Source organism: Eulemur rufifrons, chromosome 17 (genome assembly GCF_041146395.1).
Source record: "Eulemur rufifrons isolate Redbay chromosome 17, OSU_ERuf_1, whole genome shotgun sequence".
In the NCBI taxonomy this organism is placed as follows: Eukaryota; Metazoa; Chordata; class Mammalia; order Primates; family Lemuridae; genus Eulemur; species Eulemur rufifrons.
Window position 1 is genome coordinate 55926797 of NC_090999.1, and position 576716 is coordinate 56503512.

Sequence of the window (576716 nt, forward strand, 5' to 3'; positions counted from 1 at the left end):
TACATTCCTACACTGAGATGTTCATTAATAATTTAACTATATGTAGGAAAGACTGAAACTCTATATCCCATTAAATCCCAAATAACCATATCTTGAACTCAACCTCCTCTTAACTGGATCTCCCCAATTCCTACAACCTCTCTAATGCCACCCCACAGGCAGGAAAGTAAGAGACAATGGAAGCAGGAATAGAAGAGATAAGCAATTATGTAAAAAAAAATCTTACATCTGCGAATATAAAAAATACAAATGACCATGTAAACACACTGCTAGAAATCCTCCCCACCATGAGCTGTGGAGGAGCCTATGCAATCCAAAAAGACCTAAGATTATGCCTCCTTATTCCATGGTGGATTTGTCTCTGTACTTAGCGTCAGTCTTTCCTTAGAGAGTAGACTATTTATTGGATGGGTTTTACCTTTGCAATGATATTATAAAATGGTAGCGTTTTAATGTGAACCGTATGTCCATTTCCATGAATAAGGCTTTTATTTCAAATAGTGTCTCTATCAGTTGCTAATTTGTTTCGAAGCATTGATTTTTAATTTATTCATGCAGTTAAACAACAAATGTCACCTATGCAAGATACTGTGCTACACTCTGCAGATGATCAGATACATAAGAGTCACTCCCTATCCTCAAGGAACCGAGGCTAGGTTTTTAGCAGAGTATAGAATTACTAAACCAATATTCTCATTCCTTCGAATTCCCAGCTTTTATGTGATATTTTACAAAGTAATACAGAACAATCTGTGTTCTCAAATGTCTAATATTTTTCTTTCTCAAAACCACAGTGACACATTTCTCATATACTCTAACATTCTCTATTTTTAAGTAAATATGTCACATCTTATTACCAGTATACCGATTCCAGAAGCTGCGTCTCTTTGCTCCATATTGCTTCATAATTAAATGTTTATAGCTATGTCCCTTGGTAGAGGCTGAGGAAGGACAAAAGTCTTAAAATGCTGTCTCATTACCAGATACATGGAACTATCTAACTACCTCATTTCCTTCTGTTGCTTTTTTCTAGCATTCTCACCATGTTGAATACATTTCCCTTTCGTATTTGTTTTAGATATAATGATAATCATCCTATGTCTTCTGCCATATGTGTTGGTGAAACACAGGTGCTGATTGATAAAACATTGATAATTCCAATCCAGCATTACCGTATCATTAATGAAAAAGAAATCAATCATTTCTGAGAAATATTTCGGGGGAGGGTGTATTTCAATTTTGTTAATTCAATGATCTGTGTAGAATGGTATCATCTTATGTGTGTGGCATACATTTTCTTTTTATCAGAGAAGAGCATTTAGTTAAGAATTAAACTAGTCACCTAAGGAACTAATAGTGTAACACTGGAAAGAATCCCTCTGCACTCAAAGAATCAGAAGCTTTGGATGAACTCGAGAGAAACCTGTGGCGTTAGGTATGATTATCCATTAATTAACTAAGGTAGGGTAAAAACAGTGTTCTATGTTTAAAGAAAGCCATCATAACAATTTTCCTAATTACCCATTCCACTTCTTAATAGTTCTCACTCTCAGGCAGTTGTTTTAGTTATAATAAAATGACTCGAAGATGAATTTTGAAAAGGAATACAGATGATTCATGACAAGAGCTTTCCAAAGGGTACCATGAATCAAGTAAGCACACCAAGGCTTAGCGTTTTGGAGACCTCCATTAGCTAACAAGAAATGGGGTAAATGACCCATTTCTGCAAAAGAGTCCTATGTAAAACCCTGGAAGCTCACAAATTTGTAAACATTCATTGAGCCCCTCTAATATCAAGATATAAATATCTAACATCAATATTGCAATATATATCTGCATTAGATGCGTCTTCCTCCTCATTCAGATTTCTCTGCTACCTTTTGGTGAAATACTATTTTTTAGATATTCATTTATTTAGTCAAGGTATTTTTTTGTTGTCCCTAATTATGTGCACAAAAACACACTAAGAATCCACAGATGAGCAAGATCCAAAGACCCTGACGTCAAGGAACTCAGTGGAGGAAAGGCTAAACATGAGAATATGTGTCAGGACTGTTGTGGTGAGATTGTGTTCACATAGAGTGGAGAATATCAAAAGTTATCACTAAGTAAAGTAGGAAATACAGGAGTTGTATCCACTCTTCTCACACTGGCGGTTTTAAATAGCCCTTCACATTAGGAAATAGAGCACCTAACCTCTCAAGAAAGTATGTTCCATTACATTACATCTCCAAAGTGCAGAATAACTCATTGCCAGGAAATGGACATTTGAACAAGGGCGTTTATAAAAGTGATTTTTTCTAGACAAAGTAGTTTTCAACATTAGATTTCCAAATTTGCTCATTGATTTACAGGAAGCAAATTCTTGGTAGTATTATAATGGATAGTTGATCTTTACTTCCATTTATTAACACTACAGAAATATTCAGATCTAGTCTTAGCGTTCTCAGCTATGCAAAAAAGAACAATTAATGATTTAAGACATAAAGTTCAGAATCCATTACAAATTATAATCTGGTCACTAGGTGATAAGTGGCAATAGAAATATAAATAATGTTCTGAGGCATTTTGAATGAGACTAGACCAGACTTGAGAGTAGCTTGTGTATAGAATAGGGGTTATCAACCTTTTTAATACCACAGGTCCCTTGAGAATTTTATGTAAGTATGGGCCTTCTCAGAGATATGCACATATACACAATCTTAGAGGTTTCATTGAAACCTACAAGTGGAGTCTCCATCAGTTTTTTGACCCTTTCCTTGTCTGAGACTTGCTTGCTAGTGCTTTTTTCCTTAAGAATCCACGTTCCACATGGTGACTGTGGGAAAACAAAGAACACTTGATGAATGGATTCACATAGCTACATACTTCTTAATTTCTTGAAGCATTGGTTTTGGTCCTAATGAAATTGATTCCTATATTACCAATGCCACTGTCTTTTCCCATGGCCTGGTGGAGGTTCACCTGGACCACCTCAATAGCTTCTTAGTCTCTTAGCTGTTCAATCTTACTATTCCTGCACCTTCTACTCCCCTGTTACACTGGCTGTCAGAGTGATTGATCTAAAACATGCATCTTACAATGAAAACTCTTCATTGGCTCCTCAAACCATAAGCCCAAGCCCTGTATCATGGAGTTGGTATGCACCTTTCATCTTGCCCCCGAGTATCTCTCTGGCATCATGTCTCACTGATCCGTCTCTCTCACACCCTCAGCAGATGCTCAATTGTTACACTTCATTATTGCAGAGACTTTTATAGTTCCCTGAAACACATCATCATGATCTATATCTTCGTTCTTTGCCCATTTGCTTGGACTCTACTTTCATCTCTTGCTCCCCTTGTGAGCCATTCCTCATTCCTCAAAATTCAATGCAGATGCCCATATGAAATTCTCTCAGACAGCGCTAATCACTTCTCCCTCTGATTCACTATACCTTGAACAGAGTTCTAGTGTTGCTCAATAGTAGTTAATAAATATTTTTGAATGAGTGAATTAATGAAAAAATATAAGACAAGGGTTATATTTTCAGCATAGGCTTAATTCTGAAACTCACCTGTCAAGCTTGGGCGAGGAAAGGAGCAAGATGAAGCATTGTCCTTGAGGATGCCTGGCCCCTTCCACAGCATCTGGGTACACGTCCTCCCCGAGGGAATGAGGCTCGGAGCGTTTTTCTGACCAATAGCTGATTTCTCAGGAGAGGAATAGTTGCACCTAGTGTGGTTCCTACCTGGTGCTGTTGGTTGCGCTCTGGGCTGGCCTCAGCTCCGGACGGGCTGCTCCTGCACCTTGTATCTGCTGGACTGAAGGACGTGAGGGCGACCCCGTGGTGATGGTGTGTGCCGTGTGCTTCCGTCAACTGCCCTGTGGGGAGTGGGGGCCCCACTGAGCATCCCGAGGCTGTGCAGGGGGGAGCGGAGCGTCCCGCCCCACGATGGCTAGCTTGCCAGCTTGGCATTGCAGTTTAGCGAGTTTGTGGGGTGCCAGCATCCTGACCTCCAGGGTTTGGAGTCACCGCGTTGAGACAGAAATGCACCTAGGAGGCAGAGCAAAACAAGCGGCGAGGGGTCGATAGCTGTCGTGGCGATTACCGCTGTGGGGCGCTGCTGTGTGCCAGAGACAGCCGGGCACCCGGAGCCCATCACGTACCACCTACCTAGGTCGGCCTGGCAGGTATGGCACCTGGGAAGCCAGGGAAATGCTCAGGGTACCCCCAAGGCTGCTGCCAGCCTCGTACCCAAGCAGATGCTCTGGGCTGGAGCTAGGGCTGGCTTCCCAAGGTGAGGCTTCTCAGGGTGAACCTCCAAGCTCCTTTCCGGCCTCTATCTCTGTCTGGTCTGGCCTGCGCGCACATAGGGCTCAGGATGGAAAATGCAGGTGCTGGCCTGGCCTTTGACCATGGATGAGCAGTTCACATGCTCCGGCCAGCCCGAGATTGTTCTGTTCTCTCCTATCCATCATGAGGAGTCAGTTCAAGAGCTTTGATGAGAATAATACCCGGGCTTGGTGTTACCCCTGCTTCCCTGTCCAGAGCCCACCTTAAAGCATCCTTAGTCTGCAGTTGCTCCCCACCTCCAGGACAGGTGGCAGCCCCCAGCCTCTCTCCCCTGGCCCACCGTCCTTCCTCAGCTGAGGAGCTTTGTCTCCATGCCCCTCTGATCCCATCATTCCCAGCCTGGAACACTCCAGGGCCACCCCTTTGCCTCAGCGTAGGGTCCCGGGCTCTCAACTACGCTTTGTACCATCTGACCCTCCTCCTGCCCAGCTCTTGGGCGCCCTGCACCCCCAACCCCCATGTGCTCTCACTGACTCCCCGGGCTCTCCTGCCTAGGGCCATAGCTTGGGTGCTTTCCTCTGCTGACCTTCCACCCTCCTGCCCCAGGGTGGTCTCTGCAGGGCCTGGTCAGACTGCATGTGCAGGCAGGTGTTCACCAGGTGCCTGTTGAGTGGCAGCACTTTTCCGGACGTCTTAAAACTGAGGTTTATTCGGCTGAAGGAACTGTGTTAGGATCCTTGAAATACGCCAGATTTGCACAGCCCTTCTTTTCTCAGCCCAAGTGTTCTCCCCCATCTGAGGCAGCAGCAAGATAGACAGTGACCACCGGAGTCTGTTTCCAGCAGTGGCTACTGTCCCCAGAACTCCTAACCGTGACCGGATCACTGTATAAAGCGTAAGTTTTCCAGAAAGGAAATGTAAATCCACTTTTATACTGAAAATGTTATTAAAAGTCATTAATATGACCAAGTACCTTAATAAACAGACATTGATTCCCTTAGACAAAAAAAAAGGGGGGGACTTGGGTTATAAAGCACTTTTTTTTATAAAGCACTTCTTTTCCCCATGGGGAACATTGGTGGTTTTGTGAGGTAAGAGTTCAGGATAATTATTGGGGTGACTAGACTGCTTCTAACATAGCCCAGTGTTCTTACCTCCTGATATTCATACCCCTGTATAATCCCTTTCTCCAGAGTGTGGACTGGCCTCACTTCTAATGAATATAATGCTGCAAAAATGATGGGATGAGGTTGCACAAGACTGATTTTATTCTTGCTCTCATTCTCTCTCTGGCTCTTCTTGCTTATTTCTCTGATGAAGCCAGATGCCCGGTTGTGAGCTGGCTTATAGAGAAGCCCACATGGAAAATAACTGAGAGAGCCTCCAGTCAACAGCCAGAGAGGGAGGACTCCTGCCAACAATCCTATGACTGAGCTTGAAGGCAGATTCTTTCCCAGTCGAGCTTGGAGTTGTGGGAAGCCCCAGCTGACATCTTGATTGCAGCCTCAGGGGAGACTACGAGCTAGATGACCCAGTCAAGCCATTTCTGGATTCCTGACCCACAGAAGCTGTGCCATAATAAATGTTATTTTAAGCCACTAACTTTTATGGTAACTTGGTATGCAGCAATATATTACCAATACAAGTGTATGATGGGAGATAAGACCAGAAAGACAGTTTGAGCCTTACATGCCACTTAAAGAAGTAGCAGGCAGAATAATGTCTCCTTGTTTCCCCTCACCAAGACGTCCAGTCTGTAATCTCTTGAACCTGTGAATATGTTACGTTACATGGCAACAGGAATTAAGGTTGCTAATGAGCTGACTTTAAAATAGGAAGATTAGCTTGGATTACCTGGTAGACTCAATGCAATCACAGTTTTCCTTGTAAAGTGATAACAGGATTCCTCAAAGAGGAGAGAGGGGAAGTAGACTCAGGGAAGGAAATGTGATGGTGGACGTAGAGGTCAGAATGATACAGTTGCTGGCTTTGAAGATGGAAGGAGGCCATGAGCCGTGGCGTGCAGGCGGCCTCCAGAAGCTGGAAAAGGGAAGGGAATGGATTCTCCCCTAGAACCTGTAGAAGGAATACGGCCCTTTCAACACCTGGATTTTAGTTCAGTAAGACACATTTCAGACTTCTGACCTTCAGAAATGTATGATAATAAATTTGCTTTGTTTTAAGCTAAAAAAAAAGGACATAGAATTTTAACGTTGCTTTTATTATACCATACTTAAATTTTTGTGGTTTACTTCTTTGAATCACCAACCATATAGAGAGTTTCTGTTAACTAGAAATTTTTCTGTCTTCAGAGTCCAGCACCACAACCAGTGCAGTGTAAGTGTAAGTTGCAAGTCAGTTGAGTTGGGAGAAGTTTAAGTTCTTTCTTCTGAAACTTTCAAAAAAATCTATCGTATATAAATACCAAATTTTTATGTGAAGAAGAAATTGATTAGTAGTGTTTTAATTAGTTATCTATTAGATAATTAAATTACTAGTAAAACAGTAGTTTTTTTATTGCAAGCAATCATTTTATTGAGATATTTACAGCCAATATTAGAATCTACAGAATAGATATATCTCCCCCTGCTTTTCCCTTGAAATTGTCATTATTATCTTTAACAATATCATTCTGTATTACTGATTACTTTATAAGATTATCATATAGCTTAATTCATTCTATTGCTAATGCTACTTATTACTCAGCTTTGTTTGAAGATGAACTAAGTTAGTCTCACTAGGTTAGCACTGCATGCAGATATTAATTCCAGGTGTCAAGGTAGCAAAACAATGGTTTTCAGGTACTGGAGCCACTTTGCTTCCAGTTGATGATATAGGCCCTGGTCTATTACCTGTACCCAGTGAAAACAAGAAAAGATTAATTCCTAAGTATGGACATCATCATAGTTGATTAGAAGCAAAGGGAAGCTTCTGTTCTGAAAAGAATTCCACCATACAGTGAACTTGGAAGAAATTTTCAGCCAGCTCCTGGATTGTTCTATTCTGTATCTGAAACAACAAAAATATTGGGGCTATTTAGTTTAAAGAAGTATGATTGAATAGTGATGGTAAGTTATAACTAATGCAATTACTGAAAATCTTTTTTTTTAAATCATCTAATACTAATGTCATAAATGAATCCTTAGAAGAAAAGAACACAGATATTATTTAAGTAATGTGGGCAGAAAGAAAAGAGGGAAAAAGGAAGCAAAGAAAAAATGTTTAAAAACATGCAGATAATCATCTTCTTATAATAAATTGGCAAATATTTTGAAATATCACCTGGACACTGGCCCCAAACTCCTGAGATCAGTTTAATATGCAGGAAGTGGGCAAATGGATGTAGTGATTTTTATGGCAGAGAATGGCCAACTTGACCTATTGGAGATTGCAGGTATCATTTCAAAATAACCTTTGAGGCAGTTTGTAATTCAGTCACTTTAACTAGTAACTATCTAGCTGTAGAATTAGATCATTATTACTCTAATTTTAAAGGCTGTCGTTTGTTAAGATATTTCTTATTCATGTATTCACCGCAGACCATTTATTTCAAGAGGCAGTTGTTTTTTCCGTGAAATATAGCAATTACTTTAAAAAACTTTCCACTTATAAAAAGGTCATTCTTGGTATTGCTTGGTAAACATACTTATAATGCTATAATTATGGGACAGATGCCATTTTATTTTGTAGTTAATTACCCCTTTATTTTGACCTTTTCGTGTTTCCTGGAGACATTTTCCCTTATGCATTGTTATTTTAAGAATAACAGTATTCTAGTTTGCTAAAATAATTCAGTAAAAATCACAAAACAACAGGAGTAAAAGAAAAAATGTTATGCTGACACATTAGTAAGGCACTTGTTTCTGTTTTGTTTTTTACATCAATCTTGTTACATTTTCTCAGTATGTATGTTAATTATTTGATTCAACAGCCACCATATTGCTAAATATAGAAGTAGAATTGACACTCTATAAAATTTTAGTTGGATATATCTGGTGTTATTATTTTGGAAACAGGGTTAGTAACAACAAATAAAGTATGAAAATAGAATAAATTTGGGAAAATGAAAGAATAAAACTTGTGGAAGTTCTACCCACCAGGAGAGCACTTCAAAATAAATAGCTGAATTTTTTTCACATACACAGTTGCTTAGATGATGTGTGTGTATATATGTGTGTATATAGGAATATGCATATATATGCACAAATATATAATTTGACATATATAAATAATATTTATATATTACATTTATTTTCATGTAAAGCATAACTTATAATCTATTTTATATAATATATAATGTACACTAATATTATCAATATATTACATATATAGTATATGTGTGTGTGTATATATATTTCCAAGAAGATAAACATCATGGAGTCATTAAACTTAATGTGAGTTGAAGCTATTATTTTTTTTTAATTTCAGAAATCAAAGCCTGACCTTAAATAATGCACTTGTACTGCAATTACTTGATTTATCAGTTTTAAGTAATCCCTTGCTATGATATGTGAGCAAATCCAGGCTCTAAAGCTTTTTCCCACCTTCTTTCCCCCACTCTGTCTCCCATTTCTTGACTAGTGATTCAAATTGTTCATTCCAAAATTCCTGTTGTTATGCTTTGATTTGCTCCTGCAAACAGTCACCTAAATCAAAAGTTTAGTTCATATGAGTGTTTCTGTCATGTTATAAAATATTATTTTCTTCCAGAAAGGGAGAAAAAAAATCAGTTGCAAATACATGAAAGCAAATAAAATTCAAGAAACAAAATAAAACAAAAAAAATCACTTCATAATAACAGGGCACTTAAACATGGTAACACCTTTGTAAAAAGCTGAGTTCTTCTATAGAGGCACTCCAGAAACAGCAGTGCTCATGACCTATAAAGTATTTATTTACTCCATGAATGGCAGCAGGTCCTTTTTCCTCTGAGACTAGGTTGTCAACTAATATATCTTTGAATCAATACCATTTTGAAGGAGTCACCAAGTTAATTTACCCTTCTAGTGTCTTCTGTATGCGGATTGACAGCTAGGCAGACAGCAAGAGTGTAAACCCATGGTTTTTAAGATGAAATAGTTTGTGGGGAATTCTAGGCCACTCTAATTACTATCACTCTGACTTAAACATAATGGCAGGTTGCCTTTTGATTCAGAGTCTGATGGGGTAAGAATTTGAAACATGAAACAAGCCTTCAATCCCCTGTTCACAGAGGATTGAATTGGCAGTTACATGGGCAAAAGCAGGGACAAACGTTGAGTAAAATTGATAGAAATAAAACGTCTTAATTCCCATTTATCATAATTATAATTGTCATGCTGATTAACCACAGGCCATGTCTTAAGCTTCCCGAGATTTAGGGACAGGTGAAATTAGAATAACGCCTTTGATCAAAAAATGTGTGCTAATAGTTCTAAATGGAATTGCTCCTTTTGGACTGCTTTTTGTCACATAGGAAGAGGGTTCCTGTTTGATCCTCTTGAGACTTGTTTTGTTGGAGCATCTGGTTCCATTGGCTCAGACAGGAGCACTTTCCTGAGGGGGTCGCACTCTTCCCTCTTCCCTTCTAATTATTCAGAATGTTTCCCTCCTTCCCTTGGATACCTGTATCAAGCAAAGCCATGTTCAATGATTTCTCCTGAGATGAAGCTCCACTGGCAACTTACCATAGACAACACGGATATGAAAAGATGTCATCTAACAACTTGAAACTATAAACAAGAAGAAAAAAACACGAATGCAGTTTAAGTGAAGAGGATAATTCATGTAAATATCCTTCCTGGTGTTTCAAGAATCTTTCAGAAAAGGGACCTTTATTATCTTGCACACAGTGTGTGCTTACAACATACTTGTTGGTAACACTAATGATGATTGTTGTAGCTGTGCCTCTTTAAAAGGAAATACAATTCATCATCATATCAGGCAGTCTTACAAATTTGTTAGCTGGTTACTCAGTGTACCTTAACGTTAGCTGCACATTTGCTAACCCGGGGAAGTTTAAAATATTGATGCTTGGATCGCATCATCAGAGACTCTAATTTACTTGGGCTAGTGTGTAGCCTGAGCCTTGGGATTTTTAAAACCTCCCAGGTTATGTGTACATGCAGCCAAGGTTGAAAATCATTATCAAAATTGTATTAGCTGGCATATCCTGAGTGCTTATTTTGTGCCTGCCCTGTTCTGAGTGCATTACATAAAGCATCTCGTTTGCTCAGCAAAACAACTCCATAGAGTTGCAATTATTACCTCCATTTTGCAGACGAGGACACTAAACTTGGACAGGTTCAGTGAATTTCTCAAAGTCACATGGCTGGTGAATAGTAAAGGAAGGACGTGAGCCAGGTCTTTTCACGGTTCCATGCTGCCGACCATCTTCATTGGCAGAAGTTCTGAGGCCAAGGTAGAACAAATGGCTGCTTACAAATTAAGCGTGTTGTAAGGGAGATTCCACACTGGGCAGGAGATTGAGCTGGCGAATGTTTTCTAGGCTTCCTTAGTGATGAGAATTTCTCTGAGGTTTCCAAGCTTCTTCCCTGTAAACTGGTTCACAGGTCTGGTTTTGGGGTCCAATGACTTTGCTGTTGTTGTTAGCAAATGTGTTGATTGATTCTATTAATAATTTGGGAGAAGCCAGGGAAGCTCTGGACTAGATGACTGGTGTAGAATACTGGGATTCTGTGATCAATTCGTCAAATTTTTCTAGGGAAAAGCCAGGAAAACTATGGTTCTGATTCCCAAGGAACACCAGGTGACAGGGATGACCTTTGCACTGCATACTGCTAAGTTACAGGCTCTGAATGTTATCTTGTCCCAATGTTTAGAGGCTTCTCTTAGTGCATCTATCCTGGCAGTGTTGGGACCAGTGCTTTTTACATGCTACTGGTCCTGTTCCATCACTTTTGTTAATGAAAAAAAACAAAAAACAAAAACAAAAACAAAAAAACCAAACAACTGCAAACTTTGTAGAGTGAAGCCTTGAGCAAGTGGACTCACTGTGGGTGAGTTACAGTTTGGTTTTATACATTTCAGGGAGACAGGGGTTACAGGTAAAGTCATAAATCAATATGTGGGAGGCATAGATTGGTTTGGCCAGAAAAGGTGGGCCATCTCGAAGTGGGGTGGCTGTGTTACAGGTTATAGGTGGGTTTAAAGATTCTTTGGCTTGTAATTGGTTAAAGACATGAAGGTTTGTCTAAAGGCTTGAAATGTTTCAACATAAGGAGCTGTTTATCAGAGATAAGCCGCTGGGACATAGATTTATTGTATAAATTGAGGAGCTGCAGGTTTGTCTTGCATACCCTTAGGCCTGTTAATGGGTTACAAAGGATGTTCCCAAAAGGGAGGAGGGCATGATGAGGCATGTCTGACCACCCTCCTCCTGGCAGGCAATTTAGTTTTAAGATATTCCTTTGGCCATGAGAGGGTCCGTTCAGTCAGCCAGTGGCAGGGCGAGCTTTAAAATTTAATTTTAGTTCACACTTTCCTCTCAAGAGCTGATTTTGTTCATCTCTGCCCAATATTACCCTACATTCAGTGATGTTAAGTTGATAGCTTGAAATTGGCCATTGTAAGAGTTTATTTTTTTAATTTTTTAAATAAAGTTTTATTATAGAGTAGTTTTAGAGATACAGACAAGTTGCCAAGATAGAACAGAGATTTCTCCAGTATCCCATGGTGGGAGTTATTACATCACAAAAATCAGCACATGCTAAAATCAGGACTCCGCCCCATTTCCCCGCATACCATACCGCACAGCCCATTTGTAAACATTTAGCAGCACACCATCCTTTAAGCATCCAACACAACTTATAAAGGGTGTTAACATTGTTGCCTAAAAAAGAAAGAAGTCTCATTTAAGAGATATTTTCCAATTTTTTGCAGACTTTTTGTTTTGATAAGATTCTCACTTAAAAAATACACAACTCTAGGAGATGTATACTCAAAGGTTGGGAGATGAAATGTAATGATTTTTTTCCTTGATAAATTTTGAACTATGGTGAACACATTGAGAAAAAAGCAAATGGTGTCTGTATTTGATATCTCACATATCTAAAGAGAGGAATTGAGTAAATTTGTTCTGAAAAAGTGTGTAAAGATCTCCTGGCTCCACCTAGGCCTATAAGTATAATGTACTTATTTTTTATGAAGTGTTTACATGACTAGAAGTTTCATTACAATGCACAATAGAAATTTGCTTTGTATTAACTTCATTATAACTTGATATTTCTAAATTTCCATCTTGGAGACTTAAGGACTTATGACTTATTCAAATATTTTATGGGTTTTTAGAGGATTTTAATTTAGGAAACAAAAATCCTTGCAGATAATAGCCATGTTAAATGTCAAATCAGTCAAAAGGAAGGCCAGGTCTCACTTGCTCCAGGAAGCATTTCCTGTCAACTCCAGCCAAGAAGGATCCTTCCTCTTTCTCACTGATTGCTACTTTCCCCCCAAAACTGTTCATTTGGCACTTAACATACCACCAGAGGACCTGTGTTTACAAAGTTGCCTTTCAGGTGTTTTAAAATAGCTGCTGTTTTGTTATGGATCTTTGGCTTTGCTATTTATCTTATCATGTGTTTTTGTTTCATTCTTCTTACAGAGACTTAGCATCTTGAATTTCTTAGTATCTTATGTTTGGAAGAGATTTTATAGATCTTCCTTCTGATGCCTATTTGTTAATATCCCCTGAAAAAGTCTCTTCCTTGTTAGTGTTTAGTCATTGAGCCAAAGTGGGCCTCAAGGGAATGTGACCTGTGCAGTTACCTAGGACCCCATGTTCAGAAAGACCCCATATTTGGTTTTGTGCTCTGCAGTTGTGCCTTGAAATTCTTAATAATTTTTGAGCAACGGGCCCTGAATTTTCATTTAGCACTGGGCCTGCAAATTATATTGCCAGTCAGTCCTACATCCAGCTGTTGATCACTTGAGAGCATTGACTGTATTTTTCTTTTCTTTATAATAACCTCATTGCTTAGCATGTCATTATTGCTTATTAAATATTTTTTGATTGTATGGAAAAGACAGCAGGCCAATCTTTGTGACCCCATCAAAGAAGATAAAGGGTCTAGGGGTGTGTACCATGTCTTTGGATGTAAAACATTTCATCATGGTGATGGGTTTTATTATGTAATTGAATAGTTGATGTTAGCCATAGAAAAGGAGACTTTTCAGGTAAAAATACATATTACATTATTTTATTAATACAATATAACTAACATTGAGCACAATTTTTATAACACTAAAAATTAATGTTTTTAGATTTGTGTATAAGGTTGGCAAAAATAATTGACATTAAAAATATAATAACATCAGAAAAATCCAACTGAGATTTCTTATCTCATTTCCACTTAAGCCTGAAGGTATAAAAACACCAGTTGGCAAATGCAGGTTTTGAATAATCAACTAGCAAAGCCTAAAACATTCCTTAATGTTTCATGAAAATTAAGGGAAAAAAAAAAAAAAAGAAAACAATTTTTACCAGAGATTCAAACTGGGTTTGCCCTGCTCAGTGGGAAACTTTAATCAGTTCATTATTGTATTATGTTATTTTCCTTCATTAGGTAAATGCACTGCACAGAAAAATAAAATAATGAACAAGAAGGTGGAGTTTTAGGTCTATACTTTAAAAACTAACAAAAGATGCACTAGTCATTTGAAAGCTAAAAGACTCACAAAATTGGAGCTTTTGTTCACTGTATTTTAATATCTTTATGTAAGAGTGGTGGGCATTGTATGATATGGCAGGGCGACACTCACTGCTATTCCAGGCGGTACCTCAAATACTAAGGTATGATCTAAGCAGTTTTATTCATGTCATATACATATTAATAAAACTGTTTCCTTTTGATAAGTGAGAGTCACATAATTAAATGGAAGAAAATATTTAAACATATAGTAATATTGTTGTAATATTTTATTGACTTCTTAATGTGGGTTACTATGTTTAGTTAGATGTGAATAATATCAAAATCTTTGATAACTACTGATTTAATTTAGCTTCCCCCAAAATCATGTGATTGAAGGAAATAACACCACATTGTATGTTGAAGACTGAAGCTATTTATAAGAATACACACTGCAGGAAGAAATAAGGTATTATATTAGTGGCAATTACTATACGTTGAAAACTTGCCCTTTCTGATTGAACAGACAGTTTCTATTAGGAAGATCCAGGTTACCCAACAGTGAGTTAAAAGGGGTTTTGTCATTTTTATCTACTCAAGTTCCATGCTGAGAAATATTACAGAGTAAATGTTCAACAGTAAACAATATAATGAATTCTACATTGATGTGTACTTTGCCTAAAAAGAAACCATTTATTTGGCTGTTGAAAGATTTGAGATTTTCAAGAGTTGGATTGGATGCATTGCTCCCATTAACTAAGTGAAAGGGGCAGCACTCTGAATTTTTAAAATTTAAGGTAAAATTATAAACTAATTTTTGGTTTAAACATGAGATATTTATCATATGAAAAATGTGTAAAATGCATTGAAAAATAGCAACTTTAGAAATAAGTTAAATCCTCCCAAAGAAATAATTGCATTGTTTTAAATCATGATTCACACATACATCAATTTCTTTGGTAGACTGTAACTCCTAGTGGGCAGGGGAAAATATCTATACGTTTTTTGAATATTATATATTTACTAAAATATATTTGTGAAAGAAACTGTTGAACTATTATAGATGTGGTAAGGACTGGGATAACATGATGAAGTTATTGTGCAAATCAACAAAGAAAAATCAAAACCATTGGCAACATGTAAAAAAGATGCCAACAGAACTGTTGACATGTTCATTTTGACCTTCTTAGTAACACATTATTATATGAAATACATTAAATCAAAACTTTGTTTGTCTCACTGAGAAATTCATATTTTTTAGAATTTTTGGACATATTTCTTTATGCTAGGAACCTAGACTAGATATCTCGGTAAATCTAATTCCCTGGACCACAACAAAGCTTCACATATGAAGCATGCTTATCCATTGTCAAACATCTGCAACGTATATCCTCTGAATTTTTTTGCAAGCCAATAGGATAACTAATTTCAAATTGCATCTGTAATATCTATGTTTAATTTCCAGAAGTCATATACTCCAAAGTATATTTAGGCTCCAAAGTAGTAGGTTGGCTGCTTATGTGCTAGTGTGGGAATCTTGCTAATTGTCAAGGGAAACTGATCCATGCTAACACGGAAGTAGAGGCCCAAGTCCCAGGCCCAGGCTGGCATCGAGGCAAAGCTCTCTTTCTAGCAGGCTCAGGGACATACTAATTCACCCTGTGGAGCAAGAAAGGACGAAGCCTGAGGCCAGATTTCTGGAAATGTTATATGAAATTTGAAAACAGACTTCCTATGAAATGTAACATTTTCTCATTAAACTAATGACGGGAGAACAGCTGTTGACTTTAGTTCAGTGGGCTTTGGGGCTTTCTCTTACTGCATTTTTCATAATATACAAGTGTTAGTGTAAGGATAAAATCTTGGGCTTCCAGTTAGGTGACCTGAATTCAATTCCCTTTCCAGCACTAATAGGCTGCATGATCTTCATCAAGACTTTCTCCTCTGTCGTGTTTCATTGCCATTTATAACATAGAGACAGTAATAAAGTGTCTTTTAGAGATTTTATAATTTTTATTTTAGTGATTCTATTGAAAGGGAAACAGATCCAGTACTTTTATTAGATGATTTCTCATCCTTTTCTTCTAATTGATGGCCTCTCTATCTCTAGACACCCTTGCTTGCATTTGCTCATGTGCATGTATGTACACACACACACACACACACACACACATTTTTGTGGCTAAATGGAACATATTTTTGGCTAATCCTCCATGCAAAGGTAACTCATGGTTTAAGAACATCTAAAATGCCTTTGTGTAAGTCTTCATGCAACTTTTTTTGGGGGGTTACAGTGAGTTTATTTGATTTTGTAGTTCATATCCCCTACTCTGTATTTATAGATGTATGCTGTACACACCCTTTGGTCAAGTTTCAGTTTACAGATTATTTTTGCTCACATCAGAGGGTCCATTAGTGTGTTTTGGTTCATAAAAGTCTGCATTTAGTTCGTAGAAAATATTTAGAGAATGTGACCTTTAGAATTAAATTTACTTTGAGAGAAAAGCAGTATGTCAATAGATCCTTCCTCTGTGGTTACACAATAATTTTCCTTTTATGAAAAATTAGACTAATGTAAAAGATTTAATGGTTTTAAATTACACAAATTAATGATTTTAATTATACACATTCTATTTCACAGGAGGGGAAATAAACTGAATATTCCATGATTATTATTTTATTTTATAAAATAAAAAATTTTGCATTCGAAGTGATATGAGGAATTGGAGTAACTCCTCAGAATACAAATTTTTAAAGATGGTAAAAATGGAAGATTTTTAAGCTGCCTTTTTATTAGATTTGAAGTCAAGCCTCTTGACTAGATTGTGCTGTTTCTGTTTATAAGATCTCAATGAACTCCATCATTCTAAATACTTGATGTCTTCCTATTTAACTGATCTTCTTCCATTTATTTGAGATTCAACAAAGGTTAGTGTAATATTCAGGTAGTAGATGCACTTATCAAACTATTAATACATCACTTGCAGTTTTTTTAAAGGCTGGAGTAAGATGTAAACTATGATTAAAAAAATGAAAAATATTACCAAAGGCTATGATGCAGGCAATGGGCCAATGCCCATGGAGTTTACTGGTCTTACCATGTTCCCCACTGTCCTAAAGCAGCTGGGTTGGTAGAATGGTGGAATGGCCTATTGAACACAGTTCCAGTGCCAGCTATGGAGAAATACCTTGCAGGGCTGAGGCAAGTTTTTCAGGAGGTCCTACTGGCTCTGAATCAGCATCCAATGTATGGTGCTATTTCTGCCATAGCCAGGATTCACATGTCCAGGAATCAAGGAATGGAAATGGAAGTAGACCATTACCCTTAGCGATCCACTAGCAAAATTTATGTTTTCAGTCCCTGTAATCTTATGCTATGCTGACCTAGAGGTCTTAGTTCAAAGGAAGGAATGCTTCCAGTAGGAGATACAATGATTCCATTGAACTGAAAGTTAACACTGACACTAAGTCACTTTGAGCTCCTCTTGCTTCTGAATCAACAGGCAAAAAAGGAAGTTGCTGGATGGGGTGATTGATCCTAACTACCAAGCGGAAATTGGACTGCTACTCCACAGTAGAGATAAGGAAGACCATGTCTGGAATACAGGAAATCTCTGCCATATGGTTAAAGTCAATGAAAACCTAAAACAACCCAATTCCGGCAGGACTACTAACAGACCAGACCCTTCAGGAATAAAGGCTTGGTGAAGAATCACAACGAGCTGAGGACAAAGAGAATGTGGAATGGGTAATGGAAGAAAGTAATTATACATACCATCTATGACCACATGACCTGTTACAGAAATGAGGACTCTAATTGTCAAAAGTTTTTTCCTTATTTTGTTATGAATCTGTGTGTGTATAGCAGACACCTTTGTTTTCTTCTATTTCTTATCTCCTTATTATATAACAGAAAATATATTTGCTTTACATCATAGTATTTAAGTTACAGGATATCAAAGAGAAGAGTGAACATCACCCAAGGACTTTGCATTCCCATCTGGGGAAAGAGTTCAGGCATTTTCTCTTGTATGCAGACAGGGTAGTTGTCTGCATGACAAGGCAGATACATGACCTTGTCATTGTCTGTATCTGGAGACTAAGTATGGTTTAAGGAGGTATGCATGGGTGCCACGTTGACAAGGTATGGATTTGTGATAGTTAATCTTATGTGTCAGATTGGTTAAGCCATGGTATCCAGATATTTGGTCAAACTTTATTCTGGATGTTTTTGTGAAGGTATTTTTTACATGAGATTCACATTTAAATCAGTGGGCACATAAAGTAGAGCACCTAATGTGGGTGGGCCTCATTCCACCAGTTTAACAGACAAAAACTGAGTTCCTTGGTTGAAGGGGGAATTTTTCCAGCAAACTGTCTTTGGACTTCAACTTCAACATCAACTCTTCCCTGGGTCTCCAGCCTGCTGACCTACCCTGCAGATTTCGGACTTGCTGTCCTTACAATTATGTGAGTCAATCCTTTGAAGTAAATTTCTCTCTCTCTCTCTCTCTCTGGTTTTGTTTCTCTAGAAAACCCAAATACAGAAGAGTTTCTGAAACAATTTTAAAACCATTAGTAACAATAAACTTTCGTGAATAATATAATGGGTTTCTGCTAAAATGTAAACTGAGTGAACTCAGGGATATCTGTCTCTTGATTACAGCTCTATCCAGCACCTAAAACATTGCCCAGAAAAGAATAGGGAATCTATAAATACTTGTTGAATTCATGAATGAGAAACCTGTGAAAAAGAGTGATCATTTGATAAATGAAAAACTATACACAAAGCATTTAAAGGGAATAATCAAACCTGTTAAATAGTTAAAAGCTGGATTTGATGATCATTTGGTCATTGATAATGTTAGAGGAGTGGTGGAGGCAGGTACCAGTTTAACATAGATTAAATTAAGAAATAGAGGAGGCTGGGAGTGGTAGCTCACACCTATAATCCTAGCACTCTGGGAGGCTGAGGCGGGAGGATCACTGGAGATCAGGAGTTTGAGACCAGTCTGAGCAGGAGTGAGACCCCATCTTTACTAAAAATAAAAAGAAATTAGCAGGACAACTGAAAATACATAGAAAAAATTAACCGGGCATGGTGGCGCATGCCTGTAGTCCCAGCCACTCGGGAGGCTGAGGTAGGAGGATTGCTCAAGCTCAGGAATTTGAGGTTGCTGTGAGCTATGCTGATGCCACAGCACTCTAGCCCAGGCAACAGAGCGAGACTCTGTCTCCAAAAAAAAAAAGAAAGAAAGAAAGAAAGAAAGAAAAGAAATAGAGGAATATGTGCAAATAACCTTTAAAAGTTTGGTAATGAAAGTTCTCACTTGCTGTTCCTTATTTAGATTACTCACCTACCAAATAGGTCATCAATCATACTTAAATGGTTATGATTTTACAATACTTGGTTTGGGGCAGTTTGTTACTCTGCAATAGTAACTGGAAATCAGCAGGTGGTTGCTGATGTGTCCAGTGGGGAAATAAGCAAGTTTATGCAAGCTATTGCATGTTATCCTCACAACAATCTTAAAATGAATGTGGTATTTTTATTCCCATTTATCATATAGTGTGATCGAGGCACAGGTTTGAAGATGTGATAACGAGTCTCTTTCTGATGTCAGAGAATTAAAAAATGGAGACTCAGTATTGAAACTCACATTTTTTTTTTTTTTTTTTTACATTATAATGCTAGGAAGTTTAAGAGCAAGAGAGAGAAACAGAGAGAAAAGGAGTCAGAGAGAGTCAAGAAAGAATGCGGTGGGCGTGGCGTCTGCAGCTCTGCAACAGAAGCAGACGGGCTGGCTTGGCCAAGAGGAGGACCGCTGGCTTCTGAGAGGGAGGGGGAGAGAAGCTCTCACGGTGGGGCGCAGGTGGAGCTTGGTGAGGTGGCTGGGAGCCCTGGTAACCACGGGTCCCTCTGCTCTGAGTGAGGGGCGCTTGCTGGGACTGGGAGACTGAGGAAAGGGATAATAGTTTAGATTTGGAACACCACTGTGGGGCATGGACGGGATCTGGCCAGGGAAAGGTAAAAAGATGACTGCATGAGGAGTCCGTAATGAATCAGAGAAGAATTTGTTGAGGCAGAAATCTGCAAAGCATCTGACTTTCCCCTGAGGTAACATCAGTCCAGGTACAGGCCTCTAAGAGACAACTTTGGGGAATGGTGTAAGGGTAAGGATATATAGGATCAGTGTGCTGGAAGCATGTGGTGAAATATCCAGAGAGGACCATTTATCTAATCATATGATAAATATTATTTTTATCTACTATGTGCCAGGCTCTCAGCGAGTATTTGTTTGAAGAGTCAGGGATGCTGGTAAGGTAGGTTCTAGATGAGTTAGGATGAATCCCTTCCATCTGAATGAAGGGAATGAAGGTCTGAATGAGAACCAAAGGCAATTATAAGAGAGGAGAAAGTGAGAGATCCTAAGAGGAGATTGTGGTTAGAGAGTTGGGCATTAAAGTTTAAAATAGCAGAGAAGCAATATCACTCCATGATGACAAGGTCTTAAAAGCGGAGTAGCTGTCTTCACTGAAGTCATGTAGACATGGGGAAGTCAAGGCGTTATGAGGCTAGACATGTTTGCTCAATCCTTCTCTCCTTCAATTTGCCTGACAAGAAGACAACTTGACTTTCAGGGCAGGCTTTTAAGCATAAATAGGCTACTTCCAGATGAAAAAAAGTGAGGAGGGAAACTATAGTTATAGGGGAACAGCATCAATAGAGAATCAGAGATATGAAAACCCTTTGAGCCAAACTATCCCAGTTGTTGCCTTAGAAATAGTGGAAACAGGAACTGTTTATCACAAGGGCAAAGAGAGGTTTGGGTCTATCCTAGGTAGAAATCCTCCCTGAGTGGCAGCTTCTCAACGTATTTAGTAATATTAGATTTTTGAATGAGATCAATCTCTGTTTACAATAACAAAATAATTCCTTTAATTATGGATTCAAGCACATTGCTTATAAAATTATACATCCAGGCTTTGAAAAATTCTGTGAAAGTATGCAACACTTTCATTCTCATTTTCCTGCACTCATAGGTGGGGCAGAACTCTTGACTTGTAGCCAAATAATATTAGCAGCGAACATGCATGTACGTGCATAATTCAGATCTTGGGACTCATCAGACAGCTGGATGAAGGTTATGCTTTTTCCTCTGTATGCTAAAAATCATGAACAAATGGCTTTATGAGTTCATAATTCACAATGTATTCACACTGTATATCAGTCTGAAAAATAAATATGTTGGTAACAGTTCAGCTAGAATTACACTATAGAGTGAGGTGCCCCAAAGGTAACAGGGCATGAAGATCCTATTACTAATTACCAGCTCTGTTCAACATGCTCCTCCAGCAAGCCCGAGCCCCGTGTGCTGCTGTGGGCTTGGGCTCAGGAGGGCACTGTGATACTGAGCAAAGGGGAACAGCAACTGCGTTTGCAGGGACCAGAAGAGAGCACGAGTTAATATTGTATCACAAAAGAGGATTGCCTGAAGTGGCTGCGCTCAGGCTGTTGCTGCTCAGTGGAGCAATTTAGTAAAGTAGGCAGAAGCCGTGCTTTTGGGCGATACTTGCCTCCATACGGGATAAGCCGACTTCTGGATCTCTCTGATATATAGCCTACAACATAGTCTTCCTCTTCATTATTTATACAGTTGCTGCTTTAATTCAGCTCATCAGCCCACATCCAGGCTATTTAATAAATGATCTCCTCCTTCTCTCCAGACATTCTGTTCGCTTTTTCAAAGCATGTTTCTCAAACACAATTACACTGGACTTACTCTTTCATACAGCAGAGATTTCTAGCTGTTTGCTAGTATTTATTTTCCCTTTCTTTGATGCAATAAACATTTTAGCTAAAAAATACTTTTCCTGGCTTCTGGGGTAGCTAGGTGTGACCATGTGATTAGATTTTGTCCATGGGGATATGCAAAGAATTGATGGGTGCAAATTCTGGCTCATGGACTTGAAAAGGAAAGTACTGTGTCCTCCTCTTCCCCTTTCTCCTTTCTCACTACCTGTAAGGGAGATATGATAGTAGGGCCTGGATTAATCATTGAGGGTACCTGTTTAAGGTGGCAGAGCAAGAAGATGGAAGGTGTCTGGGACTCCAATGCCATGATGTTGCCCTATCAGCACTAGATGCCTTATTCTTGGATTGTCATGTGGAAGAGAAATAAACGTCCATGTTTTTTAAGACACTATTATTTTGGCCTTTATTGTGGCAATAAAACCTATATTCTACAGTACTTTTTTTTTTAAAAAAAGGCTTCATTGGCTCTCTGTTGCTTAAAAATAAATCCATACACCCAAGGAGAGCATTTAAGAGTCTTCCCAATCTAGGTTCAGTCCACCTTTTCAGCATAATTCCCTGTCAATAGCCTAGCTCTAATGTCACCACCTCTGTGCTGCTTTCCTAGCCTCCCTGCAATAATTTTCCCTGGCAGACTTAATTTCCTCTTCCTCAGAGCCTGCAGAGTACTCTGTGTGTGTGTGAATCACATTTACTTATAATTGCTTGAATTATAATTTGCATTTATCTTCCTCACTGGGGATTATTCTATTATATCTTAATGGCCAGAAGTAGACTGTACCCCAGGCCCCAGCCCTTAGTCTTGTCAATGGCAAAGTGAACGGTGGATAATCAGGATGGGCACAAAACTGAGGAATTTGTGTTTCTTGAGGAGTGGAACTCTGGATGAAGTTGAGTTTCGGTTAGAAAAGAGGAATGGAATGAAGGTTTGGAAGTACTTTATATTCTTTTCAACTGAAATGCCTTTGAGCATGGGGCAGGGATGAGGTGGGGAGACCAGGAAATCGAATGGCATGGTGCAGATGCCTTTGGCTACTGGATTCAAGCTGGAAAAACAGTCCCTGAGCTGCTGTAGTTGTTATTGGGTATTTCTAGAACTTTGAAAGATAAGGAGGAAATCTGCAGACTAGCCCCAGAAGGGATAGAAAGGAACTGGACTAGTGTAGTTCCTGAGAACAGGCATGTCTTGTTTCACTGGAGGTGGAGATGTCCTCCGGTGTATCTGACATTGACAGCCACCCTTTGACGTGCTGCTTCCTGCCGTCTCTGACTGCCACAGGCCCGTTGATACCTAGTGCAAGAAGTTTAGTTTAGCTCCTTTATCTCATGCCCAGCACTTTGCCTTAAACAAAAAATTACTTAATATCCTCAGTTGTCAACATTTGCAAATGAAGAATTTATTATGTCTTAGCATTTTAAGTTTCCATCAAAAACACTCTTCTGCTACTATGTGTACCCCAAACATCTAAGCCCCATGAGAAGGGTCTATGGATTAGGGATTTAGGAATTCTTGTTATATGATAGCAGGAGACAATGGGGAAAATGCACTCACCTAAAGTTCCAAACTGATTTTGAAAATAAACATTGACATGAAAACCAGTTATATAATTTTTGGTCTTGTTTTTCAACTTCTGAACAAGCTTAGCACAGTATAGAACGCAGAATGCTTAATGGACAAATGGAAGTTTGTCACATAAACATAGTGGTTAAGAGTGTGAGTTCAAGGTCAGATTGTATGGCTTCATGGCCTAGTTCCATTTTGCAATAGCAGTCTACTTAAACTTGCTGTGCCTTGGTTTCCTCATTTTTAACAGGAAGCTAATATTACTGTCTACCTCATAAGCCTCTTGTAAGAACTAAATGAGATAAATATATGAGGGCTACCTTTAGTGCTGCATGTAGTAAGTGCAATAAATATTAAAGCTATCCATTAGTATTTTATGTAACATTCATTTATCAATTAAGACTCCTTTTCCTTGACCTCTTACATAGCCGGAGACAATGGACTGTTACAAAAATCATATCGTGTCACAGGATTGGTGACCTTATAAAAAGAGAATGTCAAGAATCCAATATCTTCTTTTGCGGCATGATAGGATATGAATTTAGAGACCCTAAGCTCTTGTCTAAGTAATTACTTCAGATTTGGTTCAGAAAAAGAAAGAGTTTCTATTATGTTGGTTTATGTGAAGGTGTGGAACAGGGCTGGCATATGGTGGGATTTTGTAGGTAGGTTTTTTTAGGTGGTAGTGGATAAAATCATAAATGTGGTGGGGGAAAAGGAATCTTAAAATTAACCCACACAGCATTTTTGGCACATATCTTTATGTTGGCCACCCCTGAGACAGTATGAGGGTTTGAAATGGATTTATGCCCAAATTCTTCATGGCATAATTTAAAAGATTTTAAGCAAAATATGCTGCCACAATGAACACACACTCTATGCTTTATGAATGGCCTGTTTATTGCCGTGGTTCCGCACAGCTAGAACAGACTGGTCTAAACCAGACAAATTCATGCAGAGTCATGAGGTTGTGCTTTAAATCTATTCCTCACTTCTAAATCCACTTTCAACTACATTAATGTGTAGATATTGCAATGAAATATACTAGGTTGTGCACCCTTTGAACAACTCTGTGCACGCCACTATTTAATGTGGAGCATGAAGGAATCTCTGATTACCAGGCTTCAATGTGTTCTTCCTGCCTGTGTGGCTCTGACTGCAGGAAATAGCAGCTCAATCTTTGAAGCAAAGACTTTTCCTCTGCCTCTGAGAGTAAATAGCCCCAGAAAGAGAAAGCTTCCTCACTCCAAGGAAGTCTAGATAAATGTGTGATAGGAAGGGAGAGGGCTGTGGGTTGTGTCTGTCAGAATGACACCTGAAGGAAGGCAGCTGGCTCCCGCGGAGTGATAAGGCTAAGGTTACCCAGGCAGAGATAAAAAGCTCACTTGGTCAAAATACATTACAAACCGAAAAGGTCCCCAACAGGAGTTTTTAGCTTTGCACCCCAAGCCTTTCTCTGAAAAAAAAAATGACAATGTGTTCTGATTTTTTGAGGGGATGTAAGAAGTGTACTCTTCTCAGTGAAAGGAGGGCAGAAAACACACACTTGCTCACTCTCTCTCCCTCCCCCGCCCTGGTGGAACATTTTAGAAGAAATCATTGCAAAGAGGCAGAATTGACAAGAAAGAGAATTTTATTGCTTGAAACAGGAACTTTCGCTGCTCCGGATACAGGCATTGTTGTTTTTGGTGGAGGTGGTATTAAAAGTCAGTTAAGGAGATCCAGGAATAAAGCATCTAGATGTATAGGGCCATGAAAAATCTCACTAACTCAGTTCTGTAGTTGGTGTCTCTCAAACATTTATAAATCCTTAACTGTTTTTAATAAATAGGCACTTCTCATTTCCAGATATCTCCTTTCCCTTCATAGTTGCCCCCACCCCATTCCAGTGATGCCGCTACACTGATTTTATGCGGTGTTATTTTCTATGGTTTGTATTCCCTGAACAATTTGCCTGCAAAATACGAAGTCATATTATCACTTTGACCAGCCTCTTTTCATACTGTAGAACCCTCCTTACACCCGCACTGATGGGATTACCTCTTTGTCTCCATGGATTCCCCTAACCTCTTTTTTAAAGACTTACTGGCTTCTTGATACTAGCCTTTCCTAACACGAAACTTCTCTCTTGTTATCTTCTTTGAGACGCTATTTTAACTTCTATATTTTTTTTGCAGTCCTTCCAGCAATAATTCATAGTATAGCAGGAATTCCTGAACAAGAGCCTGAACCATTTAACCATTGCCAATTCAGATCTGTCTTAATGGGCACGGCCACCAGGGGGAGCTGTCTGAGTGAGCTGCTGTGGGATCTCAGAAGAAAGACAAGGCAAAACATGTATGGAGCCTAGTGGATTTGCAAGACTGACAGTCCCTGCTCTCAGAGGCCACAAAGGCCACCTTTCCCTTTGGGTAGCTTGCTGGGTAGGAAAAGAGCTGCTCTTGTAGAAATAAGGAAACTGTCAACGTTTAAAGGGTGGTGGACAGGAGTGCGGTGCTTGACGGTTGGATGTGGAGGTGGTTTTTTTTGAGTACAGCATGGTGGACGTTTCAGTTATCTCCAGGCATAGATTTTTAAAAAATTCTACAACTGGAAACATGGATAAAAGGGGCCCAAGCACAAGACTGTAGCTTCATGGGGAGTTCAGCAGTGGGTCAGCACAGGTGGTGTTCTGCTGATGGAATGAGTAACAGGGGTGAGCAAAGAATAAAGGATATTTTTATTGACACCAGTATAGGGCTCGTTGGAGCAGAGTATAGGGGCAGCTACAATGATACTAACATAAAGGACCAGATTATTAGTTTTCAGAATGATAAAGGAAACTGTGAATGCCACAAGATGGAAGAAAAGGAAAATAGTATTTATGGACCCTTCCATAGACCTCTTTGAGCTAGAAAGGAGGGATTTGAAGAGACCAGAAGTTCCAGGGATTCTGCTCATAGTGGGTGAGTCAGATTTACTGTTTTGATACCGTATTGAAATCTTTATCTCTAGCAGGACTTGGGACAGAGTGTCTTGAATATTTTTTTTTCATGTAAACATCAAACAATATCTATACTTCTTGTCACAGACACAAGATATTTAGACCTTCAAATGTGATAACTTTTCATTTCCACTACGTCCAAATCATGATTTTTTTTTCCATATAAACCATCTTTTCTTTGGTAAAACAAGAATGAAAAAAAGCAAGAGCAAACTTCAAGGTCTGGCATTTCCGCCCCCTCAGATTTCTGGGAGAGAATCCCATCATAAACATGTCATTTATTTGTAGCTCCTCTATGGTAATACTAGTCTACAATCTCTCACAAAGATGGTTTCTAGAGAACCATTCCATTAGGCTAAGTAATAGTCTTCCACATGGGGAGTGACTGTCAGACATGTCAATGATGGCTTTAACTGAAAGTTGTGGCTGGCACAGTGCTGGCACCACGAACGTTAGAAAGATGCCGCCACAATGAACACTCCTTGGCTCCATGAATGGCTCCTTGAAAGCTGTGGTCGTCTGCCTCTGGAACAAGTTGGATTAAAAGAGTTCTGTGTGTAGTAGGCTTTTCCAGACCTGCAAACTGACGTAAAAGCTGTTTTTTTTTTAAAAAAAAAATATAAAGCCCCACATTTGTATTTTGACAGCCATGTATGGGACAATAGGAAAGTTGAGGCACATTAATGACTACATTCAAAACATGCTTTCTAAACTAAAAAGGTAGTAGATTCAGAGACTTTAAGAGTTTTAGATAAATTAAACCTTTACAAGTGCATTTTTTTTTAAGCCTAACTAGCTACTTCTGAATTTACAAGTAGAAAAATTCAGGATCAAAAATGAGCAGGAGAAAGGAGAGGATGAGGAAGGAGAGAGAAAGAAAGACAGAAAGAAACAGCAAACATAGGCAGAGGGAGAGAGAGAGAGAGAGAACAAAGCAAAATTTATAAAAATACTTTCAAAGATCAAAATGTTTTTACTTCTCTTAGTTTACCTTCACTTATTTGTCAGTTCCCATTACATCAAATTGTAACTATAAAAAATGACATTTATTTTAGTAACTATGAATAACTTTTCATATCTTTTTTCTGTAGAAAACAATTACTAAGAATTCTCACATATTTTGAACTACTTAATCTTACATATATTTACTCAATATATAATTACTGCCAATTTCATGTAATACCCTCAAATATAGAAACCAAAATATATATTGTGTCACAATTCATTGTGATTTAATTTAATGAATGATCGCCAGGGCTTTAACTACTTGCAAGCTGCTCAGCCTCTTCATTTTGTTGATAGGGAAACGAGCTCAGAGAGGTTTAACATAGTTCTGTTTATGAATGTGGCTAACAGTACATGAAATATAAACTGATGTGTGTCTTCTCCACAGACTTTCATACCTTTAATTGCAGTCTTCCTCCAATTCTTTAATTTCAAGTTAAGACAGAGAAGCTATAGTCTAGATGTCACACCGAAATATTTTGGGGAGATCCCTGGGTGAATAAATTACATCTCCTCCCCCTGACACTAGCCAAGACCCTCTGAGCTTGGGAAGAAATGAGTGGCAGAGAGGAAGAACAGCTCTTCTGCGTTGGTGCAGGGTAGGTATTAGACCTTGTTTTCCCTTTGGTGGTGTGGAGGGCTGCAATCAAGACTAGAAGGGACATTTTGTGACCCACTGTCAGTCCAGAATTGTGGGAGTTGGCGGCCTCACAGATGTGCTTAGATCATAGTGTTCTGGGAGCCCTGGAATGAAGGCAGTTGAGGCAGGGTCAGAGAGTGTCTGAGGACAGCTCCATGTCTGCCTCGCTATGGGGAATCTCGGGAGAAGCTGTATTTGCTCATTTGTTTATTCATTCATGCATTCTTCTAACACATACCTACAGAGAATAAATAGATGCCTGCGTAGGACTAAGATTCAGCAGTGCACAAAAGCCTCCTTCATGGACTTATTCTAGTGAATCTTCCCAAATGCCCAAAGAAGGATCCGCTGCCAGCTAAAGAAGCCATGGTAAAGCACAGCAGCTTCTGATGGCACACTGGAGCAGCAAGTGGCGAGACAGAGAAAAGGCCACCAACATGGATGACAGCTGAGAGGCTACTGATAGGATAGGATGACTCTATATATCTCACCCTGCCAGATAAAATGGAAAAGTGGGTGTCTCTGTCCCACCAGCTCACATTGCTTTCTATGTGTCCTAAAGCTTACACTCAGCCCCAGGATGAATGACTGGCAGCAGAAAATTAGTGACTTCGAGGAGAAATCATTAACAGGAAAGTCACATATTTTATGAATTTACTTGGAAATCACTGAAGGGCTTTTTTGTATTGGGCATGACTTAATTACTTTTTGTGTGTGTTGGGTGATATTAGGTGAAGTATAAAGAAAGTAAAACATTTTTGTATACCTGAGTTTGTGGTATGTGAAAATATGCCTGCCATAGTTAGAAAAAACAGAAATAACATCAAAAAACCTGAAATTTGGTAAGCACCTATTTTAAGTGTCAGGGATATTAGGTATAGGTTTCATATACATATATATATAATATATAATATATCTATATATTTCAGGTCTAGTGTGTGTGTGTGTGTGTATATATATATATATTCAGAGGAAAAACTTTCCAGAGGAAAAACTCCTGTAAATTTGCAGAGAGGATTTGAACCCAGGAGTGATGTCTGATTCTCAAACTTGAGATTTTTCTTTTAAAGGGGAAAACAAACAAAATCTAGTTTCATTAACTGAGATTAAAGATACCAATTCTTTGCATACATGGGAACCTTAGATGTGTCAATTTAAAGAAGGTCTATTCACAAAAGGGAAGACTCTGTCTCTTGTTGGCAGATGCTGGAGCATCTTATAGGCACTCTGGTGCACTCCCTAGGGATAGACTGGGAGAGTTAAGTTTCCAAATAGAATGTACAATTTAAAACACCAAACTTAGAACATACTAATAATATTAAAGTTTATATATTTCTAGTCTTTGAATGTTGTCAGACCGTTTGAACCTGTGAATAACTACTAACTCTTTCTTTGGAAACAAAATAGGTAGCAGAGGTAAGAATATAACTCTCAAATGGATTACTATTATTTATTAAAAGTTAACTCAAAATACTAAAACCATTTCATTGGAATGAGTCTCTTCTAATAAATGTTAACACTAAAGTAAATTCCAGCTGAGCCATAGTTATTGTTTCAGGGCTTGGGTTTGTGATAGAGGCCAATTACATTTTTATTTAGGCAGTGTTACATAAATTCTGAAGCACCAACGGATATGCCAACAGAAAAAAATATGACTTGTGTAGGGAAACTATTGCTTTTATTTCCATGGGATTGTGTGAGTAAATAAATGCAAACCAGAAGCTAAGGTAACAGACATGTGTCTTTAATATTTAAATGTCTTAAATTTTATCTTTCAAGAGTATAAATCAGTGACTCTCATTTCCTAATAATTTATGAGTGTCCTAATGGAAGTTGTGGTGGAAGCTCCTCTCAATTCAGGTTTTCAAAAACACAACACTCTGCCATTTACTCCATTTTCTTTTTGGTAATAAGCAATATAGATCATAAGCTGTAAAACAAATGTAACAATATTCAGTTTTATTAATAATTGCATCGCTGCATAAATTCTTGATTAAAATATCCCAATTAACATGCTTTGAAGGAAATGGTAACTCAAATATTTCGCAAATAGCATGAAAAAGTAAATCTTGGCAGATTCAACATTTTACCACTTAAAAACATTTTCTTAAAGAAGGGTCAGAAACAAAGGTCTTAGGCACTTACATAAAGGCATCAATGCAATAAAAGAGCTTTTTCATTTGGTGGCAGGCAATTGGTATCAGCTCCTTACTCTGGCTAAAATTTTGGCATCGTTATTAAGCAAGGTCTCTAAGCTTACGCAGAATGTCAACTTGGTTATCTGGAACCCCAAATCCAAGCAAACGAGTATCCACTCAATAGAGATTTAATGAATGAACAAAGAAGATTATAGAATTTTTGTTTCCTCTTTCTGTCTAATATATGTATCATCTGATACAGTCTTACAATAACTAGTGTATCCATTTTTAAAGGTAGGAATAAGAGGGAGAGAGAATCTCCATACTCATTTTAGGCACAATGTGTGATCTGTAGCACAATCCATGGAGGGGAGATGGGAGCAAAAGCTGGAATTTTCACCTTTACGCTTGGGGTTTTACTAGAGTAGGACATTTTCAGACTATGTTAAATGCATTGCACACTTGTAAAATATCCATAGTCTTCCATGCTGAAAGATTATCTTTAACAAAAACATTAGGCAGGCATTGGAACTAATCAAGCCTCTGTCCCCAGCATATATAAGATGCTAATTTTAAAAGGGGGGATTCTTTTGAGAATATGAGTTTACACACAGGTGCTACCTGTGGACTGACCTTCCTTTGTACTTCAGTTTGCCAAATCGAAAAGAGGCTGGATTTTGATTTGCCCTCATGCTCTTTGGTCTGGCTGCTTTGTGCCTAGCACAGCTTGCTCAGCTTTATGCAGCTTCTTTGGACAACAATTTTATCCTTGATATTTGCATGCATACTTTTGTTTTGCCATTAGTCCGCACTCAGTACATTTCTTAGATGAGAGAGTTCCTTGCACAAGTTTCAAATCACTATTTACTGTGCAAATGTCTTTACAAAAGAAATATGAATACATGTATGACAATGTGCTTAAGAAGGAAATGGATATTGGCCCAAACCAAGATCTGGAATAACTTAACGTGCAGAAATACATTAGAGATAATCAAATACTCACAGTAGACTACAGATTGAACGTTCATCAGCCTCTTGAGTACTGCTGGTAAATAAGCCTGCTAAAGGATAAACAATTAAGGACCTTAAATGATCTTCTCACCACATTCAACATTTCTTATCCAGTTTGGTGCATTTTCAGAAGATTATTTAACATTGAGTAGATTTAGAAAAAATAAAAACAAACAAAAAGAACGGATATTTTCTTTTTCCAGGAAAGGACAAGAACAAAGTAGTTATAAAAAAACAATAACTACCAGTTCTCTGACTTTAGTGAAATATATGGATTCAGCTTCACTAAAAATATAAGTCAAATATTACGTAAGATTCATTGGCCATTAGAATTGGTAAAGACTTGCTTGGGTTATATGGTAGTTTCTTGCACATAGATATTGGATAAATAATAACCTAAGGAATTCAATATTTAAACATTGCATTCCAGAGTTGGTGATTCTTTAATTCCAGTTGTCTAAGATTCTTCCAGCTTATTCTGGTTCACTGATGAACAACTAACAGAGAATAGACTATTTAAATCAAGCTATGGAAATTTAATTTGCCAATTACATGAGGTCATACAGGGCTATCTATAACTGATTAAGCTCCTAATTCTACTAATTGAAAAGTCACTAGGGGGGAAAAAAAAGACAATGCCCAATCTGTTTATTGTTAAGAAGTTGGTTCCTTAAGTTGTGTGGTTACTGTGTTTTCTAAGATATTATTTATTATTCAGCTTTTCTTTTAGTCAAGAGTATGTTAACTCTTTTTTTAAAACAATTTTTATTGATATATCGTATTTGTACATATTTATGGAGTACATAAATATGGATATTTTGATACATGCATGGAATGTGTCATGATCAAGTCAGGGTATTTAGGATATCCAGCACCTCAAGCATTTATCATTTCTTTGTGTTGGGAACATTTCAAATTCTCTCTTCTAGCTATTTTGAAATATGCAATACGTTGTTGTGAATTGTAGTCCATCCTATTGTAGTATTGAATATTAGAACTTGTTCCTCCTATGTATTTGTACCCATTAACCATCCTCTCCTCATTACCCTCCCCCTACACAGCATTTTCACCTCTTGTAACTATCATTTTACTCTTAACCTCTGTGAGATCATGAGAGTATGTTAACTCAAATATCAAGAACTAGAGCTCAAGACAGGGTGGTTTTGTATTTTCTTAGTATTCTTTGGAGTTTTTTTAAATGGAAATTGTGTGGTTTTACTGTAGAAATTATGTGGTTTCACTGTGGTTTCTCTTATCTATAGAGGACTATTTTCAAATTTTTCTGAAATATAAATATTTTTGATTATTGCATTAAAGATTTCATGCTCTTCAAAAGGGAACAGTCCATTTACTGTGTCTTGGAACAGCAGATGCTGTGACTTCTTGGGTTTATATTACTTACCTTTTAACAAATTAACACTATCACGTATCTCACAGTAATAGTTTATTAACTGTTCAGTCATTTGTGGATTCTTTCTTTATATATTCATGTGATGATCAACACTTTACCAATTGAGCAATTATTTCAAATATGTTATTAGACAATCTCAGTGTGCTAAATTATTTAGGACAATATGAGAAATTGAAGAATAAACAATTATTGACAGCTTGCCTGGAGGCAGGTCCTTCCTGTTGCTTCTGTACTAGTATGTAATGAAACACATTTTCAGTGCACTTGGACTTAAAAGAAGAAAGAGCATTGAACTAGGGTAAGATGTCCTTATAAATTATAATCCCGGCAACACGGGCAAATCTCCTCACCTCTTTCAGCTTCTCTTGGTCCTCTTGCAAAGAGAGCATGTTAATCCGTTCTTCCTAGAGTTATCATGAATAGTAAATTGGATGTTTCAGGTGTCACAAATATTAAATCTGACAGTTTTAGTGACATTTCAGATGTTACCTCCCCCAGAATGCCTTCCCTGATCTACTTCACTGACTAGTATAAGAGCGTGTGTTCTGTCTTCTCTTTGCTCATGGGGCACATTTTTGTGATAGCATACATTGTAATTGTTCGCATTCTCATCTACTCCTAGCCCCATGCTCTATACTAAGAGTTCCTGAAAATCAGAGTCATTTCATCTCTGTATTTTTGGAGCATCACATAGTGGCTGGCACAAAATAGATGCTTAAATTTTGCTGAAAAAAAATGACTAACAACAAAAAAAGTTAGATAACCTTAATAGTTTCTTAAGACTAAAACATTAGTTTCTCCAGTGTATTATTTATGAAAAAAATTAGCATTTCATTATTTCTCTAGTGAAAACATATTTTAATATTTTAAAGGACCTGTATTATAGCCTAATGCTATTATTTGGAGACATTTAAGTGGCTGTGATATTAAGTTTGGGTAGGACATTACTCAAGCAAGGAATTAATAATACCAGTTTCCTGAAATACAGGATTAGAAGGTTACAATGAGGGTGGGGAGGGCACCAGGTTATAAAAAAATCCACTTAACATGCATCAAAGTTTATTAAAACAAACAAGCAAAAAAGTAACTCACAGATCTGCGTTATGATTAACCCAAAGTGGCAGGTCCTCCACAGGCCACTCTGACTCAAGATACAAGCCCATCTTCATGTCACATGCAATACTTGGGTGCATCTTCCCTGGCAGAATCAACAGCCAAATGTAGTGGGGAGAAGCTAGTATTATGTTGGAATGTTTTCTGGGGAGAAAGGCAAAGGGCTTTACCTACCACATAGGAAAAAAAACTCACAAAATTCTGTTTTTAATATCTTTATTTTTTTCTCTTAAAAAGCCGGTCAGGCCTCCAGCAGCACACTTCTCTCTCACTACCAAGCCTTCAATAGCCTCGTATTGATGGGATCCATGCAATTCTGGTTCTGAACTCGAATCGGCCACCCAGCAGCTAGCAGACACCACCCATTTAGAAAGCAGTTCAGAGATTGTGTTGCGGTGTTTCCAGCTTTTACGTCTGTGTCTCAGAGTTAGAAAACTAATTTACACTGTAGTCAAAAACACATATATACTTAGGAATATAATTGAAATAAAATGTTTTTAAAAATAATTTTTACAATGGACTCGTATTTCTCTCCCTTCCCTCCCTTCTCCTCCCCACTCCTCTCCTTTCTTGTTCTAATGTATTTAATTAAGAAAAAAGACACTAGTTCTGACCCACCAATTTCCCTCCATTAGCAGTTTGGAAAACATTATGTTACTATTGTTTAAATACAGCTCTTGGAGTCTCAGTCCACATGCTGAGCATCTTATCAAGGTACTCACACCACTAAGGGCTTTTGTTTTTTAAAGAGATGCTCCTGCTGTTAAAAAAAAAAATTTTTTTCCATATTATTACCTAAGACACTTGAGAACCAAAGAAGTAAAGCTGCTTAAGCCTGATTATTTAGTGCTTCCTGTACGATATGCCATTTTTAACTTCTTTGCTCAATTCCTCTGCTCTGGGCCCAGGCACAAAATGCCATTTGCCTTAAGGAGCAGTGTGCTATTCAGGCCCTTCAGATTCATTGGCCTTCTAAGGTTCTCTTCTTGAAAGGCAAAGCCTTTTTATTATTTTCTTCTTTAAATCCCTGCTATATAATCACTAAAAAGCGGAAAAGTTATAGAACATGTGTAAATCCATGTCACTTAAGTCATTTAGTATGGGAAACATTCCTTGTTTCTTGGTTATATGCACGCAGTCTACTCCCAGCTGTCTTCCCGTTCATTCTCAGCAGTGCTTTAGCCTCAAGCTTCCATAAGTTACCACAAAGCTGTTTCCACATTGGCCCTGGGAGATGTATTGTTTCAATGCACCATCAGTCTCCCTGCCAACACTCCCTTTACAGGTGGTGGCAGGTTGAGCTTACCTTGCAGTTTATCATCATTATAAACATCTTATGTGTGGGCATATGAAGGGCACTATGGGGATTTTACATACATATGGGAGAGTGTGGTTCATGCCTCGGAGGATGTTAAAATAAAATTCAATCAGAGGCAGTCACCATATGCAATGCTTAATCATGTCATGTGGTGGCCATTTGCTGATGGTACTACACCATATTTCCAAAGCATTAGTGTTTTCAAATGACTCAATCAACTTCTGCCAAGTTATGCAAAAAACAACTAAATGATGAGCCTTTTCCAAAAATGTTTACCCATTTCTGCTACTAAATTCATGTCACAGAAATAACTTTTTGAGTAAGTGCCACTGGTCTTCTGTGGAAAACACTTTATTTGGTGGCAATGTTGAAACATCCAATATGAATCATAAACATTTATTGCAATAGAATCAAGAAATTCTATTTTCCTTCTTCAAAATCAGTAGAAAAATTGCTACTTTTGCTAGCTAGATTTTCTTTGTCTTTGGAAAGACAAATGACCATGCATTCTATTTCAGGGCAGTTGAGACATTTCTCAACTAGCAGTGTAGTTTAATTCTCTATTTTACTTGCTCCGATAGAAGAGTTCTTTTGCATCTTGAAGGCTAGAGACAGTATTTTTCACAAATAAATAATATACCAAATTGATTGTTAATTTTTTAAATTAGTCTTTGGGAAGAGAGATAGAAGGCACTAATTTTCTGACAGTAAAAATTAATGTTTGTCAAAATCTTTACTGAAAGGCATGCATGCAAAGCTGAATTGGTAGATATTTTTAAATTTTAGCTTACATAGAATATTTTCTATCCAAGAAGTTATTAATACTTTTTTAAAAAACAAATTTCAAACTGGTTGGGCTTTTCTTCTTGGAATTTGAAGTGCATCTGTTACATTTGCATTTAGAATTAGCAATTTTAAAGCCTCATAGTTGAAAATTTTCTGGTGAATAATTACTCTGCTGTCACAATAAATTTTTACCCTGTATAAATGTTGTCATGATGCCTTTTTAGCTGTATTGAAAATATATATGGATAATTGCTTTTACTTAATAAAAGCACACTTGTGTATGTTTGTGTGTGTGCAACATTTAGACAAACAATGCAATCCCATTGAATCACTCATATTAAATGCAGTTAAACAGGAACATGTAGAAATAACATAAACATATTTAACAAGTGAGTCCTGAGAGCTATCAGAAATTCATGGAAGCTCAAATAAGAAGTAAACCTTTAATATCTTAATATTTCCTTTAAATTTTTTGAATCCTAAGAAAATGTCAAAAAAGTGGGAAGTACACAGATTTAATATTTCACCAATGACTTCCACAGAGCCAGAAACAGGATTTATAAAGAACTCAAGTTGCCATAATTTTCATTAATAGCTGAGTTATATGGTAATTACATTATTAGTGTTGTGTTATTGCTTACTACTGCCTGTATCTCTTCATTATACTCCTGAGCATCATGAACTGAAAAAAACAATAGAAACAATAGCAGTATCATCTGATTAGCAAAGGACAGATCAGTCCTGGAACACAGCACTTTATACATGAGGCAATAAAATGTCTTTGGATTATCAATATTCTAGTAAAATTTCCATAACTAAAGAAGTAGGATGGATGTACACATTTTAATAACCTTGGAATGACCAATTTAGCTGATGTCAACATATATTTGGAGGCTATAGTTATTTTGAATTTACTTGTATCTGTCTAACAGCCCTGTACAATGAGAAAATAAATCAAGCATGTGGTCAAGACTAGTGGGCACTCACATTCAGACAATTTGTGTATTCGTACAAATGTGTTTAATTACAACTGCATCAAAGGTATCCCAGGTTTTCAAAAGTTTATTTTAAGTTTGAAGACTAGACAAGGTCATACTGATTTTACAACATCCTACATGATATAAGTATATATACAAAGAAAAAACAACATTGGGATATTACACAGCTTGAAAGTTTGCAAAGGTTATTTGTGTCATAGTTATTTCTGTATTTACTGACACATCAGATGCCAGAATTGAGTATTATATTTCATAATTCATTGACTAGCAAAGATATAATCGTTAGTACCCCAAATCTTCAAAATTCACACCAATCTTTATGAAGTCATTCAGAAAGAGAAAGTCAACCCTAAAATCAGAATTAGTGACTAAAATAAATGCTTCTAAAAGGATGTAGATAAAATGGAGATGCTTGAAATTTTAATTTCATAAATTATAAAATGAGCACGTGATAATTACTCAATATGGTGAAGACTAGGTGATTCTTTTGTGTATTCTGCTTATGGTATTTTATTTGTTTTAGTGTGAATTTATATGGCATAAATTTTGCTTCTCTTTGATGTCATTGATACATGTGACACAAGAGCTACTTTATCACTTCACAATAATTACCAATATTTACACATGTGGGAATCCTTTGCTCTCATCAATTTTGGGCGTCATGGGACAATAGATATCCCATTGGATGTGCTGTCTTGTTAAGAGCATATAAAACAAAGAGAAAATGCAAAAGCAAGAGAAAGCCATTTCAATGTCTCTCTAAAAGACATTGAATTTTAACCAACTCCCTTGAAAAATATTTTTTAAACATCTATCAGTAGAAAAAAGTTCAAAACATCATATAAAGACATCAGTAATTTTGAAAAAGTAAATCATCACAAAGCATTACTCATAATTTTAAAAATACACTCTTAAGAATGAAGAATCATGCATAATCTGCAAAGCAAAACAGCTAGAGATTTGGTGGGACAGTAAACCTTGGAAGAAATGAGGACAACGGGCTAGATGGTAAGTGTGTATGTTTTTGAACCTAAGCAACTATTTGTCACATGTCTTTAAAGTTTAGCCGATTAAAAAGATTTTAAATTCCTAACTTCAAATTTAGCTAAAAAAGGTGATACTGACAACACAGAAATTTTGTTTTTGAAAGGTGTTGAAAACTCATCATCATTTCAGAGGCTTCAAATCAATAATTTCAAAATGAGAACCTGAAGTAGAAAGCATGGGGGCATGGAACCAACTAGTTTCCTTAGACCAACTAATTTTGCTTTTATTAAATAATGCCAATATGATTGACTTTCTCTTTAAATTCTTCACTGTGATTGAACACCACTCCATATATACATCATTAAGAAATGCTGTTAACACATGGACAGACAAGACAGTAACAGTCTAGTGGCTTTTGTTATGCAGCACAAATATTAAAGGAAAAAAAAACTTAGCAGTGTTGCGTAGGACCTTAACATTTCATACACATACCATCCTTTCTTTTCCAAGACCCTTAATTTAAAACTCCAATAATTCTGTCTAAGCCTTATAAAATAAATACTTGTAAAGCTTATAAATTAGATGTTGAAGACATTTATGGAGGCAGTGTGAGGTTTAATTTGAGAGACATGTCAATGGAACCTCCATTATCAATAACAAATTGTTATGATAATTGCTTATTTTTTCAGGCCTTTTGAAGCAAAATAAATAGAAATATATTTTCATCTTGAAAATGGTTTACTACTTTGTCATTAGTAAATACTCTGCTTCTCACAAATAACTACACAATGTGCTTTCCTGGGAAACTACCACCAGTTTCAAATCTCAATAAAATTTAATTTCATAGGAAATGTGGAGATGAAGAAAGAAATGATGAGTACACTTGGCCAAGTTATGTAGTACCATGTTAGTATTTGCTAAAATTTTTAAAAAATAGACAATTCATGATTCTATTATTTTAAGGTAAATATAAGGCTATGTAAATGCCATTAAAATGAAGATTTAAATTGAAAGGGACATAATACATTATTTTGTTTTTCCTTTTTGCAAACTGGTAGTATGGTATTCTTTATAAATAAAGTATTCGGATATTATGTAGTTATAACTTCCTTCAAAAATAAAATTGCAGATTTAATATACTGATATTAAATGCAGATCCATCTACTGATATTCAATCATGTTCCATGCCTATAAATAAAATGACACTTCTCTTAGACAACTAATAGGAGAAAGTTAAATTAGGAAAAATTATTGAGTTATTCAGGCAATATGCAATATAAAGAATACAGACTAGAAGAAAAGGGAAAAGGTCATAAAATCTCTGATTAGAAATAATGAATGTAAAATGAGAATTATATCAACTAGTACCTCATGTTACAGATTCTCCTTCAAATTTTTGTTATAAACACTGACAGTGTTTGATAGGCACAGGGAAACAATTAGGATAATGTAGAGTCATTACAGAAGAAAAATACCTTATTGCTAACATTGCAGTATTCCTTTCATAAGAATTAGTTGAATATTGATTGTAAAAGCTCTATCAACTCTTGCTTGTATTTGATGACTTTGAGATTTATTTACCCTTGCTATAAAATGAAGGCTACTTTCTTCCCCTAATATATTTCAACCAATGTGAATAATTCATAAAACAATGAGAAAAGTAATTCACAGTTGATGTGATGTTACTTAAGAGACTTTGACCAATAAAAATCAAATTAAATCATTGAAACGGCAGGCTTAGACCTCCTTAAAAAGACAGTGGCCTACCATAATTTGAGCACTTTTTCATGAAATAAAAAACCCATTCAGTTTCCTACAGATTTTGCACAGTTCATTCCATGGAAATACTTCTAGGGAAATAAAGAAGAGAGTTGTGGGATGTAGGGTTTCCTCATTCCTCCTCTGTGCAGCCCAGCAGCTCTGACCGCAACGTGATTCTCCCATACCAGGACCAAGGAAGGATTCTTATGTGCCGTGCATAGATGGGAGGGTCAATGACGTTTTTCCTGTGGGTATCATTGTCAAAATTGCCCTGGAAAACCTAACAAAGAAGAGCAAAAATGGTCAATCACATAGACTTTTTTCCTTTGGAATTCTTTTTCTTTTTTTTTGTTTGAAACATTTTTCCTAAATGTGATGTTTGATAACTATTCATTTTTTTCTAAATATGTTGAAGCTTCTTTTTAATGATGATTTTAAATTAGCAGTTAATGCCTAATTTAAAGAGTTAAATGAGGCAAAATTTTCTAATGCAAGATACATAAGTCTACCATTTTTGTCTGTCTACTTCTCTCATTTTTTTTTTTTTATCGCAACAGATACTCATTGTTTTGCTTATGCCACAGGTTGACATAGGTCCAGCAGCTTGCTGAAGGTGTTTTCTTCCAAGGAGTCACTCAGAGATCCAAGCTGCTTGCAAAGTACATCCATCATCTGGAGCATGTGGCTTCCACATTAAAAAGGGGCAATGGGAGAGAGAGTTGGTAGATTGTGCAGGATGTTTTAAAGAACAAGTATGGGCCAGGTGCAGTGCCTCACTCCTGTAATCCTAGCACTCTGGGAGGCTGAGGCTGGTGGATCATTTAAGCTCAGGAGTTCGAGACCAGCCTGAGCAAAAGCAAGACCCCAGTCTCTACTAAAAATAGAAATAAATTAGCTGGACAAATAAAAATATATAGAAAAAATTAGCCAGGCATGGTGGCACATGCCTGTAGTCCCAGCTACTTGGGAGGCTGAGGCAGAAGGATCGCTTGAGCCCAGGAGTTTGAGGTTGCTGTGAGCTAGGCTGATGCCACTGCATTCTAGCCTGGGCAACAGAGTGAGACTCTGCCTCAAAAAAAAAAAAATAATAATAATAATAAAATAAAATAAAATATAAAGAACAAGTATGGAAGCAGCTTACATCATTTCTGTATATCATTTCTTAGTACTTTTTGCTTACTTCTTCTCACATAGAGAATAAAATTAACCCATCCACAAAGTAGGCAACATAATCAATGCTGTTTTTGAACTACTTTTTTTTTGCTTAATCTATTAATTCCTAGATCCATACAATACTGCTGTGATCATTGTGACTTATATCTTGACTGTTCTCCTTCTTTCTTCTTTTGTTAAAAAGCAATTTTGAGTCTTCAGTAGCCATTCCTTCCCCTTTAAAAGACTTTTACAATAACTTAAACAAATGTCCGCTCCAGAAAAACAAAACAAAATTAAAACACTGGGATCTCATTAGAAATGGCGTTAAATTATAAATTAACTGGGGAGAAACTGAGGTATTTATATTATTTAATCTTTACTTGAAGGTTTTACCAGTTTTCTCCCATATAGATTCTGAACATTTCTTAATTTCTAACTATTTTATATCTATATTTGTGCTTTAGCTTAACTAGAGATTGTGAAAAATCTCTTCAAAATTTTCTCTTTTAACTTTATGAGGCATCTTATGATGGTAAGATGATTTTCTTTCTTGTTTATGATCCAAATATAACTATGTGGCCAAAGGGAGACCTGAACACAAAATTCCCAAAAATTAAAAAAAAAAAGAAACTCCATCATCACATGATAGACTACTTGACCCACATCATTGAACATTTTGAAATTAAAGATAATGTTTTAAAAATGGCCTCCTAAAATACGTTGGTTCAGTCTTGTGTGATTACAAAAGGTCCCCTGCCTGGAATGAGAAAAAATAAAGACAGTTTTCTCTAAAGCATTAGACAGTATGGCTCTGATTAATGGAAGCAACAGACAAGATTGCTAGTCTTTCTGCTGGTGCTGCTGGTTCTGCTGGCATATCTAAATTCGTGTTCATTTAATAGGCATTTTAACCCCAGGAATGCTCTGTCCTGCATTGACCAAGGAAGCACTCATTCTGGATTGGAATGTGTTACTAAGTAACAGTGTCTCTGTTAGCAAAAGCTCATATGTACAGAGCATACAATGTAAACACTCACCAAAAATCTTGAGAGAGGTTGTCATTGCAAAGGCAGAAAATAAGCTCTGGTTTGCTGGCATTCTCTCTGACATATGATGCTAGATTCAAGTGCTTCACTGAGATTGTGGTGTTACAATTGAACGTGGAATCTAAAGTACAATTTTGTAGCCCTGCTAGTGAACTTAATATATATCCTTCGGATAATAGGGTTTAAATTCATTAACTTTCATTGCAAGATCTCTAACAGCCCAAAATACAGCTTTATACCACTTTTTGGGAAGAAATACAGGAAGAAACAGTTTTCTTGTAAGTGTCTACTCTTCAGCACAGGTTTCAATGAGGAACTTTCAACCTAGAAAGGATTACTTGAATTATGGGTCATACTTCTTTCTTTATAATGGAGAACATATACAAAGAAACTACATCAGCTCTGAAATTGCATACAACTATGAAATTTCTGATTATGTGAAAATCATAGATATTTGGATGCTCATTTTAAGAAAATAAGTGAAGTTTCATAAAACAGGATAATTTATAAAACAAAAGTGCCCCCAGAAAAATAGCCAAAATCTATACTGGAATCACCCAATCCATGGTCTAAAAGTATTGAAAATATGCTCTCATTTTCCGAGGTCTCTCACTAATGCAGCACAGAACAAAGCACACACTTGCTAACTCTGGAATGACAGCTGTGTAAACATGTGGCACATGTGCTGTCTCTTGTCTCCAGCATTAGGAAGACCCTGCTCAAGAATGCTATTTCAATATTTTGCCAGCCAAAGGAATGCAAACACAGTATTTTTAGTTAACTTTATAAAATCTGTAAGACTGTAGAAAAGTGTTTTCATATGCACACTTTGGAGAGATAAGTACCTCGACTTAAATTGAAGTCTGAAAAGACTAATGGAGAACATGAAATCTCCATCTAAAAGGGAAAATATTTACATGAGAAAGACACAGTTTGATTTAGAAATTTTTAGAAAAGTATGCACGAGTTTCCATTTAGGGAGGAGGCTAATTAGCCCATGACAAGTTTGCTGATGTATTCAAACACGATAATGCTTACGGGTCTCTCAGGCTGTTCCTAACATATGGGGCCTGAAGAAAAAGGCACTCAAGGTACTTTGGAAAGCCTTCCATAATTACAACTGAAGAGAAGAAAAGAGAGAAAAATACGACTCCTTCAATGTAGCTGAGATCTTGAATTTTGTTTTCACATGTTAACTCTCCTGTGATGCTAGACAAAATTTAAATCAGATCTAGTGAGGATTCATATATCAGACATTATAAGAGAGTATCAGATAAAATAAAACAATTAAATGTTGCTCACAGCAACCTTTTTACATTTTTTGTAAAATAGCATTTGTCATTCTGTGTTAGGAAACAATGTCTATTCAGGCTGGTGCAGACGTCATCAATAGGAGGCTGCCAAGGACCATGGAGGAAGGGAAGATTATCCTCCATGACAGTCAGAGAGGCGGGAATATCTCAGCTTCCTTTAGCAGTTATGAAATAGGACACTAAATATCAAAGAATCCTTTGGGGATTTCTTGCACATACTATTTCCTTAGAAAATTGTCTGGTTCATGAAGGTGTACTTCTTTTTATTTGTCTTAAACTGAACTCATTAAAAGTTTTAAAGAGATTCCCATTGTTCTAACCTTTTGGAACTTATGTTCAGATCGTCCAAACAGCGGGTGGTTGTCAGCAATTTTATATAGCCTCTCTTAGCTCTTCAAGCCTTACAAGTCAGTATTTTAGTGAGATCTCAAGTGACTACCACTTCATCTCTCTGGCCCTTTGATTGTTCCCGTATAGATTTCATTATTTCTCTTCTGATATGTGGAGACTAGAATCACATCTAGGATTCCAGATATTGTGAAAATACAAAGATGAATGAAATGTTCTCAAGTTTTGTCTGTTGTTCGCATTTGCCTTGTTAATGGTGTCTAGTATACCATTGGCTTTACTGACTATACCTGCACACTGACCTGATGTGCTTAAGGGATCGAGGACAACGATCAAAAACCATTTCTTTAGGGCAGCATATGTGTGTGTGTGTGTGTGTGTGTGTGTGTGTGTGTGTGTGTGTGGCGGGGGCGGGGGGGGGACGGGTGATAGCTAAGAATTCTTTATTTAGTGTACATAATTTCAATTATTTATCTTTTCATACAGAGTGCTTTTAGAGAAGTTAGATAAGAACCGTCTTTTCTAGCTCTGATCCCTCTGAAACCCTGTTTTTATCTAATTTTACCCATATAATGAAAGAATCTGAGACTTGGAAGAGAACTCAGAGATCTGCTGGCATCAGCTTCCCTCTCTAATATTTATGACTTGGAACTTTCAGCCTATTCAAAGCAAGCTTCGACACGTCAGGGCAGGCATGCATTTGGACAGTTTGGTATCTTTTTATTAGGCTGAAATACATCTCTCTAACTTCAATGTATTAATCCTAGTGCTTTATTCTCAATGAGCATAAGACAAATCTAACCCACTGAAAGAACCTTTGACATACTTCACAATAACTAACACAAACCTCTCAAAAGCTCAAATTCAGTCCTCCAGGATAAACATTTATGGTTCCTTAAAAAGTTCCTCATGTTAGATGATTTTCAGACTTGTCACCATCTTGATTGTATTCTAGTAGATACCCTCTGGTTTAACTATGAATCAATGAAAATGTGGTATTTATTTGGACATAGAATGTAGATGAACAGCTCAAAAGATAGAGTGCACTTTTGTTGTGAGTGGAAACTTCCATCAATGCGGTCTAAGATTTAAAACTATCATATTACATTTTGGGTTACAGCAGACTGATTTATGGTGAAATAAACTCTACTTTTTTCATAGAATTTCTCTTAAGCCAGGATTTTCTCATTTTTTTACTTGAATCTATTTTATAAAGTAACTATTTATACATCATGTGAATATAAAATCTGAGTTTTTGGGTGACATAAAGGACAAATGTTTATTAGTTTATGGTTCAGCATCATAAAACTCATTTTTATACACTTAGTATCAACATTACTTAATTTTTTTAGACAGTCAAAAATTTAAAGTTACAATTTGAATCAATGCTTTAAGTGATTTGAAGTCTTATGAAAATTTTCACTAAATTAGTATGCATGAATGGAGTAAAACATAACTTTTTTCTATTTGAATAGTGTTTGAAAGAAAGCTTTCATTGTTTCTAATTCTATGACTAGACTGTCAATAATATTTTAGGCTAATCTACTATTTAATTCATATTCTACTTTGCCCTATATTGGAGCATTTCAAAAATCAAATTTTTTCCTTGAGAAGTAAATAAAAAATTATTAAACTGTATATAAAATTGTTTTATGAATTTAATTTAGTGGTATAAATCTGTATCAGATTAAAAAAATCTTCTTGAAAGATTTGCTTGTATGAAACTTCTGTTAGTGATTGAATATAAAAAGTTTGAAACCAAAGTTTAATTCTTTTAGCCAAGATAGCTCCAGCTATTATGCAGTAAACTCAATTTTCTAAGAAAATTTACCAGTATCCTGAAACTATTTCATGATTGAATGGCTGGTATATCATTCTTGATGGTTTTCTCTGCAATCAATTCCACTAAACCAATGAAGCTCTGTAACAAAATTAGTCTAAATATGACTACATTCTTTCAGATGTAATAAGGAAACAAGAAACTACTTTTCAGGTAAATTCCAATATTCTAGGAAATGTTCCCTTGGAAAATAGTGCCTATTGATAATTATATTCTAAGAGGTTCACCAAGAGAAAAAAAAAAAACAAGGCTTTGGCTGGAGATAGCAGATTGTGTTAAGAAGAGTCTACATTGATCATCAGTCTTCAGAAGAATGAGCAGGGGATCAGCCTTCACTATAGGACATCCCAACAATTTGCTGCAAAAATCTTCCTTGACAGAGAGGAACAGAGAATGCCACAGTGTCTGACCTCCCAAAGCATCCTGAGTAGAATGATTGCCCTCCAAAGTTGCAGATGAAGTAAGGTCATAGTTAACTGAAACAATCCATCAGCAGGTAAACATTTCTATGTGTAGTCAAATGGAAAGAAATTCAACAAAAATGCATACATGGGACTTTAAAGTGGATCCAAAGATGGTGACAAAGTTACATGTCCCAATTTGCGAAACTATAATGTGTGTACAGGTAAAAGATCAAATGCAAAGAGGCCTTGTTTTCATATCACCCACTAGCTATAACACATTAAATAATCACTGATGGGGATAAGACCACCGGGGCTTAGGGACCCCATTGCTGAGGCCGTGGGAGGAGAGGAGGTGAAGGAATGCTGCCTGAGCAGGAGCCGGAGATAAGGGCAGAGGTTAACTGCCTAGTTGGGGGACATTCCAGCGATCTGAGAGTACAGCAAAGCAGACTCCCACCTTAAAGCCTGAAGGGCCTCATGCCTAAAAAGCCACTGAGTGGTTTGACATGAAAGCCACCACAGCTGTAGTGGAGAAAGGTTGCAAAATGTCAGCCCAGGAGAAGAGACATCAGGCTTCAATTCTTAAAAAACACCAGGCTGAGCTCCTTCCCTCGCCTTTCTCAGTAGAATGCCTCAGTTAATGGGGAGCTAACCTCCCAGTAAGAAGTACTAATCTCTTTGTTCCTCAATCAAATGGGCCACAGATGCTGAGTTCAGGATACTATCTGTACATACCTTAAGGCGTGGCTGTGCTTAGTAACGAGTTATGTGTTCCTGCTTTTATAGATAAAAGAATAATTAGCTAAGGCATTTTTTGACTTTTAGGGGAGACTCGAAACTTCTACACATTGTAACCCATGAGCTTTTCACGTGAAATCATTGTAATCTATAACAAGAAAAAGAGAATAAAAACGAGTACTAGATTTTAGTCAGTACCACCTGGCTCACAGGAATGCTGGTGGTCCCCTGACTTCCCCACACCCTTTCACCTTACTTTTTGTGTCTGTGTCTTTTTCTCTCCCATCTCTTGCAGCGCACATTGCCCTGGTACCCGGTTATATTGGGGATGTCACGAACTCCCGATAAAACACTTTATTTCTCTGTCGCAAAAGGAGATGATCATCTTATTTTCTTTGCAAAGAAGATATATGAAGTGACATCTTAATCTTGAGTTTGCTTGTGTGTACTCTCTTGAAGGAAATTACTGACTATTAAATCTTTTCTCTTAGTGAACGTTTCTTCTGCAGAGTTCAGGATGGATCGAATCTAGTATAGGCATAGTGTTTGCAGACACATGTCATTCTAGTGATCAGAATGCAGTCCATACAAATGTGTGTAACATGAACGTGCAGTAAAAGGTTAACCTTACCCAAAGAGAAGTCTGGCTTCTGCCCTCAGCTCATTGGAAGTAATCTCTAAGCCCTTGGAAAGCCCTGTCTGATAAGAATATCTTTGTTTACCCAGTGACCTTGGGCCATACCAGATTGTCTATGATAACACTGTGATTTACAGTGGGGGCTTTGGGTCAACTTGATCACTGGAGGGGATGGAGACTGAGTTCAGCCATACAGCTGGTCAACCATGTCTACATGACTGAGCTTCAGTAAAAACTCCGGATATCAAGGCTGAGGTGAGCTTTCTGGTTGGCAGAAAGCTGGGCTTATCGTCATACATGATTACTGAGAGAAATTATCACTCTCCAAGACTCCACTGGAGTGGAGTGAAAGCTCTTGCCTAGAACTCCCCTGGACCTTGCCCCAAATGCCTCCTATCTTGGATGATTTGTATCTCTATCTTTTCATTGTCATATACTATAATTGTCAATATAGTAATTTTAAATGTGTCCTGCGAGTTCTAGTGAATTATTAAACCCAAGGATGGTCTTGGGGAACTCTGAACGTGCAACTGGTGTCAGAAGTGAGGACAGGTTTGGAGAATCCTAAACTTGGCAATGAGTAATGGGTGTTGAAGGGTCATATATTTCAGAGAAGAAATTTTTATATCTTTAACATTGACAGTTGGAAAAGAGATCTCAATTGGCTGAAAAGGTTGCATCTAAAACTTTCCTAACATCATGTGCCAGCCTGTGACAGATATTCAGGCTTCAAAATTAATTGTCAAATCACTCCCTTTTCTGATTATTTGAATAAATTCTGACATGACAATCCACTGAAATTTATTTATTTTGGCCCATGGGTACATGTTCTAAACCCTCTAGTCTTAGGTTCTGCTCTCTGTTACTTGCTCTTGTTTTTAATTTCTGGATAATATTAATATTTATTCTTATAACATAAACCTAATAAATATACCAAACAACTAGTGTTACTTTTTCTCTTTTATATTTCCGGAATAAAACATTCAACATCTTTATTCTCCTGTATTGCTTGAATATCATTTCTTCAAAGACTTATAAGTTCTTTGAGAAGTATTACTTTGGCCATCTATTTGGAATTAATTTGAAATCACCTAAGAAACTACAGCCAGTCTTTCTGAAAGTTATAGAGCATAGTTATATACATATAAAAAACCACAATTCATATTGGATACCAATTTTTATCTGTGTTCCTTACAAAATGATGTTTTGTTCCATAGCCCTTTTAAAAATCTGGTTGCTTCAGAGATTTCTTTGCTTCCCAAGCTCTCTCCATAAAATTATATGAGGCTTCCAAACTGCCTATTTAACTTCGAAAGTTCAATTATAGAACATTTTTGGTTGATTGGGAGAAGCAAAAAGCAAAACATGGAGGCAAGTTGCACAGCCTCTCTTATGCTAGTGCATGAATCCTTTTAAACCATCGAATGAATTTATGGATTCCCTAAAAAAATATATTCCCCCTCCCATTGTTGCCCTCAGAAAATTTCTTATAGCTCTAAAGTTTGCTCTCTGTTGTAATTATGTAAAAAAAGTAGAGCTTTGGTTGGCTTCAAGGAATGCTACATTTCACTGAACTGATCTGGCTTTGCTTCATGTTCCCAGTGTATGTAAATCTCTGATTATATTCCAAGAAATTTTTTACTACACCACAAATTTGATGTTTACTCAGAATTCTTTCAAAATTATTTGCACTCTATTACTCTTTCTGGTTGATAGGCTTTTTTCCCCCTCAAAATGCACTAATGGGAGATTCCAATAATATTTGGCAAAAAGATGCAAATGTGTTTTGTTTTTTGTTTTTTTTTTTCTTACCATGGCAATAACGGGCCATGTTTTTGGTCCGTTTAAAATTGATTTTAAAATTGCCATAGATTCTCTTCTCTTTAGTTTTCCTGTAATTCACATGAAAGCTGATTGGCTAATATTTATTTCATGATTCGGAAAGAGAGCTATGTGATCCCTTTCTAAAATTCATTCTTTCTTGGATACCCTGGAGTTTTTTTGTTGATGTTGCTTTTGCCATTGTTGTTTGAGACAGAGCCTCACTCTGTTGCCCAGGCTAGAGTGCCCTGGTGTCAGCCTTGCTCACAGCAACCTCAAACTCCTGGGTTCAAGTGATCCTCCTGCCTCAGTCTCCTGAGTAGCTGGGACTACAGGCACAAGCCATCATATCCAGCTAATTTTTTCTGTTTTTAGTAGAAATGGGGTTTCACTCTTGCTCAGGCTGGTCTGGAACTCCTGAACTCAAGCAATCCTCCCTCCTCAGCCTCCCAGGTATACTCTGGAATTTGAGAGTGTTGGGAAAGAGGAGGAAATAACACATATTTGAAAATATTTTGAGAATATTTTTGAGGACTGTTAACTTCCGGCCTTTCATATGACTGACTCCAAAAAGGCATGAGATTAATTCTCCCAAGTAATATCAATCTCTATTACTGGCAAGCTGGCATATGTGATATTTGTTCTTCCCCAGTCCATAGTGAGAGAGTGACAGTTTGAGCTACGAATTGCTGAGAACCAACTCATCCAGATGAAAGGCAGAAGGGACTGGGGGCAGGGTAGCCATCTCCATTCATTCCATGCACCATTTTCTTCCATAATCTTGGCTTCAAGTAGCTGGAGAACTGTCAGCTTTTTAGAAAGAGGTCAAAGAGCCTTTTTCTAAAAATCAAAAGTTCTTATTACCTTTTATTGTTAGGTCTCGACCCTGAGGAAAAGACCCAGTGAAAAATCAAAATAAAAGATTCTAATTCTGTTGACTGCTATCTTCCTTCTCCCAAACTCACTGGCATTTAGAATGCACAGTCTAAAAGTCAGTAGGTAGGACATATTATTGTATTTAACTTCTTTTATGATGAAAGTCTCCTTAAGTAACAAGAACATCCTAGAAAATATATCACATAGGATGATTGCCTATAAAGATTTATGAAACATAAAATATGCCATTCTAAACTGTGGCTATATATTTAAACTATCTGCCTTCCAGTACTCAGATTTTGACTGCCATAAGAAATATTCCTGCAGAAAAAATAGAATTGGAAAATCATCTGCTTTTCAAAGATATCTCCAGGAGATATTACCAGAAGTCAGAAAGTAAGAGCATCTACTCTTTTCTTTTTAGTCTAACATCAGAAATGTAGAAATGCCTTTCCTCTTTTCTATAAAAGTACAGAGCAACCTGTCTCTCTGTTGAAACTCAAAGCTCATCTCTCAAAATATTCTCCTAAATCACACTGGGTATTTTCCATTTCATCAGCCTGACTCTAGTCCTTCATAATAGAGGTAGAAATAATGTGATAGAGGAGAAATTGGTGTCTTTGGTAATTCTTATTCTACATTAGGAAACTTTTCCTTACTCCATGTCTATTTGAGGAGTTTCACCCTGTCCCTGTCAGGAATGACTTAATATAGAGCTCTCTGTATGAACACAGAAGTGATTTAAGCATTCAGCCATGTGTCTTCTAAGACAGACCGGTGAGGAGGAGAAGAGAGTGTTGCGGAGTGAGAGAAAATAATCCTGGAGGTGGATGATGAGGTGGCAAAGTGGAATCTTAGAGCTGAAGCTGGGTGCACAGGGGTGTGGATGTGTGCACTCCACAGGCACATGTCCTCTCTCCTGAGTATCCTTAGTAGACTATCTAGTCTACCTGGATGATCTAGGAGAGCTTCACTGGAGACAAGGTTGCAAGATCAAATATTTGGGAAATATTTTACCAAAGAAAATTCATTGTTTTTCTGAAATGTGGATTGAATGGGGTGTCCTGTATGTTTATTTGTCAAATCTAAATGAAGAACAACCCTAAATGAAGAACATAAGGAATCCTGTCCCTAAGCTGAGCAGGTATGAACTCTGCTTTGGACTGAGCTAAATTCTGGGTCTTTTTTTTCATAATCGGTTGAGAGGCCTTTGATTATTAAAATATACTTGATATCGGAAAAGAAGAGTCAACTTTGCTATTATAATACTTATTGGAGTGTAACCAAAAGGAAGAAAAGACATAAAAGTGCAATTTTGTTATGTAAAAGTAATATTATTTTCACTCTTATGAGGAGGGCTTTCCTTTAATTATTAACTATTAAACATCTAATTTATCTGTTCAAAATGAATTTTGTCTCTAGCTTTATTGGAAATAAGGAAATTAGTTCTTGTGTTCAGTCTTCTGAGGTTTGGTCCTCTGTTCATAGCTTCCGAAAAACTGAGAGGAATGCCCCTTCACACAAGTATAATCACTGAATCCATATTTTTTAAAGTTATTTTTAATTAGTTTTGTGTCTCAAATTATACCAGAAGCTTTACGATAAGGAAAGACGTGTTGCCTCTTTAATAAGGGCCCCAGGAGGCTTGGTAAAGATGTGTTTGTCTCAAGAGTGTTCCATACAAATTAATACATTTTCTTTTAGGGATTCAACAAAACAAAACAAAAAAAACTATATGAAAGTCATGGTTCATTTTATAGGGTGTGGCAGATTCAGAAATCTTTTTATCGTTTGTCATAAACATGGACATATAAAACGCATTTTTAATTGTTTTTTAGATTTAAACTATGAAAAAGTAGAACAAGACTGGAACATTAATTAAGTGGTTTCGAAAGTGTTAAAGGAGAGACTTGTAATTGCTTAATATATTGTAGCTGATGGTGTGATGGTGGATAGTAAAAATGACATATATACCATGTGGAATTAATATCCTTGAGCATATTTTTACCCTCAAAATATACTATAGTAAACAATCAAAATATTAGTTGTTTGGTTATTATTTAGAAATGAAATGGGTTCATATTTTCTGCTATACTCTAGTCAATAGGATGCATAGTTCCACCAATCAAAACAATGACATGGTTTCTGTCATACTGATTGATTAAGCACTCATTTTCCAAGTAGAAGAGAAAACTACCAGATTCACAGCAAATAGGCATCTGTAACTTTTTAAATAAAAATACTAATCATTTTTTTCTCAGCTAAGCTCTCTAGCTTTCATCAGATTCCTCAATGCCTTTTAACAAATGATAACATCCTTGAATTTTAAATAATTTATTAAAGCTTATAATAATACCCTCCATTATTCTATTGGGGGACCTATCATTAATCAATATTTTTCATCTGTTAGCATATTTAATCAATGTGTAGAGTCATAGTTGGGCTAATACTTAATGGTTACTCACAATAGTAGTACAAGCATGACCTAAATAAAGCATGAGTAATTTTTTTCCCATTGTGAAATGTTATCATTATACACTTATGTGTGTCTAATAAGCCAAATAGACATGAAATATTCAGAATTTTCAGTGTAAATATTTTTATTGATTTCTGATGAATGATGGAGAACTGAGAAGATAAAAATTAGGAAATTATAAGCTTTTTGGCATTTGAACATTGGGGAAATGAAGGTAATGAAGTATGTAATAATAAAAAAATTTTGTTAGTTTTCATTTATGAACATTTTACTTTAATAACACTACTATTTAACATATTCCTTGCGTTTTTCACACGTATTTTTTCCTTTTTGCAGAAACATCTGTTACCTAGAACAGCTATATAGTTTCAGATTTTATGGTAGCATAGCAAATTTCCTGGAAATAATGAAGGTCTACATCTTTGGGACACAAGATAATTAACAACAACAGAAAAGGAAAAAATATATATTAATTCCTTATTTTGTATTACCCTGAATTTTTTTCTCTTTTTTTTCTATAAACTTATTGAAAATGATGTTTCATAGCCTCTCTGCTGGGAGGTTATCTGTCATTAAATAACAGTCGTGGCAGCAGGACGTTCTTCCTATTCCTTGCTTCCATTCCACCCTCGAATTGCTGAGTTTTGTGGATTTTGTGTCTGATGTTTATTTGCTTGTTTCTACCATCTGATGGTGTGTTATTGGACTGCACTCTACTTTTGTTTTTGTTTTCTAATGGAGAAGGTTTACAAATCCAAATACTATCAAGAAAATTATACACTTATTGGCCAAAATACTTCACATTGCCAGTATTTAACAGTAGAAATGCAAAAAAGTATACGGAGATTTTTCTTAGAAACATCAAAATCGATTCTTGAAGACAAACAACTGGCTTTCCACTGATTTCTCCAAATAAACTGAATGAATTCTTAAAATTAATGGAAGTCCTTAAGATGAAACACCTTCTCATTGTTCCTGTGGTAGTCTGTCATTCTAGCTTGTCTTTTATTATGTTTCCAGCATAGAGCAGTTGCTCTATTCTGTGATTATAATTATAAAAGGTCCTAACCCTCTCTCTGCTCATGTCTATTGCATCAGCCCACTTCCTGTTCTCTCCTTCCTTTCCTGCTCTTAAACACTGCTTCATCCCAGGATCAAGAACAAACAGTTTTGGACGGGTAGGACACTTGGAGCCCATGTTAAACATGGAAATGGAATCACAGACCTCCTTGTAGCTGATCCAGCTGTCTATCTGCCTCTGGACTTGCATCCAGTCTTCTGTCTTGTTTCTGATCTCAGGCCCCCTACTTCACAACTGCTTCTGATACATGGGTCCCCATTATGTTTTTCTCTGTATACTTTAATAACTGCTATAACACTACTCAGCTGTGAGAATATTGGGCTTTCTGAATTCAAATCTGTTTAACTGGGTTATCCCTTCTCAGTTCAGTAGGCAGATCTAGGAATGCAAACCACTTTCACTTTGCTAAATTAATTCTTTAGTACTTGGATATTTCCTGATATATGACCTTCTTGATCAGAGGCCTTAGCAAAATATACATGCATTCCATTCTATTTTTGGCAAAAGCAAGAATTATAAAAGCTACATGGCAGGGCCCATCACTTTGAAAGGCCAAGGCCAGAGGACTGCTTGAGGCCAGGAGCTGAGGACCAGCCTGGGCAACACAGCAAGACCCTGTCTCTAAAAAAAAAAAAAATAATAACAACAAAATTAGTCAGATGTGGTGGTACGTGCCTGTAGTCCTAGCTACACAGGAGGCTGAGGCAAGAGGATTGCTTGAGCCCAAGAGTTGGAGGCTGCAGTGAGTTATGATTATGCCACTGAATTTCCAGCCTGGACAACAGAGCAAGACCCTGTCTCAAAAAATAAAGAAGAGAAAAGAAAAGAAAAGAAAGAAAAGAAAAGAAAAGAAAAGAAAAGAAAAAAAAGCTACATAATGAACTATATAATTGCCTTGAATTTAGCAATTAGTATACATTTTGCAATGGACTGAATGTTTATGTATCCCTCTATGTTGAAATACTAACTTCCAAGGTGATGTTATTAAGAAGTAGACATTTGGGATGTGATTAGGTTATGAAAGTGAAGCCCTCATGAATTAGATTAGTGCCCTTAAAAAAGAGACCATAGAGAGCTTGTTTGCCCCCTTTCTACCATGGGAGGACAAAGCCAGAAGTCACCATCTATGAACCAGAAAGTGTGCCCTAAACAAAAGCTGAATATTCTAGTGCCTTGATCTTGGACTTCCCAGCCTCCAGAACTGTGAGAAATAAATTTCTGTTGTTTATAAACTCCTCAGATTATGGTGTTTTGTTACTGCAGCCTGAATGGACTAAGACATATAGATTACAGAAATAATTGAACTTCTTTATTTACATGTTTTCACTAAATATTTTGTTTCTGCTTATTATATAAGCCTTCATTCAGACCCGATGAACACATTTGCCCCTAACACCGCACTTAATTAAAACAAAACAAAACAAAACAAAAAAAGCCCTAATTCCATGTGGCCATTATTGCATGAAAAATGAGACCATGGCATTAACTATTATCTCCATCTATCCACTCTTGGATGGGGCTATTTAATATAATTTAAAATTTAAAAGGGTAAGCTTGTTACAGAACTTTACATTCTGCCAAAATAGAAACATTCTCAGGTAGGTGTCTTAAGCTGGAAAATCTAATAACATCCACATTTATATGAATATAGACAATTGTATATTCTTCATACCAACACATATTCTAGTCATGTCCCATAATGTTGAATTACAGCAAGGAAAATTGCTGTAGTTTTTCCTTCTACATCGTGGTTGATACCAAATGGTGTTTATTTAAATAACAATATGCTTATTTTCAAACGATGCTGAAACTATATCATTTTCTCCTTAGCTTTAGTTTCAGTTAAGTTACTCACGCATCAAACACCTGAGTAAATAAAATAAAGTGACCACGTATGAATCTCTAAAATGTAGGGGGACAATTCATTTGCTATTATTGAATCCTAGTGTTTTGTATAAAGTTGTTTAGCTCTTGGAAATTGCTTTTACACATGCAGCTTCCTTTCTTTCCCTCTCTGCCTTATTTGAAAACAGCAACAGGACTCTGATTGGGTGAACCTAATGGTGGTCTCCACATATTAATGACATGGACAGAAACTGTCTTTGATCCTGCTGCTCAGAAAGATGCAGGTGCTCCCTCTTGAAAGACTAATTCATTCCGTTTGGGTTTTCCCTGCTATCATCCTCCTCCTCCCTGACTGCCGCTGAGGATTCCATCTTACTTACCTCCTAAGGAAGACTGCAGAGTCTAACTTTCTCACCCAGATGCAATTTCAAAACAACAGGATGACTATTATTGACTACTCGTCTGACCTCTGCCTTACTCATGAATTAGACTTTCGGGACTTTAAACATTCAAATTCAATCTGTTCCCTAAAAGTGCCCACTTCAGCAGGAATGGCAGGATGCTCTGTGGCATCTGTAATTACTGTTGAATTTGAATACATCCTTCAAAACAGATTATAGCTGGTGGCTTTATTAATGAGGATTGGTGATGTTGTTGCTTCTATTTTTTGCACCCATGCTGAAAAAGGGAAGGAGGTTGAGAAAGACCGGGGACTCGACTCTTCTACTGGGACTCATGGACTTGTATGAAACTGACATTACCTATGTGCTAACTCTTCCCTAGAGTTATTTTATCAGATGTTATACTTTGTGGATTCCATATTGATTATTCAAAATAAGCAGGCTGAATCAAAGTATTTCCACCTTTACTGAGCTCCTCATTAGACTAGGAGTTTTTGAAGTACTGTCATATTCAGATTTTTTTCCCCATACAGTGTCTGGAATAGAGCAGTCAATAACTGCCTCGCTGAACACAATGGAATGAGTGTCAACGTGACTTCTGTGTAGATGCTCCCCCACCATATCTGTGTTCTAAACTATTTAAATCTGTTATTTCAATTTAAATTTTATCTAATTCGAATGTGTTTACTTTCTGATTTTCTTAAGGGAATTGGCAAACTTACTAAAATGTACTTGTTTTTGGAGACATTGATTCATATTGACTTCCACTGACCAATTAGAGGCCAATCAAAGTCCTAGAGAATGATAATAAATTCCATTCTAACTAGAAAACTACAAAACTAATTTTCAAAAATTTAATTTTGGTTTTGGCACCAATTAGAGTCATCTTTCCCAGACTGGTTAATTATTCAAATTAGCTGGGGCCTCTGTAAACATTTAGATTCCCAGCTCCTCTCCAGAGAGTCTAAGGCAGGGCCCAGAAATCTGTATTTTTAAACAAGCTCTCCTCATGAGTGTTATGATCCTACAATTTTGGTAACCACTGAACTAGAGAGTGCCCCAACACGTTGCAGTATTTTTCTTGATGAATATGTGTCATTCATCTTTAAGGACCAACAAAGTCTTATTGGAAACAGGGTTTTATAAATTTTCTTTTATGGAAAATCTGAGTAGAGATTCAATTTTTTTCAACTTATACTTTCAAAAAACCTGGGTAATTTCAGGGAGAGAGGTGAAAAAGAATGTTACTATCTTCTTTATTCCTCAAAGAAGAAAGCTCTTATGGTGTGAACTCAGGTTTATTTAAATACCTTGACATTATGACTAATATACTGGATGAGAAAACTCATTTTCAATTCTAATTTTTCCATATAAGTACACTTACTGAAATTTATTATTGTTTTTCTTTGGCTTATAACCTGCAAAATTAAATACTGAAAGTGTCTGTCAAGTTTTGCAGTTTTCCTGCTAAGTGCAGTACAAAACAGCTCCAAGAGTATAAAACAAATGTCACTTTCATAAGAGCAAAGGAAACATTTGACTTGCAAATAAAAAATGTACCTGAATCCAAGTTGTAGAGAAATATAGAAGTTAGTTAAATGTTAGAAAATACTGTAGACTATAAAGTGAAAAATAAAAATGTACAGACTGTAATAATAATTCCATCACAGGCTCAATTACAAGAGATTTAACGTGGAATTTCATTAAAAATGCAGAATACTAAAGTAAATTATAATTCTTGTGAATGCTGTGGGAGGGTAGTCAGAAACTGACATCTCAATGAAGAGAACAAGGCATCATTTTTGGCCAATTGACTTTTGGTATGTATGTACACACACATACGTATACATTCATATGAATATTTAGACACTCCTATGTACATACATAATTTTTCTTTGGCATTTATTTTCTGAGGCTTAGTCAGTTCTGACTAATAAAAATCACAAAGGGCATGTAAACATTTCTCAGAATTTTATAACACTTATTGTAAAACTAGAAAATTGCTATATTTTGAGATTGTTTTTCTGAAGTAATCTTGTGTCTGTATCTACATCAGACTGCCACTCCCCGCCCCCCCCCGAAATCTACTAAAGCAAGCAGTCAACAAATACAAAAGGCACAAAAGAAGACTTTAGAAACTTTTGTTTATGAATATTTCTGTTTGAAATGTGCATCTATAAAACATCTTATAGACACATGTTTTGCCCTGAAACATTCAATTCATTTATTTTATTTGTCTAGATGAAAGCTCGTAGTTGAGTTGGCTCTTGTAAATATTGAAGACTTTTTTTTCCCTTACGGAAAGTAACCATGGAAAACAAGACACAAATAATGTTAAGAATCAATAGGAGATGGCTTACTTAACCTCAGAAAAACTAATTGCTAAGTAGTGCTGGGCCCGTCTAAAGAGAAGAACACATCCATAAAAGATATATGAAATTATAGATTAAATATTAATAATAGTGATAATGAAAACAAAGCACAATTATTTTAATATCCATCAAAAACATACATTTTGATTGACATAGGTATATGCATCTTTGTATGTATAAAATGCCTATCTTTCCAAGGGATTAAAGAACTTACGCAATACATTGTTTCATTTATTTTACAAAATTTCCTTCTACATAAAAATGAAGAGCTCCCTGTAGTTCCTTCTACATAATTTCTTTATGATAATATTGTTACATTTTAATCTATAGTTTATTGGAGTCAGTAGTCTCTCTCAGTAATAAATAATAAACTTATTTATCTAGGATTTCTCTATTGTTCCTAATTAGTTATAATATTATATGCAAACTAGTTAGATTTAATTTTAAAATTTCCAGTTAAATTGGCTGAATTTAGCCAATTGTCATGTTTATACCAACATGGTTTACATTTTCAAAAATTTTTACATCGTATAGATAATAGTATGACTAATTGTCTCGTGAGAATTCTGGCTCACATTCTTTTCTGTAAATAGCATGTGTCATTCTACTCCAACAATTTTCCAACTTGCCTAATGGGAGTATATTTCTTTGTTTATAATAATATTTATTTTGATTAAAAGTTTGAGGTGATAGATACCCCAATTAACTTGATTTGATCATTACACATTGTATACATGCATCAAAATATCACATGTATTCTCCAAATGTGTACATCAATAAAAAAGATTTATTTTGGTAATATCCATGTCATATGTTATTATAAATATAGTTCCTAAGTACATAGATTTATAGGTATAATTGCTTGTGCTTGTGGAGGTAAGTTTCTGTGGGGGCCCTATATTCATTCAAAGGTAGATTTCATAAGTTTATGAAATAACAAGACATTATTGATAAATCCACAAGGAGATATAATGGAATCATTGAAAATTCTGTTAATCTAAAAGAAGACAAAAAATAGGAAAAACCAAAAAAAAGATGTGACAAGAAGGAAATAGATAGCAAGATGATAGATTTAAAGACAATTACTTAATACTCATATCAAATATAAATGGTCTAAATGCTCCAATTAAAAAGCAGAGATAGATGAAAAAAAGGAGACCAAATTATAGATTGCATAGAAGAAATATGTTTCAAATATAGAGCACAAACAGGTTAAAAGTATGCAAAAATCATATACCAAAAACATATATCAAGGTAGCATTAATAAAAAGAGTGCTGGCATATCTTTGTTAATATCAGACAATGTAGATTTCAGAGCAAAAAATATCGCCAGGGGTAAAGAAGTTCATTTTCCAATAGTAAAGGTATGATTTGATCAAAAGGACATTAAAATCCTAATTGTTTATGTATATTTTAATAGAGCTTCAAAATACGTGAAGCAAACACTGGTATAACAGCAGGAAGAAATAGACAATTCCATAATTGTAGTTGGAAATTTCCACATTCCTCTCTCAGTAGTTGATAGTGCAAATAGATAGAAAATCAACAAAGATATAGAAAATGTGAACAACAGTATCAGGCAATTTGATCAACTTGACACAAAAATTTTACGTATGTTTCAGATTGAGATAATGAAATAAAATGCATTAATGTGCAAATATCTAGTTTATTGATTGAAAAAATTTAAAAAGTATTCACATATTAAATCATATGTTTAATATAAACAGAGATGAAGAAATATTTCAACAGTTCAACTATTTAATCATATTTTTCTTAAGACTTTTTCCCTAAATTAACCTATATATAGATTTACTATTAGAGATGTGCTTTTTAGTGTGCTATACATGGACAATGGATGACAATACTCATCTGTACTAAAATTAATTTCAAGCCTGTATAATTGATGAAATTTAAAAAATTTCATCTTATGAAAGATACACTCTTTATGAGTCAGAGTGCCTACTACATAAAAGGTGAAAAATAGGAACTGAATAGTTATTTAAAATAAATTATGGCAGACATTTGTCTATGGCTCATAAAATAACTTTGAAGATAATTTTACAAAATACCCAGTATTTATTTAAACTAAGATGCTATTGATTATCAGCCATAATCAGTGTGTTCTTCTAGGAAAGAATAAGTGCTCCCAATTAAATTGTGACACTGTAAGATATACCAGTTTCTAAGATGTTAACATGTAAAATGTATATGTGTCCTAAGTTGTTGAAAGGGTGTGTTCTGAGATGTTGAAATGTGAATAGATGAGGCTTTTTCAATCTAATCTCTTAAAATCTGAACCTAAATACGTGTCTCCTTTAAAATAAATTTTGTACAAACTGAATTCAGACTCTGTGGAATCACTGAAATAGCTACTCCAGTCTTAGTGTTTTTGAGGAAATTTATAAATTATTTGCCTTGAATATTTGAAGTAAGAAAGATGTTTTCAACCTTCCTGTTGGTTAATAGTGAAATAACAGTAAGGGGGGAAAAAAAAAGGCTACATGACATGGAAAAAATCATTATTAATTCAGAAATACTTAGTATGTATAAAAGAATTCATTATATTTTTCCCAAAATTCTTGAGCTAAGAGTTTTTATTGATGTCTTCAGATAGTTGACATTCTTTGCACAAAGACTCTAAGCAATGAATTAACTCAATTTAGTTACAGTACAACTGAGGTTATATTTTAACACCTGATCCCAATTAGTCATTGATTTTGCCCCTGAGCACATTCATTCTCAAGGGTCCCACAGATAATGAGACCAGTAGATACTATTAAAAGATGTTCACAATGGTAAGAAAGTTTTTAAAAATATTTAGAAATTGTATGGTGCAGAATTGTATATTATGTATGTATATTGGTGTATACATTTATGATTAAAAACAGATTATATATTTCAAAGGAAAATTAAATCTATTAAAATACAATCAAGGAAACTGAGCAAGTATCTCATTTTTTATTTTGATGAGCTATATAATCAAAATTGGTCTATTTAAAAAATTCCTAATTGTCACAATAATCAAGAAAATTTAAAATGTTTAAAAATAATTTGGTACCCTATGAAATATTTTTCTCCAAAGAAAATTTTTTCTAACACCAGCAATTATTTTAATAAAGAAAATAAGAGTAGCATGTGCTCAAATATAATGTGAATCTTATATAGTCAGATCTTAGATAATTGATAATATGGAAAATGTTATCAGCAAAACAATTTTTTTCCTATAGGTTGCACCATTACATACTGGACTACAAACTCCTTTATAGTAATATTCTTTGAAAACTTTTTATTTAACATACATTTTCAGTATACGTAGATATTTTCAGAACAAATATATAAGCAGTTCATTCAATTAAACTTGGATACAATCTGATCCTCCACTTCTGAACTTTATAAATCACTTGGATGACTTACCTTATCTTTCCTTTGCTTTTCATCCTGGTATACAGTCCAGTGTTCTCCATCATTGCTGTAAGCTAGTTTATAGGAACCGACGAACTGTACATGACCAAAATCTTTAGCTCCTTGTGTAATGATGCCAGTCACTTTGGTAGGAACAAGAAGATCCACCTAAAAGAAGGAAAAGACATAATTTAAATGCAACGATTGAGTCTTATAAATTTGCAAGTGTTTGAACTCAAGAGATTAAAAACCATATATGCTAAAACCCAAAATCAGCCTAGTTATTTGTATTTTGAAACCAATGACTGAGTCTATGGTTGGCTTATAGTTTTGATTATGCCACTGGATAAATGTAGACCAAGACTCCTTGAACAACTATTTTGGCCATTTTAAAATAAAATGATGGTAACTTCAGTCAACCAGTTAATTTTAAATTAAACTGATTCATTTATTTGTGTGGTTTTATGTAAGTGAGATAGGACAGAACTAGCAAGGCTGCTCTTCTAGAGATTGATCTTATCTCCAAGAATTTGTGATTATAATTCAATAAACTGACTCTATAGGTTAATTCAATAAAAATAAAAATAAAATTATAGCTGTGTACACATCAGGAACAAACATGGTATTAGACATTTCATCATTAAACATTAAATAATAAGTCATTCCTGTTTCCATGAATTTTAATCAATTCAATAATATATAATTGAGTAATAATTAGTAATCATTGTCCAATGAAAATCTCCTTTTAGAAACTACAATCCTAAAAAGTCAAGTATTCTTCAAAAATGAAGGAAGATTAAAAATATGCATTCTTGCCTTGTGGGATCTGTGCTCATAATGTATTCTTTTCTGCCAAATATATACTTAAAGGACATGAGACCTGTGGCAATTTCATTAGCATTAAATTCATCAAAATGTAATTGAAATGCAAAAGGTAGGGATAATTTTCATCAAAGAAGAATGTATAACATAGAATAGTTCAATGTTTCCCTCTTTGTTCTCTAATTCTTCCCTGCATTGTTTCTTACATCATATACTGCTAATTTAAAAAAAAGAAAAATCTATAAAGCTTTGTTTTCCATGTGGACGACTCTTACAAGAACCTTACCTTTCATTTTATTTATGTTCCTTCATCTACAGCTTCCGCTCTCCTCTTATAATAGCTGCCCACTTCCACCTATTTCCTGTGACTAAGTGCCTGGCTACATCCTTGATCTTATCATCTTTAACTGTCACGATCCCCTGTGTGATCTTGGTGCTTTCAACCACTGTGTCCTTTGGTTTCTATTTTAGGTCCTCTATCCTGTGAGATGTAAGGTAGTTACAAATAGACAGTCATGGGTCAGACACAGGGCATGAATGAGAAAAGAAAGTTAGAGAGGATGCATAGAATAAGACCATATTTAGTGACAGAGATCCTCATCAGTAAAGATGTGAAAAAAGTCCCCAGTGTGTCACAGCCTGTGAATATAAATATTTTTTAATTCACCTGGGCTTTTTGCTCACTTTTTGGAACACGTGTCAAAGACATTAGGCTCAGATTGAGCAACAGATTAAGACAGACTATTTTTAACGCTTTATTAAAACATTTAATAAAATTTATCAAAACTCAAAAGTTATTTTGTTTGCTATTTTCCAAACATGGATTATATCATCTAAAATATCTTGTGCATCCAGCAGAAATACGGGATGGTAAAATTATGATATCCTGGGAAGGAAACGGTTAATGTTTCACATCATGCTAAGTGTTTTCTTGCATGTCCTCATTTCCTCATTTAATCCTCTCAATGACCATGTCAGGTAGGATATAATCTCCACTTTATAGATGAGGGCATGGATACCCAGACAGGTAACATTACATGATGTGTGATCCAAAAATAAACAAGAAATAAAGGAGGATCCCAGATTCAAATCCATGTCTTTCTGATTCAAAGGTTTACCACACTTGGGGATTCTTAGAGTAATGGAGCAGTCATTGATTTTCCCAGTGGGTGATCACTCATTGATCACTCATATTTTCACTCAGTGATTTCTTCCCATTCCTTGTGACTACTGCAGAAATTTCTAAAGAATCACCACACCCATGAAACTGACAAAAAGCAATCTTGGATTTACAATGTTATCAAAGCCCTGTGTTTTATTATGAATTTCCTCTCTGTTCTTCGGCTGTTTGGGCTTAAAAATATGGATTACTTTTGTGGTCCTGAATCCAAATCTTATTGCACAGAGGCACCAGGGCAAAGCTGCTATTCTTCAATGTGTTCTTAGTGTTGCTGGCTCTCCATAAATGGTTAAAAAAAAACCTTGCAGAGCTCTGTGTCACTATATTGCCACCACAAGCTGGAAACACATAGGAACTCAGTGTCACCAAGGATATGGACACCTCTAGGGCTGAATTCTTCAGGCCTTAAAATTCTATAAGTCCTTAGCTAAGATGACACAATGAGGAGACTTCTAGCATCCCTTTTTCTGTGGTATTTTTTAAAAGTCAGTTGGGTTTCCTGCTGGGTGGAGATGTTTTCTCCTTAATTTGTGTGTCTTGGCTCTTTACAACAGATATGTTTTTCTCCCACTCTAACTGCTCCCCTTCTCCAACATTTTTTTTTCTATCTAGAAATGTTTTTCTTTTTTGTTCCAGTTAAGCCAGCCTCTCTGCTTAAATAGTTAGCAATCTGTTTCAAGCTGGATTTTGTCCTAAAATTTGCTACATTAAACTTAAAATACGAGGCCTAAGCAAACCTTCTTTCAGTACAAAAATAATCAGCAACTCATACTTAACATGAGGTTGCTGAAACAGGCCATGAACAGAACTCACCCTGAGAAACACTTAGACCACATAACTCTAAAATTCAGCATGTGGGATGATTCTAGAAAAGCCCATTCCTCAGGAGCCAATGATTGCCCCTTGTCTAGGACCACTTTGCCCTTTTGTAGATCTTCTGGGGTAAAGATGAACTACAAAAATGCCTTACAAAATACCTTCTGCTTTTTTAGACCCTCATCTCCCAAAATTTGGCTAAAGTAGCTCAGGTTATTTAGGAAAGCAGGCCGGCTTATTAGTAGACATTTGGCTTAGTGCACTGTGCTCATGTCTAGATCTGTCTTAAATGTGCCTTACATGTAATGGGCCCTCAATAAAAGTTTTTCTGGTTGAGCAGGAGCTATTTCCTCAGTATGTTCTGTGGACAAGAACCAATCCATGGTTAAGGATGCCACTAAGTCTTTCTCCTAGTTTTCCTGTGTGGGTGTTTCCTGTCAAGGAAACACAGTGTCACCTTTGTAGCTTCCATTTTTTTACGGGAGAAGGCAACTGCTTTAAAAAAAATCCTCTCCAGTCTTCAGGAATTTGATCATGACAGTCAGTCTATTCTAGTGGAGTTGGATGGTTTGGGGTCCTGAACTGGCTATATGCCCTGGTGCAAGCTACTATACCTCTCTACATCTCAGTTTCCTCATTTGAAAAATGAGAATAATAATCCCCATAGGATTTTATGAGGATGAGTTAATACTTATTAAGTGTGTATAGCAATATGTAGACTCTAGTAAATGTTATAGAAAACCTTGATAACAATAAGATGAAATAAATAAATCCAAGGGAATAATTTAATATCAGTCTTAGAGTACCTTGTTAGAAGGCTATAGAAATAGGGAAATGAGTGGCTAGATTGTTCCAGAAACAACTTCTGGTTCATAATATATTTTATTCATCTTCTCAGGATGTATACAAACATAGTCATTTCATCGTTACTTAAAGTAGAGAAAATGTGAAACAATTTCACTTCCCATTTATGAGTGAAATAGTTAACTAAAATTAATGTAACAAATTTTGTAGAAACTTATGTATCCCTATTTAAATATTGGTTATGTTGCAGCAACAAAATGGTTGCAAAATAATATTAAAAGAGAAAATTAGATTCCAAATTGTATTGAGTGATTTATTTCATTCTTAGAGTCAAAACAAGAGAAAGGATATTTATGGAAATGAGGCTTACATGATACAAAAGTAAACAAAAAAAGTATTTAATGAGAGTTATGTAGGAATATAAATCTTTTGTTGTAAAACATTTGTACTGTTTTAGCAAAGCATACATAGTTTTAGAAAATGTCTAAATTAGACAAATGATGTAGAAAGTCTGTGAACATTATTCTGAGAAGGGTCAAGATAAACTACATTTCAGACACCTGCACAGCACCTTGATGTTGGCTCCCTGGAAGAAGATGGGGCAGACTAGAAAAGTAATCTGATTTTTCTTGAAGGTGTGAGGAAAATGAAAAGTGATACAGATAAACAGGTGTACAAGAAAAGTAAACACAGGCTAGAGATTTATCACAGAAATGTACCACTCAGCTGCATTTAAAATGCTCTAGTTTTTGCCTTAATATGTTTTATTTTGGATTATGTAATTTATAACTTCATGGAGCTTTATAAAATTAACTTGTTAAACAAATAACTTCAAAGCTACTTAATATAATTAAATAGTACAGTATTTGAAAATCACGGTATAAGCAAAATATTTAGATAATATTTTGGTTTCAATCAAGAATTTTTTACCTTAACATTATGATCATGACTCAGAAGTTGAATGAGTTAAAATGGCGTACGCAATATAGGAATCCTTAAAATCATGTCAGCTTTACTAGTTCTTGAGGAACCTTCCAAATGTAGTTCTCAGGAAAGTGTTTAAGAAAACTCAACCAGGCTTCATTAAAACTCCATGTGTAAAAATAGTTCTAAATAAAAGTCCATCTATCGAGACCTTCTCACTAAATCTCAAAGAAGTTTAAAATATAAAAACAGCCAAAATTATAAATTTTATTAATAAACATATTTAGAGTATATGATATTATAATGATTGAATCTAATGCTCTTGTATTGATTTACTTAAGTCATGATATACAAAGAGAAATAACTTGAATTTATGTCCTTTTTGTAACTAAGCAGATCTTCGTAATATGCTATATAATTTTATTTTGAAATTCTTTTTGAAAAACGATTCTAAAATAATTATAGTTATAAGCATCTAAAATTGACATCAAGGTAATAGGTTAGCTATTGTTCAATTTTTTTAAGACCTATGTCAGAGAGAATAAAACATCTTTGAAGAAAATATAAAACTTTGAAAACTCTTAGGGAACAAAATAATACTTTTCTTAGTGGGTTATTCAAAGTGACTTTCTGCTGAGTTCATCAAAACTAAGATCACCCTGGGAAAGCAGAATTAACATATCTTCTCTAATTTGCCTTTCTCGCCTGATTTTGATTAGGCTGGGAACTTTGACTTATTCCATGAATTAAAAATTCAGGGTGGTGTCTAATTGAATTAGTCTATAATTGATAGGGTCATTATTAATTGGTTAATGGAGATTTAATACAAGTCTTTGATCAAAGAGCATAATGATATCCATTAAAGATTATTCAGATACACCTAATTACAGCAGTGCCAAAACATAAAGGAAGTAGAAAACAAAGAAAATTATCAGTAAATGAACTGCATGTGATTTAGAAAACAATTACATAACTTTTAAATAGGAATTCAAATAATTTGTTATTTAGCACTTTTTGATAGCTCAGTGTGAGTGTTCCCTAGGTAAGCATTGTGTCAGCATCTTTTGTATAGCCAAGGATTCAGTGCACTGGCGATCAAACTTCATGCACTTCAGTAGCTAGAATTTACTTGATTGTTTACATGTGAAAAAGCTGTTTGAATATATATATTTGACAATTATTTTACCAAATATAATTTTATCAAGGTGTATTTGTATAACTGTTACATATTTTAGAGACTGGCATTTATAAACAAAAAACATCTATGTACAAGTATGTTCATCAATTATGTATAAATTACATAAACCTTCTTGTTCTGTGACAAATAAATAAAAATCATGAGAACTGAAAATAAAACATCCAGAGAGTAAGGTATAACTGCAATGGTAAATAACATTGCATATTCCAAATATTGAGGCCCTTGAAAATTAGGGAAGTTGGAAGAATACACAATGCGTCTTTGTGCACTGTGCTTGCCGGAGGATGTAGATATAAAAGTTAACCATTGCCACAATTTATAAATCATCCACAGAGTCCTGCACATCATTTTGTTTCATCAGGTCATGTGAGCTTTAATTCTAGATTTTTCAGCCTTAACTGGATATGTGCATGTTTTATGGTGATTCATTTTTAGGCTAAAACAAAAACAACAATGAAAAGAAACCTAGATGTAACTTTTTTCCCCTGACCTTACCGAAGGAAGTGGGAAAGGGCATGGCCTCTCAGGAATCATGCATGAGGTAAATGCTTCAGATTGCTTTGAGAAAAACGTACCAACAATGTCAGCAGTAGAAAAACAGCCCAGGTCAGCGCAGAGTTCCAAAGAGATTGGAGGGGAGAGGAGAGGGAGATGACTCAGCAGGAAGAGAACTGCCTGCAGATTATGGGGTGAGGAGCCACTGACACAGAAAGTGCACTGACCCAAAGGATGACTTCTTAAAAAAATCTTTTGTCCAAAGGACAGAGTATACATACGCTATGGATAAAAGGGCTACAAATTATTTCCATTCAAATGCATGGTCAGTGACACTGTCAGCGTTATATTTGTATAAGAAGGACAACCAGGCGCCGGTGGATCTTGTGGGGCTATCTAGTTCCTCAGCCCTTCAGTAACCACAAATTGTAACTGTAGTCTTAGACAGCCTCATCAAAAGCCAGGGTTATAGATTTTTCTCATTGATTATTCATAAAGTCAACATGCTTTACCTATTCATATTTATATTAATTAATTTATTGTGTATATATATTTCATCTATATTTTTCTGTTATTGATGTAATTTCCATTTGTTTTTTTCTCTGTGAAAATAAGAAGCAGCTGTTATATACTTGAAACTCTAATCTCACCAAGGTTCTCTTTGAGCTCTCACTATCTATTTCCTATTTATTCTCCTTAATATAGTGTTCAAGGTCTTATGAGCTTATTAAATGGTAAAATATAAAACCAGGTGCTGGATGCTGATAAATATCTAAATATGATTTAAAAATGAGCATATTTTAATTAATTCCTACAGTACAATGTGGCCTGAATATATCTATAATGAAGCCCAAGAAAGGTATATGGCTACCAGTTACAATGTTCAGGCTTGAATATAAGGTATAAAACTTTTGTAAAATATTTTGTTCTTGACTCCATGAGCATAGCAAGATACTCATACTTTCCTTCTTTTGAGAAATGGCATTATGTTTAAGGGACTCATATATAGCTTGTCTCAGAAATTACACAGGGGCTAATTTCTTTGTGCAATCAGCTCCAAATAACCTCATATTTTAAAAATCACATTCTTTAACTCTAAAACTATTCATGCACTGTATTTTCTATTACTATAAACTAGCTCATAAAGCACAGTCTTAAATTAGGTATGGTATTAATAAATCACTTGAAACAAACTCATTACATTAAACTTAATTTTTTTCGCATATGTATTCAAGATTTTAAAAACTTCCCAAGTTGTAGCTCACTTCACTGAAGGCTCACTTTTAGATTTAAATAAAGAATGTTATAAGATACCTCCATCTGTTGAACATTTTTGACCTGTCTTTGATAAATGATGGGAGGCTTCAGGCTCAAAGCTGCATTTTAAATGCAACTTGAAAAAAAACAATCAGAAGTGACAGAAAGTAGAAGTATAATTCCTTTTTATTGGATATTTTAAGTGTTTAAGGATTCAGAAATTCAAAGATTTTTTAATGAAATTCAGATACTGATTTAAACAAAGAAAAGAATCCTGTAAAAAAATCATTAGATAGAATGACACTAAAAGTATAATATCAGAAAATTATTTTACAACAGAACCTCTCAGCAAAGAAGCATAAAAACAAAAACAGAAATTGAAAAAATTGTTCAACCTCATAAATAACTCACAAGATTTGTCTCTTGGGTTTCTGGCTTGTACCTAAACAGGTTATTTTGACATATTTTTCCAATTATGGAGAAATCTGTTACATTTTAAGAAATGCTAAAGTATATATTAGTTTAGGAATCATAATATAAGCTTTGACACATCTGTATGTTAAACAAAATCACCAAAGGCCCAAAACAAATGGCTTCTCAAAGTCTCCTTAAAAGGAGAAGCAGCACTCAGAACAGAGGTCACACATATAATTTACTGCTATGTTAATATTTTATATTCTGAAAAACATGGCCTTGTGTTGGGATGCAATGCTTCCAACTGTTTCGTAGAGACATAAACCACAATGATGCCAATGTACTTCAGGAACAAGAAATGTCGTCATTGGAGATATTGAAAGGTAACTTGTGAAGAATACTGTTGAAATAACACATTCTTTTGAAAACCTTCATGTCATAGCAACTAACGTGCTGTATTTTCAAGGTGGAAATAATAATTAAAAATAATTCAAGGAGAGAGAAGAAGCAAGATGGCTGAATAGAACCCTCCAGTGATCATTCTCCCACAAGAACACCAAATTCAATAATGATCCATACAAGAGAGCACCTTCATAAGAACCAAAAATTAGGTGAGCAATCACAGTACCTGGTTTTAACATCATATCAAGGAAAGAGACTCTGGGGATGGAAGGAAAAAGAGTCTTGCATTGCCGATGCCACCCTTTCCTAGTCTCCTAGCTGCGATGCATCATTGTGCCAGGTGGAGAGAGAATGTATGTGCCTGACAGAGGGACAGTGAAATGATTGTGGGACTTTGCATTGGAACTCAGGGCCACCTTGTCACAGGGGAACACAGCACAGGGCAGAATTCTGCCAGGACACATGGAAGGAGCATTTAGACCAGCCCTGCCACAGTGGAATCCTCTACCCCAGTGGTAGAAACCTAAGTTCTGGTAGCTCCACCAGCAGCTGAAGAAAGTGGCCTGAGGTCCAGAATAAATTCATAAGGCAGTCAGGCCACAGAGACTGCAGTCCTTGGGCAACTCCTGCGACTGCACTGGCCGGGAGTCAGTGCACTTGGGGTGCATACGTTCCCTAATTTTTCTGACTTAATTTAATACACATCATATGGCTGTACCAAAACATCATATGTACCTATAAATATATACAACTATTATGTACCCATAATAATTTTAACAAATTAAAATAAAAAATCCAATAATATAACCCAGGTATTAATTAATGTGTCTAACATTTCAGCCCAGAGAAGGCTTTTTGATATAGCTTTTTTTGGTAGATATATTTGATTAGATTGAGAACTTTCCTTTTATTATTTATTTGTTACAAAAATTTTAAGTCACGAATAGGTGCTGATTTCTATGAAATTATATGTCTGTTTATATTGAGATAATTATGTAGCTTTTCCTTTAATTAATGAATTAATACATAATGAAATCCACAAAACCGACACCCAACCAACCTGTCTACCCTGTCCTTTCGCTTCTCCCAACAAAGGCTACCCAATCCTACATTGTCTATTCTTTTCTTGCTTTTTAAAATAGGGATTTATCAGATAAAAATGAACCCCTAAATGATAATCTTTAGTTTGAAGTTTTTTGAAAATTTATAACAAGTGTCATACATGAATCTTCTGGAACTTGCTCTTTGAATTCAGTATTACATTAATAAGATTCATCCATATATTTGTTTAGAGTTACAAATTTCATTTATTTTCACTGCTGCATAATATTCTATGTGTGCATATATGACAATATATTTATCCTTACTCTTGTCATTAGTATTTGATTGTTTCCAGTATTTGATTTTTGAAATCTGTGTGATGAATATTCTTGTTCTTATCTTTTGATAAAGATGCTTAAAATTTTTAATTGATAATGTTCCTAGGAATAAGTTTTTTTTGGTGGAAGAGTGTGTAAGTACAAATGATTTTTCCAAAATGGTTTTCCCCATTTGCACTACCACCATTAAGATATCAAAATTCTTCAGTTTTAATTAATGGCAGTAGGTTTGTTTAAAGTTAAAACATTTTATGTATTCCTGGAATAAATTCTCCCTTATTGGTAAACATATTTAAACTTTGTTGGATTCCACTTACCAATTTCTACTTAAGACTTTTACATCAATGTTCACAAGTGAAATTTCCAATCATTTTTTCTTGTATTCTCCTTGTCCAGTTTTGTTACCAGGAAACTGTAGTTTCACAAATTGATTTGGGAAGCTTTTCACTCTTTTGTCTTTTGTGGAGTAGTTTGTTTGACAAAAAGAGTACATGTTTTCTAAAAACTGTAAGGTCTCATTTAATGTCTTTAATAATAATAAGTCTATTCAGGGTTTCTTTCCTATTTTCTCACTTTTTCCCTACACATACAGGTTTTCTACTTGTTTGAGTAAATTTTGGTAATGTATTCTTTACTATAAAAATTTTTATTATGTTCTAAATGTATTGGCATAAAGATGTTTATATTAACATTTTCCTACTTGGTCTTTATTCCTGTCTAGTTTTTCATTGCATATTTTTTTCATTTTGTTTTCATTCTTTTGGATAATTTTGTCAAAAATTTGACAATTTTATTAGCTTTTTAAAGAAACAACATTTAAAGCTAGCAATAAAAGGTAACTTCGTTTAACTAATAATAGTTGTCTTATCATACATTTACAGCAATTATTAAATGTGGGGTGAAAGTATAGAAGCATCTCCTTAAAATCAGACAGTAGATATCATATTCATATGACATCCTGTTTTAAACAATGTAATGAAGTCTTTATCTAAAATAATAAGGGAAAGGAAATAATAAGCATAAAACAAATAAGAGAAACAAAATTACTGTTATGAGCATATGATATGATAGGAAAGGAAATAAACTTTACAATGAATGAGATAGTTTAGCAAGGTTACTTGATACAAGATCATTAAGCAGATATCCATAACATTTCTATTCACTAGCCTCATTCAATTAGAAAATGTAAATTTAAAAAACCCATTCATACCTCTTTTTCAAGCTCTGAGAAGGAACACTTATATACTGCTAGTGAGACTGCAAATTAGCACAATCTTTATGGAAAACAGTATGGAGATCCCTTAAAGTAATATATGTAGACCTACCATTTGATTCAGCAATCCCATTACTGGCTATCTATCCAAAGGAAAAGAAGTCATTTTATAAAAAAGACACCTGCACTTGAATGTTTATCACAGCACAATTCATAATTGCAAATATGTGGAATCAACCTAAGTGCCCATCAATTCACAAGTCAATAAAGAAAACATGGTATATATATACCAGGGAGTACTACTCAGCCATTAAAAAGAATGAAATAATGTCATTTGCAGCAACTCGGATGGAACTGGAGACCATTATTCTAAGTGGAGTATCTCAGTAATGGAAACCCAAACATATGTTCTCACTAATAAGTGGGAGCTAAATGATGGGTACACATAGGCACAAAGAGATGTAAAGTCATTGGAAACCAAGAAGAGGGGAGAGTAGGAGGTAGGGTAAGGGATGAAAACTTACCTATTGGGTACAGTGAATACTATTCTGGTAGTGGGAACACCCAAAACCCTGACTTAAGCATTATACAAGGTATACATGTAACAAATAGATTTGTACCCCCTTAATAGTTTGAAATTTAAAAAAAAGAAAAAAAGAAAAATCTCATTCAATATACTAACAATTTTTATGGCACTTATAGAATAAGTATCCATACAGAGATTTAAGCCCTTATGAAAGAACAATTTTAACACATTTGAATAACTTAACAGAATACCTAAATGAATAAAAAGACAGAGCATATATCATAAATGAGAAGCCTCAATATAGAGCAAAGATCTATTTACTCCAATTACTCTAAAATTCAGCACATTTCAAATCAAAATTCCTTTAGAATTTGAGAAATGTGGTAAACTTATCTGAAAACCTATGAAAATAAATGAAGGATCAAGAAAAACCCAGACAATTATTCATGGCTAGTGGTGGTGGTGGGGTGAGCAATAAGGGGCTATTGGCACTTAAGATTAAGACTTAAAGCAAGCAATGCTTTATAATTTAAATATTGTGATATTGTTATAAGGATAGATAAGTGGACATTCATAATAAAATAAAGACAGAAATAGAGTCATTTGCAAGTTTGGCATGTGATAGAGATGGGAGAATAACTCAATGGAAGTGGATAAAATAAATGATGCTGCAGAAATTGGCTATTAATAAAGAAAATAAATATCAGAGCTCCTTTTTCACCATATGCCAAAATAAATCCCAAAAGACTAAATCTCTTAAAAGAAAAAAAGCAAAACTTTAAATATTTCAGAAGAAAATATAGAAGCTAGTATTTGTGACATCAGGTAGAAAGTAATTTATAAACAAAACCCCAAAATGACACATTTTACTATATTGAAATGAAAATTTTCACACAACTAAAACATAATAAACTAAGTTAAAAGACAAATTAGAGCCGGGTAGAGAATATTCTTACAAAAGTCATAAGAACTATGATAAATCATTACAAAAAGCAAAAACAGACAAAAGAGAAATACGTAATTCAAAGGGTATGAATCTATACAATGAGATGTAAATGAAAAGATGACCAGTTTCACTAGTAATCAGGGAAATACAAACTACAACAGCACTTAGATTCTATTTCACATACAAAACCTAAAAGTTCAACAATACTAACTATTGGTGGGTAGACAGAGCAATAATAACTCTCAAGTCCTGGCTGGTGAAATTTCAAATTGACTTAACTTTGTAGGACAAATTAGTGATCTTTGGTGATGTTGAAAATGCACACCCCCATTGAGTCAGCAATTGCACTTCTAGATATATTTCTGAGATAAGCTACCACAAGTGACTATAAGGGGACGTATGCAATAAAATAATTATAGTAGTATTATAATATTGTAGCAAATAAATGTGAAAAAATATAGGTGAGTATCATCTGTTCTTTTTTTTTTTTTCCACCTGTTCTTTTTGATGTTTAGAGCACTTTTGAACATTTCTTATAAGGTATGTCTAGTGGTGACAAATTCCCTTAATGTTTGCTTATCTGGGAAGACTTTATTTCTTTTTCATTTCTGAAACACTGTTTGCAGCATACACAATTATTGGCTGACAATTATTCTGCTTAAGAAAACTAAAGATAGTTAGCAATTTTGGCTTTGGAGGTTTCTGCTGAGATGTCTGCTGTTAGTCTGATGGGTTTTCCTTTGTAAGTTACTTAATGTTTTTATCTCATGGCCCATAAGAGTTCCTCCTTCATTTTGACTTTGGCCAGTATAATGACTATGCACCTTGATGATATCTTTTTTTGCCATGAATCTCCCAGGTCTTCATTGAGCTTCTAGTATATGGTTGTCTAAACCTCTAGTAAGACCAGGGAAATTTTCTTCAGTTATTCCCTCAAATAAGTTTTTGAGGACTTTTGCTTCTTCTTCTTCTCCCTCAGGGATGCCTATGATTCTTGTGTTTGAGGGCTTTTTATAATTTCATATTTCTTAGAGACTTTGCTGATTTCTCTTAATTCTTTTTCCTTTATTTTTGACTCTCTGGATTAATTTGAAAGACTTGTCATCTGCTTGTTCTAGTTTATTTTTAAATTTTTCCACTGTGTTTTGCATTTCCCTTACTGAAATTTTCATTTCCAGAAGTTCTGAGGTTTTTCTTTAATACACCTATCTCTTCAGTAAAATTTTCATTCATTTTCTGAATTATTTTTCTGGTTTCTTTGAGTTGGATTTCTATTTTCTCTTGGATCTCATTGAGCTTCCTTACAATCTACATTTTTAATTCTTTACCTGTCATTACAGTATTTTCATTTTGGTTGGGATACATTGCTAAAGAGCTGGTGTGATCCTTGGTGGGGGGGTTATTTCAGTATTGTTTATTATTTACTGTAAAAATGCAATCAGAGCCAAGGCAATGAGACAAGAAAATCAAATAAAAAGCATCCAGACTGGAAAAGAAGTGAAACTATCTCTAAGTACAGAGGGCATAATCTTATATATAGAAAATTGCAAGGAATTCTACAAAAATTATTAGAACTAATAAATACAATTAACAAGTTTGTAGGATACACAATCCCTATACAAAAATCAATTTATTTCTATATCCTAGTGATGAACAGTCCAAAAGTGAAATTAAAAAAAATTGCATTTATAGTAGCATTGTAAATTTCAAAATAAAATATGTAGGTATAAATTCAACAAAGGAAGTATAGGACTTATACAGAAAAACTACAAAGTATTGTTCATAGAAATTAAGGAACACTTAAATTAATGGAAAGATATCTCATGGTCATGGATTGAAAGGCTTAATATTGTTATATATGACAATATTCCCTAAACTGATCTACAGATTCAACACAATCCCTATGAAAAGCTCAACTGGCTTCATTGCAGAAATTGGCAAGTTGATTTTAAAATTCATATGGAAAATCCAGAGACCAAAATAGCCTAAACAATCTTGAAAAAGAACAATGTCAAAGGATTCATACCTTCTGATTTCAAAGCTCACTATAAAGCTACAATAATCAAGACAGTGTCTTACTGGCATTTAATATATAGCCATGCAACCATTCTTGTTATATTAACAATAGCTGGATACTTTCTGGACAGCTCTTGTGTGTGTGTGTGTGTGTGTGTGTGTGTGTGTGTGTATGTATAAACGCACATACAGACTTAGAAATAAATATGATATAATGTTAAATTTGAGTATTATATTATTCTCAGTACATGACTGACATATTTTTATCATTAAAGAAAAACAGTATATTGTGTAACCCTGGGGAGAGAATGAAATAATCTTTGTCTTTGGTTTTGCTTCTTAAGCATTATGTAAGGTCATAGAGTCTTTTAAGGTATCAGTTAAATTTTTCTAGTAACACTGACAGTATATATTTAATTTTGTGGTATAATCTAAGGACACTAAATCTGAGAATGCAAACTAACTGATAATTAGGCAACTTCTAAATGATTTAAAAGAATCCCCTTTGCCCACAATATTGTAACTCTAGGCCTAGGAAAAGCTAATACCTGAAGTGTTTAAATTCAAAACTCTTATTTTTATTTTTTGCATTCTACGTGATATTTTTTATTACTATAGTCATATCATTAACATTGAGCCATTCATTTTAAAGAAAGACTTTGCCATTTTCTAGCTGAATTTATTTTGTATACTTGTTTTCAAATTTCTGTGTTCCTGCTGCTGCTGGCATAAAATAAATGTGGCAAAAACATGAAATAACAATGTAAGCTGTAATATTTCATAAATTATATTGTATTACCAAATTAGATTTTCCATAATGACAGATAGACTTCTCTACCATGGCAACTATATATAATTAAGTTACCTCCCATAAATGTTATCATTTTTCTGATTATAAGTTTTGCCAAAAAAAATCTAACTCATGTGCTTTAAAGATTTTTTTTTTGAAAACCATGCAGAACAGTAACAAAATTCAATGCAACTAATTTAGAAATACTTACTGGCTTCCCAATATGATTTACCATACCCTCTCAGTTTTCTTGACATGACATGATGCCTAGGACAGAGCCAGATTCTCAACACATTTTATTATGTCTTTATTTTTCCATTACTGAATGGGGCCAAAATTAATATGTCAATTAATATATCTATGTTTGATAATCATTTGAAACTTACACGTAAAGGGCCCTAAGCATTTCATTAAGCAATGTCTTCTCATTCCTTCAATTATTCTGTAGAAAATCTCTCCAATTTTCTCTACTTCCAGTCTTTCCCACATATTTGCCTTTGATGAGAATTTTGGCTGCTGTCTGTATATATATATATATTTGCTCTTTTTTCTCCCTGAGATTTTGAACTATTTGAAAACATACCATGAGGATCACATGTTTTTTTAAAGCTTTCCCTGGAATTCTCTTTGAAGTGGAGTTGACTTCTCTTCTGTTTTGTCTCTAGAGTAATAGTAAGAGTAATTTTTTGTAATAATAATTTTTATTGAGTACTTGTTATGTATCAGTAAATAGAGTGAGAATTCATATTATTCATTTAATACAACTCTGAGTTAGTTTCTACTGTTACCCAATTTTACAATCCAGGAAGCCTTAGAGAAGCTATGTGACTTTTTCAAGGTCACATAGTTGTAGGTGACAGAATCAAGATTTTCTACCAGGTCTACCTGATGCATGGCCTGTGTGCTGAGTTGTTCAGATTGTACCCTCCAGAACAGTCCCTGGTGGACAGTGCATAAGGGGAAACCAAGCTTTAGCCTGTGTTCTGGTCCCTAAGTTGTACACTCTTGAGTGGCTGTAGTGGCCTGAAAGAAGGGGAATCTTTTTTCTCATTGGTTTTCCCAAAAAGAGGTACTTTTTTATAATTCATTTGCTCTGAATAGAAAGCCCTTTTATAATTCCTTCAAAGGGAGCATATAATCTAGTATGGGTCTTAGATACTACAACCTTTGTTGTCAAGTATCATTTGATACTATTTTTAGTATATCCATCCATTATAATACATATCATATTGTGTTTGCAGTGATCTGTTTACAAATACTTGTCCTCTACTAGATTTTGTGCTCCTTGAATGCTCCCGTCATGTTTCTGCCATCATATCTTCCAAATTTATTGTAAGATCTGCACATATTAGTCATCCAGGATCATGCTTATTAGACAGGTGGGCAGATGAAATGAGAGAGACTGGGTCAGAAACAGAGGTTATGATTTGTTTTTAAAATGTAGCAGGGTCAACTTTTTTCATAAAGAGCAAGGAAAAAGCATGTGTAAATATCTGAAGAAATGTTTGAGTGAAGAAAAAGATATCTGGAGAGAAAAGCTTTAAGGTGGAGTGTCAAAGAATTTTACGTTTATACTCTATGGCACTGTGAATCTGGCAGCATTGTGCAGTACAAACTTTGTCAAGAAAAGATTAAAGTTCGTGAGAATGACTTTAACACTTTGTAGGTAATGCAGAATGAGATGAGGGTCCCTAGATTCATAGAGTGGTGTTGAGAACTGAAATCCCAGGGACAATCTGACAGGTGAAAGGATGGGGCCTTTCTTTATTTGCACTGTTAATTCAATCCAAGTTTAAATCACGATAAAGATCATCATATTGTCAGCCAATGACAACTTTCAGGAATAAGAGTACATTAACACATTGAGGTCAGAAATGGGTAGATAAGGGTCTAGGGATAGGGAGAGGAAAATACTAGAATATAAAGTTTGATGTTATTTTGCCGTGTAAGTGTTGGCATCAGGAGACTAAAGGAAGCAGTATGGTTTGGATTCTCTTGCTAGGACTGGAAAGGTAGACCATGCCAATTTGAACTCAGCATTGGCTGAAGAGGCCGGACCAGAGAAATGACAGACATAGGATGAAGAAGAGAGGCTTAGTCAGGGCGGTTGGTCCAGAATGTCTTGGGAAATAAGATGTTAAGATTGACAGATACAATTTCAGGGACCCAAGAGTGACAATAGACAGAAGAGATGTTACCGAAAGTTGCAGAAATCAGAGAAGTCCAGCCAGGTGTGCTGCATAGGAAGTAAAGTGTGTGGGAAAGAGTGGGTAAGAAATGGGGACTGCAAGGGGTTTTGGAAATGACTGGCAGCAAACAACAGATAAAGTTCCAAGAGACTAAATTTAGGAAGGGATCGAATATCATGAAAGGAATCAACTGGGAGACCAAACAGGGTTGTGATCCAAAGGAAGAAGTCAAAAATGCAGCAATTAAAAGCTGCCAATGGTCACAGAGAGAAACAGCAGCAACTCTAACAATGCCTGGCTGAGTTTCCATGACAGGGCTTTAAATGTCCACTGTCTAGGAAAAAGATTAGCTCCAGAATCTGGGGCTTTGGGAATAAACCTGCAAGTATGCACAAGGTGCCCTCAATTTGACGGCTGGGAGTTTACACAGGCAGGAAGCCAGGAAGATCATTATGCTCAATTCCATCTAGATCAATGACGATCTAAAAGTCCCGAACGGTGGGATGCACCCGATGTCATCTGCTCCGGCACTGTTCCTGGGATAAAATGCAACCCATTCCCCATTAGCACTCAAATAGCTCTGCCTATAACAGATTAGGTATTTTTTTTTCTTTTTTTTGAAGGAGAAGGGGATCAGGGCTTCCCTGCATGCAAAATACACCATAACACCAAGCCCTGATATTGTGTGCATGTGCACACACACGATGAATAAGCACAATATGGTTTCTATACTTCTGAGATTTCTTTGATTCTCTCCTCAAATATTCCCTTGATTCTTTCTTTTCTCATTCCAGCCTAAGTAAAAGGAAGAACATAGGAGAATGTAGAAGACCATGCCTACTTGTTGTCCACGGATTCTCTCTCATGCTAATTGTATGCTATATTCTCCTTGTGTTCATTACCCCAGAGAAGAATAATCAGGAATAAATATAATTAAAATCTCTCATGACTAATATAAGGTATTGAACCAGTTTTCTGTTCTGGCATAATGATTTTTCTGGTTTAGCAAGTTTTGCTATGGCATACCTGCTAAGAAAAATGTATATTTTTGTATATAATTTTGGTTGGACAAAATATTACTTAAAGACCTCATTCTTTTCTTCCTTCTTGGTTGTAAATGTGAAGTGTGGGTTTCCAGTGACAGGATTTAATTGAATTTAATTGTGGGGTTTGTATGTTGGTGCAGTGCCCAGAAAGCTTGGGGAAATGAGTAGTTTTTGTATACCAAAATAATAAATAAGGACCATACACCCTCTGTTCTAAAATTTCTTGCTTATCTCTGCTCCTGAAATCAATTTTTGGTTCAAAGAAAAAATATCACAGCTTATGCTTTGAAAAATAAGTAAATTGGTCTTGATTTTGTGTTTGCCTGAATGCTCTTGCTGTTTTATATATTTTACCTAGCACCAACTTGCTAGGTAAAGTTATTTTTAAATTCACTATATTAATTTATACAATTTAAAATCTGCTTTTCATAGTTGTATTTATGAATAAGTTTGTATTGGTATTTTAAGTATTAAAATTGACTTGTTTTGGGTCAGTCTGATGTTGGAATTAATGCACATTTTTACTTTTAGAGTCAACTAGGTTTACAGTGAAACATGAAATTTCATATTAAAAAGTATAGAGTTGTAATGCAGAGCACAAAAATAAAACCTGTAAAATAAGATTTTCTTTCACTAAGAAAAATGAAAGAGAGGTTAAGTACCCTGATTCAGAAATGAACATGTATATAAAATGTTGAATACCACTTCTTTTAATCTACTAATTAAATGGATACAATTAGCAAACCACTTCAACAATAAAAACTAAAACAACAGCTTGTATAAAACAGCTCAGTCATCAAATGCTCCCCAATACTTGCAAAATTTCTTATATTCTTACATATTAGCAAAATTCCAAATAACCAATATGTAGTTTATATAACACAGTTTCTTCCATCAAATGCTTTATGGTATAGAACTAAAACTATCAGATATGGATTTAAATCTTGAATCTGTTATGCATTAGTTTGATGATCTTAAGTTAATTAACTTCTCTGAACCTCAGCTGTAAAATGAGAAGCACAACTTAGAATATTTCTGAGGCTCCTTTCCATTTGAAAATCTCTGTGCTTCACTATACTTGCATGTTAATCAATAGAAGCTACCTCACTTTAATTTGTTTTTATACTCTATTTATCCAAATATCAATCTTTTATTTATTGAGTGTCTACTATGTGCCAGGCACCCAGATCACTACAGTCCCCAAGTGGGGCTTGAGTATAGCAAGCAAAGCAGACTTGTGTATACATATATTACAGCTCAGAGTAGGGGACTCCTTCAGCCACAGGAGCAAAGCATCTGTAGAGTGGAAAGCCAGCAGAGCTCGGGGAAACCTGAACATTGAAGGATTAGTAGGAGTTGGACAATGAAGAAAAAAGGGAAAGGCATTCTAGACCAGAAGTAAACTTGCAAATGTAAACTATCTTGAAAGGGCTTTATGTGTTTGGAGAAGAAAGATAATTTCCATGTGCCCGGAGCATAGAAGAGAATAACCAGGGGAGAGGGAGGCTGGAATGGAAAGTTTGAATAACTTTGTGAAGGAACTTCCTTAGTAACTAGCCATAGACTAAGGAATTGAAATTTTAACTTAAATGTGCTATATTAAAAGTAAAGGGAATTAGATTTTCATCATGTATTCCACTTGAACAAATCTTTTAACCTCTCTGGACTTTAGGTTTTTTTGTGAAATACATCATGAGACCTACCCTTTAGCACTACACTTCTGTTTTTTTTTTTTTTTCAATCTTTTTATGTTTACCTCTAAAACTGTGCAGTCTTTAGTTATAAATTGTTATATACCTCCCCAGTTTCAAATGGCTTGATTTGTTTGTCTCAAATAACATAAAAGTCTATTACCAATACATAACTTGTGAGTCCAGAATGCATTCCACTAACATTTTATGCCTTTTTAAAAGTAGCAGGCGTTCATATGGTATGATATAAATATTTTGACTTAGTGAGGCTACCAAATAGCATTCTATTTTTAATTTTCTGGTGACATTAGTATGCTAAATTTTTAATGTTTACTCTTTGTCAAAATATGTAGCAAATTTTTCACCAGCATTTCTGGAGAAATGCTAGGGAGACATTTCCTACATTACCTTTTAGGTGTGCTAGAAAGATGCAGCTGCTAAAAATCAATTTTCCATTTCTGAAAAGTGCAGATCCTTTGTGTATCTGCAGCTTATATTTCAAACAGTATTTACTTCTTACAGCTTAATCTTTTAAATGGTCACAGCAACTTTGCCTCATTGTCCATATATATGTCCGGTATACGCAGACTCATCACTTGTGTCCAAACCTCTGTGTCCTTGTTATAGTCTCTGAGGAGGAATAGCTACATATTCAACAGAGTCTGACAAAATAATGTAAAAAAAGCATTTTCACATTTCTTTGAGTTAAAAAATATAGGGAATATATATACATACATATATATCATTTATTAAGAATCTCAAATAGCACATATTATGTTATCAATAAATGTCTACTAGAAAACGAAATGGAACCTGAGCTGAAGCACCAATAGGAACAGAGTGAATGTCTACAGAATTCTCTTAGATAACAGTATCGTCTTCTGACTACACAGATGTACTTGCCTGCAATTTGCTTTTTCCCACTGAAAATGACCCCTCAGCTTTAGGAACTACCATTTTAAATCCACACTAACATTGATTATAAAGGAAACTTTGTAAGTTCTTTCTCATAACATAAGGTGAAAAGTAATTCAACAGCATTAAGGGAGCCAAAATCAACACGTTTGTGTGTTGACATTTTCAGTGATTTATGTGTTTATCAGACTGCTCAATAAAATAATGCATAATTACAAAATCTACTGACACATAAAAGAGAACTAATCATATTTTTCTGACTCAGGCAACTTCTTTTCAAAAGGTGAAAGGAAAACCACTCAGTTTTATATTACTACATGTAAATATATTTTCATCTGAAAAATTGCAAAAATCAATTAAGACTTTGCTACCGTAAGAGCAAGAGGAAAACAGTGCTTCTTTAATGTTTCTCTCTAGATTTGGTGCCTGTCCCATTTTGCACAGAGCTTATCTGTTCTAGCCAGGAATTGAGTGGAAGAGCTCTCTCTCTGTAGAGCTGGTACAGGTAGATTCAATGGGATCTTAGTCATTTATTGCCTGGGTTTTCCTGGGAAATCATGTATCTTCTCTGAGCTGTTTCCTCTCCTGTAAAGTAGGGTTCATAGCAACTGTCCCTGACCCCCTTATATAACTGTTTTCAGGGTCAGACGTGAGAGAGATGAAAATATTTCTGCATAGGTAAAATGCTATGTGAAAATATATTTTAAAATAATGTTCCTTTATATTTAGTCAAAAACACGTTTGTTCCTAAAGAGCAATATAAGCTGAGTCTCCTAGAAATAAAATGATGTCATTATAAAACACAACATAAAGGTGTAATCAAGAACAATAGCAGTTACATAATGACCATCAAGGATAACCTTTCTCAATCCTAGAACCAGTGCTTGTTCTGCTCAGCCTTTCAGGTCTGAAACCCTCTGAAAAGGAGTATTTTTACACCATTGAAAGATTATTTTAAGGAATAATAAAATCAAATATTAAGTCTTTTCTTTGCAAAGTTGACAAGGTTACAAAGTAAACTTCAGATTGCTTACTTTAACTTCTATGTACTTCAGGATAATAGAATAAATCACTAGAAGTGACATTATAGTTCTTCTTTAGATACTTTAAACTCTTAGAACTAAGCTTATGAAGACATATAATTCCTGTTTTATTTTAATAAATGGTAAACAAAGAGAAGCAGCAACTCCTCCCCATCTGTTCTTCCACATACAAGAAAAGATTAGCCCTGCTAGATAAAGATCTGGGATCTCACTGAGTTCTTTTTTGTACCCTCCCAACCCATGTGTTAAGTCTACCTCTGTTCCCTGTGTACAAATGCAAGGCTTTGCTAACAGTGCTATGCGAGAAAGATAGTTCCCAGATAGAAATGATATTTTGGCCAGAAGAATGTTGCTATTTATTTCTTTGCTGGTTCTGTCTTAAAATATGCGTTGTTCCTTATCATTTGGGAAGGGGAGATGGAGTGTCCTTGATGGTTCTTTTGGGTCTTTGTAGAATGTGTTCTAGGATCCATCCTTTGGATGAAAGAGGGCAAAGGAAAAAGGAGGACACAGGATGGCTAAAAGGATAGATCTTGTAAGAGAGATTTGAATAAAGCATGGACTTCCAGTGTAGTGGACAGAATTTAGGGTGGCTCCCATGATCTCCACTTGCCTGGTGTAAACTCTATTGTATGTTCCCCTTTCCTGAATGCAGATGATTTGCTTCTAAGCAGTAGAATATGGCAAAGATAACGGGATATCACGCCCTTGGTCATGTTAAATTATATAACACTCTATCTTAGTAGAGTAAGAACTAGCTGGCTTAATAAAGTCAGTGACCATGTTAAGAAGCCACCTAGTCAGAAATCGTGGGTGACCTCTAGGACATGAGGATAGCATCCAGCTGATAGCTAGCAAAAAGGCTGGATCCTCACACAGCACGAAAGAAAGGAATTCTCCCAACAACCTTAATGTGCTTAGAAGCAAATTTTTCCCCAGTCAAGCTTCCAGATGAGAGTGCAGCCCAGTCAATACCTTAACTGCAGCCTTCTGAGACCAGCAGAGCAGCTAGCTAAGCCATGCTTGGACTCCCAAGTCACAGAAACTGTGATATAATAAATATGTGCTCTTTTAATTCACAGTAATATATTACAAAGCATTACAAAATGAACATGCCAGATAACAGGAGGAAGTCAGAAAGATGACTTGGTGAAATTATTAAAAATGAAATAATAGAGAGAGAGATGAAGAAAGTAAGAGCTATAAAGCACATGGAAGCAGGGGGAATGGACAGCAGAAGAGCATTTTGCATTATTTACAAAGTATAAAGATCTGTATTTGTGAATAGAATGTAAAGCCAAAGCACTGCTGCACAGAATACTTTCAGAATACAAAGTCATTTTAACGTATCCTGTATTTTTCAGATTCTGAAGCTTTGCTTTATAAATGTTATCCCTGTATTGAATATTTCCTTTTCACAGCTTTGTTTAGAATTCCGATGTCAACTGGCCTACTCCCACTTCCTTTCCTTACCTGGTTGAATTGCAAGAAAACTGTTTTTTATAATAACATAAATAGTGAAATTTGACATTGTAAAAGTCCTTTTTGATAAAAGGGAAGACTATATGAAGTAGTTAAATCTTTTTTTTTTTTTAATTAGAAAAAGCTAGCTGTTCTTTCTGGTAACGAATTACTCTATTTTAATGTATCTGCCTCATCGATTCACCATCTGTTTCCAAATTTTGTCCAACACGTTTTTCTTCTTTGATCACACCTCTTACTTTATCACTTTTATTTAACTTCACGTGAACTTTATGAAAGTTAACATATTCACGCCCTGAGAACTGTACACACGATCGTAGTCTCTAGGTCATTCATTGCCAATTAGTTTTGGCAGTCATTTTGGCAATAAAGGGAACATGGTATCTGGACAACTTGATATTGATGGCACTGGGGAACAAGGGGAAACGTTGGGGTTGTATGGAATCACACCTGCCATTACAAACAGCATCTTTTAGGTTTTGGTAGGATGTTGACATGTAGTTGACTATCCGCCACCCTTATCACAGGAAGAACCTGAGAGTTCCTCACTGCTCTCTCTCCCCCACCTATCTTGGTGAGCGGTGCCTACCTTCCCAAAGTTCCTCATGCCAGAATTTGAGTGTACCCACATCCCCTGCTTCAGCAAACCTGCCCTCTAGCACCCATGGCCTCCAGGGTAATCCTGAGGTGCTGAGAAATGTAAGTAGAAAACCACTACATTTGGCAGAATTGTGGATTCAGATAATTTCCATTATATACTTTACAATCTATTTGTCTGCCTTTGGAGGTTTCAGAAAGCTTCAGCATGTGCAATGCACAGAGACTCAATGATGCTAGAATCATGGTAGATATTAAGATCTGTTGTCCCTGTGCTACATTTCTATGTGAAAATTCCTAGAATAGACTAGTAAAGAGCCTAAAGGTGAACTTTGTGTAACTTCATCTCAATTCATAATGGTGAAGAATTGAAAGAGTATAACACCTGTGTTCAGAAGTCCACATTATGAATTCTTTAGACTAAAAATCTGTGTTTATTCCATAGACACCAATAAAGGAAAATACTGATCTGGCAATTATCAGGTTGATTTAGACAATATGCTCCACAAACCTTCATAACTAAAATTAAATGCTCCCTTAATTTTCAAAAGCATCTACATAATACATGGCCTACCATAATCACGCCAATGAATGATTCAAAACATTGCTGTCTAGACACTGATTAACAAAGTAGCAAGGAAGAGACGGAGGCAAGTAAATAAATAGCTAAAAACAGAAATTTTTTACAAACTCCTAAGGCTTAAAATATGCTTATAGTCAGATTATTAAAACTATGTTCGTAGTCAATTCCAGATAATTTAGCAGAGAAGGCACTGAGATATCTGCACATATTTCAGTATTTAATTATTTTAAACAGAACCCAGGTTGAAGTAATGAAAGATATTTTACATGAATCTATTAATTTTAATGTTATAGAACTATTATTGTAGGCTAATATATTATATACCATATTATGAAAGTTAGTACTATAACCATAGACTTATTTTTAATATGAGATCTTTTAATTAATTAGCTAATGATTATTTACTTTAATTTTCTCTTCTGGATTAGTAATATACAAATATAAAGTTTTAAAATTTTGGCCCCGATTAAGTGACTACCTAAATCAACTACTGCTGAAGTATTTGTGGAAGCACTAGTTGCTGTTTTGGAAGATTCAATTTATCTAAACAAGAGAAAATCTTAAAATAGTCAATAATATGAAACATTAGCGTGCGTAATTCCAGCAAGGAAGGAATAAAAGAGCTTAATGAGTAACAAACTGCACTTTAAGCAAGACCTTAATTATTGTAAGGTTTCTTGACTTTATACAAAGCACATCCCCCTGTGTTTAATATAGAGATTTTATATCCTTCATATTATTTGAAATTTTAAATAAACTTCATAAATAAAAGAAATCAGTAATTTGACAAAGGGATTTTTTAAAATAAATCACACATATTCTCCTCCATCCCCCATCAAAATAAGAAACCCTAGGGGTGCACAACTTTTCCCTAGCTGCATCCTTACCTTATAACTCCATAAATGATGTTAAAAGACACATTATGTTAATCACATTATGGGAAGATTGGAGAGAATCTTCAGAGACCAGCTATTGAACCTCATGGCCTACCTGCCACAAGACACTCTTCTAAAATTCTAAACTAGTGGTATTCAAGCATGCTTTAATTATGGCCTGTTTTTGTAAATAAGCATAATCTTCCATGGAACCTGAATATGCAAAATGGTGAAAGTCGGCCCACTCAGACTGAGAAGGGAGTGAAACTTCCCAAAATTCATTTGCTGAGTTTTTCCCTCTGCCTTCTAGCGCCCAATTTGTACCCAAGGCCTCCAAGGCAATCCCGAGGCGCTGAGAAATATAAGTGAAAAACCACCAATTTAAGATATTTGTGACCATCTATTGTTGTTCACATTGTGCTCACCTTCCTGTTTTGTTTTGATTCTTGGCTACTCTGGTCCCGAAAGCTGTCCATAACTATGTGTAGCTCCCTTAAGGGAAATGGCTTACTAGGATATTATAACAGGGTTATAATTACATTAGGACATAGTTGGAAGATTATTTATTTATCTCCATTGTTTTTGTACTTAAGTATTTTATGCTGTTTTTATGGTGCAAAAAGTTCTGATATTATTTTTGAGATTATCCTATAAAGCTAAGGTTATGAAACTTAATTTATAAGATACTTTCAGATAACTATGCTCTTTTTCAATAATTACATACATGCTATACTTCTATCATTAGTAGACTGAGTTAAATAGAAGAGATTTGCTTACTTTATCAAGTTACTTTTTGGAAGAGTATTTGAAACCAATCTTACAGAAATCCAATGGGAACAATATCACAAGGCCTTTTTTTCATTTCAATTATTCTACCATTTCAGGCTGTATAGGTTTTTATTTAGCAAAATATAGCTTGTTCAAAATATTCCATTTTTTTTTTCTCTACACTCAGGCAACAAAAGTAAGTTGCATTAAAAGCATTCATTTAATAAGTTTTTTTTTTTTCTATAATGGCTTAAGGAAAGAATGATCTCAATAAAAGTCTTAAATTTAGAGTTTGGTAATTGTTATAGATTCTCCTTTTGGCTGTCATTTTATCAGAGAGAAACACTGTTTACCAACACCATATTGTTTAGTTCTTTCCAAATCACTTCTTGCCTGGAGAGAAAACCTGGATCTATGGGATGTATTTCTACCTAAATTATGTACAGAGAAAAAAAGATCCCTCACTTTGTTTATCAAGGAAACTTGTTTCTCTTTGGAATTACTTGATTAAAATTATGACAAATTAGAAAATATTATTCTATGCAAAACTTTTTATTTTAAAATTTCTTATCTCCTTATTCATTTATTTATTTGTTCCTTTTATGTATTTCTTTAGAGCAAATATATATGAAAAATACTGTCTCTTTCATTGCAGGAGCAATGGTAATTAAGTGTGTGTGTGTCCGTTTAGTTTGTGTTGCCTTTTCCTTTACTTTATAGTGGTAGCTTTACTTATAATATCTGTTTATTGATAAAAAACATTGTGACAAAATAAGCTTTTAAAAATTCAGTGACATTTTTAAATGCATTTTTATTTAGTTCTTGACAGCAGTACACACACACGCGCACACACACTCACACACACTTTATTCTAGAGACAATATTTAGGATGCTAGGAATCCACAGTATCCTAGCAAACCCTCCAGCCCTCCTCTCAGCTCCCCCATCACCGGGGGTTTGTAGGTTCCTGGTTGGTAGTCATTACATTTGTATATAAACACATATTTCCAGGGAGAAGGATGAGGTGGAAGGGAAGGCATTTATTCTAGAAGTGTCACATCTGTAATGTCCCCACATCAGCACCTGACGTACAACTGATGAATCATTTGAGAAATTGTCTCTACATCAGTCTAAAGAGTAGAATTATCTGCCTATAATCATTAAAACTGCTGAGTTGTTCTATACTAAAAATGAAAGTTGAGTCTAGGAAGCTGAACTTTAATCTATTTTCATATACTCTTAAAATTTTTAATAAAATCCAAACTCTGTAAGACTTATCACATAATTACTTTAGGTATTAAAAATATCATAATCTTTCCTGACGAGTCATTTTAATGGTCAGTGAAATTTGTATGCTATCTGTGATCTTACTTAGTGGATATGTCTCAATTTCTGCTTTATTACAATCTATTAGCATGTTTTATTCATCTGCCTATTCCTTTCCTGCTCAAAATTTCCAACCAAGAACAGAAAATGCTTTAACTTTCATGAAGGCTTATTCCCCCTCCTACCCAGTAAGCAAGGCTCCGACTCTGATTATGTTCTTGACAGACATATTTTTTATCCATAATGAACTAAGACAATGTGTACCCTAAATTTACCTTGGCTTCTGTATGTAATTGATCAATTAGGAAGCCTAAAGTATAGCCACTGTGTTCATATTTTTCCCTGACCTGTTTATGAGTAATCTTAAGCTTCTTTCATTTCAGTAGTCAAATTTAATGATCCCTGGTAAATCTAAAGACATTTTGAGATGAATAATCTAGATGAAAAAGAGAGCACAGTGTTTCTGATTAACTTTAGTTGTTCCTACAAGCATGTCGGCCAATACATTATGTAAGTGCCACTGAGCAAATGCGAACCTTTATAATAATATTAGACACAAAGCAATTAAATAGTAAAATCTCACACTACAGTATTGACTAGAATTTTTCATGGTGCCTATATTTCTGAACAATTACAGTTATGGTTTCCACTTTGGTATTCAAGGAGAAAGAATCTGCTCTGACTCAAAGGAAGTTAGAGTATTCCTTTTCTCTTCCCAACATATGGAAGAACATGGAGCAGCAGAGGGAACATGGCTGCCAAAGCAGTAGAAAGCACTGATGTGCTAGAAAATGCACTCACCCTATATTCTCAAACTAAGAGCCAGCATTGCAGAGCAGGAGGTGAGGGGGGGGGGGGAAAGGGAGGATATAATGAGTTGACTTCAATTAAAGGATTAGGAGAGAATGGGTATCTTAATGGAGTCCCACATTAAAAAAGCTGCTTCAGGAATTGTAAAATATAGATATCTGAACTTGGTGGGCCTATCCAGGTTGTTTGTCTATTTTGTTTCATTTTAAACTTTTTCCCAGAATGGAAAAAATAAAGGCAGCCACTTTCTTTATAAAATCTGCTTAATGAGGCTTATATCTGTTTGAATTTGTTGCATGTTATACAAACTTCAAAGCTGGGAAATTATGGAAGTGATAATCATTAACCTGATGACCATTTTGCTATAGGGCCAAGAACAGATGGAGCCGGTGGGATCTCCCAACATTCTTTCCAAACTTGTAAAATCCAGACTGCAATCTGACGAAATGGCGTTTTCCACTCCCTGGGCCTTATTGAGTGTTTGTTTTGAATAACAAATATTTTTAACACATTGAAGTCACCATCCATCTGAGATATAATCAACTATACAAACAACCTAAGCATGCTAACATTATTGTCAGGCAATTAAGCAAAATTCCAGGTAGATTAATGTTTAATTTAATGAGCTAACATTTGAATTAAGATCTTGTGAGATTAATGATATTGAGAAATGTCAGGAGTAAAGAACACTGCCGGCTGCTAGACAAACATCAAATTGAGCCTTTATGATGGGGAATTAGATAGCTGGAGACCGGAAGATATCTAGGAATGGCGGGACACCATGGTCATAAGCAGACATTTGAAGCACTGCAGGTTGTGGGAAAGAACAACTTTCCACTGACCAGGCCAATGGTCATCAGGTACCATGTGCACTCCTTCATTCCCTGCACCCTATGTCCCTAGCCCTGGCCCAGATGGCAGATCACTACCACCAATTAAGGCACAGGGCCAAGCTGTTTATGATTCACTGGCAACAACTAGATAGAACAGGCATAATTGTCCTTACTCAACAAAGGCGGAAATTGAGCTTAGTGATGTTAAGCAACTTGTGCAAATCACACAGCTAGCAGGTGGCCTAACTGGGATTCATAGCAGAGTCTGGCAGATGCCACGGCTCACACTTATAACAGCAAAGACCTGCCTCCCAGGACCTCATGAAGTACTTAATTTTCAAGTTGGTGGTTGGGGTTATTTGGGGCATAATGTTTAACATCCACACCTCTGGTTTCTTCTTCTTTCTTACGAATAGAGTGTACCTTTCTGAGCATCATTTGTATCAAGGTAAACTTTCCCTACAATCACCTCGCATAAAATTCTTAATCTATAATTTGGGGACTTTACAGTAATGATTCTTTTTATTCATATTCCCTGATTCTTTTTAAAAAAATCTGACTCCTTATAACATTTTATTTGTAGACTTTCCACTCATACTAGGCAAGGCTATTAATTTCCTCCAGCTTTGTTCGATTCGCTGCATTCTGTTATCCTCTCCTTCAAAATTATTATTTTTCCAAATTATCATTTTAGTAGAGGTTTTATTTCCTCTAAAGTTTTTAATGTTTAGTTGTAGTTAGTTTTTACAAATGTAAGGTACAGTTTCTAGTATATTCCTTTCTAGATTTATAGGTATTATTGAATATTAATAATACTGTATATTTTTGTGCTTCCCAGTTTACAAAGCAGAGGCATCACCTCAATTGATTATTTTCTTTCATGTACATATTAACCCTCACTGAATTGCAAATTCTGTCATGTTCTTCGTGAATTAAGTCTGGGATCTCCTAGCATTGAGGTTTTTATAAATAGATGTCTAATAGGCAGTTCACACTTATCTTTAATCACATTCTCCCCTTTAGGAGAGAATTTCAGACAGGCATGAAGCTGGGAGCAGCTGAGAGGTACTTCTGGGAAGCAGACCTGGACATCACCTGAGTCACAGAGCAAATCCACCTCAGGGTATCAAGACCATCCTGAAGAAGGTCAGGGATTGTATGTGCAACGGGATGCAACAAGTCCCAATAAAAATGGCTCCATGTGACATTTCAGTGTGGGAAGTATCATCTATGTCCCAGTGAGAAATTTTACAGCCAAACTTCTGACTTGAAGCTTCTGTGGCATTCTGTGTTATCTACTGCTTTATGTAACATCCCCCTCAGGTTCCATAGCCTTCTCCATTAATGGCATTTCACACGATCTGTGTTTTTCCACTTTTTTGTTAGCTATGTCATTGTCTGCTGCAAACCCAAAGAATCCTAAACCTGCTCTTCCTCTAATCTTCCCTATCTCAGTAATTGGTCCAAAAACGTGAAATTATATTTGGTTTCTCTTGGCTCTCAAACCCTGCATTAATTTTACCAAATCATGTAAGTCTACGTTTAGAATTTATACTGACTATCCATTTCTCTTTACCTCCATTACTATCATCCTAGTTCAAAATCCTCTCTTATTTTTCACTTGAGTATTATAATATTTTCTTAGGTGATCCGAACTGGTCTCTCTGCTTCTACTGTTGCTTTCCTACAGTCAATTCTCTTCATAGCTGCCAATATAATCTTTTAAAAATACAGACAAGTCTGTTACTTCCTCCTTGTTGAAAATCTCTAATCACGTATCACACACAAAGCAAAACTGGTGGCCTTGTGTGGTCACAGTCCTGGATACCACTCCAAAGTCATCTACACTGTCTCTGACTTGCTGACATTGCCCTGGCCACAGTGGTCTTCCTTTTCCTCTAACACACCAAATTTATTACTTCCTTAGGGCCTTGGCTTTTGCCTGCATCTCTAGAAATAACTGTTCTTGGCTTGCTTTCTCACTTCATTAAATAGCTAATCTCGAGTTGCCAGGCAAGTGGGCCCTCTGACTACCCGATCTAAAATAGCAATCCCACTCACAGACACACACACATCAAATTTGCCTTGTTTTGAGTTTGCTTTATGGCACTTTTCACTACTTGATATTATCATTAATTTAAATTGTTTGTTAATCGACATCTCCTCCACTAAAGTACAGATTCCACAAAGGCAGGGACTTAGTCTGAATATTTTGTAATCCCAGTGCCTACCATGGTTATGGACGTATAGAATGTGCTCAGTAAATGTTTGGTGAATAAATTGTTATTATCCATATCTATCTTTTCAGAAGAATCTGAAAGGGAAAGGCGTGACAGGGAGGTGCCCTGAGGGTCAGTATGATAGTGAAAAGAAGATGTGATTTGGAGTTAGACAGACTTGGACTTGGATTGGTTGGAATAGCGAGTTTTCCCTTAACTATTTAAACCATTTGATTTTAGGCAAGTTACTTACCTCTTCAAACCAGTTTTTTGTTTGTTTTACTTTTTTAAATAGGAATGATAATACCTATTTTCATAGTTTTTTACAGATTAAAAATAACTTATATGGAAATGCATATCACTGCATTTGGTAAAGTCCTTCAGAAATATCACCAGTCAAGGGTGCAGTCCTAGGACCAGGATACTGACTTCATTTTGAGTTCAAATGGTAAGTATCAATTTAATAAAACAAATACTTTTCATTTCCACAAATGTTCATGCTCACGTTAGAAATACAGTACAATGGTATTTGGAATAATGTCTGCTTAATATTACGGGGCCAAAGCTTGTTAAACCTGGTATTTTAGTAAATTACTCAGTAGATTTTGAGCATAGCAGACCACTTTCTCATTCAATTAAAAATATTCCATCTGTAACTATAAACAAAGGTTCTCAATTTACTAGTCTCCACAGATTAAGACATTTATTAATTATAAATAGTCTATCCTAAACTATTGAAAGGGATGGTAAAGTAATCAGAGAAATTCCAAATCCTTCCAGAAATGATTTAATCTTTTTTTCCTGACTGAAGAAGCGAAACTTATTACCCTACAAATAGCTTTCACTTTACATGACTCTAACTGAATCTATAAAATCTATTAGGTATATTACCATTTATATGAAGATTTTACTGTGTTCAGATAAAATGTGCACTTCCCATCTTACTAGAGTTTCCTCCTAATTAAAGGAACACAAGGCGGGCACATTTAAAGAATTAAAAATTGTTTTCAATTATTTCAGAAACATAATTTTTAAATAATAAAAAAAACCTTTCCAAGCTTTCAAGGAAATATTTTCAACCTCTTAGCTTATTTTATTTTTAGGAACAGAAGCTAAAAGAATGTATTCCCCATTTTTAAATGATCTTATATAAACATATAATATACATTAAACATAAAAATTAATTTTAAATTTTTAGTCTTAAAACAAAAAGGGGTACTGTTCATTATAAAAGTGCCATTCTATTAGGATATCTCAGTCAAAGTAATAAGTGTCATTTGTGATTTAGAACAAGAATGATATAGAGCTAGATTGGCTTATAGTTTAGTTTTATAAAGAATTCTCTTATTATGAAGACTGAAACTATTTGAAATTTATCAAAAGGCTTCAGGAATATTCTGCTGCCAAACATAGAGATTCCTTCCCTGTGGGTAGTGCTGGTTAATATATTAAATGAAGAAATGTTGGAGAATATGAGATATGCACACTATTCATCTATTCATCCTCTCATTCATTTACTATATATTTATTGAGTGCCAACCATGTGTTAAGCATGGTTCTAAATGCTAGAGTACAGCATTGAAGAAAGAAGAAAGTGTTATATACAAGTAGATGTTCCCATTCAAGTTTAAAGTACATGTTCAACTCAAATTAAATGGTGTAAGACAATGGGCTCCAACCTTGGCACCAGGGACCAGTTTCATGGAAGCAATTTTTCCATGGGTAGGGGACAGTAGACAGTGGGGTGGAGAGGAGGGAGGAGGACCTCAGGCAGTGATGTGGGGCCCTGTTTTCCTAATAGGCCATGAACTGTTACCAGCTGCAGTCCAGGGGTTTGGGACCACAGGTATAAGATACACAAGTGTATCTCTCAGAACACAAAACATTTTGCATATCAAACCTGTCTTCCAGGGAATAAACCTTAAGCTGAATTAACAAAATGCCAAAATACTGAGTCAGTTAAGTTAATTTGGTTGAAAAGTTGGCCAATCTAATCATATTACGTATGGATTGAACTGTAGATAAATTGAAAGCTAGTTTTTTGTTTCTCTGTTTTGTTTTTAAAGGGACATGTATGGTGCACCTTAGGATTAGTCATAGCTACTTATATTATGTTTGACTTGCCAAGCTTCAAATCTGGGACTCTAATAGTTGGGCCAACTCTATAAACCTATTACTAAGTATAATGATAATTATTAATAATATTTTATTCAGTTCAAACAAATCTTGACTCTGCTATGCTTAACAGGATTTTTCAGTGTATTATATAGTTTGGAGCTGACATAGTATAAATATGAAAGAACTCCAGTTGTGTGGTTAGCTTTAGCGATAAATGATAGTCAAAGAAATTACACCTTTATTGTTAACTGCATACACTTGTAAGCTACTCAGCTTCTTCCAAGAGTATGAAACTACCATATTAGTTTTCCAGCACTGTAAAGTCGCTTTTTAAAAGTCTTTGATCACATTAGTGACTAAAAATTAAAAACTCTAATGACACGTAATGTGAAATGAAACACTAGAATGCCACGTTAACAAGGAATCCAGGAGAAAAAATATAAAAGAAAAGCTTGCTAACTAAGGAAATTACTTTTTTTATCTTAAAGGTCTGTTGGTAGTGGATCCTGGCTAACTGAAGAGCAGATAAGTAACTTTGAAAACTGAATCATAACAGGAATTGATGCGACCTGCAGTTTGGCTATAATAATATTAGCACCTAAATACAGAAGGTTGGATAGAGTGCACAGTGATCTCTGCACCATAGATCAATTTTGTAGACTTGCTTCTCCTGGTGATAACAAAATAAACTACTTCTTTTATAGATGAACAAACCCACAAATACTCCAGGCCACATAGATGAGTTGAGTGATTTTAGTTTTTGGTACAATTGGGACCTAACAGGGTATAGCTAATGACTGCTTTGTAAGCTTGAGTGGGTAGTGGAAAGATTGTGTTTGAAGGAATATGGGCTCTGAAGGACAATATCTAAGTTGAAGCAAAAAGCAGCTATTAATATATCGCAATAATACAATGGCACGTTAGAGCTGGATGAATGATACAAGTCATCTAATCCAAAAGCAGAATGAGAAAGATTATTGCATAGCAGGTGCCAGAGCTAGGAATGAAATGCAACTTTGGTTTGCAGGACATATTTTATGTACAGACTCATACTTTCATTCTACAATTTATTTATAAGTGTCTTTTCTAGGCATAGCTCTATCATTTTTCAAAGATTGCAAATAAGAACTTGGAATCAACTAAAAATACTTGATTCCTAAAATAGACATTAAATGAAAAGAAAAAAATAAGACACTTTCCCACAAAAAGTGCATATTTCCCCAACAAAACTCTCAGTATTGTATTAATACTAAGAAAATCAAGTGGCTGGTATGAAGCAGATAAGAATGTATACTATCAATTTACAAAAGAAATATCACAAGAGCATACGGATAGAAGACTATCTGGTATTGAGATTGTGAGAAAAATAATAGCTTATATCAGTTCTAAAACTCATGGAACTTCTATCAAAAAATAATCAAGGCTGAGAAGCCTTTAAGAAGTGAAAAGATCCATATGGATAGTAGAAACTGTCTTGAGAAGTAAATGTTTAAATTGTGGCAATAGCTCTGAGAGTTTTCATTTAGAATTACAGCTTTTCTAGAGAACTACATTTCTTCTACACCTCTGTGATCTCGTAAATCTGTTTATTACCTTGTGTGTTACAGTTCTTAGAGCAAATTTGCCCTAAATGGTATGTGATAAGATTTCTAGCCAGAAGAGAATGTTAGAGTTCAGAGTAAGTCTAGTTCATCTTCATGCATACCAAAATATTGGGTGGCTCTAATAAAGCTCATCTCACTTCTTTATTTTCTTACTCTAAAGCCTCATTCTGAGCCCAGTGTTGTAGAAATTAATGTTCTGAATTTATATTCCTTATTGTATGTCATATTTGATGGGTGCTGTAATCCATCAAGTCCAACAAATACAGCTTGTGCATCTCTAATCTGTAAATCCAAAATCCAAAATACTCCAAAATCAAAACTTTTTGGGTGCTCACATGATGCCACAAACAGTGGATGGCAGTCAAAATGCAGTTAAAATTTTGTTGCATGTGCAAAATTATTAAAAAATATTGTATAAAATTACCTTCAGCCCATGTTTATAAGGTATATATAAAATAAATGAATTTTGTGTTTAAACTTGTGTCTCATGCTCAAGATATCTCTATGTATATGCAAAATTTCCAAAGTCCAAAAAAATCCAAAATATGAAACACTTCTGCTCCCAAGCATTTCGGATAATGGACACTTAACTGTCTTAATAGAGTGCAAAGGCTTTGTATAAAGAGACATAAGAGATCACAGATTGTAGGCAGGGTGGGGAGGACACTGGTAGGGCACTGGGTGTGGGGGCTGGAAGACTGAGAATTAAAACCTGAATTTTTTCCTGTGATACTTAGTAGCTCTGTAACCTTAGACTGGCTCCTTTACCATCATGAGTCACAGTTTCCTCATGTACAAAATGGCATGGACAAGTGAGTATATCTTCCCTACCACAGTTTTTATGAGGATCAATGCAGAAAGTGCTCAATAAGTCTCTATATTGATGTTCTCACTCTCATATTTGCCCTCACACTTAACCTAGTTCTACTGTTAAGATTTACAATTCCTTTTATAAAATCTAAATTTCTGTACAAATATAAGGTATTATTATTTTATCTGGCAACTTGACAAGCTGCTATGCAGGGCTTTGATGAACCTATCCTTCTGTCTATTATTCAGTATAGTACATAGAAAGATTCAGTAAGAAAGAGCAATTATTATTACTTATATTCATTTTAAAGACGGTTTCACTTCCCAGATGTGTAACCAACACTCTGTGACTTTATTAGGATCACAATAACCTGAGTTTCTTTTATGAATTTGGAAGCATCCTTCATGAGCATCTCTATTTGTTCTTGCAAAACTGTGTGAAGACCAAAATCATTTTTAAAGTCATGGTTTATTATAACTCAAGAAACAGACACACATCGTAGCACACTAGTGCACATTTTCAGTTTTTTTAAAAGTTATGCTTTGAAAATAAATGTGTAATACCTGTGGGGACTGCATTCATTGGACAGGAAATATATAATGAAGCAAGAGTTGGGAAAAATGAGAGTATGCACTCACTGGGCAATATGACATGAATTACAAATACTACAAAGTGAATGCATTCTGTTGTTGTTTTTTCAATGATTACTTATTCTGTCATCTGTTAATATTGATCATAAACTATGTCACTTCCAGGAAAAGTTCTATAATAAACCCAGAGGAACAAATAACACTTTCCCAAAGAAGGCTTGTTTTATTCCACAGTGAGTCATCATGTACGTCACTTTGCTTTGGTGATCATATGAAAAGTTGTGCATATATTGGCCCTAGTCTTCTATGTCCAAATAAATCACTCTTCCTCTCTGAAATCTGGACACCAAATCCATAGCCATTTCTTTGTTCTTGGAGGGACTCTTGCGGCATGGTTGTGTAAAGTACGCAATCAGCCACCAGCATATATTAACTTGCATTGTTTCGCATCTTTCTAAACATAAATCCTTATTTTACATCTAAGTGTGATTTCTTTACATCTGATACTTCTCTGCAACATTTATCTCAGCACAGTGACTACTTTATTAGGCAAACTTGCAAATCCTTGAGGAGATTCATGAAGAAGAACTGACTGATGGTTAAGAAACCTCCCTGATATTTTAACGCCTGCTTCCCCACAAGCAGGCTAATTCTCTTCACAATAGGGAGGACGTTTTCTTTCCTTTAATCTCTTGGGTTTAACACACTGATAGACCAGAGGGGCATGAAGAAAATATTCACTAAATCTCTCCACAGCTGTCTTCACTCTCACATTTACCCTCACACTCAAACTTGCTCTACTGTGAAGAGTCACAAGGTGCCATCTGCACCTGGCTCCCCTGGCTCCTTGTGATGGCCTCTGTCTTCAGTTGGAGCAATCAATCAGGAAACCTCATACATTTCACTACTCAAAAAAACAATGAAATCTTATGAGGCTTGCCTTTTTCTATCGGTGTCAACAAGTCATTAACTCTGGAATTACAAAGCCCCAAATCTCCCAAAGGCAAAGAGAAACTTTGCACGTGAGGCTGGCTGTAATACACAGTGCAAGGACCTGCATCCTTCTATTAAAATGTAAAAGAGGGAAGTGACCCAGGGTTTCTAACACATTGTTCTTAGGCTTCCAAATCATCTGCATGTGAAGGGTTGCTATGCAAGACCTGGTTTTTATTCCATTTCCTAATAAAGTAAATTTGAAGGAGAAGCTCAAAGTGGGCCACTCTTGCTGTTTTTAGCTGAACCTTTGGTTTTCCTCTTGAGTTATTGGAACTTGTGTTCTCATTTAGTTCTAGCTTCCCCAAGAGGCTGTCCAGGGAGGTCCTAAACTGCTGCCCACAGAACACTGGTTCTGGGAAAGTGATATAGGACCAAAGTACTTCAAGGCCTAATCAGTGACAGGAACACTGCAATAATGGTCCTTTCCTAAAGATTTATAATGAGTATTAGTTCATTTAAATGTAGATTTACCTTTGTACAAAATAAACCCCCCAAACAAAAGCACTTTACTTTTCTAATCTCATGTAATTTCTGCAGCATTCTAAGATAGACTTTATAAAATACTAGGATATATAGAGAACATTTCTTAGATGCTTTAAATAGATTGTCCCTTATCTGAGTAATATAATTCAGCTACTAATTGCTTTAATAATTTAGGAGACTTGGATGGCTTGGGAATGGCTCAAACTTATATTCACCTAAAGGAAATAGGGATTAAGAAGATTGCTTTCTTCTGGGCCATTTCTCCAGAGATAGTTGCCTGAATTAAGGACGAAAATGTCAGGTCAAACTCATTTCTTATTACAGTCTAGCAATCTAAATGGCAGCTGTTGAGATAAGTCCAGAGGGGGTTACATTTAGATTTTTAATCAAAGGAACAGCTTTATTGAGTACTTAATAATCAATTCTTCTTCACATCTCTTTAACTTTTAGGGGTATGATTTTTACTAGGTTAAATTGGTCACTCTCTTTTTAAGGAAATTTTGACCCTAAGTGTGGCTAAAAGTGTGGCTAACTTTGCAACAGGATGTAACAAATTGGTTACACATACATAAGCGAACACACACACAACCTCGGTACTGATATCTATGCTAGTCATTTATCTATCTATCTATCTATTTATCTATCTACTTGTGTATCTGTTTCTCTCAGTAAGAACAGTAGTATTTGATAGGAAACATCTATAAATCTCTCTATGTAAGCATATATAAATCACTTTCCTCTTCAGACCACAGTTATGTTAGAGAAATATCTTTCTAATTCTCCTGTACGTTTCCTTACTAAAAGAAAAAGCTATACCGAAGAATCTCCACACACAGACATACACATAACCAACAGTTTTTACTTTTAGGTAGAATAAAGAAAAAGTTACTTGCATTTTAAAAAAGAATTAAAAGTAATTCAGAGACAAAATGTCCAGTAAAAGAGAAATACATTAAAATTAAAAACAAGAATGATAAAATTGGAAAATAAATTAAGTAGCTTTTAAAAATAATCTAAAGAAACGACTGACATGACTTCTGAGGATCTACGTCACAGCATGGTTGATGGTGATTTATGTGTTATTACATTTGATTGTGAATCATTTCGTACACCTTGAATATATATAATCTTTATTTCTCAATTAAATGTTTTAAAACAAAAGTAAAATTAAGTAAAATAAAGAAATGACTGACATATGAATTCTTTATATTTTAAGACCTAGTTAACTGTGAGAATTATTTAGGCTGTTTATATCATGCAATGATGTACAGAGTAACATATGAAGTACTTTTTGTATATCTTTAAGTTTATTTTAGCTTTATATGATATTAAGAATAAATAGCTATTGGATAGCATGAATTTAGTCTAAATGTGTCATAACAACTTGCCCTTTGGAATAGTATAGCTATTAAACAGTATTTTGGCACATATACTTTTACTCATTTAATAATTTCAGAACTGCACAAAAGCTTAAGTGTAGCCTACTTGTTTGCATACTGACCCTCCTGCCTTATAATAGCATGCTTAATGTAAATGCATAAAATGTATTTGGAAACTTAAGATTGTATTTAAATTTGAAGCTAAAGAGATTTTTTTCTTTTCTAGAAACAGTTGGATGTCAAGGCTCCCATTAACTTGTCTGATTAGACTTTTCTTCTGTATTGTATACTGTGGACCCAATTACTAACTGACATAGGGTAAAATGATAAATTATCCCATTATCAACAAAAAACCCCATAAAATTATTTCAATATTTAAATCACTTGCAAGATTACAGTTCAAATGACACAATAGCACTGCTCAATTTAAACTTACATCTTTCTGTGAAGCTGAAAAGTAGATTAAATTTGAATAATTAATTTTAATGTTTTCATTGATATGTAGTGCATTAAAATTTTATTTGCTCTGAGCCATTGATGATGGACTATAACCCAATTTCCAGGATTTAGAGAGATTATTTCAGCACAGATTAGCCGTGGTATTTATACCAGGCAAACCTTCTCAGAGGCAATGCAAAATTTGTAACTATACTTCACTCCTAATTGGCCTGACTCAGGCATGCTATGATTAAGCAGACCATTCACAGTAAACCACTCTCAAAGTTATCGTGTTTATTTTTCGGAAAATATCCTTTGTTACAACTCTTTAATAGAATATAGTCCTTTGACATTAAAATCAAACATCATTTAGCATAGCCAAGAAAAATATTTTAATAAATTTCCTTTAGCATCCAGTGCCTCATTTACTCTTTCCTTCTGTCTAGTAATAAATCAAGTTTTCAACAATTCATTCATTCATTTAATGACTACTTGCTGAGTACTCATTATATATCAAGCCCTGGCCTACGTACTTTTCAGGATATAAATGTGTAAGTGCAGAACCTATTTCTCTTGTCATTTACCCCATTGTAGGGGTGAGGCAGTATAAGGCAGCATGGTAAACCTGGGGCAGGGAGAAACGGCACTGGCAGGGACTCTGAAGCCCTATTTTTCCATCATGAATCTCCTTCCTTCTAGTCATGTGATACTTTAGGCTCTGAGTAGTAGAAAATTCAACCCATACAAGCTTAAATATTTTGCAAAAATTATTATTTCACACAACACAAAATCTTAAATAGGGCAATTCCAAGGTTGGTTAATTCAGGGGCCCATCAGCACCCTCGAAGACAGAAGTTTTTCCCCCTTTTTTGGCTTTCTGCCACCTTCAGAGTATAGGTTTTATCTCTCCGACTAGCTTCCTTCAATATTCCAAGATAACTGCCAAAATATTGGGTATTGAACACCAAAATGACAACATCCAACCTTCAGGATTCAGCAGAACCACATCTATCTTTTCCAGATAAATTTTCACGTTCTGTTGGCAAGAAATAGATTATGTTACCACCCTTAACTATATGAAATGAGTTTGTCTCAAAGACACTGCTACAATGACCTTGGCCAACCAACTCAACCTTTCTAAACCTCAGCTTCTAAACCTCTGCTGGCTGTGGAGAAAGTTATTGTCTAGTTCATCAGTATCTTTCTTAGTATTTCCTCTGTGGTACCCATGCTACCTACCTCATGTTCTCGCTAAGAGAATCAGTTAAATTACGTGAAAGTTATTATACCAACATAATATATTAGACAAACATACAGCATCATTATCATACATAATATAATTATGTATAATAGAGTATCTTTTGAGGATACTCTAAAACCATGCACACATAAGAGTGGACTTTTGCCACAATGAGTTTACTGTCTGTCCCTTGCTGTCCTTGCCCCTGCATTCAAACTGAGTAAATTAGATTTTCTCAAAGAAATTGGGACTGAGATGGCTCTTTACTTTGGGCTATGTGCCTGAAAAAGATGACATAAATTTGATTTCATAAAAAATCCTAGCACCTTGCTACTCAAAGTGTGGTGCCTGGATGAGCAGCACTGGCATCACCTGGAAACAGCTCAGAAATTCAGAATATCTAGATTTCTATCTCATTCCAAAAATATCCAAGAATATCTCATTGCAAAGCATACTGACTTAGAATTGGCATTTTAACAAGATGCCCAGGTTAAAATCCACTCTAAATATTGCAAGGCATCACTCTTGTAGAATGTAAGATTTCTGTTTTGACCTCACAGATGTTTTGAATCCAAATATTTCATCAGAATTATGCTAACATTGATGCTTTCATAAGAAAGCATTTTCTGAGGCAAATTGCATTGAGCCAATTTAATTCTTTAATCAATTTCCCTTTCAGAGAAAATTTGTTTCTATGTTTGTTTTTTATTTTCATAAAATCACTTTACTGGATCAGTTCTTCTCTATTTCAATTTTACAACAAAGATTCAGTACAATCATCATCTTTTTTCATATAAAATTATACTGTTTACCCTTCTGCCTTTGCATGGTTTTATGGGTGTTTCTACCAAGTCCAATTTTTCTGGCTTAAATTTATTCTGATTTTTGTCAAAATATTTGATTGTTCCTTTAATATTTAGTCAATACAAAATTTTACTATCTTGGGATTTAGTCAAAGCCAATTTTATTTTTATTTTTATTTGATTATTTCCAATAGTAATTTTACCTATGAATTAGATAAAATATGCTCCAAATACTTATCTCTAAATTAGTTAACACATCGACTGCCACACTAGAAAAAAAATTTTTTCCCCTGGGGCCATGGTATTTTATTATGAAACTAGAATAACAACTTCAAAAACCAAACGATCCTTTCTAATTTAATGAAAAATTTGTTATTTTTTATTGTTTCTGTGCGTGAGTTATACGCAACTTAAAATAGTTTTCACGGCTCCCAAGGTGAAGAGACATGTGAGTTACACATGCTTCATGAGGCCCCAGGCTCAAAACTGGTGTGAGTTAAATACACCTCACATGGCAGTTAATGTGTTATATAGCTGCAGCTATTTTGATGTGTTGTCTACTAAGTTCTTAGATGGAAAAATAGAGCCATATCATTAGTAGGTCCAAAATGTCTCATGTAAGAATGCTTCTTGCTCTGGTATCCTTTGAGCTCAAGCTAGACTACATTAGTCTATGTTATGTACATATAAAGATGTTATCATAGAGAACAGTATGTGTTGATAACTCTAAGACTATCTACAAGTTAAGCTTTAACTGAAATAGAAGCCCCAAAAGGGTAGAGTCTATGTCTCAAGACAAGACTAAATGTGTTCAAAACATTTGTTGAATTAGAGAGAGAAATAATGAACATACCAATCTTCAAACACATGCTATAAGAATTCAGAGAAGGGAAATCTGCTCCTATCTGAGTTTTTAGATAGTTTTCACAGAGTAGTTGGTATTCCTTCGGGAAGGTATAGCACAATCCAAATATAGAGATGGAATGGCCTAGGGCTTTTTGCTGGGACACTGTTTTGGGTAAGTGTAAAATGCTTATGAGATAGTACTGGAATTTAAGTTTGGAGGAGTAGGAAGACTTTGAGGGTGAGCCTGAGCACTCTGATCAGTGAGATAATTAACAAAGAGCCCATTACAGGGGAAAAGAGTGGGGAGTGGGCTAACGAGAGGGAAGTGGTGAAAAAAATCGATGATAGTGATCTTAGTGTGTAAGATATTACAAAGGTAATGAGTCTGAATCCAGAAAATAGAATGTGGGGTGGAATAAAAAGGGTAAATCCCAAAGACACTTTGCTGCATTGGCATCCCTGACCCTTGGCCCTCTTCTCTTTTCATGCTGTACATTCTCCTTGAGGTATTTAACCCTCCCTGAAATTATTTGCTAATAACTTTCTAATTCTAGCTTGCTCTCTCTTGAACCATAGACAACATTTTATTCACTAAAGATTACCTCCTGGGCATTACTACCACCATGTTTTATATGAACCTGAGTGTCCCAAGAATAATGTTCCACGTTCTTTCCCAAATTAAGATTTCTCTTTTTGTGACTACATTGTGGAATGTAAAAATCAGTCTCATTTAACTACTGGTCATGCAAGACTACCAATTTTACCACATAATTCTCTAGCCCATTTCCCCTCACCTATTCCTACTGTCCCTGCTACACTCAGGAACTTATTATCTCCCACCTGCCTTTCCAGTGTTTTCCTAAGTGATCTTCTTGGCTAGTATCTCCATCCTCCAAGTCCACTCTTCACACAGTTGCCAGATTAATCATACTGGCATGCAAATCTAACCATGTCACTTTACAACTTTGAATAGCTCCTAAATCCTGCCTTCACCAAATGTAGTGAGTTATGATATAATATTAGATATGTAAAATTGAATCTTGATGCTACCATATATTAGTCATCTGGCCTCTAGCAAGTTATCTGGCCTTTAGTTTCAAAAAATTTACCTTATAAGACTAATCTGAAAATTAGATGAAATTTGATATACATATACACATATATAGGATACATATGAGACACAATCAATGGACAATTTATTGGAAAATATTTAAACTTCAAAAATATTTCCAAAGGCTTCCAATAATCTCATACATACAAACACGTATATGTATATATGTATGTAAATATATGGAGTCAACCATTTCACATACACATAGAGTCTTATATATAGGTAGGTATGTAAATATATACAATTTTGCTTTTGTACAATGTTATATTTGAATAATAAGGTCCATCTGTACTGATGTACTAAATGTAGATTTATATATTTATATTTCATGAAAAATAATAAAAATAAAAAGCTACTTTAACACTTTTATCAAACAGGACTATTCAACTTTCATGAGACTAAGCTGATCATAAAATTAGGCTGATAGTACTGAAACAGCAGCAAGAAAACCTTCCGTTATGCTAGGTTTGCATTTATTACAGTCTGTGTCTACAAAGTCAGAGGGACACAGGGATACCCTCACCGGGATAGAGACACACTCTATCTATGGTGATTAAAAAAGGTATTGAACATTGTATTCAATCCTGGGGAGAACATTTTAAAAGAGCTTAGGGTGTTAAGGGTAAGAAAGTGGTTAGAAACTCAGAGAAGCTTTATTTAAAAAATAAAAATCTAATAATTAGAATAATCCGTCAATGAATAGAGTTCACTGTGATTGGAACTATCTAGGTACCAGCTCAATGATCATATATCTATGAAGGTTATGTAGAAAGCATTCCAAACATCAGGCCTGATTTGGATCTGAATGACCTGAGAGTCCCTTTCTAAATCTGTGATGCATAGGGAAAAGAGATACATGTGGTAGACAACATTTTAGTTAATGGTACGAAGGTGTTTGTATTTTTCTTTTTTTCTTTTGGTTAATTTGTTTTTAGTTTAAGTAGTTTTTAAATCTTATATGTGACATACTTCATAATTACACATATATTTACAGATCTAAACATAAGTAGTAATATTCTTTAAAAATTAATTACATTTCTCAGAAAGTTCAAATCATTTGTCTACATTTATTTTACTTTCAACCTTGTAACCTCTACTTCACAAACATTAAACATGAGGTTAAATGGCTTTCCTTAAGGAATAGATGCATCAGGAGTTGTTCTAAAAATATCTACTAAGCAAAGCAATTTTCTAAGATACAGTTGGGATATGATAAATAGCACAAGAGTATATATATATTGAATTTTTGTTTATTCCTAGGGCTGCATTTGTACACTTATAGAAGGCTTTAAAAGATAGTTATTTAAATGTATATCTTGAAGTACCTGACAGATTATGCTGCACTGCTGTGAATTTCCTGCCTCTAGGATTTGGTTTTCCCATGAAATAGGAAGCATTTTCTGTCCTTTCCAGGTTCTATCTATCAAGGAACAATAAGATGCCAGCTGTGATTTCTGTATAGCGGAATCACAAGGGACCTAAGGTCTGGGGAGCGACCAAGGGCTAGTGAGCTGTGGCAGCTGGCACTGCCTCACTGTGCCTTCCTCTCATCTTCTCACACAACCTCAACAACCGCTGCTACTTTCTCCCAGGCCGCCTCAGCACACTCCTCTTATCGTTTGACTAGATTCAGTAATTGTACTAGGGTGCTATGGAAGCCATAACAAAGTGCCACAGGCTATGGGGCTTAAACAACCAGAATTTCCTTTCTCACAGTCCTGGAGGCTGGCAGTCCAAGATCAAGATGTCGGCTGGGCTGTTTTCTTCTCAGACCTATCCTTGATTTGTGGACAGCTGTCTTCTCACCATGTCTTCACACAGTCTTTCCTCTACGTGTGTCTGTGTCCTAATCTCTTTTCCTTTTAAGGACACTAGTCATATTGGGTTAGGGTTTACCCATATAACTTTATTTAACTTTAATTACTTCTTTAAAGACCCTATCTCCAAAAACATTCACATTCTGAGGACTTCAACATATAAATTTTAGGTGACACAATTCAGCCTATAACAGTAAAAAAGATAATAATAATAATAATAATACACTAAACTGATTCTGTGTATAAAATACTTATTTATTTGACACACTTCTTCAGGCTTTGACTGGATGTTTTAGCATTGAGAAATTTTGCTGAATTAAAGAAGATACCTTCAATAATAATTTTTACTTTAGTAAGCTACATTTTCAGGCAAAAGTCTAGATACATTTTTGTGGTTGTGACTTGGTTGGTAAATCTACTCATTCACCACTTATTGCTAGACGTTAAAGACTAAAGGTTTAGGTTCCCCAAATTGCATGTTAAATGCCTAATTCCTAAAGTGATTGTGTTTGGTCGTGGGGCTTTTGCAAGGTAATGAGGTCATGAAGGTGGAGCTCTCATGAATGGGATTAGGGCCCTTATAAGGAGAGACAGAAGAGATTCCTCTTTCTCTGCTCTCCACCATATGGACACATTAAGAAGATGGCCATCTACACACCAGGAAGAGGGCCCTCACCAGAACCCTACCATGCTGTCCCCCTGATCTCAGACTTCCCAGCCTTCAGAACAGTGAGAAATAAATGTCTGTTGTTGAGGTCACCCAAGCCATGATATTTTTGTTATAGCACCCAAACTGACTAAGACACAAAAGAAGCTGTGTTAACGGAAGATGACACAAAAGCCTTTTTAAGAATTCAAAATACTACACAGGAGTTTCAGTTGTAATTTCAGGTATGCTGGGTTTATTAGCACAAAACCTCATTGAAAGCCCCATGAACCATAATAAAGAGAAGCACAAAGCAGTGTTTGAAAAGCATACTTGTTCTCGAGATATGGAAAATCAGTGTTTTTCTTTTCTTATGCAAGAGCTTCTCAGAAAGGCATTCATGTAAGATTGCTAAATACCTTTTCTTATTTAATTAAAAATAAAGTTTTATCTGAAATGAATTAAATACAACTACTGTTTAATTAAACCAAAAACCTTTAAGAGATTCACTCCAATAAGATCAATTAACATTCTGTTCCATAATGAATATAATTAGAAAGGCAATTCTTATAATCCACTGGCATAACCTTTAAAATTCACTTGTCCTTTACACATATCTATCTGGAATTTCCTTAAAAATCCAAACAGCTAAACAGAAAAATGATATGCTAAGTTTAATATTAGTGTTCATTTTAAAATTAAAATTATTCATAAAGTAGAATTAAAATAAATCTTATTTGACGACTGGTACTTCTAAGTAACTTGAGGATTTTGCATGAAAAATAGGCTCCTATAAGCAAAAAAAGGAGAGGAGAATTAAACATTAGAGAATTGAAATATTGAGCAAATATAAGAGGAATATGAGTCTCCACATACTTTTTTAAAAACTAGCCATTTCCAGTCAGGGTTTTAAAAATATTTGTCTTAAATTTCTGAGTCACACAGCTTATGTAGACATAGCAAAATTTGATTAATGCCAATAACAATTTGGGAAGAAAGCTTGCATTTTCAAGTACTCTTCTGAAATATCCAGGAAAATTTCAAGAAACAGAAAAAAAAAATATTGACATGACTTTTGACCACTGCTGCTTTGTGATATAGTGATTACTAAAGGGAATTTTAAAGTATGCCTTACACTTTCAGAAATATACATAATGTCATCTGCTGCCAAATATATGCTGTTATGTTTCTGCCATCAAAAATGAAACCTTTTGAAATATGCTCTTAGACGACTGGATGAGAGGTTGAGAAGACGTGCAAGGGTAGCTTTCAACAGTGCTCAGCTGGAGCTGGGCTTCCTTCAGAGTGGTCTGGCCTTTGGCCTGGGCCCTGAGACAGGGTAGAGCTTCAGGACTCTCAGATTTGAACTGCTCCTCTGTTTGCTTTCAAAGACCGTATTTTCAAGTCTTGAGGCTGTCATCCCCTGCTAGCATACCCATCAAGAAATTGCCAGGAGTTTGCCCTCAGACTCTCTCCTTTACATGAGTTGCCTCTCTGATCCACTATTCCAGTGTAGGATGCTTCTCTGGACCTGGAGGCTCCTAACTCCTATGCTTTCTCTACTACTGGCATGTTGACTTGCTCTGTCCTTTGCTATTTTGGTGATTAACTCCAACTGGATCATTTCCTGATCCGAATACAACTTTGGATATGAAAAATCAAATCACTTGACCTGTAGGAATTAGTAATTTATTTTCTTCATCTTTTTCATACTTAAAAAAAAAATTCCCATCTGACTGTAAAATTGTTCTAAAGCAACCTACAAGATACCTATAATTCAAAATATCAAAATACTAACAAGTTGGCATGTAATGCCTAGGGAAATAAAGTTTGGAAAGAATGTAAAGAATCCAGTGTGTTTCTGGAGTCCTGGTATACTGTCCTGTGAGCCGCCAGTTACCTCTTGGTAGTTGGAGGCTGTGGGATATACTGACTTAGTGATCTAGACTTTGGGTTGTATGTGACGTTATGTCTTAACATGGTGGTCCAGACGAAAAGAATTCATTCTCCTACCACCCACAGTATGTTTCTGACATGAGAACAAAGGCTCCTTCCCTCCCTGCCTGGTCCTATATGGAGGGGAGCATTTCAGGGAGGGAATGGGGACACTAGCTGGCCTGTAGCCACTGTCAATCCTGTAGAAAGCAGGGCAAGATTTTGAACCCACTGGGAAGACCCCAGGGTCAACTGGTAGACACAATACCTGTGTGCAGCTACCACCTGTAATTAGAAGACCAACATTTGGATAGATTAAAAAGGACTCAGCATTCAAATTTACTCATTTTAAAAGAGTAATTTGTTATGTGTTTTCTAAATAGTTTCATCAATTTTACTAAAATTAGGAGAGCCACACATCGCAGGTGCATAATTACACTTGCCATTAAACACAAACACAGATGCACACAAAATTGGATGCAATCATTTCATTGAAAAAAGAATGGTAGTTCTTTTTCATTTTATATTTTTGATTTAAAAAAATTAAACTAACTTTTGATTTTTCTCAAAGACTGAAGAATATGTCATCTGTGGGTTTTTTTTTTTTCCCCCACATTTTAGGTGGAAATTAGTGACCAAGTCATTCTAGAAATAATGAAGAGAAATTTTATCAGACAGTAGGCTAGGATACCTTCAGTATAGTCATAAAAATTATCACTATGTCATAGTCAACTCTACATAGCAGACACTGCAAAAAGCAAATGTGCCTTCAACCCCTCTAGAATGCGGCCATTGCTATAATTTTGCCTGTTGTATCCATGTGGGGAAAAAGGCAAGGAAAGGTGTTCATTCCTTGCTTATGTGCCAGGTAGTAAAGTTACAGCTCTCATGGATGTCATCTCATTTCAGCTCCGCAATAATCCCTTGACGTAAGGTTGTTTCCATTTTGAAGATGGGGAGTCTTGGGGTGGTGAATTCATATACCCAGCTAATAAGAATAGTAAAAAGCAGAGCTAGCATTTGAACCGTAGTATTTTGGTATTTCACTTTTTTTTTTTTTTTTTTTTTTTGAGACAGAGTCTCACTCTGTTGCCCAGGCTAGAGTGAGTGCCGTGGCGTCAGCCTAGCTCACAGCAACCTCAAACTCCTGAGCTCAAGCGATCCTCCTGTCTCAGCCTCCCGAGTAGCTAGGACTACAGGCATGCGCCACCATGCCCGGCTAATTTTTTCTATATATATTTTTAGCTGTCCATATAATTTCTTTCTATTTTTAGTAGAGATGGGGTCTCGCTCTTGCTCAGGCTGGTCTCGAATTCCTGAGCTCAAACGATCCGCCCACCTCGGCCTCCCAGAGTGCTAGAATTACAGGCGTGAGCCACCGCGCCCGACGGTATTTCACTTTCTCACCAGTTAATAAGCCCTTAGAAGACAAAAACTCTTCTCTAGTCTGGCCAGGCTGGCCTTGTCACTGATATCCAGTCCCACGGTAAAAATCCCTGTAGTAAAAGCCCTGAGTGAGTGTACTTCTTTCAGTACTTGGACTTTTGGAAAACTGATTCTACAATGATTTATTTTTTTAAAAAATTTCTGCAACATTACTTTTTATCATAGACTGAAAGACCATGCTGTTTCTTAAATCCAGTTTTAAAAACTAGAATAAATTAGTATAACTTTGGGAATGATAAAACTGAATCACACATCAGGATTCTTACTAGTATTAGGCATAGGTAAAAAATAATTCATTTGAGTATCTGTATAAATAAAGCTTTCTATTCTAGACTTGATGCACATTTAGGGGCACCAGGGAGCAAAGTTCATACTTTTGTCATTATAATGACTAAATCTCAGCAAAGATTCTGCCGATTAATTCAGCTTTCTCATAGTAGGATCATGAATACATTTCCCTTCTTTCTAACTTTTATTAAAGAAATTCTTCATTTTTAATATTAAGTGACATATTTTTTAAACCTTTCTTAGCTAGAGGATTCAGAAATAAAACCAGTTATATCTTTTAAAAATAATGATGATCTCATAAAATTATATTCATTTAATTCATAGTAAATATTTATGTGAATACTTCTAGAAATGGGGCCATTCATTGGTATAACTATTGCATTAAACGTCTACATTTCATTTTACTATTGTGCTATCACTTTATTTTAAATGATATGCAGAGTGTATGGGTTCATGTACCAAAAGTTTCTATCAAATTATGAGGAACTGAACTACTTTCAGTTTCTCAAACATGCCATGGTTTCTTCTACCTCCTGCAGTACATATATGTTCCTTCTAGAGTATTTTTTTTACTCAATCTTCCTATTTCTACTTGCAGGCACAACAAACTCCTGTTCATATTTTAGGTCTCTGCTCAAATATCCTTTCTCAGTATGTCTACACTAATGGCCAGACCAGATCTCTGTTATATGTTCTAATTAATGTCTTCTGGTTTACTAGAATATACATTTTTCTTTTCTTTTATTTGTTGTTTATGGCTCTGTCTTTATTGGCTATGAACTTCTTAAGGGCAGGAACTTTGTCTTTCATTTTTACCTCTGGACCCCTGGACCCAAGAGTCTAGACTTGGAATTCCTTTGATAAATAGCTATTGAAATAGTGGTAAGTGAAACTGAGTTATATGGCAAAAATTTGCAAGTTTTGTTAAAAAACCCTCATAGGATAGCATAATAAAATCAATGAAATGAGAACCAGTGATCACTATTTGTGCCATTTTCTCTTGAGTAACCTCAATGATGATGTATAACTGGGTATTGAATACCCAGAAGTTCTCATTCTCTTAGGGATGCTAACAAGGAACATAACATGTGTGTTTCTTGGGGTAGGTAGGGGTAGATTCAGTTCTTCTCACTATGGGGGATCATTCTGGATTCTATCTGGATTAGCTATGATCTTAATGCACAGCTGTAGGTACCACAGTTTCTTTTACCAGATACCAGGCATGTATCAATAAGAAAGACAGTCATTTTTATTTCCATTTATATGATATCCCTTGCACTTTGAAAATAAGGAGATTGGGCTTCAGAAAAGGCAGATCATTTGCCTAGGGGCTTATAATAAGTTAGTGGCACAGCCAAACAAAAACTCAGCTTTTTTGTAGATTTTAAGGTTGAACTTTTCTAAACAGCACATATTACGAAATTTAGTACCTCATCGTCTCTGCCAACAAATTTTAAGCAGGTTAAGAATGCTAAGATGTTTTGCATTCAGCATTGATCTGCGTGTGATTCGACAAGTCACTAAGGACTTGAGGGATTCTAGCACAATGCAACTGCAAAATTTTAAAACCTTAGCTCTGTGACGGAACTCTTCTCATTTAAAGCTGCTGAATTCTAATAGTCTCTTCAATTTAATTCCTATTCAATTGCATTTTTCTCTTTCCTATGTTTAGTTTCTGCTTGTTAAGTAAAAAAATCAATGTTTTTGACAGAGATGGTGACAGGGTTGGCCAAACTTAGATGACTCTGCTTTCCTCAGCTTCCCTAGCTGAGCCCCATCTCATTGGAAAACAGATCAAGCTAAACTAGAAGCAGGGGGTATTTACGATGCTCTTCTTAACCATCAGGGCCTCATATCAGGTCACTTCAGGGTTGCAGTGTAAGGCTCTGTGGGCTGCGTTCGCAAAAGGGTACCCAGCTGAGAGGACAAGACAGGGCTGACAAGCATCCTGGGCATACTCTAGCATCCCTGCTCCACCCAGAGGAGGGAACACTTTCACATAAATACAGTCTATGGGTGTGCAGTGACCCATGCTCACCCTTGCTCTGGGCCTGCGATATTCCCTCCTTTCTCCCTCCTTGGCTACAATAATCGGAACTTGAAGTTCTTAAAGTTGTCTCATAATTAGCATTGACTGGCCAGTTTAATACTATTGCTCATCTCCCCATTTTCTTCATGGTTTTATGAGCATTTTGGTCTACTAGTAGAAAAATAATAAGTCTAATTTACTGGACTTTTGCTAGAAAATAACTTATCTGTTGCTTCTACTTTATTTTGGAGATATCAAAGAGTAGGTAAATTTTTCAAATTATAAAAGAAGTAGTAAGAAGTAAGATAGATTTCTCTAATATGTTTTGCATTTATTTGATCCATTTAAAAAATCACCTTGAAAGTGAATATATTTGTATCCCAGGAGTGGCTTCAAAAGGAAAAAAAAAAAAAAAAAAAGAAAGTGAATATATTCATGCTATGTATAAACAGATTTCAGAATATTAAAAATACTCAAAAATAAACCTTCCTAAGGAGATTTTTATACTTTCTATATTTAAATCTTATTAGCATTTTAATTCATGATATTATTTATAAATAAAATTTTTAATATGCTGTATTTTCCAGTTGCATTTTTTTTCTCCAAGAATTGAATAAAAGGCAGAAAACTATGATTCTGTGACTATGTTTCCATACACTTCCATGGTCTGTGGAACAACAACAAACAAAAATAATCCCAATAATAGCAGTAGATGGACTTTATAAAATATAAAGTCACCATGAATTTAAAAAAACATTTTGTCATCCTCTCCCTTTTGTTGGTTAGCATGGTCTGGCAGATGGAAAAAAATGTTATCCATTAATATGAGTAGTGAGCTTAGAAACAGTGAAGGATGCTGGAATATTCTTCTCCACTTCATGCTCCTGAGTAGCTGTCTTCATGTGTTAGTCAGGGCCGGTCTGCACCCAGCCTGTCTCCCAATTTCACACCTGAATGCAGAATGTCGGCTCCAACAAATAGAGGGCTGAGAGATTTTGGTCCATCTTCAATTTCCTACAAAATCTCTCTAAATAATCATTTTGTTATAAATTATGGCATGCTTGCTCTTCAAATGCAGCTTAAAGGAATGTCTCCTATCCCTGCCTCTACCTTCTCCATGGCAATTCCAGCAAGATGCCCTTCCTAAGCCCTTTTTATGTGAAAGTTCTGGACTCTTCACTGAAGGACTCATCTGTGGCCAGGGAATGTGAGACTGTGTTGGCAGCTTCCAATACCCATACCTTGTTAGACCAGGATAGCTCCTCCAAGGGAGTATCTTTCAGAAGAAGGAAAACTGGGCTTTAAAAACAATGAACAATCTCACAAGGGGTGGTGTTAGTGGTGGTGGGATGTCCCAGTATTTTCCACTGATGGTTAAGTGGAGCTATTGTGGAAAAATCCAGGAGTCTAGGCAACTTTTGACATATGTAAAACAATCAGATTCAAAGCTAGGGACACAAAGCATCCTATTTCCTACTTCCTCTTTCACTTTTGTCTTCTGATTTAGTATAATACAGCCACAGAATTTGGAATCAAACTTAGCTCCAGTACTGCTAATCTCTAGAGTTTCTGTGTTAATGCTGAGGAAGAAGCAGGGAAGACAACTCACATGGGGCTTTTCCACCCTTCTAGACACCAAGCAGGCTGTTGTATAGATGTGATCTCATTCAGTCTTCCAACAGCTCTGTGGAATGGGCATTTACTATATTTCCCAGATAAAGAAACTGATGCTCAGAGGTAAAATACCATTCCAATGTCACACAGCTAGAAGCTAAAAGGGATCAATATTTGAGTTCAAGTCCTAAAGACTGTGTGTGTGTGTGTGAGAGAGAGAGAGAGAGAGAGAGAATATGAATCCACTGAACTAAAAATAATTTTAAGGATATTAAATGCCATCTAGTGACAATTTCTACAAACTATAAACACAAGATTTCAAATGTCATTTAGAGTCATTTGGAGGCATTCCTGGAAATTTCAACCCATTACCAAGATGGAAAATATTATACTGAGTTCCTATCTAATAAAAGAAACTGAGTTTATCTCCTGGATTTATGTGTAGATCCAAAGGGTTTGTCTGATCCCCAACAATCCACTAAGCACACAAGAGCCAAAATAGAAAATAGCTTCTTTCCCGCAGAACAGAACAGAGACTAATAATTTTGAAGTGGAGGTCAATTTAAGCATATTTGCTTTAAAGTTAATAAACTATTAGATTTTCCAATATCTATTCAACTGTAATAGAAGCACAATGCAAAACAATTACAGATGAGCAATCTACTAAAATCATTATCTATTGACCAGAACTCATCATTATATCAGCATCATAACTTAGTTCAATTGCATGTACCAGGGGAAAGAAAGCAAATGGAACAGAGTGAAAATAGAGTTGTTGGATTTGGCAAAATAAAACATGAAATGCCCATTTAAATTTCAATTTCAGATAAATTACAAAGTTTTTTAGTATGAGTATGTCCCCTGCAATATTTGGAATACCTTTATACTAAAACCATCATAATTTACATGAAATTCAAATTTAACTAAGCATCCTGTATTTTTATCTGGTAACCTTAAATGAAAACAAATACCATATACAGTTTCATTGGGTATAGAAGAAGTCATTCTGATCAATGAAGTAATAGCCAAGATTTTCATAGCAATTATTTTTAAGCACTTTATAAATGTTAATTCAATAAATCCTGCACATAATCCTATAAAGTGGATATTATTATCCCATTTAGGAAATAAGAATATTGTGACAGTAACAGTAGACTCACCTGCCCGTAGTCACACAACTAGTTAGTGGCAGAGAAGGGGTTTGAAGCCAGACAATTCTGCTATAGAGTTTAACAACCTAATCATTTTGATATAATATCTCTTGTCAAATGTATCAGTGAATTCAAAATCTCACCAACTGCACACGGATTCACAGTTTTTGAAAATATTATTCAACAAACTTTTAACATGCATCATGCACCTACTTTACCCAAGGCCTCTTCAGCATACTATAACAGTAAATTTAATATTCCATTCTGCTGAACATATTTTCTCTCTTCAGATAGTACTTAAGAAATTAGTAACACCTCATGGTCATTGTAAGAAATATCTGTTATTGTGCTACATATATTAAAAGGCTAAGTACAAAAATATTTCATTATTTAAATTTCATAATTTCATATAATAGATATTTGTACTATATGTATACATACACATATATACACATATATATCTATATTTTTTCCTAGCTAGAGAAACTGGAATTACAGGTATCAAGACAAATCTTCTTTCTCATAGATTTAGATCTGAGTCTATATGTGTATCTTTAATATACTTTATTTTCTATAGAGTTTAGAGAAATTAAAGATTTGTTGTTGAATTTATTCATTTAATAAAAGTCAGATCAATGTAAGCCTTGAGTTTTGGTACCCTAATACTAGTAGCATGGCATTTCTTTAATTTCGAGCGTACCAATACTCTACTCTTTTTTTTTTTTTTTTTTTTTTTGAGACAGAGTCTCACTCTGTTGCCTGGACTAGAGTGAGTGCCGTGGCGTCAGTCTAGCTCACAGCAACCTCAGACTCCTGGGCTCAGGCGATCCTACTGCCTCAGCCTCCCTAGTAGCTGGGACTACAGGCATGTGCCACCATGCCCAGCTAATTTTTTTGTATATATATATTTTAGTTGTCCATATAATTTCTTTCTATTTTTAGTAGAGACGGGGTCTCACTCTTGCTCAGGCTGGTCTTGAACTCCTGACCTCGAGCGATCCACCCGCCTCGGCCTCCCAGAGTGCTAGGATTACAAGCGTGAGCCACCGCGTCCGGCCTCTACTCTTAAATAGCAATTAGATTCATACTCAAGTAATTTTCAACTCAGCATATCTAAGCAAGTCCCATTAAAATGGCTGCCTCTGAATGAACATGATTCAAGCCATAAACAATCAATTCCACTTTTCTTGAACTTCACTTTGCACAAGAATCCAAGGATATTTGCTCAAAAATGCACATTTCTGTGCTCAACTCAGACCAAATAACAACAGAATCTCTGGGGATAAAATTTAAGAATCTGCATTTTTAGCCAGCTCACGCCAGCTGATTCTGATGCAGGAAGTCTCCAAACCATGCTTTGAAAAAACTACTTTGACATCAACATGGGAGAAGACACAGCAGCTGGTTGTGTGCCTTTTCCCACTGAGATCTTTATAGCTGCTTTATTTTTATAATTTTGCCTATTACCATTATAGAGCTTTGAGGCAGTTTGTAAAAAACATATATGTAAACACACACACATATACATACACACATATATAATACATACATAGTCACATACGAAAGTATTCTTAGATCCATTATCTTTTATTACAGATCCTTTCATATCACCAGGCATAACTGTCTAGGCAGATGGGTCCTGTGGTATTTGTGAAGAACCATCAAATCCTACAGCTTTAGGGATTAAAACTCCATAGTGCTGTGTGACATTGGAATAGTATTTTACCCTAGAGCATCACAAAGAAACAAAGGTTGAGCCTTTAGTAGGTGGTAGGATATTGGGAGAAGGGGGAAAGATGACTCGGAGTTTAATGCAACTAATAGTTTTTAATTACCCTTGTTATTTTATTCATTTACCTTAAACTCTCTTAATTACATTTGGTTTTCTAATTATTGCATATACAATGGCCATAATAATCATATGCAATTCCATAATGATAATTAATACAACCTAGAATGAAATCACTATAAAATTTTATTCCATATTTTATTTTAAAATCATAGAACAAGGTATCATAAAATAGAAACTAGTTAATAATGGCTATAGGTAAATATCTCTTGTTTTTTCCCTTTCTTATGTTGGATAACTTTGTACAAAAAGCTGTTTATAAATTTTTAGTAGCATAAAAAATAGTGCAAACAGGCACATGAACTTATTCCTCTGAATAAAAGTACACACACACCCCTTCCTCCTTTAAAGTTTTCCTATTCATAAGACACCATGCTAGCAGAAGAGAGAATATATGGGATAATAGAAATCTTATTATTCAAATAGTCTATGGTCTGACTTAGGTGAGGAAAACCTATAAGGAAAAAAATAATGATTCTTTCATAGGAGAGTTCCTGTTACTCACATCCGAAATGCTACAATATATGTCTATTGCTTATGTTTACTGTCCCATTTTAATGTAAAATGGTGAATATCCTAATATAGATTCTACATTAAAGTTTAATGCATGCCAGTTACAAAAGCCTTTCATTGAAACGAAGAGAGAACTTTACATCACGAGCACAGAGAAGGGAAAGCCAAATGTATGAACATTTGCAAAAGGACAAACTATATAAGGGCAAGTTTCAGTGATTTTAAGTGAGAAAGAAACAGAGTTTTAAAGAAAGTTATCAAATGCATTTCAAGAAATGAGACAGAAAATTTTTACCACTTGAGTGACATATAAATATCTCGTACTGTTGTAAACTTCTCTAGCTAAACCCTTTAGTTCTTAGGAGCTGTTTCTCAGCAAGTAAAATTGTTCACATGTTACTTTCCTTGCTTAGAGTAGTCAATGTATATGACCCATTTTACTCATGAAGAGGATTGACTTTCCTCAGGTACATCTGGGCTAACTAGCTTATGTGTAGCATTCTGAAGACGAAATGAAAACAATGGTGTGAATCTATTTAGGCAATTTTAAATGCTTGGCTTGCACAGATATGGATTCAGAATTGATGAATTTTTTTGATATTGAGCAGGAACAGAGGAATGCAGTGAATTGGAAAACAAGTTTCTAATACACATATTTTGTGCATATTTTGCTATAACTAAAAAAATCATGTTGATGGAAAAAAGGCTTCTGAGGTGAGACCCCATTCTACATGATGTCAGACACAAACCAGCCATGAAAAAATGGCACTACATGGAAAAGATAGAAATTGGATTTTGGGGTCAAGTTTTGTCATTTACAGGATTAAGTCATGTAATGTCTGCAAGTTATCTTTTCATGTTTTGGGACAGAGTACTTTACACAAATAATGATATGTACCCATATTACTATAAGGATACAGTGAAAATAAATATTAAAAAAACTCTTTGAAAATAACAAAGTGCTATAGAAATGCAACTTAATTAATATATAATATTCCAAAGTGGTTCCTATGGATATTAAAGTATTTTTAAAAAAGTACTCCATTATCAGATAAGTTTGAAAATTACCAAGCCAAAAAAAAAAAAAAAGTTAAATCTCTTTCCTACAGGATTCTTAAGAGTCTTTATGATTTTAATACACATGTGAATCATTAAGAACATAAAGGAGGACATAGAACTTATCAAATATATTTCAGCACAGTACCATTTTTTTTTTTAGAGCACCGCATGGAAGTAGTGTTTTCCAGGGTACATTCTGAGAAGTACTGATAAAATTTATCATTTGGAGAGAAAGAGAACCTTTTTTTTTTTTTTAAGTACTGCATTTTTAGAATGAAAGAGTGACATATATTACCTTAATTTTATCAGTTCATAATCAAAGAAGAGAGGACCATTTTGAAAACTCTGGGTCTGTAGTCAGGAGGACCTAAATCTGGCAGTGGAACTACCCGAAGAAAAAGTGTATCTGGAAAAATGGGAGCGCCAAAAGAGCAGCCTTGGATTCACAACAAGGACCAGGAAGCAAGAATACTGAGGTTGGTGGAGAGTCTAAGGTGGAGGTCAGCTATGGTAGTAAGCTGGACCCAAATGTACTGAGAAGCCAGAAGTCAAGGTGGCATCAGGTGGCCCCTTAATAAGAGCCAGAGCAGTTTGTGAAACTCCAACAGAGATGAAACTGGGCTGAGTAACTGCCAATTAACCTTCAGAGGGCCGTCTCGAGCAGGAATAAAAAGCCAGAGGGTAGAAAAACGAAGCAACAAGGGCCTAGGTAAGCCCAGGTGAAGAAGAGGGCAGGAGAGGAGAGCAAGTCAGACACACATGAGGATTTGCAGGAGGCAGAGGGCGGGTCAAATGGAGTGAGCAGCCTCCAGATTTCTTGACTGACCTCAGGCAAGTTACCTAAGCAATGAGCTAAAAAGTCAAAACTTTGGCCTTGATCATGAGGTCACAATCTGTCCTAGCCAAAAATTGTATATCTAGTTTTCTTCTCAAATATAAATTAATTCCAGAAAGTGATTACTTGGAAGCTGTAGGAGGATAAATATGTTCTTAGCCACATCTTAAAGAATCTCAGAGAAAAATCTGACCAAAGGTTCATACATAAAAAACAGCTAGGTGGACTTAGGCTTTTCAAGAGAAACAATATGCTACTTAACTATAATAGCAACATAAAACAAAGACACTAGAGATTTAAAAGTCATTTCACTGAGGCTTGTTTCCCTACAGAAATGCTAATTTATTGATGAAAGAGAAAATGGATGTAATATTTGCTATAAATAAATTTAAGGTTACGTTAGCTAGAAAATAAAATACTTCATAAATGAGACATATCTATAGTCATGAAAGTAAACAAAAACTGAATTACCTACTCATTATAACATCACTGGCTTTGAAGAACAATTACAAAGCTTTCTCAGATAAACCAAAGCATCTGAACCAGGTGAACTTGACTATGACCAAGACTGTTGGACAGAGCAGCTTTCTCTAAAATGTGATATATACATAATGAACACACCACTGGAGGTGGAGAGAAAATATTAGAATTTCCATTCCTATCTCCTATTGTTTTGTTTTAAAAAAAAAAAATACAAATTACATTTTCCAAATTTTTTGCATGCACGTGTATGTGTGTGTGTATTTGGTGTTCAATAACACTGGAAGAAATATACAATTTTTACAATGTGGAACCAGAAATTTAGTGGGCAATCTGGATCCACAGAAGTACCAGGAGTCTGACAAGGTAAGTGGCCAGAAATGTTCTGTTCAGAACTGGGTGATGGACAGACTTTCTAATCCAACAAATATCCCCTGAAAAAAAGGAGTAAACTCACCCACTAAATGTTCTAAAAATTATTGTGGTAACAATCAACACATGAGCTTCCGGACATGTGTTGAGTCCCCTTTAGACACTGATTGGCTGTGCAATTTTTAGCAAGCTTCTCTGATTCTCATAACCTCATCACAAAACAAACATAACTTAGCTTGCCAAGAGGGTCGCTTTAAAGACAAGATGAGATCACAGTTTAAAATTGATTCTGATTTTATTGGAAAGCCTTTACAAAATGCTCATATTATTTGAAACAGTATTCCCAAGTTCTAAATTGTACTCACTGGCACATTTTCAGCTAATATTTTTTAGAGGAGAATGGTTACCATTCTCACAGCTATGTTTTGATAATATGAAGATTATTAATATGTCACAAATATAATAATTGCACACAAAGGAATCAGAAATCATTTAATTCTCATTATCATAAAAAGTGTGAAAGGGCATGCTGTGCACATACAATTCTTTTAAGTCCTGTTGTTCAGTTTTTCAATGGTTTCAAATACCAATTCTAAGCAGAGGCATCCAACTCCCCTTCTGTTCATTGCTTTTGGAATGCTGGATCCATGACAATTAGGGCATCAGCAGTTGTACATGCAGGCAGACACAGTGCTGAATATGTCTTCAGCTCCTTGCACCTGGCATTGTGTGTTGTGATAACAGGTGCCTCAAAAGTATTTATTTGAATTTGAAAAGCATAAAGACATTTAAAATAATCTCCAAACCACAAAGCTTCCATCCAATTTTTACATGCCACAGGGGCTTGTTATCCAAGGCTGTACACTGTATTTGAACATAATCTACTCCTTATTGCCACCAGAAGCTACCATTTTGAGTATTTTTCATGATTTTCTATATGTAAGTGCTGTGTATTAATAATTGATAATTGCCTAATATATCTTAGTGTTTTTTTGTTTTTGTTTTTTAAGAGAGATATAACCCAAGGTTACTAGGGTTAGTGCCCAAGTAAATGACTCAAAATTAAAAAAGATGAAAAGGTGGGGGCAATATTTTGGGTATTATTTAGATGTGTTATGCATTATATAAAATTTAACTTTTTATAGGTTACTTTTAAGCTTAGATGGCTGTATTTGTACCAATAATTAAGTTATATGATGTCTTTTTGTTAACTTCATACTTGTGCTACATTATGAAGAAATCAGCTGGTGGTCTGACAATTTTCTGATTTCTTTGGATTGGGCCAATCATCATTTAGATACTAGAATCTTAGTGGTGTGAGGATTTTTAAAAGGAGAAGATAGCCTGGGAGTGGTGAGTTTTTTGGTAAGATCTCCATTTTAGATGGAAAAGAAAAAAAAAACATGGAGTCCCAGAATATTGATTTGTCATCACTCAAATCTAGATTTTTGGACTTCAAATTGTGCACTCAGCATACTACATTGATATTGGCTGCATTCTTCTCTGTTCTCTAAGTACTTTCTATACAAATGCCCTATTCAATTTTGCTTATTAAAAACTTTTTTCTTTTCTTTTTCTTTTTTTGAGACAAGGTCTTGCTCTGTTGCTCAGGCTAGAATATAGTGGCATCATCATAGCTCACTGTAACCTCAAACTGCTAGGCTCAAGTGATACTCCTGCCTCAACCTCCTGAGTAGCTGGGACTACATGCACGTACCTCCATGCCTGGTTAATTTTTCTGTTTTTTTGTATAGATATGCTTTGTTATGTTGCTCAGGCTGGGCTCAAACTTCTGCCTTCAAGTGATCTTCCTGCCTCATTTTCCTAAAGTGCTAGGATTACAGGCGTGAGCCACCGTGCCTGGCTTAAAAGCTTTTTTCTAATTGGATAGTGGGGATTCCCTTTGACATCATAAAATTATAGAAATTTTAAAGATAATTTCATAGTCCTAGCAATGTATAAGCATCCTTTGATTCATTTAATATACTCTAAAATATGTATAACATTATGAAAGAACAGAAGCTTTCTCACAATCATGTATGTTTCATTATTTGAGCTCTTTTAGATTTTCTCTATAGTAAACAGTCTGAACATATAAAATATTGGAATTCTGAATTGGAAATAAGAATATTCCTTCATGTTGACAAATGTTTCCTAGGGGCCTAGAGGTCACTTGATCCTTGAAAATCTCCCTTTCAACTCTTCTGTAAATAAATTGTCCAGAGGGCAAGAGAAGCTGATGGCATTAAAGAAGTTATGAATTTTATGGCTAGATTATACCTTTTAAAACTCTGAAAAGAACTAAATTAAATCAGGCTTATTTAATTTGAAAGCTTAAATTCAATTGCTCTCTTACACATTTCCACAAAATTAGTATTGAAATGAAGCTGTGTAGGGTTAGATGCAATTTTGACAAAGGTCAACACTAAAATGTGCAGTCTAACAACTCTATTAATTCTACTAACTTTGTCGAAATACTGTGCAGACTACCTTAAATTAGCAAATGTTTTGTGAGATAGACCAAAAGGCCATTTTCTAGGTGACATTGTAACATTTTCCTTCCTGTTAGTCATTTATATTATGTCACCCTTTAAGAAACCTGAAAACCTTTTTAGTAACTTTAATTACAGATGGTGAATTATCTTTTTTCTATAGTCACCACCAATAAGGTAATGAATACACATACACTATATTCACTATAAAAGAATTTGTGATATTTTATTTTAAAATAAGTTTTTAATTAATCCATGGTAATTCTTAGAGCACTCCTTTCATAGTTCTATGTGCAATATCAAAATGAATCAGTACATTTCATCACAATGTATCAGATTATCACTAGGAATACCCTTGCTCTTGATAGAATTTCATTAAACATCTCAATCAATTTGTTTAATCTGAGTATAAAATAAAAGGGAATTTACCCTTGGTGAAAGCCAGTGATAATGGATATAAAAACACATAACTATTCTACTAGGAATACAGTTTCAGTTGAGAAGACTGGCAAATTACATAGTACTCATTTTAAATTATTAATATTTATTATTAATACTTCCAGGTAAAGAAGCTAAAAAATCTGATGATACCCAGATAAAGACATTTCAAATTTTTTGTTTGCCAATGCCAATTTATGTAATTTATCAACATTGCCTACAGTTTGCATCCAATCTAACAATGCATACTTTACATTTCATTTTTTTTTCACTGGAAATTCCATTTGGAGCATTTGGAGGACGTGAAGAATATGTATGCAAATGCTCATTCTTGATTAAAATTGGTGATATCCAACTACATTTTCTTGAGGTTACACAATCCACCAGAAAGAAAAAGAAGGGATCTGTCCTTTGCTGCATATGTACTATGTGCTTCTTCTGTTCTTTTATTTGTCCTATTTAATCCCCCTTAATATCTTACACAATTTCTTGTTCCTTTGTTTAGAAACTAACCACAGAAGCTAATAGTCTGAGCCTAAAAAACCTTTGTGAGTTAAATGTCACTTTATTTTTATAATAAGAATTAAAATCTAGTCTAGCCATGCGTGAGGAATGTCCAGCCTAGGAATCAGAAATGGTTGATTTAGGATCGTTCAATTTAGATGGAGGTAAGATTGTTTTTGAAAGGCAGAAACGGCAGTTTAACATTTGGGAGACTTGGAAATCACATTGGTAGGGCTTTTTGCTCAAAGTTTTGGTTAAATCTTAAAGTTTTGGAAAACCTATAAGTTTATAAATAAATTCAGAATAAAAATTGACTTCTATATCACCTCTATACCAAAAGCTCAAAACCAAAATCATACTATACATAGTTATCTATAAAAAATGTTAATTTTATTTTCAACAAAAACACTAACAAGCATAATAATGGAGAGTTGAACAGATTATATTCTCTTGAGGGTAAAACACTAAAAATAGCCACAATTCTGGAGCTTTATCAATACATGAGTGGATTAATAAAATGTGGTACATGTATACCATAGAGTTCTATTCAGCCACAAAAAAACAATGGTGATCTAGCACCTCTTGTATTATCCTGGATAGAGCTGGAGCCCATTCGACTAAGTGAAGTATCATGAGAATGGAAAAACAAGCACCACATGTACTCACCATCAAATTGGTATTAACACTTAAAAGCACATATAGTAATAACATTCATTGGGTGTTGGGTAGATGGGAGCGGGGTGGAGGGGATGGGTATATACACACTTAATTGGTGTGGTATACACCATCTGGGAGCAAAGGCAACATACATAACCTAAATATTTTTACCCCCGTAATATGCTGAAATTAAAAAATTAAAAAAAATTTCTGGAGCTTTTTTTTTCATGATGTCAGAAAATAAATAAATAAATAAATAAAAGGAAACATGTCAATTTACTTTGTCTTGGAGTTTGTGATTATATTTTGATACAGCAAAAATAAGACATATACTAGAAGAATTGATCCTTGAATTGACAGAAAATCTGTCATTGACAAAATGAATCAATTTCAGCATGCAAATGACTGGAAGAAGACAGCTGAAAAGCCATCTTAAAGTGATGAATGTCATTTTACACTAAAGATTGCACCATGATTCATGTAAAAATATTTGTTTTATTTTTATCTTTCTAAAAAAGTTTGCCATTGGTAATCTCATTATGTGGATATTTCTAGGGTCTACTAACCTGTCTGAGCTATTTGTGGGTTATAAAATATTTTGCCTTATTCCACATGGGATTATGAATCACAATTAATGTTAACTATATTTAATCTGAGGTATGACTGGAATATTACAGAAATTTAGTTTCTGTATTTAAAAAATGACATCTCTTTGACATAAGTTTTTATATTTCTTTTTCAAATAAGATTTAAAATTTTGAGACTATGTAGCAGTTGACCTCTTAAATTGGAGATCAAACTTATATTTGTACTGGCCCAAACTTATAATTTGAATTATTTTCTGAACTAATCATTCATTTATATTCATTCATTTATTCAACAAATCTTTATAGAATGCCTACCATGTGTCAGGTTTTGTGACAAGTATTTGGTTAGGTGCTGGACAACAATTTAAGAAATTCAACAAGACAGGGGTGGCCCTAGCCCTCATGAAGCAAACAATCTAGCATAAAAACAGAATTTCCAATATAGTGTGATAATGCTACAGTGAGAGAATTAGAGAGGACATAGTAGTATACAGGAGAGAACTTAAGTCAGACATGGAGTAGGATGAAGTTGGCATCCTTCCTAGAAGAAAGCCTTCCTAGAGAAAGGTATATCCAAACTGTAGCTGAAGGACTTAAACAACAGAAGGCTGGGAAGGCTGTGGGCAGAGGGGCTCTTTCCATTCTTTTCCTCTAGTAAGAGGGCATTTGCAAATGAATGGGAAGAGGGAGCTAGTGTTTGGTTTGAGAAATAAGCAAATTTAGAAAAGTGCAGTAAGAGATGAAATAGGGCCAATTCCTTTCAGGCTATATTAAGGATACTGCATTTTCTTCTGAAGCTGAGAGGGAGGAATTGAAGGGTTTTAAACAAGGGAGTAAGAGAATCACATTTGCATTTTAGGAAATGCGCACATACACACACACATGAGCATGTATGAGTTACTACTTAAGGAATAGATTTTTAGAGCATCAAACCAGAAACAGGAAAGCTGATTAAGAGGCTTATGTAAAAATCCAGGTGAAAGAGGGTAGTAACCCAGATTATGGAAGTGGCAATGGGAGGGGTGAGAAGTAAAATGCTTTTATGGTACTTAAATCCATATTTTAATATTGAAATCACCAATACTTGTTAAATCAGTTAATATGAGTGTTTGGGGTTGGTGGGAGAGAAGTTAGAGAAAGACAACAGGCAGAGGAAGGGTGGACTGGAAAGGACATTGGGAAACATCAGCTTGGAGGAGGATGGAGGAAAACAGTCTGGTTGTCACCTAAGTCTAACAAAAGGAATGCATTAAGCAAGAGGTAATATATTTTTTTTTTCTTTTTGAGACAGAGTCTCACTCTTTTGCCCAGGCTAGAGTGCTGTGGGGTCAGCCTAGCTCATAGCAACCTCAAACTCCTGGGCTCAAGTGATCCTCCTGTCTCAGCCTCCTGAGTAGCTGGGACTACAGGCATGTGCCACCATGCCCGGCTAATTTTTCTCTATATATTTTTAGTTGTCCAGCTAATTTCTTTCTAATTTTTTAGTAGAGATGGGGTCTCGCTCTTGCTCAGGCTGGTCTTGAACTCCTGAGCTCAAATGATCCGCCTGCCTCGGTCTCCCAGAGTGCTAGGATTACAGGCACGAGCCACCGCACCCGGCCGGTAATAATGTCTCACATTATGAACATTATGGATGTCTACATGAACAGTGTGTTGCTTGCTGGTGTGTTATCACTATTTATCATCTTATAGGATGCTCGCTTCATAGGTCTGTCACAAAAACAAAACAAAACATTTTTTAACTAAATGATTGAATTTAGTAAGCCCTGCTATCTGTAAGACAAGAATATCAGGTTGAGTGCTGGGATGATATACAGAAAAACATACACCCTATCTTCAAAAAGTTCATAGAACAGAAATAGGAGAAAGACATACATAATTATTTGTAATGCATGATAGCTTATGAGAGAACTCAATAAAGCGCCAGACAAATAAAGATCCAGATAGAATGTTAAGGGAATGTAAAGAAAAAAGTAAATATTTCTAACTGTAAGAATAAGGAAAAGTAAGGTCAAGTGAAGAAAAGACTGAAAAGGGACTACTGCAAATTTCAGGTGACCTGCTAAGAACAGTTTCAGATTTGGCAAATCTAGTTTGATTGCCATTTGAAATATTTCCATTATTTCCAGGAATAAAACGAATTACATTTTTTAAACTTATGGATACAGCATAAATATCAACAAGAGTAGGACTCTTATCTTTCAAATAAAGTGATTTCATCATAGAACCGAGCTGTCTTACTTTTCTTTGCCACAAAAGACATTAACGAACCTGTGCATACTTAAAAGTGCTCCACAGAAAAGTGAATTTCATGACGATTGTTTTAAAGAGCACTGACTGTAACCTTACTTCATTTGCAAATGATAAATAGACTCTGCAGTATCTATGGTTTCCCTCCATAAGCAAGCTCTGTTAGGAGAATGTAATCAAATTGCTCCATTGCTTAGCAACCACAGGTAAAGAGCCAGTATGTCAGGAGTCATGATTCTGTGAGAACAATCTACAGGTCAGAGGCATGATTTCAATGCCTGTTAAATTCCTGCTGTCATGCTTTCAAAAGCAATATTAAAGCAAAGCATTAGAATAGATGAGAGTTAAGATGCAAATGCTCTCCTAATCGATCAATTGACACACATACATAGTGTGATCTGGCACAATCTTCAGCATCAACCTGACAGTAGCATCTATAAATCAATACCAGAATAAAAATAACCCATAGATAAGGCTTTATAAGGAGTATCGGTGTTATTAAATTAGTTAAACCAAACATGAAGCCACATTTAAATTAATGTGAAGGTAATGACCCCAACATTCCCCTAACCGAGGAGGAGAAGCAGTGTGTGGTGAAATAGTTTTGGAAAATTTTACCTGTAACCATTGTGACTGGTCATTGTGGCCAGAGGTCCAGGCATTCACTTTGCCTTGCTTGTCCAGCCGAGCTTTCCTTGGTTCCCAAGTGAACATGTCCATGTTGAGCGTCCTGAAGATGCTGGAGGCAGTGATCTGATAGTCTTGTATATGTCCTGATTTCATACCCAGAGGCTCAGAACAGCCTGAAAGAAAATAAGAAGGGCCCCATAAGAAAAATAATTTATTACTGTGGAACTTTTCTTTGTTCATTTTCGATAGTAAGAGAAAATTAAACATAATGCTATTCATTCCCCCAAAGAGAGAGCATCTAAATTCAAAAAAAAGGCTATAATCAGAAATAAATCTGAAACAAAATCGAAAAACAAGATAGTCAATTCAGGCTATTTTGTCTGAATATATTTTGGAAAAATTGAAAACAAGACAGACAATTTAAACTACTTTTCTGTGATAGATGATTTTGCAAAATGAAAACAATGCTGAAATGCTCTCTCCTGTCTCATTACTGGAAGCCTCATAACTGTTCCATAGTTTTCAAGAGTTTCATTGTATCTTTAAAAATGGGACATTTTCTCACAAAGTATATTTGTTTTTCTTTTATTTGTTTTCATAATACTGCAAATGAAAATTCCCTCAGTACAGTGTCATTTTCGCAAACTGCTCCACTATTATATTCTAAACTGGACAGCATTTAGTTTTTCCAGAAATACGTTAATCTTTAACACTGATTCTTATAGCACCTGCATAATTTCTTCTGAAAAGCAGGAAGCTAATATTTACTCAGTGTAGACCATGTGCCAGGCATTGCACAAGTGTAGAATTTAAACTAACAGATAGAAGAAAGTAAGCAAATTCTGGCAAAGACCATTACTGAATAAACCATTTAATGCATTATTATTTTCCAATCATATTCAATAACCTATAAAATTTAGATATTTCAAGAAGATTCTCAAATCTACTACATATATTTTCAAGTTTAATATGGTGCAAAATTTGGTTTTCCCTATCTTTGAAAAATAGTGCGTGTGTGTGTGTTTGTGTGTGTGTATGTGTCTGTATACGTATACACAACAATTTCCCAATCATGAATTGCAACCGTGACAAAATTTCATTTACAAAGTTTGTCATAGTAAGCATGATGCTATCATTATATGAGCCAGTCGCTGAGTCTTGTGTTTCGTTTAGGCCAAGAAACTCACAAGGGAAGTTTGATCATCAAGGAAGCAAAGATAAAAAGAGGAAACTTTAACCCAGTACCTTCTCCTCATGCTTTATTGATCTCTCACTTCCCAGCTGTGTGGTTTAATCCCTATTATTGAACCACTTTGTGCCTCAGTTTTCCCTTCTGCAGAATGGTGATAATAATAGAATCTACCTCAAAGAAGAGTTCTTAGTTAATAGATATAAGCTACTTAGAAAGAGTGCTGGCACATAGCTAGCACTCAGTGAGTGTTAGTTATTTTTATTATTTTGGTAAAACTCATTCCAACAGATAGTAATATTAAGTCCCTCAATATGAGCATATTAGTGAGTACTAAAGAATATCCTATGTCTGGTTTTGCAGTTTCTAAAACTAGACCACTCTAAGTCTAATCTCTGAAAGAGGTGGTTTAGAACTTTTCATTGATAAATAATTCTTAACTACAATTAACTGCTTTCTGTCCTGGTCAATCTAGATCATTTCTTCCTTCTGGAGGCTACTGCATGTTTACCTCCACCTTCCAGGAAATGCCTATCCTATGCAAACATACAAAAATGATAATGGAGGATTATGTTTATTAGCATAGATGAGTTTTGGCATAGGAGACATATATCTGAAGCCCCGTGATAAAAAGAGCTCTAAAACCTAAATATAAATTCCGGCTAAGAAAAATGTCATAACAAATCTCAAAGATTCTAGAAAGGTCTGATAGCCATAGTGGCACGCTGTTTATCTTCAGGCAGTTCTAAAATATCATGCATTGTTTACATTATAGACTTCTGACTTGTTCTTTTATTCTCATCCCTGGTTCCGCCTCTCTTTCTCCCACCAAGTCTTTATAAAATTTTGCTTACAAAGAAAAACTTTGCTTACAAGAGAAAAGGAAAAGTAGTTGTTTTTCTCTTTTTGTGATATAAGATAATACTGAAGTATTGGATAGAAAAGGAATGCCTTTACTTTGACCATTTCTGCTTAGCCATAAAGATCATTTCATACCCATTCTGCTGTCTAGTACTTAGCCCAGAAGATGATACAAATAATTAGTTGTTCAAGGAATGAACGGATAAGTTTTCATCCTCTAATTATGGTCATAATCTATTTCATTCTAAACATCTTTAGAATGAAATAAAGATGTTTAGAATGAAATATCTCCATATCTCTTTCAGAGATTTAGGAGATGATCTTTTTAAGTATCTGAGAAGAGATTAATTGCTGATCTTCTATGCAGGCTGAAAGATCTTATAACAGTTTATTGAATACAATAAGGCAGGCTTGGGCTTTCCAGTGGTGCACTGGACTGTGGAAAATAGTTTGGTACATTACATTAGTATTTATTTCTAAGTGTTCTAGGTAACCTCTCTGCCAAAGTGCCTCACGCTATTTTTACTCTTCACCCATATGATTTCATGCATATAAATTAATTAACTCTTTTACCAGTGTGGACAGCACCTGATCAAAATGAAGTATTAATGAAATTGATATTTCTATAGTGAAGTGCTCTAGCTTTTAAAAGCATCCACTGAGAGATATTGCTCTGTGCATGCAAGTTCAAAATCAATTTGCAGGGTTCGGAGATGGGACACTACTTTTTTTTTGAGAAAATAAAATCTGTAAAGTGTCAGGTGTAACCTCTTGTCAAACTTGGAAGTAAAATACACTCACACCTTAGGGGTGTAACTGTGCCATGTATGAAAGACTGATCTTCATGAATCAAATGACTGAAAAATTGGGGAAGGTGATGTTCAGCAACTAAAAACCAGGAAGCCTGCAGTAGACCTCATCATATTGTGGCTTACTCTTGATTGCTTTATGATGAATGGCTTAGGGATGACACTGGCCTGTGGTGATATAGTGACATGCAATATAAACACTGTAGAGCAATAATTCTGCTAAGATTTACTGGCAGTCGATAGGACTGGTTGAATTACCAAAATAAGGGAAAGGATCTCTGTTAGGATAATTAATGGTACTAAAACTGTATGTTGGTTGCTCAAAAAAAAAAAAACCAAACCAAAACAAATAAACAAACGAAAAGAAGCCCAATATGAAATATGAAAATGTGATTCTTAAAACAGGTTGACTCAACTGGCCAAATTACTCTAATTACTTTAAATGTCATGGGATTATTAAAAATTGGTTATTTTTAATATTAATAGTAACTTTTATTTGCTTACAAATCATTCCCTTTCTAGGCTCCATAAATAAGTCTAAGAAGGGCAAAAGATATGAAGTATGGACTTTAACCTATAGGCAAGTTCTTGAAATGAATAAAAAGTTCACAGTTATCTCTTTGCAGGGACTTGTCATCCTATTTTTAATTAAATGGCATTGTTTTAAGTTTGGTAAAGGCTTTTCTACACTTTAAGATTATACTAAAAATTGGTATATACTAATACTATACTAATAGTATAGTATACTAATCTATACAGTATAGATTATACTAAGATTATACTAAATGAATTTTTAGTTTTCTTCACAGCTATTTAAACAAAATAATTTCAGGCTACTGCAGCAAAGATAGTTGTAAATTTTGATGCCAGAATTATAAGAACATCCACCAAAAATATAACACAGTGAAATGCCTAGACAAGATTTTCTACTTAGTTCAGAATCTAGTCATATTAAAATGGGGCCACTGTAAGATCCACACATTAAGTCTTCACCTTTAAATCTAGTATTGATGCTCCTGGGGGAAGAGAATATTTAACTCTGACTCCTTTGATAGATTATTCTTAAACTGGATAACCACTATTTGTACAATAAGCAGGTTGCTAGCTAAGAATGATTCAAGAATGAATTTATAGTAGCAATCTTGGTATTGATACAGTGTCCCTTTGGAAGTAATGATAAATTTACGTGTTTCATAAAACCTAAAAAAAAAGTTTTTATGGTAGATGGACAAAGATAAAGCTTATTTTTCTGTGCCATACAGTGTAACTTAACTGCAATTTATGAGGTCAGGTGGATTCCAGTTTTTACTGAACTTTTGTCACAAAACATAAATCACAGTTACTACCAAAAACAATGAGACACATTTAAAATTGACTGGAGTTTCCGGTGAGAATTCCTTGCACTTTCTTTGACCACTCAACAAAATCTATTACTATTTCTATCTTAATTTTACCCAGTAACATGTTTTAGAACTTGTTTATCCCACACATAAACACACACTGGTTCCCAAGGAAGCATGTTGTAGACGTTTTGGAGAAGAAATAAATGTCTGTGAGTGTTGCAATTGCAGGTTAGTAGCAGGCTACATACAAATACACTTTTTTTAAAAGAGATAACAGAAATAAGTAATATGAGACTCACCTGATAGTTCACAGCCAAGAAGTTCCATTCGCAGAGTGCAGTGCCTTCGACAAACCTGGGGATAGAGCCTTACGTACTGGGCTTTTATGGGAGGTGTGAAAGAGTTAGCATACGGTGTGTTGTTATCAACATTTCCACGGAACACCTGTGTAAAAACAGAATACAGAGTTTTAAATTATTAATTGCCACAGCTTAATTTACCTATTTTCACACATTGACCCTATTCCTTACCCAAAATAATACTTCAAAGGCTGGATTAAATAATTTGAGAGCATGGAGCATTTCAGAACTACCCTGTCATCAGCAGTGAATATAAAACCCATACATAAAATCCTAATTAAAGCCATAAACCGGCCGGGCGAGGTGGCTCACGCCTGTAATCCTAGCACTCTGGGAGGCCGAGGTGGGCGGATCGTTTGAGCTCAGGAGTTCGAGACCAGCCTGAGCAAGAGCGAGACCCCACCTCTACTAAAAATAGAAAGAAATTATATGGACAGCTAAAAATATATATACAAAAAATTAGCCGGGCATGGTGGCACATGCCTGTAGTCCCAGCTACTCGGGAGGCTGAGGCAGGAGGATCGCTTGAGCCCAGGAGTTTGAGGTTGCTGTGAGCTAGACTGACGCCACGGCACTCACTCTAGCCCGGGCAACAGAGCGAGACTCTGTCTCAAAAAAAAAAAAAAAGCCATAAACCACTGTGGCCTATGGCATAATCTATACTCCACTATGATGGCTTTGTCAATTTTAAGGCCAGTCCCTCAGAGCCAGGGGAGGAGTGGTTCTCTTTTTTTTTTTTTTTTTTTAGAAATGGGCACTTTAAATCTTTCAACTTAATCTCAATCTGTCTGTTCATTTTGCTACCTAGTATTTATACTTTTTTGGGTAAGAAATAGTCTTTACTACCGCTTTCTGACCACTCAGTCTCTCTAATGCTATAATCAGATTTATGATGCTTTAAAGGGTTTGACTCCTCAAGATTACATCTTTATCAATCAGTCCCAGATCATTGGATAAGAGAATTATAGTTCTTTATATATATCTCCAGTGAAGAACTATGTTTCCCACTAAATGAAATACTAAAATGTGTCATTTTTTTATTCCTTTAAACTTCATTCTTATTTTGCCTTTTATGCAGACTTGATAATTCAAAAACTTTTTTTTTAATTTCAGCATATTATGGGGGTACAAATGTTTAGGTTACATACATTGCCTTTGCCCTGCACAATTCAGAGCTTCAAGCATGTCCATCCCCCATTAGGTGTGAATATACCCAGCCCCTCCTCCACCTGCCCGACACCTGAGGAATGTTACTATAGGTGCATATAAGTGTTGATCAATTAATATCAATGTGATGGTGAGTACATGTGGTGCTTGTTTTTCCATTCTTGTGTTACTTCACTTAGTTTAAATTCATTTAAGAGAGCAATTTAAAAAACATTTCATATAATTTATTAGAGTCTAGAATAATGCTTTTTATTTAAAAAGGGATGATCTGAAGTCCTGATATTTTTAATGTTAAACTTTTTGAGGAAGAATTAATAAAAGGATTGGGAATATCATAAGAAAAAGAAAGGAAATATTAAGTATTATATCTACTTCTAAAATATTTTATTCCATTAAATAAAAAATCTTGTTCCAATATGAAGTATGTAAATATACATATCTTTTCTATGATTTGGTGCTTTTCCTGCTTTTAAAATAATAATTTGGTTCAGTAGTTATTTGATTAAGAAAAGTGCTCATCTGTAAAAGCAATAGAAATAAAATTGAAAGCTGACTATTAAAATAAAGCTAACTTTGTGACAAAGTATTTGTAGGATCACCAATTAAAATCTGAGAAAATCTTAAATGTCAGCCACTCTAAATTATAAGTTGGAAAAATTCCTTCTCCCTTCAAGCTACTAGCCCACTTAAAAACAAAACATATCAGTAATTATTTTCAATATAAGACTTCTCTGGAAGACTCTGTTGTCACTTGATAATCAATGATTTTACTTTTAAATTAAGTAGGTTAAATCAATCTTACCATGTCTTCATTGGTGCCTTTCACTTTGTACATTGCCCAAGCCTTTCCATCATTACTGTAGGCAATTTTGTAGGATTTTATATACTCGGGGCTTCCAATCCTCTTGGCTCCTTGGGTAATCACACCAGTAACTCTCATTTTTCTTTGCAAATTTATCTGAAGAGACAAGGCATAATCAACAATAATCTCATTGCTTTAAGAATAATACTGACAATATTGATTTTGGAAATAGAACATTTTGATTTGTTATAATAGTTTAGATTAAAAATAATATGAAAAGCTAATAATTTCTTGTACTTTTTGCAAATAAATATTTAAAACAGGCATATATTAAGTTTAGCTTCAAAATCTCTTTCTATAATGGAATACTTTTTTAAAGTGAAGCAGTATTTGTGAATAGGCTTTGAGAAGAGCAATGTACCTCAAAAATATAAGTATAGAAAGCATTTGGTTGGTTATGCTATGCACGTGTGACTTAGTAAACTGAAAAATGGAAATATTCTCTTGTCAAAATAACCTCAGTGTCATTTGTATGAAACTCTAATGTCAACATAACTGTCAATGTGTCTAAACTGATTTAAGCTTCTAGAAATTTCCATTTAAAATAAAACACGGAAATCTCACTGAGATCTTCAATTACTAGATAAGAAAATAAAGACAACAATGATGTCAAAAACAAAAATAAATGTATCTTCAGTTTCTGGATCTTTATACTGTATTCTCTGGAGTTAGTTTCTTTTTTCACCAAATAGTTGCTTTTCTCTTCATTTTATCATATGGAAACTTTCTAACTGGTATTTTCTCTCCATATTCCCCCCATTCCAAATCACTTTACAAAAGTCTATTGCAGGAGTAATAGACATCTAATAAAATTTTTAATACTCTTACATGTAAAGAAATACTTTTTGACACACAATTAAATTAAATAACTACAATGTAGAAAAAATGCTTTATTCACATATGGTAAACATTAAAGTTTTCTCCATTCATTATAAAATGCCTTTGTAATGCATATAAAATCTTAAACTTAGTAGAAAGGTTTTGTTTCAATGTTCTTAATAAATTGCTTTAAAGTGCCCCTCTCCACTAGTATAAATCAGAAAAAATTAAATGTGGCATAAGGTAATATTAAGTTAATAATTCACAGACTATTTTCCTGAGAAAACCAGAAAACCTTCAGATTCACGTATGTGATTAGGGTTTTCCACTCTAGGATCAGGCTGAGAGTTAACATTTGAAAGGCTGGAGAGTGTGCCTGGTGAAACCAGCCACTCTATAATCAGTTTCTGAGCTTCCCAAAGTCTCTTCTTCCCTCTGAACATCATGAGGTCCCTCTCCAAGTGCTGTTCCAGGCAATTCTAGGTCTTTCCCATGTATAAAGAAAGCCTGGAATTTTGATGAGCTAAAGAACTTGGGTGGGGTAGTCCCCAGCCTCTTAACTGGTGAGCATGCCCCTCTTTCACTCTTACAACACAGACCTTAAACATTATATATATATATATATATATATATATATATATATTAAAATTCTGGGTCTATGGTTCCTTTTCTTCTCTAACAATGCTGAGTAGATTGACTCAGATAGCCAATTTTTGCTTTTATCATTTCAATGCTCAGACATTAAAATAATGGCGAACATGAATACATTTTAAGTCTCATTCTTGTTTGGAGGCTCAAAAATAAAACATCCCCCATGAATGTAAATTTTACCTACTACTTTTAATATTTATCTCCATTAGTCCTCTAAAGATGGATTTTGGAGTTTTAACTGTGCAATTTGGAATAGAGAATTTCTGAAAGACACTTTAGTATGTTAGGTAAATTAGTGCATTGCTATGGAAGAGCAAGATTCTTTCAGTATCTTAGGTATGACAATTTTTCTTTTTTTAATCTGAGCCCTTCATGGCCTAAACCTTCCCAATACACACAGAGTAAACAGTGGACACTGTGAATCATGTTTCCCCTCATTTTGGAGGCCAAGTTTTACATTTGATGTTGCTGAGTGTTCCTTTTCTCAATTATCTTTTATCTTGTTTCAATTATCTTGTTTATACCTCTTAGAGTCAGCCAAATTATTTCTACGAGAGTTTTGGCTGATGAGCTATATGCTAATTTTCTAACATTTAAACTGTAGAAGTCTAACAGAATCAAAAATAAAAATCTGAGTTCATGTTTTGCTCTAAATCATTAGAAATGATGTTTTAAAAGATTTCTATTTGCTTTAATACTTAGAAGCTCTGAATATATATTTTAGGGAAATAGAATTCCAAAGAGTAAAGAATCACCCAACCTACATTTAGTAGGTATCTGAAATTAAATATTGGGGCTATTTACATTAAACACAAAATAAAAACCAAAGGTTTATTTATAGATACAGGTTCTGGATCACTCAGTTTTATTAATTCCTGGGTTTTTTAGACTTTTGACTTCTCATGTATCTAGCACTATTAAGCTTGGATAATAATGAATTCAGTACAAAGGGGCAAAGATTTCATCATTGTGGTCATACTCAAATTTAATACCAGGAATCTATGTTTCTGTAAGCAATAAACTAAGCCTTGGAGGAAAGTAATAACATGATTTTAGAAACACCTCTACTACAAACACCTCCAGCAGGTAAACCCTGCTCCAGTATCATTGTTTGATCTCTTTGCTAAACAGTAATCTCAGGTTTATTCTGCCTATATGAACCATCACACATACTACATTAAAGGTTTCATGAGGATTACATGTGAAATTCCTAAATTATTCTCTATGAACTTGATGGATACTTGGATATGCAATAAAATATTTTCATTTATGTATCTGGTTTCAGAGAAATTATTGTTCCACTGGGATGTAGGAACATGGTATGATTTTTTTTTTTAAGTGCATTCTAAAGTGTTTTGAGAGAACTGTGTTCCCTGCATGAATATAAATAGGAAGAAGAATAAATAACCTGGATCTAAAATCCCTAGAACCTATGATAAAGGTAGGCAAAAGGGAGGACAGGACCAATAGGTCTCAGTGCTGATTTTGTCACCTTGTGCTTATATAATCTTGGACAATTTGTCTAAGCTTTTTGGAATTTACTTTCTTCCCTTGTAAAAGGGGTTTGAATAAAATTATTATAGGTGAAGATTATATGATATATGCATGTAAAAAACTTAACACCATTTGTCACCTAGAAAGCTCTTAGACCATTTGCTTTTTGGTTTGATTTTTAATTTTTGGTCTTTTGCTTTTTGAGACAGACAGGTCTTGATCTGTCACCCCAGGGTGGAGAGCAGTGGCACAATCAGAGCTCACTGCAACCTCAAACTCCTGGGCTCAAGTGATCCTCCCATCTTAGCCTACCAAGTAGTGGGATTATAGGTACATGCCATCATACCCAGCTAATTTTTTTTATTTTTTATTTTTGTAGAGATGGGCTCTCTCTAGGTTGCCCAGGCTGGTCTCAAACTCTTGGCCTCAAGTGATCCTCCTGCCTCGCAAAGTATGGGGATTACAGGCATGAGCTACCGCGTCCAGCCTGTTTCTTAAATTTTAACATAGGTAGTTTGTTCAATTTTAGTTGCTGCATGGAATGTGAAATGTACCAATGAACTTCTCATTTTCCTTGTGTAAAAATCCATTGGTCTATCTTGCACTTTGAATGAATCTTTTATCCATGCAAGGTTTTATAACATTATGCATTGTTCATTTGCAGAATATTGGCTCACTGAGCTATGCAGATGCTCTAGGTGATGATACATTTTATTATATAGTATCAAAAAATCATATTAATATTACCACCAATTTCATCAGAAAGTTTTTACTTATTGTAAACTATCGAGCTCACCCTGGCAGTTACAGGTTTTCCAACATTCTAATTTTCACTTGAAATTTCTAATTTTATTACTAGCAACAAATACTGTCAGCTGTTTTCTTTGATATAGCAGGATTGCTTTGTTCATTTTCAAGAAAATGTCTGCCTCATATCCAGGAATGAAGAGCTATGGTTGGTTTGTCAGCTGTTCTTTGAAGTAAACATGATACCAAAAAAGGGGGTAAGGAGGTAGTTCATATTGAAACTTACATGATCTCACAAGTACTTTTCCTGGTGACAATGGTCATACGTCAGTACTCAGAAGAAGTGCTTTATATGTAATTCCCTTTTCATCACACAGAATATTAAAAACTTAACAAGGCATTTAAGCATTTAATAAAATTAGTTATCATTACCACTTCATCAAGGACATTCTTAAATGAATTGGATATACTTTTTTTACTCTTAAATGTGCATGATAGAGATAGATTCAATTATGATAGCACAGTTTGTCATGATTTGTGCTAAGGTACTAGCAGCTTCACTCACCATTTTTTTGTGGCTTCAGTGCAAATGTTAATATAGTGAAAATGGCAAAGATAGTCTTAGAAATATTATGAAAATCGTGTTGACCTATGAACATCTTGAATGGCTCTCTGGGACCCCCGATCTGTGCACTGTATATGTAAACTGCATTTTCAGTTGAGAACTACGGACCTCAAATATACAAGTTTTTTTTTTTCTTTTCTTACAAATTGCACAGGCACACACACACAACCCAAAGAAATGAGGAAACCAATAGAAAATAAAGCAAAGGATATTAAAGGCAATTTAGAGAAGTCTTTCAGTATTAATTAAATAATGCAAATTAAAGAGGGAGATAGCAATTTATAGCCAACAGAATGGCAAAACAAAAATTTCAAATAATATCAAGTATTGGTGAAGTATTCTGATGTTGATGGTAGGAGTGTAAACTGGCACAGTTGTTTCCATCTGTTAGTTGTTAGTAAAATTAAGCAACACTATTTCTGAGTATTTTGCATAAGTATTCAAAGAGAAGTGTATACACATATTTATTGTAAAAATTTTTATGATAGCAAAGAGAAGCAGCTTATGTGGATATCCTCAGTGGAAGAGAGAATTAAAATATAAAATGTGTGTGTATACGCAAGCATGCATGTATGTATGCTCTTGCCCAATAAACATACTCTCTAAGAATCAGAAATGATGAACTGGATTTACACATGGCTATCTAAAAATACAGAAGAATGTGTGAAAAAGAAAGATTAGAATGACATGCACACAATACCACGTATGTAAATTTAAAAACACACATTATGATATAATATTGTGTGCTTCCCAATAATTCACTTTTGTAAATAAACATAAGGAAGGTGAAATCAAGGTTACATATCAACTACTAGATTAGGCTCACAGAGGGGAAGAGGAACGGGAAGGAAAGCGGGGAACAAGTAACAAGTTAATATTAAATGGGAAGATATCTTGCTCAGACCAATGATAATAACGTGTCTTAAGGAGGTGTAGTCTTAAATCACTGCTAGCAGATGATATGCAATGAGAGGGAAGGAATCATTGACTCGCTCCTTTGTTCCCAAGGAAAATGACGTAAGCATGGCCCTCTTATGTACTAGTACAGTTACCTACAAAAGTATTTTCTCAGACTTGTTCCCTGGCATAAAGTGTAGTGCATAAGCATTTCAAATATTTTATTATATACTAAAATACTTAAAAGTATTTATGATCACAATTTAGGCAAAAGCTTAAATAGGCAATTAGCTTTAAAAACAGGTAATTATTTTTCTATACTTCAAACTGTTACTAAAAGTTGAGATGTATATAATTAATGCATTCAAGTGTATGTCTGACTGGTAATTGGGATCCCTACACAAAAATTATCCCAATGTACAAGCAAACACAGTTTGCAAAAAGAAACTATTTTTTTAAATCTTATTAAAAGCATTCAGTTTATTAAATGTTTTGATATTTAGGAAGTGAAAGAGGAAAGAATTTCTTTTTGAAGAAACTCTGAGAATCATTGTCAATTGAAGATCAATTAGAAAGAAAAACTAATGACTGATTCAGAACTTATTCTTAGGAAAATCAAGTTATAATCAAACACTTAGTGATCATTTACTTCATAACTATTGAGGCACATACAGAAACAATAGCTTGTGAGTTGCTATATAAAAATGTACCTTTGAAGTTTAGATAAATTAGAGTTATAATGTAATAAATACACAGAACTTATATAATAATGGTACTCTATATGTATCCTTATGAATAAGAATATGCTATAATATGTACAAATGCCAATTTGTTTAAATTAACTATTGAGTGCTAGTGAATAGAGATTATTGAAGTACTAACTTTTCTTTCTTAATGGTGAGGGCTATGGGTTATTACATACATAATAAAAGTATCAGATAGGGGCTGAGCATGGTGGCTCATGCCTGTAATCCTAGCACTCTAGGAAGTAGAAACTGGAGGATCGCTTGAGCTCAGGAGGTCGAGACCAGCCTCAGCAAGAGTGAGACCCTGCTCTACTGAAAATAGAAAAATTATCTGGGCATCATGGCATGCACCTATAGTCCCTGTAGTAGCCTGTAGCTACTCAGGAGGCTGAGGCAGGAGGATTGCTTGAGACCAAGAGCTTGAACATGCAGTAAGCTACGATGACACATCACTGTACTACTCTACCATGGGCAACGAAGAGAGACTGTGTCTCAAAAAAAAAAAAATCAGGTAAAAGATTAAGTAATAATATAATCTGCAAGATACGAAGAGACTGATCTATCATTAGAATTACATCATTAGAATTACAATTCCATCATTAGAATTACAAAAAATATGAGTTCTAATATTTAGTTTTTGATCCTGGTTCCTGACACAAGACCACCTAAAACCTTTATAATTTCCTGAGTGATAAGAATGTTGAACACAGAGCTCCTAAATCCCTTAGAATTTCCGCGGGTGATAGGAAACTCTTTTGTTCTAATGAGGGGTCTCTTGGTGGGCTCCCTTATGGCCTCAGGATGGGGGTGGGTTGCCAGGGGAATTGACCATGTGATTAGATGGTTGGAAGTTTCAGTCCCACCCCTAACGTCTGAGAAGAGGACCTCTGGGTAGAGGCTGAAGGTTGAGTTAATCACAACTGGCCAATGATTTAATTAGTCAAGCCTACATAATGAAGCCTCCATAAAACCATAAAAGGACAGGATTCAGAGAGCTGCAAAGTTGCTGAACACATGGAGGTTCCCGGATAGAGGGCACACAAGAGAGGGCAAGGAAGCTCCCCTTCCCCTAAATCTCACTCTTTGCATCTCTTCATCTGGCTGTTCATCTGTATCCTTCGTAATATCCTTCATAATAACCCAGTAAATGTCAGTGTTTCCCTGAGTTCTACAAGCCATCTTAGGAAATTAATTGAACCCAAGGAGCAGGTAGTGGGAACCCTGATTTACAGCAAGTTGGTCAGAAGTATAGGTGACAACTTACGACTTGAGATTAGTGTCTGAAGTGGGGGGGCGGCAATCTTGTGGGGCTGAGCCTTTAACCTGTGGAGTCTGCAGTGACTCTGGATAGTGCCAGAATGGAGTTAAGTTGTAGAACACCCAGTTAGTTGTCCACTGGAGAATTGGTTGTCGGTGGGGAGAAATCCTCACATATTTTTGTGACCAGAGGTGAAGTGCTGTGTTGAGTGTGAGAGCAGGAAAAACTAGTTTGTTTTTTTCTATATCAAACAAAAGTGTTTCCACTGGTCACAGTAAAAACAAGCTTCCTACTAGGGCTTCTGATTGGGAGCTGGCAATACAAGCACTCCTGAGGCAGAAAGAACAGGGATTCATCGGTTCTGGGTCATATGAAAGACAACTTGAGCCTCCCAGACAAGTGTTTTTTTTTTTTTTTTTTAGATAGGGTCTTGCTCTGTTGCCCAGGCTGGAGTGCAGTAGTGTTACCATAGCCCACTGCAACCTCAAATTCCTGGACTCAAGAGATTTTTCTGTTTCAGCCTCCCAAGTAGCTGGGACTATAGGCATGCACCACTGTACCTGGCTAATTTTTCTATTTTTTGTAGAGAGGAGGTCTTGCTCTTGCTCAGGCTGGTCTTGAACTCCTGGCCTCGAGTAATCATCCCACCTTGGCCTCCAAAAGTGCTAGGATTATAGGCATGAGCCACCATGCTGTGCCTCCCAGCCAGTTGTAAACAGAGGCCCAGTGATTTAGATTGCAAAGATGTCACTTAAGCCTTCATTCCCTAACCCTTGGGTGGTGGACTGGTACCGGTCTATGGCCCGATAGGAACTGGGCCGCACAGCAGGAGGTGAGTGGTGGATAAGTGAGCAAAGCTTCATCTGTATTTATAGCCACTCCCCATTGCTCCCATCACTGCATAAGCTCCAGCTGCGGTTGCATTAGATTCTCATAGGAGAGGGAACCCTACTGTAAACTGTGCACGTGAGGGATCTAAATTGCACACTCCTTATGAGAATCTGATGCCTGATGATTTGAGGTGGAGCTGAGGCGTTAATGCTAGCACTGGGGAGTGGCTGCAAATACAGATTATCATTAGCAGAGCAGTTTGACTGAACAATAAATGTAATGTGCTTGAATCATCCTGAAACCATGCCCACCCCACCTTCACCTGGCCCAGGTTTGGGGAAAAATTGTCTTCCATGAGATCAGTCCCTGGTGCCAAAAGAGTTGGGGACCACTGACTTAAAGGGTTAGAAAAATAAAGACAGGAGCATGATCACCAAAAGTTTCTAGTTAAAAAGCTGAAAAAGTTACAGGGAATTGGAACTCTCCTGTTCTTTTCCATTATCTTATTAATATAAAATATTTTATCAAATGCATCATTAACACATTCTGCAGAGGCTTAGGCGGTGGGAAGCATCTTGAATGTGCCTGAGGAGGAAGGCTTTTGAGATGTTTCAGGGTGAAAAACACAACTCAGAGAAACGGGGCATAGCTCATAACTTCAATATGACTAATCCTGGTGGCTACAGCACAATCTCCTTTAACCTCCATATTGCCAACAACCAAATCAACTGAAAGTCTTCATTGCCACTGTTAAAACACACCTGCCGCTTACACATCCTGACACATTTGGCTATTCTCTGCTAGGTCCATTCTCTTCTGTTCTTGCAGTTGAATTGCACACTCACTGAGAGTCGGTTGTGTTTGTCCTCCAATCTGTTTTTTTTTTTCAAGTTGTGCTTATTATTCTAATTATGTAATTTAATTAAACATAACTGATAAAACGTGACTAGGAAAAGAGAGTTTTTTCCTATGGAAACAGGAAAAAGCTTTTTGAAAAATCTCAAAAAGGCATATTAAGGAGAAGTCTATAATAAGAAAATGATTGGTATCTAGGGTTTTACACTTGATTAACTTCATCAATATGTTTGTGCAAAGAAGTAAAAACTAACATATCAATAATGCATTTATAGGTGTGGTTCATCTAAGAAATATGACATGGAATTTAAATGCTTTTTTCTTTTAATCGAAGTTTTTATTAACTAGCCAAACACTAGTTCTGAAGATCCAGATAAAAGGACCTCTAAACTATTCTCCACTGTTCTGAATGCTGGTTAGCCTTTGACATGTGTTCAATTAATTTAACTGTCCTCTTTAAAAAAAAATAGGAAAAGAACACATATGCGTAAACATAAGAACTATAATTTCTTTATGATTCCTTGCACCTGGTAAAACTTCCAATTAAAATGAAACAACCCATTCACTAAACAGCATGCAACAGAAGCAGTACACCACCAGGGGTGTAATCTGTTGGTTTTTCCAGGAGTCCTGGACGAGTATAATTGTTTCCTCTGAATTTCCACCTGTTTTCAAGGGCTTCTACTATACTGTACTCATCTCCCCTCTCTTGGTACTTGCTGCTGCTAGTTTGTTCACAGCTTCACGTTCAGGAATGAAATGAACAGGGGCTACTTTGTTTTAAAGACGTTAGCTTGTATATTAAGTTTGATGGAATCGCATATATTAAGGTAATCCAGAACTCTTGTAAATAAGGTTTTATTGTCCGAGGTATAGATTTTAGTCCATATGCTCTGAATTTTGGACTTTCCTTGTCTTTGTCCTGGTTACCTTATACAGCTGGTGCAAAAATGAAAGGCATCATTGTTTATAAAAAAAAAAAAAAGCTCACCAATGTGAACAGATGCAGTAAAAGATAAAAGGATAAAAGGAAAAAATAAAGGAAGAAAAGATGAGGAAAAAAATCTCTGTCTTCTCTGTATACCATGAAGAAGAAACAAGTTGGGAAGAAGCAGGAGGACTAAAAAGTGAAAATAATGTCAGCACACGAGTAGAAACACTAACCCCACATTAGAAACAATGAAAATAAAGTCATCTTGTTGACGAATATTTTTGAAAGATGCCAGAGTGCTGCCAAAAAGAGAAAAAAATATATCCTTGATGCACAAGCTCAGGGGCAGTGGGTGTACTATGAAGGGGAGAGGGAAGAGAAAGGCTTTCTGTGACAGGCTTGACTTTCTTAAATTCTTATAGGTGGCTCTTGCCATCAAGCAAAAGCTCTCGAGTTGATGAGAAGTGGGTGATGCAAAAGCAAATAATGAAAGAATCATCACCAAATGTATTCTACCACAAAAAAAAAAAAATAGAGAAATAAATGCTGCCGAAAATTTTTAAGGAGTTTATCAATTTAAAAAAATTAAGAAAGATATGGAGAGTTGCATTACTTGTAAGAGCTGACTCAGGAATGAGGGGGAGGAATGTCACTATAGAGTCCATATTTATGCTCACCTCTGATTTTAACATCTCACTGAATGGACTTTAAAGAAAATGTGACTATGTATAGTGTGGACTGCATCAGAAATGAAAAATAAAAATGGAAAATCCAATTACTTTAAGTATGATATTAGCTAAAACAGAACTCTCTGATATTCATATCCCTATCCAGGATGATGAAGGGTTAGCAGGAAGATTAGAACACCCGTGTTCCCTGATTTTTCTTAATCTAGTCTATTATTTGAGGCATGCAAATAATAACAATGCCAACAGAACAGTTTGCAAGTTTTGCTATGAGAACACTCTATACCTTTCCATGCATGAAAATATTATTGGTAGTGGTAGCAAGTGTCCTGATATTTTAAATGCTGACTTGGGATCAATTAAACATTGAGACAGAAACAAATAGCACATAATAAAAAGTTAAAAGATACTTCTGGGAAACAGAAAACAGTGTTTCTCTTCACTTTTAATGCACTTAAGATAAAAGAAGCCTGCAAAGCAAACATATATCCCAGTGCAAAAGTCAGCAAGTTTTCTAGGGTATTAATTTCTAGCATTATGGAATATGAATGAATTAACCAAAAAGGGAAATAAAGGACTAAATAGAAAGAGTGGGTGCCTCTGGAATGCTAATATTACTTGTTAGATATTACCAAGTACACAAAATGTACTTTGTGTTTTTTGGCTTTATTTTAATCTCAATAACTATAATCTTACATCTGCATTTCAAAAATCAAATTAAATACATACATTTTGGGAATTAAATTGCATTGTCACAGTGGAATATATCAGTATATGTTGTGAAAAATACAAAAATTGCTTATATTTCATGGCTTTTCTTGAGAACGTAAGTTTATGATTCAAAAAATGAGTATACATAAACCAACTAAATATTACTTGGTTGTTTCTGCTTATTATTAAGTTGTTACTCTAGATCTAAAGGCAGCTGCTAGAAAGTTATTTACTGGGCTAACCAGATTATCTAATTTCAGACATGCTAAGAGTAAGTTTTTAATGTGATGTCCAAAATCAGAACTACACTGGTAATACTCCATAATCTGTTGAATGCCACCTGATACAAAAGATTCACTGTAGTCAAAAATGAAGTCTCCCTGGATGAGGTAATACCTTTTAATCTTTCCACTTACTTACACATTTCTATAGCAGGGATTAGTTTGTCATTTCTATTTTATTTCCATGGGCACTATGAGTACTGCTCTTAAATAACTATTTTAATAAAATATGAAATATAAAATACCCTAAAGTATTTTAATGTTTTGAATAACGTTATGAAAAAATCCTGAAATCTGAAATCAGAGTTTTTCACAACAAACCAACACCTGGGATTGAATTTACTGAGATTAGGACCTCCCAGTTTTAGGTGCTAGGAATATCAGTGGTGCTATGAGAATCCTGGAAAGATGAGAAGCAAAGAGAAGCAAAATCCTGGAATCAGGAGTCCTGTACTAACTTTTTTCAGAGTGCAAATAAGAACCTTCTTTCTAGGTACTGGTCAGCAAAAAGATGACCACTAAGAGCTAAAATTGCCTGTCTCGACCAAGGAATATTAAAAGAAAGAACAATGGAAATTTTGTTTCTTCCAGCAGAAGTAGATCACTTTAGCTAAGAACAAGGTGTTTGTCTTCTTTTTTTTTTTTTTTTTGAGACAGAGTGTCGCTTTGTTGCCTGGGCTAGAGTGAGTGCCGTGGCATCAGCCTAGCTCACAGCAACCTCAAACTCCTGGGCTCAAGTGATCCTGCTGCCTCAGCCTCTTGAGTAGCTGGGTCTACAGGCATGCATTTTCTGTATATATTTTAGTTGGCCAGATAATTTCTTTCTATTTTTAGTAGAGACGGGGTCTTGCTCTTGCTCAGGCTGGTCTCGAACTCCTGACCTTGAGCGATCCACCCGCCTCTGCCTCCCAGAGTGCTAGGATTACAGGGGTGAGCCACTGCGCCCGGCCCGGTGTTTGTCTTTTGAAAACCCCGGCTTGAAACGTGGTGCTAGCATACTTGCTAACATTACCTTGGGCAAGTTTCTTAACCTTTGTCACAGAATTTCTTCATCCATGCAATGATGGTGATAGGCTATTTAACTCATAGGGTTGTCTCTGTATTAAAGGCAATGATGCCCCTTAGGTGCCTAACAGCTTTAGCCACTGATGGTTTGTTATCATTACCATTCTTTTTCAAAGAAGAGGGAAACTAAGTTTCTCAGTTACAAATATAGAAGGAAGATGAGTAACAAAAAAACTAAATGATTTTTAATTCACACAGATCAGACCCCTTTTGACTCTATTTCTTTAATTAACTTTTACTATTCCAAGTGCTTTTATACATATTACACGGTATTTCATCTGCTTTTTATATTGGCCCTAAGAAATAAACTGGGCAATTCTGGTCTTCTCTGTAGGTCAAGCAGGGAAGAATGATGGGGAATTTCAGTCATCTTAGGTTCCATGGAAATAAGGACAAGAATACACAAGGAGAAAAACCAAACTCAGAACTTCTTACTAAAGTAGAAAGATAATATTTCACGTTTTCAAAGAAACACAGTTTCAAACAATTCTGTACAGCAAAATATAATTTAAAATTTATGAAGAAGAATATAAGATATATCTCATTATTTTAAAATAATAATTCTGCTGAACAGATGTTGGCAGCTAGGAAATCTTTTAAAACCTCACGGATTCTATCTTTTATAAGGTTTTATTTCTACATCCCCTAAATAGATAGCATAATATAATTAGATCTAACATTTTCTAACCTTGAAAAATAAATTATTTTTAAATGAGAGAATACCATTCTTTTATTTTTGTAATTTCTTTAGTGTGACCTAAATTTGAAAAACAAATTATTTTTAATGATCAAAAGCGACCTCATTCTCACCACTGACCAGATTTATTTACAGAAAAGTTACATTTGTAACTTTAGTTTTACAGTTAATTTTATAAAAATGGAACAGAACAATTTATATTTTACATGTTTACATTTAAAATTATGAACCCAAAATTCTAAGATTCAAATGATTTTTAAAAATGACATAAAATTTCTACTAACAAAATACTATAATTACATTATTAGGACATTCAAAATTAGGCAAACCAAATTACACTTGATTTCTTTCTTTCTTTCTTTCTTTCTTTTTTTTTTTTTTTTTGGTAAATTGAACTGTAGATTTTCTCCATTCTTAGATCACTTTTCTGTTTGCAAACCTTCCGTGGTTTTCCCCCTCACCAAATTAAAACACATCCATTTTTCACTCCGGCATTCACAGATTCCCACAATGTCATCACAACTTATTTTTCCAGCTGTATCTCTATTATCGCATGTGCATTTATGCCTTTAAATAATCACTGAATGTATTAAATCAATTTAATATTTTCTGCATGTCTACAATGTACAAACACTATGATCAATGCACTGGAAAATATAAAAACCGAGAAGATCCCTGCACTTGCCACATGTAATCTATTAATAGAAAGGAAAAGACATACAAACAACAAATTGCAAAACAAAGCAGAATGTTATAAATGATAAATAAAGGGACAAATGCCTTGCCAGGGCCATAAAAAGAAAATATCAATTAATACTGACTAGGGACAGATCACCAAGGCCTAGCAAGTTCAAATGACATGTCTGAGGGTCACATGCTAGCATTGAATGGCCATTTCAGACCCAGAGGTGGAGTACCTATTGTGCTTAGGCATTATGAAGATTCTGGCGAGGCTAAAGAAAATGGTAATTTCTTTTTTTGCTATCCACCTGAAAGGCCCCTCACACACCTACTGTGTCAAACTGAAAACACATCTGCTCCTAAAGTCTCATTTTTAAATGGTGTGCTTTGTACTTAGATTTTATACTTAAGAATTGTTACTATGGCACTATCATATTTTGCCTTGGATCTAGTGCTGAATATGGTATTTTACAGACTCATATTAGGTACAATTTGGTTCAGCTCTAAGTGATAGAAAACCCAAACTAACAGTGACTTAAATAGAAAGAAGTTGGCTTGTCCCTTGTGTACATGTGTGACTGATTAGGCAGAAGGGGCTGATATATATGAGGGCCCCAAGTATGCACTGTATGCAACCTGATCTCATGGTCCAGGAGGGCAGCCTCTGAGTTCCTGACAGGATGGAGGTAGGGACAAAGAGGAGAGAAGAGGATGTGTGGGTGCTCTTCTTTAAAGAAGATTTTCAGAAACCAACATGTGACACTTTTGCTTATGTACCTTCAGCCGTTTGTGAGCCCCATGGCCACAGTTATAAAAATGGAAAGTTGGAAAATATGCTTAACTAATTTTTACTGTGGAAACAGGTGAAAAGGATGTGGGAAGATAGTTAAAAGTCTGGCTACAACTCTCAATATTTGTTGGATTAGTGGGAACAGACATTTATTAATTGCTGGTTATATGGTGACTAAATATCCCTTGTATAATCCTCGCAACAATCCATTCTATTTTTGTTGACAATTTATATACACAGAAGCTGCACCTTAGAGTAGTTAAGTAATTTTGGTTAAGGTGACAGTTAATGGCTGGTTGAATCCAGAACCACTGATTTTGAACATCATAAATATGTACTGAGCAAATAAATATGTTTTAAGTCTTGATACCAAAAGAATAATGATAATTATTTATTAAAGGCTTAATCATTGGGATCGGTTAGAATACAAAATTAATCAACAAACGGTATTCCCGCCCTCATGAAACTTAATAAAATAATCTCCTATATAGTTTTTAATTACAAGCTGTGACAAGTGCTATGGAAGAAAAGAACAAGAAGTTGTAAGAACATATGTTAGGAAAACTGGATCTAGACTGTGGGGAGGGGAAGGGTTAGGGAAGGCTTCCTTGAGGAAGCGGCATGGAGACCAGAACTGGGACGTGGGAAATGCTCCATGAACATGTTGTGAATGAATAAATTCATTAATTTAAATGAAGTTGGGGGTCACTTTGTAAGATGTTTTTTCTAAGCCTGGAATACAAGAAGAGAGTATCCTTCACATAGTCCCATATGGCTGGAACTTAGAGAGTAAATTCTTCATGTTTCCCAGAGCATAACTGTTCTTAAATTAAATCAATCAGCATTTTTTCCTCTCAAATGTCCACAGAATGAAGTAGAAAGTTTTAATATAAGATAATTTGAAATATTTTATTTATTTAAATAAGTTCTACATGGGCATAGAAAAACTTACATATTGCACAAATAGTTCTCTACAAATAGTAGCCGCTCCAGAACTAAGTTTTAGTTCATCTACCGCAGATTTGAAACTAAGAAAGAATTCTCAAAAAATATTAGATAATGTACCCATCTTTCAAGTTTATCTACATCTTTCCAAATGTAGGTTAATGCTTCTGAGAAAAGAAAAGCTAAGATCTAATGGCAATTTTATTAAAATGCCTTTTCTTTTTTTTTTTTGTTCTACAAGATAATCACATTTCTGTTTAAGAGCTTCTTGAAAGCTGCCATTATGTAAAAACACTGGCTTAGGTTGAGCTTCTGCTAGGAAAACTAAGATAAAAAAATTCACATTTACTTCTAAAATTCAGTACTTTATCTCTTAACGGCACTAATGTTAGTAATAAACTAAGTAGACATGAGTTGAACATAGTTTTTTAAATTTGAGAAATGAAAATATAGCTCATGTATTAGGAACTCAGAAAAAACTGTTTCAAAGCAATTGCTTCTATTAAATATATAATAGCAAAAGCTTCTATTAAATATATAATAGAAGCAAGAAATTTGGGAGCCTATTTGTGGGGAAAAAAGGGAGACCTGTATTATTTTTCAAGATCCAAAACCACAGCAAAATAAAGCAATCTATAGTAAATATACCAATGTTAGGATGAAATAGCTACTACTTTAATTAAATATGTCAATTCTGGGGAAAACAGCAAGAGCAGCATTAACAACATTAAAAACAAATACATGGAGAAAATGTAACTAACATACGATGTAAAATGAAATGTTCTGAAAAAGGCATTAAAGGAGAATGAATACGCTTATTCAGAACCTCAAAGTTTAGTTCATCTCTTTTGGAGGGTCCTGCACAATGGTACTCCCAAGCAGAATATTATCTTCCATCAAACTGTTTTGACGGAAATGGAAATAGGGAAAAATGAAACCTTATTTTTGACTCCTCACTTGTTTCCTCAAATATCTCTTTCAGCTCTAGCTAGACACCACTCAACCTCCCATTCCACTAGTGTGGCCGTGGGACTCACAAATGGCCAATGGCATATAAACAGAAACGTCACATGGCAGTGGTGTCCATTTAATGTACTTCCTCTCTCTATATAGAGCAGCAAATTCACTTTTCCAACTTCATGCTGGACACTCTTATCAGGATTTTTTCCAAGTTAATCAAAAAGAAGACCAATTCCTTTTCCTCATTGCTATATTTCCACCATCATGCTCAAGCTCAAAACTCTGGAATTGTGTTTAACTTTTTATTGCCTGCTTCATCCCTTCCCCGAATGCTTGAGTGTCCATGTTGCAACCTCAAGTTCTGTTACCATTTTATCTTTTATTTTTATTTCAACAGCTGCCAATCTAATTTGAGCCCTCCTTACATCTTCCCCTCTGGACAGTAAGCTGTAAATGCCTCCTAGCTGATGTGCCTGGTCCTAGGCTCCCCTCTCCTTAAAGCACAATTCAACATTTACGCAATGAAATTTTACTGAATGCCTCATCAGCGATAGGCATAGTGTTGGGTACTCATAATATGGATCATTATGATGTGTCACCTTTCTAAACTCTAGTTCTTACACTGTTGACACCCTGCTGAAAACCCTTCCATAATCATCGAGTGCCACCTGAGTCTAACCTTGACATATTTTCACATTTTGGTGTTTTCTTATCTTTCCAAACTTTTTTCCTATTATCCCTAGAGATACCCAACTCTTCAGTATAATAAGACCTATCCCTGATGTAGGGTGAGTTTTCTCCATCTCCATTGTGACTTTGCTTATTCTATTCCCTCTGCCTGGAATAACTTCCTTAATGTCATACTCAAAGATGCTGAATATGCCAAATCACCTTTAATAATTAAAATGCTTTTCAATGTTTTCATTATATTCTGGTTCCATAGAAAATAAGTGGAACTATCATGGAATGGAAAGACTCAGCTGAAAATTTAACAATAAAACATTTAAAGACTGGTCTTATGGGGATGTAGATGTTTTTACAACCCTTTTACTATTTAATTATGACTTAATTATTGAAGGCCTCAAGTTACAGGCAAAAATCCTTTAGAAACAATTAAGCGTTGCCATTTCTAGTTCATGGAGGAATGTGGATTCCACCTAAGGGTGACACTAATATAAGCAGGTTAGTAATAAAATATCACCAAGGCACCATAAGTAGTTAAGTCTTAGATTTGTAATGTCTTGATGTCTTCCATTACCTTAAAATGTTTTACACTGATGTCTCATTTTGAAGAGCAATATACTGTTCTCCAACATCTTAATTTATTGAGTTAAGTTGCTTCTAATAATGAAAGGGACACATCCAAGGTGAAGTATCTTGCTCTCAGGGCTAGACTGTAAGCTCTGTCAAGGGTAGTAATCACTACTTTTTATTTGGGATCACCAATATCAAAATTCACCTAGGTGTACCCTGGCTTCCAACTGTAACCTACTAATTCAGAAACTGTAAGGATCATTTTTAAAAAAGGTTTTTAGGTAATTTTTATGTAGTTCAAGTTTGAAAAACATTGTTCTAGACTAGAGGTGAACTGCTTGTTTATGGACAAATATACATTTCATAGGATTGAATAGTTTCTTTATAAAGCCTTAAGAAAATCCTAGATTTCCACCACCTACCAGCAGTGCCCACCCACTCCTCCAAAACATAAAAGGGAACTACCAAAAGTTGTCAAAGAAAGGATAGTGCAGAGGTTACAAACGGTTTAGAGCTGTCTCTCACACAGCTGCTTGGGTTTGAATCCCAACTTTGCAACTTACTAGTTTAGTAAACTTAGAACACTTACTTATCTCTCTGTGCCTAGATTTCCCCCATCTGAATAATGTGGACAGGAACAACAGCAGTTAGATGGAATTACTGTCTATACATGTAAAGCAGTTGAACAGCACATTGTGCTAAAGTGCTAGCTGTTAGATCTTAAGGCTAATACATAAAACTATGGTCAATGAAACTCATTTCTAGGCTAAGTGTAGTTGCATATATAACTTTTTCTACAATTAAGTCTAACTACATTCAGTCACTTTTAAACAACAACAAACTCCCCCAAATAGAAATGGTTTCAAGTTAATTGCTGCCTCAAGAAAATAAAGCTTTCAGAATCAGGCCAGGTGGCTTGGTATTTGGTCACCTTTTCAACACAAAGAGGTTTTCAGTGAGGCATTAAGGCGGAACAAATTTGTTCAGTGTCTACTGTGAAAATAAGAGATTCCTTCAGTCCTATCCAAATAGTAATTCCACTAGTTCCCAGAAGATAAACATGAAGAGACAATCAAACCTTTAGCTCAGACTCTCACTTTTCCCTGCTTCTCTGAATTTCTCACCTCTAGGGGCTTGAGGACAGGCTGCCAGTAAACCTTCTCTGCTCTTGCAAGGAGGCACTGACGCAGTTCTATTAGAACTAATTGTTACACGAGAGGCACTAAGTGACTCTAATTCATAAGCTACATTTCCCACAGGCAGGTCTTATAAGCAGTTTTAATACCTTTGGTTGAAGCTGGATTCAGATTCACAGGGGAATACTGAAGAGTTCAATTAACAACATAAAATAAAAGTTACAATAAGAAAGTCTGAAAAATGACAGGTACTCAGAGTGCTAGCTCCTTTAGACCTAAGTGTCAGAAATTGGGATATATAGTCCAGGGGCTGCCTAGCTGGTCACATGAAGAGATGTGAAGAGGGAACCACAGTAAATTTATCATGAATGTGATTGAGGTAGATTGTAAAACCAGGGGTTCTCAATTTCAAAATCTTTTTCATCATAATAGCAAGTTGCTATTTTCATTCAATTCAGATTTTCTCCATTTCACTCAACCAGTATTATAAACAAACAAACAAACAAAAGTCACTCTGGTAATATTCATGAGACAAATGGAAACCAATTGAACTACATGGCATTTAAAATCTCTTCTATGTATTTAGAAATACATAGGTCAAGTTAGAAAAGTTTTCCTCATGGCCAAAATGCACAGCAAGTATAATGAAAAAGTCTTCTATAAGGGTGGTTAATTGACTTATATACTAAGAGTTTGCTGAACTCTTACTAGTAGATGATAATATCTGTGTTAAAGTAATTTCTTGCAACTCTTTATATGCTGTATTTTATGAATAACAGTAATAAGGTATAGCTTGTATGTAAGGGTAAAAATTTCAAATTTCATAAGCTAGAAAGATACTAGTATTTTAAAAGCTTTTTGAAAATTTCATTTCTTTTTTCTTTATTTCAAAATATTGTGGGGATACAAACATTTTGGTTACATGAATTGCTTTTGCATAGATTGAGTCAAAGTTATAAGTATGTCCATCATCCAGATAGTGGGTATTGTACCTATTAGGTGTGAATTCACCCATCCCCTTCTCCCCCCTCCCATCTGCTTGATTTCCATTGAATTTTACTACCATATGTGCACATGAGTGGTGATCTATTAGTTCCAATTTAGCAGTGAGTTCATGTGTTTTTTGTTTTTCCATTCTTGTGATACTTCACTTAAAAAGATGGTCTCCAGTTCCATCCAGGTTGTTACAAAAGGCATTAGTTCACCATTTTTTTTGGCTGAGTTATACTCCCTTGGTGTACACATACCACATTTTATTAATCCAGTCATGTACAGATGGGAACATTTTGGGGTTGTTTCCACATCTTTGCGATTGTGAATTGTGTTGCTATAAACATTCCAGTGCAAGTTTTTTTTTTTTTTTTTTTTTTATAAAATGCCTTTTTTTTTCCTTTGGGTATATATCCATAGTGGGATTGCTAGATCAAATGGTAGCTATACTTTTAGTTCTCTCAGGTACAGCCATACTACTTTTCATAGAGCTTGTACTAGTTTGCAGTCCCACCAACAGTGCATAAATGTTCCTTTCTCTCTGTATCCATGCCAACATCTCTTGTTTTGGAACTTTTCATAAAAGCCATTCTCACTGGAGTTAGGTGGTTTTGATTTGCATTGTGGTTTTGATTTGCATTTCCCTGATGATTAGAGATGTTGAGCATTTTTTCATTTGTTTATTGGCCATTGGTCATCTTCTTTTGAAAGGCTTCAGTTCATGTCTTTTGTCCATTTTGTTAATGGGGTTATTTGATGTTATCTTGCTGATTCACTTGAGTTCTTTCTAGATTCCTGGTTATTAGCCCTTTATCACATGTACAGCATGCAAATATTTTCATCCATTCTGTAGGTTATCTGTTAGCAACTGATTGTCTCCTTGGCTGTGCAAAAGCTTTTTAATTTAATCAGATCCCATTTATTTTTGTTGTTGCTGTGATTGCCTTTGGGGTCTTCTTCATAAATTCTTTGCCTAGGCCCATTATCTATAAGAGTTTTTCCAACCTCTTCTTCTAGAATTCTTATAGTGTCATGCCTTAATTCATCTATTGTGAATTGACTTTGGGGTCTTCCTCGTAAATTATTTTTTTCATGTGCAGCTGAATCTGGTTTGCTAAGATTTTATTGAGAATTTTTGTGTCTATACTCATAAGAGATATTGGTATGTAGTTTTCTTTTTTTGTTGTGTTCTTTCCTGGATTTGGTATCAAGGTGATATTGACATCATAGAATGAGTTGGAGAGGATTCCTTCCTTCTTTGTGTTATGAAATAATTTCTTCAGTATAGGTAACTTCTTCTTTGTACATATGGTAAAATTCGGGTGAGAAACCATCTGGTCCAGGACTTTTTTCCCTTGAAAAATTTTTTATTGCTGTTTCAATTTTGTTTCTTGATATTGGTCTGTTCAGGAGTTCTATTTTTCATGATTGAGCCTAGGGAGGTTGTGTGTTTATTTTTTTAGAAAATAAATTAATCTTAGAGGGACGATATATGTTTATATTAAATATTAACAATAGTACTAAGGTTTGTAAACTCTTGTGATTTGATTATGATAAATTTACAAAAATGTGAAAAAAGCTAAATCAAACATTTATTTTTTAACATTTTATGAAAAAATAAACATGGGATAGGAGGTGAAAATTTTGATGTTTTGCAAACAAACTTTAACTAGCAGACATCCTGGCTAACACCTTACAAATGTTACCCATGCCCAAATAACGTTTCTTATAAGTGTGGTTTGCAGTGATTATGGAGCAAAGTATGGTCCACTAGGATTTACAGGAAGTATGGTTCCTCTGCTCCCCAGATGGTTGAGACATGCCCATATACAGATAAATGTACCACATGTGGCACCAATGGGATTGTGCTTAGATGCTACAATTAAATGTTAGTATATAATGGCTGAACATAGAGATGAACTGAGTTGTCTGGGCATTCTTAGTATCAAACCGTGCAGAGTAAGTACCATGTGAATACAAACACTATTTCTTTGCTGGATTTTTTGTCCAACATTCTATATTCTTTTATTACCCAGTTATTGGCATCTATGCAACATAGCTTTTATTCAAGGTGCTATATAAATAGATTTAAACCAGGTGTAATTTCTACTCTCAAGTTGCTTATAGTACAGGAGGAGAGGGAAAGGCAAATAATAACTATAGAGATATTTTAGCTGCTATGATTGAAATATATAGTTGGCAGGGTGGGAAAAAATGAATGTAGCCACTTCTATCTTTGGTGATGAATGGCAGGGCTTTCAGGATTTACTTTATAGAGAAAGGAATGTTGGACCTGAATCTAAAAAAGATTGGTAGATGGGTCAATAGATGAACCATGCAGTGTATGTGCCCAAGCACAGCAGCAGAATACGGCACATGAATTTGAGGAACAGCAAGAAATCCAGGTCAGTGAAGCATTGGGGCTGAAAATCAGGGAGGAAGCAGCTTAGAGGAAAAAGAGATTCCAGATGCAACTTCTTTTAAATTCGAGAACAATTGCTATATGGTTAATCAGGTATCACATAGCTCATAGAATCTAAAGCTGCACTCTAAAATGCATCCTTTAAAGCTAATAAGCAAGCAATATGCACTAGTATTAGTATAAATGTGGTAAATGACCAAATAATTTGAGACCAAATATATTATTTTTGAGTATAGAAGGATCAAGTCATTTTTACTTAATGCAAAGTGACTTTTTTAATTAAAAAAGTAATGTTTGTTTTTAAAACACACATTTATGTATGAAAAGCTCACTTCTAATAAACAACTTAAATAAAAATTGTGATTTCCCATCTGGGATCACAGTTGGAAAAAAAGATCACCAGAAAAAGCAATATGTTAATGCCCTGATATAATTAGTATTAGATAGGTGTTTAGTATAGGTGGGAATGTAGGTTTTTTTTTTTTTTTTTTTTAGGGAAAAAAAAAAACAACAGGCTAAAACATTTTCCACTTGAATAGGGAAGTAGTAAAGATGGATTAGATCTATGTGATTCAGGTTCTGTAACGAAAAAACAACCTGAAAAAGAAAATCTACTTCTTAAATTATGGTCTTATAAAAATGATTTTTGCATCTGAAGGAGCTCCAGATGTCTCTGAGTGCCAAAAAAAAAAAAAAAAAAAAATTAATTCCACATACATTATATACAGACTTTTGAAATGAAATAGATGATTAAGTCTATTTTTTATAGCATTCTTAATCATGCTGTTAACCAAATTTTAAAAAAGAATCCATGTTTGGAATTTGTACTCTGGGAATTTGTAACCTAATTTGTGCTCATTTAGTTCTCCTTTGGGCCCATGCATTCTACATTAACTATTTATTAAATATTTTTTTAAATGCATAAATCAGATGGTTTTTCTTTAGAACATTTTAAATTTTATAACAAAGAAGAATCTAATGGTCATTCAAGCACTTTAACTGTTTCATGACTAAAAAATAAGGCTTACTTTTCTTGGATCACTTATTTCCCACTACCCTTCCTCATTTTTCTTTGCTGTTCTTTCCTCTCCCTCCACCCCACACAGGCATCACTACTTGCAGTCCCAACAACAAAGTGCCCAGATCATCGAGCAAAAGTGTTTATTTTATTTTACTTATTTTTTTACTATAACTTAAGCAATACAAACCCAAGGTTTATAAGCAGATGAGACTTGTTTTTACAGTGTATTCTGAGGATGACCTGCTGCAGGTCTGTGGAGCAATTCAGAAGTTTCTATTTTTACCAAGTGACCCATGAGTCCTGTACACAGTAGAGTTTGAGAAGTAACTATCTTTCCTCTCACAAATTCTGTGGTATATAGAAAAGGAACATATTAAGGTTACAGTCATATTTTTTAAAAGGTGATGAATTATTTAAAAGAAAGAGTTCAAAACCTAATTTTCTCAGTGATAAAGTGCTGAAACTGAAACAACTACTAGTAAATTAACTTTCAAAAGAAAATATGGTATTGCCTTAATATATTACTATACCATACTCATCAAATATATTAGCATCCAATAATATAGCTGTGCAATATGTTGTGTAATGGGAATTTCTCTCCTTGCATCCTATGAATATTATGCTAATATAATTCTAGTTTAATACAAGTCCTACTAAAAATAGGCTGGTTTGATAAAGCATAATACCATGCTTCAAATGGAACAGTTAGCAGACTCTGTAAGACCAGGCCACCAATATTTTATTGTTATGTTTCCTCCATCTACTTTCCTATTTTCTAGATTCAGAGTATCCTGAAGGCAAGTGCTGTCTTTTTTTCTAGCGCCTATTAGAGCATGGAGTGCAGAGCACATATTCTTACTGTAAATGTTGAATGGATGAATAAATTAATGGCTGGAAATACAATACACATTCCAGAAAGAAAACATACACATGAACCACAATCAACTCAAAAATTTTAAAAAAGTACTATACATAGCTATAAAGTAAAAGAAAAATACAAAGCAATAGAGAGTAGATATCTTTAAAATAAGTAAGAAATAATCATTCTGGCTGAATTCACTTAGTAAAGCACGTAGAAATTTTAAATAATCTTTTAATATTTTATATGTAATAATCCAAGACATACTTCCATAATTGTGCAAAGTTGCTATTTCTAACACATTAGTCAGAAAGAGGATGCTGATGGGCTAATGTTTAATGTGGTGGTTAATTAATATTGAAAAAATCTAAGATACAAAGGTTAGATGAACTTGCAAAAGGAAGAAAAATGTTCTTGTTTAACCGCATTTACTTTACTAACCCTTTAAATCCAGAACCAATTATGAGCATTGTGGTTCTATCAATAATTTCCTACTGAGTATATAAATTTAAATGGCATTTTCAATTTTTATTTCATCAGGACAAGGAAGATAATAAAATTGAACACAAATTAGTGCATGTGGGTCATACACCTGAAAGATTAGAAGAATATTTTGATTATTATTAGTGAGTTTAAGCAAAGTACTCAAATATTTCATTTGAAGGACTGAATATAAATAAAAGAATTAAGTGACAAGGGAAATTAACAATGAATGCTCAAACACACAAAATTTGATGCATCATTAGACTTCCTAGATTCTCATAGATATGATTTTTTTTAAGAAACTGAGAAAAGTTTTTTTAATAGAAAAATAAATTAGAAAATAAGATATTAAATAATGCAATAACAAAATATATACTTTGAACATAATCACTAAGTATTTATTGAATAACAATGGAGAGTTTTTATTAAGTTTTTCTCTCATTATGTGGGAGATTTCTTCCTCCATTATATATCCTTTTATATTTACTTCAATCGTATTTCTCTAAGAGTTCATAATAATTTTCAGACAAAAAGCAAAATTATCAACATCATTATCCTCCTTCCCTTAAAAGTAAAACAAGTTTTTAATTCTTCTGCTTAAGATGATAAACAAAGTCATATTTAATCTAAATTTTTGTCAGAGTAAACTGTTGTCCTGTTCCATTAAGCTCATTTCTACCTTTAGTCACTGGGACAAAGAGAATTTAAAGTTTATGCAATACTTTGAAAGGTAGAATGATGCATAATGTTCAGTAGGCAAAAATGGGGCAAAGCAAAGTGAAAAATCTGGACATGAAACATTAATAAGGTGTTTCTCAGAGTAAACATTGAGAAAGTATGGTATTTCTGGTTCACTGAAACACACAATCATTGAAGCTCACAAACATAATTTGCCAAACAGAAACCCTGATATAAACTGTAAGTTTTATGACCACGATCTTACAAATGCTGAAATGAATAGTCAACTAGAGTGATTAAAAATGTCTCTGGAATGGTTATTAGTAAGTAGAATACAAGCATTTTCTGTTATTCTGTGTCTGTTTTAAATCTTAATTGGATCTTCATCAGTCAGTGATCAAAACTGTATAGATGTGCCATTTCCAAAATCTGGAATTCTTTCTGTGAATGTGGCTATAGATTGAAAAAGCCAAATGTAATTTAAAAAGGAATTTTGGCAAATGCATGCAAATATAAATTCATAAAACAAAACAAGAACTTCAGGTAACCATATAGAGCTGTATAGATAAAAGAAGTATATGTCTATGATATATAAGAATTCCTAAGAAACCAGAACAAAGAATATCTGAAGGAGATTTTTGCCCCATTCTCAAGTCTTGCAAGTTGGCCATAAATCAATTTTTCTTTATATTAAATGCCTATAAACTAGCCCTTATATAGCACACCAAATAAATTCACATCAGGGATTTCCATCTTTCTCTAGCTCAAAATGTATAGTAAACAGAACAGGTCAGTCACCTAAACTAATCAAAATTCTCTAATAATGCCTCACTCCAATGGAATAAGGCTAATAATACCTTTCAGTATGAATCCTTAGGCATGACAAACTCACACACTAAATTTGAACACATCCCTCCAGCAACTTTTCCTCAAGTCATGATTTTTTTTACATGATATTCCCCAGATTTCCATCTGGCACCTTTGATCATGCTGTTACCTGGGCATCTAGTCTCTACTGAAATCTGTCTTGCCAGACCTAACTCAAATCCTGTCTTCCCCATGTGGCTTTCTCAAAATAATCAATTACTTCTTCCTCTGACCCCATAATATACTGGATTTTTCTTCCCTTTAGCACAAATCAATGACTTGTTAGATAGTTATTAATGTGCTTTCCCCAACAGAGGGATAATCTTTCAAAGAAACCAGTTTTGATCATCTTTTCTATGCTCCTAATATCTAGTTTACTGTTTTACTTTATCTAAATGCTCAAAAAGCATTGAAATGGATAGAATATAATGTTCTGACAGTACTACTCTCCAGGCCATCTTTGGGAAATCACTCAATTTCTCAGTATATTGTTGTTTTCTCCTTCTTTAAAGAACAGGTGGCTGATGACAATAAATGCTACTATGAATTGAAATATTCTCAGCTATTGAAAGAAGGTAGATTTGAAGTATTGCTATTATAATCCATTGTATATTTTGTACTTGCATGTGTGGAACCACTTCTTAGGTAAGAAATAGATGTAATTTTTATATTCCTGAAATATCCTAAATGGCTGCTAAATGTTAACACTGTGCTAGTTACACAGCATATGAGAAAGCCTCCTTTTTGGATAGGAAACTTAAAATAGTGGTATTAACACCAATAATTTTAACATTTTTAATCCTTTTTAACACACTTTCCAATAGAATATGTCTGTTTCCCATATTTTCAGAGCTTGTGGGTAATTTGAGCTCTTAACTAAATCACCCTTTCCTCTGACCATGAGGAAGAGTCACACTGAGTTCTCACTTGTTTGCTTTCTTAAATGACTCTGGTCATATTGGGGAGTAACCTTGTCCCATCCCATCTCTTACCTGAATCCATGGCCATCTGTCATTTTCTGCAGCTGTCCAGGCATTTATAAGACCCTTCTTATTAAGACGTGCATAGTAGGGATACCATTTCTGGAGTCCGAAAAGAGCTCGGTGAGTAGAGGAAGCTGTGATTTGCTGATTTGATATGATTCCACCTTCAATTCCCAATGGGCCTGAACATTCTGGGAACAAATCACGAAAAAAAAATGTGAATGCATTAGAAATAATACATATGCAAAATGTGGCTGCAAGATTTGACGGGAGATATTTTTTAAATGATTTGAATTTGTGCCCCCATGCCCTTTACACCTCATCCAGTTTACACATCCCTTACTAACTGCTACATTAAGGAAATAATTCTTGCTTCTTATGATAATTTCTTCTTCCTTTGCTTTGAGAGTCGCCACTGAGCAGACACTTCCCTTCTGCATTATGATTCTGTTATGCACTGTTATCTTTTCATTGTTGATCACGTCAACAAAAGCATAATGTACTTAGAAGGCCTCATATTTTATATTTAGCATACCACACAAATCCTAAGCCCTCAACAAATATCTGTCCATCCGTTATTTCTTGACTAGCACATGTTTGAGTTTTGTGTCAAAATCATTTTTGTACTAACTTAGCATTTCTCATTAATATAAACTTTTTAACTAAATTTTATATCCATTACCAATTATGTTTCCACAAAAAGGGCAATGCATAAGTCTGTTAACATTTAAAAATATTATTATAATAACCTGTGATATGTTATAAATTATAAAAAATATATGAAAAAATTATTTTTATAAATAGAGTAGGTAAACTCTCTGTGACAACAATATATGAGACACAATGTGTACAACTCAGTAAATCGAGATGTTAAAATATTTATCTTTCTAATATTTTTAGTTAAAAATTCACAACTCTAGATATTGGGATTCTGCACTCACATTTTAACTTCTTTAAATCTGTAACTTGGAAACTTAAGAAAATTTCCTAATAAAAAGTTAAAATACTAAGATTAAAGCATAATATACTTGAATAATATATTCTCAGATACCAAATATATTTAGTGTTTTAACTTAGAAATGGAGGTAAATCCATCTAAAAATTATACATATAAACTTATATATAAAATTATGTATATTTGAATTTCTTAATTACTTGAAAACATTTCACCAGAAAGTACATTTATTTTAAATACAGTTTGAAAAATTCAGAATAAGTAGGATTATGATATAATGAAAAATACTTCATTTTCATAATTTCATTAACATTTCATACACTACACTCAACTTTTTGCCAAGTTAGATTTGTATGATAAATATGATAATTCTATCATAAAATACACTACAATAATTTACCAAAATTCCTGAAAATAAGAAAGGAGTACATTGCCATTATTAAATGTCAGTATATATAAGCCAACTTGATTGGTGATTGCTACCAAGCACATTTTAGATTTTAATTACTATAGAAGTCCAACATTGTCAGAAATTAAACATTTGCACTCACATTGAGTTTGAAAATATGAAAGGAAGTATTTGGCAGTGCTGGATTATAATGTTTTTAAAAGTTAGGAAGATATTTCTCATTGGCAACCATTTTTTTCATTGTAATAAACATGCTTCTTTTTCAATTCCATGCTGTGATTGTAAATAGCTCTCATGGCTTTAAAACCTTTAAACATTTTTAATAAAAGGCTGAAAATATGTGGATATGTAATCATCTTAATCAGGACTATATTAGTAAAGATGACATTAATATGGTAAAAAATTGCATCTTTGCCACTGATAATTAAAAAATTATTCACTTGATATGTTAAACCTAGGTAAGATCTTTTTTGAACATGTAAATTAGTGCTATCTAACACTTTATAAAGGTACACTATATTACTTTGAAGTCATTAAATTAAAAAGACATCCATTTGAAGAACTGCAGTATTAAGAGCTGCAGATAATAATCTGATTTTCACATTCCAAAAAACATAACACTGAAAATTCAAATATTGATTCTTTGGATTCTTGTTTTGCTTTCCATTTTAAATTTCAAGATCTTTACAGACTTCATAAAAGTACTAAGGAACTTTCATGATGACATTCTGATTTTAAAAACTGCAGAAGCCTAGGCTTTTTAAAACTATTGCCATTAAAGGAGTCTCAGGGATTTTGTCCTTGATATGCACAATGTTTGGGTGAAAAAAGGCAGCAGGCAGGGAGGTCATTTATTGCAGGCCATTATTGTGTAAGCCAGTAAGTAGACCAGCAAAGGTAGAGAGAGCCAGCATTGATTAATTAAACTGTATAATAACCTTAAAAAGTACTCTATGCTATTTAGTTGCATACTTCTAAGGCCTTTATGCTGAGTTGGACATCCTCATAGAATTTGTAACCATTTTAAAAGAGAGAGTAGATCTCAAACCACACTTTTCTATAAGTCTAGTTTGTCAATATGCTTAACCTAGCAACCTCCCTTTATTAGCTAACATATAACATATTGGCTGTGACATTGCATTATGATATAATCAAATACCAATGAGTGATTTTCAAAATATACTCACATAGGTTTACTTTGCCATAAGGTTCCCAATCATTGGCATGCCCTCATTAGTCATGTGTGTTTATTCATCAAAATAACATAATTCAAAAAATACATGTTGACACATTATATTTATATAGGCCTTCAGTGTTCAAAGTATTTTCACATGAGCTATCTCATTGCCATGATGTCAAATTTACAAGTATTTCTTTTCCCAGTTCTCAATTCTACACTGTTGCTTTTTTCAATACAAACTTTTGCAACATTCACATACACACTCTTCCACTCATATGCAGTTGGAAAATCCCACCAGAGTAAACATGACTGTGGCAGGGATTCCTGAAGGAAGCATGACTCTGTGAGGTATCAGTGTACTCGCTTGGGTCTGTGATGCTCGATTTTCCTCTTTTTTAAAATTGGGGTTATCATGACACCTAATCCATCAGTTGTGAAAGAACACAAGGTAATCAATGCTTTGCGTTTGTATCTATAAACTGTTAAAAAAAAAAATAACGAGCTCGGTTCTGTAAGGTCATTTGCATGCTTCTCTTTAGAAGACCCCAACTGAGGTGATCCTAGCCTTTTAGCCCCTCTTGACAGGTGCTGGGTCTTTTTCACTGTTCCATCCTTAGATGCTCACAGTACACAGAAAGAGCTCAATTAATAGGCACTGAATGTTGCTTTGCAGGTCTTTTTTTTTCCTAAACATAAACTAATAAGCAAATCCAAGCCTTATGTATATTTCACAGTGGAAAGTTGTCACAACAGCAGATTTTCTTCGCTAATCATGTGGACTACAATCAAATGGATGTCATCATAATAAAAGGTTCAAAATCCAATTTCCTTTTGCCTGTGCTATCCACTTCCCCAATGTCCTATTAAATTCAACAGTTATAAAAACCAATGAAGGAGCTGCAATTCAGAATGCAAATGATTATACACCTAAGATTAAGTGACCTTAAACAATTAATAATAAGATGCTTAAAATGAAAGACACTATGAAAATATACATTGCTTTTACTATCAATAGATAGGAGAAGAGATATGATATAGTAATTGATACAATAGTATCAAATGAGAACTCTGACATTTGAAAAATGCATCTACATGTGTTTTCTCACATGGTCTTTGAAATAATACTTCAAGGAAAAAGGTTGTCATGCCTATTTCACCAATGAGGAGGGAAGTTAAACATGTAAAAGATGAGTCTGGAATTTAGTGTGAAGAGTTTAGTAATTTTTCAAAGTTTGACTCTGATCTTTTTCTTCTGCTATTTTAGATGGGGGGTGTGTAGTTACGTGTACTGGGAGAAAGGATAGGAGAATTAACATGGAGAGAACATGTGGAATATAACTAGTGGCATTCGGAATATGACAGAGCTTTCATAAATTGGGATATTTTAAAACAATAGGTGACAATGTATGACAGTCAGTCACAGAAGTAAATATTGAGGGTTTAGTGGTATGTGTCCCTTGAGGTATAAAAAAATTAAACTGATATGGTTATTGGCATATATACTGCTTATCTAATATGGGTAAGCTAATATTCCTGTCACTAATTTATTGACCTATTAAGTGGCCATCCATCCATTACTCCATTCATTTATCTATCCTATGTTCTATTAATTTTTTTCTTTTTTGAGACAGAGTCTCCCTCTGTTGCCCAGGCAAGAGTGCCCTGATGTCAGCCTAACTCACAGCAACCTCAAACTCCTGGGCTCAAGTGATCCTCCTGCCTCAGACTCCAGAGTACCTGGGTCTACAGGCATGCACAGCCCACCACACCAGGCTAATTTTTTTTCTATTTTTAGTTGTCCGGCTAATTTCTTTCTATTTTTAGTAGAGATGGAGTGTTGCTTTTGCTGAAACTGGTCTCAAACTCCTGACCTCAAGCAATCCTCTCGCCTTGGCCTCTCAGAGAGCTAGGATTACAGGTGTGAGCCATCATGCCCAGCCAATTAATTCAGTTTTGAAAATACGTATTTATTGAAAGTCTGTTATATATTAGGTACTTTTCTAAGTGGTGATATAGGGATGAACAAGGCAGAAAAGGTCTTTGTTCTCTAAGATTCCATATTCTAGTGGGGAAACAAATAATAAAAAACCACTTAAAGAAATAAGAAAATACCATAAAATGGTAAGTGCTATGCAGGAAAAAGAAGGGTGGATCAAGTGAGGGCAGGTCAAGTGATCTTTGACGGCCTTTCTGAGAAGTGACACTAAATCTGACCTCTGAATGGGAAGCAGGACTGCCTACTGTGCGGGGTTTACAGCACCGGCTTCCTCACGGAGCTTTCAGTCTGGTGGGGGAGGCAGACAGAAATAAGAACATTTTCACATAACATGCAAGGCCATGACGCTGGATGCACAGGATTTAATGGGATAATGGAAGAGGGAATCAAAACCCAACCTGAGGTTCGAGGAAGGATTTCCTGGGGGGGAAAAAAAAGGAGCCAGCACAGTGGAGAAAGAGAGGACAAACACAGGAAACTGCCTGTTAAAATGAGGGAGTAGAGAGAGTGCAGTATCACTAGACCAAGATGGGTTGGCTGGAAGATGGTTAAGAAATGGGGTAGAGAAGTAGAAAGGCCCTAGATTATTTTGCTGAAGAGAATGCAGATAGGACTTGATTCTATTAGTGATGGAGAGTTTTTGAAGGATTCTAACCATGGCCACATTTTCATTTAATAGGGATCATTCTTACTGTACCATGAAGGGTAGATTTATGAGGTGACAAAACTATGGCCAAATAGTAAGCAAGTACAATTGTCCAGGTAAAAAATGATGCAGGTCTGAAAGAGGGGGAGAGAAGAGGAAGAGTTCAAAAACCATATATTAATAGTTAGGAGGTAGAACTGGGCAGAGCTAGTTATGATTAGATGTAAGATGGGGGAGGGAAATGAACTATCTGAATTTCAAAAGTTACCGACAGCATAAATAGGTGCTCACTTTAATTGAGACTGGCCATATTTTGCAAGTAACACAATTGAACCTAAATCCTCTCTTAAAATTTATCAAGCATCATTCATGCTGCTGAACTGAACTTGGGAGGATTTGCTTTTGTCTGACCTGCTCTGGCGACCTGGACTTTGGTAGGCCACTCTCACACCAACCAGGGCAGGATTGAAAAGTGAAAACCTACTTCTAAACTCAAGACATGCCAAGTACTTCCCTGCCCCAAAACTTATCCACATGTACTATGTGTGCACATCTGTTGTCCCGTAAGAGGGAAAATCCCTTTGCAGGCAAGGATTATATTCCTCATAGTATTTAGCAGCAAGCTTCGATTTCAGTGGAGACTTAATAAATATTTGTAGAGGTAATTACTTTTTTAATAATAAATACGAAAGGTAAAGTAAATAGTATAAATTACAGGTAACATTGTAACATTTTATTTGTGTAGTTCATTTTTAAATTAAAAAATCATATTTACCTACACTCTCTCAAGAGTACACAGATAAAGAGGTCTTCTTTCAAAACTGTTTATATGCTGAGTAAATTCTTTACTAATGGAAAAAAATGGGAGTTATAGTGGAGTGAGTCTCTCCTCTTTCAACTAGCTGTTACATAGCATTACCAGATATTTCTAAAATTCCCCTTTGATACCCCTACACTGGGCACATTGGCAATTCAATCAATGCTGAGTGTAGCGGTAGAATATAATGGTAGAATATAGTAGTAGAATAAGATAGTCTATGTTTCCTGGATGAAAAATCTGTGTTTATGTATCTTTGCTGTTGTGCTTGCTTTTGTCAGATATAGCAATAATCTTAAATTAATGAGTTCATTCAACATTGACTACCAGGGGCTTTTAGGCATCATTTACATAGTCATTTAAAACAATTGCATTACCTGAATTGTCTGAATGGATTGGAAATGTCCTCTGACCCAATACCCCGCTGCTCAGACTAACACTGAGCAAAGTGAGTGATGTAAGTTGGCAGGTTGAGCAGAGGCTGCGCCAGTTGGGGCCAAGCCTCAAGTGCTCTCCCCAGAAGGACTTTTCTGTCTTGACCACGTCATTGGATATGAATAAAACAGCTTCAAAGCAAAGTCCTTCTCACTCTGCAAACTTATTCTCTGGAGTGTGGCAAAGAATGGCGGCTGCATGTTATTGATCTTGCAGCTGACAGGCAAGCAGTGCCTCAAGATGTCTCACATCTTGTTCCTGAGTGTGCTGATTAAGCCTTCAAATACATGAGATGCACAGCTGAATCTGTAACAGGAACACACTGCTTTTGTTTGCTCTATCTCAATATCCAGACATCTTCAGAATGAAAGGATTTCAAATAAAAGCCTTGTAAGAAACAAATCTCCTTTAAACATCTCCAGTCCTCCCTTTCTCTAAGCATCTCATCTTATAGGAGTGAGTCCTCTGCTGTGCTTAGCATAGCGTGATAATTGTGCTGAATGCGCGCGCTGGCGAATAGATTACTGATGACCTCTAATACTGCAGAAATTAATGCTGATTCAAACGTAAGCTTCCCTCTGTGCCACTTGGACCACGGCCTTTCCTTTATTCCTAGCATTTGCTTTTTTTTTTAGAGCTGTCCTGAGACTAGGCTTTAAATTTGTAAGGGAAGGATCAAGGCCACTGTTTCTCACACTGTTGCCTGGGGGTTAAAAGGAGCCCTGAAGATTTTTTTTCTGGTGAGTCCTGTCAGATGAGCCTCAACACATTTGATCTGATTTCTCTTAAGGTTATCATTTTTCTGGTGTTAGAAGTTGTGTCAGAAAGAAGAGGGCAAAGGATGGAGCAAAAACAGGAAATTTAAGAAAGGCTGATCTCAGAGAAAGGGCCTGAATCTTCCAGTTTGGGTGCAAGAGACAGGAGAGGTGGCAAAATGTTTCCTGGAACTGTGAAGGTGGACATGCAAACACGGCCTTCTCTTTACTCACTCCTTTCCAGGTTCCTGCAAAGTGCCCTCTGGATGTCAGCCTCTGCTTAGGGCACTGAGAATAATCACCTTCAAAGGACTTAGAATGAAAATTCCATTTGGTGTTTGTCTCTCCATACCTGCTTCTCAGTGTCAGGGTACAAACTTCACACACAGGCACAGCAATCTTGCTTAAGGAAAATAGTAATTGTGGAATCATCAAAATTGTTTTCAAGAATTAGTTAAGCTTATTTGGACTGCATATCAAATATATGTATGCCTTAGAGAAAAAGGCTGTCTCTTTGTATCAGATGGGTGGCTTAGCTTAGATAAATGCTAATTTTCTTCACAAAGGTGAAGACTGTGATTCTGTGATATTTGGCCAGGAAAGCATTTTCTCCATTCTATTTAGAATGCTATTCTATTATTTTCCATACTGAAAAGCTCAGAAGGTGTCCAGGTTAAATGATGAGGACAACTATTTGTGCATTATTTCTCCTCTTAGATAATAAACTTCTTAAAGGTAGAAATGATGCCTTTTGCATTATTTATGTTTCCAAAGCACTTAACACAGTGCTTACAAATTGGCAGTTCTCAATATTGTGGGTTAAAGTAAATTCAAACAAACCATCATTTTTTGGAATTACTTCTCTTCCTTTTTTGAAGTCAAATTAATCTTCTGAATGTAGATATTATCACTGTAAGGATTCAACATACTGGATGGGTGCTAACATCAGAAATGCTTTTTTGGTACACTGGATTGCTTGAAACATAAGAAGGGGAGGGGAAATATCATGTTTGGAATGACAATTACATTTAAAAAGTTACAAATTCAATTATGAGCCATCTAGCTATTTTTCTGTAAAATGTGGTTATGCTTTTCTTCATACTGTGTGTTATCTCAAGTCAATTATTATACATTATCAGTTTAAATTAATTGTTTTGAATTCAGGAAAAATTAAGCCCATGAATAAGCTAAACTACAATGGGAAATTATCACTATTTCCCAAAGCTGATTTGTGAGCATACTGATGCAGAATGATGGCGTTATTTAAATAGTAGGGCCTATGGACTCAGCTTTCAAAGGATAAAATTCTTATTGAGGTAATTCACAAAAGTGGTCAAAATCTAATATGATTATCATTCTATCACAGTAAAGAGTGTTGCTCTAGGACAGCAGAAGTGTATGTTTCAGTTTGCTTTAGGTGCATTCATACAAAATAAAAGAACGTATGGGTTTTTCAAGTGCTAAATGCACTTTTGCAGCCAGGAAAGATTTCAGTAACTTGTACTTAGACTTCCACTTAAACTACACAATTCAACTTCTATCAACTATGAAAATAACAACATGGTTTGATGAAACATTTATCTGTATAGTCAAAAGCCTAAAATTCAAAAACCTAAAGATGTATACCTGTTCTTGCTTTCTGACAAAATATACCTATGCACAGGAAAGAGCTAAAAAGGGCATAATGCCAAGGTAAAATGCTAAAGAAGAGATTCAGTTACTTGAAGAAACATGAGCAGAATACCAAATGTAAATATTCAAACAGTGCTATGCAGAAGACACATTTCTATGCTTTTAAGTTATTTACATCTTTTAAGATTTTTTTGGCAAATGCATATCAGGATAAGAGCCACAAAGCATTGCCTCTGATGTTTTGTTATAAAGAAATATTACTGGCATGTCAGACATTGATTTTTATTTGAGAGATAAATCATAGTCCCAAACCCAATTACCAGCTACACCTAGCCATTTTTTTTCCTATACAATGTGGTTATACTTCTCTTCATACTGGATGTGATCTCAGGTCAAGTATGAAATCTCAATGTTTCAGAGGTCAAAGGAAATACGAGAGATCAAACAGGAGACCATTGCAGATGGCATAATGAGCCTTCTCTAATACTAGACCACTTTGAAAAGTTGTAGAGTAAATGACAGAGAGCAAAATGCATGCTGGAAATGTATAGTAGATAATTTGTTCATTTGAATTCTAGAGATATATGTATTATTCTTTCACTCTTAAAAATGCAAGAAAATGTTTGTGATTTAGGAGATAAATAAATAATACCTGTATAATCAGAGAAGTATTAGGGTTGGGGCAGGGACCTAAAAACTCTTTCAAATAATTTTTAAGTCTGCTTTCTAAGTCACAACCTCACCTCTGCCATGTTTCCTCTATCCAAATATATATATATATATATATATATAGATAGATAGATATAGATAGATAGATAGATACACACATTTATATAGAGAGAGCCAGTATTTCTAGCATAGACCTGAAACAAAGGATTAATTCCTGATCATATGCATTTACTAATTGAACCTTCCTATAGACAAAAGTACCATAATGTGCACATGTAAGCCACTGAATATTATACTAGGGCATTAAATACGAAATGTCCAATTTTGAATCAAAAGTATAGTTTATTATTAATATATCTCAAACAAGAAGGAGTACAGTCAATCAAAATATGCACCTAAACTATTAACACAGGTTTGTCATCTTAACTGTAGTTTGTTTATGCCAGCGGTGAAAAAACCTGGAGAGTGAGTGGTGATGAAATAGTGAAAGGCGTTTTCCACAGCTTGTTGAGAATTGGATATTTTTTCTTGCAAGAAGTGGTTCAAAACCTGAAAGAAGTGGTAGTCAGTTGGTGCAAGGTATGATGAATACAGTGGATGACAGAGAGTTTTCAAGTCCAGCCTCTGTAGTTTTAAGCAGTGTTGTTTGTGTGACATGTGATCAAGCGTTGTCTTGCAAAAGGATTGGCCTGTCTCTATTGAGCAATCTCGGCTGCTTAATCACAAGCATTCTCATTGTTTTATCCAATTGGTTGCAATAGACATCTGCTGTAATCGACTGACCAGGTTTCATGAAGCTGTAGTGCATATCAGTGCTGGACCACCAAACAGACATCATTAGCGTTTTTTGATGAATATTTGGTTTGGGACTCTGTTTTGGCACTTCATCTTTATCCAAACATTGTGCCAAATGCTTGAGATTGTCAAAAACAATCCCATTTTTATCACCCATAACAATAGAAATGGTTCGCCTTTATGTCGTGACAACAAAGAAAGGCAAGCTTTGAGATGATTTCTCTGTGGATGCTCATTTAATTCATGCAGAACCCATCTATCCAGCTTCTTTACCTTGACAATTTGTTTCAAAGGGTCCAATACTGTTGGAATAGTAATGTCAGACTTTGCTACTAATTCATGCATAGGTTGAGATGTGTTCGCTTCCACTATAGCTTTCAAGCTCATCATTATCCACCTTGGTCTCAGGTTGCCCATGTGGCTCATTTTCAAGATTAAAATCACCAGAATGGAACTTCTCAAACCATTGAGGTACTATGCGTTCATTAGCCACATCCTTCTGGAACACTTCAATGATATTTCAAGCTTTCAGCACTGCATTGGTTCCATGATGGAATTCATATTCAAAAATAGCTCAAATTTTTGACTTATCTATGATTTCACAAAAATTGCTCTAAAAAAAAAATTGAAGATAATCACGAGCCAAACTATGTGTTTGAAAAACTGAGGATGTACCTTCACAATAAAAATAAAACAAGAAGTGTCAAATTGAAAAGTCAGAGATATCAACTGTCAAACTTAGTACCTGAGAAAATTGGACATTTCATAATTAATAATCTGACAATGGCTTTGTTATTCCATAAAAAAATAATTCAACATAAAATTTTAAAAATAAAAAATTCAAAGCTACTAAAACAAAACTGCTTTCCAAATGTTGTAGAAAGAACATTCTAGGAAGATTTAGTAGAGTAACAATTTTATTGCAAACCTATAGAAGCTAAGCCAGATTTTCATATATTTTCTCTCATTCAATAGAGATTCATACTGGATGTGTTTTATAATGTAATGAATATGGATCAGCCTATTGAAACAGGAAATTTGACTTCTACTTTTTTTCAAATTTATTATCTGCAATAATAAAGTAGATTCTGATATTCTGTGGTGTCCCAGTTAAATATTTATTTTTATTTAACAATATTTGTAAGAAAAACAACCTCTAGAATTTGTGTCAGTGCTACTTATAATGCATACATAAATTTTAGATGAGTAAATGTATTTAAAAATCTTAAATCTGGACTTAAATCTTCAGTTGCTGAAATGAGTCTGGCACAGTAGCCATGTTGGATACCATCTCCACAGTGGGATAAATTGTAATTTTCTGATATGTTGCCACAGAATACACTACTGCTACTTTTATAGAGTTAAGCCTAATGATTAAGTAAATAAATATACTTCTTATAAACTTATATTAAAATTTATGCCAAATACAAAGTTTTAAACTACAAATAATCCTAGGTTTGCCCGTTATGAAGTTATAAATTTTGAAAAAAAAATTCACAGCTAGAATTCCACACTTTTCTTAAGCTTTTAAAGAAAAGAGAAATTAAAGTTTCTTTCATTTTGGAATTTTAAAAAAGACTAAAGTCTCCAGAAGTATTTATTTCACAAATGTTGGATACCTCACCATTCTAGTATGTTTATTTGTAGGATTGATCAGGAATTTCATAGGGGCCATAAAGTCACAAACATAAAATGAGGCATAGTCATTCACACAAATGAATACAGCAGAATTAATATCACTTCTAAGATGGCCTGTCTAGGAGAATAGCGACTTTCTTTTCTTAGAAATCACTCTTTCTAGTCACATGCTTCAAAAACAATAAACATAGTTATTTTTTAACTTAGTAGTCATAAGACACAGCAGGATATAGTCACTGTTTTTACTATAAACGGAAGATAAATTACATAAAATTCCACAGAGAGAACCGGGGATATAAATGTTACCTTATATTGGTATGAAAATATTTCATTAGTTGACCGTTTTTCTTCAACTACTAAAATCCTCTTAAACTGTATGGAAAAAACAATGACTGTGAACTATAAATTGCTCAGGCAGCGGGTTATGAAAATATATCCTTGGTGCCTACTAGTACTTTGAAAAGTTAGCTCAGCTAAACCAAAGCTGCAAAGATAAAAAGAAAATTAAAATACTCATTATATATTTATAGATATAAAGGTGTACAACTTCTTCAGATCATACAATTTACAAATACATGTAATTTATTTGGGATATAACAAAGATAACAATTAAGTATAACATAATGGTAACTTGTGATGTGTACAAAGCAGCAAATTTTCTGTTATATCAGTTTATCAAAACTGCCCTTCACTGAAATTTTGGTTAAGGACATGAAGGCAAATGAAGTTCCAAAAATCTCTGCTCTGAACAGAGCCCTGAGCAAGAAGTGTGTCCTATGTCACTGAAGATTTTGGCTTAGGAAGCCACAGCGGTTTGAATGCCTACACCACTGCTTACCAGCTACGTGGCCTTTAAAAATTTGCTCAATCTTTCAGCAGCTCCAGATTAATCCAGGGGTTTCCAAATTTTACACCACATTAGGATAACATGGAAAAAATTCCAATGCCAGACAACATCTCATACGGTACCAATCAGAATGCCTTGGGCAGGAGCCAGATATCTGCCTTTTTAAAAGTTGTGGGAGATACCAGTATACACCAAAGTGTGGGAACTGTGTATTCCAGGGAGGCTAACACCCACATACTTACAGGTTCATTCCATAGGTTAGAAACAATACATGGTTAGCACATAGTAAACTCTATGGCCACCAATATGCCCTTAGGGAATGGTAGCTCTCACATTGTTGTTGTTTCACTGTTATGAAAGTAAGAAATAAAAAGTCATGGATCAGTCCATAGATGGACTTCCACTTTTACTACCTAGAGAACCATGGTTTAAACATATGCTACTGGTTCAGCCAGGTTTTACACGCATTCACTTCTTATCAGAGAAATAAAAAAGGAATAGGACATCTACTCCCATTTCCCATACAAAACATTCTTTAATAAAAATTTGAAATACATACATAAGCACAATTATTAATCATGAGCCGTTACTGAAAATGATTCAAACTATCATGTCACTCGGTATCTCCTTATACCATATTCATCATCAGTTATTTCTGTCACCAAAGCATTCAAATTGTCAGATAAAACTCTTTGCCTGGGGGAAATATAAATTATGGCTTCTTGTAATGAATGAAAATGAAATGTTTCCCCATAGTATATTGCCAGACTCACTGGAAATAAAAATAGCTAATTAAATAATCTTCTTTTAAAATAGGCCTGTATCTGGCAGGCACTTTTCTTCATTGTGGTACAAAATGGAGATCTCCTATGGAAAAATCTCATATTAATACTTTGATAAATCAGATTACACCGCTGAAAAGCACCTTAATAATCAAGTTTTTTTTTTTTTTACTGAATTTAATATCTGAGTAATCCTATCTTTAGGATAAGTGGAGATGAAGTTTTAGCTGCTGGTAGTTTTGTCAGAGCAATCAAAGAAATCTCATTTCCTCAAGTCCATAACTGAGAGTAAAACAACAAACCATTTCCTCCCAAATTGAATAATACCTGTTTCCCATATCTTCAGCGTATCCTTTTATGTTTGATCTTGACTTTTATTTCCAATCAATATGAGAAGAATGTTAATATTCATTGTTTCAGATTTCTAAGGACATAATGGGGATGTACTGGAAAAAAATCATGAAATGCCCTTTAGCATCCAGCCAACTCGTTTCGTGATCTGATTTAGAGATTCAAGAAAACCATGTATGAATACTGGCTTCTTATGAAATGTCTTATAAAGAAAGTAAATTGAAGAGACAGTTTCAGAAGAAATGAAATGCATGATAAATTCAGGAAATGTAAACTTTTGCACAAGGGTTGTCAAAAGCACATGACAAAAACTTCAGATAGTGCGATAAAACACTCTGGCTTATTTGTTCTATATATAGGAGTGTGGCTTACCTTTTGGTATAGAAGTCAACAGGATAGCAAATATCTAATTAAAATCTCCAAAGAGCTGAGGGGTTATTCTCCCTTCATTTTGCATCTTTCTTTTTCTCAAGTCATCAACCTCAGTGAAGCCTAGCACTAAGCTGACTACTGGTTGAAGAGGATGGACAGAAGGAAGTTTGACAAAATGCTGCTTCTTTAAATATCTTATCATTTTTACAATGGTTATTAATGCAACACCTGGAATTTAGGGCTCTGTTTTTTACTCTCTCACTTCACATAGATACCACAGCATGGAAACCATGTAAGAACAGCTATTTTTTTTTCTTTGTCATTATTAATTACTTATCCAAGACTAAAAATTCCACTTTTATTGATAACTAAAATTAGAAATTCTCTTCACTCTTCCATTAGTTTTGTTCCTGGGTATATCAACTATCATCCTGACTGGAAGACAAAATTTTTTCTCTATTGAAAATACAACAGTAGCTTTAGAAAACAAAGGTGGTTTCACCATGTGAAACTAGAGGAACATGTCTTTAAACATGACCTTTTGTCATGAAGAAATGGCATGAGTGTGATATTTTTAAGATTTGATTGCACACTCGGAAAGGTGTTAGGGGTTAAACATATTAAAGACTAAGTTAAAAATATAAAAGCAGTACCAGTAGAGTAATATGATACTACTAAACAACTATGTTCCTTAAAGGTCTGTAATTTCAGTGGAAAGATTGCAACTGAGTTCTTACTCATATGTACCAAGAAGTGACAGATACAGTGGAGAGGGGGCTACTACAATCTCACAAGTACATCGAGCTTTTTATAAGTTGAAATTATATTACGCTAGAATCTATAGTATATATTACTTGTACAATTAAAGTTTATTAAAGAAGTGGAGCTACTCCATTCATTACACTCTAGGTATTTATGTCCTGAGCAATTCTTAACAATCTGAATCTAAACTCTCTAACTGTCTTGTCTCATTACTATCTTATATAGGTGCTGAGAGTGAGAAATTAAAATACTGATAAATGACTCAGAAGTTTCTGTCTGGAAAACATTTCAAAACAACCCAAATTAATACTTTGAAATCAAAATGTAAATAAATTTTATTAGTTATAGTAGCTATTAAATTGTGTCTAATCTCACTCCTTAAATAATTCTCTTATTCGTCCTTTCTTTTCTCATCTAGCCAGTACTGCTGTAGCTCAGGATCACATTGCCTATAGTACTGCCTCTTCCTTCTCAACTGAGTCCCCTTCATTGATTCTACACACTGAATTCAAAATAAACTTTCTGAAAATCTGACCATTTCCCTCTCCTAGTAAGGCATTTTTTTCAGTGGGTCCCCATTGCTCAGAAAATAAAGGTCATCCTCTTGGCTGCTTGAAATTTATCTTCCAGCAATACCAAACTCCAAATCTTAGACTGAATTTTACTTGGATGGCAGTGTATGAAATATTTTTCAGGTCATGCCCCTGTCATTTTCTTCCCTATCCCATGTTTTCCCCAGGCTGAATTCATTTTGCCAATCTTGGGGTCCAGAAAGACTCTAAGTATATACTTGTATCACAGAAAGCACTTGGTATTTAAGTATACTTTATGTGCATTTATAAATTTGTCTTCCACATTAGATTCAAATTTCCCCAAATGAGAGTTATATCTGGGTCCTGTTGGGTGCATTGGCCTATTGCCTGCATCTTCGATAGTCCCTGATAATAACAGCTGCTCAAAACCATAGCTGAGCAATTCAATTGAGGCTAACATAATAGAGAGTATCTCCCCTCTAAGGTGGTTCCCTACCTTGCAATGCAAACATTTATGGCATTTTACCCATTTTCACCTCAAGTTCACTTCATCCTTGTATGTATCTTCCAATATCTTTCTCTCCTTCAACTAAGAGAAATAATATCTAACCATGCTGATTCCCTCTAGGTAAACATTCGCTAGCTCTTCCCTGCTCCCCTTCCAGAGATATGGATCTATCTTTTCTCTCTAAGACCTCCCTGACAAATACAAATGAAGCCTGCGCATATTTATTGCAGAGAGAAAATTTGGGGATTTTGGCCTTCAAATAACCCTATGAATAGTATTTTTATTTCCAATTTTAATTGAGGCAACCAAGGCTCAGAGAGGCTAAGTAACTCCCTTAATGTCACAGAGCCAGGATTTGGACCCAGATGTGTCTATTCCCAATGAGTCATTACAAACATTGGGATATGAGGTTCTGGGTATGATCTGTTTGCTGCATATGCCTTCAGGAGTGTGGAGAAGCTATAAAAAATTATGAGCAGGGCAGTTGTCCATAATGTTTATAAAGATAAAGAGTAGTGACCTAACTCACTTTATGTTCTGTCTCCATTGTTTCTGCCATGGCTTGTGGACTGAAGGGTCAGATTAGACTGTCATTCATTCAACATTTAACAAATATTTCTTGAGCCTCTTCTTTGTGTAAGGCAGAGGTATAACATTTCGTACTTTAGTCAGCTAAGATTGAAAATGCTTTTACAGTTGAAAGCAGCTTAGTAGAAACGACATAAAATTAGCATCATTTTGTAACTAGAGATCCACAGAAAAGGAATATTGTGAACCACCTACCTCAAGGATGTCTACAGCTTTACTTTTCCTTTCTCTCTCTCACTGTTTATTTTTTCTCTATAAAATAAGAACTATTTTCATATTTCCTCTTATACGAAAGTCTATTAAGCATAGTACATTTTTCTCTGTTTAAGAAAATGCCTCAGGGTCAATTGTGGAGGCAATAGTTTTCAATGCTAACATCTTCAGACATGAAATTAGCACCTGGGCAGTTACCACAGCACTGCTCTAACTTAGGATAAAAAGGTAAAAGTTTATGTATAATTTCCAAAATTTTTATCATTACTTTATCAAGAACCTTGTGATCCAACGCAGGATTGTTTTTATAGTTGCTGTTCATTTTTGTCTCATAGCTTTGTATTTGAGGTATACAACAATCCTTAGAATGAATAAGCAAATAGCAATTAAACATTCATGTACACATAAACTTGGATTTTCTCAGTATATTTTTCCTTTCTATTATATCTACTTTAATGTAGATCCAAAGATCATTATCTGTGCTATCAGAATAGAAAGTTTAACTGTGAATAAAATAAATCAATTGATTATATAATTACTCCCCATACCTTGCAATAGTTTTAAAAGTTACACTACCAATTCTCATAAACATGTCTAAATATTAACATGAATTATTAACTGAAACATGATTTTTGCAGGTTTAACCTCTATCTGGTACTATCTGGTTAAGGTGAAATACTAAGAAAAAATTAATTCGGTCAGTAATAAAAACAGAATAAAAATTTGACCAACCAGACATAAGGAAGACACACTCTAGAAAGAATTAAGTGACAACAGTAAGTAAATGTTATACAGAGCCTTTGATGGTGTGTTACATGTGATGGATCTATGCAAACTCTATTACAGAATGAAAGGAAATAACAACATAATTTTTTTGTTTTCCAAATGTTCTTTTAAGATATACAATAATTTTGTAATCAGAAAAACTATTCTTTAAGAAAACATAAATGGACCATTCAAAACAAGTGAAATGTCACTAGTTTTCCAAGTGGACTATTAGAAATGCTCTCACCCTTTGCTAAGTGGCACAGAGATGCTCACTAGAAATTATTTTATGGATAGTTGTGCCTTAGAAAAATAACACTTTTCCTATTATATTGGCTTATCAATTTCATAAAATAGAATTTTATATATTACTTTGTAATATTTTTAGGTTAATGATACTATTATGCATAGTACCTAAAAAAGTTTTAGTTTTTATTAATAGACCAAAGACCAGAAGGACACAGTTAGTAGTTTTATGGGGACTTTTGTAGTGTTTTGCATGATGAATGAACTCACAGAAGCTCCTATGGTAAAACCCACCTGACTACCCAAAAGGTTAAATGTGTATAAAAAGCTGGTATTCTCCTATGCTAGGAAGAAGAGTTGAGAAACACTTAAATGAATGAATTATTTTTCTTCATAGATACACTTATAAACTGACTGCTTTTTTTGTGTTATAAGTAATCTTTTCATGAACAAGCTATTGGACTACTTGTTATTCATTAAATGAAGCCACCTCAAATGAAATATTGTTCTAATTGGAATATTAATAAATTTAAGCCCATCATTCAGAGAAGAAACTAGAACAAAAACTTATGGAAAAGGAAAAGTTCTGCAAGACTATATGACCTAGAAACAGGAATAGAGAGAGAATGAGAAAGCAAGATAGAAACCCGAATAGTACATAAGCCTTCATCACAATCTGGTTCACATATAAACTTAAAAATAGCCCTTCTTGAAAACATCTCTTCTCATAGAGATAAACTGAGTAGACTTGTTTTCTTGGAATGAAAAAATCGAGACAAAAGTATATCAGAGCAACATTTTAAATGTCTTAATATCAAGGATCATGTGTTATATATTTTGATATTTGTCCCAGCATCTAGCATAATGTTACTGCCATAGTCATACTGCAAAAAAAAAAAAAAAAAAAAAATTAAGTTGTTAGATGACAAGTCATTTCCTCTTTTTTACTCCAATCTGACACCCTGATGTCTGTGCAAAATGTAGCTTCCTTAAAGAAAGGTCTATTAAATAATAGAGTCATATATATCTGGAAAGCATACACTGATTAAAATAACTCTAGGTACAAGTGAACTCTGTGACAAGAAGGAACTAAATACAAAAATAGAATTAATTACGTGTTTAGTGACGGTACCTTGATGGTTTGAAACTGATGTGCACATGAACCAACAATATCGCTAACACTGGGCATTCCCCTCCGCACACCCCCCAGGTAGTGTAATGACTGATCTCCATTACTGTGTAATGAAGCTGTGATTCTGAACAACTGGCACTTTTTGGTTAGCTCATATTCAAGTTGTGGTATTCTAAAGTGACTGTGCATAAGACATCGGAAAACCAAATAACTGAATCGATTATGAACGTTTACATAGATAATAACTAGTTTTAAGCATTGAAAAGGTCTCAGGAAAAGGCAGACTGAAAATGCTCTACTTCACACAGCAGCCCCTGGGCAAGAGTGATGGGAAAAATGATGCTGGCAGGGAAGTGGAGGTTGTTCTTTAGTTTACCTCTTTTCCTTTGTCTTTTAAATATGGGTTAGTGTCCACAGGGCAGGCAACTACATCACCTCTCTACAGGTTATAAACTTTCTAAATCTGCACTGTTGGCAAGAAGCAGGAATGGGTTCAATAAAAGCTCAACTCTGCCAGTAAAACCTCTGTAAACACAATGACAAAAATGTTGCTTAACAATCTCATTGTCTGCTGTTTTATCTACATGTTTTTAAACCCATATGGAGCTAGAGGTGGAAACTCAGCAGAAAGGCCAGGAATGGACACTTAATGAAAAGGGCTCATTGATAGATTTTATCTCCAAAATCTTCATCCACATTATATAGAAGAAAAAAATACTTTTGAAACAGATAAACCATTCACTCAGGTTTCTGAACCTTTTCTATAGTATGGGTCCCTCTGCCAGTCTGGTGAAGCCTAAAGACCCTTCTCAGAACAATGCCTTTTAATGCATAAAATGAAATAAAAAGAAATTGAAAGTCATCATCAAAATATTTTAAAATGTGTGATATTTCAATGAATGTGCTTATTAATACATTAAATAACAGATAGAGGCAGGTCTAATATAATCTTATATTAGTGAAAATGTAAATGATATATTTAGATATTTGTAACAAGTATAATGTGAAATGAAAATATCTGATTTCTATTAGTGACAGAGTCATAGCTACTGCTAATACTGTGACTGGTTGTTGCTTATATTTGTAATCGATAGAAATTTTGAATTTCAGGCAATCATTTTATTTTAGTAAAAATAAACGTATGATTTTTGTTTTCTGATCAAAGAACATGGACACTTCTGTCACCCATTTTTTGAGGGTCCTATCCTCAGGGTTAAAACCCTTGCACTTAAAGAGAGGGACTAGAATGTGCTTATATTAATTCTTGTAGAAAAGTGCTCATGTTCTATTAAACTGGAAACTATTAACAATGGCGGAATCCAGGAATAATTCTATAGGAAAGGAAATGACATTATTAAGTCAACTGCAAAGTTGGTATGAGGTACTAAATAGTCATTTTAGGGATGTTTAAAAAATTGTGTGTCTGTCCGAGTGTACCAGAGAAAATATAAAGTGATTTTTACTTTGAACAAACCACCACAAATATCTCTGGGTTTTTCAGAGCTAAGAGCTGTAGTTTCAATTTCTTGGTGTTTTGTAGTTAGATAATAGTGCCGGGTATTTATAGGCTTCCTTATATAACTATAGTTCTATCCATTTTTCTTGTCAGAATAGTTTATTTTCTGTCCCTGCTTCTGTTTTCCTTGAATTTTAGTATTGGATTTACTGTCTTTGCTCTGGCTCTACTTCTTTTTATAGAACCATATTCCTCCAGTTCAATTTATTTTTAAGTTGGATACTTTATGTGTCCATTCCCTTTAGGGCTCTAAAAAGAGTGTGTATTATTGACCAGATAAAGCTATTAAGGTAACTATTATGAAATTTATTTTTAGGGCCTTGGTCACCTTAATGGCTCTTTGGGGTTTAAGATATGCTCAAAGTAGAGTGCACCATAACCTGGGAGGAGCAGTCTGTGGCTATTATTTCTTACTCAGCACCTACTCAATCAGGAACACTTGCAATCCAGCGTTCTTCTCTACCACCCACACAATTATGTAAGGGCCATTAATGGTTTGAATTAAAAAAATCTTTCCTTAGGCCTCCATTTCCTTGAGCAGCTCCTGTTCCGGAAACATTTGTTTCCTTGCTCTAAGTCTGTACTCTCTTTCTGTTTCTCAGATTACTCTTTTATGTATGTATGTGTGTATGTATGTATGTATGTGTACTTTGTGTGTACTTTGCAGATAGCATTTCTTTACTTACCTTAAATTCTGTCTTTAGCAACTTTATACTCCTTGCTCTCCTTACTTTCTCCCTTGGCAATGCCATACAATCTTATCACTCCATCATTCTCATCTGACCCCTAAATCTGAACCTTTATTACCAATGCTTCCTGCAGCTGCAAGCTGCATTTTAATAACTAGCTGTACTACCTTATCAGGATGCTCCAATCAATCACATCTAAAATTCAATCTATCTAAGCAGGAAAGAAGACTGTTGTGCTTCTACCCTTCAGTTGATGAAGACTGCTTTAAGATGAAACTCAAAACATGTACTTGGTTCTTTGTCTCACATGTTGCTGGAAACCATCACGTCCAAGTGTGCTGATACAGTTGAAAACTGCCGCTCGGGTCACACTAGTTGTTGCCGTCACTGCCAAACTTAGCTCCATGGTTGCCAGTAAAATTTTATCGCAACCATTTGAAACCCATGAGAGCTCAGGAAATCATGCCATCATTTGAAAAACTGTGCACATTCAGTGAAAGATCAGGAATCATCTATATTCTTTCCTTTCTCCTGAGAAAGGCATTTATCTCTGTCTGCTATAGAGTAGTGTGACAAAAGCAGAAATCGCTGTGGTTTGTGCCTGTAATTTCCCCATTATGAGACAACCATTCCAGCCTCACTTTGACAGTCAGGCCCAAAATTTCACCTAAGTACCCAAGAATGTCACGTTAACATGTGTAGAGGATAATGACTATCCCACAAATTACATTTTAACCATGTTCCAACATACTAGTCCTAGGATGACTTCTTTTCTAGGAGCTTCCTAATAGAGAATATTTTTTATATTGACATGAATTATTTGGGTCCCCCCTCTTTTTTCCCAAGGGTGAGAGTTGGGGTGATAGTTGAAAAGACTGGTATTTTCAGTCTGAGAAAAAGGCAATATTTTTCAATCATCCAATATAGTTCTAAATTTTATCAGTACTAAATCAAGTTATGCTGTTCTCTAACTCCCTTGATCTCGGAGTACTTCATCTTTCTTTGTCTTTGAACTGGGAAATATTAGAGTAAGGTTTAGCCTCGAGAATAAACGAACAGCTAAATTATAATCCCTGGGCACATACAGTTTAGCAAATAATGGGAATGTTGAAATTATTTGAAAATCCAGAAGCTCTTAATGAATGTTTCAATAATTATTTGTAATCAAAAGCAAAACTTTCATGTAACGAGAATCTGATTCAATTTGTTAGAACTATTTAATAAGTCCTAGGGTGTCTATTTGAGCATTTTGTAGATATTTCTCTTTCTTTGCTTTATTATATTAACACTTTAAGATACAGTAGTTGAACTTTCAGTGTGATATGTCTGTCCAAAACTATTGGGTAACATTTGGAAAAAATATACCCAGAGGCATCTGATTAAAGATCGGACTTCCATGTCAGACACAGAAAATCCAATTCAGTTTTGTCAATGAGTCAATTTTTTGTGTTTATTGTTGCAAAGACTTTATCCTACAGTCTTTGCAATCATTTTTTTAAGGCAATTGATATATTTGTACCACCTTGTTTTTGGGGGGTGTAACTTATTGTCCCATCGTTTAAAAGAATGTGAGACATTAAGTAAAAAATAATTATCTATATTCAAATACATATAGTTATGGGCATTGTACTTATATCTCTATATATTTATTAGTAGGCTTTAAATATTATGCACCTTGGATTTAATATTATATAATTAATTCTGAACATAAAACTTACATCAACTGGCAGTCAATTCATTTATTTTTTTCTGTGTTCACAAGGAGCCAGACTGAGGTAAATTTTCTTTCTCTTATTCCATTGGAGTTCTCAACTAAGTCCTATTTTATGTATTTTAAAAAAAAAGTAGAGTAATATTAAATTAAATCAGCCAATACTTTTGAATGACAAAAATCACTTCCAAAGTACTCTATTCATTTCTAAAACAGAAGAGATATTTAATATTTGTTTTCTGGAATAAAACAGGGTTAAATTTGAATAATTATTTTTCTTCTTTTCTCTTTGATTTCCTGTTACATTTATAAAAGTTAAAGTCTATTCTGGTGTTTTAAAAATCCCTTGTGGTTGCAAAAAATATAGTTTATAAGATGGACTTTTAATATATAAACATTATTTGCCATGGACTGGTCATGACCCCAAAGTGAAATTTCATGACTCCACAATGTTAAGGCATAAAAGATAAGGTATACTAAAAGTTATATCACATGATGATTAAACAGCAGTCTTAATTCACCCACTAAATATTAAGGTTCTTTTTCTATTATTTCAAAAATTATGGGGGTACAAATGTTTTGGGTTACATAAATTGCTTTTGTTATGCTTGAGTTAGAGTTATAAGTGTGCCCATCACCCAGATGGTGCTCTTTGTACCCGTTAGATAGGTTTTTGCCCATCCTCTCCTCCTCCCTCCCCGCTGCTTGATTTCCACTGAGTTTTACTTCCCTTTATGCAAATGTGTGATGATTGGTTAGTTCCAATTTAATGACAAGTAAATGTGGTGTTTGTTTTTCCATCCATTAGATATTTCCCTCAGGATAATGGTCTCCACTGCCGAACAAAGTGTTGCAAAAGGCCTTAATGCATACTTTTCATGGATGAATACTATTCTACAGTATACACATACCAAAATTTGTAAACCTACTAATGAATTGATGGGCACTTGGGTTGATCCCACATCTTTGCAATTGTGAATTGTGCTGTAATAAACATTTGAGTTCAGGTGTCTTTTTGATAAAATGAATTCCTTTCCTTTGGTTAAATACCCAGTAGTGAGATTGCTGGAACAAATTGTACAGCTACTTTTAGTTCTTTGAGGAATCTCTATACTGCTTTCCATGGAGGTTATACTAATTTGTAGTCCCCCAAACAGTGTATAAGTGTTCCTTTCTCTCTGCATACAAGCCAGCATCTATTCTTTTTGGACTTTTTAATAAAAGCCATTCTTACTGTGATAAGGTGATATCTCATTGTGGTTTTAATTTGCATTTCCCTGATGATTAGTGATGTTGAGCATTTTTTCATGTTTATTGGCCATTTGCCTGTCTTCTTTTGAAAAGCTTCTGTTCATGTCTTTTGCCCATTTGTTAATGGGGTTGCTTGTTTTTTTCTTGCTGATTTGCTTGACTTCTTTATAGATTCTGGTCATTAACACTTTATTGGAAGTATAGCTTGCAAATATTTTCTCCCATTCTGGAGGTTGTTTATTTGCTCTGTTGATTATTTCCTTAGCTGTACAGAAGCATTTTAAGTTAATCAAGTCCCATTTATTATTTCTGTTGTTGCTGTGATTGGCATTAGGGTCTTCTTCATAAATTCTTTGACTAGGCCAATATCTAGAAGAGTTTTTTCAACATTTTCTTCCAGCATTCTTAAGGTTTCATGCCTTACATTTAAGTCTTTGATCCATTGTGAATTCATTTTTGTGAGTGGTGAGAGATATGGATACTGTTTCATTCTTCTACATGTGACTATCCAATTCTCCCAGATCCATTTATTGAATAGGGCTTCTTTTCCCCAGTGTATACTATTGTCTGCTTGGTCAAAGATCAGTTGATTATATGTGGATGATTTTATATATTGGTTCTCTGTTCTGTTCCATTGGTTTATATCTCTATTTTTGTGCCAATACCATATTGTTTTGGTTACTATAGTCTTGTAGTATAGTTTGAAGTCTGGTAATGTGATGATTCCAGATTTGTTCTTTTTCCTTAAGATTGCTGTGGCTATTTGGGTTTTTTCCTGATTCCAAATGAAGCATAAAATTACTTTTTCTAGATTTGTGAAATATGACTTTGGCATTTTTATGGGGATTGCATCAAATTTGTAAATCACTTTGGGTAGTATGCGCATTTTAACAATGTTGATTCTACCAATCCATGAGCATGATATGTTTTTGCATTTGTTTGTGTCTTCTGCTATTTCTTTCCTCAGTGTTTTGTAGTTCTCCCTGTAGAGATCTTTCACCTCCTTGGTTAAGTATATTCCTAAATATTGTGTTTTCTTGGTGGCTATGGTGAATGGTATTGAGTCTTTGATTTGACTCTGAATCTATTAAGATTCTTCAGGACAAAAATCTGTTTATTCTTGAGGATATTGTCCTTCTCTTTGTAAAACTCTCATCTCCACTACCCTTCTTCTTTTTGTTTAGGTACCTACTATACATTCTACTGGTCTCACCTCAAATGAGGTGGTCTGGTCTTCCCTAAATGCCTCCAAACAAAACAAGTGTCCCTATCATAGCTCCCTCTTCTTTGCCTTCATGTCACTTATGATGTCTTCTAATTAAATATTATATATTAATAATTCTTGTTTTTCTCTCCTATTAATCTGTATACTCTATGAGAGTAAGAATGGAATTAATTTTATTACCATTGTTGTCACAGCAGTAGAAGGTGGCTACTGTTTGATGCAATTTGGTGAATAAATAAATTTATTCATATATGTTCTATAATCCTTGTACATAGTTACACTAAGAAAAGCTGAATAAATAGACTTATGCAATTTTCTTATTAAACTTACATGAGCTTTAATTCTTATTTTTACTTCCGTATAAACATGTCTTTTTTTAAAAAAAAAAAAATCTTCTTTATTTTGCATCAGAATTTATCTATATTTTGCTTTTGGAACTATGTCATAGCCAGAATGTAGAAGAGTAGGAATTAAGTATTACATAGTATAAAACTGTAATCTTTGACCATTTTTACAGTGTAACAAAGTACTGGAATTATTCATTCCACTGTTTATTTCTGTTTGTCGTTCACTAAAATACTTGATCAAGTAACAGTGACATCTTACAATAATTGCAAACATACAGAGAATGAAACTAAATTAGGTGTTTGAGATTCAGAAGTATGTTATATCATATTTTTGAGAAACCCAGCAAATCCTTCCATTATAATAACTTTGGCAGGATTTAGAATATTTATTTATTTAAACTTATGTTAATGCTATGGATTTCCTAAATTTAGATACCTGTAAAACATGGTGTGCAATGCGTTATTCCTGACTTCTATACCAATTGTTCTCAAGGAAATACACTCATTTACTAAATATGAATGAATTGGTTGAGTATATAATAAAATGTAAAATCACACAAAATTATGACAAAAGGTTAGATACACAAGTATTTGCTTTTCAAATAATTAAAAAAAATCTTTGTGTGTATTTATTTACAAAATTATTTTTTCATATGTAACATTTATTGGCCTAATTATTTTATTAAATATTTATGTATGCTATCAACTTTAATCTTCCTATCAATATATATCAAAAGGCATTATGAGTTTCATTTATAGATGAGGAATCTAATGCTCAGATGGAACCATTGACTTGTTCAGGACATACAGTTACAAGTAGAAAAAGTCACAGTTTAAACTCCAGTTCTATTTGAATGCAAAGCCTGTTTTCTCTCCTCTTATTTGCTGCCACTTGCCAAGGCTAGTTGTCAAGTGCAAGTGTTTTTAATGTGTACAGTGTAATAAACAGCATTCTTTTATGCTACAAGGGGCAGAATCATATCATGCTAGGGCTGTAATCTCTGCAGTATCAATGCCTGGGATTAAGGCCAAGTTCTGCGGTTTGCTAGCCATGTGGACCTATGAAAATTATTTACCCACTCAGTAGGTCAGTTTTCTCTGTCAAATGAAACCGGTGAGAAATACTATCTACTACAAAGAGTGCTAAGAAGTTTAAAAAATTAATATCTAAAGTACTTATGACAGTGCGTAGTACATGGTAAAGTCTAAATTAAAATCAATACATTGTATGGCAATTAGCTGGTGACAAGGTATAGTTGAGTAAACAAAACAGATGCATTTGTCCTTATTTACAAATTCTTCTTTAGAAAAGCAATAAGTAAATGTTAAACAATAAAATACAAATTGCATAATTTATCTATTCTATAAAATATTTTAGTAATTTTCACTGAATATGTCTGTACTTATCCAAATGTACTTGGTGGTACACATTGATATCAAAAGAAAGACTGTGTATGTACATATACACAGTATATATTGTCTATGTTTGTGTACTTGTAAATCCTAGTTCATTTATAATGATGGCTAAAAGAGTTATAGCTGTTCAAATAGAACAGAACATGATAAGAAAATATTAATTTATAATTTTCAAAATGTATTCACATGTATCATCTTTTTCCTTATAGATAGACTAAAGAGCTATAGAATTAGCTATAATTATTTATTTTATTAAATTAAAAAAACTGGCTAATATTCATATTTAGTAATATCTCTTTAATCTTAGTTGAAGATTTTAGTTTTCATTTTTAATAAAACTCTCTGAAATCATTTAAGTCTTAATTTTTTTGGTATAATAGTTTGAAGATGTTTCATTATAGAGATCCCTTGGTAACTATTTCAATTTCCAGAAGTAGTGTAAGTGATGAAAATGAATTTGAGTGCCAGTCCTGAAATTCAATCATGTCACATTTAAACCCCTAGGAGGGAAATATATATGGCTATTGTGGACTACACAGTCTAATAAATGAAAACAATCCTAGTTATTTTTAGATTATTTAACGAGCTATCAATTTTCATTGCACTTACTCTAGTTTAAATATCATGTTCTATTAAACATACATGGCAAAGCATATCTGTTCTTATGAGAATAGGTTTCTCATTCCAGTTCATCATCATTTTCCTTTCAAGTTGTTTATGAAAATAGCTGTCTGAACGCGTGAGCTTATACCATTTAAAAGCAACAAGGGAGTCTAAATTAGGATTTTAATTAGAAGAATTGCTGTAATGCTATAATAAATACTGTAGGAACATCTAAATGGTTTATTAAATAAAATTTTTTAAATAAAATTTAATAAAATCCTTTATAAGTAAATGAAAAATAAAACCAAAAAAGTAAATAAGCTGTATGATCCTCATCTAGAAATCTAAACTGAAATTATTTAAATCAGAAATGTTGTTGCCTTACCCCCCATAAATATAATTAGCAAATAATTACTGGAAAAATTATAGGCAGTTTTTTTTTTGCCTGGTGTTAAAAGGTTCATTAATATTTGAAATAAATACATTGTTATTGAAAATGTTCAATAGGCAATTGATTTACATAATAATTCTCACATTATTGTGTATAAGGTCATAATAGATACAGCTAGATATAACTTTATTCTTTATAAAGTAAAAGTTCTTAATCACTATATTAATTAAAGACATACATTATAATAAAGAATTCACATAGCTATTTTTGTAGTTTTTATTAAGGGAATATCACAACATAAATGACATGCTTTTAATTGTTTAACTGAAAATAAATACATTCTAGTTTTTAATAAATGATGTATCACTAATATGGAAAATGTTTTATTTGATTGTACTGGTAAAGGCAGCCTTGATATTTAGCTTAAAATGGAAAGTCAAGTAAGAATAAGAGAAAGGCAGAGAAAGATCTGAAATGAGCAAATCCTTTTGATAATAAGTGAAAAGATACCATGATCAGTCTGTCTATAGTGAAAAAAATTATCTCTGAAATTACTGCATTGATAATTTCAAGGCTTGTTTGTGGTAGTAGCTGCTGAGATCACAGCATTCATATGTGCTGTTGATTATTTAAAAGGGATGAATAAGTGATATAATATAAATTACCAAGATGTCCACATGTAGAAGTGGCCTAAAAAGAGAAACAAGAACTGTTTGCCTCTCTTATTTTAAATCCATTTTCATACTGCAATGTAGAGTTATAAAAGATCTTATAAAATCAAAGAAAAGCAATTCAAGTTCCTATCAACATTTACTAAGTACCAACTAGTATGACAAGATTACATTTTATATGCTGGGAAAAGCATCTTCAGAATACCGGTTAAAAATGGAAAGTCAGATGAACAATAGCTTGAACATAGTGGAGGAAGTCAGAAAAATCAGGTATCATCCCTATGTTTAAGGAACTCAGAATGCTAGGTTCATTCATTCATTCAGCAAATATTTATCGAACATTTACTCTGTGCCAGCACTATTCTGGCAACTGTGATTACAGCAATAAAATCTCTCCCTCATGAGGCATATCTCTTGGGGGAATAGTCCATAAATAATCTATAAAACTGAAAATATATGGTAGTGATTAATGCAAAGGAGAAAAAAATAAAGCAAAGAAGGAGGTTAGTGTGTGTTACAATGTGGTGTTGTAGGGGGGTTAGAGGCCAGGAAAGGCCTCATTGGGAAGACCTTGTTTTATACAATGACCTCAAGGGAATGGGAGTGTGTCACAACAGAGCCTATTACAGAAAGAGAGAAATGGGAGAGGAAAGGTTCCAGTGCAACAATGTGCCAGTGTGTGCCCAGGAGCAATCTGGAGGCCAGTGTGGCCAGAGCAGTGCCTAAGCAAAAGAGAGGGTAAGAGGAGATGGGGTCAGAGAGGGGTGAGGCAGTAAGCTGGGGTACAGGCAGCTCCTGGGGGCTGGCTGCAGGAAATAGCGCCATCACTTTCACTCTGCCTGACATCAGAAGCCAGCAGAACACTTGAATGACAAGGCAGTACATTCTGGCTTTTTTTTTTTTTTTTTTTTTAATAGGTTCCTTCTAGCAGCTGGGTGGAACCGAAAGGAGCATACTTGGAAGTAGAGAAGAGACTCCGATTGGTAAAACTTTAAACTGGGAGTTTTTATGTCTTTAAAAAACTTTTTGTCACCTCCTTTGCTTTACAATGATCTCCTCACGATTAAGGACAACTTTCTGAGTGTGTGTGTGCATGCGCACGTGTGTGTGTTTGTATGTGTGTGTGCACAAGCGTGTGCCCGTGTGTGGAAACCAGAGCTTCCTATGGAGCCTCGTGTTCAGAATACAGTCATGGTTTTACAGCTCTCGCTCCTTCCCTTCTCCCTCCTTTTTCTTTTTCATATTCTTTGTAAATGCCAACTAGGTTCTGCTTCTTTTTAGTATCTCATCCTTTTCTGTTTAACTGTTTTATCTGTTTTCCATTTTTTCTGCTATTCTTCTTCCACTTTCACTCTCAAAATAAGAAGTGGTAGATAAAAAGCAAGAGGAAGAGGCAGAGGGAGATGCACAACCAATCCCAGGTTTATTCACATATCTCATGTGCTCTCATTAAGAATTCCTGTAAAATATAATTATTCTTTTTAGGCCATAATGGTAATATATGCCTATTTTTGAAAATTCAAAATATACAGAAAGTATTAAGATGAAGGCCCAACTCAACTATAATATGATAAATATTAAATTACTTCCTGGGGGGAAGGTGCTATGTTCATGTTTTTTTTTTTTATTGTGATTAATGTTATTGAATCTAAAGATACAATGAATTAAGGATAATTGATATTTATCTTCTATGTTTATTATAAATATTTCCTCAGTTTATTAATTTGTCTTTTATATGTTATTACTTTTAAACAGATTTTTAGTCAGTTCTATTCTTTTGCAATATCTTTCATAATTTATTATTTTTTGGGGGGTGTTGAGAATGTTTTCATTCTAAAATACATCTGAAGTATAAAATTCCAATAAAATGTATTGAACTTAATTATTTCATCAGTATAAATAAGAAGAAATAGGACAAGTGAAGCAACTTTGAGTGCAGGAAGCCAAGACTGGAGTACCGTTAACTCAGCAGTCAGCGTCCACTATTCTCTCTTCCCCCTCCTTCCTGAATTATCTGCCAAAACATATCACTTCTCTGCCATTACTGCAGGTGTAAACAGACCCAATGGTGACCCTCTGGGACAGGATACAAAGCCCAAGAGAAAGTTTATCAATCTTACTCCAGGGTGGAAGCCAGCACACAGGTTATAATCTATGTAATGTCACCTCCCATGATGCTAACTTCAAGAAGCTTAGAGTGGGTACCACCTGTAACCTGGAAATGCTTCTCTGTGCCCCTGTAGTTGCTTAATTCTCTAAGTTCTCTATGTGCAAAACTAAATCATCAATGTGGCAGAATGCCTTTAAAAAAAAAAAAACAAAACTCTGACTTGTCTAAAAACTAAGATGTCACAGAAAAATGTAGAACCCTACCCCCAGAAACTTAGGAAATAGGGAGAACGAGGATCCTTAATTTATTATATGTTACTACAAATTAATAAAATAAAAACAAATACCCCAATATGGAGACATATTTTAGAATGTATGCTAAGTGATTCTTTCTGATCTCTTTGTTGAGGCACAGAGAAATAAATAGAGGAAATGCTAGAACGTCAGAGTACATGATAGGTTAAAGAAGGCATGTCACTATCACTCTCATGTTCACAGAGAAGTATAAGTCTAAATGTAAATAGTATATATATATATATATATATATATAAAAAACCAAGTCAAAGAAAAGCAAAGGTTTCATTAAACACAGTAATCAAAAACTAATTGGAAGATACTGGACACAAACTGGTGGCGATTAAGTTGACAGTCTATTTTAGTATTTCCTTCTATAATCAATCAGGCTACTTTGTTCTCAAGGAGACTTCTCAATAAAAGTGTCTGATGGGAGGATATATGGGCTTTAGTCATTAGTTTCAACATCTAGTTCACATTCCGGTCTTCTTCTGTTTCAACATACAGGCATCCATCTGGCTGTCTGGTTGCTTCTTGCTCAGCACAGCGGGACAAGGGCATCTCTCCCACTTCCATGGCCTTAGTGTCTGTCTTATAACCCCCCATTTCCAATCTATTAACTTTCACCTCTACCTTAATTCTTCCACAACATATAGCTCCGTGACCTAGGTCTCCTCTCCTAGGATGTCTACAACCTCAGACACCACTTCTTCTGCAGCTCATTGAGAGAGCTAGCGCTTGACCACCACAGAGTGGTGCCCATCCCTAGGCAAGGTTCTCATGACACATCCCTTGTACAGTCCTCCTTTTACAAAACTGAGAAGGCCTCTTCTTCCAATTGTTCCTCTGGCCAGGTCTTCTACAGGTCAAAGGTGGACTTACTCCTCCTGGACATGCTCTAATCTAGGTACTATTTTAAGCTCTACCAAAGTTCTAGTGCTGCCTGGAGGATCCCTTATTCTGGCACCAGATCTCTATTTTTGCTGCATGAAAGTGAAATGGTCACTGATATCAGTTTTTTGTTATTCCTTATATTAATAAAGTGTTCATTTACAAATATCTTGGAGGTGCATTTTAGCACAACTTCCAGCACCGTTGGGGTAGCCATCTTCACATCCCAGGAAACAGAAAAGGATGCAAGTGCTGTGCCTGTGGTGGACTCAAGACCGGCTGAACCTCAGTTTGAGTTAGCTTGGTGGGTATTTAGTTAAATGCTTTGTGGGAAGGTGGCTAGGTTAGTTGGTTGGGTGGCTATTGTTCTGTTTAGTTATATGGTCAACCTGCTTACTCAGCCTGCCCTTTCCCTCTGTCTGTGCCCTGTGGCTGTCATCATCAACTCATGCTCAATGTCTTCGCTCTATTATTTTAAGCTTAGAAAGGTTTTTTCCCCCAATCCAAAATTTTTCTATGATATTTAGAATTTAGTTATTTTAATGCAGTTTTTCAGTACTAGGGAAACGAGCATGCCATTTTTAGATCATTATTTTGTTTACATGTGTAACTCAAATTATTCAACAAATTCTTTATTTTATAAAGATCATGGTTGAAGAGGAAGAAAGAAAGGGAAAGTGAGAAATAAATTCCTTACTATGGCTAAAGATAAAGCACTATGTGCGTAGAGTGTATGTGTAAGAGAGAGAACACGTGATGTGTGTATTCAGGTTTATCTTGTACATCTCTATCTGAGGGGGCATCTCAATTTTGAGGAAATTATACGGAACTGGGAAATAGAGATCTGTGTTCTTTCTAGTCCTGTTTTTTTCACTATCTGTGAAAGCTTGGGCAGACCACATCATCTGTGTCTCAGTTTCAGCATCTGTATCTGCATTCTGAACTTGCATAATAATGTTGTGGTGCTCAGATTGTATAATATACATCAAAGAAGTAGTAGTAGCAGAATAAAGTTTCTATAAGTTTCCAATAATTATAAATCTGTACCATTTGTGTTCTTATTTGCATGTGTTTAAGCCCCATTTGGGCTCTATCCCATTGGCTCTAGTCCTGCCTTGTCCCTGCTCTTTTTTTGCAGGAGAGTGGGGCTTTCAGCTTCTTTGTAAACACTTCCGGCAAATAATTGCCCTGTCATTTGATCCATCATCTCAAGACCCTACTGTCTTAGACTTCCAAGGAGACAAATAGTGTGTAAAGTTCTTGCAGGTGTGTACTACAGGTCAGCTGGACCCCCCTTACCTCCACCTTTTATTTGTAATAGAGGCTGTCTGGTTCCAGTGTCCCAAACTTACTGTCTGAACAAAAGTAACCATGCTGGTGGTATAAATTTAGGTCATATACCTACTCAAAAGCCAAAATGGGATTCACAGGAGAGAAGGATTTGTGTATCTGAGGAACTGTTGCCATTGTTTTCAGGTCACAAGATCCTACTTCTATGCATATTGTGCACTAAGCAAGACATCCTGGAGAGTATGTGTATATCAATAACACTAATAACAACAAATACAGAATGTGCCTTTTAAATTAATTATGTACTCTAAAAGAAAATCATATTGATTTTTGGCTCAGATTGTAAAAATTATGTTTTTTATATATATACAAACACAGACAAACACACACATACACACACACATGTAAATACTTACTGTATTGACAATTTCTTCCCATAAATTCACCTGGGCACTCACAGGAATAATTAGCAACAAGGTCTGTACATATTCCACCATTTTTGCACGGATCAGCTTCACATTCATTTATGTCTGAGAAAAAACAGAAAAGACAGAGGAAGAGAATTACAGTTAAAAATGATTAGATATTAGAAGATTTTAGGAATCTTAAAATAAAATCTCTAAGTAATGCTATTTTTTGTGTACATGTGTATGTATGTATATGTGTTTAGTCAGTAATACAAATGCTGATTAAAACCAATAATTTATTAACAATCAAATTTTAATCCATTTCTGGTAGAACTGAGAATCCAGAGGAAAGACCAATAGAATAAACCACTCTCCTATTCTGAAAATAAATATGAATAGTTTGGGGAAATATTCAGTATATCCTTAGAATTAAATCAAACAAATTAACCCTGATACAAAGATGAATTGATATCACTTAAAAGATCTAGAAACCTCCCCTGTAGCAACAACTGCCAATTAACACTGTCTCATTTTATCTTAATTCATTAAAATTCTAACTGACAGAGATGTTTTAGTTTCTAAATAGTTCACCTTTGATGAATACGATGAGAAGCAAATTAGAGTTAATAGCTAAAGCTCGTTACATGCAAAGTGTAATAAATGTAAATGATGATCACTTCCTAATCTCATTCAAGGGTTTCTAAAGTTAGGATGACTAAAGGGACTTACTTTTGGTATACTATTACTATGTCTGATGCAAAATAACATGTAATATAAAACATTCAGCAAATTATATTAATTTCATTTCTAATTTTGGACAACAGTGAAAATAAGTAAGATTTTTGAACACAAAAAGAGATAATGACATCATGTTAAGTGAAATAAACCAGGCACAGAAGACAAATACTACATGTTCTTCTATGTGGGAGCTAAAAAAACTTGATCTCATGGACACAGAGAACTGAATGATAGATACAAGAGATTGAAAAGCAGGGGTGGGAATTGGGGAATTAAGAGAAGTTGGTTAATGGATACAAACATACTGTTAGATAGAATAAATAAGTTCTAATATTTGATAGAAGAATAGAGTGACTGTATTTAGCAACAGTATTTTGTATATTTCAAAGTTACTAGAAGACTTGATACCAACATATGCAAATGATAACTATAGTACTGTAGTATAGTTTGAAGTCTGGTAATATAATGCCTCCAGATTTGTTCTTTTTGCTTAAAATTGCTTTGGCTATTCAGGCTCTTTTCTGGTTCCAAATGAAGCATAGAATTATTTTTTTCTAGATGTGTGAAATATGACTTTGGTATTTTGATAGGAATTGCACTGAATCTACGAATCACTTGGGATAGTCTGCATATTTTAACAATGTTAATGCTACTGATCCATCAGCATGATATGTTTTTCCATTTGTTTCTTTCATCTGTGATTTCTTTACTCAGTGTTTCACAGTTCTCTGTAGCCACATGTAGGAGAATGAAATATGATCCATATCTCTCACCACTCACAAAAATTAATTCAAGATGGATAAAATACTTAAATGTAAGGCATGAAACCAAGAATTCTAAAGAAAATGTTGAAAAAACTTTTCTAGATATTGGCCTAGGCAAAGAATTTATGAAGAAGACCCCAATGGCTATTACAACAATAAAAATAAGTAAATGGCACCTGATTAAATTAAAAAGCTTCTACACAACTAAGGAAATAATCAACAGAGCAAATAGACAACCTATAGAATAGGTGAAATTATTCACAAACTATATATTTAAAAAAGGGCTAATATCCAGAATCTACAAAGAACTCAAACAAATCAGCAAGGAAAAAACAACCCCACTAAAATGTGGGCAAAACCATGAACAGAAGTTTTTCAAAAGAAGATAGAAAAATGACCATTAAACATATGAAAAAAATGCTCAGCATCACTAATAATCAAGGAAATGCAAATTATTAATAAAGACACAAAGAGATATCACTTTACCTGTTAGAATGGCTTTTATTAAAAAGTCCAATAAGAATAGATGCTGATGTGGATGCAGAGAGAGAGCAACGCTTATACACTGTTGATGGGACTGCAAATTAGTATAACTTCTACGGAAAATAGTATGGAGATTCCTCAAAGAAACTAAAGTAGACCTACCATTGAATCCAGCAATCCCACTATTGGGTATCTACCCACAGGAAAAGAAGTCATTTTATCCCAATGACACCTGCACTTGAATGTTTATTGCAGCACAATTTACAGTTGCAAAGATGTGGAATCAACACAAATGCCCATCAATCCATGAGCTGATTAACAAAATGTGGTGTATGTATAGCATGGAGTACTACTGAGCCATAAAAAGATGAATTAATACATTTGACAACAATTTAGATGGAACTGAAGACTATTCTGCTAAGTGAAGTATCTCAAGAATGGAAAAACAAACACCACATGCACTTGTTATTAAATTGGAACTAAGTGATGAGCGCACATGTGCACTGAGGGAAGTAAAACTCAGTGGAAATCAAGCAGGGAGAAGGAGGAGGAGGGGATGTGTGAAAACCTACCTAACAGGTACAATGGACACTAGTTGGGTGATGGGCACACTTATAGTCATGACTCCAGCATTACAAAAAGTGATCCTTGTAACCAAAAACATTTGTGCCCCCTTAATATTTTGGAAAAAAAAGAAATGATAAATATTCAAGGTGATGGATACACTCCCCCCAAAATAAACAGTTCATCCAGTTATGCCTAAAAAGAAGTAATGACTAATTCAATCAAATATTCATCACTGGTATTTACAAAGCATTCCCTCTAAGCACAGCACCATGCTACTTTTCTGGAAGGTAACACAGTAGCTGGAGACCACACACCACTCCTCTTCTCTTTCTTTTCCTATCATCTACTCCAGTTGAACTCCCTATCTGCTCTTATTTCTACAGCTCTGTGTTCTGTTGTTTTTAACCATTTTGCACATCTAAATGGCCTAACTTGGAAATTGTTTAAATGCCTTTCACCCATTCACCTCATCAGACAGTGAACTTCATGAATGCAGCTCCAAACTGCCCTGTTCTTTGTATGCCTGCAAATACCACACTCAATCTGGAAAAACACTAGTGTCCAATAAATGTTCCCTGATAAACTTTTTATTAATACCAAAAGAATAGACATAGTGGAGTGCACAAACTAAACAAAATAAAGCAAAACAAAAAACATTTTATTTCAGATTTGTAATGTGTCTACTGGTACACTATAACAGCAAAATGTATTACCTAAGTCCTGGGTTATCACAGTTTCTTAAAGCAGTATGGCCATTAATTTACCCTCTAAAGAAAAAACAAGGAAAAAATGCTGGAAAACTCTCTATTTTATCCTTTCTTTCAACTTCTTTCTTCTAAACAGTATTCCCTCCTAAAAGCAGATCTGGTCATCTTCTCACTCTAAGTTCACTGTAGAAAGTCTGGACTAAATTTCCTTAGGCAGGTGATGTATTTCTCTGAAAAGGCAGCCTTTTTTGGTTTCTGGTTATCTGTCACAGCTTGAAAGTAGAGACAATTTATACGGTATTCAGAAAGAATCTAAATAACTTGATGATTTTATAACATTCATAATAGGATAAAATCAGGATCTATTGACTCCTAAAAAGAGCTGTGCACTGTAAAATATGATAGACTCTCAAATATTTGATACTGAAACTCTAAAGAAGAATGAAAGAAAAGAGTGAATGAGCATAAGTCATTTCTTCACTATTTTTATACAATGAAATAGTGCTTTTATCAAAATTTCACTTGGTCTTTATATTGAACTGACAGGCAAAACATTTTTTATTAAATTTTCTAAGTGGTATAAAAATCTCTGTTATATTTATTTTATTGTGAATTCAATGTAAGACAACAATGTTTGGCTACTTTGGAACATGCCCAATATGTCTTTACCTGTATCATACCTACTACAATTTGTTTTAGATGAGAACATGCTAATGGTTAAGTTAAATCAGCATTTTTTAGAAAAAAATTGCCATATTTATTAAAGTTGGATATAAACAGTTATTCTCTTATATACTTATAGAGAAAAAACTCAGTACTCATGTCTGAATGAAACTATAATTTGATCTTTGACGTAAAAGAAAGGTTTAATTAGAATTAACAAGGTCAAGATGGACATGGTGGTGTATTTCCAAGTAGGGAACCAGAACGAACCATAATGTTGAGATGTTCATGGTATGATGTTGTGTTTATGTACAACAGTAGCCCACTTTGGAGCAGAGAAAGTGAAGAAGAGTGCTGGGAGTCCAAGTCCAAGGATGTAGATGGGGACCAGATCATGATGAACCCTTAGTGACAGCTGAGGGAACTGGATTTTAAGTTCTGGAACTGACAACTTGGAGCAGTATGGAAGGGTATTTTCTTCACCCTTCTAGTTTTGAATAGCTTAGTAAAGCCAGATGTGCAATGGACTTGAGGATGGATAAAAAATGGCAGGACAGAGACCCGCACAAGATTTAATGCAAATAGGTATGATATATTTTAATTCTCATGCAGGAACCTCTACGCATTTTCTAATTTTAAGATTGATATATATCATGAGTACAATCAAACCCAGTTCCTGCTGCTTTGCAATGCTGATAGAAGGAAATTTTCATAGCCAGCAATGTGAGAACCATCAAGAGTTATTATACGTACTATTACTGATATGCAAACACTGTTCTTTGCTTCCTTAAATCTTCCAGTTTTTACACAATAAATAATACTTAAAATATGTGACTGTGGATCTAATTGAGAAAAAAATCAATCTTTAAATCATCCATCCATAGTTTCATCAGGCCAGATCTGATGAAAGCAAGTTATAATTAAGAACTTCTTATTCTAAAAAAACCACAGTTAACACCTTTACCCAGAGGTTAACGTGAAGTGGAATGAATTGGAATTGCATTTGCTGAAGTGGAAATGCTTTGTAGACATACCCAACTTGTGATAAAGAATGACCTTTACATTTTTTAAATATGCATTTTCAATGTTTTTTAAACTCAAAAACTACTTAAATCTAAATTCATAAAAACATAAATATTATTTTAAATGATCTATATTCTATAACATAGTAGCAAAATTAATAAAAACATTTCTGCATTTGTACATATCCAGTAACATTCAGGCTCAGAGAATAGATGAAAATCACACAGAAGCGTTTATGTATTAGTATAACGTAGGAGCTCTTTTAGCAGTGAAGGCTATTTGTACTGTGATTAACACAGCAAGCAATCCAAATGGAAACTGACCTCAATTGTATAAATCATGTTTAATTAAAAACTAGATAGAAATGTTCACACAGTATAATGTAATGAAACGAGAATTAAACCTATTTATAATAAATCACAAACATTTCTCTTTGTCACAGATCAAGACATTTATCATTTTCAGAAAAAAGTTCACATCTGTTTCAAATAAACAGAAATACACTAGATTATTTTTATAACTAGAAAAAAATTTGACATAGCAGTCCTCCTATAAAATAGGAATTCTCCATATTTGGTTATAGTCATAGTTCATTTATGATAATAATATGTGTCATTTTTGAGGTCCTGCATTAAAAAGCAGTTTCATTTAAAATTTTGTCTTATAATCAAGGTAGCCAGCTAAGTCCTGAATACATAAAACTGAGTTTGTGACTGAGGCACACTGATCAGAACTGCACATAGGTTTCTGTATGTAGTCATGACTCACTCTGTTTTCTGAGAGGTTCTTTTAAATTTTGTTTTGTTTTTTGTTGCTGAAAGAAGAAAGCAAGGAAAAGAAGGGAGGAGGGGAACAGATGAGAAAGTAAGCAGCTGAATTTCTTTAAAAAGAAACATGAATTTCTTTGAACCAAAGCAGTACTGTACAATGATTGCCAGGCCCTTGCCTCTGTTATAGCTAATTACACAGATTCATTCACTTTATATGCATAACTTAGACTATCTTTATCATTATGTCATACTTAATTTACTTTCTGCAGATTTCTAAGAGAGTATGTTGGTAGTCTACCCTCTTTGGCTTGTTTTTTTTTTTTTTTTCCTTTTTAACAGAAATAATATTAACCCATGTGCACCCTACAGATTTAATTGTGAGAAGCCTCTTCCAGTAATTGGAGAATTATTCATGCATTCATTAAGATCACTTTGAGTACTCATCCTTTAGAGAGTTTACCTTATACACATCCACATCCTGAGAAATGTTCAGTTATGAAGTTATGCCTCGTCTTCTTTGTCCTGGACCTTTGTCAGGCCCATAATTGTGCAAATTATATCCCAAGGCCCATGAAATTGACCTTGGAGTGGTGGGTTGTCAAAGAGTTTTTAAAATGAAAATTATATTTGTTAGTTACTTATTTGTGCCTTCAAAAATGATGAATTATATGGGCATAATTTCTTGCCACAGAAACCATGGTGCTTTTTCTCAGAATTACATTTTAATATTCAATAATCTCATTCTTCATTATAGACTCCACCAACTAGCCAGAGATAAAATAGAGATTTCTTGAATCTAATTCTCTGGGGCCTACTCTGGAGACTTTCAAATCTAATTTATTGGTCTCCAACTGGTTCATCTTTGTAATCTGCAGAGTAGGAATGATAGCAAGTTGCACTTTTGAGCTATCATTGTCCCAATTCATCCTTGAGTTCCTTCAGAACTTCTCAGGAGAATCCATCTGTCCCTATTAGTTTAGCCACATTTATTTGTTAACTTGGATTAGATATTAATATTTTGAATACTGACCACCATTTGCACCAGGACATCCAATCCTCTTGAGGACAGAAACCTATCTAACCCCTTCCTAGTGAAGACAAACACAACTTAACCATGAATCTATCTCCTCTTCATTCCCAGGTATATCCAGGGCCCTACAAGCATCAAAAAAGAACACTGATTCTTGGGCTAAGCACCTTATTTTGATATATTAAAAGAACACCATGATAAAGCCTTTATTTTTCTTTTGCAAAAGCAATATTTCTTGACTTCCTTATTCCTTTCCCTTGGGCTGGTCTTTCCTACTGCAATATTGTTATTGACTTCTAATTAGTCGGCAAGAGCTTATTTTCAAGAGCCTACTATTCTTGATCCTTAACAACACATCTTCCCTGGGCTCTTCATTAGCTATTAAATGTTCTCCAGACCTCCTGTGAGTAACTGCTTTTTAAAATTTGACCTTTTATTTTTTTTTCTTATCTAAAGCCTATGGTCTTTCAATTTCTTTTTTAAGACTGAATGACTTTATGATGAATTTCTAGGAATTCTATCCTCCCACTCAGATGTTGAAGTTAATTATGTCATAATTAGAATCATCTAGAGGATTTCCCAGTCATTTCTGGGACCAGTTCAGTATATTTTACATTTCTGTTCTTAAACTCCCTTTTGATCTGGCCTTTTGCTATATTACCGGTAATTCATTCTAAAGTAGTATATTAAAGCCAGCATTCTTCAATGAGAAGATATAACACAAACTTTATATGATGATTTATTGGTAACATTCATTTACCAAGAACACCACTGTAACAGTCTCAAATCCAAGAGGAGTTTATCCATCATCTCCTTCTAACAAAGATCATATTTTCTGCCCATCCCTATCCTGGCATCCTAGTAATTATTTTGAAATCTATTTAGATGCAAATATCTTTGTACTAGTATTCAGGCAGTAGTCATCCAAATTATCTGAGTTGTTTCCATATAAAATTATTCCAATAAAGCTTTATTTGCTTTTAATCAGCTATTTGGCCAGTAAGATAAGATAGCTGTTCCAAGATACTTATAAAACCAAAACCACAGGAGGCAGAAAAGGGTTAGGGAAGGGGTAATCAAGAGGGTGCTATGTCTCTAAAGCACAAATATTTGCTGATTTAAAAATATTCGTAATTAAAAGCTACATGGAAAACATACAGTAGAAGCCAACAGGAACAAATGCTTCCTTCCGTGAAAATTTTCACAAAAGGGAAAACCATCTCAAGGATGTTACATCAGTGGCATGCATCATAATAACTTGTCCTGCAATAAATATTTGTTGGCTAGGTTCCATGGCTCACACCTGTAATCCTAGCACTCTAGGTGGCTAGGATTGCTTTGAGGATTGCTTGAGGTCAGGAGCTGGAGATCAGCCTGAGTAGAGTGAAACCCTGTCTCTACTAAAAATAGAAAACAAATTAGGGCCGGGCATGGTGGTGCACACCTGTAGTCCCAGCTACTCAGGAGGCTAAAGCAGGAGGATTGCTTGGGCCCAGGAGTTTGAAGTTGCAGTGAGTTATAATGACACCATTGCACTCCAGCCAGGGTGACAGAGAGAGACTCTGTCTTCAATAAATAAATAAATAAATAAATATGTTTGGTTTGGCAAGAAAGAAATGTGAATATTAATCATCTAGTAAATAATCAAATATGTACTGTAAAAGTGAGTCCCATAATTGGGGTAGGTGCCCCAGCCTATTTCTAAAGGGATTCTATTATGGAAAAATGAAGTTAGAGCAATGCTTCTTTTAAAAGTTGGAGCTTTTAAAACATACCAATGCACAAGTCCTCCAACCAGAGATTCTGATTTTTTAATAGTCTTGGGAGGGAAGAAAGTAGTAATATAGTTTTAAAAGAAGTTCAGGTAATTCTGAAGGGTAGCCAGTGTTGGCAAATGCTGAAGAGAACCTCTGCTTATGAAGTCCATCCATCCATCCATCTGTCCCACCATCGGTTCATCCGTTCATCCATCTATCCATCCATCCATCCATCCATCCATCCATCCCTAGTTTTATACTAGGTGCTAAGAATGCAAATTTTAATATATCCTGGTGCCATATTTTTCTCAAATCTTACAGTAGAGTAGATACACGAGGACATAAACAATCCGTTACGGTGTAAAGTGACAAGTGCTATAACAGGAAAATGCAGTTTCTCAAAGGTACTCCAAATATTAAATACTAAATTGATCTAGCAGGCTAGGGAATGTTCAGTTTTAGAGGAGGAGTCCAACAAACTAGGGAATATGCTTTTGAGTTATATAGAGTTATGAATAATTTATTTTGTAAAGTTATCTTTCTAAATTTATATGAACTTCATTATTCTTCATACCAGTAGTCTCCAGCTATAAGAGTGACTCCTCATTGTCTCATAGTTCTTTGCTCCAAGTATGTAAGACAAAAACTTCCTGGTTTCCTACTTGCATTATGGTATGTTGTCATTTATAAGTTTTTGCATATTCTAATGGTTTATCCAAAATTAACCATTATATGCTATCAGCTGCATGTCAAATTAGTTCACTTGCAGCTTTCCCTAGTTTTATCAACCTTGGTGATCAATTATTTTGGATTTTTTTCTACAACGAGTTATCAGAAACCCGTAACTGGTTACGTGAGATGGGATTCATGTTAGAAGCATAGTTGTGATTCACATAGTTTGCCTTTACCAACCCATTCACTCAGTAAAATTCATTCTGATGAATTCTATGAATTAGGCACTAAAATATATGATTGGATACAGCACACAGGGATAGTTCCTGGTCTAAGAGATCTTTCAGCTTCTTTTCTTGTACTTAGGAGAGAAATGATTGTAACACAATATGGTGAAATATGTGCTGTATAGCATTATGTACAAAATGTACTGTGATTATAGAGGAAGCAGTGGCTTTTCCTAGAGGAGATGTGGAAGATTGCTTACAGGAGGTAATAAATTTGGTTTGTGTTTAAAGGATGAGCAGGAGTTTTAAAACGTGTGTTAATTTAGGAAGGAACATAAAAGAACACAATGTTTTCAGAGAGAAGTGAGCACTTTAAATTTCCGAAGCATGCTCAGGGACTGCACTGGGGGAAGAGACTGGGGATGGTGGTTACTAAATAGTCTGGGACTGGATTTTTATGGCTTATATATCAAGTTAAGGAGTTTGAACTTTAGTCCTTGGATTGGGGAGTTAATAGAGAAAGCAAAAAGTGTGGAAGGGGACATGAGACTGAATAGCTCAGTGTTTTAGAAAGCTCATTCATATACTCTAGAATTTCAATATTTGCAAGCTTTTGAAAAAATAATTCAAAAAGTCATAAGGGAAATTTATGTTGAGTCCACATCACTCAAACTACATAGCATGACAGCTATAGCCCTGTATATTTAAACATTTAGCTTGATATAAAATTCACATAGACTTCCTAATATTTAGGGTTGCCAGATTTAGCAAATGAAAATATAGATTGTTCATACCATATCTGGGACATTCTTATACAAAAAAAATCATTGTTTATCCAAAATTCAAATTTACCTGGGATCCTGAATTTTTTTGAGAAATTCTACTTGAATTGTCAACCAGAATATGATTTCTCCAGTTTCTTTCTTTCTTTTTCTATAAGCATTTTTATTTTTAGCATATGATTATGCTTTCCATTTTGCTTATTCAGCAGACCCCAAGGAAAACTACCTATAGTAGAAAATCACTATTGACAAAGAGTCTTTCTTAGGCTTTTGCTTAAACTAAAATTTGTTGCTTGCATTCTGTGAAGCATAATCTGTAGAGTTTATCTCTATGTAATGTTTAACAACACAAGAATGGCCAAATAAGGATGGCAGTACATTGATAACAATTAGCACATCCTCCCAGTTGTAGATCACTTACTAGGTACCAAACATTGTTCTGAGCCTTTTATATATATTAGCACAACCTATGAGCTAGGTACTATTATCATACCTATTTTACAGATGAGTAAATCAAGAGATTGAAAATGTAAACAACTTGCCCATGGTCACACAGGTAGTAAAACTGAGATTAAAACCCATATAATTTGTCTCAAGAATCTATTCTATTCACCAATACACTTCACCATCACTAGCAAATAAGAGTACTTCCTCTTCATCAGCACTTCATACTTGCCCTGAAGGTACTGTCTTATGTGCTCAGGAGGACCGAAATGGGATAATACATCTTCCTTGCCCTCAAAATGTTTATGATAACCTAATAGTATTAGCATTTCTACTGTAGATCAAAGACTCCAGTCCTAAAATCATAGTTTAGAATACTTTTCCCCCCGATACCTTTATTCCTCTTAGTAATCTTCTCAAAATCTTCAGTGGTTTGGGTTTAATGGGCATTTGTTCCAATTTTATACCTCAAAATCTACCACTGCTTATCTTTGTAAATATGGAATTCTTTGACTCTTATACTCTTTTATACATGCCTTTTAACTTTACATGCAGATGAAAGAAATATATTCATTTTAAAGTTTCTTTATAGGGGTCATAGGTATATTTTATATGTATACAATTAATTTTTTTTTGTTATATTTCCTGGGTGACAATCCACATTATATAAACATATTTATTTGAAAAAATAACACACATACGGAAAAGTACATAAAGCAGTAGAGTTACAAGAATTATTGTAAAGACACAACCTGTCTAATAGCCACCAAGGTTGAGCACCAGCATCCTGCCTGCAGTCCAAAGCCTTCATGCACCCTTTGCATTCACAGTCTCCGCTACACCCTCACAAAGGTAACAGATCTGCTTTGCGTGGGAGTCACAGTCTTGCTCTTTGTATAGTTTATAGTTTTCCACTTAAATATGTATTTCTAAACAGTACATTTTATCTTTGGCTATATTTGAACTTTATAGTAAAAAAAAGCATTTGGTATGTGTTCTCCTGTTTGTTGCTTTCTTCACAGTGTTGTTGTAGGTGACTGCAGTGAGTTCATTTCTGTTGCTATAGAGTATTTTACTGCAAAATGTACCATAAGCATTTTTCCTTTCGATTGTTAATGGCATTTGTAGCATTCTTGGGCATAAAAGCATCAGAGAACATGCTTGCCCATGTCCCTTGATATAGAAGTGTATTGAATTTTTTCTGGTTATATCCAGCAGTGAAATGGCACAGTCATAATAACACGTACCTTTAACTTTAATAGATGATGCCAAATTGACTCTTAAATTAGTTTCACCAATTTCCATTCACATCAGTAAATTAATTAATATTATTTTTGAAGATAGAACTATATGAAATTTGGAGGTAAGTACTTATTTCACTTCATATGAAAGTTGCAAGTACAAAAGCTTAACATCAATACATTATTTTTTAAGTTATATTTTTACCAAGAGGGTCTTTTAAGGGAATGAATTAAATTCAATTCACCAAGCTGAATTACATTTTTCTCTTCAATTTCCTTGAATAGTTTTTAAACATAAACAATAACTTATCCTAAAAATGTTGAACCATTGGAAGTTTATAAGAAAAAATGTTACATTTAAATAACAGGCACTGATACATAGGTAAATTTTATACATACAGAAAAAAATAATTTTACTTAGCTCTTGAAGTAATTTCTCAAAAATGAACCTATTAAATCAACTCTCACATACAGACACATGTAGACTCAAATAATAAAATAAGAATGTCTACTGCTACATTTTTATATCTTTGAAATTTTATATTATGGGCATAATTAAACAAAAATGATATCCCCAAATGATGAATTATATTATACTGCTAAAGCTATTATGAAGATTTAATGAGGTAACTTATAAGAAAAATATCATATAAAATGTAAATACTGTACAAAGAATTATCCATATTACTATAAGGGCTAAACTACATTCACATTGTTCAATAGAATATGGGGTTATGTCCCTGGAGGCAAATGTAGGTAAATTGCTGATGAAGCTTTCTATAGAGAGATACTTCTATATTTGAGTTTATCATCAGAGTAAATAAATGTGCAAAATTTCCATAAATATCCTACAGAAGAATAACCTTGTCTTGGAAAGGAATGAAAGACAGCATTTATCCACAAAATTTCAAAGCTTGTGGAAATTTTAATCCACTGAATGGGATAATTCAACAAATATTCTTTAAACATTTCTTTCCAAAATGGTGACATTTACTGTTTTTTAAACTAGTTCACCAACTCTCCATAAATTTTGGCTGATAGATTATTGAAATCTGTATCTGATAGACATGAATTATGGCTGGTAAATACAGAAAAGACTCCTTTTTAAATTCTTAGGAGTTTCAGTCCTCATCGAGATGAAAGAGCTGGGTGGCTAGATTTCCCTCATTCCAGAATCTCATCTGCATAATTATAGTACATTTTGTGGGTTTCTGGCAGAGCTAGAGGCAATAAAACTTCTGTCACACTCAAGGCCACCATGGAAGAATCTGCTTCAAGCAACCAACTCACTAGTCAGTGCCAAAAATGTGCTGTCTACAAGCCACTGCTTTTTATAATTTATTTTTTTCTCCCATATTTATTAAGTATGCCAAATCAGCATATTTTCCTCATTAAAAGTGGTAATGTTGGGATTCAAGGGAACTCTGAGTCTGGCCTAGACAGGGTAACAGGGACCAGATATTTTTAGACAGATTCGCCTGCATGAAAAAATCCCTTCTCCCTAAAAAAAAGAAAAAAAAAAAAACCCCCAAAAAACCAAAAAAACCCCAGACAAAATAGATGAGAACATAGTGTTCAACACAGTGGATGTTATGAAACAAAAGGCAACAATAAACCAGGTGAGCGGGTAAACCATTGCCCAGGTTTACTGTCTTGAGAAGGATTCCAGGCCATGGCATAGGAGGAAAAATCCAGGAGGAGCCTGGTAAACACTCCAAGTTAAAGAGAGGAAGCTGAGAGTCTGGAGAGCCTAAGGAGGCAAGAGTTTATAGGACAGAATACCTGAGAGGAGAGGACTGCTCACTGTACACAGAGATCTGCAGTACTGAACACAGGAGTGCTTCCTCATGTATTCAGCAGAGCACTGACTAGCATGTGAGGAAACTACCGGAAAAAGAAGCATCTGAATAGACCACAGGGTGCAATACCTGGGGCTCACACTGGGCCAAGAAAACTGCCAATTCATACCAGTAGAACTGGAAAATAAACTGTTTCATGGGGCACTGGGCAGAGGCCTCAGAATGGTCTTGCCTCAGTAGTGGGAATCATTAAGCCTACACTAAACCCCTGATTGGTCCCACCTAACAAATTTTGTAAGCAAGACCCAGAAATTATTCCCAAGTAACTGAACTATGTAAAAAAAACTAACTTAAGAGGATATATAGGAGTACAAAGTATCTAGCACTCAACAAAGTAAAATTCATGTCTGGAATCCAATCAAGATTAACAGGCATGCAAGAAAGCTGAAAATCAACTATATATTAGAATTAGTAGACAAATAATTAAAGTAGTTATTAAAACTGTATGCTAAATATAAAAAATGTTAGGCAGAGACATGAAAATGTAAAAAGAGAACCAAATTGAACTTCTAGAGATGAAAACTACAATGTGTGAGATGAAAAATATACTAGAAAGGAATAAAAACAGATCAGACATTGCAGAAGAAAAGATCAGTGAATTTTTAAGACATAACAATTGAAAATATACAACATAAAATACAAAGAAAAAGAAAATTTGGGCACCAGTGAGTTGTGAGACACATATAGGTAGCCTAAAATAGATGTGATTGGAGACCCTGGAAAGGGAAAGCAGAAAATATTTAAATAGGTAATATTTTTCAAATATGATGAAAATAGATTCAAGCAGCCCCACAAATCCCAAACACAAAAAAATGAAAAAAACTACAAAAAGGCACATCATTATTATAAAAGATGTCAAAAGTAATTCTGTGGATAAATGTAGTCTTTTCAATAGAAATGATACTGAAATAACTGGATACTTACATGCAAAAAAAACCCCTTAGATCCAGATCCAAAAAAATCACTCAAAATGGATTTGAACTATAATGTAAAACCTAAAACTGTAATAAATTTGAAAAAAATTATACGAGAAAATCTTTTTGGGTTCAGTTTAGGCAAATATTTCTTAGGAGCAACATGAAAAGAATGAGCCATTAAAATTGATAAGGTGTTCTATTTCAAAATGATAAGCTTCTGCTCCTCAAAGTCAATTTTAAAAGAATTAAAAGATAAGCCACAAATTGGGAGAATATATTTGCAAATCAAATATATGATAAAACACTTGTATCCACCACATATAATGACTTCTCACAACTCAAGAAAGCATTGGCTCAATACAAATTGGGCAAAATATTTGAACTAACATGTCACAAAATAACATATGTGTGTGTGTATATTAATGGCAAATAAACATATGAAAAGATGTTTGACATAATTTGTCATAAGAGTAATACACATTAACACCAAAATAAGATATTTCTACACAACTATTACAATGGCTAAAATCAAAAAGACCAAATATTGATGAAGATATGGAGAACTTGAACTCTCTTATACACTGATGATCTGATATAAAATAAAAGTTTGGAAAACAGTCTGATAGTTTCTCAAATACTCAAACATACGATTATTCTACCATATGATCCAGCCATTCCATTCCTAAGAATTTACCCAAGACAAATGAAAACCTATGTCCACAAAAAGACTTATATGGATGCTCATAGCAGCTTTATTAGTAATAGTCCAAAACTTGAGACAACCCAATTGTCTATCAATTAGTGAGTGAATGGATAAACAGATCGTGATACATTCATACAACTCAGTACTACTTAGCAAAAGAAAAAGAATGAACTATTGATACAACCAAGAACATGAAAGGATTTCAAAATAATTATGCTGAGTGAAATAAATCAGACAATAAGAGTACTTTTAAAAATTCTATTTATATAAATTTCTAGAAATGCAGCTAAGCTATAGTTACAGAACATAGATCAGTACTTGTGTGGGATGTAGTTGCAGGGCAAGAGGGAGGGATTAAAATGGTTCAGGAAGAAACTTCTGAGGCTGATATGATGGAAACGTTCAGTATTTTGAGTAAGACATAGTTTCACAGGTAGACGCATGTGTCAAAATTTATTACATTATACGTTTAAAATATGTGTGCTTTATTCTATTTCAATTATACCTCACCAAAGCTGTTTTAAAAGTGATCATGTCAAAGTTCTTTTTTTAACCCACATATTTACTGGTTATGAATTTAGAATTGCAGAAACACACACACACACACACACACACACACACACACGCACATCCGCCCACCCACAGAATCTCCCTCACAATAACAGGCCCACAAAATTAATGAGGAATGTCAGCCTTCTCAAATTCCCAGAAAACAGAGTTTTTTTAAATGTACTTTTACTTCGAAGTGAGAATCATGCAGCTCAAATGCAAAGAGGCAAGTCTTATTGAAAGACTGAGTAGTTTAATAAAACACACTAATAGGAGCGGCTATATTCATAAAAATGACACAAATACTAATTTTTCAAGGTATTTTACCTCCTGCTTTGCAGGTTATTTTCCATCACTCAAGAAAGTCATTGCAGGAAGCATTAAATAAAGATGAAGGGGGGAAAAAAGTAATGTAACTGCAAGATTTTCTATTGCTCTTACATTTTTGGTTTTGGACTAAATTTCTTTCTGATACCATTGACTATCAGAAACCTGAAAAACATTAAACCGCAACTGGGTTTATCCATACCTTCCCTAACCATTCTTATTTTCCAGAAATTTTTCTGGAGGAAGCTCATAAAGTATATTGATATGTATGTTTCCTGTACTCTTATGATCTATTCTAGAGATTATAATTTTCAAAAAAGGAACTATGAAATAATTTTCTAGTTCTCATTGCTCTTATGAAAGGTAAGACTTTAAAACTTTTAAATATATATGTTTAAAAGATTTTTATTATAAACACTAATTTCAAAATCTCAATTCTATTAATTATTTACTGTGTAATTTCACACAGGAAAAGTAAACCTTCAGGGCAACAATTCATAGCCAATGAACCTGATTAAAATAATTAGCTATTTCCATAACAAGTGCTTTGACAAATAGCCTATTCTGTCAAAGAGGAATGGGTCTTATTAGAATCTGCATTGCTGTGCTATGCTATTATAAGATTAATGCAGAAAAAAAGTTTAGTTCCTTTTAATAAAATTCAATGACTTGTGATTTGGACTAAATGCCAGTAAATAGTAAGTATATGTGTAACCCTCATCCACTTAATTTTGTTGTTTAATTTGGCCCTGAGTATAATGATATGAGTTTATGCAGCATCTTACTTCCCTACAACTCATTAAATCTCCTTCTGCTGTGTTTCAGAGGATAAAGGAGAGTTTATGCAGTCTCAATTAAATAAGCTACAGAATTATCTTTAGAGGTGATATTAATATCATCCCAAAGTACAATCCATCCATAAGGCACTGTAATATTTAAAATATTTTGGTTAAGACATGCAGAGGTAGAAAAAGACTACAATCTACTGATGAGTTTATTTCACTGAATATTCAAATATATTTTTGAAATCTTTAGAACATTCTACAGGTATCACTGCTAAACAACACTAAATTTGCATGTTATGGAAATATAAAGGTTATACAGTTCACTATGACTGAAGCCTTATTTTTATCTGTCTGCCATATAATTCTGTGAATGTGCTATTATTTAGTCCATGGTTTCCATTTTATTCTATTCATTACTAACAGATAACTCATTATACAAATGGGAACATGATCCACCTCAAGCCATTTCTTACTCTATACTCCCTTCAGATTTTTGTTAAGTTATATATTTAAACCTACTGTTTGATCGTCAGCTTTAGACATTAAGGCTGCTACATCACCCGTTATATCTCTTTCCTGCCTGTAAAGTCCTGTTATTATTTTTTTTTCTTGCTGTCAAAATTTTATGTATATTTTACAACGCATTCTGTTCTATAGTTATGAGTCAGTCAACTAAAGCTAGTCACAACTAGATTTAGTCACAAAATCTCCATGGCATACAATACTCATGCATTTGTTTCTCAGACATCTCAGTGGGAAGTGGTGTCAGGATATCTAAGGTGGGCCACACTGAGCTCTGCTTTCAGATAAACATGTCCTGGGCTTGGCTTCTTGCTGAGATTTGGGCTGAAGTTGACTTCCTGTGTGACCATTCTGAGATCCAATCTGAGGGTACAGCGGCTATTAATATCTTTTGCACCTCCGTTATAGTAATGGCAGAAGTTCCCAAAGAGAAAGTGATATATGCAACAAGGCTTAGGCTCAGAAGAGACTTACTGTCATTTCACTTCATTCAGTGGCGAAACCAAGCCACACATCCAAACCCAAAGTGAAGGTGTGAGAGAAATATGTTTTTCCTCTATAGGACAATTCTGAAGTCATAAAAGGTTGAGAATATAGAGAGGGGTAAACAATTGAGGCAATAATGTCATCTGTACAGTAATTCTTCAATGTCTTCAGTTTTTCAATTGATTGTAAAAATTGAAAAATGAGAGGATTTACCAAACAATAATTATATGAATATAATTTACTGTAGACCAAGTAGAAAAATGTCATTGTGCTTCACCAAAAATGTGCCACACTAAGGAGACTGTTCTAGCATCACAAACAGACTACCTTTTGTTATAGTTTATCAATTGTTTAAAATTAAGACACATTTATATGCTTCATATTTACAGAGCTTTTAAATTTGTTTTCTGGGATATTTGTTTTTTTTTTTTTTTTTTGTTAAGAGAAGTAAAAAATGTATTCAACATATGCTTACAATTTTTCCATATTTTTATTGAAATGTATTCCTGTGATTCTTGAAGACATTCTTTTGGAGCCCTCTGGTTTCTTGTGCTGAGGTGAGCTGACTGCTTTCCAGGTGGCTGCAAACTACAACTTGAGCCATCTATTCTTTGTCCACCTGGGCTTATTCTACTCTTTCTTGAATATTAGGTTTCTACTTTTTCACATCCTCCTTTCCTTTGCCATAAAGTATCTCCAGGTAATTTTCATGAAAGGAGTAAGAAAAAGGTTATACTGAGCCTTTATCTTAAAAATTGTCCCCACACTTGAATTAGGTTTGGCCAGTATTATGTGTCTAATTTTAAATTCATTTATCCCCAGAAAGTTATAGTACATTATTTTTTTCACTGTCTTCTAATATATATGGTTGCTACCTGAGACATTTAAGGCCAATATAATTGTTTTTTCATTTGAGTTAACCTGTTACATCTCTTAGGGATTTAGGGGTTTTCCATATCTAGATTTCATTAGAATTTGTCTAGAAATATCTTGCTTTTCATTCATCGTGTTAGTACTCATGAATTTATTTCAACATGAAGACTCATTCATTATTGCTTCCAATCTCTCTGTTTTCTCGGGAACAACAAAATTATTTCTGTGTTGAATTTCTTAAATTAATTATCTGTGTTTGTTAAGTATATATCTTATATTTTTCATCTTTAAAATATTTTGATCTAAGTTTTGGATGATCATTCTAACTTTAACCTCCTACTGAATTATTTTTTAAAAATCTTTCAATAATATTTTTCATAACCATGAACTCTTTTTCAAAGTGGCATACAGTAATACATACAGTATTCTTGTTTTATGAAGATAAGCTTTTCTTTATGTTCCTAAGATGTTTTAAGAGGTCTCTTTGTTCCATGAATCACACTTGCTTCCTCTTGCATCAGTTATTTACATGTTCATTTTGGATCTTCTGCTTTGTGCAGTTTACTTAAAAAGTCTGGTGAATTTTGATTGCCTACTTACATGAATGAAAGACTCTATTGATTCATATATTTAACTGGTGTAGTTTATTCAGTACTTTTATAGGTTTCTTTTCACCAACAAACTTTTCTCTTGCATAGAAGCACTGACTGCAACCTCTAAGTATAGGGAGCACAGGCAGGGAATAGGTAGTAATGCTACCCCCATCTTGCAAAATACGGCTTTAGTCAGTGCTGTCAAATTCCTCATTAGGAACCCAAGCTCTCCTCTAAGAACTCTTAATGTTTGTAGACAACAGTTTTCTGGTTTTAGCCTTGGAAATCAAGCTTTATATGTAGGCAGGATATAGCGGAGGGAAGAGGAGGGTACCTGGGGCAGCTGTTCCAAAGAGAACTTTTAATGAACTAACCTTTCTGTCTACTCTTTTCTCTGTACTCCTAGCTTGGACCCTTTCCAATAGGCAAAAAACAGCCCCTACTTACATTTTAAATGTTTCCAGGCCAGGGATGTAGGCTCTGGGTCCCCTTCTCTACCAACATGACTCTATATTCCTTCATCTGGAAATGTCAAAAATCACTGGGGTACTAATAGTTCCTCTCACTATTTTCAGATTGTTAAAAACTCATTATCTATTTTTATTTTATTTAATATTCACTGTCACTCCATTGAGGTTTGAGAATAAAAGGATGGTAAATACGTATGTTCAGTCTGCCATCTTGAAAGGCTAAATTTAAATATGTGTCTAAATATTTATGAAGAAAAGAAGGAGACAATCCACTAGGGTATCCAAAATTTTAACTAAAATGTTAGCCATTTATTCCAAGATTGCTAATTAAGAGAATTTTAGCACTTGGAAACCAACCTCCTGCCAGTCTCTTGACTTGAAGACAGTCCTCTAGGGAAGGTGACAGCCTTCTGGGGGGGGGTGGCAGCCCCAAACATAAAATCATTTCTTCTGATTGCTCAGTAAAGTTACAGAAGAGTATATTCCCTGTGAGAGCGATAATGTTGATCCCAGAGATTGTTTAAGAAAGCTTCAGGAGAAGTTATTGTTTTTGTAAATTTAGCATCCACTAGAACATTTTCCCTCATTTTATTTTATCTGTCTTTCAACATTTGAGATACCAGACCAGAATACTTACTACCAAGTACATGTAATTGACACAGTTGGGCTTCTTCCTTCTCCACTGCCATCTTTATTAAATTTTTTTATTACAGAAATTAACCATTATCCACACTTTTTAAAAAAAAAAATCTCCTTAGAACTAAAGAAAGAATCGTGATTCTGAATAAAGCTCTAATAACATTTCTTCTACCATTTTATTTCCATTAAAAAGTTCAAGAGTAATTGAGAAGAATCTCAATATAACTTTTTGGTTCTTTCTTTAAAATGAAGTGGAGGATTTACTCATATCATTGTTTCTGAAACAGTTTTATATACATTCCAGATGTGAAATAACAAATCCAATAAATAATATTTAAACTGTTACAAAGAATTAAGATGAAGAAAGAGGCTGGGATCCATGGGAGACAGAAAGCTTAATTTTTTTCAATTAAAATATACATATATATGTATTTATTTATATTTGCATACATATTATATAATATGTATGTATATATCTACACACATAGTTTCTAGCATTATTTTCTCATTCTGCACATTGAAAATATTCTTTTAATTATAAAGTCTGCTTCTACGTTTTCTCAAAATCAGTTTCTTGGACCCTTTCTATCTGCCCATATAATATAACTCTGTTCCTAACAGAAGTAAAGCTACCAATCTGTGTGATCTTTGTAACAAGCTTGTGGAGACAATGATACAGAAGAAGGTAATGAGTATTTTTAATCCTTCTAAATTCTTATTGGTAAATTTGCTTTTCTCTTTTGCTTACTTCTTGCAGAGATCTAATATAAATTAAAAATAATAGCATATAGATAGCTATGTGCATAATGTACTAAATGCATAAATATTTGTATGAGAGAAAAACACTAATTCGGACTTAGAATGTTGTATATTTTGGTGCAATAAAAGTGGCTTTTTCTGAAATTTTCTAGACAATGATAGAATATATTATAATACTGAACAAAGAAGTGTTCCTATAACGAAGCAGCATGCTGCACATACTTAAAGCATTAAAATAACATACAGACAAAAGTGTTAGGCACAACAGCCTTCATTACATATCAGAAAAGATTTTAAAAATTTGTAAAACCAGCTGTCCAAGTGACTGAAAGCAAAAATAAATTAAAACCTGACTGGTTTACAAATCAATCAATTATATCAAATGGAGTCAAGTAATATTTTGGCATTCTCATTTCTCTACTTTTACCCACCAATTCACAAAAAACAGGTAACCTTAAGGGTCTTACCAATTTACCTCTTAAATCTCAAAGTGAACACTGCTCTGATATTTTGAAGAACAGTATCTGCACTGAAGGAAATTAAAGTGAATACTGGGAAAATAATTTATCCGATTCCCACTAGCAAACACACAGAAATTCAGCTGCATTCATACATATGTAAATATGTTAGCTTTTTTTCAGAGACATGCCCTGAATTATGCTACAAAATAGAATACCTGGAAGATGAAAGAGCATTCAGAACATCAACACAGAAATACATCGATTACTAAAACATAATTTTAAAGTGCTTCTAGCATATACAAGATACATTTATATTCCAGTTATGTAGTGGATAGTACTACCTTATTATAAAAGTAAGCTTTGTATCTATTTACTATTTATCCCTCAATTACATGGTAAAATTGGATACTTAAAAATAGAAAAACATAATACATATAAAAATCTTTGGTTTTATGTCCTGAAATCCTTCATCCTAAGATGTTTAGAATTACTTTTACTTAAAAAAATGTATTTGTAATAAATTCTCTCATCTTCAGTAACAAGGTGTTTAATATTTGAAACCTTAGGTCAAGGAATTCAATTCTGTGATTTCATGTTTTTGTGTTTCAGTTCCATTCTTAACATAGAGGGTATTGATCTAATGATCACACTCTACTCCTCCAAATATCTATAGTCATTTTATGTTCCCACAAACTCATTTATTATAAAACCCATAAATTTATTCCCTGCGGTGCCTATAACAATAGAACAAACTGAACAATAAAAAGAAACAATGCATATTTTTATTATATTTTAATGATAGTACCATTGCCCATACATGTACAACCAAGTGGAAACATTTAGCCACAGGCATCTGCAGTTATCCACTATCTGCCACTCTACAATACAAATTAATGGCTAGAAATTTCCATTAATAAAAAAGCTAAAGACAACTAGCTATACGTTATAAATAAACAGTGCATTTATGAATTAGCTCATCTTAAGCCACTATATGAAAGCCAGGGCACAGATATTGTTACAGGCACTTTTCCTAGGGCTGCATAAAACTCTCTGATTAAGGTTTTGTATTTTTTCAATGATCATAAGTAGACTACAAGTTTGTAGGTGGAAAATGATGTCTTTAGTGTTAGCTAGCAGCAGAAGAAATGGTTAATGTAAATATAATAAGACATTTATTTATTGGTTACTCTTACAAGCTCAAGCTTACATGAGCTCACATGATGTATTTTTTTCTTTCAAAAAATTTTTTCAAATTATTCAACTACTTACTAGCCCATTCTAACTATGGTCTCAAAACATTTGATCATACATTCTTATAGTAAAATTCTGATTGTGGCAAGCACTTCCAATAAATGTATAGTTAAGAATTTATAAGTGATACATATTATTACTAAATAAATATATTATGTTCATTATACAATGTATATAGGAAATATAAATTTCAAAAAGAATGAGATAAATTTGCAATAACCATTTTTAAAGCATCTTCCAATTGCAATGGTTTTATATTATCATCAACTAATATTTCAAAGCATAAAACAGTATTCTCTCTGGGTGAACTAGTGAATAATAATGGTGGAGGCAAACACATATTATTATACATCATACTGATGATTTCAATCTGGGGAGCCAATTTCCTGTTAGATATGATTAGTTTGACACTGCTTTATCTCATAACATTTTGAGTTTAGCTCATAATAGGAGAAGAAATGTTAGCTATTTTTTTCTCTGCTTGCATTATTGGTATTTTCTTCATTCTGACATTTCTCCACAGATTTCTTTTCAGGCCAAGTGTGGATTTCATGAGGGTTAATTTAATTTTAAATAGATAACATAACAGACACATTGTACTGAAAGTGCATGGCGTTTTAGAACTCCTACTCTTCCTTCACAAGCTCTGTACTGGTTGGTGTCTTTCTGACAGATGACTCTAGTGACGTGCCTCTGCAAATCCCTGCGATAGGGAGTAGTACATAGTGTATGTAATTGTTATCAAAAAGTAAACATAAAAGCAAGTTCTCCTATTTTCTTCCCACCTCCCAGAGGATTGTCTCTTGCACTCTTCTGAGGTATATGCATCCCAATGTGAAAACAACTACTCTCTAAGTGTCTAAGAACATAGATCTAGGGATTTAAAATACGTCCTATTTGTTTTTAAGTATAAAACCATGCTGAAATATTTATAACTCCTAAAGAATAACTAATGTTAGATAGAATTAGATTTTTCTTATTTCAATCCTTTTAAATCTAATGAGGTATTCCAGAAATAAGGATGGAAAAAGAAAACATGTCTTTGGCTAGCTTCAGGATGAATGCCTTTTTAAGACCCAGGTTTGTTATGACTAAACCTTTACTCAGTTCTAGACATCCTGGACAGATGGTAAGATCATAGTGTGACTGTAAGGGAAGGATTCACCCAAATGAAAAAATGTACACTGGATTCCTTATTAACCAAAGAGTTTCCCAGTGTATCAGATAAAAAAACAAAACAAACTCCTGTACCTAATACTTGATATTTGTTTCTACCTAACCCTGAATGAAGTATTGAAGCAGCTTCCATCATTTTTCCAGTTACTCTTAGGTACTAAAAATCCCCTTAGCTTATTTTCAGTTAATAAACAGTCACTTGTATCTTATATACTAAAATATGTGCAGTTTCATAGCATCTAAAAGTCCGTGATGATATCCAATTTAGAATTTCTCTTCCCCAGCTTAGTCCTACTGTAAGTTGGGAAAATTGCACTGAGGAAGAACTGGGCCTTCTCCTAATAATTGCAGAGTCTGGGTCAAAATGGCAGCTCTCTTACAGGTCTAAGTAGTTAAAAATTGTGAATAAGACTAATAAAATTATTTTAAACACATGTCTCCTACCTTTCTAACAATGTGGAAGACTAGGTTTGAATTTAGAATTCTCAGAAACCTCAGAGTTCCATAAAATAAAGTGAAAACCATGTGAAACACCGATTTCAATCCACCCTTCTCTATGGATACCCTCAGCTCAAACACTCGAGCTCTGTTTCTTCCATACAGCAATCAGCTACCCTATGGCATGTAACTGAGCTCAGAAGTGTGCACACTAGTGACACATTGTATCCATGAGAGGACAGATACAGATAAAAGGCCCACATAAGCCCAGGAATTGTGCTGGGTGCCATTTGGGCAGAATATCCTATAGCCCATATTACCCTGAACATGGTCTAGATAGGGGATTATGTCTCCAGGTGGGCATGTTCCCCGGTGTCCATGGACTCCTTGCCCCATGGAGAAGGGTGATTTAGAAGAAAGCCAGAGCAAGATCTCCAATGTGAGACCCAGGGCAGGGGTCCCTCCTGGCAGTGTCTAAAGAAGGAGCTGGGAAGTGAGTTCATTTGGGTCATATTCTCTCTCATTCCATATCATCCTCCACTCTCTAGCCATGTTCTGAAATTTCGAGTATCTGAATAGATGAGATATAAGTCTTCCTTGATAGATTGAAACATGGTATTGGTGACCTCTGGGTTTGGTAGGTGTGTGATTGTGGCCTTTGTCCTCCTGGTACAATTTTGAGGGTTTTTCATATTTCAATACTGGGAATTCTTCACCTCTAGCTGCCTTCTCTGATGGGCCACTATGCTCTGTCTCCGGGTTTCCCTTGGACCACTAATGCTGGTAGGTCAGGGACCTTCTCTGGACTTTCCTCTTGGGCTCCATCCCTCCTAAGATAACACAGCTGCTTGGTTTTGAGAAGTCCACATCTGGCCCACAGGAAATCCACACATATTCTTTCCCTGTCTTTTCACACATACTCTAGAATTGTAGTCCATTCCCCAAACAATTCCCTGCCCTTGCTCTGTACAGGCAAGGGCAACATCAGCCACAGCCTCTTGTCTTTGGACTTCCGCTGCAGGCATTGAAACACCAGTCCACATGTAACTGAATATAAGACATCATGATACACAATAAAAGGAAAAAACTTAGTGTTTCTGTCCTCCCCACAGTCCCTGTTTTACTTTATCAGTAATAGCATCCTTAGTATCAGTCTTGTTTTGTTGAAAGGAAATATTTTGGGGAAAAAAGATGGTTTGCTTTTGAAATCCACCAAGGTGATGGAGTTTTGTACTTTAGAAAAGCTTTATAAATAAAAGTTGAGCAAGAAATTTGAACCTCAAAGAGTGACTCTACTTTCAGATGACAAAAACAGATCATGTTCAAAGTTTCTGAAAAACAGGAAATGACCAAGAGTTTCATTTTAAATATACTCTCTAAACCATTTGAGAATTGCAGGCCATAAACTACAGCAGAAAGATAGCTGGCAATAAATATTTTCCTTAATTCAATTGCTCTGAAGAAGAAAGAAAAAGACTATGTTTCAGATAAAAATGTCATTGATATTCTTATAAGACTATACTTAAAGAGAAATTGAAATAAGTTTGTATTCCTATGAGTTTAAGATACCAATTAAACAATGGAGCCAATTAAGACTTAAACTACCCCAAGGAAATAAAGCAATTTCATGTTTGTTTAATTTTTAACATACAAGAACATCTATGCAAAAAATATCTAGATATCTCAGATGACTTCATAAATAAAAAAAGTCATTGATAGTCCAGGAATTTATCTAACCAGACTTAAAAAGATTAACTAGTGTAAATAAAAATCAAAATCAATGATCCCAAGTCAATCCATCCTTATAATTTAGGGTAATGGTAGTGTTAATAATAATACATTAACATAGACATTATGTCATCTTTTATAAATAAAAAGATGCACACGGCAATTTTAGCAAAAGAAATCTACATGTATAGCCTTTCAGTTCAATGAACTTCATCTTAAATGAAGACATAGTAAATGATTATATTGGAAAATACTATCCATACTGTTATCAAAATAATACCTTATCAACTTCTAAATGGATTCCATTGCTTACTCTATTTAATTATGGTGAATCATTTATACATAGTTCCTTAGAAACCTGGAGTAACTGTCTGCCTCTAAGGAGGCCAACTTGGACCACTGAAGTTGTCCATAAGGGACTTTATTGCTGTACATGCTGTGCTGTAATCGTCTCATTACATATGCAGAGCCAATTGGGAAGAAATTAAAATACTTACTTATGTTTAATATAAATCCTGCTTTTTCCATGAATCAGCTAAGATAATTTGCAGTAAAATCCATACAAATCAAGATAGTTAAAAATAGAAATAGATCTCCTAAGCTATACAGTGGAGTGGGAGAAATAGGAACCTAGGATAGGATACTTACTTAATTTGATTACTGTCTATGCCAGGCAAAATAGCTTTTATAGTTCTCATTTCTTGATAACATGGAGTATCCTTGTACCTTGTAGAAACAATGAATATGTGCTTTCTTGAATTTAAATAAAATATATAAATAATATGCTGATAACAGATATCTTTGCATTGATTCATTCAACAAATATTTATAGTATACCTACCATGTACCAAGGATCTTAAGATATAAGGGATAACTATGTATGAAAAACAACCACATAAACCTGTCAAGCAAGGGCAAATAACCCCAAAGGTATAGCACAAGAGACAAGACAATTGCAGTGATCTCTGTTGCAATTCACCATGATGGTGTCTAGGTTTCTGTTCTGGTAGTCAAATAATAAGTAAGTATTTACTGAGCTCTGACTATTCATTTTTTCATTCACTTAGCAAATATATTTTGACTACCAACTATGTATAAATCATAATTCTAGGTTATGATCAGGAATCAAGGATGACTCAGGCAGAAATATCTTTAAGCTACCTGGGGTAATGAGAAATACACAAATAAATACAAAACAAGGTAGAATGAATGAAGAAATAAGTGCCATGTAAGGTAGAAAGTAGGGGTACTTTCTTGCTTGTGGAAGGAGTGGGAATCTTGGAAATGTTCATGGAGGATCTGGGCCTTGTATTATGGATGAGAAATAAGGGAAAGGCTTTTCTAGGCACAGAAAGTGCATCAGCAGGGCAGTACAATGGGAAATTAAGGAAGCTCGGGGAGGAATGGCAAGTGGCTAACTTCCAGGAGGCATTCTGTGTATAAAGGTAAAAATGAAGATAAATTAGGAAAGTTAGGCCAGGGCCATATTTTGGCAAGAGAATGCCAAAATATGGTTCAGATGATGTAGCTGGTGTCCCTAACTGTGCTTCTTGCTAGCAAAATGCAGACAAAACATACAGATAGACTCTTGCCCTCAAATATTTTATAATACATATTGGATTATATGGTATTTATGTACATGGCCAGACAAATCCAGGATCCTTGCTGTTAGGTAGGACTAAGGGCATACAGGTGGCAGGGCAGGCGATATGGAGTTGTGGTCTAGGGCCAAGGGTTGGGACCAATAACAATGGGGAAAAAACACAACAACAGGAACCTTGAGGTTAGGAACTTTTCACAACCAGGAGCATGTGCAGAAGTTAGGAGCCTATGGCCAAAGGTTACCTTTCCTTAACTGATATACATTAACATGGTAAAAATCACACCCCCTAGTGACATGACAGTTCTGGAGCCAGCCTTGTGAGGACAGAAAGTGGAGGGTATCAATTCTAAGAATTCTCCACTCCTTTCTTAGAAAATCATGTATATTCCATGCATATTCCATCCCCAGTTTAACATAGACTTAGGGAAGCAACATAAAAGGGGAAATCTTGTTAAACTCACAGTCTTCTCCACTTTGGAGACAGATCCATTCTTTCTGGAACATAGTCTCACTTTACTTTCACTTTTGTAAAGCTTCCTGTTTCCTGTAATAAAACTGCTTGTGTGGAACTGCTCTATGTCTGTCATCACTCCATGGCACCAGCCCTGCTTGTGATTTTTCCAAGCAAGAAACCAAAGAATCAGGACAACTCTCTCATAAAATCAACCCTGATACTTGCATTGAGTTGTTCCTATATACCTTTCTTCTACCAGATGGTGTATAGAGCTCTATAAGGAAAGTAATTATATACCTAGCACAGTTCTGGGAAGGACATATATTCAGAGCCATCTGGTCTGTGACAAAACCACCCTCTACTGTGGTTATCTTTTACTTGTGACTGTAGGTTGTCAGGGTCTCTTTCCTCTCATGAGTGTAATTCCTGCGCTGCATTCCTTTCTGAAGTGTTGCTAGCTCCTGTGTTACAATATTGCTCTTGAAAGATTCACTGCCTTGGCTGCAAGAATGTAGCTCACAAAAGCCCTAGGTTCACTCTGTAGAAATGCAGCATTAAGGTATATACAACGGGGAAATAGCAGCTGACAATGAACTAAAGATATACGAAGAAAAGTGACTCAAAGAAAAACAGTGTGCTGAATGTAAACCACAAATAATGGCACAGCATCTAGCAGCAAAAGTGGCAAATAGCTCTCTAGATAATCTCGATGGAAAGCATTGCTCATCTCTCAGACAAAGGAAGGCACCACATTCAAGGCAACATTAACATAATCACTATTTCTGGGGACAATTTTAAGTGCTGAATAAATGCTTGTAGACAGGTACTCGTGGGTGGCTGATCCTCCTAGTATGAGTTTGTATTAAAACATGTACATGTGCAAATGCAAAGGAACCCTGCATTAACCTTCAATTTCACCCCACCTTTGCCTCCTACATATTTAAATCATTTAACAATAACTCCCTCACCTTCTCATAACGCCACCTCACTTTGTTTCCATCTGCCCTCTCTCTTTTGCATAATGATTAAACACTCTATCTGAGATTTCCATGCCCCTGCCACTCCTATCTCTTCCAGGTAATTGACTTAAAGAATATTAAACAAGTTTTTAGAACTATTTAACAATTATTTATCTAGTATTCTTTATACAATAAATTGCAGAGCTTCTCAGAGCCATCAGTAAACTAATGAACACTGACAATCTCCAAAAGGAGGAGATAATGTACAATGTTGCCAAACTTATTTGGCTGTAGAACTCTCCTTAAAGTACTATTTTTCTTCACACAAATTTCATAAGCTCTTAAAGGCATATACTATTTAAGAGGTTTTGGTTTGTTTGTTGTTTTTTTTTTTTTGTCTTTCACAAAGCTCAAATCATAGAAGATGGAGTGTTATTAGATATAATAATACACTAACTGATTTATTGGTTAACAGACTACTGGTGCATTCATTCATTTATTTTTTTTTTAACAAATATTTATCAAGCACCTACTAGGAACTATATACTTTTTAGGCATAGTGAACACAGCAAAACATAACAAAATCAAGTCCTTGCTCTAGAAAAGAGGCTTAATTTCTAGAAAGGAAATAAACACTAAAAAATAAATATATAATATTGCAGGTGGTGAGGAGTGATAAAAAAAATAAAGGTAAGAGGGATGGAGAGTAAAGAGATGGTGGATAAAGGTGTTACAAAATATCATTTTATTTAAGTTAGTTGGAGAAGGCCATTCTGGAAAATTATCACTTGAGCCAAGATCTAAAAAGAAAAAGACAGTGGGCAAGTATCGTGGAGCTTAGCTGGATAGAAGGTCAAGAGAGATGGACAGGAACTGAGCACATCAGGTGTTTTTGGTCACTATAAAGACTTAGGATTCTACTGCAAATGCATTAGGAAACCACGGAGGTTTTTAAAGACTGAAGGTTTTTAAAGACTGAGGTTATAAAGTCAGAAATGACTTAATATGACATATATTTTAAGAAGATCATTCTGGCTGTTGTTTTGAGAATAAACTAGAGACAAGTGAAACTAGGGACAGGGAAATCCTTAACAGCGTGTCATACAGGGTAAATGGTGCCTTAGGGAAGAAGTGAAGGTTGTTAAGAGATGATTAGACTCTGAATATATCTTAAATATATAGTCTTTAATCATGGAGCATACAGGAGACATTGACTATAAATAACTCTTCTATGGAGTTTTCTTGGAAAACAGAGCTCTAGAACAGTAGAACCCATGGGTTTCCCTCCTTCTTCCCTCAGTCTCTCTCTCTCTCTCTCTTTCTCTCTCTCCCTTCATCCTCCAGCTTCTCTCCCTACCTCTCACCCCAGCTATTGAGAAAGTATGCACTCTCAGTTAAAAGACCATACTTTTTAAACTGAGGCATCCAGTGTTTCCATCCTTTTTGCTGCATAATTAGCTCAGAAAAAATCAGTGTTTATTTTCATTTTATTTTAGTATTATTTTTTTTCTGCCATGATTTAAAAAAGTATTTTAAAAACAAATCAGAAACAATGATAGCTTATGAGAGTAAAGAACTTCTAATTGTACAAAACACTTTCACATACATTACATTGCTTGGACATCATCAAATGGGACCTGAGTATAAGCAAATGGTCCAGTTATTTCTATATTAAAGATGAGGGAGCTGGGTATAATCATTGGTTCAAGTTGGTATGACTTGTCAAGAGCATAGGAGGAATGGAAGTTTGGTCTCTTCTACATTTAAGTTCTCAACTGCCTTTACAATTGTGTCCTTCATAGTTCAGATAAATTGTTACTCATCTTATTTAGAAAAAGAAGAAATTACTTACTCCAAAAAGAGCCTTATTCAGATGGTTGAGGAGGGAATAATTTTCATTTAGAAATGTTCTAATTTAAGATGTAACTTATAAAATGATTAAAATTTCGTGAATATCTAAGGCTATTTCCAAGGGATATGTTTCCTTAAATTTCTCTAAACTTATAGCCTATGGCATGATTGCAAAATAACTCAGGAATAGTGAGAGAAAAATCAACCAAGTCACATTTTAAAGGCTGACATTAGTAAATATATACTGAACCCAACTGTGATTTCCAGATTTCCCATTCAAATGTAAATAATGTCCTCTTTTTCAAAATATAATTGTATTTTAGTATGTAATTGTATTAGTTTTGATTTACACATTTTTGTTGTAATGTTTTCTTTAAAATATACTGCATTAAACTATCATGACTCAACTAATGTGAAAGATAAAGTAACACACAACATATCTAAAGGCAACCAATTTTGAGTCCTTTAAAAATATCAAAATTTAAAAATTTAACATCTTAAATAGCATCACATGTATTTAAGACATTGTATATATATGTATGAACATATATGCATGTGTATACATATCTATGTATTTATCTTTAAAATTCTAGATTCTTTCCTAATGATGCTGTTGAAAGCTAGAATAAAAATGGTAATAACAAGGCATACTGGAAATTATAAGAACAGTATACTCTACTGCCTAAATCTACAGTAAGAACTTAGGTAAAGAAAAGAAATAATTATAACGCTACTGATATTCATTAGCAAAAAACTCCCACAAATATTTAAGATGCTGACTGTAATCTGCTTCAAACTACCTTCCAAATCTGAACATTGTTCAGATTCTACCAAGTCCTTATTATTACCTTACTCCAAACCACTATCATCTCCCAGGTGGTCCCAGGGGTTCTCCTCTTGCCCTCAGTTGAACCTATTCTTCACCAGCAGCCAGAGTCATCCTCCAAACAGAAGTTAGTTCGTGTACTCTGTTGCTCTCCACCCTCCAACAGTACCCTTCCACAAGTATTAATATAATAAAATAATAAGTCCTTGCTATAGCTTATAACACTTTAAATGATCTTGCCCTTGACTACTACTCAGGCCTCCTTTCTGCTCCCTTCTTAATCATTCACCATGCTCCAAACACATACCCATCTTCAGATCCTAGCACTTGCTACTCTCTGTGAATCACATGCCTGGCCCCCTGAGTTCATTCACATCTCTGCTTAATTGTCACTTGGTGGGAGAAAAACTCTTCAGCTACGCTCTAAAATAGCACTCACACTTCATTGTTCCATAGTCCCTATCCTTATAACATATATCAGTACTTGATATTAGACATTACTGTGTCTAATTACTGTGTCTAATACTGTGTTCAATATTTTTAATTGAATTTTTGAGATAATTGCTGATCCACATCCATTTGAAAAAAAGTAATACAAAAAGATCTGTTGTACACTTTACTCAGTTTCCCTCGATAGTTAACATTTTGTAAGCTACAGTATAAGAGCACAACCAAAGTATTGGGATTACTACAATACTCCAATCTTATCCAGATTCTCCAGTTTTACTTACATTGATGTATGTGTATGTAATTAGCGGTATAAAATTTCACCACATACGTAGGTTTGTGTATCTATCATCACAGTTAATATACTGAATAGTTGCAACACAAGCATACCTCACATTGCCCATTTATAACCACGCTCACCTCCCTCCCTCCCTAACACCTGGAAAACACTAATTTGTCCTTCATTTCTAAAACTTCGACATTTCAAAAATATTATATAAATGGATCATTGAGTAGGTACTCTCTTGGTATTGGCTGTTTATTTCTCAGCTTAATTTCCTGGAGATTTATCTAAATAGTTGTATGTATCATAGGTCCTTTTCATTGCTGAGTAGCAAGTATTTCATGGTATGTATATACCCCAATTTGCTTAACCATTCACCTATTAAAGGACATCTGGGCAAATTCTGTATTTTGGCTGTTACAAATAAAGCTGCTATGAATATCGATGTATAGGCTTTTATGTGAACCTTCCTTCTTATTTCTCTGGGATAAATGCCCAAGAGTGCAACTGCTGGGCTGCGTGGTAATGCATGTGTCATATTTTTATTTTTATTTTTATTTTTTTTTTGAGACAGAGTCTCTCTCTGTTGCCCAGGCTAGAGTGAGTGCCGTGGCGTCAGCCTAGCTCACAGCAACCTCAGACTCCTGAGCTCAAGGGATCCTCCTGCCTCAGCCTCCCAAGTAGCTGGGACTACAGGCATGCACCACCATGCCCGGCTAATTTTTTCTATATATATTTTTAGCTGTCCATATAATTTCTTTCTATTTTTAGTAGAGGTGGGGTCTCGCTCTTGCTCAGGCTGGTCTCGAACTCCTGAGCTCAAACCATCCGCCCACCTCGGCCTCCCAGAGTGCTAGGATTACAGGCGTGAGCCACATATTTTTTTTTTATTATCCTTTTCCCCTTAGACATATGACAGCAAGGACTTGATTATTGTGGTTCAGTGCTGTATCTCAGTATCCTGAACAGTGCTCAGCACAGAGTAAAAAGTTAATATATATCTGTTGATGAGTGAGCTTCAGGTCCTTATGGAGGTTTAGACCTATGTACACAGTGCTTATACTTTTATAACTGACTGAGGAGAAATGAGTCTGGAAAATAGCTTTCTGGGAAAGACAGTAGAGATGAGAAGAAGAGAGGTGTGGCCATAGTGCCTGTCTCTCAATTGGCCTGAGGTACCTGAGCCCTGAATGAAAGATCAGTTAGGGCAGGAAGGCTGAGCAGCTGTGTTCACAAAGGGATCTAGAAAAGGTTCTGGAAAAAGCTGCAGAGGTTTCCAACTAGAAGAACATAGTAGGACCCAATGTTATTAAAGTGGCTAGCCTTTCCCAGATGTTTCTTCAGATCATGTGTAGTTTCAGTTGGCCAGGTGGCCACCAGCAGAGAACAGAGTAGCCTGCCCTTAGCGTTATGCTCAAGGTGGGGCCAGCAGCTGAGTCAGGGAGCTAGCGCTCATTTCTAAGCACACGTGGCAACCTGGCAAAATAGTAAGTAAATTCTCAATAAATATTTAATCAAATGTGTAAATAAGTAAATTATTTCCTGACATGGCTGGGGAAGACTTTAGAGGAGAACGGTGTACTACCTGAGCAACTTATTTGGAAGATGATAGCTAAGAGCAATAGTAATTTGGAAATCCATCTTAACATCAGCACAGACTGGAAGGGCTAAAAAATATGGATTATCTACAAATTCTTTTAAACTACATTTGTGATTCTGTCTCTATTTTTGGAGAGAGTCCTTATAAAATCATGAGTTCAAGAAGCTCAGGCCTATTAGTATAAATACACCGCCTTCATGAGTATAATCTTCTGGCAATATTTGTTTAACATATTTTTGCTCAGAGTTTTTCATTTTGCTGTCAACCAAATTTCTTCTAACAAGCAACAGAAAAGAAAGAATGTTTTTATTGTTATCTAAAGTAGCAATTTCTGAATATTCTGAGTTGTGTAAAAATCTGAGTATTTCATTGTAAAAATCAATTTCATTGCAAAGTTTGTGATTTTTGCAATAAAATATTCCAATGTCTATATTGGAATAGTGAAAGTGGAAATATTCATTATATTATATATGTCTGTCAGAGTAATGCTCTTTCTTGTTTCCAGTCAAAGGAGAAAAAAAGAAAATAAAAGTGCTTTAGGATTCTGGCTACTACAGATAGATTAAGGGATAACAAATTTTAAGAGCAGTAAGCTAATATCTTTTTCTGGCCTGATTCTTTCAGTAAGTTAGGGGCTTTTGGTATAAGATAATTTACATTATATTAAACAATGATTGAATTAATTAAGGTTTACAATTACACATATAGTGTGGGAATATAATTATGAATCATAAGCTTGGTTTCTCTTTGAGTATTTCTCCATTTAGTTTCTTTAAGGCATTATAATTCCTCCCAGTGTGATTCTAGAACACTGATTTCCAGCGTTAGTTGCACATTAGAATTACTTAGGGAGGTTTTAAGACTCCTAATGCTTACACTATACCCCAGACAAATCCTCTGGGATAGGAGCCAGGCATCACTATTTTTTGTAGGGCCCCAGGTGATTCTAATGTGCAGCCAAGGTTAAGAAACAGAGTTCTAGAACCATTTGCATCACTTTCACTGGGATACTTGTTAAATAGTCAGACCTGGGTCCAAAACTAGATCTATTAAATTGGAACCTCTATGGGTGAGCAAAAGGAATCTATATACTAATCTAGATTCCCACATGATTCACATGTACCCCAAGTTTGAGAACCTTTGGCTGATAGTGTGGCTCACATTAACCTGTAAAGTTATTGGTGAGCAGGAAAATTTGGAATCTCAACTTCATTCTGAAAGCTTTTGGGGTTGAAGACAAGTTTATTTTGGAAGTCTCCTTAGAGGTCTTTATTTAGCCAGTATAGTTATATAGTTTGCCGGTATCCATAATATAGTAACTCCAGGTAAAATTTTTCAAACAGTTTTGAAGCAAATGCTTTATTAGGGCAAACTGATTTACTAGGAGTAAAGCTAAAACAAAGAAGCCATCACGTTAAAATTATAAAGAGTGTTTAAGAAAAGAATTACCTATCAGAGGTAATAACGTTAAGAGAGGAATTCTTACTGAAAAGCATAAAGCCACTTATTGAGCCTCCCCCACCCCATTACACAATTATTTTTTCTAAAAAATTACAATTAAAATATTTTAAAGGAAGAGAAAAATTAAAGACCAGTAGGAAACCCCATTATATTTTAAAATTTTAGTCCATTAGGCACATGTAACTTTTCAAAACTTGTAAAGTGTGTTCTGCAACACCTTTTCTGATCCTAACAAATACCTACTTAGGGAAACGGGACAAAGGATTTTAATTCCAGTTTTTGTAGAAATGTTATTTCTAGCACATAATCCATTGTGAAGTTCTCAGTAAGCACTTGTTGAACTGAATTGAATTACTGGATGAGAAAGCTGAAGCATAAACCATTAAGTGCTACCTGGCCATTCATCAATTGATCAAGACAGAACTGCATCAAAAACCCAGGTATAACCCAGAATTCTTCCCCTAAAAGCATAATTCCTTTGTTATAATTTAGAGACTGAAGGTAAATAGTTATTTTTTAAGCCAGTGGTTCTTAAATTTGGTGTACCTAAGGATCATAGGGGTGCCTTTAACTAGATCCAGGGCACCGACCAAAAATTCTGATTCAATAGGGCTGAAGTGGGACCAGGAGTCTGCATGCTTGACAAGGACAATATACCAAAGAAAGCACATAATTGCCAAATATGTAATTAATCCAATTAGCAACGATCACAAAAACAGCAAATATCATTGGCTAACTCTGAGAAAAGTGAAATATGCAAGTTACAAAAGGAAAATGGCTCATGACCCTAGTAAATATTTGTTGAATGTATGCATCCATTAATCAATAACTTAAATCAAGACCAAACTGGTTTACAATGGTTAGCAGAATATATAAAGAGGAAAATTTTAGATTCTGTTTTTCTGAACAACTTTCGTGGAGGTAAAAAGGACGAGGGAGCTTTTTATCTTGAGATAATGTGATAACATGGGCCACTTCTTTAAAATAGTCCTCCTTTCAGTGCTCAGTGGGCTCCTAGATCATCCCTTCTTCCTTGAAGAGTAGCAACCAAGAAAATTTGTTCTTAAAAGGAATCAAAGGCTGTGTAGCTATGCACAGGTAGGGAAGAATGCACAGGATGCCTTCAATGGGAAGACAGGCAAAGAGTTCGGGGAATGAAGAAACAGTCCTTCCCTAAGGCAGCAGATTTGTTACTAGGCAACAAATAAAATATGATCACTTCTAGCCAGTCCCAAATGCAGCTTCCAGAAGAAAACCACTTCCTTGAAAATGCCTTTCAGAATTCTAACCAAGTCTAGAGTATCTTCGTATTCAATTCAATCTATAATTTATACATACACACACGGATGTGTTCACATTATTTTATGGCATTTAAAAACATGTGTAATTTGATAATTCTATCTAAAACCCAATGCTAATCATTGTTATTCATATAAAATTATAACCTCATGCTACTTTCATTACCATAAAAAGCATATGTAATAGGTAAAATCCAAAACACTAACAATAACAAATGTAGCACCCTCATTCATTGCTGGTGAGTAGACAAAACGGTCACCATGGAAAGCCACTTGGAAATTTCTTACAAAACGTACTTTTACCATATATTCCAGAAAATGCACTACTAGGTAGTTAGGAAAAATGAGTTAAAGACTTATGTCCACATAAAACCTGAACATGAGTGTTCATAATTGACAAAAATTGGGAGCAACAAAGATTTTCTTCAATAAGTAAATGAATAAACAAAGTCTTGTACATCCATAAAATGGAATATTATTCACAGTAAGAGGAAATGAGCTATTAAGTCCTAAAAAGACATGGGAGAACCTTAAATGCACATCGTTAAGTAAAGTAAGTCAGTCTGAAAAGACTACAGACTGTATGATTCCAAGTATATGACATTCAGGAAAAGGCAAAACCATAGACAGAGTAAAAACATCAGTAGTTACAAAGGGTTGGGGGGGAAGTAGGAAAAGATTAATAAGAGATGTTTAATTAATAATGTGGGATGTTTAGGTCATTTAAGCTATTCTGTATGATACTGTAATGGTGGACACATGATATTACGCATTTTTCAAATCCCACAGAACTATACAATACGAAGAGTGAACCCTAAAGTAAAGTATGGACTTTATTTAGCAATAATGTATCAGTATTGGTTCATCAATTATAGTAAATATACCACAGCAATACAAAATGTTAATAATAGCAGAAACTATGTAGGGGGAGAGATATAGAGAATTCTCTGTACTCTCTGCTCAATTTTTCTATAAACCTAAACTGCTCTAAAAAAGTTTATAAATCAAAAAATCCCAAAAAACATTTTGAAAACATACATAGGCAATATTAATGCTGGCCCTGGAAATAATTTTTCTAATTTGTAACATATTAAACAAAACCTATTAACTACACTGTATCATAAAAATTAAAGTTCTTTAAACATCTAGCTATATTCCAAAAGATATTTAGTCAACTTTCTGTCATACAGAACTAAATTAATCACCCCCCTCATATGGCTGTCTTAAGGATTTTTAAAAATTCTTTTTCAAAATGAAATGTTCACACTATGTTGGTGCATCGCTCATTTTATTGATTTTCAGTATAGTTTTGATTTTTACAAAGCTTAATAAATATTTTACCTATAATCTATTGTTATGTTATTCAGTTGAATGTAGAAGTTGCTAATTCTATATAATGATCACATTTGGCTATTGAAAGTCTTATGTAGTATTTCTCAAACTTCAGCACGTGTAAGAGTCAACTGGGGATCATTTTGAAATACAGATTCTGATTCTGTTGACTTGAGGTGGTGCCTGATAATCTTCATTTCTAATAAACTTCCAAACAATGCTGATGCTTGCCTACAACTTGAGTAGCAAGGTTCCAGAGAATAGATAGCTCATAAAACTATTACTAATACTACTGTGAAAAACAAACTCAAATACCTAGCAATCCTTGCAAGGGATTAAAGAAGTGTTTTTTTTCTGTTCTTCTACCTGAAGAAGCTTTCAGGGCTCCCAGCACTTCTAAATCTGCTTTCCCAATATATAATCCTTCACAATTTCATCTATCAAGAGGAAGGCTTGCTAACCTTTGTACAGTGAGTAAGCTACCTATTTAGTCATAATACCCTCTTGGCTCATATGAACCAAAGACCATCTATTTCTAGTTCAATTCCTCAATTTATATGTCTTCAATTGAAAAGGGATCAGGTGACTGCCTCAAGGTCACTTATCCAATAACTGTAAAGGCCAGGTCTCAAATCCAGCTTTCTGATTCCAAATCCAGTCCTTTTGCTTCTGATTTCTTGTTTCTTTCAATAATGATGCACTTCAGAGAATAGGGATCAGATGGTTTAGACAACAATACCCCAGTTCTGAATTGAATCTCTCAGCCTGGGGCTTCTCATTGCAATTCCTAATAAAGGTTTAAGATTGTGTGTGTGTGTGTGTGTGTGTGTGTGTGTGTTGGTGGGCGGGTCAGACATATTAAGGGGAAGGATTTCTTTGTACTTCAGAGTAAACCTTGAAATTTAACAAAATGATGTGGATTTATGAGCTTCTTTCAGCATGGTATAGGGATAAGAAAGAAAAGACTTGGATGTCTCACCACGGAGAATGAGGACAAAAATGATTTTTTCTATCTCCCCAAACCTGACGGTTTTCTAGAAAGAATTCACAGCCAATCACGTGAGGGTGTCAGAGGCAGGTGGACTCATCCAGAAACACCTTCCCAGAGAAACCTCACTTACATTGGGACAAGCAAATGACCTGAGGTCTTCAATGGGGGCTTCTTGGTCATTAAAGATAACGGAAACTAAACTGACCTTCACAATATGAAGAAAACAAGGCTCAGAGATGCAAAAAGCACTTTCTATTAATGTATAGATATCATTAATTAGAACTAAGATTTAAAGTTTCCCAATTTCTGGTTAAGGGGCAGTCCCCAACTTTACTCTGACTTCAACAGTAGGTCCAGGTGGGAGGGTTAATAAATGTGAACTATTTAAGTGACATCAGGAGTCTATACATGTCTTCAAAATATTGTCCTTCTAAACGCTTTGAGGATTTCTTCTAACAGTAAGAATCTGCCTTTTTATACTCTTACCTTCTCCCTCCTGGAGCCCTGCGCCATAGAAAAAAAAAGAACTTAGGTTGACGCTGCATGTAAGGCCTGTCTCTGAACACTGGAGAACATCCCATCATAGAAATCCTACTTTTTTCAGGGGAATCCTCTGTAACTGTGTGTGCTGTATAAAAGCAGCTCAGAATCAAGGGGCTTCAGGGGCATGCCAGACTGTCTTTCTCTGAGCACCACTTATGAGACCACATCACAAGGTTCTATATGGAAGAATTAGTAATATTCTCTTCATGGGATTAAGTGAATGTCAAGGCAGCCAAGACTCTGAGCTCCTATCTATTTTTCCAGGGCTATGTAGAAGTGTTCATGTGTGAAGGCTGCGTAGTAATGCTACTGTCAGGGACACCCAGCCTTGGCGCTTCTAGACCAGTATAAGAAAAATCAGTGGCCTCTCATTACTTTGTTGGTGGTCTTAGGTCTTAGAGACAATTATTATAAGTAGTTTAGGTGACAGTTTTAAAAAGCTTAAGTGCCCATGTACTATAACAGCTTCTACAAAAATTTTAGAAATTCCTGGCCATGGGAAGTTTCCAGAAAAGTACAAGATGCTCCCAAAGTCTCAGAGTCAGGAATGTTTTTTGCTGGTGGTTGGAAATCTGGCTCTAGCTGACATACCCGTCTTTGCCTTGTCATTCTTAACACCATTGATTTACCCATCAGTGTAGTATTCATGGCTTACGTATTCCCTTCCCATTCTTCCTACCATGAGCCATTCCCCTCCCTCTTATTAACATCCTATTCTTCCTTCAAGACTCACTCATATGTGGCAACCCCTTGGAAGAAACTCCCCTGACAGTTTTGAGTCCACTGTAGCCTCACTGCTTGCTGAACACCTACAGCGGTGAGGAGCCCACACCAAACTCATTTGGCATTTATATTTAGCCCTGCTTCTTAGAAGAAATCATCACAAGTGGACCTACTTTGTTTAACTTTCCAGGGTAAATAAGAAAGGGAATAAAAGAAAGAAGTGCAGGTAACATACTTCTTGCTGAACTTTCTAAGATGTTCACACTAAAAATGTCAACAAGTAAGAGAGAGAAAACTGGCTTAAGATCAAGGTGAGCAGTTTTTTTTTCTTTTTCTTGTCATCATCTCTGAATGTAATCACCAGAATAATTTCGGGAAAGCTTGAGGAATATAGCTTTAGGACAAGTATAAAAGAAAGAGACAGATATCAGTGTAATATAAAGAACAACTTTTTGCAAGTATGGCTGAACAATAATCAAAAAGACCAGAAGACCACTAGCCCCACCTCGCCACTCTGAGGATTGAAACACAGTCTAGGAGTCCTCAGCTGTGAACATGGCGTACTCAGTGGGGAAAAAGTAGCGTTAGTCAAATGCTAGGGCCCTTTGCTGCTCTAAGATTCTATGATTCTACTACAAACAAGAATGACAATGACTTGTATACTCTGTAATCAATAATAATAAAAGAACAATGACTATGAATAACTTACTGTGCTGGCAGTGAATCCCATTAAATCCTCGAGGACATTTACAAACATAGCCTATAAATGTGTCCCCTCGGTATGCTTCACTTATTTCACAGGTTCCTCCATTATGGCATGGATTAGGAATACAGGGACCTGAAAAAAAAAAAAAAAACATATTGCTGTATGACATGTATGCTTAAAGTAGACATTAGGTCAACATTTTGCAAACAATAATTTGATAAAAAAGATTATTTTAGATATTAGTGGTATAGGAAATGCACTGATTGTTTGAGTTCTGGAGACTAATGGCCTGGGTTTGAATCTTGGTTTCACCATTTTCTAGTCATGTAGTTTTGAGAGATTTATTTAACCTTTTTGTGCCTCAGTTTCCTCTTCTGTTAAATGTCAATACTAATAAAATGTAACTTAAGGGCTTTATAGATGAACAGAGTTCATGCATACAAAATACCCAGAATAGTGTCTGTCACATATTAAGCACTAAGAAAATATTAACACTAAATGAAATATTATTAAAATTTTTGAATTGTAGGATATCTGCTGCATGTCTAGAAAGTAATACTGAATGACAATTTTTGAAGTCGTGAACACTGAAGAGCTTTATTTCCCTGCTGATGCAAGTAGCATATGGCTGTAACCACAAAAACCAAGTGAATCAGATAGCTGGTTGCAATGCTTTTGCAGACTATTTATATGTTATAGTGGAACATAACTCTGGAGAAGCACATTTTTTGCCAACCTAAAAGAAGCTCATCAAATGTTGTGTTTTTTTTTTTTTTAATTTCAGAATATTACGGGGATACAACACTTTTGTTACATATATTGCCTTTGCACCGCCTGAGTCAGAGCTACAAGCCTGCCCATCCCTGAGAAAGTGTGTACTGCACCCATTAGGTGTGAATTTACTCATCCCCTCCACCCCCTCCCACATGCCTGACGCAGGATGAATGTTATTTCTATATGTACACATAGCATTGATCAATTACTACCAATTTAGTGGTGACTACATGCAGTGCTCGTTTTTCCATTCTTGTGATACTTTACTTTGAAGAAGGTGCTCCAGTTCCATCCAGGATAATACAAAAGATATTAGTTCACCATTGTTTTTCACTACAAAGATGTGGAAACAATCCAAGTGCCCATCAATACATGAGTAGATTAATAAAATGTGGTATATGTATACCATGGAGTACTACTCAACCATAAAATGTTGCATATTTAGAGAAGAGGAGCTGACAGTCATTTTTAAGCTTTGAGAAAGTGTTAGGTCATTAAATATGAAATGTATGATTTCAAATCAAAGTGTAGTTTATTATATCTCAAACAAGAAGCAGTACAATTAATCAAAGTATGAGCCTAAACTGTCGACAGAGTTTTGCCATCTTAACAATAGCTTGTTTATGCCACCAGCGAAGAAGCCCTGGAGAGTGAGTGGAGATGAAATCTCAAAAGGCATTTTCCACAGCTTGTTGAGAATTGAATATTTTTCCTTGCAAGAAGTGGCTTAAAGGCCGGGCGCGGTGGCTCACGCCTGTAATCCTAGCACTCTGAGAGGCCGAGGTGGGCGGATGGTTTGAGCTCAGGAGTTCGAGACCAGCCTGAGCAAGAGCGAGACCCCATCTCTACTAAAAATAGAAAGAAATTATATAGACAGCTAAATATATATATAGAAAAAATTAGCCGGGCATGGTGGCGCATGCCTGTAGTCCCAGCTACTCGGGAGGCTGAGGCAGGAGGATTGCTTGAGCCCAGGAGTTTGAGGTTGCTGTGAGCTAGGCTGACGCCACGGCACTCACACTAGCCTGGGCAACAGAGTGAGACTCTGTCTCAAAAAAAAAAAAAAAGAAGTGGCTTAAAGCCTGGAAAAAATGGTAGTCAGTTGGTGCAAGATCTGGTGAACATGGTGGGTAACAGCGAGATTTCAAGTCCAGCTTTTGTAGTTTGAGCAGCGCTGTTTGTGCAACACGTGGCTGAGCGTTGTCTTGCGAGAGGATTGGCCTGTCTCTCTTGACCAATCTCGGCTGCTTAATCATAAGCATCCTAATCATTTCATCCAATGGTTGCAGTAGACATCCACTGTAATCGACTGACCAGGTTTCATGAAGCTGTAGTGAATAATACCAGCATTAGACCACCAAACAGATACCAATAGCTTTTAGCTTTTTTTGATGAATATTCAGTTTTGGACTGTGTTTTGGCACTTCATCTTTATTCAACATCGTGCCGAATACTTGCGAATATCAAAAAGAATCTATTTTTATCACACGTAACAATATGGTGTAGAAAAGATTCACCTTTATGACATGAGAGCAAAGAAAGGCAAGCTTTGAGATGATTTCTCTTCTGACACTTGTTTAATTCATGCAGTACCCGTCTATCCAGCTTCTTTACATTGTTGATTTGTTTCAGATGGTCCAATATTGTTGGAATAGTAATGTCAAACCTTGCTGCTAACTCACACATAGGTTGAGATGGATTCACTTCCACTACAGCTTTCAGCTCATCATTATTTACCTTGGTCTCAGGTCGCCTATGTGGCTCATTTTCAAGATTAAAATCACCAGAAGGGAACTTTTCAAACCATTGATGTACTGTGTGTTCATTTGCCACATCCTTCCCAAACACTTCGTTGATATTGTGAGCTGTCTGCACTGCCTTGATTCCATGAGGGAACTCATATTTGAAAATAACTCGAATTTTTTACTTATCCATGGTTTCACAAAAATTGCTCTAAAAAATTTGCAAGATAATCAAAAGCCAAGCTATGCATTTGAAAGAATGAGGATGTACCTTCACAATAAAAATAAAACAAGAAGTATCAAAGTGAAATGTCAGAGATATCAACTGTCAAACTTAATACTTAATGAAATCGGACATTTCATACTTAACAACTTAATCCCTTCAACAGAGTAACAGGCACCTGTGGCAGCCAATGGAAGTGTGGTGCTCAAATCTCTTTTGGAGAGAACCAGCTGCCAGCAGGGTGCTCAGCTGACAGCATCAAGCTATTCCACCATAGGAATGGCTGCAGCAGGATTCATTCTGAGGCCACACTCACCAGGCAACGGCTGAGCACCACAGGAGTGCAGAGCTGAGCCAGTACTGCCTGACCTAGGACTCCTCTAATGAACACTCTTCACTCTGGGGCACCCCATTGGTATGGCTGAGATTTTCTTAAAAGCCATGGCAGTCTGAAGATTTTTTCTATGCAATATTCTTTCCTTCCTTTTCTCCCTTCAGAAGTGAGAGGCTTGTGTCACAGTCCAAAGGCTCATCCTAGCTACTCCCTATTGCCCATCCCAGTCGTTCCTGCAATAAATCTTTTGCACTTCTAATTCTGTGTTAAGGTTTGTTTCCTGGAGGATGCTAGTTGACTCAGGACAGAAACCAGACTGGAGATTGTGAAGGAGGGAAGAGTCAACGCGAAGGAAAAAGAATTTTCCCTGGAAGATTAAGAAAGGGCAAGCAAAAAAAAAATATATAGTTTTCTCTAATTTTCTCTGTGTTTATTTTAATTGGAGAGACTAGAAGACATTTTATAAGAAAAGTCACTGAAGAGAAAGTTAAATTGTATGTATATTAGAAAAGGAAAGTGAGAGTAATTGCACTAAGTGTCTGACTATGTATTAAGAGGTAAGTTCGAGAGCCCTGGAAGATTAGTAAAGATGAATGAGTGCTTTCAGCTGAGATGAGAAGGCAGGCAGAAGGGTTGGACACATGAATAGTGATAACGTGAGGCAACTGGGTGGAAGATCCACCAGGCAAGGCTTATTCAAGGAGTGCACTAGTGAAGGAGTGCTGGAGCATGGTGTCAAAGCCATTTGAAGACTTTCGGAAAAGAAAGGAACTTCCCTATCTCACTTTGAGCAGCACAATAGGACATCAACCATGGGTAGGAAGCACTTAGAAGTAGGGCAACATTGTCCTGCATTACGGCAAGACTTTATGATTCTATTCCTTTCTCCAGCAGCTGATACTCCATTTCTTTCAATTTTAGAATGTTATGACATTCAATGGTTGTAGAGTCTAATAAGAATACGAAACAATATGCAGCTCTATAGTGCTTGGACTTTCACTTCCTGGTAGGGGTGGCTTTCAAAAAGTAAACAGAAATTGGAGGATCTGTGATTTTTTTCCCTAGATATCCCCACACCAATTAAAAATAATATATTTATTTAACCAGGCAGTTTTGTACTGTGCAGTTTGTATCAATTAAATTATCTAAAACCTGCTATTTACGCTTGAGAGAGGGAAGAAGGTACGGGACCAATGCCTACTTACGGAGCAATCTGAATCATTTTCTTCCATTGCTAAAAGATGCAAAGCATGCTCAGAGCCCATCTCCCCTCTTCCCTCCCAGTTTCCACTTCTCTCCTCTTAAATTAATTAACATTTGATAGTGATAATTTACAAACTCTTTTTCACATAAACAATATCATTCATTCCTCACCACAACTCAGTGAGGCAGTTACTGTTATCATTCTTTTTGTAAAAGGATTGTAAGTTCTAAAAAACTGAAGATTGTAAAGATTAGATAATATTTCTCAACCATCTACCAGTGGCACATTCAGGCCTTAGATTAAGAATCTGTGCTTCTAAAACCTACACTGTTCAGGGCATAAACTAATTGGGGAGGGAAGAATAAAATAAAAGTGATGTTGGAGTTTTGACTCATCGATTCACTTCAAAATAGGGAAAAAAACATGACTGAGATTTTTAAATTAACTGATAATTGATAGTGATACATACAATTGCTAAAGAAAAAATATATACATAATTAGAGTCAAAGGTTTATATAATTTTAAACAAATAAGGAACCTTGGAGATCACATAATACAATTTTTCAATTTTTTAGATGAGAAAACAAAACTAAATACGAATTCAGCAATATCTCTAAAATGCCAGAAAATATAAGGAAAATTGTGTTTAAGGAATTGTACCTAGGAGGAAAAAATAGTTATTAAAACCCAAACTGATGAGAAATTCCTCAAGAGAATGGAGTAATTTACATCAGGAATAAAATAAATCTCTTTTCTGAATCCTTATAGATACAGAGTTGGATGAGGGAGGATAAAAAATGAGTAAGGTTGGGGTGGTGGCTCATGCCTATGATCCCATCACTTTGAAAAGCTGAAATGGGAGAATTGCTGGAGGTCAGGAGTTCAAGACCAGCCTCTGTCAGTTCCTGAGAGAAGATGAAGCAGTGATTTTGAGGAAAGCGGTCAATGGAAATCACTCTGACAAAAATGGGGTGAATATGAGCCTGGAATAGGTGGCTCTGTTTACTCAAGCCTACTGCATCTTTGGAAAAGGAAAACTTGGCTAAAAGGTGAGGGGAGCAAGATGAGTTAAATTGATCTGCATAATAAAGGGGAGAATTAGGGAATGGATGGAAAAGACCAAAGAGAGGAGATCTCAAAAGCAAAGCTGGAAGTAAAGTCTTCAGGGAGACAGGGGCTCAAGCAGTGTGCTAGGAGGCTGGAATATGTGATAAAAAGCAGCTGGTAAGAAATGGTAATGTCCAAAATTCAGGTTTAAGTCTTTGCACAGATGCTATGAGAACCGTCTGTGCTGGAGCATGCAGCTTTACAATAAAGCCTGCTCCACACACAAGCCTGTGAGTGGTGTTTGGGGAAATCAAGGGGAAAGGGCTGTGCTATTGACGTAGCTCATCCTGGCAGAAGGGGAGAAGTGTTGCTGCACATCATGCCCAGGAGATTCAAGAATCCAGCGGATACAGGAACCTGTAGATAGAGCTGACAGGGGTTTCTTAAGTCCCAGACATTCTGGGCACTTCCTGAGGGCACAGGTGAAGCCTGTCCAGCAATCTTGGCACGACCTCTGGGATTCCCAAAAGATATGAGTTGATAAGTTGGAGCTCATTTTATTTACACCCCAAAAGATATCATGACCTCAGCTGACATCTGGGTTTTAGAAAAAGATTGCCTGTTTCAGAGGTTGTGGCTGCTGTTATTTTTCCTACTCCAAGAAATTCAATGATTTTCATTGAAAGGACGAGGGTGAAGTAAAGCAAAAGGAACACTTACTTAACCTTTCTAGAGTCCCTTACATGCATGCTAAACAACAGGAAGTACGTATATTATCTTTCATAATGCTTTGTAAGACTATATCCTTATTTTAGAGGCAAGAAAACAGGTTCGGAGAGGTTAAGTAACAAATCTATCCAAAAAACATAGATTTAAACACACTCTTCCTAACTAAAAAGTCTATGCCCTTTCCATTAAGCCATCCTTCCTAACATGTTGAAATCTGTATTTAATATGTTAGTCTTCACAGATGTCAGAATCAGTATGAATTCACTAAGCACATTCCGATAAATAACACAGCACTTCAAAGGCTCCCTAACTGGAAACATTTCAGAGTATTTTCAGCAAATGGGTCAGGGTGTATTAAATATTGTGAATATAGATACGCTAACAATACCCCATTCCATTTCAGCTATGTTTGAAATCAACTGTCAAACATGAGAATTTCCCCAATATTATTTTGTAATAATTATACTGTTGTTATAATTATACTGATTTATAATCAGTTATAATAAAAACTGATGTTATAATTATACTGATGTTATATGTCCTGTACATACTTTTGGGGAGTACTCGGGACGGAGTGTTGAAATGAGTGATTTCCTGTGGCTTTTCACCACTAGACTGTAAATTCTGTGTGGGAAGCGTCATGGTGCGCACATAGTAGGTGTTGGATACATTTTGAATAAACAAGGATATGGCAACAAAGATTGATAACAATTATACCTATTGCCTAAGGTGTATCTTAATTTTAGGTTTATAAGGCATCACTATTCTTTGGATTTTTATTCAATAATTAACTTGTAACATTTTTGATATTTTTGTCCATTTCTACACCTTTCAGGTCCTTTATAATTAGGTTCCAATGTTTTTTTGTCTCTAATATGGTTTAGGCTTCAAAAGTATTACATTGAATTGTAAATAAAAGACAATTAGAATGTGTACTTTTGCATAATGATTACATGTATCTTAATTCTTTGGCAAATATAGAATCAAGAAAAATGTAACTTTGTATAATCTCATTAAGTGTTTTAGTCTCCTAATTTAACAAGTCCTATGTCAATAAAAACATTCACTTTATGCATGAGCAAGATGAAATGATCAAAATATAAGTTAGTACATAAGGATAACATAGTAAATGTAGTCCAGGATCTCAACTCACAAGATTTGCTTGACAGTCAAAAAAGTTTGGCTTTGTGTTTGATGTTCAATATAACAATTAAAACATATAGCAACAATTTCTAGGTTTCTTGCTCCAAGTGACAAATAGGCTACTCATATGAGAATCAAAGGTCCTAGAAAACACTTATTTCCTCCCTATTCAATAATCGTCTCTCTTTTGAAGGTTTTGAAATACTGATAAATGATAATCATCACTTATAGTACAAAATATTGCCTGTATACTGTGAAGATAAGAAAGAAATTGACTCTGCACATCATAGAGGGTTTTTCACCTAATTTCAGGTTACATAAAATTTATGCATTAGGCACCTGTTATGTATTGGGGACTCTGCTAGTAATTTGTGATGAATGACTTGAATGAAATTAAAATTGTTAGCAGCTAAAAGAGTAAGCTTACAACATAAGAATACACTTAGTTATCTAGTTTATGTAGCTCATTTTTAAAGGTAATTTTAATGGCTATCCTTTACTGTGAGTGTACTATGCTTGGTATTAATACATTTCTTTGTGTACATAATGGTTTCCAGAAATTTAATTCTAGGATTTCCTAGGGGCATCATATTAACAAATGTTTTAATAGGTCATACTCTTATCTTTAGCAGCCAAAACTTTGGTGTATTTGGGGCATAAAAACAATTTAATAGTAAAGCAAAGTTTGAAAACAAATTAGCATTACTCAACCACTTAGAGCTTGTAAAAATGAAAAGAAAACAGACAAGAATGATCTCAATTCCTTTCCACTTCACAAGTCTCGTAAAGAAGTTTGTCTCTTTTTGCATTATAGGTATACAGAAGTATACAGAGTGGTGACTATGAGCTTTAGTTCTGATTAGTATTCATAAAATTCCAAATTATCTGATTAGACAGCAATATTTGGTAATATCACTCTTAACAATAAAAGCATAAATGGACTTTCAAGATACAAGAGACTTCAGGGAGTTTTAAAATCAATAATGCTATAATACTTTTGTAGGTAATCTTTAAATAGCTCCTAACACAATGGGGACAGCATATGATCAATATTAATGAAAAATTGAATTCAACAGCATGCTTTCGAGGCAGTTTTATGCAAGCTCATATAAGTATGTCAACAAGATTAATTGCTCACAAAAGCAATAGATCTATATAGTTTGCTACTCTTCTGCATCTACCTCCTCACAATTCCAATAGTCAAGTTTAAGTTATTTCTATATGGGTAACATGGTTAGCTTCTCACACATTTAGAGACTATGCCCCAGATCACAAACAGTTATAGTATATAAGCAGATTATTATAAAGTAAATAGATTAACACTTTCTCATAATAATGTATACTAAGGTTTGGTCAATTTTATAAATTGTGCCCCCAAAACATTGGCAGTTAGATATTTAAAATGAATATACACTTTAGATGATGTTATAAGTAATAGCAATAAGGCAATTGATTGCAATAGCATAGTTTTACTAGTTGTTCTAGCAATATAATGAATTAGGAACAGTTAAAAACCAAAATTTCACCCAAATTCCCATCTTAAAAACACACTGATGGCTGGGTGTGGTGGCTCATGCCTGTAATCCTAGCACTATGGGAGGCTGAGGCAGGAGGATTGCTTGAGCCCAGGAATTGGAGACCAACCTGGGCAATAGCGAGACCCTGTTTCTATAGAAAATTAAAAAAAAAAAAAAAAATAGCTGAGTGTGGTGGCATGTGCCTGTAGTCCCAGCTTCTTGGTAGTCTGAGACAGGAGGATCACTTGAACCCATGAGTCTGAGGTTGCAGTGAGCTATGATGACACCACCTCACTCTACCCAGGGCAATGGAGTGAGACTCTGTCTCAAGAAAAACACACACACACACACACACGCACACACAGAAACTTCGAAGTTCTCTTCTAGTGTTGTCCTTACACTGAATAAGGTTTGAACATTTTGGCAGTTGCCACTTTGAGCTATTGCCACTCTATTTTAAAACTAGTTGAAAAAGAAGAAATTATCCTGGGAAAGCTCACACGATTGATGCTTTCAAACTTTTTTTATATACTAGTTACTTCTCCTCCTCCTCCTTTGTACTCTTCCTATCTTGTACATGTAAATGAGCAAAAATCAGCCATTTGAGAAGAAAAATTGTCTATAGGTATTTTGTATGTAAAGAAAGAGGCCGGGCGCGGTGGCTCACGCCTGTAATCCTAGCACTCTGGGAGGCCGAGGCGGGTGGATCGCTCAAGGTCAGGAGTTCGAGACTAGCCTGAGCGAGACCCCGTCTCTACTAAAAATAGAAAGACATTATATGGACAACTAAAAATCTATATAGAAAAAATTAGCCGGGCATGGTGGCACATGCCTGTAGTCCCAGCTACTCGGGAGGCTGAGGCAGTAGGATCGCTTAAGCCGAGGAGTCTGAGGTTGCTGTGAGCTAAGCTGACGCCACGGCACTCACTCTAGCCTGGGCAACAAAGTGAGACTCTGTCTCAACAAAAAAAAAAAAAAAAAGAGATAAACTAGTCCATAATAAAATTGAAAACATCCCGTTGTAGTGGAAAATCAGCAAATTTAGCAAATTTTTCATTAAACATACAAACATTTGGATAGATTAGGGAAATTAAAAATCTGGAGCTAAAGAGTCTTTTTTAATACCTATCAATAAACTTTCTCCTCAAGAATTGATACTAGACTCTGTTTATATGCAACTGTCTATAGGAAGACACTGAGGTGACCAATGGCTGGAAAGGGTACTTTAGAGTCCTCCGCCTTGTATTAGTTTCCCAGGGATACTGTAACAAAGCACCACAAACTTGGTAGCTTAAAACAAGAGTAATTTGTTCTTTCATAGTTCTGGAGTCTAGAAGTCTGAACTCAAGGTGTCAGTGGGGCAAAACTCCCTCTGAAGGCTCTAGGGAAAAAAACCTTTCTTGCCTTTTCCAGCTTCTGGTGGCTCCCGGCATTCCTGGTTTATAGCAGCATTACACCAATCTCTACTTTTCTTCACATACCTTTTTCCCTTTGTTTCTCTCCTCTTCTTTTAAGGACAGAAGTCATTGGAGTTGGGGGTCCACCCTAAATCCAGTATGATTTTATCTCCAGATCCCTAACAATTTATATCCACAAAGACCCTATGAAGAGCTGAATTGTAGTCCCCAAAATTTATATGTTGAAGCCCTTTCCTCCAGTATCTCAGAAGGTGACTGTATTTAGAGATAAGGTCTTTAAAGAGGTAATTTAGGTTCAATAAAGCCATATGGGTAGGCCTTAATCTAATTTGACTGGTATCCTTATAAACAGGAAATTTGAACACAGAAAAGACACCAATGATTCTGGCACACAGAGGAAAAGCCATATGAGGACACAGCAAGAAGATGGTCATCTCCAAGTCAAGGAGAGGGGCCTCAAAAAAAAAAAAACCGCAAACCTCCAAACATCTTGATATTGGATTTCCAGCCTCTAGAAATGTGAGAAAATAAATTTCTGTTGTTTAAGCCACCCAATGTGTGGTACTTTGTTATGGAAGCCCTTAGAAAACTAATACTCTGTTCACAAATAAGGTCACATTCTGAGGTTCCTGTGCACATGAATTGGGGGAAGGAGGCACTGTTCCACCCACTCTAGTCCCTCAGTAGTTGTTTTCTTATAGCACTGGAGTGGATTAAGAAAACCAATGCTATGCATTAAAATTGGTTGACAAAGCATTCACATTTATCCATAACCAGCATCTTTACCAAAATTAACTTCACTTGGCTCTCATCACAGAGCAGTGCTAAATAAGTTTTGATGGTGCTGGAGATTAAGAGAAAAACCTAAATTTGGAGCAGTGGGTAGGAAGAATCCAGAAATGAATATCTAGGTGGCATCAAGGAGGATCTGGCACTTCAAGATAGAAGTTTCAAAGAAAGAATGAAGATTTCCTGGGGTTGATCTTTATTCACTTAAAACTTTTGTCTAGAGTTGGGTTTGCTCATGGCAGTATTTTTTTTCCAGGTAGATAGCAACTTTCTGAGGAAGTCTTTATGTGTATCAATTCTATAAACACATGTAACTGTGGCACAGCAGTTGATATCTCCTTTTCTTCCAATGAATATCTTATTAAACATTAGTATGATTTTAAAAAAGTGAATAACCTCTCATAGCAAAAGGATCTATCATTTTATAAAATATTAAGTATTATTATGGCTACACCTGATAGCTACACTATTCTTCCCCTGTTCATTCATCTTGCACACTGCTGCCAAAACAAACTTCCTAAACCATCACTTGCATAATGGAAATCCTTAGCTCAGAATGTTTTATTACTCAAACAAAACTCTATATCATCGCTCTGTAGTCACACTGCATATATAATATATTTATTTTTTATCCTCTAAAACATACTGTGTATTTTGGGGCATCTTCTACTTAACCAAATATGTTTATTATCTGATTGATTGTGTGATGTTATCATTGACAGGGAAATACATAGTGAACACAAGACAAAAACAATGTTGTTGCCTGTGGTTTTCTTTCAAAAACTAAGTAAACTAGATCTGACATAATATGCCTCTGAATGGTAAAGCTAGTACATAGAAGCCTTTTGTAAATTAGTGAATTCCATGTAAAACTAAGGTATTATTATTGTTGAATTCAGTAATAGAAGGCCTAGGTGCTCCTTGCACTTGATCTTAGCCAAAAGACTGAGAAGTGATACTAGGTGCTCTCTGACATCCATGGATAATGGGATAAACGCTCCTAAAATCTAAGTGAAACATGGATGGCAAAAGTATGGATCATCTAGACAATTTTTTTTGATGGCTACTAGAATAAGAGTAATAATTTTCATGTGAAATTTCCTGTGAAAACTTTATAAATCATAAATGCAATCCAAGCTAATTGCCAAAACAGACATTCAATAATTTTTGATCAATCCAAGAAAATTTCTTAAAATGCCCTTTTTAATCAGGGAGCTGTTTCCAAACAAAACTCTGTAAATCACTTATTTGAGAGGTACATCTGTCAGAACTCACATGTCATTGACTGGAGAATGCGAGTCAAGCTTGAGGATACACATCAGCAGGTGGTGCAAAGTGGGAAGACATTATTCGGTTTTGCCATTAGCTGCCATATTTTTTTTTTCATCTTCTACATACCAATAGGCATAGATTAAAGACAAAGGAGAGATCAATGTTTTTATATATATTATTATAAACAAATATCTGAGTCCCAGTTTCAGGGGCATCCAGCAATCTCACTATTTCCCATGGTGTCTCTAAGCAGGTACAAAAATTCCATGTTCTTCATCAATCTTTCTCTGACAGCTCTTCACCTTTTTCAGGCTCCTACTAAACTTGATGTCTATACTACATGATTAGTATATAACCGTTCATTGCTTCACTCTTTAATTTTTTCATGGGTCTATTTTGTCTCGCTGACTCAATTTTAAACAACTTGTGCATAGGAACCTCCACTCCTTATATTTTTGTACCCCGTAAGCCCTAATAAGGGGCTTAATACTTTGATATTGTTTCATAAATGTGTTGACTGAATGAAAATTATTAATTTTAGTAACTTGAGCATACAACCCATACTACTAACCAAAATCTAAAATCTAAATTTTAGGGTTTTATCTGTAGCCCTTTTTCATTCACTCTAGCAGGTTTCAACAACTCAATTTTAAGATTGGGGGCCAAGCCCAGTTTTCTTTGTTTAACGTTATAGCAGTCTGTACAATATCAGACTGTGGATCTTATAATTATAAACAAATAATGTTAAAAATAAGTGCACTATTTTCACAAAGCTACAGCTCTTTCTCTTAAAATCTAGCATAGTGATTTTGATCTCGAAGGCAGTGACAGGAGGTGGGGGAAAGGATTTCTATTTTTACTTTTGGAATCTGTCCTGTGTGACTGCCATCCTAATCATGAAGCAAAGAGATTCCTGCAGGAGACGTTCCTGCTGCACTCATATGGGAATGGCACCTACCCAGACCTCACAGCTGAGGACATAGGAAGCACAGCTGGACAGGCTAGTTACTGTTTGGATTGCCTCCTCAGGTCTCACATGTGGCTTCTTTGTGGCAGACGTGAGAAGGCGTAAAACAAAGCAGGCATGGATTCTAGCCAGCTGGCCATCTGTTCCTTCACCCACTGTGATAATTTGGTCTTGTAGAATTCTGTTAAGTGAGCATTAAGTAATGACCATGTCAAACAGAGTACATAATGCCTGCTTCTTAATCACTGGATGAAAGCTTAGGGAATGCTTGCCTAAACACACAAAAGGTCACCAAAGTAAATCAAGAACTAAAAATAAAAAAATAAGAACATTGAAATTGATGCAAAACAGCAACAATTAACTTTGCTTCCATTTTGACTTTTGATCGTATTGAATCTATGTCAAACAGCAGAGGAGGAATGTGATTGAGGGAGCTAGGTAAATACACTGGTTTCTATTATCCCATTATGCATGCATCAAGGTATATGGACAAACTAAATAAGAATTTTAAAACTAAGAAAATATGTGAGGGGCATTATCACACTGACCTTAATTAAAGGCACTTATGGTCATAGCCGTTAAAATCAAGCTTTTCCAGATAATCCTCAGAAAAACTGCAAATAGTCACTGATTAGTCAAAATACTTTTTGTGTTATTATGCTTTCAAAGATAAACTGAAGTGTCCTATTCTGAGAAAGTAGGCTTTCCGTCATAAACACTTAATAATTACAAGATCATGAGCTTTTTTATCCCTTGAATGGACAATTAAGGATGCATCCAATAAGCTGTATCATTGGGTTGGTCTCCTAACTGATCTCTCTCTCTTACACATCCCCCACAGCCATACAGCACGCAAACCTAACAACAAGCTTCTATTGGCTCCTACAGATTGGTATTTGCAATACCATAAATTTAGGCTATTCTTGCTTTGTCAATGTTACCTCCACTATTCGCAAAAATAACCCACAATGCTTCACCTGGTTAAGTTACCATTCTACCACCTAAAAATAATTTATATTCCTAGAATTCTGCTCAAGTGGTTCCCCAGCTCCAAATGCTGAATGCCCAATGCTTTCCTTTGCCTTCTCTCTTCCAAATCTCCCTTCCAACAATTTTTAATTGCGCTCTGACATATTTTTTATTCATTGGTTCATTTATTCACTCATTCATTGAGATAATCATTCAGTTCATCGTTAGAGCTCCCATTGTGTTCCAGATACAGTGCAATAAAGGTGGGCAGAACAGGTACTCTTTCTAATCTAATGTAACTTCAATCAAATGGGAAGACTAATTCTAATCAAATAATCACACAAAGAAATGTAATCGTTCAAGAAGTTATGAAAGAAAGGAATTCTGTGCTCCTGAGAACCTATTAATAAGAGGTTGCCTGAGGAAGTGAAGCATAGACTAGGAGCTGGAAAGTATGTAAGAACTTAGTAAGGAAAGAGATGACTATTCCATGTGTTGGTATGTGGCAGGAAAAGCAGAGCAGGAATAAGGGCTTGTGTGAAGGACAGTGTAGCTGGAATAGACACAGCAAGCATAGAGAAATAGACAAGGACCAAACCTGGTACATCCTCAAAGGCCATGCATTTTCTTAAAAATGGCTTTATGGATACATTGATTGACACATTTAAACAATCAAGACTGAGTTTTAATTTTAAGGATGATTCTGTGTGCTGTATGGAGAATACTTGGAAAGGATCAGTGTAGATGAAGGCAGAACAGTTAAGTCTCATCACACTAGTCCAGGTAAAATGTGATAGGAATCCTGGATTAGAGAGGTGGGCTGGTAGATATGAATATAGGAGGACAAGTCTGACAGAAAAAGATCAAGGATGAATATTCTGTTTGTAGATTTCACATTCCAATAGGTGAATATTGGTGCCATTCACTGAGGCAGCAATAATGGAAGAAGGGCCAGACTGAAAGAGAAGATCGTAAGTAAGCTTTATGGACATGGCAGTCAAGAAGAGGTGAGAAGCAGGCAGAGGAGAGTGTCACCTGGAGATATAAATGTTGGTATTCCTGGTAATAGGTGGTAATTAATGGATATAAATGTAGTTGCCTACTGAAGTTTTAGAGATAATATAGGAAAAAAGAACAGACAATTCAAGACCAAGAGTCAAGAAGTGCCCTAATTTAATGCCCATTTAGAAACTGCAATAGTCCAGGCAAGGCAGAATTCAGAGGTAGGAAAAAAAATTAGCAGGAGTGTGATATCATTGCGGTACTTCACTGCTTTGCAGGATCAATGAGATGTCTAACATGTACATATCTTAGAATTTGGGATAGATATTAAGCTCCTGGAAATGTGGGATTTCTGTTTTATATTATATGTCTTTTATCATCCTCTCTCTGTTTTATATATCTCCCAGCATCCAACAAATACTTGCTAAAAGAATGAAAACTGTTCGTGTTATGAACTAAATATACTGGCAATGTATTATATATTAAGATAATGTTCCCTTTAAGTGACATTATTTCATACCAAAGGATATTCTGTTTAATCCCTTTGCTTATCTAAGGAATCACTTTCACATAAAGAAAGAAAGAAGTTGATTCAGAGAAACTGCCAATACTGATTGTTTTCAAAACAAGACTTACTTGGCCTAAAAGAGTAAAAGTAAAAACATGGAGAAAAGGAGGATATTTGACCAAAATGAAAGAAAGACAGAAAAAGAACACACTGAGAAATTATACATGTTTTCAGATTTACCTAAAGTCTTTTTGGCTACTTTTGTTCTTGTTTTTCCATGATCTGTCTTGTTGGTGCTGTTCTCAACTTTGTACTCTCATTTTACTGCCTTAAAAGTCCTTTTGTTTGACTATACATCTAAAGCTTGTTCCTGTAAGAACAATCTGACTAGAGAACCTAGTTTAAACTGCTTTACTATTAGAATGAGAAAACTTCTACAGAGATTTGCCCACAGGAATAAGCAATGCGTGTGTTGGTGGGGGGGAGGGGGCCATTAGAAATAATAACATCACTCTTTGTGTAAAGTACTTCTCTATGCTTCCTAGTAGACAGGAAAAAGTAGTAGTCAGTTAAATATTTGAGAAGTCTGAAAATCCACTTAAAAATGTGTGTAAGAATTTATTATCGTTGCAAACCCAATTAAAAATATGGAGCTATTGAACACAGTTCACTTTCTAACTAATACTTTCTAACGAAAGTATTAAATGTATGCAGCACAGATTTGCATTACTATAAAAATCTTTATTTCTACTCTTCCAGCATTATACATTTAAATTTGTAAATTCCATATTACATTAATCACATGAATATAGATGGGCAATTTCACTGTATTTCCTATAAAAGAAATCATTCCTCCTGACAATTTTGTGGCAAACATTGTTAAAGATTGACTATAGTTCATAAAATGGCAAGGCTTCCTTCACAAAAGTTATTAGACGTTTAAGCTGTCTTCAGTTTGATCAAAATGATAAAAAATTAAATATTACACTTTAATATCACTGTCTTTGGACTCTGACACTATATTTAATACTACATAGAGTATGGTCAGAGAGTCATTAAAAGAAGTGGCAATAATCCAGGTTTGACTGCACTGTGATTTAATATTTATAGTGTTTTTCATGATCCAAGTAAAATATGCTGATTAAAATGATCACAATGTCACCATCTGGATGGACAAAAAAAGCTGAGGTTCACACCTTCAATTCAAAATGCCTTTGGTTATTTCTGCCTATTATCCTTTCCTATTTCCAATATGATTTCTATTAGATGAAATGTTATTACAGTACAGAGAAACAGTATGCAATAGGGAAGTTTTTAGTCTATAAATGAATCTCTTAAATAATTGATTAGAGAGGTCATTAACAACATACTATTTAAAAATAGTAGGTCTGAACTCTGGGATCAATCAGTGTATCAAGTGTAAAATATTTTCAAAGTAACTATTTACTAGAAGTGGCAGAATGTGTGTTTTCCACTTGGTCAATAAAGTACAGTTTTCAATGTGATTTTTCCTGCAAAATGCCTTTAAAAATAATTTGTGAGTCTAATTGAAGCAAGTCACAAACAATGAAGTAAAGAGATTTAGGATTGTTTACTTAGTGCTAAAAAGTCAATTGTAAATGTATACATGTGGCAAATTCCTCCTCCCCCCAGAAAAGAAAATAGCTAAACAATATCATTACATAGTTGTACAAGACACTGGTAGTTTCTACAGATATGCTGAATTCTGATAGAAGGTTGGCAAGCAGCAAAAATGTCTGTAATTTGGACTTTCAAGGATAACTATACTGTTCAAGACTAAATATCTTCTGGATGAGGACTGAAGCTTGTCCTCAAGAGTGTAGTGGATATGCTATTACCCTTGCTTTATTATTTTTCTGGCTAAAGTAATTTTGAACATGTTTTATGTCATGGAACTTGAGAGCTCCAAATTCTCTTTGATCTATGTGCTAGAGGGGAACTTCAGAAATCTCAAGGAGGAACTTAGCTTTTCTCAGAGAAGCTACTTCAGCCCACCTCTAGGCTAAAAATGTCAGTCTTTTATTCAGGCACCTGTGCTTGGCAGGCCTCTCATTTTCATAAGGGAATAACAATCCTACCTCTGCTATGCTGCCCCTTGGAGCATGAGGGTCTAGAAGAATTCACCCTGCATCCAGCTCATGAAGAAATATTGTTGCCTCTACCCTCAAAATGTTATAAGACCATAAAGTCAGGAGACACGATGAATACATCCAATAAATGATTTATTGATATTACTTTGCAAAAACTTGTGTTGAACATCCCAGTCAGGCTTCTACTTCAGGAACTTTGTGCTGGCTGTTCCTGCTACCTGAGAAGCTCTTCCTTTAATTCCTTCATCCCTATTAAACCTTAGCTCAAAGTCATTTTCTTAACAATGGTTACCCAGAAATATCCTATCGAAATTTGCAAACCATACCCCAACCCAATACGCCTATTTCTCCCTTACTGTAATCTTGTTTTCTCAATACCATTTCCCACCTTCTAGAATAATATGTGATTTATTTACCATGTTTTTTTGTGTTGTTATCTGTCTCCCTCTGCTAGAATGTAAGCTCTATGAAGACACAAAACTTTGTTTTGTTCACCAATATACTCCAAGTGCCTGGCAACGATATATTCAATACAGCTTTGTTGATTAAGTATGTCTCTGCAGTGAACAGAATCTTAAACTTACTCATTTTTGATCAAAAACTGTACTTAGTCCTGTGTCATTCCAGAACAGCAGTTAGCCATGTACATAGATCATCTTGACAAATACAGAAATGCTTTTATAGCACTATGTTTTGGTCTTATTCCATTGACCTACCAAAAAAGACTTTAGGAAAAAACCCTGCTTTATTTACTGTAAGGAATTATAGCGCTCACTTCGGCAGCACATATACAGAGAAAATTAGTATGGCTCCTGAACATGGACGTAAGGAATTATGTTATCCAGGACCCAAGGGGCATAGAGTAGTACAACATAAAAGGAAGTAGAAACATTTTAAAAACAATTGTGAAGCACAGTAGATATCTGAATCAGCAATCAGAGGATTTGTAGGTAGAGTTGATGTTTAGCTGCTGCTGAAGACTAGGAAACTCTAATGGTACTGGTCTCTGCATGGTGTGGCATTTCTGCTGCTCTTCTTACCAAAGAAAGATGATGATATCATTAACACAAGGTTAGAAGTTTTCTAGATCTATGTGGCTTTAGGCAAAGAAACTGAAAATGTGTGCAAGAGAGTGTTTTTGGTCTTTTGGCATTTATCTATCTATCTATCTATGACAGGGTCTTACTCTGTTGCCCAGGCTGGAGTGCAGTGGTGTCATCATAGCTCACTGCAACCTCAAACTCCTAGGCTCAAGCGATCCTCCTGCTTCAGCCTCCCAAGTAGCTGGGACCAGAGGCGTGCTCCACCACACTCAGTGAATTTTCTATTTTTTGTAGAGACGAAGGACTTGCTTTTTCTCAGTCTGGTCTTACACAATCCTCCTGCCTTGGCCTACCAAAGTGCTAGGATTACAGGCATGAGTCACTGAACCCAGCCAAGACAGTGGTTTTGATGATAGACCTTATGATCTTGGCTACTAAGGGAAGGGAGATAAAGCTTTAAGGAGCTGAAAGAGAAGGTTGGAGAGACACGGAGTTTGAAGGTCTGAGATTAAAAAAAAAAAAAAAATAGGTGTGTTTCAAGAAATTACATGAGACCTGGACCAGATTTTAAAAAGTAGTGCTGTTGCAAAGCCATATATACACTATACATTTTGTAAATATATTTATAACATGTTATAATAAAAGTGTTAAAGATTAACGATGTACTGAGGTATTGCTCTTGACATGATCAGAATGAGTAAAGGAGAATTAGCAGGGAAGTGCAATTCTCATTATGTCATTCAGGTTATTGATGCCTTGTTTGTCCACCAACTAAAATCATCCAGTGACAATCAGCAATAAGTATCATACATTTGGAAACACTGTGTTTAGAAAAGAAAAATTTCTGAAAAGATGTGAAACATGTCATGGAATTTGTGTGCCATAAAATGGGATTCTTAAGCAAGCAGCAGATATCTGGATCTGATCAGAACAAGCAGAACTACATGAGAACTTAGACTAGTGAAGAAGATCACTAGCCAGAAAAACTTCCAGTTTTAGTGGTCACCAAAGATACTAAGGTTTCTAAGATGGAATGAGATTGCCTGGTTATAAGATTTCCAGAGTAATCAATTCCCAACAGTGAGCCTAAGACCTCTGTGTAAAGAGAAAATTGAAACTTTAATTGATTTTGCTTCTGAAGGAGTCTTTGTTCTGGTGGGTAGGCAATGAAATTTTCTATTTTGTTAGGATCTTTTATATCTTGAAAACAGTAGGAGCCCTTATGGAGGAAATGTAGAGCCAATTCATGGTTCGCCTCTATCAGAAGAGCCTATGTTAGGAGTAAGCAAACCTTTCATACAGAGACTTCACTCTACTTTCATCTTAATTTTTCAGATTTCATTTTTTTCTTTTGTCCTATTTTTCCCTTTTCAGCGACATATAACCAGTCAACCTGTCCTTTACTAACTACTTATGGAAGCAGGATGAAAAATCCTTATACTACATTTACATATGTTGAAAGCTTAAACATCAGAGAAGCGTAAACAACTGACTACAAAATGTAATCTAGCCCCAAGTAAGCAACTCCTGGGTAGCTGGTTTTTTGCTTGGTGATACTTTGTAATGAACGTCATCTCTTATTCTTAAGAAAGCAGGAGATCTACAATGGTAGGACTGAACAAGGGACAGATTTCCAAGGAAGGAAGGAAAATATGGAGACTGAGAGAGAGAAAGAAGCCTTGGACGGAGTGTACCAACAAAGAGAAAATGTGAAGGGTTTAACTTTCTGTTTCTTTTTTCCGGATGTGAGGAACGGTCACATTAAGCATCACATTTATTTTTTATTTGTCATGTCATATTTTTATTTATTCTAGGTAGTCTCAAATCTCCAGTAAAATTTTTGCAACACAAAGTGTTTGTGTCAGTGGAACTGAAGGGACATTAGTGGTGGGCAGTGCAAGGAAACACAGGCTTCTGTGTATCACAACTCGGCTGAGTTTAAAGCTCCGTTAGCAGCAGCATATGGAGGAACGTGGGGGTCCTGGAAATTTATCCTGTATTGAAGTGCAAAGTGAATAAGGGTCAAGAGCCAAACTGAGAGGAAATAAAGCAGTGTCTAATGACAGGAAAACAAGCCCTTCCCAAATCCATAGTTTTTTTTTTTTTTATTTTTAGTAATGTATTGGTACAAGTCTCCCAGATGGCTGAAGGATTAAGGAAACCCAAATGATTCCAAAAAGAATTACACTCCTAGGAATTTATTTTCTTAAATGAATTTATTTAGAATATGAGTTATACATAATATATGGTTTCTATATGCATTTGAAGACATCCTTGTAAAATCATTCTTAAAAAAGCAGAATATTAATTTATAAATTATCTAATGAGTTTAAATTTTCTCAGGGATTAATCATAACTATATGTAAAGATTTTAAGCACATATAAGCAATAAAACATATTTGTTTGAATAAACCACCTTGGACACAAAGAACAATTAATATTTATGAGTAACTAAAGTAAATAGAGTAAGCTTTGTCCCCAGCTGTAAAATAACACTGTAAGTTTCAAAACAAGAATCATAATATATGTAAAGAATATTTAGTATATCAAATTATTACACATTTTAATTGATAATATTTGATGGGATTTCAAATTTAGAAGTAGGACTATATTTTTATATGACATCCAAATTATTAAACTCATGACAGTTTTGTGATATATTAATACTTGTCTTAACAAAACTAAAGTGATTAGTCATATTATTATTCTAATGAAACTGAAATTCACTTTCAATGAGACAAAATTGTATTTAGTTCAAATTAGCCCAGTATTAGTAACAGACAGGCATTACTAATTATATAGACATTGATAGTAAGAAAATATATTTTTTTAGAAAGTACTGGCATACTGAGAAAGGGGAAGAATTCTCTCATATGGAGAAAGACACAGTAACAAACCTTTAAGTTCATATGTTTTACACTAAAATTTATCCTCACAGGAAGTTCTAAGAAAATTATTTACCAAGCAATTGCATAGGGGTTAGCATAACTATTGCATATGATTTAGCATGACTATTTTCATAGTAATTTAACTAAGCTAAAATCACCCAGGCATGAAGCAGGGTAAAGTCGGATATTTTTAAACATTTTAATAGGATATATTTGTTTGGGCAATGATAAAATTTAGTTCCTTGTATCTTAAATCTCAAAGAAATAATCTGGAATAATTTGGAAAAAGAGAGTAAACAACTGGCTTGTACTCCATTTCTCCCCTGTTACCATGCATATGATTCAAAGGAAAGAATAGAACGGTAGGTGTATCAGTTCCTTGTAAATGTGCTGATAATTAAACCTGCTCCCAAACAGTTGCTAGGAGGAGAATCCCTGTCTATGAATGTTTTTAGCAGAATCCCTCTAATTTACGATTGTTTATAGTAAACAAATCTTTAGTAAGGCATAGCTCCATGGAAAATGTTATATAAGCTACACAGCTATATGAAAATAGCTTATTACCTCAACAATTCCTATAAGCATGGTAACAATTCCTATATGCATGGTAACCCATGTCCCATACTTAGAGACTTCATTTATTTGTCTTCATCAGAAAGCATGTGCCCAATGAAGAAAAGGAGGACTAGGAAGCTGTCCTCAATATCCCAAAACTCTCCCTGTTTTGTCTGTGCTTCTGAAAATTATTAGTAAATGTTGATATTGGGCAAGATCTCTGATTTGTGTAAGGCTGATTTGACAGTCCAAAATTTTGAATTAGCTCAACTTAGCCTTTCTGAAACTGTTAACTAGACTAAGAATGAAAAACTTGGAATAATCCAAAGTTCCACAAGTGGAGGAATAGTTAAATAATCTGCAACATAACATAACTGTAAAATAGAATAGTATATTGCCAAATATATTTTAAAATATAAAAATAAATAATTTAGTTATATATTAAAACCTACATGGAATTCTATTCAATTCAAAAAGAAAGAGCACACAGTTTATGCTGTGCTGAGGTAACGTGGTATACACACAATAATAGAAGAAGTAAATAGTAAATACATTTTAAAAATAGGATTGAGATGAAGAGTTGTGTGGTAAAGTGTTTTAGGAAGGAGAAGGCCAGTGTAGCCAAGGAAACCAGTGTGCAAGTTTCGTAATTTCCAGATTATAGTCACTAAGACTTCACAAATATTGCAGTTCTTATAGACACATGATAGGACTGCCCTTCTCTAACCCTTTTCAGGTTGGTAGTGTCTACGTGAATTTCTTTGGTCAATAATCTGAGAAGTAACGTGAGTCATTTCTGACATAAGTTTTGAAAGCCAGTGAGTAATTAGTGAGTAATTAGCATGTTTCTTCTCATGGCTTTGGTGATTGTGGAAGCAACTATTGAGATGTATTCCTTGTCAGCCTGGGTCTCTGGGTATCTACAAAGAGCAGAAAGTTTTACTGACTCACACTGGATATATACTCTGAGGATGTTTTTTGTGTGTTAAGCCACTGAAATCCAGATGCAGCTTGTTCCTGAGGCATAATCAAGTTCATCCTGACTTATTCAGCATTAGGAGGGTAATGCGAGTCTGGTGCATTCATTTCATAACATTGAAAAGTTTGTGCAAACATAGAATTTTAGTACGGCAGGACATTGATCAGGAGAACATAGTGGGGCGTGGACTTGACAGTACTGCAGACAAAAACCAAATCAGTACAGAAGGTAGTATTGAAGAAGCAAATGGAAATAAAGTTGATTTGGACATTTTATGCCTGACACAGAAACTGGTAAGGCCATCTATTGACAGAGGGAATACATGAGGTCAGAGAGAAAAAGTTAATAAGATTCATTTTTACTCATACGCCATTAGATATATCTAGCTGATGGCTGAAAATGGAATTCTGAAATTCAACAGAGAGGTCAGGGATATAGAGTATAAAGAGAAGAGACAGCAGTCTCACATGTATTATGAATTGATCATTCTTCTAGGTCTTTTGCATATAATGTCTCCAGTAATGTTTACAATTTTACCATTTCACTGAAAGAACTGAGGCATTAATAGGTTTAGCTACCCAGATATAGGGATATTATCCATAAAGGAACTAATAGAATCTTGGGAGAGATTACAGAGTATAGGGGCAAGGGGAGAGAAAAGACTATATTCAAGAGGCAGGCAGAGGATATGGGATACTAAATAGGAACAAACATTTGCACAGCCACAAGTGACAGAGTACAGGTGCCACTGAGGCCAGGGGGGGATAACGTCAAGAAGTAATGGATTACACTTCAGGTTGAATACTGCAGAGATAACTAACCAGATGCATCATCTTCAAACTACTGAACTTTGCTTCTAAATAGTTAACTTGTGACAGGCAAAAGCTGAAAAATGCTCAGCTTTTAATATATTAATATTCTGCAGAATATTAAGCTGAACAAATCTCAAAGATGGGGTGTTTTATGAGCACTACACCTCATGTTTGCCTAAATGAAACTTTAGGGAATTAAGTAAATACTACTGTTAGGATTTTTTTTTTATTTCTTCAGATAAAAAATCTGTAGTAAAGATGATCCAACAGATGTTGAATGAACCCCTTAACGGGACTAAATCATATAGGTAAATTAATTCCACAAATTGCTCTCAGAAGGAATTTGAATCTCAGTACTGAGTTTGGTGTGCCAACAGCACATGTTTCTGGTGGGTCATAACACTTAATGAGATGTATGGGAACCTCTGAATTGGATGGATATTCAAAGTGATCTCCAGGGAAATCCTGAATTAGAATGCACTCCAATAATTTAATTGAAAGGTCGCATAGGTGAGTGACTAAAATAAAATCTATAACATAATGGAAGCATTGTTCTCTCACGAGTGGCAGTTAAGAATTTTAGGTCAAAGGCTCATCTCCTTTCTAGACTTAAAGATAATACTCCATACTTTTAAAAAAGTGTCAGCATTTCTCTAAGGAAAAAATACTATTCCTTTCACATAACTTAAGAGAAAATATTTGTATTTTTCTGATAAAAAAGGCAAAATTGTAAGTAAAGTGTACCTCTGTAGACATATTCTTTTCATTTTTTAATTTGGAATGTTATACATTTTTGCCAATCCCTTAAAAGTAATCAGTAATTCTTGCAGATACTGATTCTATCATTAAAAAACAGCTTTGTGCCAGGCATATGGCTCACACCTGTAATCCTAGCATTTGGGGAGGTTGAGGCAAAAGGATCACTTGAGCCCAGGAATTTGAGGTCACCGTGAGCTATGATGACACTGCTACTGCCCTCATGCCCAGGCAACAGAGCCAGATCTTGTCTCCAAAAATAAAAAAAAAAAAAAAGCTTTAATTTTCCTGTTTGTTCCATCTTCCCTGTTTGTAGGACCTTCACTTTTGTTGCTCTGTACTTGCAATAGTCTCATTCTAAAAAAGCTAGTGAAAGCAAAACTTCAAACACAACTTCACCTTAGTGAAGAATGTTTACAGCCTTTATTGGTCACAATGAATAAACTTGAAAACCAACATTATGCAAATTACTTAAAGTACTTCATTAGAAAGTTATTATTGGTTTTCCAAGAAAAAACTACACATTTATATAATCTGATTAGTCAAATTCACTTTCATATACTTTAGGGAATAATGTCCACAGCATATCCCTTAACTAACAATACAGAGCACAGCCAATTTTAAAATTTAAATATTTTGGACACTGTCTACCCTGATTATATTTGGTACAAGTATTATTTTCTTTATTTTCATTAAAATGTAGATTAAAATAAAACTGAATTTTTACGATCAAGGTAATTAATATATTTTTATAATATAGTTCCATGTCTTTGATATTCAGCCTATTCTTTATTTAATTAAAAAGTTCCTTCCTTTTCTTAAATTCTATTTTAAGTAAATAAATCATGCATCTCTACAGAATCCCAGCCTTAGTCATTATCCAAGTATTTTCCATCTCTAGGTATACATATGACCTGTCCTCCCCACGTCTGCTGAAGTTCCAATTAACTGGGAAATTCAGCAGGCCCCTTACAACTGCGACGTCAGTACCCTTCAAAGAATCTTTTGCTCCTCTTTGAAGTAACATATTAGTGATCTCAAAATAGTTCTTAAAATTCTCTTTTCTATTATGCCCATTTACAAGCATAAGTTAATTGGCCCAAAGCCAACTATCAAAAAATGGCTCCCTGACCTAAAGGAGAAATGTTACTTTTGTGTAATTTTTAAATGTAAAGTGTCCTGTAAGTAGCCTAGATAATTAAAATAGTAACTTTCTACATAGGAATTTATATATGTTTGTAACTGTGTCCCACTTTTTTTTAAGAAGGATTTTAGACCTTCCCAATATACATGAGATAAGCTATGATAGAAAGATTCAAATAACCAATAAAAATAAGGATGGACAGTAATCTGACAAGGAGCAAGAAAAACAAAAAAGTCAGATGTGCCATTTTAAACGAATCTGTATCTCCTTCACATAGGTAATATGAAATGTGTAATAGCAATAATATTTTTAAATCACATAAGGAAGCTGTGTCCATTTGAAAAACTTGATTCTTTAATGACAGATGGTGAACAGTAAGGCTATTCTCAACTTCTATCAATCATGGGTTAGAGAAGTTGGCACTGCTATAACACTCAGCAATGGAAATACACATATTTATGGAGTATTCAGTTCACTGGTAAATAAAGTGAAACAAATTCTGTTCAAATGTTTTTTTAACACATTTTTCACCGCAATCTACTGGTATTTTCTGCTCTATCCCTCAAGTTACTCAACATGATGATTTCCCAGGGGTCACTTCTACATCACAGTGAGACATTTGGCTCTTGTTACTTAAATCTGGAAGGAGCTTAGACTTGTGTCTAAGCACATTCTAAAACACCCTTTATCGCCATCCTCTTTAAAGGACATTTTCAAAGTGTAAAAAGTATGTTGGCTAAACAACAAGATTTATATGTTAAAATTTGCATGAAAGTAAAATTTAAAATAGTATTAGTTTAACAGTTCATGTATTCATTATAGTGACATTAAACTATGTCTCCCAAATGGCTAAAATGAATATGGACAAGAGATTGTTCTCATCTACCATAGTAAATATTTGTTTTTCATTCAAAACAGATAAACCATAATGAGTTGATTTTATCTGCCAATAAATGATAACACATAATACCGAAATGGAAATAAGGTAAGATTTAATTTTATGTTTTGCAATTCTGTGTTACTTTAAGCTTAAGCTGACTGGAAAAAAATAAATGCATTTTAGTTTTCTATAATCTGAGGCTCTGTGTTTTGTTTTTTTTATTGCTTTTATAAATGAGTGAATCCAGTATTAAAGTTGGAGAACCTGTGTAACATCAAGGAATTAAAAATTTATGTTAAAATATTTAAGAATAAATTTGTGACTACCACGTTTGCTTCGTTAAAATTAAGAGCTATCTTATAATGTGCTTAAAATATTGCTTATCTCTGTTTTTTCCTCTCTCCAGAACATAAAAACATATCACATTTAAAGTAGCATAAACATTATTATAGTTGTTGCCTAAATTTTTACCCAGAACTCATTACTTAGAACATACATAGTTTCTGCTAAAATCAAGGTTAGCCCCATCCTTATTGAATTGTATTGGCTGAGGCTTTGAAAATATCCATAGGCTTTTTGTATGGTATCTGTTCTGCTTCACTGAGTAAGCTATGATTTCATCATTATATTTTATAACCAATTTTTAATCCAAGAAATGCAAAATATTACAGCTGCAAGAATAAATATTCCACCCATCCTTATGAATCTTTCATTATAAATTAACATATTTATTTACTTAAAACTTGCAGATCCAGAAAATGCCAACATAATTCATTGTACATGTATTTAGGATATCTATTTTCACTGTTATAGTAGGTTGAATGGTGGCTCCCAAAAGATATGTCCATATCCAAATCCCTGGAACCTGTGAATATTATATTATTTGAAAAAAAGATCTTTGAAGATGCACTTAAGTTAATGTTATCTTGAGATGGAATCATCCTAGATTACCCAGATGAGCCCTAAATCCAATGGCAAGTGTCCTTCTAAGAGACAGAAGAAGAACAGATACAGAAAAAAGTGGAGATGAAATTAAGATGGATGCAGAAAATGCAATGATGTGAACACAAGTCCACAAAGCCAAAGAATGCTGACAGCAACCACAAACTGGAAGAGGCAAGGAAAGACTCTCCTCTGGAGTCCTCAGAGGGAGTATGGTCTTGCTGACACATTGATTGCAGACTTCTAACCTCCAGAACTGAGAGAGAATAAATTTGTGGTGCTGTAAGCCACCAAGGTTGTAGCAACTTGTTAGGGCAGCTTCAGGAAATTCATACAGCTATAGATAGTCCAAGTGATTAGGGGATGATATAAATCAAGGAATGTGACTGATATGACTACAATTTGTACAAGCACAAGACGATACAGTACCTACATAAGGGTACTATTAATAGAATGTAGTTTATATATTTTATATATTTGAAACCACTATGTTCTTTTGATTTCTTTCTCTCTCTTTTTTGCTGTATGATCCCAAGGAATGAAGTTACTTTTACAGATATTTATTTATTGATCATTAAACAGGTATCGGTCCCTAATTTTGTCTTCATCATTGCTGGGAATGCAATGGAAGGGTGAGTCACAGCCAAGAATGAGTCCCCATTGCTGGTGGAGCAACAATTCCAATCACATCCACTACATGATAAAGGAACTCAAATCCCTTTAGGAATGGAAACTATTGCCTCTCTAACCTCTATTTTATCCCTTTTTTCATATTCACAGAAACATGATTTACTTGGAAGGGAGCAGTGGAGAGCCTGTGATCTCCCCAGTCATGCTAATCCCAGCTTCCTGCCACAGAAAACATTCCTCACGGATGCATAAATGAGATTTGGAAAATGAGAAATCACTTTACAGCAGATAGAAGATGTAAGACCAGAAACGAGTATGAAAGGCTGGATAGGTTTTAGAGATCTAAAAAGGAAAGGAAAGCATGCTCTAGACAGACAAACCTGGATTAAAGCTTTGAGGTGAGAATGAGCACAGGATGTGTGATCTGGAATAGAGGAGACTATCCCACCTCCTAAGGAGAAGCAGCTTGGATGTTCTGGGTCATAAAAACCAGGCACAGGTTTCATGGAGTGAAAGGAAAGAATGCCTTAAGGGGCCAATTTTTATTGGTTCTCTTATTTCCAGAATAAGAATAAAATTAAGTGTCAAACAATAGTTTTACCTCTCATCCTCCCACCACCCACCCAAATATCAGAGAGCACTAGTGTGTTGGGTGATGGAAACAAAGGAAGACTGAAAAAAGATCACAGTCTGGAAACTTAAATTACTTAAAAATATTCTAATCTCTCTCTTCTACAGCTCTATAAATGCTGAGAAATCTTAAAAGTATGACAACTTGTTTAAACATTCTGGCCAAAGAATATCAGACTAGGAATTATCATATTACAGGAACTCAACAGGGATCAGAATTTTCAGTGGTTTTTTGATTATCTTATAAATAAACCTTAGTATAAAACTTACTGTGTTTAGATAGGCAAAGATGCAGAATGTTAAAATGTTTCTGGAAAGAAATTCCTATCCATTTACTTTCTAATCATTCTTATTTTAGCTTTGTTTTTCTAAGGAGCTGAGTACTTGCACAATTTCTCCCAATACATTTAAATACTAAATGATGGCATGAAATAGTTTCAGAGGGCCTCAGTCTTAGACAGATATTATAGGTCCTTCGAAGAACATCTCAAGCCTTGGCACAAACTATTGGTTAATGTGTACAGTGGTTTTAATTCTTTGTTTATATTTTTGAGAACCATATTGTTCATTCTTTTCAAAAGCCTCTGGTAAGCTTTAAAAACAATCAACAATGCTAAAAAATTTTTAAAAATTGGATTAAAAAACGGTATATTTTCTAATTTATATTTATGTTTCCTTCTAGAAAAGGGGAAAATTAGCTGAACAGATATGGAGTCCATCTAAATCTATCTAAATCTTGGTGAATTCTAGCAGTTGGAAGATCTGGTTCTGATAAATATCTTTTTTTTTAAGGTGCCTTTCAAGAATACTAAACCCAGGTATATTTTATTTTTAATTACTTAAAGACATAAAAAATCTACTATTGAGGTAATCTTAAAAATAAAGGTACCTGAAGATGTCTGTGAGCTTAATGAGGCATGATTCGATAACAAAGCAATGAGGACTTTATTTTATTAAAAAAAAATTGCCCTTTCCTAATTCCTCTTGGACCTCTCTAACTCAGAAAGCCAGGTGGACCCACAGGCTGCCCCTGCCCACTGTGCCCAGTGCTGCACCGTGAGCTTCCTCCTTCCCCCACCCCTCCCACTCTTGTACCCATACCCAGCACTAGATGGTGGTGGTTGTCATGTTTGAAGCGTCTGCACTGCTATGATTTCCTGCCAGTAATTACTAACAATGGCTAAATTACTGGCTTTGTTAGAACACTACACTGAAAGAATTACTAAGCAAAAGTATTCTATTTTACTGCAACAAAAGCAGAAAAACAAAGATTGATGTAATGGCCTTCTTTTTTTTTTTTTTTTGCCAAGAAATTTAAATAATACTGTTGTCCCTCAGTATTTGTGAAGGATTCGTTCCGCTGATACCAAAATCCACAGATGCTCAAGTCCCTTATATAAAATTGTGTAGTATTGGCAAGTAACCTATGCACATCCTCCCATATAATTTAAATCATCTCTAGATTACTTATAATGCCAAATACATTGTAAATGCTATGTATATGGTTGTTATACTGTATTGGTTTTTATTTGCATTACTTTTTATTGTTGTATTGCTATTTTTATTGTTTGCTTTTCCCAAATATTGTCAACACCAAGTTGGTCGAATTCATGAATGCAGAACTGACAGATAAGGAGGGCCAACTGTAATTTAAGAATTCTTTAAGATTCTTATAAAATTATTGAGGTTACCCTTTTATTTATTTATTTATTCAGCAGGAAAACATATCTATCATTACTCTTCTCTTTGTAACACGTTATGAGGAATAACTACTATGTGTGTTCCTCGGTTAACAGTACTTTAAAATCAGCGTAAAATCAGTATGGCTTAATTTATTCATTAATCCAATCACACAACAAATATTTATAGAGCATCTACCATGTAGCAAACACTTGTTTTAGCAGGTGGGGATTCAGTAGTGAATAAAATAGACAAAATAAATGCCAGCCCAAATGAGTTCACATTCATCCTGGGCAGAAATAAGTAAGATACATAAGTATTACAAGGTATACAGATACTTAAAAAAATAAGTATTAATACTATAATAAAAAATAAAGCAGGGCAAAAGACTATGACAACATGGAGAACATGTAAATTTTTACAGACAAAGAAAAGGCTTTCTTGAGAATGCACCTTCAGATGAAGATACAAAGGTCATGACTGAGTAAGCATTCAGTTATCTATCTGAGAAGCCCATTAGGCAAAGATCTTTGGATGAAAAGTCCTGCCTAAGAGAGGAATGTTTCCAGGGCTTGTGCTTCTGTTTGCTTTATCGAAAAGAAAGGCGAGGGTGGCAGTAGTAGGAATCGAAGTCTGGGAGGAAATGGAGAAAGGTGAATATAACAACATAGAGTTTCTATCCTAAATCTAGTAGAGGGTTAGACAAGAGGTACTAGAGGGCTTAGGGCAGAAGAGTGATGGGAGGTCACAGCCTCGTGAAGGAATCACGCTGTCTGCTCCGTGGAAGAGAGACTGCACAGGGGCCTTGGGTACCAGCAAGATAAGTTAGGAGGCTTCTACATAATAATCCAAGTGTGAGAAAGATGGTGCCTTGGACCATCTGATTGGATTTTGTATTTATTTTCGAAGACAGGGTTAAAAAGATCTGGTGGACTGGATGGAGAGGGTGTCCTCAAAGTAGACCTTAAAGAATTTGGCTTGAGCCAGTGACAGGAAGACTGGATTACGGGACAATATTTTTAACAATGCAAATGTGTCATATGGATGAAGGCAGAAAGCGGGATTTTCATTTTCTGTTTTATTATTCTCCAAAATGCCTATGAGGTCCATAAACTACTGTAGTAATCAGAGAGGCATTTAAAATAATATACAAAATTTTACACATGTCATTATGTACAATTTATAATGTATGCATAACAAAAAACTTGAATAACTCTGTATAACTTTTGCAATTAAAAGAAATATGTGACATTTAAAACTTTTCATAAATGGGTCGGGAAAAATGGTGATTAGTGGTGGCCTCCTGACTCACCGTTCCCAGAGACGGAGGGCAAGCACTCGGACAGCTACACACTTCTCCCCAAGAACAGTGTTGTGAATCTGCATAGAAACAGTGTGGGACACACAGCGCAGGAAAGGAGGTGAAAGGGAGATACGTTAGCAAAGACCAGAGAGTGCGAGAAATACAATGGGGAATAGAGAGCAGCGCGGGAGGGCTGCGCCAGCTCGCGCAGCCAGTGCTGTGCGATCTGACCCACAGGAGGATGCCGGGTAACCCCACAGACCTCCAGGAATGTACCAGAAGTCAGTGCAAAGTCGTCGTATGGGACGGCAGGCACTGTGGAGAGGAGACAATAGCAAAAAACATTTTGAACTCTCCAGTGCCCGGTGCTGGGACCACACTGAGCCGGGAAGGGACTGATATGAGTGGTTACTTCCCATGACCGTGACCGTGCAAAGGAGTTTGGAGACAGGCACCTTGCGTCTGGTGGTCAGCTGGACCAGAGCACAGGAGGTGAACACCGAAAACAGAGCTCTGCCACTGGAAACCGCTGGCAATTTAGCCAGCTCGGAGTGGGACAAAAAGAGCAGGGCCCTCTGCTAGGCAGAAGGGAGACTGTGGGACTGTGATGCCTAAGTAACAGCCGGTGACCTGTTGATTAAACCCACTGGCCTGGCTTCTGCCAACTCTTGAATGGTCACCCCCAACCTGAGCTCTCCAAGGGCGGGCAGCCGCCATCTTTGGGGTCCCCAGCCCGGAGAAGCTGCCGAGCAGCGGTTTCAGGCAACACCCTTCCCCCAGTTCGGGGACTTTTGTGCCAGGTGCAGCAACCCCGCCTTTGGAGGAGGGGAGGAGCAAGGAAAGCCTCTTTCTCTGAGTGACAGGTGTGAATCTGCAGGACCGTGAAGCCAAAGAAATATTGGCCTGTTAATTTGGCCCGCTGGACTGCATAGGCCATCTAATAAGAACATAACTCCAAGGCTTGCTCTGCGGGTCCCAGCGGCCTCCAGCATGGGGGTTTGTGGTCATGGAAGGAAAAACCTGGCCAGAGACCTCAGCAATTGTACCAATTGACCCCTCCCACCAGGAGCAGCCTCCCAAGTGCCATGGAAGAGCCATGACTAACGTATTAGCGGCTCCTCCTAGCGGCAGGTCAAGCAACCGTAGAAGTACACACACCCAGGCTTGTGCATACCACCTGCGATCTATCTTGCCCCTACACCCACCTTAAGGGGGAATAGGGTTCAAGCACCTCAAGAGTGGCAAGGCCCCTCCTAAAGATCAAGGCACTCATATACCCCATCAGGGGGACCAGGGCGTACCACAGAGACATCAGATTACCTTGATAACCGGCTACTCCATGCAAACTATAATAAACGACACAGAATGTAACTCTATAGCTTAACACAGTGCCCTCCATCTCAAGCTATTAGAGAAGAGTGGAGTCATACATACAAGAGCAATCCACCATCTTGGAGCTTAAGCTGAGGGTCCAAACTCAATAATCTCCATTGGCAAGAGGTAAAGAAAACAGGTCACAGGTAACCCAACTTGCTAAAATACCCCTAAGTCAATACAGGAACAGCGTACCTCTCCCCAACACTGTCAAGGAATGACCCTTGGGGACTTGGAGATAGGGCCATAAACCAGTCATAGCACCCCCAGTTCTCAACCAAGAAGCTTCATAAGAAAGAATCAGTAAAAGAATGCAGGAAACATGAAAGATCAGAGAGAAAAGTCACCCCCAAAAGAAATCAGATTTTCAACAATGGATACCAACTTAAATGAAATGATTAAAATGATGGCAGAAGAATTTTGAATATGGATTGTAAGAAAAATCAGTGGAATTAAAGAGAAAACAGAAACCCAACACAAAGAAGCCACAAGAACAATACAGGAGATGCATGAAAAATTCTCTTGAGAAATTCAAATATTGTGAAAGAACCAAACAGAAATACTGGAAATGAAAGAGGCATTCAAGGAACTACAAAACACAGTGGAAAGCCTTAAGAATAGGGTGGATCACGCAGAAGGAAGACTCTCAGAGCTTGAAGATAATGCCTATGTGCCAAACAAATCAGATGAAGAAAAAGAACACAGAAGCAAGAGACATAAACAAAACATACAAGAAATATGGGATTATGTATAGAAACCAAACATAAAAATTACAGGCATCCCCAAAAGAGAAGAAGAAAATAAACAAGGGCTGGAAAATCTATTTCTTGGAATAATGGAGGAAAACTTACCTTGTCTGGCCAAAAATCTAGATAGCCAGATACAAGAAGCACACAGAACTCCTGGGACACTCAAAGTGAAAAGGCAATCACCACGTCACATAGGTATTAGGCTGACCAAAGTAAACACAAAAGAGGCAATTCTTTAAGCCATAAGATGAAAACAGCAGACAACCTAGAAAGGAAAACCTATCAGACTAACTGGAGACTTCTCAACTGAAACCTTACAAGCCAGAAGGAAGTGAGGACCCATCCTCAATCTTCTAAAAGGGAGAATGGCCAACCTATAATTCTTTATCTGGCAAAACTAAGCTTCATATATGAGGGAGAAACAAAGACTCTCCCAGACAAGCAATCACTGATAGAATTTGTGAAGACCAGACCTGCCCTAAAGGAAGTACTCAGACCTGCATTATACACTGAACAGCGCAATAGACACCCTCCAAAGTAAAATCACTCAAGAGTTAAAGTCCAGAATACTGATTACACCATGGCTCAAGATGTAAAACAAAACAATAAGAATTATCCAACAGTATGAACCGAAATCTACCCCAAATATCAATTATCTTAATAAATGTGAATGGCTTGAATTGTCCACTGAAGAGATATAGACTGGCTGAATGGATAAAGAAACACAAGCCAAGTATCTACTGTCTCTAGAAAAGACATCTTACCCACCAAGATGCTTTCAAACTCAAGGTAAAGGGTTGGAAAACAAACTTCCAGGTGAATGGAAACAAAAAGAAAGCTGGGATAGCTATTCTTATATCAGATAACGTAAACTTTAAAACAGCAAAAGTAAAGTAAGACAAAGATGGTCACTATATACTGGTGCAGGGAACAATCCAACAAGAAGATGCAATAATTCTTAATAATTATGCACCCAACACAAGAGCACCTAGATGCATAAAGCAAACCCTGATTGATATAAATAACACGATGAACAGAAATGCCATAGTATAGCTGGGGATTTCAATACCTCACTTAGTGAACCGGACAGATCCTCCAAGCACAATATAAGCAAAGAAACAATGGACTTAAACAGAGCACTAGAATAAATGGGTCTAACAGGTATCTACCAAACATTCCACCCAAATAAAGCTGAATATACATTCTTCTCATCAGCTCATGGAACTTTCTCCAAATCAATCACATCCTAGGACACAAATCAGATCTCAATAAAATTTAAAAAATAGAAATTATACCATGTATCTTCTCAAACCAAACTGTAATAAAATTAGAGATCAATTCCAGCAGAAACACTCAGCACTTCAACAAACTCATGGAAATTAAACAAACTATTGCTGAATGACTATTGTGTCAAACAGGAGATCCAGTTGGAAGTCAAAAGATTCTTTGAACTAAATGATAATGGGGACACAAGTTATCAAAATCTGTGGATACAGCAAAACATTCTCGAGAGGAAAACTAATAGCATTAAATGCCCACGTCCAAAAGACAGAAAGTCACAGATCAACAAACCAATAAATCGTCTCCAGAAACTGGAAAAGGAAGAGCAAATCAATCTTAAACCCAGGAGAAGAAAAGAAATAACAAAGATCAAAGAGCAGAACTAAATGAAATCAAGAATAAAAGAACTATACAGAAAATTAATAAAACCAAAAGTCAGTTTTTTGAAAAGATAAACAAAATTGACAGCCTTCTTGCTAGATTGACAAGAACTAGAATGGAAAAGACTGTAATAAGCTCAATTAGAAATAAAAAAGGAGGGGTCACTACAGACATCACGGAAATACAAAACATTATCTTTGAATGCAATAAAAATCTATATAGCCAAAAAATACAAAACATGGAGGAAATGGACAAATTCTTAGAAACACACAACCTCACTCGGCTCAACCAGGAAGACACAGAATTCCTGAACAGACCAATATCAAGCACAGAAGTTGAAGCAGTAATTAAAAATATTCCAACTAGAATAATTCCTGGACCAGATGGGTTCACACCTGAATTTTATCAAATTTACAAAGAATACCTCATACCTGTATTTCAGAAATTATTCCACAACATTAAGAAGGATGGCATCCTCCCCAACTCATTCTATGAAGCCAGTGTCACTTTGATACCAAAGCCAGGAAAGGACACAACAAAAAAAGAAAACTACAGACCAATATCCCTCATGAATATGGATGTAAAAATCCTCAACAAAATATTAGTAAACCAAATTCAACAGCAAATCAAAAATAATAATAATAATAATTCATCATGAGCAGGTGGGCTTTGTCCCCAAGATGCAAGGATGGTTCAACATATGCAAATCTATAAAAGCAATACACCACATAAATAAAAGCAAGAACAAAGACCAAATGATTTTCTCAATAGTTGCAGAAAAAGCATTTGACAAAATCCAGCACATTTTTATGGATAAAAACTCTTAACCAAATAGGCATGGATGGGTCATACCTTAAAATTATTAAAGCCATATATGACAAACCCCTAGCAAATATCATAATGAATGGGGAAAAAATGAAAGCATTCTTGGTTAGAACTGGAACCAGAGAAGGTTGCCCACTATCTCCACTTCTATTGAACATAGTGCTGGAAGTCCTTACCAGAGCAATCAGACAATAGAGGGGAATTAAGGGTATTTAAATGGGGGCAGAAGAGGTCAAACTCTCACTCTTTGCTTATGATATGATATTATACCTAGAAAATTCCAAGGATTGCACCAAAAGACTCCTGGAATTGATAAATGAATTCAGTAAAGTCTCAGGATACAAAATCAATGCACAGAAATCAGTGGAATTCATATACGCCAATAACCGTCAAGATGAAAATCAAATCAAAGATGCAACACTTTTCATAATAGCATTAAAGAAAATTAAATATTTAGGACTATATTTAATGAAGGATATGAGAGACATATGGAGAACTATGAACCATTGAGAAAAGAAAGTGTAGAAGATGTAAACAGGTGGAAAACCCTACCATGCTCATGGATTGGCAGAATCAATATTGTTAAAATGTCCATACTACCTAAAGTGATCTACAAAATTAATGCAATCCCTATCAAAATGCCATCATCATTCTTTACACATCTACAAAAAAATAATTCTACACTTCGTATGGAACCAGAGAAGACATCGGATAGCCAATACAATCTTAACCAAAAAGAACAAATTTGGAGGCATCAGTCTACCAGACTTTAAGCTTTACTACAAGGCTATAGTAACCAAAACAGCATGACATTGGCAAGAGAACAGAGATATAGACCCTTGGAACAGGACAGAGAACCCAGATATAAAACCATCCTAATATTGTCATCTAATCTTTGACAAAACAGACAAAAATATACATTGGGGAAAAAAATCCCTATTCCATAAATGGTACTGGGAAAACTGGATAACCACATGCAGAAGGTTGAAACTGAAGCCCCACCTCTCAACTCTCAGAAAAATTGACTCACTATGGATAACAGACTTAAACCCAAGGCATGAAACCTTAAGAATTCTAGAAGAAAATGTTGAGAAAACTCTTATAGACTTTAGCCTGGGCAAAGAATTTATGAAGAAAACCCCCAAAGCAATCACAGCAGCAATAAAAATAAATAAATGGGACCTGATTGAATTAAAAAGCTTCTGCACAGCCAAGGAAACTATCATTAGAATAAATAGACAACCTACAGAATGGGAGAAAATATTCACATGTTACAAATCTGATAAAGGGCTGATAACTAGAATCTATATAGAACTTGAGAAAATCAAGAAGAATAAGTCAAACAACCCCATCAAAAAGTAGGCAAAAGACATGAACAGAAACTTTTCAAAAGAAGACAGAATAATGGCCAGCAAATATATAAAAAAGTGCTTAACATCTCTAATCATCAGAGAAATGCAAATCAAAATCACAATGAGATATCACCTAACTCCAGTGAGAATGGCCTTTATCAAAAAGTCCCAAAATAGCAAATGCTGGTGTGGATGTGGAGAGATTGGAACACACTTACACTGCTGGTGGGACTGCAAATTTGTACAACCCCTGTGGAAAGTAATTTGGAGATATCTCAAAGAGCTAAAAATAGAAATACTTGATCCAGCAATCCAACTACTAGGCATCTACCCAAAGGAAAAAAAGACATTCTATACCGAAGACATCTGCACTAGAATGTTTATGGCAGCACAATTCACAATTGCAAATATGTGGAAACAACCTAAGTGCCCATCAATACATGAGTAGATTAATAAAATGTGGTATATGTATATCATGGAATATTATTCAACTACAAAAACAGTGGCGAACCAGCACTTCATTATATTATCCCAAATAGAGCTGGAGTCCATCCTTTGAAATGAAGTATCACAAGAATGGAAAAACAAGCACCACATGTACTCACCATCAAATTGGTACTAACTAATCAACACTGAGGTGCTAACATGGAAGTAATAGTTATCGGGTGCCGGTCAGGTGGGGGGTTGTGGATAAACTCACAACTAGTGGGTATGGAGCGCACTGTATGGGGGAAGGGCACACTTGTAGCTCTAGCTTGGGTGAGGCAAAGGCATTATATGTAAACAAAATGTTTGTACCTCCATAATATTCTGAAAAAAAAAATTTAAAACAATAAACCACACTTTTAATAAAAGAAAACTTTTTATAAATGAATAAAAAGGCAGAGTTTGTTGTAGTAGAATAAATCCAAGTTTTTTCCAGAGGAGACTGAATGTGAATCTTGATTCTATTACTTATTATGTAACCTTGGACATGTTTCTTAACATGCTTTAAAATTCAGGGGGTTCCTCTTTAAATTTTATATATATATATATGTGTGTGTGTGGTGTGTCTGTGTAAAATACATATAGATATTTAGGAGTATTTCTTTGTTGTGAAAATTATATAAAACATTTTACATAGAATGCTCAACATATTAACTGACTAAAAAATCATAATCAAAATCACAATAATATTAACATCGCAAACAATATGAAAATAATGACAGTAAAAATAACAGCTGAGATTCCCTGTATAGTTCTTATAGGATGAACATCATTGTGGTAAGCCCTTTACACATATTACCATGTTTGATTATTACAGGAAACCTCTAAGGTGAACGCCATTATCATCTCATTTTACAGATTAGGAAAATTAAACTTGTAGAAGGAAAATACTTTATAGGCAGTAGATAGCTATTTATTGGAGGACAAAAGCACCTAAACATATAAGTTCAGACCTGCAAGTCCATGGGGTTTTATCCAATCCATCATGACCCACGAAGTTTAATGCTTTCCCTGTGCCAACAAATCCTAAAATACTAATACTTCTTCATACTCTTATTGGATTTAACTTGGGTATAAATCCCAGGACAGCAAAAAAATATTGACACAGATAATTGGAGAGAGAGCCTTGATGACAAATATAACCAATGCAGGGAGGACTAAAAATTAAAGAAGCCTCGAAGTCTCCAAACATGGGTGGGTGGACATTCATTATTATTAAGCATTGGAAATAATGTTTGACCTATTTTTCTCTTTAATAGATTTGTTGGAAAACAAAATATTTGGTTTATATATTTTTCTGGCTTTCTGTGATGGTTAAATTTTATATGTCAATATGGTTAGGCTATGGTGCCCAATTGTGTAGTCAAATACTATTGTAGAGGTTCTGTGAAAGTATTTTGCAGATATGGTAGGTCTACCATTGATTGACTTTAAGTAAGAAAGATTGCCCTCAATAATACAGATGGGCCTCATCCAATCAGTTGAAGGCCTTACGAACAAAACTGAGATTTCCCAGAGATGAAGAGACTTTGGCTCAAGACTGTAACACAGAAATCCTGCCTGAGTTTCCAGCTTCTCTGCCCTATAAGGTTTAGACTTGCTAACCCTCACAATCATGTAAGCCAATTCCTTAAAATATTTTTTTATTTTATATATATACATATATTATGCACACACACTCCCACATACATATGCACATACACAACATCACAGCAGCAACAAAATAAATAAATAGGATCTGATCAAATTAAATCTTTTTTTAAGTATATTAATGAATATAGTAGAACAGTTCAGAAACTATAAAGAAATAATTATTGCTATAATCCCATAAGCAGATTCTGAAGGAAATTCCAAAAGGTGTTTCTGAAAATTATTTAAGCAGTAAGAATATAATTGGATTAAATATATCACCTCTAAAGGTGACTCGTTTGGAGGTACAGCATTTGTTAAGACTGCTTAAAAAATATGAATCACAGTAGTTTATAATTAGATCTTGGAATATAACCTAGCTTGAAAGAATTTCTAGTAGAGTTCATTGATGTGTTTTATACTCAGTAAAATAAGATGTTTAAATACCTGATCGTAGGATTCAACTAGGATAAATCAAAGAAAGCTTTTGGTAGTTAAGAAGCAGGTGTTAAGTGAAGCTGCCCTTGTAACTGAGATGTTACAAAATATGGTCCTTTAGGCTAGTTCCTATCAGAGCACTCAGAGCTGAAAATAATTAACAAGCAGATGTTTTATAATCAATAAGGGGATGTATGCCTACTATTAGAAATGCAGATGTGATATATTAAGCATCTCCTCTACAAATCAACAGAAAAAAAAAAACCAGTTGTGAAGCACTTCCTATTTGCAAGCAATTTAGAGATTCAAATAAAAGAAAATAGCCACATATGAACAAATAACCAAAGACAATGTTATTTTTTTAAAGTGTAAGAATATGTTTATTTTTAAATTTATTGTATTTATTAAATCTAAAGAGAGTTATATGGGAACAAAATGGGGGCATCACTTATCTGTTTTAGTGATGGCAGTCTTCAACAATTCAAACTATAAGGCAAATCAAATATGCTATATTATAAAAAGAAAAGCTCATATAATTCTGTAACATTATAACACAAGTCAAATGCTATCTAATATCTAATTAATTTTCTCAGTGTTATTTCTTGTCTTCCTGATTTTTTTCATGCTCTATGCTGAGATAGAAATCTTATTATTTTGTTTAAAAATATTTTTAAACAATGAGCATGTGTCATGATTATTGGATTATAATTTAGCCAATTCTATGTAACTGTGGAATAAAAAGAAACAAGGTTTGTCATACAATACCCACACATTGAAACATTTACTACATAGTATCACTGCGTTGTAGTATCTACTTGGGACCTACAAATTTTAAATAAATCATATATGGATTTTTTCAAAAAATACAATTTTTAAATTCAATATTCATACATTAACAACTATTAATCAGGAGCCTATGAGTATTTGGCAATAAAAATAAAAACTTTCATTCACTTTAGTATTTTTTCTATTATTATACTTGAGAAGTGGCTTATCTCCTATTAGAAAAGTTAAATTATTTAATTTAAACAAATGAAAGTATGTATTTAAAGAATTACCATCCAACTATGACAACAATCTGAAGGAAGTGTATGAACTTGGTAAAGACACCAGGGGCGAACATATGAAAAATGAATTAATGTACAATTTTTGTGGTAAACAAAAGATTGCATTTCACTGATAATTTAAACAGAGCAGAGAAATAACAGGACAGAAAGATAAGTTAAAAGAGGGCCACAAAATGAGTCTGAGCTTGGAAAATATCACTCTGCATAATAAATTCTATTGATGAAAGGAGATGAGAGTAAATACAGGGAATATTAATATCACAGTGAATATATTATGAGTAGCAGTTTTAAATTAAAGGTATATATTTGATAAATATTCCTGAAAAAGACACATGAACAGAAAGATAAACATTCCATTAAAAGTTATATTGAAAAATTGGGGGCAGGAGGTACTAAAAAGAACTAAAGAAATCACAATCCATTTTCTACAATTATTCATATTTCTTATGAAATCAATTCTTTGTATATCTCATAACATTTTATCAAAAGTTTTAGTACAACTACCCTATAAAACTCCTTTTATTATATAGTTAGATAAAATGAAAAGGAAAACAATTAGTTCCCATTGTCAATTTTTACATAAAAGGAATGTCTGCCTTACTAAATTACAATTTCTCAATGTTAATATAATCTGTATGTGAAATTTACAGCTAAAATATTCCTTTAAGAGCACATTTGTTCGATTTTAAAAGTCTGTGCTAAAATCACAACAAAAACATCTGCTCAGATCTGAAAACAAAAGTATTTTTAAAACAATTCAATCTCCATAATGTTCAGATCTCTCTGGAATAAGATGAATATTTGGAGAAAAAATGTTCAGTTGCATTTGACAAAAAGACCATAGTAAGCAGAGAACTTATTAAAATAAATTTAGAATAAGAAAAGTATACCAAGAATAGTTATATTATAGTTAAATGTAATTTACACTGTGTTACAATTAATCCTCATCATGCAAAATAATAATTATTTTTCAATGGCACCAACATTGCTTGGTAAGCAACATAGCAAGCTGCGGAATGCAAGCATACAGGAGGAATGAGACTAAATTGGGCTAGAAAACAATGGGTGGTGTCAAGGATTGACACTCAAAGAGAAAATTAAATTAAGGTTGAGAAATACAGTCTTTGGGCAACGCTGTAAACAGCAAGTCCTCATAATCAGGACAAAAAGAAGTCAGAAACTAGGCAAAGGAGCCTGAATCACAGTTGAGTTTGCTATTGAGTCATGTGATTAGGTTGCTCCTGAAAACAGGCTACATGTCACTGATCAGAGTGGGAGAAAATGAAAGGAGTTCCTATCATCCAAATCAGGTTATAGACTATCTAACAATATTATAAAAGTGAAACATCAATTGGGAATTTATCTGAATCTGTTATTCTATTACCAAGGCAGTTACAGTTATACTGAGTATCAAGCAATATGACATTTCTATATCCTTGGAGCTTATCAAAGAAATGTGTAAGATGCCTGTTTTGTTTTCTGCCACTACAATTTTGATATTTTGAATTTATTCTTATAGGTAAATTCCATGTCCAGTTTTGCAGGGATATAGAAGTCATGAAGTCAGGCTAGCTGAAACAAGTTAGGTCTATGAATTGAACTGATGTTACCATGTATCTGAGTTCTAATAACTAGGCTACTTCCCTGCCTTCCCACATAAGCAAGCTCCACTTGGTCCATTAATTTCAGTAAACTTTTCCTGCTCTTGTCTCTCAGGACTAACTCCTTTCCTCAGTTACTAAGAAGGAATCCCTCTAGTGCTGAGGTCTTATCTTTTCACACCAACCTCTAACAATGACCTCTAAATGCCTGCATTTCAGGGCTTGTCTTGTTTTTCCTGATGTTGTCGGTCTGCTAGCATAGGTCTTTCATTAATTGCTAATCAGATGGGCTGTGCTTCCCATTTTATCCTTATAAGTATGTCTGGTCTTTAGTCTTCTGTCATATCTCTTTGATGTGTCCCGCTGTCATGGAATCATGTTGAAAGTACCATGCCTTCTCCATTTGCATTAATCATAGTACATGGTTCAGGCCCAAGCCTATCTTTGATAAATGCTAATTATCTGGATGAGGAACTGAGTCACAATGCCAAGTGGTAGGACCATTAAATTATAATTGTAAAACTTAAAATTTTTCAATAAAATGAGTGTTTGAGGCAAACATAATTTTTATGCTTAAACTTAAATGAACAGCATGTTTGATGCCAGTTATATATTTGATAATGCCATATTATCTCATAGAGGGTTATATTTCTCAGTTTGTTTTGTCATTTTCCTCAGTTTTGATCTTCCTTTATCATTCTTCTTATTGTATTATTTTTCTGCGTTTTTCTCCATGTTCTCATTTTCCAATTTTCCTTATTTTTTAATATTGATATGTCATTGTGAGTTATGTTTTCCTCTTTATTAGCTCATTTTCAATTCTTTTCTCTTTCTCTTTTTTTTTTTTTTTTTCAAAACTCTTAACCAATATCATTTAGTCTGGCATAGCATAGTGGACCCAAGAAATAAAAAAATAAATAAAATAAATAAATAATTAAAACTGCTAGTTTTCTGGTTGAAACTTGAAAAAATATACTTCAAAGGTTGAATATCCATTATTAAAAGTATAAATTAAATAGGAATAAACTTTACAACATAGGAACTTTACCTGCCGAAGTTGGCTCTTCTTCATCTGATGCTATGATAAGAGGAAAAAGAGGTAAAGTGGGGAGAGGGCAAGGGTGGGCATAGAAAGAGAGGGAAGAGAATAGGGGAGAAGGGAGAAAAAGAGAGAAATTGAGATTGAGCATAAATATGTTTCACATTTCCAAACAATGACTGCAAGCCCTTGACTTGTAATTTTGTCTATACATTAGAAATCTGTCATTATCTAATAACAGATTAATTAATATTTACATTAAATTAAAATTCATATGCTTTTATACTTTAAAATATGTATTTATTAGAAAAGAACATTCAATTGTATGAATGTGATTTTTTCTTTCCCTTTGAAAACAATATTGACCTTGCTTGAGCGTAAATTATTATACATTACTATAATATTTAAAACATGAATTGTATATAACATATATGTAACCCACCATTAATTTTATATTTAGCAAAGAGGAGTTAAAAGGCATTGTAGATGGTCCAAAATTGTGTTCCATGAGATATAAGATGGAAGTTATAAGAAAAGAGTTATTAAACTTTAGAGTGACTCAGAATCACTCTGGGCTTTTCATAAATAATGAAAATTCTACCTCTCTCTCTCTCTCTCTCTCTCTCATTCTCTCTCTCTGTCATTCTCTCTCTCTGTCACACACACAGACACACACAGTCACTCATGTATACCACATTCTTCAAGATTTAGTAGTGATGATTCTGTGATAAGGACCTGCATTTTAAAGGATGACCCTAGGTGGGTTTAACTCCAGTGTTCCGCAGCCCACACATGGATGAATACAGATATTATAAAAGAGGAGAACACAATATGAAAATACAATTTCATCCTCGAGCAGTGGTTAACAACCCTAGGAGTATATTAGAATGCCAAATTCTGGGCTCTATGTCAAACCAATTAAGTCAGAATCTCTTTAAATGGTACTAACTTGTACCCAGGATTGAGACATTCTAGGTAATAGCAACATATATAACATAATATCAATAACATTAACTGTAACTCATAAAAGTGTGAATCATTTTGATTCTTGCTTTCAAAGATAGGAATGAGAGCAGCAAGATTCCAAGGGCGATAACCTACTTCTCTGTGTACGTAGAGGATGGAGCACAACAATTACAACAGTGGGAAAAAAAAAATTATCTGAAGTAGCTTTACAATTTTCCCTAGAATCCACCTGTTCACCTTTATACGTTCAGAAACGCTCTGTGAGGAGGTATTTCTGCTCTGTGCACAAGTGCGGTTTACCCAGACTATTACCGTTGAATTATATGACACAAGCCAGTACTATTTCACTTAATTCATGAAGTTTTAAAATAAAAATTTACTCAGCTGAATTGCTTATAAAGGACCTTTGTTCTCAGCTGATTGGCTAATCAAGGTACACTGTGTAGCCAGGGAGCGGTCTCCACTCTTTTCGGTTAAGGTTGCATCTGCACAGAGTACACATTAGACAAGCTTACTTTGTGTCCTGAAAGTATTTTCCTCGCACACTGTTTGGCTTGTCTCCTTGGCACATAAAGAAATAGAGAAAGCAAACACAGTTGGCATGCATGGCATGGAGAACATAAATATTTAAAAAGCTGTTTGCTGCTTTATCATATCCAAAATATATCATAACATGTTCAAAGAGGAAAATTTTTTGGTAGGTCACGGGAATTCCCTTTTAGGAAAATACGATAGGGGCTTGTAGAGTGATGACTTAGATGGGTCATTGTTAATAAAATGCTGAAGATTGAAAATCGAAAAAAAAAAAAAAAACCTTAAACTTATGTCTGGTCACTTTACTCATTTAATTCACCAAGTAATCAATTAAATGAAAATTACTCTCATCTGCTAGAGGAAAATACAGAAGTTCAGAATGACTGAACAATTTGTTTAAGGTTAGCTTGAATTTGAGCTCTTGTCACTGTGACTTTAAAATCAAATTCTGTCCACTACGCCCTGTTGTCTCACAAAGTGTTGATTCAATGTTTACTTAAGAGAGAAAGGAAAAAACTAGATGACAAGGAGTTTATTAAAATTCACTCACTACTATTTACAAGGGTTGGGTCACGGATGAGGACTGGCTATCTTTCTGATAATGTTGGTTAGACTGAAGCATAGGGGAAAAAAGAAAGAAAGAAAACAAAACTGATATTGGGGCTGAGGAGAAAAATCCCTTCAAGAAATGGATTTCTTCTTGGGAAACTTATTCATGTTCCTTATAATCCAGAGAGAGAGTAGAGACAGGAAGGTGAGATCCTGACTATGTGGTTAAACAGAACACACTAAGGAAGTGATGTCTAAGGAAGAAAGATTAGAAGTGCTAAGGTTGTATTATGTATTGTATTATGTATATGTAAGCAAGAAATTTTAGGAAGGAACCAGCAAGTACAGAAATAAAGACAATTCCAAACCTATAAGAGTCAGCAATTATTAACAGAACCTTTTAAAGCCATAGCCTATAGGGCAAGCAGTGCACTAACCTACATTTGAGCTTGCAGTATCTGGAAGCGTCTTTGTAACAAATTAACAATATTAGAGTCAGCAGGTACTCAACTTTGCATAGAGCTCTATATCTATGCAACATCTACTTAGTAATGCTTCCTCGTAATATATAGATGTCACTAATCAATATTCTCACTATTAAAATATACACACACTCACAAAGACATATACACAAGGGTTAGTATTGGTATTAATTCACTGTTATAGTTATCTCTGCAGCAGACAGCTTTGTAGGCTAACTGCATTACTGAAGAAAACATCATGAACTATTAACAGGTGGTAACTACAGCCCCAGAGTGAAAATAAACCTTAAAGTGGGCATTAGTTGCCTATTTAATGACATTTCAGTAAAATAATTATCATAGAAGGTACTGTCATGCTACCCAAATGATTCTTCACTCTTTCTATTAGAAGTCATAAAATTAGCAATTAAAAAAAATATGAGTCTGTGCCACATTTAGACTCCTGTAATTCTGGAAATTAAAACATATACACTAAGAAAAATAAAAATAAAGAAACTAATAAATAACTTTATTAATCTACCTAGTCAGCATTAGAAGGATATACTGAAATTATGGTGATGGTAGGAAAACAGACAGTATAGAAATATACCTGATACACATGTAATATACAGAATTTAACTAAGTGTAGTCCTCCCATCACCCATAATAGAATCATCCTAGGTGTTTGACAAAGCAGACAAAAACATACACCCAGGAAAAGAATCCTTATTCAATAAATGGTGCTGGGAATATTGGATAGCCACATGTAGAAGACCGAAACAGGATCCGCACCTTTCACCTCTCATAAAAATCAACTCACAGTCGATAACAGACTTAAACCTAAGGCATGAAACTATAAGAATTCTAGAAGAAAATGTTGGAAAAACTCTTAGAGACATTGGCCTAGGCAAAGAATTTATGAAGAAGACCCCAAAGGCAATCACAGCAACAACAAAAATAAATAAATGGGACCTGATCAAATTAAAACACTTCTGCACAGCCAAGAAAACTATCACAAGAGCAAACAGACAACCTACAGAAAAAGAGAAAATATCCGTGTGTTACACAGCCAATAAAGGGCAGATTATTAGAATCTATATAGAACTCAGGAAAATCAGGAAGAAAAAAATCAAACAACCTTATCAAAAAGTGGACAAAGGATATGAACAGAAACTTTTCAAAAGAAGGTAAACTAATGGCCAATAAACATATGGAAAAATGCTCACCATCTCTAATCATCAGGGAAATGCAAATCAAAACCACAATGACATATCACTTAACTCCAGTGAGAATGGTCTTTATCAAAAGTCCAAAAACAATAAATGTTGGCATGGATGCGGAGAGATAGGAACACTCATACACTGCTGGTAGGACTGCAAACTATTGCAACCTCTGTGGAAAGCAATATGGAGACATCTCTAAGAGATACAAGTGGATCTACCATTTGATCCAGCAATCCCATTACTGGGCATCTACTCAAAAGAACAAAAGTCATTCTATAAAAAAGACATCTGCTTTAGAATGTTTTATAGTAGCACAATTCACAATTGCAAAGATGTGGAAACAACCCAAGTGCCCATCAACACATAAGTGGATTAATAAAATGTGGTATATATATACCATGGAGTTCTAATAAGCCACAAAAAACAATGGTGATATAGCACCTATAGTATTATCCTGAATAGAGCTGGAGCCCATTCTACTAAGTGAAGTATCACAAGAATGGAAAAGCAAGCACCACATGTACTCACCATCAAATTGGTATTAATCGATCAACACTTAAGTGCACATATAGTAATAACATTCATCAGGTGTCCAGCAGATGGGAGGGGGAAGGGGGAGACGGGTATACACACTCCTAATGGGTGCCGTGCACACCATCTGGGGGACGGACATACTTGAAGCTCTGACTCGAGTGGGGCAAAGGCAATGTATGTAACCTAAACATATGTACCCCCATAATATGCTGAAATAAAAAAAATTAAAATTAAAAAAATGCCCTAGACCTACCGAATTTGAATTTTGGGTGTTAGCCCAGGCTTCTGAATTTTTAAAAAGCTCTGCAGATTGTTATGAACACGATGTTGAAAATTATGACTCTAGCTCATCAAAGTTCGTTTCACTGGGAAAGAGCCGTGTGCCCAGTTGTTGAAACTACAGCAGTAAGTTAGCAGGCTTATAGGAAACCATTTGCAGTGTACACTGTGGTTGTTTCATCGGCCTTCAATGCTTTTTTCTTGTAACTTATTCAGGTTTCATTGGGTATCTACATCAATGCTTTGAGGGAAGACGACTCCCCCGTTGGATTTAAAGAAGTCTATATCTCAAACTAACCAAATCTGTTCCCTTTACTTGGCCATCGTTATTGGTCTAGGTATAGGTATATGACCCATTGGGGACAATGAAATGTAAGAGAGGCTTACATGTGTTTGGATGGGGAGAGGCTCTTGGAAAGAAGACATCCTCATCCTTCTGAGAATGTGTTCTGGAAATAACTCCCCCCTCCTCTCTCTTTTAGATAGAGACAAGGAAGCCTGTAGCCCTGGAAGTTACTGGTAAATATCTTGCAACTACGATGGGAGCCAGCTTTAAAAGAAAGCTGGTCCTGCTCAAAGGCAGAGCCCAGAAACAATTATATTCTTGATGATATTGTTGAGCCACTGAATCATATCAACTATGAATCTTGACTTACCTCTGGGCATCTAATTCATGGAAAAACACATTGACTTTATTGTTTGAGTTGGGCGTCTGTTATTTACAACTAAATGGCATTCTGCTACAACCCTAATCACATTTGTTGTTCTCTTTTAAAATATATTAGAATGAGTAAGAAATTAATTATCTGAGGCAAGTGAGACCAAAAGTACATACAGCCCTAGGCTGTGCTTGCAGAGGACAGCTGGGATTTCAGTGCTTTATTTTTCTAGGGAGCTCACTATTATCCTTTGATCCAATAAACCAATCCTTTGATTTAGAAGTTAGTCACTCTTTCAGGACAGTCTGGCAGTGTACATGTTCCTGAAGTTGAATGGTACTTGGGAAAAGGAGAAGGTATCCTACAGACTCTCCTTCCCTTACTTCATTTCTCCCTCACTGTCTTCCTCCCTTTTCCACAGAGATCAACTGTGAAGTACATTAACTACCAAAATCCAATGGACTGTATATTACTCTCATATAATATGATATTAAAACACACAAACTTCTTTATTGGACAGGATCTAGTCTCAACACTACAGTGTAGTCTCAACAATTCTTAGATATTCTGTTTTTGTCTATTTTATCTTTGAGTGTTTTAAGGAAACTTTTATAACTTAGAAATTCCACCCATTCAAAATAATTGTGTCTCCGGAATAGCTTAAAATAGGAAAACCTCATTATGAAATATAGAAAATAAATTTCTTGGCATGTTATAATCTATTTTACATGTGGCTGTTACTCAATTCATAGTGACTTATTGATCCTTTTGTTGGCTATATCATAAATTTAGTTAAGTATGCACCAAATATGCTTTGCAAGTATACAATTATCTATACTCGTAATTAATCGTTTCCATAAGTAAAGTAACAAGAACTGTGTATTATTGTACTCCGACAATATTTTCGAATGTTTTTATTCAACTACAGTGATGCAAAAATAGCAATGATGATATTCATGCTTATTTATGCCTACCCCAATGTTAAATGTTACATATATGTGTGTATGTCTGTGCATGTATGTGTGTGGCACTACTAGATAATGAAGGGTAAACTATTATTTCATATTTGTGAACTCAGTCATTACAATAGGTTGTGGAGTTGCCTCCAGAAGTATTTACAGAGAGGTTTTGGTTTGTTTGGCCTTTGTTTTATTGTTTGTTATTCTTGGTCAATGTCCCAATGAGAACATGACTTAGGACTTAAAAGTTGCTATTACCAACTTCTTCCCTGTGAAAGTATGACAAAGAAAGCTAGTCTCTCCTGGCCAAAGATCAGACAGCATGTGACATGATCAATTCTATTAATACAATCTCAGAACTGCAGAGTACTTGGGTCACAGTGTTGCATTTGCATTGAAAGAGTTCAGAGAGGCCTGGAGTGGTAGCTCACGCCTGTAATCCTAGCACTCTGGGAGGCTCAGGCAGGAGGATCGTTTGAGCTCAGCAGTTTGAGACCAGCCTGAGCAAGAGCAAGACTCCATCTCTCCTAAAAAATAGAGAGAAATTAGCTGGACAACTAAAAATACATAGAAAAAATTAGCCGGGCATGGTGGTGCATGCCTGTTAGTCCCAGCTACTCGGGAGGCTGAGGCAGAAGGATTGTTTGAGCCCAGGAGTCTGAGGTTGCTGTGAGCTAGGCTGACACCACAGCACTCTAGCCTGGGCAACAGAGTGAGACTCTGTCTCAAAAAAAAAAAAAAAAAAGAGAGAGAAAAAAAAAAGAAAAAGAAAATGTTCAGAGCATCAAAAAATCTTCTCGGCCGGGCGCGGTGGCTCACGCCTGTAATCCTAGCACTCTGGGAGGCCGAGGTGGGCGGATCGTTTGAGCTCAGGAGTTCGAGACCAGCCTGAGCAAGAGCGAGACCCCACCTCTACTAAAAATAGAAAGAAATTAAATGGACAGCTAAAAATATATATAGAAAAAATTAGCCGGGCATGGTGGTGCATGCCTGTAGTCCCAGCTATTCGGGAGGCTGAGACAGGAGGATCGCTTGAGCTCAGGAGTTTGAGGTTGCTGTGAGCTAGGCTGACGCCACGGCACTCACTCTAGCCTGGGCAACAGAGTGAGACTCTGTCTCAAAAAATAAAATAAAATAAAATAAAATCTTCTCTATTCTATTAACATTTTACAATTTGATTCTTGTACTAAATTTGAAGGATGGTGTCTATTTAAATACAGTCGACAATATATAATACATAAAACATAATCATGTATGCATGTAGTTAGTATGTAGGCATGTGTTTATTTGTTTATTAGTCTCTCCTATTAGACAAAAAGTTTCATGAGGGCAAGGCTGCACCTTTTTGTGCTAACCATTACATCTATAGGTTTTAAAACACTACCTGGAACAGTGTAGGGATTCAATAAATATTTATCAAAAGAAATAAAAAAATATGGAAAGATGTTTAATACATATTTTTGTTTTACTAAAGTTCAGCTTCTTCATTTTTTAATATTAAATTTATAAAAGAGAAAAGCCTTATGTCTTCATCTCTGTTTCATCATATAAATATATATATAAAATTATATGCACAGTTCACATAACTATATGTAGTTATATAAGTCAGATTTTCTTTCTTAGGGTAGGAGGAAAGGAATAATGGTTGGAAAAACAATGATTATTGCTCTAACGACCATTTGATCATCTTATGAAAAATTAAATCTGTGTTTTTAAAATAACTACAGTTTATTAATTAAGTAAATTCATTAAATAGAACCACAAAATGCACTTTCTTTGTTTAGCAGTGATATAATATACATAGGTTTTACAAGCTATTTATACAGTGAATCATTTTAACAGCAATTAGCAGTGCATTTGAGATTTTCTCATTTTGGAAAGAGGTACAAATGAGGAAAAAAACAAAGAATCAATAGAAGCTTTGGAGATTTTGCCAAAGAGTGGGAAATAAAACAAACAGATATTTTGTAAAACTAAGTCAGAATACTGGGAAGCTGGAAAGTAAGAAGATTCAAGTAGCATACACTCACATCCCAGCTAGCATAAAAAAGACTGTGGGAACATAATTGGAGCACATTTTCCTACTAAAAGGAAGTATTAAAGATCTTTAAACTAGGTGATTTGACATCACAAAGAGACTTTTAATTCAATATTTTGCTAATCTATTTGATAATCCTCAAATATTGTGTATTGAATATGCCCCCTCCCTATTCAAATTCATCCCATCGTTGTAGACTGAATTTGAGTCACACCACCTTCAATTCTTTAGTATCTATTTCAGTCTCCAGATATTCCATTTCAACTCTTACTGCCTTTTAAACTATCACCTAAAGCCAATTCTAAACAAAGTGTCACATAATATTTTCCAGCCTTGTTTCCCAAGCTGGACATTATTTTTCTTTCGAGGGCAACGGTTATGTTTTAATTCTGTGTAGTGTCCATAATAGGTACTGTATAAATATTTTTTGGAAAGCTACCCAATTTTAGAGATGAGAAAATGTAGTCTAGTAAGTGAATTTAATGACTGTTTTTACAGTTTTTGTTAGGCTTATAAAATGAGGATTGAAAACTAAACCTAACTTATCCTAAGAAAATTTATGGGCAAATAAAAAAAAAAAAGAAACATGCAAGGGATAAAGCAGATCAGAAGTTAATATAAATGATTTCTCAGATTTATCCCTTTTCAATAAAATTAATAAATTCATAATCTTTTTGAAAATTTAATACAGGAAAGGAGGAATAATTCTACAATGAGAACACTATTTAATGTGACTAGAGAAGGCACGAAGCTGAGGTTACCTGCTCAGCATATGTGAATTTCAGGTGGTCACAGCACTACATTACTTTCTTTCATAGTACCTGATGGAGGAAGCTGATACTATCAGGCTGATTCATGATCTATTAATTTCTGCTTTATTTATGTGTGGGAGAATCTCACTTCAACCTCAATTCATTTTTATAAGGCTGGACAAATGAGCTAATCTAAAAAGCAAATCTGTTAAAATCAAAAGATCAAAAAACTAAAAAGTAATGGATAGATCAGCAATGTCGGCACAAATCTCAGTGACAGTATCCACTTAAGAAAACCACAGAATCATTGCACATAAAATGTTAATGCTGGAAGAGACTTAGTGATTAAGAGTGTTGGCAAAAAATCCATTGTTTCAATGGGTTAAGATTTGCATTAGAAGATAGAAGTATATTAAATCACCTAAATTATCAACTAAAAACATACCAGGAACAAAATTTTGAAGTAAATTTATTTAAATATCCAAATACATACACATATGTAATAATAATTAAATACATATTTATAATACAAATGAAAAGAGGATTATACAGTATATGCTGTTTTATGACTTGCTTTTTAATTTTTTAATATATTGCACATATTTTCTATGTCAATATAATCAGTGAATATAGACAGTACTGAATAATATTAATATTTTCTTTAATGCATATAGCATAATCTGTTTAACTCATTCTTTAGTGAATGATACTTGAATGGATTCCAGGGTTTCTCTCTTACAAATGATGTTTCAGTGAATAATCAGATTTCATTTGAATCATGGCAGAAATATAAAACATAAATTACCAAATAATTTTATTAAATAAGCAGGAACTCATAATCCTAAACACAATAGAAAATGTTTCCTTTTTCTAAACAAGGTTTTAAATGATTCTGTTTTATGCCATTGGCCTATCATTAGTAATACGCTTCTTAAATATATTGGATGATGTTATAGTTCTGCCATTTTCCGGTGAAAGATACGCTCTTGCTTTAATAAAGTTACTGTTAACGGAGATCAAGTAAAACTTCCAAAGTCCCGTGTCCAAGGAGCACAGGACATACGGACATACGGACAAAGAAATGACAGACCGATGTGCCTGGCAGATGCAGCTTAGACTGACTCACAGGTTTTCCTGCCCATCATCCCCCACACACTAGAGGTGGTTTGAATACTAAGTATCCTGCACTTTCTGAGATATAAATAATATAAGATTTCAATAGTTTTAAAAAATAAATGGTGACTAATGAAATATAAAAAATTACTTCATTGCAAAATCCTGGCATATGCTATAATATGTGTGTGTGTGCATACACTAGTAAGTATTTAATATGGTTACAGTTATTTCAAACATGACATTTTTTGCCACTTTGAAATTTGTGAAGCCTTTTTTTTTTTTTAGTAAAATATCATTCCTTTTTCAATGCTTATATTCCAAAAAGGAATTCAGAAATTTTATGATGGCTTTGAAATGATGGGTTCCCAAAATATAGTCCACATATTTAGCTTAATTAAAATATCTTTTGAATCTCAAAAGATGAAGGAAAAAAAAAAAACAGTGGGCAGGTCTAATTTAAAGAGCGATGAGATATTTCTGTGGAATCCGTATGTTTCTTTTTGGTCAAGGGGAATTATCTTTTGCATATAATTTTAACACATTCCAAGGACACTAACTATAAGAGATAAAACACAGCTTCTGCTTGCCTATATAGAACTAACTAATGTAATACGCTACTGAGTTATTTAGAAGTCAGTTAATGACTGCCATAGAGAATATTTTTTGTTTTCTGTAAAATAAGAGCTAAAATTAAATGCTTTCATTTCAGAATCATTATGACCTTCTTTAAAAGAAAACAGTCAGTGTATCCACTCTCAGGTGTTAATCGAATGACAATGACAACGCAATTTTCCTATCTGCAAAATGTGTCTCCCTAGGCTAATTTTTTTCTGTAATTGGAATGTCTTTAAAAAACTCAACTGATTAAAAAAAAAGTGGACAGGGCTAACTTTAAGACAATGAATTTGAATAAAAGTGCAGGGCTATTCGGAGAGGACAATGAATTTGAATAAAGGTGCAGGGCTATTTGGAGAGGGCCTAAACCTCATTTATCTTATCTTTTAGATTATTTTCAAGATGTGAATAAATACTATTAATTTCTATTCTTCTAAACTTTCAAGAAACAGTATACAAAATAGCCTATTTGGAAATTAGGATGTAAGTAACTTCTAAAAATAAAATTTAAAGTCCAAACAAAGCTTAAAACTTAGAAATCACTTAGTCCAAACTGCCAACCAAAAATCTAGACATTTTTCAAAACTTCTAGTGACAGGGAACTCACAATCTCACATAAAAACATGTCATATCTCTCTCCCAAGCTGGCCTGTAAAAAACAATGGAATAATGTATCTCATTCTTTGACATGCCAGCTTTTCAAATATTTGAAGAGCTATCATAATTCTTCTTTTAACTGAGGTAAACATCCTCACTTAATTTTACATATCATGGTATACACTCCAGTCATAATTTTTGTTGACCTACTCTTGAAAAACTCAGATTTGTCAAGGTATCTTAAAATATAGTAACAAGAATGGAAACAGTACTCTAGATGTTATTTAACTAGCACAAAATCAGTGGTGTTATTACCTGTTTTGTTTAGGCTGTTACGTTACAATGAGCAAGCCAACATCATATTGGCTACTGAAAGAGTGAAGAATTAATTTCCTTTCCCTCCTTCCTTTAGCCCCATCTTAGGGACCAATTCCTAGAACATTGGAGATCAGTAATCTTATCTCCTTCCTGCCTAAGGGCAAGATTAGTCAGTAAAAAAATAGAGGGGGGAGGCATGCTTGGAGGTCACGCTTGGAGTAAGGGTCAAGGGAGAAGATGCCTGGCATGCCAGCAATGTTAAAAGTATCTTGGTGGGAAAGAATTGCAGAATTTTGAAACCAAGCAAAGCCTTAAAGATACTCTCCTGATCTTTCACTTTCTAGCAAAGAATCTAGCTTGCATGCATTTCACATGGAGTTGATTAAAGTCCACAAACAGGAAAAACAAAACATCTGTTCTCATTGAAACAGCTTCCTCAGTGTCCAAGAGTTAAATGTCCACCTGGCTGAATATACATATTTTGTGGCTTCTCATGGGATTTTCCACATCAACTGATATTTCTAGTTGCAGAAGGCTCTCCTAGGTCTACTGACTTTAAACCTTTATAGTTATTTTTTCCAATAATTATTTTCTGGTTAGAAATACTAGATTAGCACCAATTTCAATGAGCCACACTCAGTCCTTTCCAAAACAACTACTTATTAGATCAAGACTTATTGAAAACAATCAAAATAATTAATGGATTGAAAAAAATAGATTTATATTGGAGGCAGAATAAAGATGGAATAGAAAAAAGTATAACTTAATCCTCAAAAGTCTGTGTTAGTACTTAAATATTCAGATAAGAATTTTGTGTTATTTTTTGTTTTTATAATGATTATATGTTTCAATAGTGTATTATCAGGAGAGATTAAAGAATCATGTTTCTGGGATAATTTTGGTAATAACACTGAAAACTACATTATGGTTCAAGAAGATGACTAGAGGCTCCATACAATATAGATCCAAACTACCTTTCTGGTCTTGCTTCCAATCCTTCCTGTAAACACCTTATAATCTGAGGAACCACTAATGCTAATTCTTCCAGAAAGTTCCCATGTCTTCTATCTTTGTGCTTTTTAACATCCTGTATTTTGTTTAAAATATTCCAATGTAATAACTTCTACTGATGAATGACATTTCCGTCCCAGTTCATCTCAAAAAGCCACCTCCGCCATAACATCTGATATCTAGGACCGGAAGTGATCTTTCCTCTGCTGGCTACTCATAGCACTTTGCTCCCCTTTATGATAATTATTAATATTTTCTGCAGTATATAATGATTACTGATATATCTGTCCTTACCCTTTCTCAAATATACATATTTCCAGTGCAAGCCCTTCTTCTTGGGGTCATAGAGAAAGGGTAGATCACAAGCTTTCCATTGAGGCTCAGTAGATTCTAGTGTTTTTTTTCCCCCTGTGATTCTATCTTTATGCAAAGCCACAAAGAGCTTAGTGTTGATCTATCACATCTAAGAACCTAATATTAATATGTTGTCATAAATCCCAACTTGGTATTTATTATACCTTTACAGGATTCCCACTTTGCAATATTACAAAGAAAAATCAATTCATAAGTTATTTGCTCTAAGCATAAGGAAAGCTATATTCCTATAGGGCCAATTCCTAATTATGCAAGCATTACTTACATCACTCATAAATTTCAAATAATAAAACATAGAGTTCTCTTTTTCCCATACCAAATGAGGTGATTTGTCAAATTACATGTTGAAGGAAAGAAATTTTTTGAAAAATTAAAAACTGACAGCTAAATTGCCCCTGGTTTGCATTTTCAAGCATAAGCAGAAAAAAACCTGCGATAAAAATAACAGGTCAGGATTTATTGGACATTTCAATAATGTTATTAATGACTAAGATGATGGAAAAATAGTCAGGGGCTTAGATGCTTGATTTCTGCCTAAAGCTTTTGAATTGTATATAAGGTTTAATTATTTATATTACCTTTTAAATAACTCCTAGATGGCACTTACTATAAGCCAGGCACTGTTTTAAGAGCCTTACATATACTGATTGATTTAATTTACATTAAATCTCTTTGAAGTTGCTACTGTTAGCCAATTTTACAGATGAGGATACTAAGGCACAGAGAGGTTAAGTAGCTTTCCTAGAGTCACAGACAGTAAATGCAAGAGCCAAGATTTGAACTCAGTCTGGCTGGGTTCTTAACTACACCACCATTGGAAAATGTGTTCCTTCAGATATGCTACAAAATTCCAAGAGAGCATGCTCAGCATATGACAAACACTAGAATTAAAAGTATTATTATTATTTCTTCAGATCCTCTCATTGTTTTAATGCATCCGTCCCCATATGTGTAACAGATACAATTTAATTTGAACACAAACACTATAATGTGGAAAAAGCATTGGAAAAAAATCTCAGGTTTGATACCTGTTCTTCCACTGAGCAGGAATCTATGACCTTGGTGTAGTCGCTGCATTTATCATAAAATTATTTTTTCATTTAACATTGATATCAGTCTTAGATCACCTGCCTATTTCCAGATACACATGCACACACACACACACACACTTTAATGAACAGTGTATTCTATAAATACAGGCACTATTAAACTGGAAAGGGTAAGGAAAACAATGTCCTTGTCCTTGGCATTATAGGGATTTGTGAATTGCATAAAAAGACAATCTGCCCATGGTCTTCAATGTTCATCACATGAAGACTTGATAACCAACACACCTGGTTGTGAGGTGAGCCTTATCATGGCAGTTTGGGGTCAGGATATCATTGTGGAAAGTAATACAGCTTCATTCCTACACCTCCATAGTTGAATAATTAATGAAATCTAACCTTTGAAGCCAGAGGCTGTTCTGTGATGCACCTCAATTTATCTATTGCCTGGGAAGCCAAAGTCACTGACTGAAAGAGAGCTGAGTTGACACACACAGCATGTGTCTTGTTCTTGAAAATGTTTGTAGCTACTTGTGCAGATGAGTAATAATAATGAACTCTGTGCTCAATGGCTCCCTGTGATTTGGATGAAAATAAAGATATTAAGGGGCTTTATCAACATGCTAGGTAAAGTTTTTATTTGAAATTTGCTATATTTTCCAAGAATTAGTACTTAAGAAAACAGATCTCCTTTCTACATTCAGTATTTTGCTGAGGAACTGAAATTATATCCTCCCTACATTACTTTCCAGGCTCTGATTAAAATAAAAGGAAGGTAACAATAAATATTGATTGTTGTTCATTTTAAACCATAGATTGGTGAATTTTGTACTTTAATGGGCAGAATTGTTCTGAAAAGGATTCAGCTCCAATTCTCTCTCATATGACTCATTTAAAAATTATGTCTTGCCACTGTACTTTAAGTAATATAGATTCCAGAACTTGTCTTTATATAAATACTTTGGTATATGCTGGACAATAAATTATCTTAGAGTACAAAGTTACCTTGAAGTGTCATCTAGTTTTCCTGCGCCTTCAGGGAATGTGGCCAAATAAACCTCCACAAACGACATCTACTTTAAGCTCCTTGAAAAGTCTCTATGCCTCCTATTTCATTTCCATAGTCCCTGTGCTTTACTCTAGTAATTCCTCACAACAAATAGCATGATTCTAGCACATGGTAGGTGCCAATAAGAATTGAATTATATGTTACAGAATTAGTTTTTAATATTTCCAAGAAATTAATTCCAGCCTATCGAAACACTTATTTTCAATGAAATCTTAACGTGCCATCTCTTTCTCTTCGTTCCTCCTTCTCTGTTGCTAGTGGTGTGAGGAGAGATGAGAGCAAATGCTCTGCTGTTCACCCAACAGCCTTTGACTTTCCATCAGAGTGATATTAATCATTTTCCCATTTCCTACCTTTATCTAACCTTCCTAAGCTTGCTTTCTCTAGTTATCCAAAGCCTGCTCCATACACTAGATGCTCTAGAACATTATTTAAGCTTTCTTTGGTTAAATGTATACTCTCTCTCATTGGTCATAATTTTAGAGAATGGCTCTTTCTCTGCAGTTTATGTCAACCAAACTGTTTATATATACGACTGGTCTTTATATATGACTGGTTTTAGTTTGTCCTTTTAAAACGCTTTATGGCCTACTACAATAATCAAGTATTTAAGTGAAAATAAAATGGGGTATAATCATATGTTATTTTAAAATATATTTGATATTTGAGCAAAGCAATCCCTTCTTTTGCTCCCCAAGTATATTTTTCTCCTCCTCTTAAACAAATCAAATAACTCCAAATCTACTTTAATATGATTGAGTGGACCAAAGTCCATTCAGCTTCCCCTTCATTATAAATCAATCATGATAAACTATTTAGTAATTTCTATACAATCCTTATAATACTAAAGGCTCTCAAATAATCTTATCCCAACTCTTTACTTAATTTAGCCTGAGACACAGCAAATGTACACAAAAATTAATTATAAAAATATTTATGAAAATGTTTATAACAGAGGAAATGTGCATACTACTTAAATATCCAAAAGCAGGGGCTCACTAAATAGATGATGGTAAATTATGGAAAGTTATCCTGATATATGAAATAATTTCAGGAAAGAATTTTTAGTAAATGGAAAGATATCAGTTTTATGCCCTCAAGCAAAAAAAAGTAAGAGTGATCAAGGAATATGAACTATATGTAGTATATGCTCTATCTGCACATTTACATATACATAAACATCCATATGTACACAATTTTATATAAATAGCCAAATTGCTATCATTCTTTATGTGACTACATATAGCTATAGGTACACACACAGATCAATAGATATAGATAAATGATAGGAAAAAACTGAAAGTACATATACCTTAGGATTATGACACTTTTTGCTTACTTCTTTTACTTTGTATTTCCTAATTTGTCTAATGTATTACTTTTATAATAAAGCAAATCAATAAAATGCTATGTAAAACATAAATTAGATACAACTGGCTAAACCCAAAACAAAAGCAGTCTACAGACTGTTTACTTTTCTTCCTATTAATGGCATTCAGCAACTTAACCTAAAAAAAAAAAAATCATATTTTTTCTCTTTCTTGTTTGTATTGTAATCATAGAAAGAACATTTTGCTCATTCTTCAACAACATATCAATTTCCCTGATGCTAAAATTTTAACACCTTGTCATGATTGCTTAAAAGTTAATTTTTTTTAAATGACTTATTCTATTTCCGATACCATAGTTTGGTGTGCAATTAACTTAATGAAAAGGAAACAAACAATAGGTGTCTAAAGAAATAGATTCATGCTGAAAACCAATGAAGAAGATAAAACCAAGTAACATGATGGCAGGTTTTAAAGATTGTTGGCATATTTTAAATAGTATCTTGCAAGTCACTTGTGAGTCTTCTGTAGATTTCTTTTCCACGAAAGAACTCAAGTTGGAAGATAAAATTTTTCCAGAGATTAATGCTAAATTTGCCACTGTGGTCAATTACTTTAAAATAGTAATTTTCATTTTCATAAATTTATATAATTATACATTTTGGAAGTGCCACAACTGATTTCATGAAACTCCATTTGGAATCTGAATGAAAGGATAATTTAATGTTACTTTCCATTTTAACTTTTCTGATTTTTCAATTTATTTTCCTAAAATGAAAAAAAAAAATAAGTTCTTCCTATTTTAGAAGAGTTTTAACCTTTTCCTCCCTTATGAAAATAATGGAACAGAATTTGTGAAACCAATGTTATTAGAATTTGTACATTCATAGTCAGTAACATAAAAAGAAATATCTGCAAACATCCTACACATTGATCAGCTTTTTGCATCGTCAATAAAACTCTTCAAAAAATCAAATTAAAAAGAGAAGCAACTAACTAACATCTCATGGTGGTTTGTAAAACTAGCCATAAATTTTTCCCCTTCTTGCACCCTCACCTTTGCGATATGAAACAGCATATTCTCCCATCAAAAGTGTTATAAGCTACTGGGATACACGCTGAGATTTGAAAGGTGCTTGTAGTTATTAGGACTTGCTCATTCCTACTACTCTTGGGACCTTTGCCACCACTGCTATGTAATAGTAGTGATCTGTTGAGCCATCTTCTATCCAGCACCAGTCAACCAACCAGCTGACTGCAGATGCAGGCGTAAGTGCAGAAAAGATCTACAAGATGTCTCAGACAATAATACCCACTTAAATATCTCACATAATTTTGAGGTAAATGATTATTTAACTTCAAGAAATTTTGTGATTATTTGTTAAGCAAAAAAAAAAAAGCTTAGTGATACAGATCTACTGTTACGTCACGCACAAAAAAGTATTTACCACAAATTAATAAGAAAGACATACAAAAGACATACTCAGAAGAAAGGAAAGTATTTCAAATAATATACATCATTTTTTTTTCCTAATGTGTTACTGTCTTTTCTTACACATATAAACTATCACACAAATTGGCTTTTGTCCTTCCACTGGGTAAGAGAGGCTCTCTGTACTCGATAATTTCTAAGATTCTTTGATGTTGTACTTTTTTTTCTTTCTGCAAGTTAATACGCACAATTGCTAGAGCTTGGAATTGCCAACTAACAAATTCTAATCATTGTAATTAATAATAATGTAGAAATATTTTTAAATCAATAAGCTGATAAGTTTACAAGCTATGTCAGGGAAATTTTTATATACATAAAACAAAATTACTTTTCTGTAATATACACAAAATAAATACAAAAGCTTTCTCTTAAATTAGTATCTGTCATCTTAACTGTACAATTCTATTTGTTTGTATGAGTATATATTTAATCCTTCTTATTATTAAAGTAAGTAAATATAACTGTGAAAATAAATCCTTCTGACCCTAGTTGACTGGAACACGTCTTAGCAATCATCTATGGCTGGCAGCTTTTGAGAAACTATTTTAGTCCATGCAGCATAGCTCTCATTATGATAATTTTTAGAAAGATGAATTCAATCATCAGTCCAAGAAGTAATCATAAGGGGAAAAAACCCTGAAAACTACTCCTAATTTCATCTACTATGTGAATAATTTAACTGAAATTTACCAAATCCCTCATTTGGTAACCAAAGTTCAGAAATCTAAAAACAGACTCACACCACCCAAGAGATCTACTTAAAGCTTGTTAACATTCTGATATTTCATGATCACTAACAAGAAGTCTTTTAGACAGAGTCAGAGTCTGTTACACTACTTCATATTCTGAGACTGATCGCCATCTAAAAGATAAACATGAATATGGCTATTCATAGATGAAATGTACAGTGAACTTATAATTTAAAAACTTATAGGACAGTCTTTATGTTTCTGAGGTAAATATAACCAATTTCTCATAATGAAATGAAAGGAGAGGAACAGGTTAGTAGTGATAAGATTGAAGGGTCTCAAATTTATCAGAATCTAAATTCATGTTAGAAAAGGGATACCAATTATCAAAGGAAAATAGGTTTGGATGGGATAAAATAGAAGAAGAGGATGGGAGAGATAGAACAAGATAAACTACCTTAATTTTTTGTTTTGTTTTGTTTTGTTTTTGGAAATGGAAAGCTGAGTCAGGAGTCAATGTAACTACAGAAAGGGGAAAAAATGAAGAATTATAAATAATATAGAGTACTGACTTTATTATCCTGTACTGAACTACTCTCAATAACACAGGTACACTGAATTTTTTTCCAAGAATTATGATAAATCTTACATCATCACCAAATTCCAATGTTTATGTCCTTTGTGTTCAAACTGATAGTTTTAATAGGTTAAATGTATGAAAACTATTATTTAAATTTCTCTAAGTGTCATTTCACATAGCTTATTTTTGGAACACAGCTTAGGTTTTGTTTTTATATCTGAATCATAATGACATTACAGTCTTCCATCTTAAAAGAAAAACGTCCTTTGACCCAAATTCTCCATTCAGCTACTCTTCTCTCTCCTCATTTCTACTTATCTCAGTTCATAACTCGGAACTTATCTCAGTTGTACCTTCTGTTCAAACATTAATTTTTCAGTCTTTCAAACACCACCTTCTCAGTCTTTGAGATCCATGAAGACAAAGCCTATTTTTTCATGGCTACATCCTCTGTGTCAAGAAGCATTGGTTGCACATAATTGATACTCAAATGTTTGATGGATGAAAGAGTAAGCAAATAAACAAGTTGACAAATGCTTGTTTTATCCATTTTTAAAATTTTTCCACTGATTCTTCTTTGTGCCACAGTCAAGCTATTTCTCCACAATTGCGGCAAAACTGATCTTCCATAAATTGGCAAGATCATCCATAAATCATATGTAATCAGTGTAAATGTTTATCTTGCTTAACTTCTCTATAGTGATGATTATCCATTCCTTGAAACATGATTTATCCTTAACTTATGGTGTGCCACAATTTTCTGGTTTTCCAATACTCTATAGGTCGCCAAAAATTGTCTACTCTATACTCTAAATACTCAATGACTCTCTCCTCTTCATTTCCTTAGTTACTATAGTGACTTAGATCATCATGCTAGCCTAGTCTGCTGCAATCCTTCAAATTCTCCCCATGTTGTACTCTGCTTAATTTGTTTTCCATATAGCACCAGCAGAAATACAAATCGTCTCTGTTGTTCTCGGTGTAAAGTTCAAATTCCTTAAAACACCATACAAAATTCTGCAGGGTCAGCCCTTTGCATCACCCCCAGACTCTTTGCTGGCCACCATGTCTCTCCCCTCTAAGCTTTAACCACAGTTAACTTCTTTCAGTTTATGACATTATGATTTTTCTTATCTCTTGGCTTTTCTATACATTATTTCCTCTGTCTAGAATACTTTTGGCTTCTTTTTAATATTCTAGGTTGGCATTATTTTTTATAATTATGACTAGATATTATTTTTTCAGGTAGTCATGTATTCCCTGACACATCTTAAGATAGGACACCTGCTTTATATTTTTATGGGTCCATATACTTCTGCTATCAAAATGCTCATCATGTCTGTCTGTCTGTCTATTAATATCTACCGACCTACCTACCGACATATTTATCTGCTTTCCCAACTGGACGGCAATTCCTGTAAATTTATTTACCACTGCACTTCCACCATGCAGGTAACTGTTAATTTGTATGCACTCAATCAATACATATTCAAGAAAAAATTAAAACTAAGATTTTATTTTTTAAAAAAGGTCACTTATTTCATTCCTTTTGATTGCATTAATATACTATATATTTGAGTTGTAAAAGCTTATATTTGTTACTAGCTTACTGGATTATTCTAATAGTATACATAGGAGAACTATATGACAGAACTTTGACAATTTAATAATTCTCAAGATTTCCATTTATGAACTCTAGAATATTTACAGGTAAAATAAATTTTCTGCATGAAATGAATGTGTCAAACTTCAGCTCCAAATTACACAGTGCCATCCAGTGCCACATGATGATCTGTCCACAGTTCCCCTGGAGAGAGAGGCAACACTCATTGCACATCTGTGCAAAACTGATTAATCTGGCTAATGTCTTCAAATTCAAGGATGTAAATTAGGACCTTTTTCTACACTTTGTTTGGAGAGAAGTTTTCTTACTAGCTTTTGTAGATACCAGAAGTGAATCTCAAATAACTCTAAGAGGCTGAGCACATTAAGATGTGCAGGTGGATATGTGTTGGGGAAGAAAGAGGGAGGGATGGGGAGTGGGGGGGCGGGGGGAGAGAGAGAGAGGGAGAGAGAGAGAGAGATATTAGGGTACACAGAAGTATCAAAAAAAGTCTAAAGAAAAGTAATGCTGTGTAGTGAATGAAGTTCACAAACCTGAGCAAGTCAGTTTTACCAAGCACCACACAGGACACAGGAATGTAAGTGATGTGAGCATTGATTAGAAAAGTGGTTAAGTGTTTAGTGTTCATCTGACACTATATGCTTTGTGAGGGAAGAATAAAACTGCAAAACTGGATGAGGATCTTTTAACATAAGTAGCATCAAGAACTCCAAACAAAGCTGCAGCAAAGTAATAAGTATTGAGGTAAAATCATGTAGGGTTTTTCTCTAACCATGCATTTGCAATTTTCCTTTCAAGAATGAGCTGCAATGAAGGGAGTATATATGAGATTGTAGAATGAACAGGGTAAACATAATTTTAAAAATTGGGATAAAAATAAAATTTTTCTTTCCTTTTAAATTAAAAATAAGGAGATTTACAATTTCAGGAGAAACTTTAGACACATCCCTATCTTTGTGGGGATTAATGAGTAAGTAAAAATATAGCACTGGTGACAGCTCAAATTTTCTTTTACCTTTTAAGATATTATCTTAAAATACTCATAGATTGTTTTTGTATAAAATTTCAATACACAGTTTTCTACACTAGTTTATCTAACAGCCTAAGAACAACAGCAAAAAAGTCTCCAGCAAAGAAGTTGATTATTTTAAAATGGAAAAGGCAGAATGGTTTAATGATCTAAGGTTTCAAATGTTTGGATCCAATAATTAGTTTTAAAAATAGGAAAAGACCTTAGATAGGCTAGATATTAAAGGCATGGCTACAAAGTGTTTTTATTCGATTAATATTTAATATTCCCTTAATATGCAAGAAAATATAAAGTTGAGAAAGCGGAAGTAGAAAGGCAAGTAAGGCAATGTGTCTGTCCTAAGGAGGTACCTAACCTGAAAATTGTGTCTGGTTTCCCCCTTATTTTCTGACCCTTTCAAAAAATTATTTCACAGTATAACAAAGTTATGCTGAAGAAACTATGAACATTTTAAAACATTAGGACATGTGTTTTCTATTATTCTATGTACTACTATAGCACCAGTACATGAAATTAGAATTGCTATAACTAATATGCCATGGTAAGTGATTGAGCAAATATAAACTGGACATATTCCTTCCAAGAACTCCTAAATACACCTCATAGAAGAGTAAGGTTGCATGAAACATATCATAATACATATAGGTTAAGATAATATAGTATAACTATCCAATTTATGAGTATCAGAAGTATTTTAAAAATTTACAATAATGAATCTGAGTATAATTTAATTCTATAAAGCATTTGATTCCCCAAAGTCTCTTTGAACTAATTGGGATATGGTAGTGTGTTTAGTTTTTAAAGTATTGCTGCCCATAGTACGATTCTTCTGACAAAATGGTGAATGTTGAATTGATATTTGAAAATGTGGTCCAAATGTGTTCAAGCATTTAGTTTATAATTTTGTAAAGATACTGGTTTCTTATTTAAATACATCTGTCTCTTTGAATGCAGATTTGGCTCTTTCAAAGTAGTGACAAAAGCATTATATACCTCAAATTTAACACACTGACTGCCACACTAGAAAAAAAATTTTTTTCCCCCTGGGGCCACAGTGTTTTATTAAAACAAAATGATCCTTTCCAATTTGTTATTTTGTATTGTTTTCTGTGCATGAGTTATATGAAACACAATTCATATTTTTAAAATTAAATTCTCAATATTAATTGTAACAATAAGAACATCAACAAGTAAGATTTTCATGGACCAACTGCAGGGTTTTGCTTCACAAGGCCCAGGGCTTGAAACTAGCCTGAGTTAAATACAACTCACATGGCAGCCAATGTGTTACGGCACTACCAATTTATGGCTGGTGGGATTAAAATACAACACTAAAATTTTATTCTATTCATACATTCCCATTAGGAATAATTATGAGTATAATTTTCTTCAGATATATAGACTTTCCTAAGGATAATATTCTCATATTAAACTCTGAAACTCAACTGTACATATTCGAAGACTGGGTCAAGGTGGTTATAACAATTTCATTTCTATGACACTGTCAAACCCTGTAAAATATTAGTGAGTTAATAAAAGCCTTAAAAAAGAATTATTGAAATGAATTAAACGAACAAAGTACCTTTCAACAATAATACAATTAACTCTTTCAGATAACATACATTCATACTTGTATGATATTAAAAAATACAAGGAAAATACATTTAAGAAATAAAGCGCACTAAAATCCAATATCTAGTGGTCAAATATGGTAAGCTAATGGTCATATTTAATTATTCTTTCAATCATTCAACCAATAGTTATCGGGCTCTTTTTATGTATAAGGTACCAAGTTAGGTACATTAGATACAATGATGGGTAATTCAAACTGATCCCTTACTATAGACTCTCTCACTTTTCTCCTTCAAAACTGTTTGCAAAAAGCCATTGAAGAATCTAAGTTTTCCAATATTAATCCTGGTTGATATATCTTTAATCCAAAACATGTTTGGTTTTCCTATATTGAACAGATACAGTCGATCTTGTACTCTTCTTGGTACTTAGGTGAAAAAGCATAAAATTTTTGTCAAACTTAATCATGATATTACCTTTAAACAGACAGAAAAATCTCTGCACAAGTTTAAACAGTGGTAAATTATTTTAAAGTATAGCTATTTCCTCAGTGAAGAGTTATTTGAAACGATGGAAGTGACCCTAAATCCATAATAATGCCTACCAATTAATTACTTCACAGATTTAAAAAACTGAAATGTCATCAGTGACTATAATTAATTTTTGCAAAGTAAAGTTTTTCAAAAGACTTTGAAGAGCATTGCATTTGGAATAATGTCTTCTTTATATATGTAGAAATATAATGTATATTTATATTCTTAGAAAAATAATGATTAGAACAGCTACAAAATATTGATGAATATTAGCAGTCCCTAATAAAAGTCCTATTTAATTTACAGTGACTATTTAACTTGAATAAGTTGACTTGGGAATTATTTTGAGAATAAAATTTTAAATTTCTATTAATATTAGAGATATAAGAAATTTTTTTACATTTAGGATTATTTGTAGTGCCTTAAAGTGTAGTGTTAATCACCAAAAATGTAAAAAATATTTCACTTAGGAATACCGTTAAGAGAAATATTTAAATATCAACTGGAAACAACAAAATTGAGCATCCTACAGAGGAATAAACTAATTAATAACATACAACAATCTTATACAGAATCTCCTTAATGTACCATAGCCAAACTTATCAGTCACTCACAAAAAATCTAAGAGGATAATTACTGAAATGCTTAAATCTTGCACTTACCAACCTCCACAACACTAGAACAGTTGGGATCTGTGAAGCCATCCGGACACTCACAGGAAAAGGAGGCACCACCCAATTCTGACAAACAGATACCTCCATTTTCACATGGATTGGGATCACAAATATCACCTGAGGAATAAAGAAACAGAAATTGACATCTTTTTTTTTATCTTAGGCATTGAAACATACTAGGTCACACACCCCACTGATGTTTCTTTGGCAAAGTCATTTTACTATTAAGATTTACACATAACCCTTTTGAAACCATAAGCATTTAAAAAAATAATAAGCAACATGATAAAAATTAAACTGTATAATTCAAACACTGCATCTGAAAACTCTTAAAACAGTTTCAGGTTCTGTCATTACGTGCAAATGAAATGTCTGATTTGTTAAAAACTATTAACCTAAATATCTGTGGAAGGCTGGTTTCATTAATTAATCCAGTAAATACCCTATCTGTATCCACATACTTTGCTCTTTAACTTTGTAGTTCGTCTCACTAAAGGGGTAGAGTTTATTTGTAGATCCCTAGAATCTGGGCTTGTCCATGTGACTTGCTTCAGCCAGTAAGATGTTAACAGACTTGAAGCCAGCAGAGATATGCAAACGCACTTGAATATATCATTTTCTCTCTTGGAACACTGCCACTGCCAAAAGAATGAATTCAGGTGAGCTTGCTTGAGAGAGGTGAGAGAAACTTGGAAGGACAAGAGAGAAACTGCCTCAGAGAAATAAGTTGTGCCATAACAAAGACCTAAAATATGTGGCCTTGGCTTTGGTAGTGAGAGGCAGATGAAATCTGGAAAAGCACTAATGGAATGGCTACACAAGGCTAGAAAATGACTACTTATGATATGTAGAGAAGCAGTTGGTAAAGCTGTCCCCTGGGGTAACTTGGGAGATGGAAAATGTATGCGATGAACTTTGGGATATGAGTAATGAGATTTTCAGGCCAACTGTTAAGCCATCAGTTGGTTCTTAATACCTGTGTACAATAAAAGTACCATAACAAAGAGACGTGCTAAATAAAGAACCAGTCAGTTTGGAAGTAAAGAGAAGGAATCTACAGAGATCGGACACAACTTATTTCTCTTGTGCTAGAGAATACAACTGTTTTCTCTACTCCAGGCTCTCAAGCTAGTGAATGGTCAAATCCAGAAAGACATGGCCCCAACATAAACATCCAATTAGGGATATGGCTATGAGCACTTTTTTGAGAACATTTAAAATAATACAAATGGATCATGAAAGACCCTGTCAGTTAAATAAACAGCTTCTACAGATCTTAAGGATTGTCCCTGACCAGCCTAACATACCCAAAGTGACCCTGATTAAGTCCAGAGTGAAAAGCAGGCTTCAGACAGAATCGTGGGTGTGGCTTTATTGCACAAAGAGGATTTGAACCAAATTCATAAAAGTCCATTCAGTTTTTAAGAGAGCTTTGTAAGTAAAAGTGCCACCTCCTGGACTAAAAGAGAATGAGGATTTTCAAATTTTAAAAAAGCATCTGGGCCGCAACTTGCAATTACTTTGCATTCCTTAGGAACATTATTTCTTTGTAACAGCTTCACATGAATTATTTCACTTCTTTAGATTACTCACTTTAAACTGTCAGAAAAACGAAAATAGAGGTTAAAATTTATGTCAGTTTTTTAAAATTTCAAAATATTAATATTAAGGGTTACAAATGTTTTAGGTTATATGGATTGCTTTTGTAATGCTTGAGACCCAGCTATAGGTGTGCCCATCACACCAACAGTGTTCATAGTACCCATTAGATAGGTTTTTCTGCTCTTCCACCCTCCTCCCTGGTTGATTTCCACTGAGTTTTACTTCCCTCTGTGCACATGTGCTCATCAGTTAGTTTCAATTAATAGTGAGTACATGTGATGTGTTTTTTTTTTCCCTTGTTGAGATACTTCACTTAGGAGAATGGTCTCCAGTTTCACCTAGATTGTTGCAAAAGGAATTAATTCAATTTTTTTATGGCTGAGTAGTACTCCATGGTATACATATAGCACATTTTATTAATCCACTAATGAATCAATGGGCACTTGGGTTGGTTCCGTATCTTTGCAATTGTGAATTATGCTGCAAGAAACATTCAAGTACAGGTGTCTTTTGGTGAAAAGTCTTCTTTTTCTTGGGTAAGTGCCAACAGTGGGACTGCTAGACCATATGGTAAGTCTACATTTATTTCTTTCGGGATTCTCCATACTGTTTTCCATAGAGGTTGTACTAATTTGCAACCACCAACAGTGTAGAAGCATTCCTTTTTCTCTGCAGTCATGTCAATATCTATTGTTTTGAGACTTTTTAATAAAAACCATTCTAACTGGGGTAAGGTGATATCTCATTATGGTTTTAATTTGCATTTCCCTGATGATTAGTGATCTTGAGGATTTTTTCATGTGTTTATTGGCCATTTGTTTTTCTTCTTTGAGAAATTTCTGTTTGTATCTTTTGCCCACTTTTTAATAGTGTTTTTCTTTTTTCTTGCTGATTTGCTTGAGTTCTTTCCCTTTATTGGATGTGTAGCTTGAGCATATGTTCTCCCATTCTGTGGGTTGACTGTTTGTTCCATTGATTGTTTCCTTAGCTGTGTAAAAGCTTTTTAGTTTGATCAAGTCCCATTTAAAATTTATTTTATTTATTTATTTATTTATTTTTGTTGTTCCATGATTGACATTGGCGTCTTAGACATAAATTCTTTGCCTAGGCTGATATCAAGAAGAGTTTTTCCTACATTTTCCTCTAGAATTCTTATTGTTTCATGCCTTAGATCTAAGTCTTTTATCCATCTTGAATTAATTTTTTGTGAGTGGTGAGATGCAGGTGTGCTGTTTCATTCTTCTGCATGTGGCTATCCAATTTTCCCAGTATCATTTATTAAATAGGGCTTCTTTTCTCCAGTGTACATTGTTGTCTGCTTTGTCAAAGATCAGCTGGTTGCAAGTAGATGTTTCATATCTGGGTTCTATGTTATGTTCCATTCATTTATGTCTTCATTTTTGTACCAGTACCATGCTGTTTGAGATACTACAGCCTTATAGCATAGTTTGAAGAGGCAGGTAATGTGATGCCTTCAGATTTGTCCTTTTTCCTTAAGATTGCTTTGGCTATTCGGGCTCTTTTCTGGTTCCATATGAAGTGTAAAATTATTTTTTCTAGATCTGTGAAGTATGACATTAGTGATTTTATGGGGATTGTATTGCATTTGTAAATCACTTTGGGTAATACGGACATTTTAACAATGATATTCAGCCTATCCAAGAGCATGATATGTTTTTCCATTTGTTTGTATCCTCTGCGATTTGTTTCCTCAGTGTTTTGTAGTTCTCCTTGTAGAGAACTTTCACCTCCTTGATTAAGTATATTATCTATGTATTTTATTTTCTTTGTAGTTATTGTAAATGGTATTAGGTCTTTGATTTGACTCTTGGCTTGACTGTTAATAGTATATAGAAATGCTACGGATTTATGTACATTAATTTTGTATCTTGAGACTTTGCTGAAATTATTTATCAATTCCAGGACACTATTGGTGGAATCTTTGGGGTTTTTTAGATACAAGATCATACTGTCAGTGAGGAGAAATAGTTTGACCTCCCTTTTCCCAATTCGGATACTCTTAATAATCTTCTCTTACTGCATTACTCTGGCTAGGACTTCCAGCACTGTGTTGAATAGAGGTAATGACACTGGGCATCCTTGTCTTGTTCCAGTTCTTGGGGAAAATTCTTTCAATTTTTCCCCATTCAGTATGAAGCAGTACCAGCAAAAATTGATTAGAATTCTCTTGACCCTTCATAGAGGTAGCTACAGACAGGGAAAGCAATGCAGGCACTGTTTAATCCCAAACCCAGTTAATAAATAATAGATCATGAAACAAGAAATTAAAATTCCCCAAATCACTACCCATTCCCATCCCCATCCCAATCCCCAGGTAATCAATCTAAAAGCAAAGATGTTATTGTTGAAATTTCATAGGAAGAGTCAAGGACCAGTTTAGTGTGAGATCATGCCTCTATGACTTTGGTATAAGAAAAGCAGCACAGCTTCATAAATTCGGTCTAACAACACTGTCATCTACTAACTCCATATATTGTATGAGGGTGAGTGTTAACACCCAAACTTCTTTTTTTTTTTTTTTTTGATGACACATCAGCCATAATTCCATGTATTTTCAAAAGTACCAAAAAAAGGAGCCACATTCCCTAGTTCAGAATCTGTGATGGCAGCAATGTTAATAGATGAAGGTAAATTGTAGATGATTATATTGATTTACTTACACTGACCGAAACAATGTCTACAAGAGAACAGCAAGGCATGAGCAATATCCTCAACATTCTCAAGCGTACAAGTTTGATATTTACATATTTATCCACAATCGAGAACCTGTCATTTGGATCCCACTTTCACCTATAGCAAAGTTCCTGCATAGTATATTAACTGAGGTGGGCATACAATCCTGACATGCCCAGGGGGTATGAGGTCAGCATTTCTGGTCCCTTTCATTATCTTATCATTGTGAAGAGTTTTGGGTACCTTCATAAACCCTTCTTGGCAGCTGCACTTTTCCTCATAGACGATAAAACTAAATCTAGTCAGTTTTCTATCAGATGTGTGTGCCATGCATGTAATGCTTCTGTGGTCAAAATGAGACAGAACTATCTGTTCACCTCTCATTATACCTTACAGGTGCCAGCTGTTGTTTAGCTGATCTGTTTTTCTCTCCTGTCCTTGTAGCTTTTGTTCTTCATTTTTCCTTCTGTCTACTCATTTCTAATACACTATAAAACTTGTGAACACTTATTTTTTATCTTATCCGCATCATTGACAATTACATAGTGTCTTTTTGAAAGGGAGAAAAGAGGTAATAGATTTCACCAAAATGTACAAGGTAGAATCAAGATGACATTGTGAACAAATTGATTTGGAGGTTGAGGGAGAGCAAGAAATATGGGTTGATTGCTAGAGCTCTTACCTGTATGATTAACCATCCTTCAGAAGGTATTAATAATATAATGGGTTCAGTTTTAAAGAAATTATTGTATTTGAAAATTCTGTGGGACATCTTTAACAAAAATGTCCAATTAACGTTTTAATAAGCAGTCATGGAGTTTGAGAGGCTTTGGGTTAAGTATGGATATTATTAATAATACTAGATTTCAGTGAGATTCTTTAAAAAGAGGGCAAGGGAAGATAGTAGAGGTGACAGGTGCTAAGAGGAAAGAAGCGAGGGGAGGAGAGGGCCTTAGGCACACCAAAAAGTAAGTGGGGAAAGAAGAGAAGAGTCTTCAAAACAGAAAAAGAAGCCAATTAGTGCTAGATCCTTTCCACTCCAGCATAAATGTTCAGTTTATTTAATTGGGGTGTACCACATCAAAGTCTGCCTGAAATTAATAAAGGCTCCACATGTAACTGTGTTGGAAGGACAGGGCCAGCCGTAAGCAAAGTTTTGGTCTTGGACAAAGTAGAGGACAAACAACCAACATAATCAGGGTTATTGTAGGTTTTGCTTTAAATCTATTCCCCTACACATATTCATTACCAGCAACCCTGTGTCAGATGGGTTCTTCAGAAAGTAGATGCTAACATGAAGTTATGGGTGTAACAAGTTTATTGAGAAATAATGTCTGTCAATAATACAATGAAGAGGAAGCAGAAATGGATAGCAAAAGCCTCAACTTGTGACACAGGTCTGACACCAATGAAAAGAAAGGAAAGAAACAGGGGAAGGGGCAGTCGAAGCAGGATTGAGCAGGGAGAGCCTCAGTCTGTAAAACAGACTTGACAAGGTCTTGTCCAATGCTGCAGGGAGCTCCAGAGCAAAGAAGAAGGAATTCCCCTCGGGCAGGAATGACCAGGTACTAGTGCCCTCACCCTGCTTGATCATTGGCTAGAGGCAGCCCAGGGAGAGTGAGACTCTAAAGCTCAAGGGACCCCGAAAGTTCTGCAGGCGGCTTCCAGCTAACTTGCAGCTGGACATGTTCTTTCTTGAAGGGAAATTGGAGTAGTGCAGCTTCATGGATACCACAATCCTCCTTCACTCTCAAAACTGTCTGGGTTTGGATGAGTTATATGGTCACTCTTGTCAAAATCGCCATATCTTAGGCTGTTATTTTCTCTACACAGCCATTCTCTCAGTGGTTAGTACAGATGTGGACCAATACCTTTAGTGATAACAAACTCTCTCTGGCTGGAATTTCGTGTCTAATTAAAATATACTGTAGGGACTTCTGATTCCCTGTAATTTCAATTCATCTGAGGCAGTATCAGCTCAGGTAAGAAACTCTGACTAAAATGCAATCGACCCCTGGCATTCAGTGATTTTTGTCTGTTTATTTCCCAGTATATATGTTGGTAGAGTCTTTAAAACTCCAGTGACAACCAGTACAAGAAGTTAGGCTCAACAAAGGAAAGCAGGACAATACGAGATTTCATGGCTCTTTATCCCACTGTCAGCAGGCCCCTAATATATACATCTGCATATTGTAATGTGTGCAGCGTTATACCTTGATGTTTCTTGGCTGGCTGGCCTCACCTGCTTTAGATTAGGACAGATGTGTTTAATTTGATTCTAACTAGGTTTTATGGTTCCATCTGCAGTTTATGGCAGATTCAGGCAAATTAAGCTGATGCCGATTTGCCTTTTGGCAATAGAATGAAGCAATTATTTCTCCCAGGGGCAAGAAATCATTGCAGGCTAAATTTAACTTACTGTTTGCCTGTTCTTTCCACCCACTCTACAGGGTTCTGATCGGACTGGATGATTCTGCGTATGTTAACCATTGGCTTCATTCTTCTCACCTACTTCCTACCTGTTGCCAGTCACCTCATGTTCAAGGTAATTCAGGGACTATCTTATTTCACTTCATTATTCAATTGCAATCCATGATCTTTTAACCTAGATAGCAAAGTATGTGGGCATCTATAAAATGGCATATAGTACTGCAGAAGACAATCCAAAAAAAAAAAAAAACTAGAAAACTAAAAACCTAAAATCAGTACCTTTATGATTACAGTTGTGCATTTTCTGTGAGCTCAGAATACTATTATGCAACTTCTAACGCCATGCAAAGAAGAAAATTCTATGTTGACGCTACTCTGAGAAGCAAGCAGAATGGATAACTGATTTTTTTCATTGATATTTAAACTCTTGGATGGTTTATATGCTCAGCTGTCTTTATATGTTAATGTCTGTCTCTAGTACACATATCAAAGAATCAGAGATTCATTTATCACGTATTCATATGCCAGGCACCACATTAGACACCAGGAATACAGCTGAGATGAAACACATAAAGTTGCTTTAGTCTTTCAGTTTATATTGTAGTGGAGGAGATGAATAATGAAAAACTTACAAATAAGCAATGTATAGCCCACTGTAATAAAAGCCATGGGGGAGGAGAATAGACTAATAAGAAAAATAGAAAATAGAACTAGTTACCTAGGATAGACAGTCAAGCAAGACCTTCAGTTGAGTTGAAAATTGAAGGATAAGCATGAGTCAGTGATGTTAAAATCTAATTCCAGCATTCTAGGAGGAAACAGCAAATGTTCAGCCCTGCTGGTAGGCAAGAGACAGATGAATTCAAGGAACAGAAAGGAGGCCTGTGTATCTGGTACACAGTAACAAAATGTCATTAATGTTTATTGCCAACAATACAATTTTAATAGAAACTGATTTGTAATTAAAAGCCCAACATTTGATTCTCTGTGCTCATGGTAATCAAGGGCATTTCTTTTTTTTTTTTTTTTTTTTTTTTTTGAGACAGAGTCTTGCTTTGTTGCCCAGGCTAGAGTGAGTGCCGTGGCGTCAGCCTAGCTCACAGCAACCTCAGACTCCTGGGCTTAAGCGATCCTACTGCCTCAGCCTCCCGAGTAGCTGGGACTACAGGCATGTGCCATCATGCCCGGCTAATTTTTTTCTGTATATATTTCAGTTGGCCAGATAATTTCTTTCTATTTTTAGTAGAGACGGGGTCTCGCTCTTGCTCAGGCTGGTCTCGAACTCCTGACCTCGAGCGATCCACCCGCCTCGGCCTCCCAGAGTGCTAGGATTACAGGCGTGAGCCACCGCGCCCGGCCCAAGGGCATTTCTGATAAGCTTATTCTTTATATGTATTAAACATCTACTGAAAATATATTATTGCATTTACAGGCTAATGTACTTATGTATTTACATGGTGATATCGCTCTTGCATATTAATGTACTTACATAGTACTGCTAATATATTAATATATTTACATAGTTATATAAATTTATTAATAACATATTTAGACAAATGCAAGCTTCTCTGTTTTCTCTGTTCCTTTGGAAGTTCTGGTAGCCACCTGGAATATGTCTTTCACCATCATTCCTGCCCTTTCTCCATATTTGCAAACAAATTTGTGTAGAGATATAAAAGTAAAAACGAAAGAGTGGTAACATATCACTCAAGCATGTTATCTCACTACTATAAGATACTATTTGATTTTTTCAATAGCTCAACAAACTATATATTTATATGTGGGAAAGTAAAATACAGAGACCACTGAAATTCATGTCCCATAACTATGACAATGCAGCTCTGTGCATTACAACCTCGTTTTCAACTTATTGCTCTCCCATTGAACTTGGAATCTATACTATCATTTCACCAAAAAAAACCTGAAAGAAAATAAAAGCTTTGCCTTCAATTGTACAAGTCAGAACATTCAATTAAACTGTAAACAGAATATTTGGCAAAATGAGCTGACTCTACTACACAAGTCAGTAATAACTCTAGTTAAAATGAAATAAAGTTCATGAAAATTTGCATATTCAAACTGGTAAAATTGACAGAAAATGTTAGCACCCTTATGACTTACTGTCTGTGAAATTGAGTGGAACAAAATAAATGTCATTTTTTTAATCAAGAATAGGCTTCACAATTTACTTTGGTGCCTCTTCAGAGACCATTGTGTTGAATATTGAAATTTCATTTGTTCTTCATTTTAATGAATTTGAGACATATATTTTGAGTTAAAGCCTCTCACAAACTAAAGCTTATGAGTGTGGTCAATATAAATTAAAGAAAAATAATTAGTTAAAAAGATATTATCTGATTCTTACCTTCACATATGCTTTAAAAATAAATTCTAATTTTTGCAGACTATCCTGCAATTAGGAAGAGTAGAGAAAGAGATAAGATACAAATGCCAATAGGATCAATGTATCCACATTAATAGGATATGGCATTTTACTGGTAAATCATGGGATATCCTTGTAATAATATGAGACCATCCATTTCTCCACCTCAGTGTTCACAGAATCCAAAAATAACTATATTCAGTAATGGAAGACACAAATCAAATAAATGAACAAAGAAACCTCCTAGACTCACTAAAATTACAATAATGTCAATTTAAAGCAGGACATCTTTCAGCTATTATCCAGTGGTTTGCCTCATAGTTTTGAATATTTCTTACTTTTTATATAAATTTGCAAATGCTAAGGTCATACTGAACTAAAGAGAATTAGAAGAAAATCAGCAAGAATTGTTTAGTGTTGACTACTTGAATTTAACATCTGATGACATGAAGCTTCAATCAAGGTCTATTGGATAAAAAGACAAAAATATTTCGGGCTCTAACATTTTGAAAGGAAATCTCTTTTGCATATTTTGTATTTTAAAACACTCTGGAGAGTCTCTTAAAATAATAGAACTTAGAGTTTCTAGAATTGAAAGGGACATTAGAGATGATCTAATACAGTGGTTCTCAAACTTTGCTGTGTATTAGAATCACCAGGGAGCCTCTCAAATACCTCATGCCCAGTCCAATTAAATCAGTCACTGGAGGTGGAACCCAGAACTCCACATTTTTTAAAGCTCATCCAAAGATTTCAATTTATTAAAGAAAAAGAAAAAAGGAATAGGATAAAGTGAGGAAGGACAAAAACAGAGGTAAAGAGGAAGGATGGCAGGATGGAAGTTTAGTTGACATTTTTCTGCCTTTAATTGGGAGAAAGGCAAATGAGGAAAGGTATTTATCTGACTAGCTTTCTTTGGCAATTCACTATGAATTATGAAAAAATCATTTTTAGGAATCTAAAATTGGCAAATCACAAATAAGGGCAGCCACCTTGTTAAAGACAATAGAATAGGTACTATTTAATATTAATATGTATTGAATACCTACAAAATAATTAGCTGAAATCTTATAAATAACCAGAAAATTCAACCATGTAGAATTCCCAAGTATTTTTGACTGTATTATTTCTACCTATGAAGAATATCCATCCAGTCATAAGTTAATATTTATCAAAGCCCATCTATGTGCCACTAAAAGTCATAATTACTGCACATATTATGGGGCACATGATAGACAAACACTTCTTCTCACAGAGTCTAACAAGTGACAGAAATAAGTTGACAAGTAGTTACCACTGCATGTTGGGGCCAAGGAAGCACAAGAGGGGGCCACCAAATTCAGAACTGAGAGTTAGGAAGGCTTCCGAGAACAAGTGACCTTCAATCTGAGACCAGAGTGAGCACTAACGTTGCAATTTCTGAGAGTTCAGGCTAGCTAAGGGCCAAGAAGTATTGTTTTGCTTTATAAAAGGCAATGTTCCTTGATGACCTAGATAAAGGCTCATTCGCAGGAGGGGTGGGCGTCAACACCAGCCTGCAGTAGGCTGAAGAATAAAAGGGGTTGGGGTATTGGAACTAATGACTCAATTCTTTCAAGAGTTAGACAAAAGCATTGCAGTGTGTCATGTGGGACATACCGCTGTGACTAAGAAAGTCAGGCAGGTCAGACTTGGAATCCTACTCTGCCACTCACTAGTTATTTTGTACTTCTGAATTGTTGTTTGCCTATTTGAAAAACATCAATTGGTAAAGATCAAATGATATAATGCATGTTACAAGCTTAGCAAAGTTCCAGGTCATAAAAAGTGCTCAATAGATGTTAGTCAAATAAAAATAAAAATCTGGTGGGACAGAATTTGGAAATGTATTTAAAATGGCAGAAACCTGGTAGTGTTTTGGTGCTGATGAGAAGCAGCTACTAGAAAAGAAGAGGTTAAAGATAACAGTAAAGAGGGAATAATCAAAAGGGTAGAAAGTGTTTAAAAAATAGGATAGATGGGTCCTAGAACAGCAAGGATTCAGCTTTGACTTGAGGAGGAAGACGATGTAATAAGAAGTTTGGGCCTGGATGCCTGTATGTTTGTAGATGCTGAGACACAAATTGAAGCAGTTCCCATCTGATGTTTGTGTCGTAGGCTGCTGAAAATGTGATGGAATCAGAAGTTTGAAAAGAGTAGAAGGTATCATGCATCTGCAGTGAACAGAAGGTTGCTGCCTAGAAAAACATAGAAAAAAGATTGAGGGAAAGCACCAAGAGCCCAGCTGAGTTGGAAGACAAGAATGGATAGTGGCAACATGTACCCAACCACGTATCTGGTCAGAGCTCAACAGTTGGGGTGTGTGGGCACGCAGCAGATGGCTGGATCCAGGCTTGTGGTTTTAGCAGATAGGTGTGGTGAGGCTCGACAGAGCGAAGGAGTGACACCTGACTGCTTCAGATTTTTTAAAAAATGCGTAATATATATATATATAGCTTATTGAATTTTACAGTCTTAGGTTATATATTTTTTGTAATTATGCAAAAATTACAAACCCAGTGAAATGTTCTTTCAGAGAATATTGCAGTTCTTCAGTTGACAGCAGAGGACAAACTAAAAGATAGAATTTGGCTGCTGTATATAAATAATGCAGCACATCATGATGGCAACAGTTAGTCCATCAATTCCTGTCAAGAACACAAACTCACACCGACTTTATAAAAACAATCAGGTGCTCCAAAGAAGATGAAATTCAGTGCCATGTCCAAAAGTGGAAGTTTCACAGCACCTTCTTATTTAGATCCTAAATTGTGAATTCTGCCTTTTTTAGGTGTAAAGCTGGTCAGACACAATGTAAAAATAACCTCCAAAGAAAACAAATTGAACATAAATCGGTTAACTTGATCACTTTATAAGCAAAATAACCTAAACGAAGAATAGAACATTTTATCAATCACTAGATAACCTGGTTTATCAGTATTTCAGGCAGAAAGAATATGTAATGTTAAAATTATGGAAAAAAATTGCAAAGCCTAATTTTGTGTTTTATTCAGAATCTTGTTTAAAAAGTCATAATTTAAGATAGCAGTAGAATGACTTAGTTTCAAATTATAAATTCCTTCGTAAAAGCTGAAGGGATGGGTATCTTTTACTGCTTTAAGTGTAGCCCCAACTATTTTTTGCCAGGATTTCAAGTAGCTAATCACCTAATTGCATCATTATAAACTGTGTCACTGAACTTGACCATAAATGTTTATCCACTTGGTGGCTGGACAGGGTAAACACATCACAAAAATTAAAAGTGGTACTCTTCCAACTAAAAATAGCTAAGAGACACCCAATTAATTTAAAGAATGGAAGTCATATTTAAAAAGTCATATTTAGATCTTAATAAAATTTTCTAAAAAGTGAATGATTTCCTATTCACCCTTTACAGCAAGGTTTTCACATGAAGATGATACTTTATAAAAGAGCTGATGCATGTTCTAATTCCAAAGAATCCCTAAAATTTCATAAATTAAACCTTTTTATCTACAGCCACAACAGTCTTAGGGAGCAGAAACATAAAACACTTTGATAGGGCAGCCCTTTGAAGACATGCTTACTGATAAACATGAGAACAAATGAGTTCTTTAATTCTTTTAACAAACATAAAATCTGTTATTCAGATTTAATGGCTATATGGGTAATGTATTTTCCTAATGTAAGGAGTTTCTGACAAGAAAAGACAACAGAGCAATTAACTCAGTGGAAGTCAGAAATTATGGGTGTTCTTGCTGTCTTCTTGGTTCTCAACAGGTGTCAGGTTATTGCTGTTCACACTCCAATTTGCATCTTTATAGGGGACAACCTGATTTCCAGGAGGGAAGAAAAGTGCCCTTTCTTCAGGACTTTTTAAAAGAACTCCATTTAGAATATTAGTGCATTTATACTAAGTAGACAAGGGAAATATTTAGGAAGTGGGACTCTGTTACTCCTCTTGCCTATCAAAGTAGTATATTGAGTCCATAATTTGAAGTCAAAAAATCTAGATTTGAGTGCTGACAAATCAATACTCTGGGGCTCCGTGTAAGGCCTTACTCATATTCAGTTTCTGTATCCCTTCTGTCATTTTTGTGATGGTTTGGTACCCATCAGATCCTTTGCATCACTGAACCAGCCATGAAATGAATGGCAAGGGTTTTCAAGTAGCTCTAGCCCAAAGCTCAGAACCCAGCATCAGTTTATCTCTGCTATTATCAGGCTGTAACATTATTTCCCTTTCTCTTTTCTCACTGTTTAAATTACTCTCTATACGATTTTGTCAATTCTCAAATAAGGGGTGGTATGAGTGCAGTTAAGAATCATCTGGGGTTAAGGCTTCAAATTACATGATCGCTTGGGTGATATCCCTATCCATGTAGCTGTTTTGACACAACCGTCTTGGCAAAGAACTAATAATGATGGAGCTACCTCCTATCTTCCCAGAGTTGGTGGACCAAAACAACCACTTGAAACACATATATATATAAATCTTCTTTTCCATCTTCCCCTCTCTCCATTCCTATAACTCACAAAAACTATCTTTCAGCCTGAAATCACACAAACTGTTTCTGAATTTTTTTCTGGTACAAATTACCTACTCCCACAAATTCTCAAATTTCATATACCCGTAGATTCTTCTATTCCAACATTCAGCCTGTCTATTAGAACATTTTATTATTTTTTAGTTATATTAATCATTTTTTTTTTGCTTTCTTATGTGCTGAACAGTATACTAAGTGTTTGAGCAGTTTCACATTTAATCCTTATAATATCCCAATGGGAAACTTTGCTGATATTGTTATTAAGCCTCATTTAACCTATGGAAAAATAAAATTTACTACATTTGCAGAATTTACACAAAGGCGTAGAATAACGAATGGCAAAAGTGGGATTCACACACAACATGGCTTCAGAAGTGAGAAACTGTGTGTTGGTATGGTTTCCCTTGCCTCAATTATTCTTCACCGTCTCTCTTTACCTCTTCACTATCTTCATCTTTTCAAGTTCTTTTTATTCTCTGCCTGGTGGCCAAATATTTAGTATTGTTGTGTATTGCCCACCATTCTCATCCTTTGAAAAACTTAGGCTTCTTGGACTAATCCTCCCATCATTTGCGTATCTGATCCTCCATTTGCTGAAATAGGAATAATTCTGGGTTTTAGTCTGCAGCTAACATGGCTATGTCCCTTAGTATGATGCTTTATCCTCTTAATGTGGTTAATTCTTAATATTGCTGAAAGCAAGGGCAAGCATATGACAATAGGGCAGATACTAGAGCACATATGCTATGTTGATATACTGAATCCTTATGAGTTTTATTTAAGTATTATAAAGAGAACCCATCTATTACTTCCAATCTTACTTGGAAATTTTTAAGAATGACCCCAGCGTATGAATCATCATTTGAGTCGAAGGTGACAAGTCCTAGAATAATATTTGGTCCACAGTAGTTTCAATATGCATCCAGGCAAGAAATCTCACACATATATGTGAATGCTTTCCTCTCAAAAGAAAGACTAGATGACAACAAACAATCACATGAAAATGACAAAATACCTATAATAGAAACAGAGCTTGTGGAGGCTGACGTAGTGCATCTCAGCAATAATTTGGCTAGAAATATTATCATTCAATAATGATCCAATTCCACGCCAGATGCACATCAATCGATCACTAAAGTGGGGCCATCACTAGAAGTAATGAACAATTCCTGAACTATGTGGCTTACGATTGGCCTTTTTTTTTTTTTTTAGCTGTGAATGATACTTTAAGCAACAAGGTCAATTGTGAGATTTCTCTGTGCAAACAACAATCCTTTCTGAATCTATCTAATATTTACAAAAATACCATTATAGCCAGTTCACTCATGAGTATAAATGGTTCATCATTGAAAATTAAAGAGCATTTAGATTTAAAATAATATAGTAAGAATTTCAGACATAGATATCAGTATCATTGTAATGATGTGATCTACTTTTTTCAACTACACTTTGAGTATTAAGTTATTAGTATTAACTTAATTTATGTTGAACACAAAGCTGCTCTAATCATAAAGTTTTCCTCTTAGGTTTTTATATAACAATAACAATACCACCTCTATTTTATTGAGCATTTATAATGATTTAAGTACTTTTATTATTAGAAAAAAATTTAAGAAAATTTTCTATATGCACAGGATTTAAACCCTGGCAATATAATTCAGAAACCTACACCACTTCATATTTCAGTGGAACACCATTTTAAAATTCGATACTTTTTTAATTCTAAAAATAATTTATGTTCATCATAAATAGTTCAGATAATACAGTAACAGAGAAAGGAGAAAGCCCAAGTTATCTATAATCCCATCCCTTAGCCATATCATTACTCATTTTAATTATACACCACAAATTTTTTCTCTGTTTTGCTCTATTCATTCTAATCAATATTTTCACTATAAAAGAAAAAAGATATAGCTCTCTTAAAAAGTTATTACACGAACTTTAAATACCCCCTTCCCTTCTTTTCATTCCCTCACCCTCCATGTAGCCACAGTTAGCTCTTTCTTTTGTATCCTTTCTGAAAATTTACATATAAATACTCTCTTATGTGTGTTTTCCACAAATGGGCAGAAATAACACACTTCCATATCAAATTCTTTTTGCTTTGCACTATGTCTCAGAGATTGTCAGCATAAAGCCATTTCATTTTTCTTAGCAAATATATGGTATCCAAAAATATGAGTATGCCGTTATGTATATGAAGTCCCATACCACTGGAAATTTAGAAGGTTTCAAATTTTTTTCATGTTACAAAGTATTATCAATCGGTCACTCTAGTATAAACATCTTTGAGAACTTTTACTTCTGCTGGAAATATAACCTTAAAAGTAGATATATGCTTCCAAAAATTTTATTAATACTAATTTCCTTCAAGAAATATTATCCTGGCCGGGCGCGGTGGCTCACGCCTGTAATCCTAGCACTCTGGGAGGCCGAGGTGGGCGGATCGTTTGAGCTCAGGAGTTCGAGACCAGCCTGAGCAAGAGCGAGACCCCATCTCTACTAAAAATAGAAAGAAATTATATGGACAGCTAAAAATATATATAGAAAAAATTAGCCGGGCATGGTGGCGCATGCCTGTAGTCCCAGCTACTCGGGAGGCTGAGACAGGAGGATCGCTTGAGCTCAGGAGTTTGAGGTTGCTGTGAGCTAGGCTGACGCCACGGCACTCACTCTAGCCTGGGCAACAGAGTGAGACTCTGTCAAAAAAAAAAAAAAATAAAAAAATAAAAAAAAATAAAAAAAAAAAAAAGAAATATTATCCTAATGTATAAGACTGCTAATATTGTATCAATTTTCCTTATGGTTGCTGTCATTGGGTTAGAACTGTTTCCAAATTAATTTATATTAGTGTAAGCAATATGTATATATAAGATTTCAGTTCCTCCTCAATAGCCATTCACAAGGTTGGTTCTAACAAGATGAACTCTGTGTTCTTGTTACCTGGAAAGAAACAATAAAGGATGATCTGCTTTATTGCCTAACTAATCTAATAGATACACAAATTTGGGGACTCTTAAAGCTTTTCATTTTTTTGAGATAGATTCTCACTCTGTTGCCCAGACTAGAGTGCAGTGGTATCATCATAGCTTACTGCAGCATCAAACTCATGGGATCAAGCAATCCCCTGGCCTCAGCCTTCTGAATGTCTGGGACTAGAGCTGGGACTAGAGCTGGGACTACAGGTGCACACCACCAGACCCAGCTAATTTTTAATTTTTATTAATTTTTTTGTAGAGATGGGGCCTTGCTATTGCCCAGGTAAGTCTTAAATTCCAGGCCTCCCAAAGTGCGAGGATTACAGGTGTGAGGACCATCCCCAGCCTAAAGCTTTAATTCTATTCTGAACATGGGCCCCAAAGTTAATACGATTGTTTGGCCATTTTCCCAGACCTAGAGTTAGTAAACTCAAGAAACATATCAGTAGACACACCAAGGAGTCTCCAAATGTCCTGGCCTGCCATCATCCCTCCTCAAGCCTCTCCACCTTAAGCTTGGGATATCTTTTTACAGGAGGAGATGAGAATTTGTGAGCATAGGATTACTACATAAATGCTGCTGGAACTTGTCAAATCTTTTGTTAAATGAAAAAGCAGTATATGCTCTATGATCTCTCTCTAGAGTTAAACAGAGAAAGGAAAATCTAGAAGGATATACTCAAAATGATTAACAGGGGTTATCACTAGATAACAAGGTCACAGGAGTATTCAAATATTCTTCATTACATTTATTTTTATTTTGTAATGTTTCCTACAATTAAATGCACTGCTTTTTGTAATAAAATTTTAATTCAAAAAACTCACAACATTTAAAAATCCAACTAGCAACTAGGTAAAAGCAGAAATGATAACTACCAAGGTTGAATTGAAAGAAACAGAGGTTAGTAAGTATCATGATGGGCCATGAATGTTTAATATTTCTTAATGTAGAGAATACTAAAAATGTGATCTTCAGGAACCCAGCACATTCTCATCAAACACATATCACAGGTGTAAACTATCAAGGTCCATCTTAGCTGTTAAACTCATAAGCCTAAGGATATACAGATATTTGTCACCAAATATGCTGATATTGTTTGCTTACCTTACATGGCGTATTTGTCAACCTATAACACCTCTTTGATAAAATTAATACATAACTCAATTCTAACACAATTTTTATTTTCATTGATATGTATCCTGAGAGGTTACATTTTTATTTGTTTTATTTAATTCTACTTAACTTTAAAATTTAATAGTAATACTAACATTAACATCCATAAAAATTAACCATTAAGAACTAATTATATGCCAAGCATTGTCCTAAGCACTTTATAAATATTATTTCATATAAGCCTCATAATAATCACGGATGCTACTATCATCACCATTTTTATAATTAGAAAAAACAGTTAATAAAAAGTACAGTTCAGTAGCACATTCATGATTTCACATCTAACAAGTAATACAACCTATAATCAACCCCATAAATCTGACTTCTTATTCTCTGATCTAGAGCCTTACAGAAAAAATGAAGAGATATCCACGGAGTAGGCAGAAATGAAAGTATTATAGAAACGTAAGTAATGATGTGGATCATATAGATAGCCAAAACCTAAAAAAATTCCTAGTCATTCATACGTGCCACCATTCATTCGAAGAACATTTATTGTGCTCCTACTAGATTCAAGGTACAAGGTTAATTAGTATAAGAGTTAAGCCACAAAATTATGACACAGTCCTGGTCCACCCAATTTATTCTTTAACTGTATCTAGACAATTTAAAATTCACCTTTTCTGAGTCTTTCTAAAAGAAGAGAAATAGACAAAATTAATTCCATTTGAAATACCACTTTATTAATATGTATTTTAATATGGAATTAGATGTGAAATTAGAATGCCCCATTTAACTGTCACTTAAAGTGGGAACTTAGTTTATTACACAAGGAAAACTAATGCCAATGTTCAGAGGATCCCTTATGAATGATTTATGTGCCTTTGATATTCCCCATGAAGCCCCTAGTCACTGATATGTTGTAAGCTTGTAAGCTACTGAGATTTAGTTTACCTCTGGAAAAGAAAATCTATTTTATGTTCACATAAAACCTGAAGGAGCTCAGGAAATTTCACCCCAAAATATGACTCCTTGGTATAAAGAATATTTTGAATTAAAGGCCATTCAAGATCAAAAAGCATTGGAGGGGGCTTTCCCTCCATCTGCATTAACTGGACTGACCAATCGAAAGATCAAAAGGGGCAATTGACTTTCTTTTCTCTCCCTGTTATCTCAATGTATTGCAGAAAGGAAGATCAAGAATGCAATCAGACCTGGCCCAAATCATTTAAATATAATACCTGTCTCCCAGCTTAGTTTAATTTGCTCAGGTTAATTTAATTTGCAGAGAATCACTTACAAGTCAATCTATTTCCCCCATTCATTTATCCTCCCTAGAACTATTGGCTCCCCCTAAATAGAATTACCTCTACTGCTCATCTTCCCCTCCCCTCCAAAAGGACATGTATAAAAATATCTGAACTTCACTGGCATACTGAGTAATCGCTCTGTGATTCTCCCCATGTGCATGGTGAATAAACCTTTCTCTTAGTAATCTGCCTTACTCGTGAGTTGATCTTTCAGCGAACTTTTAGGGGAAAGGGCAAGTTTCCCTCCCCCCCTTCAATCTCCTTATCAAGTTTTCCACTTTGATTAATTAAATTATGTCTCATGCTTTTTAAGGCAATTACTTAATTACAAAATCAGCTACAATCTAATACTATCGGGAACAAAATTCAATTTTCGTAACTTTATTGGCATGATAAAATCTAGAAGCATTTCCAGGGTCAACACAGAAACTCCTCAGGCAGGGTGGCATAATTGACGGCAGTCAAGGAAATTACAGACCACATGCTCAATTGTGGAATGATTCAGCTTTGGATACTCTGCTACTACTATTTTCTGAGAAGATTTTCTTGGAGTTTTTCTTGTTAACGACTTAAATTTTAAAAGTTTTGTTTTTTTCTTTAACAAAAAAGAAAATCTAGAACACTTTATAATTTACATTGTTTAAGGACATGGAGTTAAAAGCTCAAGAGACATCCAAGCATATGGCAAAAACAATACTCCCATTTAGGTTAGCCTTTGTAGGTTTTCATGTAACTTCTTTATTTTTTGACGTAAAGAAGGAAATATATTTAATAATTATTTTGGGGTTTGAAACTAAACATACTGGTTTTCTGTAAGGACTGAAAATCAATTAAAAATCTGGAAACAGATGAAATCAATTTGAATCCACAATCTTCTAGTTACCATCTAGGTAAATTTTTCCAAATCCACATCATTTATTGAACCTCATTGTCCTAATATGTAAAGTAGAAATGATAATTATAACTACATCACCAACCTACACATAATTGTCATAAAAATCACAGTGAAAACATATGAAGTTTCTTTTTAATTGTTAGAATGTTTTCACTTATTTTTCAAAGATTTATTGACATTAATAATTTATTGAACATTTTCTGCATACCAGAAAGCATATCAAGTAACTATATATATACATATATGGAACTATGCATATATACACACATATATTAATATAATCTCATTTAATATGCAAAATACACATATGAGGTTGGCATTATTATCAGCATTTCACAAGTGAAGGAACTGAGGTTTAACAGGTAAAGAATCTTGCCCAATAAACACAACTTATAAAAGGTATAATGGAATTTCAAACACCAGACTAACTGAACTATGGGATGTTCTGTGGCTAGAATGCCGATTGTTCTGAAACTCTAAAGAACTCAAACTTGAACATTTTGAGAATAGTAATTGTTGTCTGAACATGTCTTTAGAACAGCACTATGAAAATCATAATCATTTTAGCAAATATAAAATGGAAGAATGCATTAATTTCTTTTCTGGAAGTTGTCACTATGGATGTCCTGATTATTACTTCCTAAAGAAAATGGAGTGTATCATTACCACGTTGTGTCAACATTGTTTCATTATTTCAGAAATGTACTGACTTCCAGAAGTTCAGAGGTGGCTTTGGAGTGGCTAGTGGCTCAAACTCTGTTTCTCCACAGTTCTCTTGGCTTTGTTTGTTTCCAATACTTGGGTAGGATCAGAAGAGTTTCTTATACAATACTAAAAAGACCAAAGCAGTGATAGGATTCACAACCACACCCCAGGATACCCAGAAGAAGAGAGAGAGACTCTAATAAAGCACACTTTAGTAAGGGCAAGAAAATTTCTTTCCCAGAAGACTTGGAAAATTTCTCCTCACTACTCATTGGCCCTCAATGTACACATGCACATTCCCGATGCAATTCTGATCCTTAAGGTGCTGATGGGCTTAAGCCTGATTTTCTGAATCACTCATTCTGCCAAAGAAGAGAGCTTTCCTTTTAAAACAATTTGGCCCACTTGTAGGATACAGCAACATAAATCTGCTAATGATAAACTCAGTCAAACTCCTGAGTTCAAACCTAGCTTTCTAACATATTTGAATAAGTCATTTGACCTCTCTGTGCTTCATTTCCACATGTAAAAAGTGATGATAATGTGATGAGAATTAAAGCAGTTAATATTCATAAAATGCTTTAAAATGTACCTAACACGTAAAATAAGTATTACTTAAATAGTGTTAAATAAATCCATAAAATCTATTTGAATATTGAGAAACACAGCATTGTCACAGTGTCCTAAAATTTCTAAACCGCACATTTTTTGTTTTAGAGTTGCATATTTATGCAAACTGCAAGCCTTGCCATTAATTTCTATTTTTCTTTCGTAGAGGTTTCTGCATACTCCTTACATACACGGCAAGGTCAGCACCATGGTTTGTCTATTTCCCGTGGTGCTGCATTCTTTCAAGCCTCTAAATAGTTCTACCTCCCCTCTCTCTGTATTTCCATTCCTGTATAATGTAGGAAGAGGTTAGGCCACTTTGTTTCCTGCCTGCACAATTATTTCTTGATTATAATCCTAACAATACTTAATGGTTAATGCTTGATTGTCAAAATTAGGCCAAGATCTCAATAACAGAGAAGAACTGACCTATTTTTCCACAGAACCATGCCTTCTGTGTTCGACGTACATCTACTTAACCTACGATTGCTATATTTCTGATTTGAAAAGTATATTTGAATTTAAATATGCTAAAATATTTTAATATCAGGTTTACTCCTCAACATTTAACCTCTGTATACACCATTTTCCAGTAATATTGTAGATCAATTTTTACAAATAGTAAGAGATGATTTTCAGCAGTGCATGAAAGAATATTTTATGTATTTATTTTAGTATTCATTAGAAAAATGAAACCTGTATATGAAATCCACTTTATGGATATTATTGGTAATTTTATTTAACTACGATGTGAGATAATTTAATGAAAATATTAGTTTTTATTTTAAATGATGGTAAATGGATATAGTAAAATTCTGGCTATCATAACAAATGACTGATTTTTGTAAACACTATCCACCAATACAAAGCAACAACGATAATTACACACACACATACACACATGTACACACATAAAAGAGACCTTCAGAGCACAATAGATATCAGACTGGTAATAATAAAGAATTTATTGCATTTATAGCAATTTAATTATTTCAGTGTATGGTTATAAATGTATATTTCATTTTCAATCTCAAAAAATAACCCTTTGACTTAGTATACTATATATCCATAAAATTTCAGAGATAAAGAGAACCACAGAGACTGTATAATCCATCTCCTTTGCTTTTTAAATGTTTAAAAGGAGGTCTAGAAAGATGGTGGTAAGTCACCCAGCCAGGTGGTGGCATATTTTGAATTGGAATCTTAATGTCTTGATTCCCAAGCCAGTGCTTGTCAGTTTGTAGTTGTTTTTACTGTACCACACCACCTACTCCATAGTTATTCTTACTTTAGGAGTAAAAAAAACTGTGGCTCTGGTGTTAATGAGTTTCAATGTGTCAAGCCCCACTATATTTCTTCTGTCAGACCACAAAGATGAGAATGTGACAAAATCAATTTTCCGATTTGCATACAGTGGAGCTTTTTTACTGTCAAATGCATAAAATAATTGATTTTCACTAAAATCTTGTACCAGTTTTTGATTTCCTACCTAAACCACTCTCATTTAAAATAGTCCATTCTGATAGCAGCACAAGAAGAAAATCAGAGGTAGGTAGCTATATAAAACATATTAACATACTCTTAACAATCAATCTCAATTACATATAATTTGTTGGTTTTATTTACAAATTGAATTCTCATTGAATGTTCTTCTGTTATTTCCAACTGAATTGGTTTTAGTGTAGGATATCTGTGTTGGATTTTAAAGAACTCTCTGTGAGTTCTTTAATTTTATTCCTAAGGTAATCTAAGCAGGTGATAATCTAAAACACTTGTAGCTCAAATAAGTGATTAAAGGAGCATCATTATTCACAGACAGTGGATATGAGAGGATTGGAACAACCAGGCAAACATATTAACTGAGTCCCTAGAGGGAGGCAGTGGATGATTTTGACAAATTCATGCTCCGAAACAAAGATACGATGGGTAAAATGCAAAAGTAAATCTTAAGCATCAACATTTTTCTTGTCAAATAGATCTATTAACACCAGTTCAGGGCCTCATTATGGAAAGACTGAACTACTTTTTATTCATTGGATTTATAGATTTGCTGGAGGGAGGTTTTCCAGTTTGCATTTTTCATTGCATGACTATTCAGTAAGTTTTCCTCTTGTATTGTCAGGGATCTCTCTTTCTTACTGCTCTGAGCCTTTCAAAGCCATCCTAGAGTCATTTACTGTTTTCCTTCCTACACACTTGCTGGTGCCTTCATGAGCTGGACTTTGCCATCTCATCCTACCTGTGAGATTCTTTTGTTGGCTGCTTATTTATATGCATCTGTATGTAGAACTTTGAGTTTGCTTAAACTTACGCAGGGAATCCCCAAATGAGAAATATGGGCCAGTTTTAGGAGATTGTAGTGTGGGCGTGTGTCTAAATTTACAGTCAGATGAATTTTAGAAAATATTTACATTTTTAGCTTATGAATTTTGAACACAGATTCAAGATGTGTTTTCAGAATTGTCAGTTCCAGTGGTTAACTCTCCCCATATACAGTACTTAATCTCTATGCTTTAATTGCTTTTCTGTAACTTTTTAATCATTTCCTTCAAAATCTGTCAACATGAAAGTATTCGTTTTTTGATCTGTTTGTTTTGTGTGCCAATGTCTTCACTTCCTCCTCGCCATGACTTTGACAAGGGGATCCTAGAAATACCATAAAGCTGAGTTGCTGGCCAAGAGAAGGGAGGTCAGACACACCTCATCATGGCCCCTTCCCTTCTTGGAGATGCCTTTTGTAATTCATTTACAGGCCTGAGGCTACGCAAGACAAACCTGCAGGTCCTCAATTTATATAACAAATCACTTGTGTCTGGGTATACAGGCCTGTGGCTTGTCCCTGATTAATAGACATCCTTATCCTAACTTAAAACATTCCAACTCTTTAGATAAAGCTTTTTTTCTTTAACCAATTACAAATTAAACAGTCTTTTTTTAATTTCAGAAATATTAACTTATCCAGTGAGTCCACTATTACTTCTTAGATTTTAATGTTATCTTAAGAACTAACTTTTCTCCATGAAATTAAAAGGATTAGTGCATAACATATTTGCCCTGCTGAAATGCCTTTGCATAGATAAATGCAAATCTATTGACTCCTCTCTTGGAGGAGCAAGGATTCTCCATCTTGTCTCCTACTGTTCTCTTTGAGATTTCCGACAGGGTGTGGCTAATGATAGTTCCTATCCATGTTTCCGGCCGCTCTCCAGACCAAGCAAAGGAGAGTATCTTGTAATTTAAGGGATACAGGCTTTAAATCCAGATCAACTTCTTTTCATAACTCAGGCTCTACCACTTTTAGCTTTGCTACCTTGGGAAAAGCCTTCTCTGCCTCAGTTTCTTCTCCATTCCTAAATTGGGATTCCTAAGTGAGATAACAGGATAATGCATGTAAAGTCGCAAGCACAATGCCTGGGATATAATGGTATCCAATGGCTATAAATTTCCCACCTCTTTTCTCCTTTCTCATGAAAGAAAATGTATTCAAGTCCTGTGCTAGAATAAAGGGTATTATGTCCAACTTTCTTCAGTAAGAAGGAATAATTTAAATATATATGGAAAATCACATCAAAACACTGTCTTAACTATTAGTAAATCCAAGCAATAAAAGAAAACCTACACTCTTCTTTGAGAAGTTTCCTTAGCATTCAACTGACATGCTAAAAGCAGATTACATATAATTTCCTCAGGAATCCTATAAAATAGATTAGCATAAATACTGTAATCTGCATTCTACATATGCATTCTTTATTTGTACCTGATGGTATTTGCAGAGATTACGATCACTGGATGCTGCTAAACCTACAATGTCTGTTGCTTTATGAACAGATTATGCTATATACTGTGCATATCTTAAAATTGTTCCTTTTTTATTTGTAGTCAAAGCTACTATTTGCAGAGCATTTTGCCATTTGTAACCTTGCCTCTCGGACTCTAATTTGGATGGATGCTTTGGTCTGAAAAAATGTTTGCCCTTCCCTTTTGCTTCACCTTGTCCTCTTCTTACTATTGTGACCCACTTCTCACAGCGAAATCATAGGGCAGAAGCTTCTCTAAGATATTTCTTCTACTCTCTCTGCTGACACTTTTCCTTTTTTTAACTCCCATTCCAAAATTGTTTGAACACTTTACTGCTACACATTCTCCCCAGACACCCAAGAATTCTGTACTAAAATAAGCATCCCTTTATTGCCAATGGACTGATACACTCCAGTGCTTAATCCCTGGGGTCTCTTTGCTGCTATTTAATGTACCACCGCTCAAGAATTGCTGTTGTCCAGTTTTCACAGAAGAATGGAAGTTGAACATTTCCTTTGCTTTATGGTGCTTGACGCTTTGGCCACACTTGCTTTTCATTCCTCCCACGTGACTTGTATCACTGAAGGGCAATGGAGGAGTAAAAGAAAGGCAAAATGTAATGTTTCTGTGTCTCTGCTCTCTAGAAAATGCCTAACAAAGAATTGTTTCCTTGCGGTGTCCCCAGACACATGTCCCTCATTGCCCTTCCCTTTCCTTCACCTTTTCTAAGCAGAAAGGAGTGTCAATTAGAAATGCAAAGGAGGATAACAATAGCAACTCCCAATGTTCCTACCAGGCAGGATGAGAACATGAATACCCAAGTAATATGTGGTATGCTACAAAGGCAAGGATCTGGGGTTCACAGACCTATGTTCAAAAGCCAGCTTTACCAAACGTGATATGTATAACTTTGTACTGATTCATTATTTTCTCTAGGGTTCAGTTTCATCTCCTTGAAATTGATGTACTTAAATAAGATAACGATCATCTAGCAGCATTCATTCAATGGTGGCTATTTTACTAGTAAGTGCTAATGATTCAGCTTCTCTGCAGTGTTCTCTGTACATTGTCATTCTGCCTGTCTGTATGTTTTTTCCTAGCACACTGCATTTCTATGGCTACTACATTATGATATCATCTTTTCCTCACTTGTGAGCAAAACATATTTTTTTCTGCAAAAATATTTTTTTCTATCACTTTTTCATACCATGACTATTGGCATTGCACCGTGATTAAGAATGTGAGCCCTGGAATTGGATCCTTATCAAAGACTTTGTGACTTTGGGAAAAAAAAAATCACTTAAAATCTGTGCTTTGATGATCACTTCTGTAAAGAAGAAAAATCTAAGCACCTAAATCACGAGGTCACTGTGAAAGTTAAATAAGTTACCATTTGCAAAGCCCCAAGAATAGTGGCTGGCACATAGTAAGTGTTCAATAAATGACCACTAATATAAGCAAATACTAATTTTCCATGATCTATTTATGGAATTTGATGTGTTTTCTAAACTCTAACGTGTTACATTTTTCTTATCAGTCCTTTCTCATTCAACTCTAATTCTTACCTTTACTTTGATCAACAGAATTCAAATATTACTTTCAATATTTTGATATTGCATGCATGCTAACATCTAAATCAGTTTAAAGCAGAATAATTTGGCTACAGAGGAGGGTGGGACATATTCTGTCTGACATCCCTTCATCCCCAAGTACATTATTCAATACCTTGTGAATGCCTTTAGCAAACCACATTCTCTTTCAGTAATGTGCAGTCCACTCTAATGCATTTTAGAGCTCACTTAAATTTGACTCATGTTTTCATCTTATCCTGATGCCATAATCCACATAAAGCACTCAGCAAAGTATCTAATCAGTGCTTAAAAATGTTAGCTGTTAATATGGTCTGTGGGTGACATCTGTGATCACAGTGTGGAAATGGCAAGTGCACATTTTGTCTTTTTCTGCATGAGCAGTTGTGTGTACACACTTGACTCCAGCTTATTCTTTTCTGATTACGACAAGCAGACACTCTAATCCCAGCTCTGAGAATAAGGAACTATAACCCTAGGCAGTCCAAACACTTTTTTAAATTATGAGATGGTTGACGAATACAAAGAACTATGAAGAATAATATAATGAATAACCATGTGTCTACCACCTAACTTTGCCAAATTTTAGCATTTTCATCTTTTATTTCCCTTTTTTAAAGAAACAAAGCATTAAAGACATAGTTGTAAGTCTATGTGAATGCCTCTTTGATTCCATTCTTTTCCCTTGCTCCTTCTTCAGAAGTCATTAGTATAATGTTATATGTATCATTTTATGATTTATACTTTTACCACATAAGTATGTATCCATACAAATCTAGAGTTCTATTTTACTCTATAAATTTTACATATTTTATCATACTGAATATATCCTTCCATATTTTGCTTTTTTCTTAAAACAATGTTTTTGAAATTTATCCATGTTTACCCACAAAACTCCAATTCATACATTTTAATTGCTTTATAATATTCTATTGTATAAATATATCATAATTTACTTACCTATTCTGTTTATAGATATTTGGGATTTAAGTTTTTTGTTTTTTACTATTACATTTTAATGTTTTTCCTTATACACCATGAAAATTTCTTTAGGATATATATAACTGGAGGTGGAGCGGCTGCATCAAATAATATATATTTACTAAACGATTCTCATATCACTCTCCAAGCAGTGGTACCTACTTATAGTTCCACTACCAGTGGTTGAGTCTTTACTATTCCACATTCTAGCCAACACTTAGTATTGTCAGGCTTTTTATTCTCTGTAAATCAATAGATATAGTATCATATTACTTCATTATTTTAGTTCGCATTTCCCTGATTACTGTTCAGTTTTCTTTTGTTTAAATTGAGGAAAATAGAATCTCTAGTTAAGTATCTAATATTTTATTCAGTGAAAGTCTTTCTGTTATTTATTTTTGAGTGTTTCACATACTGTTTGATAAACTAATACATATAGATTATATTTTATCAATGAATTTGTTCTTGGGATTACCTAATCAAGCATGATGTATGAAAGATAAAAGAGTACTTTTATAAAATAAACTGCATCTAATTTTTCATTATTTTTTTTAACCAACATGTTACTCTGAAAGAAGGCTGGTAAAATTTGCATTAAGCTAATGTGTTCAGTATTCGTATATAAGATCAAATATAGAGTATAAGAAACATATAAAAGAACTAACTACAAATGCCCACTAAGCAAGGCTACAGTTTATTCCCAATTATGCCATCCCCTATTGGTAGCTAATAAATGGCTGCTCATGACACAATAATCATAACATCATGGTGATAATCATTATAATAATTATAAGGTCAGTTAACTATTCATGTTTATGAGTTAGGCTCAGAAACCGCTGCGATTATTATGGTTGACTGCTCCTTTTTAAATGCACAATTTTCTTCATCCTAACTCCACTTTTATTCCATAAGAACAAATCAAGATAACTCTGAATTTGCTGAGGTATCTTTAAGAGCTCCTATTTTTAAAGCTAAGTGTGACTCTCGTTTTTTTTCTACAAAGGCCATTTTAAACTAAGCCAGACTACAGCTATAAACCTTCAGCAGTGCACCATCGACTCTAAAAAAATAATCTCAATTATTTAGAACTGCATACAAATCTTTGTCCACATTTCTTTCTTTTCTTGTTTTTTTTTTTTTTTTCTCATCTGAGAAAGGGTCTACTTCTGTCACCCCAGGCTGGAGTACAGTGTCATCATCAGAGTTCACTGTAATCTTGAACTCCCGGCCTCAGGAATCCTCTAGCCTCAGCCTCCCAAATTGCTGGGGTTACAGGCATGAGCCACTCTGGCCCCGCATTTCTAACCATATTGAGCTACTACTTGAAATTCACAGATCTTTCTCAATGTCTCATCATCATTCTTCTGTGCCACAATGCATTATTTCTTCTGGAAAGGAATATATTTAACTTTTTACATATATTCCTAGTTTCCTAGCATATATTTCTAGTTTTCTTTCTATATCTCAGGACATTTTTTCTGTATCTTCTTTGCCTGCTAGATATCTCAATTCAAATGTCTCTATGGCATCACAAATTAATTATATTTAAAATTGAACATACGCTCCCTCTAACCATGCCCCAAAACTCCTCAGTGAAGAGCACACAACTCATCTAGTTGCACAAAACAGGACCTTGTAGAGGAGCCCCTTCCTCCTTCACCGCCAGAATTCAGTCTATCACCAAATTCTTTTCACACTCTACCTCCTAAGACGTCCTGGTATCTACTCCCTTCCTTCCACTTCCACTCTCAACACCATCATCGAGCTTCACTTGTTTACTTTCACTGCTCCCTCGGCCAACAATCCCTGCCCCAACCCCTTTTACTTTTCTTGTTATGTTGTTTTAATTTGCATTTCTGTGATTTGTAAATCAATACAGAGATCAAATATCTTTTCACATTCATTGGCTATTTGGGTGGTTTAATGTGACTATATTTAAAACAAAATGCATAGTCAATATTTGTAGATGGTCTATATGTATATGTTTATTCTGTAGTTAGCATCATTTAGTCTTCATCTCTCATTCGTGGACTGACACTTCCAAGTCCCAGCTGCCTTCCTTGCCCACCCTCCAAACCCATTTATGGTATGGCAACGCCTCCTAGAACCCCCATGGCATTTCTCCTATGGCATTGCTAGTACACCCACACACTGGATCTGTTTACTGGTCCCCCCCTTCCATATTGGACCCAGCAATCTTGAAGGACAAAGGTCCATCCTTCATCACTTTATTGCCAGCACCTGCATGCTACACAGGGCCATCATTAATATTCAAAAATATTTGCTGCAAGAATTAACTATAATCAATATAGCAAGATGCAAATTTCCAAGGAAAACAGTATTGGGGTTACTGGGTTGCTTTTCCTTTTTTGTTGCTTTTGACTAAATAATGTTTCTGCTTGATATAACAATAATGTTAATTTCCAAAAGTCTTCAAATACTTTGGTCTTAGCGCCAAAATTAAGAGCAATGCAATAAAAACAAAAGACTTGAGGAATTCAAAAACCAAAGCACATATTTGGAAACAGACACTACAGAATATTGCTGTAACACTACTTTTGTTTTCAGTATAACAAAGAAAACACTATCCCATTCCTTCTTGAAAGATATATTTTTTTGATTGGTAGCTAAGTATCAGTTACCATCCAGAAAACAATGAGAAAAAAATCTATAAAAACTATTATTTTCAGTGACATTCTGTATACCAGAGAAAGCTCTGTGATGGGTTGAAATTTAGTTTAACAAACAAACTGAACAGCTGTCACAAGAAGTCAATACTTACAAGAATGTTTCCAAAGGCACACATAAATGAAATTGTGTTAAACAGCACTAAGATTAGAGTATATTTAAAGTATATACATAAATCTGCATAACAGTGAATTTGAACATTCCTGAATAAGTGGCCCCTTTTTAAGTGTCCCCAAAATTGTGAACCCTCAGGTAACCTGAGTTGAACTTTTAATATTCATTGATTCCAAGGAAAAGCTTAATGATAAAATGCTACCATTAAGTAACCTAAATTTATATTTTCTAATCCCAACAAATACATGTGTTTATATGAACCACATTATATACAAGTGTGTAAACTATATTATTTATTTAGCCTGCAAATGCTACTTTACCTACATATAGATTTGGTAATATGAAGCCAATTGGCAGCTACTGGTATCTCATGTATAAGAAACATTGCTGGTTAGAAAGCAGGGACCATGTTTTTGGAGACTTTGCATGGCTTGTGCCTAGCACAGTGTCTGGCATATAGTAGGTATGCAATAAATGGCCAACTGAATGAACCAAAACAATTTATCTTTACAATATAAAACTAGTGTTCATATTACCTGAGACAAAATACATTCATAAAAGGAAACCATAATAAAAAGACAAGCTTTTGTCAGACCGGGGCTTCTAGGTTGCTGAAAATAAATTCACATGTAGCTACGAAGACGTTTGGCCCCACTTGGTATGCATGGCCGCACTTCCAGTGATAGCGGCTGCTTTCTCCATGGATTTAATGAAGGGGAGTGATGGACTGTGGAAGGCCTCAGATAGAAAGTCTTTACAGAAAAAGTGTCAGGGTGACTGTTCTGTCAGTGGCATGAGGAATCCAGTAGCACTGATTAATTTCAGTGCCAGTGCTTTATATGGAAATAGGGAGATACACAGAGCACAGAATTGCAATTATGTTACACATGTAGTTCTTTTCACCTGTTTGAACATTATTGCTAGCGGCTAGAATCTCAACCTATATGATTCCATGGGAATTTTTTCCATGGATTTACCTAAGATGAAACTCTGGTCCTGTATCTTTAAATTCTTGCTTTAGCTCTAGGCTTACTGTGAACTCCATAGTCAAGCTGCATAAATATTCCTGAGCTTTTGCTTTGTGCGCCAAGCCCTCTTGAGAATAGCATAGGCAGTAGATTGCCGTTAAGGATTTTAAAAATGTTTTTAATGCTGTGATATCATGTATTTTCACAAAAACTGATGTGTGCTTTAGCTTGCTGCACTCCCTCCATGCTATGCATGTATTATAGATGTAAGAGATAGTAGGGAGTAACAGTGCCTGCCCCTAATTTAAAAGAAAATGACACAGTGGTCCACATGAAAGAACAGAAGATTTATTAATGAAAAACAGAATAAATAAAATACTCTCCGAAGTATAAAAAAGACTATTCAGCAATAAATCTTGCAGGACAGGCTGATATGCAGTGCTTATGGTCTTATCAAACCTATACTGAAGGAAGTCAGTAGATAGCTATACTATGAATCAAGACAACATATTTAGCATATACTCTGGGTGCGTTTGTTTTTCTATTTTGTTAAATTTAAGCCAGGGCCCCACAACATTATACAAGTCATTGAATTCTTTATATAAGGGACCTTGATTGTACTTTTTGTGTACTTTATAAGTAGTTAGGTTAAATAGGGCTATAGAATACATGGAATAATGTAGAGCTGATTTGTTCTTTCTGAAGGTTTCAGATACAATGCTTTCTCTATTCATGATTTTTCTTCTGCCCTCATAAAATGAAGCCCTGCACTTCAGGTTAGAATTAATTAGGCTGATCCTCAGCTGCTCAGCGTTCAGCGTTCCCAGCAGGGCAGCTTGTACACGCCTGCTCTCCCCATTGGGGTTTTAGGCTGAACTCCGGGAATGCTGCCCACCCTTTAGGCCAGACACAGGGTCTCAGCCATGCCAGTGCAGACGGCTAGAGACGACTGTAAAAACCTACTTCACGGTTTAGATAACATTCACTAGTGCTCTTCCGAAAACAATCCTCTACCTAAGATGTCTGTGGCGAAAAAATAACCCTAGTAATGAGGGAGAAAGGAAGGTAGCCACGAAATTAAAGGCATAGAGACTTTTGGTTGGTGAATGATGTAATAGATGCATATGTTTTATGAATTGTAGAGTTCTACTGAGTTAAGCCTGTGTTTATCCATTTGCCTTATTTCTATAATTTACATATAGTTATCTAACTTCTAAATAAAAGGTGCTACTTTGATTATTTATAGAAGAATGAGAGCTTATTTTTGGATGTAATAAGATATGTGACATTATTTTAAAAGGAGAACTTATTATTAAGAATGTAAGATAGGCTGGTTGCAGTGCCTCATGCCTATAATCCCAGAATTTTGGGAGGCCAAGGCAGGGAGGATTGCTTGAGGCCAGGAGTCAAGAGCAGCCTGGGCAACACAGAGAGACCCTGGCACTATAAAAAATAAAAATAAAAATAAATTAGCTGGGCATGGTGGTGCACAGCTGTAGTCCCAGGTACTCAGGAGGCTGAGGCTGGAGGAACACTTGATTCTACGAGTTCAAGGCTGCAGTGAGCTAAGATCACACCACTGCACCCCAGCCTCAGTGATGGAGTAACATAATGTTTCTTAAAAAATAAAGATAAAAATCAAAATAAAAAGAATGTAAAATGTGGATGTTTAACTTCCAAAGGTCTTGGCCTTCTCTACAGCGTATCTCCAGATCATCATGATCAGCATTAGCAGAACTGAGTTAATAAAAATGAAGAAGAAACAATACTGCTTTTTAGATCCTGAATATTGTGATATTAAATTTGGAGGTCAAATTGGCATTTAAATATTTGTCAAAATGATTGCTAATGGTGTTTGGAATGCAGGTTGAATTTTGAAATTAATCAACAGAATTACACAGGTTAATAAATAGTATGGATTAAAACGCAAGAATTTCTGTGCCAGAGAAGGACACATGCACAGGCCTGGTTTTTATATGATCATACAAGAAAATGAAGCAAATCCTTTGAAATTAAAAACACTGCTTAATATAACTGTCAATCCTTAGCCCTCCTCTTCCTTGACCAGTCAGCAGAATTTAACACAGCTGAGCACTGCCTACTCTGTAAAATATTTTCTTTACTTGGTCTCCAATATACTTTTTCCCTGGTTTCTCTATCCTTCTTAACAGGCTCTTCCTCTTCCTAACTCTTAATTTTAGAATGCCCCAGGGCTCAGTCCCTGGACTTCTTGTCTTTTCTGTCTATACTCTCCTTCTGTGGTATCAGTCTCCTGGCTTTAAATACCATCTATAGATGATGACTCAACATTTTTATCTCCGGTTTGATACATGCCCTAAAACTCCAGATTTATATGTACAAACTCACTTGGATGACTAATGGTAATCTCAAATTTAACATTTCTAAACTACTGATCATTTCCTCAGACCTATTTTCCCTTGCTGTCTTTCTCATCTCAGTTAATGTTAACTTGATTCTTCCAGTTCAGTCCAAAGCCTTAGAGGCATCTGTGACTCATTACTTTGTTTCATTCCCACATCCTCTCTGTCAGCAGTTCCTGTTGGCTCTCCCTTCAAAATACATCCAGGATGTGACCACGTCTCACCCTGCACTTCTAACACTGGAGTTCAATCTATAATCCTCTTTTGCCTTGATGACTGCAGTAACCTCTTAACTAGTTTCTTTGCTTTTACTCTTGACCCTTTCAGTATTTTTCTCAACAGGTCAGCAAGAGTGATTTTGTTAAAACATGTCAGATTATGTTACACCTTTGGTTAAAATTCTCAGTATAAGGGATGGCATTCCAAACTACAGCAGGTCATTCTGGACTGAGCTCATGCACTGGGCCCCAACAGATGAGACCAAACCAAAATGGAGTCACTCATGTTAAATGTGACACAATCAAATTAAAACTTTAAGGGAGCAGATAGAGCTGCAAACAGACCAGGTTTGTTTTTTTTTTCTCATAAAAAAAAAAAGAGAGAGAGAGATTGCAGCATAATATGGAAGCCCCCTCTGCTCTAACTCTTACAAGAAAATAACCTTGTTCCCACCTTACCAAACCCACTTTCTGCCATTTCCCAGTGGTATCTGAGACCAAATGAGCACATCTACAATGGTGACAGAGTGACATCAATGCCTGAAGTTTTGAGAGCTTGATGAAAAGGGGAAAATTGTTAATAAGTTTAGCCTAATGCTGCCTCCTTACCTATTTTAAGTTTGGCCAAAAGGTTTCTCTGTACATAGTGAACTGTAACCTAACTAAATGTGTAAAAAGCTTATAACCTACTTTTGTATCAATCACCAACTTTTGGCCAATCATGAGCGGTCAACTGTGCTAATCGAGTTCAAATAAGGCAACTGCCAAGGTGTCATAAACCAGCTGTTTCTATACCTCACGTCCATATTCTGCATGTCACTTTCTTCTTTCTGTCCATAAATCCTGTCCAACCACGAGGCAGCACCGGAGTCTCTCTGGTTTTGAGGGTTGCCTGACTGGCGAATCATTCTTTGCTCAGTTAAACTCTGATAAATTTAATTTATCTAAAGTTCTTCTTTTAACACCTTCTTGATAGTATCCATTCCTTTTTTTCCTTTTTCTCCTTCCATCCCTTTAACTAATCTCTGTAGGTGTTCTTTCTGATGTTATTTGCTTACCAGAAACAAACAGGTTTACTGAAGTTATTAATAATTATTTCAGATACTTCTAACTTTTAAGTTAAGAAATTGCTTAAGCACTAAAATACATTGAGGAAATGAAAACCTTAATAAGTGTGTTGTATACTCTTCCACTGAAATATTCTGTCAATCTTAAGTAATCTCATTTTAATACCCTAGTGCCTAATAAAAAGACTTAAAAACATACTCCTCCTGCTGTCTAAATAATACATTGAGGAAGATGTTTTAGGGGACCTCTCAGATCCTCCTTCAGGAACAAAGCATTAATTTCCCAAGCCAAGAGTGTTGGCTCCTGAAAGCTCACAAGTTAGTTCCTACCTGCTAATTCTCCTGACCAAGAAAGCTGCCTCATCAATATCCAGTGACTGGTTGATACCAGGGTACAAAAGCACAAGCCCCTCTTTGCCTCAATGCCAGACAACTGGGAAAAGCCATTCTCATGATACCATCTGAGACCTCTTTTAAAACTTCAACACAGTGAACCTCTCCATCTTCCCAGGCCCTCTTTCCTTACTCTATTCTTCCTGCACATAAATCTGTATTTCAGATTCTGGTGCCTGGGAAACCTCATCTAGACCTATGTCATCTCTAATACTTAGGATACTGAGAATCTATGCTATTGAAAGTTAGCAGAATATGCTGCCCTCAAATATGCCACTTAGGCATGAAGATTATTTTGAGCTAAAGGCATTTGAAAAACAGTAGATGTAAAGGAGATAGTCCGACCTCCTCTTTTCTCCCTGTACAAGGAGAAAAGAAGTATTCTTGTTACAAGAGACAGAGAGTAGAGGCTGAAAAATATCTGTACAGATAACTTTTATTAAGTAACTTTTATCTTCCTTATCCTCCCCATACATTTTAGTTACTTTTCTAAAACTTTCACTCTTTGTTCAACCTACTACATAAGCATTCAAGTTTTGCCATGTTTGGTGGACTTCACTTTCTTTTTTATTTTCCTTTTTTTCCTTTTTTTTTGTTTGAGACATAGTCTCTCTCTGTTGCCCAGGCTAGAGTGCTGTGGCATCAGCCTAGCTCACAGCAACCTCAAACTCCTGAGCTCAAGCGATTCTCCTGCCTCAGCCTCACGAGTAGTTGGCACTACAGGTGTGCACCACCACACCCAGCTAATTTTTTCTATTTTTAGTTGTTCCACTAATTTCTTTCTATTTTTAGTAGAGACAGGGTCTTCGCTCTTGCTGAGGTTGGTCTTGAACTCCTGACCTCAAGCGATCCTGCTACCTTGGCCTCCCAGAGTGCTAGGATTACAGGTGTAAGCCACCATGCCTGGCCAAGGGGGCCTTCATTTTATTGTGGAGATTTCCAGGTACATGTAATATAAAATCTATATGCTTTTCTCCTATTAATCTTCCTTAAGTCAACTTAATTTTCAACCCCAGCCAAAGACTCTAGGAGGATAGAGATAAGGCTTTGCCTTTGCTACCTTATTTCAAGTGGCTCAATTTCAATCCTGGAAGAGATTGCCCCTGAACACTTGTTATTTTGGCTTTACTCTTACTGCAACATTTAAATTAAAAATATTCTCCACAGTGGAACATTTTAACGGGAAGAGTTTGCTCATATTAAAATCGCCATGATAATTTTCCTTAAAAATGGTTTTCTTTTGGAGAAATGTAACTGGACAGTTAGCTTTTCAATTAAAAAAGACACTTAACTCAAAAAAAAAAAAAATTCAATATACAATTAAGAAAAAAAAAAAAAGGGAAGTAATGCCTGCCCAGTAGTAAGGTTATGTGACATTTAGAATCATACAAGTTACTCAGTAGCTGCTTGTAGAACTGAACTGAACTAAAGGGAGAAAAGAGCTAATAGGCTTATAGGCAGCTAAATCAATTAAGACTTACTCTTTCTCTTTACTAAATTGATTTTCATTATCTGCACAAGAATGTTAGCCAAATGATATTGAGACATTTAATTATATTTTAACTATATTCACACACACACATACACATGCAACTGGCTTGCTTGAATACAAAGAATACTTGAACCAAGGAACAATCTCACTTTTTAAGACAGGTTATCAGACTGAATTTTTGAAAATCCAGGTATACGCACTTTTAAAAAGGTATATTTAAAACAAAATAACCATGAAATATAGAAAATAATATGATGAAATATATATACACCAAAGACATTCTGCTTTAAAAAAAGTAACATAAATATCAAAGCAAATAGAATTTTAGACAAAAATCTACACGAAGATTATAAGTGACCATCTACCAAGAAGTTAGGCGTTATCTTGTATACACATAATCACACTGCAGACATATATTGAAAATAATAACTTTCTAAAAAGTATAGCATAAAATATAGAGAGCATTAAAGTATATTTTTTATACCCCCAACCCCAACATATACAAGCACACGCCATTAATATGCCAAGATATAGTTTAAAGAAAAAAAAAAAACTCAGCAAAGTACCAGAACCACACTGCCCAATGCAGTAGCACTGGCCACAGGTGACTATACAAATTGAAGTTAAATAAAATTAAATTACAAATTCAGTTCTTCAGTCACACTAGCCACATTTTAAGTGCTCAAAAGCCATGGGATTTCTGGCTACCATATTATACACATTAAATATATTAATAGAATATTTCCATCATCAAAAAAGTTCTACTGGACAGTGCTCTTCTAGAATACAAACCAAATTTTTAACATAAAAGTAACAGGGTTTGAGGGTAATTACTGAGGACAATATTGCTTTTCATTGTTTTCTGAAATGAATTTTTTTTTAAAACTGCATTCATGGATTCATTGTATAAGTTAAAATTACTTTTAAAAAGGAATTTCCCACCCCTCAGAGAACTGATATCTTTAATAAGTGATTCTGTAAATGCTAATTTCTTGGATATTTATGTTTATATAAATTTGTACATAAATCATGATATATCACAGCTAAATTGGCTTTGAAGAAAACGTGGGCAAGTCAGCTCAATTAAGTATCTTACTGAAATGTCATATTGTTATTGAAAAATAGAATCATATGTGCCCTGTCCTCATACTCAGGTGCTATGGCCTAAATTGTGTCCCTCAAAATATGTATGCTGAAGTCCTAACCCCCAGCACCTCAGAATGTGACTGTATTTAGAGACAGGATCTTTGAAGATAAATAAGGTAAAATGAGGTTATTAGGGTGGGCCCTAATCCAATACAGCTGGTGTTCTCATAAGAAGAGATTAGGACATAGACAAACATAGAGAAAAGCCCATGGGGAGACATGGGAAGAAGACACCAAATTACCAGCCAAGGAAAGAAACTACAGACACAACCAACCCTGCTGACACCTTCATCTCGAACTTCTAGCCTCCAAAATAGTGAAACTAGCTTTCTGCTTTTTAAGCCACCTGTTTATGATATTTTTTTATAGCAGCCCCAGTAAATTAATACATCAGGCTTGGCATCTTTGTTATACCATGCTTCCTCTCATACCTGTCTACTAACAATAATTGGAAATATCAATAATGCTGATCATATTATCATTTAGAAAAAATCAAGAAATTATGGCACTCAAAAGTTAGAGCTTATTTTCTGAATAAAATATTAGAAGACTCTCAGAATTTCAGAACCTATCTCATGCTGAATAAGACATAGTGTTCTGGAGAAGAGAAAGCATTCACTTTTTATAAATGTGCTTTTGTTTAGTTCTCTCAGCTGTGTGCAGAACAAACAGAACAGAGAATGGCACAGGTTTGTCCCGCATATTGTCAAGTTCACATCAATAATACAAACTTTCCATGGCAGAAGATACGCTATGAGTGTCTATCATTAATGGTTGAAAATTAAAAGATAAATAAATAATGTTATAATTGTATCATCACTGTTTTTAAAAATCTGAATATATCCTACCATTAAAATATTTGTTTTTCAGGCAATATACTTTTAACTATTTCACAGACTGAGGAATTTACCAGGCATCAGAAACTGATGGGTATATTGACTAAACCCAGAGTTATTGCTAAGAACACAATGACAGCTGTTGATATATTTATTTAACAAACACAAACACTTTACAATGTCAATTAGCTTAATTTTCCTAACAATCATAAGAAATAACACTATTGTTAACCCAATTTTAAAGTTAAGGAACCTAAGTTAGGAAAGGTTGTGTAATTTTCTCAAAGTGACTGAGGCCCAGATTCAATCCGAACCCAAGTTTCCTGCCTTTGGAGTCTGAGCTCTTAACCACTGTGCTACACCTTACTTTGCAAGTGGCTCTGCTAACACTTGTTTTCAAGCACAGATTTGCCCATGGATAAGCACACACAATGAAAAATGAAAGATGTCAAGCTCAATCAACACATGACCCAGTTAAATGTTTACCTGAAGATAAAATTTTGGCAAATCTACAGTTTTCTGGGATACATTTTCAGGCTATAATGTGGTAAAACAAGCAAGGAATTGATTGCCATAAAAATGAAGATAGTATTTTCTTTGTCAGTTGTGGGAAGCTGGGGAGAGAGAAAGGCTGTGATTAGAAAGGGGCATGAGAGAGAACAGATCAGGACTAAAGCTTTTTTGACCAGGTGATGGGTTACATGAACTTTCCCTTTAAAACAATTCATTATGATACATATTTATTTTTATTCACTTTTCTGTTTGCACGTAATTTTTCACACCAAAATCTTAATATATCTATATAGACATGCAAATACATCTTTTGGATTTGCTGAAAACAGAACAATATTGTATATCCCATCTGCAAGTGTTTATATAAAACACATGAAGTATGGCAGCATCCAAAAAACTAAGTCAAACTCTCATACAGCAAAAATCACAGATTCCCTCTTAAAATTGCATACGCAATAATGACCATAAAGTAAGTCATCATCCAGAGGGAAATGCTGTGAAAAATTTCAATGAGCTACATACACTTCACAGATATTCATAAGAAAATATGTTTTGAATATTTATTATCAAATTTTAGTCTTTTGATATACCCAAGATACACATGCATAATGCATACATATATACATACATGCATACATACATACATACATGTGTATCTCATTCAAATACTAGACCAAATAAAGGGATTCCTATATTAAAAAAATAATAATTATAAACCAGAACCCATTCATATTCTTTGAAAGCATTTAAAAAAGTCATGTATTAATAGATTTTTATAGTTAGAAAATATATCACCAAACATTTATTGGTTAATCTTTATTGAAGGCTTACTAAGTGTCAAGTGCTGTGGTAATACATATGTACTACCCTCATAAACCCCAGCAATGAATTAAGAACCATCCTCCTCACCTTACAGAATGCATAGGTTAGTAATTTGCCCATGTCATCCGGCTATACTCTTTATAATGAGTATGCTATTGACTCTAGGATCTAGACCAAAGAAGTTCTGGTTTCAAGGCATCAGCAATAACTAAACTGAAGAGTAACAAAATTGAAGCATGCCAGTAAATTAAATACAATGTATGGTATAATGTATTTTAATATTTATACATTTCTATCAAGGGTAAGTTTATTTGGAGCATTTATCTAGTTCCCACAGATGTTGTGCAAGAACTTCAATACAAGAATGGTAGCCAGAAAAGAAAAAGAGAGAAAATTCAACAGTCCTAAGAAAATGGAAAACTTTAGCACTTTCTTCTGTTCCTATGCTACACATCATAATGTAGAGGAAATTAAAGGAAAATATTTTTAGATACGCAACTTCAAAAAGTAACTCTGCAGGTATGCATATGTTAGTGTGTATGTTTTAACCTGTATATTTGACTAATATGTCATTTGAAGAAAGGATGTTACCCCACCCTAAAATAATGTTAGATGCCATTTACAGACTAAGAATATGAACCACAAAAGAAAATAATAAAAAAAGCTCAGATAGTGGTATTGATACATAAAAAAAAATTTAGCAACATTACTAAAGCAAAGTCTGTCATGATAAGTGGGCTATAGAAGCATACTCATTATAAAGATTAAATCAAATTAAGACTTCAAATTTCTTTTGAATATTCAACAGAAATTAATTTGTAAAGTGAGAAAAAGACAGACCTACTGACTTTTCCTAAATATATTGACTAATTTCTAAAAGCTTATCAGAGTTCATTGCTTTATTTCAAAAATAAGTAATAATAAATGGACACAATTGAAGCTCAGACTCGGGGGGATGGGGAGGCATGGGCAATGTATATAGCCTGATCTTTTGTACCCCCTTAATGAGCTGAAAAACAAACAAAAAATTTAAAAAAAGTAATAATAAAAGATATAGTACTATAATTTAAATATTACTCTTAAAAGACATAACTATAAAATTTTCCTAAACTTACAACATAATAATGCAGACTGATATTTATTGCCATTGTTTATACACAAAAACTTGGGTTGAATTATTTCCCTGTGTTGCTTAACTGCTGTACAAACACCATTTACTATATATATATGTGTATATATATATATATATATATATGTACTTTAGTAGAAGCATTTTGAATGCCCAAAGACTTTGTCTTTATCTGATGAACAGTGACTCAGGTTGTCAGCAATCCCATAGGGAGGGAGTACCTGTTATTATAGGCACATGACAGAAGTTAGTATATCTATACTTCAGAGTTGGGTTCTACCACTTTCTAATTCAGCCACATTTATATTTACTTTACCTCTGCAGTCCCCAACCGCTAGGCTGTGGACTAGGGTCATGGCCTGTTAGGAATTGGACCACACAGCAGGAAATGAGCAGCAGATGGGTGAGCAAGCTAGCGAAGCTTCATCTGTATTTACAGCCACTCCCCATTGCTCCTATCACTGCCTGAGCTCCACCTCCTGTCAGATTAGTGGTGACATTAGATTCTCATAGAAGCATGAACCCTTGTGTAAACTGTGCATGTAAGGGATCTAGGTTGCGTGCTCATTATGAGAATCTAATGGCTGATGATCTGAGGTGGAGCTGAGGTGGTGATGCTAGCACAGGGGAGCAGCTGCAAATACAGATTTATCATTAGCAGAGAGGTTTGACTGCATAATAAATGTAATGCACTTGAATCATCCCAAAACTATCACCCCCCACCCCAGGCCGTGGAAAAATTGTCTTCCATGAAACCTGTCCCTGGTGCCACAAAGGTTGGGGACCACTGCTTTACCTCTTCTAACCTTGGTTTCCTCATTGGAAAAATGAGGATAGTTAGTGTTACTATCTCGATTTATTACAAGATTAAATGCATACTACACAAAAGCAATAAACTTTGTATCTGACACATAGTAGTTAGCTTATACATTTGACTTCTTTTCTTTTTTTTTTTTCAAGTTTAAGAAATTTTAGGTTGCTACAGAAAAGACATTAAATTCCTTCCCTCCCTTCCTTGCCTTAGAGCATTCATTTTCCTTCCCAGCTTTTTATGTACTTGGGAGCTCTAGGCAGTGAAGTTCAGACTTTCTAAGTAGGTACCTTATTACTATTGCACCAACATTCGATTTTAGTTACGTAGTGATTTTGTGAATAAAGCTTACATTCCAGAATAAGTCAGTTATATTCTGTATTTCCCACAAGATTTAGGAGTGGCACATACTCAAAGAACATTAAATATATGTTTTGAAATTAAAATGAAACTATATCTTACACCTGAAGAGCATATGTCTTTATTACTCATTTTGAGAAACGTAATGTGTTTTTAAACTGATCAAACTAATATTCAAGTTAATATGTTTTATGCCACCTACATTGGAAACAAAAGAGAAGTTCGGGTTCATGTTTTACATCAAGGTATCTAGAGGAAACATGTCACCAGTCTCCTTTCTAACCTACTCGAATGGGGCAACTGGCTAGATGACTCTATGTAAAATGCTCTTGCCAACATCATATATAATCACCACATTGTGAAAGCAATAATCACATCTTTGTTCTCTTTTTAAATTGAACGTAATTGATTTCTCCATCCTTGACACAACTCTCCTCTCTTAGCTGCCACTATCCATAGGCTTCCTCTCTTGTCCAATTAAATGTAGATTCTCAGTCTTCTGTGGTTGGGACACAGCAGGGTTCAGCCCTGTGGTTGCTTCTTCACCCTCTACTACATCCTTTCTAGGCCACCTGACATAGCCTCATCTGCAAGCTGCTTACTGAGTACTATAACACTTAAATCTCCAACAAAGAAGAGCCATAACCTGAGGATAAAATATTTAAGAAATGCCTAAAAAACTACTGAGCCTGTGCTGAGAAGTGGAACACTGAGAGGCGTATTTTGTTCAGAGTACTCTGTTAACAAGTTGAAGTGTAGGTAAGAGAGGATCTATCTCTGGAATCCACTAACAGGTAGTATATAGAAAGACAGGTACAATTCTAATTGAACAGAATAATAATTCAATGTTCAAGGTTGTTGAACTAAGAGATGATGGTATAGAGATAATTTTTTAAAGCTATTTAAGCTAATATCAGAAGAAGGAGCAAAAGCAGATGAAAGTGGGGCTTCCTAGAGCAGCAGGATAGAAGTGGGTGGCAGGGGCCTGCTGTCCCCTCTATTAGGACTTCTAGCATTATTTTTTATTTTCAGAATAACGTGCATTATTACTTGAATGTATATATTAATATAACCAGTTAATATGAATGTAATACTCTCAGGAAATTCTGTCTCCCTGAGATTTTCCACTCCCTATATAGTCCTAAAAAAAAATTATATTATCATTAAACCTGATCTAACAGTTCTACCTCCTTAAATTTACTTTTTTATAGTATATCTTTTCTCTATATTTTTTCTCTATCCCTCATTTTCCCAATATAAATTTAAATTCATATTCAATTGTTTCATTTTTGTGACTATAATTATTGTTTTTCACTATTCTAAGTAGCCTCAATTTATTCTATTTCTTTTTATGTCCAAAGCCATATTTCTTAGTGTTAGAAATTGCCTTTGTTCACATGTATTTAATGGCTTCATATGTATACCTCTGTTTCAATTAGATCTCAGAATGAATAGGAGGTGAACATATTTAATCAGTTAACCACCTTAGCACCAATATTTTTGTTTACCTATAGAGAAATCATTATTAGCCAATAAATTTGAAACATTCTGTATATCATATTTGAAACTTGTGTTACCACATAAAATATATTTTATATCTACCATCTTTGGTCTGAATTTGCCAACATTTCTAAGGGCATTGGTTTTCTATTGCTATCATATCAAATTACCATGAACTTAGTGGCTCAAAACAACAAAAATTTATTTTATTCCAGTTCTATGGTTTGAAGTCTGACATAGTTCTCACTGTATTAAAATTAAGGTTTCAGCAGGGCTGCATTCCTTTCTGGAAGCTAAAGGGGAAGAATATGTTTCAATGCTTTTTTTCCAGCTTTGCGAGGCTGCCTACATTTCTTGGCTCTCAGCCTGCTTACATCTCTCTGACTATTCTTCTGTAGCCAGATCTCCCTCTCTTCTGAACTCAGCTGGGAAAGGTTCTCTGATTTTAAATACCCATGTGATGAGGCTGGGTCTACCTGGATAATATAGGATAGTATCCTTTACTCAAGGCCCTGAATCTTAATCACATCTGCAAAGTATCTTTTGCCAAAAGAAGTAACTTATTTCCAATTCTCCTGGATTATGAAAGATATAGATATCTTTGAGAGGCCATTATTCTCCCTACTACACCCAATATCACTGATGCAATCTTATCCATAAAAAGGCTTAGCAACATTGGATATGTTGTAGGATCTAAAAAAAGTTATTTTATTTCCTGAGTTAAAAGTCTATAATATGTAATTAACCATGATTATATTAAAATGAAATAAATAAATAAATAAAATGCTATTCTAACAAATAGCATCAAGAGAACTTCATTCTGAACAAATACTTGTTAATAAAGAATGAATATAAATTATAACTCAATTCCATAATGCTTCCATTTACGATTGTTTCAAATAAAACTATACTCTCCGGTGAATTGTATCTCCATTCACAGACAAGGAAACAGAAAGGTTATATAACATGCTTTTAATCACACAATTATTAGATTGAAATTTTCTGTGCCATCAAGAAGTGGTAGAACCCAAATTAGACCTGGAATTCACGTATGTTGACTCCAAGCCAATATACATGCACACACACACACACAGTTTCATAAAATATTTTAGAAATTATGCAGAATCATATAGAATAAGAAGTTTAAAAAAAGTCAAGTGCAAGTTTATGAAGCAAAATGAATTCAACAGCATGAACTATAAAAGATAGTTATGATGACAGGACAGATTTTAGACTTGTCAATCTCAAAATAATCCTGTTAAATCAAGTCATATGTAATAAAGTATATGCTTATTCTTGTAAGCCTTAGTATTTTCTTGCTATCATGGGCTAAATACAGAAATAGAATGGTCAGATCCTTCTTTGCTGAAATATGTCAGCCTCCTTCTTGTTACATAAATCGTAATTATCATTATTTTGACAGAAGCCTGTCATACTTGTAGTAAAGAATGAAACTCTGACTGTAAATCATCAAGTTACAGGCCACTGCGACTTATGGCTTAATGAAGCAATCATTAGTAAAATAAATTTTAAAAATCAACAAGGTCCAAGCACTTCCTTTTGCGATGAGTTTTGCTTCTTCTTTTAAGAAATGTCTCAGCAATTCTTTAGAACTGATTATTCCAAAGCAAATACAAAAGATAAGAAGATGATGAAAAAGAAACATAAATTCTAGGTGTTTCTTCATCTATGATCCAGATTTTATGTTTTCGTGTAATTTTTTTTTTCCTTACTAGAGTTTCAATAGTTTTTGTCATATTATCAAAGTACTGTGAGATATAGGAGGTTAAAATCAATCCATCCTATGATAAGTTTAAATTGTTGCAAAGCCCAACAGTAAAATAATTTTAAAAATTGGTAAATACATTTTCTCTATAAAGATTATTGACTACATATATGGATATATTTGAATAGGATATATTTTATACATTTCTGTCACAAAATTCAGTCATTTAATGCAATTATAATCTTATTGGTAATTTCCTGAGAAATTTAGTATTCATTATAGAGCCTTCATTTTATTCTTTTATTGGTTCCATTTAATGTTTTACTAGCTTTTTTCCCTGCATCTTACATTAGCACATTAATAATTATACGTGATTGTAAAAAAATCTCACAATCCCTACCACTTTAAGTGGAACACTTGCAGCCTGTACAAGGTGTGATATGGATTTATTCCCTTCATTTTTCAAAAGTTTCCATAAAGCGTTGTTTTCCAATGTCTTTTCTTCATTATCTGCCTCTATTACATGTCTTCTATTCTAGATAATATCATCACTTAATGTGCCGGTGATTTTGAGCCCATGGAAACAATAGTGAAAACTAAAGAATTCAACCCAAGTAGAAAGTGGTCAATCTCAAAATTCATAGAGAAACTGAGATCAACTAGGAGAAACTCAATGAAAATCATTTATTTATACTCACGGTAAAAATATTTTCATTCAGTGCCTCCTATGTGCATTGTACTGTCTTCATGATACTTACAATATAGTTAAGAAGCTCCTAATTGAGCCTAACTTCAGAGAGACAGATGGTGTCTGTCCTAAAGAGAATCCTTTCACCTATACCCTGGGTCTCATTCCTTGCCATATCTGCCAGATTTTTATTTCTGCAGCCATCATGTCCAGCACTTTCAATTATTCTCTTATCATGAACGTTTTTTCTTGAGTTTTCATATGTGAAAACTTAACCTTAAAAATGAAATACTTTACTTAAGTCCCATAACACCACTTGTATCTCTGTTAATAGCCTCAAAACATAGACCTCTAGAGTCTCCACCTCAGGCCACACGAGTGAAGCTTAATATTTTAAATAGCCATCAATTTATTTTATTCAACGAAAAGGCTGAACTCTATGCTTATCAGAGCTACCTCCATCATAGTTTTTGGCATGTCTCAAAAAGCAAGTGAAAGATATTGTGATACTTTTCCTTGAAGCAATTCTCTGATCCAGTCATGCTGATCCTCAGGACAGTGTGGACTGCTGGGCGAGTTGTGCACTACACAGCTCTGGGCTGCCACAGACATGGATGGGAGTGCTGCCAGCTGCAGTTGTATAAAGTGGAAACCCTGATCTCATTAATCTTCTGCCTGCTAGGTAAATTTTTCCCTCTGTCTTTTATGAGTCCATCTTGGACTGGTCTGTCTGTATTAACTAAGCTGTGTCTCTCCCTCGCTGTCCACACAATTCTGTTCCCTTATATCCAACTGGATAACAAAGTATTTCATCTAGCACACATCTTTGAGTCATGGGTTATATCCTTTGTGTAGCATCAGGGCGGACCTGTGCACTTGTGCTTTGTCCAAGTTCTTTCTGGTATTTACTGTCTGCTGTTTTTCTTAACTGGCCAGGATACTCCTCACTCCTACTTCTTTTTATTATGTGTAATATCTAAGAAGAAGCTGTAGTATATTTGGAATATGCTTTTTGCCACTACTCTCCTGCCTTCACAGTCATGGAATCCCACTTGCCTGCAGAACAGTAAGAGAACTAAAGAACCAAGAACTACCATCATACCTGCCAAGCTAACCACACGACTCTCACCTTGCTGTCCTAACCTGCCTTATAGCCATGCACAGACATGATGATCACAACTTTTGAGGTATAGTACTCCATTTTCTGAATTGTTAATCTACCAACATTATGAATTACATTCATGGAATAGTCATTTATTGCATTCTGACTTCATGTGTGCTAGTCTACACTCCCCAACTAATTTAGTGATTATGATCTATGTGGGCACATGGAAAAGTTATTATTTTAGTTTTTACAATTTTATTGAATAACTTTTTTATTCCAAAAGTTAATAGTTAAAAATTATAGTTAACTTTCTGCAGTACAGAACAGGATACAATGACATTTTAAATTCCCTCTTCATTCTTTCAACTTTTAAATCCTACTTCCACAGGGAACCACTTGAACAGTTGGTGTTTGTGTGTGTATATGTATGTGTCCATCTGAGTATTTAGGATAAAGTGGATCACGCCATATATACAGTTTTGCACTAGCTTTTCCATGCTACAATATATCATAGGCATCTTTCCATGTCAATTCATATAAATTTATCACATTATTTTTAATGAGTGCAGAATAATGTATTCATTGCTGTGGACAAACCACTATTTATTTAAACAATCTGTGACTCTTTACTTTTTGAGAAATCTTTTTACTATAATAGTAAATATATGAAGATACACAGAACTAGATGGTTCAGTAAACAATATAGCTCATCCTATATCCTATCATTGAGTAATAGGGATGTTTTCTAGGTAAAACCTGAATTGGTAACAGAATACCTGGCTTTAACATAAGGCAACACTCCTGACTACATTTTTTGGTATATGTCAATGGACTGACAAGAATGTCAAGCTTAGGGTTTTCAACTCAAAGTCACTTAGAGTGCACCAAAATTGTGTTGCTTGGAGTATGGAGCTTTCTCAATGTGCTACAGAACATCTGGGGCATTTCTGTCATTTAACTGGCATGCATGACAGACCACAAAATGCTGAATGTCAGCTTGCATTTTGTAGTTTTGAACAGGCACCCTCTATTCCACTGTTCTTGCTTTAATGAGGTTGACACAAGAATGCCAGAGAAAAAAAATTCTTATTTTATGCATCCTAATGAATGTTTGAAGGCCAACTTTAGAAAATATTGTTATAAAGATCAATTAAGTGTATGAGGTGAAATTATGTTTTGAATATCATATTGAGATCTAATGAATGATACATATTATCTTGGGATAAGCCTCATTGAAATCGATTAATTGGTTTTAATCTTTATGACTAAACTTCTGAGTAGTTATTTCAATATAAGCAAATCCAAGCAGCCAAAAAATATAACAAATTGATGCAAGCCAGGAAATCTTGAGTGTGATGAAACCTATCACTTTTTTTAATTTTAAAATGTTAAAGGGGTACAAATGTTTTTCTTACATGGATACCTTTTATAATGCTTAAGTTGGGGCCCTTAGTATGCCCATCACCCAAATAATGTCCCTTGTACTGGCTAGGTAAGTTTTTACCTCCTCCTCCTCCCTCCTTCTCCTTCTTGATTTCCAGTGACCTTTAACTCTCTTTTTAAAATACATAGTTAAAGTCCTCATTTTATGTGTGGTGGCACACTTTAGAAATCTCCACAAGGCAACGATCTCCCTCATTAAAAATTAATAAATATAACATTCATCAACATAATCCCAGAAAAGGGGAAATGGTTATTTTAATGTAATTCATTTAGCTAAAAATAAATGTAAGGATCTTGGGAGGGCAAACCACTGCATTAGAGAGTGGTTCAGAACATTCTGGATAAGCTAACAAAATTAAACCAATTCTTAATATTTAAGAAGGTGAATAAAATCAAGTAGCCAAAGATAAAATAAATTTAGAATTAACAAATCTAGGGCTTAAGCAGTAATTAAATAATCCAGACTTCCTTATTTTACAATGGAAATGTGCATTTAAGGCTGGGCATGGTGGCTCACACCTATATTCCTAGCACTTTGGGAGGCCAAGGTAGGAGGACTGCTTGAGGTCAGGAGTTCAAGACCAGACTGAGCAGCATAGCAAGACCCTGCCTCTACAAAAAATGGAAAAATTAGCCGGGCATAGTGGCGCCTGCCTGTAGTCCCAGCTTCTCAGAAGGCTGAGGCGGGAGGATCGCTTGAGCCCAGGAGATTAAGATTGCAGTGAGCTATGATGATACCATTTTCATCATGCCCAGACAACAGAGTGAAAACCTGTGAAAGAAAGAAAAGAGTGAGAGAGAGAGGGAGGGAGGGAAGGAAGGAAATAAGAAATTAGTGCATTTAAATGCCACTAATATATTTTTTTAATTCCAATGATTTCCCATGGATACATATGTGAATAAGCATATTAACCATCTCCTTTCCCTCAGATGGTAAAACTGTTTCTTTGGACCACCTTGCCACTGTTTTCTGTGCCTACCTTATATATCATTTGTTCTACAAAATTTAGCTCTTACCAGTTTTTGTGTAATGACTCCCAAAGGCTCCTATTGGTGTTGTAGCCCTTGGCCCCAGAAGCCTTTTTAGATATAGGCTGTAATCCATCAGCTGAATGAGGCAAGGTCTTTCTTAGGCTCTCAACAGAGTTTGATTTGGTGTTACGATGTACAATTCCAAGCTGTTGTTCTTCTGCTCATCAGTTTAAAATTAACTTTAAGATACACTGTGTACATGTTTTCTTAACTTTTATCTCATCTCCCCCAGATTCTCTGATATGTGAATCTGAACAAATTTCTCTTCAGACTTATTTGAGGAATAGAATATCTGTCCTTTGGGGGTAAGAGTTGTTTTCCATCTAACTTTCTACATTTTCATACAAAGCATCAAAGCATGCTCAAGAAATTATCCTAAGAATAGTAACCAGGCACAAATGAGCCCTTTTCTTGCAGCATTTCTTTCACTGTTGACAGTGAAGTATTCGAATCAACTGCCAGGTAAGAAGGTCTTTAGCATGGAGTAAGCACTGCCTCGAAATAAAAGAGACCAATCACAACAGCAACCAGCCTGATGTTGCATTAGGAACTGTGTTCCTTTAAAGTCACAACATTTGGTTAATTTTAGAAACAGTAACACAGAAACTACTTGATTTCTAATGTTCATAATATATTTCTAAAGTAGAGTGCTCTATACTGATGACACCATACTGGTAAACATTGTTATGAATAATGGTTTTTCCCACCTTCTATGAACTAAATAGAAATTTCCTTGACTTCTAAGATTATGGAAAAATGATGAATTCTATTCTATATGCAAATTGTCTACCACTCTTTCTTCACCAATGCTGCTCAGATGGTATCAGTAAGTTTTAAAGCTTACTCAGTACTACAATATGAGTCAACTTTCAAATACAAATCAATCTCTAGTGAAAGCATTTCTTTCTCAGTGCATCTGTTTTATTATTTTGTGGTATGAAGATTGGTGGCAAAACTTTTAGAGCTGTAAACCATGCTCCCTGAGTAAGTCATTTCCTGAGATGATTTAGTCTTCAGCAGCATCTTATGCTGCCCTTTCAAGTCACACTTTCCAAACTGAGTTGGTGATGATGTTTGTGCACAGGCTCCAAACCCCAGTTTCACTATTCGCCAGCTAAGTGACCTTAGACAAGTCATTTTGCCTCCCTGTGTCTTAGTTTTCCTGTCTGCAAAATGAGAGTAACGAAAGTACCAGTTCAGAAAGGCTTCATGAGATGATTTACGTGAAATGCTTCACACAGTACTTGGCACCCAGTGAGCACTCAGGAAGAGTTATATTATTCATATATTCATCCAATAAGCATCAACTAAGTGCCCAATTCATGTACACTCGGTGCTAGAGATAGAGAAAGCATAAATGTCTGTATCACAACATACAATCTAGTTAGGGAGATAGCATTAAAGAATGAAAAAATATACAAGTACACATTTAAAAAACAAAAGATAATAAATCATTCCAAAGTGAGTGAGAGAAGAAAAGCAGAATTAGTCAAAGAAGCTTTCATGGAATAAGTGAATCCAATCTACATCTAGAGTTTAATGAAGTCTGCAGTTAATGGAAATCAGGGAAGAATATTTTAGGTAAAATCAAACAAAAAAAAAAAGGTACAGAAAAGAAAATTAACAAGATGGGATGGGGAAGAATGGTGCTGAAGTAATTTGGATAAGGAAAAATAAAGAGTTCTCACAAAATTGATAGGGATGTTTGATAAAGAGGCCCAACAAAAACAGAGGGGTCATTTGTAGGAATGTTATATAAACTTCAGTTATTAAAAATGACTAGACTATTCCTATATAAAAGGGAAATAACAAAAATTGCTATAGTTTCTTGAAAAGGAAAATAACTTGTCAAAAACCATGTTTTAGAGAGGTTATGCTAGCAACTCTAGGCTGCATACATTGGGCTGTGGAAATACCGGAAGCTAAGAGGTAGCAGTTGAAGATATGAGAGCAAATGAACTCTCTCTGAGGGAGTTATTAGAGGGAATAAAAGCAGAGTGCAAGTCCGAACTCGATGGAAGTCCACAATTAGTTAGAGCCTGTACAAGAGAGAGATATAAAAAATATAGGAGGAGAAAAGGGAAGGTGCAGTATATAAGAAAGTGAGGTCTCTAATGCACACAGCAGTGAAGAAGTTGAGGAGAATATGAATTAGGAGGTGGAAAAAGGCAACTTTGTGTTTAACAAGTGTTACCAGGGTAGAAAATAAAATCAGAAAGGTAGCTTGATGCCAGATCATGTAGAACTTTGTAAGATTCTTACATTGTCCTTTTACCAGTTAAAAGACTTGAAGCAATCATGATTAGATCTATAAATGGGAACAATAATTCTGGCCAACAGCATAAAGGAAATAATGAGAACAGAGGAGGCTGAAGCCAGGGAGATAATTCAGGGATCACTTACAATACTCAGTGTGAGAGAAGTGGACATAGGAAGAGGAATTGAAGAGATATTTAGGATCAATGTGACCTAGTGACTAAGAGGTCTCCTAGCTTTCTGGCTTTTATTATAAATAAATTATCCAGTTCTGGCAGAGAAAAGAGATTACAAAGCATTTGTTTTGAAAATATTGAGTAGGAAGGGCCTGTAGGATGTCCAAGTAGGCAGGTATTAACTTGCATCTGGAATTTGGAAGAGAGCAGCAGTGACTATTTGCATGAAGGATAGTAAAGCTCAAGGTGACTCATGCATATGAATATTCCTAATCTTTCTTGTGCAACCTCCCCAAATGAAGTCTTGTCCTAATCAGATGCACATCAGTCTAAAGTAGTGTTCATCTTAATTGTATTTCGTTTTTATATGATGGGTACATGCCATCTATTGTATTTCAAGTTAATTCAATTACCTTGGGAAGAACTGTTATTTCCTTGGCCATGTATAAAGTCAAATTTAGTACTCTTCTGTGGCTAGTTATTTTTAGAAATATTAAAATGAGATAAAAAGTAAATTAATAATTTAAGATTCATATTTTGTAAAACAGAAATCTTTGATACTCTAACAGGACAAAATGTTTCATAATACTATGTGTAAAACTAAGAACATCTTTTTAAAATAGTATCACTAGTATAAACAGATCAATCTATTGGTCTGATACGTATTTGTCTATAATATTTAAAAATTAAATTGGTTTCTTTTTCTAGCAGTATATTATATATTTCAAATAAAGATTCCTTATAGAATTTACTACAATCTTGTAATCATTTAAGTTGCAAAATTCTATCACCAATCACTCAGTTGCTTCATTTTGGACTCATGAGAATTAGTTAATGATCCTTTATGTAAGCTGAGTGATTTTTATAGGATATGAAAAAGCAGATTTTATGTTCACATTTTTGTCAAAAAATGTTTTTCTATAGTTTATATAAAGGTCTAGGACTTACTGTATAATGTGCTTACATTTCCTTTCTGAACTATAAGTCTGGTGTTACATATTGAGGACACAATTTTCAACCTTAGCTTAAACTCCTCTGGCATGATTACTTATCTCCTCCTGTCCATATACACAAGCTTTTCTTTTTCAAAATTAATTCCTGGATTTTTGTTTGTTTCTCAAGCCAACAGTTTTGTACTTCTTTGGTAGTAATAAATGTTTTTCCTCAGTCTCTTAAACCTACAGTGTCATTCCATGTCATCACCGCTTCCCCTCAATTCCAGAGATGTCCTACAGATATGAAATAGGAAACCTCTATTAAGAGAGAAGGACTTTCATTAAAAATTAATAACTGAATTCTGACACCAATACCACCCACTTTAAAATAATACTCTAAAGTCATTCTCCAGACAAAGAAAATAACTGAACCTTGAAATCTAGATGTTGTTTTAGAAAACACTTCTCAGCTCAGATTAGCACTTAATAAATAGTTACTATTGCATGGAAAGCTAATGATGATGATGAGGTCAGATTAGAAATCTTCCGAATAATGATGGGGAGTAATTTATCCACAGTATGAGAGAAAACAAAAATATTTTTTAAATGTGAGGGAAATTACATTAGGGCAATGTTAAATTTTGAGCCCTTCTGTCATTATGTTAAAACTATGTATTCTAAGAATCGTATGCTTCATTTCTTTTGTATTAAGACTGCAATTTTAAACCATTTGAAGAATCCATAGAAAACTAATAAGTTAAAAAAATAATTCTATTGCACCCCAGAAGACAGGCAATTGTTGAAAAATAAATTTCTTATCTAAGCACTTTGGTGAGGGACATGGCCATCTAAAGTGCTAATTTCAAATCTTCTGAGTTAACAATTATTTTTTTCTTTATCCATATACAAATATTTGCTGTGTTCTGTGGTCTTTCACACTCAGAACTTCTGTCTTTTAGATCAATTTTTAAAAAAAAAAAAACAGACATACATACACATCAACTACTGAGTTATACTTGCATACAGTAAAGTGCACAAATCAAGAGTGTGGAGCTCCACATTTACCGAGGTATGTGCCCTTAGAAACTCCCCCATCAAGGCACAAGTAATTTCCCACAATCTAACATGCTCCCTTGTGCTCTCACCCAGTTAATAATCATCCCTCAAAGGTAACCATAATCATAGATTAGTTTTGCCTGCTCCTGGATTTCATATAAATGGAATGCATTCATTCTATTGTGTCTGGTTTCTTTCCTTCAACATTATGTCAGTGAGGTTCAGCCATATTGTTACATGAACAGTTTTTCTTTATTGCTGTATTTTCTTGATGAAAATACCAATTTTTTAAATATTTTCCACTGTTGATGGACATTTGGCTGTTTCCAGCTCTTTAATATCATAAATAATGCCACCATAAACATTTTCATGTATTTTGATTTGCTTAATCTTAGGTTACACATATATTTAGTTATTTAGTTAACTTACATTAGCTTCAGTGGATAATGACAAACATCTTCCCAACTGGTGGTACCAATGTACCTTCTCTCTATTCAATGTGTGTTCTATTTGGCATTTAACATTATTGGTAGGAAGAATCCTTTTTGTTAAGTTACACTTTTTGTCAGCTGTGCATAAAATAATCCATCAAAGTGCTGTTCTTTTAAGTCAGGCTGCCTTTTTCCTCAACAAATAGTTGATTCAAATATAAACAGCAATTTTAGCACATAGGATAAAAAATAGGAAATCCATAATTAGTAATACTTATCAAATATAATATTGGAATATGTTGAATAGATAGTTTTTGAAAGAAAAATATAATTTTAACAAGTCTCAGAAATGTTATGCATGGTATTTTGGTCCTGCCATAAAATTATGTCAATTATCAATAATAATGATGTGGTTTTATGATAGGGTCCACAATATTGAAAATACATGCATATATTAATAAATGTCTAACTAAAATCAAATAAGGGCAGATTCAAATTTCTTGGACTAAATGAAATACAGAAAATACCAAATAAGCATTTTGACACCACTGGTCAGAGTGAAAGACAGATCACAGCAAATTAAAATCAGAAGGAACACTGCAGCTCCACATTATATTAAGGGAGGAAAAATAATGATTCTACCACTAGATACGCAGACACTTAGTTTTATACATAACTAAATAGTGTTTCTTTAACTTTTTATGAACATTGTTGTTTTAACAAAAATTTGATATAGCAAAAAAAGAGACCATGGCTTTGCTGAGAATCTGGGTCACAGAAAACAAAATTAGGCCTACTTCTAAAGCAAAGGGAAAAAGCAAGCCTGCAATAATGTAAAACATGGATAGACTCCTATAGCTGAATATACTAGTGGTATTAACCTTAGGGAAGTCATTTAATCTGATATCCCATTTCCTTTTCTCTACAATGTATATAATATCTACCTAGAAGAGTATTTTGAGCATTAAGCTAGATGGTAATTCCAAAGAGCCAGGTAGACTTCCTAGGACATTTCAGTGGGTTTCAATCACATATTTGTGACCTGAAAAGCTTTTAAAAATCCCAATTTTCAGGCCACAGCCCAGAACAATTAAATTAGCATCTCTGCAGATAGAGTGTAGGCACCAATATTTCTTAAAGATCCCAGGTAATTCTGAATCTGTAGCCAAATTGTAGACACTGAGAAAAGATCCATATACTAAAGGTGTAGACAGAGAAAACAGGGCAGGCGCCATTTAGTGAGATGTGGCAGTGGAGAAAGAAATGGAAGACCACAGTGGCAATCAGAAGGCAGTCCACACTAGGACATGGCTCACATCATGGTCAGGGAGGTAGAAACAGCAGGCAATAACTCCAAAGAGGAATGTCTTCCATCATAACTTTGACTCACTTTGCTAAGTCTTTACAGTGTCAGAAACATCTGCTTCATCTTCATGCCCAATTTGCTTTATTCCTTTTCCTTTATAATTTGACTTTCATATAATGAATGCATCCAAAGGAAAGTCTATTTTAGGCTACGGAGCATCTTTTATTAATACAGATGTACAGAAATACAAGTTAAAATATTTCTTAGATTTCATAAATTTGACCATGCTAAAATTATTAGGCCAATTTACCTTTGCAGGAAAGAACATAAATCTTCCTCCCAAAACACTTTGAAGATAAATTGTTATCATTTAATCCTTTCCACTGTAGCTCTCCTGTTCTATGATGTGAAATATTTAAAATATAATTTTTCTAAACTGTCCCAAATAGGACATTATAGTATATAAAATTTTGCAAAGCCTTTAAGACAATGTTAAAATCCATTCTTAATTTAATAAATATGTATGCTCATTCAATTTTTTCAATGAATATGTCCCAGGAATTAAAGAAAACTCAAGAAAATTATTATACTAACCCTATTATTTCAAGTGGTTCAAATGACTTAATTTAAAATATAAGTATCTTTTGAATCTTATTCTTTTTACGATAGTTGTAGGAACAGCATAATGGGAAGTGTAATGTGATGTTACCAAATGTTCACAATGCATGAATGTTTATCTACTGCAAATTTTTAGTTTATTTACCTCTGTTTTAACAGAATTTAAGGGGTTGACTGCAAAAATGAAAGGTGAACTGATCTATTTCCAGTCAATTAGATGAACTAAGGCATCCATCCAGTACCAACAATCCAACTGAAATACTCATCATGTTTCTCAATGATTGAGATAATTGCTTGAACTGAACTCTGCACTTTGCTACTTGGCTTATGCATAAATGATCCAAAATTTGATATGTGAGCTACCTTAACACTCTTGTAATTATGAATGTTTTTTAATTATATCAATTTGGAGCTGAAGCAATCCAGAGAAATCATGTAGCTCATTTAACTCCTAATTCCTCAGTATCTAAAAAGATTTAGATAACCTACATTTTAAATCATAATCAATTAGTTGTAGAGCTGAGATTAGCACTCACGTCTCATTATTACCAAACCCAGAGTTTACCATTTGTTTGTTTTCCATTATAGCATGATATCTTCTTTCATGCTAGAATTAACAGCAACAACAAAAAAGATAAAACACTTCACTGATTTCAGTGTATCTGTGAAATCAAACAGATACACTGCTAATTAAAGGGATTTAATGTAATTAATACTTTTGAAAAGGATGCCTGCAAGTCATTTTCTTGTAAACTGAATCGCTTTTTAAGTTCAGGAAATAAAACATACTGATTGAAAGAATTATTCTAAGGATGCTTTTAAAAAAATGCTTTGCTATTTAAAATGTATTGCTTAAAAATGTGTGAACCAGCAGCACTGGCATCACTAAAGGCTTGTTAGAAAGGCAGAAACTCAGGCCCCACCCCAAATCCAATTAATCAGTATCTGCATTTTAACAAAAGCCCTGGGAACTTGTATACCTACTCACCTTTGAAAAGTAGGGCAGCCAGCTCTGGCCCATCAAGAGAAAGGGACATTAACCTGGTCAACAGCCATCATTGATCAAACATGGCAGTTGAGACCTATAGACTTTATGAAGATCTCATAACTTATATGAGGCTGAATTAGAATTGAGGCATTCCACCTGTGTTTCTGGTATACCACCCTAAAGCCTATGCAATACTGACTGCCTCTGAGCAGACTCATACATCCAGATTGATAATATTAACAGAACCAGGGACAGCAATCTGCACCTCAGACTGATACAACTGCTCTGGTTCCAAGCCATCTTACACCAAACAGGAGAAAAAAAAATGAACTTCCACCATTTCTACTACACAGGGATGCCAACAGGAAAAAAAGTTAAGGCAGCATATATAGGCAACTGCACCATTCCTTATGAGTATGAGGTTTGCTGAAGGTTTTGGTAGAGAAACCTTACCAAGTTAAGAAAGGAATTCCCTTCTATTCTACTTTGCTGAAAATTTTGGTTATGAATGATTTTTGAATATCACTAAAGGATTTTCTGCAACCATTAAATATTTCAGATGAGTTTTTTCTTTTTAGCATGCTAATATGGTGAACTGATTTTCAAAGTTTGAAACAAATTATATTTAAAAATCATGTTTTTGATGCATTATCTTTTTTCCCACATTGTTTCTATTTGCTAAAATTTTGTTTATAATTTTTGCTTTATTTTTATGACTGAGATTGGACTGAAATTTTTTTCTTCTCCAACTTTTCTTGTTAGGTTTGTGGATCAAAACAATAAAAGCCTCCTAAAGTTTTTTAAAAAGCATATCATATTTCTCTCTTAGTAGTTTCCTAACTACTATACATTTCCTTTTAGTTATTTTTAAAAACTTGAAGACTATTCAAATTTTTATGCCCTGTTAGTGGATTTTGGCAACTGTATTTTTCAAGGAAGCTGTTCATTTTATATCTCTAATTATCTTTTTATTCCATATAGTATTTGCAATTATATCCATAACTCTCCTAATATTGTTTATTTGGGCCTTTTCTCTTATCCTGATGTATCTTGAAAGTGGTTTAAACACTTTTCCTTAAGAATTTCAAAGAATCAACTCTTGACTTTTTTGATCTATTAATATCATATCTTGGTTTTTATTTTATTGACTTGTGTTCTTATTTTTATAATCTCCTTATTCTTACTTTGTTTAGATTTATTATTTTATTAATCCTGACTTCTTCAATATATTACTTATATAATTTTAACCTTTTTTTTCCTAATATTAACTCTAATGGCTGTGTATTTCACTCTAATTATTGTCTTACTGCATGCTCTAAGAAGATATGTAGCATTTTCATTATTATTCAGTTCGAAGCATATTTTTAATTTCAACTATTAACTTTTCAAATAATAGGTGTTTTAATTTTTTTTAAGTTTCAAACATTTGTTCTAGTTATTTCCTATTATTCATGTTTAGGTAAATCTTTGTTCTAAAAGTAAAATCTTATAATGCTGATTCTCTGAAATATGTTAGGACTTCCTTTGTAACCTAGAATGTGAACAATTTTGGATAATGTTTTGTGTTCTTATAATAATATATACTCTCAATTTATTGGTAGCACTGTACTATATGAGTCCCTTACATCAAGTTTATGTTGTTCATTTTTCCCATATACATGCTGGGTTTTTTCCTTACTTACTCTATCAATTACAAAAATATGAGCATGAAATCTTCCTTGACAGTTGATTTGTCAATTTATCCTTGTTTAACTTTGACTTTACATATTTTGAACTATTATTAATTGATACAAGATCGGAACCAGTATGTGTTACTAGAGATTTAAATATTTTGTCAATATGTAATAACATTCAATCTTTAGTAATACTTAAGTTCATTTGGTCTAATTAAAAAATTGTTTCATTTTAGTATTTGCCTACTATTCCATAATATTTTACTTTCAGCCTTTCTGTACTCATATTATGGATGTATCTCCTAAAAATATTTTGCTTTATTATTTAGTTTAACAATCTTTTCATTTGAACTAGAGAGGTCATTCATACTGATTGAAAGTACCAATACGTTTGGACTAAATTCTTCCATCTTACCTCATGCATTTAATTTGTCCTGTTTTTTGCTTGAAGGTATTTTTTTTTTCTATTTTATATATTGACCAAGATTCCATCCATCCTTATTTAATTAATTGATCTATTTGGAATATATATTTCTTTCTATTTCTTTCCCTTTAGTTGTTAGGGTTCAGTTGACTATGAATTTGAAAAATCCATATTTTACTCCACGTGTTGGGCTAATCAACATCTTTGTCTTTTTCAAAATAATACAGGGAAATTTACATCTTTACTAAAGATCATCCACCTCTAGACTTATGTGCAATTGTTTTTAAAGACTTTGCTAGTAATGTGATTTTTCTAACATAAAAAAGGTGAAAAGTTTTTAGTATTACTGTATACAATCAACATTTAGTTTGATTTTCTTATATGTTTACCTTTTTATTCATTCACTATTCCTTTGTGCAGACTTTCCTGACATGATTATTTTCTTTCTTCCAGAAATACATAATTTAGAATTTTTTTTAGTATGTATCTATTCATGTTGAATGATCTCAGCCTCTGTTATTTTGAAAATATGTTTAATTTGCCTTTATTTTTTGAAGGATAACTTTACCTAATATAATTCTAAGATACAAGTACTTTAAGCTCTTGGAAAATATGATTTGATGTCTTCTGTCTTCTGTCTTCAATTGTTCCAACTAAAATATTATGTATAAGAGGATTCTGGGGATATGGTGGAGTAGGAAGCATGAGGAAAATATATCCCCATCTAAAAAATAATTGCACTGGCAAAGTCTGTCTCATGTAATTATTTTGGAAGTATGGAGTCTATTGAAGGCTTCCAATTTCCGGGAAAGCTTGGATGGTAAATTTCAGTTCTTAGCACAATAGCAGCTACTCATCCTAAACCCTCAGCCCTGTGGCAGGCAACTGTGCAAGCATTAGAGGAGCAGCCTGCACTCAGCTTGTGGAAACAATGATGTCTGAAAAGCACATTGTCCTCTAAATATGAGGAATTTGGCCTCTGATAGTGATTGTTGCTTCTGATCATATAGGTAGGTGCAAACAAAAAGATGGGCAGCCATTTCTGTTACACCCCTCCTCATTGTTGCAAACTCCTCCCCCCCCAAGCTAAATTTACTTTCACAATATTCAAAGGCCCAGACAATCACTCTTGTATGTTCTTCTACCTAAGTTTTCTATTTTTCTCATTTTAGGAGCAAGATATAAAGGACCAGGACATTCAAAAACAATTTCATTTACAGAGAAAATTAGAAAGTGGCCAGGCATACAGAGGAAAAGACACAAACTCAGAAAAGACCTGAGAAGACATTAAGTTTACACCTCAGACTGATTCTTGGCATAGATAGAATGAAAAAAATAATAATAATAAATAGATAACACCCTAGAAAAACGGGAGAATCTGATTTCCAACTTTACCACATAATTAAATTCAAATATCTAGTTTTCAACAAAATTCAAAATGTATTCAAAGAAACAAGAAAGTACAACCCACTCAAAAAAAGAAAAAAAAAAACCAAAGCAACACAAGCACTCAGGAAAAGACAAAGACCTTAAAAAACTGTCTTAGAGATACTCAAAGAGCTAAAGAAGATGTGGAGAAAGTCAAGAAAATTATGTATAATATAAACCAAATGGAAATATCAACAGAGAAATAAGAAACCTAAAAAGAACCATAAAGAAATTCTGGAGATTAAAAAGGTAAAATAACTGAAATGAAAAATTCACTAAGGGTATTCAAAGGTAGATTTGAGGAGGCAGATGAAAGAATCAGAAAACTTGAGGAAAAGACAATGGAAATTAGTGAGTCTTAGGAAAAGAAAAAACAACATTGAAGAAAAGTGAATAGAACCTATGGGACACCATCAAGTAGATGAATTTACACATTGTGGAAGTCTCAGAAAGAGAAGAGAAAGACATGACGGCAGAGAAAATATTCCAAGAAATAATGGCTGAGAACTTCCCAAATTTGATAAAGACAAGAATATAAACATCTACAAAGCTCAATGGATTCTAAGTAAGGTGAATTCAAAAAGAACAGCACCAAAAGACATTATAATCAAACTTTCAAAAGACAAAGGCAAACAGAGAATATAGAAACTAGCAAGAAGCAACTCATCACATATAAGGGGATCTTCAATAAGATTAAAAGTAGATTTCCCATCAGAAACTATGCAGGCCAGAAGGCAGTGGGCAGATACATTCAATGTGTTGAAAGGAAAAAAAAAACCCATCAACCAGAAATCCTGCATCTGACAAAACTGTCCTTCAAAAGCAAAGGACAAATTAACACATCCCACATAAACAAAAGCTGAGGGACTTCACTGGAACTGGACCTGCTGTGTAAGATTTCTTGTTCAAGGCAGAGTCCTGCACCGTGAAATAAAAGAAAACTAGATGGTAACTTGAAGCTATATGAAGAAATAAATATTTCATCTCAATAAAGGTAAATACAGGGGCAATTATAAGCTTGTATTATTATATCAATGATTTATAACTCTACTCTGTGTTTCTACATAATTTAAGACAATAATGCATTCAGAAAAAAAACAATCATCTCTATAAAAGCTAGTATTGCCGTAACTTTGGTTTGTATCTCCACATTTTGTTTTGCATATAATATAAGAGAATAAGAATTTAAAGAACTATTAGTTTATGTTTTCAGGGACACAATGTGTAAAGATATAATTCTGTGACATAAACAACTGAAAGTTGTGGGTAATAAGCTGTAAACAAGCAGTTTTTTGTTTGTTATTAAATTTAAGCAAATATAAATTTAAATTAACACTATAATTTTAAAATATTAAGTGTAATCCCACAATGACCAAAAAGATTAGCCATAGAATATAAACAAAAGTAAATGAGAGAGGAATTTAAATGTTTCAACACGAAAAATCAACTAAACACAAAAGAAGGTATTACTGTAGGGAATATGGAACAAAAACTATAAGGTATATAGAAAACAAACACAAAAATGACAGAACTACTTTTGTTCTTATCAGTAATAACTTCAAATGTAAATGGGTTAAATACTAAAAAAATAGAGATTGACAGAATGAATTAAGAAAATGATACAACTAAATGCTATCTCACAAGACACTCACTTTAGACCAAAGACACAAATAGACTAAATGTAAAACGATGGGAAAAGATATTTCATGCAAATAGTAACCAAGAGAGAGGAGGGGTGGATACACTAACATCAGACAAAATATACTTTAAGTCAAAAAGGTTATAAGAATAAAAGGAGGATATTAGATACTAATAAAAGTTTTAATAAAGTGGGAAAGTATGATAATTATAAACATTTACAAACCAGACTACTAAAATACTAAAATATATAAAACAAAAAGTGACAGAATTGAAGGGAAAAATACATAGTACTACAATGATAATTAGAGATTGCATTACCCCATTCTGAATAATATTAATAGAACAACCAAACAGAAGATAAGAAAACAGAGAACTTAGATAGCAGAATAAAATTAAATCAATAGATATTCTTCTCAAGTTCACATAGGATATTTTCTGGGATAGACCACACATTAAGGCACAAATTAAGTTTCAATAGATTTAATGGGACAGGTATCGTACAAGAAATATTTTCTCTAACCACAATGGAATGAAGTTAGACTTCAATAACAGGAGGAAAACTGGAATTCTCACAAATTTATAAGAACTAAACAACACACCCTTAAACAACCAATGGATCAATGAAGCAACCACAAGAAAAATTAGAAAATAGCTAGATACAAATAAAAATGAGAACACAACATAACAAAAGCAGTGCTAAGTGGGAAATGTATACCTACAAATGCTTACTTTAAAAATAAGAAGATCTTAAATCAACAACCTGACTTTACAACTTAGAAAATGAAGAACAAACTACACTCAAAGATATAATAGAAAGAAGGAAATCGTCAAGTTTAGAGCAGAGATAGATGAAATAAAGATAAAAAATCAATAGAGAAAATCAATACAACCAAAAAATGGTTTTGCAAAAAGATTAACAAATTTAATAAACCTTCAGTTAAGTGAACTAAGTAGAAAAGAAAGACTCAAAATACTAAAATCAGAAATCAAAGTGTGGACATTACTAATAGTTCTAAAGAAATAAAAAGGGTTATGAGAGAGCACTCTGAAAAATTATATGCCAGTAAATAACCTAAACAAATTGGGCAAATTCTAGAAACACAAAACCTACTACCACTAAATCACAAGGAAATAGAAAATCTCAATAAGCCTTTAACTAGTAAGAAGGTTCATCAGTAATCAAAAATATCCTGATAAAGAAAAGCCCCTGATCTGATATCTTCACTGATAATTCTACCAAACACTTTTGCATGAGCTAATAACAATAATTCTCACTCTTTTCCAAAAAAAATATTGAAGTGGAAAGAACAATTCTTAACTCATTCTATGGTGCTAGCAATACCCTGATACAAAAACCAGACAAAGTCACTAGAAAAAAAGGAACATATAAGACCAATAACCCTTATAAAAACTTACTAAAAATTATTAAAAATCCTAAATAAAATACTAGCAAACTGAATTTAGTAGCATATTAAAATGACTGCATACCATGAACCAAGTGGGATTTATTCCTGAAATACAGGATGTTTCAACAAACAAAAAATCAATAAATGTAATGTACCACATTGACAGAATGAAGGAAAAAAGTACATGATCATCTCAGTTAATGTAGAAAAGCATTTAACAAAATTCAACACCCTGTCATAAGAAAAACACTCAACAAACTAGAAAAAGGAGGAAATTATCTCATAATAAAAGCCATACATGTAAAACCTACATCAAGCAGCATACACAATTTGAAAGATTGAAAGCTTTTCTCCTAAGATCAGGAACAAGGCGAGGAAGCCCACTTTTGGCACTTCTTTCGACATAGTACTGGAAGTTCTAACCAGAACACTTAGGCAAGAAAAAGAAACAAAGACATCCAAATTAGAAAGGAAGAAGGTAAATTCTCTCTGTTTACAGGTGACAAGATTCTATGTGTAAAAAACACTAAAGATTCAACAGAAAAATGTTATAGCTAATAAATGAATTCTACCCAAGTAGCTGGATACCAAGTCTACATACAAATATCTGTTGCATTTCCCTATACTCACCAGTAGCAATCTGAAAAACTTAAACATTATTAAAACAATCCCATTTACAATAGCATAAAAAGAATAAAATATTTAGGAATTAACTTGACCAAGGAAATGAGAAACCTATTAAATGAAAACTACAAAACATTCCTAAAAGAAATTAAAGACATAAATAAATGGAAACACAGCCTATGTTCGTGGATTGGATGAAGTGATATTATTAAGATATCAATACTACTCAGAGCAATCTACAGATTAAATACAATCCCTATCAAAATTCCAATGTTTTTTTTTTTTTTTTTGCAGAAAAAAAAAAGCCCATCCTAAAATTAATTTGAATTCTCAAGGGACCCCCAAATAGCCAAAACAACTTTGAAAAAGAAAAATAAAGCTGGAGGACTCAGACATCCTGATTTTAAAACTTACTACAATACTAATCAAAACAGTGTGGTACTGGCATAAAGAAGAACATATAAATCAATGGAACAAAAGAGAGAGCCTGGAAATAAACCCTCACAAATATGGCCAAATGATTTTTGACAAGGGTACCAAGCCCATTAAACGGGGAAATGAAAATCTTTTCAACAACTAGTGCTGGGAAAACTGGATATCCACATGCAAAAGAATGAAGTTGGACCCTTACCTAGAACTATATGCAAAAATTAACTCAAAATGGCTCAAACCTAAATCCAAGACCTAAAACCATAAAATTGTTAGTAGAAAACATAGGTCAAAAGCTTCGTGACATTGCATTTGGCAATAATTTCTTGGGTATCACATGAAAGACACAGGCAACAAAAGAGAAAATAGACTCATAAAAAATTTTTAAAAATTGTACATCAAAAGTCACTATCAACAGAGAATTTTACCCCCCAAATGGCAGTAAATAAATATTTGTAAATCATATCTCTGATAAGGGATTAATATCCAAAATATACAAAGAATACCTAAAACTCAATAATAACAACAAAACCTAATTCAAAAATCAGCAAAGGATTTTAATAGACATTTCTCCAAAGAAGATATATAAATGGCCAATAAACACATGAAAAGATGTTCGATAGCACTCATTTTTAGAGAAATGCAAATCAAAACTTCCACAAGATATTTCCTTACAACTATTAGGATGGTTACCATAAAAAAAAAAAAAAAAAAAAAAAAAAACTCACCAGAAAATAAATGTTGGCATGGATGTGGAGTAATTAAAATCCTTTGCACTATTGGTGGGAATATAAAATAGTATTGCCCCTATGGAAGATAATATGGTAATTCCCCAAAAACTTGAAAATAGAATTAACATACAATTCAGTAATTCTATTTCTGAGACTATATCCAAAAGAATTGATAGCAAGGTCTCAAAGACATATTTGTTATGCCCATATTCATAGCAGCTTTGTTCCCAATATCTAAAACTTGGAAGTATCCCAAGTGCCCATCAACAAATGAATGGATAAGCAAAATATGATATACAAACACAGTGGAATACTTATATTAAGCCTTAAAAAAGAAAAAAATTCTACCATATGCTAAAACATGGATAAACTTTGAGGCCATTTTGCTAATTGAAATAAGCTAGTCATAAAAAGACAAATACTATAGAATTCCATTTATATAATGTTACAGTTTGAATGTATCCCACAAAGTTCATGTTTTGGAAACTTAATCCCCAAAACAACAGTTTTGAGAAGTGAGAACTTTCAGAGGTTATTAGATCCTAGACTAATGTCATTATCAAGGGAATGGGTTAGTAATCTCGAGTGGACTTGTTATAAAAGCCTATTTGACCCTTTCTTGCACTCTTTTGCCCTCCTGCCTTCTACCATGGGATAACAGAGCAAGAAGGCCCTCACTAGATGCTAGCCCCTTGACCTTGGACTTCCCAGCCTCCAGAACTATAAGTCATAAATTTCTTTTCTTTATAAATTATCCACTCTGTGGTATTCTGCTATAGCAAGACAAAATGGACTAATACATACTGAGAGTCGCCAAAATTATAGACACAGAAAGTAGGATAATGGTTGCCAGGAGCTCGGGGAAAGGGTAAATGAGGAAATTTTGTTTAATGAGTATAAAGTTTCCATGTTACAAGACGAGAAGAATGCTGGAGATGGATCGTGGTGATGGTTGCACAACAGTATGAGGTATTTAATACCATTGTACTATACACCTAAAAATGGTTAAGATGGGTAAATTTTATGTTATGTGTAGTTTACAATTGTAAAACCATTTTGGAAAAAAAGTTTGATGTAAATCTAAACTTTATTCCTTTTTGGTCATCTGTATTTTCTCTCTAGCTGCCTAGCAGATCTCTATGTCTCTAGCATTCTGTACTTCATGCTGTATCCAAGTGTGGTTTCTTATTTTTCTTGATTTTGCTTCTAGTTTGTTCCAAATCTTTCATCATTTCTAGAAAGTATTTAAGCTATTTTTATCTGCATATCATTTCTTTTTTTTTTTTTTCATCATTTTCTATATTCTCTCTTTTGGAAAATTCAAACAGATACATGTTGGAATTCATTTATCCTTCATTCTTATTTTTTTTTTTTTTTTTTTTTTGAGACAAAGTCTCGCTTTGTTGCCCGGGCTAGAGTGAGTGCCATGGCGTCAGTCTAGCTCACAGCAACCTCAAACTCCTGGGCTTAAGCATCCTACTGCCTCCGCCTCCCGAGTAGCTGGGACGACAGGCATGCGCCACCATGCCCGGCTAATTTTTTCTATATATATTTTAGTTGGCCAGATAATTTCTTTCTATTTTTAGTAGAGACGGGGTCTCGCTCTTGCTCAGGCTGGTCTCAAACTCCTGACCTCGAGCGATCCACCCGCCTCGGCCTCCCAGAGTGCTAGGATTACAGGTGTGAGCCACCGCGCCCGGCCTATCCTTCATTCTTAACTTTTTAAATTTTTCATCTCATTTTCTCTCTGTTGCAATCTAAATATTTTCTTTAGATGTATCTTCCTGTGCCAAATATCTTTTATCTAGTTTTATTGATATAAAATTGACAAATAAAAATTTTAAATATTTAAGGTGTACAATGTGATATTTTCATATGGGTATATATTATAAAATGATTACCAAAATCAAGCTAATTAACATATCTACCACGTCACATAGTTATCATTTTGTTTTATTGTGAGAACACTTAAGATATACTCTCTTAGCAGATTTCTAGTACATAATATAATACGTTAACTATAACTACCATGTTGTACATTAGATTACTAGAATTTAAACATCCTGCATAACTGAAACTTTTTACCCTTTTACCAATATCTCCCCATGTCTTTTTAACTGTGCCTACTATTCAGTTTTTCAGTTTAATGAATCCATTTTACAAAAAATTTCAATTATTATGTTTTTTTTCAGAAATTCAATTTTCTTCTGTTTCAAATATAACTGGCCAATCTTTATAGTCACTTATGCCTTTATCACACTTTCAATTCCATCTCCTTTGATTTTTTTGTTCATAGAGATTAGTGTAAAGATACTTATTTTATATTCTATATATAGTAATTTTATTATGTACAGTTTTTGCAAATTTAATCTGCATTTTTAAATATTTTTATGGTACCTTATTTATATATCTATTGTTGTGTTTCTTAACACATGTTCTTTGGAGTTTTTTCTGTCAGAATAGCTAGAGTTGTGTATTTCATTTTTTCCTTACATCGAGGTTTGGCATTTACATCAGTTACAAATTTAGGACACCAACTTTCCACCACTGCTTTCTGGAGAAAGACATGGCTATTACCATAATAGAATGAGCAATATCCCAAAGGGATTAAACCTTTGCATGTCCATATTGAATGGTGTAATCCATCTACCAATAAATGCTTTAGGTGATTTTTGATTGCAAAAACTTGATTCAAATATTTCTGAAATGGATAAATGATTCCTCTATGCCTAAGGACACCTCATCTTTATTATAAATGGCTCCACAGAAATACAAAGTTCACCCTGCTATATCTCCTTACCATGCCTCTGCTTTTGTGCAAAAAGTGGCAAAATTCTTTAGCTCAAAGAATACCAGAATTTAGCTTAAGTAAAATGCCTCATCCTTCCATCGGTAAAAGAAGTGAAGTTTCCTGACTGAAGTCAAATTCAAGTTAACTGTCGGTAGTTCATATTATCTCTCACTGCATCTGTAAGATTATTTCAATTGGGAAAAGAAGAAGAGGTAGATACTTGTAAAGTTTCTTACAAATGCTTGAAATTTTCCTCAGGGAACTTTCAACTGCGCTGTCTGTTTGACCCTTCAGATGGAGATCATCTTAAAAGAACGACAGTTTTTTGCCACAGAACCATCAGTCGTACCAACGCTGAAAAGCAGTCAGCATCGAACCTCTCCCACCACTTATGCAAGTTCACTATCGGCATTCTAAATGATTTTATGCTAAGTACCGCCTTCTGTACATTTATTTCTTATAATAAATGCAAAAGAATGTCTGCTTTGAGAACAAGAAAATTGCGACTTAGTTTTCCCTTCTTTTTTTCTCAACAAGAAGGAAAACAGCATGGAAAAGAAAACGACCATTGTTTTTTATGCCCCATTTCAAATGCTTTGTTTAAAAACTTTAATGCCATATCTACTAGCTGAATGTTATCAACATCCCATGCTACAAGGAAGACAAGATAAGTAAAGTAAAAGGTGGGCAATTTCTGTTTAATGTGCGCTGATGTTTTTCTGTAATACCAAGATTTTTCAAGACTATACAAGATAAACAATTTAGCTCTATTTCCTAATTTGATAAATGTAAAATATATGCTCTTTAGATGCCTTACTATGAAGAATGCATCTGTTACTGTTACACAGTGCTTGCTATGAAAGGCTTTCAGAGTTGTACAGCCCATCTGACTGCATCTTATGACATTGTGCCACATTATTAATTTAGCACTTTTCTTGGAAGTTAGCATGTTGATTATACCACCTGTTGTGTATACTGTTTGTCTCTGTTTCTGTGTTTGTTATTTTGCTGCTACTTCAAGATTAATGTTATTATCTGTATTACTTTCCTTCTTCATTCTACTGTCTAAATTATTGGGCAATTTCTTCTTGTAATTGACATTTATCACCATTATCATAATAATGGCAAAGTTAATACTTACCATAATAATGAATGAAATGATAAGCATAACTATTAGCATTTTTCAAAGCATTTTCACATATACTAGTCACAATAATATTTTCAAATAAGAAAACAGGTCATATCGTTTTTGCTAAAAGAATAAACAGACTATCAAGTGACTTGTCCAAAATTATACAATTTGTCATTTTTATACAGGATACTTGGCTTTGCAGAAGACATTCCACTTCAGAGCACCAAATTACCATGATATTGATTTTCAAATATCTAATTTAAATATCTAAATACATAGCAATTTAAATAGCTAAAGTTGTTTGTTAGAAAGTGAGCACATAATTTTCCAAAGACATGTATCATAGATACCTATTAAGTTCTAATGTTAACCCCCAAATAACTAATTCCTTCCAAATAAACGTGAAATATAAGTAAGACAAGCAGAGAGACTAATATTCCCAGAAAACTCCCAGTTTCTCCTGAAGTAACTAGTTGCTTTTTCCTTTCAGTACAAAGAAAAAAATTTAGTTCTAAAACTGGTCTGGTAAAGGATGGAACTTAGAAATGTAGAAAAGTACTTGCTGCTTTTGTCTAGATGACAATAATTGAGCAAGAGAAAGATAAATAGGTATGGTCAGGCTGTAGTGCACACTATCCCGAATAGCCAAAAGTTCTTTCTGAGAGGTAAAACTTGTCAGATTTGTGTTTAAGTACTCAAATCATTTACACAATAAAGTTTTATGAAGGTTAATTTCAACGTCTAATCTAGTACAATCTGTACTTTCTATGTGTGTTATTTTCTTCTCCTTAAAGTCAGAAAACCTTTTATTAAAACAAAAATGAAATTAAGTTAGTTCATACCTTACCATGATAGAATTAGTATAATTACAGCTCTCAAATTTTTTCTGAAAATCAATTAAATTATGTATTTTATATATAGTCAGTAATGTCCATTCCTAGCAGGAAAAACTGAAAAGGACATATTTTAAATATGTCATCCTTATTAATCAGATGCTTCCTCACACTCAGCTATCTTCCTTTATCTGTGTTTAATAAGCAGAGGCAACATTACCTTGATGAAGGTACAAACTTATAAAAAATGTAGTCAACATTTACAATAGAGAGATACATTATCAATAAAATTCCCTAGTTGTTTTTGTTTTATTTATAATCCAACCTCTCAGTTCTGCTTATCTTTTAAGTAGACAGGGTCACTAAGGAGCTCTTGCAGGGCTGCAAGGACGCCTGTGGTAAAGCCCTCCCCCTGGAAAGTAATGCCGCCGTTAGCTAAAAGTAATAAAGAGCAAACTTGGGTCTATGCCCCTAGAATATTGTGAGGCAAAGAAAAATGAATCGGAAAGGGGTTGGCATTCCAGCCCTTACGGCAACTTCTCTGTTGTTTATTTCATTTTATTTCCTTACTAACATTTATCTTCAAAAGATTTGTTTGTAAGAGCAGTTGGATGTTTTTCTGTATGCTTTTTTTTTTTAACAATAGGATCAACTTGAGAATAAGGGCTATTCATTATATTCTTTTTAATGCCTCTTGCACATTTTCCGAACTGAAACAATGTATTCCCAATAAATGCTTGATGAAAAAATAAGTAAATTTATTATATGATCCCAAGGAATTATTGACTTATTCACCCCTAGAGTTAAGGGCAAATTGGTAAATATGCTGTGAGGTGGGATACAATTCATCCCACTGCAACGCTCCCTGAAAGCCTCTCCAGTCAATCTATGGAAGGATATTTTCTGACTGATAGAAGAGAAAATATTGTATCAGACTCACTCTAGGAAAATAAAGTGAACTGTGTCCTGCAATGGTTGATTTCCTAACTCAGATGAAAGTCATTTCAGAAGCTTCAAGATAAAGTTCTGATTATAGAATTTTAGCTTCTAGTGCAAGATCTCATGAGCTCAAGGAACTGTTTTCCTTATTGGACTTTAAAGAACCCCTCTTCCTTTCACGTATGTAGAAGACATGTCATGATCTTAACTTGATCTTAACTTGCAGAGACATAAGGTCCTGCGAAAGGACGCTCCAGGGCAAGTGCCGTCATATTCACACTACTGGTGTTGGTCATTGATTCAACCAAAAATTTGGTGGCGGAGGTATAACTTCAATAAGTAACCCCACAGTTCCTCAGAAGACTATGATGGACTCAAAGAGCTTTTAGAGAGGAAGACCATCTTGAAAAATTCCATCAGGATATTACAGAATGGGGGCAAAACCAGCTAATATACTTATTGCCTACCGCACTGAGGAAAGGGTTAATTGGGCTATCTTAAATGTGTGTATCTGCATTCACAGATTAGAGAGATGGATAGATAGACACACAGATACAATGAAGATATGAAGAGTTAAGACATAAAAAGGGAAAGGAGGGTGCCCAGCAATAAAACAGGAAATCTACTAAAATTTAATTTAAAAAAAACAGGATGGAAGAGTTATTTGGAATTGAAAGATAAATTTCTCTCTCAAAAGTTATAAATAATTGGAGACCAGCTATGTTCTTTTTTTAGAGGATAAAATTCTCTCGTTCCAAAGTTTGCTTTTTATTTTTTTATTTTTTTTAATCTTGGCAGCATGTACTTTTCATTAATCAGACTACAAGGCCTTAGGATAAATTAATAATCAAGTACAATATGAGTATCCATAAATATTATACCAGTATATTCTATTTCCTTCCATACCATACTTAATAAAAAAAAATTAGTACAAACTATCCCCCAAAACATATAATCAACAAAAATCAGTAATCTGTTATATTCAGAGTTCATATTTGGGAGAATTTTTTATTGCTGCCTGATGGAAGATAGGGAAACCAAAGATACCAAGGATGTAACCTTTCAGATTCTTGGGGAAGTAGGGCAAGGACCAGGACTTAGAAAGTGCAATAATTGTACAGTAAGTTTCTTCCTGACCAGAAGAACAAAAGTGGTATTAGTAGCCACTGAAGTTCTTTCATCTTGAATCTTCTGATGTAATAGTGATGACCATGCACAGGGGCCATGTGGCATAAATGAAATATTTTATTTTTCAAATACTGCAACAGAAAAAAAGAGGGAGGAACCAATTTCTACTTACTACCTTCTTCATTTTAAACTCAATCCAACCATCCACATATGGAATTTGCTGCCAGTTTTCCCTGGTTCATTGTGCCTTTTCAGTGTTTGGTTTTCAATTTTCTATCCTGTTTTCAGATATACATATCTATTGATTATTTTGGTAGATATTTACCGAATGTATTTTATGTGCCGGGCAGAAAGAGTAAAGACACACCCGCTTTCTGCACTTGCTGAGCTTATAGTCTCATCATCATCATAAGATCCCATGATTTTTTAATGATACTCCCAAATTCATAATTGTTCTTTACATTTTACCTCAAATATCCTTTTCTACATATCTTCCTAAAATAATCTCTTTTTAAAATCTGGGTAGAAGACGAGACTACAGAGGTAAATGGGGATCAGATCATGAGAAGCCTCACATGTGACCGTATGACTGAGATTGCTTCTTATGAGCTACGGTCTGTTACTGAAGGACTTCAAGCAGAGGTGATACCTGCCATGTAAAGACAACAATTGAGACAGCAGGGAGAATGGATTACAGGAGGGTTGAAACGTGATTCAGAACCAATGGGAAGTAGTTTCAATAATTCATGGAAGAAATAATTAGAGTCTATACCAAGGTAGTGAGAGTGGTGGTAGAAAAGCAGTAAAATATATGCAATTGTTTAAGAAAGGACATCAATACTCAGTAACTATAGGAGGGGAGAGGGAGTGAAGAAGGCAGTCCATAACGAATCCAGGCTTGGTCCATAGGGTGGACTGGTGGTGTCCTTAACTTAGATATATTTAATCCATAATATAGTTGAGGAATGCTAAATATCACCATAAAAATAACAATTTCTAGTAACTTTATTTCTCTTAGTTAATGAATTACTGTTTAAAAATGAGGCACCAAGGACATATTTCCTCTGTTCTTCCTTGCAGCTAGATCTTATTTCACAACTCTGAGATAAATTTTAAAAAGCTTTGAAAGTTTAACGGACTTGCTCAAAGTCATTCACATAGTAAGTAGCTGAAGTGGAAATCTAACCTCGTTCTTGCCTTGGCTCAGTAGTTCTTTTAATCATAGGGACTCCATACAATTGCACAGGTTGTTCATTGCACAAGGTCACCAGGCCAAGTAACTAAGTGGGAATTGAATTCCAGCCTATGATACTCCTCCAGCCACACCCTGAACACTGATCCAAGCTTGTGTATAAAACTTGGAAGAGGCACCTTCTCCTAATTCATGGAAACATCCTTCTGATAAACAAGCCATGCACCTTCAAAACTATTTTCTTAGGGAAGGTGAATTGTTAGAATTTGAAAAAAGATACCAAAGCCACCTATGGTCTTGAGGAGGCCTTCTTCATCCATTGTATTTTAAGAATTTGCTTTATCTAGGTACATGTTTATCTGCTGTGACAAAAATTAAATGAGAACTGTCCCCAAACCAGAAGCATGAATAAAGGAGGTGGGGGTCTTACTCTGAATTCATATGTAGGATACTACTGAGTTAGAAATTTCCTACACTCATTCCAACTGGTAGCTATAGCCTCAAATTAGAAAATATAGGCAACTAATAATAGAAATTGTACTTAGCCTAGTGTGCCTGAAATTAATTACAAACTACACACTCACACACACACACACACACAAACACACATATACATAGCTTCTTCAGGGGACAACTGTCCTGACACTAGAGCAAAAAAATCCACACCTAGAGCATGGCTCTAGAGCACATATATATATAATCTGATTCAGATATAATAAAGAATAAAAAACCCTTTGCTGGTGCCACATAGTTTTTATTTTACATTACCTACAAATTTATGACTCAATTACTACATTAGGCTGACATTCAATATTTTCCATAACTATTCTTCATCATGATAAAGGATGAATCATTATCAGAAAAGTGATTTCTTCTATAATGGTGTGAATATTTCATTTTTACTAAAGAACTATAATCTTCAATTCCATGTTGAATAAGAAATCATAATCATATGCAACACTATGCAAAAGCTATGAGGTTGTTCTTTTTTTGTGCCATACTAAAATATGAGGCATATGAGGCTATTAGTCAGGCAACTATATAAGAATGTGCATTTTCTCTTCTATTTGAGGTACATTTCCATGCTTCTCTGAAGTTTCATAACTACTATTAAATAACTATCTATACACATAGATTTATATGCATAGTGGTCAAATAATTGGATACAAAAATTATTTTAACAGCTAACTCTAGATTTATGTTAATTTAAATTCTTATTCTTTTTATTAATAATACTATTCAGATTAAATTTTCCATAACCAACCATAAATGGAAGTTATACTAATCCTTGGGAATATGAGGACTGAGGAGACCATTCTTTTAAGAAGTCAATTTCTGACTAAATTTAGCTGGGCCTGTAACTTGCCTTGGACAATAGAATGCACACAGGTGCATATTAAGAAGGGACCTTAATATGTGCTTGTGCAGTTTGGCTGGATTCTTGCACTTCTGACACTTGCCATGAGAAAACCACTCCACTTAAGACTAAAATACATGAAACACATATGAACTCAAGTTGTAGCCTGAGGTCAAGCCCAAATGACATATAGCAGGAAAAGAAGCCACCTCCCTCCCTCCCTTCCTTCTATAAGAGCATGTCCCTACAGTGGTGGACCAAGAAGGAGTAAGTTGAAGCTTGTACTGCCTTAGGACTTTACGTAGGAACCAACACACTGTCACTTGCACCCTTTGATTAAAGAAGTCTCATAAAAAAAAAAACCAACGTCATTGGGGTAGGAAAGTATAAATTCCTCCCACTTTCAAGCATTGTAAGATCACGTGATAGGAGAAAATAAATAACTGAGAACAATAATCCAATCCACTGAAACCTTTCTTTTAGGAAAAGTGATTACTGTGCCTCTTGTCTAAGGTTAAGGGAGCTCCCCAAGCCTGGCTACAGGGGTCACACAGGGCCCAATATTTTGAAAGGCTGAAAGGTCCCTTTCTTGGTTTAATGCTGTTGTCACTTTCTTAAAAGTCTTAATCATTTTTGAACAAGGAGTCCAACATTTTTATTTTGCACTGGGCCCTGCAAATTACGTAGCTGGACCTGCAACTCTCTATTCTTTCCTCACTCCCTTCTGTTCTCCCTTGCTCTCTTATGCACTGGACACTGTGGTTGATACTCGGAAGACAGTAAAAATTATTGACAAAGACCTCACTTTCTCAAACTGTACGAGATGTCATTTATCATCATATTTAAAAGCAAGGACTTTTGAGACATACCATTTGTGATCAAATCTCATTGTCACTATTCACCTCTGTTATACTTCCCACACTAGCAAATTTACTTAACATCTGTGTTCCAAATCTCTGTTTATATAACAGGGATGATGTAATGATAGCCTCTACTTCATAGGGGTGTTGTGAGGGTTCAATGTGTTAATACATATAATACAGAGCTTGACACACAGTAGGCACAATATAAATTATATCAGCATTATCAGGATCATTATTATTATTTTGTCAACCAAAATTATGAACCACTCTTACTTGGTTTCCTAGGACTAAATAAGCATTTGTTTCATCCATTGTTTGAATACAGAACAGCAAGTCAATCTTTGTGTGATGGATTATCTATGCTCCATAATTGCTCAGTATTACATTTCAGTTTTAAGTTTAGATACTGACTGACAATCAAGCTGTTTGCCAGAATATTATTCCTCATTTTTCATTGTTTCTCCTTTACTTCAGAGACTTTCAGACTTCTAGAGCTGAAAGTAAACTTAGAAATTATCTATTCAGGCCAGGAGCAGTGGTTCATGATTGTAATCCCAGCACTTTGGGAGACTGAGGTGGGAGGATTGCTTGAGGCCTGGAGTTCAAGACTAGCCTAGGCAACATAGTGAAACCCCGCACCTACAAATAAATAAATAAATAATCTATCCATTCTTTTGTAATCAAGAGATTCTTGTTTTTCAAATTTTGATAGTACTTTTTATAACAAGGGTATTTTTCTTGAAATTTTAAGCTGTTAAATAGCCATAAGGTTTTTTTTTTTATTAATACAGATTTCCTAATAATGGAACCTTACTGTTCTAAAGCAAAGTGAAGTCAGGACGGAAAGCCTTCTTAATTCCCTGTCCAAATTCCTTTAAACTTTCTCATAAGTTATTTAAAATCTTTATGATATACAGTCGTATTTTTCTACATTTTCAAGACTAGGACTCATGACATACATATGTTGAAATTTTCAGCAGCTAACATGCAAGTAAAAATGAAATATTTACCTGTCTTCTACTTTCTTTAGAGAGAAATTGAAAAAGATACTGAGAAATCATTTAAACTCGGCCCATGTGAGATATGAGATGTGTACCTTCTTTGGCTGCTATTTTTATTATTATTATTATTTATAATAGGAAACTTTCATCTGAAGAAATTCAGCACTTGGAAATTACTTGTTTTTCATTTGTTTAACACTAACTGAATTCTCAGCACATTTAAAATTTGGGAAAAAAATGTGCTTGGCATAACTTCTATTCTTGGCTGTGTTCCTAAACTGCTGTAACAATAGGTCAGGTCTTTAAGTCCTTTTAACCTAAGGTAAAAGTTCTTTGTTATTAATGAATTGCTTTTTTTTTTAAGGAAGAAATAAAATTGTCTAGTTGATCTACTGTAATACGGGCCAGCTCATCCACATTGGGTGAGAAGTATACTGGGAACTATTTAATACTTTAATATTCAGAAAACTGAGAGAATTAACAGCTGACGTAATATCACCAGGAAAACTTCTTACACTGGTACATGAGAAAGCCAACCTAAACTAAACAAACATTAAGGTATATCTTATATACAGTGCATAAGAGGCTATAAATTTATTTACTCTGATATGTCCACAGGAGATACAGAATGGAGATTGCTCTCTGTGGACTCTGGTTTCACTCTAACTCATGGTTTCTAGCAAAGCCAATCCTTTGGCTTGGACTAGAACCTGAGAAAGAAGTAGAGACTTCTCCCCTATGGAAAACACTCTAGAGTTGGTGCTAAAGGTCCAAGGCCTCCTGCCTCCATCATCAAAGAGTCACACTGCAGCCAAGGCTCAGGTAGAGATTCAAATTGAGGTCCCACCAGGATTACGACATGAAACTCTTGTTATCTTAATATTTTGTGAAAGAGAACAATACACTTCAGAGAAAATTTCCTTCAATAAAAGAATTCTACTTTTTAACAAATGCAGCCCACATATCTCTGAAAGCATACACTTGTGGTAGCAGAGGTTCTGTAATGTGGAAGAGGAGCTACTGCCTGGAAAAAAGACACATACAGAATTTGGAAAAATCCAAAATGCCTATAGAACATGTGCCAGTCAATTTTTAGTGCGAAGAATCATTTTTATATATTTTATTGCAATTGCCACACTGTAGAAATTCCCTTTCATATGTTTTATTATAAACAAGTAAATCACAAGTATTTGAAAACTCTGACCTATCTGACTACTAATCCTCCACCTGTACAGCGCAAAAGTTGCCACTAGCTACACATGGCTACTGAGCGCTTAAAATGCGGCAAGCATGACTCGGGAACGAAAATTTTATTTTTGTAATTTTAATTTAAATTCAAATGTAAATCTAATGTTCAATTTAGCTATTGGAAAAATTTAAAATACGTTAACAACAACTTGAGTATATGATTTCCTTTTACAACTATAACTTTTGTGAAATTTAAATGCAGATGAAGTATTTCTGATAAAAATTTAGCATGTAGCTTTCAGTGTACTACTAATGTAAAATATATACCAGAGTATGAATACTTAGAATAAGTATAAATAAAACAAAGAATATATCATTAATAATTTTACACTGTTAAATATTTAAATGAGAGTAGCTTTCACATATGCAATTAAATAAAACATATTGTTAAAATATTTTAATCTATTCCTTTTTATGGTTTTTAATGTACCCAATAGAAAATTTTAAATTACACGTGGTTTGTATTACATTTCTATTAAATAGAACCATTTTAGACAATAACAAATCATGTACCATGTCAAATGGTAGGGCTCTTCATTTAAACATTTTATGTTGCTTCAAAGTTATAATATCATTTTCTAGCAGTCATATCACTTACACTTAAAGCAAACTGGTGATTCAGTTCTAAAAACCTTGTAACTGCTTACGAAGCATTTTAAGAGGCTTATGTATTTTCAAAGAAACATTTGAAGAACCAAGTCATTCTCTCATCTTTTCCTGTGTCTCATTTTCTTGGCTCACACAGATATAATTCTACAGGCTTCACAATATAAATCTATTTTGTAACATCTCCCATTTCACCACAGAGGAAATACTTAACCACATAAATCCTGTTGTAATTATATTACTGGGTAACCCATGACACTAGTTCTCTTGCCATAGAAAGACAGAAGTCTATTGATGTGAGACATCTTAAACATATTCTGCCATCTGAGCTCACCTATTTACAAAAAGAAAGACAGAAAATTGCTCAAATGTTCTTTATATTCCTTACTCTTCAGTTAGTTTTTAGTGTAGAAAAATAAACAGCAATAATTAAAAAATAAGATACAAAAAAGGCAGATACACTTCTAATCTAAATGCTATCACTTTGTTTAAGTTTGTTTAAGAACTGAATGAAAGCACAGCCATAGCTCTCCAATTACAATGTTGTCAAATGCTGACTTTGAGAAATAGTGTAACAAAATCTCTAAAATCTGAGCTCTCCTACAGATGGCTTAGTAGGGTCCCCTTAAAAAAAAAAGATCGTGTCATTATTAATTGCTCCCTAATTAGGCAGACTCAGGGTGGTACAGAAAGAGATGATGTATTATATTAATTTATATCAATAAATGAACAGATGCCAGCAAAAAAGTATGTTTATGCATTATGCAATTTGTTTTTAAAAAGTCTAGAAAATTAAACATTTTTGCAAAATTTTCAAAAAATGAAACATAATCAAATGCAAGCACACACAAAAGGATAAATTTCAAGCTAGTAAAAGCTGGTTTAAAACCTCTAAAAATAGGTACAGACTGAACAACAAAAAAACATATTGTCGATGCTCACTCAGCAAATCCCTATGCAACCACAGCAATGTTTCCTAAACTGTTGAAACAGGTGACTAAAAAAAAATCATCTTCTGGAACAAATTCAAAAACACAATATTTTTTTTTGTTGTTATTTTAAAAAATGATGCTTATACAAATTTCATTTACTCTTTTAAGATCAACTACTCAATTTTACTAGTTCCCCCTTAAATCTCTATTTCAGAAATCACCAAACTTTTCTTTCACAATCAGTATTTTAGGCTTGAGGTTTATATTGCCTCTGTTAATATTACTCAACTCTGCCACTGTAGCACAAAAGCAGTGATAATACATAAATGAATGGGCTTAGCTGTGTTCTAATAAAACTTTATTTAAGAAACAGACTATGGGTGATCTTTTGGCCCTAGAGCCATATGGGACTAACCACTGCTCTATTTCTTTGAACAACTGATCTTGCCAATTTAATTTTGATTTCCACAGTATTTTCTTCAATATTCTCCTTAAGTAGGTGAGCAGAGAGGACATTTTTGGTTTTTCCCGCTTGACTTCCATTCCTTTCATTCTGTTAATAACGCCATGATGCTTCTTGGGGACCCCCCTCTAACTATTATCCATGTTTTAAATGGCCATTAGGGTTTACTCAGGGATGAGGAGATGAAGCAATCAGGACATCAGAACCAATGACGCTTATTGTAGGACATTTCTGAAACTCTTCGGAGAAAAAGTTCATTCTCTTTCTACTAGACTTGAAACTAATAAGATGTCTGTCTAGAGCCACTAATAGCCTGCTTCTGCATAAGGCTAGCCCGTATAAGCATGAATCCAACACAGAACCAAGGAATGGAGTGAGACTCTGTCCTGATGGCATTATTTAAGCCCATAGATCCACCTGTGTGTCAAACCAGAAACATTTCAATTACATAAGAAAATTCATTCTCCTTTTTGCTTGAGGTAGCTTAAGTTTGTTTTCTGTCTTTGGCATACAATAAGTACTAAGAAAAATATATTAACAAATTGCTATAATATCGTAAGCCTTCTAAATCCTAGTTCTGGAATTCAAGCTGCCTAGGTGTTGGCTTCTTCATCTATATGGCCAAGAGATACTAACATAGTGTCCTTTTGTCACCATATTCTGTCCAAGGCGGCATTTATTATATGAATGGAAGGAAAATAGTAAAAGTGTGAAGCTATTCACAGCTCATCAAATGCAGTGCTCTATTTTTATCTGCCCTTTTATTGGAAAAGTTACTCATCTCACATTACTCTAAATAATTTCAGATCTTGTATCATGAAGCAGAGGACAAAAACTGAATATGTATGAGGAAAGAAATGTTTTTCTCCATTTGGGAATCGCTAATTGACATTTCCAGTAAAATCTGCCTCTAATTTTACTATAATGCTTTGTGCCAACATCATTAATTATAGTAACTAAATGCAGGTGACTTTTCTATTGATCTTCTTTACACAAATATACATAATCACATTTTGTCTCTTTCCCTATAATCTCAGATATAATCTATTAATTTCTAAAGACAGGACTGGATTAAGAATAATTTGGGGGAACGATTCTAGTCACATTAAGGTCTAAAATCTAATAGGAGTAATTCTTCCATTTGATTTCACATATTATTCTAGTCTATCCTATAATCACCTTTATATTCATCTTCTCACCCAATATTAAGTTGCTGTTTTCTTGAAGGTAAAGATGTGTATCACTAGTTTGAGACTTTGCAGGAGCTATCATAGTTTCTACCATATAGAAAGGAATCATTATCTATTTAATTGAATTATTTTTCTTTATAAGATAGGTTCAGATTTTTTACCCACATCATTATTAGAAAGACTTGGAAGGCAAACACTACCATTTTGAATGAATGAGTTAAGCACCGTCCTTATCTCCTACCAGTATGCTTTTGTCTCATTCAGGTACCCCTGAGATAGACTAGAGACAGACTAGGTTCAAGCCCAGGTACTAGAAGCAATGGTGAAGAAGGGGAAAATTATACATGAAAGAAAAGGCAGCCAGGAAAGAGTGATTACTTAAGCTACTGCAGAGGGTGACTTGGGTTTAATTCCTTGGGGAAAATCTCTGGAAAAAGTGGTAAACATATATCAGAGGATTATACCACTTTGAGCATGGGAGCTGGGGTATTTATGCACTAAGTTCCTGCAGCCATTGCTTGAGGGCTCACCCATATGGTTGATAATTCCCTGTCATTTCTACTCTACCTCTTCCAGAAAAAGCCTTTGAGCACAGAAATGGTGTGGCAGCTGGACGTTATCCTGAGCACCCCAAAATGTAGGGACTGAGAGTGCAGGTGTGACATTAGCATTGTTTGCTATACCTACATCTTGTCTCTCTTTTTTCCACCTGTCCTGTAAAATATTCAAAAAATAAAAAAATTACCTAATTTACTAAGCTTCCTTATTCAAAAACCTCCTCTCTCTTTGATTTTACCAAATCCAAAATCTCTCACCTGATTTTCCTTTTTCATTTTTTATCACGTTTCTCTGCAGCAAAAAGCAAAACAGAACGAAAACAAAAAACAAAAACTATCCACACAAAAAATAATTCTGAATTTGAGATACATGTCTATTTGGATTAATGATGCATACATTGAAACATGTTAATGATTTCCCAATGTATTAGGTTTATTTCCTTTGGTCATGGTACTCAGAAAATTCACCAACACAGAGTAGACTCTCAATGGCTACTGAAGGTATAAGTATCATGTTTTCAAAATATTTAAAGTACCACCTCAACTTGTACAAAATTCATACTTCTAGTGTTTGTTTAGCAATGTTACACTTGAAACATCTTTCATGCTTCATTAAATAAAATCCATATTTTATTACCTCTTAAATTATGGAACAAAACACTTTATTTAATCATTTAAAAAAATGCAATTCCTATTTTAGATATGTCACAACCCCAGTACATAATCCTAATCAATACTGCACATTATAATTCAACATGCAACTAAATTCTAGCCCCTTTTCCTCTCCTCTTTATTATGTAATATGGCATTCTTTATAAAAGCCCAACAATATTCTTTACTTCTATTGCCAAGTTTAGAAACGTGTTGCTACTATAATTTATAAAGAAAACAGCTTTCTTTCCCAAGCACAGGTCTTGAGGCAACGGTGCACCAGATATTTCTGCAGCCTTGTGCTGTGGAAAATTCATGGTCCAGAGGAGTCTAATTAGCACTGGCCTTTCCACTCCTGTTCTCTGGCCCTGCTTGACCCAAAGCATCTTGTTTCTCCTTCCAAGAGCTACAGGTTAGGGTGAATTGTAATGAATTGATCTAGTAAGAAGATCAACCAACTATTCCTCTAATCTCAAAAGGTAGTGAACACTAGTAATGGACTTAACCATCTGCTGACTCAAAAAGTGCCTTATTCCTCATTGAAGAAAAGAACTAATGTTTTGTGACTTACATTTTAAAATACATTTTTAGTGACAAACATAGTTCAGGATCATTTTGAAAAATAAAAGCAAGCAGATTTTTATAAAACGAAAATTTCATTTCAAATGGTATCTATTTATACGTTTCTAGACATTTTTCTATGCATGTACACCAAATAAATAATAGTACACATTGTCTTGTTACATGGCCTCCTTTTCTTTCTTCATACACCAACAACTCTTCCATGTCAATAAATGCAGCTCACATCATTTTAATGATTGCATATTATTTCATAGAATGAATATACCATATTCACTTACTTTCAATTTCTATATTGCATGCAATATTACAGATTTTGATATTTGCATATATCTTAGCAAATACTTTTGATTAACTTAAAAATATATGTAATTTATTTTATCCTGGCCCTAGATACGTTGCTAATCAGTTTTGTGAACTTCAGCAACCCAAGCTGCCCGTTTCTATCTCTGTAGGAAACACATAGTGCAGGTAAAACAATGAATTAGGCTTTCAGCACAAAAATCCTTTCAGGGATCATGTCCTGTTTTGCTGATGATAAGCTGCGTAACCCTGAGAAAGTTGCTGAAGCTCTCATTTTCCCCATCTATCAAATGGAGATGATACTAACCTAACTGCGGTGCCCTCAGAATGGAAGTACTAATATATATTGTTTACCTCATATTGAACAATCAGTTACATTTAACACTTAACAATTATTAAATGTAAATTTCCTCATCTACAAAATGAGTATTTGATTTGAACTAGATTCTCCAAGATTCTTTCAAATTAAAATATTCAATAATTTAGTGAAATTTATAAAGCCATAGCACGTGGATCATAGAGGTAAATCTAAAAAAATTCCCTCCCTCACTTCCCATGATAGAGGCCGGCAAGTCAGTTTTGTTTTCCTGATGGGTGTATGAACAGCATGGGTATATGTCAGGAACAGCAGGCTTTTGCATCAGACAGACTTTGGGAAGGGAACTTCTCAGAGGCAGTAAACAGGGGTAATATTCAACATATTTAACAACCGCTAAATTATGGGCACCAACCCGTCAGCTGCTGTAACCAATCAAAAAGGAAAGCAGTTCCATGTAAACTCTTGATTATGGTTACACTTGTGTCTCCCATCAACTATCAACACTAGACAAAGGAAGGTGGCTGGAGGAGCTTGAGACTTATTTAATGAGTAATCTTCAGTCTGTGACTTAAGCTCACCAAGTACAGCCTTCTTATCTGTATAATGGAGTGTGTTCACAAGAGGGATTTATCTTAAGATAGTTAATTCTAGGATAAAAAAATTTAAATGAATCTAATTAAATAGTAACAAAAATATCTTAATATTACAGTAAATATAGGTTTGATTGAAGTTTATCTTGAACTAAGAACTATGAAAGTAAGTTTATTTCATCTTATATTTAGCAAAATTAATTTATAATTTCCTTAGTACTCAGAACAAAGAATCAAGAATTGATTGTTTGGAGAGGAAGAGATTTGGGGTTATTTTTTGTCAAAAAAAAAAAGTACCTTTTTCTTTACATACTTACAACTTTTCACTTCAGTGATGGCTCTGACAGCACAAACATAAAGGTCATTTTGGAAAATAATATTATAGGTTTTCTTAAGTTACTTCTTTGTTATTTTTATCATTTTTCAATAGAAACCTTGTTGCTGTAGGTTAACATTGTATTTATTTTGTATTTTTCAATATTTACTGTATAATAGGTTAGAAAATAATGAACAATATACCGGTCCAGGAAGTTGTTTGATAATCAGAGTGTTGTTATTAATAAAATGAAAACTAATTTTATTAGTCATCTCTTCACTAGTTACTATTTTCACCATCTTAAAAGTTGTTGCTTCCTTGCAAAACCTCGTAAGTCTGGGCATATGAATAATTAATGCTTGTATATTAAGAACTTGGTAGATAAATTACCTGTAAAGCTAGTGAGTACTAAATAAAATAATGTCAACTAGAACACAGTAGGTGTGTAACAAAAGCCATATCCTAGTGGCAAGAGTGAACAGTAACACTGGGGAGGAAGACAAGTGGGTGCCTCTTCCCTTGCCCTTCCCATGGTGACGATGTCTCTGTCAGTGACTCAGCCAAAAATAATTTTTAAAATGCCTAGCCATTTGATGACAGTTAAATAACTATCATACGGAAAGGCATTATTTAAAAAAATAAAATTAAGTTTACAGTTTCTGCAGTTGACATGTGTTACAATTCCTCAAACATATATAACTGAAATATAGTCAAAATTTATCTACTTTATTATTCCCTTTGATATCTTATATAATTTTTCTGCCTTAACAATTTTCATTTCCTCATAAGAATTTCTGTATCATTGTACTACTTCTGGTTCATGTTTGCCTCGTATTTTTAAACACCTCATTAAAAATCACCTATCAAGTTCTGTTAAAGTGAATATCACAAATATATGGTTCTCTGTATGAAAAAAATGTTTCCAAATCAGAGCAGATGGCCCATTTATCTCTAGCAATATTAAACAAAATGGTATTTCAGTACTGTGAAATTGTATGGACACCTTTTAAAGTTTATTTTTAATAAAGTTACAAAAATGTTAGAAAGTATAGCTTCCCATTAAAATTAAGAAAAATGAACTAACTCTTGGGAGAAAATTATAATTTCACTTCACCATCACTATTATGTTTTCTAAATGTATTGATAAACATGTTTAAATACATTGTTCTCTTATTTGTTCTTTCAGATGAATTCACACTATGAATATTTCAAAAATCTTAACCAAACACAAAAAAATCATGTAAAAATCATCTTATTCCTAATATTCACTGTGCCAAAACAAAATGGTGATAAGGAGGGAATGGCCAGGATTGCATAAGTTGGGGGGATACTCTTCTGTCAGTATATTAGTGTCTTATTGCAGGACTGAATTTCTTTCTGGATGCTCTAGGGTCTCTCCTACAAGGCAAGATGTGTTATCCTGCCTTCAGCAGCTGCTAGAGGCTGTCCACACCCCTTGACGCATTCCCCATTTCCATCTTCAAAGCCATCAATGGCCAGTCTTTTCCGTAATTATCACTCTGCTTCTAATTCTGCCATCACGTTTCCTTGTTTGAATCTCCCTCCTCCCTCTTTCACTTATAACCATCCTTGTAATTATATTGGGCCCACCAGATAATTTAGGATAATTTCCCCATTTAAAGATCCTTAACTTAATCACACCGACATAGTCTCCTTTTACAGGTTCAGGGAAGGACATGAACATCTTTGGAGGACCATTCCTCTGCCTACCATAATCAGATAAATGCAGTGCTATTATTTCTTCTCCCATATAATCTTAGGTCTAATAAATCATATTCATTTTTTTCTAATGTTTATTATATTGATGATCCAGGGTCTGATTCTTCAAATACCATTTATTTGGCTTTTAGGACCTTGAGAAAACAATCTTTCTAATGTCTATTCTGACATTAGTTCTAGACCAACACCCACTTCCCAGGTTCTTACCTTCCTGTGGATCAAATGCAAGCGTGGAAGCACTAGGAATACAGAGTACTCCACCTCTTTCTTTCACTCCCAGACTGCTGAAATGTGGTAGCCACAAGGAAGCAGGATTCACATAGAAAACCCAGACTAATCACAAGAATCCTCTACACAGCCAAGAGCATTCTACACAAGCAATAATTAGCTCTGATATACCTTGGGACCTCAGAAATTTGGAGTTTGGTGGCCAATTCCAGTGCATACATTACAAATAGAGATTGAATTCAAGAATTATACCTGGTCTTCTCGAACTATGTAATGCATCTTTTCCTCTCTTTAGACCCCAAATGCAGCATTTTTTGCTAATGATATGTAAACTATAAGGCCACAGAAAAGTGCTGCTTATAATTGTGACTGTCTAGACCTAGTTGATGTGATGCAGGTGACACAAAAGTTGCTCTGAAATAGCAAGAAGTTCCCTTTTGGAATTGCTTTCATATATCGTGCTATAGTATATTGAAGAACCTAAATGGTGGCACATTTTGGTCATTTGAAGTTATATATGATTTTTAAAAGGAGTAAAATCATCTCTCAGTGTCATGCCTAGTGAACTAAAGATGGAGCTGAGCAAACAGTTTTGGGTTAGGAGCTAACTATGTATGGCATGAAAAAGATGGTACTCATTTTTATTTTTATGGTTCTGAAAGCAGTTCCAACTAAAAGTTTAAAACATTATTGAACAATTGTGGTATATTTGGGGAAAAAAAAGAATAAGCCTCCTTAGGCAATTACTTTGAAGAGTAACACTCATGTATGTGTGGGAATTTGGGTTTGTATATTAAAAATTGCTATTTTAATGTTATTGCTGCTCCATCCCACACAAATTAAAATTAACATTTTATAGCTTGTGGTTTCAGTCTAAGATGAAAAAAATAGGGGTAAAAATTTTAAATTAACCATTTGCTTGATTAAAACATTACCAGGCATTTCTGCCTTTATAGCATTATCATAAAATGTGCAAGGCAGGTATACTTAACACAGCAAGAGTTTGGATAAGTGTCTTCTTTAGTGCCCAACTTTTGCTCAAAATTTGTTCAGGTAAGTATTTAATTAGATAAATGACTTACTATAACACATTGCTAACGTTAAATGTACAAGCACAAATTGCATTTGTAAGATATGCAATTTTATTTCTGAAATAAATAACACAAGATAAATTTCAACATTATAGCCCTCTACTTATAGGGCTCATGCATACTGAGGTTGCAATTTTAAACAGGTTGGGAACCACTTGAAGACCTGGAAATCTGAAAAATAAATTTGTCATCTGATGGTTAAAATATCAACAGATACAAAAGATTGACTTCCAGGTCAGCTAGAATTGACTTGGAACTAAGGGAATATATTACTATATCTAAGGAAACAATGTTCCCATCAAAATCCTTTGGTGGATGAATAGGATGGGACAAAGAGGTTACTCAGCAATTTAAGCACCAAAACCTGATCAATAGAGAGACCAACCACCTGCAATGCCCATCCAAGTCCTGATCAAGAGAATGGAAACTGGCCGGGCGCGGTGGCTCACGCCTGTAATCCTAGCACTCTGGGAGGCCGAGGTGGGCGGATCGTTTGAGCTCAGGAGTTCGAGACCAGCCTGAGCAAGAGCGAGACCCCATCTCTACTAAAAATAGAAAGAAATCATATGGACAGCTAAAAATATATATAGAAAAAATTAGCCGGGCATGGTGGTGCATGCCTGTAGTCCCAGCTACTCGGGAGGCTGAGACAGGAGGATCGCTTGAGCTCAGGAGTTTGAGGTTGCTGTGAGCTAGGCTGACGCCACGGCACTCACTCTAGCCTGGGCAACAGAGTGAGACTCTGTCTCAAAAAAAAAAAAAAAAAAAAGAGAATGGAAACTGCAGAACAGACTGAGGGGCAAGTGTTTCCCTACTGTGCCCATTTTAGCTCCTACCATTAAACATTCAGTTCAATCAACTAAACTCCTCTCTCTTCTGATTCCAAGATCAACAGGAGTGAATGAATTGCCCAGAAGCCTCACATTTATTTTCATATCCTTAGTGATTACAATTACCATTCTGGAATTAAAAATTCATATTCTGATATTATACTTTTTTGAGTTGTATATCCCTGGAAGTTCACACCTAGAAGATAAATCTGTTTTTAGTGCACTGACTTAAAGATTGAATTACTCACTTGAACTATGACCAAAGGGGAGCAGCTTAAGGCCCAAAGATCAAGGGAATTGATGACTCAAAGGAAAGTGGTTAATGTGAGAGGCTAAATGATGTTTGCTGAATAGAAAAGAGAAGTCAGGGGGAGGGTTGAGAGAGGAAAACAGGAGAGATTTTATGAGCTCAAAGAACAGGTGTTACAGAAGAAACTAATACAGAATCTCACTGTTTCCCAGTGGTTTGGACTTTACAGAAATATGTGAGAAATATAGGAACAACTATTTGTACAGCCTTCCATGAGTTTAATTAATTCAGTCAGAGCCCTGCTAATTTACTTAAATACTGAAGTTTGACAAATTAAAGGCTAAGGTATCTGAAGCCTGGGAATAAATTCACTGCCTCAAAAAACATCTCTTAATATAAAGTGAGTAGATAAATTGAATGCCCTTTTTCAGTCATTTCCTATTAGATTAGTAAAGAAGGAATAAGTAATGCCATCACTTGTGTAGGTTATCACCTCCAGTTTGGTAATTACCTAAATGAAATCCTCAGGAAGCACAGAAAAGAAAACAGACCTAAGCAAATATCCAAGCAGAACTTGGTATACATCTGAGAAATCTTATCACAGACAGGCATGACAAAAAGTGGTCCTTTAAGAAATTTTGATTTCATTTTACTATAATCATATGTGGTATATCAAAACCACTGGAAAAGACAGTGAGTATAAACATATTGCTAATAATGACCTCTCAAGCAAGAAAAATGCAATCTTTTTTCCAATAACAAAAGCAAGTGTTTAATTATCTCGTAAAATGGCAAAAATAATTTATTTGGAGAATATGTTACAATTACATAGCATGATTCTTCTAGAAATATTTTTTCTTCAAATGTTCTAGTCACCATATTAACAATATTAAATATTTTTTACCCACTGAAAAGGTGCCAGCAATGAGTAGCTCAGAAGCATATTCTTGCCTCTCAGTATCTACTTTCCTAAGTCAGTTCTGCAAAATGAGTAGCAATAGAAAAGACAGACAAGTGATAGTTTTTTGCTTCACCTTTTTAAAGATATATATCATTCATCTGGACAAGGTTTAAGTGTGAACTAAAACAGATTCAGTCCAGGCAAAAGCTTTCTGGTGATAACCACCCTTCTAAAATAAGGTCATCCATCACAAGACACACACACACACACACACACACACACACACGCACTTTAAATTTCTGAGGCAGGATGAACCATCTATGCAATGTTTTCTTGCCTGTGAGCCTAACTAATCTGCAAAAAGTTAGGAATAACTATAATTATCAATATCTTTATAAATAGAAGAGTCATTTATCTAAGATAGTTAAAGTGCAAGCTTTATTTCTGAAAGAATAAAGTGACCATAGCTATTCTAAGTTTTTTTGACTAATGAACTACTCCCCATTGTTTTAAAGATTCTGTTATATCAGCTTTCAATAGGTCAGATTGTTATGTATCTTATTTTTCTGGAAACTTGAATATTCTTACTATATTTATTTTAGTTTATAAACCTTATTATTTAAAATGTTGATATTTTTCTAATAGAATTTTCTGTTATGTTATAAAAAATTAATAAAACAGCTTTATGGGAATTCAATTGGTCTATCAAGTATATCCTACATGCAAAGTGCTTTTGTAAGTGCTGTGAGGCATACCGAAGTGCTCAACAATCTCTATTATTTAATTCCTGTTTTAAAACAAGGTAATGTATGAGAGCAAAAGTATACAAATAATTTTGGAGATACGTTGGCTAGTTTTTCATGTTAATCTATCTTTGACTCAGCAATTCCATTCCTAGGTGCTCATCCAAGAGAAATAAAATCATATGTCTATTGAGAAAAAAAAACTTATATAAGATTTTTTCTATTATTTTTATTCACAATAGCTAAAACTTAGAAGCCCAAATGTTCACCAACTGATAACAGAAAAACAAATTGTTGTATATTTATATGGAATGTTATTCAGCAATAAGAAGGAATGCACTCATGATATGTGCAAAACAAGGATGAACACCAAACCCATTATGTTGAGTGAATGATGGCGGACTAAGATACACACACACTCACACACAATATCATAACACTGATAGAAAGTCCAAGAATAGGCAATATTAATCTATGGTGATAGGAATCAAAAAACAGATGTTTGAGAGGGGAGGGATAAGGATGGAATTTAATTGGAAATGGCATAGGAGAATTTTCTAGCATTATAGAAATGTAATATACCATGTTTTAGGTAGTGATTAGATATGTTCATATAATTTTGAAAAATCATTGAACTAAACACTTAACATTGTGTTTCTTGCATATATTAATAAATTATGCTGCTTCAAAAAAATTTAGAGCACCATTTTATATAACAGCAATTTTCATTAACTAAAAAAACCAATTGACCATATAAACATAATAGTCTAATAACCCAAAATGGTAGTCATAAATACTCTTTGATTACACATGAGTTTTCTGTATGTAGTTCCATAGCTGCATTCTAAATAACATACCCTACAATAACAAGCTTATGTAGATATATAACAAAATGAACTTAATGCAGAATATATATAAGCCAACTTCCCAAAAGGGCAGTAAAGCCAAAGAAACCCAGTTTTAATTATAAACATATATTAATAGGTTTCTAAAAGTGGTTTCCACTTTAATTTCTGGATTCACAGATTTAAAAGCACACAACATTATCTTTTGCTTTATTACACACCTTTGTTATTATTCCAATGTGAGAAATAACAGTGTTTAAATTCCTGGAGTGCAACCAAATGATTCATCAATTCAATTTGCTTTAATTTTCTTTTGTAGGAGAGTCAGGGAACAATTAAACCATCTGAATAAGCCCTAAATTTTTTAATTGTATCTTCCTCATAGTGCCTTCCTAAGATTTCTTGAATCAAATAAAATGTCTGATACAAGTTACACTGCCTAAGTATGGGACTTCTTCCTATTAAATACTATGGAGTGATGGTTTACATTCCTAATATTGCCAAATGACCTAAATATTGTTTTATATCATGCAATTACATATTAAAATACATATTTTCACATTGATATGCTAACATAAATGAGCTCAGGAAGTCCCTGTTAAAGTTTGTATGTTCCAATCGCCTGAGTTGATATCCTAGGCTTTGCTCATAGTAATTGACTTCACAAACAATTAATCCTGGAAGAATTCTTCATCCTTCTTGTTATCCTCAAATCACTTGACTTAATTTATAACATATTCCCAAGTAAAGTTAAATCAGAGAACTGAAACCTCCAACCCTAGATAGGTTTACTATGGAGCTGTTAATAATATTACTAATAACACTCTAAATATTTCAAAAGGTACTCTGAAATTATGGGGAATCAAAGCAAAATAAATAACCCCTTTAGAAATAATTAAGAAATATTGCTTCATGCTGATCTATTCCACTTCCCAAAGAACAGACAGAAATTAATTTTAGCAACAATTTTGCTTATATTTTATTTTCCTATTTGCAAATATGACTTACAAATACATTTAATTTTTAAGAGCCATCACCTTGTAAATTATATTACTGAGTACAGAGGTCAGTTAATTAACATATTTATCCTTCTAAATTATTTAAATATTTTCCTTTATAATTAAGTATTAATTTTTTTGTGTGTGTATATATATGTATTTATAATTACCATGGGAAAATTTCAGTAACTGCATTTTGGTGTAGAAATCTAAGCTGCTTCTTGTATAAAGAGGTATGATCAAGAAATTGCTAATTCAAAAATAAGATATGGTCCATATACAATTTTGAAATTGAGCTTTTTATAAACAAAACATGTATCTCTAGAAACAATTCTATCATATTGGCTAAAATATATTTTAATAGTGTTACAGGTATTATATTAAAGAAAAAGTTGAATTAATTTCATTTTTTCTGACTGGTATTAGAAACAGAAAAAGCTGAATTTTGAGGTTGCAGGAACATAGCAGAAGATGATGTTGATTCTTTTAGAGGTGGTGATTTTTTCATGAGTGTGAGAGAATAATTTTACTTCATAACTTTCTATATTTGTATGAACAAAAAAGAATTTTCTAAGCCAGATAGTTCTAGAGCTCAACTGAGGGTGGAAAAAGACAGGTGAAATCATGGAAATTTGGGGACATCACATATAAATATAACCATTTTAATATGTAGGGACTGTCCATATTCTGATCATCACTAGTTAAGTTCTCATGATTCAGTGACTACCTATGTATCAGATTTGTCATTATTTCTTAGTATGTTTGTGTTCATTTTCCAAACAATTGTAATCAAAAGTTTTCATGACATCTGGATATATACAGTAAAAAGTACAAAAATAAACAAAGGGAAGACTATTAAAAATCTGAGAATTGTCACTACTTTCAATACTGTCTGATTCTATAAAGGTATAAAAAAACAAATCAAGAGTTTGAAGCTTCCATGAAAACAGACAACATATGACAGCCTTCAGGTTCCAGAATCGTTCCCAACATATTGCTTCATTTTTCTTTTGATCATTACAGTAAGCCAAAAAGACAAGTAGTATAGAGACTATTGTCTCTACTTTTGCTAAATAAGGGAATTAAAGATGAAAAGTTGGAATTTGTCCAAAGTCACAAGGCAAGTACTTGGTAGAGCCAGGATCAAGTCTTTTGATAGCTAGACTATTCCACACTGGTTTGGAAATACTTACACAGACACACATTATAGATGAATAGTTACACAAACCATAAGATTGTGTACATAAACAATTGCAGTAGGCAGCACTTGGGTCTCCATGATCTTCGCCGCTTGGTGTTACACCCATTAAATATGTTATGTTACCTGGCAACAGGAACATGGCAGATGCAGTTAAGATTGCTAATCAGCTGACCTTAAAATAGGGAGCTAATCCTGAATTTGCACATTACAATTATTCCTTTATGGAGACATTTATTAATATGCAGTACCCCAAAGAATGTTTTAAACTGTGATTTTATTTGAAATTAATGCATATACAACACATTTGTTTGATAAATCTCACCAGTTTTAACTATGTAAATTTCATATGGAATCCTGCAATAGCCTAATTTTAGTCATAAATATTGTTACTTTGGAAATAAATACAATTGACCTAGGAATTTTCTACCCTGAATTATTAATGTTTATTTCTTAACTCATCTGAGCCACTTGATTCATTCTGTGGGAAACCATATAGTGCTATATTAATCCTTAAAACATGTTTGTATATTCATATTTTGAATTTAGCTTAAATGTCTTCTCTTCATGGAAAGTATTGGGTTCTTCTGGTTTTGTTGTACAAAAAGGAAAGGTAGTAAAAATAAATTCTTTAAAATGCAAGCAATTATTTTATGTTAAAATCTTAAGCCCAAGATACACTTAATCTTTATCTGCTTTTAGGCTACATACGAGGGCTGTCCATAATGTATCCAGCCATTGTTAATATATTGAGAACAGTTACATGGCTGGATACTTTCTGGACAGCCCTTGTAATAGGTTAAATTTGAACTTCTAAAAGGTAGGAAATAGTAAAGAGTTTTCTGAGTACTGAGTACTGACCACAGAAACAACCAGTCATGAATAAAGTAGACTATAAAAACTTTCACGCTCTTGGCCATCTTCATTCTAAAATCTAGTTCTGTTGTATAGAAACTTAGCTCCAAAACAAGGTCATATTCCAAATTATTTTTAAAACTTCCTTATATACAATGTCACAATTAAGATCTCTAACATCAAATGTAAAATAAAAATAATCTAAGATATTTTAAAAGTTTCTGTTATAGGTTATTAATCAGAACACAATTTATAGTCTATCTTCAGAGTAGAAAGCAAGTACATCTAGGCACAAAGAATATAAAGAAGGAAAAGACCATCTAGTGAGTTGAAGGACATTAACAAAATTAAAGAATATTCTATTACAAATACCACCAAAATATAATTATGTAAACCCAGAAGCATAACAAGTATACTTAATGTAAATTCTAGGGTTGTTGCTGATCAGCCAATTTGTCAGATTAATCCAGGTTCCCATATCCTCTATCCCATTGTTCTTTGGGATGTGTCCCACGATAACTGTCCCCTTCACAGTAACAGCCACAACCACAGTTATTAAAATAATACCTGATGCTTATTTAAGATTGGTATCGTGCCAGGGTCTGTAAGCACATTACATGGGTTATACCTTTTAATCTCTACAATGGCTCTGTTATAATAAATTATTATTGCTTTAACCACACTTTAGAGATGAGGAAATAGGCTATGCATATAACCTGTAGAAGGTTTCAGGGCAAGTAAATGTTTCATCCAGAATTCAATTCCTAGTCTATCTGATTCCAAAGACCATTCTCTTAACAAACACAATATACCAATATGCCCGAAAGTTACAACTCAGTTAAAAGACTTCAGGGTTTTTTGATAAATATTATGCCAAAAAGAAAAATAATAAAATTTAAAAAAAATTATTGGTACTCAATTTACTCGCCAATTAACTTATTTTTATCAGAATGTGTGCCAAGCATTGTGCTATGGCACTGGAGATACTCCACCACCACTACTACCATCATCATCACCATATCCATCATAACCCACAAATGTGGTTCGAAGCACTTAAACTGTATTAAATCCTCACAATAATCTTTGAGTCAGGCCCTATTATCATCCCCATTTTGTAGAGGAGAAAATCAAGCTGGCAATCTGTTGAAGGTGAAAACCATGATTCCTGAGACCTAGAATTTTAATCTTGTCTTATGCTTACTCCTTTATTTTATATTTATGATACTCTATATAGATTCATGTAATCTATATGTTTTGTATATTTTTCTTTCACATTTTATAAATATGTAACTTCAAAACATTTTAATGCTACATATAATATGTGCTAATAAATTAGGAAATATTCTTAAAATGTTCCATTTTGTCAGAAATGATAGAAACTTTCCAATTCCACTCCAAAATATTACATGTACACTACAAATATATACAATAATTATGTACCCATAATTAAAAATAAAAAATGTTTAAAAGTAAAAAAAGAAATGATAAATTATGAAAAATTAAAAAGGGATAACAAGGAAATAATCTACTAATTATGGAAAACTCTAGAAACAGTATTCACAAAAGTACCCACCAAACAGAGTAGACTGCTTAGTAGGTAAGTTATTTCAAAACTTAAGGAAACAGATAACTCTTATAGTATTTAATGTTTTCCAGATAAGAGAAGTTCCCTAATTAATTCTACCAAACTAGCATTTCTCCAATAGCAAGTTTAACAAAGATAGCATTTCATCTTTTATGAAAATAGATGCAAACATCCCCACAAAATTATTCATAAATCATATTCAGATATATTTTAAATAATTATGCACAATGGCACAAACATATAACAAAACAATATAATTAAAACCAAGTGGTGCTGTCACACTAATAGAGAAGCAGCTCAGTAAATAAGTCCCTGAAATGATACAAATACACCACAGCATTTGGTATATGATATATGTTTCACTTTTTAACAGTTGTTTTATGTTGTGTGAAGATGCACAGATAACTAACTATTTGGTGGGAAAAACAAGGAACAATCCTTATGTACTTAAATATAATGCCAAAAGCAGAAATCATAAAGGGAAATACAGATATATTTTATAGAACAAATTTATTTTAACTTTAACAACTTTGAACAAATGTAATAAATGTAATACAAAGACAAATGAAATTTGAGAAAACATATTTGCAATACATACCTCACCTCCTTAATGTTTTTAACAGTGAAACTCAACCTCAGCACTCAACATAAAAAAGAAATTGATCCCTGAAATTCTTATTCTCATCCTTTTAAGCAACTAGATAATTTACTTGCTTATTTTCCTTCCATTAGAATATAAACTCTATGTGACAGATTTTCAGCTTTTTGATCATTGTTGTAATTTCAGCACCCAGAACAGTTCTTGTATCTATCTGATGTCAATAAAATGTTGTTAAATAAAAAATTGTAAAACTGTATGGTAAGAGGATTCTAGGAAGATGTTGAAGTAGGAAGCCCCAAGAATCTGCCTTCTCAGCTGAAAAACGATTCCATTGGCAGATTCTGTCTGATGTAAGTTATTTAGAAACTCTGGAATCTATTGAGGGCTTGAAATTTTCAGGGGATGGTTTGGAATAAATTGTAATTAAGGAGGATTTAGATTAGCCTAGCCAGAGGGAAATCCGCCACCCAGAAAACCGAGTTTTGGCTATCCCTGGGGCCTGGACTAAATTTGTGAGACAGGCCACAAAAGCTGCAGTCCTTGAGCAACTCCTGTGGCTGTACTGGCTCAGAGCCTGTTGATAATTGAAGTACATTACTTCACTTGCCACTATAAAGCCTGCCACCCGATGCAGCTTAATTGTCACTTACCACTCACTGATAGGGTTTTGATATGAGTCTGCAAACAACTGATTTATTATAGTCTCTGTGCAGACAAATCTCTCTACTAATGACAACCTGTATTTGCAGCTGCTCCCCAGCGCTAGCATCACCGCCTCACCTCCACCTCAGATCATCGGGCATTAGATTGTCATAAAGAGCATGCAAACTAGATCCCTGCATGTACAGTTTACAGTAGGGTTCGGACTCCTATGAGACTCTAATGTCATAGCTGATCTGACAGGAGGTGGAACTCAGGCGGTGATGGGATCGATGGGCAGCAGCCGTAAATACAGATGAAGCTTCGCTTGTTCCTCACCACTCACCTCCTGCTGTGCAGCCCAGTTCCCAACAGGCCTCAGATTGGTACTGGTCCCTGGCCCAGGGGATGGAGACCTCAGTGATACCCCATATCAATATAACAAAGGACAAAAACCATATGATCATTTCAATTGATGCTGAAAAAGCAGTTGATAAAATTTAACATCCCTTCAAGATAAAAACTCTCAAAAACCTGGGTACAGAAGGAACTTACCTCAACACAATAAAAAGCCATATATGACAGATCCACAGCTAGTATCACACTGAAAGGTGAAAAAGTGAAAGCCTTTCCTCTAAGATCTGGAACAAGACAAGGATGAGCACATTCACCACTATTACTCAACATAGTACTAGAAGTTCTAGCTTGAGCAATCAGACAAGAGAAAGAAATAAAGAGCATTGAAATTGGAAAGAAGACAAATTATACTTGCTTGCAAATGATATAATCTTACATCTAGAGAAACCTAAGGACTCCACAAAAAAAAAAAAAAACTATTAGAACTGATAAATTCAGTAAAGTTGCAGGATACAAAATGAACATATGAAAATTAGTAGCATTTCTACTACAGCAAACTATCTGAAAAAGAAACCAAGAAAGTAATCCCATTTATAACCACAAATAAAATAAAATAAAATACCTAGGAATAAACTCAATCAAGGAAGTGAAAGATTCCTATAATAAAAACTACAAAACATTGATGAAAGAAATTGGAAAAAAGAAAAAAAACACAAAAAAGTGGAAAGATATTCCCTGTTCATGGAATGGAAAAATCAGTATTGTTAAAATGTCCATACTAACCAAAGCAGTCTACAGATTCAATGTAATCCCCATCAAAATACCAATGACATTCTTCAAAGAAATAGAAAAAACAATCCTAAAAATTATATGGAACCGCAAAAGACCCAGGATAGCTAAAGCCATCCTCAGCAAAAACAACAAAATTGGAGTAATCACATTATCTGACTTCAAATTCTACCATAGAATTTGAAGTAACCAAAACAACATGTTATTGGCATAAAAACAGACACATTTACCAATGGGACAAAACAGAACCCAGAAATAAATCCACACATCTATAGTGATCTTATCTTTGACAAAGGTACCAACAACATACAGTGGGGAAAGGAAAGTCTCTTCAATAAATGGTGCTGCGAAAACTGGACATACATATGCAGAAGAATTAAACTAAACCCTTTTCTCTCACCATATAACTTTATTTTTAAATTTGTTTGTAATTGAAAAATAATAATCGTGTATATTTATAGGGTACAACATGATGTTTTGATCTATATATACATTATAGATAGACTCAAGCCAATCAGCACATCCATCACTTCACCAACTCACCATTTTTCTGTAATTAAAATTTAAGAAATCCACTCCTTTAACAATTCCGAAATGCATAACACATTGTTAACTGTGGTCACCATCCAGTGCAGATCAGTAAAACTTATTTTTTCAATCTAACTGAAACTTTGTAGCCTTTAATCAACATCTTCCCTTTCCCCATCCCTCTCTATCTACAGCCTCTGGAACCACTTTTCTACTCTTTGATTCTATGAGATTGGCTTTTTTGGATTCCATATGTAAATGAGATCATACAGAATTTGTCTTTTGCTTGAAATAGAAAAGAAAAATACTATACAGCTTATTTCATTTAGCATAATGTCCTCCAGCTTCTCCATGTTGTCAGGAATGACAGGATTTCCTTCTTTGTAAGGTTGTATATATTCCAATCTGCATATATGACTCATTTTCTTTATCTGTTCATTAATTGATGGACACGTAGGTTGCTTCCATATCTTGGCTATTGTGAATAATGCTGTTATAAACATGGGAGTGCAGATATTTATATCTCTTTGACATACCAATTTATATTCCTTTGGATATATTCTCAGGAGTGGGACTGCTGGATAATATTCCATTTTTAGTTTTTTGAGGAGCGTCTATACTATTTTCCAAAATGGCTGTACTAATTTACATTTCCACCAACAGTGTACAAGGGCTCCCTTTGTCCATAGCCTCATCAACACTTGTTATCATTTGTCTTTGTTAGAATAGGCATTCTAACAGATGTGAGGTAACATCTCTGTATTATTAATTTGCATTTTCCTGATGATTAGAGATGTTGAGCATTTTCCATATATCTGTTGGCTATTTGTATCTCCACTTTTAAGAAATATCTGTTCAGAGCATCTGCCCATTTAATTGAGTTATTTGTTTTCTTGCTATTGAGTTGTTTGAGGTTCTTATGTTAGCCACTTATCAAATGTATAGTTTATAAATGGTTGCCTCTCCACTCTGTTAATTGTTTCCATTTTTGTGAATAAGTTTTTTAGTTTGATGCAATCCCATTTACCTTTCTGGTTTTGTTGCTTATACTTTTGGAGTTCTATTCAAGAAATCATTCCCCAGACCAAAGCATGAAGCTTTTTGCCTCCTTGTACCTTTAAAGTTTCAGGTGTTATATTTAAGTCTTTAATCCATTTTGAATTGATTTCGTATGAGATATGAGGTGTGAAATAAGGGTCCAACTGAAAACTCTGAAACATTGATTAAAGAAATTGAAGATACAAATAAATTAAAAGCTATCCATCATGGATTGGAAGAATTAATATTTTTTAAATGCCCACACTACTCAAAGTTTTCTATAGATTCAATGCAATGCCTATCAAAATGGTAAGCAAAATGGTACAATACCATTTTTTACAAAACAGAAAAAAAACCACTAGAATTCATATTTTAAAAAGACCTCATTAGCCAAAGCAATCCTGAGCAAAAAGAACATAGCTGGAAGCATCATACTCCCTGATTTTAAAATACACTATGAGGTATTATAATCAAAACAGCATGGTACTGGCATAATAACAGATCAATGGAACAGTATAGAAAGCCTGGAAAAAACCTAAGAATTTATACCCAATTGATTTTCAATAAAGGTGTCAAGAACACAAAATGAAGGAAGAACAATCTCTTCCATAAACAATGTTGAAAAAACTGGATGTTCACATGCAGAAGAATGAAATCAAGATCTGTGCTCACAAATCGGCCATTGTTACTGTACTTCCTCCCACTGTTGCAAGCCCCTAGACATAAAAGGTTAGAACATTAAAAAGTAACTGCTTACAAAGGGAAAATCAGAAATTGATCACACATGCCTTGGGAAAGGCAAAGACACAGAAAAGAGCTGAAAAGACCTTAAATTTATACTTCAGACTGATCCTCAGCACAGAGACAGTCTAAAAAAATTAAAAACGAAAACAATTACAAAAGGTAGCAAATCCTAGGAAAGCAGGAGAATTTGATTTCCAAAGTTAGCACATTATTAGATTCAAATGTCCAGTTTTCAACAACAACAAAAAAAATCACAAGACATACAAAGAAATAGGAAAATAAGTTTCATTCAAAGTGAAAAAATAAATCAACAGAAACTATCCCTGAAAAAGAACTAATGGCAGATCTACTAGATAAAGACTTCAAATCAATTGCCTTAAAGATGCTCAAAGAACTAAAGGAAGATGTGGAGAAAGTCAATAAGATCATATATGAACAAAAGAGAAATATCAATAAAGAAATTAAAAATCTAATAAGAAGCCAAAAAGAAATTCTAGAACTGAAAATTACAATAACCTTTACAAAAAATCCACTAGAGAGATTCAAAGACAGATTTTACAAGGCAGATTAAAGAATCAGCAAACTTGAAGACAAGGTAAAGGAAATTACTGAGTCTGAGGAACAGAAAGAACCAAGGGAGCAGAAAAGTGATCAGAGCCTAAGGAATTTGTGGGATGCCCTCCAGTAGACCAACTCAGTGCTAATGTCAGAAGGAGAAAAAAAGTAGCAAAGAACATGGAGAATATTCAAAGAAAGAAAGAATGTCTGAAAACATCCCAAATTTGAGGAAAGATCCAAATATAAATATCCAAGAAGCCCAGCAAACTCCAAGTAAGAAAAATTCAGAGAGACTCACAACAAAACACATCATAATAAAACTTCTAAAAGCCAAAGTCAGAGGATCTTAAAAGCAGCAATAGAGAAGCAGCTTGTCTCCCTACAACGGATCTTCAATAACATCAGCATACTTCCGATCAGAAACTTTGGAGACCAGATATCAGATGTCTGACATACATAAAGCATGCACATACAAAAAAAAAAACAAAAAAACACCTGTCAATTAAGTATCCTGTATCTTGCAAAACTATCTTTCAAAATTTGGAGGGAGAAATTGAGACATTTCCAGATAAACAAATGCTGAGAGAATTCATTACCACGAAACCTGCCCTGAACAAAATCCTCAAGATGAAATAAAAGCCCAGTAGACAACAACCCGAAGCCGTATGATTAAAGAATTCAATAAAGGTAAATACATGAATACATGTACAATTGGTATTAATATAATAACAGTATGTAACTGCACTTTTTGTTTTCTTCACAATTTAAGGGACTAATGTATTTTAAAATAAATCATGAGTTTATATTTTGAGTACATAATGTACAAAGATACAATATTGTGACATCGAAACTGAATGGAGTAGGAAATGAGCTAAAGGAGCAGAGTTTTTATATGTTATTGAAGTTATGCTAGTATAAATTAAAATTAAAGTATCTTAACTTTAATATGTTAATGTAATCCCCATAGTAACCACGAAGAAAACAGCAATAGAATATATCCAAAAGTAAATGAGAAAGAAATTTAAACATTTCACTGCAAAAAAATTAACTAAACACAAAAGACAGCAAGGCAGAAATGAAGGACAAAAAAGCTGTAAGGCACATAAAGAACAGATAGCAAAATGACAGGATTATGTCCCTCCTTATCATTAATTACATTAAATGTACATGGTTTAAATTCTCCCATCAAAAGACAGAAATTAGTGGAATTAAAAAAACATGATCCAACTATATGCTATCTATAAAAGGCTTATTTTAAATTCAAAGACACCAATAAATTAAAAGTGAAAGGATAAGAAATGATAGTCCATGCAAATGGTAAGCAGAAGAGAGTGAGAGTGTTAATAGTAATATCACACAAAAGAAAGTTCAAATCAAAAAGTGACAAAGAAAACCATTATATATTACTAGAAAGTTTCAATACAGCAAGAAGACATAACAGTTATAAACATTTTCCCATGGAATAACAGACCATCATATTATATGAAACAAAAACTGACAGAATTTAGGTAGAAAAAAAGACTTTTAAAATAAGAGTTGAAGGCTTCAGTACCCCATTCTGAATAATGGGTAGTGCAACCAAGCAGAATATAAGAAAATAGAGTGCTCAAATAACACAATAAACCAACAACATCTAATGGACATATACAGCATATGCATGCTTCTGAAGTGCACATGGGACATTTTACACAATAGACCATATGTTAGGCCACAAATTAAGTCTTAATAGAATTTAAAAGGTAGATATCACACAAGATAGATATTCTATCTTCCACAACCACAACAAGATGAAGTAGTCAGTAACAGAAGTAAAACTGAAATACTCACAAATTTGTGGAAATGAAACAACACACTTTTAAACAACCAATGGACCAAAAAAGCAAATATAAGACAAATTAGAAAGTACATACAGATGTGTGAAAACAAAAACACACCACAATTTTGAGGATACAATAAAAGCAGAGCTAATAGGGAAATTTATGGCTACAAATACTTACATTAAAAAATAATATCTCAAATCAATAATCTGATTTTACAACTTAGAAAACTAAAAAAATTAAGAACTAAACCCAAAGCTAGCAAAAGGAAGGAAATAGTAAAGACTAGAGCAGAGATAAATGAAACAGAAAATAGAAAAACAACAGAGAAAAATCAATAAAACCAAAAGTTGGTTCTGTGAAAAGGGCAACAAAATTAACAAACCTTTGTCAGGGCTGGGCCTAGAAGAAAGGATGGATGGATGGAAAGAACAAAATGCCTGTCAAAAGCTGCTTATTTGTTGTGTGCAAAGGTCAGCAGCTGACCTGTATGGAAGTTGTTAAAGAAATTAGCAAAGGGCCCTGATCCTTTGCACGTGCCCTTGGAAATAAATAAGAGGAGGAACTCAGCTGAGGGAGCCATTTTCTCCTTCAGACTGTGGCCTCTCCTCTTCTCTCTAAACACTACGTGTTTTGAATAATTATTCATTCCTTCACTACTGCACTCAGGAGCAAAAAGCAGCTGCAACAAACCTGTAACTAGATAGACTAAGAAAAAAAAGATTCAGAAATCAAAGTATGGACATTACCAATTCTACGGTAATAAAAAGTATTGTAAAAAGTACTATGAAAAAATATACACCAACAAATTAGATGACCTAGATGAAATGGAAGAAATCCCAGAGACACAAAACCGACGCTGAATTACAAAAAAAAAAAAAGAAAGAAAGAGAAAATCTGACCAGACCTCTAATGAGTAAGGAGATTAAATTGAAATCTGACAAAGAAAAGCCCTGGACCTGAAGTCTTCACTGGTGAATTCTACCAAACTTTCAAAGCCAAATTAAAACCAATCCTTCTTACTCTTTTCCAAAACATTGAAGAGGAGGGAATATTTTTAACTCATTCTATGAGGCCAGAATTACCTTGATACCAAAGCCAAAGACACTACAAGAAAGAACATTATAGACCAATATGCCTTATGAACATTTATGAGAAAATCATAAACAAAATACTAGCATAACAAATTCAGTAGCATATGAAAAAAATTATACACCATGACCAAGTGGGAATTGCTCCTGGAATGCCAGGATGTTTCAATGAACAAAAATCAATAAATGTAACACATCACATTAAGAGAATAAAGGAAAAAACACATATGATCATCTCAATTGATGTAGAAAAGGCATTTGACAAAATTCAGTTCCCTTTATGATACCCACTTTATAAACTAGGAATAGATGGAAACAATATGAACATAATAAAAGCCATATGTTAAAAACCCTCAGAAAATATTCAAATCAATGGGGAAAGGATGAAAAATTTTCCTCTGAGATTAGGCACAAGGTAAGGATGCCCAATTTTGCCACTTTTATTCAACATAGTATTTGAAGTTCTAGCCAGACAGAGCAAGGGGTCAAGAAAAAAGAAAAAGCATCCAAATTGGAAAGGAACAAGTAAATTTATCTCTGCAGATGATATGACCCTATATGTATAAAACTCTAAAGTTTCAATAAAGGAAAACCATAAACACTAATAAATTCAGAAAAGTAGCAGGATAAAAAAAATCAACACAAAATCAGATGCATTTATTTGTACTAACAATGAAATCTAACAATCTGAAGAGAAAATTATGAAACTATCTCATTTTCCATAATATCACAAAGAATAAAATACAGGTGGTGAAAAATTTGTGCAATAAAAACTATAAAACATTGCTGAAAGACATTTAAGACATAAATAAATGGAAACAAATCCCATGTTCGTAGATTCATAGAGTGGAAGACTCAATAATTTTAAGACGTAAATACTGCTCAAAGCAATCTACAGGTTTATTTCAATACTATCAAATACCCAATATATTTTTTTTTTTTTTACAAAATTTGAAAATTCCATCCTAAAACCATGTGGAATCTTGAAAAAGAAGAAGCAATCTGGAGAACTCACACTTCCTGATTTTAAAATTTACTACAATGCTACAGTAAGCAAAACAGTGTAATACTGGCATAAAGACAGACATATAAACCAATAGACAATCATAACAAGCCCAGATATAAAGCTTCACATAATGATCAAATGATTTTTGACAAGGGTGCCAAGAACATTCAATGGGGATTGTCAATGGGAAAAGGACAGTCTTTCCAACAAACGGTGCCGGGAAAACTGTATATAATGCAAAAGAATGAAGCTGGATCCTTACCTAGCACTATACACAAAAATTGACTCAGAATGGATCAAAACTAAATCTAAGACCTAAAACTATAAAATTCTTAGCATAGAGCAAAAGCTTCATGACACTGGATTTGGCAATGATCCAAATCCTAGCACTTTGGGAGGCCAAGGCAGGAGAATCACTTGAGGTCAGGAATTCAAGACCAGCCTGAGCAACAGTAATAGAACTTATCTCTACAAAAAAGAAAGAAAGGAAAGAAAGAAAGAGATAGAGATAGAGATAGAGAAGGAAAGAAAGAAAGAAGAAAGAAAGAGAGAGAGAGAGAGAGAGACGGGAGGGAGGAAAGGGAAGCAGGAAGAGGAAAGGGAAGAGGGAAGGGAAGGGAAGGGCAGGGGAGGGGAGGGGAGGGGAGGGAGGGGAAAGGAAGAAAAATTAGATTGGCATGGTGACATGCAACTATGGTCCCAGCTACCTGGGAAGCTAAGACAGGAGGATTGCTTGAGTGAAGAGTTCTATGTTGCAGTGAGTTATGATGATGCTACTGCCCTCTGTCCAGGCAACAGAGTGAGACCTTGTCTCCAAAAAAAAAAAAAAAAAGAAAAAGAAATTTTGTATATCAAAATACCCTATCCATAGAATAAAAAGGCAACCCACAGATTGAGAAAAAAATATTTGCAAATCACATTTCCTATCAGGAATTAATATACAGAATATATAGCGAGCTTCAAAAATTCAACAACAAAACAACAAACTGATTTGAAATGGGCAAAAATCTTGAATAGATGTTTCTCCAAAGAAGATATACAAATGGCCAATAAGCACATGAAAAGATGCTCAACATCACTAATAATTAGGAAAATGCAAGTCAAAACTATAATGAGATACCACCTCATACCCATTAAGATGGCTACCATCAAAAAAAAAAAAAACAGAAAATAAAAAGCTTTGCAGAAAATGTGAAGAAATTGGAACCTCTGTGCACTTTTGATGGAAATGTAAATTGCTACGGCTGCTATGTAAAACAGTAAGCAAGTTCCACAAAAAATTAAAAATAGAATAATCATAGGATCTGGAAAGTCCACTTTCAGGTATATAGCAAAGAAACTGAAAACAGAGTTTCAAAAGATACTTGTAAAGCTATGTTCATAGCAGCAATATTCACAATTGCAAAAACTTGGAAGCAACCCAAGTGCCCATGAGTGTATAAATGGATATGCAAAATGTGTTATATAGATATAATGGAATACTATTCAAACTTTAAAAGGAAGGGAATTCTAACATACGCTAAGACATGAATGAACCTTGAGGACATTATGCTAAGTGAAATAAGCAGTTACAAAAAGACAAATATTGTATGATTCCACTTATATAAGGTACTTAGACTAGTCAAAATGATAGAAAGTAAACTGGCGATTGCCAAAGGCTGGGGAGTGGGAGAATGGGGAGGTATTGTTTAATGGGCCTGGAGTTTCAGTGTTATAAGATGAAAGGAGTTATGAAAATGCATGGTGTAATGTAACAGAGTAGTTGTTCCTCCTCCCATAGAGATGGAAGGGAAATACTGAGAGTGGGAAATATGTAACAGAGAATGGCCTGCAAAACTTCCCCCACTCTTTTGGGAACTGCATCCTTACCTGCAGTTAAGTCTTCTGTTAAAACTCCCAGGTCAGTGGCTGGCAGAGTGCACAGCTTCGTTTTTAGCAGAGACAGGAGGATTAGAATAGTTAATCACAGTAATTGCCTGAGGCCAAGAACCCTCCCTTTAAAAGCTCTGTGTTTCTGCCCATGTTTAGGAAATTTGGGATTCTGAGATGAGAAAGTCTACCATGTTTCCTCCTTTGCCTGCAAAGTAGACTCTCTTTCCTTCATCCTCAAACCGCTTGTCCTCGTTATTCAGCCTTGTGGACAAGTGGCCGAGCTTTCGGTAATAATGGTTGCACAACATTATGAATGTATTTAGTACCACTAAACTGTACACAAAAATGATTAAGATAGTTAATTTTATGTTATGTACATTTTATCATAATAAAATATTGAAAAATATAGGAGGCTGAGGCAGAAGGATCACTTGAGCTCAAGAGTTTGAGGTTACAGTGAGCTATTATGATGCCACTGCTCTCTAGCCCCGGCAACAGAGTGGGACCCTATCTTAAAAAAAAAGAAAAGAAAACAAAAAGCCCTATATGATACGATCTATTGTATGGTTAAACCTATTTCTTAAAAATATTCATTTATTTAAACAAGCCTTTACATACAAACAACAATATGCCACCGCTGTAACTTCTTGAAGGAGTGTATACTTGCTTATAGGCTAAAAAAATAATTAAAACTTTAAAACAAGGATGAGGAATTAACTGCCTTTCCCCAAAACAGACATACAAAAAAATAGTTGCCAAAGCTTCTTTCTTATCACCTAAAAAGGAGTAAAGTATTAGATTTTACAGTTTTTACTCTGCACAACCCTTTTCTATTATATACCTTTTTGGAATGGTATGTCCTTTTTAGTTTTCAGACTAGGAGTGGAAATCACACAATTACTGAGGTCAGAAACATACAAATTGTTTAGAACCACTGAGGCATTTAAGAAAGATAGAGGTACAGTTGCCTAAAGGGGAATAAACAGCAGTGTGCAGTGACATACAGGTTGTCATTACACAAACAACTCCAAACAGAGCTGTTTAGAAGGTTCCCTGTTCCTAGGCAGACACAGCTCCCAGGTGTTGTCTCTTCTCCTCTGCCAACTACTTCTGAGTTGAGCAGGTGCGAATGCACGGTGGGAGGCGGGAAAGAAGTTATGGTTGGAGGAAAGTTATTGCTGGTGGAGCTTGTAAGAGTGATTGTCAGGATACTGGGGCAATTAGCAGCTCACAGGGCTACCTGCAGCTTCTCCACCTGATAATTAAAAACATCACCAAGTGCTTTGATTTTGTTGCACATACTTTTCTTGTCAACCTTTGGTCATACAATGAGAGTTTAAAACTTATTGTCTATCTTCCATATACAATTACAACTATTTTATTGCAATTTGGTAATTGAAGATAAAGCACAAATATTCCTTTTAAAGTGTTTATAAATTAGACAGCTGTAGAAACAGTAGATCATTTATTTATTCAGGTTTTAGAGGTTGCCATTACTGAAGTATTTATTGCTTTTTAATAATGTATCTCTTGTACCATGATTCACGGGTCAATGCATCAGTGCATCAAATAGATAAGAATTTATTAAATAAGTTAACGGGTCTATCAAAGGAACACATTTTTAACCATAAAAAGATTTATATACCAGCTGAGTTGCTTTTCATTCATGCATGCATGCATGCATGCATGAATTCAGAAAATAAACATTAATTGACTGCCGACTATGAATAAGGCACCATGTTTGGAGCTGGATATACTTTAGGGAACAAAGTAAGTATTTTTCATACCCTCATCAAGCTTACAGTCCACTAGAAACAGATAGAAAATATATAAGCAAATAAAAAAGTGATTATAAAACTATAATTTTTGAAAGATGTGATAAATTAAAAAGGATAGAATTATAGAATAATTATAGGGGTATATATATATATGCTATGTACGTGTTTTAGTATGGGTTACTTGGACAAGATAATCAAAGAGAGATTGCCTGAGGCTGAGCAGTTTAAGATGAGGAATGAGCTAGAAGCAGAAAAATGACAACATATAGAAGGAGATAGCTAGAAATAGATATAGAAATATAGTTTAGAGAGAGAGAGAGAAAAATAGAGATAGATGATAGTTTCAAGAAAATAACGAATACTTAAAAGACCCTCAGAAATATGAAATAAAAAGCTCATGAGAGGAATTTGTGTGTTATATTATTATTTAGCAAATATGTAGATGATATAAAAATAACAATAAATACATAATAATATCATTTGCAGGAAATGAAGTTAGGTTACTCCATGTGGGGAGAGCATACATTATATGGTATTAACAACAATTATACTAAATGCAGACTGAAAAAAAATTAAGTACAATTCCAATGAAGGCAAATACACAATAAAATTATGAAAAATTTAAAAAATAATCTAGCTATGTATTACTTAGAAAAGGGTGATTTGATACAAAAAATTAAATAACTAGCAAAATAATAGATCAAAATTTTAAAAATTTAGTTTCAAAATTTTAAAAATGCAAATTAATATGTGTGGCAATATTTTAGGGAAGCACATTCCTGGAATTCTCTGTTGAGTTTTTGGCAAGCTTGTTGAATAAATATATAGGCTACTTGGATGGATTCCAAATGAAACAACTAAAATGATGAAAGGAATGGCTTACAAGGACAGATTAAAGGAAAAAATATGTATGACTTCAACACGTCAGAAACTCAAAAAGAAACATCATGGCTTACAAATATTTGAAACATGTAAATTTAGGGAAAAAGAGTTCTTTGTGTACAAGGTACACAATTATGAGTATATTAAAAAGAAAAAGAAACTATTCCCCTGGTACTAATGTTAACAGTTTTCCAGTAAGAACAATTTGGACAAATTGTGCATGGGCAAAAATTAAGGCCACCAAGCAGACATATTCCACATTCCCAGTAACCTAAGCTATGCAAACCTCAAAATTCATAGAGGCCTGTCTCAACAGGATAAAGTAGGTCAGGGCAGAACTGCAGAAATCTTCCTATCCCCCAGCTGTGCTTTAAATTTAGAAGGGATTCTTCCATGGATTTGGGGCTTTTCTCTGTAATTATGTTACAGTGAAAAGATTCCTGGATTTGGATCTATAAGACCTAGTTCTGAGTGCTGATCACTTATTCTATTCTCAGTCAGTATCCTCAACTGTCAATAACAACAATAATAACCCATTGGGTTGTTGTGAGGTTTTAAAGAGCTGCTGTATACAAACACATATTTTGTGTACTTGAAAGTATTGCTCTTAGTGACATGTATCTATTATTATTATGAGTTTAATGTGTCAAAAGTTGTAGAATGAAGATGTCAAAGAGAATGATGCCTGAAGACTACACTGTCATATGTCATCCTGCTTAGAGGAAACCAGCTCTCTTCCAGGATACTGTTTACTTTGCAGCCCTCTTTATTGAATGCTGCTTTTCCTCCTGTACTTTCTGGAGTCAAAAGGTGGGGCGCGAGACCCTCCTGTTGCGCATTGCCACTTTCAGAACATTCTCCCTCCTTTCTCACTAAAAACAGCCAGTTCTAATTTCATGTCATAGATCTCTACACCCCAACACTCCTCCTTAGTATAATTACTCCTGATCTCTATATTACATCCCCTCATTCCTTGAAGATTCTTAGTTTGGGTTCATTGTCATCCTCTCCAACATTCCTCATGGTATAAGCTTTTGTGATTTCAATGCCCCCATAGATGATTTTTCCAACAGCTGGCCATTCAGTGCCTTGACTCTTTTTTTTCAATCATCCTGTCTTCTACCCTCTCTCATCTATAACTTCTATCATCATGCTCTCAAATGTACAATTACCAAAATTATAATTTTAGTATAATTACTGCAATACCTCCACAATCTTTTTCCTCAGACCATCATTTCCTACAGCTCCACCATGGATCCTACCATCTTTTGATAGTCTTCCAGATTTCCTAGTGCTGGAATGGGGAAAAGACGTTGGAAACTATTTTAGTTTGGGATTTAATAAAGCAAAAATGTCAAATACAGCAAAAATGGGAAAAGCCAATGGAGAAATTCATAAGTGGCTGCATACCTCTTAAAATAGATAACCAGAGACAGGTTGGAAAAAACAAAGATAAGAAGGATTGGAAATTAGAGTAGTGACAAAGAGTGGGTTCAGTGGGAATGAAGGGTAAGGAAAGGTAAGAGACAGAAAATCCTAGTAGGAGATACAAAGTCTGAGAAATTTAAATTACTGGTAGCTGAGTAATTTCACGTGATGAGAAAGTCTAACAGATAGCATTGCCAGTAGTTACTAAAAAATAGAGATGGGAATCATTAATGTTGGGATCTTCCAGGAAGTTTAATACCAGAATGTTAAAAGGGCACAAGCTCAGATGTGAAAATTTTTAAGAGAACAATAATAGAGAAGAGATAAAGTTCTGAAGCCATGGAGGAAGTATGAAATATCATCAAGGTTAGTAATGGGCTCCAAAGAGGAAAGAAGGTATTTTATGCTATGGCATGAAAGTGTTCAGTGTTGGACTGAGAAACAGTTTGAAATAGTTCTTGAAAAAGTAATAGCATACCAACACCTCCTTCTCATCACATGAGTCCAAAAACTAAGAAAAAAGCATAACTATATTTACCTCAAGTAAAGTGATACAGCAAAAGAGTAAAAAATAAATGGGAATGAGAACACAGATCTCAATCAGAATCAACTTCAAATTCTGTTTGTTTCTTGAATTCTAGATCATGTGACTTTTCTGAATCTCAAGTTCTTTATGTGTTAAATTAGATTAAAAATATCTTCTCTGTTTATGTTCCCTAAAGTAGAGGTATGAAATGTTAATGACCGTTTTATTATTTTAGGAGAATAAATACAGTAAATTCATGTGGAGGTCAATTTCAACTGTTAAACGTACAGTTATACAGAGGACGATGTAAATAAGGATGATCTTAGATGGTGTAATTTGCATTATTTTGTAAAAAAATTAAAGTCAATTCAGTTTGAGTTTTTTAAAAAAAGAAACCATATTTTGATTATATAATTCCTCAAATAAACCAGAAAACCTAATATTCTAGCTCATGTGCTTTGAAGACCATTTGGTGCCTTTTTGGCTAAAATTTCTTAATGCAGTTACACAGAAATAAAATGAGGATGAGATGAAAAACCTTCATTTCTTGGAAAAATAACCTTGTTAACCTCTAAAGTCACTTTGTACTATGTTATATATCTGAAAAATTGCAAAGAAAGCATGTTCCTAGATATTACATTGAATATCAATGAAACAATGTATAGGAGCAGTGAAATACTAAAAAATTAAAATAAATCATAAAAATCATGCTGGAATCAAATTGAATGGCAAGATTTTGAAAACGTATTTGGAATCATTTCCCAAGTGCTCCTCTTCTCTCTCCCATCTTCATTATTCTCACTAGTGATGCATTCCAAAAGACACATTAACCCTTTCTGACCAAACAGGCATACTCCTTCACTTCTGAATGTGAAAAGAACAGAACTTCAACACTTTACCAACTTAAATTCGAAAATTTTAAATTATTGTCCCAAGAAAACAAATATAACTCACCCCTTCCAAAATAACTACCAGTTAAATAGTGATGAGATATGATATGTATGTTTTAGAAATAATAAAATCATTTACCAAAATATCTCCATGATAGTACAGGATATGTCACTTATTGAGACACAACATTGTTTAGTAGTTAGCAGGCTCTAGATTCCAACTGGATTGTAACAAACTATTCAGCGACTGTACGATCTTGGAAAGTTATTTAACCTCTTTGTATCTCCATTTTCTCATTCATGTGTCTATAATAATAGTACCTGCCTCATAGAGTTGTTATGAGAATTAAAAATGGTAATTCTAATAGTGAAACACATAGTATACAATCAATACATGCTAGACTCATTTGCTGTACTTAAGAAGATATCAGAATGAATGTCCCTTGTTAACTTATCTAAGACACTTATGTTGGCATGGTGGCAAACCCCAAGCAATGAGAAGAAAGAAAAAATCAGAAAGATCTCCCAAAATTTATTGTTTCTAGGTCAAAATTAAATTGAGCCTCAAGTGTCAGAACCTTGCATCTAACAAAGGAATCTATACTTAGATGTAATTTTCTTTTTAATTGAAGATTCATAACAAACATAGAAAGCACTTTAGAGCCTGCCTTTAATATTATATTTTCAACAATGCTCTTGCAGGACCATTGAGCAATACTTTCAAAGTAGGTTCATTTTACAACACAGATGATAAGAAATGGTTATGTAAGAAAGTGCGAAACAAAGCTTTTTAATGTTCCTAAAACTACTTTTGGCCTATTTTTTTATATAAAAGAAACACTGCTGCTTAAAATGAGCAAGAACTTTTTAAGGAATACCGATGGGGCAGTCGGGGATGGCGGAATGTGGTGGCTCCATTCAACTGAATATCTATTAAGTGTCTGATTTAGATTTTGTTATTGCTGTTGTATGGTTTCACTGTTTGTTTTGCCTAGCACTATTCTAAGCCCTGGCTCTGCAGAAAGCACACAACATGAAATGAGAACTTGGTATATAAACATTAAAGCACTGTGAATGCTAATTTGGTGTTTGTTTGTTTATAGACAACATTCCAAAAAAGTTAGAGTTTATAATAAAGGAGTTAAACTATAGAAAGAAAAAGATACATAAACAAATAGGAAAAGTATCATGGATTAAATGAGAGTTCAAGTAACATTTGGAGAGAAAACATAATGAGAGAAGGGCAACACAGATGTGAGCACAGACAGAACACTCGTGTCCATAGGTGGGAGACTGCTCTACATTAGAGGGAGAGATTAGTCAACTTATTGCAAATAAAAATATTCTCCAATGTTCCCATTTGCCTGTTCTAAATTTTTCTGCTCAAGTGTCATGAGTCCATTTTGCCCTGGCTAACCTCATATACTCTCCAGTGTTAGTAAAATCTAAATGGTCATCCTGACCTAAATACAGGAAGGGACTTAAAGGATTATTTGATATTCCCAAAATAAACCACTTTGTCAAATACCAAGCATAAACATTAAGGAATGCATGGTGGCCTAACCCCATTTAGAGGTTATCTTCAAATCAAGCACACTATCATCTAATGAGAAATTAAAACCTTGGCTCTCTCATTTATGGAATATTATACCATATTAAATTATTTTTAAAAGATATCAATCAGTTTGATACCTTTTCTCTTTTCTAAAGCAGAAACACTAAGTCAATCTTTTTCCACATTAACAATCAGATTCAAAAGTGCTTTAGGGTTTAAAAAGCCTTCACCTAAATTCTTGTTCTGAAATCCTGCATTCTACATCATGCACTCTAAATCTTCTGTTGAACAAGTCCTACACAGTTACTATCACTCTAATAATGCATATTTAAAAATGAAATAGGAGTATATTTTCTAAAATATAACCAAATAATTGCAGAACATCTTATCTGCATTCCAAATTCTACTTCTTTTTTACAAAATTGAGTTCTGTGTCCATCTTCCTTTATTACTTTAGGAAAAAAAATCAATAAAAAATATTTTCTCTGGCATGATAAGAAAATAAAGTTTATAAATAAGTAAATTCTTGAGATATCTAACTCACCATTAAGCAGGTTTTCAATTTAAAACATTTTTGAAAAAATCTTTTTTTCAATAATGTATACATTTCACTGCCTTTGCACCCCAAAATTGTTGAACAAATTGCAGTGAGCCTTTCTTTAGCATGCAAACCAATACCAGGACCAAGGTACCTAGTATTATATTCTCTCATATGGTGCTGCCTTTTGGCCTTTACATTTCCCCCTCCCTCCCTACCCCCCACACTAAGTGTTCCCAGTTTTTCACATGGTACAGTATCATTGCTCTTACATATACTGTTCCAGTCTCCTCTTTGTCAAAAATTTGGCATGTTTTATTGCACTGAATAAGTCTGACTATTACCTAATATGCCTTTCATTTTCTGGATCCAGTTTATAGAAGGCCCAGCAACTTGAAAGCCAAGATAAATAGACTTCTCTATAATTCATGATCTAAGGCCTACATGTGACATCTATTTTATGTGGTCAGGAGTTTCTGATTCTTTCTCCTAGGTTCTCAGCTCTGTACTACATGGATGAAGCTGCAAGGTAAGTAACTTCTCCACAAGTGGGATGGATATAAATTACTATACAGTTTCAATTTTAGGCAGGGCACTGTAATCAAATCAAGGTGCAAAACCCTCCGTTGCTCCATAATTTAGATTCTAATTTATTTTCATTTATGTTTTAAACCTCAGGATTTGGAAGGCAGAGGCTTACATTATCTTCCTTTTTTCCTCACGAAAAGATAAATTGAAAATTTCACAATGTTTTGTAGATTTTCAATCTTTTAATAATGATGACAGCGTGCTATCATCAATTTTATAGTGGATGTTGTGCCCTAGTTGTTATCCAGCAAGGAAATGTGGGGACGAAGGAAGAGAGGATTGGGTAAGAGATCAAGGGGTAGAGAGAAAGAGATGATTTTTATTTTAGGAAGACTCTGACACAGAAAGGATGCCCCTGGAAACCAACCATTCTGCATATCAGCTAGGGTACAAAAAACTCATAGAAAGGGTATAAGAGTGAATCTAAAACACAGTTTTAAGGGCTATATCAGCAGATGCGAGAACTTAAAAGTTATCAGATAAAGGTCAATTAAAAACAAAATAACTGACTCCAAATTTAGTTACTGATACACAATAGACACATATATGAGGATTAATAACTGGCTGAAATGGGTTGTGAAAAAGCTTTATTTATCATGATATTTAGTCTCTTTTGGCCACATGACTTGTGTTATACAGAAACTTGCAAGCTCTAGGAAACATACACTTTACCATCATGATAAAAAGGGTAAGTATAAGCACTCATCTATTTCCAGTGTGGTAGCTGTGTACAAATATTAGTAAATAGTTGAATGTATATATCCATTGTAAATCAACAAGCCAAATTTCTATTTACGAAACTTCCAGTTGGTATGGAGAGTGCTTAGAAAGTATGGCAGAAATTTCAGTAATAATTGTTTGTCATAGATATCTATATATTTTCTTGGAAAGTACTCAGAAGATCCCTGAAAAATAATTGCTCAAGCTATGTGTGTGCTTGGTTGTCTGTGGCAGTAAGAGCAACTCTGTTTTCAAGTTAAAATCCTATAGTGAAAGCAGTAGGTCCGTACAACTTGCCCTCCTTCTATTTCTTAGGAGATCATCGAAAACTAATAATATTAGTTTCATAGAAAGTCGAAAGTCACTTTATGTGGGTTTGCAAATTAGCATTTACAAGTTTACTTCTTTTATTCTTCCATCTTTCCTTTAAAAGATCTCCGGTGATTATCCTGACACCTGCTGGTGAGGGCACAGTTGATTCCAGTCTACTTTTCAACACTCATTCAAATCAAAGATTCCGCAGAGGCATTTTCAGTAACAATTAAGTGGTAATTTATTCAGTTTAAGTAGTCATAGTTCCTAATTTTTAGAAGTATTACATAGGAAACAATGAGAAACATTTTAATAATTACACCACATGGGCAGCCTTAACTCCTTGTCTATAAATGTATGTTTGATTTGATTAACCAAATGGCATTATAATCATTACATGAATCATGATAAAAAAAAAAAAAACACAAGAACAAAAACAAATATACTAGGCATCTTCCTTAAAATACAGATAAGAAATGAATAATAGCAATAGCTTAGCTTTGGTTTTCTACTTTTCTTCATAATAATGTTAGTTTTCCCACTACTTAGCAAATAAAAAGATTAAATTGATTAGCTATGATAGAAGCCATACCACTAATTATATAGTTGCAAAATTTGCTATTTCTTACTCAGTACCTCCTCATCATGATTTACTTCTGGCTTGAACCGAGTTCTGAAGCCTGCACTGTTTCTTTGGCAGGGATACAATGAAGCTACTGCATCATAAATCATACTCAAAGCTATTGCACCTGCAAGCATGTGCAGTAAACAATAAATATCAGAATTACTTTCTTAGGCTTTATGAAACTCTTGAACAAGGCAGGTTTTTAAAATTGTACACAAATGATAACATATACAGTCCATCCCATTATTCAAAACTCTTCAAATGATGGAAATTGTTAAGAAGAAATTACCTAATTAAAACTTTATCTTAATTAAAATCAATAAAATTTAGAGTTTGGACTACTAATGTAAACTCTTAAAAACTGCCAAACTTATTTTTGTAATGGTGTTGACTAACAATGCTATTTTATTTTAGTCATGTATATTTTATTCCTTTACTTTATCTTGCTATAATTTTCTGAGAAGGAAAAACCATATGTATGTAGAGAGAAAAGCAAACTTTATTACAATGTTTATTAAAAATATCCTAGACCCTGAATATGTTTTATATCAACAGTGATCTTAAAATATTTGAGAAAAGCACAACAGAGTTTTAATTTAGAGAATTTTTCAGAAGTACAATATATTTGCCTAGTTTTAGAGATCTCTGCAACATCAAGGCCAAAGAAGGAAGAATAAACCATTTCAGTTTTCTTTAAAATTTTTTATTATTTTAAATATTTTCTCCAAGCTATACAAAGTTAAAATACATTTTAATTTTAAATAAACATTTAAGAATAATCCGAAAAACTTTTTCAGGATGAGAAGAAAATATTCTGTGCTATATCATGACAGTGTATGACATGGCCAAGAATTTGCATTAATGTCAAACTGTCACAGCACAGCAGAATACTTTATTTTCATTTAATTATTATTTTCAACTCAATATTTCAAATTTTTTCAATGTTTCATCTTGAATCTGAAGTTAGCACTTATTTTGAAAGTATAAAGTTAATGGTCATGTAAGATATTGAAGACAGTAATGTGTAATAATAATATTAATTAAGAAACCAGTTATTTTGGCATAAATATTGCTCCACCAATCATGGGGGAAGCACAGTGTTATTATCTGGAGTGAGATTGTTCAGATATTAATTTATTCTCATGTAGAATTAAGTAAAAATCACCATTGGTTAAAAAAAGAAAATGCAAATGCCAATGATTCATAGTATTTAGGACATGTCTAGACATTTTTAGACAGTGCCATTTGCTTAAAGACTTGAGGCACAAACTGCAGGCACAGGGACAGATTGCATAAGATGTCACGTGCTGCTGCAACTGTATGCATGTTATTGAATTTTTTAGAGCAAACCCATAACCATGAATAATTTAAGAGTTAATAAAATATTCAATCTGATCCATTGGTTTAATTTTAAAATAAAGACGACTAATAAAAGAAGTCACATATCCTTATCAAATCCCAGGCATCAATGCAAGCAAATGGCAACCCACACATAAGGAAAACACTAATTTCTAAAAGGCATACGTCAGATAAATCATGGGGGTGGAGGGAAGGAGTGTGAGGAAAATTTTCAGTGTTCACACTGGCTTCAATAAGTTTTCCCAAAGTTTAATTGTTTGGAGCTGTCACGCAAGCTACATTTTGCCTTCTGCAGAGGTGAAGGAGAAAAAATTAGAGAGGTGCAAGTTTAAACAAAAAGAACTAATGCAAAATGGTCCATTTCTTCCCTAAAGCCCTCTCCCTCTCCCCTCAGGCTGGCTGAAAAAAGGAGAAATCTACTGAAGAATATGGAGTATACAGCTGCCCGAGCATTGTCTAGGAGGACCAGGATGGAAAGCGCAGGCAACCTCTCCACGGTTGGCTTGTCTGGCAGAGTAAGGGGCGCCCTCGGCGGGGGTGTCTTTGGAGACAGAGCTCCTGTCTGCAGCGAGCCGAGCCGGGACTCGCCGCGCCCCAGGGCTCCTGCAAGCAGACAGAGCGAGGCAAGCTCCGCCACACACGCTAGATGCACTTTCTTCTCCTCCACCCCCGCCGCCCTCCACCTGAGAGCAGGGACGTACGGTGGCACGGTGTAGGTGCGTGACTGGGTGAGTGTGTATTCGTGTTTGGGCCGAAAACGAAGACGAGGAAGGGAAAGAGGAGAGAGGAGTGCCTGCAACCCTCCTCTCCCTTCCTGCTAAAGGGTCAAAGTGCAGAAGGAATCCAGACTGGATATAAAATAAAGGAAAAATATCGGCAGTGGAGCACTCTCTTTTTTCCTATCTCTGGGGACTGGGCTGAGTAACTACAAGAACCATTACCATTTCTTAACCTTCAGTGGAGTGGCTGCCTCTGCCTGATAACTGGAAGGGCACTTTGTAAACGCAGGCGAGGCACACACCTACACACACGCCTACACGCTGGGGAAAATAGCCTCATTCTGGGGGAGGGAAGGAGGCCCGGGCAAGACGCAGCCATGGATCTCTACTGCCAGATCTGCGAGGGCATCTGACCAGCCAGACCCAGCTTCTTGGGCAAACAGTCGCCCTACAGTCCACAATTTTCCTCTGGAACAAACATATGGATAGGATCATGGATGGAAGGTGTAGAATATTCATGCAGTGTCTAAGCTCAAATGGATTTGAGTCAACGCATTTTTTTTAATCCAACTACCTTTTTATAGAGGAGGCACAGTATTTAAAACCCTGTAGTGCACTCAGCTTTCCACTTGAAACTGACTGCAGAGGATTCTATTACCCGCAGATCGCTTAGAAGGGGCCGCCTGCATCGGTGAGCCAGGAGGGGCCAGCTTCCCCCAAACCCACGCTCAGCTCTCACAAGCCTCCCCAGAGCCTCTGCCGCTCCCCGTGCCCTTTGCCGGCGTCAATTTAAGCCTTGGCCGGCAGCGAGACCCGGGTCCGGACGAGGGCTAGTATTGACAAGCCACACCTCGCAGAGGACCTGGAAGTCGCCCAAACAACTCGGCAGGAGACTCATCGAAGTCTTGTATTTTTTTAAGATTTTTTTTCTTTCTTTCTTCCCTTTTTCTTTCTTTTCTTTTTTAATGCAAGTCACGGAAGGTACAACCAGACCAGCTTGTACAACTTTTCAGCTCCTGGGCGGGGGCGCGAGGGTTGGCTTGCACCGCACTATTCTCTATTACCGATAGTTACGCTCGTACGGGGAGGGAGTGCAGAGCAAAGCTCCAGTCTCCTGAGGTTAAAGGAGAGGCGGGTTCCTGGGGTTTGCTGTAATCCATGCTGCCCGTCTGGGATAGGGAGGCGAAAGAAAGTCGTTGTGACCTGCCAGACCCGACTCCACCTCTCCCGCGACCAAAACTCCCAGAGCCCGGTTCGGGTTTGCCAACGGCTCAGCCCGGGCCCTGCTCCAGAGCACACCGCACCCGGGGGCGGACAGCCCTGCGGCTTTCCAGCCTCTTACACATCAATCAGAAGACTCCCCGGGAGCACTCCTTTTCCCCGCTCCGGCCCCCATGAATGTCCCGCCAGGCGTCCGCAGCCAGCATCGCCCGCACTGCCCAGGGAGGGTTTGCCCGGCGACTGGGTGGCCAAGTGCGCCGCGGAGTCGCCGGTTACCCGAAACGCCGTCCCCCACCTCCTCCCCTCATTCCTCTTTCCTGGATCTCACCGCGGTACCCCGCACCCTCTTCCCCCTCAGCCCCGCGCACTCTGCTCAGACTTTGCGAGCACTTTCCCGGGGCTTCCAGGACTCGCCGCCTCCTCCGCGCAGCCTGCGGCGCTCGCCACCCTTGCACGCCCGAGGGACCGCCTCCGGCCCCCTACGCGGCGTTTCCCAGGGGACTCCCAGCCCGTCCCGCACCCAGCGGCCCGGGCCCCATCGCCTCACCTTTGCCGAACTGGGGGACACCGAGGCTGAGCCCGACCAAGAGCCAGGTAGCTACCAAGCGATTCATGATCCCGTCTCCCGGACGTGACCCCGGCTGGTCCGGGGTCGTCGCTGAGGGCAGTGTAGCCGAGGTGGCACCGCAGGGCAGTAGTAGACTCCGCCCCTGCTGAAGAATTCAAGAAGATGTCTTCTTCCCGCAGCTCTTTCTTAAACAAATTCTTGAAGCGGGCAAGAAAGAGTGGTGGCCAGAGAGAGGGATCTCTTCTCTTTTGCCTGCGATCCGGCGCGCGGAGGTGGGTGAGCGCCGGGAAGCCGCCGGCGGGCTCAGCCCTCCGCCGTGAGTGGGTCCCCGCCGAGGCGCGGCGGGCGGGGCGCGGGCTCCTGCGGCGGCTCCGGGTCCCCTGCGCGGGCGGCAGACCCACGGGCTGACCGGCGGACGGTGCGCTCGGCTCGCGCTGCTCTCCCCGCCGCGGCTGCGGGGCTTCTGACTTGGAGAACAATGAAGCGTGAGCTGAAGGGGAGCGAGCGGGCGGCTGGGAGCGCACTGTGTACAAACAGAGGCGGCGTGCGTGTGAGCCTGAGCCTCGCAGGCGCGCTCCCAGCTCCCCCGGCGCCCGTCCGCACCCCCCTCCGCCCCCCGCCCTCCACCCTCCCTCTTATTCCCTCCCTGGTCTCCGGTCTCCCCCTTCTCTCTCTCTCCCTCTCTCTCTCTCTCCTTTCTCGAGGCTCCTTCTGGTGGAAGAGAAAAGGGAGACAACTGCAGCCACACCCTGGCACCTGCCACCACCTCTGAAGTTACTACATTGCCCGTACACCGGAGACTCGGGGGTTAAGAGGGGCACCCTTGGTGTCTTGAGAGTCTCTAGGTTTCCAGCTTTGGCTTTGTAAATAACCACGTTAAGGATTCCCCTGAACTTCCTTTCTCAGTATTGCCAGGAAAAAGAAGTTAGATTTTGAAAAGTGGCTCTTGGGGCACAAAGCTTCGTGAGAGACAGAACACTTCAAAGTGAATCGTCCCTGATTTCTCAGGAAATGCAACCTAGTCAGCAGCCAGACTCTAATCAGCTGAGACAGGGCTGCTCTGCTGTTCGGTCTGCACTTTAGTTAGCTCCAGGGCTGGGGAGAGAGGGTTGTGGGCTCATCTGTTCACAGGGGTAAAAGGGTGAAAGTGAGTAGGAGACATGCATCTCGTTAAGGAGGACATCTGTCTCAGATGAGAAATAGTGGGGCGAGTTTGGGGACCGTGCAAGAAAATAGAAGGCAAGGACAGATTATTGAAGCATCACTAAGGTGGATCAAATTTTCCTGCTATCCACCAAAATGAATAGACTATTTTTTGTAGTGAAAGTGATTGAACCAAAAATACAGACCATGGCTTACAATTGTGCTTTCTCCTCTGTTTTTCGGTTAGAATGATTGCTTACTGTACATGGATTCAATTCCAGCAGTTGCAGGTACCAAAATGAAACAGGGTTCTTTTTTTCTTTCTTTCTTTCCTTCTTTTTTTTTTTTTTTTCTTCCTAGTGAGGGAGGTAGGAAGGGAGACAGAAACACAGACATAGAGAAATTGGAAGAAACGGTTTTGAAGGCAAGAAGTTGAAAGAAGAAAAGAATAACAGAGGGCAGTTATCCATGGAATTTCATCTCCATGTGCCTCCTTGAATCCTTTAAACTTCAATTTCTACCTTCCTTTTGGAATCTGTAGTGAAATCAAGATGCAAGGCGGATGGAAGAGTAATACTGAATACTACTAGGGAGAAGTTAAAATGTATCACTGGCAAAGCAACAGCGACAACAGGGGGAAAAAAGACCTATCAGAACAAGGTTTATTCTAATCTCATGTTTGGTGGGAGGGTAAAAGTACAGCTTTTAAAAATCACTTTGCTAAGACAAAAAGGGAGATGCATATTTATTGTCTATTTTTATGCTTAAAGCCACAGGTTAGAATAAGGCAGCATTGTTCAGAGTTGTAGCAAAGTAGTTTCAAACAATCACATTCCAACTTTCTGGCACACCATTGTTACTTAATTTTGAAAGCATGCTTTCAGTCAGTCTGTCACGTGTTTGTCCTAAAGTACTTGTCTAACATTTGAAATGACATGTCTAATTTAGTTTTAAGGTATTATTTCTAAAGGATAGTATTAGATCCCAAAGTATGTAAAATTAGAAACTGGTCTCTCTGTGATGAGATATTTAAGGGAGAAGAGTGGATTAAGAGTTTTGTTTAGTTTCCTATTTTATTCCCTGGTCATTTCCACTTTTTTGGTAATATATGATCTTAAGCATGTTAGGAAGTTAAATTATTTTTTGGCAACAGTGTGTGTTACTAAATATTTATCTTTCTTTTATATTTAAAGAAAGGTTTTAAAAATTTTCAGAGGACATAAAACTGCATTAAAATGCATATTCTATGCCCAGATACCCAGAGTGTGGACAATAAATGACATCCTGTATTACCTGGTAGACAACTTGTGAAATATGTTGCCAGTTTAATACCTCTACTTTCTTAAGTCCCATTTCCAATCAAAAATTGAAAATTGATACATTGTCATAAATCCATAGCCCCATGTCCATAATTATCCCCTCTTTTTTTGCACTTATTGATAGTGATCATCTACCAATAAGCCTCTCATTTTAAAGATTCTTGGCACTTTACCTAATTTACATTGATAAGACTCATTTCACTCTTACTGAACTCATATATAACCTCTTCAGAATTGGGATATAAGAAAAATTAAAAGGACACAGAGATTGAATTATTTTAAAAAATAAAATAAGTAAAAGGACAAAACTCTGTTATGAATCTTTTACCCTACATAAAGTGCTAAGGGACCTTTACTAATCACTATGATCCAGCCTACAGTTTTATAGCTTCTCCAAATATGTGCCTAAAGTGCCCAAAATGAATCTATACATCACTTGAAGACAGCACTTCTCAAATTGTTTTCTGCAGGCCTCCTTTTACCCAAGACGTTAATAGGCTTCTGGGGAAAAAAAATTTTATGGTCAAATAATTTTGGGAAACATCGAATATTAAAGCAGCCTCTTGGAGATTCATGGTGAAAGTTAACATATTAAATACTTTGAAAAGTCCTGTAGTTAAGATACTTTTTCCAAAAGTGTTTAATTCACCATTTTGCAGATTTTTCTTTTTTTTAACTATGATAAGCTTTTTTTCAGAACATCTGTTAACATATTGAAGATTTAGTGCTACGAGGAAAATAACTTGAAAAACAATGCTTTAAAACAAAACAGAATTAAGTAGCAGGAAAAAAAGGGGGGGAACTATAGAAAGTTTATTGATTTTTGTTTTGTACTGAATGTTTCTGTCCCCTCCAAATTCATATATTGAAGCCTAAATCTCTAATGTGATCCTGTATGAAGGTGGAGCCTTTGGGAGGCAATTACATCATGAAAGTTAAGCCATCATGAATGGGTGCCCTTATAAGAAGAAACACCAGAGAAATGATTTCTCTCTGCTCTCTGCCACATAAGGACACGGTAAAAAGACAGCCATCTTCTTTACCAGGAAGCTGGGAGTGGGCCTTCATCAGACACCAAATTTGCTGGTGACTTGATCTTGGACTTCCCAGTCTCTAGAACTGTGAGAAATAATATTTGTTGTTTAACGCACTCAATCTGCCATAATTTGTTATAACAGCCCAAACTAAGACAATTTTCAAGAATTATTCTTATTGGCTAGAGGTTTGGATTCTGGAGCATACCTGGATTCAAGTATATGGTGGATTCAGGACATACCTGAGTCAGAATACTGTCTCTACCACTATAACTCCTTTAACTCAATTAAAATCTGTTAATTGCCAAGCCTCAGTATTCTCATCTATAAAACAGATTTAGTAATAGTACCAAACTTACGCTGGTATGTATAAGCACAAAAGGGCCTAGCCCAGAAGTGGACAAACAGTGATGATGATGAAAGGTGATGATAATAATAAATAAGATAATAATCATATACAGAATTTCAAAATAATTTTTTTAAATAGCTGATTATTTTTATTCTCTATCTTCTACCCCCATTAAATTATCTAGAAAGTTTAACTTCATCTTTCAATTTGCCATGCAAAAAATAACACTGAATAAAAGTAATTATATTATTGAATATTTATAAATAAACTAGATGTAGAATCTTAGATTATGTGATTAAATTATGCTCAATACTACTATTAATTTTTCTTATCATTTTGTGTTTCAAAACTGTTTTTTATTTCTAAAACTTTTTCTGTAACATCCAAAATGTCCTTCTATTAAAACTTTGATTTCACCCTCTGTGACCCAAATCTGAAAACCCAGCCAAGACCACCTGGAATTCTGATCTACAGAACTGTGACCTAATAAATTGGTGTGGTTTTAAACTGCTAAGTTTGTGATAATTTGTTATACAGAAAAAGAAAACTGATGTAGTAGATTATTTCTGTTATCTTTGTTTTAGAAAGAAGGAATAAGGCCTGGAGTAGTTAGGTTAATTACCTATGATCTCAAGTTAGTAAGTGTTGGAGCCAATAATTGAATCTAAACAGCCTTAATCCAGATCCTACTACATTCTGCTGCCAACAATTATAGAGGATCCACTGTATCCTAAACTCCAATGCATTTTTGCATACATTGCCTTTCTAAAGCATCCCAACAACCTTTATGAAGTATTACTACTATTGCCATTTAACAGTTGACAAAACCAAAGATCAAAACATTTAAGTACTTTGTCCAGGATCAAGATGTCAGTGAGGGATGGAACCAGGAGCCAGGATCTGAGCCCTGATCTGATTCCAGGAGCGATTTTCACAGTCCTTGTGTTATAATGCCCTTTTAGACAGTAGTCTAACTTTGTTTATTTACATTTTCAATTTAAATTGCTATAATTGTAATTGCCATTTTTTTAGTACAGTCTACATTCTCTCTGACTTTCTTGATTTATCATTTTAAAATATACATTTCCTCGAATGTAGAGTTCCAAGCACATTTTTAAATTTTCTAAAATATTTGCATATTTTTTCATTGCTCCCACAAGCACCAACCTACTTCATTCCTGCAATCCTCTCTGTGCCTGCTGTTATCCCCACCTGAAATACCCTCTTAGAAATCCTACTAGCTGAATTCCTGTCTCCTTTAAGACCTCCCCAAATTATTCCAACACCACAGAACCTTCATTTCTTAGAATTACCAATGCTTCTTATTTCTCTAGTTGTTTCATTTGTGTTAATCTTATCTTTCCAAAGAATTACAAATAATTTTTGCCATTTAGATAACTGCATGTCTTAGACATAGCTAGCTGTGTGTTAATGTTTTAAACTTCTTCAGTCTTCCCACTGTGAATACCAAGGAAAATTAATTTTTAAGACTACAAGGTTTATACGAAATCCCTAGTTCCCAGTGTTTTCCCGCTTGATTCACTGATGAATGCTGTTTCCAGAAAATGTGCAGGGTCATTAAGTAAGAGTGCACCTATGCCTTTAGAGCCTGATCCTGGTAAGAGAAATTTCTGGTGTTTCTAATTATTTTCCTCCAGTTTTCTGGTTAACTCATTTCAGTGACTTGGTTTTTAGCCTCTCGAAATATTTTTGAATAACTAATATATGCATACAGTAAAAGTTCAAAGGTACAAAAGGTTGTACAGGAAAATAAAAGTATTTTTCCTCATGTCATTCCCTCCTTACACAAGGTTGATGCCCAAGGCCTACTGCTGGTATCTAGTAGCTATGCTTGTGTATTCCTCTACAGATGTATGTATGTGTGTATACATATGTACATATACATACACATATGCACACATATAAATGTATATACATATGTGTGTGTATATATAGGGTGTGTGTATGTACATATACACATTTTATGAAAGTTACTAAATTATGTAAACATACATCTTGCTTTTTTCACAAATATTTTATATTTTGAAATTTTATCAAGGGTATTATAGTATTTGTTTAATGTAAATCCCTTTTGATAGACATTTAGGTTGCTTCTAATCTTTTGCTGTTGTAAGCAATATTGCAATGAATGCACATTTTGCACACATGTGCATGATAAACTCATTAGGATAGATTGCTTGAAGTGGTGATGTTGGTTGTGGGTATGTGCATTTAAAATTGTGATAGATGTCACCAAATTGTCATTCATAAAGGATAATTGAGTTTCTCCTTCCACTTATACTGCATCAGACAGCTTGTCTCCCTACAGTGTGGTAGATACAAATATCTTAGCAATCTTTAGTCTTTTGAATCTTATAGATGAAAAATGGTATTTCACAGTTTTGAATACCTATTAGTATGCTGGATTTGAGCAACTTTTCACATATTTAAAAATAATGTTTATTTTCTTTATGTGAACTGCATTTCATGTCTTTTGTTCTTATTTCTGCTGGATTGCTGACCTTTTTCTTATTGATTGTAGGAGGTCTGTATATATTAAAGAAATTAGCCCATTTTGCATCAAACTTATGTCAAAAAATTTATCCAGTTGGTGTTTGTCCTTTAATCTAGTTTATAACTGTTTGATTTTATTGTGCAAAAACCATTTTATATTTAGGTTATAAAATTTATCCTTCTTTGGTGTATGATTTCTAGGTTTTGATTTTTGCTAAGATAAACTCTCGCCATTCTGAGTTTATAAACATATTCTCTTAGACTTTCTAATGGTACTCTGATGAGTATTTCATGTGTGTGTTTGTAATTCTTATACAATTGAAATTTATTCTTGTGTGAGGAAGTAGTATAGCTCTTACTTGTTTTCTAGAAAACAACCAGTTATACCCAAACCACTTATTAAATAAATCCATGTCTTTGTAGTTGATGTGACATGCCAACTCAGTCACTTAATCACTATATATTTGGCTCTACTGCTTCCTTTTATAGACCATTCCATGGGTCATGTGTTCATGTACCAGTAACACACTCTTCATTGTTGTTTAAAATATTTTTAATAACTATAGGGTAAAACACCCGTATCTACTTCTTTTTAAAAAAATATTCCCTAACTAAAGTGCATTTATTGTTTCCCTGTATGAACTTTGGAATGACCTCGTAAAGTAGACAAAAAAAAGAATAAATATATTTATAATATCACTATACCTACCTATATATCCAAGTTTTCTTTTATGTTCCTCTCGTTCAGTTTCAACTTATTTTATCTTTTTATGCACCTACCTAAATGCAATTTACCCATTATATTTTGTAACTGGCTGTTATACGTTTACAAGAAGGCTATCTGTGTGTGTACATGTGTACATGTAATGAAAAAATCAACATGAATTTGAAAGTAGACATTAGAAACCAATCTAACATCATTTTATCAAAATAACAAATTGAGATGATCCCTTCAACATTCAAATTGGAGATGAGTAAATTAAAAGTCCAGATACTCCTGCTAAAGCTTTTAAGTTAGCATTTTAAAAATAAAACTATTAGTGATATTGATACTAAACTATTTTTAGGCTTTCTGTTTATAAGTAGGTGATAATAGAACAGCATTTAGGGTGAAGGGTGAAATGTTTCCAGTTTTTCCTTGGATGGTCTGACTCAGCGTCAGCTGAAAAAACCTTTATATTATTTTAACATTTTCCTTTCCCCTACTAAATAATGTGTCACTCTGGACTATGGCCTGAGCCGCCGGTGACTCAGTTCTATCTAAGACTCTGCCTGGGGATCTTAAGCAATGATTGAAAATACCAGGAAGTTTTCTGCTTAGAAGAGCCCTGCTTTTGTTAAGTATATAGACTATTGATCTGTAAATTTTATCTAATTTACTTTAAATAAGGAGCTGATTGGTCTTTTACCTTTTATATTTTTTAACCACACCAAAATGTTTAATCATTTTATCTGCTTTATATTCTAGTGTACTTACATTTTTATTATTATATTTCCTTTAGCTTTTTAATTTTTAATTTTTATTTTTTCAAATGCAGAAAAATAATCTTATGAATTCTCTGAATAGCTTACATTCTTAATGAGGGAGACAGCCCTTTTGCTTCTAATTAGTTTTGTAAAGTGTCTTTTAATGCTTTAAAACAGATCTCCTTCTTTAGTCTAAGATGGCACCTTTGCCCTAAAACACAGTCCTGTGGGGGAAGTGGATGGCATGGACCTTAATTCACTGCTCCTGGCAGCCTCAGAGACTTCCAGCTAAGGATTTCTTCCCACAGGAGCAATAAGCACCAGCTCACAGACAGATCAGAGTAAAGACTAGAGCATTGTTGCCTTCTAACTTCTAAGCTCATTCAGTACTTAAATGAATTCATAAATTAGAGGCAATTTTTTGACAGTGGCCAAACCTTCCATTTAGCCCACAGCATGAGACAAAAATAAAATTAGGAATTATCATAATTCCTTTAGAGATATACATCTAAAAATAACCATTGCATAAAATATTTTATAAACTGCAAATGTTCCTACAGAATTCTTATTTTATTTGAATTTCTTCTTGTATAGTTTATTTCTTCCCTCAGCCACATCAAATTTATTTATGCTTACCAAATATTTAATAAATCTGATTTAAAAAGTCACCTTTTTCAAATATTAATTTTTTATACAAACTTGATATTTTATATGCTTTTTCAATTTATCCTCCGTCTTTTCTGGTACCAAGGGCACATTGTTTAATTTTTATGAATTTCTAATATGTATTCTACTAGATTAATATAGATGTCTTTTTTAATTAAAATGTACCCCATTGAAATTTGACGGTTCATTTTAATTATATAGGTCAATTTGGAAATAGCTTCTATCTTTATAGAATTATTTTATTTGTTCTGAAATATGTGTCTCTGCCTACTAGCTACCTTTAATGAAATTTTGTGTATGTTTCTCTTTCTACCTCTGTGTGTGTGTGTGTGTCTCTCTCGCTGGCTCGCTTGCTCACTCTCCATCAGTCCCGAATGCTTCTCATTATATGTGTTCAAAATACTATGTGCTTTTATTTCTACTGTGAATATAGTTTGCTATTTCTAAGTGACTCTGATATATTAGAATGCTGTTATATAACTTTTCACCTTTCTTACTCAGAAACTGGATAAGTTATAAAGAAAAGGAATTTATTTCTTACCATTATGGAGGCTGAGAAGTCCAAGGTCAAGGGGCTGCATCTCGTGAGGTCCTTCTTGCTGGTGGAGACTCTTGGCAGAGTCCTCAGGTGGTGCAGGGCATCCTATAGTGAAGGGGCTGAGCATACACTAGCTCAGATCCCTCTTCCTCTTCCTATAAAGCCACCAGTCCCATTCCTGTGTTAAACCCTTGATCCATTAATTCATGAATGGTTTAATCCATTTGGAAGGGGAGAGCCCTTAGGTTCCAACCACCTCCTTAAAGCCTCACCTCTCAAAACTGACACATTGGGGATTAAGTCTCAACAGGAGTTTTAGAGAGGATAAATATTCAAATCATAGTATCACCTTTTCAAAGTTCTTTGGTTTTACCAGTTTTTCTGAGTCCTTGTTTTTTTCTTGCAAATAATCATCTATGCAAATAATATTTTTTGCTGTTTCCTTATATATCTGTCTATGTGTTATTTACTTCATTAGTTGCATTGTCTAGAACTTCCAAAACAAATCTAAATAACTCTCAGTGGTATGAACTGGTGAATTCTAGCCAGGCTACAGTCCAGAGGTGTGCAGACGTGAAAAACTTACAGAAGCACATTGTAAGCAGTCTTGTCTTTGCCACCAGCAGGATTTTCCTAAGTATCTAGAGCTGCAAAGGGAGATCTACAGTATTATATCTCGCTGTGTAAGTCTTTTAAAAAGAATAATGAGTCTGGTCCTTAGGCGATTTAAACAAGTTGTAATGAAGAGATCTGACAAAGAAAATTAATTTCAAGTTTGATTTTTGTCTCTTCTTTAAAAACAGGCAAAGTAGAAGAGAAAGGTGGAGGGGAAAAAAATGCATCAAGGTCTTCCCAGGAAAAATGGTAAGACACGTTTCTTACTTAGGCTAAGAATATCCAGATGGATAACTGCTGACATCTCGTTAACTGGAGCTCAGAATACACACTTGGGATGTGAAAGTTGGAAAGCTAGGGGGACAGGATGATATGGTCATAGGAAGGGCTTGAAGTGGAACACTTAGCAGAAATTAGGAAGACAAATACCTGATAACATATTACAAGCTACAGAGACCTCAGTCTCCTTGGCACTCCTACAACCATCAGAGAACTTAAAATACTTAGAAATTGTATTGTCTGCTTTTCACTGGCATTCGAAAAATTTAAGATTTTTTTTTATTATTCTGGCTATGAAATATTATTCTATGAAATAAATCTCTCTTAAGTTTCACAAGCAGAAGTGTGGTTTTCTAGCATTAATTTCTTTTCCTAAATCTTACTGTATCATCAATGTGTCAAGTAAAGTTTAATTCTCTCAAAAAAAGGGGATGGGGCCAAATGGACTAGAGATGTATTCCTTAGGATGAGTTTCACATTGACTTGAGCTACCTCACAGAAGCTAGAACAACATACGTGGTTTAAACATTCTATCCCATTTTCCTTTTTGGAATATCACCTAATAACATTTTTATCAATTAAATTTTGTTATGAGTGTGTCTCTTTGGTCAATTTGACAGTGACTTTTGTCTTATCTGTGAAGTTAAACCCATGGTAAGTATTACCAGTTCCCTCTCTCATTTTATACTATTTTCCTTCTTACATACTCTCAGCTCTGTTTAATTTTTTCAGGCAGTTTGAGTTGATCTTTACTCTCAGTTAATCTTCAACTCACCAGTAATGAAATCTTATCATGAGACATTCAATCATTTACCTACTCTTTCATGCATTACAAAAATATTGATTTATCTTATACTATATCTCAGCCATTTTACAAAAAAGTTTTTTTAAAAGCCACTAAATTTAGAGTCTGTCAAATGCTATGGTATAATTTTCTTTGGTAGTAATATTGTGTAGCCCAGATATTTCAGTAACTTCTTAGTCTTGACTAAATTCACCTGCATACACCTTCATACTCTACGTGTATACCCAAAAGGCTGGTCTTGCCAGGACTACCCATCCACTTCACTTAACAAATATGGGAATTCATTTAGCTACAGACAACAGAGACAACATGGTTTCATAAGGAAACCACAGCTCAGTTCAATCCTGATTAGTCTTCTCTGATCTATTATTAGATAAGAATATCTCATCTATTATTTAAGATGAAAATTCTCATCAACTGCCTTCTGTGTTGAGGCAAGCCACATAGAAGAGTGAAATGGATCCAGGATAATACAATAATGAGTGGTAGAAAATTGGAAAATGCATGCTTGATTTAAAGGGAACAGTGGCTACCTAACTATAATCAGCTGTTGTCTTATAGGGTTACAGGATCAGCAAGGCCAGTCCTCAGTTTTTTAAAACCTAAAATTGAATATGAAATTCCCAGTTTTTAATATGCACATTTAATTGAATATTTCTGCAATCAAATAAAGTAGGTAAACTTCTAGTAATTGTCTATTTTTAAAGAATAAAAGAGCTTCCATTTGAATAATTGACCAAAATAAATTAAAAATTAATTAAAAAGCTAATTACCTTTACCATTAAATCACATAAATAGAAAACAATGTCAATATTTTAAGCTAGTTTTTCGATAAGTAAGAACATTTTTAAAGTGAAAATAATGAAAGAGGTTAAAGACTAATTTGCTTACATAAAAAATTTAAAAAACCTTCTATATATTAAAAATAATGAAAGAATTAAAAGGCAAACTTCAAAGTAGGAAGAATACTTTCCAGTAATAATTCATTCTCATACTACCAGTGAGAATATTAATTGCTTCTACTTTTTAAGAAGCAATTTAGCAAAATGTATGAAGAAGCTTAAAAATATAATAATAATATAATATATAAGGTTTGACTTAGTACAAGTTTTAAGAATTCATACTAAGGAGATCATTTGATAAAGTTTGTATATGATTAAAATTCAATTACATAGATGATTATTCTAGAATATTTATTACATTAAGTATTAATAGAATATTTCTCACACTATTTATTACATCACATATTGGAAACCAGTTAATGTCCAGACTTAAAAAGAATAAATAATTTTAACCAATTCAATAAAAGTATTTTTATATTCTTCATAACATGATGGGTTTAATTAATTTTTAAGACATAAGGCAAATGCTGATGTTTAACTTAAATGTTTTTTAAATACCAGAAAAAAATCAACCATAATTTGCCACTATTTTTTAATGACTGATAATATCCTATTTATTTATTTAGTTAGTTACTTAGTTAGAGACAGGGTCTCAGGCTGTTGCATGGGCTAGAGTGCAGTGGTGTCATCATAGCTCATTGCAACCTTAAATTCCTGAGCTCAAGCGATCCTCCTGCCTCAGTCTCATGAGTAGCTAGGACTACAGGTGTGTGCCACCATGCCAGGCTTTGAGTTTTGTTTTTTTTTTTTCCCCTTGAATTTTTTTGTAGTGATGAGTTCTGGCTTGTTGTTCAGGTTGATCTGGAACAACTCCCGCCTCAAGTAATCCTCCCCTCTCTGCCTCCCAAAGTTTCAGGATTACAGGCATGAGCCACCACGCCTGGCCTTACTGCTAACATTTTAGAATGTACCTTTTCAGCATATTTCCTGAATCCCTATGAGCAGAGTACGTGAATATATATAGATTACCTCATTCTCTCTTCCCCCACCTTCCTACATTCATCCTCTTTCTCTCTCATTATACATTAAGCAATGTATCATAGATATATTCATGGTTCATTACATTTGTAAACGTAATTTTAAAATGGGTATGCAACATTCCTTTGCATACAACAAATACAACATAATGATCCAATCCCTTGTTGATTGGTTTTTAGGTTGTCTACAGTTTTTGTTGTTGTGATCTTTCTGTCATAGATGACCCTGGAACAGTCTGGTAAGTATACCTTTGTAAACCCCAGCAATTCTTCCTGTGAAAAAGATTTCTAATGGAGGCATTGCTGAGTGAAAAGCATACACATTTTAAATTCTAATAGATACTCTTTAGATTTTTCCTAAAGTTTATACCAAGTTAAACTTCTACCAGTAGTGTACCAGAGTAGCCTTTTTCTCCCACAATACTATTAGCAAAGCTTTTTGGGGTTATGTAAATCTAATAGTCAAATAAACCTCATTATTATAATTTGTGTTACTCTGACTACTAATGAGGTTAAACATCTCCATTTGTTTTTTACCAATAACTTTCATCTTATATGAATTACCTATTTATATTCTATACACATTTTTATAGTGAGATTTTTTTTCATAATTTCATAGAAGTTTTAATTTAATATAGTGGGAATATAACATTTTCTTAAATATGTCTCAGCATTCTCTCAGTTTTTTATCTTTTAACTTTGTTAAGTTTTAAATATTTTATGTAGTTTTTCAGTCTTTTCATTTCTGTTTAAGATAATACCATCATGGGCATATATTAACTGAAGAAAATCCAGACTATTAAATTTTATTCTTGATTCTTCTCATGTATGTATTTTATATAACGGTATATTCACTTATTTAGAATTTAGATTATCAAATAGACATTAAAAATTAGCATATTGTATATGTACATATGCTTTTTAATATACATGCTACACTTAAAGCCATTTAAAAGAGTCTCTATTAGTTTTATTTTAGGAAAACCACAGAGTATTTTCTGCTTTAGAAGTAAATTGACAGTTGCCTAGACTTTGTCATTTTGTTATATGCTTTTTCACTTTTTCAACCATAGAAAATTTTGTGAAAGCCACTTACCTTCTATAGGCTGCTGACAATGCCTGTTTATCTGAAAAATACTATAATTCTTTGTTAAACTCTTCAGTTGTGTATTTTAACATTTAATGATATTCCCTTTATACGTGAAAAAAGAAAAAATGAAGAAGGATGCAAGTAATGTGTTGCTATGTTCAGTCACATGTTTCTTCTTGCTTGCAAGAAGTGACGAGTGAATGCCAGCAGATCTAGGTATGGTGGAACCTGATACTTGCATAATGTTGCTGACTCTTTCTATGAAAAATAATACAAAGCTATATATAAAAAATTAGGCATACAAATGAATATTCATTTAGAGTGACCAAGATTATTTTTAAAATTTTAAAAACTGAGCAATACCTCAAGGTTTTAAAATTCACTAAACAAACACTGATTAATTAATAGCCTGGCACATATCATGAGTTTTTTCTCATTATTTGGATGTATCTTTTTTGATCACTTCTTCGTTTAACAGTTTTACAATATGAATTTCTATAGAGAGAATAGAAAAATAGTATGATCTTTCTTCTATCATGATTAACCAAAAACATTTTAAATTAATAATTTAGTAAGTTTCTGTATGTTTCACAACTCATAGTTATGTCATAATCTTTTAGAATTCTTGTTAAAGTTGATAAAACTCTATCAACTCTCTTTCATAAACAAGATGTAAACTTTGAAGGACTGTTCCACAGACTAGATCTCTGCATCTCTATTTGTCAAACCATGTTTCCATTTCACTATCAAAGTACAGTTGGTTCCGATTACCTCCATATGTTATATCTTATCTCAGCCCTAGTGTAATAGGGCTACGAAGTGGTAGAATATTCACGGAGTCATTGCTGCACTACAACAGTGAGTACTTCCTTACTATGGGTAGAGGTGATTGCAAACTAAGTGTATGCCAGTAAACTTCAAATGAATGTATCCCAACTCAACTTTCTCATAATCAGATCCTCCAAATTTCCATTTCCTCTCCAGTGCCACCCCTCACAAAAGAATGTGCTCACAAAGGAGGAATTTGGGAAGAGACAGTGGTCAAAAACTTTACTTTTTCAAATTTTATTTTTAAAAAAGCATATGACTGTATGTACATAGAGCCAGGTCTGTACGTGGGCCTTGGAAAGGGCTGGTGCAAATGAGAGGCCCTGAAACTTAGGCTCATTAGCACTGAGGTTAATCCACCGCTAGTGAGAAATGTGATAAACCTATAAAATTGCTCTGTCCTTCCTCAGAATAAATAAATCAATTGCTCAAAAATTTGCAGAGTAACATGCATTAACATTAACGTTAACTGCTCAGCAATTTGTGGAGTAATCTGTAAACATTTTGGAACAAAACGGTAAAATAAGTGACAAACAGGCTAGGAATTCGTTCATGGTAGACATCATGTAAACCATCCAAACTGCTTAACAGAGATGAACAGTGCAAGTCTTATCACAGACAAATGGGAACTTAACTCTCTTATTTGTCAAAGTTTTGTTTTCTAATAGTTAATAAATGTTAACAGGATAATTATATGTAAATATTGATTAGTTAATTAAATAATGGTACTCCCAGCAATGGAATACATGTGACTCTTAATATTATAATGTAAAAAAATTCACTGACATAGAAAAATAATTATGATTCAGTGAACCAAAGAAGATAATTTTCAAAACTATATACAATATGATGCAATTTCTGTTAAAATTTGCTTGTAGTTTCATAAGAAACATTTTGGAAGGTTTTTATCAAAATGTTAGCAAAGCTTATTTCTAAAGAATGCCATGGGGCCGGGCGCGGTGGCTCACGCCTGTAATCCTAGCACTCTGGGAGGCCGAGGCGGGTGGATCGCTCGAGGTCAGGAGTTCGCGACCAGCCTGAGCAAGAGTGAGACCCCGTCTCTACTAAAAATAGAAAGAAATCATATGGACAACTAAAATATATATATGCAAAAAATTAGCCGGGCATGGTGGCGCATGCCTGTAGTCCCAGCTACTCGGGAGGCTGAGGCAGTAGGATCGCTTAAGCCCAGGAGTTTGAGGTTGCTGTGAGCTAGACTGACGCCACGGCACTCACTCTAGCCCGGGCAACAGAGTGAGACTCTGTCTCAAAAAAAAAAAAAAAAAAAAAAAAACAAAAAAAAAAAAAAAAAAAAGAATGCCATGATGAGTATTTTGAAATTGAATTAAATTTTTTTATTTTAAAATTTTATACATTACACACATTGTTTTTCAAAATATGTTGTAAAATTATTAAACCATTTTTATTTAAAAGGCAATAAAATATATGATGCTCAGCATGTAAGTCACAAAATAATATAAAGGCTTCATGTAACAGAAACCCATTTTCATTCATATAAACCTCCTGTTGTTCAGGGCTTATTTTTATACCAGTTGTTTGACTCCAGCATCAGTCATACAGCATTTCTGTATGTTTTGATAAGCCCACAAGTTTTCTACTTTTTTTGAGTTCAATCGTGATGAAGTTGATGATAATCGGAGCCTTGCCTGCTATATTTTGAAAATGCCTCCATGCTTGTAATAAAGGCTTCATCTCTACTCTACCTAAAGTATGTGTCAAGAGTGGATAAATGAAACTCTTTTTTAGATGGAGAATAACATATTACAGTAATTATTCCTGTGAATTACTCATTTATTTATTTTAATGTAAAGAGTACACCAAGGCTTCAGGTAAAATAATTTGATCTTTTTTCTGTTTTCAAAGATTGAGAAAAGCCATACACTTTAGCAATTAAAGGACAAGTGAATAAAATAACATATTTGAAATAGCATTGGGCTAGTATAGTGCTCTGATTATCTCTCTATATTTTATAGTTTATGTTATGGGTGATTGTTTAGGAACATGATTTTACTAATCTTTGAGATATTGCAGACAAGGTAGCCTGCAGAGTTTTGCAGTTCAATTTACCTTATCTTTAATATGGATTTGTAGGTTCTTAGGGCCATCAGCTATTCTATGAAAAGGTCCTCTTTTGTTACTTATTTGTCATTAAATACTTGTTTCCAATCCATCAGCACATTTTTTTATTGAGTTCCTATTTTGTTAAAGGCAAGACTCTGAGGAAAAAGCAAAGAAATATACGAATGACAACCTGCCCTTTAAAAGCTCATAGTCTGTGTAGGGGTGGAGGGACTATGATATTTAAAGATAATTAAGAAAATTTAATGAAATGTACTTCAGCAAAAAATATTGAGGATTTTGCTGTTGTCATTTTGTTTCTTATTTGTTTATGTGTTTTTACTGAGAATAAAATATAACTGTTTTTGTGTCCATAGATGAGAAAGGACATAGGGCAGTGAGTGACATAAATATGTGTGTCTATAACATGGTTAGAGGTATAGAGTGTATATAGAAAGAAATAAGAAAGAAAAGCTAAATTCTGAAAGATGCAGAAATAAATCTATTACTGAAATTATTTGGTGAAGACTAAGCTATTAAAGCTTCAATAATTTATTTGAACATGTATCAGTTACCATTGACCTCTTGAATTGTGTGTAACCAAAAACTTCATCCAGATGAGAAATATTGTTTATGTGAATAAATCTAGAGGTCTTCCACAATTCAGATATGGTAGTCAGAGGATCAAAGATCGATACAGGCTCTGACTTCCCTCTCTTGGTTCTGCCTGCCTCTGTGTTGGCTCCAGTCAGACAAACGTGTCTCATCATGGTGGAAAAAAGGCTACAGAAGTTTGAGCCTCTTATCATTCTGGGACTTAGTATATACAAATATCTGTTCTTTTCTAAATTTAAAATAAAAAAGCTCTGAAACAATGCTTCAAATCTAGGAGCATGCTTATCTCTAAACCAACCTCTGTTGATGGGAAAAAAGAATGCACTGCGTGGCTGAAGCCTGAGTCACATAGACACCTCTGAAATAGGGGATCAAACCTGCTCCACCAAGTCAAGTGGACTGAAAGTGGGGCAGGCCACTTCAAAAAGGAAAATCAAAGAAAGAAAATGGTTTTTAGATGATCAAAAACCAGTAGGCTTCCATTACATAGAGTAAGATAAATTTCAGTTGGGAGATTGTGGAGTTTCGTTTTTAATGTTTTTATAATTCAGATAGTTGTATGTTTTGTATGAACATATATATAAAATTTGATAAGCTGGTCAAAGTATTTATTATTTAAAGTAGAAGACTTCAGCGTTCAGAAGAGTGTTGGGAAATACCCACAAATGTAAAATGTTAAAAACTCTGTAGGCAAATTTAACAGTAAATATCAACACTTTTATAACTTCACCTAATAAATTTATGCCTTGAAATTTATCCTCAGGGAAACATTGGTCAAGCAAAGATGGATATATACATGTTTATAGTATATTGTTAATATTTAAAAAATGGGAAAACCACTAAATGATGAATAATATGAATTAATTGAATAACCCACATACAAAAACTTTGGAGGCATTGAATATTATTAAGATAATTAGTATTTGTTAAATGAAATATTGAACAAAAAAATCAGAATAGAGGAGTATATGTAGTATGATCATACTTATGTATGTAAATTCTTAGAGAAAGTTTGGAAGGATATATACCAAGAGATTAAAAAATTGGTTGTATCTATATTATGAGGTTGAAGGCAATTTTCCTTTTTTCTTGGCTGCATTTTCTATTTTGTAAAATAAAAAATATAATTTAGAAATAAATAATGATAAAAAGGGGGACTGGAAAATCTCCTCACTTTTCATTTGAAAGTAATAGACAATTTCAGTGACATAAAAAAAACAGTGTTAAAACAGTTTGAGTAATTTAGCTTTATTTCTTTAAAATGTATGCAAAATATGGCATTTCAGTCTTAAAAAAATTGGCCTCTGTGTGTGTGGTTATGTGTGTATGTGAACACAGATACATTTACACAGATACATTACATACATTTTATGTGGCCATCCCTCCATTTTTTTTTATTTTCAGATTTTATGTTATATTGTTAGTTTTAACTAAATGTCAGCTTTTTTCTTCCTAAATGGCAAAACCACTGAATTACATAAAACATATAAAATGGAATGCTGCTTCTATGCTTCAGAGATTTAACTGTACATATGAGCCGAAGGACCTTGCAATTTCCAAATAAGAGTATTACAGTAATAGTATCAAAAGACTTTCAGTCACACATCACTCATTTTGAAATATAACACTTGATATCACCATAAGAAAACTTTTAAAGGTTTTTTTGCAAGGAATTACCAATATCTCACAGAGTATAACCTACCATGTTTCCAAATATTGATAATAACTGACATAAAAGATAAATACAATTATCTAAATCTATATAACTCTTTATTTGAAAGAGAAAAGTAACTTAAAGAGCTATGTGAGGGAACCACAGAATGTCAAATCTGAAATGAGTCTTAGGGATCATCTAGTTTAAGCATTATATTTCATAAATATGACAAATTGGATACCATGATGCAAAATGACTCACCTGAATTCCTGCAGCTAATTGAGGGAAAATTTAAGACCAGATCGCCCGACTCATAGTTCTTTGCTCTTGTTAAGCTACACTGCTGAAGCAACCACAAATGAGCCCAAGACTCCTTGGATTTTCCTTCCTATGGGTCTGGAAAAACAATGACTTGGCTTGTGGTGTCAAGAAGTGGATATAGCCTTTGAGTCAAAGAACCTATCTTTGTCACATTTTATTAACTACGTAACTTTGACCATGTTAGTTAAGCTCTCTGAGCCTCATTTTCCCCATCTTTTAAATGTTTAAATAATACCTACCTAAAAGTATTGTGAACCCTTTAAGTTTTGGAGATCACATGTATGAAGAACCTAGTATATACCAGGTTTTGATCAGATTGGCCTATTGAATCTCTTTCAATCTTATATTATCTTGCACAGGGCTAAAACTGATCAACTTCTCAGCTGCTTATGAACACTGATGAGGTGATTACCTTCAGTATTCTACCTTAGATGACTCTTTAAGAAATTTTTTGTAGGATACAAGATGCAGATTCTTAATTTCCCATTTACTGTATTTATCCACCTCCTTTATTCAAGAAATCTGATTTTTTTATTACAATGGGAAAGGGAAATTTTATTGGGTAATCTAAGAAATGGGGTGACAAAGCCATTCTGTCAGCCATGTTTTTGTCTAAATTTCCATAATGTGTATTTGACTTTTTACACTCTAAAAGGGTACTTATGTGGGCCTTTCTTTCATTAAGTTTCATAATCATTTAAAGAAACTTAAATTTGTATTTTAATTGCTTCAAGATGGTTTATCTAAAATGTATATTTCACTGTCTTATTTAAAAATACAAATAAAATAGTAATTTCTACGTTAGCATACCTGTGATAAACTTTCTCAGACCCTAACCTTCACTTCAGGGGTGTACATATCCCATTAGAATAAAAAATATATATAAGAAAATCTCAGAGAAACCATAAAAGTTTATGCCAAGAGCAAAAGACATCCAGGGAATCATGATAAGATTCCATCACTGGGGTTTGCAAAAACCACCAGAATAACCACTAGCACCAAGACTACCCTTTCCACATAGCGTAGTAAGAAGTACTTGATGGGATGAAAAGAGCTGTCCATTTTGTACAGATCATTCTAGGAAGTGCTTAGATGAGAAGTTACCAGGAAACAGATTTTGGCCTGTAAAATGAAGACCATTTTAATATTCAGAGCTGTCCAAAGCTGCGAAGGAAATGGTGTGTTCTTTGTCACAGAGTTCTTCATAAAAAGATTGATATATTTAAACATGCTCCATCACTTCCCTAAAATATGAAAAATTCCCTATTCAAATTATTCCAAGGAAACCATGACAAAATGTAGTTTTAAAAATGATCCTTAGATAATAAGAACTTTGAAATATTCTTTACTATGGAATTAAAAGTAATTTCTAACATTAAAATATAATGCTGTTTAACATGTATTTTAAAAATCAACTATTGATTTAGAACTTGAAAGTAATTAAATCATTTATGTTTGCCTATTCTATGATCTTTAAAACTATCATCCTCATAGACATTTAACCTAATATCGTGTTAGAGTTAAAATAACAGTTATGTTCTAAAATGGAATCAGTTAAAGCAATTATAAGATTTTAACTAATTTATTAGATTATTCTTTCTTAATGGCAAGGCCAATAAATCCAATGTATATGTTTATGTATGTCTTTCTAGGTTGAGCACATATATACGCATGTCTACACATGTGTTTTGCAGTTGGGTTATTGAATGAATATGAAACATTTTTTATAGATATGATTGGATTTAGAGAAAAGAAATGTAATGAAACAGAATTGTAATGCATGCTTATTTAATTAACTATTCTTTCCAGGGAAAGTCTGTCTGTCAAGAAAAATAATAGTTTAAAAAAGTAACAGTAATAAATACAATAACAAACGTATTTATATGACCTTTGTTAAAATCATTACATATATTACTTCTAGGACATATCTTTTGTTTCTTTTTATTACATGAAGGAGGTGAGAGGTCCGGAGTGAATATTGAAAGGAAATTATGGACACATATCTTTCCCATAAGATAAAAATATTAAGAGCTTGGATTAAATTGCTGTTGTTCCTGAAATGTTTAATACTGGATGATTAATTAAATTTATCTGGGCTTCAGTATTCTGATTTCTAAAACAAGTGAGCTCAACCTTCAAGTGAGATTACAAGCTAACAAGCAATGAACAAAACCAGACCAAAGCAAAACAACAGAAACTCTCACAATAAATGGTTATGTTCTAAAATTGAACCCATTAAAGAAATCATAAGATTTTTAACTAGTTTCTTCTTATTCCTCAGTGGCAAGGCCATTAAATCCAATGCATGTCTTTATGTATATCTTTCTAGTTTGAGCACATTCATTATATTTATTATACCAACTCAATACATACTATATGTTTAACAACAAAACAACTAAAATGTCTACTATATTTATTATGTCAATTCAATCCATCCTGTATATCAGGTTGGTTGGTGCTGAAGAAACAGTGGTTTCAAAAATTATAATAACAAAAACAAAATCAACAACAACAACAACAAAACCAGCTCCCTGATCTCATGGAGCTTTCCTGTATTGAGTTCTATGACTTTATTTTATGATGACTTTTTTCCAAAGATAGTTAATTGAGTACCAGTATTTTAACTGCTACATACAATCTCTGCAATTGGCAAATAACCTTTTTAGTTTGAAATGTGCACATTAAATCTATAATTTAACTTGTCCTAAATATGTATTCAAATCATATGAATGTATGACATTTATGTTTACTAAAGTTATTTTCACACCTGGAATTATGTGATTGATTTATATTCTAATGTTCACCAATAAATAACACCTTCCTAGGTTCATGTCCCTGGTCACAAGAACCCTTGGTTCTTTTCCTTGTTACATCTTGGAACCCTGAGGCTACAATGTTGGGATGAAGTCCAGTTATGCCTACTTGAGGACAAGAGGCCAATGGGAGGAAAACCAAAATACATGGGCTGAGAAGTAGCACCAACTTCTAGACATGTGGTTGAGGGCATTTGGACCATCCAGCCCAGCCAATCTTCAGCTTTATGCAGCCACATGAATGAGCCTAAACAAATCCAAACAGATGAACTACTTAACCAACCCACAGAATTGTGTGAAATAGTAAATTACTGTTGTTTTCAGCCACCGAAACTTCAAGTGGTTTGTTTCACAGCAATAGATAACTGATACATTTCCTTGCTCTTACTAGATCATATGAGAGGGCACAAGAAGTTATAGAAGTTGAAAATCAACTCAGAATTTATTGATTTTTAAAATGACACTATAAACATGTAACTCTACTGAGATGCACTAAAGCAAAAGTGAAAGAGAGGCTATCCATCAGGCAAATGGAATGTGAACAGTTTTATTACTTGTTTAAAGTATATATTTAGTCAGTATTTTTAAATGAATAAAACATATAATGAAGTATACCATTATCTCAGACAGTTGTGTGGGATGTCTACAAAGGAAAAGTAAAGTGCAGAGTGAAGGCAATTATCTTGTTAAATTAGATATTTCAAAACCTCCTCAATTAAGGAAATAGAAGAGACTTAGAATGAGTCAAGATTTCAATCATCATGTATTGGATTAATCCTCTAATTCTTTGACTGCTGGAATGTAGTGACTTAGGTTAAGACAGAGGACTACATATTGATGGAATTTATAACCCTCCTTTGTGAAGATTCTATGTCTTTAGATAATTTAATACATAAAATGTTGATTCCTACTTCTACTTGTTTTCAATGTATCATAGAAACCTATTAATATTTAATCAATGTTTTATAGGTACATTGACTCTCACAATTTACTTCTTTCTAAAGCAAATGTTGTTTTCTCATGGATATTAACAGAACATGATAAAATGACTTTCACTTTCAATTTTCCAAACATTTTGAAGGCTGCTCTATGTAGGCGCCCATTAGACTCTGAATATCTGTAAGGCCCATATGCAATCTCATTTATCACTGTGTTCCTGGGTCCAACATTTTGCAATTTTATGGCAGAAGGAAGTTATTCAATAAATGTTGGCCTGTTGTATGAATGACTTGAAGATAATGGTTAAATCAAAATATATAAAATCCATATTCTTAGCAGCTGTATGATTCCAAACTAAAGTGATCTGTCCTCTCCTATGTCTTTTCCCTAACATAACAAGAAAAATTGACATGCACAGTTTGCCCAGGGTTAAATATTAAATATATTATTTGATTGCCTTGAATAAAAATCATTAAAGAAAAAATGTTTTCAAAACACATGTGCTCATTGTGTTTATCAAAATTATGACATACAAATGTATTATTAGAAGAGAATCAGTAGAAAATGGAAGAAAAAAATTTCTAAATATAACACTTACACCACAGTGGAAAAATCTTTGCAAAAAATCTGGAATGGATTAAAGAGAAAGCAGATATTTTTCCACAATCATGGCAGTTTCCATGGCCATGGTCTCTGTCTCAAGATTACTGAGCTGTTATTCAGTTGCATGTTCCATGTATCTAACTCTTTTGTCTTCAGGATGGGAGAACACAGGGGGATCCTGAACAGAGAGAAAGAAAAACTTTCTAGTGGCTATTATCCTCCACTGTCCTTTGGCTTTGAAAATGATGTTATCTTGGGGTAGGTTTTAAAATATTTTTTCAGAATGTATTGATTCACAAAGGTACTTTGTGGCTTCCTCCTAGAAAATGCACTTAGTACTAATAGCATGCTTAAACCTTGCCCCTGACGTTACAGAAACAGACCATTTTTCCAGAAATGAAGACAGAAATATTTTTGTTTTGAACAGGCTGCCTTTTTTTCCCCCCATGTATTTATTTTTGGCTGAAGGCCTACCACCTTTTAATATTAATTATTTTTAAAAAATTAGCCTGTAAAATGAAAAACTAAAAATAAATAAACAGAAAGAATAATATAATAAAAACAACCATGACTAAGTGTAACCAAAAATTGTAACAAAATATATGAAAATTATCTTCAGATGTTTGAACATAGGCTAATTGAAATATGCATTCAAAATATCTTCAATTGTATAGACTTTATCAATTTATATTATTTCCAAATATCTAAAATATTATTTTAAAATATGTCACTAAAATAAAAATATATAGCAGTCAAATAGTAGATATGATTGAGTCATACTGTTAGGTGATTAATTTTGTTGTTTATGAGCTGTGGCATTTTTATATGAAAAATCTCAGAGGTGGGGATTAAAATACATAAGATAAAGCAAAGGTTTTTTTAATTGCCATTTTCTGGAATAATGCTTTCCAAGATTTCTCTAATCATACAGTATGGACTTCCTAAGCAACCTGACTACAAAAGAAATCCAGAAGAATAATTACTGCTGTTCCTTCCTCTTCCTTTCCTGGGTAATTGCTTCCTCAGACAATTAAGTAGAGAGAGCAAAACTGGTTTTCCAGTGGAGGGGAAGCCTACCCTAAGAAAGCAAAACCCAGGCCAGGTAATAAGGCTGCTGTCTATACTGGAGAGAGCGTATTTATACTGAAGTGTCTCAGAAAGAGAAAACCTTCTTTATATTGTACTTGCAGCTCTTCTGTAAATTTGAGATTATTTAAAAATAAAAAATAATGAAAATTATAATTATAGAAGTATGTGTTTGCTTAACAGTAATAAAATAAAAATCAATCAGATTTAAAATTTTCAAAATATTACCTAAATTGTAGATTGGATATGCCCAATAATACTTCTCATCCAAGTATTTTTTTCAAAGAAGTCTATTATCAAATGCTTGTTTAGATTCTGTGAAGATGGCAGAAATCATTATTTACCATGTATTTTTCTGTTTCATTGAGCAGTAATACAGGTAAACAGCTCACATAAATACCAACTGATGAAAAGTTATTAAACTGTTAACTTTCAGTATATAATGGAATCAAGTAACACAACTCAGAAGTCCAGTTAGGGCACAATCTTTTGGAAAAATTTCTAATCATAACCTTTGGCTTAGAAATTTATTTCATTTAGGGTCTTATTTTCTCTAACAGCCACTTTGTATTTTATATACAGAAATAAAACTAGTAGAATTAAAGACTTGAGAGGTGGTTTAAAGTAGATCATTGTAGTATGAAATGATGGTATTCAGTGAAATGGACTACGAAAATAAACATTTATCATGAATAATCTTGTCTTGACCTTGAAGTATTATAGGTGCACTGGCATCATACTTCCATATCAGCATTTATTTGAGAGATGCTATCTCCACAAGTAAACTCAACTCTATAATCTTTCAAAAATGGGGCAATATCTCAGGAGTCTGACCACTTAAATATGCTTTTATGAACCTATTTATGGACCTTATCATATTTTTTAAAAAGAGTTGAAATAGTTTTATGTGTACATGGTACTTGATACAATGGATGCTTGATAACTTATTTTTAAAAAGTGTTTTTAGCTTTACTATTTGCTTAAAAAATTTTAACCTGAGAATAAAAAGAGAGAAATTAAAATTTTTTCTAAAGCATGTAGTAGACACTGCGTATTTGAATAGCATTCATAGATGTAGGTGGAGTGAATGGGGAGTTGTAAGATGTTTGTTTCCATTTTCTATAATTCCTTGCTTAGTAAGTAAAGTAGAATATATACATATTGAATATATAAATATATATTCAGTATATAAAATATATATTATATATTAAATATATGAAAAATATATTTTAAATCTATAAAGTATATATTAAGTATATATAATACATACATAAAGTATAAATTAAAAATATATGCATTTACCAAATATTCAATGCTTCTTCCCCACACCTTCATGGGAAGTATATTTTTCTACCCCAGACATGTCGGGCTTTGCTATACCATTTTCTTTGGCTACTGGGATCTTAGTAGATATGATGCAAGTAAAAGTTGGAAACATGTTTGTGAGCTTGTGCTTGCTCTCCTGTGCTTCTGCCTTTTGCAATAACATGCCTTAGACAACTGCTGGTCCAAAGAAAATGAGAGGCTTGTAAAACATGTCTCAACTTGACCTGAAGCTTAGACCTAAGACCAACAAACCCAGCTGAACCGTAGCCAGTTAGCATATGTGGGAACTAGAAATAAATGTGTGTTGTTCTAAACCACCCAAGATTTTATAGTTGCTTATTACACAATATGGTAGGCAGCATATGGCTCAACAAAGATATTCACATCTAAATCTCTGGAACCTGTGAATACGTTACATTACATAGCAAATGAGAATTAAGGCTTGCAGATGGAATTAAGATTACTAATCAGTTAACATTAAAATAGGGAGGTTGCCCTGGGTTTTCTGGGTGGGCTCAACATAATCACAAGGGCATTTTAAAAAAGGGAAAGATTTGATTATAGAAAACCAGAGAGATGGCAGCTTGAGAAGGAATCAGTCTGCTCTTGCTGCATTTTAAGATGTAGGAAGGGAGCCATGAGCCAGGGAGTATAGGCAGTCTCTAGGAGCTGGAAAACAACAGCAAATAGATTCTCCTCAGGAGTTTCCAGAAGGAATTCAGCCCTAACAACACCTTGATTTTAGTGATACCCATTATAAACTTCTGACCATTACAACTACAAGACAATAATTTTGTGTTATTTTAAGCCATTAACTTTGTAGAATTTGTTACAGCAGAAATAGGAAAATTGTAGTATGCATAGTAATAGATAATAACTCAAAAATCAGCACAGAAGAGTGAAGTGATACCACAAAAGCATTTTATGAAGAGTGGTCAGTGATAAAATAGCTATAAAAAATTTTAAGCCTTCAAAAATTTTAAGGAAACTGTTATAGGACCTGGTAAAATGGTAACCTGTATATAATGGTGAACCATTCCATAAAATTATCTTTTGTCATATAATGAAAGACAGAAAATATACCCTGAATTTTAGAGAGGCATGAATACATTTCAAGTCAAAATGTTGAAAGTATGAGCTGGTGGTTGCTAGTTAAGATATTACCAAAAAAAAAAAAAAAAAAGGTAAAATCAGAAAAGAAAGGTTAGTTTGCAAACAGAATTATGAAATAATATAGACAGCCCCAAATTCATTTATAAAATGTGAGCTGTTTCTTACCAAATCAATGTTGTGTTCATTACAACACTTTGAAGAAAAAGATCAAGTCCAGGATGCTGCCAATAATATATGGGCTTAGGATAAATATCAAATCAAAGCTGTGGTGTAGAACTTTGTTAAGATTCTAAAAATTTTAAGGCCAGATATAGTTGATCCTTTAAACTAGTCAAAAGAGCTGCCGGAATGATTGTTTGTGGCCCCAGAGAAGGCCTGTATAGTCAAAGTACCTGTAAATTAGTCAAAAGAGATGAGCATATATAACATAAAGGTTAATTTTATGTGTCAACTTTGCTGGACCATAGGGTCCAAATATTTATTCAAATATTATTTTGCATGTTTTCATGACAGGTTTTTTTTTTTTTTTTTTGGATGAGATTAACATTTAAACCAGTGAACTTTGAATAAAACAGATTACATTTCATAATGTGAGTGGGTATTATCCAATTAGCTGAGGGCCTTAATAGAACAAAGATTGACCTCTCCAGAGTAAGAAGGAATTCTGCTAGAAGACTGTCTTTGGACTTGAATTGCAACTCTTTCCTGAGTCTCTACTTTGCTGGCCTACCCTATAGATTTTAGATTTACCAAGCTTCTACAAGCATGTGATCCAATTCCTTAAAATAATTCTCTCTCTATCTCTATATACACATACACACACACATTCAGACATGCACACACCTTGTTGGTTTTATTTCTCTGGAGAACCCTGACTAATCTACTATGTCTAGAAAAAACTATGGATGTGGCTTTTGGCAAGTGAATTTGACTAAACCAAATAAACAACTACAAAATTTGTGGGAGAACTCCAAATATCCATACTGTAACCCCTTACATACAGAATAAAAGATTATCCTTTGGAGATGATAAAATATAAAAACTCTGCCTTGAAGGATATCACACATAGTTAATAGTTAAGATACCATGTCAAAAACATGGTGAAAGTTCATATGTTGACTATTAAGATCTCTCAGACTTCTTCCATCAGCTCCCCAAACCCTGGAATTTAGAAGTATATATCTCCAGGAAGGACATTTGAAAAATGTTCTATGAGGAATCTGATCAAACTAAAATAAAACATCTAAAGATCAAAATGTGGGTCCCCCAAATAAATTTAAGTATGATCATTCTACAGAGAAGCCTAAGTTGCTAAACCACACACAAAGGCCCAGAGCATTTAATCAACCTTATACTGGCATAATCTTAAATATTTCATAAATATGAAGGGTCATCCACCCAGTGATTGGAATGTGAAAGGGAAGTTCCTCGCATAACGATAGAGACCAAGATAGTAAACAAATAAAGAACAGTTTTAAAAACAGAGAATATGCAGAGAGAATAAAATTTCTAAAAAATCTATAATTATATCTTCAAAACCTAAAATATCTTATTCCAAACATAAAACAAGACCAAGATGCTATATCAAATAAAGAACATGAAGTAAAGAAAAAGATTGATATGCAACAAAATGTAATAGAAAAAAGAAGAAAATTGAAACAGAAGAGTTGATTAAAGATATATAAAGTAAAGGATAAGAAACAGCAAAAAAAAAAAAAAATTAGCCAAGAAATTAGGACAATGAAAGAACCAGCCAAGTGCTCACACATCTAAATTAAAAAAAAAAAAAAAAAAAAAAAAAAAACAGTATAGGAAAAACAGAGAAGAGTAAATCAACAAAACAAAAATTAAGAAAATTTCAAAATCTTCAGAATTAGCTATTTTCAAATTATCAGGATTCACCAGGGTTCAGGAGAATAAAAGAAGTGAATTTACATCACAACACATCATGTGGCATTTTATATTATTGGGGGCAATACGAAGATCCTGAAAATTTATAAGAAGAAAAAGTATTATAGGGTTTTAAGCAAATGAACCAAGAAACAGAAGATAACTAGACTTCACAACAGCAATAATTTAAAGCTGAAGACAATGGAAAAATTCTTTCAACAAATCTGAGGGGAAATGATTTTCCACTTAGAATTTTATACCCAGATAAACTATCAATATATGTGATTCTAGAATAAAGCTAAATTTTGAACATTCTTGGTCTCAAAAGTTTTATCTCACATGTATCCTTTTTAAGAAAATTATATTAAAATGTGCTTCACTAAAATGAGAGAGTAAGCTAAGAGAAGATAGTAGTCTGACATTCAAGAAATAAAGCCTTCAACCTGAGAGAGGTAATGGGAATCTCTAAAACAATGGTTGAGAGGTATACTCAGATGACAGCTGTAAGAGAGGCTCAGACATTAACTCATTTAAATTGGGTCAAGTAAAACGTAGTAGAAGATATTTCTTTAAAAAGATAAAAAAATAGAACATTTAATCTATATGAATATTGAATGGAGATTTATACAACGAGAAAAGTTGCAGATTGACTTAGTGATAAAAACAAAGACAAAATGAGGCAATTATTGACAGCAAAGAAACAAAAATTATGTATGAAAAATGATTATTAACTATAGGCTCTGCTATGAAAAGAATTTAAATAATTGCAATAACATAAACACTGAATATTGGTTTAACTGGAATTTTTATATAATTATATGGAGATGATAGAAAATAAAAAGTGTGTTTATAAATGCTGTGGTAAAAGAGAAGGGCCATGGTTAAAGAGAACTAAATTCTTATCTTTTCTATAGGAGAGAGATAGCTCCTAAGCTGAAAAATAAAGAAAATCATAATATAAGCATACTGTTTTCCATAGAGATACGGAATAATACAATAAACAAATAAAAGTTTCCAATGGGAAATGGGAAATATGGGCAGTAGATATAGAGGGTGAACAGTTGTGTCCATGAGACTCCTGGCTTTCATCATGAATGTTATGTAAATGTTTGATTCTTTATATTATAGCATTGCAAAAAATAAAATAAAATTATATAAAAAATTTTTTTCTTATATGTTATAGGAGAGCAATATTTGCCTCAGCACAAACCCATTGAGAAATCTATTAGATAATTCATCTTTATTTTGTAATTCTTAATTTTTTAATTAATCCTTTTAAGACATTTATTGATCCCTAATGTTGCAAGAAATGTGAACCATATTTTTACTTCTATTTCCCGACAATTTTTTTTTCTGTCTTGATTTATATTCACCCTTGTTAAGACCATCAGTGGTATCATAAGCTAATTATAAATTATTGGACTTCCCCCTAAGTATGTTTACTATCATTGAATTTATATCTCATATTCAGCAACCTAACTCAGTTTAATATTCATAAGAAAAGCAAACAAATGTCTGCATTTGGATCATTTTGATTTTTATTTCTTCTATGCAATAGTCAAAGTTATTCTAGATTTTAAGAAAGATGGGCTAGAGAGATAACTAATGGCAGTCAGAACACAAATTGTAATGTGGGATTCACTCTTAGGTAGAACAACAAGTTAACTATATTTCTAACTAGTTTTATTTTGTATTTTATACAAGGCCAAGGATAAAGAAGTAGGAATAAGCATGTCCTTTCTTTAGAGATAGTGACAAAATGAAGTTCTTTTTCAGATAAATACAATAGTGTATACTAGGCATAGGGAGAAAGAGAAAATCCATAATACTAAAAAGAGCAAAGGCATATTTTTAAAAAGTGAAGATCATAGATAAATATGAATTTGTGTTTGGGTATATCTATCAATATACCAATAAACTATATTTCTATAGGTTGAGTCTTTCTGTGGAATAGTAATCATTTAATGTGATTATGATTAAGATAGTCACTGAGTCAGCTGAAGCCTTGATGTGCCTGGATAGACTTATAATTGCTGATTAAAAAGTGAAGAATGTGCAGATAATATAAGAGTGCCGCTTAATTTATCAGGATGCTAACAATAGACTTCACAATTTTATACATTATAATAAAAGTGAAAGTCTTATTAAATTTTCATTTCATTTCTGCTTTAAACTTTCATACAGGTCTACTTTACTTTGTGAAACTCATATCTATTTTTAAGATCTCAATAGGCAGATAATTGAACTTTAAATTCTCAGGTATGTTACACTAAATTCCACTCTTTCCTTCCGTTGCTCTAATGTCACTTACCATAATATTGATTTATCTCAATGAGTATTTCACAATGAAATGAGTATTTCTAACTTATTGTTAAGAATACCCAGCAAATTATCCTAATATTTTCAATTTTTGTACTTTCTCTATGCCAGTGGTTCTTAGACTAGAGAAATCATGAGAATCATCTGAGAGCTTGTCCAAACAGATTGCTGCTCTGAAAACTCAGTTTCCGATTCAGTAAGTGTGTGTTGAGGCTTGAAAATTTCCATCTGTAATGTGTGCTCAGAAGATGCTGAGGATGCTGATAGGTTCAACACACTTCGAGAATGCTGTTATTGATTATATCTAATTTTTTTGATAATTCAAAAATCTAATCAGTATCTATTCATTAATCATCTGTCAGACATTATGTTAGAGACAGATTACAGGGGTGAAAAAGACAATGTTTTTGGTTTGTGGGCTATCAAATCCAGACAAAGCCTTTTACCTAATTTCCCACTGTGAGGATCAAATCCTTGGCCTTCTAGAGCAGTACTGTCCAGAAGAAATAGAATGTGTGCCAAACATGCAATTTTAAATAGTCTAGTAGCCATATTAATAAAGAAAAAATAAAACTATGTCAATTTTAACAATGTATCTCATTTACCCAAATATAACCAAAATGTCATTTTAACATGTAACCAATATAAACATTATTAATGAGATCTTTCTATATTTTTTGTTTTTATACTACTGCTGAAATCAATGTGTAATTTATACTTACAACCCATCTCAAGTTGCCCTGCACTTCACGTGTTCAATAGCCACTTGGCTAATGGCTAACGGTAGCCATATTGTGCAGTGAAGCTATGGAGAACCAAGAAGCTATGAAGAACCATTCATATTCTCAGAGATTTTAGCTGTGGCTTCTATGAAGAAAACTGCCATGTGCATATCGTCAGCACTGACCTCTCATTAGGGATTGTGTCCGGTATTTCCAGCTGTTTATGGCTCTTCTTAGATTTATTTCCGTTATCAACCTCAAAACTTCTAAAACTGCTTTCCCCCTAACTAGCTATTTTTTTTTTACATCCCTGTTTCTTTCAGTGCTTTATCAGGTTAAAATCTCAGTGTTATTTTTGATTCTTTATTTTTAAAAATTGACTATAGTTTCTTATATTTTCCCTCAAGATTTTTATTACTACTCTTGTTTTGGATTGGCCCTCTTTCAACTAGTATCTAGATTATTACACTGGCTCCCATTTCTTTCTTCCACTTCATTCACTATTTCTCAAAACATATTGCATTCTTGGCACTGTACTGGGCTGTAGAGATAAAAAGATAAGTGAGAAGCAGCATCTACCCTCAAGGACTCTAAATTATCTCTTCTTTCTCTAACTCATCTTGTTATGACAGTAAGGCTGTCATCCTCTGTCTTTCCTGCTCAGAGTGCCCAGTGTTCAAAGATTTCATTGCCTCAAGCATAAGGTTCAAATATGATTTTATTTACACACATTATCTTTACAGCCCAATGTACAGCTGCCCCACAGCACACAACTCCTGCTTAGGCCAGACTGATTTTCTCATTGCTCATACATTCTAGTCCTATGATTTTTGTCCTTGATGTTTCATGTATCTGATTATGTTTTTAATTTATATTTATTATTTTAACTTCTAAAATCTCTCACATATATTATTTTCTATTAGGCAAATGACTATTACTTTGAAGATGAAGATTGCTTATATTTGAGTAGGTTAAAAATGAAAAGATGTTTACTTGAGATATTGATAAGAGCTGAAAACTTCAAACAAGATTCCTGTTCAAAAAAGTAAATCAACAACGATGACCAAAAAAAAAAAAAAAAAAAGCCTAGAGCAAGTATTCAATCTTTAGGGACATTGTTGATCAATAAAATTGTTTAGCTTATGAAAGAAGGAATCATTTAATTCTAAATAACTATTTCCCACTAGAATTAATTGATAAAACAAAATATAACAAGGCATTGTCCCACCAAAGTGTTCCCAAATAAAAGATTCCATTACTGAATAATATACTTGTAATAATAGTATAAAAGTATTCCTATTTTGGTACCTAAACTTTATCCACTAAAGATGAGATTTTCAGGTCTCCTAGTACCTGTTAACTTTGTAAGAGATAGTATTATTTAAATATTTACCTCAGAATCTAATGAGGCATTATAATATAAATGTGGAGAAATGCTTGATCTCCTCAAACTAAACATATACAAAGAAAATCTAATATTTAGAATTATTTTATATCAGTAATGATATATATTAGATTCCAGAAAAAAACAGAATTGTTGCCAAAATATGAACTTTCAAATAAAATCAACATTGGAAAAAACATGCTAGTTATGGAAATTTAAAAAATTAAAATATTATAAATCAAAAACAACATACAAGAATGTGATTTAAATATGTTACTTATGAGTTTCTTGTGTAAGCAAATACATAATTTTTTTGAAACAGAATAATTAAGGGACATTCTTTTTGGTCTTTTTTTTTTTTAGAATAGTAAAACCATAAGAGCATGATAGTAGTTGTTTTTAAAAAATCAAAGATATTATAGTACAACTGAACTTTGGATTCAATAGAAATTTCATTATATATGCATTTCTCACTGAAAAGATAGAAAGAGCAAGGGAAAAATAATCAGATCAAGTTCTTAGAATTTGAGTGGGTTGCATTACAAGAGAGGAAACTTGAGCTTGGAGAATTCGAATTTTATAATGAGCACTAAGCGTGCCTGACTTTTGCTCCAGAGGGATGCATTGGATCTATCTTCCAAGGCTATTTCCTATACAAACATCTTTGAAAAGATAGCCTAGAACAGACAGTGCCTCTACTTGCTAGATGTGCAGAAATGCAATAGGTCTATGAAGAATTATTTGCTTTCAGGTCCTATTTGGAGGAAACAATAAGGGGAGAACTGATGGGAATCCAAATCTTAGTTGTGCTATGTACTAATTTAGCAAATGATAATTGGCATGATGTGGAGTTAAACCACCTACCCATTATGAATCACCATTTTTCCATTATTATAGGTATAATTCTACCTGATATATATTGTATAGAAAAACGAAGAAAAAATGTGAAGAAAATATACACTCTAGAATTAATTATACTTAATAGTATAATCTTTATTAAGAGTCGTTGTCTTTTTATAATTGAGCAGTTGAAGTTAATAACCAATTTATAAGGGATATGTTTTCCAAAACCATGTTATGATAATATGTACACATGTTTTCACTCATTTGCTGTCTTTTGGGGAGATAGAATGATGTGTAATAAAAGGAGAATAAGTTTTGAAATAAAAAAGATCCAGATTAAAATCCTTATAATATCTTTTAATATGGATGGTTTACTCAAGTTTTCAGAGCCTCATATTATCATTTATAAAATGAGCTAAAAAATTCTATTTTCCAGAGCCCACAAGTGTCTAGCGACTGAACAGAACAAAGACATAGGAAAGGTGCTCATTTAATAGTAATTATTGAGGTATGCTATATTAGATTTCAATAATTATAAATAATCTTTAAATGTAGCTCATGTTCTCAAAATTTCATGTCTTTGTAGGTTTTTCCCCAGCTTTTCTAGATGTTTTTACTGTTATTTTTATCATTTTATCATTTCCTTACTTTGCAACAGTATAATTATATTCAATTTCCTTATTGTAAAAGAGTAGCAGACAATAACAAATAAAATTATCTTATGCAACATAATGCACAAATACATCATTTGATTTTAATTTTAATTTTTCATTGTTTTTGTGATTATTTTAAATTAAATTTATTCAATCAATGACCAAATTATTATTGATTGTCTTTTATGGGTGAGGCATTGTGTTAGGTGGTAGAACAAAATGATAAAAATATGTAGGGTTTCCGCTCTCACAAAATTTAAAATCTATGTAAGAACAGATAAAATCTAAGAATTTTTTGAATAAATGTAAAACTGTGCCATGTGATGAGTGCTACTAAGGAGAAGTACATGGTGAAATGAGGATTCCTTGACTTAGGGAAATCAGGCCAGTCATCCATGAAGCAATGAGTGAGCTGAGGTCTAAAGAAAAGGTAGGTGTTAACAAGTCAAAGGGGGAAAGGGTGTAGTAATAGCACAGGAAACCATATGTGAAGTGATCCTGGGCAGAAGAAATTGCCTGGATAGACATTGCGGAAAGAACAAGGAGTAGCGACTAGTTTTGTGTGTGTATGTCTAGAGCCCATAAGAATAACATTTTGAACCCTATATCTAACGAGAAAGAGACAATAAGTGATCATCTCAAGTTACAATTTGATGTTACGCTAATGTTGTAGATTATAACTGGTATCTTTTTGCAAAATCAGAGTTACATAAGCATAGAGTCAGAAGACTGCTATCACTCATTTTTCTGAGGCATTTCTCTGATCCTGGCTATGTATGGCCAAGATAGTCTTTGAAGTGAATGGCAGTGTATCAGTTATCTATTGCTAAAACAACACTGTATAATGAACTACCTTCAACATTCAGTGCCTTTGATTCTTAGAACAGTAAGTGTAGCTCACAAGTATGCAGGTTGACTTGCTGCTTCTGGCCTCAACTAGACTCATACATAGGGCCTGTGATCGCCAGTATATCTGCCAGAGGCTCTTTTAAAACCATGCCTGTTGGCTAGTATAGAGTAGCCTCAGCTGGGGTTACAACTGGGCTGATTCAGCTCTATATCAGTTCTCTTATCTTCCAGCAGGGTTGGCAAAAGAGCAAGAGAGGAAGTGAGAAAGCACAATTGCTCTCCCAAGCTTCCTCTTGTTGCAAATTTGCTACTTTCCCATTGGCCAAAACAAGTTATGTGACCAGGCCCAGAGTCAGCATGGAAGGGCACTACCAAGAGTCATGGATACAGAAAGGTGTGAAAAATTGGGACCAATAATGCAGCCACTCAACCACAGTTGGCCTCTGGAGCAGCAACTGTGGTATCAAAACAATAGGAGTGCTCCACTTTTGGAGAGTTCCCTCATAGGCTTCAGAGAATGACAAAGAAACTGAAAAGTCACTTTGGCTGGAGTGCTGAGAGCCAAGGCAAGCAGGTAAAGAGTTGGAGCTGGAGTGGTTGGCCCTACGCAAGCCCTTATTTCTAAATTCAGTGGGGCTTTTTCTTTTTTCTGAATGAATGTATAAAATGAACAATAAACTTTCAAAATAGGGATTTAATTATGGCACATTTACAGAGAAATGAAAATTAATTTTCTTGGGATATAATTTTCTAAGAGTAACACTAAAATTTATGTCATAATTTTAATAGAAAAATTATTAAAAGCTAATTCTAATCCTTAAGAATACTATAGTTCTACCATTTAACATATATTTAAATCTACTTTTGATTCTGATCCTTTGACATTTTTAAAAAGAAAATCATTTTCCTACTCATTATAGTACAAACATTGAATTGCCTTTTTAAGGGAGTTCAGTTGAATATGTTTTCCATTTTTGTGTGTATGATAAAATATGATGTTTCCATGGCTTATTCCTCTTTTAATTTCCCTAAAGCGTATTGCTTCAATTCAATATTTCCTTTGATTCCCAACCTTTATAATGTTTACTTTGTCTAATTTCAGGAAAATTTTGAAGTATAACATGAATACAGAAAAGTATACAAAACATATGTGGCCAGCTTACTTTTCACAAACTGAATTTAACTGTATAAGGCCCACCCAGATCAAGAAATAGAATATTACCAGCATCTCAAACACTGCCTATCCTCTTGCAAGTACTCTCTCTCTCTTCTCAAAGATAAACTCTATTCTGATTTCTATCATCTCAACTAGATTTATCTTTTTCCACTTTATATAAGTAGAATTATATAGTCTTATTTATCTTGGTCAACTTTGTGTTTGTGAGCTTAATTCATTTTGCATATAGCAGTATTTTATTCAATTGAATTTGTAAATAGAGTTCTATATATGAACACACACACAATTTATTAATTCTACTGTTGATGACCACTTGTTTATTTTTAGTTTTGTGGCTGCTACAAAATGGTGCTTTCTTGGTAACTTTGTACATGCCATTTAGTACATATACGTGCACATTTTGAATGTTATATATCTATGAGTATATACTTAGAAGTATTAGGTTTATACATACCAGTATATATCTAAAGGAATTGGATAAATTCTAGGATAAATACCTATTGGGTATATGTAAGGGTATTATGCTCACTTTGGTAGATAATGCCAAGCAGATTTTGAGAAGTTTGTACTTCTTTTTACTTCCTTCAACAGTGTATGAGGTTTTTATTGTTGCAGATATTCTTAACCTCTGGTATTGTTATTTTTTACATTAGTCATTAACTAATTCTGGTACATAGGTAATTGAATTTAATTTTGGTTTTACTTTGTAATTCCCTGTCAAATAATAGGCTACACACCTTTTTATTTGTTTGTTGGCCATTTGGATATTCTTTTTTATGAAGGACATCTTTAAGTCATATTTTTCCTTTGGATTGTCCATTCTCTAGTGACTATTTTTCTTTTTTATTGTTTGCCTTTTTCATATCTATGTATAAGATTTTTAAACAAATGTATTCTGGATATAAGTCCTACATTGGGTACTTGCATTGTGAATATCTTTTCCTAGTGTGTGGCTGCATTTTCATTCTCTTTTGTAGTCTTTTGATGAGCAGAAGTTCTCAATTTTACTGAAGCCCAATTGCACATTTTCTTTTATGTTTAGTGTTTATTGTGTCTCATTTAAAAGAGCTTTGCTTATCTCAACATCTTTAAGATACTCAGTATTTTTGTTGTATAAGTCTAATATTTTATCATTCACATTTATATCTAAAGTCTATCTGAAATTTATTGCATTCTTTCTGTAAAATTCACACTCAAGTCTTCTGCAAATAAAGACACATTTACTGATTCCTTTTCAATTTTGATCATTTTTTCTTGCTTTATTCTACTGGCTCTGGTAAAATGTTAAGTAGAAGTAGCAATAACAGTAATCTTTTTTCATCCATAGTCTCAAGGAGAAAGCATTTAATTTCACACCTATTCTTAATTTTCTTAAAAAGCTATACAAATATCAATGCCAAAATTTTAAAAATGCTTTTTCTGCATCTGTGGACATTATCATATGATCTTTTCTTTTTTATTAATATAACATGAATTACATTTAAAGTTTTTATACTGTTTCAATTTTTTGTTTTGGTGACTTTTTTATTGTTTTTGTTGCTCAGGGTAAATTGTTTTATCAAAATTATTTTTATGTTCTCTTTTCAATTTCATTGATTTCTGATTTAATAATTTCTTTTTGTCTACTTACTTTGACTTTGCTCTTCTTTTTCTAGTTTCTTAAGGTGGAAGCTTAGATTAATGATTTTAGATCTTTTTTCCTTTCTATTAATGCATTCAATGCTATGAATTTCTCTTTAGACATTGCTTTTGCAGCATTTTATAAATTTTGATAAACTTTTTTTTTATTTTAATTCAGTTCAAAGGGCTTAGAAGCCCAAAATATTTTAACATCTCTCTAGCAGATTTTCAACACAAGATATTTAAGCAAGTAAGATGGTTCCAATTCCTTTTTGGGAACAGGATGTAAAAACTCTCTTCCATATCAGATTATTTCCCTAACATATTTTTCTTTGTGTCAGAGTTGTGTAATTTCCTAGATCAGAAGCTACTTGCACCAACATAAATGCTTAGAACCCTGCTGTCTCCTACATCAAATGGCATAATGCCCTTGTGGAGGTATATGAAAAATGCTTATATGAAAAACTGCATTAGTCATCAGAGCAATTCAAATCAAAACAATGGGATATCATCTCACCCCGGTTAAATGGCTTCAAAAAGACAGGCAACAAAGAATGCTGGAGAGGATGTGGGGAAAGGGGAGCACCTGTACATTATTGGTGTAAATGTAAATTAGTGTAACCAGTATGGAGAACAGTATGGAGGTACCTCAAAAAACTCAAAATAGACCTACCATATGACCCAGCAATCCCACAGTTAGGTATATATCCAAAAGAAGGGAATTCAGTATATCAAAAAGATATCAGCACTATCATGTTTAGTGCAGCATTATTCACAATAGCCAAGATTTGGAATCAACCTACGTCCATCAATGAATCAATGGATAAAGAAATTGTGGTACATATACACAATGGAATATTATATAGCCACAAAAGAATGAAATCCTGTCATTTGAAACAACATGGATGGAACAGGAGAACATTACATTAAATTAAATAAGCCAAGCACAGAAAGACAAATCTCGTACAGTCTCACTTATATGTGGGGGTTAAGTATTAAAAATAATTGGTCTCCTGGAAACAGAGAGGGGAATGATGGTTACCAGAGGCTGGGAAGGGTAGTGGGGAAGGAGAGATAAAGTGTGGATGGTTAGTGGGTGAAAAACTATAGATATAGAGTTAGATAGAATGAACAATATTTGATAGCACAACAAAGTGACTACAATCAAAAATAAGTTAGAGTACACTTTACAATAACTAAAAGAGTGGAATTGGAATGTTCCTAACACAAAGAAATGATAAATGCCTGAAGTGATGGACACACCAATTACCCTGATTTGATTAATTCATATTGTATGCCTGTATCAAAATATCACATGTACCCTATAAATATATACAACTTTTATGTATCCTTAATAATTAAAGTAGCAAAAAATAAAATTCCATTACTATAATATCTTATAATTGTCATCTGGATGCATTAAACATTCATTTTAAAGAATCTTCATTTTTTTTCTAACATTGAAAATTTTACTTAAATGGAAACCGTCTGTTTTTTTGATGCCTGGCACCATTGTGAATTTCTTGTGCCTTTTCAGTGAAGTAACAGTCTGTTTCCACATTGTAGCTTTCTAATTACCTTTGTCCAATAGTCAATCACAAAGTTAAAAAAAATTCCAGAGTTGACTATTTGAAAAATTCTTTGATTGTACCTGATTTCTGCTTCTTCCTATGCTCCGAACTTATGAAACTAAGGGTACAGAGGGGAAAGTACATCTCATTTCTCACCCTTCTATATGGGTTGATATTCAAAACTCCTAACTCTGAACACTTGCCACTTTAAACCTTGTTACCTATGTGTTTATTGAACACAGAAGGTTTTTTTAAAGAAAGAAAAAATATCTAGACTACTTTTCCCTCCTATATTCTTGTCTCTTACCCAAAATATCTATCTCTTGTTGTTAGGTTTCAGTCACTTGTTTAGAATGTAAACTTCTTGTAATCAGGGCCTTAGTCTGTCTTGGTTATTCATATATCTAGCACCAAGAACTGTTTCTGAAACCGAAAACGTTGTACAGGAGAAGGAAGGAGAATATTTTTGGAGAACTAATATCTTTTATTGAGTGCATGATATTTTCCATTAAGAAACCACAAATTCAGTGACTTTTTTCTTATGAAAAAATTCATTAGGGCTCAAAATTCAGTCTGGATTTATGAAGCATCATTAAAAACTCGATGGTTAGATAGAGAAACTGGAAGTCTACTTTATATAATCAAATGAGGGCCATCCTGTCTTATGAGACAATTTTTGGTGAAGTCTTGAAAAGAGTAATGGTAACAGGCTTCACAAATAATTGGAAAGAAATCCTTCCCCATTCTTGTTTTCCACCAGTTCTGTTACATCAGAGGCAGTGGCTTCTTTCTTATTGGCTCCTATGGTCTACTCCAAAGAGGAAGCATCAATAGTATAGCTTGAACTGTTTGGAGATATAAAGTTAACAATGTCAATAAACCTAAATAACAAATGTTCTTATGATCAGAACTTGATCACTGTTATATTCTGAATGTTTTTGTCCACACCAAATTCATATTAATAGGTGAAACCTAATCATCAATGTGATGCTATTAGAAGATGAGGTGGTTGGGAGGTGATTAGGTCTTGAGGGTTGAGTCCTCATTTTTGCGGCCCGATTACAGAACGGGGATGAACACATAAACATACATACAGACACACGAATAAACACACAGACACCCATGAAGATGGTAAAGACTGCAGTACGGAAAGCAGCAGTCACTTTATTTTTATACTCCTTTTGTCCAGCAGCTACTTCCTGGTACGGGACTATCTTTAGAGCCCTGAGGCAACATGTTCCATTTCTTATGGAAATTGCTCAAAGGAAGGCAAACATTTGCATCTTAACCTTTGGACCTCTTTACACACATGCAGGACAATGAGACACACCTTGGCTATTTGCCATAGGAAACAGTTTGTCTATTTCAATAGGCCATTGACCTTTAGCTCCAAGAAGCATTCAGCAGTCAATGGGCCCTGTCCCGACCCATTGACTTCTAGCCTCAAGGAGCGTTCTGGACCCATTGACCTTTGGACCCCAGAAGCATGTCCAGCTTCTCTGACTCTGAGCTCAAGCCAATTCTTGCTCAGGGACGATCCCTACACTCATGAATCCTATTAGTGCCATTATTAAAGAAACCTCAGAAAGTTGTCTTGCCAATTCTGCCATGTGAGGACACAATGAGAAGATGGCCATCTGTGAACCAAGAAGTGGGCTCTCACCAGACACTTAATCTGTTGGCTCCTTGATCTTGGCATCTACAGCATCAAGAACTGTGACAAGTTTTTGTTGCTTACAAGCTATCTGGTTTGTGGTATTTTGTCATAGAAGCCCAAATGGGCTAAGACAGTGGCCTATACAAAGTTATCATTAAATTAAATAATCAAAATAATTCTTTCTATACTGTTATTCCTCCCCAAGAGAGATTAATGCTGAATATATATTTCTTTAAGAAAATACAAGCTGACTCTTGTTATCCCAGATATTACTTATTTATGAGATTTTAGAAGCTAACAAATAATACTTCTTTTTCCTTTTCTAAGCCTGGAACAAATTAAGATAATTACACAAGAATTTGTAAATAGCAATAAAAATATTAATATAACTTGTATATAGAATGTGATGGTATCTGTACGGGGTGAGCTGAAAGCACATTTATTCCTTCACCACTGTGCTTGCCATTTTTCTTATTTCATATACTTGATCAATTTGATTATATTTTGACTTGTTTACTTTTCTTCCTAGAAAATGAAGAGGTCATGGTTTTTGAACTCTCTAAGATTTTCACAATGCTATGTTTATGGCTAAAAACTCATGCTTGGTGGATGAAGGAGGAACTGATTATAAAAAGCTTTTTTTCTGTAACTCAAACTGCTTATAAGATTATAGATGAGTCAGAAATGCAAACAACTGTAGTGAAAGGAAAAGAAGTTTGTCAGCCAGGACTATATAAAAAGACTTCTAGATCGAGTAAGTGGCATGAAGAAAAAATGAAAATACTTCATGTTAAGGACTTGGTCTTTTTTATACAGAAACCAAAAAATTCTTTCACTCACTGTAAAATGTCTTTGGCTGCAGAAAAGACCAGATGACTTTATTATAAAAGTTATTAGCTGTTCTAAAAATAATAAAAACATATCTTAACAAGCTTAACCTATTATTACAAAAATGTTTATGTTTCACTGATATATTGTTAGAGCCGGTTCCCCTTGGCCCCAGGAACAGAGAGGCAGAGTCATTGAGGCTGCAAAAAGGCAAAGGAGTTTATTGGCTAGCCCAAGCTAGGGTCCAAGTCCCAGAGCACCAACGCAGTGGCCTCTCCACGAACTAGGACCCCGCCCTGGGGTAAAGGTTAAGCTTTTATACTTTTCTGTATGCTAGTTTTCACACGACACGTTAGTCTGCACAGGACACACCAGTCTGCACATGACATACTAGTCTGCACACGACACACTAGTCTGCACACGACACACTAGTCTGCACAGGACATACTGGTCTGCACTCCATCCCCCTTTAGTTTATTTGTTCTTTTAGAAGTGGCTGATCACGTTGGCTCCTGATTGGTTGCCTCTAAGCTTCAGGCTTTTCGCGCTGGCGCCAGTTGTAGTTAACTCATTTAGGGGAAGAGGAGGGTCTCCGACGGGGGGCGGGGGCTGTTGTTGCATACCTTCTAGTTTTTGGTTACAAGCGATACTGGGAACACACGCCCTGCACAAGCCGTTCATGCGCTGATCATGTCTTGCCCGTCTTATCTACTTAGTTGGTTGGAGGGCCCCTGGACTCTCCAGCCCTTTATCAGGAAGTAACTTGCGGTTACCTCCCCGGGGCCTTGTTTTCCTTTACTTTAGTGAAGCCTGCCATGGCCCCACTTACGCTAAGCACCAAGCCAGCAAGCCATATATACAGAAGCAGAACTAGGCTGTTAGCTTCTCACATCCAGGAAGCCTAGCCTATCATGGAGTTACCCTTGCTCTTATACCTATTTTTCATTCTGATTAACTATATTTATCAAACAACTAAAAGCAAGCACAGTCACAGAAGCGAATAGCATCAGTTAGAATCAAAGAGAGCACACATTTTCCTACTATCAATTCCTGTTCTTCAATATGAATACATTTGAAGATTAAGAAAGTACAAGAAATGTTACGAATTTTGAAATATTACAAAATTATTTCTAGTATGTTTATTGGAAAAAACATGTTTTTGATTCAAAAGCAAACATAGTATACTCTGTTTTTTCCTGCATACATTTGTACTATTGGCTTTAAATGTTGGCATACATTTAATTTTTGAACATTTCCAAAATATTTTTTGAAAGACTTCAGGTTTTTTGAAATACTTCAGATTTTACCTAAAATACATAAAAAGCTTGGAAATCTTTTGAAGTCCCTCCTAACCTCATAAGAAAAAAAAGAAAAAGCTGAACAAACTGAAAGCCAACACTTTTCTTAGATTCATCAGAGAATTGAGGTCGAAGGCAAATCCCCACCACAAAATTTGAAAAGAGAGTTGAATACAGATAGTCATAGCCCAGATCGACTCACTTGAGGCAGAAGCTTCTGACGCCAATAAGTACAGGCATACACTGAAGATATTGTGGGTTCAGTTCCAGACCACCCACAATAAAGCAAATATCATAACAAGGTGAGTCACACGAATTTTATGTTTTCCCAGTGCATATAAAAGTTATGTTTACATTATACTTTATTAAGTATGCAACAGCATTAAGTCTAAAGAAATGATATACATACCTTAATTTAAAATATTTTGTTGCTAAATAATACTAACAATCATCTGTCTGAGCTTTGAGAAAGTCATCATCTTTTTGCTGGTGGAAGGTCTTGCCTCACTGCTGATGGCTGCTGACTAAGCAAAGTGGTGGTTGCTGGAGAATGGGGTGGCTGTAGCAGTTTCTTAAAAAAAGGAAATAGTGAGGTTTGCTACATTGTTGATCTTTCTTACATGAAAGATTTCTCTGTAATAAAACATGTGGTTAGATAGTATTTGACTCCTAGTAGCACTTCTTTCAAAATTGGGGTCAATGCTCCCAAACCCTGCCACTGCTTTGTCAACTAAGTTTATGCAATATTCTAAATTCTTTGTTTACATTTCAACAATGTTCACATCATCTTCACCAAGAGTAGATTCCATCACAAGAAACCACTTTATTTGCTCATCCATAAGAAGTGACTCCTCATCTGTTCACATTGTATCATGAGATTGCAGCAATTTAGTCACATCTTCAGGCCCCACTTCTAATTCTAAGTTCTCTTGCTATTTCTACTGCATCTACAGTTACTTCCTCCACTGAAGTCTGGAACTGCTGAAAGTCATATGAGGGTTGGAATCAACTTCTTCCAAACTCCTGTTAGTGTTAATATTTTGACATCCTCCCATGAACCACAAATATTCTTAATAGAATTAAAGAATGATGAATGCTTTTCAAAGGTTTCAACTGATTTTACCCAGATCCATCAGAGAAATCATTGTCTACAGAAGCTATAGTCTTACAAAATGTATTTCTTAAATAATAAGCTTTAAAGTCAAAATTACTCCTTAAGGCACTGGCTGAAGAATAGATGTTGTGTTAACAGGCATGAAAACATGAGTCTCCATGTACATCTCTATGAGAGCTCTTGGATAACCAGATGCAATGCCATTGAGTGGTATTTTTTTTAAAGGAATCTTTTTTTCTGAGCAGTAGTTCTCAACAGTGGGTTTAAAATATTCAGTAAACCATGCTATAGACAGATGTGCTGTACTCCAAGATTTTTATTCCATTTATGGAGCAGTGTAGCTCTAGTATAATTCTTAAGGGCTCTAAGGTTTTCAGAATGATAAATGAACATTAGCTTCAACTTAAAATCACCAGCTGCATTAGACCCTAACAAGAGAGTCAGACTGTCCTTTGAGGCTTTAAAGCCAGGCATTGACTTCTCTCTAGCTATGAAAGTCCTACATGGCCTCTTCTTCCAACATAAGGCTGTTTCATTCACACTGAAAATCAATTGTTTAGTGCAGCCACCTTCATCAATGATCTTAGCTATATCTTCCGGATAACTTGTGGCAGTTTCTCCATCAACACTTGCTGTTTCACCTTTTATGAAGCAGCTGCTGCTTCTTTTTTTTTTTCTTTGTTATGAAGACAGTTTCTTTTCTTAAACCTTATGAACCAATCTCAGTTGGAGTCAAACTTTTCTTTTGCAACTTTCTTACCTTTCTCAACCTTCATCTAATTGAAGAGAGTTAAGCCTTTGCTCTGGATTAGGCTTTGGCTTAAGGGAATACTTTGTCTAGTTTGATCTTCTATCTAGTCCCCTAAAACTTTCTCCATATAAGCTGTCTCTTCATATCATGTCAGGGTTCTCAAGACCCATCATTGCTAGTGAGGTTAACCTTCACCACTTAGTCAAGGTGACCTGCCAGGGTCTCCTGACAGTTGGTCTGCCAGGTTCTCCGCTGGGTGACTGATTTTTCAGCAAAAATATTTTAGGATCCAGCAGAGTATTCACTGATTTGACATAGTCTGGCTATACCCAGGAATAGAGTTTGCACAGAAAATGATTTAATATAGAATCTCTTTGTCTACACCACTATGTTCATTGATAAGCATTTGTGGAATGCATTGAATTTCCAAACATGATTCCAGCTGTACTACTAAAAGTTTATATATTAAAAAAACTACTATGAACAAGTATACAGAAACAAATTGGATAAAATGTATAAATTTCTAGACACATAAAATCTACCAAGAGTAAATCATGGGCTGGACATGGTGGCTCATGCCTGTAATCCTAGCACTCTGGGAGGCTGAGGCAAGAGGATCGCTGGAGGTCAGGAGTTCTTGACCAGCGTGAGCAAGAGCAAGACCCCATCTCTACTAAAAATAGAAAGAAATTATCTGGACAGCTAAAAATACATATAGAAAAAAATTAGCTGGGCATGGTGGTGCATGCCTGTAGTCCCAGCTACTCGAGAGGCTGAGGCAGAAGAATTGCTTAAGCCCAGGAGTTTGAGGTCACTGTGAGCTAGGCTGATGCTATGTCACTCTAGCCCAGGCAACAGAGCAAGACTGCCTCAATAAAAAAAAAAAGTGAATAATGAAGAAATAGAAAATCTGAGCAGACTAAAAAGGAGACTGAATCAGTAATAAATAATCTTCCATCAAAGAAAAGCCCAGTACCAGATAGCTTCACTGCTGAATTCTTCGAAACTTTTAAAGAAGACATAATATGAATTATTCTCAAAATCTTCCAAAAAACTGAAGGGGGGAGAATATGTCCATACTCACACTATGAAGCTAGCATTATCCCGTTAACACAAGCTACAGACTGGGAGGAAATATTTGCAAACCATTCATCTGATAATAGGCTAATATACAAAATATATAAGGAACTCCTCAAACAAGTCAATAACGAGAAAACAAACAACTCAATAAAAAAATGGACAATGAACCTATATAGACATTCCTCAAAAGAAAACATACAAATGATCAACAGATACATGAAAAAATGCTCATCATTACTGATCTTCAGGGAAATGAAAATTAAAACCACAAAGAGATATCACCTCACACCTGTTGAGTAGCTATTATCAAAAAGATGAAAGATGAGTTTTGACAAGGGTGTGGAGAAAAGAGAACCCTTTATTCATTGTTGGTGGAAATGTAAAGTACAACCATTATGGAAAACTGCATGGAAGTTCCTCAAAAAAATAAAGTAGAACTACCATATGATTCAGTAATCCCACTTGTGAGCATATAGCCAAAGGAACTGAAATCTATATGTTCAGGGGTATCTACACTCCAATGTTTATTGCAACCATATTCACAATAGCCAAGCTATGTTATCAACCTAACTTTTCATCAATGAATGTATGGATAAAGAAAATGTGGGAAATATACATACTGAGATGCCATTTAGCCTTTGAAAAGCAGGAAACCCTGAACATGGATGAATCTGGAGGACATTATGCTAAGTGAAATCAGACAGCCACAGAAAGACAAATACTGTATGATCATACTTATATGTATAATCTAATAAAATTGAACTCATAGAAGTAGAGCATAGAATTATAGTTACTACAAACTGAGGGTAGGGAGTGGGGAAGGGAAGCAGGAATGGGAAGTTGTTGATCAAAGGGTACAAAGTTTCAGATAGACAGGAGGAATAGGTTTTAAGATTTATTGCTCAGCAAGTGATTATAGTCAATAATAATGCATTGTAAATGTCAAAATAACTAAGAGAGTATATTTCAAATATCTCACTATAAATATGATAGGTAAGTGAAGTGATGGATATGTTAATTAGCTTGATTTAATCATTCCACGTTGTATACATATATCAAAACACCATATTGTAACCCATAAATGTATACAATTATGATTTGTCAATAAAATAATATTAATAACTTCAAAAAATTAAATAATCACACATGATAGCATTATAATTCTGCCAGTCTGTTATGGTGACTATTCCAGATTCTTTGTAAACAAAAAATTATTAAGACATTAAGAAAAAAGAATTGCATTCAGTTGTGAGAACAGAGTCCCTCAAACCACTAGCTTTATAAGATAGGGAATTTTTTTTTAAAGAATATAAAAAAACATGCTGGAAAGTCTGGGAATAGGCAGTCCTGGACTGGTATAGCATGTCCATGGTACCATCAGGACTCAGGATCCTTCTATTCTTACACTTAGCCATCTGTAGGATACTCTTATTATCTCATGATTATAAGAGAACAACTGAAAAATCCACTGTACTCAAGAAAGTGGGAAGGGAAACCACAAAGGACAAAAATTGCCTTCCAAATGTCATCCTCCTTTTAAAGAATCTTTACCTATAGCCTACTAAACAAGTTTGGCCAGAACTAATCACCTGGCCACCCCTATTGCAAAGTGGATGAGAAATATTAATTTGGGAGTATTTCTCCTGCTTATAAAATCAGAACCCTGTTAGTTAGGAAGTAACAAGAACTCATATTAGTTAAGCAATGAAAGGTCCATATCAAACTTTCTACATATTCACTCTGTATTCATTCCACTGGACTTTTTAACCATTTGTACACTATCTATTTTCATATTTCCTTGTTTTTTTCTCCTTTTTTATATTCCCTGTGACTAAAATATGCCTAATCTGTTTACTACCAGTTTACTACCTAATCTGTTTACTACCAGTTGAAATCAACAGTTTTTAAAGGTACACCTTAGCACTTTTCCTATGAAATCTTCTTATCTTCTTCCCCAGAATTCATTATTTTCTCTTCTAGTCTCCTAAAGATTTTCTTATCAAACAGCACTTATTCAGAATAATGTGAATTATTTAAGAGCTTTACATGTTATGTTGTATTCCTCCAGGATATTTTTGACTCTTAGAGATCAGACACTTGTCCTATTTGTTTTTGTGTCATATATCAGTGCCTTGTATTTAATAGTTACTCATCATATTTTCTGAATTAAATATACAGAGCTCACCCTAAAGAAATCTAAATTTGGTAGGGGAGACAACCTGCTTTTATAAATAACACAATAAAAGAGAAAATTTGGGAATGTCCTGACAGAAGTTGATATAAAGTGCATTGGAAGTTATCTCTGTGGGTTTTGTTAAGAGGTGACACTAAGTATGTATTTTCCCTTATTCTTTGATCGGTTTGGTCTTACATTTCTCATTAATATGGCAGCCCCTGATTCTAGATCTTTGTTTCCTCAAATATCCTTTTTCTCCACATTTTCTTCAATCTCTTTCAATTTCTGACTACTTTTTTCACAAATGTGTACTGAGCTCTCTCATATTAAATGGTAAAATAAAGAAACCATTTTCCTCTTGCTTTTTAGTTTCATGGATTTTTCATCTTATAGTTTACCAACTGTTCTAGTTATTTGCTCTTTCCTCTTCAGATCAAGTCTTCATCTTTCCCTACCAGGAATGGATTATATCAATGGGTGTACAAGGTCCCAGGTGTATCTTAGGCTTGGCCAAGAGGAAATTAGAGGGAAAACAGAGAGTGGGAATAGAATATTCATTTTCTCAACCGTATTCCTGAGAGGCCAATTTAGGTTAATGTGTCCTTTAACTAAAGTTCATGCCTTTTCTCAAGACAACCTAGTCTCTTTGACATTCATCTGGGTTTCTTAACTGTTCTCTTAGCCTTTAGGGTTTTAAAGTAGAAAGACTTCAGCTGTGGTTCCCCAAAATCTTCCCCTGCAGTTTTAATTATTCTCTTTGTAAATAAACCCTTCTAAATCCTGTTGGGATCTTATTGTGCACATTTTCTCAACATGCATCCCCTCCTTAGCTTTTTAAAATCTGGATTACCTTCTTTTCTCTTTAGGAAGATGATTTATTGCTATGTGACAATAAGGACAGATAGACCTCTGAAAATCCGTTTCAACCCAAATACTCTTCTGTTTAGAGAAATAGTACTTGTTAGGAAAACATGTGTGAGAGAATTGGTGAATGAAAGCCTTGGGCAAGAAATAGGTCATAAGTCTATGGCACAAGGGCAGTGAAAGATTAAGACTATTTCTTACTTATCAGAAGAAAGTGATGCAATATGGTTATGTGATTTGGAACAATTTAAAGCTTCCACACTACAGATTTTAGTTGGATGCCATGTATTTTCCTCTACTCTATAAGAGCACATTCCTTAAAAATCAGTGCTGGGCTATGTCATAGATTACCTATATGGATCAATGGAGAAATTAGTGACTTTATTAAGATATATACTCATTAATTATGAGGCAATATTTACCCTAGAGCCCTGACAAGATTTAAAATTGTAGGCAAATCATACATGGTACTTGAAAAATGTAAAACAGTTAAATATCTTAGATAACACTACATAAATGTTTCATTAGCTTTAATTCTATTGAATTATGTTTAATTCTATTTAATGTTCTTACTTAAACAAAATAACACACTAATTATGAAAATGAGAAGCGTAAGACATAAACTCATTATTAATTTTATGACATTTGATGGCATTGGTACTATGACTAAATTAATTAAATAACTTAAATTTAAAAACATTTAGCTAAATTATTTGATATCTCTAATTGGACTTTTTAGAACAACAGTAATAATAATATAAAAGTAAATTAGAATCTTGAGCTGTTTGTTCTTACTGCATGTATATGATCAATGGAAACTTTGATAAGAGACAAGATAAAATAAAGATTAAATTTTTAAAATCCTCCTTTCATAGTGTCATCTAGGTAATAGTTCCAGACTAATTGACCACAGTTTGCCTTTAGTTATTTTAACAGTTTTCCATTGAGAAGTAACATGTAATGCACCTTGGAAACAGTATCTGGAAAGATAAATACTGAATGTCAATAGTAGTTACCATTGGGTAGTAGGATTGTCGATGGTTTTATTATTTTTCTTTTTGCTCATTTTCATTTATAATTATTATCTACAATGAGTATATATTTCTTGTTAAATTAAAAAGAAATAATCAAAATTCTCATAATATTAATTTTAAGAATTTCTTGTGATAATATATATGCAGATAAGTCAGATTAGACCTGAGCTACCTCTTCCTATTAAAGGTAATGTTTAAATTTCATTGATTTTAGAATATATTTGAACTTAATGTGATTCAAATTAGAACACAGTGCTAAGCACCTATTATGTGTCCTAGGTACCTGCTAGGCCCTGAGCAAGGATGAGGAGATGCAGTCTCTATCCAGGAGGCAGCCAAAGATATGTCACAAATTGTAATTGTAATGTGAGACGGAGATGAAGTAAGATGAACTCTACTCTAGGCTTATACCAATTAAAGTACAGAAGAGATCATTATTCCTTTTTTTTAGATGATTTTAAGGATTTTAACAAAATAGCAATATTGGTCTGAATCTTTAAGGTTGAATAAAAAAGCCACCTGGTTTAATATGTTTCTTAAAAGTGCATCTTTGATCTTATCTTTATGTACCAGGTAACATGATGTCAATTGTCTGTAACATCATAGATTGTGAATGGATGAGGAAAACCAGGAAATTGGAAATTGTTACTGAGTAAAATCTGCTGAACAATTTATGTCAATAAATGTAAAGACAGTCTCAGAGACTGTTCTCTTTATGCCATTTCCATTAATGAATTTAACAGAGAATGAAATCAGAGTCAGAAACTGTCAAATGTACAGATGAGAAAGTTTACTACAATGAGAAATCAACTACAAAAGTTTAATCTTGTATTATGATGTTCACACACCAATAAAAGTTTACAGACTATCTTTATGGTTTGAATTATGAATCTAAGCTTGAATTAAGGAATCTGAATAAGTTTTAGGAGCTTCCATTTGTGCTTCCTCGATCTGAAAAAAAAAAATAGAGTTTACATGGAAAAAAGAAGAACCCATAAAGAGAAAGCTGACCTCTTAGGAAAATATGCTGATTTAAATATAATTTATTCACTCTGCTTTGTGTTTGTATATTGCTACAAAGACTTCAATGTATATAGTATAAGAAATATAAATGAAATAATATAGCTCTTGGAGAAGGGAGTGCTTTCTTATAAATACCAATCACAAACAAACGTATAATTATTCAACTTGAATATGTTGGAATTCTAAGAGAAAGCAATGGTTTGAATTTTCTGATTAATTGAAGATAAACTTGTATGTTTCACAAATTTCCTAAACTTTAGTAAGATGGACAGAGCCCAATTAAATTTACCCTTAGTTGATTTTTACTGAACTCAGATTAAATATTCTGCAATTTCAAACATGCTTATATTCCATAAATTTTGGTGAAGAAGTACTATGTACTGGTACTGTTCTAGGTTTGTAAAAGACAAGACAAAGAATAAAACATTAGATAATAAAGGACAGTAGTAGAAAATGTCAGAAATTAGACTGAATTCATTCAACAATTACTTATGGGCCACTATCTGCCCACCATTGTTATACCTGCTGGGAGAAGAGTAGGAAACAGTATGAGCAAATGAAACAGAACAATCTTCCTTCATAAAACTTATTGCTGAGGGAAGAGTCAGAAGGCATTGCCTTTAAAGGAGCCAATTTCATGCGTGAGAGTATAAAGAATGTCTCTACTAGAAACTTTCATTTTCTCAGTAAAACAGTAATGAAGATAATAAGAAGAGAGTGTAGCGGTAGAAAACTGTTGGTGGTTTGAGGACAGAGAAAGATGTGAAGTACTCATACAGGAAAGGGTAGTAGGATTGACTGGCAGCACTAAAGACTTGTTAAAGCTCTGTCACCATAAATTGACTTTGAGCACGCTTGTATGTATTTCTTTAAGCAGATGTGGAGTACAAAATTAGATTAAACTATGGTTGGGATTTTCCTTAGCAAATATAATGGAGTTGGAAAGGAAAATGTGGAAGGGTCTACGCAGACAAGTAATAATAATGATTGTCATGGAATCTAAGCCAGATGAGGAGGGGGTTGAGGAAAAGATAGGGTTAAGGGAGAATGAGAAGATGGTAGGATCAATGAATTGAAGGTTTCAATGGAGTCCAAGAATTATTAAAATCAGGATACTAGAGAGAGTGAACTGAAAAGATTGGTTATAAATGGAGAGTTGAATACTTAAGATTGCAAGTATAAACGGCAAAATTATTAGTATTATAAAGTTCTAAAGTCTTACTAAGGGAATGAGTTGACTAGGAAAAGAGAAGAACAAGATCATGGGAAATAAGGAGGATAAATGCAAACAAAAAACCAGGGTTTTGCAAAGATCAACTACAGAGAATTTGAATTAGTCAGATGGTATTTGCACTGATCCTAGACCATACTTTGAGAGGGAATTGATACAATATAAATCTCTACTATTTGCATAATTTTACTGATTATTCTTTTCCTTTAAAATTAAAGCACATAAAAACATTCTAACATACTAGGGAGTCAAACATATTAATACACATGCATATATATCTATACATGCGTATCCCAGGCAATACTAGTATACTCTCAGGAAAGGGTAGGAAGTCTTGAAAAAGAGCTGCTGCACTGGGAGGAAGTGGATTTAGATCTTTTGCAGTTTTACTAATTGATGGGAGGAATATTCAAGGCCAAGGAGTTGGCTTTTCCTAAAATTGGGTTCCTTACCATTTTCATACTTTATATAGTTGTCTTGGAACTGTCATGGTAACTTCAATGGTGGAGACATTTTAAAACCACAATGTAAATGGTATTATAATTAGCCAAAGTTCAAGTAAGGTGACAGAGGTAGCTGACAAGCCCATTGAGGCCTGTTCTTGCCTGTGGTTATCAGCCCCTATTATTAGCTTCTGCCTAAGAGTTGTTTATTTTAACACCTGCACCCACCCAATCTTTAAGCCCCTGCATCAGGTGTCAGCCCTGTCTCCTACTCTCCTATTCCAATACTAGATGATCTTTTTCTTGAGCCAAGTCCAATTTCAGCATGGTGACACATGCAAAGGCAAATTACTCTGAGTCTGAAAACCTTGAAGATTACAGTAACTTTTAAATCCAGGTTTTCTTGAAGAATATGATATAGAAGAAAGTATAGCTCACAACCCTCATCAAAACTTTCCCTAATTACATTTTTGTCCATTCATATTTTCCCATAACTTCTTTCCCAATCTATGCTAGTTCACTTCTCTTTCTTATTGCTTAAGACCCTGTGCTGTTTGGTCACCCTGATGAATCTGTAAGGCAATCGGGACCCCTGGTACTTGTGCATTTATATCTTCACACATTATACATTGCAGATCATATATTCTTTTTAAAAGGCATGAGAGGAAAAAGTTATAAGTACTTATACTTTCATATATTTAGTCCCTGTCACATGTGTTTATGCATACATGATATGCATAAATATTTATTTGTGTGTGTGAGAGAGAGTTTATTCAAAGATACGAGATACAGTGATTGAAGAACAGAAATTGATAGTAGGAAAATGTGTGCTCTCTTTGATTCTAACTGATGCTATTTGCTTCTGTGACTGTGCTTGCTTTTAGTTGTTTGATAAATATAGTTAATCAGAATGAAAAACAGGTATGAGAGCAAGGGTAACTCCATGATAGGCTAGGCTTCCTGGATGTGAGAAGCTAACAGCCTAGTTCTGCTTCTGTATATATGGCTTGCTGGCTTGGTGCTTATCTTAAGTGGAGCCATGGCAGACTTCACTAAAGTTAAGAAAAACAAGGCCCCGGGGAGGTAACCGCAAGTTACTTCCTGATAAAGGGCTGGAGAGTCCAGGGGCCCTCCAACCAACTAAGTAGATAAGAAGGGCAAGACATGATCAGCACATGAATGGCTTGTGCAGGGCGTATGTTCCCAGTATCGCTTGTAACCCAAAACTAGAAGGTATGCCACAACAGCCCCTGCCCCCCGTCGGAGACCCTCCTCTTCCCCTAGATGACGTTAACTACAACTGGCGCCGGCGCGAAAAGCCCAAAGCTTAGAGTCAACCAATCAGGAGCCAACGCGATCAGCCACTGCTAAAAGAACAAATAAACTAAAGGGGGATGGAGTGCAGATCAGTATGTGGTGTGCAGACTAGTATATCGTGTGCAGACTAGTATGTCATGTGCAGACTAACGTGTCATGTGAAAACTAGCATACAGAAAAGTATAAAAGCTTAACCTTTACCCCAGGGCGGGGTCCTAGTTCGTGGAGAGGCCACTGCATTGATGCTCTGGGACTTGGACCCTAGCTCAAGCTAGCCAATAAACTCCTTTGCCTTTTTGCAGCCTCAATGACTCTGCCTCTCTGTTCCTGGGGCCAAGGGGAACCGGCTCTAACAGATTTACCTCAATTCTTGAGAATCAGAAATGTGGGGGAGTAAAGCTTTACTAAATGACAGATATTCAGTGGTTGTATAGTCAGGTAACATTGGGGACATGACTGTAAATAAATGAATGAGAAATTGAGTTTGACATTTGCACGATGAAATATGAAGCACATTTTCAATAATTTCAGTGATCCCCTAAATATCATTCAGAAATGTTAGCTGACCTAAATTTCCATTTGGCTAATGACTTTCTTTGCAAAGCATATGACAAGCTGTCATTGCTACAACACTAGTAATACATCAATAAATTCCAACTTTTGTGAGTTTTTGTATATTCATACCTAAAGCAGTGGAAAAATCCCTGGGTACAATAGAATTTGACACAATCTCTTATAAAACCAAGAGAGAATATCAATGTTTAAAACATTCATATATTTGAATATAATGCAAAACACAGGGCTGTATATGTCTCTTAAATAAAGAACATTTGACTATATCCTAAGGTAAAAATCCTCATTCATCATTTTTGGATATAAACAAAATAACCTTCAGAAGTCTATATCAAAGTTTTAATAAAAAGTGCTTGCAAAGCCAAGAAGATTTTATTAGGCAATGCAATGCCTTTTTTTTTTTTCCTAAACAAGGTTAAATCCTTAATAAGTAATACTAATAGGTTTTTCCCATTCCTGCTTAGGTTTTTCAGTGGGAAGTGATAAACAGGAAATTGACAGAGAGGAGATAAAAATCTTGAGGCACATATTTTAATTTTTAACTCAAATGCTGCAAATTGAAATTCTTATTAATTTATATACTTGAATAGCCATCAGTTTGTAATTAGGTGTTCTGCTCATTGAATGAGATGAGATCATTTTAAATTGATCGTTTATAAATTGTTTGGTATTTGCATGGACAATCAGTACTGAATTTGTGAAGTCCTATTGCTGTAAGCAGAGAATATTTGATTACAAGGAAAAGAAGCAACATAAGTTAGTTCCTCAAAAGGTGGAGATATTTGGCAGGTGCATACCATATTACTCATAAGTAAAAGCAGCTTAAACTCCCTAGGGTCTAAAGTTATGCAGTTCCCATTCATTGTCTTTCATTCATACTTTCATTTTCTTCTCCCCTTTCCTCTCTTTCCCTCCCCCCACTCTGGAGTACGCTTGTATCTTCAACTCTATCTTGGGCTAAATATTGTCTCATCTCTGCTTACTACTGCACATCTGCTTCCTTTACTCTCTCTTTCTGGAGTCTAGAAAGGATGTGGTCACCTAGACCAACTCCTTTAGCTTTATTTACCAGTGTCCCGTATGTGGCTACTCTAGTGGAGGTTTTTACACAGACTAGTTCAAGAACCCAACAAAGTCAAAGTAAATACCTCAAGTTGTAAATACAGCAATTTTCATCAAGTGAGCACCCCAGCACCAATGAACTGTGACGTGGAAAGGGCTACACAGACTGGGCAAAGTGGGAGTTACATTGGAAGTAGACTCTATCAGAATGGGTGCGAGTAGGTTCTACATAAGGATTGACAAATCTCTCTAGTTCATTCTGCTTCTATAGTGGAAACCCAAGGCCAGTGATAGAGATGGTTAAAATTCCCATCTAGCTGTTATTTTAGAAAGGTTAAAAAAATCCCTTATCCCATTCATCCTTCTACAGTTGAGTGTGGAACTCACTAGAATACCCTATTCAGAAATCCATTCCTTTTTTGGGAAAGCACATTCTCTTAGAAATTAAAAAACTTTAGACTTTACACACGATAAGACAGAACTGTGGAAAAATATATGCTAGTTGAAATGGACTCAGTTATCTGCTTGGAATAATTTATAACTGCTAGGAACTTTAGATATAATCTAATCTCACTCACTGATTTATTTATTTATTTATTTATTTTCAAAATATTAAGGGGTAAGGATGTTTTAGGGTACGTGGATAGTTTTTGTAATGTTCGAGTCCTGGCTATAGGTATGCCTGTCACCAAAATAGTTTTCATGTTACTCATTAGGTTGGGTTATTCGCCTCCCTTCTTCCTTCCTCCCCCCTGGTTAATTTCCACTGAGTTTTACTTCCTTCTGTGCAGATATGTCCTTTTTGGTTAGTTCCGATTTAATAGTGAGTACATATGGTGATTGTTTTTCCATTCTTGAGATACTTCACTTACGAGAGTGGTCTCTAGTTCCTTCCAGATTGTTGCAAAAGGCATTATTTCATCTTTTTTTATGGCTGAGTAGCGTTCCATAGTGTGTGTGTGTATATATAGATATACACACACACACACACACACACACACACACACACATACATACACCACATTTTATCAATCCACTCATGAATTGATGGGCACTTGGGTTGATTCCACATCTTTGCAATTGTGAATTGTGCCACAATAAATTTTCATTATTTCTTTTCTTCTGCTGGCTTGGGTTTGTTTTTTTTCTTCCTTTTCCAGTTCCTTGAGGTGTGACTTTAGGTTATTAATTCTTGATCTTTCCATTTTTTTGATGTAAGCATTTAAGGCTATGAATTTTCTCCTGAGTGTCTTTTTGATAAAAAATCTTCTTTTCCTTTGGGTAGATACCCAGTAGTGGGATTGCTGAGTAGAAGAGAGTAGTTCTACTGATAGTTTTTATAGGAATCTCCATACTATTTTCCATAGAGCTTATACTAATTTGCAGTCCCACCAGCAGTGTATAAGTGTTCCTTTTTCTATGCATTTATGCCAACATCCATTGTTCTTGGCCTTTTAAATAAAGGCCATTCTGACTGGGATAAGGTGATATGTCCTTGTGGTTTTAATTTGCATTTCCCTGAGGATTAGTGATGTTGAGCATTTTTTCATATGTTTATTGGCCATTTGTCTTTCTTCTTTTGAGAAGCTTCTGTTTATATATTTTGCTCACTTTTTAATAGTGTTGTTTGTTTTTTTCTTGTTGATTTGCTGAGTTCTTTGTAAATTCTGGTTATTAGCCTTTTATCAGATGTGTAGCTTGCCAATATTTCCTCCCATTCTGTAAGTTGCCTATTTGCTCTGTTGATTATTTCCTTAGCTGTGCAGAAGCTTTTTAGTTTAATCATCGATGATTTGTTGAGCTCTGAGAGTAGTGTGTTGAGGTCCCCAGTGATTACAATTATGCTGCTTATTTCTTTGCTTAGCTCTAGTAAGATTTGCTTTATATATCTGGGAGCTCCTCTGTTGGGCGCATACATGTTTAGGATTGTTATGTCTTCTTTTTGGACATCTTTCATTACCATTATATAATAACCCTCTTTGTCTTTCTTCACATTTTATGGCTTAACGTAAATTTTACCTGGTAAAAGGATGGCTACACATGCTCTCTTTTGGTTTTCATTTGTGTAGAACTCCATCCTTTCACACTGAGTTTATGTGCATTCTTGTGGTTTAGATGTGTTTCCTGGAGACAGCGGATACTTGGGTTGTATTTTATCATCTGTTCAGTAAGCCTATGTCTTTTGAGATAAGCATTCAGTCCATTCACATTGATTAATTAAATTGATATGTGGGATGTTGGCATGTCCATCTTATTGGGTAGTCCCTTATTTCTTTGTTTTACCTCTTGTTCTATTGTTTTATAGGAGTTGTGAGTTTGGGTTTTGTTGTTATTGTTGTTTTTGTTGTTTTGGTGAATCTATTGCTGGTGGGTATCTGTTATGCTGTTTTGTATATAGTGCTGTTCTGAGTAGAGCAGGTCTCATCATGGCAAATTTTCTCAGTGTTTGCTAGTCTGGAAAAGACTTAATTTCTCTGTCTATTGTGAATTAGTTTTGCAGTATGTAACATTCTAGGCCTGAAGTTGTGCATTTAAGTTGCTTGAAGATGGGGCTCCAATCCCTTCTGGCTTGTAAGGTTTCTGCTGAAAAGTCTGCAGTTAGCCTAATGGGTTTTCCTTTGTAGGTTATTTGATGCTTTCATTTTGGTGCTTGCAGAATTTTCTTCTTCATTTTGACTTTGGCCAGGTTGATTACTATTTCTCCTGGAGATGACCTATTTGCTAGGACTCTTCCAGGTGTTTGATGTCCATTTTGTATCTGTATGTCTGGGAGAGAGAGAAATGTTTGTCAGGGTGAGTAAGGTTGGGTTGCCTAGAACATAGTTTCTTTAGTCTTTGCCACACTTGCCATTATGGTTCCCCTTCCAGCCTTCCAAATTTTCTCTATCTCTTAAACTAGGCTCATACCCTTCTACTATACCTCCTGTAAATACAGGCATTTCTCAAGACTCAATTTTAGGGCATCTGTTAAGCTATAACTTTCAGAAAATTTATCTACTTTCAGAGGGTAATCTTTCACCCTTATCCAGAGAGTCATCAAATCCTATATATAATACTTCTTATTACTAACAATTTCTTTCTTTTTTTTTTTTTTTTTGACCCAAGACACTACTTTAGGCTGGTATAATTATATTCTGAGAAAACTGGTAAGAATACCAGTTGAGCTACCTGCCTTCCTTCTCTACATTTTCTAGTTTATTCTGGGATGAATCTTTCTCATACACAATTTGTCATAACATGCCTCTGATTCCCACAGGGAAAAGTGTATATTATTTTAGAAAAGTCTGCTACTTAAGGCTCTATATAATCTAGACTCAAGCCCCCTTTGCAAATGTGTGCCCACTATTCCCTAAACAAATTCTTTTAGCATGGCAGGGATGAGCTCTCTCACATCAATTCCTTCAAACTTTTAGACTCAATCTTCCCCAATCCCAATTAACTTCATGCTGTGGTCATGTTGGACTGATCCTGGTTCCTTGAAATTGTCTCCTTTTTGTCTTTGTGTACAATACTTTGCATGTGTCTTCCCTCAGACTTTTTTTTTTTTTTTTTTTTTTTTTTTTTTTTTTTTGAGACAGAGTCTCGCTCTGTTGCCTGGGCTAGAGTGAGTGCCATGGCGTCAGCCTAGCTCACAGCAACCTCAAACTCCTGGGCTTAAGCAATCCTCTGCCTCAGCCTCCCAAGTAGCTGGGACTACAGGCATGAGCCACCATGCCCAGCTAATTTTTTCTATATATATTTTTAGTTGGCCAGATAATTTCTTTCTATTTTTAGTAGAGATGAGGTCTCGTTCTTGCTCAGGCTGGTCTCGAACAGGCTGACCTTGAGCGATCCACCTGCCTCAGCCTCCCAGAGTGCTAGAATTACAGCCGTGAGCCACCGCGCTCGGCCTTCCCTCAGACTTTTGACGTTATTCATTCAGATTTATATTCTCTCAGCTTGACCCCTAGACCTCAATATGTTATCAAAAATATTGATCAACTGAAATATTGCTTACAACTCCTTTAAATCCTGCAGTTCAGTGCGATATCATTTACCCTACTGAAGTAGACATTTAATAAAGATGCAACACTTTCTAACTGATTCTTTCCAGTTATTTGTGGGAAAAAAATGGTCTGTATTTGTATATGCGGAAAAACAGAGATAATTGCTTTGATGACTTCCAATAACCTGAAGCAACAAGACGGTGACATAGCCGAGAATGGAGTTTAGATCTTTGACTTCCATTTTATGTTTCCTACAAAGCTTAATTCAACAACAAGGAAAATAATCCCATATGAATTAAACATCCTTTCTTTGAATTGAAATACGGTTTTCTTTTCAACATCAACACCTTCACCACAGGGTATTCTGTGAACCGAACAGAAAGACTCTGTGCCGAAGCTGTGTCTCACTAACATTTGAGTGGGCATATTAACTTCTTGTTGGAGAGCTATTTAATTTGAATAGAATCTGAGCAGTTACGGTTGTAAGAAGATTTTATGTAACCTTCATTTTTCTATTGATGAAAGCTCTAGCTCTACTGCCTTTAAGATCTGAAAAGGCAAGACCTTTGCCATTAAAAAAAAAAAAAATCACAGTTATCTGGAAGATATATTCACAAGCAGTTAGCAAATATTGCATTGGCTTTTATACATTACCAGGACACAGAAGAGGTGAAGAGGTGAAATCAGAGAATCGATGGACTGTATAAGTTGAAAATAATATTGACCATTAAATGAATGTATGATTGAACTTCAAATATATAAATACTTTTCCCTTACATGTTAAAGCTTATCTTGGAAAGAATTTAAATTTCAATAAAGAATATAAGATTGAAAGAAAATGGCCAATGCTTTAGCTACAATTTTAATGACTATGGTAAGTTTCTTTCTTATAAATATGATTAAAATTACAGCACTTTTTAAAACATGAAAATCATGTATAACCTGATACTGAATTTAAAAGGACTCTAGCAATGTATCATTTGACCACTGTAAAGGGTTGAGGGGCCTTTGTGTTTGCCCCTGAAAGGACTCAGTAGTTTTTAAGGGCTGCTTTTTGGTCCATGAAAGAACATGCTTAGGCCGGGCACAGTGGTTCATGCCCATAATCCTAGCACTCTGGGAGGCCGAGGCAGGAGATGGCTTGCAGTCAGGAGTTCAAGACCAGCTTGAGCAAGAGGGAGACCCTATGTCTAAAAAAGAAAGAAAGAAAAAAAAAAGAACATGCTCCCATGTACAAACAGATAGACTGGTATCATATTCTTAGAATATATTTCCTTTATCCATCATAGTGTAACCACATTTTGAATTGTTTTAAGTGAGTGATAGTAATTTCTTGAGCTCCATTTTGGCATTTCAACAGATGACTTAAATAAAGATCTGGTTAAATTGTGAAGATTAAGTTGAGTGTTTACATTGTCTGTTAACATACATAATAAACATTTTGCAATTGATATGCTCATTTGAACTCTACAATTATTTGTAACAATGTAGTGAGTGTTTTTATTCTAGTCACTGTGCTAAGTTCCAGAGAGTTAAAGATAGATAAGATTTAGTGGGAAAAAAAGCACATATGCAAATAATTATGAAGTGAAGGAAAACTAGGGATAAACATACGTAACTTCCATCTTAAAAACAAACAAACAAGCATACAGGAATTATGGAGGTGAGGAGTGAGAGTAAGGGCATTCCCATCACAGGCAACTTCATCTGAAGGGCTTTTGAGACAGACAACAACATAACATGGGTAGAAAATTATATGCAACAGTGTTGTTACATCATAAACTTCAAACAGACAAGAGTAAAGATATATCTTGAGAAGATAGAAAGGGTCCAGGTGAAGATAAGTTAGTTGGGGCATACAAACTAGTTTCAACTTCATCCTATAGAAAATAGAGAGCCATTGAAGAGTTTTAAGAGATTTTTTTGTGTTTTAGATAGAACACCCTGGCAGCTGTATGGATAATAGATTTAAGAAGAAAAGATTATAAGCCAGAAGAGCAGGTAGTCAAGAGAAAGTTGAAGCAGTCTAGGAGAGAGATGCTCTGAATCTAAATGAAAACAGTGATCGGGATGTTGAACGTTTGGGTGAAGATTTTAAAAAGTACTTAGAAGACAAAATTACCAATACGAACTGGCTGGCTGTGGGGCAGAGACAGAGGGATCAAGAATAATTATTTTGGGTATTTTGTTTGAGTGACTGTATGTATTTTGTGGCATCAGCTTGATTAGAAAATAAGGAGAAGGATAACATGGAAGAAGAGGAAGAAGAAGAGGAAAAGAGGCAGGAAATTTTTACTGATCCTTGCATTTTCAGGCAAACTGGCTCTTTTTATAATAGTGGCTGCTAAATGATAAATGTGGTGACATAAGTAGGTGTTCATTATCCTTGACAAATTTTAATACAGAATGTGTATTCTCAACTGAATTAGCATAATTATTATTTTGAGTTTCACTTTGAAATACTGTAGCATTTTCTAAGAATACTTTTGTTTTTCAAAATATTCTTGTACAGGTATATGAAAAGAAATAACTAAAGCTTGTCCATTTATAGAAAAAAGCAATAGCAAATCAGCCTGATTTTTGAGGTATTCCATCGTTCTGTTTCTAGTTAACCTTTGCAAAAGTAATTTTCAAAGTTTAGAGATGTTCATCAAGCATCCCTAGATTTATTAATGAGTTAAGGATTTATCTGCTTAATTAATTTAATCCAGGGAATTATGGCTGAAATAGACAGCTCAAGCTATTCAACTGATTCATGTTTATTCTGAGATTAATGTTTCTTCTTATTAGATTTGTTCATTATTTTGTCAATAAGATGCAGATGGTAAAACCCAAACCAAACAAAAAATCATTTAACAAAAAATATTACTTCATAATGTAATGATCTCCATTCCATTTCTAAGTAGCAATAACTTAATGATTTATTTGACTATGAAAAGGATTGGAAAGCCAGTCTATACAGAAAAAAGGATGACCTGTGTTCTAGTAATTGACCCTGGGACCATACACATTGCTGTATATTTTTCCTTGGTTAAAATAAATTTTAAAATGCTAGAAATATATCACCTAATGTGAGAAAGATATGACAATATACAATTTCCAACAACACTAAAATGAAATGCCTACAGATTTCTCATATTTCTGTGCCTCCAAATGCTAAACATTTCTTCATATGCATTTACATTAGTATACCCCATAGAATTATACTTGCAGTACAAATGTTAGGAAATCATTTATACTATGATTTGTTACATATGTGATGCCAGTGATTTATCTTCATTATGATATAGTTTATTTTAACTAAAAAGAATTATCTATAGGGATGGTACAAAGTTGGCCCATAGAAACAAAAGCCTTTTAAACTTCCAGATTATGACTTTCATTTTCCTAAATCATTACTTCTATGGTGCACTGAATGATACCCAAGTGACCTAGAAGTGTTGATGTCCTTGCCTAAGCACTTGATAGAGTATTAGATTTTGACACTGGGAAAAATCACAAAGGGTACTCTATATATTTGTTGCTTATTTTGCTAAATATTCTTAGAATAATAATTAGCTCTCAGAAGAATGAGTGCCATCCAATGGAAATCATTAAACTATTAGTCTAAAAGGCCTTAAACACCCAATAAGTACTTGGAGACATGTTCTATCTACACAACTGTTCCTCATTAAGACAGTTCAGTGAAAGGCAAGACTGGTTTGTGTCTAACTTCTTGGTATTTTCCAGAGTAGGCAGTTGAATCATGAGTAGCAGGTTGATATTTGAAATTTTATCTAGACACAGTTGTGATTATTTCCAGTGTTCTTTACAAAACAGGTCACAATTTTTTTGTCAGACCATTTTTTTTAAACAATTATCTTTGCAATAATTGTCTTCAACATTAATTTCTGGATAGATTTTAACATATTTACTCCCTAACAAATTGAGAACAATTGAACAAAGACCTTTTCACCAGTAAGTGGAAAATAAGAATTTTAATACTCACATGAGAAGAAATAACTATTCCAGGACACCAAGAAGCAAGCCAGCAACCCTATATACCTACCTCAAAAGTCAAGTTCATTTGAAGGACTATCTTATGGAAAAATCTGGCAGAATCACTCTGAAGCATTTTTAACACAAGAAATGTCATGTACTTGTTAATTTCCCAGTTACCAATGGGCCACATTAAAAAGATTTGCTGTAGTTGGGGGATTTTCCAAGGTTATGATATCACCTATCAAACATCAAAACATCAGATGCACAAGGCTCCGAAAAAAAATTCAGAGACTTTCAGTTTTACATTCAGTAATGGGTCCCGAGGAGGTAACTGGATGTCCTTGACACTGTACTGTGGTTAGATTCTGCTGCTGTAGGCATTTTGCCGAATACTGTTTTCATGTCTTTATGGACATGTAGTCATAAACAGTGCCAGGAAATGGTGAAATAAGTATATGAACTTATTTGGTCTTGTTTCCAGTAAGAATTCAGAAAATGTAAAACTCTTATGATTAGAATGAAGGCATATTGCTTTTTATGTTTTTAAGTACTTGAATGTGGTAGCTTTAAAAATCAGAGTGGAATAAATTTGGAGCAAAAGCATGTTTTAGTCTGTGACTAATGATTCATTTTACTTGAAATTAAATTATTAGATTTAAAGTACAGTGGGTTATGGAATTCCAGTTTACTATTTCTTTGTAGAACTATATCTCCATTTTAAGAAGAAAATCAATGTAATTGAGTCTTGAAGTTTGAACAAATTTAAAGCCAAAAATATATGGTTCATAATCTAGGGTTTCATTTATGAATCTATGGTAGCTGCTTAGTGTATATACAAATATTCAGTGAAAGGACAACTTCCTTGTGATAAAATCATTCTATGTTATGATTCATTATTGGTAGACAACAGAAAATATGAAAACATATCCCATGAAATTAAATTTGAATATAGCTATATTATTAGAAAAGAATACTGTTAGGTATTTTTTTTCTTTTTTGCCATATGCATCCCATGGCCATAAGCTTAGTTTTAATGGAAATATAAATGGTTTCACGTGGGATCTGGGAGTCCACATTTAATATAATGCTCAAAAACCTATATCTGACTATTCAAATATTTCCTCAGCCAGGTATCCATAAATTGAAATGATTGTCTTATATTAAGTAGGAGTGTTAATGCCTTCAAAAACCATACTCTTTGATTAACTTTGCATCCGTGTGTCTGTCACATAGCAGAATATCTATCAGTGTTCCCCAAGTGAAAGGATGAATACACACACAAGTGTCCTGAGGAATTTATAATTCATAAATCTAGTGTGCAAAGTGTGTTGGCACAAAACACTTGATGAATGATGTTTCATCTTGATATAAAAACAGAATTTTGAAAGGTCTTTTGCATGATAAATTTAGTCATTTTTTGATTTATATTTAGGTAACAAATAATTTTATAAAGCATAATAATATGGCATATGCCAACAACGTATAGTTAGCCAGAGGTATTGACAGCCATGCTGTGTTTCCCACATGTTCATCAGGAGATCTTAAATAATGTTTATGACTCATTTTTCCTAAGATGGACATTCTTCCCCATCAACCAAAATAATTCCTACATAGGCTACATACTTAAGTAATACAGTAATGAAAACTATACTCTTAGATCAGTTTAGGGTTTCTGGGACTGACATCCCTGGCAATGAGAAATCCTCAATAAAAACATAAGGTAAAATTCACTGAAAAGCATATTTGATTTAAACTGAAGTATTGTGATGCTTGATTTGTATTTGTTAGCATTTTAGTAAGATATTATATTACATTTATTATTTTTACTATTTCATTACTATTGCATTTCTCATATGGTTTTGTTTCTCATAAAATATGTTCATTGCAACTACAACATATACAAATGCAGCCACTCAAGGTGGGAACAACAGACTGTACAATTTTCAACATAAGTGTAAATAACACTAACATGGAATTTAGAAAAAGCTAAGAAAATGTCAACCTCAAACTAACTTCATGTCAACATGTGAATAAATTAGCCTCCTTCACCTCAGTTTCATTACTTGCAAAGAAAGAATATTAGAAAAGTGACTTCTAATGTTTACTTATACTCTAAATATTTCTTGGGCATAATGCCGTTACTGTTATTATTGTCATGGTCACTATTTCCATTATTATTTTTGACCAAAAGCGTCAAGAACTTAGAGGTGCCAGAGATTGTTCCATCAGAACACTGCTTCTCCTCTGTCCTAATGAATATCTCATCTTCTAGAAAAAAATCCAGTGACTATGGATAATCATGTTTCTACTATGATCATTTTCCTTCTGTCTGGGTCATGACACAGCAAGAAGATATGCAGTGAATGAAAAGTATATGAGATTGTATTTCTTATAACAGCACAGTATTTTTACTACACATTTTACTTTTTCTCTACCAGTCTAAAAATTGCTAACTTACATTTGAACCTAACATCTTCATAAATATGATTTAATCACAGTGACATTGCGAAGATTTGAAAATTATGACAAAATATGAGTTATTCCAGGTGGTTTAATGAAGCATTGCTAAATCCTGAGTAGTATGAAATTTCTGAAATGTTCTGATGCCTACTGAGAATATGCTTTATCATTTATTTAATCATTCTTCAAGGGGTTTTCCTAAAATATTTTTAGCAAATTAAATTTTAAATGTTTTCCATTAACACTAACCCTTGCTAGATCATATCATCTCATAATACATAGAATTGACAGGTGTAGCTCTCATTTAAGTTAATAACAAAATATCTTCTCATATCCAGTAATTTCATCTATCAACCTAGCATTTTGTTACATTGGCATACAATCAGTATCACTATTTATTTTTCTTTTATCAGCACTTTAGGATGCTCTAAAGAATTGATGTTTTAAGATATTTCAGTAAAAGAAAGCTTGAGGCATCTGTGCTTCAAAAAATTTATTTGGGGAAATTTCATTTTGACACATTTATGTTTTAATAACCTAACTATCAAACTTTAATTTTCTATAGTGATGCCAGAAAATATATATATTCCACCCCCTCCCTTGTAAGAGTTGGTATCTGGTGGTATGTTCTACATATTAAAAATATGCCATGTTACTAAAAAAGTTAAGTTGGAACATAAGGGGTGGATAAATAATTATTTCTATTTTTTTCTAAAACTTGTGGTTTTTAAATACTTTGCATCTCCTTGAAGCAACTTAGAATGAAAGTTCTGTTAGTGATCCAGTGGTTTTCAAAATATTAGCATTTTTCTTTTATCCAAAAATTAATAAAACCCATAAAGTAGAGGTGAAACATAATCTTAGTATCATTGGCTTTTATGTTGTGTGTGTGTGTGTGTGTGTGTGTGTATGTGCGAGAGTAAAGGCCCTGCTAGTTACTAACTGTGAGAATTAGTGATTCAGTTCCCAAGATTTTTTATCTGTAAAATGGTGCAAATAATGCTTACTTCATGGGATAGCTGTAAAAATTAAATAGGACAATGCCCATGCAGCCTTAAATGTCACATTTACCACGCAGAAAATAATAACAATATTTACAAAGGAAATAGGTGAGTAGCTCTGGTGAAGTATAGGTTGGAGTAACTCAAGTCCTGCTTTCTCAGCTTTACCCCTTTTCCCTTCTGGGCACCTTTGATGGTTCAGAAGATGAATGTCAAATACCTTCTCATCCTTGTTTCCTTATCAAATTGAGGTTTTACCTATAATCCAGAGAATAGTAGTTTAGATAAATGGTAAGTGTTTTCCTTATTATATGTTAGATTCTTCCCTACTGTTTCATTAAGAAAAAGAATCAAGGTCATTTCCCTGATGACAGGGGCCCACACATTAAAGCAGCTTTAGAGTTACAGTACAATGAAGAGCTAGCACTGGAAGTGGTTCTTGCCTCGCACAGTGGCTGCTGGTATTGGTGGGGAGTATTTTAACTCAAATTTCTATTAAGTACTAAATGAAGTGACATTAGCTATTTCTTCAGCTTCACGAAGCTCAGAGTCCAGGATTACCTGCTGCCATTTTCCAATCTTAGAGAGTATCTGTATGAGAATAAGAAAGAAACACTAATTTGTGATCAGTGGGACATCACTGTTCTTTATTGTCTGAAAATATTCCTCCCTTTTACATCACAAGACTGACAACCAAAGTGATTTCCAGGGTTAAGGGGCCCACCTATTAAAGCACAGGGAAGGTTTATGTGCCGACCTTGGCATTACAATAGACAAATACAAAATTTTGTGCCTAGCACCATGGATGAAAGTTATAGGTCAACAATTTTGGAAGTAGTCTGCTGGTAAGTTCCCCTGGATTCAGCTTGATTTCCTCATACATCTGTGGTTACAGGTCAGTGAGGAGGCTCTTATGGGATAAGACAAACAACTGAGTCATGTGTTTCTCATCTTCCAGAAGGCTAACTGAACACATCCTTTCCAAAACTGATCACATCCTTTCTAAAAACAATGATCCTTCACTCATCCCAGGATCCTCCAAAATCTCATCCTATCGTGGCACCAGGCTCGAAGCCATGGAATTTATAATCTGTATCAGTACTAGATATAGCTCTTTGGATACAATTACTTTTCTCCAGAGACCTATGAAAGAAAAGTTATCTTTCTTCTATACCCTGACATATAATTGTTTGACCGGAGTAGAAAAATTACAAAAACACTCTTGTTTGAGGAGAAAATAGAAGAACAATGGAATCACTGGTCCACAACAGTTCTAAAATTCAGGGAGGCAAGATTTTACCTGTTCTAGAAACAGAGAATTTTCTTGATTAGGATCTGGCTCTGCTCTCTGGAAATCACTCCCCAGTCCATTGCATTTCATGCTTTTCAGTTCCACCCTTTTGGATGCCCTTCCATTTCTATTCTTTTGGCCATTTCTGAAAATGTTATTGGAAAACATACCTTCTGAGGATGTTTCTTAGTACAATTTCTGTTGAAAAAAAGATAGGGGCCCATGGATATTTTCTCATTTTGAACTACCACTTTTATCCATGCAGGCAGTGTCTTTGTTTGTATAATTCTCTTTAAAATTTTGTAGGGTCCAGTGAATTTGATTGTATCAGTTACATTCACCAAAAGCCATGCCCATAGTATTCTTTACTTTGGTTGAGTATGCCAAGATGCTGTGGGACAGCCTTCAGACTTTCAGAAACCCTTTTGTCTAGTTGAGAAGGTCTAATATACACTATCTGAATTCTTTCAGATGTTTTAAGAAGGGATCTTACAGCCATACTTATGATTTTTCCATTGTCTCAGATCATGTTTATTTTGGGAATCTTTTATACATTGGGGAAATGAGATGTTGGAAATAGTTTTATTTTCTATTACAGCTTTAGGCAAGTAAGCAGTTCTGGGATTTGGCTAGCTGCTGACTGGAGAAAGGGAGCAATTTGCCATATGTTTTTCATGCTCCAGCAGGCCAGCTCTGGTCTTGTTCACATGGCAGTGGTACAGTTATGAAAAGAAATGGAAAGGAAAAAGGCCCCAGTACTGGTGCATGGTTACTTCCATTGCATTCTATTGGACAGTTCAGACTCAAGGGTTAGGAAAATGACTGCCTCTATGAAAGAGTGAAGAATGGTGACCATTTTTGCAATCTACCATAGTAATATTAATAATATTGCCTATTGGCTACACTTCATGCAGCATCAGATAATCTGGAATTGGTTGTTGCCATTTCATGTTCTTTGTGAGCATCCCACATGACATAAGAACAAAAAATGAACAGTGGTTGGGGACTAAGGAATGTTTCTGTTCTTATCATCTGTTAAGATTTCTTTCTGGTATCTCATGTAGTCTAAGAACTGGGATCATTTCCTCGGAACAAGGAACATAGGCAGAGCTTGTGTATCAACCCGCGCATTGGAAAAGGCAAATGCAAAATATCATGGACAGCATAATAGTTAAAAATAGACTCTCACAAGACACAAATCACTGTGACTTTTAGATTACTGAGGTCAAAGAGAAGTTCTCTGAGAGGGAACATAAACACATCTCCAAGAAAAGATCATAATCAGAATGACTTCAGATATTTTAATAGACGCAGTAGAAAGTACAAGATGAGGAAGCAATGATTTCTAAATTTTGAAAGAAAACTTGCAATCTAGAAATCTACACTCATACAATCTACCAACCAAAGGAGGGGCTGAGAACTTTAATAGCTTGTTTCTCATGTATACTTTCTTGAGAAGTTATCCAAAGGCATGATCCACTAACAATGGAATAAGACAAAAAGAAGAAAGAAAGAAAAGGAAGAAAGAAGGAAAGAAAGGAATGAAAAAGGGATGAAAGAAGGAAGGAAGGAAGACATTATATATCAGAAGCAGATCTCACGATGAAGAGAGGGGAAGGAAATCCCTAAATGATGGTATGGTGGTCAAGGTACACCGTGCAATCATTTCTATGTATCAGGTGTAAGAGTAAACTAGTTAAGTTTAAAGTTCAACAATTTGTAGACAAGGACAGTGAAGAACTCATTAACCTAATAAAAGTCAGTGGAATCATCACTTTATGGACGATGATGTATATCTGAAATTTAAGCACAGAACAATGAGCAAGTTTGTTCCTAACCTGATGGTTTCTCTAAAGCCCTAGCAGCTTTATTTTGATCATTATTTATGCAAGAGCCTTCTGATTCCTTTAGCCTACAATGCAGAAGAAAACACAAATTTTCCAAATAAAAAGAATTACTCTATGTATTCATACATGCTTATATATGCATAGAAGTATCCCTGGAAGTATCCTGAACAAGCAGGGAAGACCGGTTGCCTCTGGATACGGAAGCTATCGCTGTTTACCAGTCCCACTCAAAGTAAACCTTCTCATAGTTTTTTTGGCTTTTGAATCACATCTATAATAAAATATAAAAATAAAGAGATTTCATTATAAATGATATAATTATATAAAACCTTGCCCTGGAAAACTGAGGTTGTCACCTGAGTATTGATCCTTACTCTGCTCTGCAATGTGTTCTGTCTCTTAACTTTAGTCAAATGATGTGACCACTTTATGGGACTCAAGTTTTCTCATCTGAGGTTCAATAACATTTAATATAATATTTGAAATTCATGTTTAACTTACATTAAAACATGATGCTGTGCATAATTTTCTGTTCTGTGTAATACAACTTTTGTTTTGTTTTCCTCCTAAGTAAACCAGATAGCCCCTAGAACAGTGCCTGACATGGAGTGTACACCAGAGAGGTTTGTAGAGTGAATGACTGAATGGAAATTATTTCTATTATTATTAAAGCAACTGGCTGAAAATCTGACATTTTAGGCAGACTTTAATGCTACTGAGCAGTTAATATGTAATTGTGTCCTTGTTGGAGCTACAGCATATGTCAAAGTGTTACTTTATCGGACCAGTCTAGAAAGTAAAGTTCTTGATACTTACTAGAAAGTAAGGCAGAAGCTGTTGTTGGTGTGCCACATGTCCTCTCTCCCTCACTGGCTGCAGTGGTACATATTTAGACCCAAACTTATTTGTGATTGCATGCCAGAGATCATTAGTCCAATTAGTATCAATGTCACCAGAGAATGAAGAACAAGTTGCCTCATACTGTGAAATTTAAAGTCTGAAATTTTCAGATTCTGTAGAGAAAACCTACACTAATTTGTCAGAGAATATCTGATTTGTGTGAGTTGGAAATCATTTTCTTATATATTTATAATAGGTGTCTGTTTCTAATTCAATCTAAAAAAATAAATCCCCACCAGAATCTGACTGTGTGAAGGTTTGAGTAACATTAAAAAATTATTTTTAACTGATTAATAAATAAGAAATGTTACAAGAAATATATCAAAAAACCTAATTAAACGTTCATCTGCTCTGTGACTGCTTTTCCGTGGGTGACATTTGTGAAAATAATTTTTCATATCATAGAACACATCACTCTGCAAAAACTTCTGAAAGCTACATTCAGAGGTTATGGTTTGAGTGGAAAATATTCTAAAATTGAGTAATATCACTAATTCTATAGTTGAAAACATTTTGCATATTTAATATTAAATAATCTCAGGTTTACTATATATTTGTAGTAGAGAAAAAATTCATATTATAACTTTTCCCAAGGCAACAGTAAAATAAAGGAAATGTATATCCACATTCATTCATTTATTAAACAGCTACTTATTAACTACAAGTATAGGCACTGCATTCTGTTTGACATGTAAAATATGGATTATAAATTATTAATAATAATTTTTCTTTATTCCCAATGGCTTCATGTATGTGTATGTAAATAAATATGAAAAGTAGTTTTAACTTTTTTAAAAAAATTCTGTAAATCTAAACTACATACTCAAGATATGTAAGATATGGATTTGTACTTCCATTTTTAGGAGTTCTAGCAAACCTTGCTCAAATGAAAAGCTCTTGAGTTACACGCTAGTGCATTACTCCAACCTAAATTGATAAAATCCTCATTCATCCCTGAATCGATTTATTTTTGAACAGTTCATTTATTAAATATTTCCTTCCATAAATGTTTCTTGAGTTCTACTGTGTGCTAAACACTGTTGTAGGTTTTGGAGATATAGCATCAAACAAAACAGACAAAAGTCACCACCTTCATAAGACCTAGTCTGTTAGGGAGATGCAAATCACAGATTCAATAAAGGAATCAAATTGAACATGTAGAGGTTCCCTAGCTGGGTCACTAGCACCTTGTCCAGCGCTAAAGGGAAGATGAATGAATAGTCAATGTACTTTGCCAGTGTGGGCTATCAGTTAACTGGAGGTTATGACTAAGCCATTGCTATGATTATTAAACCAAAACTCTTCCCACTTCAAACTCTTGCCTTCTTCGCTCATTCCCCAATTTTCTACATGGCTAACTCCTTTGAATCAATATATCTGCATTAGTACTATTCATCCCCCCCACTCATACCCTGGCTTGTTACCACCCTAATCCCTTTTTAATCCCAAGACCTTGTTTTCTTTCTGTCCTGGTACTTTTCACAATCAGTACTAACTTTACTTGTTTAAGTTCCTGGTTTATTCTTCATCTCCCCTACTAGAAGGTAAACTCTGTGAAGGCAAGATCCTTATTCGTCTTGTTTACTGCTGCCAAGCATAGTGTCTGGCACATAAAAGAATCTCTGTAAATAATAAATGAAGCAAGTTGTGAAACATTTAAGAGATATACAAAATAGAAGATGAAGAAGCCTGCAGGTAGTGAGTAGAGAACTCAGCTGACATACAACGAATATAAGACTCAAGTTAATGCTAGTACATAAGAAAGAGAAAGTATAATTTCCTGTCCTTAACAAAAAAAATACTTTGAACCCAGAAGACCGTTTTTGCCTGAGACCCAAACTGATTATCTCTTAATTTCTAAGAGATTCTTCCTCCTTTCTTGCTCCATATAAATCTCTACGATAATTGTTCTCTCTTCAGTTAACCTGAATGAGTCTCTGTGTCAAATAACGTAACCAATATAATGGAAACACCTTACTTGACTCATGAGTTGCTCTCTTAGAGACTTATGACACAGTATTTATGGTATAGGATAACTTTAAAATATCCTCTCCTCAGAAAACCGACATATTTTTCTCAACAGTATTAAACCAGTAAGAAATGAAATTTTTCCAGTGGTATGAAAAAACTTTCCCTAGTCCAGTAATTCAAAATCAATTCAGACTACATTGATTGTCTTATGTGTAATCTGGAGACATAAGAATATTTTCTGATGGTAATTTATATCACAATCACAAAACCACCATATACAAGTTGGGTCTCAATCATCAGCAAAAAGAACCAATTTAATGAAATATGGAAAGCTTTTTACCTACCCTAAATATTCAGCCCAATTGAGTTATTCTCAACTGACAGCCAGTTACAGTTATGAGACTTAAACTCCAAGGAATTTGAAGGTTTATTATCTCAGAAATTACCTAACCTCTCAGTGGCCGCACAGTGGCTGAAGATTGCTCCATTTTAGAGATAACAGGTTCTAATTTTTATATTCGGGTACTAGAAATAGAGTATTTTTATCAAGTGCTCTACACACTAATGGAATTTCTTAGAATCAACTTCACTGAGGCCTAAACATTCCACTCACAAAATACTGAAGGCATTTTGTGATTTGAATAAACTAGGGAAATTTGCCATGAGTTTATTTCTTATAGATGTTTGGAGTATTTGTGAGACTTGTCATTTGCATATAATTTCAGAGCTTACTATTTTAAAGAAAGTTGTATAGGAAAATAAGGTTGCTTAGTGCTTTCCTTTCCAAGTTACAGGCTTTTCATATAATTTTCATATAATTTCAAATAACTAGAAAAAAACGTTTTTGATTGAATAGTTTTAACTTTGGAGACCTAAAGTAATATGAGGAAATGGTTGGTAAGTTGTTGGCTGTGTTGATTCCAGTTAGGGGCAGATATGGTAGTTGCGACTGAGTGAATTGAGACTTATTTTTCAGATATGGGCTTGGCAGGACATCTCTTTCTGGCACGAAAAGAAGCAATGTCTTCATCATTTTCCATAGAAGTGCACTAAACTACTGGCACTGCTATTGTCTGTCACTGTAGATGACTCTTACCTATTTCAGGCCAATTTTTTCACCTGAGTTCTGGATCCTATCAACTCTTGCCTTCTTAAAAACATTACTTTTGTAATAATCCTCACCTCTGTGAATTTTTCCTCTCGAAAATCCTATCCTCAGAGAATTATCTTCTATTTTATCTTAACAGAAATACATTATAAGAAATAAAATTATTCCACCAATGTGAAAAGACTTATTCTACAAGTATCAGCATATAAATAAATAGCAGTATCTTCCATCCTAAAAACAACAAAACCTCCTTTAGCCCAGTGCTATGGTATGCTAGCATCTCTGTGTCTGTCTTCATATTACTTTCTCCTCTTCTGCCTGTGTTTTCTCCTCTCCATCTGTGTCTTTTCTTCTTCTTTCTTAAGGACACTTGTCATTAAATTTAAAATCTATATGAATAATATAGGACAATATCATCTCAAGAGTCGTTCTTTATATCTGCAAAGGCCCTTTTCTCCCAAGAAGGTAATATTCACAGGTTTCAAGGCGTTAGATATGGACATACCTCTTGTGAGGAGCCACCATTCAAGTCCATTCACCTTCTGAACTCATACTGCATATTTAGTCTTCTCCACCCTTAGGCTCCAGGTATAATGGCTTGCTTTCTATCTAAGAGATGATAAATTTGCTCTGCCTCAGGGCCTTTGCACTAGCCCTACCCCCTGCTTAGAATGATCTGTCACAGAAATGGAAAGCCTCACTGATTCTCATTATATGGATTCCAGATAAAACATCTACTCCCTTAGAGTGGCTTCTCTGCCCACCAAACTAAAAGTCGTCACCCTGTCATACTTTATCACATTGCTTTATTTAAATTCTCTACAAGTCACTCACCCTCATCTGATATATTTATTTGCTAATTCTTTATTTGTTTATTCATTCATTTATTTAAAAAATCTTCGACTCTTACCCTCAAGAACAAAATTTTCATACAAATTGTGACCTAGCCTGTTTGGTTCACACTGTTACCACAGGACATTCAAATGATAATTGTTGAATAAATTAGTAGATCAGTTACTAAGTTAATTAATTTTGTGTTTTATGTGGAAGGGCAGAATTGTGCTCTTCCTATGAAGAGGACAGTAACAGCATAATATCTAAATAGTGTATTAGCATGGGGTGAAAATCCAGTGGCTGCTTTCTGCATGGCTGAGAGGTGCTGTGAAGAATGCTTTTGCTTTGTGGCAGTGCAGGTGACTGAGGGAAGGGTTCCCTCTCTGCATCAAAGTATGTTCTGATGGAGAAATGAATATAACATAGAGTTTTAAAGACTTGTTTGTCTTCTCATCTTTGTTCATCTTTCCCAGATGGACAAGGGAAAATCAGAACTAATAAAATGGGATTAAATCATGAGGGTGGAGAAAAAGAAATATTCACAATCCAGATAAGTCATTACACACTACTTATGTATGAATTAAATGTCTTTTTTAAAAAGTAGAAGGTTTCAGAACTGCTCTCGTCCTGAGCCCCTCTACCAAACCCCTCTCTCCATTCCCTATAGCAAACCTGGGGTAGCTACACGAAAAGTCTGAGAATAAATCCCTTCCTCACAGTGCCTAGTACAGTGTCTTGCACAGAGTAAATGATCCAAAACAGTATGTTCATGTTTTCAAATAACTCGCAAGGGAGATAACACATAAGCACATGTGTTAACCTAAAAAAAACCATCATTTTTCTGGAAATCATCACCCTCATCGAATCAAAAGAGGTCTGAACCAGGAATGAATCAGTGTTATTGTTAGGGATAGGGTGAAGAGGGTTGGCAGGAGCTGTTAACTGTGACCACTGAAAACATCCAAACAAAAAGCCCTTAAAGTTATATTTGATAAAATATTGTTGATCATTTTGCTGAGCAGAAAGGAAAAAAAAAACTTATATTAATTGCAGCTTTCACATCTGTGGATGCGTGACTGTGGATACATACATATGCTCATCAAGATTTTTATGGAAACACTAACAAGTGAAGAAGCATTAATAAGATGAATATCATATGATAGACTTGGCAACCTAAGTTCTTACCAAATAGATGGAAAGCTCAAAAGAGAAACAAGAAGCTCTAAATAAGAAGGATGAAAGCACTGCTATAGAATTCTGAGAAATATCAGTGACAGTGTCAAGAAATTAACATATTATGATTATCTAAAGACTGTTGACTCATTTTGTTTATGCTTTGAGAAAATTTAAAAAAAAAAGGTTTGATCATTTTTTTAAAAAGCTATGAAGGAAAAAAAGAATGAAACTGAAAATTTCAGAGATAGATGTTTGATAGACTATCAGTAACTAAGCTATGAAAGTATAAATGTTACTATGCAAAGTATAAATGTTGCTAAGTGGTTAATAGGGACCCAGAATCACACTGGAGATGAAACAGAGATGGAACGAATGGGCACTTCTGAACACAATACTGACCCCCAGGCTCCACATGAGCACACTGTTGTTTCGCATTGTTGAAGCACTCAGGCACAGGAAGTAGAGCTTCTTGAAACACAGATAAGCTACCAACTGTGGCAATTAGAGTGATTAAAAAGGTTTTGACACCAAAGCAGCCAACTTTACACCACATTTTGATGTCCTTTGTCTCAGGAAAAAAAAAAAAATCAGCACTTAGAAACCAGCCTTAGAGAACTGTGAGAAGGCTTTCAGGCACTAAGAACAGGGAGCTAGAAGGAGGTCAATCCCAGATGGAGTTGTAAGCAGGTACTATAACAGAGTGAGAAAAGCCAGAGTAAGTTAAATGTTGACAATCTTTTTTTTTAGGAAGATTTTATTGAAATATTATGAATTTTGTAGATTTTGTCATTAACATAGTTTAAATCGACTTGTCTCAATTCATGGTTCAGTTCGTATTGATTTATTGTAATAATTCTTAAAAGTTATCCCTTCTTGGACGATAACTATTTTTTTTAGTATTTTTTAATGCCAAACCCATCAAATAAATATGCTATGAAAAATAATATTTAAGCATGATGCTTTTAGGCAAAAATAAGATGTACTAATTATTTTATACTATTTTTTTTTCTAATCAGAAAATATCACGTGGAACAAAACTTATGTATCATATTTGAATGACCTAAAATAACTAATTTTGTATACTTAGACTAAGCAAGAGCAATAAGTAGGTAGCAACTTTTATTACTTTCACGTGTTTTGAAATACTCTTTTCTTTAATTTTGGTTTTACTTTCCCATAAAGGTGTTTTTCTGTGCTACAACTCTGTTTTAAATGTAGTTTGAAAGTACAATAGCTCTGAGCCCTGACTGGTGACAAAAATGTGCAGAAAGAGAACTTTATCTTTTAAGGAACGGCTCTGTACATCTTCAAGAATCACATTTTATCTTTCTCCTATAGTGAGTACAGGTACTAGCAATGTTTTCTATTTCTGTGTTCTGCTTTAACATCTTGGGGCCTTTCTGACCTTGGAGGGACTGCCCCTTCTAAGGTTAGCCAATTCCTAGAAATAGTAGAAGACGCAACTGCAAGCATAACTTTCATATACAGTTAACTATCTAGAGTCCATACCTCTAACCACCTCCCTCATGGAACTCTTACACTCAGGGCACTATTCCTCTGTCCTAATCATCCCAGGACCATGTACCAGACAACTAGGGACATCTCCTAGTTGTCCCCAGAGCTTTCTAAATCATTCAAACTAGCCAATCCTAAGCCTGCTTACCCTGTCTTGCCTATGCCCTTCCATGAAAACCACAATAAAGGCTTTTGCTCACATTTTCTCCTCACTTGTTCTACCTCTTGAGTGCCCTTGGTATTTCCACGTGTGGCCCTGTGGTGTGTGCCCCCTCTTCTTGGGAACTGTAACAAAATATCTTTTCAATGGCAGCCATCACCTGATCTGTTGGTCTCACCATACCTGAATAATAAGAAAGCCTAGATTTTAAACAGTGTAGGACACCTCATTTATGCTATGTTTTGGGGGACACACAGTATTTGTGTTTAAATTGTTATGTGTTATGGACTGAATCTTTGTGTTCCCCCAAAAAATCATATCTTGAAATCCTACCCCCCAGTGTGATGATATTAGGAGATGGAGCCTTTCGGAGACAATTAGATCGTGAGGGTAAAGCTATCATAAATAGGATTAGTGTCCTTGGAAAAAGGCCTCAGAGAGCTCTCTCACTCTCCCTCTACCAAGTGAGGGTACATAGATAAGAGAACAATCTACAACCCAGAAGAATGCCCTCACCAGAACCCAACCATGGTGGTATCCTAAACTTCAGAACTATGAGAAATAAATTTCTATTTATAAGTCACCTAGGCTATGGTACTTCTTATAGGAGCCCAAGCTGGTTAAGACATCATGTATAGAAATGCATCCTCATTGTTTGACATTAGAAAATATTTTGGTGTCTTCCATTAGGTTAGAGAGAAATATTTTATTTCTCATTAAAATTAATTTTTTTCTAATTTAAGGACTTTTTTATACTTAAAAGGGAAGGTTTTTACGAACAAATTAAAGTCATTAGGCAAAAGACAGGTGCATCTACCTTTTCAAACATTAAAAAAATTTCATTTATTCATTAGATTGAAATATATACTTAAAATACTAAGTGCTAAGAACAGACCTAGGTATGGCCTAATTGGGTATAAATGCTGTCTATAACAGGAGGACATTTGATTCCAACTACTATCCTAGAAGCAAAAAAAAGAAAAATAACAATGTGTTAGGGAAAATATCTGAATAATTTAGTTTTGGTGCTAGAGAGAGATTTAGTTTTTTTAAATTTTCATGTAAGCACGTTCTATGACTACATGTAAAATCTCCAGCAATTGCATCATCTGGGTCCTAGAGAAGAAGCTTGTGACCTCTTGGGGAGGATCTGTCAATTAGTGCAGTCAGAAAAGCGGCCAGCGTTAACTCAGGGCACACTGACTTGGAGAATAATGCAAAACCAAACTAGGGCATGGCAATACAACCTAAGGGCTTAAGCATAAAAATCTAAAATGTAAAATCTCTAATAATATTAGCACTGGTCAATAGTCATTGGAGAAAACAGTAATGAGTTTAAATTATGAACTTTTGAAAAAGGTATGTTATATAAAAAGAAAAACCTCAGTCTTTCTGCTTTCAAAATTTGAACAGACAGATCCTCAGTGAAGAGGAATTCCCTCTCCAGCTCCTTTGCTGCTTATGAAATATTTATGCAGATAAAAACAAATGTTTCCATATGAAGAAGTTAGTAAAGGAACTTGTCATTTTCATCTTGTAGTCATATGTAGACTGCAAGTCATTCAGTTTTCTCAGCTCTAAGAAAATGGCGATATCCACAGAATGGCTGTCTTCAAATAGTAAATAGATTTGATATTCAAATGTCTTGAATATACATTTTAATTACAGAAATTATATTAAGGAAATAATCAATTATAATTTGAAGCATTCCAACATCAGAGCGGTCACATTTTATCGTAATAAAATGAATGTAGCATTTGAAGCAGACTTACCTTTATTTAGACTCAGGTGCTGCCACTTTGTGTGAAGCTTTGGACAAAAGTTTTTGTTAATTTCATTTTAATAATGTATGTACAAAAATAATTAGTAGTAGCACAATAAAAACAGTAACAATAATATTTATTGAGCATTTACTATGTTCCAGGCATTGTTTCCATTTTTTTATTCATTTAATTCTCAAAAAAATCCAATGAGATAAGTGCTGTTAATATCCTCATTTTACAGAAGAGAAAAAGTAAATTAATAATTTTTGAATAATTGGCCAGAGAAAACTATTTGTATATTAGAACTTCATGAATATCTTTTTTGAATTACACAAGATGTAAATATGTTAAATAGATATGACACTTATCTTGAAGGGATAACAAATGTCTATTATTGGGCATTTATTAAAGAGTAGATATGATTTTATTGCTGTCAAGAAACAAATTATGCTTTAAATTCATAATAGTTTTCCTACCTTCTTTATTCCCCTCTCTTCCTTCCTTCACTCCCTCCTGCTTGTCTTTTTGCTTTCCGGCCTTTCTTCCTTCCTCCTCAGTCTTCCCCCACTTTGTTCTCCCCTTTCTCCTTCCTTTCCCTCATTCCCTCTCTTCCTTCACCCCTCTCTCCCTTCTTTGGTCAGATAGTCATCTCATTAAGTATTTCTTTGGGGCCTTGCACTGTGCTACGTCATGAAAATCATTTGGAGAACAAGATAGATATAGTTTTTATCCTAGTGGAGCTCAAAAGCTTGTGGTGGAGAATGGAGGTGAGCATTAGAAAGTAATTAAAATATAATCAACCAATTGTTAAAATAGAGGAAGATACTTGAAAACTTGTGACAGAAGGCCTGACCTAGGCTAGGCTTCAGAAAACACTTTTTTGCAGGTTAAAATTATTTACCACATTGAGATAAAATCATACTTGGCTGAATTCATATTATTGATTCTGTCTGAGATTCAAATTTTTATATTAGATAATCTAATATGACTTTGAAACAGTAATTTACATAAAACACTAGACTTATCTATTGTTATTTTAAAGATGTATTCAAATCTTTGATTTATGTGAAAATTAAGACATTTTAAAAAGAATACTAACTGTACTTTTCAGAAGGTAATGATTATTTTATGGCCATTTTTCCCTTTGGAAATGCACTTCTAAAAAATCAATGAAGAAATAATACTTAATTTATAAAATGCAACTTTACAAAAGGAATCTTTTTAGAAATACATCCTGTTGCATAATTCAAAAACACTTTAACAAGTTGCCTTGGATATCATTATACATAAAATAATCTTCATTATATTGTTGGGTAAGTCACAGATATTATCATGATTGGAAAAACTGAGAGACAAGTGAATTTTCTCAGTATAGCAAATAAGTCATATTTTCATCATATACATTCCTCATCAGCTCTATATAATCAGTCTCACAGGACATTTGAATTGGTTGGTCCAGTTGAAATGGGATTGTTTGAAAGTATTATATTTCAACATATTATATTTCATAGTTTGAAGAAGAATTTGGAAATGAAATAAAACTCAAGTTCAATTTCTTAAGAGAAAATTAGGATGTGACTTGAATCTACTGGATAGAGAACTATGATGTATTATTGATTTCCCACCACTGAATTTATGGACATTTATTCATTTATTTATTTTTCTGTGCTGCTTTAAGCCTTGATTGGGAATTAAGCTTCAATTATTCAATATTGCTATATGAACCGGGAAAGAATTAGTATTGATGAGTGAAAAGAGTGGCTATTTAATAACAATCCAGAAAATTTGAATGGTTATCTGCAATTACTTTCTCCCTACTATAATGCAAAGAGCATGCAAATAAATTCTCCATGGTAAGACCAGAGAAAATAGTTATAAGCTAGTTCTATCCATTTTATGTTGCTGTGTAACAACTGACCACAAACTTACTGGTTAAAGTCAATACAAATTTATTACCCCCCAGTTTCCAGTTTCCTTAAGTTAGGAGTCTGAGCATAGGCTAACTAGGTCCTCCGTTCAGGCCTTTATTAGGCTGAAATCAAGTTGTCAGCCGAGGCTGTGATCGCATCCAAAGCTTGAGGTTCTCCTCCAAGCTCACTGGCTATTGGCAGAATTCAGTTCCTTGAAGCTGTAGGACTGAAGTCCTCAACTCCCAGGAACGACCCACAGTTCCCTGTTTTGTGGCCCCCTCCACAACTTGACAGTTTACTTCTTCAAGACCAACGGGAAAAGCAACCTTGCTATTTTTAATCTCTCTGACAGCTAGACCCTCTTTTAGTGGCTCACCTGATTAGGTGAGAACCATCAGCATAATCTCCCTTTTGATTAACCTCAAGTCACCTGTCTAAGGACCTTAATTACAACTTCCAAAAATTTCCTTCAACCTTGCCATATAAAAGTAATCATGGGACTGATAGCCCATCATATTCACTGGGCCCACCCACACTCCAGGGGAAGGGAGAATTCTGCCTAACACAAGAGGTTTCACTAGGGTTATTGCAACCTGGATCATTTTCAGATAAAGATATATAGAAGATTACCATTAGGAAAGAACTACACTATGTCAAATCAGTTACACAGCAATTGGTATGTCTCTAACAAATTAATTGAAATAAAAATTTAGTAAACATAACTTCAGAAATATAAATTAAATTAACTGACTTTACTTAATTAAAAAAGTATCAAAATATTTTGAAACATTATGCATTTTGCATTTTTGGTACAAAAATAAAAATATGACCAATATTTTTTACAAGAAGGTAATTAATTATGTGTTGTATCACATGCCTATTTTAAATTAGCAACAATATTGGTGCATTAAATTTTTGAATTAGGTGCAGTAGTAAAACTATCTTTATATATTTTTTCATTATGGCATATAAGGAAAACTGCTTCACACAGGCATACTTTCAGAATAGGAAGGAAAACAGCTAACTGAAATTTACAATACCCTGTTATTAGGCCGCTCCCAAAGTTATTAATTGTTTTACCTTAGGCTGTTTACCTCCCATTTATCGGAAATCAGAAACTGTAGTTTTGCATCCTCTATTTGAAATATTCTGATTTTTGTATATTTGATTTAGACATAATTTCAGAACCATAAAATTACACATTTAAAATAGTTTAGGATTGGGATTAATGAATAATATATTTTTATAAAATAAGCACAATATATATGATAGAAATTCACAAATGTTGAAATAAAAAGATATATAACACAGATTAACAGTAATAATTAAGTAGATGATGGACATAATTTTGAGGTTTAGAAATGTCCCCTATCACACACTTGCAAATAGGGCATCAGGGCTTCTGTTCATGAATCACATGACATGTAACTTCCCAACCTCCTTATTTCTTACAGACCTACTAACAAGCAATGAATAAAAACAATTTACTCATTTCTTAAAGATATTTCATAGTAATTTTAGATATTTTAGAAGAAAGAACTTTTCTCTCGATAATATTTATTTTTACATTAATTTTTTTATGTTTTAGTAATGACTTTTAACATCCCTACAGAGTGAAATGCAGAAAAGCATTTAGAAAACCTTTCTATAAGAAATTATTCTCATCTTGTAGCAGATCAACAAGCACTATTTTGGAGAGTCTTCTGTGGGCCCAATACCTCTTCATAGTGGTACTTATTGAAATGAATATGAATTTGTAGCCGTTCACATGATACTGTCTGAGAACAGAAATTGAAGTCAGACAGAACTTAAAGGACGTCATTGTGGCAAAGGCACTTTTCCAATCCAGTGACTTTGGCCCGTAATTTAATCTTTCTGAAAGCCAGTTTCTTCATCTCTAAAATAAGATAATATAGAATTGATATATGAGAAATGATTAGTATATTATCAGACAGAATTAGGATCTGAGCAGGTGTTAGTTAATATTGTTGCTGTTAGAATATGGACATCCTGTATTTTCTGACAATATCAAAATGAAATTCTTGGCTCCAATTTTACTCCTTGCTTTATGAAACATTGGAAGCAAATATACCAACCATTTAAGCAAAACAACCCAAAAGCTCATGTTTTGGTATAATATGCTTTTAGTTAAACAAATGAAAGGTCTGTGTTGTTTAAACTATCTGCATATCAGTCTCATAGTGATAATATTCTACATTGTTTCTGTGATTTGAAAAACCTGGGCATCATTTCAAAGCTTCACGTTAAGAGCTAGAAGGAAAATTACCCTACGTCAACGTGACCTAGTCCTGATTGGTGATCCTTTTATTTTAATACTAGTTGTGTTTTTTTTTTTTTTTTCCTCATAAGCTGAGGGGGAAAAAAAGCCATGTAATGGAGATTTTGCAACAATTTACAACTCATCACATCAAATTATAAAGAAAATAAATTCTCTATTCAGGACAGAGGTCATCTAAATTTTGCCAGATTTTTAACTCTGGGAGATGTTGACATTCTCAGTTTGCCACAGTTCATCAGAACATGGTATGTCTTTAGCAAAGACAGATGTCTACCCGACCTTCTGCACCAGGAGCCTGTCTTCTGACACTTTGCTTGTCTTCTGCCAACCACTTGATGTTCACACGGGAAGCCAATGATCACTGTCAACGCTGTGCCAAAATTTCCTTTATAGAAAAACACTTGCAACTAGAGCTAATGAAATCAATATACTGTAATGTGTTCTGAAATCAATACACTGGGACATTGAGATGTCCTTCGACCCCAAAATACTGGATTCTGAGTAACTATTCTGTATTTATTTACTCAGTAATACTCAGTGATTTTTAAAAATACTGTGCCTTCAGGGCTTGAGACTGCTCATGTCACACCAAAAGAAACAAATATATTTTCAAGATATTGCTAGGATAATAGGGTGATTAGCTCATTGATTCAGTCAATATGTTTTTATTGAGAGACTACTCTTTTTACATAAAGTGCTAAAAGAAACTGGGAAACAAAATAAATGGTCCTTGTTTTTGAGAAACTTAGAATTTAGTTCAGGAATTTATAATCTAGGGTCTATAGGAAAGACTGATTTAAAAATTCATGCCCATTATCCAAATTTTCCTAATTTTTCTTTGATTGCATTTATGTTCATTCTTCAGCTCTTTTTTAGTACTTTCCAGTTATTTGAACTTCTTCAATTCATTAACTCATCTAGGCTTCAGTTTCTTCATTTGTAAAATAGAAATAATAGTACTTGAAAATTTTTCTGAGGAACAAATAAGATGATTGCAAAACATTACTGTCTGGTAGTGAGTAAAAGCTAAATAAGCACTGGCAATCAAAATAATAATTATAGTTGTCTGAATAATATTAATCACAATAATATAAAATTGCAATAATAGCTTTTATGTTGGTTGTTCATGATTGAACTCCACTATAATGCTGACATTTCAGAACCAAGATCACATGTAATTATTGCCACAGAACAACAGAATCTTGGTGTTAGGTTACACATAGAAATCAAGTACTACAATACTAATGTTACAGACAAAGATACTGATATCTAGAAAGACTATGCAATTTACTCAGTGGTGACTGAAAATCTAGCTCTTCTCTGTGTCACTCTGCATTACAATAACAACTAGCATTTATCATGCACTAACCAGGTCAAAGTAATGCAATAAAAGCAGCAATATTTTTTCATTTAATTTTCACAGCAATCCTCTGGTGGATATATGTTACTGCTACTATCTCTATTTCTATATATGAGGCAACTGAGCTTCCTCTGCTCTCAATGGCAGAGCCTGGGTGTCAACATGGGTAATCTGACTTCAGAAACCAAATACATAACCACCCTGCCATGTGAATGAATCTGTCTGTGCATGTCTGTGTGTGTCTGTGTGTGTATAATTACACAAGTGGAATATGTAAGTTAAATACGTGTGTAGTAATTGTTACAAAATTTCGTTACGTTATTTTACCCCTCTTTCTTACGCCTTAAAGAGTATATATCCTGACACATTTTGTAACCATTTACGATATTGACAATGGTGGCTCAAAATATAACAAATTGTGACTTAGGGAAGAAATGCAGACATAATAAGGGTTCAAATGACCTTAAGGTTAATACCTTTAAAACAAGATGGAAAATAAAATTGACCTAAATAAATAAACATGAGATACTATCTAATAAGAAGCTAATGTTCTTGAAGAACAAGAGGAAGAAAAAAAGATGAATAAATGATATAGGCATGGAATGGGAAAGACTGGTTCCTTCTATATAACAAGATGAATATTAAAAAGAAATATAGTATTTTAAATTAAGAATTAGATATAACACTCAATAAAAACGAGCAAAAGATATGAACAGACAATTCACTAGCAAAGGAATGCCAATAGCTGTAAGGCATATTAGATGCTTAACTTCACCCAAGAGAGCACATTTGAACTATACTTAGGACTCATTTCTAACCTACCTGATTTGCAACTATCAAAAATTTGGTAATAGACTGCTTTGACTAAGTTGTGGGGAAAACTAATTTTCATACATTGCTGGTAGGAATTTTAGTTGGTACAGCCTCCACTAAAGGAAATTGGACAAAATCAAAATTATAAACACATACGATCTGCATTTAGTGATTCCTGATATGCTAGTGTATGTGTGAAATGAAGTATTTATAAACTAATTTTTTCAGCATTATTTATAATAGCAAAAGTGGAAGGTAACCCCTAAACATCTAAATGTCCACCAGTAAGTGACTATTTAATTAAATTATAGGACATCCAGGAATAAGAGTTAAGAAGCTCTTAGGTGCCTGATACAAGTGTATAACAGTGTGGACCACTGATACAGTGTGGACCCAGCATTTATATTTGGGTAGGAAAAAGAATTTATTCATATAGGTACAAAATATCCCTGGGAGGATGCATAAGGTATTAGTAACCCCCATTGCCTCTAGGGAAAGAAACAGTGTAGCTGGAGTTAAAGAAAGGAAGAAGGCTTTCCATTGAGTTATTTCTTATATTTTTTCAAACTTTAACTGTTAATATATTTCCTACTCAAATCAATTCCTAAATATCATGTAAACAATGAAAATGAGATAGGCATTCCCATTTTTTAAAGGTTGGTATTTCTTTTTATTCTTTAAAAGTCTGAATTTCCTAGATTTGCACATACTGAGGTCACTGATGGGGTGGTTGTGGTATGGAGGTATGGAAATATTAATATATGATGCAATCTCCTTCTCAGGGTTAGTCACAAGAGACTTAAAGGTTCAATTGTAGTCATTTTTGAATCCCTGTGACATTAGTACAGTATCTTCAACATGCAAGGCACTCAAAATCCTATGTTAAATAACTACAGAGACAGCAATTTTGATGACAGTGTACAGTAAAGAGCCATGATGCCCACAGAGGTTCCTTGCTGAGGAGTACAGGATGTCATTAAGTCTGCTCTGTTTTCACACTAGGAATTATGTAGAATAATTTTCACATAGAAGGTAAGCTTAGTGATAGCAAATAGATTACAGATCATGAGCACAAATGTCAGTTTCCTTTGACAATTCTAATCACCTAGAAGGGACCTTGAGTTCAACTATCCAAAGTACAATGGTGAGTAGCATACTGGATAATATCTCAGATCTGGTTGACAAGAAACAATTGCAGGAGAAAATGAAAACAAAATAATAAAACACAAATGGAATCTTCTCCTGAAAATGTGATAATATACCTTTACTCATTAAAAAAACTTATAACGGAAACTATTATTCTTTATCAGAGAAATCATTTATTCCTTAATGACTTAGAGGAGTTAAAGCTTGGAGCTCCTGCCTTGCTAAAATATAAAAGATCTTCCTAAAGTAGAGTTCACTCATGAATAAAGTGTATTTCCCTTTTTAAGATAGAAGAAAGTATCTTTCATATCTTATGCTTTTTAAACATTGCAAATTGGATTTTTTTAACATTTTGGGGTTACTTTTGAATATTCTAAGATTCTATATCCTCAAAAAGTGTAAGCCATTTTCTCTATTTAAAAAAAAAAATCTTGAGAATTTGATTTATTGTCCTGTTAATGTTGATAACACCGCTTAAAGTCACAGAACTTCTTCTGTAAAGAATATATATGACTGAGTAGAAATTAAATTTAGTATTAGGAAATCCAAACATACTGGAAGGTTGTTTTCCAGAATTTTCAGAACTGTGAATCCTTTAAAATATTTTCTTAAAGTTTTGGGCAAGTTATCTATATCATATTATTTTGTTTTAAAATAATGATATCTTAGATCCTGAATAGTCTGGTTTCCATGGCTTGAGATTTTAAAATAGATGTAAATATAGATAAAGAAAGATAGGTAGACGCAGATATCTCCCTCATTCTCTGCAGGACAGTTCTCCGGGTGGCCTTGGAACAACCCAGTTCTCACCCTTTTCTTGCATGTAGTTCTCAAAAATACTGTAGAATGCAGTGAGAGGGCAATATTTTGGGTTAGGGGAGAACTTCCTGAAGCAGCCCACGCCTTGTTCCTGTCCCTCCTGAGGAAAGTATTATAACAGCTTGGGTTGGGTGGGAAGTCTGGGAATAGCCAGACTTTGCTCCTCTCTCCCCTGGAAGTAGAGTGTTCTTCAGAGCTTTGCTCCATATGTGATGTCCCAGTGCAAGGTACATTTTGGGGTCCCTCATCTGTGGTGCAAAGTAGAACACATGCAATCAAGACTCCATCCATCCTGGTCAGCTTTCTTAAGACTTAGGGAACCAGCTCACAATAGATCTGAGATTTCTTCTGTCCCTTTCTGCCTGTCTGTAAGTAATAAATTTGCTTTGCATAACTTGCTGTGTTTGTGTTCTATCTCATCAGACTCCAACAAATAGATAATCAGCGCATAGTGGACCTAAACAATAGCCCAGGATGAAGTGGGCATAAGTACAGGGACTCCTGTCTCTGTTGGTTGGCATAGTGATGATCTTTGCTATTCTCCACGCAGTGGGAATCTTCCCTTGGGATTGGTAATTAGCAACCCTGCTTCACACTCCCACAATATGCCTGTACAGAGTAATGGAAAGTCAAGTCCAGGAAATTCTTGATGTCTGCCACAGTTAACTTTTTCAGGAAAGATGCTGCAAAATCTATTCTACTATCCATACCCCTGCTTCTGACATTTGTCTTAAATTGTTTTTGTAGTGTTTCCTTTAATGGAGGTGCAACCTGCCCCTTCCTTAGTTCAGGGTAAGTGGGCTAGAGAATGCTGCATTAGCTGAAGGTGACTTGAATCCGTCAAGCCAAAGCAACCCAAACCTAATTTTTACAGATAACTCCATTAAGTTTGCTGTCTTGTGGACTGCTGAGGAAAGTTTCAGTTGCTTTAAACAAGCCCATTTTGCACAGAAGAGTTAGAAGAAACGGGGTTTCTCTTCTGTGAGGCTGATGAGGGCTATTGCTTTTCCACATCATGTTTCTGTGTGCCAATGATAAGTGTCATAGCCATGTCATTTCCATGTGTCTCTTGCTTGTGATCATAGAGAGTTTTCCCTCTGGATTGATAGGAAATGATACACTGTTGTAAGCTGAAGGACAGTCGGTGTCAGTTAGAACACCTTACCAAAGTTAAATTATGGTATTCAGAATTCATCCTTGACATGTGAAACTGTGTTGTAAAACAAAATACCTTGATCTATATTACAGGGTGTATATCATTTCAGAAACTGATCTGCCCTTTCTGTTTGTATTTTAAAATATTGAGGGGAACATCCCTCATCCTTATTCTGTGTGATAATTCATATTTCATTTTAGATTTTATTTTCAACTGTACCTTAATATATACACACTACACATCCCATATATATTCTTTATATGTATATATGCACATATGTGAGCATACACATGTATATAAGGAAGAACCTTCAGGAAATATATAAAATATAAATATTCACTGATTTAAAACATATAACAAACACAAAACAAATCGAAATCCAAACTTAAGATCAAGTTAGGATACTCTAAAAAAACTGAAAAAACAGCATTTCTGTTCTTCTAACCTCTGATGAATTAAGGAACAACTGCTGTGTTCAGAGTACTTCTCAATTCTTTATAAAAAGCTTTATAAAACGCCAAGAACCAAAGAAGAAAATTGTTTGATTCTATTTAAACGGTTGTCCTGTGGGGAGCAAAGTCTTCTTCACACCCAGAGATCCAGAAACCTGTCAGCTTTAGAAAACTCCTGAGAGTTGATTCCAAAGACACAAAGCCTCTGAAAGCTGCCAGAGTCCAAAACTCCTTGAAGTAGAAAAAATAATTCTCCTCTCCATCACCCTCTTGAAGTTTTTTTCTCTAATTTTTTTCCTTCAACTTTCATAATTTTGTCACCCTTAGCCACTTTAAGAACATGTTTGCTCGTGTGCAAACCACTCTGTCCTACTCCTTATAGGAATGGTAGGATTAATGCATTTGGAGACTTTAAAATCTTTCTCCACAGTAGTGCTTAGAGACTTAGTAGTGCTTAGAAATTTATTTATATTAGAATAGATATAAGAATATATAGTTATGTGTCACTTAACAATAGATATACATTCTGAGAAATACACTGTTGGGCAATTTTGTCATTGTACAAACATAGAGTATACTTACACAAACTAGGTGGTAGAGCCCACTACACGCCTGGTTTATAGGGAATAGCTTCTCTCTCTTGGAAGCAGGGTGTCTTTCAGAGCTCCTAGGCTACAAACTTGTATAAAATGTTACCATACTGAAAATTGTAGGCAATTTTAACACATGGTAAGTATCTGTGTATCTAAATATATCTAAACATAGAAAAAGTACAGTAAAAATAAGTATTATAATCTTATGGGACCACTGTCACATATGCAGTCCATCACTGATTGAAATGTCCTTATGCAGAGGATGCATATATATATATATAGAGAGAGAGAGAGTTGTCATTTTAAATGCTCTGAGAACGATACTGCATCTTGGAACAACTACCAGAAGTCTACTCTAAAACGCATAGATTAAAAATAGAGCAGCTCTGAAAAAATTAAAGCAGAGATTAAAGAATCATGATTCAGAAAAAAAAAAGAGAAAAAAGAAAGCAGAACTGAAAAGTCATCACCAAATTCTTTTAGGAAAACTAAAAGAATTATTATTGCTATAATAATAAAATGTTTCAAATTACCTAAAGATATGTTTAAGAAACAAAAAAGATAACACAAAATTAGAAATGTGAAAGCAAATACCAGCTGTGTATTAGCCAGTGCTTTGTTCTTTAGTAATTCTCCTGACAACAGCTGTGATTCTCCTTCCTCTCATTCATTTTAGACAAGCTGTGTTTGACTGAAGATAAATATAAAACAAACAAACTTATCAGAGTCCCAGGAGTTAGATCTAAATATGTAACAGTCTCTTTAAGAAAATTCTTCTCTGTATCTCTTCCTGTATTTGCACATATTTATTAAATATATATTTGTTGAATGAATAAATACATCTTTTAAAAATAAAGTTGTCAAACACTTTATACAATTTATAGTTGTCAAACAAATTTATGTTCAACATTAAGACATAATTTTGATTTCTACACAGATACTGAAGAATCCCTGGGAGAATCAATACAGCAAATTAAAGCTCTAACTTTCTGATCTACAGCTCAGAAAATTCTCCTCTCCTACTCAATTAATTTCTCTCATCCTTTCAACCTAAAAGCCTGCACACTTTCTCTGTCTGTTAGTTAGCGCTAAGTGTGTGAATTGTCTTAGATCCACACATACTTAGTACCCTTGATAGCCTTTTAGAGATATCAGAGTTAGAATGCCAAGGTTTAAATTATAGCAACACTACTGAGAACTGCATATTAACGAGACTGGAGATAGAATGACATACTCATGAGAAAATTCACCAGAAGGCAAGGTAATATGGAAATGAGAAATGGTTTTGGGAAACTACTTTCAATAGGTTTCTCTCTGAACATGTTTCAAGCAGAGCACCAACTCTCCTTGTATTCTAGTTCATCTTTTCAATAATGTTGGTATAGTCAACAGCCTTGGATTATGGAGACAGTGCCTCCCTCTGGAGTGGAGTAAAATGAAATAAAGTAAAATAAAGTCAGTAAAATAAAACCAAAGATCTCCTTTAGAGCAACAGCTAGGCAGTGTGTCTTATCGTCCACCATAAAACATCAGGTTTCCTAGGTTCAGATTTCCTCAATTGTGACACAGACCCACTGTGTATGCAGCATGCGGCTGGGTTCCTCTGTGTTGCCCATGTGGGACTTGGAGGCAAAGGAACTGACACAAACACGAAACTCATGAGGCTCACTCTGGAATACACAATGAAGTCCTTTGTCTCTGACCCAGAATTCTCATGTCTTCTGTCAGCATACATGAAACTGCCGCAAACAAACTTGTTAGCTTGCAAGAAGAATAAAAACTCAGATCCTTCACAGTTATTGAAAAGCACCTCACCAAAATTATTAAGCCAACCTATTCCTTAATGTTTATATGCAAAATAAAAAAAGATTAAAAAATAGTCTTACATTAGGATTGTTGAGAAGACTAAATGAGATGACAAATCTAAATTACCTAATCCAGCGCTTACCATATAGTAAAACTCAATAAATATTAGGTAATATTACTTAACACATATATCATAAACAAATAGTGCTTTAACATAATTAAGGCTATATAACTGGCAACAATATTTCCCTATCAAAACAAAAATGAAAAATCCTTTCTATCCCCACAATTTTTGTTTTTGGAAAATTCTGCTAAATTCCCTAAATTCCTCCACTGTCACTTTCCCCACTGTGTCTCAGATTTTTCTGCTTATATCATCCCAGTTTAATAAACATTTATTGAGCAGCATTGAGCATACTCAGTTATATCGTTTATGACACTGAGTGAATCAGAAGGAACTTTTCACCCTCACATGACCTCCCTTAAATCAATTTTTAATAATTATATTTAAAAAGTCAAAGCAAAACAAAACATTTATTCACCCTTGAAAAGTGCAGGACCCAAGTACACCTTGAGCTGCACATACATATTCAACAATTGATTTGAAACCAAATGTCCTTTTGCCTCCCCAGCCTACAGGTCCAACCGGGTCACACTAATATAAATTTACAAATATTGCTGGCTTGTTTTTTGAGTAACTTGAAGAGATCAATGTCTACTTTAAACTTTCTCTCAGCTATTTCTTGGAGGCTCTAGAAGGTTTCTGAGGGGAATCAGAAAGATGTCTCCTCTCATCTACATTTCTTGGCAGAGATGTCCTTCTGCACAGGCCAGTGGCTGGTGTTGGGCACTGCTGTTCCTCCAGTGGCGACACTTCTCCTCCTGTGGCAAACACAGTGACCCCTGAGCTGCTAAAGATGAGCAGATGCCTGGGGCAGAAAGGGGGAAAAGGGGCCACTTTCCACCTCTGGTTTTATGTCAGCACATGGGCTCTGTCTGAATCAGCACTGCCTGTGTCAAAACTTCAAAACATGCCTTCTGAAAAGAGTTTCTTTATGTTCTGCCCTTATTCCTCCCCCTGTGGTGGGCCAAGCTTAGTCCCTGGGGTCTGGCTGAGGGAAAACATTCTGTTTGTCATCATTTTCCTTCTTCTGTGTCGCATCATTCATATCACAAACCTTTGAAAATTTTATTCCCAACATCCGTGTCCTATCAAGTAAATAAAATATAGTTTTGGGGAATAGTAGTTTCTCAGATTAAATTCTAATGTTTATTCATTGATTATTAAATTTGGAACAGAGAGGATTACCTCCTTTTGATTTTTCTCATTCATTGCTTAAAACCCATCAACTCTTTTTTCAGAACCACATGAATTGTCCATGTATCCTAATTGCTTAAATAATCCAAAAGTGGTCATTACAATTTTTATAAAAAAAAGAAAGTCTTAAAATCTAATCAGTTTACCCTTGATATCATTGTGATGATAAAACTTGTTGCTGTTGAGCTTATGGTCCAGTTTAATTGGATAGGCCTTTGAACACCATTCTATAATTTTCCACCAGCCAAGGGACCTCCTCCATCCCAACCAAAGTTGTAGCTCTTAAATACTCAGACTTTTTTAGTTCCTGCAAACAATCATCCATAAGGGCAACAGTTGGTTCCAGAAGCATCTTCTACAATCCAGAAAAATAAATTTATTTCCTAAAAATTTCACCTTCTTTCTCCCCATCCCCCACTTCATGTAGTGGTTTGAAAAGTTTTCATGTTGAGCCCTCAAAATGCAAGTGATTTATTAATACTTATGTCCCTTGCTTCTCAAACTTTCTAAGGAAGGTCAGCCTTAATCATTTCAAAATAGTTTTCTGGCAGTTGTTTCACTAGAAAAGAAGAAAAAAATACAACTTTAATCTCTGGTAGAGTACTTGCTATGGTTTGGATATGGTTGGTTTGTCCCCACCTAATCTTATGTTGAAATTTGATGCCCAGTGTTGGAGGTGGGGCATAATAGGAGGTGTTTGGATCATGTGGGCAAATCTCTTATGGATAGAATAATGCCCTCCTCTGGGGGTGAGTGCATTCTTACTCTATTAGTTCCCATGATAGCTACTTATTAAAAAGAGCCTGGTACTCCGCACCCAGGCCCTGCTTTCTCTCTTATCATGTCATCTCTGCACACAATGGCTCCCCTTCACCTTCTGAAGTGAGTGGAAGCAGCCTGAGGCCCTCCCAAGATACAGATGCCCAAACTTGAACTTTCTAGCCATCAGAATCATGAGCCAAATAAACCTTTTTTCTTTATAAATTACCTAGCCTCAGGTATTCCTTTATAGCAAGATAAAACAGACTAAGACAGCACCCCTCTGCTCTGGTGTTTGTTACACAAGCAAGCTCTGCATACCAGTTGAGGCTCAGTTTCAACCCTGACTAAATATTTATTACTGTGATCAACATGGCTTTAGAGTTTGACTCCAGAGTCAGAAGTCACAAGATACATGTCAAATCGAGTGGAAGGTCATCTTAACCTGTAAGTCTTGTGAATTTTAAGACAGGGGAAAAAAATACAGAAAGCGATACAGAGTCCATGCTAGCTAAATGAGACACAAAAGTTCAAAATGATATGAAAGAATGACATAAGCATATGAAATATACACTGGTAAGGAGTCTGTAAATGGAGAGAAGGCATAAGCACGTCCTCAAAGCCAAATAAATAAATAATTTTAAGAAGTCTAAACAATTAGCAAAAAATGATAGCTACAATCTGGTAATGGGGTTGAAGATTAAAATGAAAATAAGATGATGTATAAGTTAACTCTCATGGACTGAGAGATTGACTCTTCGGTATCATATAGAAGCCTTATTATAGTAAAACTATGCCCTTGCAGACCTTTCATTTCATAAGAAAGAAATAGCTAAAAAAGACCAGTTCAGATATTCTCTAAACGTGGAGCAGGAAAGCTGCTTCTCTTGACCAGGTCTAAGAAGGCTACTGATTGCAAGGCCAAGAGAATTAACCTGAAAACACAAATTGTGATGTACTACAAAATATGAGAATAACTTTTATTTCTCTCTGGTCTGCCTCTTATTTGAAAATGCAAAGTTTTGACAACTAGGCAACCAGATAATTACTCCACAATTAAATGGATGGAAATGTATATATACACATAAATAAATAAGAGCATATTCCTAAATTGTGTTGTTCAAATATTCTCTATTTTTACTGCTTTATTTTTTTTGTCTGTTTTTTTTTCTATCAGACACAAAGATTTTGTCAAACTTTCCCTCTATAATTATGGAATTTGTCTAGTTTTTCTTTAAATAATGTCAGTTTTTGCTTTATATAGTTTGAGTCTATGTATGTTGTACACATTTAGAATTATTAATATCATAATACCATCCCAGAGATTAATATGAAATGCCCTGTTTTACTTCTACTAAGACCAATTCAAAGTCCATTTTGTCTGAATTTTAGTATAACTATACTCAGTTTCTTTTGGTTCTTCTCATTATTGGTAAATCATTGTCTGTTCTTTTAGTTTAATGTTTTTTCATATCCTAATATTTAAGCTATGGCTCTTACATGTAACATGTACTTGCTTTTCTTTTGTAACTCTGTTGAATGATCTATAAAATACATCATTTTTAGAATATTTATTCTACTCACATTTAACTGAATTATTAACACATTTCTGTTTGAATTTGTCTAACTCTCTTTGTTCTATTTGTTCCAACTATAGGACAGTTCTACTGTCCCACAGTATATTTATCTTTCTATACTGTCTTGTTTGTCTTCTGAGTTATACATGAATTTTTGTTATTTTGTTCTCTATTAGCTTATAAGTTATTTATTCTTTACTAATCTTTTGGTTATTGCCCTGAAAATTACAATGTACATGTACAAGTGAGTGTTTTTCTACTTCTAAATATTGAAAAAACCTTACTCCTTTATCTTTTAAAATATATTTATTTTAATTTAATGTGTAATTTAAACACTGCATGATGTCATTTTTATATAGTCAATACTTATATAGATTTATCCACATATTAGCCTATTTATCACAGCACAATTCACAATTGCAAAGATATGAAACCAACATAAGTACCCATCAACTAATGAGTAGATAAAGAAAATGTAGTATATATACACCATGAAATACTACTCAGCCATAAGAAACGATGAAATAATGTCTTTTTGCAGCAAGTTGGATGGAACTGGAGATCATTACCCATTGCTCTTTATTCCTCCATTTGTTTCACTGTTGCTGATTGCATCTGGGATTTGTTCTTTCTGTCTGAACAAATTCCTCTAGTAATTCTCTCAGTTTTTGTTTTTATGTAAAGGTACCTGTTTTGTCTGACATATCATCTTTTTTATCTGTGGTACATCTGGTAATTTTTGCTTGAATGCAGTAGGTTGTGTCTGAAAAATTGTAGAGATAATTTTAGGTTTTGGTAGATGATTATTTCCCCCCAAAAGGAATTGTTTTGTTTCATATAGGCAGTTATGCTGATGAAAGATGATCCTAATCCAATTAGTATTTGAGCTAATTTAAGGCGGGGTTTGTGAAGCTAGGTCTGTAATTCAGCTTTTTCTGTTACTAGATCCTATGTCTACTGAGAGGTTACAGATTTTGTGGGTGCTGATATATTTCTATATTCCCTTCTAGTATATAGGTTTTCAGAGTTTCTCATAAAAAATGTGGAGCATTTTTCAAAGCCCTTGTTCCTTGTCAGGTCCTGAATTGTAATTTTTTTTTCCCAGTCCCATTTAACTCTCAATATCTTTACCTCTTTAACAGAGGTATCAAATTGGTAAATGTGTCAAGGGATAGAGGATGTGAGAGATAAGTTTATGGAATGTTGAGTCTATGTTATTGTATTTCCCTTTTCTCTTGGATCTTGATCCCTCAAATTTGGCCACCATTACTTCTCTAATGTTTTCAAATAGATGTTTCTTATATTTTTTATAGCTTCTCTAGTTCTTTTTCACAAAAGAATTGGAATGATTTAATCAAATTAACCATAGCTAAAAGTGAAATTTCCCCTTCACAATTTTTATCAAATATTGTTGATTACACATAATTTCAAGAATTATTTTAATACACAAAACTTCATGAAACTTGGAATATATTTGACTTTTACTTCTGTTCATATAGTGTTTTTTACATATTGAAAAGGGTTTAACTTGCTTTATATTTAGACTAATTGGATAATGTAGCAAGCCCAATCTATGAAGCATATTTTAGGCACTAAATATACATTTATTATTATTATATTGGGAGCTTATTTTAAAGAAGCTTTTCTGATCTTTACATATGTACTTTAAGTTATGGTTATTTTTTCATTCAATATTATGCATGATTTTAACTTTCTTTTTTTAATTATCTCATTGAACTTTATGATTTATATCTAATAAATTGCCATTCACTGTTCAACTATAATAATTAACTATTCTTATTACAATGCCATTCCATTATGTGTCCTTCTATGCTGTATATGATAGCACAATTTCTGTGTCTTTCTATGGGTAGATATAATCTGATTTTTTGTCTTGCACATGGTCCTCTACTATTCTGCATTTATTTTCTAAAGTTGAAATTCCTCCAAGTAACAAAATTATAAGAGTACCACTCTAGAAATCTTTATCTTTGGAGATCTTTCAGGTAAGCTCAATAGACAATAGTTTGGTTTGGAAAACATGTGTTCTAAGTTTAAAACTACAGATCAATGCAGAGAATTATCTTAGGTAATCAAGAGAGGCAAGAGTAATGAAATATGTGTGAAACATACTTATTTCATATATAAGATTCAGGTAAATGGAAAAGTTATTGAATGTTTAATACATGTAAAAATTAAATGGAAGATTTTCAGGGAGGGACAGGTCAGGAAAGAGATAAGTTTTGTGAGAATATTGAGGATTAGAAAAACTATAGCAGTGTGATATTTTCTAATAAAATTTCCCAGCATTCTTTACATGTATGGATTTCAGGATCTCAATCATTAAATTTATTTCAATTAAAAAATTCATAACATTTTTCAATATTACAGAAAAAAGTAGCTAAATACGTGAATATTCTTAGTCATGTTATTTCTAAATTGGCCTATATGATATATAACATTTTTTCTGTTAGTTTTTTCCAGATAATTTTTAGATTTTTTCAGATAGTTTTGCCAATTTTAAAAGCTTATTGTAAAAATATGATGAAATCTCTTATATAGCAAATTGAATTATAGTATTACTTTGATTGAAAAATACTAGACTAATAATTTTTTGATTAAATGTTTCCATATCTAAAGTAGTGATTCAATTATAAATGTTAACTCACAATAGTGTTTAATATACTCTTCTATGGGTAAAAATGCTGAAAAATGAAGTAACACTATGAATTTTATTAAGTTATAAACATGCTTTTTTTTTTTTTTTTGAGACAAAGTCTTGCTCTGTTGCCCAGGCTAGAGTGCCGTGGTGTCAGCCTCGCTCACAGCAACGTCAAACTCCTGGGCTCAAGCAATCCTTCTGCCTCAGCCTCCCGAGTAGCTGGAACTACAGACATGCGCCACCATGCCCGGCTAATTTTTTCTATATGTTTTCAGTTGTCCAGATCATTTCTTTCTATTTTTTTAGTAGAGACGGGGTCTTGCTCTTGCTCAGGCTGGTCCCAAACTCCTGAGCTCAAAGGATCCTCCTGGCTCGGCCTCCCAGAGTGCTAGGATTACAGGCGTGAGCCATCGCACCTGGCCAACATGCATGTTTTTGAGGCATAAATATATGCTTGAGATGATACCAAAAAAAATAATCATTTTATATAAATATTCTTTGGAAACTTCAGCTAGTTCATCATTTGTCATTAGTAAGTGGTTTTAATAAATTTGATTCATACAGATCTGTCTAAACTCTCCTTGACTATGTTTCCAAAGTATATCATTTTAAGCATTTCTGACATTGAACAATGTGAAGTTCGATATGTTTAGTGACACTACAGTTTGTTTCAGAAATATTTTCCAAACACAAATATGACATAGTGTATAAAGTTTATATTATTTACCCTGTCTAAATGTTTTAATTTTATAATCAAAAGTCTATGATATCTGTTATCAGGGTTTTAATAATTAGGAAGATAAATGAAAGCACAATAATGGTAAACCTTTTTTTCTTATGAGGTACTGCATAAATCTTTAAATATTGTCCTCCTAATGTTGAAGCTATGACTCATTTATTGTATGTATTAAACCTTAGACTCTTCTAATTTTTAAATTGTTTGAAATTGAAATGCAGGTTGAATACCATTATATTAAACTCCTCAAAGTAATGTCTAATTATTTCCCTCTAATATAACATGTCAAATTCCATTTATATTGTTTAAAATAAACAAACTATTGATTGTGGCAAAGCATATTGTGTTTAGTTTTGAGAGCCATATATCAAAAGATTTCTATGCAATCTAAAACATCTCAAAGAAGAAAAAGTTAGAAGAATGAAAGTCAAGAACCTATGTTTTGCTAAGAATCATAAACAGGGCTGTTTAGCATGGAAAAGAACTATTCAAGGATACCATATGGAACAGGAAATATATTCCTTCTTCATGGCTCCATTAGATAAAACATAGAATAAATGAATTCATACTACTGAGGAACAGAATTAATTCCACATAAGAAAATGCATTTCCAAAAATCAGAGTTTTCTAAATTATCTTAAGATGAAATGAATCTCTGAGAATTTAAGCAATAGATTTGTGAAAGATTCAAAAATGGACACAGGAAAAAGATGTAATATCCTTGAATGTCCATTCTGGCATTTGCAATTGGTTATGAACAATGATCAACCAATTTATGAAGTATTACTTTTGTGTGTGTGTGTGTGTGTGTGTGTGTGTGTGTATATATATATATATATATATATATGAAATCCCTATCAAGGCTGTGCAATGATTTAAATTATCTTATACACAAATCATGGGGAAGAATTAGAAGGTTAAAGTTTTTGTGACACTAAGAAATTTTAAAGCTTATCTAATTCAACTCTTTCATTTAATAGAAAAAGGAATCATGTCAAGATATACAAAGTGACAACTTGGTAAAGATTATTACATAGTTTGAATGTGAGAATAAATCCTTTGTCCATAGATAATGGTACTCTAGCAGAGTGATTAAGAGAGCATTGATATTAGTGTAAAAGATGACAAACTGTGCTACATATTCATACAAGCTTTAGGACCTTAGAAAAATTTTTTAGTTTTTCTAAACTTTAGTTTCCACTTATGTAACACTGGAATTGGAGAAAAGAAAGCTAATATATTAAAAGGAGATATATAATAAGATACATGACAATGGAGAAAATTATTAAAAAGCTTATTTCTTCATTTTCTGTTTACTAAATTCCCTTTTGGATTTTTTTGAAATATCTGTATATTACCATTTTGTGTCTTCAATATTTTACTTTTGGCATGAATTAAGACATTGATATCCAAAACATAGTTTTATTTTCCTATTATTTGTACAACTTTGTTGGATTTTTATTGCCTTTAGACTTTAATCTTAGTATTAGATATGCTCAGTTCAAGTTTATGGCTTAACATTTATGTAATTTACCAATTTTGTTTACTAATTTTATCTACTTTTTTTTTTTAGAAATTTTGTACACTTCAGGAAAAGTTTTTATTGTTATTTGGTTTATATTTCAGTTATTTCTGATGCTAAACATTTCCAAAGTTTGAATATTTTCTGTATTGTAATCCTAAATGCTAAAAAAGAATAAAATAAAAATATATTTTTGAGACTTCTAGTCATACCAATTGTAATTTTTAAAAAAGCAGTATACTTGGAAATACATTATTTATGGTTTTTCTAAAAACTCAGGTAAGGCTATAAATGAATTGAAACATATTTGATATGGAACTAACTAAAGTTATAGTTCAAGTAGTTTGCCAGACTAGATTAATTCTATGAGGATTGAATTTTTGATGATAAATCCTACAATTTTTGTTAATTACAAATACTACAACAAAGCTAAGGCATAGATTTTGGATCAACTGTGAATAATAATTTGTTTTAAAATATGTAATAATAATGCAAACATACCTACATATTAATGCAATACATGAATTAATCTAATATTATATCACTATTTTGATTTCTCATGGAATCATTAACCTTTCAAGCAGAACTATTTCTAATATCTCTTCCTAGAAGACTACTTAAACTTAAAAGTTTTTAGCTCCCACATATGAGCAAGAACATGTGATATTTGTCTTTCTGTACCTGACTTGTTTCACTTAACACAATGTTTTCCAGTTCCATCCATGTTGTTGCGAATGACAGGATTTCATTCTTTTTTTGTAATTGAATAATATTTTATTGTGTATGTGTACCACATTTTCTTTATCCACCATTCATTGATGGACACTTAGGTTGAGTCCATATCTTAGGAAATCAGCCTAAGATTAGGTACCTTAATGGGAGACTTAGAAACTCTAGAGCAATAATAAGAGCATTTGTCTACCTAACCAATTTAAATATATTGCTTAAGCCATGAGTATCTACTTGTTATATTTCAATTTAAGATTTACAGATAATTAGTAATACCATGTGACATTATGAACTAATGTTCAATGAGTTCCTACAAGCATTAGTGTTGAGCAAGGAATTTACAAAATGATTCTGGGATTGAAGTCTGTTTATAGGACTAGATATCCCCAACTTCTTAAAAGGGAAACAACAGTGCAGAAACATAAAGTGCTTTTCATTTATGTAATTTCTATACTTAAGTGTTACATGATACTGTAGAAAATTCCAGGGTATCACATCGGAATATTGAAACTATTAAATTAAGAATTGAAGTACAAAAAATAATGTCCACAGTGTGTGTAAAAAATGGATGTATAAATACAATCTCACAAGAATAGAACACTTAAAGATAATGATATCCAAAGATGTTAGAGGGCCAAACAAGATGGCAGATCAGATGTTAAGTGGTTAGCAGATGTGGAAAAGCAGGAACAAGTTCTTGCAATTGAAACTACTTCAGTATCAGACAATAAACCTCATATGAGGTTTCAATTTTGTTTGGATCTAACATAGACTCTGAAGATAGCAGTTCATGAGTCATTAGATGTGATAGTCATGGAGAGACTTTGGCCATCGAATTTGATATATTCTAGAAAGCAGGTAAAGAAGTCTACTAACACCAAATTTTTGTTTCATTAATCCTTTGTATTTTGCTTGTTTGTTTATTTTCTATTTCATTTCATTCTGCTCTGACCTTTGTTATATCTTTTTTCTGCTGGCCTTGAGTTTGGTTTGCTCTTTCTTTTCTAGTTCCTTGTGATTCACCATTAGAGTGTTAATTTGTGATCTGTCATTTTGACATAGTCATTTAAGCTATGAATTTTCCCCTTTTGCTGAATCCCATAGATTTTGATAGCTTTTGTACCCTTTGTCATTTAGTTTGAGGAATCTTTTGATTTTCATCTTAATTTTATTATTGACACAATAATCATTCAGCAGCAGGTTGTTTAATTTTTCTCTTGGATTTGATTCCTAGTTTTATTCCACTGTGTCTCAGAAGATACATGGTATGATTTAAATTTTTTTGAATTTTTTGAGACATGTTTTGTGGCCCAAGATATGATCAATCTTGGAGAATGTTCCATATACTGATGACAAAAATAGGTATTCATTAGTTTGGGGGTAGAATAATCTGTAAATGTCTGTTAGGCTCATTTGTTCTAGTGTCTTGCTTAAGTCCAGGGTTTCTTTATTTATTTTCTGCTTGGATGATCTGTCAGGCTCTATCAGTGGGTTGTTGAAGTCCCTGGAAATTACAATGCTGCTGTTTATCTCTTTGCTTAGATCTAGTATTATAGAATTTGCTTTGTGAATCTGGGAGCTCTTGTGTTAGGTGCATATATATTTAGGATTGTTATGTCTTCTTGTTGAATTGCTCCCTTTACCATTATATAACAAACATATTTTGTCTTTCTACAATTGTTGATTTAAAGTCAATTTTATCTGATATGAGAATGGCTATATCTGCTCTATTTGGTTATCATATGTGTGGAATATTTTTTTCCATTCCTTCACCTTGAGTCTGTGTGAGTCCTCCTAGGTTAGATGTGTTTCCTGCAGACAGCAGATAATTGGGTTATATTCTTTCATGCATTCAGCCAGCCTATGTCTCTTGAGTGGGACATTCGGACCATTAACGTTGAGTGATAGAATTGATATGTGGGATGCTGTTCTGTTCATCATGTTGGGTAGCACCATATTGCTTTGTTTTCCCTCTTGTGCTATTATTTTATATGAACTGTGAGCTTTAGCTTTTGGGTGATTTTATAATGGTGAGTATTTATTGTGCTGATCCATGTACAATGCAGTTCTGAGTATTTCCTGCAGGGCAAGTCTGACCATGACATATTCCCTCAGTGTTTGCTTGCTTGTCTGGAAAAGTCTTTATTTCTCCTTCATATGTACAACTTAGTTTGTAAGATACAAAATTCTAGGCTGGTAGTTCTGCTTAAGGAGACTGAAGATGGGGCCCTAATCCCTCTGATTTGTAAGGTCTCTGCTGAGAAGTCTATGGTTAGCCTGATAGGTTTTACTTAGTAAATTACTTAATGTTTTTGCCTCACATCTCAGAGGAGCTCCTCCTTCGTGTTGAATTTGGACAGTCTGATGACTATACGTTTTGTTGAGTCCTTATGTGATAAATTCCTCAGATGTTTGTTGAACTTCTTGTATCTTGATGTCTAAATCTCTAGCAAGACTTGATAATGCCCTTTATTGCTCTTTAACTTTCTGTTCCTTCTCACCTCCTATGAATCTTTAGAAAATCCTTACCAGAGGGAATTTTTTTTCTTTCTGTTTTGAAATCCCCCCTTTGCCAATCATGTCCACTGTTCTTACAAAATAGAGTTTGATGGCTATTGGTTCCACAGACTAAACCAAACAAAAAATTAGCTGTTGTTTTCTTAAGGGCAGATCATACTTAATCTTATAATTCTTGTAATGCATCTAAAACAGGAAAAAATAAATTTGTATATTAAAATATTTTAAACATTTACATTCTACTACAAAAAATTTGAGATAAATTACTGCAAATAATTTTGCATTTTCTATTATAAAGAAGTGAGAAAAAGCCATCTAACAACATTATAGCACCATGAAATCCACATAGCATCCTACTATGGGAAAAAGACAAATTAATAGGTACTTAAGCCTATTCTATAATCTTCTTAGTTTATAAAAATCCTCATATAAATTGAAGAGCACTACTAAGCAAAGTGTAAAAATTGCAGGTTTTCAGTTCTAGGTGCTTAAATAAAGTTAGAAAAGCCAAGAGTTTTTAGATGGAAAAAGTTTCTCTTCTCCTATAAAATGAAAAAGAATCTTAACCCCAGGGAAAAGAACAATAAAGGTTGAAATCTTCCTCTCCCTTTATTCGCAAAGCCCAACTTTCCTGCCCATTTTTTGTTTGTTTGTTTGTTTGATATTTCTGTGTTTTTATTTACAGGTAATGGTTTTTGTTTTTGCTCTTCAATAGGGATGATTCCATACCTTTTGATTACATAATTTTTTCATTACAAATAAACATTTCTTTCATCGCTTTTTGGTTACTACCTTGAATTGCTTTGCTTTTTGGTAAAATATTTAGTAAACAAAAAGAGTTCAATTGCCAGCATCTGACCTTTTCTTATTGGGCTGAAAAGAGCAACTTTATAACCATTTTTGCCAGTATATAATACCATACTATAATTTTCAACTCAAAATACTATAATAGTACTGTAATAATCAACTCAAAACTCAAGTATATTACATATGGTAGTACAGTTTCAATTTGGGCAATACTTTGCTGAAAGGTCAAGTTATTCAAGATAGCTTTACATAGGAAGTTGTCCACTCAGGGTGTATGAAAGATATGCAAGTGCAGGTCAAATAAAGGCAAAATCAAACGTATAGAATTTTTTAATATACTGATTTGATGATGTTGAAGAGTGAATTATTGTTGATCATGTTTTAAAAAGATTTTTAACCTAATATTACCTAAAATTCCCCCCTTGTGTTACAGATGAAGAAACTGGAGCACAGTGGGCTAAAGCAACTGGACTAAAATCACATAACTAGTTAGTATTAGTTTCAGGCTTAAACTTTTTGATAGATATTTGTATTAATACCAGCAGCTATACCCTAACCTTTGAGCAGTACTAGACATGTACACGAAGAAACCTCAGATATAAGATATCTCTATTACATAGTGATAGAAAAAAGGGCTGACACACACATTTATTATATTTTTGCAATATTCGATTGTCTTTTTCTAAAAATCATATCCAAAGAATGAAACCAATACATTTCTAGTCCAGATTAATGCAGAAGCCAAGACAACTTGAACTTTGCCTTTAATTATCAAATGAAGAAAATGTCAGTGTGTCTTATGATTTAACTGACACTTGCTCAATATTCCACTATCGTATCTAAAAAGCTAAGTTGTTTTTACAAACCTTTGTGCTGTAGGATATTTAACAAGAGCAGAAATGTAAGGTCTAAAGTTGTGGCATGGAATTCTAACAAGTAGTTTTATGACTCTGTCATTAACTTTAGTTTCCCTTGACAATCATTCTTCCTGGAACTAATTTATAGTATTCATCTAAAGTTTCCTCCACTTGATGTCAAGTTGCCTTGAGGATTGAAAAGATTTTGTTATTATGGAAGGTTGTGTTGAAATTGATTCCATTTTAGCTTACATTTGGAGTTGAGTAGTTCTAACTGGCTATCAAATCCTGTATGCATAGAGCCCCTGCTAGAGACACTAAAAGGCAATAGGAATAGGATTCTGGCAACAGACTCCTATCCCACATCCTTAGCATCTGGGTACCTAAATTGTACTACCATGTTGAAATCAATGAGCCATGCATGAAAGCCAGAGATGTTGCTATATCTGGGGTTTTAATTAGAAAAAATTAACAATATTTAATAATTTCAAACATATGAGCTTAATCAATTTCTTTTATAATATTCTATATCATAAACCTCTTGCAGGAATGTGGCTTCTTGATTTTTCTTATAGAAGTCCTATGCTAAAAGGTTCCTTCAAAGCATAAAACATAGTCTTTAGTTCTTCACTTCTGCCAAATTCCTATTTAAACATTCTCACATAGTCTCTTTCCTCTTCAATTTTTTTTCTTTTTCTTTTATATTAATTTTGAATGCTTGACACTACATCCTTCTCTTTTCTAAATTCTTCTTACAACTGTATTCTAGTCCACTCCCGTCCTCAATGCATGTGTGTGCTGGTAAGCAGAGCCCATTTGAGACTGAGAACTGGTTTAGATGTGGCAACTGGGTGAGGGTCTACGATAGTCTAATTGCAATGGCTGGCATCAGCCTTCTGCTTTATTGGCAATTTCTTCTGATTATGTAAATATAGTAACACACTAAGTGACTATCCACCTGTTTGATACCCCTGGGAACAACAATCATTATTGTAGATGCTTGTGGGTCAATATGACCTAATTGTCACTTTAATCTTGTTGCCCTTCAATGGAATTACAAGTATCTTGTGGCTTATAGTCATATTCCCATCTAACCTCTCCCATTCTGCTTTACCATTAGACTCTGATATTTGAGAGCAGCAGCCCTGCATCACTGCCAGTGTCCAGAGGACAGATTCTACTAAACATCTCGATGCTGGTGCCACCATCATTAGTGTGTTTCTCACTTCCTCAGTGAAGGCTGTGTCCTCCAGGAATTCCTAAGGAACATAGTGAAGTTATGGACTCTCAGGCCATACATAATTCCATTCTAACCTTCCCATTACTTAAATTCTTCTGATGAGGAAGGAAAAAGTCATATAAGAAAGGAAGAAAAAATATAGAGTAATGAGAGCTATGATATGAATAAAAATATGTAATATATAGGTATAATTTACTTTAGATAAAATGATCAGGTAAGGTCCCTCTGATGAAATGATTTTTAATCTTGGAACTGAATGAAACAAAATGGCCAATCATTTAATCAATAAAGGGAAAGGTTTTAAGATGAAAAAAATTCTTTATATTTTCAGTTCAGATCTCTTTCTTAATCTTCAAATTTCATATTTCTAATTCCTCTGGATTTCTCCACAATGGCCTCAAAGTTAACCAAACTTTATTATGGTTATGAAAAATTATCTGAGTCAATAATACCTTTCCATACCCATCACATTGCTTGCTGCATTGGTTTCCTCAGTTTGCTGTAACAAATTATTAATGCCACAAACTGGTGGCTTACAACAATAGAAATTTATCCTGTCACAGTTCCGGAGGCTGAACTCAAGGTCTCATTAGGGTGAGTTCCTTCTAGAGAACCTGTGGGATAATCTGTTCCATGGCTTTCCCCTAGTTTATGGTGGTTGTTGGCAATCCTTCCTATTCTTTGGCTTGAAGCTACATCACCCCAATCTGTGCCCCCATCTTCACACTTTCCTGTGTGTGTGTGTCTCTCTGTGTGTCTTGTCCTCTTCTTCAAGGGCACAGGCCATTGGATTTAGGGCCCATCCTAATGCAATATGACCTCTTTTTAACCTGATTATATCTGCAAAGATCATATTTCTAAATAAATTATATTCATAGATTTCAGGGGTTAGGACTTAAACATATTTTTTGTGGAGACACAATTCAACCCACTATACTTACCATCCTGTAATCCCAATGTTAGTGAAGGAACACACCTATCCTAGTCCATCCTTCTCTACATCCTGCAGCAAAGTATTGCTAATATGTTTAGCACAATTCCTGGCACATAGTGAAAGTTAATATACTGAATTCCCATTGGCTACCTTTCCAGGTACTTCGCTAGCCTTATCTCATACCAATCTCATCTTTCTCTTTGCCTGTTGTGCTGCTTCTGCCAAATGTCTTACATTACCTGTATTACACTCTTTACTTTCTTGCTTCTTGACTTTTACACCTGGCTTGAGAAGCTGTTTAACTCCTCACATTTAGCAGGTTAATTTCTTCATGCATCTTTAATTTTGTTGGACGCAAGCATTAGCTATACCAAGAAGCTGAGTTTGACTTCTTAGTTTTAGTTTGGGTCTCCCCTTTGTGCACACTCCTGTCTCATCCTTTATCAATGTCAAGAGCAACTGATGTTTTCTATTTCAGTCTGCTTCGTATGCTATCAGCTCATTCAGAGCAGGGACCACATCTTCTGATTCTCTTTATCACCAGGACCTAGCCTTATGCTCCATGGGAGGAATGTGTTTTGACAGTAACTGTTTATCTACCCTTAAAATGAGGATAAATTTATATTACTACAATTAAGCTCCATGAGAGCATTAAGTTTTTTGCTATATCCCCAATTTTAAAATAGGGTTTGACTATTCATAGTAAATAGTGAATGTTCAATAAATACCTTTTGATTGTTTAATGGGTGAAAGAACTGCCTCATTTACATTAGCAAACACTGAAAGGTACTTTAACAGACAATTTCTCTCTGGCTCTAAATAGTAAGCAAGTATAGTCCAAACCCAGGAAGAAAGATGAATAATGCTGTTGACAAATAAATTTCTATTACCTACAGTCATAGTATACAAACACTTATTTTGCAGCCAGACCTGGCTCCTGCTCTCTCTGAATGGCTATATAGTTATGCACTTGGGATAAGTTAGTGCATTTTCTCCAGGCCTCAGTTCTCTACTGAGAAGTGAATACCTTGGATTATACTTTCTAAGGTATTTTCTATGTCTAAATCCTTTAATATTTAGAAAAGTAAGTCTTATCTAGGTAATCTAAGATTCCATGTCATTTGTTGTGAGGGGAATTGACCTACATAGCCGTTGTGTTAAAAATAAATCTTGCCCTGACAATTTGCAATAGAAATATTCAGTGTCCTAATTAGAGAAGGATTTTTTTGCCTGGAAAGATGGAGGCTTGCAAATTTCCCTGGTTTTTTCTTTATTAAGTTGATGTGGTAAATGTACAGTACTAGGTAAACTTCTTGTAGTTAAAAATTAAAGCCAAATATTTCAGTAAAAATATCATTATTACTATAAAATACTAATCCAGTTTCAGCACTGGAAGAGATATGAAGGTAATTAGTTAAATATCCACCTTTTACGACAGGACAGAGGTGCACAGGCTATACCTCACTGTTCAAGATAACTATTGGGTTATTTAAAGGCAGATAAGTATGAGAATACAGTCCTCCTAATTCTTTCAGGGATGCATTTTTCTACTATACTAGACATTTCTCATCTTCAGAACACTACTTGATAATATGATTTAACTCATAAAATAGAAGCAACCAGAAACAAATATCCACAAGCACATACCACATCTATCCAGCCACCAGCATCTGTGCCCAGATATTCTGCCTTCACTCCTATTACTATGGATTAATTTCCCCCGCACCGCCAAGGCCCACTCCTCCGCTTATCCATAAGATCCTATTCCCTCTGGTCTACTAAAGGACATTATTTCAGCTTTTCTCTCCTCTTCACATTGTAGAGCAGTGGTCCCCAATCTTTTTGGCACCAGGGACCGGTTTCATGGAAGACAATTTTTCCACGTATCGGAGTAGGGGGCAGGTGGAGCTCAGGCAGTGATGCGAGTGATAGGGAGCGACTATAAATACATATAACACAGAAGAAGCTTCACCGGCTCCTCAGGTGGTAATGTATGGACTGGTTCCTAACAGGCCGCCATCCAGTACCAGGCCGTGGCCCTGGGGTTAGAGACAGCAGTTGTAGAGGATCATTCCCATTAGCAGACAAACATGGTGTTATTTTTCTCACTTAACAACAATTTATTTTGACCCTACCACTTTCCCTTCTGGCTAATACTCTGATTCCTTTTATAGAAAAATTTCTTTTAAAAGTTGTCTCTAAACTATTCTGTCTTCAATTTCTTTTCTCCTTTACACCCTTAAATTCACTCCAATCAAGCCAAAATTATTGCTAAAATAAATATTGTTTTCCACATTGTTAAATCCAATGGTCAATTCTCAGTTCTCCTCTCACTTGACATGTGCTATGGTTTGAATGCGTCCTGCCAAAATTCATGTTGAAACTTAATTCTCATAGAGGTGATACTAAGAGGTGGAGCCTTTTAAGAAGTGATTAAATCATGAGGTCTCTGCCCTCATGAATGAATTAATGCATTATAAAAGGGCAAGAAGGAACTAGCTTAGGCCTTTTTTTGCCCTTCCACTCTTCTGCCAGGTGGGGATGCAACAAGAAGGCCCTCATCAGACACTGAATGCTGGCACCTTGATCTTCTCTCAGCCTCCAGAACTATAAGAAAATAAATTTCTGTTGTTTATAAATTACCTAGTCTGTGGTATTTTTGTTATAGTAGCACAAATGGATTCAGACAACCTATCAGCAGCATTTGGCAGAGTATAAAACTTTATCTTCTTTGAAATACGTGCTTCACTTGCACCTACAATGTCTTATTCTGGTGATTTTCTTCTTGAATCATTGGCCACTACTGCTGTGTTCAAAATCAATCCCTTGCTGTCTTCTGCTCATATTCCCAAACTCTGATTACCGGTGTTCCAGGGTCCAGTTCTTGATACTTTATTTTTTACTTTCTAAGCTAATTCACTTGGTTATCTCATCCAGTCTCATGATTTTACATACCATGAATACACTGATCAGAGGCAAGATAATTCCATTTACAACTCCACAGATAGCTTCAGGATCACCTGTCTACCTGACATCTCCTCTTAAATATTTTACAGATATACACAAAATCGAAGTTCTGTTTTCCCTCAATCTCACATCTGCTCCATATATATTATGCCTCATATCATTTATTGGTTACTTCATCCTTCCAGTTGCTTCCGTCAAACCCTTGAAATTATTCTTAATTTTCATTATCCTCTTACACCCCACATTCCCTGACATCAAAGCCTTATTGGGTTCTCATTAGAAAAATATCCATAATGTAACTATTAATGCTTCTCACCACATCCATTGCTTCCATTGTGTTCTGAGTCACCATCATCCTTCATCTTAGTAATGACAGTAGCCTCCAAACAACCTTCCTTATTTAACCCTAAAGTCTATCTTCAACCCAGCAGAATGATTCTTATGTCAGGTCTTGTGATGCCTTTATTCAAATCCTAGAATGGTTTTTCTTTTTACTTAGAATAAAAGCCAAAGTTCTTTCAAGGGCTTACTCCGTCTTAACTGACTGTACCACCCCTTCCATATCCCCTGTACCTTCTCTGAGTGTATTTCCTCATCTCCTTGCCCTCCCTTACCCTGTGCCAGCCAGACTGTCCTACCTGCTCTTCCTGGAACAACTCAAGCACTCTAGACACACTTTTGGCTCCCAGGTTTTGTACTTGCATTCCCTCTTTTGCAACATTCTCTGTTATCTGCGTATCTTGCTCAGTCACCTGCCTAGGTGTTTACTCAAATGACACCTTTTCAGTTAGGCCTTCCCTAACAGTCTTACTTAAAATTTCACCACCCCACACAATACCTTCTTCCTGTTTCCTGTTTTATTTTTCTGTTATAATTACCTCTTCCCAATATAAAATATCATTTATAAAATATCACATTTATCGATAATTTATAGAGCAATGTATTAATACAATATAATTAACTCTTGAATTTTTAAATTGTCTTTCTCCTCTCACCAAAATGTTTCTAAGTTTCATGGCAGCAGACATGCATCTTTTTCTTCACTGCTGTGCTTTCAGTTTACAGAACAAAGACTAATGGGAAGTAGGTGTTCGTGCTAGGAGGAATTCTATAGCGATCCCTATAATTTCCAACCCCTGATGTATACATATTCTGTCCCAGTTATTCAGTCAAACACTAACCTAGGTACTGATTTGAAAGGACTTTGGAGATGTAGTTAAGATTGCAAATCAGTTGCAGTTAGATAGAAAAACTATCTGGGTGGCCCTGACATAATCACCTGGGTCTAGAAGTCAGAGAGAGAGAAAGTCAGGGAAATTTAAAGCGTGAGGGATTTGACAGGAGGGGCTGTGTCTGTTGGCTTGGAGATGGTTGGGGCCATGTGATAAGGAATGAGAGCAGCTTCTAGGAGCTGAGAGAGGCCCTTGGCTGACAGCCAGCAAGGAGTTGGAGACCTCAATCCTACAACAGCAAGGAGCTGCATTCTGCCAATCTTGATAAGAATCTTGCAAGAAAATTCTTCCCCAGAGCCACCAGAGGAGAAGGCAGCCAGGCTGACACTTTGATTTCAGCCCTGGAAGCCCTAAGCAGAGAATCCAGGCACACTATGCACTGTAGTTCACCTAGAGAACTGTGAACTAACAAATGGGTATTATTTTAAGCCGCTACGTTTGTAGTAATTTCTTAAATAGAGATAGAAAACTAATAGAGTACTCAGAAAATATATGTTGAATTATTAATAATAACATTATATTTTATCACTGCAACCGTTTCAAAATAATTGGTACTTTTATGAATGCTGACCTTATATTAAATAAAAGAATCAATTTGTCTTCTGAAGAGTGTCTTCTTTGTTACTGATAAAATGTGTAGTATTATTTTTCAATTTCACAGCATCAAAAATAGTTATTTAATAATATTAGAGATTCATTCAGTAGTATGTATATTATTTCTTAGAATTAAATTATGTTTACCCATACATTTTCATTAAAATTTTTGCTAGTCAACGATATATATATATTTTTTAATTTCAGCTTATTATGGGGGGTACAAAAGTTCAGGTTACATACGTTGCCCATGTACCGCCTATCCCCTCAAGTCAGAGCTCCAGGCGTGTCCATTCCCCAGACAGTGTGCGTTGCACCCATCATATTAGGTATACACTATACACCCATCCCCTCCTCGCACCCCCCCTCCCTGAGTCGGCACCTTCAAGTGTGACCATTCCCCAGATAGTGCACAACGCACTCATCATATAGGCATACACCCATCCCCTGCCCCCACCCCCCACCTCAGTCTGATATCCGATTGGTATCATTCCCAGATGTGAATTTAGGTGATGACCAGGGAAACCAATTTTCTGGTGAGTACATGTGATGCTTGTTTTTCCATTCTTGGGATACTTCACTTAATATAATGGGTTCCAACTCTCTCCAGGAGAACCAAAGAGATGTCGTATCACTGTTATTTCTTATAGCTGAGTAATACTCCATGGTATACATATACCATAATTTACTAATCCAATCATGAATTGATGGGCATTTGGGTTGTTTCCACATCTTTGCGATTGTGAATTGTGCTGCTATAAACATTCGGGTACAGGTGTCTTTGTCATAGAATGACTTATGCTCCTTTGGGTAGATGCCCAATAATGGGATTGCTGGATCCAATGGTAGGTCTATTTGAATCTGTTTAAGGTACCTCCATAATGCTTTCCACAGGGGTTGCACTAGTTTGCAGTCCCACCAGCAGTGTATGAGTGTTCCTGTCTCTCCGCATCCACACCAACATGTGTTGTTTTGGGACTTTTTGATAAAGGCCGTCAATGATATATTTGAATCTTGAAATTTGGCTTATAAAGATGGGCTTAGATTTTAGCTTTTTCTACAATGCTGAGGTCAAATATATTCCCTTTTATTTCCACATCACTGTATGCTAATGACAGCTGTTCTATTTGTACTTTGGTTGACCACAATTTGAGAATGATTGAGTATGGCAAATTAGAGAGCATATGCATAATAGGTTGTCACCTCGCACCTACTTTCCAAGTTCTCATCTATTCTGCAGTCTCACTAACAGGCAAGTGTTACATTTTAATCACACTTTCTGACATAAGCTTATTCTTTTTCTGCTAAAAAATAAATTGGATGTTCTTCCCATCTGCATACCCTATCATAAAGACTAAGGGATATCTAACTGTTTGATGTTAATTTGATATGAAATGATTTAACAGTTGATATAAAACCACCAATCTTTGATAATTTATTTTCAATTTTTACAAAATCTAGGAGAAATTATTCACCTATTACCTGCTTTTAGAAATACTTTATGTGAACAGATAAATCTAAAGATCAATTAGAGAATAGACTTAAATGTTTGTATCATATGAAAAGTACAAGACTAAATGTAATATGTGATAGCTGAATTTTGGTTTTCATCATTTTCCAGAGTGAAAAATACATTTTCATTTCTTTAATTTTTCTTTTGGTTGTCATCTGTTTGTAGGAAAAAAAATAATTATCTTAGTTATTTAAAAAACATTCACGTTAGGGATAACATGCTGAGACAGAGGCAGTGTGGATTATACTTTCAAAATAAATCAATACTATTCTTTTATTCAACTAATATTTCTGATAAACTCTTGCTCATAGTTCTCTTGGTTGACTGCCCATGAAAACAATGTAAATATTTTCTTTGAATAACTATTAATATTGGTGGGAAAAAATTCTTCTTTTCTTCACATTAAAAAGTAGCAAACTGCAGAACATGCAGCTAAAGAGAGTTAGCAATTTTTTCCTGAAACTTGATTAAAAATAAAAGTAGCAGAAGGCTTAATTCAAATAATATTGTTTGCTTGATTGCACCATAACCTAATGTGATTTTTACCTGAGAGTGGGGTAAGTGTTACAAAAAATGTGGAAAAAAGGAAGGTCAGAGTTTCTCTTGCTCTTAACTGCAGCAGTATGTTGTGTTAGGACATGAATTATATTAACTTACTTTATTTCTGACTTCACTGTATTTTTTTCCTTCATTTTCCTTCAAAACTTGCTTTCTTTTCTTCTTTTTTTTTTAGTAGAAAAACTAATTATTTTATTCTATATACTATATTCAATATTTTCTCCACACATAAGCAAAGTTGGCCTAGAATAACATCAGGCTTGAGTGAATATGGAAGGTTACATTACATTTTATGTGTTCTTTCTCCATGTCCTTTAGGAAATTATTTCAATCCTTTTTGAAATAGATCTTTTGGAAACAATATTTATTCCTGGTCAAGCAATAAAAATGAACAAGGGGATATCTTAATTATCAGGCCTAACATATCTAGAGATTTTGAACATTTTAATTATGTATTTTTTTCCATAGGGTTGCTGTTGATGAGCTATCCATCTGCAAAATAGATTACAAATATTCAGCACTAAAAAAACACAAAAAATTCTATTTGCTCTTTTAAATCAGGAGTTTTGGGGAGGTATTTTTTTATTTTTATTTTTGGTTTTGGACAATAACTGAGAAACTACACAAAATTTCAGGGGGAATTAATTTCAACTCTGAATTATAAAAGTTAAACATATTTGAAGTAAGTGTGAAATTCATGCGGTAAAGATAGAGTTACCAAGTTTAAAAAAAATAAATTATTCTGGATAAACATTTAGATAATGAGACTCTTTAGGTCTTAGTTTTTCCATTTGTAAAAAATAATGGAGTTGTTTCATCACATTCTCAAATTCCATGACTCTGCTAATCAGTTTTTTATTCTATTTAATGTGCTGGAAAAGTGAACTTCTTTAACTCATTCTTTGTAGAGCATTAAGAAATTCTTCAAATCAGTATGTCTTTGTTGCAGTGTCCCTTCTAGAGAAATGAAACTAACAGCTATAATTCTGCAGAAGAATAAAATCTGAATTGCGTTTGTGGCTATGCTAAATGCTCTTTGAATACACCTATAGCCAATTAAAAAAAATTGTCTGAAAGTTCAAGTTCAAATCATGTCTACAAAGCTGGGGCAATCTAACTGCATTTATAGGAAAGAAAAATTGCGTAAAGTTAAGAGAGCAAATACAGGAGAAATACTATTAGTCTGTTGCCGTGAAACAAGTTTCTAGAGATAAAAACAAGGTATGGACTAGGGAGGTAATGAGGCTGAGAGTGTGAAGATGAGTTTTTAGAGGAGAGAGTGTCATAGGGATATTCCAGAAGCTAAGTAAGCCTGAGTAGATACAGGGACATGTTCTAAGGTTTCCTTCATGTGAAAGTGAAAATTCCTTATAGGCTCGTTGCTAGGCAAATCCCAGGGTCAGGAATTCCTAGGGTGTTCTCCTATGGGGTTTAGCATACCTTTTGTCTCAGAGATTCTATTTAGAGTTATTGAATAATCCCATAATTTAATGTCTTTAATTATTAACAAAAAGCAACTTTCACATTTGAGGAAAATAATGGCTTTTCCTACGGAAAGTAGTACAAAACTTGGGTCACCTCATTAAACAAACAAAAACAACAAAAAAACCCCCAGTTATAACAGTTTGTAAAGTGTCTCTCAGAATGCCAAGCTGCAGTCTCTGTGGGAAATAAGAGGCAGGACTATTAAGACTCTGTTTTGAGAACATTAGCAAACAATGGATTCCTGAGTTAGGAATTTGTATAAAACTCATTTTATCTAATTAATATACTCAAAACTCTGCTAAAATGTCATTTCTTCTCAAGAGAATTTCCTGGCAATTCTCTTACCTCAAGCACAATCCTGGCAGAACCTAGCGTCCTCCAAATCCTATCCTAGCCATATACTCTATTAGCACTTCTCAGAAGTGTAATTATTTTTCACATGACATATCCTTTATGAGATTGTGTGCTATTTGCGAGGAAGTGGCTGTATCTTATTTATATATCTGTCTTCATTGCCTGAGCCTTAATGCTAGTCACATTAAAGGTATTTAGTAGGTAATGAGTAAATGAGTAATTACCAATACAAAAAACTGTTTGTAACCCCAACGATGAGTAATACTTACCCCAATTTATATATAACAGTTTGGTCTCATGGGATATTCTGTCTGATTTATTTTTGACTAAAATTTTATTTGGTTTGAGATAAAATTCTAATAAGTTCCTGAAACCTTGGATGCTTATCAGAACTCCAAGAAATCTTTAGAGATTCACTTATCACCTAATTGATATGTCATAAATCTAAAATCTTCCCCAATCTATTTGTCATTGCTTAATACACACAGAGACAGCAGTGTAAATCTCAAAAGCTAAATTTATCATGAACTTCTGAAATAACTGTTTCCAATCGTGTGCTTTAATTTTGCTCTGTGGCTCATTGAAAGAATTAACAAGTACATTTTCAGAGTATCCAGACAAGACCCATGGCATTAAATTCTTCATATTAATTATAATAAACTCTTTACATTTTAGATAATATAATTTTAAGATCTGTCAATTGATTAAAATTTAATTCTCTTCCTTGAAATGAGTGGCATACATTCAGATGTGAAAGGGTATTAATGTTTATAAAACTAAAAGTCTAAGAATTTAAAATCAGGCTGTTACTCTATATAAATTTATAGCCAGGGTTACACGAAAGGTCAGCCATGCATTAATGTGCCTTGGCAGTTGCTCCTGGAAACTATGTGATTCTCTACCCCTGATGAAATTTTATTTATTATGAATTGCATTCACCTTGAAAGCCAAGAAAATACTGTTGAGAAAATTAGAAACTATAATAGCATAAGAATAGACAATATATTGTATTTGATGATGGCATTCTGGCACGTTGGGATCACACAGCCATATTTGCAGATCCTGGTTTCACGACCTTGTATTAACAGTTAAATAAGATTCTTATAGTTAAATAAGATCTGCAAAATTAAGGTGTGGAGTTTGCAGGATTGTTATGAGCATTAAATGACCAGAACATAAATGACTCTCAACAAATGTTGATACTATTATTACTTTACTATCTTGCTTGTTTTTTTCCTGCCCCTTCCATTTTGCCAATTCTGCTTCTTATTGCTTTTTATTCTTATTTGTTATTTCATATTTTCTTCTTACATCTTTGTTTAATGGGGATTCTGTTATTCACTGCCACTCCCCTCTAAAACTAGAATTTGACACTAAGCATTTACACCAAATAAGATATAAAATTTAAAAAGAGACATAATCTTCTATTTCTTTTGCCACCTCCCTAATCAGAAGGTGTCTCTCTTTCTTTCACTCTCTCCTTCTTCTGTTTACCCTCCCCTTCCCTACCTTCTTTAATCGGGAAACAAGATAGATAGATATATGATAGGACAAGTTTAAAATTAATGTCATCCACATTTTGGCTACTGTGAATAACGCTGCAATGAACAGATTAATGGATTAAAAAATGTGCTATATATGCAAAATGGATTACTATTCAGCCTTATATAAAAGGAATCCTGTCATTTGTGACAACATAGATGAACTTGGGAGACATTATGTTAAGTGAATAAGCCAGGCACAGAAAGACAAATACCTCATGATCTCATACCTAAAAAAAAACTGAACTCAGACAAAGTTGAAAGGCAGTTACCAGGGGCTGGTGCGTTTGGGAGATGTTGATCAAAGGATACAAAATTTCAGTTAGGCAGGAGGAACTAGTTCAGCAGATCTATTGTACAACATGCTGGCTACAGTTAATAACAATGCAATGTGTTCTTGCAAATTGCTAAGAGATTAGATTTTAGGTGTTCTCTTCACAAAAAAATAAGTATTAAGATTATACATATGTCTATTAACTCAATTAGCTATTTTACAATGTATGATGTATTTCAAAACAACACATTGTACACAATAAATACCTACAATTTTTATTTTTAATTAAAATGTTTTAAATTATTTATTTATTTATTTTCATTGAGGTAAGATATACATGTATAATTTCCCATCTTTACCATTTCTAAGGAGACAGTTTAGTGGCAATAAATACATTTATATTCTTTTCTTTACCGTTCAACATGCCCTCCCCCTTTCCTTTTCTGGACTCTGGTAACCACCAATGTACTCTATCATCATACGATCCATTTTTTTAGCTCCTACATGAGTGAGAACATGAGATTTTGTCCTTATGTGCTTTGCTTATTTCACTTACCAATGGCCTCTAGTTCCATCCACGTTCCTACAAATGACAGGATTTCATTCTTTTTTGTTGCTGAATAATACTCCACTGCGTGCATATGTCGAATGTTCTTTATCCATTCATCCATTGATGGGCATTTAGGTTGATTCCATACGTTGGCTACTGTGAATGATGCTGCAATAAACATGGCAGGCAGGTATCTCTTTCATATAATGATCTCCTTTCTTTTGGTTATGTATCCAGTAGTGGAATTGCTGGGTCCTATGGTAGTTCTATTTTCAGTTTTTGAAAAACCTCCATAATATTTTCCATGGTGACTGTGGACTAATTTACATTCCTACCAACAGTGTGCAGTCTTCGCCTTTCTCCACATCGTCTCCAGCATCTGTCATTGCCCATCTTTTTGATATAGGCCATCTTAACTAAGATGAGATGATATCTCATTGTGGTTTTGATTTGCATTTCTCTGATGATAAGTGATGTTAAGCATTTTTTCATATACCTGTTGGCCATTTGTATATCTTCTTTAGAGAAATGTCTGCTTAGATCTTTTGCCCATTTTTAATCAAATTATTTAGGGGGGGTGTTGGCTATTGAGTTATTTAAGCTCCTTATATATTCTGATTATTAATCCTTTGTCAGATGAATAGTCTACAAATACTTTCTCACATTCTGTGGGTTATTTCTTCACTTTATTGATTGTTTCTTTTGATATGCAGATGATTTTTAGCTTGATGTATTCACAATTATCTATTTTTGCTTTGATTGCCTGTGCTTTTGAAATCTTACTCAAAAAATATGGCAACAGCAATATTCTAGAGCATTTCTCCAGTGTTTTCTTTTAATAGTTTCATAGATTCAGGTCTTAGGTTTAAGTTTGTAATCCATTTTGATTTTATATTGTGTGTAGTGTGAGCTAGGGATCTAGTTTCATTCTTTTGAATATAATTATCCAGCTTCCTGAGGAAGGTTCCTTGGAACCTTTGTCGAAGAAGAGATGGTTGTGAATGCATGGGTTTATATCTGAGTTCTTCATTCTGCACCATTGTTCTGTTTTTATGCCAGTAACTGTGCTGTTTTGGTTACTATAGCTTTGCAGTAAATTTTGAAATCGGGTAATGTGATGTCTCCAGCTTTGTTCTTTTTGCTCAGGATTGCTTTGGTTATCCAGGAGTTTTTGTGTTACTATACAAATTTTAGGATTTTTAAAATTCTACTTCTATGCAGAATGTCACTGGTATTTTGATAAGTATTGCATTCAATCTTTAAATTACTTTAGGTAGTACTACCATTTTAATAATATTAATTATTCCAATCCAGGAGCATGGAATATCTTTCCATTTTTTAAAATCTTCTCATTTCTTTTATTAGAGTTTTATAGTGTTCCTTGCATAGATCTTTCACTTATTTGGTTAAATTGACTGACAGATATTTTATATTTTTTGTAGCTGTTGTAAATGGGATTGACTTCTTGATTTCTTTTTCAGATTGTTCACTGTTGCCATATATAAATGCTATTGATTTTTGTATGTTAATTTTGTATCCTGTAACTTTACTGAATTTGCTTATCAGTTCTAACAGTTTTTTGGTGGAGTCTTAATCTTCTAAGTATAAGATAATGTCATTTGCAAACAAGGCTAATTTGATATCTTCTTTGTCAGTTTGGATGCCTGTATTTCTTCCTTTTGCCTATTTTTTAGACCAGGACTTCCAGTATTATGTTGCATAATAGTGGTGAAAGTGGGCATCCTTGTCTTGTTTCAGTTCTTAGAGAAAAGACCTTCAATTTTTTCCTGTTCAGTAAGATATTAGCCATGGGTTTGTTATATGTGGACTTTATTATTAGGAAGTATGTTCCTCCTAAACCCATTTTGATAAGAGTTTTTATCATGAAGCGATGTTAAATTTTATGAAATGCTTTTTCAGCATCTATTGAAACAATCATGTGGTTTTTATCCTTGGTTCTGTTGATGTGATATATCATATTTATGGATTTATATATGTTGAACCATCCTTTCATTTTTTGGATAAATACCACTTGATCATGTTCGATCTTTTTAATGAGTTGTTGAGTTCAGTTTGCTAGTATTTTGTTGAAGATGTTTGCATCTATGTCTATCACTGATGTTGGTTTGTAGTTTTTTGGTGTCTTTTTGTCTAGTTTTGTTATTAGGGTAATGCTGGCCTAAGTAGAATGAGTTTGGAAGTATTCCCTCCTCTTAAATGTTTTGGAAGAGTTTGAGAAGAATTAGTATCAATTATTCTTAAAAATGTTTGGGGGAATTCAGCAGTGAACCTATCAGGTCCTGGGCTTTTCTTTGATGGGACACTTTTTATTAGGGCTTTGATCATGTTACTTGTTATTGGTTGGTTCAGGTTTTCTATTTCCTCTTGGTTCAATCTTGGTAGGTTGTATGTGTCCAATAATTTATTCATTTCTTCTATAGTTTCCAATTTGTCAATATATAGTTGTTCATAATAGTCTTTAATGATTCTTTGTATTTCTGAGGTCTCAGTTTTTATGTCTCCTTTTTGGGTTCTGATTTTATTTACTTGGGTTTCCTCCTTTTCTTAGTTAGTCTAAGTAAAGGTTTGTCAATTTTGTTTATCTGTTTAAAGAACTAACAACATTTGTTTCATTGATCTTCTATTTTTATAGTCCCAATTTTATTTATTTCCACTCTGATCTTTATAATTTATTTCCTTCTATTAAGTTGGAATTTAGTTGGTTCTTCCTTGTCTAGTTCCTTGAGTTGCATCATAAAGTTGTTTATTTGAAGTCTTTCTACTTTTTTGATAAAGGCATTTATTGCTATAAACTAGGGTATTGCTGGTGAAAATCTTGGTGCTATATATTTGTTTTTGGTTTTCTATTTGGAGGAGTAAATCCAGATTTCCTCTATATTGCCATTTTGGAACCCAATCTAAAATAAATTTTTAAAAATATGCAAAGACAAACAAAATTAAACTAATGAAAATACCAAAAAAAAAAAAAAAATACAATGAGTATGAGAAGATGAATTGAAAAACATTTCATTTCTTTGATTAAAAGATATGTTGAAACAAAACATTGGGGAGCTTCAGAATTGTCTTCAAATTTTAATATGTTTAAAAAAAAAGAAATAAATGACCAAATCAATGTCAAGACAACAGATGTGCTCTACGTAAAAAAATGAATTTATAGTTTCAAGATTCCAACAATAAAGAAAGCCTTGATTTGGGGAAAATGATATAACCAATCAGAGTTTTAGCCTTTGTAAGTTAGCCCTTCTCATTCTAGTCTTTCAGTACTTCTAGGGCGTTCATTTCCTCCTTATCCAAATTATGGAAATGTCCAATGCAGAGAATAATTTATTCTCAGTAGTTTTTCTCTATCTGTGCTTCTGGTACATGGCTAGCTGCACCAGAGAGATGTTTCTAAATTGTGTCTTTCTTCTGTCTTCTATATTCCAGAAATAATGTTAGCATACCTTCCTATGCAAACAAAAGCCACAAGAAGTCAAGAAAAACCTCATTGGGTGGGGTGAGGTTAAAGTTACAAACCCACTGTTTCAACCGAATTTAAGATATTTTTGTTGGATTTTTGGGATGCTTGTCAGGAAAGACCAGTGAAATGAGAACACTAATTGTTACTGATCTTATCTAATCAGAACTACATCTTGGAAAATGCTTTGCTGATCTTTATTATTTGAAACCATGATATACAAATTTCTACTGATATATGACCTTGAATCCTCCTCTATTCATTATAAACTAGTTGGGTGATGATAGTCTACTTATCTTTCTACATTTTTGGAGAAAAAAATTTTTGTTGTCTACCTATTTTATTACCAGCATTATGAAGAAAGTGGAAAAGATCAAAACTTAAACTACAACAAAAAATATTGCTAAATGATACTTACGTAAACATTTGTTTAAAAGAATTACAGGTGGTGTGGGAGGATAGTGAGTACCTTGAAGAAAGAATGTACTTAGCTTTTCAAATATTGACTTTGTAAAAGTCAGTACATCAGAGCAATATCAGATACTTTAACCTGCTCTGTTATTTTACCACTTTTAGTCCCTATAATTGTTCATGTGGCCAAATAGAAAAGGTGGGAAAATAAAAGACCATTGGCCTTCTAAACCTTTAACTGTAAATTTGAGCTATAAGCAAAGGTCAACAGCAGTTTCCTTAGGCTCACAGGCAATTCTTGGAAAGTTCAAAAGATGTCAGTGTTGAACATATGTGAGAGTTCATATTTTATTGAATTGAGTGTGATGCCATAAAACTTTTATTCCTACAGAATCTTGAAAGAAAGCCGGAGTCCTTTTGGCAAAACGTTTTATGGATAAACATTTGGACCTTTTGAGCTGAATACAATCATAATTTAAAACTATATCTTTAAGGGAAAAAAAGATGACAAGTTTGAGTACCTGTACTATAATATATAGCTATGACCCTATTTTATCCTGCCATCATCTCTGTGAGATGTTAGGCCTATTTTCAGATGAGGTACTTGAGAAAAGAGAAATGGGATAGGTAATTTATCCAAGATCACAGGGCTAAGAAACCATGAGATAGAATTTGAGACCTAGACAGACATGGGTAAAGAGGCTGTGAAAGAGAAGCTCATTCAAAGCCATGAGCATTTGCAATAGAAAGAGTAACACAAAAGTCCCACAACAGAAACATGTTATGTAAGAAGGCAATATAAATGTTCAGGTCTTTGGCATAGACCAGCAATTCCCAACCTTTTTGGCACCAGGGAAAGGTATCATGGAAGACAATTTTTCCAAGGGGTTGGGGGAAGAACGAGGGGAGGAGGTGGAGCTCAGGTGGTGATGCAAGCAATGGGCAGTGGGTGTAAATACAGATTAATCTTCGCTCACCTGCTGCTCACCTCCTAAGTTTCATGGAAGGCAATTTTTCCAAGGTGGCGGGGAGAAGCAGAGTTTAGGGTTGTAGGGAGGCGTAGATCTGTGGCCTGCTTCCTAACAGGCCAGGGACCAGTACCGGTCCTTGGTCTGGGAGTTGGGGACCACAAGCATAGACCATTTTCTCTAAGTATTCTTTGAACTTTGCCATGAAAAAGTTTTGCAAGTAAAAAGTCAGATTTTTTTTTCATGTGAGGAACAGTAACAGTAAGACACCAGCCTGTGTTTATTATGTCCCAATGGACATGAAGCACAAGGAGTCCAATGCCCTCCAGGTTTTGCACCATAGCCTCTGCCCTACTGTATCAGGCCATCCTAGGCAGGGGTCACAAAAGAGAACTCCCCAACTTTCATGATGGTTAAGATGAGCATTCCCCTTTGGCTTGCTCTCCCCAATTCCCCAGCCAGGGCTGGTCCCCACGCTTTGAAAACCAATTTTACCTCTTGGTAGTTCAACGGGGTGGCCCCAAACTGCGGCACCAGAACACATTCTGCACAACCAGCCTCAACCTCTGTTACAGCTTCTGTAGGCAGCACTTCCAGTGGAGAAGCTATGGGATACCCAGTTCTCTAGAGCAGCTAAAGGAGGAGATTTATATATTACCTAACATATATGGCAATTAGTTCATTCTTTTATCCAACAGATAGCAATTCTTCATCCTCTTTAGTAGCTCTACAATCTTTATCAAATATTGTTGCCAATAGGCTTTCCCACCATGTCCAACCAAATTCTATTTCATGAAAATTTAATGCAAAAGTCTTAATATCTACTCTTTATTAAAACTGGGAATATTTGCTCAGAGAGTTTTTCTATCCTTTCATATGCAATGCATACTAAGACAATTCAATTGTCCCTTAGTTATTATGCATCTGTAACCAATCTTAAGATTCTGCTGCATTAAATTTTACTCAAACTTTTCAAACATCTGATAGCTCACATTACTTTCTCCTTTCCTATAGTATAGATTTAATAATTTATATATTGATTTTGTTTTCAAAACATAAGCAAATCATTATCACTTGATATGTAATTCATAACTCTCAATATATCACTCTCATTTTGCTGAAATTAATAAGTAATTTCACTTCCTTAAATGTATCTTCTTTAATCTCAAAATGGTACTACCATTCATTTTACTCCACAGAAAGTCAACCTATTCTAGAAAGGTTATTCACCAAATTCTTCTGCTTTGCAATAGCCGTGCTACATAGGTGCTACAAATGCTGTCATTGTGCTAAATTTGGTGACACTGGGCATATTCATTTTCTATTGCTATTTAGCAAATTGCCACACACACACTCACGGGCTTAAAAATGTATACATTTATTATCACAGTTTCTGTGGACTGAGTCTAGGCATAGGTTAGCTGGGTCTTCTGCTCAGAGACTCTGGAGAATGCAATCAAGATTTCAACCAGGTTGTATTCTTATTTAGAGGCATGACTAGGGAGGAATTTGTTTTTAAGCCATTGAGGTTGCTGGAAGAATTAACTTCTGTGGCTGTATGACTAAGGGTTCTAGCTTCTTGCTGGCTGTTGGCTATAGGCCCCCTCAAGTCTTAGAGGCTGCCTGAAATTCCACACCATGGAGCCTTCTCCATAAGCAGTTCCCAGCATATGGCTGGCTTCTTTAAGACCATCCAGAGAATCTCACTCTAATCTGCTAAGACTATGTACTAGTTAGAGATCTCTAGAGAAACAAAACAAATACGATATGTACAGAAATTTATTAGGGTGAATTGGCTCACATAATTATGGAGGCCAAGAAGTCCCACAATATACCCTCTGCAAGTAGGAGAACCAGGAAAGCCAGTGGTGGAATTCAGTCAGAGTTGGAAGAGGGGCATAGGAAGTGGGACACTGGAATCACTGGTGTCAGTCTCAGAGTTTGAAGGCTCAAGATTTGCCTTTTTGTTCTATTAATGCCCTCAACAGATTGAATGATGGGCTCTTACATTGCTGAGGGTGGGTCCTTTTTACTCAGTCTTCTGATTCAAATACTAATCTCTTCCAGAAACACCCTGCTAGACACACCCAGAAATAATGTTTTACTACCTGAGCATTTCTTAGCCTAATCAAGTTGACACATAAAATTAACCATCACAGAGTCTTATGTAACAAACATACATCATTTCTTTTGCCACATTCTAATTGGCTTGAAGCATGGCACAGGTTACTCCTGCACTCTAGGTGAAGGGATCATACAAGGGTATGACTGTGAGGTCACCTTAAGTGTGTCTGCCATGCAGGACTGATGAGCATTTCCCAAGCTCAGGATTAAATGACATGCTGCAAGCAACTGAGAACTAAGCATGTGTCATTTAATGTATTCCCAAATTGCTTGTGGGATTGTTTTGTATGAAAGTATGCATCCCCAAATGGTTTAAAACATATCAAAGGACTTTCATTCCCAATAAAGTTTCTTAAGTATTTGAAAACAAGTACCTCTCGCTCACTTACTGCATTTTGTAAAAATATTATCCCACTTGGCTTACTATTCTATTTTTCCTTTTCTTCTTCTCCTTGTTTTTGTTTTGTTTTATTATGGAACAGTAAACAAACATAATTTTTTTCCATTTTTGCACTTATTCATATCCCAAGGTCTTCTTTTTCTGTGGAAGTCAAATTTTTGATCTTCAGTAATGGTTTCATCTACAATCTTTCTATCTGTGTTTTCTTACAAAAAGGGAGAGTGAGAGTGTGCTCCAGTGCTAGCAACTGCAACATTCAGAATAACAAAGATAGACATTGAAAGGCTCGCCTGGATTGACATCGGTACTGAAAACAAAGCATTATTTATGAAGCCTGCCTGGCTACAATTTTCCAATGGTAATTTCTATTCCCTGACTCACTCCTCTTTTAGCATACACATTTAATGAAAACATTATGGAACAAAACCCAAAAGCAATCTGATGCCAAAGCACACTTAAGTATTGCTTAGCATGATGAAAAATGTTGTAAGAACAAATCACTGTGACTGGGATATTAATGGGACATGTCATGGCTTCAGAGTGGCTGTGGGTGTAGTATTTGGTACACCAGGTAAACAAAGCAGCAGCTTTTGTCTTTGCACAGCACAAAGAGCCACACCCTTATCTAATTGCCAGGCTAAACCTTCCCACATTTTCAGTAAGGCTGTAGTGTTTGTTCTCAGAGGCTGTTTCCCTGTGGAAATTATCACGATGGACCAGACAGCTGAGGTAATGATGTAACCAGGGTTACTGAACATTTCACTGCTTGCATTAGCAAGAAGATTATATAGTTAATCAATTCACAAATACTTCCTGAATTCCTATTAAATGCAAGACACACAGTGGCAAACCAGCCTATAATCAAATGAGATAATGCTAATGATAGCACATTGTTAACTGTAAATCCCCATTAAAATGTGAGTTATGATTATTAAAAATGTTACACTGCAGACTGACCTCCAAGTGGTAAGACAGTGCTTTTACCTATTCTGTTGGGAATGACCCAGAGTCTTCTGGATGGAAGCACGTTATGATTAAAACCAAGTGTACTGAGAGCTGGGTCAAAAGGTTGGCAGAAAGCAAGTCAGATTCTTAGGAAGGTGCCCCCAAGATTCCATTACATTCATGATACAAGTAGCAACATAAAGAATCTTTGCTCCCCACCGAATAAATGGACCGACATGGGAAAGAATAGTGCATTTGTGGATGCCCAATCCTCCAGGAAAATCTAATTTATTAACAATGCTCTGAATTAAAGGTGTTTTTCTGGATGCAAAGTGTAATACGCCTCAAGACCATCATGTTATCATTGCCTTTACCTTTGATTGTAAACGTATAGCTTGGCATAACATTGGTACATTTTATACAGAGAGACGTTGAGAAATGGCTTTTACACATTTCCCTGCTTGTGAAAGGGAAGTTATGCTTTCGCCTTAAACCAACTTCCCTGCTTTGAACGCTGGGCTATTTTCTTATTTTCTATTTTCTATTTCTTTATCATTTACTGAGCAGCTTCTGTTATTTTTCATTTCTTTTCTACAAATAGAGCCTGAACTCCAGACAGCACTTTTAAGAGACAGCACTAATCCCAGTTACTTATTAAGTGAGCTTTGAACACGCATAATTCAATGGTATCTCTTTGACTTGAGAGTTTGGTATTGCCTTCAGCTGGAGGGCATATACAGGGAACCTCTATTCTTTTTTCTATTCTTTTCTTTTCATTTCTTTCTCCTTTTTTCCCCCCTTCTGCTTTGCAATCAGCAGCAGTAATATCAGCACATAGGCAACCAACAGCTCTCAACCCAGATGGCTCTGGTGCTGCCTTCATGTTCTTAAGTGAAGGAGGGTGAGACTTTGCAAACCATTATAATATCCTTCCAATCTGCACATTGCCATTTTGATGCTAATGTAGTATTCTTAAAGAATATTCCCCAAACTGCAAGTTGCTAAACAGATGCATTCTCCTGACATTCCTGTTCAATTCATAGGGAGTTTCGAATTTAAAGGCACATAAAACGGTCTCCTTGCAGCGAAGGCACTTACTTCTACCTCACCAGTTAGAATTGCATACATATAAAAAAAGTTAATGTCTTGACATTAAATTAATTTTCACATTCTTGATAATGTTTCGAGTCTAATGATCAAGATATCTTCTTATTTAGCACTTTATTATTACTTTTTAAATGTAGATGCCTGGAACCTAATTAATACCCTATGAATTCTAAGGGAAGCTAGCATAGTCTAGCCCAAAGTAGACAGGGGCTGAGATTCAACCCTGTAAAACAGCCCTGCAAAACTCAACAATCCACCTGTCTGGATGTCAACATTTTACAACAAGCCCTTAAACGCCAATACAGTTTTGGCTTGACAGAGAGTGTCCCACAATATGAGTGATTCCACAGTTATTCCGCATTCATCTCAGAGCATCCTGCTGTTGTTTGGAAAGTTCTTAATCTAGAAAGGTTGATGATAGATGCTACAGAAAGGAAGCCACCAGGCAAGACAAGGTCGGGTGTCAGCAATCTCAAGGAATAGAAAAAAAAAAAATTAAAATTTAAAAAGAAATGATCATTCCCAGGGTCACTCTATTTTAAAAATAAAAATGCAGTTTGGTGGTTTATTTTGCAGAGTTTCTCCATAATGTTGTGAAAGAATATATAGTGTCTTTGATCAAAACAATAGTGCTAATGTGGGTGAGGGAGATTGTGAAAGCAGAGGAAGCATTTTTGCTAAACTGTGCATGACAAAATAAAATTAAAAATCTAACATCAGAGGAGTGTAAACAAAATCCTCTCTCTCTCTCTCTCTCTCTCTCTCTCTGATATGCAATCTTAGGGCTCATAGGTTGCACCACAGTGTCAGGGACTCTGCAATAGGATATCAGTATCCTACTGTTCCAAGGTATGATCTTAAGTTCAGGTCGCCAATGATAGCATCTGAATTTTAAGCAGTAGGGTAGAAGGGACAGAAAAGGCAACGGTATTGGTATATGCTTGCCATCTCTTGAGAATCATTTTTGAAAGTCACTGCTTAGTACTTTGCCTTCATTACAACTCATTGTCCCGACCATTGTACATGGGCATGTGGAGCTGCAAGGGACCTGGGGGAATATGGTCTTCAAGATAAAAATGTTGGCCGGGCGCGGTGGCTCACGCCTGTAATCCTAGCAGTCTGGGAGGCCAAGGTGGGCGGATCGTTTGAGCTCAGGAGTTCGAGACCAGCCTGAGCAAGAGCGAGACCCCATCTCTACTAAAAATAGAAAGAAATTATATGGACAGCTAAAAATATATATAGAAAAAATTAGCCGGGCATGGTGGTACATGCCTGTAGTCCCAGCTACTCGGGAGGCTGAGACAGGAGGATCGCTTGAGCTCAGGAGTTTGAGGTTGCTGTGAGCTAGGCTGACGCCACGGCACTCACTCTAGCCTGGGCAACAGAGAGAGACTCTGTCTCAAAAAAAAAAAAAAAAAAAAAAAAAAAAAAAGATAAAAATGTTATCAGTTGTTCTTAAGGGTTTGTGAAACACTTACAGTAGTATATATGTAACAACTAAATCCAATACTTTGTATCCTTGCTGTGATAGTAAAATTATGTGGTTTAAAATAGAGTTATCATTGTTAAAATAGAGCTAAAATATTTCTAGCAAGTATCTAAATTTCAAATAATTTTGATGAAAATAGTATGTTAAATACAACCAGTGACATAAACACCGCCAGACTATATTGTTGCAAATTTTAAAATGTTAAATGGGCAAAATAAATTTTTAAAAATGAAGTTTAAAAAAATCTTGAAATGATTTGAAGACAAGTATGCAGTTTTATTCCTCGATGCTTGCATGAAACCTAACACGTAGATGATACTCAAAAAACTTTGCTATCTTAAATTTAAAATAATTCTAATTCAAGTATAGTTTCACAGTAAACATTAATATTTTTTACATTTTTGATCATGAACTTTAAAGTAATGACCACCTCACATCTATTACACTGTTATGTACTTCATTTAAAACATAGTACATAAGTACATGTGTACACATGCACATATACATTTAAATCTTAAAGGTCTGCATGTGTGTAGAGTCTAAAAGGTAGTCTAAGATAATTGTTACATATTGTTTACATATAAGGAATTGTGGCTTATAGGAAGAAGAACTAATTTTGAATGCACTTACTTTTATGTATTTAAATTGTAGACTTCAGCATATTTTGATTATCAAATAGGGCTTTTTGAACTTGATTATCTGAATGACAGATTTTTCTCACATTACTTCATCTCACCATATTTTCAAATTTTACAAGTTATTTCCTTTAAATAATGAGGCAATTTTTTTTTAAATGACAGGCCAGTTACATTGCTAACAACCTGTTCAATTTAAAAGGTTGTTGAAAAGATTTCATTAAAATTTTGAGATAATTCTGCATTAACACTAATTTATAGTGATTTTGACAGCTTTTCAGTAACATGATGTTGCAGTAAAATTCATTTAAATCACATCCCAATGTTATGGGGAAAAAAAGTCCTGAACCTATCTGTCTCTCGAGTAATAGACATTTCTATAAATTGCTCAGGTATCAAAAGACACATAGCTGAGCACAAAAACTAAGATATAAGTGTCATATTACACATTCATTCATCTATTGAGGTATTCATGCTTCAGTCTTTTAGTTACTTTTAATGCTTTTTACCATTTGGTGACTTGCACATGGACAGTGATGCACCATTTTTAAATATTTACATGATTTTATCCTTTCAGTTCACTGGCTGAAGAATACTCTTTAGCCACTATCATTCTCCATCTTTGAGACTGCTAGGCCATGAATCCCACCACTTACAATCTGTCAATTCCCTCCTGTCTTCACTGCCCTACTTTCCCTACTTACATATCCTGATCCATAATAAGTGTACTATTGCAAATGCCTTCTGCTACCCACTTTCTTCAAGTGTGGACCCCTGAACTGAATCATTGCAGCTAAAACAAACCAGTCCAAAGCAAGACAAACCCCACCACAACTGGGGAGGTTGGCTTCTCTGTAAATGTATGATCATTTTCTAAACATTAGTAATGTTTTCTTTCATCTTCCTCTTTGCCGTTACCAACAAAGTCTCTTTCCTAAAGCTCCCTACTAGTCTCCACCCTTTGCTATTGCCCTCTTCACTATGTAAACTTTGACTTTCACAGTCATCTTTGTAAAAATGTAAATCATTTTCCGTCACTGAAACGCTTAAAAATCTTTAATGGCTTTCAGTTGCCCTTAAGTAGCACCCTACTGCCTTAAGGAAGCGTAGGGAGCCGGGCTCTTGCCTCCCTAACGTTCACTGAAAAATCACTGACATGAGGCAGATTGATTAATGGGAGGAAAAAGTTACACATTTATTTTAATGTGTATAAACGGGAGCCTTCAGAATGAAAACTCAGATATAGGGGAAATTGTCCATTTTTATGCTTAGGTTCAACAAAGTATGGACAGCCCTCTGGAAATATGATTGGACAAAAAGGGTATGATCTGATGCTAACAGGCTGAGTGTTGGTACCCAGTAAGGCCTGTCTGTCTAGACTTTGCTTGGGCCCTCTGAGCAGGCATTCCTTTCACCTGTGTGTGGGACAGGGCCCTTTGTGGAAGGGTGTGATCTCACAGTCAAACAAGATAGGTCAGATACTATTTTATAGCTAATTTTCACACAGAAAGGTGGGAGAAAATTAGAGTAATATTTTTAAGTTTTATGGCTGAGTATGAGGAAAAGAGGCTCCGGTTTCTATGACCCACCTTCGTGAAGAGAGACTCTCATTTCTACGGCTAGCCTCAGGGACGAGTGGGACCGAGAGGCAGGAGGACAAGGGGAGATCAGAGAAGAATTTTTGCTTCTGAGGCCCTCATTTTAGGGCACTGTTTTCTGAGCCCCATCAGAAGCTTATGGTACTCTCTGTCATGCAGGCTCTCATTCTCACCTGGAGCTGTCCTTTTCTTCATCACCCTGAAGTCATGATGTCTTTTCACTTCCTCAAACATGCCAACCACTTTCTCACCTCAGGCTAACTCATTTCTGTAGCGAGGCTGCCTGAAAGCCTCTTTCATTGTCTTCCCTCATCTCTAAATCTAAAGTAGAGTCTTCATTATTGCCACTCAAAACACCTTGTTCTGTTCTTCTACTAGGTTCTTACTGTAACTACATTTTTGTTTTTGTTTGCTTTATATTTTGCTTACTCTTTGCTTTTCCTACTAAACTCTGTGTTCTAGGCAGTAGGGAACAGCATTGTATGTCCGGTGCATACCATTGTAACTGGAACATAGACATTGCTTCATAAGTATTGCTTAAATGAATAGATGAATGAAGTATGCTGTTAGTGGCTGGATAGTGATTGGGAACATTATATTTTAAATGCCAGTACATAAACTAAAAATTAATCTTTTAAATTTTCTTAAATCACCAATGCATTAACATATTCCTTAGAAAAAAAATTCTATCAATTGAATAGTATCAATGTGAACTTTACTTCCAATACAAAGATAAGCACTTTTACTTCTTCAACACAGATCTAATTGTGCAATCACTGACATTTGTATTTTTACCGGCCAGAAAGAAGCAAATATATCATATCGTTCTAATATAACCTTATTGTACAGAGGCAGAAACTGAGGACCACAAAATTTTTTTTTTTTTTTTTGTTGAGACAGAGTCTCACTTTGTTGCCCAGGCTAGAGTGAGTGCCGTGGCGTCAGCTTAGCTCACAGCAACCTCAGACTCCTCGGCTTAAGCGATCCTACTGCCTCAGCCTCCCGAGTAGCTGGGACTACAGGCATGCGCCACTATGCCCGGCTAATTTTTTTCTATATATAGATTTTTAGTTGTCCATATAATGTCTTTCTATTTTTAGTAGAGACGGGGTCTCGCTCAGGCTGGTCTCGAACTCCTGACCTTGAGCGATCCACCCGCCTCGGCCTCCCAGAGTGCTAGGATTACAGGCGTGAGCCACCGCGCCCGGCCCACAAAATTTAAATAAATGTTTACATGGTACACAATTAGTAAATGGCAGAACTGCTACTAAGATCTAAGTGTGCATCTTAAATCTTCTTTTTTTGCAAACTGGAAAGTAAATATCTTCCAAACATTATTTAGGTTTCATCCACCTATTTATTAAAAATATGAGGACAGGGCTTTAACAATGTATAAATTACAGAGTTAATCTTAATTCATATGTTGTAACGTTAGCTAAATAATACTTTATGGCTAAATGCAGCCTAGAGTTGCTTTTCTGCAATAGGTTTTCACTGAGCCTGAGTGATTTTTGCATTATTTAATTCTCTTTCACAGTGCTCCTTATAGAGGTTTTCCTATACAATTGATACTTGCTTGCTAATATGTATACTTATATTAGAGGCCTATTTAGCCTTCTTTAGGTATCACTTTAAACTTAAGTTGCATTTAGTTCTTGATTAAAAGCTGGAAAGAAGATCAGATCTGTCAACTTAACTGTTGTCCCAAGAACTCTGGAAAGGGATTTATAGAGGAAATATAAGGACACAGGCAGCTTTTGAAGTTGAATCTCTGTTCACACTCCAGGGTAATAAAATAGGTAGAATTTGTTATAATTGCATTCCTTTCTAAATGTATATATATTTTTTACCCAGCCCAATAGTTATTGCTACATCTGGACAGTAAGTTTTATTCAGCCTGTTTCCTTATCACTACACTTTCCTAATTCTTTCCTGTCCTTGTCTCGTTTTATCCTTCTAGGACACACCTTTCAGTTAACTCACAAAGAAATAACTTCAACAGACATCAACAGAATAACTGTCACAAAAGTGTTTCCAACTAGGCAGGTTCATTCAATTAAAATAAAATGAGCTGTATTTCATCAGAATAGGTAATGTTCTAGAACTCCATGGCAGAGATAATTGCATCCACAGGTCATGCTGCTTTTATTTATAGTTTTATTAAATTATATTGCTTATTACCATGTACAAGTCTATAACCCACACTGTGATATTATGAAATATATATTTGGTCTTTTTCTCTGTTTTCTGGCATACAATTTCCAAAATCCTTGGAATCTTCAAAGTACTAAGTGTCTTTTTGTATGCTAATGAGGTGACTGATGGCCGGCAGCCCATAGGTAGCTTTAAGATGGGGACTGGTCACCAGAAAGACCAAGGTAAGCTTAGAAGGTTGAGACTTTTACTCTCATCCTCCAACTTGTGAGTAGGGGAGAAGGAGTGAATGTTAAGTTGATCACCAATGGCCAATGATTTAATCAATCATTCCTACATAATGAAGCCTCCATAAAAGCCCCAAAGGACAGAGTTTGCATGAGCTTCTGGATAAGTGAATGTGTGAAGGTTTCTGGAGGGTGACATGCCCAGGGAGGACGTGGATGCTCTGTCTGTGCCCCTTCCCCATCCCTCACCCTATATACCTCTTCATCTGTATAATTTGAAATGTCCTTTATATAAATATAAAAATAATGTTTACCTGAGTTCTGTGAGCTACTCTAGTAAATTAATTGAACCAAAGGATGGGGTTGTGGGAATCCCAACTTATAGTTAGTCGGCAGAAGCACAGGTAAAACAACCTGGGGCTTGTGATCGGCATTGGAAGTTGGGGGCAGTCTTGTGGGACTGAGCCCCGAACCTGTGAAATCCGACACTAACTCCAGGTAGATAGCATCAGAATTGAACTGGAGGACCCACAGCTGTGGAATCCTCTGCAGAATTGATTGCTTGCTTGCTGATGGGGAGAAACCCCACACATCTGGTATCAGAAACATGTTGGTGAGAGTAAGGTGGGAGAAACTGAGTTTTTTTTTTTTTTTCTTTTCCATTCACACACTCATTCTGTTTTCTTTTTGTTTTTCTTTGTTCCTTAGAATATTACGTCCCTACATCCACTGGGTCAGCAGTCTGAAATGTCGGTTATTGGTGTCTTGGCCAAAGAATGACCGGACCCACCAAAAGCAAGGTAAACATGAAACGGGGTTTATTGAGGAAAGATAGCATTATAGAGCAAGAGCAAGACATGTTCACCGCAGAACAATGAATGGGCCCCTTGTACCAAAAAGGCCTTGGTTGTCTTGTTTTATAGTGTCTAGATGCAGCCCTCCCTGTGGTTCAGACATCACATGGAACCATTTTGATAGACAGTTGGGAGTTATATGGCCTGAGTCTTACTGTGCATAGGGATCTCCCATCAGCCTCTCTGAAAGCCCATGCGGCGGGGCCTGAACCGTAATGGAGATTTAAGCTAATGACATGATAATTAGGCTTAGGTTGTCCTAGGTCACCCTCCAGACCCCATTGTACCACCAGGAGGGCACCAAGAACCGACATTTCAGACTGCTGACCCAACATTTTGGTGCCATGACTCGATCACTCTGTCTAGGTAAGGCAGCTCTCCTTTTTCCCTGAAAATGCTTTTGCTTCTGATTTTCCCGCCTCCCAGCCAGGCCTCAAGGGGGCGCTGGTACTTGCTTTCACTTCTCCATCTTTGCCATTTCTCAGACTGCATGGTTGAGTTCTCAGCTACACCCACCTGTGTGATAAAGAGTCTGGGGACCTGTCCCTAGCGATAGGGGAGAAGTCTTTCATTCTGTTTTACTTTAGGGCAGAGGGGCTGCACTGTAACTCTTGTGCTTCCAGGCTTCATGTGAGTTTTGACAATGTACTTTTCTTTCCAATCCGATGGGGTGCTGATGGCCCCTTTCCCGTGTTAAGGCTAAATAATGTTTCCTTTCCTGGTTTTGTCCACACTAAGCTTTCTAGTGCCAGCTCACTCACTCGGAGTAAAATTGTGTGCCTGGTAATAAACAAAGCAGGACTCAGTCAGTGCCTTCTTTGTAGGGCCCTTCCTGGACCAGGGGGTTTATACAGCCCATGGACATGCCTGTACATGAACAGCTCTGGGTTACCTTAAGGCATCACTTCTGCATCTATCCCCGCCATGTCTCATGTCTCTCCCACGTGGGGCACAGTGAAATACTTACAACCCTGTTTGTTTGTTTGTTTGTTTTAAATCAGGCTTGTCTCCTTCACCTTCAAGCTGCTGCTTTTGTTCTGTCCCAGAAAGTGCCTTCCTCATCATGGCTGGCCACCGAATTGCTGATGCTTGTACTTTTACAAATGACCAGGTTGTTACACCAACAGATATTGTTGTCCTGGTGCTTAAAATAATGAAATAATGAGAGTCTCTTACATTTGAGGGGTCATGCACAGCCACTCTTCCTATGAATTGGAAAGGAGACGTCTGGACCAGTACTTTGGCCAAATGGCCCAGGTCATTACCTGGGGACACTCGGCTCTAACAGACCTCAGTGCATATAGGCTCTCCCCTTTCTTCCCTTGTTCTTTGGCTAGATGGCCTGAGCCGTTACCTGGGGACACCTAGGTCTAACAGACCTCAGCTGGCAAAGTCTCTCCCTTTGCTCACCACTTTTTCTGCCCTTCTTTCTAGATGAGTTCACAGGGATCAAAAATCCCTCTTAACACCCCTTTGGGGTGTATTCTCTCAAACTGGGACAAGTTTGATCCAGACATTCTGAAGAAGAAATGTTTAATCTTCTTCTGAGCAACTCCTGTCACAGGACAAGCTGGACAGTGGAGAACAGTGGCCACCACATGGGACTCTAAATCACCCCACCATCTTACAAGTGGACTCCTTTTGCAAAAGGGGAGGAAAATGGGCCGAAATACTGTAGGTACAGTTTTTCTTTTATTTACGTGAAAATCCTCTGTGATGCAAGGGGTGTTTGCAGCCAAGTAAGACCATGGTGTTAAGGGATCCTCCTCAGATTCCCACCTGTTCTGAGCTGCCCCCATACACAGGGAGGCCTGAAGGTGGTGCCGTCTCTACCTCCACCAGGGGTAAAGGCCACTTCACTTGGCTCCTCCCCTTGGTGGAAGCAGTGGGGGAGTTCAGACCAATCCTGGTCCATGAGCCCTTTAGTTTAGTAGAGTTAAAACAAATAAAATGGGATCTGGGGAGCTATGCTGATCACCCCGACAGGTTTGTAGAGACATTCCAACATTTGCATCTAGCTTATGACTTGTCTTGGAAAGATGTACATGTTATTCTAAGCCAGACTTTAAATGATTTTGAGAAATCCAGAGTGTTCATGGAGGCACAAAAGTTTGCCACCAGATTACATCTCTCTGATCCTAGCTATCCAGTGAGTAAAACAGGGGTGCCCATGACTGACCCAGTGTGGGATAATAATTCCTCAGAAAAGAGGTAGGAGAGAGAACATTTTGTAGTATGTCTCCAGGCTGGCCTCAAGGCTGCCCTCAAGGCTGCCAGGCAAAAGGTGATCAGTTATTCCAAGGTTTCTGCCATTACCCAGGAGCCCAAAGAAAACCCTGTAACCTTCCTGGTTCAGCTCTGGGAAGCAATGGGGAGACATCACTCTCGATCTTAACTCCTGTGAGAGACAAGTGATATTAAAAGACACACTCTTGACCAAAGCGGTACCAGGTATTAGGAAAGCTACAGAAGCTTGTCCAGGACCCTACCACCTCCCTGGACACCATGTTGGCTGCTGCTAATTCTGTCTTCTATAACAGACCTTCTGAGCTTGAGTGTCATGATCAGGAGAAGGCATGGAGGAAGGAGGCTAAGCATGCTCAGTAAATGGCAGCATTGGCAGCCACATTCAGACCAATGGCCAAAGCCCCCACCAAAAGAAGGGATCTCTGGTGCCACATCTGCTGACAGGAAGGGCATTGGGCCAAAGCCTGCCCCAACAGGGACAAGGGCCCTTGTCATCAGTGCCATCAGACAGGTCACTGGAGCACACTCTGTCCTATGGAATCATCCCAGGAGGGAATTCGGTCTCCAGACCCGATCGATCATGGTATAACAATGAAGCAGTCCACTCCCCTCAGCCCCTTGACAGATAATGATCACTGGACTAGAGCCAAGGGTAACCCTCCAGGTGGCAGGTAGACCAGTAAATTATCTTCTTGATACTGGGGCTGCCTACCCTGTCCTCCTCACCTACTCTGGAAAACTGAACAATCAATCCTGTATGGTCATCAGAGTCTCCGTGGTCTCTACCAAACAATTCTTATTCTCCCTACATCATCCTATGACAGAAGGGAAAAGAGAGAGAACAAGAAATTGAACTCACAGCCTCAAACCCTTTTACAGTTGGCATTAATCCATTGATGAGGGTGGGACTCTCATGGCCTAAACACCTCTGATCGGCACCCTCCCCCCATTGTTGCATAGGGGATTAAGTTTCCAGCAGATGCTTTCTGGGAGACACATTCAAACCACAGAAATATGCTATCTTAAAGGTCATTTGGTTAATTTGCTTAAACATTTTTTTACATTAATATGTAAGTATTAATTTTTTTCATAAGATTCAATTTGAATTAATGAATATTTCTAAGAAAATCTTTCAAAAATTTATATGGCATATGTATGTTTGAAGTTTTGTTTTAAATGTCTAATTTGATTTTCCAAATAATTGGAGATTCCTATAACTATTGTATGAAGCACTAAAGGAGCAGCTAATTAATCCATTTGGCTATTGGCTTCATATATATCTGATTTAAGATTCTAAATCAAATTAAACTCAAATGATATACTAATTCCATCAAACCTGGTTGACAAACGTTGTGAATAAAGGATCCCGCTGGCCCCATATGAACCTACTGATAACTTATAGCATCGGTAGGGGTGGGACAACCACACCCCTGATGAGTGTCTCCTGATATGACCTTTGTTCCCAACCTTGGCTGCACATTAGAGCTTCCCAAAGGTATTTGAAAAAGAAAACCAAAGAATGTCCAGGCCAAACCTCGGACCAATTACATAAGATCTCTGGTGGCAAAAACCTATGCTTATGGATGTTTTTAATTCTTCCCAGGTGATCCCAGCATACTATTCAGACTGAGAACCCATTTTGCCAAACTTCAGTATGACTAAACCTATGGAGGTAATTTCCATTACAGGGTATAGAAAAGATTTTAATGTTCATATAAATCACCTAAAGATCTTATTAAAATTAAGATTCTAATTCTGGTCTAGGGAATGGCCTCAAATTCTGCATTTCTGATAAGCTCTCTGGCTCTCAGCTCTCTGGAATCCATGCTGCAGATTCCCATCCATGTTTCCATTAGCACTGGGGTAGAAGAAAATGTCAAATGACACTGTGGAGAAGCAAGAAGACAAAGCAGAAATGTAATATTTTGACTGACAAATTAGGTCCACCTTGTTTATATCCTTTGGAGAATAAATGGGTATGCCTTTTAAAAAAATATTATATTATAGGATAAATTTTTACTGTGATAAAATTTTGTAACATAAAATTTACCTTTTTAAGTATGCAGTTCAGTGGTATTAAGTATATTCACGTTTTTGTGAAGCCATCATCATTGTTTTTCTTCAGGACTTTTTCATGATCCCAGACTAAAACTCTGTAGCCATTAAACAATAATTCACCATTTTCCTCACCTCCAGCCCTTAGTAACCGCTATGCTACTTTCTGCCTTTATGAATTTGCCTATTTAGTTACCTTATATAAGTAGAATCATATATTATTTGTCCTTTGGTGCCTGGCTTAACTTAGCATAATGTGTTCAAGGTTCATCCATATTGTATTAATAGTATGTATGCAAATTTCATTGCTTTTTAAGGATGAATGATACTTTCTCCATTGTATGTGTACACCACATTTTTAAAACCATTCATCCATTAATGGACATTTGAGTTGTTTTCTCCTTTGGTTCATTGTGAATAATACACATATGAACATGAATATGCCACAGATATTTTTACAAATAATAGAGAAATTTGCTGTAGAATCTGTATTACATGATTCAAAGGAAATAGTGTTAATTTTATAAGGTGTGATAATATCATTGCAATTATAAAAGAAAATGCCTTTATTTTTAAGAAACACACAGGAATGAAATTACGTCATGTCTGGAAATAATTCCTAAAGCATTTCAGCAAAGAATAATAGAGAAGAAAAAGTGATGAATAAAGGAAATGTGGCAAAATCTTGACAATTGGTCAGCCTAGGTGTTGGATATATTGGACTGATTCATTATGTTCTTTCTTTTGTTTGTATTTTAAAATATTTAAATATAAAAAAGATTCAGTTGATCCTCATTATTTGCAGATTCTATATTTTAAAATTTGCCTATTTGCTGACATATATTTGTAACATCAAAATCAATGCTCATGGCGCTTTCCTGGCCATTTGTGGACATTCTCGGAGTGGTGAAAAAATTTAACTCACTAATAGGAGTTAAAGGAGACCAGAGTTCAAAATGGGATGGGGTGTATGAAGAACCCAGGGCAGAAAACTAGGGATAGACATTTACTCTCTTTTCTTGTCACTACTTGAATACAGTAAATCACTATTTCCTCTGGACATCATCTAAAAAAATGTCTGTAACATGTATACAAAATCCATCATTTTGTCTCATCATTTCTTGACTTATTGAATAATTTATTAATCATTCTTCGCATCTCCAATATTGTCTTTCGCACATCCATTCTATTGACAAAGTTCACCATGATACATTACTTAAAGTTGCACACTGATTAACATCATTCAATAACTCAAAAGGACTCTGCAAAAATTTTTAACTTATTTTTATTATTTAACTTTTTATTATTAGATATTGACAAATTATAATTGTGTATAATTATAGGGTACAAAGTGATGCTATGATATATACATACAATGTGCAATGCTAGTATCAAGCTAATTAACATATCTACCACCTCAAATACTTACCATTTATTCCTCTTGTCTAACTGAAACATTGTACTATTTTACCATCATCTCCCCAATTCACCTCATTCTGCAGCTTTTGGTAACTACCATTCTGCTCTCTGATTCTACGTGCTCTGGTTTTTTAGATTCTACATATAAGCAGGAGCATGGGATATTTTTCTTTCTGTGCCTGGCTTATTTCACTTAGCATACTGTACTCCAGCTTCATCCATGTTGTCAAAAATGGCAGAATTTTCTTCTTTATTAAGGCTGAATAACATTCCATTGTATATAAATAACGTATTTTCTTCATCTATTTATTTGTGAATTGACACTTAGGTTGATTCCATAACTTGGCTATTATAAATAACGCTCCAGGCTGGGCGCGGTGGCTCACGCCTGTAATCCTATCCTAGCACTCTGGGAGGCGGAGGCGGGTGGATCGCTCGAGGTCAGGAGTTCGAGACCAGCCTGAGCGAGAGTGAGACCCGTCTCTACTAAAAATAGAAAGAAATTATCTGGCCAACTAAAAAATATATGTAGAAAAAATTAGCCGGGCATGGTGGCACATGCCTGTAGTCCCAGCTACTTGGGAGGCTGAGGCAGTAGGATTGGAGTTTGAGGTTGCTGTGAGCTAGGCTGACGCCACGGCACTCACTCTAGCCCGGGCAACAGAGTGAGACTCTGTCTAAAAAAAAAATAAATTAAAAAAATAAATAAATAACACTCCAAAAAACATGAGAGTGCAGTATCTTTTCTGCATAGTGATTTCAAATCCTTTGGATATATACCCAAAGTAGGATTGCCGGATCATATGGTAACGCTATTTTTACTATAGTTTTTGAGCAAACTGTACTGTTATCCATAGTGCTGTATTAATTTACATTCCCACCAACAGTGTACTAGGATTCCCTTTTCTCCACTTCCTCACCAACACTTATCTTTCATCTTTCTGTTAATAGCTATTCTGATAGGTGTGAAGTGATATCTCATTGTGGTTTTAATTTTCATTTCCTAATAATTAGTGGTATAAAACAATATTTTTATGTATCTGTTGGCCATTTGTATGGCTTCTTTTGAGAAATTTTTTTTTGTGTGTGTGTGGCTGAAAATATTCATTATTGCTCATGATTTGTGGATTGACAGGGGTGAGAAGATGTCCTGGTTCATATAGTGCTGGCTGGAGAGCTAGGATGGATAGTTGGAAGGTCCAGAATGGCTTCACTCGTGTAGCTCACAGTTAGTCTTCAGCTAGCACTTAGATAAGGCTGTCAGCTAGGGTCTTCATTTTTCTTTTATGTGGGTCTCTCCGTATGGTTTTTTGCTCATTTTTTAATCAGGTCATTTGTTTTCTTGTCTAGCAAGGATGTTCAACCCTTGTCCAAGAATGACATTCAGGGGGTTACAACACTTCCTGAAATTGTATGGAGAATATTGTAAAAATTATTTTAAGTGATTTTTGTTCCTTTTGGAAAAGATACACAAATCTAATGAGATTCTATAAGGAGTTTTGATCACATACCCTATGAAAAATATAAAAATCAAGGTGTTTAACAAAGCCTAAAAGGCCTTTATCTTATTCTTGCTACCTTTCCCACCTTATCCCTCACCATTCCTCATTTATGCTGCAGCAACATTGAATTGCTGTGGTTCCCAGATTACACTATAGCTGTCCTCATAGTAACTACATTGGTTGAATGCTTTTATAATTGCACATTGTGAGTGCTTCACTTTACTTAATTAAGTCCTCCTCATTCTTTAAGATGCTCCTAACCAAAAATTAAAAATGAATTAGATCGGCTAAAAAAAGTAATACAAATTACAGTGTATCTGAGCACAGTAGGAGGGGGTACAATAGTATAAAATGATGTCAGAATGTCAGAGATGTAATCAGGAATCAGACTATATGAATTTTGTAAATAGGGCTAAGAAATTTGTATTTTATTCTGGTGTGATGAAAACCAATTAGAGTTGTAATTGGGAACTCCAACATGAACTGATTTCCATTTTTGAAAATACCACTCTGATGTATAGAAAATAGATTGTAGGCTAAGTAATTGGAGTAAGGAGATAAATTAGGAAGGTATTGCAATAATCTATCTATCAAGGATGATGATGGTATGATGATGGTAATTTACCAAGGATCCTAGCAGTGAGGATGGAGAGAAGTAGTCCCTCTGGATTTAGACTGCAGTATGTTTTGGAGATCAAGTTGTTAGAACATAATGATGAACTGTATGTGGGAACAATGGGAGAACTACCAGATTTTTGACTCCTGTAATTGGATGGATAATTGTGTCGTTTACTGAGTGAGAAAAAGAAGAGAGGAAGCCTGACTCCCAATATTCCTGTTTGGGATATTGAGTGGATGGTAATAGGCATGACAGGGATACGTAATCTCTGAGGAAGCACGTTTTCTACCGGATAGAATTTATATTTTACATTTATATTTAAGCCTGTTGAGTTTTAAGTACCTCTGAATATCTAGTTGTAGAAATTGATGTCTAATTAGGGACATAATTTTAAATGAAAAATTAGAAATAATTTTAATCTTTAAAAATCAATATTTTAAAATATTAATTAGGTTATTAATTAGAGATAATTTCACCTTTAAAACCAGTATTTTCATATTAACTTTTTTTTTGCTTTCATCTTTTTTATTGTTAATCTCCTCTCCATTTTGCGTCTCCGTAGGATCAGAGCATTTTAAGGAAGGGAAACCAGCCTCTTTTCTCTTAATCCCACGGGTGCGGGTGTCGGCCCCACACACCGCGGCCCCTCTGCTAACACTGGCAGAGTCTTAGGAGCGATGCGCCCAGCGGCTCGGCCAGTTGGTGCCGGGCCGGGTCGGTCACCCAGTCCTTCCAACGCCTCTCCGCGTCTGCGCACTTCCCAGAGTGGAAGACTTCGCTTTATTAAACGTTATTTTAGGATTCCGCAAGCTCACCACCACCCCCTCCCACTCGTGGAAAATTTATGTAAACGAGTCAAAATACAGCAACAGTTTCCTAACAAGTATGTTTGGAGTTACACGCTGGACTAAGCCCAACACGAATCGGGCGAGGGGATGCGGACTTAAAGGTTCCAGTGTTCTCCATACAACGACACTATTTTTTAAAATCTAAGGACACATTGAAGCCCAGCAGCCCACACCCCCAACCACCCCGGCAGGCTGGGCAGGGCGCGAGTTCCGCCCGGGTGACCCCGCCATCCTCGGGGCCCGCACTGCGGAGCACGGGGTGGCGGCGCGGCCCCCACCCCCCACCCAGGCCCGCTCGGTGCTGGGAGGCCGGGAAACCGGGAGGGGCCGAGGGGTGGTGGCGCCGGGAGCCCCGCCGTTGCAAAAACGCCGGGTTAGGAGGGGAAGCGTTATTCCCGGGGAGGTTCTGAGCAGGGGAAGCCTGCGAGGGAATCTGAACTACATAGCCATGGAGATGCTCCCTCTTCCTTTATGATAAATAGCTGCAAGGCACCTCCGGGGGCTGGGGGCCCCCGCGGAGTCAGTGTGTGCAGTCCCTGACTTTAGCCAGTTGGTGACTCGAGGCTGGGGGCAATACTGTTAACCCTTAAAAGCAATTCGCTTGCCTTGGTGAGGTTTATGAAATAACTCTGTGGACGCTACACACCATGTGAAGATGAAGGCTCCTGAGCCCCATATGGAAAGACTTACATTCAGTTAAAATTATCCAAACAACGCTTCAGACTTCTTTTCTGGTCAGACTTATGAGTACTGATGGTAGGGATTTATATGCAACTTGAATCTTTGCAATGAATCCATTTTTAAACAATTGACCTTCTAATAAAATAATAAATAAAAGAATCCTTAACAAAATCCTTTGGAGATTCTAGGCTGCAAGTTTTAAAGCTTAACAGTTGAGAGAAGATGAATGGCTGTGATTCTAAATCTTAAATAAAGATGACAGATTTGGGCTTTTTAATATTACCGCACAAAGCAATATTTCAATTTTACCTTTTTGTACATGTGCAATAAATACTTTGATAAATGATGTTAGTTAAACACTAAGCATTATAACTCAAATTCAGTTACCTCATAAGGAGGCCACAGACCTTTTTGTCAACGTTTTTTTCTTTTTTTTCCTACCCTTGGGTTAAAATGGCCTCTCTGTGACATACTCACAATGCTTTCATTCCTGCTTTAGCAGTCACTCTTGAAGTACAGGCTTGTTATTGACATTTGCAGTTGGATGTCTAACAGACTCTAGAACCTCATGTGATCCACGCTAGCTCCTGCAAATGCTGTCATTGCCCCTCCTTGTGCCTCCACTCACGCACTTAAGCTTGTTTAAACTCCCTCATGTAAAAGCTCTGACTTTCTATGTTCAACTGCCCGTATCTGCGTCTCTGTGCATGAAGACTCTTCCCCACAACTGTAGAAATCCACTGTGAGCCAAGAGTGATGAGGAATTAACACCATCCCATCAGTAACTACTAGGAATTGATAAAAACCTCAATTTCTGTGCTGCTAAGATGGGGCAATTCTGAGCTATCTGTGGTGCTCTGTTTCCCAGAATTTTCACATGGCGTTAAGCTTCAGTCACTCTCTATGTCACCTGGTTTATTGGAACATCTGTAGTAGCAGCTTTCCTTTTCTTATTTCACCTCCACACTTCCCTAATCTTATTCTTTGATCTTCCTAAATAAACAACTTGTGCTGAAATCCTCCTCTCATGGTTTGTTTCTAGAGTCCGAACTAAGACACTCTCTACAAACCAGCTCTAAGGGTTCCATAGCCTTTTGTGCATATCATCTCACGGTTCTGATAACAATTCCTGTTTTCAATATGTGATAGCGATAGACAATAACAATTTTATCACAATCCAGTGTCAAAAGTAGATTCTGCCTGTTGTATACAATAGATGAAAGTACAGGAAAATAACAAAGCAGATTGAAATGCAGCAAATTCAGACTGGCAGTTTCAAAGAGGATTTCCAGAATGACATTACCATTTTGATGTTTAAGTGAAAAAATCTTCACTCATTTACCAATAACTTATTGATCTTTATGAACATCCCAGTCACTCTTTTAAAAGCTGTAGAAGGGAGATAAGCAAGACCTGGCCCCTGCTTAGGAGGGCTACAGAGTCTAGGGAATCTTTCGTCCTCCCTGTTTTGAAGTTGTAATTTCCATCTTTGTGGGGTTATGGGGAAGAACAGAAGAAGGAGAAGGATGAGGAGCAGGTAGAGATAGAAGAAGACTAGGAGAATAGTGAGGAGGAAGGGGATCAATTACATCTTGGGAGAACTAAATTTCTAAGCAAACAGAATCAGAGAGAGTAATGGGGTCTCTTAGTAGCTAAGTGAGAAATGTCTTTTTATGACTGAAGAGATAGGAAACAGGACACCTCTCCAAAGGCAGCTGTAAAATGATAGCTTTGAAGCCGTCTTTGAGGCTTATATTGTGTCTTCTGTGTGTTTTAGCTTTGACATAATTGATATCCAGTTTATTACAGGAATAATAATACCAACAGCATAGGTGACTAAGCAACCTAAACTAGGCTTCTACCATTTTGCAGTTGGATGAGGAATGCACTCAGTAGAAAGAGTTATTAAACTGAGAGCAATTTCTTACTTACAAATATGGATTTCTTAATACATGATTTACCATCTTAGGGAGCAATCTTAACTTGATTTTCTTTCTGGGCATGTGTGTATGTGTGTGAGGAGAGAAGGGGCTGAATGGAAGAGGACTTAAGCCTGGACTATGATTATCCCAGTCCCAATGTTTCCTCACAGGCACATAATAATTGCTGTTAGCAATGTTTTTCCCAAAGTTGAAAGCTATAGCATAAGTAAAATAAATGTTTGTAGATATCAGGCCTTAAAGCCAGTGAAATTGAAACAAACATTCTTAAGTCGCTCCTTGGAGATGCACACAATTAATTGAAGACAGATAATTGCATGTGTAATGGCTTCTAGTACACTAAGTACCTGTTTACAAATCAAATTATTCAATTTGGAGTCTCAAGTGTGTGCTGTCTATGCTCAATTAACCCCTTATGACTATGCATAAACACCTAGTTTATAAAAATGTGGGCTTTAATATTTTTAAGATCATCTAAATTATAATACAAATTTATACAATTAAGTATAAAATAAAAATTTGTTGTCATTTTGTGAGTTAAGAGATGCACCATATCAAGTATTGCTCTGAGTCATTTGTTGCTATTATTTGATGCTTACATGTTTATTTGTAAAACTTGTATTGAAACAACTTTCCTATGCAAGTGACATACACTGTAAGAGATATTAAAACATGCCTGATAAAAATCTGAAAAGGCAATTTTCAGAAGTCATTTGAGAGCAGCAACCAAGCTGCTGCTAACTGTGATAAGTAGGTGTATTAGAATATTCATTTAATGATTCATTCATTTGAATGTTATTGTACATCATATGTAAAGAATCAGAGGTGAACAAAGAGAAAGAAGGCTTGATCCGTCTATTTGACACATGACCAGATAGATCAATCCATAACTCTTAGTGCTACAGGGAGAAATAGGCATGGTGTTAGGAGCTCAAACCCTGTAATCTCACCAGCTTTAAAACCCAGCTTCATATCTCAGGAAATGAGCTAACAAGAATAATTATATCATCACTTGAGCCTTAGTTGTTTTTTTTTTTTATCAATAAAAGTAGACCAATGTAATAATACCTTGCTCAGGTAGGAATGTGAGAATTGTAAAATGTTTATCATATTCTAAAAACACATAGAAAGATTTAAAAAAACCATATTTTATTGCTCTCTAAGTTAAGGAAAAATATTTTTTGTATTATTTTTCCACGATTCAATTTTGACCATTTTTAAAGATGGGTAAGATTAAAAAAAAAAAAAGATTCAGTAAGATTAAAAAAAGATGGGTAAGATGAAAAAAAAAGGTTTAAATGAGTAATGACTTCCACAGATTAAGTGAAATCCTT

The 576716-nt window shown here is 34.8% G+C and overlaps 1 protein-coding gene across 2 annotated transcripts; it reads right to left on the bottom strand.

The window, feature by feature from the left end:
• Positions 1–36731: 36731 nt before the first annotated feature.
• EDIL3 (EGF like repeats and discoidin domains 3) lies at positions 36732–428606 on the bottom strand. 2 transcript variants are annotated; one of them, XM_069492261.1, is made up of 11 exons: positions 428034–428606; positions 306854–306982; positions 282252–282281; positions 238033–238161; positions 196558–196671; positions 162721–162902; positions 135289–135444; positions 133260–133404; positions 128747–128931; positions 61201–61356; positions 36732–39713 (listed from the first exon to the last, which is right to left on the bottom strand). In XM_069492261.1, exons 1-11 carry the CDS (start codon positions 428098–428100, stop codon positions 39564–39566), a joined length of 1443 nt encoding a protein of 480 aa, XP_069348362.1. In that variant the 5' UTR covers positions 428101–428606; the 3' UTR covers positions 36732–39563. The 2 variants fall into 2 exon arrangements, with proteins under 2 accessions (XP_069348362.1, XP_069348363.1); XM_069492262.1 differs by lacking the exon at positions 282252–282281 and having other exon boundaries at positions 428034–428593.
• Between the last annotated feature and the right edge of the window lie 148110 nt (positions 428607–576716).

Coding starts and splice junctions, on each gene's coding strand:
- EDIL3 (XM_069492261.1), bottom strand. CDS start 428,100: ATGAATCGCTTGGTAGCTACCTGGCTCTTGGTCGGGCTCAGCCTCGGT. Junction 282,282..306,853: donor TTCTAGTGTTGTGGAGGTTG/GTAAGTGCAAGA, acceptor CTCTTATCATAG/CATCAGATGAAGAAGAGCCA. Junction 196,672..238,032: donor TGGGATTCACTGCCAGCACA/GTAAGTTATTCA, acceptor GTTTTTTCTCAG/ACATAAATGAATGTGAAGCT.